The 549,397-nt window shown below is 51.4% G+C and overlaps 9 protein-coding genes and 1 long non-coding RNA gene across 27 annotated transcripts; 5 read left to right on the top strand and 5 right to left on the bottom strand.

The window, feature by feature from the left end:
• The first annotated feature begins 8,314 nt into the window (after positions 1-8,314).
• TNFRSF18 (TNF receptor superfamily member 18) lies at positions 8,315-14,738 on the top strand. The gene is made up of 6 exons (XM_077311207.1): positions 8,315-8,678; positions 9,660-9,794; positions 10,374-10,461; positions 10,893-10,981; positions 12,221-12,346; positions 13,347-14,738. Exons 1-6 carry the CDS (start codon positions 8,543-8,545, stop codon positions 13,496-13,498), a joined length of 726 nt encoding a protein of 241 aa, XP_077167322.1. The 5' UTR covers positions 8,315-8,542; the 3' UTR covers positions 13,499-14,738.
• Positions 14,739-16,220: 1,482 nt separating this feature from the next.
• On the bottom strand, positions 16,221-116,942 carry TTLL10 (tubulin tyrosine ligase like 10). Its single transcript, XM_077311206.1, has 16 exons — positions 116,892-116,942; positions 112,783-112,921; positions 45,935-46,085; positions 44,823-45,029; positions 44,169-44,358; positions 40,037-40,683; positions 28,392-28,554; positions 26,438-26,556; positions 25,925-26,039; positions 25,591-25,676; positions 25,290-25,461; positions 23,847-24,018; positions 21,111-21,251; positions 20,595-20,711; positions 17,499-17,592; positions 16,221-17,175 (listed from the first exon to the last, which is right to left on the bottom strand). Exons 2-16 carry the CDS (start codon positions 112,906-112,908, stop codon positions 16,334-16,336), a joined length of 3,342 nt encoding a protein of 1,113 aa, XP_077167321.1. The 5' UTR covers positions 112,909-112,921; positions 116,892-116,942; the 3' UTR covers positions 16,221-16,333.
• A 121-nt stretch (positions 116,943-117,063) lies between these two features.
• On the top strand, positions 117,064-136,710 carry C15H1orf159 (chromosome 15 C1orf159 homolog). The gene is made up of 9 exons (XM_077311208.1): positions 117,064-117,122; positions 126,554-126,643; positions 130,197-130,272; positions 132,580-132,684; positions 133,143-133,208; positions 133,554-133,688; positions 133,990-134,015; positions 134,543-134,570; positions 135,448-136,710. The coding sequence occupies exons 2-9, from the start codon at positions 126,572-126,574 to the stop codon at positions 135,540-135,542; spliced, it is 603 nt and encodes a 200-aa protein (XP_077167323.1). The 5' UTR covers positions 117,064-117,122; positions 126,554-126,571; the 3' UTR covers positions 135,543-136,710.
• A 14,309-nt stretch (positions 136,711-151,019) lies between these two features.
• Positions 151,020-159,379, top strand: RNF223 (ring finger protein 223). Of its 3 annotated transcripts, none has more exons than XM_077312216.1 (3): positions 151,020-151,409; positions 156,462-156,570; positions 158,028-159,379. In XM_077312216.1, exons 2-3 carry the CDS (start codon positions 156,519-156,521, stop codon positions 158,885-158,887), a joined length of 912 nt encoding a protein of 303 aa, XP_077168331.1. In that variant the 5' UTR covers positions 151,020-151,409; positions 156,462-156,518; the 3' UTR covers positions 158,888-159,379. The 3 variants fall into 3 exon arrangements, with proteins under 3 accessions (XP_077168331.1, XP_077168330.1, XP_077168332.1); XM_077312215.1 differs by having other exon boundaries at positions 151,020-152,414; XM_077312217.1 differs by lacking the exon at positions 156,462-156,570 and having other exon boundaries at positions 151,020-152,414.
• A 1,238-nt stretch (positions 159,380-160,617) lies between these two features.
• On the bottom strand, positions 160,618-188,793 carry LOC143824411 (tyrosine-protein phosphatase non-receptor type 11-like). Of its 3 annotated transcripts, none has more exons than XM_077311676.1 (16): positions 188,638-188,793; positions 178,175-178,297; positions 172,037-172,231; positions 170,812-171,004; positions 170,131-170,250; positions 169,637-169,750; positions 169,145-169,241; positions 168,306-168,385; positions 166,291-166,446; positions 163,693-163,824; positions 163,230-163,384; positions 162,673-162,740; positions 162,183-162,334; positions 161,707-161,783; positions 161,442-161,562; positions 160,618-160,941 (listed from the first exon to the last, which is right to left on the bottom strand). In XM_077311676.1, the coding sequence occupies exons 1-15, from the start codon at positions 188,649-188,651 to the stop codon at positions 161,478-161,480; spliced, it is 1,761 nt and encodes a 586-aa protein (XP_077167791.1). In that variant the 5' UTR covers positions 188,652-188,793; the 3' UTR covers positions 160,618-160,941; positions 161,442-161,477. The 3 variants fall into 3 exon arrangements, with proteins under 3 accessions (XP_077167791.1, XP_077167790.1, XP_077167792.1); XM_077311675.1 differs by lacking the exon at positions 188,638-188,793 and adding an exon at positions 184,453-184,632; XM_077311677.1 differs by lacking the exon at positions 188,638-188,793 and adding an exon at positions 182,202-182,508.
• A 7,412-nt stretch (positions 188,794-196,205) lies between these two features.
• On the bottom strand, positions 196,206-358,716 carry AGRN (agrin). 9 transcript variants are annotated; one of them, XM_077312229.1, is made up of 40 exons: positions 358,032-358,716; positions 346,199-346,460; positions 312,766-312,786; positions 296,834-296,881; positions 258,792-259,007; positions 256,186-256,410; positions 253,366-253,590; positions 252,610-252,816; positions 244,122-244,343; positions 238,147-238,341; positions 237,370-237,570; positions 233,694-233,839; positions 232,729-232,834; positions 231,976-232,089; positions 230,017-230,181; positions 227,106-227,249; positions 226,891-227,015; positions 226,277-226,382; positions 224,607-224,981; positions 223,819-223,953; positions 221,880-222,007; positions 220,638-220,752; positions 220,075-220,194; positions 218,924-219,268; positions 217,878-218,070; positions 216,668-216,883; positions 215,676-215,905; positions 215,269-215,403; positions 214,386-214,482; positions 212,905-213,069; positions 212,608-212,719; positions 211,809-211,820; positions 210,573-210,689; positions 210,143-210,332; positions 208,950-209,037; positions 207,160-207,183; positions 204,796-204,828; positions 202,152-202,376; positions 200,035-200,138; positions 196,206-198,797 (listed from the first exon to the last, which is right to left on the bottom strand). In XM_077312229.1, the coding sequence occupies exons 1-40, from the start codon at positions 358,281-358,283 to the stop codon at positions 198,640-198,642; spliced, it is 6,297 nt and encodes a 2,098-aa protein (XP_077168344.1). In that variant the 5' UTR covers positions 358,284-358,716; the 3' UTR covers positions 196,206-198,639. The 9 variants fall into 9 exon arrangements, with proteins under 9 accessions (XP_077168344.1, XP_077168347.1, XP_077168345.1 ...); XM_077312232.1 differs by lacking the exon at positions 207,160-207,183; XM_077312230.1 differs by lacking the exon at positions 211,809-211,820 and having other exon boundaries at positions 358,032-358,715.
• Positions 358,717-361,027: 2,311 nt separating this feature from the next.
• LOC143824432 (uncharacterized) lies at positions 361,028-487,737 on the bottom strand. Its single transcript, XR_013226772.1, has 6 exons — positions 487,552-487,737; positions 486,878-486,953; positions 486,441-486,554; positions 449,568-449,657; positions 447,886-448,070; positions 361,028-361,122 (listed from the first exon to the last, which is right to left on the bottom strand). It is a non-coding gene; the product is annotated as an uncharacterized LOC143824432 (long non-coding RNA).
• On the top strand, positions 421,446-424,907 carry HES4 (hes family bHLH transcription factor 4). The gene is made up of 4 exons (XM_077311897.1): positions 421,446-421,932; positions 422,582-422,677; positions 423,002-423,089; positions 423,982-424,907. Exons 1-4 carry the CDS (start codon positions 421,825-421,827, stop codon positions 424,560-424,562), a joined length of 873 nt encoding a protein of 290 aa, XP_077168012.1. The 5' UTR covers positions 421,446-421,824; the 3' UTR covers positions 424,563-424,907.
• PERM1 (PPARGC1 and ESRR induced regulator, muscle 1) lies at positions 477,127-535,218 on the top strand. Of its 6 annotated transcripts, none has more exons than XM_077311724.1 (5): positions 477,127-477,238; positions 489,632-489,714; positions 494,830-496,783; positions 497,987-498,100; positions 504,694-504,983. In XM_077311724.1, the coding sequence occupies exons 3-5, from the start codon at positions 494,830-494,832 to the stop codon at positions 504,954-504,956; spliced, it is 2,331 nt and encodes a 776-aa protein (XP_077167839.1). In that variant the 5' UTR covers positions 477,127-477,238; positions 489,632-489,714; the 3' UTR covers positions 504,957-504,983. The 6 variants fall into 6 exon arrangements, with proteins under 6 accessions (XP_077167839.1, XP_077167840.1, XP_077167836.1 ...); XM_077311725.1 differs by lacking the exons at positions 477,127-477,238; positions 489,632-489,714 and adding exons at positions 493,538-493,658; positions 535,166-535,218 and having other exon boundaries at positions 504,694-504,774; XM_077311721.1 differs by lacking the exons at positions 477,127-477,238; positions 489,632-489,714 and adding an exon at positions 493,538-493,658.
• PLEKHN1 (pleckstrin homology domain containing N1) lies at positions 501,265-541,419 on the bottom strand. Its single transcript, XM_077311729.1, has 16 exons — positions 541,079-541,419; positions 534,693-534,792; positions 524,396-524,542; positions 523,308-523,388; positions 523,127-523,214; positions 517,548-517,672; positions 514,835-514,984; positions 513,993-514,073; positions 509,367-509,436; positions 508,045-508,199; positions 507,666-507,848; positions 506,898-507,164; positions 505,624-505,776; positions 505,305-505,529; positions 504,323-504,371; positions 501,265-503,341 (listed from the first exon to the last, which is right to left on the bottom strand). Exons 1-16 carry the CDS (start codon positions 541,297-541,299, stop codon positions 503,157-503,159), a joined length of 2,280 nt encoding a protein of 759 aa, XP_077167844.1. The 5' UTR covers positions 541,300-541,419; the 3' UTR covers positions 501,265-503,156.
• Positions 541,420-549,397: the final 7,978 nt, after the last annotated feature.

The raw sequence follows: 549,397 nt of genomic DNA, 5'->3' as shown, positions 1-549,397 counted from the left end.
AGACCCATTCCTCTGGGGCAGGGGTAGTCAAACTGCAGCCCTCCAAATGTCCATGGACTACAATTCCCAGGAGCCCCTGCCAGCGAATGCTGGGAATTGTAGTCCATGGACATCTGGAGGGCCACAGTTGGACTAACCCTGCTCTGGGGGAAGTGGCTGCTTTGGAATAGGGACTCGATGGCATTCTCCTGGGGTGCCAGTCCCCAGGTGGGGCCTGGAGATCCCCTGGGATTACAGCTCATCTCCAGACTAAAGAGGTCAGCTCCCCTGGAGAAAATGGCTGCCCCAAATCCCGGCAACAGGTTTCTGTCCTGTCCCTGCATTGGAAGGATACTGTCTCAGCTGGTCAGTCTAGATGTGAACTTCCTACACTGTGCAGAAGGCTGGACTAGATGACCACTGGTGTCCCTTCCAGCACAATGTGTCTGCGTCATTTAGATAATGCCCAGGTCTCTCTCTCTCTCTCTCTCTCTCTCTCTCTCTCTTCTGAAATGAAGTTTTGGGAGGATGACTCATTCATGTGCTTGCCCTGAAACTTCCTCCGCTGAGCTGAATTGTGGTTTGTTTTGATAATATTTTTAGTCTCTTTCCTATAAGAGAACCTACTTGGACAAAATGCCCACAGCGGTAAAAGAAAGAAAGAAAGAAAGAAAAAAACTTGGGGGAAAAACCCAACCTTGGCAAACGATGCAATCAGTATATTTCATGGAAGATGCAAGGGACTGGGGGAGGTTTCTGTTCTGACTTTCTCCGTGCTGTTTCGGGACCCTGCATCACCTGGTCCTTGTTCCGAATTGTATGGAATGCTAGGACTGCAAGATCTGATTTGGGAAATTCCAGGGATTTGGGGGCAACTAGGGTTGCCAGCTCCGGGTTGGGAAACTTTGGAGGTGGAGCCTGCAGAGAGCGGGGTTCAGGGAGTAGAGGGTATACAATGGTATATAATGCCATGCAGCCCACCTTCAAAGCGGCCATCCCCCCCCCCCCCCGCCCTCCCTCCAGGGGAACTGATCTCTCTTGCCTGAAAATGAACTGTAATTCCAGGGGATCCCCAGATCCCCGCTGGAGGCTGGCTTCCCTAAGGGCAGTGCTTGGGGGAGGGAGAGATTTTGCTCTCCGAAGCTTGTTCTTTCCACTAGGGAGAGACTGTAGCTTGGAAATCAGTGGTAAATCAAGGACACCTGAAGCTGGGAAACCCAACCAAGTTCTAATAGGTTTGTGAGCTTGCAGTGGGGCCTGGAGGTCTCCTGTCATGCCCTACCCAAGCAACAGAGATCTGCGCTCTTGGAGGAAACCGGCTACTTCGGAGAGTGGCCTCTACGGTATTATACCCTGGTAGTGCCCTTCCCCTCCCCAGGCTCCACCCCCCCAAAAAAAAAATCTTAAGGAGTTTCTCAATCCAGAGTTGCAATCCTAAATTGTTCAGTTGGCTGTCTTACACACAGGATTTAGGAGAGGAGACGCCGTCTCCCCTTCAAATCCTGCTGCCATGGCTTCTGTTAACGTACAAACACATTTAGAAGCCGAGCTTCTCTGCTTGTGAAATTAGATCTCTTGAGGATCCACCAAGCTGTTTGGGTTTATTGTCCTATCTCCTGAGCCATATTGTTCTGTCTCTGGGAGACATTATTGTCAACTGTATTGCTTGTGTATTCGAAAACAACTGCTTCTCCCCCTCCCGCCCAAATCTCCCCGCAACTGATTATTTGAATTTTGTAAATTCACTGGGGTTTTGAATTTATGCAGAATTTTTTTTTTCTGCTCAGCTTGTGAACTGTTGTTTTATACAGAGAATTCATATATGAGTTTGTACACACACACACACACATATATATACACACACAGTGTTTTGCCGCTGACAAAAACCGAATCTCATTGCAACTGCAAAGAGATTATGTGTCTGTTTTCCTCTGTCTCCAGGAGACAAATCACCCCACTGTGACACCCTCATTACTCCGCATTGGAGAGGTTTCCAAATCTAGCCCTTCCCACTTTGTAAAAGCATTTGACAGACAGCAGTAAAATTGTCAGTGGGTGCTCTGGTGCCCAAGGAGAACCCCTGTCTTAATCTTATTGTGTTGTTTTCTTTGTACTCCATTTTATTACACTGTCAATGATGTGCTGGATCACTCTCCCGTTGTACTGTTAGATTTTGCAATCCGCCTGGCATCTCAGATGAGAAAGACAGGCTATAAAATAAACAAAGCTTTCTTCTCCTGCAGTTCTCTCTCCCTGTGTAATGCCGTAGGCTTCACACACCAAAGCTGCAATTTTGGTTTTATGTCTGGGGCAGTGATGCTCTGTATTCTTGGTGCTCGGGGGGCACCAAGATTTCTGGAGTTTGGCCCCTGCTGGGGGACCACCTGATGGCCCCTGGGTTTTGTCCACTGTGTGACACAGATAGTTGGCCTGGGTGGGCCGTTGGCCTGATCTCTTATGTTCTCTACCATGGAGCTAGTTATCCTGTTAGCTGTCGTACCGAACAGCTGCTGTCAAGCGATATCGCCATCTCTGGGCCATCTCTGGGCCACCAAAATATGCCAGCCCATGATGGTCTTCACCTCTTGCAGGATCCCATCCTGTCGGTGCTGTCTTCGACGGGTGTCATACAGCGCTGCGAACATCCGCCTCCCACTCCGTTTCAAGGAAAACAAGTTCTGCGGAGATGCTGCCCACGCAAGAGACCGAACTGTTCTTAAAATAGCATGGTATTCGACGGCTCTGGTCGGCCATATTTGATCGTATCTTGCCAAGCGATGTTCAGGGACTCTACCTACCTTCCCGGAGGTAGAAGTTGCTGACTTCAGCACAAATGCCATGTCTCTTCCTGTCCCTTGCTACCTGGATTTCCCCTTTGCTTGTGATTTTCTTGAGCTGCAGAGCAGCTTTGCTCCTGGCAGAAGGGGGACGGGTGATCCCAAACCGGCAGGATTTCCCATCCTCTGAACTGGAACAGAAGGACATAAGAAAAATCCTGCTGGATAAAACCACTGATTAGTCTAGTCCATCGTTCTGTTTCAGACGAAAGCCAACCAGATATCTTTGGGATAACCGTGGAGGCCCTGGTTAAATTCCCCTTGAAGGGCAATTCTAAGCCAGTCACTCTTAGTCTATCCTACCTCGCAGGGCTCTTCTGAAGACAAAACAGAGGAGTAGCAAATCATGTATGCTGCACTGAACTCCCTGGAGGAAGGATGAGAAAGAAGTATGTTGTCAGGGCATTAAAATGACAGTTCTCCCCACATTGGTAGCCCCAAGCAACTGGAGTTCAGAGATAAACTGCTTCTGAAACTGGAGGTTCCATTTAGTCCTTGTGGCTAATTAGACCATAGGACTCTCCTTGCTGGATGAAAAGGAAAGGTCTGTTTCTTAGAAGGAGCAGCCAACTGACCACTTGTATTCTGAGGTACACTGCTGCAGATCCTGGAAGCTCCTTTTTGCAGCTGCTGCGGCTAGACCACATAGTGGGAGCTATGAGCACTGATGGGGAGGGTCTTCATTCTTCACTGTACCATGCAACGAATGCAAACAAATGTTCTCTCTCTTTCTTGGTGGGGAAAGAATTCATGGTTCTTCTCCATTTTGCCCAACAACCCTGCGATGTTATGCTGAGAAATTCTTTTCCTTCTTTTTCCTTTTGAGGTGGAGGTTCCATTTTGCCCTCAGGGTTAATAATGTTCAATCCGTTCTATAAACCCACGGTGACATTTTAGGGCCGAGAGTGTTAAATGGACTGCACTACCAACAGAGGGCAGAAGAGGGAGGTATGAGTCCAGTTAAAAACTGCCCCACATTGTTATTATCTTTTAAGGCAGGGGTAGTCAACCTGTGGTCCTCCAGATGTTCGTGGACTACAATTCCCATGAGCCCCTGCCAGCTTTTGCTGGCAGGGGCTCATGGGAATTGTAGTCCACGAACATCTGGAGGACCACAGGTTGACTACCCCTGTTTTAAGGTGCTCCTGGCCTCTTGCTCTTCAGGACATTTTACATGGAACTGAGAACTATACAAAACCATACATATAAATAACCATAACATTAATATTACTAACTGATGATAACAGGGTAACAGAACAATATTAAACAGTAATAACAAACAGGTCCTAAATGACCCCTCTTCTCCCCAGTACTTGGGCTACCTATGTGTGGCTGGTTCAGCCTCCTGTGGCAGCCATTTTGTGGGCTGTGGCTGGTTCAGCCTCCTGTGGCAGCCATTTTGTGCAGTGTGGCTGGTCCAGCCTCTTGTGGCAGCCATTTTGTGGTTGCGCCCTACACCTTGGTCAAAATTTGAAAGGTGTCCACTAAGCCATCCTCACTCCCCCACCCCCAGTCTCTATTACCAAAAAGAGCAGAGAGCCCTGCAAATTCAAAAGAAGAACGTCAGCGTCTTTTGCAGGGGACTGAGTTCACCTTTATCGTTCTCATCAGAAATCATCAGGGGTGCTGACGCGGTTAATGGTTGACCACTGAGAATGTCCCGCCGCTTCCGGATACCGTCACCCATTCATGCCGCCGTTCTGCACCCTCAGCGGTTTTAGCCTCTTATCTTTTGCAAAGTCATGAAACGCTGTTTCTAGGTATCCGTAAAGATGATAAGGTGCCCCCCCCACCCAGTATGAAACGTCACCTCAGGACATCCCTCCGTTTGTGTGACTGAGGGCAAAGTGACGGCAGTGAAGTGAGGGCTTTGGGTTGCCTGCGTCTGTTCCATTTCGACCCCAGGTTTTCTCAGCTTCCCCCCCCCCAAAACCATCCTTCACTATTTTCCTCACAACAACCAGCGAGGTAGGCTAGGGGGGAAAGAGTGCCCCCTCAAGTCGATGAGCGAGCTTCATAGAATCATAGAATGCTAGAGTTGGAAGGGTCCCTAGAGGCCATCTAGTCCAACCCCCTGCTCAACGCAGGATCACATTTGACGTGGGCCGTTATATAATCCTTTTAAGCTAGAAGTTGCCACTGAAGAAGAAGAAGAAGAAAAGCTGGGTTTTTTATACCCTGCTTTTGGGAGTTCCAAAGCAGCTTCCAATCGCCTTCCCTTCTTCTCCCCACAACAGACACTCTGGGAGGCAGGTGGGGCTTAGAGAGCTCTGAGAGAACTGCTCTGCAAAAATAGCCCTAAGATAACTGTGACTGGCTCAAGGTCACCCTTGACGACTGCAAGTGGAGGAGGAGTGAGGACTCAAACCCGGTTCTCCACATCAGAGGCCGCCGCTCTTAACCATGGCATCACGCTGCATTCGGGTCAGTGCAAAGACCTCCTTCTTTTGGACATGGCTTTTCGAAAGAAGAATCTCCGCTTGGCATGCAGCACGTCCCAAATTCAACCCCTGACATCTCCAGTTAGAGGCCTGGACTGCGTCTGATGAGAAAGACCCCCGCCTGAGACCCTGGGGAGCCGTTGCCTGTCTGATAAGGCAGTACAGACCTTGATGGACCCATGGTCTGAATAACCAGCATTTCCAGTTAAAGGATCTGGCAGCAGGTGATGGGAAAGACCTCTTATGTGACACCCTAGAGAGCAGCTGCCAGCCTGAGTTGGCAATACGGGGTCGATGGTCTGATTCACCTACTATCTTTCTCTGCCTCTCTCCATCTAATCTTCCTCACAGGGTTGTTGTGAAAATCAAATAGAGGAACGGAGAACGGCGTGAGAACAAGGGGGTGCAAATGATGCGACTAAACAGTTCTACGCAAGCTGGATGAATCGGTGCATAGGGGGGAAAGTCCATTACTCAAGCTGGCTGCAGTTTATTTGCTTTGTAGGCTGAAGGGTGTCTTTCTTTGCTCGTTGGTGGTGATTCTCTGCAAACCTGGGGTGCCACCTCCCTCCCGCCTCATCCCTCCCCCAAACTTTCGCCCACCTCTTTGACATTAGCAGCTGCCTACCCTGCTTGAAAGGTGAGTCCTCCTTAGTAGCTCCTGCTGATGTCAGAGGCCCACCCCACACAGGTGCTCTTCCAAAATCAAGCCCGCCGCTCCGGCAAAGAGGCAAAGGCCAGCACCGACACACACCGGTGACATTTTGGGAGCTGACGACAAAATCTAGCGGTGAACCTGACGTCAGGTTGAGTAATATTGCACCTTCCTCAGCTCGCATGCAAACATGTGCATGCGCCTGACGCCCGGTGCTCCGTGTCTGATCAAGCCCGTGGTTTCGTTCGCCACATTTGCGTGGGGTTTCTACAGGAAATGGGAGGAGACCACCAGGGCTAACTCGGGTGTCATTTTTGACGGCATGAGGCCTCCCCCCCCCCTTTTTTGGGTGCTGAACAGCGAAACCGTTTCAGTGAGGCGACCGAGAGCTGACTGACGCACCCAGACGTCTCATTTTCATTTCTGGTGACTGTCCTGCCTTCACTTCCCGCCTCAGGTGGCTTGTGGAGATGTCAAATAATAAGGGATACTGCTCAAGCTGCTAACCCACGGCTTTGATTTGGAAATTCCCCCTTTCTTCATTGTGTAAGTGCTTCTCTGTGCAAAACTTGCGATGATTTTTTTTTTTGCATGCCATTTCTGGGCCCATGTTTCTCCATTTTATGCAGTTTGAACTGCATAAAACCCCTTTTTTGGGGGGGTGTTTTGTTATAAGCACCATCAGACCCAGGCGAAACAAACAAGCAAATCTGAACCGCCAGTCCCCCAAAATGGACATAATGAAATGGGTCGCAAGCAGTGTTCCCTTGAAGCTCTGTGGGTGAGCGGCTGCCCATTGGCTCAGGAGGCCCTGCTCGCAGCCGTCTGGGTCACAGAATAAGAGAGTTCGAAGGGACCTCTGGGGTCATCTAGTCTAACCCCCAAAGAATGCAGGAAATGCACAACAACCTGCCCACTCACAATGCCCCCGGTCCCAAGCCCAGATTATCTCCCCACCCCACCCTGCCCTGAACCAGAATCCTTGGCCAATCTGGCCTGGAGGAAATTAATTTCCTGACCCCAAAGTGGTGATTGGTATTTCCCTGGGCATGCAAGAAAGGTCCACAAGAGTCAAGCATGGACAAAATTCCTTCGACTCACCACTCACAATCTGCCCAAGTTCATTTCTGTGAGGTGGCTATCTGGCCTCTGCTTAAAAACTTCCAAAGAAGGAGAACTTTTACCACCTATCGAGGAAGCCTGTTCTGTCAGGAACTTCTTCCGGGTGTTTAGCTGAAAGTTCTCTTGGATTACTTTCAACACGCTGGTTCTGGTCCCGCCCCTCTGGGGCAACACAAAACAACTCTGCTCCAGCCTCTATGTGTTTCCCATTGCTCATTTGCTCATGTAAAAATTACAGCAGTTCTATTTTTATTTCTTTGCATTTGTTTCTTTGAATTTATAACCCGCTGGCAGGCACCCCTGCGTGCGCCCTACAAAAAACCAGAATCCCTAGCGAGTCTGGCCTGGAAGCCATTCGCCTCCTGCCCCCAAAATGGCAATTGGCATTCCTGGTCTCTGTTGTTTTTCTTTGTGTTTCCTGGTCTTGGACGGTTTTCCTTCCAGTGTCCCTCTGCCATTCTGCCTCCCTTCTCCCTCTGTCTTATGGTCTGTCATTTCCCTCTCTGTTGAGGTAACCACTGGTGAAACAAGGGAGTACAGGAACCTTATCCAGCATAGCTTGTTGGGAAAATATTTATCTCTGAATAATTTCCTCCGGATCACTTTCGCTGTATATAAAGACACCAAGATTTAAACACAAAATAAACAAGACTTTTTAAAGTCAGGCTTTATTACATAAACGTATAAATAGATTTTGGCCAATGCGTGGATCGTTTTTGTTTTCTCCCCCTAGTATACATAATTTTTGTGTGCCTCCTGTGCTGTTCCTGTCACCCTGTGCCCAGCCAGTTCCTCTGGAGGGCCAACAGTGTAGAGAAGTCAAGGGCTTCATAAGAACCTCAGAAGAGCCCTGCTGGGTCAGACCACTGAAGGTCCCTCCAGTCCAGCCTCCTGCCTCACACAGTGGTCAAGCAGTTCCTCTGAAGGGCCAACAACAGGGTAGAGAGGCTGAGGCCTTCCCCTAATGTTGCCTCCTGGCTCTGAGATTCACAGGTTTAGTGCCTCTGCATGTGAATGCGCTATTAGTCACAGAATGACCTGTCCTGCACAAATATGTCTAATCCGCTTTTCAAGCCAGCCTGGTGACATTCTTTGACATGCGTTCCCCAGGCCAGGCCACCACCACTGCTGAGGACCAAAGAACTGTGGGGACAGGACAGATTCATTTCTCGAACTGAACGACAGCCCTGCGTTTCGGTCTTTCCATTGCTGTGAGCTGAAAAGCCCTGACTTCCTCTTTGCGTCTGATTCAGGAAGACAAGAGGCTGAGATGCCGCCGCCGCTCCTGTCCGGGACTTGCCACGCCACAGGAAGTCGACCCCGTGACTCAGTTCCACTGCGCTGCGTGGGTTCCACGCTACATAATGTGGCGGACGAAGCAAGACGGAGAAAGGAAGAGAAGAGGCAGACCCTGAGAGGTCCCGGCAGCTCTACGGGCCGAGGGGAACGTCAGAAGGCCTGGGGGTGGGCAAGGGAGGCGGACGACTGAGCCTCAAAGAACGAGAGAGATGAGGACAGGGACCGAAGGGCCAGAAACCCGTTGGGTTTACTTTGCGGTCTTTTGGCTCTGTGGAGAATTCGCGGGAGCTTTGGAAGACAGGTTGCGACCACGGGCAGGTGATGGCGGGAACATATGTTGCTCAGGTAAGCGGTCCCCGTTGTTTCCCTTCAGAAGGAGCTGGGTTTTTGTACCCTGCTTTTCACTACCAGAAGGAGCCTCAAAGTGGCTTACAGTCACCTTCCCTTCCTCTCCCCACAACAGACCCTGGGAGGTAGTTAGGGCTGAGAGAGCTCTGAGACTAATGCTCAGGGAGAACAGCTTTTGACAGGACTGTGACTAGCCCAGGGTCATCCAGGTGGCTTGCATGTTGAGCAAGGAATCAAACCCGGCTCTCCAGATTGGCCACTCCACTAAGCAAGAGGTGCCAAGGGGAGGGAGGCCGTTGCATTTTTCCGCCCTGCCCTTCTAGTCCCCCTTATCCCCATTCTGAGCATCTTAGCTCCCTGCCCTGAGGATTCTTTTATTTTCCTCTCACAAATGACTTCCTATCAAATGTATGCAGTGTAATGCAGTTTTAAAATAGAAAACATGTTTTCGTTTACATCGGTGGTCTGGAGACGAGCTGTAATTCCGTGGGGATCCTCAGCCCCGCCCTGCCCCAAGATTGGTAACCCTCCTGGTCAGGGACATAACACAATCCTAAGAACAGAACAGACATCAGAGCGGGCGGGCAGGTAGTTGTGAATTTCCTGCACTGGGCAGGGGTTGGACTAGATGAACCTGGAGGTCCCTTCCAGCTCTATGATTCTATACACTAAGCATCTATCTATAGGCCAAGACATTTCCCCCCTCTGGGACAGTAAGAAACACAAGGTGTGTTTCCCGGCACAGATGCCCCATCCTCCGGCTCTCCTATTTTTTCCAGTTTTATGTATCTTCTCAATTCTATCCCACCCCCTTTTATAGAAATGTATTGTCCAACTAGCCACACGTAACGCCAGCATTCACAGCTATTGGTGGTAGTCAAAATAACACCAGTTGTCGTAGCCACTGGTTTCCTGCTCCTCATGAATCTACTGCTCTCGTGAATCTGCTGCTCTCATCCGAGTTTCCTTCATTGACAGGAGAGGCTCCTGCACCGTGTCCCACCAACCCGGCCCCCAAGAAGTGCAAATCTGGGGAAAGCTACTCCAACCCGCGATGTGATGAATGCCGGACGCTCCCATCCTGCCAGGCCGGGCAGGAGCTGCAGTGCTCAGGTAACTCCAGCCTTGGTCCTTGCTTCCCCTAAGAGGGGTCGTTTCCGTCATGTGCTCCAGAAAAGGCAGCATGGCTCGGGAATTTAGAAGAAGAAGAGTTGGTTCTTATATGCCGCTTTTCCCTACCTGAAGGAGGCTCAAAGCGGCTTACAGTCGCCTTCCCATTCCTCTCCCCACAACAGACACCCTGTGGGGTGGGTGAGGCTGAGAGAGCGCTGGTTTCACTGCTCGGTCAGAACAGTTTTTATTAGTGCCGTGGGGAGCCCAAGGTCACCCAGCTGGCTGCATGTGGAGTGCAGAATCGAACCTGGCATGCCAGATTAGAAGTCCGCACTCCTAACCACTACACCAAACTGGCTCTCTGGAGACTTGAGGGTGAAGACCAGGAGGGTGGGGCTGAGGGAGGGGAGGCTCCTTGGTAGGGCACAGTGACGTGGAAGGAAGGAAGGAAGGAAGGAAGGAAGGAAGGAATGGTCAGGGAATCTGCCTCACAGCACTGGCCGTTCAACTACAAACCCAGTTGGGATTCAGCCAAAAGCAATCCACGTTCTCTAACCTCCTCCCCTTCTTCTCTCCTAGGTACCATTGACTTTAACTTTTTCTGTGAAAAATGTCCTGATGGAACCTACTCAGATGGGAAGACCCACTGTTGCGTTCCTTGGACAGAGTAAGTTTTCAGTTTTGCTTGCATCTAAACTGTCCAACCTGGTCCATCTGAAAGTGTGTATGTGTGTGTGTGTGGGGAAGGGGGGGGTTGCCTGTGGATGCATAAACCTGGCCCTTCAGGATGCCGCTGCTCCCCGTCATTCAGACTTCCCCAACATGGTGCCCACCCCTTTCCTTGGTGCCCACCAAGTATTTTTAGAAAGTGGGTGGGACCTAGTGTGTGTTTGTGGTGGGGCTTTTGACCAGCAAGCCTTCTGCTTGGCAATTAGAGATTTGATTGGCTGTGCAGATATATACATATTTTTTTAAGTATACTGCTTGCACAGCAACCCAGAAATGTATTAATGCATCCCTAAGTCTGTTATCTGCTGTCTTGTTTGAAACCTCGAATTCACATTTTTCTCCCCCTTCTTTGTTGTCCTTTCTTCCTAGCTGCAGCCGGATTGGGTTGCAAACTGTCCACCCTGGAAATCGTACGCACAATTCACAGTGTAGCATTGTTCTTTTGACCACGGAGACAGGTACCTTCTGTGCATTCTGTTTAGGGTGATGATGGGAAGTTCTGTCCATAGATCTGGGGGAGAGGGGGGGAAGCACGCTGTTTTTTAGAGGCATCCTATCAGGCAGAAGAGACATTTCTTCTTCTAGATCAGTGGTCCTCAACCTTCCCTTCAGTTCCTCATGTTGCGGTGACCCCCCCCCCCCAACCATAAAATTCTGCAAGTGTTCTTTCACAGAAATTAAACCAAAACTGACTAATGGCGTGAAGATCCATGATTCATGATTGTATATAAATTGTTTCCCCCCCCCGATCTCGCTCTTTTCCGCTGCTCCAGACAGACGAATGCTCTATCTCGATCTACCCCGCAAGGCTGTTGTGTGTGTGGTGCCCCCCACGCCAAGCTGCTTGCCCTGCCCCGGCCCCTGTGAAAGGGTCGTTCGACACCCAAAGGGGGTCCCGGCCCCCAGGTTGAGAACCACTGTTGTAGATAGATGCAGTCTGGCATATGGGCAAAAAAACAACCAATTGTTTGGAAGAATGAGATCATCTTTGAAATGCAAACTGTTTGGGAATCCCTTGTGCATCATCTCGTTGCATGTTTGGCTGCTCTGGGGTTTCCAGTCTGTGGGGCTGTGGTTATTTCAGTCCCTGTGGTTATTTTAGTCGCCAGTTACTTTGGCTGGCACCTTCAGGAGAGAGACTGCAGCAAGATGGGAATTTCTCCATGCTGAAGCGTGGAGTACATGAACAGTCACTGAGCATTTTACTTACTTTTTAGCAGGGTGTGTGTGTGTGATGCATCACCGTCCTGTCTTATCTGGGAATCTCTCAGGGGATGGCCTGGAATTAGGAATCACTTTTCCTGTGTCTGGGTAGAGTTCATCAGAAAGTCCATTCGCCAAGATCTTGCCTGTCTTATCTAATGAACCACTGCAAGGTGTTTTGGGAGTCCCATTTCCCCTCCTGGCGTTAATTATTAATTAAATGTTTAGATCTCCCTTTTCTCGTGGGCTTGGGGCGGTAGCCAAGTTTGATTTTCGGACTCCCTTGCCCAGCAACTATTCACAAACTCTGCGCTTTGGCGTGGGATGTTTCCCATCTTGCTGTGTGTTGCCTCTGAAGGTGCCAGCCACAGTTACTGGCACAATGTCAGGGACTCAAACTACCAGACCACAGCCAAACAGCCTGGAAAAACCACGGCAGCCAGAAGACTCCAGCCGTGAAACCTTCAACAATTCATTGCCTATTGTTCCCTCAGATTCCATGTTCACCAGCGTCCTGGCTATTGTGACAGCGGCGGGTATATTCCTGGTCATCCTCATGATGTTGTCTTTACTCCTCTGCATGTGGGTGCAAAAGAGAGAAAAGATCCCCGACATGGAAGGTGAGCCCAGCTCTGTGGTTCATGTCCAGTGATATTCCACCCCCTGCTGGGATATTTCCTCTGCTGTGGTCTGCCAGAGTTAGAAAGCTTGTTTCAGTGGTAGGACATCTGCTTGGCATGCAGAAGGTCCCAGTTCCAATCCCAGGCATCTCCAGTTAGAAGAAGATGAAGAAGAGCTTTTTGGACTCCACTTTTAACTACTCGAAGGAGTCTCCAAGTGGCTTACAGCTGCCTTCCCTCCCTCTCCCCACAACAGACACCTTGTGAGGTAGGTGAGGCGGAGAGAGCTCTGAGAGAACTGTAACTGGCCCAAGGTCACCCAGCTGACTGAGTGGATGCATCAAAATTCTGACTCTGCAGAAGCCATTCAACTGGCTTGTTACCGGATGTATTGGAGAGGGCCTTGGGTCAGCGGGCAAGCATCTGCTCGGCATGCAGAAGGTCCCAGGTTGTCCCCAGCACCTTCAGTTAAAAGGACCAAGGTCTAGGTGATGCAGGAGGAGAATCCTTAGCCTATGTAGATGATAAGAACGAACATTCCCGAATTCGACTGAACTGACAACAGAGCTCGAAATGCCTTGTTTGAAGAATTGGCTAAGAAAACTGGCGAGAAACTGAAGAAGCCTAGCAAAACAGCCATTCTCCGGAAGCTCAACATTGGTGTTTACATTTGGGATGTGTTTCTTTATCAACCGTTTCAGCACTTCATAGTTGTTACGCGGCAGAAACGCCGAAGAGACGGTTGTCCATTTGAAATCATGCTATGTGCAGTTTGGGGGATGTTTCTGCATCCTTACTTTGCGTGGGAGTTCTGTTTACGTTACAGTTCCTAATGAAACGAACTGGGATTTCGCCTAAGGCAGCATCGCTTTTTGCTTTTGGGACTGGCTTATTTACACTGCGTGCCTCCCCGGTGCTTGACCTCTGTCGGAAAGAGGGTGTTTGGCTTCGGGAAACCAAACAGCAGCATTTTCTAACTGTTTGTGTGTTTCTCCCGCAGACTTGGAAGCCATCGAGGCTTCTAACCACGTGCAGCTCCCGCAACCACACGAGGACAGCCTCAGTTGCCAGTACCCGGAGGAAGAACAGGGTCACAAAACGCTGAGTGAAAGGGACTCAGCGCCATTCTTGTCACACGGAAGCCCGGCGTAGCCGCCGGGGGCTGTTTGTGTCCCTGAGCGTCTCACCTCTCAGTGGCCAGGTGGCACAAAATGACTCTGTTGAACAAGGAGGAGTTCTAGGAGCGTCCGGTCGAAGATGCGGTGCTTGGGACAGATTGTTTGCACAAGCCGCTCAACTCCCGAGATCACTCACCTGCCGTTCTAGGACTGCATGGGTGAATGTCACCATCTCGACTCCTTTGGCAAAAAGACCCTGCGCTGGACTCCAGGGAAGATTTGGTGGGTCAAGGAGACCCTTTCCAACCCACATAAACCGGGCGCAGGCCATTGCCTGCTACAGCCACATATTATTCAAAGGGGAGGGCTTGAATCTACGGGGAGGGTTGCCCCTTTTGACGTACAGAAGACCGATCCCTCGAGGAACACCAGGGAGGCGGAGTTACAGAAGGAGCCAGAGAGTGAGGGGCGGGGCTTGGTGATACCGAATGGCCCGGAGGCGGAGCCAAGACCGAGCTAGATGGCTTTGGGAACTGCAAATTAAGCGAGAAGCTGGCAGCTTTATCTATAGGGTGAGTTTTTAGGGAGAGCGACTGTTAGGGTTGGCGACCGCAGACCGCAACATACTGGGAGGAAATGAAACCTTGAATCAAACCCATGGAGTTTGGGGCAAATCCTAGAGTTTCGTCCTGTTGTGACAAGGTCACTTCTTTTTTTTTTTTTTGTGGCCAAAGTGACGTCGCACAATGGTGCGTCTCCTCACCATCCCCCACTCCGGCCTGTGAAGCACCAGACAGAGAGTCCAGTCTAGCGGGACACCTGGTACCCCAAAACAGCCATAACCCCCCCTCCCTCGTGGTCTTGTCCGTCACCAAATGGCAGAAGCTTTTTAGAAACGGCAGAAGGGGTGATGCATCTCGGATTTTCCTAGCTGATTTTTCTTAGCAAGACATTTCTCTGGAAGCAAACAAAAGGCAGAAACTGGCTTTTGCAAAAATAAATAAATGAGCCCCAAAAAAGGACCCAGACGAGTGAGTAATCTGGATTTCCCAGCTGGCTTGCATGCCGAGAAGGGAATGGCTTGTCCCAGCACACGGCTGCAGGGCTTCCTTTAAAGTGGGGCTTTGTTGCCAAAGCGTCATGGGCTTTTTCCTGTTTGTGGTCTACCTCGGTGGGAAAAAAAAAACTGGTGGGCGTTTCCATGTTCCGTGAGGCTTCTGCTGCTCAAGCCCCGCCCTCAAATGAGCGTCTCCTTTCCTTAGAGCGAACGTATTTGCCCTCCGTAGGGCTTCCTTTTCGAAACCACGGCTCTTTAATAAAGCAGCAAGATTTGGGCACAGCAAATCTTTTCCCCGCTTCCGTAGCTGCGAGGGCAGAGAGCCTCTACCTTGGCGAGACCAGCCTGCCGCTGGTGGGCGGAGAATGCCTGGCACCACACTTTCGTTTTCTTCAAACCGGGCTCTGAACAACCACGTCTTCCTCAAAATGTTTTCTGCCTCTCCTTGCAGAAAGGAGACGCCTCCTTGGGGGGTTCCCCTTGAATCAGATGTCCGGCCATCTAATTTTTTAAAGATTCATTTGTACCCTGCCTTTCTCCCCCCAGTAGGGACTGGAACGGTTTACATTGGTGTCCTCTCCTTCATTTTACCTTCACAACAACCCTGCGAGGTAGGCTAGAGTGAGAGAAGGTCACCCGGCAAGATTCAGCTTCCGGAAACAGGAAGGGTGGTCATTTTGGCCGTTATTAATAGTGTGGCCTACTCTGTCAAGTAGCAGGGAGGGGTTGTGGTTCCTTTGGGTGGAGAAAAGCGGCATATAAGTACCAACTCTTCTTCTTCTTCTTCTTCTATGTGAGAGCATCTTCTTGGGGCACAGAAGATCCATCTCAGGTTCAGTCCCTGGCAGCTGCAGTTAAAAGGACCAGGCAGCAAGGAAAACAGAGACACAGAGAGGCGGACAGGAGGGCTCTCTTGAAGGATCTGAAAGGTTGTCGCTTGGAGGAGAACAGGGAGCAGTTCCTGTTGGCAGCAGAGGAGAGGACACGCAGGAATGGGTTTAAACGACACGTATAGCAGTACCGGCTGGGGAAATCGATCAAAGTAGTTCAGCAGTGGAATCACAGGTACTTATCATGGAAGAGAGGGCAGTGAAGAAAGAGGGAGAGAGGAAGCAGAATGGTAGAGAACAGGAAACTGGAAGGAAGGAAAACCATCCAGACCAGGAAACACAAAGAAAGAGAAATGAGAGACCGAAACCGGAAGGAAGGAAGGAAGGAAGGAAGGAAGGAAGGAAGGAAGGAAGGAAGGAAGGAAGGAAGGAAGGAAGGAAGGAAACAAACATGGCAGAGAAAGACTGAGATGGGTAGACATATTTGTCTGTAGCAGGAGAAAAGAGCCAGAGTCCAGCAGCATCTTCAAAAAGAACCGAATTTGCGGCAAGGGGGGAGCCTTCCTGAGTCACAGCTGACTTCTTCAGCAATCTGACGAAGTGAGCACTGGCAGAGAGAGACAGCATCTGTATTCAGTTTTCTAAGCATCTTCTTTGCCACCCCAACTGCTTATCCAACCTGCCTGCCCGGGCTTTGCACTCACGGCCCCAAAATGCTGCGATTTGAGGATGTGGATCTATGCCACCGCGCAGGGGTGCAATCTTTCTTTCCTTAGCCCGTGACCTCCAAACAGATTGCTTTCGCGGTGGGGTTACCCTCCCGCCCCCCTCCAAAAAGATTCCATAATAAATGCTTAACTACAACACAGTGAAAGGAACTGCACATGATTGGTTTCCCCCCCACCCTTTTTCATTTTTTTTTTTTTTTGTCCTTTATAGGAAAAAGAACCAGGGCTATTCCAAATACACACGTGATCTCAGGTTAGGAGCCCCTGTGATGAGAGGCTTTTTTATCTTCTGGGGGCGAATCGCCGCAGCTGCAGCTCCCCCCGGCCGAAGCCTTGCTGTTGTCCGCAGGCGGCCTGGCGTGGGTCATGAGCTGGCGGGGGACCCGGGGGCGTTCTGGGATCGGCGGCACGCTGGGCGGGACGTTGGACTGCAGGTGGAGGGAGACCATCTGGGAGCTGGTCAAGGAGAGGCTGGGCCCGTTGCTGCCCGCCGGAGGAGGAACCTGGCTCCCGAACGTCTGGTTGAACCACGTGGCGTAGGACCGGTCTTTTGGAGCGGCGGCGTTGGCCTTGGCCTTCTCGTCGCCGCTTTCGGCTTTGGTGGAACTCCCACGGTGCCGATCCGCCTCCACGACGGGCTTGATGATGTACTGGCTCCCGCTGTTGCAGACCTGGCTGCCCCGGAGGACGGCTTTCACGGAAGGGCAACTGGAGAGGTTGGGAACGATGGAGATCTGGATCTGAGGCATGGGCAGAGTGCTTCGGGGGATCGCCTTGTGGGGCGGCAGGGAGAGCCCTTCAGGAAGGCCGGGCGGTTCCGTCTTGGGCGGCTTCTCTGAGTGCTTGGGCGCCTGCCTGTCCGGCGGCCGGTTGCTGCCGCTGCCGGGGTTGGTGGCAGCGGTGGCGTTGTTGGGGCCGCTCTCTGTCTGCGACCGCTGGCCCCGCAGGGAACGGAGGGAAGTCCTGCTCTTGGTGGGGCGAGGGGGCCCGTTGTCAGACGTCACGCCGTTGTAGAGCAGCACAAAGTGGGTCAGCGATTCCAAGGGCAGGAGCGGCTGGCTCTTTTGGCTCTTGCTGAAGATCTCGAGGGCCAGATCTAGAAATCACACAGGCAGGGGCCGTTGCTGGAATGTAGACCCGTCTTTAGTGACGGTTGACCCCTAGACCAGGGGTAGTCGACCTGTGGTCCTCCAGATGTCCGTGGACTGCAATTCCCATGAGCCCCTGCCAGCAAAGGCTGGCAGGGGCTCGTGGGAATTGTAGTCCACGGACATCTGGAGGACCACAGGTTGGCTACCCTTGCCCTAGGCCATGGAGCTTATGGGAACTGTAGCCCATGAACATCTGGGAAGCCACAGTTGTTCGGCTACCCTGCTGGCTAGAAAGGGCGGGCAAAGAGCTCCTCTCCACTTGACTTACCCAGGGTTTCATTCACCACGGTAGGAACGATGCTCTTCAAGGCGCTGCAGTTGGTGTGCAAGGCAGGGTTGGCGTTCATCTCCAAGAGCCACACCTGGAAAACACCGGTCAGTTCTCTGAGACGTAGCCAGTGCTCTACGCGTGCCTGTCAATGAGGGCCTCTTTTTGTCTCCGCAATAACATTTCAGGGCTAGCGCATTGGCGTTGCATTTCCCAGGGGAAACGGGAGAAGAAAACGGCACGGGTTTCATTTCCTTGAGGTGGAAGCACAGTCGGAACAGGGATTCTCAGGCGGAAGTGGGCCAAGGGGTGGGAAATCCAGAAGCCGCTGGGCCCATCTGTCCTGATTGCTTCGCCAGGTTCTTATTTCCTTTGGGAATAAGAATTCTCTGAAACCTTGCTGTTAGAGATCCATAGGACCCCTGAGATGCCTCCATGGCATGGGGAAGAACAGGTTTTCCAATAGGGATGCCAACCTCCAGGTGGGACCTGGAGATTTTGGGAGTGGAGCTTGAGGAAGGCAGAGCGGAAGGAGTATGACGCTATAGAGTCCAGCTTCCAAAGTGGCCACGTTCTACCACGGAGCCGATCTCTGTCTCCTGGAGATCTGTAGGAATCTCAAAAGATCTCCAGCCACCACCTGGAGGTTGGCAACCCTATGGAAATCTCACCAGAATTCTTTGAGAGGGGCCCAACCTGGTGCACCTGGTAACCCGGAAGCCCCGCCGTTGCTGGCATTACTTTGCTACGTTTCTTCGACGTTTCGCCTTGCGACTTGTGGACGAAATATTGTAAATTAGATAAGTGTATCAATTAAGTAAACTAACGTTTAAGGGGAGAGACAGAACAGGGTCCGCTGCTTTCCCAGCCGGCTCCAAGAGCCATAAATACATTCATGTAAAAAGGAAAATCAATGAATCCCACCCTGTTATTACGGCAATGGATTATTGTAATGAATAGATTTGCTAGGTGACCTGACAGCCCCGGGCAAAAGAGGCCGTGAAGCCGGTGTGAGATTGGGAGGGGTTTTCCAAAATCCCAGGAAATAGTTTCACAATTGCCACCAGGGGGCATTGAAGCTCCATAAATGACTTTTTCTGGTCTCACCTCCACCCCTTCTACCTTCCCCAGCCTGGGAAAATAAGTTTCAAAATAGAAAGAGATGGTGGTGATATATCTATGTCCTTCCTCGGTTCGGAGGAAGCCTTATTTGGTTTACTTCTCCGAATATTTGGCTCTTTGTTTCTCAGCCTTCTTCTAAGTACCTTTGGGGGGGACATGCTGGGCTTGCCAATCTCCTGGGGAGGCCTGGCGATTAGTTTCTAGACGTTCTGCTCCAGCGAATAAACCGGATGGCGTTGTACCCACCGGCCTCTACTGCGGAGTGCAGGCCTGGCTGCTATTTCTCGGACCGGCTGGTGGGTGGTAGAACTCTTAAGGATCTGGGGAAAAGGTTGCAGGCTGGCCCTTGGGGGGCGGGGGTGTCTGTGCTTCGATCAATGCATAGATTTGTTTGGAAATGGTGCCCCCCCATTAATTCAGAAGCGGATAAAAATTATTTGGAATAAGGAAGCATGCAGAAATTGCAGGTGGCAGCCCCCATTTTAGAAGAGGTAGCCTTTCTTCTCACACAAAAATTGGGTCAGCAGAACCTCCATCCAGTGGAAGCAGAGTGCCCTGTCGCCAGTCAGCTGGCTGGCAGGGTTCTTACCAGGAGAAAGAGGAGAACCCCAGTGATGTGGTGACGTCATTTCCGGCATGGACAGGAAGTGATGTCATCGCACTGGTGATGTCCTGATGGCACTCTGGTATTCGGGTAAAAACTCTGTGGTAGAAGCCATTTTTACCCTAGATTTTTTTGGGGTACTTTGAGCAAATACCAGAGCGTTACCGCACTGTTGCAGTGCGCTGACATCACCACCAGCGCACACCGGGAGTAACTTTGCGTAGGCCGAGCAGCTGTGTGGCAAGGTGCCCTCCGTGTGCGCATCACGTGATCCCTGACTGGGTGGGAGGGCTGGCTGGGATCACTCACCGTTCATGGGAAGAACGTGCAGGGGCGGGTTTGGCAGGGTGAGGCAGCCAAGCAGCCTCCTGATCAGGAAAACAGAAAATTATAAATGCCCAGCACAAAAGGTGGGCAGCGTGAATGCCGGAGGGCGCAGAGAGGGGGGGGGCATTCCCCTCCCTGTAAAAAAATGACTTGCCTGTCAAAAGATGCTCCAGAGAGGACTTTCCGTACCGCCCTGATTTTTTATTCATGTGTAAATGTATGCAGATTTAATCGATTGCAATTTATCGTTGGGTACAATGGCGTTAAGTAGGTGGCAGCCTTGCTGGTTAATATTGTTAATTCTATTGTTTTATTAACGTCTTTCTCTCAGGCTGTCATCTTCCCAGGGCAGTGAAACCTGGAGAGATATGCTGAAACTGGTGTGTGGGGGGGGCTCCTTTCTGGGGGAGAAAGCTTTTAATTAACCATACAAGGATCAGCAGCACCGGAGTGGCACCAGATCTCCCCGCCTGAAGGCAGAGTTCCCCAGCAGGATCCGTGCGTGCCAGCCTCACAGGTTGCAAGCCCTCCGGCTCAGCACATGCCTCTTGCTGGTCCCATCCTATTCGGAGAAGGAGGGGAAGGAGAGCTCACTTTTGGAAACTAGGCTCTCTGGTGCTTTTTCACACCGGAGAACAGCAGCCCTGTTCTCTGGGGGAACTGTTGCCTGGAGATGAGCAGTAATTCCGGGGGTCCCCAGGTCCCACCTGGAGGTTGGCATCCCTACTGACATGTGGGCTGGAGTCTTTGTTCAGGGTGTGTTTGGGGAGAGCAGGCTTCCTTGTTTAGGGATGCCAACCTCCAGGACTTACGACCAATCTGCAGGCGCCAGAGATCATAGAGTCATAGAATTGTAGAGTTGGAAGGGACCTCCAGGGTCATCTAGTCCAACCCCCTGCAGAATGCAGGAAATTCTGTTCCCCTGGTGAAACCGGCAGCTTTGGAGGGTGAACTCTCCTGGCACAATAACCCTGCTGAGTTCCCCTCCAGGGATTTCCCAACTCGGAGATGGCAACCCGATCCCCCCGCCAAGAGCCCGGTACCTTGAAGTCTTCGTCAATCAAGAAGTCGCAGCCGATGAGGTCAAAGTAGCCCAGCTTACAATCCAGTTTGGACTTGACGGCCAGGAAGCACTGCAGCATGATTTCCTTCATCCGCTTCTGAAAGACGCGGGACAACGGCACGTCACGAACGTACCTCCCCCACCCCTCCCATTATACTAGAACGCAGGGGGACACGCAGGGCAGTGAAAGGGCAGTGGATTCAGGAGAGACACAAGGCAGAATTCATTTATGGAACTCTCTGCCGCTGCCAGCTGTAGAGATGAGGTCTGTCCGGACAAACAGAGCTAGATGCTCTGAAGCGTTACGCCTTCGGAGATCTATCCCGGAGGGGAGGGCTGCTTTGTGGTCCCTACCCCGCTCCTTGTGGGCCTTGCAACACAGCTGGGGGGGGGGCTACTTTGGAAAACGTTGCGAGGAGCCGTAGGTCCAACGCAGGCTCTCCTGACACCCACAGCGGCCAGCACCGAAGGGGGGACGTGACGTGAGCCGACTCACGGTGAAGTGGTTGAAGACCCAGTCCTTGGGGAGCCCTTTGGCGTGCCGGAAACGTTCGTTGATGTAGGTGTTGAAGCGCTCCATCCCCCACACCGTCTCCTCCTTGACGTGGCTGTAGATGGGGTTCTTCTTCTGCACGTACTGAGGATGGGTGGATGGGGAGACGAATGTTAACAGAGATGGACGTTTGGAACGCAAGCTGGGAAAGGGGGTCTGTGGCTCAGTGGTAGAACATTTACTTGGCCTGCAGGAGGTCCCAAGTTCAAGTCCCGGCATCTCCAGTTTGGAAAATCCGGTAGTGAGAGACCCAGCTCGAGAGACGCAGAATTTCGTGGGGAACAATTCCTCACTTCTGTACCTATAAACTACATATAGCAGGGGTAGTCAAACTGCGGCCCTCCAGATGTCCATGGACTACAATCCCCATGAGCCCCTGCCAGCATTCGCTGGCAGGGGCTCATGGGAATTGCAGTCCATGGATATCTGGAGGGCCGCAGTTTGACTACCCCTGACGTATAGCAACAGTCAAGCGATAAAGTTGAGCGCCAAAACTTTTGTAATAAGTTATTCCATGGGGAACAATTTCTCGGTCTTGTATCTAGCTAATCATCACCTACTTCCCCCACACACCCGTACAGCTGATGTAAACCAACCGGTGCCTCCCCCGCAGGTGCTTGGGGTCTGTACCTAGTAATTAGGGGACTCCCCCCCCGGTATGTAGAAAAAGATGGCTTGGTTAATAAATCAACAGAATACAGGAAGGTGCAAAGCAAAATGGGTTTGATGAGGAATAAATATGCCTCCCAAGGGACAGAATGTTGAGGCCAGATGAACTGAATGTCGGGGGGGGGGGTTGGGAGGGGGGAAGGGAGGAGGGGAATTCAACTTTCTCAGACCCCTGAGAGGTTGGAGCAGGGGGGGATTTCTAAAGAAATAATTCCTTGTCGGCTTGAATCAATGAACCGTCCCACAGTTGTGGGGCCGGGGAACGGACACAAAGCAGAACCGGCTCTAATTTAAAGGGGCGGGGGCTTTGGCAGAGCCACCTGCTCGGGTTGTCGCCTCTTTGCCCTGCCCACTCCTGACTGAGCCCTTGGGAATTGGGGAGGCGTTGATGTCACACCTGCTCCTCACCTGATGTCCTTTGTGGCGACAGGTTTGATGGGGGCACCTGAGCCCACCTGTGGGACTCGGCAAACAAATCCATCAAGAGAAAAACAAGATACCCACCCACGTGAATAGCTGGGAGACAATCATCAAGCAGGAAGGACCAGCAATGAGGACACCCACGCCAGCTGTCCCCCTGTTGGGTGGGGGCGAACCGTCAGGCCCCGTTCCCTCTCTTTTATATTTATATTTCCCCAAAACTGTTTTGGTCCCCCTGCTTTTCCATTTGACCTTCCGAATGTGTTTGTGTTTGTGTTTGTACAGACACGGCGTTTTGTTTCTATACCGAGTCGACTGTGAGGTTTTATACAACGGGGGCCGTTCAGAGCCGGTACAATGCCCCCCCCCCTCTCTCTGAGGGATGCCTGTACAGACAACAGGGTTTTTATGGGGAGGTGACGGGAGGAAATGCTGTAAGTTTAGAGAACCACGGATCCAGTTGGCTCTAAGGATGGAAGAAATTGGAGCAGGGATTTTGAGACCGAATGAGCAGGGCTGAGAAATTGGAAAAGTTTCCTGACTTATTTGCTGGACAGCGGGAGCCATTTTTCATGGCCTGGCCGTGGTGTCGGGACTAATCCATCGACAGGGCGATGGGGGATGGAGCACAATTCCTCTTTCTCTCTCTGGGCAGCAGAGAGGACCCAAATTTCCTCCTCCTTCTCTTCTGGCCAGGCTTAAGGGCCAGAAACACTTCCTCTCTCTACATCAGGAGTGGGCAGACTGCGGCCCTCTAGATGTTCATGGACTACAATTCCCATGGGCCCCTGCCAGCATTTGCTCAAATGTTCTAAAAAGATTCTGTTTTTAGTACTAGAAGAACAGTTGAGACCAGGGTCACCTTCAAGACCAGCAAAATTCTGCACACACACACAAGTTTTTAATAATGTTCTTAACTGTGGTTTTAGAGAAGATGTACATGTAAGGCATATTGTGAACTATCGTGAGTCGGTGCCCAGGGAGGGGGTGTATATTAGAACTAATAAATCTTTTCCACTTAATATATTTCTGGTAAGGCCTTGGTGGAGGAGCTGGTCTCACGGCTTAAGTACCACTCAGTGCTTAACACCCACTCAGGGCAGCTGTCCCGCCCCTGAGTACCTCCTCCTCCAACCGGCTTGCCTGTCTGTCCAGCAGCCAGCCAATCGCCTTCCATCCCACACCCCTGACCACCCCTCCTCCTTCCACTTCCCTCCGAGGCTCGGAGGCTGCAGATCCCTGCTGATTGAGAGCTACCCCTGCCAGCGAGTTCCCCAACAGCTGCCTGCAGCTTTTCCAGGTCCTGGGGGGAGAGGGAGTCGTCCGCAAAGTTCTTTCACCCCACTCCCCTATTCTAGCGCCCTTTGTATTCCTGAATGCGACAGGCTTGGCCTCTAGTAATATTATAACAGTCCAGAATATTTTTAAATTGCTCCTCTTCTACACTATAATAGGACCGCTCTGGGGAGATCTTGACGTAACTGCCTAGAAGAACCTCACACTGGCAAAAAGACTGAAGCCATACCCCACTACAGGATGGAGCAAGATTTTGTTGACCCAGCCGGGGCCGGAGGGTGAGTTTCGACTCACCTGGTTGGTCAGGTGAGACGTGAGGTCTTCCGACAGAGGATCGTAGTTGAGGCAGGTGAGGCGGACGTAGCCGTGGCCGAAGAACAGCATGTAGGGCAACGTGCAGGCGATCAGGAGGTACGACCGGACGTCAAACTTCTTCCCCTCGAGCAGCAGCGGCCTGTCGATATACCTGTGGGGCCGGAGTCAGCATCCATGGGGAAAGGCGGACGGGACAACTGACAGAGGGTTTAGATCAAGTTCTCGCGAAACAGATCAATGGGTCCCTGCCCCGAGAAGAACACAATCTGTAGTGGCCCCGGCTTCAGAGGGGGGTTCCAGGGTGTATAATGACACCTTGCAAATGGAAATAAACTAATCTGGCAGGGAGCCAAGATGCCAACCTCCAGGTGGAGCCTGGAGGCCTCCCAGAAGGACAACTGATCTTGAGGCAATGGAGAAAAGGCCTGCTTAGAAGCATGGACACTAGAGCAGGGGCAGTCAACCTGTGGTCCTCCAGATGTCCATGGACTACAATTCCCATGAGCCCCTGCCAGCATTCGCTGGCAGGGGCTCATGGGAATTGTAGTCCATGGACATCTGGAGGACCACAGGTTGACTACCCCTGCTCTAGAGCATTACACCTGGATTGCTCTCACTAGAGGGTTGGAGGAGAAGCAGCCGATGCAGCTGCTGGCTTCACTGGAATGTCACCGACGGGGGTGGGTGGGATGTTAGAGGCTTATGCCAACGGCCCAGCACAAAGCTCAGGCGGCTGCACCGGTCCCTTTGAAGCTCTCTTTCGTGTTCCAGACAGAAAGCAAGCTCTGATCTCCTTCTCTCTGTCTCCTCCCTCCCCGCCTGGGAAAATGCTAATGCTCTGTCTGCAAAGCAAATTAAATTGGTGGCGGCCGGAGATGGGGGGGGAAAAGGGGGGGGAATAAAACCAGGAAGGAGCCTTGATCACACCCTGCAGGAGATCCTTAAAATGCACCCAGGGCCCTGCAGGAAAAGGGTCCAATTAAACCACTGAAGCTTCCTTGGGAGCTCAAAGGATTCCACCAGGGAGGAGGTTCCCTGCTGCGTCTCTGTGTGATGTATTGCTCTAGGGGAGGGCGTTCACTCCCAGTCAGCCGGGAGCAGAGTAAACCTGCCACAATCTGGCTTGTTTGGAGTGATCAAATACGCCTCCAGACAGAGAAAGGGCTGAAGGATCTTCTGTAAGAGGAGGCTGTTGTGTGTCTGCATGAGTCTCAGATCTGTTGGGGAGCCATTTTGAGAGTGGCGGTATAGAAACGTAAATAAATAAATCTTAGCCTCATTCCACTCAGAACACTGACTGGTACAGAACTATATCCAGCGGACTCTGCAGAGAAAAGGTGAATCTTTCGCTCTGTAACAAGCGATCTTGTGTGCATCCCTCTCAGGCAACCCCGTTTCCGTATTTCTGGATTCTCTCTCTACCTTTGCACGATCCTTGCCTGGGGGATTTTGTACGGCAGCTTCTTATAGACGGGATCGTCTTCGATGGTCTGCAGTTTGAGCTGAAGGCTTTTGACTTCCTCTTGGCTTTTCAGGAGGAATATCCCTCGGCCTTGGTTCGAGCCGGTCGGCTTGCAGATCCAGATATGGGGCTCTGGGGCGAGAGAGACAAAGGGACGGGGGCGCTCCCGTTAACCTCCATGGGAAGGAGCCTTCTGAACGGTCCCGACACGGGATTTGCACAAATCGGTTTGCGGAAGCCTGTGAAAGGATGCTAAGCTACCTCGGTAGATTGCGAAGAACAGTTCTCTCTCGTCTTTGGTGTCCAGGCGGAAAGTCTCGGGGAAGAATTCCTCCATTTTTAATAACCTGCAAAACCCAGGATAACAGGGGCGTCAGGGGTGGATTAATGAGGCATGCGATTGTCCTCGAATCAAGGCGAACCTTGGGAAATGTGGCAGATAGAACGGCAGTGGTCATAACTCCCCAGGCCCTGCCTGTGATCCCTTCCGCTGACCCCACCTCTGCCCAACTATGAACTTCTGCAGCTTTCCCCTGCGAAATCACTGAAAACCTGGCCTCCTGAGAAAGAGAGAAGGCTCAGAGAAGGCACTGACTTTGTATTCCTGGAGATTTTCCGCATCACTCGCTCATACTCCCGGAGGTTCACCAGAAGGCCTATCTTCGTGGTGAGGAGCTTGTTGTTCGGGATCTGATAAAGCAGCTGTTCTCCTGGAGGAATAAAATCCGTAAAAGTCGATGGGCGTGGAAGACGAAGAAGGAAATGACGGCCAATACGCCTACGGAACCCCCGGCCTTTTATCCACCGGCTTTTCAAGGGGGGAGTAGATAGATTCGTGGACGATACGCCCATCGAGGGCGGTGGCCACAATGCCTGAATGGAACCTCCATATTCAGAGGTAGTGCGCTCATGGCGGCTGTCGCCTTTTAGGGTGGATGCAATAATACGGAAACGAGACTGTAGTGCCCAGGCACTTGCATGGCTTGTATGGCTTGAATGAAGCTTAGTTTGCTGTCGCCGGCTCAGAACGATTTCTTTCGCTCTGTCCGCTGGAAATTGGCAACCTGCGCTGGGCTCTGTACTCTCCGCGCCAGCCCTCCCCTCTTACCTTCCCGGAAGTTGTAATAGGTGTCCCGGAACTTGGTCTCACACCACTTGAGGAGGTAGTCCTCCCTGCGGTTGTCGTAGATGCGCTGCCACCCCTTGTTCTTGCAGTAGACATTCACTCTGCAAACCGGGAAGAGGGGGACGGCTTCATCAGTTGGGGGAATCCGTTTTTATACCCCGCTTGACCCTGCCCAAAGGCGTCTCCAAGCGGCTTCCAATCGCCTTCCCTTCCTCTCCCCACAATGGACGCCCTGGGAGGTTGGTGGGGCTGAGAGAGCTCTGAAAGAACTGTTCTGCGAGAACGGCTCTAAGCAGGCTGACTATACCGTATCCTTTTGAAAGGGGACAGTACCCATTTTCCTTTTTAATAGGTTTGCTGTACCGTTAAGTTTTGTTTTGCCTCTGTGCTGATGTAACCCATGTCATTTTAATTTATGCTTGATTTCTAAGTAAACAGTTTCACAAAGGTTGGCCAAACTGTGGAAGTCCATGGACTACAATTCCCAGGAACCCCTGCCAGTGCTGGCAGGGGCTTGTGGGAATTGTAGTCCATGGAGATCTGGAAAACCACAGGTTGGCCACACCTGAAGTATTTGGGCCTAGGGTGCAAAAGGTCATGGAGCATGGGCAGTTGGTAAGCTTGCACCTGCAGGAGCCCCACCCGCTCAGTTCTTCGGACCTGCAGAGAGGAGGAGAAAAGGAGAGAGAGACCAGGAGTTTCTTTGAAGGTGTGCAATGGGGCCCAAAAACGAGGGAAGAAATGCTATTTCAGAATTTCCTTTTAGGGGCTTCTTTAATAAACGGGTTTTGAAATTAAACATAGTCTTAAAAACCCATTCCCCTACAGGAGTTATTTTGGCCAGGACTTCAAATGCTCATGTATTTGCAAGCCCAAGAGTAATGACAAGCTCAATATGTTTACAAAACTTTTTTTATCATCTTACTTTTATGAATGCAGAATATTTAACCCCCATTCCCATTTCTGCCATCCCAATGTCCCCTTTTTGTATCAAGGAAACAGGTTCAGCCTAGCTCTAAGAAGGGGGTGGGGAGGAGTGGGGATTCGAACCCAGTTCTCCAGATTAGAGTCTGATGCTTTTTAATCACAATAACATCCTGGTTTAGGAAGGAGGCTGGTGGATTAAAACCTCCTTTTGGCTGATGAATAAAAAAGGCAGGCTGCCCTAGACAGTCACCAAGGGCCAGCTAACAAGCCGTATGGGACAGCGGCATATAAATTTAATAAATAAATACATCCATCCATTGGCTAGGGTTACCAACCCTAGGGTGGGTAATTCCTGTAGATTTGGGAGAGGGTGGAGCCTGGGGAGGGTTCTCATTGGGGTATAATGCCAAAGAGCAGGGATGGCTCAACTATGACTTGTGTCCATGGACTACAATACCCATGAGCCCCTGCCAGCACATTTTCTCCAGGAATACTGATCTTTTGTCATTTGGATATCTCTTGTAATTCTGGGAGATCGCCAGGTCCCACCTGGAGGCTGGCCATCCTATCGGCCAGGCTGGGCCGGGCTCCCAATCGCAACAAACCTCTGAGCGTTTTGCTCTGCGCTGCATCCCTCCCACCTTAACTTGGAGAAAGTCAAAAATCAGTCCCAGGATTGGAGCAGTCTGCTGCAGCTTCCCAAAACCGTGCATCTGTGCAGCTTGTCCCTCTTCCAGCACACTAACAAAACTTTGTCTCTCCAGCGTGGGCAGGGGCGTCGTGAACCGTGAGTGAGGAGCGCACGAACAACTGAATGAACAGCAACGGGTAAGGCATCCGTCCTGCGCTGTGCAAAATGTGGAGCTGGGTGATGAAATGATGCATTTGTAGGAAACAAGACCCAGTTAGTCCAAGCCCCGGAACTGAAAGAGGAGGAGGATTGGGGAAGCATTCAGCCCTGGGAGGGGGAAACAGGGCCCAACCGGACAAACCTCCTGGCCGTTCTTACATGTCAACTCCATTGGCTCCCCCGATGTAGAAGAACGGCCCCAATCCGGGGGCTTCTTCCGGCTTCTTTTCTTCTGGAGGGTTCATTCGCGGCGAGGCTTTCGGAGGGGCTTTGTTCCCTTTGCACTGGGTTTCATTCGTCGGGTCCCCTAAGTTAGAAAAACCTGATAAGGGAGAGGAAGGGATGCGCTTTAGGGGGTGCTCCTCCTGGGTGCGTTTTCATGGCAGGCTCAATACGGGGTAGTTTGCCAGACATGACCCGGTGCTTGCACAAGGGGATACCTTTACCTTTTACCTCCAGGGTGCAGAAAAAAAGAGGGGTCAGGCCTTTTCCCCAAGGAGTTGACAGAATAAAGTTGGACGTAGGAGTGAAAGTTAAGGGGAATGCAGAACATAAAAGCAAGGCTGGGGGGGGTGGGGTGGGGACTGAGAATGGTTACTCTTTGTTCAGATGTTTGTGTCTAGGTGTTTGTTCAGATGTTTGTATCTTAGCTGTGGACTGGCCCAAGGTCACCCAGCTGTCTGCGTGTGGAAGCAAACACAGTGAGGTAGATGGGGCTGAGAGAGCTCTGAGAGAACTGTGACTGGCCCAAGGTCACCCAGCCGGCTGCATGTGGAGGAGCGGGGAAGCAAACACAGTGAGGTAGATGGGGGGCTGAGAGAGCTCTGAGAGAACTGTGACTGGCCCAAGGTCACCCAGCCAGCTGCATGTGGAGGAGGAGCGGGGAATCAAACACGGTGAGGTAGATGGGGGAGAGAGAGCTTTGAGAGAACTGTGACTGGCCCAAGGTCACCCAGCCGGCTGCATGTGGAGGAGCAGTGAAACAAACCTACTCTCAGACAGTACCACCGTTGGGCATCTTTTGGTAAGTTTTCATGCGGGGGGAAAAGAATGAACTTTGAAAGTGTCCAAGTCTGGATGTTTAACTTCTAGGCATAGAAGCCTCTGGACTAATTGAGAGAAAGAATGGTTTTATTTGGGGGGTCTATCTATTTTATGTGTTTTATATTTGCTCTTTTTATGTATTTCATCTATATTTTATGTAGGCCGCTATCAATATTTTAACAGCTGTAGAAGCACTGTATTACCGTGGAATATTTATTCTGGAATCCATCTTTATTTGCTGCTCTTGCACCGTAATAAATTATAACATGATTACTTGGTCGGGAAGGGCTGTCTCTGCCCTAGGGCAGGGGTAGTCAACCTGTGGTCCTCCAGATGTCCATGGACAACAATTCCCATGAGCCCCTGCCAGCAAACGCTGGCAGGGGCTCATGGGAATTGTAGTCCATGGACATCTGGAGGACCACAGGTTGACTACCCCTGCCCTAGGGCACCCGCGTGGCCCGCAGAAGGTCCCAGGTTCGATCCCGGCATTGCCAGTGGAAAGGATTTTTGCACGCTGGGCTAGTATAGTCCCCTTGCCTGAGTCTCCGAGGAGCCATTTAGGCAGCACACCGGCCTCAATGGGCCGCCGCCAGTCTGCCTCCGCCCAAGACAGCCCCATCCATCCGTACGACAAATTCCACCAACAAATCGATTTATGCTTTCCCGGTTCTCGCTCCGCTGGCAGATGTTCACGAGCCTGCGCAAAACCTATTGGATTTCACAGAGCATACAGGGAAGGCAGTCCTGCTCTCTGGGGGCCAGGAAATAGAATCAGGCCAATTAATTAGGGGGGAAAGACTTAGAACAACAGACAAGCCCCCCTCAGGGATAAGTAGCAACCTCCTTGCGGGGCTCCGCCAGCTTGGTAGCTAATTGGCTCCGGGTTCGGTTACTCGCTACACATCCCTAAGGTTTTGGACTGAGGGTGTCTGTCGGGGGCACTGCCGGTTTGGTTTCTTGGCTCTTGAAGCCTTGCCCTGAGCCAGGCAGGCCAGGTTAGCTCGGTCCCATCAGGAGCTAAACAGGATCGGGACCCAGTTTGCTTTCAGGCATGCACAGAAGCTCCTGACCCCCAGGAGAACATTCTAGCAGCTGCAGAGAAGGACACTGATGCCCGCCTTCTATTCACGTCCTTTATTATAGACCTCGTTACTCATAGAGAATAGGTTGGAGGGTTTTTTTTTTCTCTATCTTGCTGTATCATATGTGTATTCGGGATCAGACCTCTGAGAAGGCCTCCTGTTGGGGTCGAAATGTGTCGGTCCGGCACTGGATGGTGCATATTTTGTGGTTTCCGTGATTAACCTACGGGCAGTCTGCTTTTAACCTTTTAACGTTGTGCAGAATAAATGTTACTCTAATATGGATATTTTGTGGGCATCTCACCCTTTGGGTCCTCCTTAAGCAAGCTGTCCCTCAGGGTGCCCAAGCCCTCCCAGGAGATGGCTCCCGAGTTCCCTCAGGGCTGTATTCTCCCGTGGAGCGTAGCAGGACTGCCTGAGGCCCCGATTCTGCGCAAGCCTCCTGGCTTGACCAACGGGGTCACCGGCGCCCTCCCTTTCCCCCTTCCTCGCCGCCGTCCGCCGTCCCATGCCTTTGCACCGGGGTCGTCCTCCCGCACGTCTCACCTGTATCGCAGTACGGCGGGTTCCACCGGAAGCCTAAGCGAAGGGCGGCAGCTTTCCCACGGATCTCTAAAGATCTTTCATCGATCCATCCTAGAAGCCAGAGCATTTTGGTAAAGGGGTGTGCTGTTTTCCACAGTGGCGGGGTGCTGGGAACGGAGACAGGGACGGGGGCCGAGTGGAAAGGGAGCGTGTTCACCCTGTTCCTGGGACCAGGCCGGTTGTTGTAAAGCAAAGGGCTGCAATTCAGGCTCATGGGATCCCTCTTCGGGAGGGGCCAGTGGCTCAGCGGTGGAACATTTGCTGGGTGCGCAGAAAAGTCTCAAATTTAATCCTGGGCGTCTCCGGCTAAAGGGACAGGCGGTAGGCGACGTGATAGACTCTAGCTGGAGAATTGCTGCCGGTCTGTGTTGGCAATAACAACCGTGCCGGACTCAGCAGGAGGCAGCGTCGCGGGTGTTCGTGAAGAAGAGCCTCTGCGTGGCACGCAGAAGAGCCCCGGTTCAGTCCCCAGCATCTCCTGTTTAAAAGGAGCGGTCGGTAGATGCCCGGAAAGACCTCCGCCTGAGACACCGGAGAGCTGCTGCCAGCTGAGCAGGCAACACTGATTTCAATGGACTGATGGGCCGATTCGGTATCAGGGTGGCTTGGTGAGGTCACACGTGACAGAACAGGGTCCTGTGTGGGAGCTGTGCGTGTGGGGATGTGATGAAGCCCACCCTGGGGCCATTTGGAGAGCGGCCTGCTACAGCGCAAGCCTCAGGCACCTGTGGCCTTTTGCCCCCTTGCACACCTGCCTGGCTCATTAGTTAACCCCGGCTGAGCATCCCCTCCCCTCCTGGAGCATCTCCACGCGGCTCTCATTAGCACTACTTCCGAGAGCTTCTCACTGCTTAATTAAGAAACATTTTCTGCAGTGGAGAACCACAGCTTGCCTTTTAAGAGCTGGCTGACGGCAGAGGAACAGAAAGCTTTTCCAATCTTAAAAGGCAGGGAGGAGAGAGAGGGGCTCCCTTTGCTGCCTGACTGTTCCTTCGTTTTCCCATTGATGAGGGCTGCCAGATGGCCTGGTCCTGGACACCCCACTCCAAATGCCACGTCCAGTTCTGGCCGCCCTCCAAGCGGGACCTCGAGATCTCCTAGAATTACAGTCCACGGAGATCAGTTCCCCTGGAGAAAAAGGCTCTTTTGGGAGAGGGAGAATATGGTGATTTATACCCAGATTGAGGTCCCGTTGCTTCCCAAGGCCCTGCTGGCCGATTGGTAGGGCTCCCAGTTCGAATGACGTAGCTCCATCTGATAAGGATCCCACAGGTTATGGGCCCTGCTTATCTGCGCTACGGACCCAGTGTGGTCTTGCAAATAGAGGGACAAAGATTTGCATGGGCCAGGTTCAAATCTCCATTCGGCAAAGCTTACCGGGTGACTCTGCCTGTTCTACCTCGTAGGGCTGTTGTGAGGAACGCAGAATGATGCGCGCCACTTTGGTGGGATCTCCTGCGATAAACTTCTTAGCTTGGCAGCAAGGATGAATTCCAAAGCTTTCTGAGATCGATCCAGATCTCCTTCCGGAGTCTATGACCCGGAGGACCTTTCTGGTAAATATGGGGAAACGTGATCCTACCGCTGCCAAGTTAAACTATGTACGTTAGAACCACCAAGTCACAAGCCGTGTATGGCGACCCCAGCAAGGGTCTTTTCAAGGCTAGAGGAGGTTGGCCATGGCCTTCCTCTGCAGAGCCTTCCTTGGTGGTCTCTCTTCCAAATACCAACCCTGCTTAGCTTCCAAAATCTGATCAGATGGAGCCAGCGTGGCGTAGTGGTTAAGAGTGGGAGAGCCAGGCTTGATTCCTCACTCCTCCCCATGCCGCCATTTGGGTGACCTTGGGCTAGCCATTGCTCTCTTAGAGCTGTTCTTGCAGAGCAGTTCGGTCAGAGCTCTTTCAGCCCCGCCTAACTCACAGGGTGCCTGCTGTGATGAGAGGAAGGGGAAGGTGACTGTAAGCTGCTGTGAAACTCCTTTTCTATGCCACGCCACCTTCCTGGCCCAAGTTAAGCCACACTTCCATGTTCGAAACATAACATTTGGAGACACGAGACCTCAAAAGTGTTGGCGATTCAGTACCTGAATCCTGCGTTCCTGCCTCTTTTCTCTCTGGCTTACTGCAAAGTGCCATCCTGTTCCATTTGCGTTTTTGCAAGAGCAGGGGAAGGACGTTGTAGTGCATAGGAGGGCTCTGCCTGGATCAGGCCCACGGCCCGTCTGTCCACCGCATTCTCAAAAACGATCCTGCTCCTCTCCCAAGGAGGTCGGAGCAGCGTTTGTTTTATCCTGACAACAGCCCTGTGAGGTGGGTTAAGCAGAGAGAGAATCGCTAGCCTACGATAGCGAGCTTCCTGGCCAAGTCGAGATTAGAACCCAGATCTTCCTGCCTGGCGCTGTAACCAAAGCACCACACTGGCAGTTTAGTCTAGCATCTGGACTCCCCGTCACCTAGAAAGTCCAGAAATCAGCATAGAAGCTAAAGCTTCCTTCTGCCGGGGTCTCTCATCGGAGCTCCACTGCCTCTGGACATGGAGGCTCCATGTAGCTCTTTGCTTTATGTGTCGCTCTTCCGTTTTTCTTTATATAAACCCATTTGTATCTCCACTTCCTCCGAGGGACATGTTGCCTGATGTGCAATCCATCCTCCCTCGCTTTTTTTTTTGTCACAATAACCCTGCGAGGTAGGTTCACAAGTCACCAAATGAACCTTTGTGATTAAATCGGGATTTGAACCTCGGTGGCATGGATCCAGTACGTCCACACTGGCCATCCCAGCAAACCTGTTAGGCACTCCCTTTTTGGCCAAGGAGGAGAGGGCCAGGTGGGCCGCCGCATCCCCTCCCTCTCTGTCCCCCAAGGTTTTTGCACGGTTCATCTGGAGCCGAGCTGGCTCTTGTAAAAGACGAGGCTCAGGGTGGGCTTGGATGAGGGCCCCCGGCCCAGGCGTTAGTGAGGCAGCCGGCTCACCTGAGAAGCAGGTTGGTCTCCGGAGAACTAAGAGGGGCGGGAAGCAAAAAAGCCGTTTCCTGCAGACCTGTTGTGTCAGGGGAGTTGGTGGTGAATCTTCCCTCTTTGAAGCCATGGGTCCTCTAGAAGCTGCCCGGCCCAGATCATAATGGGGAGGCTGTGATGTCACCCCCCGTGATTCTCGCTAAGGTTACCGGCCATCCAGAACTCTGCCCTGGACAGCCGAGATCTCACCCAGCTGGCAACAGAAGGGACGGAGGGGATTTCCGGAAGGGCTACGGGATTCTGGAAGGGGCCATTCTGAGCCCAATAAGAGAGAAGGTGGAAGCAGACCTTGGTGCTTTCAAGGATGGAAGAAGACCTTTCCTGTGTCCGGCAACCCGTGGGTGCCAGGCACCTTGCAGGTTAAGCAGAACCACTCTAAATAAAGATAGTCATCCGGTCCTCAGGCACTTGCATAGTTTTAGAAACGAGTCACGGAACAGATGACAGATCAAATCCCCAAAACAGGGATTCCCCCCCATTCCCTGCCTCCATGGACTCGGCCACAGCCTAATCCATCGCATCTGGAATGGTTCCGGGGCTCTTCGAAGCCTGGAAAATATTTCAGGGGCTCCTCTACAGTCACAAGATTGAAAAAGGCTCCCCTAGAAGTGAAAAGGACCACCGAATTATGGTCACAACACGAGGAGGCAAGAGTCACTGAAAAAAGACACTCGGGGCAGGAAAAGTGGAAGTGGACAGGAAAAGCGGGAGACCCAAGAGGAGGTGGACGGACTCCCCCCAAGGAGCCGGCCCCTCCCTTCGCGCGGATTACGAGAGGGCATTTTGGAGGACGCAAACGTCTCGGGTTGTCCGTAAATCAGAATTAGTGTCTTGACGGCCCCGAACACACAACACACTCTATCACAAAATCACGTATTATTTCCAGAGCTCCACAGAACAGATGTTTGGTGCCAAAAAAAATGTCAATCTTAAAACGGAACACGGGATGTGTTCTGCAGACTGAACGCGGGAACGCGGGTGAGAGATGGGCTCTGGGATGTTTCCAAAAAGAGGGGCAAATAGGCGTTGCCCAGTTCATTTCTGTTCTCGTCGAGAGTCGGAGCAATTTGTTTTTGGCCGTGGGTTTTGCAGATGCATTTGTAACCAATGTTGTACAGCTTTGAATAGTGCGCTGTCTACAGTATTTACGGTCTTTCTGTAGGGGGCACACCCTTTATCCCGATGATAGATGCGTGGATTTTGTAATGAATGCTTTCTGGAAAATTAATTTGTCCATATGACAGGAGAGGGGGGAATTCAGCCTGAGGAAACAGTTTGCAAATGAAATCCAGCGGGAGATTTTCAGTTGAAAACGTCAGGGAAGAGACATTCTAAATCATCTCTAACCAAAGAGCCAGCGTGGTGTACTGGCGAAGAATGGTGTCCTCTAATACGGAGAGCTCGATTTGATTCCCCACTCCTCCCCATGCAGCCAGCTGGGTGACCTTGGGCTAGTCACAGTTCTCTTAGAGCTCACCAAGCAATTCCCAAAGAGCTCTCCCAGCCCCACCTGCTTCGCAGAGTGTTTGTTGTAGGGAGGGGAAGGGAAGGTTGTCAGCCACTTTGAGACGCCTTCAGGTAATGAGAAGCAGGGGTACACAAAAACAGTTCTTCTTCTTCTTCAAAAGCTACCGGAAAAGAGAAACCAAAAATGTGCATGTTGACCACCAACCGGGAAGGTTTGCATTTGGTCCTATGAACTGCTGTTTTGATGCAGGAGAAGATGCAAAACCTTTGCAAAGATGGCCAGAATGAAATAACTTGAACAAGACCGGGATAACGTATAATGACCCAGCCCCAATTGCCCCCCTCCCAAGCACAGATTTGGACAGGGAACAAACGGGCTTTTCTCGTATGAACCCAAGCCCAGCTCCCGAAGCCTCTGGTCCCACCTTCCCCAACTGCCTCCTGAGGAACGAAAATAAAGCCAATGCCATATGTCCAAAATATAATCCCCGGATTGTGATATTTTGCTTTGGTTTTTGAACAATCGTACCTGCTTCAGCTCCTACGAGTTGCCGTTTGGAACTTCGCATTTGATGAATTCCACCCAACAGAACGTTAAAAAATGAAACATGGGGAAATTAAACCCCCAGCCAGTGGGGTAGCTGGAAAGAGCCAAATATTCAGGAAATATTCCACTTGCCGATGATTTACTTCAAAGGCACCACTCGGGATCTTTCTGGCAGGGAGAAAAACCAGCCGCCTCCATCGGCGTAAATCTTTCTGCTGACCGTGTCTCGGAGACCGAGGAAATGGCCGGACAAAAAATGATTTGGGGGTACTGGCTCGAAACAGCAAATGTGAAATTTTGGCACCATCGGGGGTGAAGCTTGTCCGTTGCATCGGGTCCGGGGAAGGGGTAATCATGGCTAGGGTTGCGGGGTTTTTTTACTCGTTAGCAGCGCTCGAAATGGGCTGCCTGCAGCTGCGGAGTATAAGAGCCAGCCCCAAACGTGTGGGTCCTGAGAAGATGGTGCCTGTAACAAAATTGGAGGATGTTCCAGACAACGTCACTGTCGTGTGCGAACATCGGCTTCCGAACCCTGAACCCGGTGTCCGCCCCCTGATTGTGGTAAACTGAAGTCGAAAAAGCAGATCCAAACACGCAATCGCAATATTTATTCACTGCATTTGTTATCCCGTCCTTTCTCTGCGGAGTTCGGGGCAGCGTACCTCAGCCCCCACCCCCTATTTGATTATTTATTTATTTAACAGTTTTCTGGACCCTGCAGGAGGATGTTTCTCCTGCACCAGCCTTTCTGTGCTTGGGCCCGCCACCCTGTGTCAGAATTTCGAAAGTCCCCACTGACTTCAGAAGATGTAGAGTTGGGTTCATTTATACCCCGATTTCATTACCCAAAAAGAGTCCCCAAATGGCTGACAAATCGCCATTTCTTCCTTTCCCCACAGCAGGAGGTAGCCGGAGCTGGGAGAGTTCTGTGAGAACTGCGACTGGCTCGAGGTCGCCCAGCTGTCCGCGTGTGGAGCAGGAGCAGGGAGTCAGATCTGGTTCTCCAGATTAGAGTCCACCACTCGCAGGACCCCGGCTTGGATGATGCTATGGCCAAATCTAAAGTTGCCCCAAGCCTGTAGCTGCTATTGGAACACTTGGCATTGGCGACGGGGGGTGGGTGGGTGGGTGGGTGGGTGGGTTGCTGTGTGCGTCCTGCCCCTGCAAACCTATTCACACGGACCAGGTGTGATACGCCCGCAAGGGGGACCCAGGGTGCCCTCACCAGGCAATCGGAAGGAACTGCAGCTCTCCGTTGTGCAACGACATAGCGGCTGAGCTGGGTTTCCCGTCCCATCGTGTTTGGACGCAAAGGTCCGGACCTCTCCACTGGGCCCACTTCTGCACAAAAGCCCCCTGCCCCTGCAAAACACGGGCTGCTTCTGTGGCCACTCTTGAGAGCGCTGAGGCTTTGGAAAGCGTGCCACCCCTGCCCGGCAGAACAGTGGTGATCTTAGGCCGCGATCAGGCGGGCTCCCTGGTGAAGTCGAGACACATGGCCGTCTCCGCCTCATACGAGGGGGCCCATAATTGCCAACCCGAGGAGCAGATCAAAGTGGGCCGGCCCCCTGGATTCTTCCCTTTCAAGATTAAAGGTGAACTTTCCTGCACGCTGTAGATTTCTGACGCGCATGATTTAAGTCTGAGCCTCCCCCGGCCTCTCCCCCTCCCCTCCTTGATGTTTCAAGATGGGCTTTCCTCTCCCCGTGCTTAATTATCAGATCAGTCCCCCTTTTCCCCTCGCAGTGGATCCAGAAGCATTAATTTGGGATTAAGATGGTAGCTGCTGCAGACAGCGGGGCATCTGTGTGGGCGGGGCTGGCTGCTGTCCTCTCCTGGGGGTGGGGAAGAAGTGCTGAGTTCAGATGCTGGCCCCAGACCAATGAGAATGGGGGCCCCTTCTAAATATTTTATTTTGTTTTAGTATTAGGCTTGTAGACCATTCTTCCCTGGTGACAGTCCAGAGCTTTAAAAGTACATACGTGGGTTTAAAATTCAGTAATTGATGGTCTACACCAGGGGTAGTCAAACTGCAGCCCTCCAGATGTCCATGGACTACAATTCCCATGAGCCCCTGCCAGCGAATGCTGGCAGGGGCTCATGGGAATTGTAGTCCATGGACATCTGGAGGGCCGCAGTTTGACTACCCCTGGTCTACACAGCCGGGCTGTCAGCCAGTTTTGCGGACGCCCAGCGGCAGATTTACGATGTAATCCGAAACAGAGTGACCCCCTTCTAAGTCCATTAAGTCCGTATTCCAAGAGCGGGGTACAATGCTTAGCCTACCTTTATTAGAAATCCCGCTACACCAGCGTACTAGCAAAGAAATACATTTGAGGCTGGCCTTCATGAGGACTAGAAGGTCACTTCTTTGGTGAACAACAGACGGGGTTGATTCTACCGGATTTTGCATTGGGAGCCATATGATTAAACTGAGGTGTGAAAATCCAAGGCGAGTTTAGCAAATTCCCGGGGCAACCCGTGAAGAAGTCACAATTCAGTGCTGCTTCTCCCGGCTCCACGCAAGAAGCCTATTTGGTGTTGCTAAACTGGGCAGCGTTTGACTCGTCCAGCCGGTGGACTTTGGCTATATCCTGTAATCCACATCTGAAATGCTGGTGAAGCTCCGAGTTATCCCAGACTGCATCTACGATCCGCCGGCTTCCTGCTCTGCTCCTCCCCGCCATCCCTGCCATGTGTTCTGCCTCCCTCTAGGGTTGCCAACCTCCAGGTGGTGGCTGGAAGATTTCCTGGGAATCCAGCTGATCTCCAGGCAACAGAGATCAGTTCCCCTGGAGAAAAGGGCCACTTTGGAAGGTGGATTCCCAGACTGATCCACCCCCCAACCTTCAGGAGCTAGAGGAACCCCCTCGCCCTGCCCGAAATTAGCAGGTGAGCCCTGGCCCTGCCTTTTCTACACCCTCCCATCCACTCCCAAGGGGAGCAACCCGAGTCCCCCCTAAAATCTTCTTTCCACGACTTCTCTTTCTTTCAAAACAACATGTTTCCCGTCGCTATTCCTTTTTATTCCAGTGATTTGGGGCTCCTCCCCCCGCTCCGCTGAAATAAACCCGCGGTCCGTCTTATTACCAGCGTTCTAACAGGACAATTAACAGCCAATATTGCCGGCAAATGAAATTGCAAGATTTGGGTGCCTTTCTGACCCACGGATGTTTGCAGCTGCCGCCCTTCTGTCCCGTCTCGCGACTAAATAGTCCAATTAATGAACGGAAAATCTTTGCCTTCGGCCAGATTGCCGGCTAATGGGAGCAGGCTTTTCCCGGGCTTTGCGTGTTCCTAATTCGCTCTTGGACGGTTTTGAGTTTTATGAAGGTCCTTTGTCGGAAAGTGGCTTTCTTCGGTTGGGAGCCAAAGTAAACAGTCTCCCAAGGAGGGCAGCTGCTTTGACCCTGCTGATTCCTCCCCTGGTTGTGTTGTCTAGTGCAGGGGTAGTCAACCGGTGGTCCTCCAGATGTTCACGGACTACAATTCCCATGAGCCCCTGCCAGCGGTTGCTGGCAGGGGCTCATGGGAATTGTAGTCCATGAACATCTGGAGGACCACCGGTTGACTACCCCTGGTCTAGTGTACTCCTCGGAACAAGTGGGCCGGCGACCCCAAGGGGAAGAAAAGGAATGGATACCTTCGCCTCACTCCTCCAGGGAAGGTATCTCTGTGGATCTCCAGGTTTTGCAACCTAAGAACCATAGCAGCTGTCGGGCAGCACCTTATACCGTCCACGGTTTCTCGTTCTGTTGAGCGTGTCTTACCCGTGTGTCTAAGACAAGTTATGGAGATCCGATCCCCCTACCTGAGGTGGATTACAGGATATCTAGAAGGATTCCGGTCAAATCAGATTATTCCCTCTGCTTTCTTTGCTCAGAAAAGAGGCACGTGTTTACCTAGGCGTAAAGGTGTGGCAATTTCCACTGTACACCTCGATCAGATTTTTAGTGGGTGGGTCACCCATAAAAGGGTCATGTGTTAGAGATGGTGGAAATGGGTGGGACATGGGTCTTTGCACTGGTTACCCTTTAAGAAAGAAGGTGCGGCGATTCACCTGCGTCTGTCGATGGAGGTCCATCCAGGTGCTGATTACCTCTCTGTGTTCCAGCTCTGGCTTTCTTGTTTCGCTTGACACCCACTAAGACCCCCTTGGAGTTTACCTTGGAGGTGGAACGGGACTTTCTGGCCGTGTCGACAGAGTCCCAGGTTGGCTCAGCTGGTGCGAGGTCCATGCTGGCCTCTTGGCACTGAGCAGCTGGTTCTGGCTCAAGAGGACCCTCCTCTGACCCACTCTCCTGGGCCAGGTGGCCCTCTAAAGAAGCACCACTGCTTCCCATACACAACCCTCCAGTCTCCAGGAAGGTGCTCGCAGGTAGAGGCTGAAGTTGGCCTTTGCTGGCCTCTTTCATGAGTTCTGTGCTCAAGTCATTCGTTCTGGAGACTCCAGAGCCTGCTCTGGACAACCCTGGAAGATCCAGGGCCTCCATCTGCTTGCTGGTCCCCAGTCCAGAGTCGCTGGCGCATTCTGCCACGTTTTGCACCTTGAGCCGCATTTCCTCGTTTCCCGGTTGTGACTCTGACGGGCTTCTCTGAGCATCGGCTTCTTTTTCAGCAGGTTCATTTTGCTTAACCAAAGGGGAGAAGATAGATTTCCTTCCGGGCAACTGTCTAGCGGACGCCCACTTGTGCTCTGGACAGTGGCTGTGGAGAGAACCAAAAATGATCAGAGGGTTAATCCAAGAGTCGTCTCATTTGGCCTTCATGAGACCCTTTCAAAGCAGACAATTGTCTGAGCTTTTTGGAGAGAAATGGAGAAACCCTTGAGAGCACCTGCTTGGTATACAGGAGGTCTCAGGTGGAATCCCTGACAGCACCAGGTGAAAGGGCCAGGCCACAGGTGAGGTGAAAGACCCCTGGTTGAGACCCTGGAAGGTGCAAACAGCTTAATCTTGACAACCAGGGATCTGATTCAGTAAATGGCAGCTTCAGGTATTCATCTCCCCTGGGAGGTCCCAGGCTTGTTATCTTTCAGCCTAACTTCCCTTTCCAGGTTAATCAGAGAGTAAAATAACATAATCCCTGGACAAATGACCCTCGTCTAGCCTTGGTGGACTGACTCTGGTCAGGCCAGACTCCGACTCAAAATCCTACGGGGCCAACGTGGACAATCTCGGCTTCCTTATTCTCTCTCAGCCCCACCAACCTCATGCAGGACAAAGGAATGAGGCCTAAACCACGCGTCACATTTTGTACTGCGTTTTAATTCAGGCGAGCCACGAAAAAAAGGCAATTTCTGTTTGAGGGGAGGAGGAGGATTCCCTTTCCTGTTCTCTTTTTGCACTCTCTGGTCCCCTTAGGGGAAGTCAAACTGCGGCCCTCCGGATGTCCATGGACTACAATTCCCGTGAGCCCCTGCCAGCATTCGCTGGCAGGGGCTCATGGGAATTGTAGTCCACGGGCATCCGGAGGGCCGCAGTTTGACTACCCCTGCCTTAGAGCAACAGGGAGCTGCCAACCGCAACCAAAAGGCCAGCCTTGGGAATACACAGCCCAGGTTTAGTTAGTTTGTTTCTGCACGCGGCAGTTCCCATTGATGGTATTTTCGTTGATTGTATTGACGATTCGTTTGGTTTCATTTGCGCAATTCACATATGCGCTGCATCTCATTTACGTGAGTATCAGCCTCAGCAAATGTGGAGGAATGCTTCGAGATAAATGGGTCTTCCACCTTTGGAGGAAGACTCCTTACGCTGGTGGAAGGCATCGCCCGTACTGGCCAGGGGTGGGAGGGGAAGGATTGCGAACCCTTCCACGAATTTTGCTCATTCTGCTGCGGAGCAAATTAATGCTAGAACATGCAGGCGCTTTATGACGAAAATTCAGCACGAGGAGACAGCGAAGCGAGGGGCTGGCGGGGATTCAGTCCGCGTGAGGGACGGGCAAAGTCGAAAGGGGAAAGAGGCGGGTCGAGGCAAGGCGGCTTTGCGGAAATCCGATCTGCAATCCCCCAAGAAGCGGAGCCAAAGTAACGGAAAAAGCTAACCTTTGCTCAGCGTACCCTAAACGCCTGAGTAAAGCTTGAGCGTATTGGGCTTGCAGGTGAGCCATGGAGAACGTCTAACGTGAACCTCGCATCCCGTTTTGCAAGCAGGCTGGGAGACGCTCCTCGGCAGGTGCCTTTTTTGGAGGGGAAAAAAATGCTTTGGGCTGGCTTGGCAGCGCTGAGCGTCCAGGTGGCTCGGCCCAGAGCTCTGAGCATCCAGGATCCGAAGGCAGCTCTCCCCTGGCCGACGCAGAGAAAGTCCCCTGTGCTATCAACAAGGGCCGGTCTCCTAGCAACCGTTGCTGAGGAACGGTTGCTAGAATTGTGAAAGCTCTTCCCGCATTGAGGAGCAGGCTTGGCTTCTTTCAGGGACATGTGTGTGTGTGTGCGTCTGCCTTGCACAAGCGCACCGTCATTTAAAACCCTAGCAAAGTTATGCAGAGGGCCACAGAGGGGTGGCATGCGTCTTACGTCGGCCTAGCGCATCACTGCCGTGGACGGAAAGGGCCCTGGGCAGAAATGGCGCGTGCTTGGGAAACTGGAACGAATATTCCCCATTTTCTTTTGTATATGTTCATTTTTGATCCCCTTCTTTTTGGATTTGCCCATTCTATCAATACGCCATATATGTGTGTGTTGGAAGAGCCTTTCTTGGTGGTTTGCCATCCCCTCCCTCTGCAGAGCCTTCCTTGGTGTTCTGCCATCCCCTCCCTCTGCAGAGCCTTCCTTGGTGTTCTGCCATCCCCTCCCTCTGCAGAGCCTTCCTTGATGTTCTGCCATCCCCTCCCTCTGCAGAGCCTTCCTTGGTGTTCTGCCATTGCCTCCCTCTGCAGAGCCTTCCTTGGTGTTCTGCCATCCCCTCCCTCTGCAGAGCCTTCCTTGGTGTTCTGCCATTGCCTCCCTCTGCAGAGCCTTCCTTGGTGTTCTGCCATCCCCTCCCTCTGCAGAGCCTTCCTTGGTGTTCTGCCATTGCCTCCCTCTACAGAGCCTTCCTTGGTGTTCTGCCATCTCCTCCCTCTACAGAGCCTTCCTTGGTGGTTTGGCATCCCCTCCCTCTGCAGAGCCTTCCTTGGTGTTCTGCCATTGCCCCCCTCTGCAGAGCCTTTCTTGGTGTTCTGCCATCCCCTCCCTCTGCAGAGCCTTCCTTGGTGTTCTGCCATTGCCTCCCTCTACAGAGCCTTCCTTGGTGTTCTGCCATCTCCTCCCTCTACAGAGCCTTCCTTGGTGGTTTGGCATCACCTTCCTCTGCAGAGCCTTCCTTGGTGGCCTCCCTTCCCATTACCAACCCTGCTTAGTTTCCAAGAGATGGTGAGATCAGGCTTGTGAGTATGTGCCCCAGCCAAAGGCAGCCCTTTTTGCTCTTCTGCAAGAGACCCGCGGCCGCCTTCTTTGGCGTTTCAGGCCCTGCTGCTGCCGTTCGGGTTCGCTGGCCTTTCTGAATGGCTTGGCTCCAGCCGAAATTTTTCAGATCATAATTTGTTACCTCTTTTGTGAGCGGCACCAGCTAAACGGCGGCTCAGGCAAGAGCCTTTGAAATGATAATGACACCTTTGATTTTTTTCAGCCTGCAGATGAAGGCTGGGACGTCACAGGGAAGGGCGGGGGGGGGGACGCACAGAGGATATCAAGTAGCTGGAGACAATCTGCCAGATGAGGGGGGGGACTGTAGCCCGCTTCCAGAGGTGGGGGATTAGAGGGCAGCCAATGCCCACGAGCCTTTGGGGAGGGGGGTGGTGGACAAAAATGATTCAAGCAGGGCTGCAAAGCCTGACTCTCTGGATGGGATGATGCCGGTCTGCTCTTTCCGGTTGGCTCGAACCAGCCGATCCCTTGGCCTCCCCCAGAGCAAAAGGGGTCACGTGTGGCCCATTCTGGTTTCAGAAGGGGGAGGATTTGCAAGCTAAGCTGAAGGGGGGCTTCCGGATGGCCGAAGAAGGGCCAAAATGCGACCTTCCTTTCTTTTTGAACAGCGGCTCCAGAGTCGAAGCAAACTAGGGGAGAAATCAGGATCTTCTTTTGCCTTTTGGGGACATGTACACAGAGGTTTGGTCGGGGTCCGGAGGGATGATGCTGAGCCTGGTTGGAGGAGTATCACACTTGCAGGACGGCACCTGCTGGGAATTCCTCGTTCCTCCGCACTTGCCTGACACAGATCCCCTGCAGCCACGTTTCGATGGACTTGAAGTGGTACTTCATGCTTCCGTAGGTCTTGGAGACAAACTTATAGGAATCGAAGACCTGCACCTTGCCCGTTTTCCACCTGGCTCCCAAGCTGCGTTCTTCTTCTCCCAGCCAGATTTCCACGTGGACGATGTCATGGGCTTGCCGTATCCCTGCAACGAGGAAAGGATGTGGGGAAAGAAGTACTGAGGAGGGCAACCGAGATGGGGTGGGAACACCTTCCCTGTGAGGAAAGGCTGAGGAGTCTTCCTGCACTGTGCAGGGGGTTGGGCTAGATGACCCTTGGAGGTCCCTTCGAACTCTATGATCCTACTCCGGGGAGTCCTTCATGGGGCTGACCCTCGACTTATTACAGCCCCTACAATGGATTCATTTTTTTGCATTTGCCTGTTTGAAGCTGGTCACAAGATAAGAACCAAAGCATAAAAATCATTAAAGGTAACAGTCTAATAAAACCCCACAGAACAAAAGCACCTAAAAGCATTTAAAAGAGCATTAAAATATAGATGCGTGTAGATGAATTAAGGGAAAGAGGGAGGAGACTGTGCCAAAAGAGGTGGGTGGGTGGGCAAACGGACAGCCAGGGGAGGGGGAGAGGAATTTGGTGAACATTTACGTTGCGTGTCGAAGTAAGTTCCTGAAATGAAGATGAGGTCTCCAGGCTTCAGGTGTTCCTCACCGGGGAGTGTCACAGGAAGGGTGTCATAGAGGTACGCTTGGTTTCCTAGGCCGATGCAGAAGCCGAAGTCTTCCTTTAAGTCTTGAACCACTCTCCGGATGAGGCCGCAACAATCCAGGAAGAGCGGAGAATCAGACTCTGGAGCTGCAGGACGAAGCAAAGGGAGCGTCAGCAAGAGGTTGGAAGGGGAACGGCCAACACTGCAACCTCGGCAGAGTGCCCGTTGCCAGAAGGAGAACAAAATAAGTTGGCGTAAGGGACAGGGGAAAATGCCGAGATGGATCAGGACCAAGGACCAACCAGTCCAGCTTTGATTGTCTCGCCAACGAAGGGCTGTTTTTAGAAATCCACAGGCAGGGCGTGATGACTGATAAAAGGTGGGTTCTGTGGGGGTATACTGCATCTGCCTGGGGAAGTTCTATTCAGGGTTAAGGACACAAGAGTGCGGGAACTGTCCATCTGGGTCAGACCGTAGCCAGATCCCACTCAAGGGCCTAATGACGGTCTCCCAGCATCTCATGTACAGTGCCCCTGAGCATGGAGGTTCCATTTAGATACTGTGCCTATCGTCAGTTAATAAGGCTGTGCTTCTATGGATTTCTCTAACCCTTTACTTAAAAAAAAAACTCTCAACGTATGGCTTTAACCATGTTCTTTAACCATAACCTCACTGGGCCGCCATATGCTCTTTTCCATCTGTTCGAAATCTGTCCATTCACCAGCTGCTTTTGAGAACCATAGATTGTAATGACGCAAAACACAGCTATTCCCCTCCATCCCATCTCTCCACCCCGCCCGTAATTTCACAAACCTCTGTTGCCTCTTCCCACCACAATCCCTCCCCAGTCAATTTCCCCCTAAACCCAAAATTCAAAATCCCCAGCCTCGTCATCTCTTTTAGCAGCTATTTCAATGTATTATTACACTTCGGACTCGATGTTGCTCCAAGGAGCCCGGAGTGGCCTACACACTCCTCTCCTCTTCCGTTTCAGCTGCACAACAACCTTGCAAGGTAGGGATTTGAACCAGCTGAAGACAGGGCCCCTTACTGCCTGGCTGGTGGTATTTCTTGGCGTAAGGCACTCCGATGTAACTCTTAGCTCGCTCGAGGAACCTCATCCGAAGCCGCCACCGGCCCTCCGGCTGCTGCAGCCGTCTTGGTACGGTCAGCTTTCTCCCAGCGAGTCTCCGCAGTTCCTCCTGCAGCCAAACCCAAAGAAACGGACAAGAAAACAGAGCAGCGTCACGGACGTCCTGGAAAGCAACCAAACTCTGCAAGGGGAGTGAAAGTGCAGAGGATCCCGGGGCCAAAGAGGGTGAGGCTGCCCTCATCCAGGGCCTTTTTAGCCTCGGGCCCAGCCTGGCAAAATGCAAAGGGAAACTGAACCACGTTCCTGCTGGGGTGAACGTGGCAAAACAGGACCTCTTCCAGAGAGGGTGGCCGAGCAGATGCCAGCGGGTCCCACCAGGTGGCAGCGCAGAGTCATTCCCCCCCCCCTCGTTGCCACCTGCCCTGGCACGGCTTTCCACCTGGGGTCCTCCAGAGGTCCATGGACTACAATTCCCATGAGCCCCTGCCAGCGTTCGCTGGCAGGGGCTCATGGGAATTGTAGTCCATGGACCTCTGGAGGACCCCAGGTTGACGACCCCTGCTTTAAAGCGAGAAATCTCTTCCCTTCCGAGAGGTTTTCTTGGTGTCTTGTTGCAGTTCCTTCCTACTTCCCCGTTGCCCTTTTCCATTTCTCGCTTAGCCAAAGGTGCCGTGGGCAGCAGGTTTCCAGGGAGCGGTGATTCCTTAAAGCGAGGGTTGAATAACGCAGGGGAGGGAGGGGGCTACTGAGCGAGTTCTAGCGTGAGAAGTTTCATTTTCTAATAAGTGCGAAGGCAAGGTTTCCATGGGGGGTTGGCCAAACCCGGTGCTTCCCGGGCATTGCAGTTAATTATCAGTCTTGGCTTGGGCTTTTCAACTTGCAGGCCGATGGGCAGAAATCAGCCGGTGAAGCTTGAGAGCGCATGCCAAATGAAGCTGACGGCACGCTAACCTCTGCTCTCCTCTCTGCTCTTCCTAGCACAGGGGCATGGTGCGGTTAATCAGCTGGCAACGTGACTGAGCCACGCTCTGAAATCTGGGCAGTGGGAGGGAAGCGTCCCCTTCAACCACACCAGCTTGGCGTAGGGGTTAAGAGCGGCGGCTTCTAAACCTGGCAAGCTGGGTTTGATTCCCCATTCCCCACTTTCAGCCAGCTGGGTGACCTTGGGGTAGTCACAGTCCTGATAGTGCTGTTCCCGCACTGCAGTTCTGTCTCTCAGCCCCACCTCTCCCGCACAGGGTGTGTCTTGTGGGGAGAAGAAGCGAAGGCAATTGGAAGCTGCTTTGAGTCCTGGGGCCTTCAGTGTGCCAAGCAGAGGCTCTTCCGCCAAGCTAGGGCTCCTCCCAGACCCCCACTTTGTCATGGAAGCTCTTTTGGGGGCAAAAGCCAGCCTGGTGTGGTGGGGAAGAGCAGCAGCTTCTAATCTGGGGAGCCGTGTTCCATTCCCCACTCCTCCTCCACATGCAGCTCTTTTGAGATGATTATTTCCATGGCCTGAGGTTTCTTGTTTCACGGCGCAAAAGGGACCAAAGAAAGAGAGTCCTCCGAGTGATTTATTGGCTTTGTTCCTGGACAGTCAAAGAAAATGGAGACGATACCGTAAGAAGTGGCTCTCGGCGGGGAAAACATAGATCATCGGGCGCTTGTGACAACGGGATTGCAGAGGGGGGCTCTTGAAAGCCCCACCAGCTCCTGAGGCCTAAGTGAGATCAGGGTCCGATGCATGGGAATGAGGCCAGGAGAGGCATAATGACCCCCCCACACACAGGCCACCTTTTCTTTCAGGCAGCTGCAGGTGAACATCTCAGCCCCTCGGTCGATGTGGGAGTCACCTGCCGACTCCCGCCCGCCTGCGGGTCGACACACGGCTCGTGTTCCTACAGGGCGCAAGCTCTTAGCAACAGGCAGACGTCACCTGGAGCCCGTCCTCCCAGCTCTGGGGGGGGGGAGGAAGCAGCACAGGTGCGTGGCCCCCCTCCCCACCAACCCCCCCCCAGCTGTGCTGTGCTCACTTGGACTCTCAGCTCTGCCTCAGTTTCGAGGCCTGTTCTCCTGCCTGAGAATCGAACCCCAAAATCCCTTCTTTTTCGGTTTTCCTCCCTCCGGGGCAAATGTAGGCGTTTTCCAACAGGGTCCGTACCTCCAATCACTCGATGTTACAGGTATAAATTACATATCCCTTCAAGGCGAGGCACGGACTGAACCGGTTGGCCTTGGACTGACTGTGCCTCGCGACCCCCCCTCCCCGGCCTGCCTCAGGGGTCTCCCGCCTCAGGACCGATCAGGGCTCACCCTGGCCTGGTGTTGTAATGCGTGGGACGGGCAGGGATGGGCCAGGAATCCTAGAGAAGGGAAAGAGGTATCAGGAAGAGGTAGCAAAAAAGAGACCATTCCTTGTAAAAAAGATAGGGTTGCCAGCTCCAGACTGGAAAACCCTGGAGATTTTGGGGGTGGAACATGAGAAGAACAGGGGTTTGGTGTGGGGGAGGGGACTTCAATGGGCTCCAGTGTGTGTGTGTGGGGGGGGACTTCAGTGGACTCCACCTTCCATAAATTGGGGGTGCAGTCTGGACCTCTGTGAGAAGGATCGGCAGCCAAACTGAGAGGAGGCCTCCCTGAGCCGGGGAGCTGGGCGTTGCTCTCTGCACTGCGGGCCCCGTCAACAGCGACCTTAGGTGGGGTTATCCTGCCTTCCCCTGACATTACTCCAGAGTGTGTCAGGCGCCAAAAGAAACAGGTTCCGGCTTGCTGAGCCAACGAGGCCATCGGGAAAAGGTGGATCAGGAGTCTGAGCCAAACAGGAGGCTCAAAAATTTAAAGCAGTGAAGATGGATGGAACACCCGACCCTCCCAAATGGAGGGATTTGTTTGGGGTGGGTTGAAAAGACAGCTAGCAGAGTTTAAGGAAGCAAAGGAAGGGCATCTGCCATGAATCTCTAATCGGGACCTTTTTAATTCCCTCTACTGTGTTTTTTGAACAGAGGATTGATCACCCGGTAACCTCGCCGTGCTGTTCTAGCAAGGCTCTTGAATCTGCTAAACACCTTCCTTGTACTGCATGCCTGTTGGAGCTTTTCATGATGCCGCTTGCTAATTTACTGCTAATCTGCCCTCTCCTGAGATGTGCAGTGGGGTCTTTTCTGTTCTCACCCGTCTCCTCCCTGGCCCATCTAGGGATGTCAGCCAGCATCCTCTGATTTTCGGCGCTGGGGTGTCTCCTTGCTCTGGCCCCTGGCGAAAGTTTAAAAGGCCTGCCTGGTCTTGGGAAGGCTCCTCTCTGGGTTGGGCCGGAGGAGGAAGGAGCCAGAGTGACAGTCCCAGTCGAAAGCTCACGCCTTGAATAAATCTTTGTGGGTCTCAAACGTGCTACTGGGCTACGGTTTTGTTAGTGTGATGGAGTGTTCCCTCCCCCTTGTCCAGATATTTGTTCTGTGTCCTGTTGATACTCTTCCAGAGGAACTGGCTGGCCAGTGTGTGAGGCAGGAGGCTGGACTAGAGGGACCCTCCCTGGTCTGAACCTGCAGGGCTCTTCTGATGTGTGGCAAATATTCAGGACCTTCTCAGTGACAGCCCCCTACTCCATGTCCTTCTGCTTCAGCAAAGGTTCCAGGAAAAGCTGACTCTTCTTGGGCAGCCAAAAACCCCCTTTTTATTAGCCAGGTTTGCAAAACCTCAAATTGTTAACTTTTGCTACGTTTGTTTAAAAAAATTAAAAGGCTGAATTTTATTTCCCCCCCCTCTCTCCTCTGGCACTCTTATGCAATTGTAGCGCTTTTTACTCGATTGTCGTTGTGGTGGTTAAATTGGGCGTTCTGGAAAAGCAGCCTTCCAGAAGACGGCAAATGCGTCCGAATCGATACAAATCATCCATCAGGGCCGTCATTCCACAGCCGAGCCGTCGGAATTCTCTGCCGTATCGATCCGGCCGCTGCCCTGCGCCCGTCGTCCCGGCCGTGTCGGGGGGAGGGAAAAGAACAAGCAGCAGCTGCATTGGAGGTGCAGGTTTCACCGGCGCTCGCTCAGCGCTGAAGGCAGCGATTCCTTCCCCCCCCCCACCCAAAAACAGCCTTTAATTTTCACCAGCCGCAGAACTCTCCTCGAGTGTAAACATGGGCGGCCTCACAAATGGCCCAGCGGCTGGGGTGGATCTGGCCCGTCCTCTGTTGATTTGGCTCAACCCCCCAGAGAGGAAGACGGCCTTTGAAAACGTTCTCTCAGAGCCCCAGGGACTGTTTCGGAGAGACGGCGACCAGAACCATTCATGTTTTCCCAAACGAGGCCGCGCCGTAGGTCTGTATGGGCATGACGATTTCAGCTATTTTATATTCAGTCCCTTTCCTGGTCATCCCTGGCACAGAACTTGGCTTTTTGCCGCTGCAGCAAACTGGATCGACCCCCTTCGTGAAGCTCTTCATCATGACCTCGGCCCAGGAGAGGCACCCCCAGCCTCACCCATCTTGGGGTTTTCAAATTCGGGGCTGTCTCCCACCCTTCCCTGCCCAGGTCTTGGGTTGCTAGTGTGGACAGTGGGTGAGTTGGTTCCCGAGGGGTTTGCGTGGTTGTTTCCGGGTGAAGCTCCCAGGGCTGGAAGGAAAGGCGTTTCCTGGGATAAACTCTTTGGCGATCTTGGACTGAGATCTCAGGTTGCCAGCTCTGGGGAAGGAAATGCCTGAAGATTGGGGAGAGGGCAGAGCCTGGGGAAGGGGCCCACCCATGGCAGCTGCTGTTTTCTCCTGGGGAATTGATCTCTGGAGATCAGTCAGAATTCCAGGAGAACTCCAGGCCTCACCTGAAATTGGCATCCTGATAGCCTCTCTGGCCTTCCCCTTTTTTCTCTCCCCCCCCCCCCCTGATGTGCTTCAGCTTCTGCCTTCCACCTATCTGGACGTCTGTTTGTGGCCTGTTTTTAGAGAGCCATGGAGGCCTGCGTTCAAATCCTCCCATCTTCACAGAGGGACGTCGGGTGAAACCCAGGGGAGGGGCTGTGGCTTGGTGGCAGAAGGGCCCTGGTTCCATCCCCTCTGTCTCCCGTTAAAAGGGCTCAGGGAGTAGGAGATGTGAAAGACCTTAGCCGGTGACCCTCGAGAACTGTTGCCAATCTGAGTAAACCGTATGGACTGAGGGTCTGATTCAGGACAAGGCCCCTTTGGGTGTGTGTACATGCATCTCACCTCAACCTGCCTTGCAAGGTCGTTGTGAAGATAAAGTAGCAAAAGTAAATAAACTACACCTGCTGCCCTGAACTCTTAGCCGGAAGGGTGGAATAAAAAAGGTGTGAGAAAGGTTTTTCTCTTTACTGGTCTCACCCAGTCCTTCCCCAGAGATTCTTCTCTGTTTTCCTCTTTCCGTTGCTCTTGAGTGGGACATGAGCAATCCCCTTCTTTTCTCATTAGTGGATACAAATTGTCTGTTGCTGGAGTGCTCCATTTTTACACTGCGGGTCCCGTAGATGTAAATTCAATTTTTGCGGGCTGTGTGTTAAAGACGGTACACATAATGATGCGTGCCATTTACGGCTCTCGCCCGATGTGAAATTCTGCTTTCTTGATGCACGACAAACGCTGGCAGAAAATGTGTACTTTTCTCGGGTGGGGTGGGGGGACTGGGTGTGAGTCAAGAGTCCATTCGCCAGCTCTGTAAGGTTTTTATTTAGCCACAATTAAATTCCCGCCGGGTGGCGGGCTCTGTTTGTAAGGCGAACACGACTCCGGATTTCAAAACAGACGCAATTCCAAACCAAGCTGCAAATTCACATTTTTGTTTATTTGAGTTAGACACACAAGCAGAATGCTGTTTGATGTACAAAAGAAAAAGGAGGGGGGGGGGCGAAGAAGCCGAGTGGGTTTCACAGCAAGTTCAGGAATATAAATAAACACGGACGCTCCCCTCCCCCCATCAATGAGATCACATTTGGTTTGCGGAAGGAGGGGGGGAGACAGATGGATTCGGACGTGTTGTGTGTCTCCCCCCCCCCTCCAGCATGTGTGGCGCTTGGTGATAAAACAGAGCCGGAGATATTGGCAGCACAATATTCCACCCGTCAATAGGAAACACGGTAATTAATGGTAATTGAGAAAACAAGCGGCTGCCTCCTTCTCTCCCTTTGAGTTTGACAATCTGGAGCATTTTGTCAACGCAGCCCCCCCTCCCCCCCCAGCCCAAGCCCCCCTCCCCCCCGTCTCCCTGTCTTTGCTTCCAAAATGGCTGGTCTGGATACCGAACGGGATCTTTGTATCATGGCACCCGGGAATGTATTTCACTCGCAGATGTTGGCGGTTGGTTCCTTAAGGCAGGGGTAGTCAAACTGCGGCCCTCCAGATGTCCATGGACTACAATTCCCAGGAGCCCCTGCCAGCGAACGCTGGCAGGGGCTCCTGGGAATTGTAGTCCATGGACATCTGGAGGGGCCACAGTTTGACTACCCCTGCCTTAAGGCAATGAGCCATGGTCAAAAAGAAGGGATGCATTGCTGAATGCTCTGCTTTGGTTTTGCAGGCTGCGTTTGCTGTCCAGCAACTGGCTGGAGGGCGGGGGTGGGTGGTAGTATCCTAGGAGAGAAATCAAAAAAAAAAGAAAAAACAAGGCCTCATTGGCTTACAGGAAGTTCTTGCCATAGAGTTTCTAGCGAGTCCTAGAGCTACCGTTTGTCACTTCCGGGTATCTCTAGAAATCCTCAGGAGCTCTATGATGAGAACTTCCTGTAAGTAGATGAGAACTCATGCTTGGAAGGGGAAGCTATTGCCGGACCCCTAGTCGGGAATCTCTGGCTTATAGTCAAACCAGCAGTCGCCGGGTATGAAAAGGCGCATTGTGTGGCCCCTTAGTTCCCACAACTGACGCTGGTTATATCTGCTCCCTACGCCAACATTTGAACCTGAGGAAGGAGCAAAACCATCCAGAATGGCAATTCTAGCACCCAAAAGACACAGATGGGGACTGTGACTGAACAAGAAGAGGGGACATGTGCCTGATAAACAAGAAAAGAGGCCTCTGCAGTTTCAGACTTCAGCCCTGTGATGCGGCAAAACAGGAAGTGATGCCAATGTTGACCCAGTGGAATATTGCATGGGCTGCCGTGGGCAAGTTCTCTCTCGCGCTCCTATTGGCAAAATGACTTCGGCAACACGGTCGTGCATGGTCTCACCGCCTTTGCTTATCAGAGCACTTATCCCTCTGCAGGACATTACGGAGCAGCCTCAGAGAGTGATAACAGGAGGACTTTGAGCCGACACACCTGAGCCCTTCCCTCTGGACACACCCCGGCGCCTGGGCAACGGCCCAGCATGCGGCCTTGGCGCTCCCCGGTTGCAACCTGCCGAAGCAGAGCCCTGGCTTTCACTTTGCCTCTCTCCTTCAAGGTGAAGACTTTGCCGATGCGATCGACGGCATTACCAGACAGTATTAGACGGGAATAGCTAAGATCTAACTGTGTCTGGTAAGACAGCGATCGGCAGGCAGGCGGCCCTGCAGGAAAGGCAGTCAGCCTCAAACGCAGACGATTGAGGTTGGAATGGGAGGACGAAACGAACGAGGTGTTGAGGCTTGCCTGGGCCACCCCCTGCCCTGCTTCAGTTTCGGAGCAAGAAACAATAACAACCATTCTACATTACTGTATTTAGATTCCAGCACTCCATGGACTGCAGTTCCCATGAGCCCCTGCTAGTCTGTGCTGGCAGGGCCTCATGGTAGTTGTAGTCCATGGACATCTGGATCGCCACAATGTGACCACCCCTGATCTAGATCAACAGCAGCATCAATTTGTTGTCTTATTACCCAAAAGTTGGTCACTACCAGTAACTCTTTTCCAGGCTAGATGTCTCTACGGGAGTGTTTTGTTGGGGAGGGCCCAAAGAAGTTAAGGAAGACTCCGCTGAGGAAAACAACAGCAGACCACCTCTTCCCGCTACCAAAAAAACTCACAGGGTAACTTTCGGCCCGACACAAACTCTCAGCCTGACCTACCTCACAGGGTGGTTGTGACAAAAAAGAGGACAGGAGAAGCGGACTATAAATAAAGACATGCAAACGCATGCATTGCTTTCCTTGAAGGCCCCCTTGTAAGCCGGTTGCAACTTGACGGCACGTGTATACATGCAAAGATCCCGCTAGTTATAAAACGTTATCTCGGCTGCATAAAGGGAGAAAGGAAAGGAAAGCTGGAACGCCAGCTTTGCTGGATATTTTCACTCCTAGGCACATGCTCGAAAAGAAAGCAGCACATTCAGGTGGTTGTGGTATCTGGGTGCCGTAAGCGAACTGGCAGCTTCTGTGCTGGGCCAAGCTTTCAGCCCGCCAAGATCTGCCGCTTGGTTCCAACTCCAGGCTCTGCCCCAGAGTCCGGGAGGCTCCGCCCCAGGCCCCACCCACATACCAGATGTGTTATGTCAAGCGCTGGCATTCCAACCGCTGCTTTGTTTTCTGGTCGACTCAGAAGCCCGATTCCGGCAGCAAAGAACAACGCCCCACCCAATGCCCGAGCAAAATCTCCAGGGAACCTTTTTTTTTTTTTGGTGTGTCGCTGAGTTCATGCTGAATTTAGCATGCCCTCGGTAGAGCCAGGCATGAAGGAGCGCATTTCTACCAAGAACCTTTGTAGGCGACGTCGCTCAGCTTTGTTTGCAGAGCAAAACAGAACGTTCTGCCTTTACGATCCTTCCTATTTCAATGCCCATTAGAAGTCGATTTGTGTGCAAGTGTGAGTTTGTGGAGGGGCCGCTCCATATCTTGTGCTGATTCCCCCATCGCTGTCCAAGCTGTTAATCGATAGGAGGGAAGGAATAGACCCCGCTGCGACCCCCCCCCTCTTGAGCGAGTTCCCTTTTACTGAGAGAAATAAATCAGAAGGATGGGTGGTGGGGGGGAAAGAACCCCTCTTCCATCAACAGAAAACCCTTCAGAACAACTACAAAAGGAACCGTCCTTTCCAAACACTCCAAGTCTCTAAAAGTCTCTTAAGACGGATGCAGCGCAGGGAATCAGCAGAGAAGGCACCCGAGTAACCCGTACTCCTAGTTCTGTTTAGATGAAACAATACACTTGTGAGGTGCTTTTGTTAGGGGAACAAGCCTCGGAAGGCCCTTGCTCACACATGCTCCAGCCCTCTTCCTCTTGTACACAGCTTGGAGACCAGAGACCCATCGAACCACGGTTGGTCCTGGCTGGGTGGCACAATGAAGCACGGTTTGTCGTCTCGTCTATAAGGGAAAAGCGGTCCTCTTTTTCTCCGTTTTCCATTCCCAGGAGAAAACCAGGCAGGAGAAATCAGAGGTCAAGTAGTAGGGGATGAACCGGTACTTCTGATTTTCTATTTATTTATCATGTTTGGGTCAACAGATCTCTGCTTTATCTACTTACCTACCTATCTTGTGCGCAAGATTGATTTACCGAAGCTCAAATAGCATTCGAACGGGTTATGGGGGGAAATTCGGGGCAAGGAGACAATAAGCGGTGCGGAAGTAAAGAAGCCCACATTCGATTTGTGTGAGAAAGGTGATCCAAATAGGGATCAAAATAGCAGTGCTGAGAAATTAAACACAGCAGCGCTAATGGCAAGAACAGAGTGTGATCACAGGTTCCAAGGGGATGCTGAGGACACCAGCTTCACACATCCTAGAGGCATATGGCTGAACACTGCAAGGAACCGGTACGCAAGGTGGATCTTCTGGTCTTATCCAGCCTGACATTTCTGACACGACAGGTAACAACGGTAGTATTTACAGAGAGCTTTCCTTAGAACTCAAAAGCACTTTATTATCTTACTCTGTAATCCCCACAGCCTCGTAATGGAGGTGTTATTATCCCTAGATTGTCGCTGGAGCCGGGCCGGTGACTTCTCTGAATGTTCATCTGATGAGCTCATGGCAAAGGTCACGCTGAACAGAGGGCATTACGGCTCTCCGCTTCTCACTCTTGGGTGCTATCCTGGGCTGGCTCGGAAGAAAAAGGATTAGGAGGAGTCGCGGTCATTGTTTGCGGAAAAACAAAACTCGCTTGAGGTCAGATTATCTCGGGTTACCAGAGGATGGTGACCCCTATGAGCTTCTGAAAGCCTTGTACGTGGTTGAACCTCTGGTCTACCAAGAGTCACCTATTCCAATGGACCGGTGGCTTTCCAGGGTATCTAGCAAGCATCTTTAACAACTTCATTAGCGAAGGTCTTGTAAAGTTTGAAACTTGGGACTCTCCTGCCCGGTAGGCATGCGCCCTATCACTGAATTATGCCCTGACCCATAAACTATGACTGTCTTTTGCATCTTCAAGATGGCGCCCCAAGCTGAACTGGATGAGCAGCATCTAGATGTATTGTACGCAGCCCGCAGCCCTTGGGGAAGGGTGGCATATAAATTCGATAAATAATAAAATAGAGATGCAGGAACGCAAAACAGGGAACTGAGAAGTACAGGAATGGGAAACTGTGAGCTTCCCGTAACGCTGACATTGCCTGGAGCTTGAACTGTTCCCTGCTCTCGGGGGAGCCAAAACTTGTTTCTGTCACGGTTACATGAGTGACGAGATGGATCTGCTACTCACAGAAAGTGCCCCCGCCATCGCTACCGCTGCTTGTGCTTGCCGGAACAGAGGCTTGGCGGCTGTGCCAAGAAGCAGTCATTCCCCAACGGGTGGGGTATAAATCTATTCACCTTTTCGCACATAAATCAAACCCCACGGAAGGAGCGAACCGGGAGAGGTCACACCTCGCCGCAGGGGCAACCGAGGTAATGGAAGGGCTGCCGTTGACCCCCTGCTGACCGAGCAGCTACTCAGAACCCTCCCTTCAGAATTCAGGAGGCCGCTTTTTCAGGATTGCGCAAGGAGAAGAGATACAAAACAGACGGAGAGCGCTGAGTATCGAGAAGGCCCGGCCCTTGAGTGGAAGCGAACCATAGAGGTGCTTGTCTTTACTACGCCTCCAAAAATATAATGGGGAAAGACGGATTCTCACATTAGTTAGCCAAAGTGAATACAAACGACGTCTATCTTATCTTCATTAAAGCCCAGCCAGGCAGGTCGCGCTGAACAACTCACCACCACAGGAATTAAACATCAGGGTTTCCTCCTCCCAGCCCGATACCTCCTGCAGCACACCGGTCTTCTGGTCCACCCCTCTCCCGTGGTTTTTCAGTCATTTACTCCCCTCGTTTGGTCGGCTAATCGATTCTGATGAAGCAACAAACTAGGGGAAACGCTCAGCCCAAATCTTCCAATTCTGGTCAAAAGGGTTAAGCTACAACAAATATGCATAACACACATTCAGAGAGTTATACACATCCCTACAGTCAGAGCTATTGGAAATTCCACATCTGGCTGAAGTGAGGAGGGACCCAGGGCCTGTTCTATAAGAATGTCTTTGCCTAACCCCCGCACAGCATACGAGAGAACAAATGTGCGTTCTGTGTACTTAATGTATCTTAAGTACACCGAGGAGGGCTGTCTGCGTCTGGTTTCATGTGATTCATGACATATTCATCCACTAGGAATGTCTGCAAACTGTACAGTCAGACATTGAGATCCCTAATGTTTTTAAATTTTATAGGTGCATGATGAATAATATTTTTAAAAAATGGTTGTAGCTTGACCTTTATTGCAGTTGACAAATTCAGTTGATCAATTCTGCCAAGGAGATGTTCAGGATCTTACCCGTCTCCCTGCTGGCCTGGGTGTTAGCCGTACGGCCACGGGAGAGTCCCTCATTCCTGTGCTTGGATGTTTTGAGCTCTTTCCATGGCCTTCTGCAATGCTCCTCCCCACTGAGGGATCTGCCCCGACTTACCTTGTGTTGGTGCCAGGCCTAAATTCTAGCTGGGCTTACGTTGCTGCTCTGGATCGCCGAAGTTTTCCAAGGATCGTAGTCGTTTGGCTCACCCTTTAAACATCGTTACCAGACAGTGTTAGAGTAGATTCAAGAAATCCAGCACTGTCTAGTAAGATGCCCACAGAGGACCATCATCCGTCGCCGGGGTCAAGATGGAGGATCCTTCAACATAAAAGGCTAGTGGAAGCAAACCGGTGAAACAGCTTCCCCGAATCTCTAACTGACTGCCTTGCGGAAACAAAAATCTGAGAAGGTAAAGAGTCTCACTGAGAGGAATCTTTGGTTCAATCACATTCTCTCTGCATTACTGGAAAGGGATAAGTTAAAAAGTTTGTTTTGTGTGAAGAGGTGGACGGGGACGGGACACGGTGCGAGCCCTGTAAACTTTTTTTTTTTTGGGGGGGGGGGAGTAACGGGTATTCCCCGTGTCTGTTTGTGAGGTTTTTGCCTCTTAAAAAAACTTTGTAAGGTGCTATGCAGAATTTTTGACAAGGAAATGTCAAGAAACTGATGGTGACATTTGCTCGAGGTCCCAGAAGGCCTCACTGATATGGTTGTGGGTCTCCCGAAGCTTGTATGTTCGCATTCTGAAGCTCGTATGCGCGGGGTGTTCGACCTCAGAGCATGGGAACTGGGGTTGCAGTGGGAGAGCCCTGAGCGGTCAGAAGCAGAGAATGTGCCCGAGGCCTGCTGCTGCTACCTTCTGAGTACCTCTGGGGTTGAGGCTTCCTGTCCGCCCACCCCTTCTCGTCACTCGCCTCTTCTTTCTGAATCTGTTGACCTTTCCCCCTGCAGTGTGCGAGAGGCCGCAATCATCATTACCAGGCAGTATTAGAAAGACCGAACACATCCAATGCTGCCCAGTAAGATGGCAACGACCTCCCAGGATTGAAGGTGGCTGCAAGGAACCGGGGGTTTCGTTGACCTCAAAACGCTTAAATACTTATCCATGGGGAATGCGAATGAGAGAGATGGTGTTGAGGTGAAAGCAAAATTCAGCTGGTCAAGAACCATCAGCCCAGCCAGCCCTGTCTCCTGTCCTCCTCAAATGTAAGATTTGAACTCATTGCAGCTAAATGGAAGCATTTTTTTAAAAAAAGGCAAATTCTGCCAGTCTGCATTTTCCTGCAATCTTGATTGTCATTCTCCCCAGTTCTTACAAGATTCTCTGCTACATATGTTGTCAAAGGCAGTGGAAGACTCTGTGCTTGCTCAGGAGTAAGTTCCACTAGATTCCTCACACCCCAAACTGCAGCTGCAGAGGCTTTCCCAACAACATCTGAAGTTCAGCAAAACAAGCCCTTGTGTGACCTCTTTTAAAGCAAGCACCAATTAATTTTTCTAATAAGTGTGCTTGACAATTGAATTTTTAAAATCAACAAGGTGGCAGGGGAGGAATCACAATTCTGCCTGAGGCTTCACTGGTTAAGCACGTTAACTGGGTCACAAGAATGCATAATTGCAGTTGGACGATGCCCCTCAGAATTTCCAGAACTCAAGGAATTTAGTCATTGGATTTCAAATGTAAGCCCAGTTTTCTTCTCGCTTTAACATGTCGAGATCCCTATTTGATGCCAAAGGGGTCTGACAGTCTCTGGCCTTGACAGTCTCTGGCTGAGTTTGGCCTACTCTTTTTTGAGCCTACCACACAGGGTCGTTGTGAAGGCCACGTGTGCCAACCTGAATTCCTTGGGGGAAGGCGGAGATAAAAATGAAAGGCGTCGAGAGCAAAGGAAACCCGTCGCTCGGGCCAGTTTGTCCGAGTTAAAGGTTCTGTTTGGGAATGCTTGGTTATATCCCAAATAGCTACAGTACTTAAACTGAACCTCCATATTCCAAGGGGGTCAACCTACAAATGAAAGATGCTAGATGCTGGGTGCAAATACCAGGGGTGGGCCGTCACTTTGCCCCTCCCTGCACAGAACGCCTCTGCCCAGTCACTTCTGAAATAAGATGCACAATCTGATTGGCCTTTAGCCCCACCCAGAAAGGAGCCGGTTCTTAAGTTCGGCGCGTCTCACATACACAAACGATAAACCCCGTGTACTTCGACATACTCCATGCCTGTTGTGGAAGAAAACACCACACACACACAACAGGTCAGCCACTAACTTTGCTCGGGATTCATGCTGACAAGAGTACAAGATTGCTAGCCAAAACCCTCATTTATGTTCCCTTGAATTTGCACCCACCCTAACCTGGATGCCCTCGACTACCCCATCTTGTTAGATCTCAGAAGCTAAGCAGTGTCAGTCCTGGGGAGTGGTCGGGTGGGAGACCACCAAAGAAGGCAGGCAAGGGCAAACCGGCTCTGTTCATCTCCTGCCTTGAAAACCCTAAATAGACGGCGATGGCACCTCCCACCACCGAATTTGCACCATTCCTTTGTACGCTTTCCCCCCTTTCTTGGCTGCCCCTTAAACTGGGAAATATACGGGGGGGGGGGGGGCAAATATTCTTTTCAGACCTAACGTTCTGGAAACAAATATTCACACGTCTTTGTCACCCGCCTGATTTTCGTCCCCCAAAAACCGTAATGTGAAATTCCACCTCCGATTTTACATTTTGTATGCAAAATTACACTTTCCCAGCAACCGGAGCTGAGGCTGGCGTCGAGAACGTGCTCTCATAAAGTGTCAGTTCTCCGGCACCATCGGCTGCTAAATTGCATTTTCCCAGGGCCAGTTAAAATGCTATCGTATGTCATCTTTGAAGCATTGGAAGCAGACGACGGGCGGGGTTGTCAGATGCAATCCCCAAATAGCCTGTGAGTTTCTGACAAACCCAAGATGGTCAAGAGAGAGCCTGGAGTGTATTTCACCACCGAATCCACCGAGGAGGAGAATATTCGGGAGTGAATGGGTTGCAGCTCTCCCAAGTCCCAATTTCACGACGGGAGCCCTTCCGTTTGGCTGCCCTACCCGTTTGCGACGGGCGCTCGGCCCTGCCTCCTCCGAGTTATTAGGGAACTGTCAAAAGAGATAAAGGAAATCAAATTCAGCCGTCATCCGGCCATGTTCCATTTAGCACGTACAAACGGTTCTCTTCCTTTTTTACATTCCTTTCTCCTTTTCCCATTCTCCCCCACCCCTGCATTCGCATCAATAATTCATGGATTTAAATAATGATAATGATGATGATGATGATGATGATAATAATAATATTATTATTAATAATAAATGCCCCAGATAAGCAACAGGGATGTTTAAGCTCTGGCTGCTGTCTGCCTTTCAAAACGGGAAGGCTTAGATAACGGGAGTGGAATTTTCTTTGAAGCATTTATGATTCATTCCAGGGGCAGGTGACAGGTGCTCAAGTTGAGCTGGGATTTTCAATCCAAAAAAGAAAAAAAAAAAGGAATTGTCCAGGCTAGGAACCCGTTTTGGTTGTGATTTATTTCTGTTGTGATTCTGGATGGTTTATACAGTTTTGAATCATTATAAAAAGAAGAAATAAAAAGATTATTTCAAAGTCCGAGGGGCTTAAACCGGTGTAACCTCCCGAGTTATAGCTGAGTCGTAAGTGCTGTTGTTGGTGAAATGCTCAGAACTGACCACACCAACGGAATATTTGGTGAGAAATTTCGCAAATGGGGTTGCCTGAACCTTCTTCCCCATGTTTTGTTTTGTTTTTCCAAGTGAGGATTTCACTAAAAAAAGCTGTGGGAATAAATAGATGAGTGCACATCTAAAGTATTGGCAGGGAGGGGGGGGAGCATAAATAACCCTGGCATAATGAAAGCTCTAATTTAATATCACTTTATGTCGGTGCAAGAATTAAGATGAGGGGGCGTCAATCCCACATTTATTATTACGGTTATTATTTTGCAATTCACCCTTTTAAAGAAATTTTGAAAGGAAAAGCGTGTGGATAAAGTTATCGGGGACAGCCAAAGACTTGAGGGGTCCCCAGGTAGGATAGCTATATCCTGTGTCTGGATTATACCCTGCTTGGTATGCGGAAGGTCCTGGGTTCGAATGCAGAGTCCCAATTTGTATGGAACAGGATCCATGTGTATATAAGTGATATTGAAATTATAATGTCAAGATTGGTAGTCATGTGCTAGGAATGAGTGCCAATAGGGATTTGTGGTGTAGGAAATATTTAGGACAGGGGTGGGCAAACTGTGGCCCTCCAGATGTCCATGGACTACAATTCCCATGAGCCCCTGCCAGCGAATTGTAGTCCATTGACATCTGGAGGGCCACAGTTTGCCCACCCCCGATTTAGGAAGAAACGCTCTGACCCTCATAGAGTTTTTAAGGCAAGAGGCTAACCGAAGTGGTTTGCCATTTCCTTCCCCTGGTTGGGCCACCCTGATGTCCACTGGTGACCTTCCATCCAAATACTTTATACAATCAAAGAATCATAGAGTTGGAAGGGACCTCCAGGGTCATCTAGTCCAACCCCCCTGCACATTGCAGGAACTCGCAGCTACCTGCCTACCCACAAAAGCCTCTTTGGCTTCTGAGACTTGCTGAGATCAGGGAGGGCTGCCGGTTGAGAAATACCTGGAGACTTTCGGGGTGCAGCTGGGAGTGGGCGGGATTTGGGGCAGGGAGGGACTCCAGTGGAGTATAATGCTATGGAGTCCACCCCCCAAATCCACCCTTTTCTCCAGGGGAGCTGATCTCTTAAGTCCGGAGATGACCTGTCATTCCAGAGGATCCCCCGGTCCCACTTGGGGACTGGCATCCTTAAGACCAGGCCAGCCTGGACCATCCAAGGCAGAGCAGGGGTACCGAGACCCGAGATTTTAAACGGGAAATGCTTGGAAGAGAACCTGAGGTTTTTGACCTGCCAGCCAAGTGCTCTGCCGCTTAGTTGCTTTGCCAACGTCCCCCTTGTTTTCTTTAATCTCAGTTCAACATATAGGTCTTTGCTCTAACTTCATGCGGGTGGAACTGGATTCATACCATTCCAGTTAGAACAGAGCTCAGAAATCACATTCTGTGCCTCAAGGAACTTTCAAACCCTGTTTCCCACAGAGCTACGAGACAGATCAAAACCCCTCTCTGAGCGACTTTCCAAATTTCTGATACCTCCGAGCTGTTTTTTTGTTTGTATCCTGCTTTTTTTTACTGCCCAAAGGGGTCTCAAAGCAGCTGACAATCTCCTACCTATTCTTCTCGCAACAACAGACACCCTTTGAGGTAGGTAGGGCCGAGAGAGCTCTGAGAGAACTGGGACTGGCCCAACAAAGACAGGATTGATAACCAAAGCCCTGCAGTGCAGAGGACACGCAGGGCCGGCTCTGCCAGATATTCTGACCTTCCTTCTGGGCTGCTCTGACCATTGCAAAGGAACCAACAACGTGCGAGACTACTGAAATCCTAGAGAGGCCACCATTGGTAGCGGAGAGGCCCCATTCGGATCAGATTCGGGGCAGTCTGAAGAGTTAACACGACCCCAAGGTCTGGGAGACTGTGCATGCACTGTTAAAAGGCACTTGTATGCAAAGTCTGACTGGTGACATAACGCCCTCGAATTCAGTTGCTACCACTGCTCTGCCTGACCAGGACCTCTGGAAGAAACAGAATTTTGGATACGCAACAATTGGAACGTGAACCTAACCAGCAGTGCACTTCCTGTAGGGGGCGGCCTTGCCCTTAAACTGATGGGGGAATTTCCCAGTGGGCCACTGACCTAAAGACATTCCTGGATATTTAGGGGTGGCACCTGGAGTGGGAAAAGGAAGCATCTCGGTGGGTTATAATACCATAGGCTCCGCCCTCCGAAGCAGCCATTTTCTCCAGGGGAACTGTAGTCTGGAGAGAAGCTGTAATTCCAGGAGATCTTTAGGGCCCATTCAGAAGTTGGAAAGCTGGCAGCGTTGAGGGGGGAAATACCTGGGGATTTTGGGGGTGGAACTTGAGAAGGGTGGGGTTTGTGGAGGGGTGGGGGAAATTGCCAGAGAGTCCATCTCCAAAGCAGCCACTTTCTCCAGAGGAACTGATCTCTCTTGCCTGGAGATCAATTGTAATAGTCCCAGCGTGAAAGTTAACAACCCTGCTGGCAGCTTTTAATAACAAGTCAGGAAGAGAAGATTGGTTTAAGGCAGTAGCCGGTTGCTGTTTTTCAGCTGAAGGACACAGGAGGAATTAGCCCCAAAGGAAAAGCTGGAACAAACACCTTTTTGTTGTCTGGTTGTACCCACCTGCTTTTTTCCCCTAAATCTTCCCAACATTTTCTATAAACTAAAATCCCTTGTTTAGCACAGAGGTTTCCACTGTACACTTTACGGGATCTCTTTGGATCGCCATTGATCAATTGCCGTGCTTAACTACGAACGACACCAGCACACATCGGAGACTGGAGGGCCAATAAATTATTTGTCCTTTCCTCTCTCTCTCACGCACCCCGCCCCAACCCGGGCCAGCACAGACACAATAACGTATTTGTCTGCCTCGGATTTTCTTATGAGATTAAGGGCAAAATTGGAAAACGCACTTCAGCAGGAATCCGAGCGGATCTGAGATCCGAATGGCAGGGAAGCAAACAGAGTCTTTGTCCTTGGCTCCCTTCTCCAAATAAGTGGGTCCGTCAGGCTGCAGTGATTTTAGAACAGCCTAAGCGGTCTGAAGACATAGACACATTGAGGGTTAGGAGGCGCATTGGTTTCGTCATATTAGATTTACTGGCCGTCCCTCCCTGGCAACGGGCTTGGGGAGGCTGATCTTAGGAGCCTCCTCAGGAGTCGCCAAGAGCTACGAGGGATTCATGGCGGCCCCTGATTAGAAAAGCAACAGAAGGCTGGGAGGGAGAAGGGAAAATTCTCCGGCTTTCTCACATACGTGGCCTTCTACACAATAACGAAGGCAAGCCACAGTAGCAATTCTTCTCTTAAACCGTGCTGGTGGGTTTGTGTGCGATTCTTGGCTTGAATGGCCCTCACTGACGTTCTTTCCCCCCTCCTCCAGCCCAAACATCTAGATTCATTTCCTCCTTAATGAAGTTCTGTTCTTGACGCTCAGCTCCCCTTTGCCAACAGAAAGGTCCACACTCACGAGGGAACTAGTCCCATCCTGCGTAACGTTTTCTGGAAAGGGCCCCAGATGTTTTAATACCCCTGGCAGGAAACGCAAGTGGCAGCTCTGCCCCCCTCCCCATAATAAACTTATCTGATGGGCAGTAGGCGCAAATGGGTGGGCTGCATCACCCTGCCCGTTAATGAGGCTGTCCCCCCCCCCATATATACTTCTTAACAAAGGGTGTTTGAGGATGCGGAGAATATCCGACAGACCCCAAAGAACCCCCTCCTGCACTCCCAGTGCAACGGAAGGGAACGTCCCCCGGAAGCTACGGAGGTGAATTACGGATTCCATTAACCAACTTGGCCTGGAGGAAAGGAAGGGAAGGAAGAGAAGCTGTGGTCTCAAATTCCGCCCTCCAAATCATCGGTCTCACGCCCAAGAACCGCCGCTTGGGTGCCGCCACCTTTGGCGCTCTGCACGTGAACTCGATCTCCCGAAACACTCGTTCCTTTCCCGACTGCCCCCAATTGGATCTGTCCTTCCACGTAATTCCCTCTTTGCCCTGTCAAGGCCCATTGGCCACACAAAATTCTCCCGTCTGGACAAGGACAAACGTAATATTAAACCAACCTTTTCCCATTACGGCTCTGGGCGCCAAGCCCCATCGGAGGCCCGTCAGCGAGACGAACGGCACATTCCACGGAGCATAAGCCCCACCGCTTCTTTCAACACCGACGTGGCCCTGAGCAGAGGAGGCACAGAGGAGTCTCCTTGGGCCGGGGAGGATGGGGGGGGCCGAAGCCACGGAGAGGGAAGCCACGCTGTACAAAAGCCGTTCTCCCGTTAAATCCTGGCAAAGGTGGTTCGAGCGGGGTCACGGAGAAAGGGGTGCTCCTTCGCCCACTGCAGGACGCCTCGTTTTAGAGGTTGGCCTACCAGCCGAGAACAGAAGAAGGCAGACGTTGGAGAGAAGAAGGAAAGGTGGGAAAGCTATCAAAAAAACGGAAGGGCGAGGAAGAGAAGGGCCGAAAAGCACGGCAGGAGGGGAGGCAGAGAGAAAGGGAAGAAGCAGGACGGACAGGAAAGAGCGTCAAACGGAGCAAGGGGCCACCATCAAGGCAAAGACAGACCCAGCGAACCTCTCTGCCCAACCCAATGAAAACCTCCTCGTCCCCCAAGCCCTCCACTCTCTCCCCAGCTTTTTCGGTACCCATGAAATCTAAAACCAGCTCATCGGTCGCCCAGGCTACGGACTTACCTGAGTTAATCATCACCATTATAGCCAAGGCCTCTGGCCCAAGAGGTGGGAGAGAATAAGAGGCAAGAATGCCCAAAGGGGGCTGGAAAACACGGCCTCTCCGGAGTGGGGAGTCTGGTTTTCCTTGTCCTTCTTTCTTCCCTACCTGGGCCACCTTGCTTTGATCCTGGCCTCTTTCCCCGGCCTCCTGCCTTTCCTTCCTGGAGTCCGGAGAGGCCCCGTTTTGAGTAGCTTTTGAAAACCCGGCAGGTATCAATTATCTTCCGAATGGGAACGCAGTGCCTCCTGTTTGGACCCAGGTGGCGGGAGGTCTGGGGAGGAATGCCTGCGTGGAGTGTGGGGAGGGGGAAAGACCTGACTTGTTAGTTCACCTGCCCGCCTGAGCCTTAATCAATAGCCAGGGACTCTGAAAAGGAACAAAGGACAAGAACAGGGATCTCTTATCTCCCAGCCCCATCAGATAAGCCATTCCTGGAGCTGCAACAAGACAGGCTGGCTGGGCCATTCCCTTCCCGTCTAAGAGGCCCACTGAGGCTCGGCTAGGGTTTCCCCTGCAGTTGGTTCCGAATTTTAATGTGTTGTTGATTTTTTTGGGAGGCTCGCTTGCCATTTTGTAGTTTCCGGAAGATCGGTGAGGAAGGCCTTCTGATTCTACTCAACACACTTCTTGGCATCAGTTAGGGTTGCCAGCTGTGTTGCGAAATGCCTGGAGACTTTGGGGGTGGAGCCAGGAGTGGGTGGGATTTGGGGCAGGGAGGGACCTCAGTGGGGTACGGTGCTATGGAGTCCCCCCTCCCAAGCAGCCCTTTTCTCCAGGGGAAACTGGTCTCTGTTGCCTGGAGATGAGCTGTAAAACTGGGGGATCTCCAGGTCTGGAGGATGGCACCCGTAACATAAGTTTGTGAGCTGGGTTTCTTTTCCAAGGGAATGTGCGTTGCGGCCAGACTGCGGGTCAGTTTTAGGGTTCCGCGCCCCGAGGAAGGAAGGAGGAAGTCCAGCCCAGCAACAAGGGACCTGCTTGCAAAGTTTTGTTCTGAGTAACTGTGCCCAGGATCGAGCCTGCCCTGGGGAGGTTTCACTAGCTGCATCCTCAGTTCTGTTGCCCCACAAGGAGGTGCGTTGTTTTCCACCCCCCCCCCCAAAAAAAAAAGACATGCCAAATTTTGTAACTAACCAGTCTTACAAAAGACAAGGGGGAGGGAAACGCTCTTAAATTTGCATGTGACAGAACCATATTGGATGTCTCATTTGCATTTTTGTAATTTTCAAACTCATTATGGGCTCCTCCACCATACCCCACGGTCATCGATCACCTACCTGACCTTTTTTTTTTGTTGTTCTTTGGATTAAAAGGCATTTTTGGAAAGGGCGGAGGGGTGGAGGACGACAGCCCTGAAGTCGCTTGAACCAAAAGATCCAAACGACAAAATGAACATTTACGGTCTTTTGGAAAGCACGATAAAAGAGAAACCTTTGTTAGAACACTGTATGGGTAATTAAGCAGATCTGAATTTGCAGTTTCCGACTGCGCTGTTTGTTGCCTCCATAATGAAGAAACCCACAATCTAATCTTATGCAGGGGAAGGGGGGGGATGTGGGTCTTTTTATACGCCCTCCAATTGGAGAAATGAATTATTATTGTTATTTACCAGCCTGAATTGAGCTGTCCTAACTTCCTCGGGGCAGGCGGCTTTCAGTTTATGAGCTTAAAACCGAAGTTAATATCAAAACTTGTTTTAGCCGCGGGTTCAGGAGCTCGGAACTTGGAAAGGAAACATTTGCATCTAGCTTATCTGTAGATATTTTGGGCTTGGCGAGTACAACAGGAAGGAGTGAAGGACTCTCAGGACTTATGAGAGTTTTATTCGAGGGAGTTTTATTAAGAATTCAGGAAGGAGATATTATCCCATTATCCAACTATTGACCGGCACAATAAACTTTACTTTTTCATTGTCAGGGACTCTTTGATGGGGCAAGTGAACAAAGCTCCATGCCTACACCATAGCTGTGTACCTGGTTACTCAGAAGTAAGCCCCTCAGTTCAGTAGTGCTTACTCCCAAGTAAATGGGCACAGGACTGTGCAATCCTAGATTTTTCATTGCATACAAGGAGCTGGACTGTGACAATTATCTGATTTTTAGAATTTGGCCATCTAAATAGGCTTAGGGTTATCAAAGAGAACTTCAAACTTTTGGGTTGTGATCCTATGCATGCTTCCCTGGGAGTAAATCCTAATGGCTTATTTGCATAAGAATAGGCTGCATCTAATCTCCCACCTAGCAGATTTACACCTAAATCTATTTACATGGCAGGGCTGTGAACCTTAAGGGGAGATCGCATTCTATGATGGCAACCTTAAACATACATACATGCTTGGGAGTAAAGCCCAATAGAATTTAACATACACAGAAAGCAAAGTTAGGATCAGAATTTTAAGGGACATTTAACTAATTAATTCTAGGCGAAAACCTCTGCATCCAAAAATTTAAGAGGCCTACAGGCCCCTGAAACTGGGGGCGAGAGGGGGATATTTTAATTAAAAGTTAAATAAAAATTGAAATTGAATTTTAAAAAGTTATAGCGTTTTAATTGGAGGAAGGATCTTCAGATTCCCATTCCTGAACCTCCTCCTCCGTTCAGTGTTCTGCCAACTAAATGATTCAAACCCCATTTATAAGACATTATGATATATAATAATATGCATTGATTACTTCAGGCAGATAGCCGCCTTGCTCTGAACCAAAGTTGATATAATCAATCATGTATTGATTATCAAGTTGAAAAAAACCCTGGGGGGGGGGAAATGAATATAGAATCTACAGGGGAGGGGGGCAGTTGTACTGTAAGTTTACCCAGTTTTGAAGAATGTCCTTTTAGGGGACAGTGAAACGATTTATTGTTTGTGATTATGGCTATTGGTGCCGGCAGGAAAAGCTAAGCCTCAGAATCCGATCTCGCCTCCACTCCTGACTTGCAAGGTGACCTTAGGCCAGTCCCCCAGCCTTGCTGGCTGAAATGCGAAGATCTCAGCAATGATCTATGCGCAACCAGGTACATGGCCCCATTTGACACTAGCCAAGGAGGAGTCTAAACTTGCGCATTTAGAAGCTGTAGGGATGGTGCGTAACCTAGCTGCTTTAGAAGCAAGTTTGGAAGAGCACCGAACAAAGAGCGGTGAGATCTAATTAAACGACTTTGATCAAAGCAAACGTAACGAGTGAGCAAGACTGACAGCTCCCTCCTTTCCCCATAATTACTCCCCTCCACCCCGAAATTCTGTGCTCAAAGGTCACAAAGTACGGCGGCTGAAATATGTTTGAACCGCATTTCTCTAAGATGCCGAGGGAAATCAAAATGGTTTCTGAGAACGCGTCGATGAACCTCCCCGAAAGCGACTTTGGGAAAAGGCGAGGAGGGCCAAGCTAGCATGATGCGTGGACTCCCCTAAAGTCCACAATGCCCGACAGCTCCTTCCTGCTTCGGGACCAACAGGTGACGAGAGAGAAGCTTTGCGTGATTCCAAAGCCACGTCTTAACTCTTGCCCCGTTTACGGCCAACAAAAGCCAACAGAGAGTCAACCAAAAAGCCAAAGCCGACCTCAAATGTCATTCCGTCCACCATTTCCCCCCACACGAAGACTATTAAAATAGCTGGCACGCCCTCCTGTAAGCCAGCAGGAGAGATCTCTGGGCCACATCTTTTGTCTTAACGCCTCTTTTTCTAAGACCCCACCTGAGGCAGCAGGTAGAGGCCGGTGGCGTTCGGACGGAGCGCTCTGGCGAGAGCGAACAAAAGCACAGATTGGGGAAGTGAAAACCTCCCTACCCAGGCGTGCTCTCCAGTCAAGAACAGGACGTTCGACTCAAAATGGCTCCTCCAAGCAGTCAGCCCCAAACACGGCCGTTGCTCCAAATGGTTCTCTTTCCTTTCCGAATCGCCCAAAGAGGGCCCCATGCCTCTTCCTCCGGTCTCCCCATTACACAACTGGGCCGGCAAGCCAGACAGACCGCTCTGTTTCTGGCTTGCGAGAAAGCCTTTCGCCGAGAGACCAAATGAATTTTTTACAAGAAAACAAGGTTACAAGCAGAGTCACCGTCTTGTTTTTTTCTTTTTTTTTTAAAGAAAGTTGAGAAAAGAAGAAAACAAACCCAGGATTACCGATCAGAGGTTGAGGATTCCGAGAGCGGTACAAACCGTGGCTTGCCTGTTCCCTTCTCCGTCTCGGGAGGGCACCTACGAAACCCCCTCCCCAACGGCCGTGCTTCAGTCATCGCAACCTTTCCCCAATCTCCCTTCTTTGTAAGGATCAGGGAGACCAGCTTCTCCCCCCCCCCTTCCGCGGGCTGCCTCTCATTGAATTTCTTCCTTCAGCTCTACCTGTCCCAACTGGTTTGGCTAGTTGCAAGGTGAACATTTGAATGCCGGAGTGTTCAGCCATCCCACCCCCAACCCCACCACCTCCGCCTTCCAGCCTTAAAGCAGACAAAACCCGATACGGTTTGACAAAACGTCCTCCAGTCTACCTGGAGAAAGAAGCAAGACAAAAGAATGGAAAACGGGAGCCCTGAAAGACACCAAAGCCAGGCAGGGTTTGGAGATGGCCGACGGCAGACGCCACGAGGCACCACGTTAGAGTGTTACAACAACCCCTCCCCCCAAAAAAACCCTTAAACCTGTTGTCTGCGAAGACCAGGAACGCCACTGGAAGGACGTTTGAGGCAAGGGACCCCGGTAACCTCTTCCCTACCCAAGCCCCCCACCCCCACCCCCGAGCGCCATACACCAATACATTCGTAAAGCAAGTCAGGGCAAGCGTCACGTGAACGGCGATTTCATCTTCGGATCGTTCCACGTCTTGGCGGCGAAGACCGTGCCGGGGCTGGGTTGCTCAGCAAGAAGTTTTGCAAGACGATGACGTGGCTTTTTGGGGAGGGGGGGGCCAAAAGAAACCCGCCCATGAGAAATCGGAACGTAGTTTAGTTACCGAAAAGCAAAGCAAATCCTTCTTAAAAAAAAAAAAAAAGAAAGCAAAAAATAAATAAAGTTGGGGGGGGAACGCCGTGGTCTTGCGTGGCCATCGCAGAAGCCCCGACCATCTTGCCTGTTTAAGCTGGCATAGAGAAAGAGACGGAGAATGTGTAACGGCTCAGCTTACATGTACCTCCTCGACCCCTCCCTGCGCAGGTGCATTCTTAGCGTCCAACCAATCTCCTTGCCTCTAGCCACCAACAGGTGTGTCCTGCCATCTTGGGATAGGCCAGGGAGGGAACGGTCTGGCTCCATGGAGCCACAGACCCCCCACAATAGGCGCTGCCACCTCCCCACCTCCAGAGAATCGTTCCCTTTCAAACCTGGGTGGAAAAATAATAACAGAGAATTTAAGCTGGTGGGGTTAAGGTGCAATGTAAGACTCTAGCAGGGCTCACGTCTCCAGTTGCTCTCGGCCTTTGCATCTCCTTTGGGGGAGAAAAATGCAGGCTAACCAGTTGCCGAAGGTTTTACAACGGAGTAGATAACCTTATGGCAAAGGACTCCTGTTAGGAAACCAATCTCTCCTGCTCTTACGTTAACACAATTGTCATAAGGCAGGCCGGAGGGAGGGGGGGCGCCTCTGTTGAGAAAGCCACCTGCTGTAGCATTGCAAAGAAACGGAACGTGGAATCGTTTCGTGCAGGAAAGATCTCTCCCGGGGTTTATGACACGGGGTGCCCAAATACTCTCTTGGCTGCTGTTTGTTTCAGGTGGCCATTTTCTTGAGAGGAAGAGGGCAACAGGAGAAGAACCCTTCTGGATCAGCCCCAAGGCCTACCTTGTCTAGCCACTTCCTGCTCAACCCTCCCTGAACATTGATAGTACTGGTACTAGAGGGAACAGGGACCCACCGTGACCAGTCACCATCGACAGCCGCATCTCCCATTCCCTATCTAAGGCCTCCCAAACTGGACAACCCTGAAGTGACACAGGCACGTCAACGATGCTGGGGAGGCAACTCTGTGGTTTGGGGGCAAAACTACGGTAAGAAGCTCATTCTACCATAGAGGTTTTGCCCAAAAGCCAGAGCCTCGTCCCCTAGCATAGCTGACACCACTTCTGGGTGAAATCAGCACGTCCTGTTGATTTTTGCGCTCCTCCCAGCTTCCAGAATATGAACTCCTGTTCCCCGATGGCGGCCATGAGGGGCCTCCTAAAGAAACATCAGCAAAACTGAATTCTTGGAGTGATCTGGAGCAATCGGACCAGGTTGGCCTTGGGCCAAATCTCAGGGGCTCCCAGCATAGCCTCTGACCCTGATTGCTGCACACACTCCCGCTTAACTGCCTGCCAGTGGAGGAAAGCCAAATGACTCCTTAAGGTTTCTTTTGAAAGGGTGAGCAGCAAGAGAGGCCTTGGCCAAAGTCATGCCTGTGAATGGACCCCAGGAGGGAAATGGGGTGGGCAGCTGGGATGTCTAGCAAAAGGGCTCTGGCCAAGCCATTCTGGCTGGGGAGGAGAGAGCCCTTTGCCCAGTGGAGAAGCACTTGTGCGGGATCAGAAGCCGTTTGGTAGTGAGCAGCCTGGGGAAGAGCCATGCCCGGGCCTCTCCTGGTGTTTACCCAGGGAAAGGGGACTCCTTGGCTCCAATCTTGGCCCATGGCTGTTTGGAGGAGGAGCTGAGAATTAGGGGCTATTTGACTGGTGGTTTATTATGGGTTTGATCCATCGTACCCGGCCTAGGCTTGTTGATTTCAGGTGGAATAATTCCTGGAGAATTTCGGGGTGAAGCCAGAGGAGGGCGGGTTTTAGGGAGAGGAGGGACTTGGGTGCTCCAGAGTCCACCTTCCAGAGATGTCGCGTATGCCACTTATATGCCGCTGATGAAGAAAAAAAAACTCGAACGCTGGAAGCTAAACAAATGTGCAGAGGAAAAGAAACTTGCCCCCCAAATGAAGGCCTCAGAGAGGGAGAAATGACCAAAACGGGGATATTCAAATTGAAACGGCTTTCAAACAGCAGCAGTATCCTTGGAATATGCTCCTCTGAGGTGCCAATGAGCCCCAGACCAGGACAGCCCTCACTAGCTAGATCTCATTGAATCTAAGCAGGGTCGGCCCCTGCCAGTACTTGGAAGGGAGGCCCGAAGGAATATCAGGGTTGCTATGCAGAGGCAAGCAACGGGAGACCACCTCTGCCTTGGAAACCCCATGGAGCCCCCGTCAATCGGCTGTGGCCCGGTGGCCCTCTCCCCCTTCACCACCAAGATCTAGATGAGCCTTTATCGTGAGCAAACCATCTCGGGCATGTGAATGAAACTGGCCTCCAGCATGTCGTGGCAAGTACATCCTTCTAAATCCCCTGAAGTCGAGGGGCTGATAAGGATATAACTGGGCCTAGGATGGGACTGTTCGTGTGCTCCCGGCTGGTTATCTTAGCCACTGTCCTCCATTAAACGCAACCATGCCCTCAAGCTGCCCAAGCAGAAGGGGGGATGGCTCAGTTTTCAATTCGTTTTGGAAAAAAAAAATGGAAGAAGGAAAGGCCTGCCGGTGCATAGCTGCTCGGTTGCCTTGTTTTGAAGCCGTCGTGTCCCCAGCGTCCCGGGGAAGATGAGTTTAATGGAATGACCAATTAGCGTGCTCGTTAGCGCCGACACCTGAAAAGCTCCCCCAAGACCATGCCCAGCAACCAAGGGGAGGCGCAAAGTTTGGCGGCCAGATGAGAGCAATTTCCATCTGCAGGAGTGACACAGAATGTGGGCGGGGGGGGAGATTTGGGGAGGGGGGGATGTGAAAAGGCATTTCGGGCTTCCAAGTTCGATGGAAAGCGTCAGGGTTTCAGAACCCCATCTCTGGGGTGAAATCTCTAGGGCAGGGGCCGGAATCACATAGGGCTGCCAGGTCCCCCTGGGTATGGGAGGGGGGTCATGGTTGACAGCTTCAGGTTGAGATTTGGGGGCGGAGCCTGCAGAGACCTCGGTGGGGTACAGTGCTTAGGCCTCCCTCCCAAGTGGCACCTGGGGATCTCCCACAAGCCCCTCCCCAAACCTGATCCTCTGCAGGCTCCCAAGATTTCCAATATCCTCTAACTCAGAGCTGTCTACCCTGAGCCTTGGAGATCTTGGGTTTCTACGGGCTTTTCAGAGCCCAAGTCCAGCAGCTTCCCGAAACATGCTTTTCCTAGACAGATCAGTCCAATCCTGGTTGTCGGACAGCTGGGGGACCGAGTCAGACTCTAGGTCGAAAGAAATGAATCTGATTCCATTCCAGGTCAGGCAGTGTTGAGGTCTGTGCGAGGAACCATCTCTCCCTTTTTGATTTTTCAATTATGGGGGCCCCCTTTAAAAAAAAAAAAAAAGAGTTCCAGCCATCTCACAGACCTGTTGCTTCAGTGGCGGGATGCAGACGACGGGGCCGGCAGAGAACGGGAGCTCTGGCTGTGCAACGATGCGCCCAGATAAAGCCGTCATCCCTTTGCTGTCGGGATGAAGAGATGACAGGCCAGAAAACAGCCCCCGTGTCGGGGTTTTATCGACGGATAATCTCCCCATTAATCACTGGTGATGGAAGCTGTCAGGCCAGCCGGTTCTTACGCAGAGGCGGCCTGACAGATCGCGAGGAGCGTTTCCGCACGCCGGAGCTCCCGGATCCAAATGTCCCCGGGTGTCAGAGGGAAATCAGCGCTCATCAGCCTGGCCTGTCTCCTGAAATTCTGGGATTCCAAACTGACGGCTGCCTTTTCTGGGTTGGCTTCCTCCAGCTGGTGGCTGGAGGGTTCCCCTTATTACATCTTCTCCACCTCCTCCTTTGTTGTCTTCTTCTATCCTCATCTTCTTCGTTGTCTTCTCTTTCATCTTCTCCTCCTCCACCACCTTCTTCATCTTTCCTTCCTTCCATCGGTGTCTTTCCCCCTCCTCTATGCCACCGAGAGGCTGCCACGAGGCCTGGCATGAGCTTTGCCACTAGCTGCAGATGATGCAGCCTGACCTTTTTTGGCCGCATTGCCTTGCGCCCAGGATCCAGATCTCCAGAGGTCATCGAATCCTGGGGCTTTGCTTCCCTCCAGCAAACAAAGCCAGGCTGCCGCTGCAGAGGGGCTGAGGGTAACTTCAAAGCAGTTCCCGCAAGGGGGAAAGAAAAGTTCTTCTAGATTGTTTTGATAACACAACCAGGGATACTTCACGCATGCTGTTCCTCGTGGCACAAAGACCGGGCGCCCGGCCTTTGATGTGCCCTTTGTTTGGCCTGGAATATTCAGTTTCTCTTTGTTTCTAGACCACACAAAGTGTATAGTGGGAAAGCTCTCATTGTGAATGAGGGGACGAGGACGTTCAGCTGCAGGGTTAGAATCACGGGATCGTAGAACTGGAAGGGACCTCCAGGGTCATCTAGTCCAACCCCCTGCAGAATGCAGGAAGTTCCCAACTACCTGCCCATCCATAGTGACCCCAATTCCGTGCCCGGATGATGCCTTCTCCCCCAAAAAACCCACCAGAATCCCCAGCCAGTAACTTTATTGCCAGATGAAAGATGCCTTGCATTGCAGCCATGTATACTGTCCCCGGGATAATGTGTAACAGGCGGCGGAAATCGGAGGGCAGGCATCCGAGAGAGACTTCAAGGAAATGCCAGGAGAGTGTTAATATTTGAAACATAACAAAGCAAAATCAGAGTCCAACAAGACCAACAAAGATGTACTTTAAGACCAACAAAGATGTATTCAAGGCATGAGCTTTCGAGTGCTTGCTCACCTTGAATAAATCTTTGTTGGTCTTAAAGGTGCCACTGGACTCTGATTTTGCGTTGTTGTGCTGCTTCAGACCAACACGGCGACCCTCTTGAATCTGTTTGAAACATGTTTATGTTTGGAGTAACAAAATAAGATCGTTAGTTGGGTTGGCCTGTGTCCTTTAACACGTTTATACCTCCGGTACCTGGCATTACGTTTTATGGCACGCATGGCCTGGCCCGACAAAGGGACCTTTATGTCCAATCCGGCCCAGGTAACAAATGAGTTAGACACCTCCGATCTACCCATTACTCCATGCTGGCTGTCCCACTAGCACTCAGACAGAGGTCTTTTGCGTCACAGGCCACTGATGATTGGTGGGGAGGGATTGCCCCGGAACGACAGCACCCACCGTGGCATTATTAACGGTATATAAAAGTGTTTTGAAATCGACGGGCAAGTTTGCGGGAGCAAAGTTCGCTTCATGGCCCCACCTTTTCAGGATCTGGAGCTAGAACAGGCTTCCGTGTCGTGGGGCCCTGAGTGCGCCAGGTGGGAGGGGACGAGGCTAGGGTGAGAGAACTGCCCTCTCTGCGGTGTTTGTAAAAGGAGGGGAAGCCTGAAGGGATGGGTTCGAGGGGGCAGGATTCATTTCAGAGGATCTGTGATCCTGCTGTCCAAAACGCAGTTCCTGCCTCTGGCATCCAGGTTGCGTTCCCATCCCTGGGAAACCACAGATTCTTGACTTAGCAACAGGTGGGGTCACCGTGTTGGTCTGAAGCAGCAGAACCAAATTGGAGTCTGGGGCACCTTGAGGATCAACCAAGCAGTAGATGATGGGCAAAGGCCTCCACTTGAAACCCCGGAGTAGGGGTGGCAGCCTCCAAATTAGAAGCCGCTGCTCTAAAACACGACGCCACATTGGCACAGTGTGTTCATGCCCCATCCGGGGCTCTCCAGATGGGTGGTCGTGTTGGTCTGGAGTCCAGACGCACCTTCAAGACCAACCAAGTACAATTCTGGGCATCGGTTTTTTGAACTTTCTTAGGTGCCCCTGGACTCGAACTTGGTTCTGCCGAGCTCCCTGGGCAGAGGAAAGTTGGTTTTCCCCTTCCCATTGTCCCCGCAACAAGCCTGCGGAGTAGACGAGACAGAGGGACACCGGGCTAGACCCAGATCTTGGCCTGAGGCACGTGGGTGTTTGGATCCAGACCCTAGTCCGACACGTTCCCCGCTATCCAGGCCCAGCTTGCTCCATCCTAGCGGTATCCTGAGCCAAACCGGCCTCTGAGGCTCTCCCAGAAACCTCTCCTGCGTCACCTGGAGCCGGCTGGTCCCTCCCTTCCCCCACGCTCGGCCGCTCCTGGTTTCCTGCCCTTTCCTCTACTCGAGGCCAGCAGGGGGGAGGGGGGGGTCGAATCATGGCAAGCTCCTTCCTGATCCAACCCCTTGGCCCTCTCCGCCAGATCCTTTTGCAGCCGGCGTTTTAATGACGGGGTGGCAAATCTGAGCCCCTTTGTTCCTGCTCCTCAGCTCCTGAGCTGAGGCAGGTGTTTCCCTTCCCGGCTAATCTCCCTTCCACTCCTCCCGAGGCAGCGCCTGCTTGGCAGCTCCAGATGGGGGACGGGGAGGCAGCGTTTGGGGAGGAGGGGCAGCAGGGCTCCGTCAGCTAGCTTTCTCCTTTGTTTCCTCCGCTCCCCCTGCTCTTGGCTCTCTCCGTTTCTCTTCGGACAAAAGACTGAAGAGAGCTGAGTTCCCCCCAGCCGGTTGTCTCTCCCTCCAACTCGTACACCTGGGGATGGGGTTGCCAGCTGCAGGTTAGGAAACCCCTGGAGGTTTGGGGAGGGAGCTCAGCACTAGCTCCACATCAGCAAGGAAGAGGAGTGTTTGCAGGAGCAGGACTGAGGCAGCTGCCAGGGGCTGAGCCTGATCTTTAAAAGCAGGCAACAGAGGCCTAGAAGCAGTATGTCTGTTAGTGCTTGACCTCCCGGCCTGTATTCTGGGTTGATTCTCTTGTCTTTGACTCGGGCCTGTGTTCTAGAACTTTTCCTTTGGATTTTCGCTTTAGCTGTGTGGAGGGCTTAACTGGTATCTGACTTTGGCATGATTGACAATCAGGACACCCTGGAGTAATTGGCTCCTATAGTGTGTGTGTGTGGGGGGGGGGGGGGGGAGAAATAGGAAACCAGGAGTAGCCATGCAGTGGGGTGGGTTAGAACTAGGGGTGTGGGGTCCCCAACCTTTTTGAACCCACAGGCACCTTTGGAAATCTGCTGCGACCCAAAAATGGTTGTTGGGAGAAGCCGGGGACCAACCTCAGAATATCGGGGAGGTTATGCATAATTCTAAGAGGACCTCCTCACATTTCAAGCCGAATCTACTCCTAGCAGAATGCCTTTTGAAATGACCGTGGTTTTAGAAGATTTTCTTGTACACCTGCGGTTTAGAGAGCCCTTGATTTGAATCTTCATCGTATTAAAAATCCAACCACTGTCTCTCAGCCTGTGCTCCCTGGAAGAATAAGGAGCACTGCTTGCACTACAGATCCTAACAGGTTCTTTGCATAAGGAATAGGGTGTCGGGTCAGGATTGCAGGGTTCCAGATTCAAATTCTTCCTCTGCCACGAATTGCTAGACCCGATGGACCTGGTCAGACACTGTGGAGCTCTTCCTTTGTTTTTAGGACTATCTCATATCAGAGCGACATGGGTGAAAAAAAAGTCCCTGCGCATAAAAAAGAGCTTGTGTGTCAAGGAGAAGGGCTTCCTGAGGAGCTAGCTTTCTACATGCAGGGAGTTCAGAGTTAGAACCTTCTGGTCTTAAGATCCCCACCCTCCTTAGGTGATACCGCCCGCAATGCCGGTTGACCACGTTACTGAAAAAGAGGCTCCAGCACCTTCCCTCCTTGGTGTCTAGTCTTTGGAGTGGGTAACCTGGGGTTCCCACAGGCCCTCCAGTCCGGGGGAGCGTCAAAAGCTCAATCTGTGCTCCTTTCGCAGCAAGACAGGCTGGCTTGTTGCGTGACTCTGCGAAAATCGCTTTCCTTGTATCGTCAGAGAGTTCCAGGAACGGGAATGAAGCAGAGACCTGCTGCACCGGTTCTCCCAGGGGAGTTAACCCCCCCTTGCGCTTCTCCCCCCCTCCCCAAGCCACAGCTTGTTTTTCACTGCTAAAGGCTGACTCAGTGGCACACCAAAGACCTTCCCGCCGGGCTCTTCCCCCCACCCCACCCCATGCTACATTTCCTCGGTAGGCTTTGCTCCAAACAGGGCCACACCCAAGTAAACACACACCGTTCTCCTAGGCTTTCATCCCGGCTGGCTTTTGAAAGGCTCGGAGCAGCGTCCCCCCCAAAAAAAAAACCTGTATGCTCACAGCAGCCCTGCGAGGGAGGCTACCTGAATGATGAGAAATGCCGCGCGGTCCCCTAGGAAGGGGCGAGGCTGGCACTGAAGGTTGCCAACTCCAGTCTAGGAAATTCCTGGAAGATTCAGGGGTGCGATTGCTAGGGAAGGCGGAAGGAGGTGGTTGGGTAGAGCCCACCAGCTCCCACCCAGAGGTTGGCATCCCTAGCAGAAAAGCACAGACCTTCAAATGCTTGAAGTCATTTTAATTTGGGGTGGTGGGAGGGCAGGTGTCCTGGAAAGAGTGCAGCCAAATACCTAGGTTGCTTGTTCACCCACCTGCCTGCCTGCACGGCCGAACTAGAGCTCAGGTACGTTTTTTTAAGCAGGCGAGGAACAAAAGGAAGGTGCCCTCTTTTCAGAGAACCTTTGCCTGTCTCTCGCCCCGCCCTGCCCTGCCCTGCCCTGCCCTTCATGTTTATTCAGCCTTTGAAAGAACCCAAGGGGAGCACCTGCCTGGCCTTACGGGAAGTGTTTGGGATCCAAGGTATTGTCAGGGACGGGCGGCTTTCACGGGGACTGGGAAATGTGTTTATCCTCTTCCGATGTTTGGTTTGCCCCCTCCCGAAGGAGCGGGGCACAGGAACAGAGAAATGTGCATGCAGCCTCATATATTGTGAAAGTGAAATGTCACCAGCCAGGTTGCCAAGCTCCAGGCGTTGTCTGGAGATCTCCTGGAACCACAAATGATCTCTGGATCACAGAGTTCAGTTCCTGAGAGCCAGCGTGGTGGCGTGGCTAAAAATGGCAGGTTCTAATCTGGGAAACGGGTTCGATTCCCCACTCCTCCTCCGCGCATATCCAGCTGGGTGACCTTGGGACAGTCACAGTTCTCTCAGAACTCTCTCAGTCCCACCTACCTCACAAGGTGTCTGTTGTGGGGAAGAGAAGGGCAGGAGACTGTAAGCCACTTTGAGATTCCTTCAGGTAGTAAAAAGTACGGTAAAAAAAACACCCAGGTCTTCCAGGGAATATGGCAGCTTTGGATGGTAGACTGCGAGGCATGATGCTCTGCTGAGGTTCCTCCCCTCCCCTAACCTGGCCCCCCAGCCCCAAATCCCCACGAATTTCTCAACTCAGTGTTGGCACCGCTATCAGCCTCCCCTGCCTTCAGGACGCGGAACGGGCCTGGGGTGCTCTTATGTCCATTTCTGGTCTTCTGTTGTCACACAGCCACTGATGGTTGGATGGAACCTCCATGTTTGGAGGCAGTCTACCTTTGAATGCCACTTCCTGGGAGAGAGTAATGAGGGGAAGAGGTTCTGGATTCTGTGCCCCTGAGACAGACCTTCTGAGGCATCTGGTTGTTCACTGCAGGGAAACAAGATGCTGGACTAGAGAGGCCATTGATCTGACTTAGCCGGGCCCATCTCATGTTCTCTCTCCAACTCTCTGCTGCCCATGTAATGCCCCTTTGGGACTTCTTCAGGTCCTGCAAAGTGGGGCATGAAAAACAGCTTCCTTCCTTCCTTCCTTCCTTCCTTCCTTCCTTCCTTCCTTCCTTCCTTCCTTCCTTCCTTCCTTCCTTCCTTCCTTCCTTCCTTCCTTCCTTCCTTCCTCCGTTTGCTTGCTTGCTTGCTTTTCTATGCATCGAGGGACCAGACATGACATGGACCCCTGGCCTCTTTGTGCCCCAAGGCCTGCAAACACCTGCTCCCGGCTCTCTCTCGATCTTACAGGAAACTGAAGCCACGAAGCCACAGGCTGGAGGTACAAACAAACTGGGCGAAGGGGCTTTTTCAGAAGCACAAGCCAGACCAGTCGGCTTTGCATGGGGAATGCAAATCCAGGAGGCAGCAGCTGCAGGACCCTCCGTGAACACCTTTGAATACCAAATAAATAACGCCCGCTGCATGCAAATGCAGAGGAAGCACAAACGGCAAACGGCTGCGGGGACGAATCTCCTTGGCTTACCGTCTGGTTAGATTGATGGCACGTACGGTTTTGGTTATGACACATGTCACGTTGTTAGATCAGTGGGGGGCGGGGGGCGGGGGGAGGGATTTGAAAGTGCCTCACCACATTGAGCACAAAATTACTTTTCTGTTCTCCTGTCAGGTGAGTTGTATGATTTCCCCCCCCCCCCCCCCAGCACAAGAAAGGAACCGGCTGCTTCGGACAGCACCTACTGGCCAGGGCGAATGCCATCCTCAGCATGAACATACTTCAGTCCCCATAGCTTGGACATTTTTTAAAAAGCTTGAGATTTAGAGCTAAGTTTCAGGCTGACATAAGAACAAAAGACCCTAAAATGTTTTTTTAAAAAAGCCGTAGACGTCAAGATGCCCAAAGAGTGGAACGAGACTGACATTGGAGCCACGGTCGCCACTGCTAGAAGGAACCGGGGTGAAGATGGGCCCATCCAACAGGAGATAAACTGCAGTTTTAGCTTTGGTTTTTGCAACTGGGTTAGGGCCAAAGAGTTAGTCTTGTTGGATCTCTGCTGCTGTCCCCTATCAAGATGGTGTTCCAAGCCCAGGGTCCGCGTCTCCCACCCCTGGCAACACAATCTTTGCGTCCGATTTCACTCCCGGGACTTGATCTCCTTAGGAAACATGCCAGAAGGTGCAGAGAGAAGGGATGCGTGTGCCATGTGTGTGAATCCAGCACCCTCCCTGCAATTTCTGGAATGAATCCCGTCCTTCTTGCCTGCCATCATCTGTCAGAATGGGCTCCGGCGGTGAAGGCAACAGATGGGAATGACTGCTCGTTCCCCGGCCGGGTTTGCGAGGCAGACGTCTCAGAGCAGCGAGCGTGTGCCGGATAAAATATTTACCTCCGATTGCCATCAGGTCTCTGGCGTTTTTTGATCAGCCATTTGACTGCGAGGAAGTGGAGCAGTTCGGCTGCAGCCGGGAACAAAGACTTTGTCGTGTCGGTTCCGTTCTTTCGGATGGGGACCTGCGGATTCTCGCCGCCGATCCAAAACTCACCCCAAAGGAGTGAAGGCGCAAACCTCTCCCTAAAATGTTAAATGCATGGAGGGAGCCAAGGGGCCTGAAAATCTGACCCTGAAGCTGCAGGGGTGGCGTCTGGGGGTCAAAGGATGGTACCCCATAGATCAGGAGGCACCCTAGTAGAAAGGGGAGGAGTTTGCTGTGGTATGAGTGGCACCTGGAAAGTTAGGGGGAGAGAATGAGACAGGATGCTGGACTGGATGGACCCCTGGTCTGATCCAGCAGGGCTGTTCTGATGTTCTTAGGAAGGCCTCGGCCTCTCTGCCCTGTGGTTGGCCCTCCAGAGGAACTGGTTGGCCTCTGTGTGAGACCGGAGGCTGGACTGGATGGACCTTCTTTGATCTGATCCAGCAGGGCTGTCCTGATGTTCTTATGAAGGCCTCGGCCCCTCTGCCCTGCTGTCCACTGGATGGGACTGGATGCTAGACGAGGTGGACTACTGGTCTAATCTGGTGTGAGGATGTTCTAATGAAGGCCTTGGCCTTGATGTCCTGTTGTTGGCCCTCCAGAGGAACCGGTTGGCGAAACGGGATGTTGGACTCGATAGGCCACCGGTCTGATCCAGCAGGGCTCTTGTGATGTTCTCAGATGTTCTTATTGGTGGAGTCCCTTCTCCCCTCGCCCTTCCCACCTGGAGCCAAGGGCAGAGCCAAGGTTCTCTTCATTCCTCCATAATCTCCGCCATCCCTATTCATATTTGGTAGATGAATCATTGCCCTACCGTTGACTTCCTAGCACAGCTCAGTGTATGGAAATCTGAGAAGAGGCTGTGCGTTCCCCCAGGAGGTTCCAAGTCCTGGGGAGTGAGCTTGTCAACCTGGCAGCTGGCAAAAATATATATATATATATATATATATATGCCCCCCCCCCCCAGCCTGCCTTCCGAAAGAGCTGCCACCCCAAATCTCTTTCTTCCTCCCTCTCGGTTTATTCTCCCTTGAACTAAACAAAACAATTTGCATTTGACACGAGGCTCCACCTCAAGAGTCGGGCCTTGTCCGGACCTGCCCGGTTCTCTTGGCTGGCGGCCGACCTCCAAAGGGCTTCTCCGGGGAAGGGCTCCTGTCGTCTCGGTTCCTTTCGGAGGGCCCGGGCGAGTTGCGGGAGGCACCCGGAGTCACCAAAGAAGCCCGGCCGGTTGGGCGTTGGCCCTTTGAGGTGCTCCGGCAGCGTGTCACACGGATCGCGGCTCTAGAACCCGGAGGCTGGTGGAGTCAGACCCTGCTCACTGCTGTCCTTGAATTCTCCACCAATCCCCACTGTTGTCTTGTTGAGCCTCCCCATAGTAGTCCAGGGAGAGGTGCTTGTGTAGGGATGCCAACCTCCAGGTGGGACCTGGGGATCCCCTGCAATTGCAGTTCCCGTCCATACGACAGAGACCGGTTCCCCTGGAGAAAATGGCAGCTTTGGATGATGGACTCTGCTGCTGTACTCCACCAAGGAGATCCCAAGGTGGATCTGGGAACACCCCCCCCCCCCTGTCTCTCACTGGCCACCCTAGTATTTTGGGGGAGGGGGGTGGAATTACAGTATCTTCAGGAAGCACGTGTCGGGGTACAGGCTGGGGTTTATCAGAGGAGGGAGTCATTCTTGGAAATCGTCCATGAATAGAAGTGCCCCTTGCTGGAGGAGACCCAGCAGGAAAGAAGCGGCAGCTTTAGCTTTGGTTTTTGCAACTGGATTAGGGGGACGCGCTTTGTGCATGCCCAGAGGCACTTGGGTTTTGCCAAGCAAAGGGGCCACCCGACTGCCGGCCAGCGCCTTTGGCCTCTCCTTCCGCGCGGCTATCCTGCCCGACCAGCTTGGAGAGTCTCAGCTGACCCCCAAAGTCTATGGGGACAGCCGCCTCCGCCCGAAGAAAGACTTGTTTAACCGACGGGTCTGGTTTCGGAGCTTCGGGAAGCCGATAGCAACACGGGCGCCCCAGGGACGCTGCCGCGCTCGAGCCGGGGAGGGAGGAGGGGGGCAACCGCCTGGAGCCCAATTAGCGGGCCTCCTTGGAGGGCTCGGTCTGCAGCAGGTGATCTGGCTCCCGAAAAACAAACTGAAAAAGAAATCGGAAAATACCAGAAACAAGCCTCCAGGGCACGCCGGTGAGAGAGGGGAGGGGGACACATCTCATTCCTCCCCCCAGCTCCGCAGAATACATCCGCTGACCTCCAGGTTTGTGACAGGCAGGTGCAATTATGCACAGGCGCATGGGCCGACTTCTTCCGCATCAAGCGGCCGCTGCTTTGTGAGCAGCTGGAAACCCTGTCCAGCTTCTAAGAAGGTGGCACATTTGGGGTGGATTGGGGGGCCTGGGGCCCCACAGTCTGATTTCTGATGGCTTCGGAGTCCATTCAATTGCTTGCAGGGGGCTCATATCTCAGGAGCAGATCCCACAGTTTGCGTGCAGAAGGGTCATTCCCGGCCTCTTCTGTGACGGGTATTTCCAGCGGGTCTGGCTCAGAGCTCTCTCTGAGGGACGTCGGTCCTGCCTTTATGGGGAGACAGAGGAAGCTGGCCTAGATGGACTAGTGGCCCCTTGCTGACCAGCAGCCGTCCTCTGAGGCTACTCGAGATTTTGGCCCCGGCAAACCAAGCCAATCCCTCCCGGGGCAGCAACTGAAGGTGGAATCAGACCAGGAAGGTGGAGATTTCTTATTTATTTAAGAATTGTGCCCCACTCGTCCGCCCAACAGAGACCCAAGTGGCCGACGCTGTTCTCCTCTCCACACAACAACCCCGTGTGGGAAGTTAGGCCAGAAGAGCACATCTGGCTCCAAGTCACCCAGCGAGTTCCCGCGCCACAAACAGGGACTCCAACCCGGGTCTCCCGGACACGAGTCGGCCGCTTTTAACCACTGCACCACGCTGCTTTGGGTGGCCCTTGGTTGCTTGAACCGGATGAACAGAAGGTATCAGCGGGAAATGACCCACAGGAGCGCCTGGAGAGAGGAAACATGCGCAGCCTGAAGGGCTTGGCTTTCCCACACCTCATGACAAGAGGGACAATAGAGTTTCATAAAAAGTTCAAGGTGGGGAGCCCCACGAGGCCGTCTGGAGCAGGAGAGAAGAGCCGAGGTCCGGGAGCAGCTGGAAGACTGACCAAATCTGCGGCAGGGGAGGGGCTATTGAAAAGCACCGCCCACTCCTCCAGATACAGCTTTTACGCATGAGCACTCAGATACGAGTGAGTCGCTCATGCCTGGCCACGGATTCTGTTAGTCTTTAAGGCGTTCCTGGACGCCTGCTCCTTTCTATCTCATAAAAAGGTGTGCGTTTATTGATACAAATAGAGCCCACAGAAAGAGAGAGAGAGGGAGAGAGAGAGAGAGAGAGAGAGAGAGAGAGAGAGATTAGCAGTAAAGGCAATGCTTTTAAATTTTTTTATAAAAAAACGTATTCATTTCATTTACACCCTGCCTACTTCCCCAGTGGAACTCACAAACCGCTTACAGTCTTCTCTTTATCCTCACAACAACCCTGTGAGGGAGGTCAGGCCAAGAACTCGAGACGGGCCCACAGGCCACCTGCAAGCTTCCTTGGAAGAGGGAGGATTTGAACCTGTCTCTCAACATTCGAGTCTGACGCACAAAACCCTAATACCAACCCTAATACTCCTTGGCTTTCTTTTGCCTTATGGGAGGAACTTCCACCCCGTTTGTTACTGTTCCCCAATTAAACTGTGTGGGAGTGCCAGAGAACCGGGCCAAATCATCACCGGGCCAAATCTCGCTTCCAGGGCTGCCCATCACCCCCGACCTTTCTGTTGCCAAGGTCTGCTTCCTGACACAGGTTCTTCGGCCCCGGATCAAACCGCAGCCCTCCGGATTCCTCTAACCCTCTGGCTGAAATCCGAGAGAAAGGCCTGCCTTTGACTGCTGTAAAAGAAACGAATGAATGAATGAGGAAGGCCTGGGAAACATGAAAAAGGGTGCATTTCTGCATCTCTGCTTCCTATGCAGATTCAAGTGGGGGGGTATTTTTGACCCCCCCCCGCCGCCGCCTTTCTCTTGCCTTCCTTCCCCCCCTCCTGCCGTTTCATCATCCTTCTCTCCTCCCTTCCATTTCTAATTTGTTTTTCTGCTCCTGCGTCCTCAGAGGCCTCTCATCTCCTAGGAATGAAATGTTTTCAGCCGAACCCTGCAGGGCCTCCGGCTGCTTTGTGCTTCTGCCCCCTTCTCCCCGGAGGTCTTTGCCGACTGGGTTCCAAAAACAGGGACCGTCTCTTCCCCCTTCCTCCCCTCCTCTCAATTCCCGGGGGCCTGGCAGTGTTGTCAAGAGCCCCGCAAGGCTGCCGGTTGGGGCAGGCAAGAGTCACCTTCAAAGAGACTGGGTCTGACTCAGCAGGCAGCTTGCTTTGTGTGTCCAAGTGAGAAGAGGGCTCTTGGTCTCGGCCGGCTGGCAGGATCAGGGCTCTCGGGGGGGGGGGGCACTGGGAGCTGGAAGACTTTTTCCAACGCCTTTTGGTGCTTGGTGGCCGCAAGGCGTAGAGACCTGTTGGCTCTGAAGTCAGCTGGGTTGGAAGTCAAGCATTCGCTCGCGTTACTACGGAGACATGCGTATTATCACAAAGCCACAAACCCAATGGACATAGAGCACAGGTTGCTGGGCGAGTGGGGAGGGGCAGCAGTGAATCGCCTGCATCACTCGGGGATTGGACTAGATGACCTTTGGGGGTACCTTCCAGCTCTTCGTTTCCCTGAATTAGCCAGCGAGCGGGACGGAAGGCTGGGTTTTCATACCTGGTAGCAAGATGGCTTCTGGATTAGGACATTCAAAGGACATGCTCTTTTCTTTTAGAGCAGGGGTAGGCAAACTGTGGCCCATGGACTACAATTCCCATGAGCCCCTGCCAGGGATTGAACCGGGGACCTTCTGCATGCCAAGCAGAGGCTCTGCCACGGAGCCACAGCCCCTCCCCTCCTACTTTCAAGGCACGTGAGAAGCAGAGGTGGTCGGCCACGGCCTTCCTCTGCACAGTCTTCCTTGGTGGTCTCCCATCCAAGACTTATGCTGACCCCAGCAAGGGCTTTTCAAGTGCAGGGCTTTCACCTTTCCTACCTAACAGGTCCTTTTAACGGGAGACGCCGGGGATCGAACCCAGGACCTCTGGAACGCAAAGCCAGGCGCGCCACCTCGGAGCCATGGCCATCCCCGACCTTGGGTCTAAGCTACCTCACAGGGTTGTTGTGAGAATAAAACAGAGGGCGGGGCTGCGTCGGCGTGCCTGAGCGCTTTGAAAGGAGCGGACGGCTGTGCATGCGTCACCAGCACGCCTGCTCCTGGCCTGCTGAGTCCTGTGCAGGCTGCGCAGTGGGGGGGAGGGCAGGTATTTGAGAGTCCGGAGGATTCCAGCAAAGAGTTAACTTGCTCCAGGGTTCCTGTGCCCGGTCCCAGCCCAGCTGCCAGTGGATCTGGTTCCAGGGCTCAGGGTCCTTCCTGTTGAACCAGGCTGAACAGGAAAAACCTGTGAAAGTCCTGCTTCTGGAATCCTGGGCTGGGGGAAGGGGTGCCCAGGTAACCGGCTCCTCCTCCAGCGTCCCGTAGACCTTCCAAAAGATGTCCCCGGCAGGAGCTGGCAGGGAAAGCTTGCCGGGCATGCTGGCGGGCCCTCCAGAAAGGGCGTTGGGGCTACCGTTAATTGACCGGCCCGGCTTAGGGAGGTTAATCTTTTCTCTCTGCGCCTGCCAAGCTCCCGCATGTGGCCGTTTGGTATCGCTTCCACGCCCGATAGTGCAGCTGCGGAGGTGCCTGAGCTGAGCTCATTTGGCCTCGCTGGGAGGGCGGGGGCGGAGGGACGTGAGCCGGCTGTGCTTCCAAAAGCACCTTTTGCCTGGTACAGAAGGGCCTTTTAGCCAGACTGGTCTTCTGTTTGCACAGGATGATTCACAAAAGTGGGGAGCCGTCCAAGGCAAACAGAAGGTGCCGGCTCTCCTCGGCTTGTTAACTCCTTGATGGTCTCCCAGCTCTGCGTTGGGATCCGCCTGGAGACTCTGCGGGCGGAGCAGGGAGTGGCTCGGATTTGGGGCAGGGAGGGGGACCGCAGTGGAGTATAATGCTGTGGGGTCCCCCCCTCCAACGCAGCCATTTTCTCAGGGGAACTGATTTCTTGGAGATCAGCTGTCAAACCCCAGGTCTCACCTGGAGACTGGCAACCCTGGCTGGATGTTAAGAGGAGCCTCCCCTAGGTACGACGGGCCCACAGAGAAGGACCGATTTGAAACGCAAATCGGAACAAACGCTTTTGGTTTGCAATGAAAATCAGGAGGGGAAGCGGGGGCTGTGATTCCGAACGATGCCATCCAAATGCTTGGTTTTGTTTATGAAATTGTGGGTGACCTGGAAGTGGAAGAGAACTTGCTCGTGTTCCCGCCCCACCCCTGCAGGACGAGAGGCGCTCTGCTGGATCAGGCCACGCATCTTCCATGTGAAAGATCCCCAGCGGAAATTTCCCCTGGGGGTCTGTGGCCATCATCCAGAAAGGAAGATGGGAATGTTTCTGGGGGGAACAGACTCAAGCGCCAGGCGACGGATGCCAAAACCGCTGACGGAGCCGGACGGCGGAGCGGAAATGTGATCGCCCAAGTTTCCCAGTGCGCAAAGTGGTTTCCCCTGGATCCTGTCCACATGGCCCTTCTGGAAGACAACCGCGGTTTCCCGATCTGCCCGGCACACTCTGCTTTCTTGTTCCTCCTGCCCTTCCGCCCGGACAGAATTCCCCCAAGCACACCCGCCCCGTGGCAATTAGATTTGAGACCAAGCCTAGTTCCTCCCTGAATGGCTAGTTTTCTGCTTGCGTGGGCTCTGCCACCTTTTTCGTCTGCGTGAGTTAATCAGGCTGGGGCGTACTTGCAAGCTAGCGTAGCCAACCTCCAGGTGCAGCCTGGAGAGCTCCCCCTTTGACAACGGATCTCCGGATGTCCTCGATCGGTTCCCCTGACGAAAATGGACCCTTCGGAGGGAAGAATTTGTGCGGAGCTCCCTCCTGTCCCCAAGCCCCGCCCTCCTGTCCCCAAGCCCCGCCCTCCTCTCCAGCCTCCAAATCTCCAGGTATTTCTGAAGCCAGAGCTGGCAACCCTATCCCTGACTCTGCAGCGGCTTCCGGTCAGAGCCAAGCGCTTGGGGCTTGGAGCCCTGCTCCGGCTCAGCCGCCCAGGCTCGGCTTCCTCTCCGCTGGGCCTCACCCTGCACAGGAGCTACCTGGCATGCGCTAAGCCCGGCTTGTGTAAACTCCCCTCTCCCCGCACGACTCACGAACGGGCCTCGCCCTTTCCAGGAACCCAGCGGAATTCGGCCTCCGGGCTCAGCGCCAGGACAGGCCTTGCGATCCTCCAAACGGATTTTCTGCATTTCATTTTTTTCCCCCAAAAGGCACGTCTGAAGTGGGGTGGGGTGGGGTGAGATCAAGGCGGAGGGATGACGGGGCTGCGACGGGACTCGCGGGGGGAGGATCTGTGGAAAACTGCTTGCAAATCACAACAAACTTCACCTTTATAACCCTTCGGGTTTTATCAAGCGCTTCGAGGGAAGTGTCAGCCCAGCAGGGATGCCACCCCTCCAGGCGGGACCTGGAGATCCCCTGGAACGACACCTCATCTCCACTCAGCGATCAGTTCCCCCAGGAGGAAACAGTTGCTTTGGAGCAGGGGTAGTCAAACTGCGGCCCTCCAGATGTCCATGGACTACAATTCTCATGAGCCCCTGCCAGCGTTCGCTGGCAGGGGCTCATGGGAATTGTATTCCATGGACATCTGGAGGGTCGCAGTTTGACTACCCCTGCTTTGGAGGGTGGACTCCGTAGCTACATGTTCCTCACTGAGGTTGTTTCGCTATCCAGGCTCCATCCCCAAATCTTCAGGGGTTTCCCAACCTGGAGGTGGCAACCTTGTCCCCCCGGCCCTTGACAGCGGCCACCAGGGATCTGATAATCCTACAGCCCAGCGGTGGTGAAAAAGACTAATTCTATGTGTGGGGAGGCATTAAGAAAGTGACTGAGAATAAAACAATTGTTATTGTATTAGAAGAAGGAGGGCTGGGTTTTATACCCCACTTTTCACTACCCGAAGGCGTCTCAAAGCGGCTTACGGTCGCCTTCTGATCCACGGCCGGCAGCCCTAGGTGCACACAGCGGAAGAGGCCAACTCCAAGATGGTGCGAAATGGGCCAGAGATCTTACGGGGGGCTGGGAAAGCGGTCAAAGGAGAAGAGTTGGCGTGCTGCAAAGGGGCAACCTAAAACAGGGCCGACAGCCCAGTCCTTTTTTGCTGGACGGCCAAGGCTTTAATTAAGAGGAGATTCGGTTCCCACCCACCCCCGCCCCCCCTCAAAAAGATGACCCCCATGGAGCTGAATTAATGACTTGAACAGGGATGCGCCAAAAAGAGAGAGGAGGGTGATGGCAAACTTATTTTCAAAAATAAACATTCTTTGAAGCGGGTTGTAAATCCTGGCGTCTAATCTTGCGGCAGGTCAAGTTTGAGCAGGGGGTTGTGACTGCAGTTCTGTGGACTGATGCCAGACGGTCTAACTGCTGCGGTGCCAGGCCGGGGCAAGGGAACCTCTTTCCTGCCTCTGGGTCTGAGAATTGCCTTAAGTGGCACACAGAGGCCCGTCCCCCGGCCCCAACGGAGAATGGCACAGGGTGTGAAGGAGGCAGGCAGGCAGGCAGGCAGGCAGGCAGGCAGGCAGGCAGGCAGGCAGGCAGGCAGGCAGGCAGGCAGGCAGGCAGGCAGGCAGGCAGGCAGGCAGGCAGGCAGGCAAGGAAGGAAGGAAGGAAGGAAGGAAGGAAGGAAGGAAGGAAGGAAGGAAGGAAGGAAGGAAGGAAGGAAAGAAAGAAAGAAAGAAAGAAAGAAAGAAAGAAAGAAAGAAAGAAAGAAAGAAAGAAAGAAAGAAAGAAAGAAAGAACTTGAGAAGAGCCCTGGGTCAGACCGGTGGTCCATCTAGTCCAGCATCCCCTGATATTGCCTCCTGGCACTGAGATTCAGAGGTTGACTGCCTCTGAATGTGGAGGCTCCCTTTTGTCACCATGTGATAGACCTCCCCGCCATGAATCTGCCTCATCCCCCTTTCAATTGAAGAAGAAGAAGAAGAAGAAGAGTTGGTTCTTATATGCCACTTTTCCCTACCGGAAGGAGGCTCAAAGCGGCTTACAGTCGCCTTCCCTTTCCTCTCCCCACAACAGACAGAAGAGAAGAGGCGCAGAGAAGAAACTGATGCGGCCTCAAAATCAAACGAAAGAATCAGGCTGGATTCTTTCGTTCGATTTTGACACCCACGGTTTCTTCTTCGCTCTGCTTCGCCCCCTTCTAAGGCAGTCTGTGCCTGGGCCCTCCAGTCCCAATGCAGAAATTTTGAAATGAAATTAAGCATTCAGACGTGAGTTGCTTATCCCTTTGGCGGAGTCTTCAAGGCAGCAGTCACAGAAGGAGCTACGGAGAGCGCACCGGCCTGATCATGTCGTAAGCGGTAATCGTGTGGACGTACGGGAAAGGCGTGGCCGTCCCTGCGTCCTCTGGCAGCAAATTCCACATTTTAAACCCTCGGTGTGCAAAGAAACTGAAATTGCAGCCTGTAATTTGAAGACTTGATATACAGAATTCAAGGTGAAGCTCTTGTTGTGACCCAGAGCTCAAGGTGGGTGCTGGAGCTGGGGGGCGGAAGCAGCCGGCCTGGGCCCTTTGGCCTCACCCCCAGCTGGATACGCCCGCTTTGAACCGGCAGGGCCTCTGGGCCTTCTGTAGTGCCACAGGTGAAGCTCAGCCCGGCCTGGCGTCTCCATATTTGGGGAAAGCTTCACCTGCTTAATTTCCGCAGCCCTGAAAAGTATGGGAGCGGAGCCAGGATATTTTTTTTAAAGAGCCACACCTGTGTTCCTTTCACCCGTTTTGAACCGAAAAAGTAAACCTTTATAATCCTGCAAACCGAGGCACTCCCTCTGAATACAGTGTGTGTGTGTGTGTGGGGGGGGGAAGCGTAGCCTATCAAGAACTTCACAGACGCAAGCCGAGGTTCCCCCCACCGGTCTCCGACACCCCCGCGCTATAAGAAGGTGCTCTCTTTCAGAACAAAGGGGTGGGGGCCATCGATTACTGCCGTGTTAGTCTGAAGCAACAGGACGAAGCCTTGAGTCTCGTGGCACCTGGAAGACCAACTTATTAATTATTATTATTCTGTTTGTACAACGCTCCTTCTCATAAACGAGCCCCTTGCAAAGTCTAACTCTGGACTTTTTGTGGCAGCCATTTTGGGACCGTGCCTGCCAAGCAGAGTGAGGCCTCCGAAAATGCCCACGTGCTGGAAAAGGCGGGGGAATCTCTATGGCAGGCCTTGAAGGCCAACCGGTCAGCTGCTGCATGCACCAGGATGCTGGCTAGAAGGACCACCGGTGTGATCCAACAGGTGGTGTTCTCACGCTCCACCAGCTGACCTTCCCCTGCTCCATTTCCGTGACTCGGGCAGCTGCGGGGCCTGTTTAGAAACAAGCTGGCCAAGCCTTGAATGGGGAAGGGTTTTTTCCCCCCTGTTCCCCGTTCCCTTCACCTGTATGGTATGAAAAGCGCAACGTGTCATATTTATCAACTTGCAGCCCCGGAGCCGCTCCCTTCCACCGAGGGCGGTGCACATCCTGCCTCTCCAGGGTCACGCACCCCGCTGACGTCTGGGCTGGCCGGTCATTCACAGATGAGCCATGCGGAATTTCTTTCATGAAGGACGGCTGCGGGGTGTGTGTGTGTGTGTGGGGGGGAGCTTTTCCAGAGGACGCCCTGCCCCACCCTGCCTACACACCTGGCGTGGGCCGGAGACAGGTGTTGGGTTTCAAACTGACATTGCTGGCGGACTCAGAGCTGACACGCACTCCCTTCTGATTGGCTGGGCCCGGGGAAGGAGGCAGGCCTTGTGTGTGTGTGTGTGTGGGGGGGGGGGTGGACACGGGACAAGGAAAGGTAGGGAACAGGCCAGGTTTCCAAGTAAGGTTTGATGGACGGACTCCCCTTGTTCTGAGCACCTGGCAACAACCCCCTCCTTGCACGTTCCCAGGAACAGAATCTCCAAGCCGCCCAGAAGACGGGAGAAGCCCGGATCTTTAGCAAACAGCCCCGGAGCGGAAATGAAACAGAGAGAGAAGCTTTCTCCGGTTGTGGGGCTGAGCCCTGCCCACTTGTGAATGTCTGACCCATGTTACTTATTGCACGAGAACCATATGCCACCAGGAAGTGTAGGCCAAACTTGGCCAAGGGTTATCCGGTGGTGGGCGAATGGAGGTTTACAGGTGCCCCCTGGCCACTGGTGGGCAAAGGGGGGGTGTAGGGTGGCTAGGCCCTGGTTGGGAAACTTCTGGAGATTGGGGGATGGAACCTGGGGGGGGGGGGAAGAGAGAGACAGGTCCCTGCAAAGCTGTGGGCTGATCCTTTGTTGAGCAGGAGGTTGGACTAGATGGCCTGTATGCCCCCTTCCAACTCTATGATTCTATGATTCTATGAATCCATCTGCTCCAGAGGCATGGATTGCTGCCATCTGGAGAGGAGCTGTCATTCCAGGGGACCCTCCAGGCCCCTCCGCATGGAGGCTAGCACCCCCATTGCCAACTTTGGGTTGGAAAATGCCTGGATATTTAGGGGAGCAGCCTAAGGAAGGAGGAATTTGGGTGAGGGGAGGAAACCAGCAGTAACGGGATGCTTTCACCCTCTGAAATGGCTGTTCGACTCCAGGGGAAGGGAGACTGGAGAGGGGTTTAATTCCAGGAGAACGCCAGGAGGGTCTCCTGGGAATTGTAGTCCATGCACATCTGGAGGAGAGCTACAGTTTAGCTTCCCATGCTAGCATGTCAGATTGCCAGGGGTGAGCTTAAATAGTGTTGCCAACCTCCAGGCAGCACCTGGAGACTTTCCACTGTCCCAGTGTTTCTCCCGGTTATCGAGCTCAGTCTCTCTCCCTAAATGACCCCTTTTGGTGGGTGGGCTCCCAACGGCCTTCCACCCAGCTAAGCTCCCTTCCCTCCTCAGACCTCACCCTCCCGAGGCTCCACCCAACCCAGAGCTGGGACCCAGCCTGGTTGTTTCCTTGGGGGGGGGGGGTTGGGTAGGTGCTCCAGTCGCTCCCTTTTTAAAAAATTGATTGTCCTTTTTAAGAGCCGGAATGAAAGAGCGCCCGTTTGAGTCGGACAAAGGGAGGGGGAGGGGAGAACACTCTATCTTGTGGGAACTAATTGGATCGGGTAAATCATTAAACGCCTTGGCCAGCCAGGCAGAAACCGGGACACCCTGTTATCCTCCAATAGACTTAAGGGGGGGGTGGCGGGGGCAGCTTTTAATGTTCGTGTAAGGCATAAACGATTGAAATCCAATTCCTGTGCGGAAGGTTTCTCCCTCCCGCGTTTGGTTAGGCTGGCGGGGGTTTTTTTCCTGCCGCGCAACAACAGCCCTGCAAGGCAGGCCAAAATCCCATGGGGCTGCACATCCTGCAGGCATGGGAATTGGGAGAAGGTCCCAAATTCAGCATCCTACAAATGAGGGATACGGGGAAATGAGGGAAACCGAGGCTTGGAAACCAGTTCCAGAACACCTTCTGAATCATTTGCGATTTGTGGGTGTGTTCCCTGCCCTACCAGTTTGGGGCCATTATATCCTAACAGGGTCTTTTGCTGGGTCATATCCTAACAGAAGCTTTGCTGTCGGAGCAGAACTGTAGAATGACAGGATGCTGCCAAAATGCTCCATGGGTTTCATCTCCAAGGGGAATGGATATTATATTAGTTCTCTGTGGTTCCGCTTTATGTTTTTTCCCGTTCCAGAATTTCAACCAAATGTGTGTGCAGTTACTGAATTTCTTTCGGCCTGACGGTTTATCCTCTTTGCAGCCCACTCTGCTGGGATGGCGTACGCAGGGAGGGACCCTCACAACAGAGCACAGAAGCTTAGATCTTCCCTGATAAGAGCATCAGGAGAGCTCTGCTGGGTCAGACCTGTGGTCCATCCAGTCTCTCACAGTGGCCACCAGTTCCTCTGGAGGGCCAGCCACAGGGCACAGAGGCCAAGGCTGCCTCCTGGCTCTGGGGTCCAGAGGCTTCAGGCCTCTGAATGTGGAGGTTCCCCTCAGCCACCATGGCTAGGAGCATGGCCTCTCCTCCATGAATCCATCTACTCCCTCTTGAAAGCTGCTCTTCCTGCAGCCATCACTCGGGCAGCAAATTGCACATTTGAATCCCTCTCTGTGTAAAGTAGCATTTCCTTTCCTCCATCCTGAACCTACTGCCCGTCAGCTTCATCGGGTGCCCTAGCCTTTGGGGAGAGGGAGGAAGAAGTGGCCGGGGTCAGCTCCCTCCACCCCGTGCATCATTTTTACGAGCCTCTGCCATTTCCTCCCTAAGTCGTCTCTTTCCTGAACAGCAAAGCACCCTATGCTTCAGCCTTTCCTCGTAGCGAGAGGTCCCCCCTGTGCCATTCGCTCAACCCCCCGCAATCCACCGCCACAGCTCTGAGCATGCCAAGCAAAGAACAGGGGTGCCGCCGCTGGGGTGCTCCCGAGCCACATTCCCACTCCAGAGACCAACCCCAGCTTCTGGTTGTCACCGGTACCTGTTCCGGAGCAGACCCGGCCAGTCCGAAATATCGTTGGCTTCCGGGAGTATTTGGCTCCCCTTCCTCCCCTACCTCGGTCGCGTTGCCACCTTGGCCTCGGACCCGTTGCAGAAGACGCTGGCAGAACCCGAGGAAGCCTTGTGGGGTCTCACAGGGTGTTGTTCTCACACCACGAAAGGGCCCCCGGGCCCAAAGGAAAGGGCCACGGTCGCTTCCAGCCGCCAAAGCGGAGAGGAGCGCTCTAGCCGACGGCTCCGTCCCGCTGGGTGCGCTTCCTCGAGGCTGGTTCCCCCAAACTCCACAAAGCAAAGTTCTCCCAGGCTCACCCAGGCTCACGGGAGGCGATCAGCCTTGCTTAAAAATCATCAATCTACTCCCGAGTCTTTGAAGTGAGGCTTGCCCTGTGAAATGAACCAAGGGGGGGGGGGGGGTGAGATCGGCAAGACTCTTAAAAAAAAGAAAAGAAAAAGGCCATTTTGTACTTTTGAAAACAGCCTTCCGAAATTCACCTTAAAAAGAACAACAACACAAAAGCCTGGACAATATCGTATTGAGCAAAGCAATAGTGGGGAGAGGGGGGGGGAATAAGATGCAGGTCTTGGTGGAGTCTTGAAAGGGGGAGATTTATTCCAGTGAGCACTTTAGAGCCTTATCTCAGCCTTGGCGGTGCGAGAGAATGTTGGTGGAGATCATTGCCTGGTACTGTTTCACAGGCCAGGAATTTTGCATTGAATAATTTTTAACTTCTGCCCTAACGGGGGTGGTGGTGGGGAACGGGGGCTCTGCGGGCGCGTTGTCGGCTGAGCGCGTTCCCAGACTCACACGCAAAAATGGAATTCTTAAAGCAAAGCGCTGCGGGAGGGGAGGGGAGGGGAGAGGAGGTCACGTAGGTGGCCGCGTGGCACCTGGAGCTCTCCGGCGGAGATTCCTCCACTGGGTGATAAAGCGAGGCGGCAGAGAGCGGATGTAAAGCTGGAAATGCCGTCGGGGCATCCCCTGTTACCGCAGATGCGTGGCTCGAAGCTTTGCGTGCGCGGAGTCCGGGGTTCGATCCCCCCGGCACCTGCCGTTAAACGATCTTGAGGCAGAGGCCACGGCCTGGTGGTGGTACATCCGTTTGAAACGCAGAAGGTCCCAGGTTCAATCCCCGCCATGTCCAGTCAAAATATGGCGCTGAGACCCTGGGGAGCCGTTGACAGTCTGGGTAAAGGGTCTGGTTGGGTATAAGTTGGCTTCGTGTGCTTGTGTGATCCTGGGGAACAGGGACTGGGAAAGGGCCTTCTCAGCCTGTCGACCGCCTAAACCAGGGGTAATCAAACTGCGGCCCTCCAGATGTCCATGGACTACAATTCCCATGAGCCCCTGCCAGCAAATGCTGGCAGGGGCTCATGGGAATTGTAGTCCATGGACATCTGGAGGGCCGCAGTTTGATTACCGCTGGCCTAAACCGAGGCTAGAACACTGGGAGAGCTCCAGCCGGAAAGAAGCCCCCGGGGATCCTTGTTTTTCGCCTGAGGCCCTATCTGGGACCACCTGGGGGTAGGGGAGTTTTGCTGATAACCCCTTTGTCTTCATTTCCGCTGTTTTGACACCAGCCGTGGGTCAACCTCTTAGGAGTGGACAGCTGAGACTGTGACTCATGTTTCCTTCAGCCAGTTATCGTCCCGTCCGCCACGCCCAGGTTGTGCCCAAATGGTGGTAGCAGGAGAAACCCCTCTTGCTGACTGACACCAGTGGATATTGCAGCGTTATCCTTAAAAGGCCAACACAGGATTGCCAGATCCCTCCCCCCCAAGCCATCCCCAGGGGCATATGGTTTCCAGAGGCAGGTTGGGAAACCCCTCGTCCGACTCTTTAACCCGTACGCTGCACCGGCTCTCGATGTGCTTGGAAAGGTACATCTCCCCGTCGTTTCAACTGCAAAGGGGGCATCAATCCGCCGTGATCTGTGGCCCCTTGCGTGCGATTGGCCTTATCTGTCCGCTGATAAGACAGGAGACAGTGAGAAAAGCTCATTAAAGCGGAGCCGGGCCGGCCTGCCATCAACGTCCCTGCCCTTCGCGGCACTGTTGGCAAACAGAGAGAGCCATAATATAAACTGGCATCTGCCGGTAATAGGGACCGGGGTGACCTTTGCACCGCTTAGAGGCCTGCAGTCCCAAACGCTTCTCGAGAGGGTTGGCCTTCTCCTGCCCGGTGCTCGGGAAGGATCTCAAGACGTCCCCTTCGTGCACAATTATCCCAAAATGGATCGAATTAGGAACGGGGGGAACAGGTGGCAAAGGACCGGGTGACATGGAGGGGGGGGAGCCTGTGGAGCGTGGGGTTTGGGGATGGATTCAGCAGGCAGTATAATCGCAGGAGAGGTCCAGGTCCCGCCTGGAGGTTGGCAACGTTTGGTTTTAGCCTCCTCGGCATCATCCCTGCCGGGAAAACGTAGAGGGAGGGGCCTGGCTGAAGGAAACAGGCTGCTTTCGGCTCCGCAGTGTCCGTTCTTAGCCCCGCCCTCATGTTCATCAGGCTCCGCCTTTAAGGAATCAAACTCCACCCCCACATCTGTCAGGCTCCGCCTCTGGGTCTTCAGGTGCAGCCTGGTTCTGCCCCCTTTAGGGATGAGTATCGTACCCTCTGCTCCTCCCTGGCTCTGTCCTTACCCCGTCAGGCTCCACACCAAGTTGTCAGGCCTTGAGTTCCCCAGCCCTTCGATCTGCACAGCAGTTTTAGTGACTGGCCAAATGGGTCTTATACCACCCTCCCTCACTTCCTGAGCTTGCTTCTGGGGACCCTGGTGGAGGGAGCCCAGGGCTTGTCCTTGCAAATCTGGAGAGATCTGTGCAGTGGGAGGCCCAGCAGCCATAAATGTCTGGTTTGGGGAACACCTTCCCTTTTAGGAAAGGCTGAGAAGTCCGGGGACTAGGATAGCGAAACGTAACATACTTCATATGCTGCACGTTTACTACTTAACGTTTTACTAATTTTGAAACCACGATTTCAACTGATTTTAAAAAACGGAAAGAATTTTATCTATTTTAAAATTTCCCTTTGACCCATGGCCTGCCCCCCCTCCTGTTCCTTTAATGCTCTACTTATACCGTTCCAACTTTTTGGAACATTTCCTTTCTGGCACGGTTCTTGGAGCTGGTCCTTATGAAGACTAATGTAGCAAACAGTTAGATGCATCGTTTGTCATCCGTAAAATTCAAATTTCGCCCCTGCCAAAAACTCACAGCTTGAGGCTGTAGGCCTCAGATCCCACATTGGCGATAAGGCCTACCTTGCAGGGCTGTTGCAGGGCTGGCCAACGTCTGCAAAGTGCTTTGAACCCCTTTGTATGAGAGCCGTCTTATAACCACCATGTGATTTGCCCTCTAGTGCCCCCAAGTGGCCAGTTGCTTAAACTTGAATCTTCCTACCTGCAAAAGGGTTGAACTGAACTGCGAGTTGGGGAGGGAGAGGAGTGTGAAATGGAAAGAAAAATTTACACTTCACCAAACACTGAAACCAAAGTTTCAGGGATGCTTTGGGGGGGCTGCCAAACGGGGCCCAGAATGTTTGCCCATTCCCAATGAGGGCACGAAGCCCTGCCCTCGCTCAGATGCGGCTTCCCCCAATGGAGTCACGTAACCAACCTGACTAGTTACATCACCGCGGGTTATATGGATTCGCCTCACTGACAACATGATCCTGCGTGGCCTGAGTGAGGCAGCTGGCAGAACCTTTTCGGAAAAGAAAAAATAAACGTGGTTCCGAATCGTCCGCCGTCAGTAAGCAGAAGCACGGGTGGAAAAGGTACATTTTAAGGGGCCCTTCAGAGGACATATCAAAAGGCCTGAGACCGCCTTGCTGCTGCCAAATATATCAGCCCCCCGAAAATCCGGTGCGTCCTTAAGAGGTTAGCGGAGGAAGCCCAGCAGTGGAAAGCCTTCCGTGACTGACTTTTAGGGAGGACAAGCTAGAGAGGCGGCCAGATTTTGACAGTTAGCTGTTCCACCTGAATAGGCCTGCTCCAGTTACACTTCTCCCAGGCAAGAAAGGAAGCTGGAGTCCGTTCCGCAGGAGTTTCTCTTTTCCCGGACCTCAAAAATGCGACAATTATCAACATGACGTTTGCACCCAATTTGTGTGTGTGTGCGCGTTTGTAAAGGGTCATCCAATTGCAGCCTCCTTATGGTGACCCCCCTCCCAATAGGATTTTCAAGGCAGGAGACCTTCAGAAAGTGGTTCCCCGTTACCTGCCTCTGTCTAGAGGCCCTGGGCTTCCCGGTGGTCAAAAGAACGAAATTTGAGTCCAGCGGCGCTTTTAAGACCAACAAAGTTTTATTCGAGGCGTGAGCTTTCGTGCGCAAGCACGCTTTGCCTTGGGCAGACGACGAAATAGGAATCATCAGAATACAGATCGCGGGAGAGAGTAAATTAGCTGGAAATAAACTTTGTGCCCCCCCCCAAAATCCCTGGAGAACACACAGATCATGGGAAAGGAAGGTTCGTTGCCCTTTTCCCACTGGTCAAGGGAGATAAAACAAACCGTGTGGGGAGGCAGCCAGCGTGGCACGGAATCCACCCACGAAAGCCACGCTCCGATGGTCGCTCCAGAGGGCTGTTCCTGCCCAGCCGTATCAAAAGCTTTTAGGAGAGGAAAAGCCCTGGCCTGTGAGAAATTGGAGGAGGGGACGGAGCGGGGGGGGGGTGCAATCTCCGTTACGGTATGATAGTGTCCGAACAAGCATGCATCCTCCACATGGGTGCAGAGACTCCTTTGCACACGCTATGTGCTCCACAGCACCCATAGCGCTGGGCTGGGATATTCCTGGGGAATTGGGGGGGTGGGGGTGGAAGGGGAGGGACCTCAGTGGGGTATAATGCTATTCCAGTCATCTTCCCAAGCAGTCATTTTCTCCAGGGGAACTGAGCTTGGTCAACTGGAGACCAGCTGCAGGAGCAGCACGACCAGGGCCAATCTCACCCATGTTGTTACCAGACCTCGGGCCCTTGTGGAGTCTGGGTTTGGTGTGTGAAGCCCAAGGAGCTGATCCGACGACCCGTGGGCTCTTGCTGCTAATTGCAGGCGTTTGGTAATTAATTCCCGGAGGATGGTGGGCTCTCTCGTGGCCTTGATTCCGCCTCCTAGTGTTCCCAGGGGCGATGAGTTGCCGGATTTCACTGCAGGGGGGGGGCAAAGATTGCATCATGAGCTCTGACCTCACACGCTTGGAAAAGCGGCCCCGTGGGGAGGCGGGCAGGAGCGCCACGGGAAGCAGACGGGGCCTTCCGCACCAGGGAGGGCGCAGGAGGAGCGGTGTGTTTTACCGCGCATTCTGCACGGGGGATCACTGCGTTGCATCAGCCCAAACTTATTTCGGGAGACTTCTAAAAAGAACTCCCCAACAGGAAAAGAGCGAGCACAGGGACTGGTGAGCCAGGGAAGCAGACTGTTGAGCATTTGGGGATTTTTCAGTTTAGAAGAATGTTGTTTTATTATGCTTTTAAATTTATTAAAATAGTTATATGCTTCCTGGTTACGTATCCTGGTTGGATGATGGGCCTGGCCCAGCAAAGGAACTTGAATGTTCTTGTTTAACCACAAACTTCCATGTACAGAAGCAGTATACCTTGGGATGCCAGAGGCTGGAAGACTAAGAGAGGGCAGCCTTTGTGCCCGCCTCGCCAGATGCATTTCACTCTGGGCAGTCAGCTATGCCAGGAGGGAGCGGTGAATGAATGAATGAATGAATGAATGAATGAATGAATGAATGAATGAAGCAGGGGTCACTGGGACAATTGGCTGTGAACTTCTTGCACTGTGCAGCAGTTGGACCAGATGACCCTTGGGATCCTTTCCATCTCTACATTTCTATGTTTAACTATTGGAAAGAAATTGGACACTGGACCGGGAGGACCTTTGAAAAGCACAGAGTGACCCGAATGCAAAGGCGGCGGGTATAAACAAACAATTCGTAGCACGGGTCCTTCTCAGGCAGGACATCCCCTCCCGTCCATCTTGGCCTTCCTCTGTATTTGGTCCTCTGGTCCGCCCGAAGAAGCGTATTGGGCCTGACCCTTCCCACCCGCCGTAGCATATGGTCGGGGAGGGGGGGGTGCCAGAAAGAAGTAGCAAAATATGTTTATGCCCAACTTGATATGCAAGGAAGGCATTACTTGATCGTAGCCAGGAGGTTACAACATGTAAACATGATAATTAAGGCGCTCGTTTTAATTGCAGGTGGCTAATTGCGCCGGATGAGGCAGGGTTTCACCGCCCTTCGCCCCTCCCCTGAGCCAGAAATCCGAAGCCCCGCATTAATGGAGGGGGCTGATTTCGACTCGTCTCCTCGCCTGTTCGTTAACTGGCCATCCAGGAGCCCCTGCCTCTCTGGTGGGAGACTTCGTTGTGTTTGTTCCTATCCCCCGGCAGCCCAAGCCCTGCCGGAGCTGCCAGATGGTGCTTGGCTCCTTACGGCTCCGGTCTGAGGTGTGCAAGGCGGCTGCGGCCCAGGATTTCCTTTATGCCAATTCCCCATCGCAAGGAATTCCCCATACGCCTCTGCTCATAAAGGAAGGCCAAGAGTTTGGGGAACTCTCTGGCACAGGATGTTGTGACGATTCCCACAAATGGTTTTCCAAAGGATTCCCGCTTCCCCCTTATGCAGAGTTTCTGTCATCTAAGATTTTGTGTGTGTGTGTGTGTGTGTATGTGCGCGTGCGCGCGTATTTGGGGGCAAATTTATAGAACCATACTGGTGACGTGGAGCCTCTATAATGAGAGCTGGTATGGTCCTAAATGCCAGTTGTTGGAGGACGAGAATAGGGGGAGATTTTGGCTTCTGGCTCTCTGATCTTTTGGGGGCGTCTGACTGGGTGGATTAGTATGGCTGCCAGCTCCGGATTGGGAAATCCCTGGCAGTTTTGTGGGTGGAGCCTGTGGAGGGCGGGAAGGGACCTCAGCAAGGTGTGTCCACCTTCCCAAGCAGCCATCTTCTCCAGGGAAATGGATCTTGGTCTTCTGTAGATCGTTGTAATAGCAGGGGATTTCCAGGTGTCCCCTGGAGGTTGGCAACCCTATGGGTTAGACGGATCGCTGGTCTGATCCAGACACTGGCCTGCATTGACACGGCACCGCCGTGCTGAATCCACTCTCGGATTTAAACACAAAAATCACGTCGAGCTGATCGCCGACCAAGGAAATGGACGCGGACAGCCGTACTTCGAAACCCTGTTTTGCCTGGCCAAGAGACACTATTAAAGACTGACATTAAACATTCGCTCCCTCATAAAAATGTAATTGCTGCCGGGCCCCGCATATGGAGAGAGCTCATTTTGAGTCTGTCTGCATTTCACACGGCTTCGGCGGCGACATTGTCGGGTTTTATGTTTTTCTTTGCCGGTAGTCAACGCTTGAAGAGCGAGAAACTTTGCTCGCTGTTAACCAAATGGGTCCTCTAATCTCCATTTGGGCCGCTCGATAACTCGGCTACTCATTTCTCAATTTGCAACAGAAGTTTACCTTGCGACAGAACAAGGTAGCGGCATGGCGAAGCTTGAAAGCACAAGGCAGAGAGAAATGGCCAAATGGAGCATGGCCTGCATTCGGCTGTACGGATTCCAGGATTCTTGAACAGGCGTTGGGTGTAAATATAACGTACTGATTGGATCTCCCAAGGTGTGACCGAATAATACCAAGCAAGCAAGCTGCCTGGTGTAGATTAGGCCTGGGGGGCTGGGATTATATTGGGAGTTTACCTCTTTCCGCCCATGCCAGTCAACTGATGACAATGATCCCTACCCTATAGGGCAGGAATCAGGTGCTGCCGGTGCTCCAAATCGAAATAGCTGCCCCTGGCCATTGCAATCTTGTTTTTTGAGCATCCCAGATCTTGGATCCACCCAGCTCAGAGGGAGAAGAGCCGCAGAGGTAGCGGAGTGAGCAGCGTAGACATAGACTCCTAGCCCAGACACCTCAAATCCATCATCAGGAGCCCCTGGGCTAGAACCCACTCCTCACACGAGACACCGACACCTGAATTAGACCCTCCTGAGGAGCCAACGGCTGTATCACCAAGAGCCTAGTGATCTTTCCGCCCCCATCCCTCTCCAAACCAAATACCCGGTGAGGACCTATCAGAGAGGCCCTGGGTTATTAAGTTCCAATCCAGGGCTTTTATCCCTTTAAGATTCTCCACTCAGCCAGAAGGAGGTGGAGTCTGAGACAGGTCACCTGACCAGAGGACCATAAAAGGCTGTGGGGGAAAGTTGCCGGAATTAGTTTTCCTGTTTCCCGGTGACGTGCTCCCGTTGTTCCGGTTGCGCGAGTGAACCTGAGCGGAGGCCAAACGTGCCGCTCTAGCCCTAGCTAAGTTCTCTGTGACTGATGCCGCAAACCGACCGCTGTCCCTCCCTGGGCGTCGCCTCGTGAATGCCTGTCACTTCTTGCAGAGCAGTGGAGAAGGTCAAAAATGACGAGGAACAGCTTTTGACTTTCTTTTGACTTGGATGTATTTTTTAATGTATCATCGGTGAGAGGGTGTTCTTGCTGTCTAATGTTTTTATCTTGCCGTAAACCGCCACGAGCCGGCTGGTCCAGGAGTAGGCGGCATAGAAATTTAATAAACAGATAAACAGTCTGACACAAAATGAGGGATAAAGCCCCAAGCGGGAATTATACTTGACCCTGGTGATCGGGCATTCTTGCCTTTGGACGCCAACAGAGAAAGAGAGAGCTGTGATTTCAGGATGAGAGAAGGCTGTTCCTTTTGCTTCTTTCCCAGATCTCTTGACATTTTTCATCAACAGTGTTTGGTTCTCCGCTTTCCGTTGTGGGATTCGTAGGCTTGTTTGTACGGTCTGCATCTTAAGAGGGGGTTTTATGCACAATTCATACGGTATGTGTGATTACAATGGACAGCATGTACACATAGAATAACACTGGCAGCTGATTGGCTGAGGCCAAAATGACACTATAAACTATCTTCCTGGAAGGATTCGGCCTGCGGAAACAGAACAATGCGAGAATTAAGGCTCTCCGGTGCAATTTGCACCTGCTGTGCTGCAAAATCAACATGACGGTCGAACCAGCAGGGCTAAGAAATTCAGAGCCTTCTCTGCTACAGTTTTGGTCATTCCCAGCTCTCAAGGGCCTGGCGAAGGCTAAAAGAAACCCATTTTTTCGTTCCTGTCTCTCCAGCCACCCAAGAGGAAGCTTGAGGAAGACGAAGGGGGAAATGATCCGTTTGCACAGTGACAGATCTTCTCGGCCATAAAAGTTCGCTGACATTTCCCCTTCCGTCAACAGCGATCAGACGAACGCGGCTCCAGAGTGGCAAGCTGGATAATGCAGGAAATTACACACGCCATTCGTCTCCATTGTGGCGCGCCTCTGGAAAGGGTATTTACCTGCAACACTCGATTATCTCTGGCTGTGTTATCAGAGGGCGCCAGGTGCATTCAATTAGATTCTCAAATAATATTCCAACCTCGCTCTCCCCCTCTCCTCTCCCCTCTGCCTCTTTATCCCTTCCCAAAACAGAATTAGGAGATTCGTGGCGGGCCGGCAACCGGAGTTAATTGCCACATTAGGTGTCTTTCGTCCTCTGGCTCGCAATTATTCTAACACGAGAGAGACCCTTTTCCTGCCGGATGATGGGTTTCTATTTATGACCCTTGCGATCACCCAGAAACAAACTGCTGGGATTGCCCCGTGGAAGGAGCGCATCTGTGAGGCGGGGTGGCAGAAAGATGACGGAAAAGCTGGCGTGTTTGTTACGTTGGGAGGGGCGGATGTCTTTGCTTATTAGAATTATTCAAAAACGGAGCCAATTAACATTTCAAATGCTCGCTCGTGCTGAATTAATTCTTGATCTGCTTGGAAACCAGGAGTTAGCGAGCACCTAATCAAAAGGCTGATTCCCCCACCTCCATCGCCACCGCCGTTTTGATGGCGGATCCCTCGTGCGCCGACAGCCATCGCGGCTGGATGTAAAAGAGCCCGGATTCAGAAAGGCGCATTTATCCGAAGCTTCTCCCGTATCAAAAGGCTTGATTTGCCTTTTCAGTCCGACTTTTTTCTGGAAATTGCCGGAATTCAATAGGCGCCATTCTTTGCGATTCACTAAAAAAGGAAGGGGGAAGGGGGAGCAGGCTCATCAGTTTCATGCGCGCTCTTCTCACTTTTTCATCACATACCCACGTACAGAATCAAATTGAACGGGGGATGTTTATTCTGGGGGGGGGGGAGCTCGGTGGCAGCGAACACCCGGATCCTTTTTCAAAACCCTTCAAAGTGAAGCCTTCGATTCGGCTTGCTCAGACTGTCAAGCAACAATCCACCACTAGGTGTCACTCTGCCACTATTTCCTGCTTTGGTCTGCCTCTGCAGAATGAATCATCTCTGGATGGGTTTTAGGACAATGTTTCACCAGCTTTAGAGGATCTCCTCCCCAGGGGGAGGGGTTCTTTTGCATGTCCGTGAGATGGAATCCTAAGAACGCATTTCTCCAGGTTATGGACTGCATGTAAATTGCCACCTTCAGGACTCTTCAAAGGCGGTTCTTTCCATCAGTGGTCCAGCTATCAGTGGAAGGGGGCTCCTTGCATTCCAATTGGGTCTCTGCATTAATTCCCTCTGTATGGGTTTCCTCCTTGCATGATCCTGGGCTGGCAAAGCCCTTTAAAGACTTGAATGTTCAGTAAGCTTTGCTTTCCATCTTCTTCCATTCATGCCTGCTTCGGAAGTCTATCTCACTCTCTCTCTCTCTCTCGGTAGGCAGGTATTAAGAGAATTTGTCTCAGCCCACAACAGAAGTTGTGTAGAATTTACCACCTTACAGGAGAAGGAAAACTCGGGTGGAGTGGTTAGGAGTGCGGACTTCTAATCTGGTGAGCCGGGTTTGATTCCGTGCTCCCCCCCCCACACACACAACCAGAACTTGGGCTCGCCACAGCATCTCTGGCAGTTTTGCGCACTGGTGTACAGCCGCGTGTTTGGTTTGTGGCCCGCAGGTTCCTGAAATACCGCTCGAGCCGATCTGCGGCGTGTGGAGAGGGCTGAGGCCTGTTTCTTGTGTGACATTTTGGGTTTCCGCCGGCCCATAACTCCGTGGAATTCACCCCTCAGCCTTCCGGTAATTATCCCCGGTGAGCATTCTCAGCTCTTTGCTTTATTTCCAATACTGAGCTCGGGGACGGACAACGTGAGTTACGGATTAGCCTGGCGGCCCGTATTCTCAAATGCTTTCTCAGAGGGCTTTATGGGTCCTGTTTCCTTGTGCACAGAGACGTTTGTAGCAGCAAATATGTGGATCCCGCTAAGCTTTCTGCCCACATTCTGTTAACGGGGTCAGCAGAGGAAATGAGGGGTCACAGCCAGGTCCAGCCGAGATCTCTGTGTCCAACATTCCAGCTACCAATGATGGGGCAAAATGGAGTTCCCAGGCTTGATGTGGCAACTGGTAGGACAGTTGAAGGCAGGAATGCGGTGGAAGGCAGCATCGCAAAGTATGATGACATCACTTCCTGGGAAAGCCAGGAAGTGAATGCGGTAGCTCTAGGAATCACTGGAAACTCTACCATAGAGTCTCTAGAATTCCTAGAGCTACCCAAAACCACTTCCGGGTTTCCCCCAGAAGAGACACTGTCATACTTGCAATGCCAGTGAGTTTTAAATCCCTCCCCATGCTGCCTTTTCTTTTTGCTGGATGCCAGACAGAAGACAAAGCCTTTGATGTGCCCGGGGGGGGGCAAAAGGGGCCCTACATGAACGGGCCAGAGCAAGCAAATAAATTCCGATCCCTTCATCTGGGCTCATCATAAGCGTATTAAGGGCTTCTGCTCGATCAGGGCCACTCCGACCCCCCGAGGCGGAAAAAAAGAACTAAATAATTGTAACCGAGCAATCGGCGGCTGGTGCAAGGGGACGACGTCCTTGTGGGGCATGTCAGCTAATTTACTGCCGTTGCCCAGATATGTCGCTATAAAAAGGACAGCAGGACCGTTTTCTCTGCCTTCATAAAATCTTAATTTATAACCATTGCGTTGGAAGGCCCGAGCTTTGCCTGCAAATGCTTTCTGACACGCAGACCGCCTTTGGAAGGAAAGCTCGCTCTGGAGCCGCGGATCGTCGGCTCGGCTAATGAGGTGGAGGGCAAAGAGTGGGAGGGGGGAGCTCCCGTGCCCCTCCTTCTGCATATTTATGAGGCTGTTTGGTTTGATGAGGTTAACTAAGCAGCTGGCGGCTATCGATGGACTTTGATGGAGACAGATCCTTGGTCTTAGCCTAGGATTGGTTACTTTGATTGGCAGAGGCTCTTGGAATTCCCAGGCCTTCCCAGACAAGCCTACCTGCGTTCATTTAATAGCAGATGCCAGGAACGCTCTGCATGCAGAACATGGGCTCCACCATGACCTATAGCCATCTCCACACATGCACAGAAATTGTCCGATACTTCCTCCTCCACATGCAGCCGGCTGGGCGACCTTGGGCCGGTCCCAGTTCTCTTGGAGCTCTCTCAGCCCCACCTCCCTCGCAGGGTGTTTGTTGTGGGGAGAGGAAGGGAAGGCGATTGTAAGCCGCTTGGAGACACAGGCAGGGGTCTTTCCTTCTCCAGCTAGAGAAGCCAGAGACCGACCCTATGCCTTGTGCTGGGCAAACCATGTCCTCTGAGCCCTGTGCTTGTTTTTTCCCCAGGATGAGAATGTTTTAAAAAATGGAACAAGGCAAACAGGGGACTGAAGCATGCATCTGTGTCAACGCATTCCATTCTCCCGCATAACCCAGTTCTGAAATCCGTGCAACGTTCCAAATTCCGTTTCATTGTTACGCATTTGCTGAAAAGTGAGTCAAAGGAATTTCCCCACCGTGTGGGCTCCGAGGCAGAGCACAACGCCTGCGTTCAGCAAATAATCAAGTTTCCCGAAAATCTGCCTTGCCACTTTTACTAATGATCCGTGATGTCTGCGATAAACAAGCCATTTCCCTCCGAGAAGCTTCAACCGGCTTTGGGTCTCTTGAGAGCCAATTCCCTCCGCCCCCTTTCTCCCTCTCTCTCTGCCTCTCTTATCTCCGCTTATGGTGTTCCCGGGGCCGTAAACAGGCTCAGTCAACCTCAGGGCAGGCTCTTCTCGGAAAATAAACATTGGGCCTGGGGACTGGAGGCACATGAGGCGTTTGATGGAAGGAGCAGAAAGGCGTTGGGGAGGATCCGCAGACAGCTCTCCTGGGTTTGGACGGTACCAAAGAATGCAGGATGGGAAAAGGAAAGCAAGACGGGTTTTGCCTTCGGGAGACGCAGCCGTTTGAGGAAGTGAGCTGCGTCGGAACGGGGTTAAGGTTATACATTACTTAAATAGGATCTTACTTAAAATAAGCTATAAAGGTAAAAGGTAAAGGTATCCCCTGTGCAAGCACCGAGTCATGTCTGACCCTTGGGGTGACGCCCTCTAGCGTTTTCATGGCAGACTCAATACGGGGTGGTTTGCCATTCCCTTCCCCAGTCATTACCGTTTACCCCCCAGCAAGCTGGGTACTCATTTTGCCGACCTCGGAAGGATGGAAGGCTGAGTCATCCTTGAGCCAGCTGCTGGGATCAAACTCCCAGCCTCATGGTCAAAGCTTCAGACAGCATGTCGACTGCCTTACCACCCTGCGCCACAAGAGGCTCATATAAAATAAGCTATACACATTGGGAAAGACCATAGTCCCTAATCATTTCTCCCAAATCGACTGCTTTGCAAGGGGGACTCTGTGGCACTGTACCCCGCAGAGGCCCTGCCCCTGGCGCACGCAGGAAGTGATGTCATCACGGGGCGATGCTCTCGTGTTTGGTTAACTGTATGGTAAGAATGGCTTCTAAAGCAGAGCTTTTGCCCTGACTGTAGAATGGATGATGCCATTTCCAATCTAGTAGCTGAGTTTGCAGCACCATTGCCAATTAAGGGGTGACATGCCCTTATATGGTCATAGTGACCCCCCCAATGGCCAATGAAGGGCCTGGAGGGGGTGGGAAGGGGAGGGGCCCCTGGGTGGGCGTGTCCACAGCTCTGCTTCCCATCCCTATTCTGCAGGACTGTGCCCCTTCTGGGGTTTCGGGGGGGGGGGTTCTCAGTGGTAGAATGGTTGAGAGAGGCAAGCATGGACTGGGAAGCCAAAACGGTGTGGGTCACCATTTTGCATGCCGCTTTGAGTGCCCTCCCGTGGGACCCTCGCCCCTTCCCCACTCCCATTAAGCATGCAAAGGGAATGAATTTGGGTTGTCTAAAATGGCCAGAGGCAGGAAGGGGGGAGGTTCTGGAGAGAAAGCCGGACCCCTCCTTTGATCCCTTTCTGCCTTGTCAGCTCCCGTAATTGAGAATTCAGCCGCCAAAAGGGCGACATAACAAGCCTTCCGTGTTTACTGTCAGGCCCGCCGCCCACATATTTCAAGTTTATGAGGCATATTCTGGTGGCGAGACAAATGGTATACAAGGCCCTCGTCCCACCGATATTTCCTGCCTGACATTTCATCTTCTCCTCGGAGGGGGGAGCCCGGCCCAGCTATGGCAATGGCTCTGGTACCAGCCCAGAGGAGACGAGGAATCTGGCGTGCTTAGAGAGCGAGGAGCAGGTGTGCTGACAGTGGCTCAATTCAGACAGTTTGCAAAGTAGACTTGCCAACTCAGGGTTGGGAAATTGCAGGAGATTTGGAAGTGGAAAGTCATCCATCTGGCCTTGAGGGGAGGAGTAGGGAATCAAGCCGGGTTCTCCAGATGAGAAGCCGCCGCTCTTTAACCATTCCACCATGGCGGCTCCTGTGAGTGGTAATTCTGGGTAATTGCCAGGTCCTGCCTGGAAGCTGGCAACACCTCTCCTGGTTCCGCCCCCAACTTGCCTCTCTACACTGGAAGGCCTCTTTCTTGGGGAAGATGGCACAAAAGCTGAAGAAGCAATGTTGCTTTTTAAAAAAATCCTGTAACAACAAGACTCTGAGTTACCACCCCCAATTTTTCTTCAAAAAAAAAGGAAAGATCACAAGGACTTTCTAGTGGCTTGGATTTCACGCCGAAAGATCTTAGCTAAACAGGCCTCTTTCCCAGGCTGTGGGCAAAACCCCGTCTGCGTCAGGCTACAAGGCACGGATCAGAGATAAGAAAATGCGCCCAGCAGGAGGGTGCCGGCTTCTGCTGGGCATCCTAAATCCATTTAGGCCTTTGGCAAGGACCGTGATATTAGTGGAAGCCCTCGCTGCGTCTCCTACAAAATGGTCCCTCCGGACGACTTCCCGCCCTGCTCCGTGCTTAATGAAATGGAGAATGCAATCACCCGGGCCGGTTTTGCTGAACTACGCACTCCCCCACCCATCCATTCCCGTATTACGGAGGGCGCTTGCCGTTTGGGGGCAAATTAACCACAGCCCAGAAATAATTAACCCTTCTGGATGTAGGCTTTGAGGACGGCCTTTTGCACCGCCTCAGCTCTTGGCCAGCCCTGCAAGAGCGCTGTTCCTTGTGGGGACGGCTGTACAGTCAGCTTCTCTTTCCATGTGTCAAAATGACGGCGGTGCACGGGGTGCTTCTGGAGGGTGGGTGGGGAAGGCGCTAAGACTTAGGATATGCAAGCGAGTGCTCCTGGCTGGGAAACTTGCAGCCTGAGGCCTGGACCACCTGGCCTTGTATACGCTTAGACCACCCAGCTCAGGCGTGATGCCATGGGTTGGAGAGTTGGACCAGGACTGAGGAGACCTAGGTTTAAATGCTGGGGCTTGTCAGTTCAGTTCCCGAGCGTCACAGGAGTGCGTGGCTTCAAGGAACAAAGCAGGTCCCTTATGGTGAGGGTCTCCAACGTGGTCTTGGGAGCTGGGAAATGGTGTTCTCCCTTCCACATACTAGCTAGGGTCTGAGATCTGATGGGATCAGGATGTCCAGGGCTGTCCAGGGCTATCAGAGCAGCTTTGTATGTCCATCTGATTCCAGCGGCCGAACATTTTGACGCTGCTTATGAACCTCATTTCCACCCTCTTGACCTTGAAGAATTCCTGTTACACCGACTGGCTGCAATTAAGGCCCTCCAAACCTGGCACCCTACAAACGGTTAAACCACTTTATAAAACATAATAATAAAGGGGGGATGGGTGGGGAGATCAAACGGCAGAAAGGAAAATCTAACGGAGGAATAATCTTCGCCGGGTTTAATTAGCAGCTCGGGCTGTTACCAAGGCACACAATTAAATCCATATGCACAACGCAAAGGCAATACAATTTGTGAGAGGGGCTTTCTGCGGCTGGCGGCTGCACAAATCTATACGGAGGGGGAAGGAGCGCCCATTAATTTTAATCATGCCTCGAACGAGGACGTGCCGGGGAGAAAATTTCAGCCCGGAGGTGGCAACTCTTACCACTGAGGGAGGCATCAAAGAAAAACTTCAACTTCCTTCCTTTAACAACAAGTGGAGGGCTTGGCTTTATTTGGATTTCAAAACGCAGCCAACGTAAACACCAGGTTTGCAGTCTTGTCCGCGTGCACAGTGAGCTCCCCCTTGGACGAATCACCGGTCTTTCCCATACCCATCTCCTCCAGACAGTGTCTGTTTACGGATTCACCAGCAGCTGTTTAGGACTTGGGATAAACCTGTCTTAGGATGTGGGTTTGTTTCACCCGCCCACCCCACCTCCACCCCCAACGCTGCTTCAGTTATTGGCAAGTTCACACTCTAGAGTTATGACACCTAGAATGTCCCTGCTCCATTCTGTATGGAGTTGTGGCTCCATTCTGGTGGAATGAGTTGCCAACCAAGATCCGGGCCCTGGCAGAGCTGTCCAATTTCCACAGGGCCTGTAAAACAGCCCTCTTCCACCAGGTCTACAGTTGAGGCCGTGGCAGCTTAGAACCATGTGGCCTTCTCCTCTCCTCTCCTCTTCCCTCCCCCCTCCCGTCCCTTGGGTCATAACTTTAGCTGGCTCTACAGCAAAAGTTGGCAGGAGATGGAGCATTATTGGAAATTTATGGTGTTTTATTACTGTGTTTTTATAGTATTTTAATTCTGTTTTGATTACGTGATATTTTTAACAACTGTTGTGAACCGCCCCGAGCCTGCTTTTGCAAGAATGGGCAGTATATAAATTAATTATGACCATCCCAAAGGATCAGACCCACAATGCTTCTCCCTTACCTGTCGTCGTCTTCTGAACTTTTCAAAGGCCTCCTGCATGTTTTGGATGCCGGTCTCCCCTTCCTCGCAGGACCCTTCAAGATTTACCACGAAGGCACAGTAATTCTTCTTTGTCACTGGCTCCATCCTTCTCGCGATCCTTCCATGGGAGAGAGGTTCAATTTATCATCCCGGGGAGTTCAATTTGTCCATCTGCCAGAGCTCAAAGATTCTAATTTTTCCACACATTTGGCAGGATGCTGGACAAGATGCCAACCCCGAACATCAGACTTTACAATCTGTGCAGGGGAATATCAGAGGAGGAATCCACAGGAAAAATATATTCCCTTAGTATCTTGATCAAATAGTTAGGGATGATTTATTATTATTATTATTATTATTATTATTATTATTATTATTATATTAGTTAGTTAGTTAGTTAGTTAGTTAGTTAGTTAGTTAGTTAGTTAGTTAGTTAGTTAGTTAGTTAGTTAGTTAATACACCACCTTCCCAGCAAGCTGGTTCAGGGCAGTGTACAATTTAAACCATTCCACTAAATGAAAGGTAAAAAAAATGTCAAAATAAGATCAAAAGCGGGTGATATATTGTATTCAACAAATGGGTAACATATCGCATTCAAGTCTCCCAGAGTTCACGGGGGGCCACCAAATTTTTAATCTGAATTTTTCCCTCCTTACCATTGCCTTCCCTTCCTCTCCCCACAACAGGCACCCTGCGAGGTACGTGGGGCTGAGAGAGCCCTGACATTACTGCTCTGTGAGAACAGCACTATCAGGGCTGTGATGAGCCCAAGGTCACCCGGCTGGCTGCATGTGGAGGAGCTTTTCAAAGACAATTCCATCGATCAGACTCTCAACACCTGGTGTTTGATGTCTAATTCGTTCATTTGTAAGAAGCCATGATTGTGGTTGCGGGGGCGGGGGGGGGGAGAGTCTAGCTACAGTGCTCACAGCCGTTTTAGTCCTTCCAAAATTGCTATGTGACTCGTACAGAACGAGAACGCTTTGGTGCGCAGTGTGGGAATAAACAACTGCTGCTTTCCCAACAAAACCCAAAAAACCTCACCGTCGGGAAACTGCTTAAAGCCATCCCAGCATTGTTACGCAGATAATTAAAATTTCGCTTCAAAGCGCACGGGGCCAATCACCAAGTTTATTAAAATACCCATGTAAGGCTGTTGCAGGGCGCTCTCCCGAGATCTTAACTGCTGCTTGCAAATGTTTTGCCACGTACTCAAGTCTGCACAGGTGTGAAAGGAGGGCCTGCGCTCTGTCATCTGGAGATCGCCTGGGATTCCGGGAGATTTCTAGGTCCCAGCCTGGAGGCTGGCAGCCCTACAGAATCCTGTTTGGGGTTGTCTCCCCCCACCACCTTCTGCTTATTCCCCCCTGCCTTAACAACAACCACAAAGATTCCCCAATCAACATTTTGAAAAAATACAGTGGATTCTGGGACCTGCATTGCCAGTGGAATGCAGCTGTCAAACTGTTAAAAGAAGGGACATCCAATATGCTCTGTGGAGCTGCCATGTTGCGGAACAAGAGGCATTGTCTTGGAAAGAGAAAAGGAAAAGGGGGCATCCATTTGAAAGCCGGGCAATTGTGGCTTTGAGGTCGCCTCTGCCCGTTGCTGCCTTTGCCTTCCACTCGCAAACAAAAGAGGGCGAAACTGGAGGCTGCAAACAGCTGGGGAGAAGGATAACAATGTAAAAAGCAGCACGTCTGCGGGAAGGTTTTAATATCTTTTGCCTTGGGGGGGGGAGTCACATATTTTGTTAGAATAAAGCTGGGGGGCCTTCCTAGTCTCAGCTGCCATTGAGTCTCACCAACCCCTTCCCCTCTCCCCCCCCCCCCCCGCTCCCCACAGTACAAAAATCAAAGGTCTCTGTCGAAATCAAAGTCCCCTTTGATTCTTCCAGGATATCAAAGAGCAGCGGTGACTTTCCCATCTCAGCTAAGGAGGATCAGGTTTTCACATTGGGATGCCTCTTAGCATTCTTGAAAGGGGGGGGGGAGTGGAGACACGTTTGCAGAACGGAGCCAGACCAGTTTCATGTATTAATAGGGCCAGCTGGAAGAAAGTTGCACGTTTACGGGTCCTTCCTGCGGTTCTTTGTGCATTCGCTTGGGAGGAAATGTCACTCTGTTCAAGGATGAGGGGGAGAGAAGGTCTTTTGTCACCTTAAGGATGCTGTAAAGGTTTATTACAGCATGACATCTTGCAGCTTAGAAACCGGATGTGTGAAACGTGTCCTCAGTTGACAGACGGATCTAAATAGGGGGTGTTGGGGGAAACATAACCGCAGAGCCAAAAGACGTAGAGCTCTGAGCACGAGCCGCAACACTCTTCTACAAGGGAAGTGCGGTGACCGTTCATAATATTAGTAACAGGTGAGAATACAATCATCCCCGACTTGCTAAGTTAATTTCACACTTGTAGTGGGGCAGGAAATCATGAACACAAGGGAGGCCTAATTGGAATATATCAAACTTCCTGTGACCATTTCATTCATTCAGAAAAAGAGTTGGTGTTTATACGCTGCTTTTCAATAGCCGAAGGAGTCTCAAAGCGGCTTAGGACCACCTCTCCCTTCCTCTCCCCAAAACAGACACTCTGGGAGGGAGGTGGGGCTGAGAGAGACTGCTCTGTGAGAACACATTAATTACGGATGTGTAATAAAGCATCAATCAATTACGAATTTAGTTTAAGTTTTAAAATTACATTAAAAGCTGCCTCCTTAGTGTAGTCTTATTGGGAGAGGGATTAGTCAGTGTTTGGGCAGATTTTGGGGGGGGGCTGGTTCTCAGGGAGGGTGGGCAACATCTTGTTGATCTTAATTTCTTGGCCTCAACCTTAGGTAGAATAGCACCCACTTGAAGGCCCTCCTGAATTGTTTGAAATCTCAGCGGGACCTGGGCCAGTTCTGGCCCAGTACAACTGGGAGAGCAGTGGTGTCATGTGTGCTCTCCGTGGGGTTCCAGCGAGGTCTTGACCCACCGCATTCTAGACTAGTTAGAGTTTCCGGAGCAGCTCCAAGGGCAGCCCTCCGCAGAGCCCATCATGGGAGCGGCAGAGGAGAAATCCACTCCTTACTCCTTCCCCACTCTGTGGCACTTCTTACACCTCTCTTATGTCACCCCCCTTAGTGGTCTTGGATCTAAGGCAGGAAGCCAGTTTCAGCTGCCCTTTGCTTATACAGAAGATACTCCAAAGCCAGGGATGACCAAACTGTAGCTCTCCAGATGCCCATGGACTACAGTTCCCATGAGTGCCTGCTGCTGGTCAAGCATGGCTTTCTGCACACTGGGAAATACGTCATTTTGCTTGTTGGGCCACAGGCTCTTGGAAAGGCACAATGCACGATGGTTGAGCGATTTGCAGCATTCTGCGCTTTCAAATGTTTCTAATATCGATTTCCTTCCACCCCCCTACATAATAGCTGCTTAAAAGAAATTAGATCTGCATTCCATGCTCCATGGATACAATTAAAAGAAAAAAAAAACATTCTCCCGGAGAAGGAAATCACAATTTTTGTAATGGGAATCAAAGAAGCTGTTTTGTATTCTGAATAAATGACACCGTTTATTTTTGCGGAATGGGTTCCTGTTATTAAATCAGGTAAGCTAATGGCTTCAAATTACTTAGTCAATCTCGGCTGCGGATGCGGGGGTTATTAATAGTATTGGATTTGTGCACGCAAGGGAGATGTCCTCAAACTCAAGGAAAAAGCAAATCCTAATAGTGCAGATTAATTATCTCTGCCAGTTTGAAAAACACAGCTGATGATTAATGCTGTTTATTATTATTATTACTATTACTATTACTATTACTATAGTTTGGTTTTTAGGCCACCCCTCCCTGCATGTAGGCTCGCGGCAGCTTACAGTCCAATTTAATATCGCATAATTAGCAACAATAATTTGCATGCTGATTTCTAATATCCTGACATAATATTTTGCACGACGGGTATGAACCATGTAATCGCTTGCTAGGTTTTTTTTTTTCCTTTTTTGCAGCCGATGACATATTATATTTAAAAGGACCGCGGCGCCCAACGGCCCCCCGAAATTTAAGGGCACCCCCTTTTCTCCCCCCTTTCGGCCCTCACCTGATCCCCTCCTCCCTTCTCCACTCGACCACCTCTTCCAGGGGCGTCTCCGTCTCCTAGCAACCCTCAAAATGGCCCCCCGCCCGCGAAGCGCTGCTGGGAAACGGAGTCCGCGCTCGCATAGCCGTCCCAGCGTTGCCCTCGCGCCGCGGACTCCATTTCCCGAGATGCAACGGGCCGACGGCGAAAGGCGGAGGCGCCGGGAGGGACGGCGTTTACCTGTGCGAGGAGGTGAGGCGAAGCGCCGTGGCCGATGGGAGTTGTAGTTCCGCAAAGGCGGGAAGCTCCAGCGGCGCGGACGGGCCGGAGGGGGGCCTGCGGGACTACAAATCCCAGAGAGGCGCGGGAGGGAGCGGGGCAGGGCGCCGCCTCAGGGCGGGGGGTACAAAAGGGAGCCGGCTGCGGTCGGGCGTCTGGAGCGCCTCTTTAGTTGACTCTCTCAGGTGAGGGTGGGAGGGGGCGCTCAGGGGGGGGAGCTTAACCTGCCTCTCTTCCCCCCTCCCTCCAAGTGGGGGGCCCTGGGGGGGAGTCTGGAGTGGGGCCTGGAGGAGAGGGAGGGGCTGTGCCCCCGGGGGGGAGGGGGAGAGTCTTATTGGGGGAAATTTGGGGGGGGGGGCTTACTTGGGGAAGCTCAAATGTTTATGGGGGGGGGTCTCATGTGTGTGTTTGTGACTTGGGGGGCAGCCTTTGTGTTCAGGGGTGCGACCCCTGGACATCCTTTCACATTGAATTGAGCTGAAGGCTCTGCTAGAGGGTTGCCACCTCTGGGCTGGGGCATCCCTGGAGACTTTGGGGGGGGGGGCTGGGAGTGGGTGGGATTAGGGGCAGGGAGTATGAAGCTGTGGAGTCCCTCAATGTGGAGTATGAAGTTGTGGAGTCCTCCCCCCAAAGCAGCCCTTTTCTCCAGGGAGGCTGGTCTCTGTCGTCAATTCTGGGTTAGGGTCCTACCTGGACTGGCATCCCAACTCCTGTACTTTATTGGGGGGAGATGTTTGTGGGTGCCCACATATTGGGAGGAGGGGCCTGGTACCTCCTGCAATCCAGGGGCCCTGTGTGAAATGATTGTTTTGTTTTCCAAGGTGGGTGAGCGGAGGTTTCTTGCATATTAGCAAAGAGCATCATGACTCCCGTGGTGATGAGGGGTGGGTAATGCAGTGTTTCCCTGTGGGGGAATATCCTGCCCCAGATATGTAAATATAGCCCGTCTATATTTGGCAAGGCTGTTGTGGTGTTAGTTGTGCTTAATGTGGGAGAGGAAACCCAGACGACCCCCTCTGTTTGTTCATTGTCCAGGCTTTTACGTCTGTTTTGGGGTGTGGATTGCCTTGGCCTCTTGGCCTAGGGAGAACTGTGGGATGTCTTTTTTGGACAGGAGAAAGCCTGATCTCTTTTCAAAAGGCAGGAAAAGGGAGCGGGGGCTCCTTCTGCTTCCATGCAGTTGTACACAGATGCACTCATAATAATAATAGCTTTTATGTAGCATTTATGGCATGTTCAGACCAGTTTTATATTAATTGTATAATCCCACAATGTAGGGCAGTGATCATCCCTCGATACGGCGAGGGAAGCGGGGGGGGGGGATCACTGGAGGCTGACTGAGCCTGCCTCTTCAGCTCATGGTGGAGATAAGATTTGAACCACCACAGAACTCTGCATCCTCTGTCCCCTTGCTCTCCCCACCTCCTGCACACCAGTTGCTTGTTTCTGTGTTGTGCCGTCAAAATGCTTCTGACTTCTGGGATCTGTGACTAACAATCTCCAAAATGTCCTCTTCTCAACAGCCTTGCTCAGGTCTCAGAAGCCCCAACCCTTCGCCTGAGAGGTCGAGTTAGTCCTCCTCCTGTTGGGCCTTCAGCTTGTCCTAGCATTGTTGCCTTTTCCCGTGAGTCTTTCCTTCACCTAAATGTGACTCAAGTCTGATGGCCTTAATTAGCTCATTTTACTTCTAGCGAGAATCCACATGTTTTGTCTTTTTTGGCGGGTCCATTTCAAACATATCCACTTTCTTCCTATCCTTGTCCAACTTCCACGCCTGCACTGGAGCTTAAAAGAAAAAGGGGAAACCGGAACTGACCTACAACTCACTGGCTCCGGTGGGAGTTTTTATTTTGTAAACAGCTTAACGAGGTGCATAAAATACAATGGAGATGTAGCTGCTAGATTCGATACACATCATTGTATTCTGTGTGCAGAGGTGTGTTCTCAGCTGTGATCGCTAGTTCAGTTCCTCACTACTTCAAACGTATGCGGTGGGAAATCCTGCAGATTCTGTGTCAGTGTCTTGGCCTTCTATTATTCTGTGCCAGGAGTTTTCCAACTTTTCCAGCCCACAGGCGCCTTTGGAATTCTGACACAGCGCGGAGGGCGTAGCTGCAAAACGGCGGCCAAAAATGTCCATCACAAGAGGTGGAGCCAGCCTTAAGATGGCAGCTGCCTCTTCCCTTCATGTGCACAGCAAAGGTTCTTGTGCAGCTGCCATTTTTAAAAATATGCTCGGCCAATCAAACCTCTTATGGTCGAACAGAAGCTCTGTAGAATTAAACCCCCACATGGCCAGGATTCTGGTTTGAGGCAGCGGCAACATCTGGGCATGGAATTGAGGTCACTGCAGGTAGGCAGGTAGTTGAGTTTCCTGTATTGCGCAGGGCAATGGACTCAATGACCCTGGAGGTCCAACTCTATGGTTCTAGGGCCACACCCACTTTTAAAAAACATTGCCACTGCTTTGAAGGCTTCTGACTAATGTTATAAGACAAGGAGTATCAGCCTCCAGGCGGTGACTGGAGCTCACCTGGCACCAACATCAGTTCACCTGAAGGAAATGGCCATTCTGGAAGGTGGGCTGTATGTCATGATACCCCATTGAAGGGGGGGGGGTCCCTCACAAAACCCTGTGCTCCTCAGACTCCAACCCCAAAATGTCCACGTGTTTCTCAACTCAGGGCTAATAACATCAGAACTTGAGTTCTGCAATTTTGTAGAGGCCAATTTTGTAGAGGATTTGAGGGATGTATGTATTAACCTATAGTTCTCATTACATTGTGGACATGCCTTAATTTCTTGCCAAAGAACAAGGTCAAAAACACACACTAGGCGAGGAGAGGTGCCTGTATTCACAGACTTCATTTCCGCTGCCTGTTGGCCCGGCAGCTCGCTGCATAAACAGATCAAAAGCCTTGAGTGCCCAACCTCCAAAGAAACCAATACCTTTAACAATTCTGCTTTTCTTGCCTCCACACATGGCCTCTGTTCTTTAGCCAGAGCTTCAACCAAGCAAGGCTTAAATAACCCCTCTCTTCGCCAGGGAACATTGTAGGAATTATTGCCGTTCCCAAAATGGGAAGAGAGGAGTGTCATAACAAAGGCCTCGAAAATGTTGGCGGTGGAAAAGTTGTTTGTATATTTAGCTGCCAGGGCAAGGCAGCTTTGGTGGGTGGAGAAGCTGACATTCCTGGATCAGAAAAGATTCTAAACCTTTGAGCTAGGGAGAGGCTGCAGGAGCCTGGAATGAAGGGAAGTCGAGGAAATACAAACGGGGTTCCTTTGCCGTATATCCTGTTGTGCCAAAAGCATCCTGGCCGAGCGTCTTTCATCGCAAGTGTTTAGTTTAAATGCTTGGCGGGATGTGCGGTGTGGCATTCTCTGGAATTCTGCTTGCTTTTTTGTCTTGCTTGGGGTTGTTTTGCAATGTGCGTGCTTTATACCCTCCTATGCCGTCTTGGATGAGCCTCTTGTGGCGCAGAGTGGTAAGGCAGCCGTCTGAAAGCTTTGTCCACAAGGCTGGGAGTTCAATCCCAGCAGCCGGCTCAAGGTTGACTCAGCCTTCCATCCTTCCGAGGTCGGTAAAATGAGTACCCAGCTTGCTGGGGGGTAAACGGTAATGACTGGGGAAGGCACTGGCAAACCACCCCGTATTGAGTCTGCCATGAAAACGCTGGAGGGCGTCACCCCAAGGGTCAGACATGACTCGGTGCTTGCACAGGGGATACCTTTACCTTTACCTTTTTATGCCGTCTTGGGCGGTGCGTCTTTTCTTTTTAAAGACCGGTGCCTTCTCTTGCGCAACAGACCGGCTGAGTGAAAGTCAGGCAGAAACACTCTCCGGGCGAGTTGCGCAAACGTTCCCAGACTGCTAAAGAGAGAAGACCCTTTCTGCAACCGGTGTTTCGAAATAAGTTACGGCTGACTCATCTTGCCCTGCGTCAGCCCTTGCTGGTTGCCCTCGTTGCTGAAGCTATAAAAGTGGGGCGTTGTCCCTCTGGCCGAACATCCCCCGTTTGGTTTCGGTGGAGCCTTGTGAATATTCGCCGACGGGCGCTTAAGCCTGTTTGGTTTCCAGGTCTTCCCTCTCGGCCTGTTCTGGCTGATGAAGTCCGCATTCTTATCAAGGTGTAGCGTGATTCATTCCTTTGCAGAACTCCTAGTCCCAAGGGCTGTCGATGAAGGCCCAGAGGTGGCCTTGCTAGGAAGGGCGGTCAGGTAGAGTTGCTTTGCCTAGCAGCACAGGGAGTTGCAGTTTCCTGCCTCAAATCCTACATTGGTGCTTCGTTAAAAAGAAATGAGCCAGCAGTGGCAGCGTCTTGACCTCCTCCTTCAGCTGCAAAGCCGTCTTAAAGCTTGACGTGGTCGGTGGTGGTCAAAGGCTCCGGAACTGGAAGGGCTCTGAGGATGGCTTTCCGTGTCCCCCATCGGAGCCCCCCCCCCCCGTTCGTTAGACTCTTTGTTTCACATCCCCTGAGCCTGTGCCATTGTTAGGCAAGGTAATGGTGCCGGTACCATCCCTGGTAGTCCCGCTTGCTTTAAACTCCTCCAGCAAGCTTTGCCGGGAGCCACAATGAGGCCTCATTACTCTGGGCCATTTCTGGATAATGGGGCAGGCCTGCATATTCTTCTTGGGCTTTGATTCCTCTTGCAGGGTTGGCACATTCTGAATATGCTTTGTATCTCTTCAAACGTTTGTGGTCTATTTTAGTATCTCTGGTTCTATCGCCCCAGCCTGTAGCAGCCTGACCCTCTTCTGCCAGTGACCTCAGATTAGATTGCGTTCCTTTCTCTGCCTGCTTTCACATTTCTCCCCGCTTTTTAAATCTAGCTCTGTGTGGGTGGGTGGGGCGCAGAGAGAGCAGGCGCTTTAAAGCCGCTGCTGAAGGAGCCCTGGTTCATGCTTCACTTGGACTTGCGCATGGCCACCCAGGTTCTTGTTCCAGAAATGGCACACTGCTTCCGTGGCTTTCTCGCTATGGGGCAGGGCTGCCTGGGGGAGGCAGGGGGGATCACAGGACGACCGGAAGAGGGATGTTTGTATGGAACTTGGTGGAGAGAAGGGGCAAAGGCCTAGAAGCAACGTCAGTTAAATTATGGCTAGTGCTAATCTCCGGAATTCCCAGCCTTTGAGATTCCGACATCGCATGGTGAGCGCAGAATGGCTGCCACCAGAGGCGGAGCCAGGAGCAAAATGGCTACTGCAGCTTTCCTTCAAACTGTGAGCATCCTTTCGGCACCTGCTTGCCAGAGTGACATCTTAAGGAATCTGCCCAGATAAGCCAATCTCCAATAGTCAGTCGAAAGCCTGGCTGGGCAGAAGCCCCACCCACCTTCTCCAAATACCGGGTGGGTGATAGGAAAGGTGTCAGTGGGTGCTCCAGAGGAGGGGGGGGGGCTCGTGAACAGGGCTTGCCCACTTGTCACAACCCACGGCCAAAGCAACCCAGAAAGGCGGGCAAAGTCCGGGATTCGGCGAAAAGCCCGGGGTGGGTTCCCGATCCTATAAACCAGGATTTGAAGAATTCAAATGAGCCTCTTGATTTCCCCCAAAAGGGTTTGCTTTCAGTTTAGTTGCATTTAAATACAAATTGAAAAAAAATCTGCGGATGTTAATAGCTGCTTCCCGAGTCAAATGGATTGTACACTGTGGGCTCCTCGTGCGAGAGCCTTCAAAGGCCCTTGTTTGAGTCGCAGTCCTCGTTAATATTCTGCTTTGACAGGCTTCCCTTTATTGTATCAGCCTCACGAACAAAGCGTTAGGAATCTTCGCCGTCCCCATCCAACCCTGTGGAGAGCAACGATCGGGCCGCACAGCAGGATGAAAGCAGGCTCAGACACAAGATACCGGCTCTGCCTAGTCTGTTGGAAAGCCAGAAATGTTTGTGAGGGGAAGACGCTGTTTTCCATGCCCAGTCCAAGAAACTGCTGGAAATATCTCTCCCCCCCCAAAAAAATCATTTATTGTAGAAGATACTGGGGGGGTGTAGTTTGAGCAGTTAATGCACGCAAAAATATTGTGAGACTCGAATCTCCACTCTTAGGTGGTCAAGAATGGTTGCTTTCATTTTTCTATCCAGTTGGCTTCATGTTTGCCCCCCTTATCCATGGTGCAGCGAGGTCTGGAGGTAGAGGGAGGCTCATAACTGTGGCTTGTCGATTCAGAAGTTTGCTGAACTGCTTCTTGAAAACCCGCCACAGATGGTGATTCCTGGTTCTCACCCTCTGTCTGGTCAGGAGCCGTGCCTTGCCAACACAGGTGTTGCATCAAGCTGTAGGTAAACTCCCCCAAGGCATGGCGTCTTGAGCCAACATAGGTGGAATGGTGTTCAATGCTCCAAAAGGCTCCATGAATTCAAAGGCGTGCTACTGTGGAACTTCTGTCTGAGGCCGGGAAAGAGAGGCTGAGCTGCCATAAAGCACTTTCAGTGTGTGCGCATGGAGCTCAAAGTGGCACACCTTTTGCTCGATGGCTTTTGGGAGCGAAAAGATTGGCCTGGAGTAAAAACGTCACCATTAAATTCTACGAAGGAGATGGATCAATTTGCAGTGAAGACCCAACGGGAGATAAATCCAGCCCTCCGGTGCGGGACAGATGTTCTAACCGAGCTTGGTAATTTTGCCACTATCAACAGGTATCCGTCTGGAAACACAGTTGTCTGGCTGATGGGTGACCCAGTGCATTTTCCAGGATGAGAAACGGCGGCCTCTGTCCTGTGAATCCTGGACTGCTAATATGTTGGTGGTTTGCACCAATATATTCTGGGGCAGCAATGGGCTTTGATTCCCCTCCCCTTAATTTCTCAGTAGGTGGATGCTTTTGAGGCATCAGTAACAAGCCTGTTCCAGCGAGCTGCCTCAAGATATTGACGGTGGCTCACCCAAAGCAGCAGCCCCCACGATGATGGATGGGCCAGCAAATTACTCCAAACAGAGCTTTCTGTTCTCTTTCGGTGATCCTTCTCCATCTCCGCAGAAAGCCTCTGTGTTCAAGAGGACGGATGAGAAGCTGAGGGTTATTTTGCAGTCGACGTAATGAGACACTCTGTCATGGGAAGCAGGCAACTGTTCTGGAATTAGTCAAATCAGATATGAACCGTCGGCCAATTTAGCCCGGCTCCTAAATGCGACGCATTCTATTGTTCAAACCTACCTTCTCTTCCCCATCCTCTGCCAAAGACTTGGTGTTTCTATGCTTGTTCGCTTCCCTGGTGAAGGTTAGTTGGGCTTCTTTGAGGACAGGCTGCAAAACCTCTAAATGTCATCTCAGAAGTTAGGTGCGCCAGTCTCCGGTAGAACAGCTACGTTATGAATCCAGCAGGATCTTCGAGACCCACAAACTTTCCAAGGCAGTAGACAAGTGCGAGAGTCCAGGTGCATCTTTTAAGACGTACAAAACCTGTGGCCGCTTTCGTGAGTTGCGAATTTCCTGCATTCTGCCGGGGTTGGACTAGATGACCCTGGAGGTCCCTTCCAACTCTATGATTCTATGTTTTTCACAGTCAGTGCTTTAAAAATGGGTGAAACTGGCATATTAACTGTTGAGTGTTTAAGGCATATAGTTGATTTGGATGTACAGAGGTGCCCAAACCCACAGCGATAACAAAGCAGCAATTTCACCATATCAAAGGAAACCAGTCTCTAAAGGCTTTGTGATCAGAAACTTGTGCTCATATTGACTTGCTGAAAGAACAACAAAAAAAGAACAGCAGCTTTGGGGCATAAGAGATAAAACAATACTTTGTTCTTCTAAAGCTGCTTGGGGGTAGGAGGAGGCATCCAATTATCACTTAAGACAGGCGTGTGTCTTCGAATCCCAGATTATCAAAGCTCCAATTTGTCCCGTGTTGGTGTGAATTCCTTCTAGGCCTTCTCAGTTTTGGTCAACGCCGTGTATAATACCGTCCAGAGCGTCTAAGTGTGAATTTCACTTCATTTTATTTCCAGGGTGGCTTTCTGTCCCAATGAGGACCCCGCAGGGCTTATGATATCCCCCCCTGCATCTTCTCAACAACCCTGTGAGGGAGGAAAGACTGAGAGTGTGAATTTCATTGGCAGAGTGGGGATTCCTACCTGGGTCTCCCAGAACCTGATCCAAGGGCAAACTGTGGCCCTCCCAGATGTCCATGGACTACAATTCTCATGTGCCCCTGCGGCTACATCCTCTCCCCTTGTTTCTAACGTCTCCCCTTTTGTAAGGCAGCTTCCCACGTGGCATGGAAGGAATAAGCAGGGTTTTTACTACACGGAAATGATTTATGAAAATATAGTGTGCCGCCCTCAATTGCAAAGTTTAGTAGGGAGGGTATGAATGTACATTGGATATAACTACAGCCCAGGCCTTCCCCTTTTATCCTCTCTATTATCTTCGGAGGCGGGGGAACCAGGCATTTCCTAGAGGTGACTGCGGTTTTTCGAAATCTCTCTTGCCAAGTGGTTGGGTAACAGTTTGCCGAGAGAGGAAGCTGAGGCTGAAAGCACAGAATAAATAACGCCCAGGGAATCCTTTCCGTCCTCAACCCCCAGTGGGATCTAGCGTGCAGAGAAAGTGGGTCACGAAGAAGGCATTTCCCCGTTTATTTACGCCAACGCAGGCAAACGGTGGCTCTCCGGATGTCCATGGACTACAGTGACCATGAGCCCCTGCCGAGTGGCCGGGCTTGGCAGGGGCTCGTGGTAATTGCAGTCTCCAGACATCTGGAAAGCTACAGTTTGGCCTCTTGGTCTGTGAGTTCTCGCAGCCAGGCCTCGAAGAGAGAGTCACAACCCCATCACCGAAACGGCCAGCTGGAGAAGGGGGAATAGCAGACAGTTGTTGTCGGTGGGCTTCTTTTGGCAGCTTGAACTTGTGCAGCTCCTTCCTTCGAAGGACTTGCAAGTAGCAGCTCCTTCCCTTGGCTTCAGAGCCGTCTGCGCCGAGGCAGAGCAGGCCGTGAGGATTGTCCGAGGAGCTCTTTGCGCTAGGCCGGCGCACCCTCCCGCCTCATATCGATCCCGTATAGCCGAGTGCCGCATCCAGTTGTGGATTTGTTCCCGCGGAGGTTTATCGGCGGTGCCGGCAGGCAGCTGCCGTTCCCATTTGCAATCTCATTGATTTCCACCCTTTTAATTCTGGGTGTGGGATGTGCTTCAAGCGGACCGATCAGGTCCCCGCGTTTCCTAGCAACCACACAGGCCTGCCTTGAGCAGAAACTCCGTCGGCTGCTGCAGACTGGAATGTCTCCCGAATTAGCACCTTTATAAGACAAGGCGAGATGTTTCCTCCTCACCCACCCCAGCTTGATCCCCAGTCTCCACGTTGGTTGGAATTAAACTATTTGGGCCCCCAAGCAGCTACGGTAGAAGATTTTGTTCTGGTGCAGCTGAATTCTGAATATTTGTCTTTCTCTCTCTCTCTTTAGACTTGCTCGGTCTTGGGCATGGCCTCCCCGTGTGTCATCCTCCTCACTATACTGGGAGCAGAAGTCGCTGGCAAGTCCTCTGAAAGTTTGGTATGTATTGCGCATCAGAGCGTGCTCGATTTCAATCCGTCCCAGACTATCACTGATCCATTTGCGTTAATCGAAGTTCGAGTCCAGTGGCTTCTTGAAGACCGACAAAAGTTTTATTCAAAGTATTAACGGTGCCGATGGACTTGAATGTTGCTCTTCTGCGTCAAACTGACAAGAGTTGCCCACCTGAATCTGTTTGTATATAGTTGGGCCTGCCAGCTGGCCGGAAAAAAAAAAGCCGTAGTAGTGTTTGATTGTTTTTTTGTGTAATCCGGTTTAAAACGGAGACGTCCACCGGCCCCGCCCGACGCCCGCATGTCTTGAAATTAAACGAGACGTACGCAAAATGTTCAGAAGCACGAAAGCTACCATTAAAATTTATTTCTGCAAAGGATGTTAGCAATAAAAGAAGCATCGGGGAGAGCAGCCTCTGAAAAACCAAAACAGCCACGGAGGGAAAGGCCCAAGTCATAAGCGACGCGCTCTTCTAAAGAATAAGCATAGAAATAGATAAAGGAGAATATAACGCTGAACAATAGTTACCAGCATCACAGAGCAATAAGTGTATTGTAGAACAAATTACTTGTTGAACAAGTTAACACCACCTACTGAACAAGGGATAGGAATATAGCTAATATAATGGATGAGCTTCCCTTCAGTAACAAGCCACTTCAGATATCGGTGCGCAGTGATTAACCATTCTTGCACGTGAAGAGGGTAATTGCAGTGTGCAATTCAGGCATGTAATCATGGTGGTCCAAGGTAAAGCATCCATCTCACAGTCTTTCCTGTAGGTAACTTAATACGGGAGGTTTTCACATCTCAAATAGTTCGACACGTTCTTACATACTTGAGAGACAGCATGGTGTAGTGCTAAAGTGTGGCAGCCTCTAATCTGGCGAACCGGGTGTGACTCCCCACTCCTCTGCATGCAGCCAGTTGGGTGATCTCGGGCCGCTCAGTTTTCTTAGAGCTCTTTCAGCCTCTCCCACCTCACAGGGTGTCTGTTTTGGGGAGAGGAAAGGGAAGCCGAATGTAAGCCGCTTTGAGGCTTCTTCGGGTAGAGAAAAGCGGCATGTAAGAACCAACTCTTCTTCTTCTTCTGACAAGACAGTGAATTCCACCCCCCCAAAAAAAAAGACTTATTTTGAAGAAAATGCTGTCACGCATGAGTAAAATCAGCTTTGATAATCTTGTTTCCATCCTTCTACCTTTTGCAATCATTTCCTGGATCCGAAGCTGGGGGATCGGGTTTGATTCCCTACTCTTCTGCATGCAGCCAGCTTGGGTGACCTTGGGCCAGTCATAGTTCTCTCGGAGCAGTTCTCTCAGAGCTCTGCCACCACCTCCCTCTCAGAGTGCCAGTTGTGGGAATAGGAAGGGAATAGTGTCGGTAAGTCACTTTGAGACTCCTTTAGGTACTGAAAATTAGAATATTAAACAAACCCAGCTCTTCAAATTATGTATTGAAGAGACAAAATTTGCCTGGAGCTTCCAGGGCAACTCCCCCCCCCCCAATTCCCTTAAATAGTTTCTCTGTTCTTTGTTGTTGTTGTTCTCCCTCCTTTTTTGGCAGATCGATGAAGCCTGCCCTGATTGTTACAGGTTTGATTTAAAAAGCTGCTCAAGGCTTGAATGATATACTGTCATGTCACCCCCCCCCTCAATGTGTGCTTTTAATCTCCTTTCCTGTTTGTTTGTGGATGACTCTTCATATTCCACTGGAATTACAGCCTCCAAGGACTGGGGTGGGCTATTTGTTATTACGCAACAGGACAAGAATTCCCTGAGCCGGAAGCTCGCCGCCTAAATTTAGAAGAAGCCACCTTCTGCTTTCGCCCGAGGAGGTTCCCTTCTTTCTACGAACCCGGCCTGCCTCCAGCACGCCGTAGATTTTGACCGAACAAACCTTGTAAGCCTCTGGCTTCATTGCCTACAACATTCCATAGGAGAAAACCCAGCCGTGTTGGCAGCACTTCAGTTCTCCCACACAGGATTACAGTGTGAGCCTCTCCTTCCCTTAATTTTTAAACACTGTGGAGGTCCTCACCCTGCATCCTTGCACTCTCCACATACTCTGCAGCCTCATCCGTTTTGATGGCCTAAAGGCCCACATTTGGATGATGAGAACCTCTTAAAGGCCAATGGCTTTTTCGGGAGTATCAGAAGCTGAGGCAAGGAATTGTTAAGGAGGGGACCCCTTGGACACACGGCTCTTGTCTTTCCATGTTCTTATCGCAAGAGGCCCAGGAGGGAGGGGGGAAGGGGTGGCGGGGAACGCCCTCAGGTTGCTGCCGCCTTTCAGATCAGGGAAGCAGGCCTCTCCCAAAACTCCGCCTTTCAAAACAGGGAGGTTTCTAAGAACAGGAAGAACGGGGCGTCTTTCCTAGAACTGGCTTAATAACATAAAAAAAAAAAAACACAACACTTGACATGAGCCTGATAAAACTGCTTTTGAAAAATGTCTAATCGGCAATGGGATTCCTCGTTTTCAAGCATTGCTCTTATTCCTTAGCGGCAGGTTTTTACGGGGAGATTTGGAGCCAATTTCCTGTCAAATTGCATATGTTAAACAGACTGTCATTGTGGTCGGGCACGTTGCCACGTTCCCCACAGAAGTGGCTCTCCCCCCCCCTGCACACACACACACGCTCTCACCTACCCTCCTCTGACCCCCCTTTACTTTCACAATGTCTCACATGAAGTTGACAAGATGCTTGCAGTGTTGCCTGCGAGGGCCGCTTTCCCTATTGCAACGTTCACACCCTGAGAAGGGGGCCACGTGGGCATCTGTCTGCATCAGCGCCTGGCAGCATTAAACAAGCCACGCTTAAAGAACAGCTAGGCTCTTGCATCCTGTGGCACCCTGAGTGGAATCCGCACTGGGGTCTTGAAGGAGGAACGGTAAGGGTGAATCCCTTCCTCCTCTCCATCCTTAGGCCTGTAACTAGACAAGGGGGAGCCAAAAGATACACCAAGAGAATTAGAGTAAGCTTTGTTATGGGTCTTTTTTTTTTTTTACAGAATGCAAGGCCCAACTCCTCCTTCCCGCAAATAACCATAGGGTACATTTACGTCCCAGAAGCCTGAGTCAGAACATACTTCCTCTTAGGCTATATTCCAGCCGTCAAGATTGAGGCAACGCTGCTGACTCCGCCCGGGCATAATGCTCGGGGCATCCAAGCCAGAGGGCTGTGGCCCACGCCAGCACCAGCCACACTGAACTGGTTGCATTGCACAGTCAGTGCAGCTCCCCCTCTGGCATTGTTCTTGCGAAAAATGCATTGTTCTCCCTCTTTTCCCCCCTCCCCCGTCCTCCTCCCTTTCTGTGGCTGTTTTCCAAATTCTTTGGGGAAAGGTGTGTTTCTTTTCTCCACCTGTCAAAGCGGTTCTCACGAGCAGCGGTCAACCCGGCCACTTCTGCCGGATGTACCGGGCGTGGTAACGAAATCGGACGGGCTGCAGTTCTCCTGCGATGGAGGAGCGGAAATTGGAGAACTTCAGGAAAATGACCGCCTCTTACCCTGCCCTCTCCTCCTCCTCCGTCTCTTAGGAATCGGAGCTCGACTGTTGCGTGGACACGATGGAGGTCAACACCACCTGCCTCGCCAGCAACCAGTGCCGCCCAGGTAGGGGAGCCATTTCTCCTGGCCCAGAGGGATCGGTCGGTGAAGGCGAAGCTGTGGGCCCCACCTGGTCAAGCTGCCTGCCTCTCTCGGAAGAATGGGGGGGGGGGGTCCAAAAGGGCCAGGCAGAAACTAAGGCACAGTGGGCTTAGGGAGGATAAAAGGAAGTCCTTCTCCACCCGGTGGATTTCACCGCCTGGGGAAGTGACGGCAGCTACAAGGCTAGACAGCTTCCAGAGGGGAATGGAGAAACAGCTGGAGCAGAGGCAGTGGCTGTTAGCCATAAGGTCTAGATCAGGGGTAGTCAAACTGCGGCCCTCCAGATGTCCATGGACTACAATTCCCATGAGCCCCCTCCAGATGTCCATGGACTACAATTCCCATGAGCCCCCTCCAGATGTCCATGGACTACAATTCCCATGAGCCCCCTCCAGATGTCTATGGACTACAATTCCCATGAGCCCCCTCCAGATGTCCATGGACTACAATTCCCATGAGCCCCTGCCAGCGTTAGTCCATGAACATCTGGAGGGCCGCGGTGTGTGAGCCATGGTTAGAAATAGGAGTCTGCAAGGAGAAGGAAGAATCGCCTTGCCTGAACACGTCCTTGTCTGGTGTTTACATTAGCATGCTGTGGGTCTGGTTTTGTGCATGTCACCTTGGGTCTGCCCCTCACTCTCTTTCTGACCTCCCTCGCCGGGTTACTGTGAGTACAAAACATGCAAAAGAGCACCATGTATCTTCCGGCCTCAGTTGCTCGAGGAATAGTTGGATAAAACTCAGTGTACTGCAAAGAAACACATTTGCTCAGCTATCCCATCCCCAAGAAACTAGCTGCTTTTTCTCTTGATCAGTCCTCTAACTTGGTTAAGATGGGCCTCGAATCTAGAGAAGCAGGTTCGATTCCCGACTCCCCCTCCACATGTAGCCAGCTGGGTGACCTTGGGCCTGTGACAGCTCTCTCAGAGCTCTCTCCGCCTCACCCACCAGCATTGCGGGGAAAGGAAAGGTGGGCGATTAAAAGCCGCTTCCAGACACCTTTGGGTCGTAAAAAGCGGGACCCATAAAACCCAAGGCTTCTGCTTCTTCCAGAGTCACCGCCTAGGCAAAGGAAAAAGGCATTACTGCTGGAGAATACAAGTTGTGTGTGTTTCCAAATGACACGCGACACGTGCCAAACCATGTGGATCACTGAGCTCTCGACGATGCCGGCCTGTTCTTTAAAAGGCTTATAAATTTCATCCTTCCCTTTCTTCCTGCCTTCCCCCCCCCTAATGCTAACACAGCTAATAAAGTTCCCTCTCCCCGGTTGCACAAAGCAATTTGATGCCGCGACGCAAACTGGTTGCCAATAAATTCCAGATTTCAATTTTTCATATCAATCCTCCAAAGGTTAATCTATCACAGCCTTTGGTGTCAGTGAAAGAGCTTTGTTATCTTTCCTGCCTCCCTCCCTCTCCTTTCTCTCTCTCTCTCTCTCTTTTTTTTTTTAACGCTGTCAGAAATCTTTCCCCTCCCACGAGGACCATTTTTATGTTTAGATTAAATGTCAGATATAATTTATCATCAAGGGCGTCTAACACACGGCTTCCCGCCAAGGCAAAACCGTACGGCGGGCGTTCGACCTCCCGGTCTGCACCACGTCCATGAGATCCAAGGCGGCTTCCCTTGGTCGGGTGGGGTTTCTTTCCGTGTGGCCCCTTTGGGCTCTTAAAATCCCATCGAGTGCGCAGGTGGCCCACTTCGGCAGCTGACTGAAAATCGTTGGCCTTGTTTTGCCAAAAAGTGTCATTTGCATAACGAGGGGGAAAGAGAGGCTCCCTGGAAAAACTTCCAATTTAAGCTTCAGGAGGAGCCGGAATAATTTTCCTTCCGCTGCCTTGATGGATTCTAGACCAATGATATATCCGGGCCATCCGTTTTGCTTGCAGCAGCCAAGGAGAAAAGTGCCAAAAGTGCTGGATTTCAGCCTAGGAGATCCGGGTTCAAATCCCCACTTGGTTGCCAAGCCATCTGATTGGTTCCAGGCCATTTGCTGTAATTCAGCCTAGCCTTCCTTGCAGGGTTGTTGTTGTGGATGAAACATAGAAGGGGCACCAGGCTTAGCCTCTTGGCACACCGGGATGCACAGGTGCCCCTCCCGGGTTTGCAGTTCAGGGCGTGGCCCCTGGAGAGGCGGTGTCAGAGAAGGAGTCATCCGGCAAAGGAAGCAGATCCATTTCCGCACGGCTCTTGATGGCCCACCAGGGGGCAGCGTGGTGGCTTCCCCTACCTGTCCCCTCCAACCTACCTGCTTTCCCTTCTGGACAGGCTGCTACAGGCGCTGGAACGAAGATGGCAGCAGCAGCTGCATCAAGTGCGAGAATGAAACGGTCCCTGTCACGCCGGCGTATAATCTTACAGATTGCCAAAACAGTGAGTCTCAAAACGGTCTGTTCCCCCCCTCCCAGCCCGTGGGAGTTGCACAAAGGACTAATCGGATTTTGTATGTCTGCATGCAAGAGGATCTGGGGGGGAAAGGATTAAGGGAAACCCTCCATTAGGTACCCTTGGCAGTAGGCCCTGCCTTCTCCCCCCTGAGCTCTTGACCCCCTTTGGCCGTGTAGGTCCTCTCTTCTTCTCGCTCATCCCCAAGCATGGAGCTGTAGCAAGTTAAGCTCTGTTCTCAAGAGTTTCAGCCCGTTCCTTGCTGGGCTAGCTTTCTGCTTGCCTGGAGGGTTGTTCTGCGGGTGTGCTCAAAACTGGCTTCCTCCGCCTGCAGTCGGAAGCATCGTGGTCCGTCCTTTCGCTTTCTGGTGATCCCACCAAATCTTGACCATGTAGAAGCACAAATGCTCCTTGGGTGACGCAGCTCTCCTTTGTCGTCTTAACAGGTGGTGCCAGAGGAATAAACTCCCAGATTAACGCCACTCGCCTACCCCCAGTTCCACAGAGCACAGGTGAGTGATGCCTGAAGGTACTCCATTCCATGCAGGTATTCTGAGATCTATGGAGTAATGGCTTCCGTGTGGGAAGGGACCAGGACTCGAAGCTTTGTGACCACCAGGCCTGCGGTTCATTCCCCAGCATTGCCAACTTAAAAGTCTCTTAGGTACTGGGAAAGCTCTGCACCTGCGGGTGGCCACTGGCTGGCACGCCGCTGCCCTCCAGTGATCGCCAAGGCGGCCGGACCGTGCCGAAGCGTGCAACCCTAGTCCTGACCCTCAAACGCCGTTCCACGCATAAGCGTCAGCAAGAACCTGCTTGCCCCATCTTCTGATTTCTCTTTTTTCCTCCCCGCTCAGGGCGGCCGGAAATAGCAGCTTCTCTCATCTTGGGGACGTTCTTTATCAGCCTCTTCCTCATAATGTGCGTGGCTTCGTTCTTCTACCTCAAGCGTGCCAATAAACTTCCAAACCTCTTCTACCGACGAAACAAAGGTAACTAACTGCCTTCCTTTCTGTCCCTTCAAACGACCTCCGTGTTGGATCAGACGACTGAGTCCAGCGTTCTGTTTTCATGCTTCCCGCGTTATGTTTTTGCTCCAGCACTTAGTGGTCACAGGTGTACTGCCTCTGTACATGGAGGTTCCATCCCTAACTAGTACAGTGAATTAGAACTGCCTTGCTGGGTCAGATCCACCCAGATCTTGGTCTACAACACTTTCAACTAAAACACTCCACCATAGCCAATCACAAAGTCGCTAAATAATTTCCTTGTGTTCTGTTTTAACCACTCTAGGTTCCGTTGTGCAGTCTGCTGAATCAGTAAGTTTTTTTTTATTTTAAAGCTCTCCATTCTTGTTCATCCCATCTTATTTGCTCATTCTACTGACCTCACAGCTTTTGTTGCATGAGATGTTTTGTCTGGTTTTGATGGTCCTGGGATTCCTTTGTTAGTTCGACGCCACCTCTGCCGGCCCCGGAGGGGCGGCTTACAAATTTCCCAAATTAATGCTTCCCTGGAGTTACAGAACTGGGTGACAGACTCATAGCACAGTTTTAGATATAGGTTTTGGTGCCTCAAATACTTCTGTGAAACGAAAAGGCGAGGATCTAACAAAACCGACACCGGACCACTGGATCATTCATGTTCAGATTTGGGGCGTAAAGAAAAATGGTGGGGTTGAGAGAGTTCTAGAATTTGAATTGTGTTGACGTACAAGGCCTTGCCCCCTCACCCCAAAATCGGGTCTTTAGAAGTATTGAAGGCCCCCCCCCCCCGATCTGGCTTTTAGCTGACCGATTGCTATCCACACACTTGACAAACCCCGGTCTCTCTTCCGTCCTTACAGGCATCTATGTTATCTCCACCTTCCTCAGGTAAGGATTTCTCCACCTCTCAGCACTCGAGCATCCTATTAATCCCGGCGTCAAGAAACGGTGGCAAGAAATCAGGAAACAAACAAACAAAACTTCCGTCCTTAGGAATATCCCTTTAGAACAGGGATAGTCAACCTGTGGTCCTCCAGATGTTCATGGACCACAATTCCCATGAGCCCCTGCCAGCAAACGCTGGCAGGGGCTCATGGGAATTGTAGTCCGTGAACATCTGGAGGACCACAGGTTGACTACCTCAGCTTTAGAATATATGTGCTTTCAGGGCGCCTTTGGTCAGGGTTCCGAGTTGGGCAGATTTCCTTGTTTTAGACGTTCCCGCATCATCTACAGAGCTAAGAGAAAGATTGGGGGGGGGGAACACATGTTGACAGGATCAACCACAGTCATGTCATGCCTGTCTCCCATCGTAGAAGGGAAAGTGATATTGCCTCATGAAAGGTTCTCCCCATCCCCATCCCCATCCCTTAACTGCATATTTGGCACTTAAGGAGAGACGGTTTAAAAATAGATGGATTTCAGACAATGGACAGTTTTTATAGGTGCTCAAAAAGGAGAGACTTTCGGAGCTCGGTTGCTGGGGGCTGCCACCTGTCTCATAGGCTCCCAGGTGGCTTGTTGTCACCCTTGGTAGATTGAAGCTCAAAGCTGAATAGGGAAAATTATAGGGGGTGATTTGATTTCTTCCCACCCGCCCCCTTTTCTCCCTCGTTATTGGATACTCGCAATAAGCCTGATTTTTCTCAGTGATGACTTTTAGACGGCCGTGAATCGTAACTCTTAACAAACAAGGGGTTATTAAGGGGTTCCCTTCCCCCGCCAAAGCCCTTAATAACAGCTCCTTCTGCATCGATCATTGCAGTGCGGAAGCCCCGATACGTCAGGAGAGACCGGTCGCTCATGGCCTCTGGCGCCAGCACCACCATCTCTGCAGAGACGAGGGTCAGCAACGTGTAGGGTGGGCAGCGTGCGTGCGTCGCCCCCTCCGGATTTGTAAATACTGGCGCAGCTGAAGAAATGCGTACAACAGCTCCGGGGAAGTGCCAGGAGCAACACCTGAAGTAGCTGGCAAGAAGGGGAGGGGGGGAACGCGCTGGTAGGTCCACAGTGCACGGGCTTGGGCCAGCAAGCAGAGAGCGAAGAAATGTGGATGCAGCATTTCTCTTCAGGAGGGAGCCACGTCGGCGAACGGCTCTCGGTCAGGCTGCTGAGTCTCCTTGCCAACGGCTGCGGTCCGTTGAGAGAATCCACGAGGACAGAGGGTGCCTCCTCCGGGCTGCCGTCCTCTCTCCGGCTGCCGGCATGGTCTGCCAACGCAGTCGGCCAGGCTGCCCCAAAGCTCCTGTTGTTGTTTATTTTGTTAACACAAAGTGCCACGTTTTGATGCCTGCAGGAGGTGTCTCCAGACGGCAGGCCCCAGCCGGAGACTTCTCTGCCCCGCGCAGGACTCCTTCCCCTCCAAGCTGCTTCTGAGTCAGGTTTGAACGAGGCCTTAAGCTCCGGACAGCGCGGGCCATCGGCTACACCTACGAGAACTGTCCTGTATCCTTCCGCCCCCCTCCAAGTCTGCATTTCCGGAGGGCGGGAATTCCTCCGCAGGGCAAGATTGACCCGGAGTTGCACCAATAACTGCTTGAACTCCCTGGGGGTGGGTCTGCTATGTACAGGGTCGATGCTTGTGAAACTGTAGACCCACCATGTTCCTCCCCCACTCCCAGGTAAGCAATGGTGGGGTTTGGTTTGGGGTTTTTTAGGGGGTGTGGAGTCGAATACAAAGTCAGTCTCTCTCGCAGCCTCTGATCCCAAGGCGTGAAGGAATCCAGATACGGGAATGGTTGAGCCATTTCTTTTTCCAACTTTTTGTTCCCCTCCTCCACGGCTACCCTCAACGAGGCCTGGTGCCTCTCAGTTTCTGCCCCGTGGGGGGGGTGACGTTGAGGCAGTTTGGAGCCCCCACCTCTTAAGCCCCCTTCCTGGCTACATTGTGCACAGATCCCGCAGCTCAGATTCTCCCCTCTGCCCCCCTGCTTGCCTTCTTCTGAAGCCAAATTGGGTCCTGGCCGTCTACACCAGGGGTAGTCAAACTGCGGCCCTCCAGATGTCCATGGACTACAATTCCCGGGAGCCCCCTGCCAGCGTTCGCTGGCAGGGGGCTCCTGGGAATTGTAGTCCATGGACATCTGGAGTGCCGCAGTTTGACTACCCCTGGTCTACACGAAGGAGGCTTCGTGGGGGGTCTAGGGGTTATGCGAGGATGTTCTTTTCCGGGGTCTGTTTTCGAGGGCGTTTTGTAAAACACAAAATGCCATTTGTGTGTGTGTGTGTGTGTGTGTGTGTGTATGTATGTTTGTGTGAGATTGGAATTCCTCTTCTAGATAGTCCAGTCCTCTATTTTTAATACTTTTAAAGCTTTGATCAACCCGGGGCCAATCAGGGCAGGGGGGAAACCAGCAAGGGAGAAGGAGCATCAGGCGTCATTGAGCGGCAAGTGCCAGCAACAAGACCCCAGGCGGAAACGGCCCACCAGGCGAGGCGGTTCTGAATTATGTTCATGGGTTAGCCTCTCGGCATTTTTCCTGGCCAAACGGTGGCTCCAGATGTCCGTGGACTCCAATTCCCATGAGCCCCTGCCAGTAGCATGTTGGCATGGGGCTCATGGGAATTGTAGTCCACGGACATCTGGAGAGCCGCCTTTTGGCCACCCCTGGCTAGGGTCTGCCCAGGTAGCTGAATGCTTCTGCGGACAAGTAACATCGAAGCAGAGTTAACCCCCGCCTGCTCTTCGCAAACTAAGCTTGGGTAGGGAGGGAAAAGCTTTCCAACCAAAGGATGTCGGCCTAGTTGTGAAGAGAGCGGTTCAGCCTTTGCACGCGCTTGTGGGTAGCTTTCTGCCCAACACAGGTGCCACCTCTGGCTACCGGCATTTTTAAAAAGTATATATTTATTTTCTTTCCATGCATCTTTTGGACACAGGCTCCTTGGCCCGCCGGCATTTCCCCCATGCCAGTCGCCCTGCTTCCCCAGCTAGGCATTTCAGTGGGCAGGCGCCGGCAGAGGCTCCTGACGACCTTTATGGGGAGACACAGTTGTGCTTCAACGTCCGAAGCGGCCGTTCCCGGCCAAAGCAGCCAGCATCGCTGGCTGCTTTGGCCGGGAATGGCTGCTTCGGATGCCAAACCCTAGTCACTATGCAAGGCCCACGTGCAAAGAAATGGGCCCTGGGGGCCCCAGGGGTCGTCTTCTCTCGGACGGGAGCCAATCCTTCCTTTCCTTGCGCACTTTTTAATTTTAATTTGGCTCTTCAATTTCTTTTGGAAAGGTACCCCTTTGGCCCAAGCCCTCATTCGGTGCAAGTTGTGGTCAGAAGCCCTTTGTGGATTCACCCCTCTCCCTTGTCGGTCGCAGGAGATCCACGTGGCATTTTTCTTCAGGGGGAGGTTTTCCTGCATTGAAAGCGGAGTGGGTTTTCCATGGGGCCGTTCAAAGCATTGAGAGCCGCGTCTCTTCGCCAAACTCAGGTGGGGAAGCGGCCCGCAGGGCTCACGACGTGTCGCTCGGCTCTTTATCACCGGGTCGGATCAGCTGCTAAACTTTTTATTTTGCACTGCCATGGGTCGAATGCTGGAAACGTTGTCTGTTTTTGTTCCGTCCCTTTTTTTTACTCCCCGCCCCACCCCCTTTAATAAAAAGCACACTGAGGCCAAAGTTGAACGGCTCCGTTTGGAAGTGGCTGGTTTTTTGGCTTAACGCCCGCCTGAGCTAACCTGGGCGGCCCACAGCAGCTCCATCTCGGAAGTGAAGCCGAGCCGGCTGCAGTCGGGACTTGGAGAGGAGATGGCCAAAGAAGGTCCGGGGCTACTGAGCAGGCAACAGCAAAGCACCTCTGCCCCTCTCTTGCCTTGAAGACCCCACAGCCCAGTCCCTAACAGTTTCCCGAATGGGCTGAGACCATCTCGTTGTTGTTAGGTGTGAAGTCGTGTCCAACCCATCACGACCCCATGGACAATGATCCTCCAGGCCTTCCTGTCTACCATTCCCCATCCATTTAAGTTTGCCCCGACTGCTTCAGTGACTCCATCCAGCCACCTCATTCTCTGTCGTCCCCTTCTTCTTTTGCCCTCAGTCGCTCCCAGCATTAGGCTCTTCTCCAGGGAGTCCTTCCTTCTCATGAGGTGGCCAAAGTATTTGAGTTTCATCTTCAGGATCTGGCCTTGTGGCTTGTGGGAATTGTAGTCCATGGACATCTGCAGAGCTACAGTTTGCCCACCGCTGCCCTATGGCCTTGCCCTGCATTTCGATGGCCCCTCCCACCACCTCCCCCCTAGCCACTTTGACAATAAAACCAGGTTTTGCTATTAAATTAAACATTGGAAGGCAAGGGGGTGGAGGGGGCTGAAAGCTCTGAAGCCCCCCTTTTGCTGAAGTTTCCCGACTTTGCAAGAGCCGTCTCGTAGCGATTAACCCAGCCCGAAAGCTTTTGGGACCATCTCCGACTGCAAAGGCTGCGTCAAGGCATGTTGTCAAAATGTCAGATGCCAGCACAGGGCTCACAGCATCGTGCTATCAGAGTGGGGGGGGGGGGACAGGAGAATTGTTGGTAGGGAGCCCATCACAGAACTCACGTGCGGATTTGTCAGCTGGCACCCAAAACGGAATGACCCCCGTCAGCTCCAGGCGGCGACTCCCCGCCGTTGGCTGACGGCTCCGAAAGAGCCGTGGTTGATCTCCGGCAGGGTGGGGAGCAGGAAGCAGGGCCCCGCAGCGTCTGATTCCGCACACCTGAAAGAAGTTGTCTTGTTTCGAAGAAAAACAGCCGTGACACGGGCTGGCGGCGAGTGCGCAGCGCCGTGGCGAGAGACGTGACGGGCAAAATTACTTTCAAGACGCTAAGTTGTAACGGCAGAGCGCGTGCCGCGAGGCTGATGCCCAATTACGCGCTCTTCACAATTTCTCCTGCCAGCCTCCTGACACTCCGGCAAAGGCAAAGTGGTTCGGGAAGGAGGCAGGCCTCGAATAACCAAGCGGCTCGCGGCGGCGGCGGGGGCCTTTTCAACGCGGCTCCCGAACAAAACGACGCAGCGCTTGTTGAAAGGGAAACGTCCTTTGGAGGAGAGGCCTGCAAACTATTTCGTCTAAAAAAGGATCCTGCCGAAGGAGGTGTTTGTGTTCAGACACTACGCTGAAGTGCGCAGGGCTGCCAAGTTTTGTGCTGGAGGTATATTTTCAGTACGTTGCAGTGGCATTTCTACATTTTGGGGACATCTACTCTTTTGTATGTGCTGGAAAGTGTAATGGGGTGAGCTGGCCCCATCCTTTGTTCAGGGGGGGCCCCAACGCTGTGGCCCCTGTGTGTGGGGCTTTTGGCTCCCTTGAACAGCCCTTGCTTTGGCGTTCGCTGGCAGGGGCTCCTGGGAATTGTAGTCCATGGACATCTGGAGGGCCGCAGCTTGACTACCCCTGTCCAAGGTCATCTAGTTCAACCCCCTGCACAATGCAGGCACTTACAACTCCCTGCTGGTGGGCTTCTCTTTGAAGGACAGCGTTTTTTAGGCGATGGTGGGAACAGGCAGCAAGCAGCCGTAGCTCAAAAGGGCCGAACTTGCTTCAAGCGGAGAGGATGACCCCGGCCCAAAGTCTTGGGAAATGATTTGGGTTGCGGCCACTGGAATTCCCACACGCGCGCTATTGGCTCTCGATAACGTTATCTGGTGCTTAGTGAGGGGGGGGGGGTCAGGGCTGGGAGGAATTTCTGGATCGTGGCCCGGTTTTGCAACTTCCCCCAGGCAAGTTCAGGGGAGAGTCGTCTCCAACGGGACTCAACCGCGGGTGAAGCACGAAGCACCAGGAAGGGGAAATGAGGACAGCCTTTCCTTTTAAAGCGGTTGATGGATTTGCACATGGTGCCTCACCTACTTTTCTTACATCTTATGCTTAATGAGGGGGGAGGATATGATTTAGGGTTTTTATGGGGGGGCCCTCCCTGCACAGCGTAATTCTGGCTGCTTGAGGTTTGTTCCTTAGAAAAGAGACAAGTTCTTAGAGAGCTCCGTGCTAGATGAGAAAGGTAGAGACTTCTAACTAGGGCCAACGTGGTTTTAAGCGGTGGCCTCAAATCTGGAGATCTGAGTTCGATTCCATCCTCCACATGCAGCCAGTTGGCTGACCTTGGGCCGGTCACAGTTCTCTCAGAGCTCTCTCAGCCCTACCTGCCTCACAGGGTAGGTAGGGGAGAGGAAGGGAAAGGTGTTTGTACGCTGCTTTGAAGCTCCTAAAAGTAGTAAAAAGCGGGATGCAGAAAGCCAGCTCTTCTTCTAGCTATCTAAACTAGGATGGGGGCAGATTGTAGAGGGCATGTCCAGCCCTCATTTTGCTCCCTGCAAACTTCCTGTTCCTCTGGGGGTTCTTTGTGTTCTTCATGTGCGTTCTCCCTGTAGCAGTCGATTCGATATTAAACAGCTTTATTTCTACTTTATCTCCCGGCATCTTAAGCCTGCAGGGAGACGAGGTGGAAATCTAGATGTTTGAGATCGAATCAGCCACAAGAGGGAGCCAGGCGTGTGCAGAATGGGGTGGGGAGGGGACCTCAAAAGCCACAGGGACATAACAGCTAGTAAAATCCCTCCGAGGAGAATTCTGGGCAGCAAAAGGAGCAGACCAAGGACAGGTCAGGGAGCCCTCTCTCTACCCCTGAGGCTACAAAGTATGTGCTAGCATTAAGCCACGCTGCCCAGCCTATTACTTTCAACAGAAAGTCTCTATTGAGTACATGCAAATCTACTACTCCCCCCCCCTTACAAAAAAAAAAACACTAGGGCAGGACTGTACCACTTTATGTTGCACTAATGTTTTAAACAAATAGCATGGTCAGGGAGACGGGTTTTTAGCCTGAGTTACTTGCTCACTTCTATTTGATATGCTTTTTTTGGGAGAGGGGGTTGTTGTTGTTTTTAAACTAATCCTCTTAATTTCCTCTTAATTCAAGCGGATGCCAGGACGGATTCCAATTTCTGGAAATACGCCGCCAATAAAACACGCCGTAAAATGAAAAATTCAAGCCAAGAGGGCTGTAAAACAGCCGCTAAAAGTCATAAATCCTTATAAAAAGTCCCATTCTATGTGAGCCAGGATACTGGGCTGGATGGACCCTCCTTGGTCTGATCCAGCAGGGCTCTTCTGATGTTCTTAGGAAGGCCTCGGCCTCTCTGCCCTGTTCTTGGCCCTCCAGAGGGACTGGCTGACCCCTGTGTGAGGTGGGAGGCTGGACTAGATGGACCCTTTCTGGTCTGACCCTAGCAGGGCTCTTCTGATGTTCTTATACAGCCCACTTTTAAAGTCACGTCGATGTTCTTTAAATCAGTTATTCGGTGTGCAACCTGTGTCTTGGGAACACCAGTTTTTCAGGTGCCCACGGAAAGGCAGAGAGTCTTACGGGCAAGCTGTTTTCCATGTTTTGCAATAAATTTGGGGATGATTAGCATACACCTGCTGTCTCCAGAGTTAATCATTTAATAGCAAAGGTCAGGGCATCATTTTGCCCTGGGTGGCTTTGCTGAAATGTCAAGAAATGGGAATTAGAAAATTAACCAACCTTTGCTGGAAAAAAAAATGCAAATAACCTCTTAATCTTTAATGATTAAAAAAAAACACCCTTAGATTGAAAAAGTCAATCTCAAAGCAGAGAGGAGCAGTGAAATTCTGGAGTGTTTCACTTATGTCTGCAGCTGGGGAAGGCATACTTTCAGATCTTTACACACACGTGCTATTTAAAAGTACATGCACCCCTTTCTTTATTAAGATGGTTTTTTAAAGTTTGTTAAATCCACTTCGAGCACATAAGGAAATAAATGGGCTGATTTTAATGACCACAGCCCATCACCAGAAGAAAGATACCAGGCCAGCCCTCTGCCTCACCAGGGAGGGTGTTATGAAATCATGGAGGTACCACTAAAAAGGCCTCGCCACAGGTTGCCACCTGCCAGATCTCTGACTGTGGTGGGCCAAAAAAATAACATCAGTGTTAAGAACCTCAGAAGAGCCCTGCTGGATCAGACCAGTGAAGGTCCACCTAGTCCAGCCTCCTGTCTCACACAGTGGCCAACCTGATCTTCTAGAGCAGGGGTAGTCAACCTGTGGTCCTCCAGATGTTCATGGACTACAGTTCCCATGAGCCCCTGCCAGCAAACGCTGTCAAGGGCTCTTGGGAATTGTAGTCCATGAACATCTGGAGGACCACAGATTGACTACCCCTGTTCTAGAGGGCCAACAACGGGGCACAGAGACAGGGGTCTTCCCCAATGCTGCCTCCTGACTCTGGGGATCACAGGGTGTCCTACCAAGGTAGAAGTCCTTCCTTTGTTGTTTTTAGGAAAGCAGTCGAGATGTTTTTTGGTCAGCCAGGCCTTGGAATTTGCCCCAGTGGCTTGTTGTGGGGCTGGTTTTAGTCTGTGTTTTGCTGTGGTGTTTTAAATTATATGACACGATTGTTGGTTGTAATTGTATTTTAATTGCTCGACTTAGCGGGTTTTTATGGTACGCAAGCTACAGAGCGGGTAAAAATAGTCATAGATTGATATATGGATATCCAAGTGTACACATACACACACACACAAATCTGCTTACCTTTTTTGCAGTATATTTCTCGGGAGATTTATTTGCTGGGTTCAACATCCCGCTTCTACAGCTGGGCAAAACCCAGGCCCAGTGGGGGGAACGGGGTCCGTCCGAACATGACCCATAAACAGTCTCCAGGGAACATGTTCCAAACACCAGGGGACCTTCCTCTGTCTTCCCTGGCCCCATCATGTCTTTATAAGCCTCTATAAAAACTTCTTTATTATGTGAACAGACGTCATCCCTCTCCGGGGTGTTTGGGAGAGAATAAGGCAGAGGTGGTGGTTGTTTGCTGCCTTTCTAAGCCAGGCCTCTCCCATGTCAAGATTCGGTGGTTTACAGCTTGTGAACTGTTTGCATAGGGTTTCGGACCTAACCTCCAACTCCCAGGATTTGGGGACTCTGGCTTTGTGCATTTGGGGTGAAACTCCTAAGCGCAAATTCTCAGCACCTTCCCCAGGCTACAATTTCCAGAATTTGTTGGCGAGAGCCACATAACCAATCCACACTGACTTATTTATTTATTACACTGATGCCCTGTCTTCCTTTCCTAGTCAGGATTTGAAGCAGTTTACGTCAGTCTTTTCTCCACTGGCTTATCGTCACAACCACCCTGCAGGGTAGGCTCGGCCCATGGCTGGCCCGAGCGCATCCAGTGAACCTGGGACTCTCGGATCCCCGTCTGCCGACCGACCGCATTGGCACTCAACGGTATTAAATCTGCCTTCCCCTCTTCCGCTCTGGGGGCTGTCTTGTTAAAGCTCTTGCCACATGAGCTGTGAGACATAATTCTTCAGGTTCAGTTCTTTCCCCCTGGGGTCCCTGGAAATGAAACCAAATTTTAAATGAAATGAAACCCAACTTAATTGGATACCGTCTGTCGAGTCTCCAGACGTGATCTCCGAGGCACAGACGACGGCTCTTGCAGCTGTTTATACCACGGTGGCATCTTTCTCGGGTGTCTCTGGCTCCCCCAAGCAGCCTCCCTCCCCCCGGCTTTTTAGTGGGTGAACGAAGGACGGTTTGGGGTGCCTATGAATGCAGCATGTGGAAGGTGGAGGGGAGGAGTCGGCCATGTGTTCAAGGCCAGAGAGGAGAGGTAGGGCAGAGGTCTTGGGAATGAGAATCGTGGCATAAAACTACACAGGAGGACAGCATTTGGGTGGGAGGCCTCCAAGGAAGTCCAGGATCGCTGTGCGGAAGACGGAAGAAGAAGAGTTGGGGGGTTTCTATCCCGCTTTTCACTACCCGAAGGAGTCTCAAAGCGGTTTGCAATCACCTTCTCTTCCTCTCCCCACAACAGGCACCCTGGGAAGTAGGCGGGGCTGGGAGAGCTCTGAGAGAACTGGGAGTGGCCCAAGGTCACCCTGCTGGCTGCATGCGGAGGAGGAGTGGGGAATCGAACCCATTTCTCCAGATTCAAGGCCACCACTCTTAACTACCACTCCATGCTTTCTCTGGCCATGGCATGTCTCTGTCTTGACATGGAGGGTCTAGACTGGGTTAGTCTCATCAGAAACTAAACAGGGTCAGCTCTGCTTAGCATTTGGAGGGGAGAGCAACGAGGAAGTCCACAACTTACAGCCAAGCAACGGAAAACCACCCCAATTTGCATCTTGCCTTGAAAACCATCCGGGGTTGCCGCAAGGTGGCCGTGACTTCATGGCACATTCTCATTTCGGGGAGAGTGCGGAATTTCACAGAATGCTAGAGTTGCAAGGGCCCGCCAGGGTCATCTAGTCTGACCCTCCTGCACCATGAATGAAATTCACAACTACCTGCCCACCCACAGTGGCCCCAATTCCGTGCCCCGATGATGCCCCCAAATACAGTCACCGGTCCAACTTGTTGCGATCAAACTCCTCGATGATGCGTTAACTTTCTTATATGCCCAGGGGAGCGCTAATTGCTTCTTTGGGGTCGGGAACGAATTTTTCTCCAGGGATCGTTGATAGTTTTTGGTTTCCTCTTATCATAGGGCAGGCCTCACACAGGAAGCGGTGGAGGGGGTAGCGATGAATTTCCTGCATTGTGCAAGGGGTTGGACTAGATGACCCCTGGGTGTCCTCCCCAGTTCCGTGTTTCTATGAGCAGTCTGAAGAGGGGGTCATCCGTCCTCCCAACAAGCAGTGGATGAGCCGGGTCTGCCCAGCAACAACTCTTCCTTCTCCTCCCCACGTTCCGGACACGCGCCACGCCGGTATCGGTAGCTTAATCCTGCTCATCCGTCGGCTGCTCTCTCGAACTCTGTCACACACTGCCTGCTTGAATCCCTTTTCTTTGCAGGGAGGCAATTTCCCTCAGAATGGGGCTTATCTCTAAAGCAGCCAGGCTGGCCAGCTTCCCCTTATCACAGAGCTGCTTAGCGTCTCCACCATCTCTGAGAGGCTGAGCGGGGAATGAAGGTCAGCAGTGCAAGGGACTCTTCCTCACCCAAGACCAGGCCTCGGCCTCCCCCGGAACTTCTCTTCGAGGACAGCAAGAGAGGGATTGCTCCGAGGAGGGGAAACGGTGTCGATGGGAGGGAAGAGAACGTAACGAAAACCCGTGAATGGTTGTTTTCAGAGACATTCATCCGTATCCGCTTTGGAAGCTTCGTTGATTTTCCATGATCTTTCGTACGGAAAGCACGGGTTGGCTTTTATTTACGCAGAGCGAAGGAGGGTTTTTTGCCATTGGTCTGTAGCATTCGTTTCAGGGAGGCCGGGCGTGTTCGGGACGGTATGGCCGTAGGCCCAGGGAGACTGGGAAATGTGACACAAAAGCAGATGCCAAATGCACCTCGCTGTGGCCAACCTCCTTGATGCCATGTTAACTCAAGCTATGTTGCCCAGTCACTAACAGGAGAGCTGGGGTTTTGTACCCTGCGTCTGACTACCCGAAGGAGTCTCAAAGCGATTGACAATCGCCTTCCCTTCCTCTCTCGGCAACAGACACACTGTGAGGTTGGTGGGGCTTGAGAGAGCTCTGACAGAACTGCTTGGGGTGGACAGCTCTACAAGAACCGTGTGCAAATGTGGTGCTTCTTTGCTGGCTGTGCAAACCAGAGAGATGTACGTGCTGTAAAAGCATGTTTTTTGGCGACGGCGTTGCGATGTTTTTGTGCACATTCGCTGATGGCTGCTCTTCCCATTTAAAAACAAAGTGGACTTTTTGCAATCCTCGCTTAGATAAATTGTTACTCAGGCTGTCAAGCAATAAAAATATTGAAAGAAGACGTTCCAAACACGTACAAAAATGGAAACAAAGCCGTAAGACGTACACCCACAAGCAATTACTTCATATGTAGCTGTTCAACATGTATATTATCACAGGGAGAAGAATTCAGGATATGAATCCACACCAGGAGCTGTTCCCTGTGATATCCCCCCTCCCAAAAAAAATTTCTTATTAGACATTAAACACAATCCCTTTGGCAGCTGTTACCAAATCTCAAAACATCAGCCGTTCTTTCTCAGGAGTGGTTTATTCCTCTTCTCGATATTTGACACATGATCATTACCTATAAAAAATAAAAACGAGAAATGTTCAGGAACTGCAAATTTAATAATATTCAACAGAAATAATTTCCACGGAAGAGATAACTGGGTCCCAGGCACCTCCTCCAATGTAGCTCTTAAACCACCTAAAGGACGTAAGGGAAGCTATGCTGGATCAGACCAATGATCAATCCAGTCCATCGTTCAGTGCCACGCAGTGACCAAAACCCAGGGGCCCTCAGGAGGTCCACCAGCAGGGCCAGAACTCCAGAAGCCCTCCCACTCCTGCCCCCCCAAGCACCAAGAAGAAAGCATCACTGCCCCACATATGAGAACATGAGAGTAGCCATGTTGGATCAGGCCAATGGTCCATCCAATCCAACACTCTGGGTTAAAAGTTAAAGGTTAAGGGTGAGGGTTTGGGTTAGTGTTATGGGTTAGGGTATAGGGTTCAGGGTTAGGGTTAAAGTTAGGGTTTGGGTTAGTGTTATCCTAGTGTGTGTTAGGAACCCAGCCACAAGAGTTGACTTTTTGGTCAGTCCTCTAGAAGGAGGTACTTTACGGATTTCTTGACTTTCAATATTTCAAGCCCACCCTTCACCCCCCTTCTCTGGGTTCAATCGCCAAACTGAACCAAGCTGGTGAGGAAAGCCAGTCTGGGCTGTGCACCCATCTGTCGATCCATCAGTCCCCCCTCCCCCCTTTTATTTTTGGGAAACCCACAAACCGGTTTATTGTGACTGTCTCTTGGAACCGAAAGTAATTGTATTTGCGGAAGAGGAGGGATGGGGAGGAATTCTTGGGTCACAAGGGCCGGCTTGGAACGAGATAAGGGCCTTCTTCTCTTAAATAGCCCCGTCTGGTTAGAACCGGACCTGCAAAGCGGCAAACAGACCGAATTCTTGGGCTGAAGCAGCTCGGTCCTGTTCCGGCCGGAACTGGGGTTCCTACCCGGCGGGGGAAGAGAAGGGGCTGCTCAGCCTCTGCGGCCACATGAGTCAGACCGAAGAAGACGTCTGGGAGCTTGAAAAAGGTGTAGCCGGTAATTCTGGGAAGCTTATCAGGAGTTCCTGGTTGAGAAGCAGCAGTCCTCACGGCCGGTGAACCCTGACCGGACCAGCCGTAAATGACCCACACATCCCAGCAGTCCCTCTGAGCTGGGGATGCCAGCCTCCAGGGGGGAACTGGTGACCCCCTGAATTGATAGCTCTTCTCTCCAGACTGCAGAGATCAGTTCCCCACCTGGAGGAAAGGGCTGCTGGGGACGGGGGACTCTCTGGCATGGTACCCACCCTCCCCAGCCTCCATCCCTAAATCTCCAGGCCTCCCCCCTCCCAGGAGTCAGGGGAGATGTGGCAACCTTAGAACTTCTCATTTCTACCGACTGCTCCTCCTGCCACTCTCTACCACCACACTAAGCAGGCTCCGGCCGTGTCGGAGGTGAGTAACGCGTGGCCAAGAGTGACAGGCACCTGCCGAAAGCCATGCGGCCAATTGCCGGATAAACTCTTGCGGCTGCCTAATTAGCCCGGCTGACGGATCGGCACCCGCTCAGGCACTCTGACTCTCCTGGCCGTGGGCCTCCCCGCGGTCAAGAGCCGGTCGCCCGCGGTCCCTGCCCAAGCATTCTGCTCATTCCTCGGGAAGGCAATTTGCTCCGTTCTCAGGCCCGGCTCCGGTTCCTCCTTTTGCCCTCAGGGGAGACTCAGCGGAGGAGTCCAAAAGGCACCACGCTGGGAGGCTGCTGGATGGCGGGCCTTCCCGGGGGCCTCAGAGCCCGGCTGCAGGACACTTTCTGCCCCAGTTCCATCGGGAAGATCGCTCGAGGCGGCTCTGAGGAAGAAGAGCTGGTTTTCTATGTACTTCGCTTTTCAATACCCGAAAGAGTCCCTTTCCCTTCCTCTCCCCACAGCAGACACCCTGGGAGGGAGGTGGGGCTGAGAGAGCTCAGAGAGAACTGGGACGGGCCCAAGGCCTCATGTGTGTCAAGCGGTGACTGTTGTGGGGAGAGGAATGGAAGGCTTTGAGACTCCTTCGGGCAATGAAAAGCGGGGTATAAAAAGGCAGCTCTCCCTCTTCTTCTGTATTGCTTTTCTATCCGGTTAGATCTGGAGCAGTACCGAAGTGTCATGTAATTGGTAGTGAAAAGCAGGGTATAAAACACGACTCTTCTTCTTCTAAATATTTTCTGGAAATCCAGGTTTGCGCATTTCCCCTTCAGGGCTGCATCAAAAATTTCACATGCTGCAGCTCCTCTGTTTTCCAAAATGTTTGCTGGAAAGAACCCTTTCAAAACTCCCCTTCTCTCGGGTTAAACAGCTTTGGAAGAGGAAGAAGAGGAAGAAGAAGAAGAAGAAGAAGAGTTGGTTCTTATATGCTACTTTTCCCTACCCGAAGGAGGCTCAAAGCGGCTTACAGTCGCCTTCCCTTTCCTCTCCCCACAACAGACACCCTGTGAGGGAGGGGAGGATTAGAGAGCCCTGAGATTACTGAAGAAGAAGAGTTGGTTCTTATATGCCACTTTTCTCTACCCGAAGGAGTCTTAAAGCGGCTTACAGTCGCCTTCCCTTTCCTCTCCCCACAACAGACACCCTGTGGGGTGGGTGAGGCTGAGAGAGCCCTGATATCACTGCCCGGTCAGAACAGTTTTATCAGTGCCGTGGCGAGCCCAAGGTCACCCAGCTGGCTGCATGTGGGGGAGCGCAGAATCGAACCCGGCGTGCCAGATTAGAAGTCCGCACTCCTAACCACGACACCAAACTGGCTCTCTTTAAAGTGGGATTAGATAGATTCATGGAGAAGTCTTATCAGTGGCTACTAGCCATGGTGACTGAGAGGAGCCTCCACATTCAGAGGCAGTCTACCTCTGAATCCTAGAGCCAGGAGGCAGCTTCAGGGAAAGGCCTCAGCTTCTCTGCCCTCTAATTGGCCCTCCAGAGGAGCTAGTGTGGGATAGGATGCCGGACTAGATGGGCCACTGGTCTCGCCCAGCAAGGCTCTTCGGATATCCTTGTATTCTTATCCGCCCCCAAATGGCCCTCCTTCACTGTCCACTTCTGAGCACAATTAGTGCCAAGGGTTGCAGGACCTTTCTGGCGTGGCCCCTTTCTGGGAACAGCTGCCTGGCTAGCAAACCGTCCCCCTCCCAGGAGCCAGGCTTATGGCGGACCAAACACGACAACCTTGCAGAGCCTGCCACCCCATCGTCCCGAGGATTTCTCAACACCTTGATCACGGTCTCCTGACCAGTAATTGCCTGGGAAAGGACTTGCCGTTCATCCCAGGAGCACGGCTGCTATTCCAAAAATTGGGAAGTGAAGTCACTGCCTGGGCGGTGAGTCAGAGGGGCTAATCAGTCACACGGCGTTGACGGCCGCCTGACTCGGCACCTCTGAGCGTGTGATCCTCGTTACATAAGAATTTTCGCCGTGCCAATGCACAGCAGGAAGCCGAGAAACGCTCACAAGGGAGTCAGAAGAGCCGGGCCGATGGCTTGCGTGCACAGGGAATAATTAGAGATGGGGACAGGCAGGTTTGGGGAGAACTGCTCCCACGCTATTTGCACCCACGCGGGGAGGATGGGAGAAGAGTCTGGGAAAAGCCACCCCCACCCCCTTAGCACTGGCCTTTTTGCTCTAAGAAGAATGGGAAGTTTTGTATAGCAAAATGTCTCGGAGCATGTGCAGAAATCAGCCTTTTCCTGGCTGCTGTGCAGACAAATGCCTTTGAGTTGGGAAATACCTAGAGAGTTTTTTTTTTTGGGGGGGGGGTTATAAACTGCGAAGGGGACCCAGTGGAGTGTAATACCCTCCAGTCAGAAGCAGAGATTAAGCACAATTCCAGAAGCTGGTTGATCTGATTATTGTTCCAATCGTGTCTGTTTTTTTTTTAAATTTAAAAATCCCATCTTTCTCTTGTTCTTTTGTAGTGTTCTAGGCACCCCCTTAAAATTAACACGCTTTCCAAGATGGGTTTTATTTTTGGGTTTTTTTTTTGTTTTTTTGTTTTTGCATCGCTAGCACAAACGTTGGACATGCATCTAAAAGATGGGGAGGCATCAACAGGCGGCAGCATAAAAATCAGAGGAAATTTGGAGATTTTTAAACAGCAGCTGGATAGCCATCTGACGAAGGGGCCGATTCTGTGAAGGCTCAAGGGGGTGGCAGGTGACAGGGGATGAGCGATAGGGTTAGAACCATAGAATCATAGAGCTGGAAGGGACCTCCTGGGTCATCTAGTCCAACCCCCTGCACTAGGTAGGACACTCACAACCCGATAGGGGGTTGGACTAGATGACCCAGGAGGTCCCTTCCCACTCTAAGATTCTGTGTTTCTATGAAACGAGAAGGAATGTCGTTGTAGGAAATCAAAAGGAAACAAACATATTCAGATCTGCTTGTTCCTTTTTCGGAAGGCAAGAGCCTGCGAAATGTTTATGAAAGTTTATGATCCAAAAAAACTTTACTGCAGAGAAAACCTTTCAGTTTTCGTGGCTTTTTAAATCCCACACGGAATCGCGCATGGCTGGGACGTTCGACCTTCATCAAGGGAGAGCAAAAGAAATCACGAAATCCATTCCTTGCCACGTGCTTGAATCAAGGCATCCGAGGGGCCAAAAGAAAGAGGAGTCACCGCAGGGAGAGAAGTAGCTGAGGAAGATTCCCAACCGAATGCCTGCCTGTGCCAGCCAAGGCCCTGCGGCTCTCCGCCTGAGGGGCACGATCCGAAGAAGGGGGTAAGGCCTGGGGGAAAAGTGCAAGGAGGCATCCAAAGCAGCACAAGGTTGCAAAATCCTCATTGAGAGAGAGAGAGAGAGAGGGGGTGTAGAGGAGCATTAGGGTTTCCAAACAACAACTGATCTATCATATCCCCCAGAGGAAATGGGCGAGTGGGAGGGTAGATGCAGGTCCCTTGCTGCCACAAATCCAGTCCACCCCGTAGGACTGCTAGTTCCCCCTGGCCACCAGGAGAGGATAGGGGGTAGGGTTCCCGCCAGGAGGCTTGGGGGGGTGGTCCAGAAAAGACAGGGACCTCTGTTGAACACAATGCCACAGAGTCTATCTCCCCCCAAAGCCGCCATCTTTGCAAGGGAACTGATCTCTGCTCTCGGGAGCTGAGCTGCAATTTTGGGGGATCTCCACGTCCCACCCGGAGCCTGGCGTCCCGGCTTCCCAGACTTCTCCAGGACTTTCCCAGCCTTGAGTTGCCCATCCTATAAACACCCCTATACTGTGCCCTCCGTGTAATGGTGAGAATCAGCTCTCTATCTAGGCTCCCACACCCCCGTGTATGTTGTCGGCCCCTCACCCCCGGGCCGCTTTCCCCCACGTGGGCAAGATTCCTGGGAATCTCTCCACGTCTGGCCCGAAGCTGCCCAAGCCGGTCCAGTTTGTCAACAAGCAGGGCCACGCCCCCCTCCGGGAGCCCTGGCCAATGGGAGCCCCGGCCTGGAAATTGGGAAAGACAGGTGCTGCCTCTCTGTCACCTGCAGGCCAGAAGGTATAAAAGAGACCCGGGGTAACTGCCCGGCTGCTAGAGATTTTGCGTGTGAGGCTGGCAGAGGCTCCGCTCTGCCAACCGGGGCAAACAAAAGGTTTATCGGAGCGATAACAAGGCGCTCTCTCCGTCCGGAACATGAGGCCCACCTGCTGGTAAAAGCCCAAAGAGACGTCCTCAAGGGCGGGGAAGTTCAGGCGCTGGAACATGCGTGGCGGCTGGTAAAGTTGGCAAGCCTGGACAAGTAAGTGAACTGGTTTTTCGTCTCTCTGCCGGGCGTCGGTCTTTTCTTGCTTCCAATAGATGCCAGGTGGGCGAGAGCTGGCGGAGAGATTGGTCCACGCATGCCTCTTCTGCCCGTCTGTGGAAATTTCAGCAGCAGCTCTGCTCTTGAGCGGCAACACGGCTCAAATTTTAAAAAGGGGCCGAGCAAACGCATGGGTTTGGCTGTCCGGGCTAGTTCTGGAGTTTCTTCCTCCTAGATGACCTTCCGTTTGCAGGTCGGCCGTCTCCCAGGCCTGATTTCACCCCTGGGTTGTTGGACACTCATCCACACGCTCGCTGTCGTTTGGTGGCCCGGGGTGCTGCCCGTTTCCTCCGGCCTCGGTTCCCCATCCTGTAAAATGGGCGTCCCGCGATTGGCACTGAACAATCTCACTATGTTTTTGGAACGGGGGCTTGCCAGCCGGCGCTGGCGTTTTGGGGCCGACCCAAGATGCTGCCTTGCCTTTTCTTGCTATGGAAGATGTCCGCTGGCCAAGCGTACCTGCGGGAAACCCAACGGAATCTTCCCAAAGGATCCCGCTTCCGAAAGGAAACAGTCCGGCTGCCACCGAGGACTTCTTTCACTCCTTGTGGCGAAAGTTGCAGGATTTGGGATTACAGTTTGGTTTCCCAAGGGAGTCGTGTGGGCCAGGGGTAGTCAACCTGTGGTCCTCCAGATGTCCATGGACTACAATTCCCATGAGTCCCTGCCAGCGAACGCTGGCAGGGGCTCATGGGAATTGGAGTCCATGGACATCTGGAGGACCACAGGTTGACTACCCCTGGTGCGGGCGACAGAGAGGGGAAATATTGGAAAGATAAAACCGGCGAAGGCACCCTTCCAGAAGAAGGGGGTGGAATTTGAGTACCAGGCCTGTCTCTCTCTGTCTGGCTTTGAGCGTACAGGGAGGCGAACCCTCCAAGATCCCCCGGAGCAGGAGGTGTTTCTTAGGCTCCACCTTCCGCCTCTCGGAAATCAACATCCTGCCACTTGCTCATCTAATCGTCCTAAGCGCACCAATTTTGTGACATCAGGAGCAAAGCGGATGTTGACGGAGCAGGCCCACTCGGAGGCAGGGCTGGTAAACAACAGGCTCCCCGGGAGGGAAAGGAGCCGGAGAGGAGCTAATGAGGAGAGCTGTGCCGGGGATTAGGGAGAGAGAGCTGTCGGGACAAGGGAGGGACTGGAGCAAGGATTTCACGCCTCTGTGCAGGTCCGGCAGGCCACGGTTATGTCCGTACTGGTTGGCGGACAGGCAAAGCGGTTGCCCTCCTCTCTGCGTATGAGGCGGCTATGCTTAAATGCTGATATTAAATACGCCCCGAACTGTGCACTGCTGAAGCAAAATGAAAAATAAGAACACTGTGGGAGCCCAAAGGGCCAGAACACAGAGGAGGCTTCCTGCCGCCTCTCTGCATGAGCTGCTGCTCTTGTCTTGTGCTCGCCCCGCAAGGAATTTTGCCTTGTCTCTGCGTAGGTTGTGATGGCAAGACCCGGCCACTCCTGATGGCAGAGGATAAGCCTGCCCTCAAGACAGGCTGCCCGTTGTGTCTCTGGCTGAGTCACTGCGATCCTCACGAGCCGCTGAAGCAAGGCCAGAGCAGTGACTCAGGCAGGAGTTTGCTTCTCAGTCTTAGGCCAGTTAACATATTTTCGGGCTGCAAGAGAGGAGGGTGACTCCAACTTTAATTCCGCCCTCAGATCCTCTAGCTTTTGGGCATTTAGACGGGACTGAGTGGCAAAGCGTAAGCCCATTTCATGCTCGTGGGCTGGTAAGGACCCCCACCAGAGAGCGCATAAACCAACAGTCCATGTGGTCCAAGCGAGCACCGAGCCGGCTGCCTGCTTTAGTTCCCAGCGTGGCCAGGATGGGACCGCAGGCAGGAAGGCTGCTGTGACAGCCCTCCTCAGTGGAGCATCCAGCACCAGGCAGGCTGCTGGGAGTTTCTCTCCATCCCTGGGGATGACGCAGCCTTGGAGTGCGCTGGCATTTTCCGGAGCAAGCTGGTCTCCAGAACAGGCCTGGCAAGTTCCTGGGAGAGCACAGAAAACAAATCTTTCCCCGTGCTGTAAACACTGCGGCTGTATTTCACAGGACCTGCCTGGCAAACATGCGAATCCAGCAGGAGGCAGGTTGGGAAAAGACCCGCCCCTGACAAGAAATATAAACAGGGAGTCGGCCCAGCCTTCCTGCCTTCCAGGCCTTGAGGGGAAGTGTTTGTTGGGTTTCGGGTTCAGGGTGTCAGACCTGGAATGGGGATCAATCCTAGAACAGTCATGCCATCTCTGCTAAGCCCGCCTTGCAGGGAGGTTGTTGGGGGGAAAGCAGGGGATGATGTGGCAGCTCCAAAGCTGGCGAGATTTGTCCCATGGAAGGGCCAGCTTGTCGCCAGATTTCCCCAGGTTTTCAGTTGTGGGTCGGTGGAAACGCATCACTCCGTCCTGCATTTCTGTAATTTCCCCCCCATACACACACACACACACATCGCCCTTTGCTTTTAACATAAACTCCCCTCAAAGCCTCACAGTGTTAGGCAAACCGGTTGACAGGCAACTCGGCAAATAGGAAAACACACTATAAAAGTAAAACTTGTAGAGCCATAAAAGGGGTGTGTGGGTGGGGGGGGGGAAGGGGGTAAATATTAAATCAGATCACCTGGCAGTGCTGAAGAGTAGGAAAGTAACCCTTGTTGGAGGGAAGAGGAGCTATGATGAAGCTCCTACAACCTATGCCCCCCCCAAACCTGCAGGCACCCCTTGTGTGCCCCTTATTTGTGCTGCTTTTGGAAGCATTGGCTATTTTCTCCCAGCTCCCATGTCCTTGGGAAGCAGGCTCCTTCAGCGTGCTCCAAAAGGGCTTCCGAGCCACAGAATTATCTTCAAGGGTTTCCCTTTTTAGATGAGCTTTCCGAACTCCTCGGGCAAATGACAGAAGAGAGAGGGCTGATAAATAAAACCCACTGAGGTCAACGGACACTCATTCCCGGGGCAGTATTGCAATCACGGAATTGGAGAATATACGCGGCACCAACTCGGGTCCAGATAAGAGCGGAAAATGTGCTCTATTAATGAAGAGAAGAGAGAAATCTTCTGGAGGGGCTCGACCCGCATTTATTGGCCAGGAGGTCTGCCAAGGGGGAATTCAGAGCAGTGCTGGAAACAGCAGCAGGAGTTTCCTCTTGCAGGGAGCATCTTGCCATGTCACGGGGGCGAGGCAGAAAGGTGCATCCCCCTTGGCACAAAGAGTGGCAGAAGGGGGAAAGCCGGGGAGAGTTATCTGGGAGGGATCGCAGCCAGCTGCCCTGCAAAAGACCGCTTGGCAATCTATTCGCCTTGCCCTGACCACCCTCATGCTGCCTCTCTCACATCCCGGACAACATCACAACTCACTGCTCCTTCCAGAGGGACCCAGAGACAAGGAGGGAGCCGTCCCCCCCACCAAACAGGCTTCCTTTCACCCATCAACTCAGTCCCCCCTGCCGCACAAAGGCAGAGAGAGAGGGAGAGGGAGGGAGAGACGAAGTTTGAAGAAAGCTTGCTAAGCAAACAACCTCTGCCAAGTCAACAGGGTCAGGTGTTGGGAGGTGGCCCTTCATAGCTCCTGGTTCAGATGCACCGAAAGAGGAGTTACCGCCGCAGGGATATTGGTAGATATTGGTGTGATTCTGGGAGATCTCCAGGTCCCAGTGGGAGGCCGGCAAACTGAGTCAGGGTGTTCCTCTGAAATGAACTGGCGTCTGCAGGACGGCCGATCATTGGACAAGCCTTTGCTTCGGGCGAGGGAGCCAAACAAGACGCGGGCTTCCCGAGAGCCGCCATCTCGCTTTCGATCTGAGCCAGCCACCCGCGTCCCTCGATTGCTGACCATCCTGGTGGCGTTCGGGCCTCCTCCCCGAGGACAAAAGCCCCGCTCGGAGAGACCCTCGGCCCACTAGGCTAGGCCAACGGCTCCCGGGCGGAATGAGTTAAGAGCCAAGAGCCAGCCCAGCTCTTTTGCCGCTGAATGCATTTGTTTGTCTGTCGTAGGCGTCGGTCCCGTCACCACTACCTCCTCAACCCTAGCGAGATCCCTTAGTGGGTTTCATGGAGACGGCCGCCCTCCTCTCTTCCCGCCTGAGGAGAAACACCGGCTGGGGTATGTGTTCCTTTTTGACCTTTTTCGCTTCTGCCTCTGCTCTGCTCTGCTCTTCTCTCCCCCCTGCTCAGGTGTTGAGGAGCTAGTGATGACGGGCGTTGGTGGAGGGAAAAGAGGCCTGTGTCGGGTGGGCGTGAAAATTAAGGTGGTGGACGCCAACGAGAAGGTTGCATGTATTGTCCGGATCCCCAGGGACCACCCTCTGGCCAAGCCCTGCTTGAGATGACGCCACCTACAAATGCAGAGACAGGACTTTGGCAGTTTCCCCCCCGTACTTTAAAAACAACACCGCTTTTAGTGCTTTTCAGGCACCTGCCCAAATATTGCATTTTAGCCAGGCTGTTAATGGACGGGTTCCCATTTTTGGCATGTCTGTGCTGTTTTTATGGTTGCTTCTAGCTTCGTTGCTGTTTAAAGCGTATTATTTTAAACCGCATGCTGTTTTTATGCCCCTGTCTTGTTTCTATGTTTTTTTTCTTTTCTGATCATGTTTGTGTGGATGCTTCTGCAGTTTTATTTGCACTCTGCAAAGTTGCAATGAGAAACGGAACGTGGGGGAAGCATTGCAGAAAAATCTGGATAAAGCAGTTTTGTGTGGTTAGGAAAATTCAGAGTTCACGAGCCACATGGCAGCCACGTCCCCTAAACCTGTTCCAGCAATGGCCCTTCCTTACCCCTGCCAGGGCAGGGCACTTTTTATTTTTTAAAAATCCCACACTATAATATTGTTAAAACCATATAACCCAAAAAGTTGCCAAGATATATATCCTAAATTAATACAAAAAGAAACAGGGTAGAAAAACCGGAAGTCTGCTCCCCTTTTCTATCTTGGTTCTTGCAGGTGGACCTCAGTTGACCCGAGAAAGGTGTTTATTTCCTCTGCCCTTAAGCAAGGTGGCCTCCCTAGGACATTGGCTAATTCCGTCTCAACTGATAAGGAATGCTAAATGGAAATCCCACCAGGGGCCTTCAGGGATGGCGACGAGTGAAAAAAATAATCCTTGCAAGGCTTAAATAAGCTTGCTCATCAGCGACAGAATTCTGGGCCTTGGAATGACACACCTGATCCGAGAGTAGGAGGCCTTGCCTGCACACAAGCCGACGGCATTACATACGACTGTCCTGCAAGGCAGGCTAGTTTGAGGGCCCTGTCTAAGAAGAAGAGTTGGTTCTTATACTGCTTTTTTTCACTACCTGAAGGAGTCTCGAAGCGGTTTATGATTGCCTTCCCTTCCTCTCCCCCCAACAGACAGAGGTAGGTGTGGCTGAGAGAGCTCTGAGGGAGCTGTTTACCCACCCTGAGCAGCATTGGAAGAGCGGGCTAGAAAAACAAAGTATATTGTTCATATTCTTGAACCCCGGGCGTTTTCGGACCGGCAGCTCTCTCCCTTGCCTGCGACGACACCCCCGTTCGCCTGACGCGCCTCCTTCAGTGCTGCTTCTTTTTGTCTTTGCAGATTCCGTCATGTCCTGCATCACCCAAATATGGCAAACGGAAGTGCCCGAATCTCCCCCCATGAGCCCCGTGAGCCCCATCCCCGCCGCCCCGGGTGAGATCCCAATCCCCCTCAGCCCGATCGTGATCACCTCGCCGGCGGTCAGCTCTCCGGCAGAAGGGAGGCCCAGGGTGTGTTCCCCGATCCGGTCTCCGGTGGACGGCAAGCTGCGGCTCGGCTCTCCCACGGACAAGCCCACCTCCCCGATCGAGTGCTCCATCTGCTTCAACACCTACGACAACCTCTTCAAGACGCCCAAGGTGCTGGAGTGCCAACACACCTTCTGCCTGGAATGCCTGGCCCGCCTGACCGCCGCGCTGCCCGCCAACCGCGTGGAGGACCAGCTGCCGTGCCCTTTCTGCCGGCAGCTCACCGAAATCCCGCTCGAAGGGCCGCCGGGGCTGCGGACGAGTAAGGAGCTCCTGGCCACCCTGCCGCCGGAACTCCAGCGGGAGAAGGTCATCTGGATGGAAGGCACCAAGCTGTGCTGCAGGCAGTCTTCCGACCCGGAGAACCCCGACTGCATCAGCATCGACGTGAGCCTCAGCAAACCGGACGTCCCGGAGCTGCCGCCCGACACCTTCATGGGGCGGCTGTCGCGGTGTGCCATGTGCGACGACTGGAAGCGCATCGTCCTCCTGTCGGCGCTGATCATCATCCTTTTCTGCATCATCCTCTGGCCGGTTCAGTGCGTCCTGAAAACGGGCAACCTCCGGTGCTTCACTCGGACTTACACGATGACCAAGCCGTACATCCCATATCACCCGCCCACCACCATGGCCCCGACAACGACGGCGGCTTCCTTGGACCCTCTGTGGTGACCCGGGGAGACAAAGCTCTCTAGGGGGCTGCCAGAACTCTACCCTGTTCCCATGGGACACTTTTTGGGGGTTATTACTTGAAGTATTCTCGCTGCTTGTTATGCACACTTAGCAGTTTTGCAAGCCGTCGCTAGACTCAGCCTCGGCCGGTGCCCCGCGGACCCGCTATTTATTGATGTCTTTAATGCCAAGGGCCACCTGGAACACGTGGTGGGGAGGCAGCCTGCAAGGGGTTCGGGGAGGGGGGCTCTTTAGGATACCCGCCGAAGCCCCCGGCCAGCCGCGATCGCTCGGAATCCCGTACGAAATCCTAAGCAGTCCGTGGAATCATGTACGGCGTTGTGCCTTCACGTTCTCGCAGTGACAAATAAAAATCCAAAGGAGCTTTGTGCCCAAGGCTGACTTCGCGGTGCGAAAACCTCCTTGTTTAATTCTGCATGAAGAGGAGCTATTTAATTTTATACGTGATATTAAAAACATTTCAGTTTTATAGATCTAGGCGTGTGTGGTCATATACCAAGAGGACTCGTGCTTGGCTGCCTTCCTTCCTCCGTTCCCTTGCAAGTCTCTGAGAGGGACAATATTTAATGGAGGGGAGGGATAAAGCGGGGGATTTTTGCAGGAAAAAGAGGAGAAAGTGGGAGGATGCAGCGGAGGGAGGCAGGAAATCGGCTTGTAATTTTTTTCCCACCCCACTGACATCCTGCTTTTCTTCCAAAGCAGCTTACGTGGTTCTCCTTGCCTCCGTTTTACCGCAACATCTCTGTAAGGTCAGTACGGCGAAGTGCGTGAAAGAGACCCGGTCCCTCTGCAAGCTAACACAGGAGAGAGGGGATTCGAACCAGGGGCTCTTGGGTCCTAGTCCAACACTGTAATGGTCACACATCACACTGGATTGTTGCCCTGCATTTTCCCAGTATATGAAACATTTCCACGTGGTCGTGAGCAGGATATGGCAGGAATCACCCGGAAGACAAGAAAGCGACCACAAAGAATTAAGCGCAGGGGACAAGAGAACACCCCAGTTCCGGGAGGAAGGAAAGAGATAGCAAGAGGGCAGGGATGTGGGGTTCTGAATTAGCCCCAAACTGGTGGCTGAAACAGCCAAGGGCCCCGAGTGCAAAACTCTGTATTCAAGGAGGGAGATTTTTTGTTCCTCACTTTTCACTGCCTGAAAGAGTGGCTGACAATCCCCTTAGCTTCCTCCCCCCTCAACAGACCCCCTGTGAGGCAGGTGAGGCTGAGAGAGCTCTGAGAGAACTGGGACTGGCCCAAGGTCACCAGCTGGCCTCCTGGGTCTCCAGTTCACATTCACCTTCCCTTCCCTCCCCAGTTTGGTGTAGTGGTTAGGAGTGCGGACTTCTAATCTGGCATGCCGGGTTCGATTCTGTGCTCCTCCACATGCAGCCAGCTGGGTGACCTTGGGCTCACCACGGCACTGATAAAGCTGTTCTGACCGGGCAGTGATATCAGGGCTCTCTCAGCCTCACCCACCCCACAGGGTGTCTGTTGTGGGGAGAGGAAAGGGAAGGCGACTGTAAGCCGCTTTGAGCCTCCTTTGGGTAGAGAAAAGCGGCATATAAAAACCAACTCTTCTTCTTCTTCTTCCTCGCAACAGGGGCTGAGAGAGCTCTGAGAGAACTGAAACTGGCTCTATGATTGTGACCCTCCAGCCGGGACTCATTTCCCCCAGGTCCTTGTGCCGATGGACAAAAAGAGAGACACAACCATTCAATTGTTATTATTTTTATATTAAAAACACACACACACACACACGTTGGAGAGGAGGTGGGGACGTTCCGTGGTGGTCATCCAGAGGCACTTGCAGGCAAGAAGGCAAAACAGTCCGGGTCTTTCCTGAATAAGTTAAGCTGGGGGGTGGGGGGTGCCCCCCTCCGCAAGGTGATGCCCCCCTCCCCAAAGAGGGGCTCCTGGGGTTTCCTGTGCTGGATTCAAGGCGCTTCGGGCAGGAAGGAACAGCGCGGCGGTGAGGGGGCGGCGGCAGCAGCAATGGCGAGAGAGGGAAGTGGAGGTGGGTGACCCTCCTTTCAGTCCTGGGGAGAAGGAAGGAGGAGGAGGAGGCAGTGCTGTGAAGAGAACCACGGCCTGAGAACCACGCTGCCCGTCTAGGTAGACAAGACTGACTTGGCGGGGCTGAGGGCCGGAGTCCCGATGGGGCAGCTTCCTGAGTTCGTGCCACAGGCATACACTTGCAGCCTAGCCCGCCTCGCAGGACCGTTGTGAGGCTAAAACGGAGGAGAGCGGAACGCTGCCGTGGGAAACCCGGATTCAGCAAGGCCTCCCCTTATTGGTAGCTAAGCCCGGGGCACAGTCCACAGTCACATCCGGGCCCCAAAAATCGGGCCCCAGATTATGTATGCATCCATCCCCCCAAAATGCAGTCGGAAGCTTCCAGCACTGAACCAGAAAGGCCCTGCTGGATCAGGCCAGGGGCCCCTCCAGTCTCTCACAGGGGCCAACCAGCTCCTCTGCGGGGCCACCAAGAGGCACAGAGGCGACGAAGAACCCCAGAAGGGCCCTGCCGGATGCCTACCTGCTGGCCCTCCCCGTGCATGCGCGTCTCCAGCTGCTATCGGCCAGAGCTGCTCCTCTCGACAGCCTTCGGGGTTTTGATATTGAGGTTCTCATAGACGGAGGACGATTCATCTTCAGCCCTGGGGAGACAAAGTTGCCCTGAGTGCGAGTCCTGACGGGGCCCAAGCCAACAGGAAAGCAGCATTGCTCTGGACCGGTCTGCTCCCCCCACCCCCCACCCCCCACCCCCCACCCCTTCCTCTGTCTAGGAAAGAGCCACTTACCCGGGTGAAGGGGACCGGGGGTTCTCTGTCGGAAGGTATCTGATATTCAAGTATTCGCGCTCTTTCCACGTATTCTTCTGTAACGAGATGGAGGGAAGCGTTCCATTTGGTCTCCCCAAAGTGTGTTTTCCCCCTCCTCAATCTGGCTTTGTGTCTCAAATCGGCTCACATTCGCCTTCCCCTCCTCTCCCCGCAACAGACACCCTGCAAGGTAGGTAAGGCTGAGAGAGCTCTGAGAGAACTGGGACTGGCCCAGGATCATCCACCTGGCCTCACATGTCTCAAATTAGTTCACACTTGCCTTCCCTTCCGCTCCCCACAACAGACTCCCTGTGAGATAGGTGAGGCTGAGAGAGCTTTGAGAGAACTGGCACTGTGATCTCTGTAATTCCAGGGGATCCCCCAGCCCCCCCCCCCCCCGGGAGGTTGGCATCCCTACCCCAAGCCCTTCCATGGCCCCTGGGACCACCGGCTACCTGCTCCTCCTCGAGCCGCTTCTGTTCGGTGGCAATATACTGCCGCACGGCCATGTAGACGAACTTATACTGCGCTTCGGTCTGCACCATTCCGGACCGCTGCCTCCGCACCATCTGGATCGTCTTGGGGATGTCTATGTCGCAATTCAAGCCTGAGCGAGGGGGAAGGGTCACGGGTGCGAGAGAGGACACGTGACCCACAAGCCAACAAGCAGAATTTCTCGCCCCCCTCCCCAGTTCAACCTGGAGAGCCCCCTCGTTCTTTCTTTGTTTGTTCGTACTGGTTTCATTTATTATCCCGAATGAAAATTCTGCTTCTACGGAACGTGGGGTTGCTCCCGTGGACCCCTTGACTGACCCCCACCAATTCAATATCCTGCCCCTGCAGCAGCCCACCGATGGCCTAGCTCTTTCCCAGCATGCATCACGCCCGACATGTCAGAGCTTCTCTTCCGCCCGAGAAGACGCAAAGGGGAGCTCCCAGCCGTACCTTGCCTGTGAATCGTGTCCATTAAGATGTCAACCACTATGATGGTGCCGGTCCGTCCGATCCCAGCGCTGGGGGAGAAGAGAAAAACGGGAGGGCTTCTTGAGTTATGTGGGTCTCCCAAGGCCACCCCACAGCCTTCCAAGAAAGGGGGGGGAGCCAGGTGGGTCTAACGCCCAGCAGGGCCTCTGGTTGACCTTGGGGACGTTTAGAATCTACTCAAGTTCTGCAGAGCCTGCAAAACGGCACTCTTCCCCCAGGCCAGAAGAAGCAAATAAAATCACAGGGGCCTCCCCTCCTTCCTTCTCCGGAATAAAACCCCATCACTGAATACTAAAAGCACAGAGAAGCAGTGGGCAAATCGCAGCGTTCGGCGTATTTATAGTTCCACTGCCTTTATTGTCTCTTAAAATGATTTTATCACTTTGTTAAACTGTCCGCAGAGAATAAACACATAAGAATAAATAAGACACAGTTTTGGCACCGCAGCACAAGGGTCTCCACTGTGGGACGCTGGGCCACACCACCTTAAGCAGCGCGCCCCCACCCCGGCCGCTCACCTGCAGTGCACGACGATCGGGCCGGTATCGGCAAAGCTTTCCTGGGCTCGGTTGACTTGGTCCAGAAAGTGCAGGACTCCTCCTGGCTCGTTGGGAACCCCGTGGTCTGGCCAGCTGAAGAACTGAAAATGCTTGATCCGTCTGGCTCGCTCCTCCTGCCGTTGATTGACAGACAGACAGACAGACAGACAGAGATTGTGGCTTGTATTTATCATTTATTTTCACCTTTCTCACTGGGACTCCATTGCCCCGAAAGCACCAAGAGCACAGAACTCCCCTGCCCCTGACAGAGTGTTTCATCTACGCCTGGTGGCAAAAGCCATAGATGGCCCTCTGCTCCCGATGTTGATCGCAGGGCTTCACCCTTGTGTTGGCACACGGCAGCTTCTTAACCACTGAGTTGCACTTCCAACAGAGGCTGCACCCTGGACAGAGAGAGAGGGAGAGAAACTGCAAGCCTCACCCTGTCCGTCCGAATAACCTCCAGGTCCCGGATGTGGTAACCCTGGACTTCCTGTTCCCCGATATTTCTCACGGTGATACAGCCGTACTCCTTGGAGCAGTGCTTATCTGGCCAGTAGTGGAAGCACTTATTCTGCAGGGAGGGAGAGAGAGAGAGAGACAAGTCTGTTGGAAAGAAGGACGGCGGCTCCTGGTGTAGCGTGGTGACATTCCCCCCCCCCCCCCGCCACTGGGTACTTAATGCGAATTCCGGTAATGCATGGCCATTGTTTATGGGGTCAGTCTGGAGGGACCTCTTATTGCAAAGACACACCCGAAAACAGGTTAAATTCCCATGTAGGCATTTCTGATGGATAATTACTGAAAATATTGGAAGACAGGAAGGGGAACACCCCCAAAATGATTTTAAAAGTGCTCAAAAACGAGAGAGAGAGAGAGAGAGAGACAGAGAGACAGAGACAGAGAGAGACAGAGAGAGACAGAGAGACAGAGAGAGAGAGACAGAGAGAGACAGAGAGACAGAGAGAGACAGAGAGAGACAGAGAGACAGAGAGAGAGAGAGAGACAGAGACAGAGAGACAGAGAACAGGGCCCATCAAAAATGTGGTTTCAAATGCAGAGTGGGATGCAGTAAGAAATTTGCATCCTGATATCCAGTTGCTCTCATTGTCCGTAATGACCTAAACAACTGAAGGAACCCCCCCCTCTCTCTCTCTCTCACACACACACACACACACACACACGCGAGAGTGTTAATAGGAGATTACTGGCTGGGGTTGGGCTCCCTTTCAAGTTCTCATTTAGAGAGGCCATCCAGGCTCCTCGTGAGCTAATTACAACCCACTTGCTCCTCCTGACCCTGGGAGAAGACAAGCGCGCTGGCGGGCTCTCCAAACCGAAAAGGTCGCTCGCTGCCCAACACTTCTGACAGAGGGGGGCTGCCCCCGTCACCCGCTCACCCTCCACGCTGACACCGGGGCGTCTGGGGGCAGGAACACACCACCACCTTCCAACTCATGCCCTCCTCCCGAAAGCCCTGCGATGCAGGCGTCATGCTTGCCATTTTTAAAAAAATCTTTCGGACGTGGAGGGGCTTTGTTTGTACACAAAGTTGCCAACTCGGGAGGATCATCCGTTCGAGACCGAAGGTGCTCGAAAGGGATCTCGCAAAGCACTGGTTCAAATCCACTCTCCCCAAGACGCCGCACTCAACCCCAAAGAGCTCAGACTGAGGACAGGGCAGATCTGTCCGTTCGACTCTCCGTCCTGGCGTGAGTCTCAGGAGAGGGTGTGGGGCGCCTTCCAGGCCCAAATGCTCCCTCCTGTTCCCTCTGCCCTCACGTGTGGTCCCCGCAGACGTCCAGACTTGCAATGAAGCAAGATTTACGCTCTTCCCTGCCAACCTTTATTTCCTACTTACTCCTGTTGTGGGGGAAAGCACAGCAGCGATATTATGTGGTTCAGGCACAGCCGCAAACAATGCCATGAATCCAAAAACACTTCCATTAGGAAACCACATGCAAGAGGAGGGAGGGCCTTTTCTGGGGAGGGCCGGGGAAGGCCGTCCTGGCCCTCTCTTGGGGGAATGAGCTCCCAGGAGAGGATCTGGGCCCTGCCAGAGCTGAAAGGATTCCACGGGGCCTGCAAATGAAAGTTCTTCCACCAAGGAAACAACACTGACCACAAGAGCCCCCCGAAGCCCCTTCCACCACCAACTGCGCCCAGCAGAAGCTCAGAACGACTCCTGATCCAGCAATACCCTCCAGAAAATGAACCACAGATATGCAGTTAACAATAATGTTAGAAATGTTATAAGTTCATAATTGGGCTTGCTGTGTATTCCACTATGGATCTTCACCGTAAACCGCCCTGAGCCGGAAGGTAGGGCAGTATATGAATGTAATATAGAAATAAAATAAAAATAATTTTCTTAAATAAAACATTATGATGTCTTTGAATGCCATACTAGAGAAATTCCCTGCATGTAGAAAACCAGCACACCAGGGAGAAAGGCTTAGCACAGCCTTCATTATGACCCATCGGGGCTCTCTCACATCATGGCCTTCTGCCGATTCTTCTCCGCCGCTGCCTCCTCTGAAGGAGGCAGGGAGAGAGATTTCAGGCAGTGTTGAAAAGGAAGAGGGATACGGAGAGTCAGCCCTTGAAAGGAACGTACTGCAAGAGCCCCCATTCCGCCTGCAGAGGCAATGCAGCCCCTCCACAGAGCTGATTCGTAGCTACGCGATGAGGTCTCCAAAAACAGCTCAGGTTTGCAGAGGCAATGCCATGTCAGGGAACGGCCTGGGCAGTCGGCCCACACATGCACATAGCAACAGAGAGAAACGTGGCATTAAACCTGGTTTGGACTACCGTTTTCCCATAGGGCGAAGATGCAAAATAAGCATAAGGAAAACAGGTTAAACCACTCGGGTGAGAAAGACGACAAAATACCCCACAGCGTTATTTGACGGCGGCAACGAGGCAGTGATCCTGTTTGACGACGTCCAGTTCGTCAAAGGTTGCCGAATGAGCCGGACGGCACCCGCGTGGGACCGCCAGGCGCAGAAAGTCAGGGAAGCCAACCGCCAGCGGCGCTCACCCTCCCGCGCTCCACCTCCCTGGTCGTCATGACGATGACGTGCGCGTTTTCTTGGTGCACCATGGCCCAGAAGTCATTCACTGTGGTCTGCAGGCACCCCTGAGTGGCGATGTAGACCTTGCTGTACTCAGCACTCCTCCCGTCTTCGAGAATATTCTGGAACGGAAGGCGGGAAAAGAAAAGGAACCCTGAGTCCCACGAGAGAAATAGATTCAGCACCTGGCTCGCCGATCTATCCGATGAGACGTCGGCCGGAGGACGATTCCGTTCCGGAAACTCGGTGAGTTGGTCCGGCCACACGCACGGCGCCATCTTCAAGCCGGCCGGCCGGCAACTAAATGGCACAATCTCGTTTTGATGCATCGACCCCAGCCACTCACCGTCTCCAGCCGTCAGCATCCGTGCAATGCCTCCTGAGCCCCCCTGGTCACTACAGTCCCTGCTTTCTGAGATCAGATGGGGGGCAGCCTGGGACAGGGCCTTCTCAGCTGTGGCACCAAAGCCCTGGAAGTCTCTCCCTAGAGAGATTTGTCTGTCCCCTTCTGTTGTTGTCTTCCTCTTCTTTGTTTTGTGATCCTTCCTTCCTACACAATCTTTTAGCTCTTTAATGTTGGATGTGGACATTAACTCCTTTGAATTGTTTTACTGATGGGAGAGGCTTGGGTGAGGTCTGATTGTTAATGTTTTGTAAGCAGGAGGTTTTTCTCAAAGAGAGCTGAAGCTTTTTACTCCCTGGAGGAGTCTCAAAGCAGCTCACCCTTCCTCTCCCCAAAACAGGTAGGTGAGGCTGAGAGGACACTGACTGGCCCTGGGTCTCCTCGATCAGGTGGCACGTGGAGGAGGAGTGGGGGATCAAGCCTGGTTCTCTCGATCAGAGGCCACCGGTCTTAAACTTACAGTTCCTGTTAGAGCTGTTCTCACAGAGCAGTTCTCTTAGAGCTCTCTCAACCCCACCTGCCTCACAGGGCGCCTGCTGTGGGGAGAGGAAGGGAAGCCACTTTGAGACTCCTTCAGGTTGGGAAAAGTGGGGCATTTATTCATTTATTTATTCAGCTCTCTAGCCCGCTCCTTTCTGAAACCAGCTCTTCTTTTTCTGCACCAAGCTGGCCCTTGCGTACAGTTTAAATCATCAGCCACATTGGTAGTCTTCATAAAATAAGAAAGGTGGGATTTAAATTTTGTAACTGAAGAAAGAAACACCTAAACCCCAGCGCGGGTGCCCTGTCGTGGCAGCAAAGGGCCCGCAAAACCACCTTGGGGTGCCCTTCCCTGGAAAAGCCACCTTGGTCCAGAAGCCTGTTCTCCGCCGCGCAATGCCCCAGCTGATTAACCCGTCAATTAATGCTGTGAGCCACGTCCTTCCACGCCAGGGCTGGGGGCCTGTGCTTGCCTTAAACGCTCCCTTCCTGCCCGGCCGGGCCAGGGCTTTTATTAGGCCGTAAGCCTGCAGGCTCGGCCTTGTTAACTCGGAGGCAGCTCCTGGCACACGTAGCGGAGCCCCGTAAGAGTAACGGGCGATAAACTCCCCGCCATTAGCCGGCCAGATTTATCGCCCGATCGGAGGCCGCCCCTTTCGATGGCCCAGAGGCGGCTTTCGGGTACTGAATTTGCAGCAAAGCGGTTTCATTGCTTGCTTCTTGCATCTGGATCGAGGGCGAGGGTGTTCAGAACCATCCAAACCAGGGGTGGCCAAACTGTGACCCTCCAGAGGTCCACGAATGACAATTCCCATGAGCCCCTGCCAGCATAATGTTGGTAGAGGCTCATGGGATCTGTAGTCCACAGAACCCCTCCACTGCAATGCCTCGGGGTTCGAATCCCCCACGGACATCCTGTTCCCTCGCCTGCACGTCGTCAGGAGGAAGAGACAGTCTCTACCCATGCGCAGAGGTCGAATCTGGCTCTGAAGACCGCCTCCCAGCCCGGGCTGAACCCACTTCCTGTAAGCCCAACCGTGGGCTGCGATTAAGCCCCGCCTCTTCCTCCCCCCTCAGGGACACGCCTCCTCTGCTTACCTTAATATAATTGGCATTGATGTAATCGGCGCCGGGGACACTTCCGTCCACGTCTCGGAGAGCCACCCGCGTGGTGTCAACTAGGACGACAGAGAAATTCAATGGTGTGGGAGGGGACAGAACGACACGAACGACCTTTCAGCAGCATCCCAGCCCGATAAGATCAGGGGCACATCTAATTCCGTATCCTGTTTTCAAGAGACAGCTGCTTCTGGGATGCTAGCAAAGATGGCAGGGTGGTGGCGGCTGTCCTTAATTACGGGCTCCCTAGCAGCTGGTATTTACAGGCATACTACTCCTGAACACGGAAGCTCCAACCGGTTCCTCTGAAGGGCCAGCAACAGGGCAGAGAAGCCGAGGCCTTCCTAAGAACATCAGAAGAGCCCTGCTGGATGAAACCAGGGAGGGCCCATCTAGTCCAGCCTCCTGTCTCACGCAGGGGCCAACCGGATCCTCTGAAGGGCCAACAACCGAGGATCAATTTCAGTCTAAGTCAGCTTTACGTAGGTGTTCAAGTCCCGCCTGCTGGCTACGGACAATCCCGCTCAGCTCCGGGTGTTGATTTCATCATCAGCCCGCCTTAAAATCTGCCTTCACGGCCTTGAGGACTAGAGACATGTTTTTTTTTTTTAAACTGATGTGAAAGAACTCAAGACGCTGCCTTCTACCAAACGCTGGATTTGCAGAAAAATGCACATTGCCATATTCATAACTTCCCTTTCTGTTCACATTTGTATTGTATCCTCAGTCCACATTATAGAAATTGGAACCAGGGGCCAAAAAGAGTATTGAGCCATCGTTCAACACCCATTCCCCCATTTTTGAGCATTTCTCCTTACATGGCAGGATATTTTTGTAGCGATTCTTCCCTTTGTTTTCCACCCGCTGCCCTTCTTTTCGGGGATAGAGGAGTTTACATTCCTGTTGCTGCAGCATCTGTGGAGAGAATTTTAAGTATATTCTCAGCTTTTCCCATCACTCAGTGCTCAGAATAGTTCGCGTCCTTCCTAACCCCAACCACCCTGCAAGGTAGATCAACAAGGTTGCCGTATAGTGACACATTTGCACCTGGGACTTCAGGTTTCACAAATCTGAATCCATTTGTCACAACGGCTTGAAGGAATCAAAGCTAAGGAAGAACGTCGCGGAAACGAATGAAAAATGAGAGTAAACTACGATTTGAGACGTTTAGCCTATTAGGAAACAATACGGATCCATTTCAATTCTGGCAGTTTCCTGATTGGGTATAAGAACATCGGAAGAGCCCACAAGGTAGCAAAGCAGATGAAGAAGAAACGGTGGGGAGGAAGGAAGTGGAACCCTCTCTCTACCTCAAACTCTTCCCAGAAGCCTTGCTTGGACTTCTCGCTTTGGTCGGCCATTTTGTTCAGCTCCTTCACTCGGTTGTCAATGTTAGCTGCGTTGATCCGTGTGGTGTTGAACGGCTGAAAGGGGGAGGGGGGGATGAAGCTAGAATTAGGAATGCCAACCTCCAGGGCGTGTCTGAAGATCTCCTGGAATGACCACTCATCTCCAGGCTACGGAGACCAGTTCCCCTGGAGAAAATGGCTGCTTCAGAGGGCGGGGTTTATGGCACGGTACCTTGCTGGGGGGGTCCCTCCCCTCCTGAAACCCGCCCCCCCCAGACTCCCCTTCCCATATCTCCAGGAAGATCCCAACCCAGAGCACCGCTTCGTGAAATGAGGAGAAAGGGGGGCAGAAACTGAAATCAGAGCAGTCTCCTGCCCCACATGAATAACCCACATAGCTGGACCCCCTCGGAGGCCAGGGCTACCCCTCCGGACCGGTTTGGCCCTGCCCTCACCTGTTTCAGATGCACCACCGCGCCGGACTTCTCCACCATGGGGTTCTTCTTGTAATGCTCCACCAAGTCAGCCAGCGTGTCAAAGTGTTCGCCCCCTCCGACGTCATACTTCCCGTCCGGCTGTAACAGAAAGCCAGAGTTCTGTCCCCACGGAAAGGCTGTGGGGGGGGGGGGGAGCCTAGAATTGAGTCCAGGGGTCTGTTTGAGACCAACCAAGTTTTGGGGGGATACATCTAGGGGGCAGGGAAGGCAGCAGAGATGAGGAAATTAAGCAAGAGACTCGGGAGATGGAGAAAAGCAGAACATAACTCAGATATTAGGAACGGCTGGACCTTAACCCCATTGTCAACCTGTGGTCCTCCAGATGCCCATGGACTACAATTCCCATGAGCCCCTGCCAGCATTCGCTGGCAGGGGCTCATGGGAATTGTAGTCCATGGGCATCTGGAGGACCACAGGTTGACTACCCCTGCCCTAAGGCATCTCAGCAACCCTACGAGGTCCCAAGGCAACCCGCACAAGCTTCATGACCCCAGGCTGCATCACGTTACCAAGATGAGGATAATACCTTTTTGAGGACATAAATTCTGGAGCGGGAGCCAGCACCAAAAAGGCCCTGTTGCCGGCAAACGGTCGGCTTTACTTTGCACCTAGAAAACTCCTGTTCCGGTGGCTCCTTACCTGATACCGGATCATTATGTGGGTCACGCGGGGCTTCCGGTCACCCGTGTCCGCCTTGTCCTCGTTGGTCAGCACCGACAAGACAAAGTCTCCCGGTTTGCTTTGGCTCTCCCGGACCAGGAAACTCCCCGGTTTGCCTTTGTCCGTCAGGAGCTTTTCGGCTTCTTTCCCCGTCAAGTGGCCATGGTACCATCTAGGGACAGGAACAGCCACGGAGAAGGGCAGATGGAGCAAAGTCCCTGGTTCAAATCTCCCCTCAGCCACTAGGAGGTCTTAGGGAAGCTACTCTCACCCACTTTTTACACGTGCAATGTGGCGGATTGCATTAAATCCAAAAATGAGTTTCCACTATTATCAACCTTTGGCGATTCGTTCTTTAAAACACAAACCGGTTTCCCCATCCCTCTCCCTCTAGATGGCGCCACCAGCCCATTCGGCCGCTCCATCCGCTCCCCCTTGATGGTCCTTCCCCCCCACGGAGGACAAGCGGTCTCCCCATAATGTCACCAACCCGGAAACAGGACTGGGAGAGATGAGGCTGCAAAAGTTCTGGCCCTCCCCTCAAAACCATTTCCAAATATAAAAGAAAGAGACGCTTGTCCGTCTGGGTTTCTCGGTTCGATCAATTCCTCTCCGGTGGAGACGGCGAGAATATTTTAAAAGTCCATCATGTCCCTTTTTCCCACCAATCTTATTATCTTGTAAAGTGCCAAAATGCCAGCAGAAATGCAGTCCGTTTCATTTCCTGCTTCCTCACAGGGCTGTTCTGCTCTGGCTTTTTAGAAAGGTTTTATTTCATTTTGTTTTGAGTGGCTGATTTGTGTTTCTACAGCTTAGAACCCCAGTCCATAAGCTGCCCTGAAGGCCGACTGTGTAGTGCTTTCCTATGTGTCCGTAGCAACGCAAGGGGCCGTGACCTAGTGGCAAATCCTGCATAGTGCAGGGGGTTGGACTAGATGACCCAGGAGGTCCCTTCCAATGATTCTATGATTCTGTCCAGCCGCTGCTTAAAGACCACCAGAGAGGGGGAGCTCACCACCTCCTTAGGCAGCCGATTCCACGGCTGAACTACTCAGACCATGAACAATCGTTTCGTGGGTTCAGTTCTCCGAACCATCTAGTAAAGCAAGCTCGAGTTAACCTAGCAAAAGTTCACCGCCTCAAATTATACCCCCGAAATAACACCGACAGCTCGACTTGGGGGGGGGGGATTCTCCTCTCTCACCTCTCAGAGGTCGGATCCTGGCAGTTGAGAGGGTATTTCAGCTCTATGACGTTGCTGTTCTTCTCTCGTAGGAGGCCCTGCTGCTCAGTGTAATACTGGACCAATTCGGCCAAGGTGGCGAACTTCTCCCCACCATAAAGGTCATAGTAGTCCCCCGTGTTCTGGATCTTGATGTGGGTCACCTCATCGTTCCTCCTAGTGCCGGACGGGGAAGGGAGAGAAAGAAATTTGTCACACTGGCCAACAATCGACAGTCCCCGTGGGCCACCAACGTGGTCCCCGTGGGCCACCAACCCCTTTCCTGGTGCTTGCTAAGTGTTTTGAGAAAGTGTCTTTTGTCCACCAAGACTTCTGATTGGTCACTGGCAGATGAGTTTCCACCGCATTTCGGTGATCTCTCTTTCTTTTAAAAAAAGTTACAGTGGAAAGGGATTCCCAGCACAGCTGGGCTTTCTGCCTCCTGCAGAATTTCTGTGCTTCCCCGGAAGATTACAGCTTGCCTGAACCTTGAACCCGCTGGAGTCCCAGGGGTGGGATGGGTTGGGGGCGTCCATTTAGAGCGACTGAATGTATTGGGCCTCGGGGGGCTCCCCCCCCTTTCAAGTAGATTAGGAAGGAGGAGGGATGGAGAAGAAAAGCTGACCCAGGACATCCATCAAGCATCTGGGCTCTGGGCAAGCTCAGCGGGAGGACAGCCGCTAAGTGCCCTTAAGACGCAATTACTCTTCCGCCACCACCAAGGAGGGCCAGAAGGGACCGGAGGAACTGGACCACTCTGCTCCCTTCTCTCAGCCAAATGGTGTTAACCCTTTCGGTGCTGCAAGGGGGGTGGTGGTTGGGCTTTCAAAGCACGCGGGGGGAGAGATTTGGCCTAGAATCTCTTTGGTACGGGTGCTCGAATATTCCGTAGATGAAATTTCGAAGCGTTCGGCCTCCGGCTCCTTTGGATAGCTTGCACCATCCTGGTTAGCATTTGATGGTTTGTAGCGGCTGCCGTGAGCCTTCTACAGACACAAATCAGGGCACACGGGGTGTGTGGGGGGGTGTCGAGTAAAAATACACTGTCTCTACGGCCCAGTGGTGTCTTAATTCTTACAGCTGGTGTCACTGCTGATGCATGGGTGTTGTCCTGCGAGGGAGACCACAGTCTGCTGCTGGGCACAGCAGAATCTTGGCGAAATAGAGGAAAAGCGAGGAAAGGGGAGAAAGACGGAAGAGGGCGTGGGGCAAGGGCTCATAGGGCAGAAGGCCTCATGCTAAGAACCCCATTGTGTGTTGCCTTCACCGGATTTTTCAATATCCCCTCCTACGAACGGCTACCAGCTTGTGAGCACATTTGCCCCAGATTGTTCACACCCATTCAACACGTATAACAACCGCGATGCTTAATTTCTATACCGCTCCTCCCCTTATGGCCTTGGATGAAACACAGGGCAGGGCAGGGTCCCCAGTTCTCGCAAAGGGGGTTGGGATCCCCCTCCCCAGCTTCTACTTCAAACGGCCCTTCCAGTGACTGGTGGGAGGGAAATTGTTTTTTTTAAACCACAGTCAACTGACAGTGTGACATCACTTCTGGGAAAAACCTGACAATGACGGCAATCCGCTCTAGGAACTGCCAGAAACTCTATGATCGTACCATAGATTTTTCTGGCAATTCCTAGAGCAGGCTGATGACTTCCCCATGCCCCCCTCCCCTCTCCAGTTGCTGAGCGAGCACAGAGCAGATGCCAAGGGACAAGGGCAGTAACATCCAACCATGTTAATATTTCAGAACCTCTTTCAGCAGATTCATGCTGACTAAGAAAATTCACTTTCAATAGCTTATCGTACGCATGTCCCCCCCCACACACACCGTCCTCCCCTTCACTTCCTTTCAATGTGATCTTTTCAGTTCTCAATCTTTCCCCAGAAACTCTTTGCAATTCAAAAAGACTATTTTTAGCCTGTCGGTGCATCCAATGACCATTCATGCTTCAGCACATGGGCATGAGAGATAAATCAACGGAGACGGAACGGAGTGAAGCAGAAAAGACCGAGGAGAAAAATACAGCCTCTCACACACCACGGCTTGAGATTCCGAATTTGATACCTGCTCGGCTCAAGACTGGATTGCAAATCGGCACTTCACACCCAAAATCTCAGGAAAATCTGTGTCCGAATGGGCCAATCCAGCCGACTGCTGCAGATGTGCAAGCATCCGTTTTGCCTCTCCTTCACGGTCCCAACATCAAAAACATGAAGGAAAGGAGGATCCAGAAATGGGGGTCGAGCTACCGAGGGTTTCCATCTCTCCTCCCAGACCAAACTTTCCCCATAATCCTTTGCAAGCTACAAGATGCCATGCGAACCCTCTTCTGCCAAGAGTCAGTGCAGAAAAGGAATGTGCCCACCCAGAGCCGAAAATGCTCCGGCCATGCGCCACAGCCTTCCGCAGCCGGCAAGGGAATCTACAAGGGGGTTGTCTGTGGCGAAGCACTGTCCTTGCGGGATGCCAAAATCCCTTCTGCCAGCGGGACTCCTGCAGCTGTCGAGCGAGGGAGGAAAGCCCCCCTCCCATCCAAAACCAGCAGCTGGATTAAATAATTACACGGAAAAAACGGCTGCCAGTGCAGATTCCGGCAGCTTCATCTTGGCGCGCTCAAAGGACCCCTCTTGAGGTCTGCAGCTGCAGCGGCTAATTGCTCAGAGAGGATGCAAATCCTCCCCCAAGATTCGCCAACTGCCTACAGGGCGTGTTGTTGCTTCTTGGCTTGCACAGGACTGTCGAAAAATCCTCGCTCCACTCCTGTTTTTTAAACTTTGGGCATCACGCCCAGCTGGACCTCTATCCTGCAAGTCATCAGGAGAAATGAAGTCCTCTAATCCCCACCCAGCTCCGCCCTTGGCACGGGGCAGCCAGTAAAGCACCATTGGGCCCCTCCTCCGCTAATCTGCCGAATGCCCTTTGGAAAGCTGGCTATACCTGTGGCCATCACTGCACCCTCTGGCAGCAAATCCCACAATCATCCAGTAGGTTTCGCGTCCAAGACTGGATTTGAACCCGGACTTTTGCGGACAGGGCCAGGCAATCCTGCGGAGAGATCCTCCCCTGTGTTTTGGCAGGGGGTTTCCAAAAAACAAACGCCCCCTCTCCATTTCCCTGCCCCAAATCATGCCTCCCTCCCCCACAACCAAACAAAGCTGCCATTCAAGAGACTTCTCCCTCCTTTTTCATTTTCTTGCAAGCAAAAAGGCCCTTTTGCAGACAGAAAGATACCCCCCCACCCCCAACAGACAATCGGAGCCATTTATCCGGTCCTTTTTTCAAACCTTCCGCACGGCCAAAAGCCTCCCCTCCCCTCCCCCTAAATTTCATTTTAGTGGCTGAGAAAAGAAGCTGCCAGAAGAAGAATCTCAGCAGGACCGGGAGAGCAGCACCCAAACCGCCTTGCCCCAAATGGATCCGGCGTTCCAGGACGGCCAGGGCTCTTCTGCTCTCTTTTGTCTCTCTGCTCCGGACAATGAAGCCCTTTGTTCTGGCTGGAGAATCCCCGAAACTAAAACTGGTCTGCAGCGATCAGCTGCCCTGGAGAAAATGGCTGCTTTGGAAGACAGACTCTAAGGCAGGGGTAGTCAAACTGCGGCCCTCCAGATGTCCATGGACTACAATTCCCAGGAGCCCCCTGCCAGCATTCGCTGGCAGGGGGCTTCTGGGAATTGTAGTCCATGGACATCTGGAGGGCCGCAGTTTGACTACCCCTGCTCTAAGGCCTTCTCCCCCACCGGGATCCCTTCCCTTCCCAGGCGTCACCTCTAAATCTCCAGGAATCTCCCCACCTGGAGGTGGCAACCCTCGGCAGAGAAAGCACACCAGGCCAGGAAGGGGACCCTTGCTGGTGTGCACCCCCCGGGCTCTGCAGGACGGATGTTGGTGTTGCAACCCAATGTGTCCTTCCTTTGTGCCCGGTCACTTCAACAGGCGCTGGCCCTCCGAAACCGGTGGGAAGGCGGGCACGTCCCGCTCCTCTCCCTCACTTACTGTTCTAGCACGCCTGCCAATCTGTCTCTCTTTGCCAGGGAGGCTTCTGGCAACAGGCGGGAGAAGAAAGTCAAAAAGGCTGTAAAAAATTAACGAGGCTCCTTTCAAAAAGTGTAGGATGAGCCCAGCGCGTTGAACAGAAGGGACCACCGTCTCTGGCAGAAGACGTGCAAGCCCACAATTAGGCACGCAAAACAGGGATTTTGAGGAGCAGGTTGCTAAAAGCCTCCAGGCAAACAAGCAACGTTTCTTGAACTATATCTGGAGCAGGAAATCAGCCTGGGAAGCAGTGGGAACCCTGGATGATCAAAGGGATGAACGGATTGCTAAAGGAAGATGGGGAGACGGCAGAGACGCTCAATTAATTTTTGGCTTCTGTGTTCACTGTGAAAAGCGTGGGGCACAATCCCTCCCCTCCCAGACCCCTGTTGGATATTGTAATTCTGCATGCAAAAGGATGAATAGAATTTCCTCACTCGGATACTCTTGATCAGGGGTAGTCAAATTGCGGCCCTCCAGATGTCCATGGACTACAATCCCCATAAGCCCCTGCCAGCATTTTTTCTCTTTCCTAACTGGGCTTAGAGCTGTACCACATTAACCTTCTTGAAGTTAATCTGCTCACAATAAGATGTGCTTCTACTTTTGTGCGTAAAATTTCTTTTTCCTGTTACCATTGGAGTCAGATCGACTTTGTCATTTTGTTTGAACAGCATCTCCCTCTTAACTGGGAAACCTGGAGGGGCAGGCATAACGCACCAAGTTTTTGTGCTTTCAAGTCAAAACTGAGGTTTCTAAAAAACCTGTCATCAAATAACCCCACCCTCCCCGGATTCTACCCCCAAATAATTGCTAGGAAAGCAAAACTCGGCCTCCTTCCCAAACAAGATTGTCGCAACGCCACTACAGGAAGTCAAGCAGCCTCCCCCCAAGCACCCCACATTACAGCTGCCACAAAGATAAGATCCACTCTCCTCAAAGGTGCTCCACTGACCGCAGCCAAGCAGAAGGTCCATCTGGAGACTTCGGAACGGCCCCCCCTCCGGCGCTCCGGTCTTTTGAGTGCTGGCCGGCGGCCCAAACGCCTCTTAGGGAAATGCAGAAGAGCACCAATTCCTGCTTGTTAAATTATTTACCGAGATCTGGATGTAGCTGTAAATGGAGAAGTCGCCTCATTCTTTCCCACCCCCACCCCGCCCTGGGACCACTCAGCGTTTGATGGCTGCGAGAAGACCGGCAGAAACTGTTCCTCCGGACCCGGGTTCTGGTTTTGACCCAGAAAGGATAGTTCAGACACAGGGCACCCAACCGCTCCATGGAAGGTGGCCACCAAATTTGAAGGGGGGGGGGGGGAGAGATCCAATCCAAATGAGAAATAAATAGGGAAAGGAGACTAGCTAGCTGACAGCAGCAGCTGGCAGGGGCTGATGGGAATTGTAGTCCACGGACATTGGGAGAGCCACCGTTTGGCCACCCCTGCATTTTATCTTACTGAGCTCCACTCCTTAAACCAGGGGTAGTCAAACTGCGGCCCTCCAGATGTCCATGGACTACAATTCCCAGGAGCCCCCTGGCAGAGGGCTCCTGGGAATTGTAGTCCATGGACATCTGGAGGGCCGCAGTTTGACTACCCCTGCCTTAAACTGTCCGGGAACTTCCCAGCCCAGACCTGGCCAGTGGCCACCCTCCGTCGACCCAGCAGGTTCCAACTTGCCCCCCCAGCTCCCATCCTCCTCCCCTCTCTCAAAGGATGCTTCATCGCCCACCTTCATCCTCACCTACTGACTTAACAGGCTTTTCTTTGAACCACAATTCATGCCTCATTTGTCCCTTGCCTGGAACATCTTGTGCCTCCACTGCAAAGCGTCCCTGCATCACTCCCGGGGGACCGCAGGACCATAGATCTTGCTCCAGCCTGTTAAATATTAACCCTCCCTCCCCAAGAGCAACCCACCGGGGGGGTCTCTTCAGAGGGTGCTCGCAAGGTCCCTCAGGCTGCCTATCTGAGCAGACCATGCTAGGGATGTGTTCTCTGTGTCATCTTTGGGCTTTGTGTGTGAGCCCCTGGCCTGATCCAACAAGGCTGCCAACTCAGTTATTCTGCCGGCTCGGTGTCCTACCTGACGGACAAGGTGAAGTCCCCCGGATTGCTCTTGCTCGGCCGCGCCAAGAAGCTCCCGTGGACCCCTCTGGTTAAGAGCAACTTCTCTGCTTCGATCCCGCTGATGTTCGGGTGAAACCACCTAGGGAGAAACAAAGGAACCAAGATTGACGGGGGAACTCGGATGACCTTTGTGCCAAATCCTAACCATCGATCTTGGAGACAGGAGGAGGAAGGAGGGGTCACAGCGACTGACGTCAGAGCTTTGGGATTGTCTGGCTGGCTGGCTGTCACCCAAACTGTTCTCCTCCCATCCTTCTCTCAGCCTCACCCACCTCACAGGGTGTCTGTGGTGGGGAGAGGAAAGGGAAGGCGATTGGAAGCCGCTTTGAGACTCCTTCGGGTAGAGAAAAGCAGCATATAAGAACCAACTCTTCTTCTCCTTCAGTAATATCAGGGCTCTCTCAGCCTCACCCACCTCACAGGGTGTCTGTGGTGGGGAGAGGAAAGGGGAGGCAATTGGAAGCCGCTTTGAGACTCCTTCAGGTAGAGAAAAGCAGCATATAAGAACCAACTCCTCTTCTTCTTCTAATTATCAGTTGGGTCCAAAAAGCCAGAAACGAGGTGATGAATCGTTGACCTATTGACTTCCTTGCAAAGACGCTTGATGTATTTTGGTCTCTCTCCTTTCCTTCCTGTCGAGATGCTCTCTCACAGGGCCATGAGTCATGGGCTCACGTGGCCATCTCGAATCTCCGCTTGGGCAAAGGGACAGTCGGGTGGCAGGCAGGGAGCAGAGCTGAACTTTGCGTGAGCCAAAAGATGTCCAGTTGATTGTTAGAGTTGTGGCAGAAGGGAGTCAAGGGGTTACTTAAAAAAAAAATTGGGCCCAGATATCAGGCAATCCACAGGCAATCTCCCTCCAGCCTCAGTTTCTGTTGCAGGGGCCCTCAACGCGGTGCCCGTGGGCGCCCGGTGATACCTTTCCTAGAGTGAAATAATTGTTAACAAGCGGGGTATAAAAACCAACTCCTCTTTTTCTTCCTTGGACCATAAAACATTTTACCAGATCAATAAAGAACAGCTTTGCAAGACCCAAGGTGGGAGAAGCAGGGGAGATCAATGGTTCCTTCGCAAGCTAAGATGACCTTTGCTCAACCTGAGCTGCTCACAGTCTGCAGTTCAGCGCAGCCCAACCCCGGCAACTGAGGGGTGATGTTGTTTTTAAGCAGCCAGAGGATATAATTTGGGGGCAGGAACATCAGTTGCCGGAGCAAGCTGAGCTGGAAACAGGCAGTTGCGTGCGGGTGTCTCTCTCTCTAAATGACAGAGCTTTTGTTGGGGGAAAGAACTGGCCCCCGATACCTCGTTCTATGAGCCCGGCACAGCTGAAGGGAGAAGATAATGAGGTTTAATGGAGCTTAGGTACAAGGCAGAGTGGATGAACATCACCGATTAATGTCCTGGCGCACCAAAAAGCCATAACAAAGATGGAGTGAGAGAGGCACGGCTGTCTGTTCTTGCAGCTTGCAGTGCTGTGGCCGACAAAGCACAGCCACCTGGGCTTACGCCGCACCTAGGTTGAAACAACAGCCACGGGGGCTAAGGTGAGAGGCGAAGAACTCCGGCAAGGAGGGGAGGGAGGCTCCCGCCGTCCCCTGCCAACTGCAGCTAATGCCCAAGTCTCCAAAGGTAGACTGACTCTGGACATTCCATGGCACCATTTCTGCTTCATGGTCTTTTGTCACCCCAAGCGAGGGAGAGCCATTCTGTCCTACCACACTGCCCAGCCGATATCTTCCTGGGCCAGAATGGCACGCAGGATTCCAAGTGAGGCCGCCCAGAAGATCTCAACAGGAGCGCCACAATCCTGTTCCTTTTCTTCTTATCCCTTTCCTAATCCCCCACCCCCAAAAAAACACGGTTCGGCCCTTTCACCGCTGCAGCGCACTGCTTTGGCACTTTCGCCTTGTGGCAGAGGGCAGGGAGATGACCACACTCATTACACAACCTCGCCCCCCCCCCCCTCCATCCTGTTATTTCTCGGCACAAGCACAAGCTCAAGGGCCGGTGGTTGGGAAGTCTGGGTGGTCCTTGTAAACAGAGCAGGGAGGAAGAAGCAGCTCTCCCCGCCCCCTTCCTTTTGCCCCTTCCACAGCAGAGAAATCCGGGCCAAGAAAATTATCGTGTTTTCTCGGTGCGATTCTGGGCTCGGACTGAGTTGGAAGGGGAAGAAAGGGACAGGGGGGGGGCGAGGGACGGGATCCGGCGCTCGGAGGGCTGCAGGACGTGGCTACGTGCAGATGGCTGGCACAGCTTGCTTGTGGGCCTGCGATCTAACCGCAGAAGTTTACAGCGCCGAGCCCCATGCTGGGCAGAATGCAAAAGTTATCTACACACGGAGGGCCGGCCAAGAATTCGGGCTTCCTGAGCGTGAAAGCACAGAGGGGTGTGCGTGCCGCGCATACATGCCGCCACCACCTGAGTGGGAGCGAGAGCCAAGCGCTGGCTCGGTGGCACGCCGCTCCCCTGCCTCATCACGGGTTTCACCGCCGATATCTTTTCCCTAATAAAGTTAGATCATTTAAATCAGGTTATTATTAGCGCGAGAAATCCTGGTTGCTTTGCCCTCCCTCCCTCTGCAGCCACAGTTCAGGTGGGAAATAGGAATCTCCTGTCAATACTGCTCGCCCCAAACCCCAGAAGGGACTCACCCTGTGCCTAAATGCGTCGAACTGTAATTGCCTTTCTCCTTTGCAATTGGGGGAAGGCGCATATAATTAAGGGGCAGAGGAGCGACTTTCCACGCACAAAATCTAGGGTTACCAGCTCCTAGTTGGGGCTTTCCAGGAGATTTGGGAGGGTGGAGCTGGAGGGGCGAGATCCAGAGAGGGCAGGGATCCCTGCAAGGAGTAATGCCATGGGCCCCTTTCCGACAGCCTCTGTAATCGGTTGCCACCCTGGAAATGTGCACCTGCGCACCTGCACATCAATGGTCCAGAAACTAGTCTTTCAACACTTTTTGCTCCCTTTCTCCAACCCTCTCCACCCCACAAAACAGGGCTGATGTCTTCCTGAAGAAAAGCCGTCTCCACCGTCCTGGGCTGCAAAACAGGCCAACCTCAGATAAATCTATCACTGACGCTTCTCCTGCAGAATCACCCAATTTAGAAGCAACAGAAGAGGCACACTTTGTGGCATCTCATTGGGGATGCCAGCCTCCAGCTGGGAGCTGGAGATCCCCCGGAATTACAGCTCCTCTCTGGACTACAGTGACCCGTTCCCCTGGAGAAAACAGAGGCCTCGGAGGGTGGGCTCGATGGCCTTGTACCCCATTCGGGTCCGGGTCAGTCTCTTCCCCAAATCTCTGGGATTTCCACCTTAACTTCACCTGGTGAGCTTTTTGCCCCTTGATGTTCTTGTGGCAGACTAGAGCTGCCAACTCCAGTCCTGGGAGAATGCCAGGTCTCACCTGGAGGTCGGCAACCCGAAGGGGTATGATATTTGGAGAGGTGGTCAGGATTTGACCGATGGGGGCATTTCCACCTCCTCCCCCTCCTCCTCGGAGTAGGAGATAGGCGCTGTCATGTTCTGGAAGGAGAGCCAAGAGGGAGCTTGATCCCTTGTCCTTATCAGCACAGAAACAGGCCTTGCAAGAACAACATTTAGGGGGAAATGTGACGACTGGGAAGATCCTCTCGGCTCAGTCCGAACCTGCAGCGCATGGCTGGAAAACTGGTGGGTGGAGCCGACGAAGGGGACAGAGATATGAACCAAGAGCAGAACCCAGAGTTTGCCCAAGTGCATCATCCAATGTGTGCATAATGAGCTCAGGTCAAAGATCACGGGGGGGGGGGGACACACACACAGACACATGCTTTCCTAAAGAATGCATCTGAGCATGTGCAGAGTGTCTTTCTTTCACCTCGGGGTCTCAACAGGAGAGTCCTTCACCCATTGTAGGAATCGATGGGAGGATGTCAAAGTCACTGGACTCCGGTGGCCTCTTCAGAATCTGGGTTACGGACTACAGACTCTCTTCTTACCTCATTTAGTTTCTTAAAAATATAGCCCAAATCCGCATCCAGATGGGGGACCCTGGTCTTTGCAGCTAAAGAGAGAGGCCACGCCTCCTGACGTTGGGTTTCCAGCTCATCCGCGATGCAGCCCACGGTCCTCTGGTGAAAACAAGGGGGCTAAAACTCCAGCCGATCAACAGCTAGAACTTCTTTTAGAGCGATAAGAAAGCCCTAGAATAATAGAATGGGTCTTGTCCCTCCAGCCCACCCCTTTTAAAGAGGGGTGCCCACAGCCCATGCGGAGGGTCAAAGGCACTGCCCAGGCGCACCGGAACACACTTTCCAAGGGTGCCTGGACCCGACCGAGTCGGAACTCAACCCATTTATGACATCGGCCAACTCACAGAATCAAGAAGAAGAAGAAGAAGAGTTGGTTCTTAGATGCCACTTTTCTCTACCCGAAGGAGTCTCAAAGTGGCTTCCAATCGCCTTCCCTTTCCTCTCCCCACAATAGAGACCCTGTGAGGGAGGGGAGGCTAAGTCTGTCTCCTCCGGAAATGGCTTTTCGCCCTGCAAGCGTCAGAGATCTCAATTCTCAAACGAGCAAGGAACATATTCTAGGGCCATCAGCATCCAGGGGAGTCCTGGAGAGCTCCCAGCACAACAAATGATCTCCCGATAACCAAGAGTAATTTCTCCGGAGAATAATAGCTGCTCTGTGGCAGGGGTGGCCAATCGGTGGCTCGCCAGATGTCCACGGACTACAATTCCCATGAGCCCCTGACATCATGTTGCCCTGAAGAAAGGGAGGGTGGGCTTAGGGCATCACACCTCTTCTGAGCTCTCTCCCTCTCCATCAAACCTGCCGTCCCCAAATCTCCAGAACTCTCCCAACCCAGACCTGGTAACCTGCTCTGTTCCCCACTCGCCCCCCAGCCCGCCTGCCTCCAGAGCATCCGGGTCCGAAAGACCAGCGGCGTTCCCTGTTTAGCCTCTGTTTACCGAGGCTGCTAAGGGGACAGGAGGGGGAGAGGAAACCTTCCTTTATATTTAGCTTCCCTGCCGCCGAATATAGCTAGCCCGAGTTTATTTAGGAGCAGACTTTCTGATGTCAAGCATGCGGGAGATTAGCAGGTCGTCCCCTGCTGTGCCGGGCAACATCAGCCGGGATCATGTGCCAGAGAAGGCCCCGTGCGCATTGCTCAGCACCCCTGGCATCGGCGAGCGCTCCCTGCCCAGACGCTGGCTGCCAACCCCTCTCGGTCCACCTGGGCAGCCAAGGACAGGGCTCAAGGTTGCCACCCTCCAGGCAGGGCCTGGAGATCTCCCATAATTACAACTCCTCTCCAGACGACAGAGATTACTTGGCCTGGAGAAAACGGCTGTTTCGGAAGGGGGACCTGATGGCGTCACCCCTTGCTGAGGTCCCTCCCCTTCCCTCGCCCCTAAATCTCCAGGAATCTCCCAACCCAGAGGTGGCAGCAACCAGGCAGCCCACGGTTCATCCAGCTACACAACCATCGAGAGAGGAGGTCTAAAGCGACCCTCCTTCATGCACCCTGCTCACGGAGGGGAGGGGGCGGCCAGTGGGGACAGGGCCTTTATGGGAGTGGCCCCCCCACCCTGGAGTTCCCCACCCCTAGGTGCTCATCTGAGCAACTGGAGCCTCCTCCTGAGGTCTCCCTGCTCGACAATATCCTTAAACCCCCTTCCAGAGAGGCTCTGGGATTCACAGAGGTGTTTTAGCCATTTTTGCTGACTTGCTTTCCACAGGACCGTTGCCCGGCTTCTAAGTGCCACGTGGGGAGGGGAGCGGGGAGAACCCTTTTTAAAAAAATCAATACCGCTTTGGGAAGATTCCCGACCGCAGAGGGACCACATCCCGCCCGAGAAACCAGACACCGAGCCAATAATTCCTTTACGCGTTAAATCTGCAGAAAGGCACAGGGGAAGTGTTGCTGAGCCGGATACAAGGCCAGGGGTCCCCCTCTGAAGCAGCCTTTGCTCCAGGGACGCCGATCCCGGTTGCCTGGAGAGGAAGGATAGTCCCAAGGGATCTCCAGGTCCTCCCTGGGGATTGGCATCTGCCGGCAAGAGTCGTTCGGAGGTGGCCTGCCATTTCGTCCCCCCCACACACACACCTCCCAGCCCTCGTGCTCCTCAGAGGTCTCCCATCAGCTTCCGAAATCTAACAGGATTGGGCTGGCCCCACGCCGGGTCATTCTCAAGAGGCAATCCAGGTATCCCCTTTCATCTCCGGGGAGACCGTCTCACCTACTTGGTCAAGAGCACAAGAGGGCAGGTGTTCCTTCGGCACAGCATTTGGGCGTTTGCGGCTCTCCGCCGTTCCCGCTCGCAGGACTCGGCTCTGTGTGGGAGTCCAGAAGTGGCTATTTATTTGGGGGGAGGGAGAGTCTCCCAAAGCGACACATGCAGGAAGCGCTCCCCTTCCTGGATTCCAGCCCCCTTTTCGGCCACAGAGTTTCCAAGCTGCCTTCCGGTCCAGCGGCAGGAAACCGGCCCTGCAGGCTGGCCGCCTGACTCAACTTCCCTCCTGGACACGCTTCCTGGAGAGGCCGAAGGCTGGTTTCGTTTGGGTGGCTACAAGCGGGGATTTCGACGGGCTGCAAAGCTCGCCTGACCCCGGGGGTTGCCAACTTCCAGGCAGGGATTTGGGAGGGAGCTCAGGGGTGCGTAATGTAGGGATGCCAGCCTCCAGGTGGGAGCTGGGGGTGTCCAGGATCACAGCCCATCTCCAGACAACAGAGATCAGTTCCCCTGCGAATCAAGGATGTTTCGGAGGGTGGGCTAGGGCGTTGGACCCCACCGAGGACCCTGTCTTGGAATCTCTCGACTTGGATCTGCAAGCGTACCCCCTCCATTTCCTGCTGGGGGGCAGAGAGAACCTGAAAATGCTGGTATTGAACTGCAGAGTCCACCCAACAAAGCAGCCTTTTTCTAAAATAATAATAATAATAATAATTTAAATCCCACATCCCCCTTATCTGGAAATCACATTAAACTCTGGAGACCTTCACGTCCCACCTGGGGCGTAAGCAACCCAACTCTGCTTAAATTCCAGGCGGACTTTCCTCCGTCCTTCCGCCGTCCTTCCCCCGGGGCAGGCAGCTCTACCCGATCCACCCCAGGAGCAATCCTTCCCAATTCTCGTGTCAAGAACATAAAGCAAAAAAGAAATCCGGCTTTGCGGGATCGCCAGGCCACAGGCTTCCTGTGCGGCCTTGGGGCCAGGTGGGCCTAACCTCCAGGGCAAGCCAGCCGGGCAGGAGAGAAAACCCGCTGAGTAACGCTTGGGGACGGCCGTGCCTCTCCTTTCTAGGAACGGGGCAGAGAACAGTGGGGGTCAGGTGACCGCCGGGCGTGCCAACCCCACGGCCCGAGGTCCTTGATCGCTGCCCGGCGGGCCGCTGTTATTCTTAGCCTGACCTCTGGAGTCGGCCAGCCAGGGTGACGGAGCGGAATGGCCCTCGCTGGGCTCACACCAAAGGACCCCCGGCCTCGGAGCCCGGCCAGGGATGGTCGGAAGGCCTGGGATTCCAGAAGCATAGCTGCCTCCCGGGGAGCAAAGACAAGACCGGAGACGTGCGTGCATTTATTTTAGGACATTTCTCAGTCCACTGTGCCTCCGAGGAGCTCAAGGCCGCAAGCCTCGGTCGCCCTTCCTCCGTTTTATCGTCACAACCACCCTGTGAGGGAGGGCGACTGGCCCAAGATCACTTTTGATGCAGAGAATGGATTCGAACCCGGGTCTCTCTTACTGTCACCCAGCACCTCAATCATTGTCCTGGGATTTGGGGCAAAAGGGATGAAGCTTCGCATTTTATCTTATTCTTTTATAATTATGCTCACAGCCTGCCTCGCTTCCGTGGTGTGGGGCCTCAGGCACTGCCCACCTGGTCAGCTTTAGCAAAATGGCCTCCTCGGGGAAACTAGGGGTGGCATCCCAGAACCAAGCTCAGCCCAGTGACACACTCTCAGCCCAGCCTACCTCACAGGGCTGTTGTGACGATATAACAGAGGAGAGAGCGAGAGGAAAGGGACGGAAAGACACTCTGGGTCTCCAGCTGAGAGAAAGGCAGGATATAAAGGCATTTTAAAATTAAAAACAGGCCGATAAGATACACTCAGCTGATTAATGCCAGGCGATCCCAACGGGAGTTGCCCCTTTTTCAGTACGCTGAAGTTAACAGACCAAGAAGAGCCGAACGCATTCGCAATTATATTTGACGACAGGTGAGCCAAACCCCCTTATAACACTCAAACACGTTAAAGGCATGCTTAATTATATTGCGTGTCGGAAATTACAGTCGCGGGGAAAACAGAGTAATACTTTATCATACATTGCGTGCTTCCTGCCAAACAGAACATTTAGATAACGTTACAGTTAAAGCTCCCCACTCTGACAAGCTCAATTCGGCTCATTCCTGCAAAATGCCACCGGAGCGGCGGACGGCGAATCTTAACCTCCCCTCAAGGACTCCGAGAGGTCAGCTCAGGGCCTGCCAGAAGCCCCGAGGGCCCGGTCCTGTCTGAAAGAGCAAGAACGACTCCTTGATCCAAAGATGCGTTTCAAAGAAGCAAAGAAGGAACACGAGGTCGAGGCGGGTGATGTCATGTGTGCATGTGGGGGGGGGATGTTTACCCGCCAGCTGTTCTAGACTTCTTACCCAGAAATATGGTTCTCCAAATGGCAAAATCACAGGGCAACAGGAAGCTTGCTTGCAAAATGCTCTCCGGCCTTCCCTAAAACCACTTCTTGTATTTGCACACATGGGAATCCCCCTTCCCCTGGCAGAGGCTCTGGGAGTCTACCCAAGAGAAGTGGGGAAGAAAGAGAAAGCAAGCGCTACACTGAAACTGAAAAACATACTTGGCACATGCTCAGAGGCATTTCAGGATGGTCAAAACAGGATTGAGGTGGCCACGGGGGCGGTGAAAAGGGCCATCCAGTTGCAGGGGAGGCCAAACCAAGGCTCTCAAGAGGTCCACGGACTACAATGACCATGAGTCCTTGACAGCTGGCCATGCTGGCAGAGGCTCATGGTCACTGTAGTCTATGGACGTCTGGAGAGTCACAGTTTGGCCAGCCCTGACAGAGGGCTTTCAAGGCAAGGGGTGGCTGGCCGTTGCGTGCCTCTGTGCAATGACCCGGGGCTTCCTTTGGGGTCTCCCATCCAAGGACTAATCAGGGCTGACCCTGCTTAGGGTCAAGTTTTGGACGCTATCAGTCAGCGCCCCAAGCTGCCTTATAGATGCTCAAAGGCTCCAACTGCACCTGCCCACCTGTCATGTTCAAAAGCAGCTCAGCACTCTGCACCTGCCCAGCGGTACCCGGGCGTGCAACTTCCCTACCCCCCCCCCATCCCAACAAGGGGTCCTTGCCCGCTGTTAACCTCCAGCGTCCTTATCGAGAACGGTTTTAAAAACGGCTTCCTTAGTGCACGAATCCGCCTATAAGAGCTGCTGCCATTCCTTATGCTGGACCTTTCAGGGTTTGTTTTACTGTTTTAGCGACTGCAATTCTGTGCTTTCTGCACCACTTGGAAAGTCTGTTCGGGACAGGAAAATAAAGCCGTTTCTTTAAAGGCAAAGGACAATGCAATGTGGGACGGAACTCACCGCCCTACAAAAGTCCAACAGGCCCGGCAGCTAAACGAGCTCTATCTGCAGCTATCGACCCCACTAAAGGGCCATTGCCCCAACAAGGTCAGAAGAACCCCTGATTTTGGGGGGCAAATGCAACATTCAACATTCTTTATCTCCTGTGGACCGAAGTTCTAGCAGGAAGGCAAAAAGGGACTGGCATAATGGGGGTTCTTGCGTCCCCCTCCAATTAGGGCCCAAAAGTAGCTCTGTGGACCAGCCGTGGCCCCCCAAGGTCTCAGGTTGGGGTCTTTTACATCATCTCTCACCTGGTCCTTTTACCTGGAGGTGTGGGGGGCTGAACCTGCGACCTTCTGCAGCCCACCCAGAGGCTCTGCAGCTAGAGGCAGGGACCCCCCCCCTTCCCTTAGGGCAGAAGAAATACCCAACGTGCTAAGGGGGGGGGGCAGGGAGCAATTTCCAAGCCCCAGTCGAGAAAGACTTCTGGGCTTCTGCAGACAGGCTTCCAGCCAACCCTGCAGGGTCGACCTGCGGGAGGCATTTGGCCGACTCCAAAGCCTGGCAGGTTTGGGTCAGAGGGGCCTCCGCAACAGGATGCGGCATCAGCAGACCCCTCCTCCCAAGGGTGAGAGGCAGCAATGGAACCTCCAGCTGCAGGAGCAGCCCTAAGCGAAGTTGCCTCCCCACTCGACTTTTTGCTGTTGGGGGGGAGGGGGAGCTTCTGAAAGGCTCCATGGGAAACAGCGGCCGGGCTGCGAGGGAGCGAGCAAGAGAGCCTCCCCAGCCCGCAGCAGGCTACCCCCGCCCGCCAGGCCAAAGGCGGCCCGGTCTCCCTTACCTGCGGGAGGTCATGGCCGGTCCTGCCGCGAAGCCCCCCAGCCGCAGCCCGCCGCGCCCGGCCCGGATCGGAGCGCCGCCTCGGAGGAAGAGCCGCAGGGCGGGGCCGCCGGCACACCCCGCGCTCCCGCCACGCCCCCGACGCCCCCGCCCCGGCCGCCCATTGGCCGCCGAGGGGAGCCAGCCGGGACACGCCCCCTCCCCCACGTGGCCGCCGAGGGGGAAGCCCTGCTCGGACCGCCCACCAGGGGATTCCCCCGCCCCCCGCCACGCCCCGCCCCGCCGGGCAACAGGCGCCGCCTGGCAACGGGCGGAGCGCCTTAAAGGAGCCTGATCAAAAGGAAGGGGCGGGGCTTCGGGGCTGCCAACGTCCCCCCGGCTCGCTGCTCCGGTGCGCTCAGCTGGAGCCGCTTCTCAGTGGCGTTGGTTAAACTAAGAACGGCGGAACCGGGTGTGAGTCCCACTCCTCCGCCCCATGCAGCCAGCTGGCTGACCTTGCGCTAGTCCCAGTTCTTTCAGAGCTCTCTCAGCCCCACCCATCCCTCCAGGTTCTGTGGTAGGGAGAAGAAGTGAGAGGTCTTTTGCAAACCACTCTGAGACCCATGAGGCTAGCTGGGTGACCTTGGGCTAGTCCCAGTTCTCTCAGAGCTCTCTCAGCCCCCACCTAACTCACAGGGAGACTGTTGTGGGGAGAGGAAGGGAAAGGTGTTTGTAACCTGCTTTGAGACTCTTCAAGGTAGTGAAAAGCTGGGTACAAAAATTCAGCTCATCTTAATTAAAACCTTCATGCAAGAAGGCAGCTGAATCAGAGATTAAAAAAAAACAAAAACGAGGCAAAATATTGGGGGGGGGGGCTGCAATCCTTTGGATTCCCATGCTAGGCAGAAAGCTACACCAGTTGAACTTTGTCAACTGCCTTTGCAGAGTTTGCATAGAAATCGAAATTCAAAAATTTAAAATCGAAATTCAAAGATACTTGAGGGTTGTGGAGAGACCTGTGCTGCATCCACACTGTGGCTAGAATCATCGACCAGGAAGGGATCTCCAGGGTCATGGAGGCCAACTCCCTGCAAAATCCAGGCAATTCACAACTGCGCAGGGCAATAACGGGGCAATGCAGGACAACATCTACTGCAGCGTAGAAGCAGCCCTGATCCATCTCTAGCTATCGACCAGCTCAGGTTCAGCAAAGGGGCTTTAAACAGAGACTCCGCCTTCGCCCCTCCCATTTGCAGCAGGGGCCAAGAACGGCTTCTGCATCCCTCACAGAACACTGCAAGGATTGTCCTCTGAGTAACACGGCTGCAATGCAAAAACACCATAAAGCATCCTAATTAAAACATTATTGTGTGTTACTCTCATTATTTCGATATTGGTTTTAAAACACCCATATTCCAGGGACTGTAATTCCATTACCAGCACTCTTCCTGGACCCCCCTCACAAAACTACAGTTCCCAGGATACCTTGTGGGGGGGGGGGCAAAATGCTTGTTTAAACCAGTTTAGAACCATGTTGGGCAGACCCTCTTGTAACGCTCTCCAAAGTCACATCCGACTCTTTCAACCCAACTGGCCGCTAGAGGGAGTGTTCCCACTGAATAAAACTGCACTCACACAGACTTACCTGGGAGTAGGCCCATCCAATAGGACAGGGTTTTATTTCCACATGTCAATGTGCAAAACATCACCAGGCACAGGAACACGGGACATTTTGAGGCAGCAAGCATATACTTTTTTTTAATGTAGCCAAGTAGGTACGATGGTTGTGTAGACTTAATGGGCAATCCCCCTGAATACTAACACCTAATTCTTCAATGCACTCGATTGCAAATGGGGAGAGTACAAAGAGCTCCGTCACATCTCCCTGGAAAACACGATGGCCGCATTCCTGGGAGAGACGGGGGAAAGTTTGGCAGGCTGCACCACAATTGCATTTGGGACCTGATATTTTGCCACAATTAAACAGCAGGTGTGGACGACGTTTTGTATTCTGTACCTTACATGGCAGGCCTCTTGTTGGTGTTTCTCAGCTTATGGCAGTTGGGTGGAACGGATTTGCAACCATTCCTTCCCTACATCAAAATTCTGTGACTGCGGATTTTATTGCCTGGTGTTGGGACTTTAGTCTGGATAGGTCTGCATCAGCCATGGGCAGCTCTGTGTTCACACAGAACTGTAGTATCAGGGCTCTCTCAGCTCTACCTACCTCGAAGGGTCTGTTGTGTGGGGAGAGGAAGGGAAGACAATTGTAAGCTGCTTGGAGACTCCAAGAGATAGGGGGAAAATGGGGCCTAAAACCAACCCTTCTTCTTCTACTCTCCGGCAGCATGTGTGTTTTCAAGCTAGCCTGACGACAACATTGCCGACAACATAATCTGCGACTAATTTGCCAAAAAGAGTCATTTTGTAACACGAATCTTGTTTAATGCATTTTAAATAGCAGAATCTTTCTCTCCCGGAGTGTTGTTTGTGAGCTGCTGCTGTGAAGGCACTAGGAAGGAAAAATCTGCAGAACACAAAAATCACAGCTGATTGGGTTCTGCAAGATGGCCGGGGGTGGGTGGGGGGAGATGCCCCCTTTAGTCCAACCTGCCGCTGCTGACGCACCCAAAAAAGAGCCATTTGACGGAGCTATAATAAGGAGCTGTGCAAATTCCACATCTGTCTAGGGGAAACCCAGGGAACGAGGTATGTTAGTGAGCTCATACTGTTTACCGGTCGCATCACCCTGGTTTTCCCCCACGGACGCCCACGTCCACGTCCGTCACAGGGCATAATTTCTGTCCGAGGCGTGCAACCCTGAGGGACGTCAAGTTGTCATTCTGTCCCTCCAAAAGCTTTCCTCGCAGACTACTGAGGCGCCATTGTTAGCGATGCCCGTCAGATTTTCCATCGCCACGGAACCGTCCCAAAGGGCGGAAGACCCAGGACAAAACCGTCCCTTCTCTTTCCGTGGCCTTTGCGACCGAGTCAGACAGCCTGGACAGGCAAAGGTCTGTCCTCCCTGCTGGAGAAAGTGGTCTGGCTGGCTTTGTCCCAACCCAATGCTGGACCAGCAGGTTTCAGGGCGGTGCTCCGATTGTTTGGGACCAACCTACCAGGGATCTTCAGACCCCTTTGCAAGGAATGGAAACGGGATTTCTGGAGTCGGGCCAGATGGGCAGGACGAAGATTCCTAAACTTCAGACTAGGGACAGTTTTGTTCTGGATTGAATTGAGCAGGGCATGGCACCCAAGGTTTATGTTCGGCATGTGCAAAAATGATAATAACGTCCATTTTTTTGGAGTCCACATCTCTCCTTATGCATGGGTCGCTGTTTTGGGAGCATTGCCTGACTGGCCATTGGCCTCTTTTCATCAGGTAGGATTCCATGACCTCCTGGTTGAATTACCCACTCCCACCAGAACAGGGAAGCACGCAGAGAGGCAACAGGCAGCCTCATCCTTGTGTAACCGTGTTGAACTTAGAGGAATTACTTGTGTCGAAAAACAACCCTTGAATAGGTGAAAACATGAAGCTGCCTTGTACTTTATCAGACCATCAGTCCATCTGGATTCATTCTGGCTACTCAGGCCAGCAGCCGCTCTTTGGCGTTCTTGGTCTTTCACCTCTTACCTTTTAACCAGAGAGGCTGGGGGCTGAACTTGTACACCAAGAAGATGCTCTATCCCTGAGCCGCAGCCCCCCTCCCCACATGGCCACTTGAAGCTGCTGTCCGCTGAATCAGAACTTCAGCCCATGAAAGTCAGAATTGCCTTCTCAGGCTGGCAGTGGCTCTCTGAGGTCTCAGGCGGAAGCCTTCACCTTACCTGCTGCCTGGTATTTTTAGCTGGAGCAGCCGGGGATTGAACCGGAGACCTTCCACATGCCAAGCAGAGGCCCTGCCCCTGAGCCACAGCCTCTTTATTTCAGCAAAAAGCAATCCCAAGGCAGCCGAATGCCCCAACCGCCCTGAAGGGGCCCCCATTCTGTTCCTTCCTGTCCCTGCTTCCCCAGCAAGCCAGGCCTGATCCTTTCTCCTCCCCGGCCAGCAGACAGACCCCGTCCCTGGCGGCTTCGTGTCAGGCACACAAAAGGGAGGCCTTGGTGTTGCCAGCTCCTCCTTGCCCCTGGCACAACAAGGCCCTTGTTGGGGAATCGCGGGGAAGGCGGGAGGGATCTCGACCCACGCACGCTCTCGGGGAGAAGCAGTTCAGTTTCTCAGCCTGCCTCTGCAGAGCCTCCCTTGGTGGTCTCCCATCCAAGCACAGACCCTGCTTGGCTTCTGATGAAATCAGCCCCCCCCCCCCCCCGCGATAATAATCCCTTGCAACGAATAACATTTAGCCCTTTATAGCACTTGAATGCTTTCGAGCACGCTTAAATCCTCACTGCAACAGGACGGGAGCGGCTGAGAGGCCAGAATGGCTTCAGGCTGACTGGAGTTTATCAAGGAGGAGGCGAAATTCAAGCCGGCTACCTACAAGTTGCAAGTCGGTACCTGGCTCTTTGAGACGGAACCCCCAGTCTCCATTCATCAGAGCCAGCCTGGTGTCACGGTGAAGAGTGGCAGCCTCTAATGTGGAGATCTGGGTTTGATCCCCCAGTCCCCCTCCTCATGCAGCCAGTTGGGTGACCTTGGGCCAGTCCCAGTTCTCTTAGAGCTGTCCTTGCAGAGCAGTTCTCTTGAAGCTCTCTCAGCCTAACCTACATCACAGGGTGGCGTAGAGGAAGGGAAAGGTGTTTTTCTTTCACAGGGTGGGAGGGCTCTCCCTGGCTGCCATTTTGAACCCCCCCCCACTCTGCAGTATCATGGAGGGGCTTTCAGGGTATCATATTGTACTTTGGTTGGGCAAAGGAAAGGGATGGGGGGAGGAAGACAGACATCTCCATCGATGTACGGAAGAGTTCCCAAGTGTTTTATTTCATGGCAATGGACAAAAGACACAAGTTAGTAGTGATATGAAACCATGCCAACCCTCTCTCTCCAGCCCTCCTCAGCCTTCCGGATTCATACAGCAGTTCACAGCAGTCATTAATTTAACCTAAAAATAATGCCCTGCGGACAAACGTTTTTAAAAGAAACAAAGAACGAGAACAAAACTGTTGTAAAAAATAATCCGGGTAAACAGAGCCAAACCTCCGTAATACTTTAATTTTGGCATGTGGGGGGCATGGGGGTGGGAATAAGCATTAAAAATCTATTGAACTAATGGTGGAGCTCATGGCCTTCAGTTGAATCCTGCTTTGGATGTCCAGGGCAGAACACCCAGACGTCACCCAGTGGGTAGGTAGAAATCACCGGGAAGATTCCCTGTGCGTGCCAAACTGCAAGCAACTTAAGGAGATCTGGGCCATTCCTTTCAACTGGTCTTATGCAGGAGAATTTCCCCAATGCTCAGGGGCCACATCCACCTTCCCCTCAGCTGCCTTGCTTGTCAAGAGGATCAAAACCTCCTTTCCATCCCTTTCCACTGCCTGGATTTTTGCTTTGCTGCTCCTGAATGCTGCCAGTTCTGGGCGCCAGCAACACCCCCCCCCCCCCACTTCCTTCGGTCAGTGCTGCAAAATAAGGGGGACTGTGACCTCAGTGGCTGATGGTCCACAATAGAGGGGCAATCTGTCTCCGGTTTCCTGAGAGCTGAGAAGTGGATGGGAAGCAGCAATTGTTGGAGGCCAGTCACCTGTCCTTGGTGTCTCTCCCCTGCATATTTTACGTGTCCGTCGCAGGCAATTCTGCATTGAGGAAAGATGCTCGGAAGAACGTCTGTAGTGGTTGGACCAATCTCAGCTAAGCCCATGCACAGCATGCATTTGATTGCCCTTATGCATAACATTGAGTCATGCTCATGTTACAATCAATGCATCCGGAAAGGCATGATTGATCCAACACCCCCCCCCCCCCCCGTGGCTTATCCTGCTTTTGGTGACTGTGCATGGCTCTCGCTTACAAATAGTTGCAGGATGGAGACCCAGCCCAATGAGGAAAGGCTGAAGGAGGAGGCTGAAGGAGGGCAGGACAGCTCTCTCCAAGTATTTGAAAAGCCATCCCTTTAGAGATGACCCTGGTGGCAGCGGAGAATGACTTGCATTAATGGGTCCAAATTATGGGCTGAAAGGTACCGGCTGGGTATTAGGGACACTTTCTTCACAGCAAGAGTACCTCAGCTGTAGAAATGGCTCCCTGGGGAGGTGGTGAGCTCCCCCTCACTGGCAGTGTTCAAGCAGCGGCTGGACGGACACTTGTCAAGGATGCTTTAGCCTGATCCTGCATGGATCAGGGGGTGGGCTAGATGGCCTCTATGGACCTTTCAACTCTATGATTGTCCCATGCACAAACAGGGATCTTCTCTTGCTTAAACTACCCTTTTCGTCAGACCACTGGGCCGGCTCAGGTTGTCTCCGAGCAAGATGTCAAAACAAACAGGGTGATGTATTCCTGCAATGATGGAAACATTTGCCTGGAGACCAAACAGTTGCCCTTTTAAGAGCTTTCGTGCATGCCCCTCCCCAAGTTTTACGGGCCTTCTTCATGAACAAGAGAAGCCATTGTGTGCATGCAGACATGCGCACAGGCGTACACAGAAAGCCAGAGATACTCCAGTCTCGATTCTGGTGCTGTGCATGTGAATTTCTCTGAGACTTAAGTAATAGAAGCAGGTCGTTTTAAAGTTGCAAATGAACATCTTCCTTGGTCCTGATTTATGGCCTCGAATTGGGGTTATGGTAGCAACGCCCTACAGAAAAATTACCCACCATGAAAGTAAGAATTGCCAATCAGATTTGGTTTACGTGTCCAAATCTGGACCGTTTTCACCAAGCCCAGAAGCTCATCTCTGTAACTTGGATTGTGTACGGCTGTTTCATTGCTGGGTGACTCCTGGGGACCGTTCTTTTAGGTTGCCTCTAAACTGGGACCGGGAACACCCATCGCTTTGGGGCAACAATGGCCAAAATGCATGCAAGGAAGCAGGGAACCGCTACGCTGGACCCTAAACACCAATGACCCTTCTTGAGACAACCCATCTGAAATTGGGCAATTCTGCAATGGATTACGGCCCAGAACGGTGGTGGTGACATGCGCTGTCAATGCGCAGCTGGCTTACGGTGCCCGAATTGGGTTTTCAAGGCGAGAGAGGTTAAAAGCAGGGCCTTGCAGATGCCACAATCCGAGAAGGGCAGGCAGTTGGAAAGCGCTCCAGAATGTCCTATTTAAGGGCCTGTCTCGTTGCTGTGTGGCTCCCGGGAACCGGTCTTTGGGGGGAAGGCTGGGACACACGGCGTGTCCAAGGATCGGTTTCCTAAAAGACGTCACCGGCCTTAAATCGTACATTTGTTGGTAGGTTGTTGTAAACAATCGAGATCGGCCGGGCCGTGCGGCGCTGACACACGTCCGGATAAAAATAACGTGTGGAAAGGGGTTTTCGCAGCTGCCCCCGAGCACGCCCGAGCGCGGAGGACATATTTTAAGAAAACAAAACGCGGTTGCCGAGATGCGACCGGGGTTGCGCCGTTTAGTCCTCCCCACCGGCCCCCCCACAGGGAGAAGGATCCCGCGTCAGGCAGGAGATTCCAATGGCAGCAGAAAGGAAGTTTAGGAATTTATTTTTTTATTACATGTTTTGTCACCATGGAGAGGGGAGGGGGCGCCATTCGGATTCCCCACCTCAGGCGCCCTCCTTGAGGCGACCGACTCGGAACTTTCCGGAAAGCTCCCGTTAGACCCGGGGGGGGGGGGAACAGGGGGACGGTGCCTCCTCTTAACCTTGAACATGCACACTGTATAAAAGCAGGAAGGAGAAAAGGTTCGTGATAGGCTGAGGTCAGCTGAATGTGGCCCCTGTGATGGGGACCCCGTCGGTCAAGGGAGAGGTCCAGAGGAGCCCATGGAGCAAACCACTCCTTCCCCGCTTGGCGTGGCGCAGTGCTTGGAAGGTTTCCACTGCCAATTTAGGCCAAGGGTCCCCAACCATTTTGAGCCTGCAAGAATTCTGACAGCGTGGCGGGAGCAGCCACAAAATGGCGGCCACAAAATGGCTCCCTCAGAAGATACAGCTCTCAAATGGCTGCCATAAGAGGGCTCCCTCAGAAGATAGAGCCAGCCCACAAAATGACTGCTAAAAAATGGCTCCCTCAAGATATAGCCCTCAAATGGCTGCCACAAAATGGTTGCCACAAGTGGGCTCCCTCAGAAGATAGAGCCAGCCCACAAAATGGCTGCCACAAGAGGGCTCCCTCAGAAGATAGAGCCAGCCCACAAAATGGCTGACCCAAAATGGCTTCCTCAAATGGCTGCCACAAGATGGCTCCCTCAAGATATAGCCCTCAAATGGCTGCCACAAGATGGCAGCCAGAGGAGGGAGATCCAGCCACAAGATGGCTGCTTCAGATTACCTTCAGTTACACTGTGAAGCAACAATTTTAAACATTCACAATCAAGCCTCCAGCAGCCAGTTGGAAGCTTTGCTTGGCCAAAGCCTCACTTGGCTTTGCCCACTTTCTAAAAACACTCGACAGGCACCAGGAAACACGTCGGCATGTGCCACGGCACCCACAGGGACCGCCTGGCTTAACTTTCTTGGATGATGCCACACGTGGGATGCTGGAGAAGGTCACAGGGCCGTGGCTCTTCCCATGCATGCACTTGGCCTCTGCAACGAGGAGACTCAGAAAACCAGAACCTAAACGTAAGCCACACAGCGCTCGTGCCCAGTTATGGATCCAAAACCTTGCTGTTTCTTTTTCGTAGAAAAAAAGAAGAAAAAAAGAACGGCCTCTAAACTTAACCGGGTTATGAAAGAGAAAAGAAGATGCACAGTCCCGTCAGGAAGTTCGCTGAGACGTCAACAGACTCCCCACTCGACAAAGAGCTGAGTGCGAATTTAAGCAACGCCATCCGGACATTCGCTCGGCGGCAGCATTGATGCTTCCTGCACCAGCCCCACGCGGAAATGGCACCGCCCTCCCTGACAGCTACATACAAACACGCAACTTTTAGGATTCGCATTCATCCAGACGTGGGCCCGTCGTCACTACTATATTAGAATCCTCATTTCTCTGCTCTGGAAGAACCTTTAAAAATAAAAAAATCCAGCCTTTTGTGAGTACAGGATAACAGCGAGACTTGTTAAGATTTAGACCAGGGGTCGTCAAACTGCGGCCCTCCAGATGTCCATGGACTACAATTCCCAGACGCCCCTGCCAGCGAATGCTGGCAGGGGCTTCTGGGAATTGTAGTCCATGGACATCTGGAGGGCCGCAGTTTGACGACCCCTGATTTAGACTAAGGGCAAAGCAAAAATCAGGTGACCCGTGTTGTCACCAGGCCCGCTTGTCTCAGAGCCCGTGACGCTCGCCCCAGCGGGCCAGCTCGTGGCACCCGCCGTGGACTCCCCCCTCCCAAAGTCACGCAAGCGACTCCTGCGTCTTTGCTCAAATCCGAGCGCCGTCTTCTTGCTTCCTCGAAGGCTTGGGGTCAGTGCTGGCCAATGTTCCTTTGCTCTTTGAGGACCTTGATCCCAAACCAAGGAGGGCGGTGGTGGGGTGGGGAGAGATTCAAGTACGAATGACATTTACAGCAGAGGATGACATCCAAAGGGGGTGGGTGGGTGGGAGAAAATTGGTCTGTCCCTTGGTCGTTATCCTGCAGGTTTTTAAGCGGAGGGGCTCGGCTCCTTCTCGAGAGTCCAGACTGGCTTGGATGGGAGCACGCCGCAACCGGATGAGTAACCAAAAAAACCAGCAGCCTTCCCGCCCCAAAGTTTTGTCTTCCTCCTCCAATTCTCCCTGCTTCCCCCCCTCCCCTCCCCCACAAAAATATAAAAAGCAATAAGTTTACAAAAATAGAAAATAATTACAGCAATAGCCAGGAGGTGGAGGAGGGGGGAGAGAGAGAGGAGGGAGGAAGGAAGGAAGGAAGGAAGGAAGGAAGGAAGGAAGGAAGGAAGGAAGGAAGGAAGGAAGGAAGGAAGGAAGGAAGGAAGGAAGGAAGGAGAAAGAGGGAGGCAAGGGCCCATGGCCGTTTCATTTGGCCGAGCAGTGCAATATGGTGGGGTTGTTCAAAGCGTCCTCCACCAAGTGCAGTTCTTGCCGGTCCACCACGACGTCTCGTATGCAGCCGACGTAGCCGGTGCTGTAGGCTTTGGGGAGCTTGTGGGCCACGCTGAGTCTCTCTAGTCCTCCTGCGAGACGACGAGGGAAATAAGAAAGACCATGCCAAATCAGTCCAGCAGAATGGTGGTTTTGCCAACAAACATGCAAGACAGCCCATGGCCAGCGCCCTCCCCCAGCACTATGCCTCCCCCCATGAGTTAATTCCGCTTGACCCTTCCTCAGGAACCTCCGCTGACATTAGATGCTAACCCCGTGAAAGTGTTTCTCTTTTCAAAGTTTCGAGAGGGTAGCCAGATTAGAGGCCAGGAGCACCTTAGGGACCTGGAAGAGTTTCCGGAGTATAAGCTTTTGATAGTCAAAGATCTGGCAAAGGGCGTTTTGGCTCTTAAAAGCTTAGACCCTGGGAAATCTCGTCGGCCTTCGAGGTGTTACCGGAATCAAATCTTTCCCTGTTCCGAGGCGTCTGACTCATCCTCGGTCCCTCTTCCCTTGCAAAAGGATAAGAGCACAGAGCGGGTAGGAAATTGGTCCGGGGGCTTTGTGCATTTTTGCTCCACAAACTCTTGGCAGGACTCACACCGAACTAGCCCCAGGGCTCTCTGCTGCCTCTCATTAGCCGGTTCTCCGATATTCCTGATCCAAAATCCCCACCCCAGACCGCTTTATAAGCCCTGGTGGAGAAAAAGGAAGGCTGGATACACCGGCCCTGGCAGGCTTTATCAATCCAGGTGGAGGAAGCCTTTTTGAGCAGAGGGAAGGTACAGGGGGCAGGGGGGCACATCGGATCAGATAACTAGTGGGTGTGCTAGGGCCCATGCGCGCACTTGGAGTACCAGCAGTGGGTCTTGTGTCATTTAGAGATGAGGTTATCGTGTGTGTGTGTGTGTGTGTGTGTGTGTGAAGAGGTTAACATTGCTTCCCTCTGCATAGAGACCCTGGCCCGATCCTGCTTAGCTTCCCAGACTGGGCTATAGCCTGAGATGTCCAGGTCAGGGCAGAGATTATACGAACATAAGAGAAGCCCTGTTGGGTTAGGCTAATGGCGCATTCAGTCCAGTGCTCTGAGGCCAAGACCCAGGTGCCCTCAGGAGGTCCGCCAGCGGGGCCAGAACTCCGGAAGCCCTCCCCCATTGCCCCCCACCGCAAGCACCAAGAGCATCACTGTCTCAGGCAGTGTGCCATCTGTACCAGGGGTGGCCAAACTGTGGCTCTCCAGATGTCCATGGACTACGCTTCCCATGAGCCCCTGTGCTTTGACCGGTGGCCTTCCCAAGCTAATGTGGAAGCTGGATCATATAGACTCACCCAGCCAAAGGGCTCCGTCCGTGTCCAGCTGTGTTGCCCCCAGAGGAGAGGAGCCCATGACGGGGGACTCATTGCCAACCTGCAAGGACCCGTCGCGATGCACTCTGCCGAGAGAGGGCAAACACAAAGAGAACAGGGTGGTCGTCACACAAGCCCATGAAGCTGCCTCAAGCTGGATCACACTCGGTCCGACAAGGTTGGTACTGTCTACTCGAGGGGTGTCAAAAATCCAGCCCCTGGGCCAGAACCCACCCATCTAGGGTTCTTAGCCTGCCCAGATGACGATAAAGTTTATAGTTCCCATACCTGGCATTATGTTTTACGGCAGAAGTCGCTCATCCCAACAGATCCCGTCCTTGTAAGTAATGAGATCAACACCTCTTTTCTACTAAGATGGGCAGTGGTTCTCCAGGGCCTCAGGCCAAGGTCTTTAACATCTCCTGCCCCCTGATCCCTTCTAACTGGAGATGCCAGGGACTGAACCTGGGACCTGCTGCGTGCCAAGCGGATGCGTTTATCACTGAGCCACAGACTGGTTATCAAACGGGCCTGCTCTTTGCAGAAGCCAGATATGGAAATTTTGTCCAGAAGCTCTTTTGAAAACATGAGTCTTGTCCTGCACCAGCAGGGAGCCGGTCCTGAATGATTTTGGCCAGCAATTACCAAATATCCTCTCTCTCTCTCTCTCTCTCTCTCTCTCTCTCTCTCTCTCTCTCTCTCTATATATATATATATTTATTTATTTATTTATTTATTTATATTGCAATTTATTAGCCGTCGCTCTTGGTCAAGGCCAGCTCGCGGCGGCTTCCAACACAAAAGAAATACAACGTAACATTAGAATAAAAAACCCAATTAATAAAATCAGTATAAACAAATACCCCACGAGTGGCCACCAAATCACTGCGTGTCCCCCTCTCTTCCTTGGTGATGGTTCAAAAAAATATTCCTATTTAAAAAAAATCGATCTAGACAAGTTGGAGATCTGCATAGTGAGTCAGCCCATGCATCATCTGTGTTACCAAACCCCAGTACAGGATTTGGGCTGGTTTTTCCCTGCATGCAACCCCTTCCCCAGAAACATCGGAGGCATCGGCAGAAACTCTTGGGTTCCGACCGCTCCACCAGGCCCCCGGCTGATAGGAATAGAAATTAACTTGACTGCTGAGGGGGGGCTGGTGGCCTGAAGCCCTGGGAGGGGGCCGGGACTGACTGCCGAAGTCTCAGGCGCCAATATCCGGTGGCAGGGACTTTTCGATGGTCTCCTGTGACCTCCGCCTAGAGGCGGGCGTGTCTGGGCACGAGGGCTGCAGCTGTGCCCACAGGCTGCTTGCGTGAGTCATCCAAAGGGGGTTTTGTGACCTGCCAAGGCTGCAGGTCATGGATTGGCACCAGGCCTCTAGGGGTGACCCTCAACTTGTCCAAACCTCGTTTTGTGCCGAGAGAGGCAGCTGAGAGGGAGAGGCTGTCTGCAGAATCAGCAGCACAGCAAACCACAGGAGTGGAGCAACGGAGCGACGGAGGGAGGCAAAGGCATGGCTTAAAGCCGAACAGTCTCGCAGGGAGAGGGGGGGCAGGCAGGAAACCCTCCAATACCCCATTCGCAGCAAAAGCTTCCTGCCCAAGGGGGAAAGGATCCGATCCAGTCTTTCCCCCTGAGGCTTCGGCTGGTCGCAAACCCCTTGCTTATATCAAGCTAGCTTGTCAGGGGGGGAAGCACCAGGCCTCGCCTCCCTGATTTTCTTGCATTTGGTTGACTTTGAGAGCTGCTTGGGCTGCCAGCTGCAGACTGCCCCCCAGAGGAATTGCGGGGCAGACACAGGCGCAGCGTGAAAAAAGACGGTGGCATCCTTTTTGCCAAGGGTGACACTCTAGTATTCCCCGCACTCTTGGACTAAACCAAGGACTTGGGGGGTGAATCCTAGAGTATGGCCCCCAGGATAATGCATTTTTCTCCTTGCAAGAGCTGGAAAGGAACGGGGTAACCTATAGCAGGAGGCCTCATCTGCTACGAGGCTTCGTGAGTGGGCATCTGGAAAGGCGGCACCTAAATCCCCCAGATAATTAAAGCAGAGCGACTAGGGAGGCTTCCCAAACACTCCTGCCCACGCACACACCTGTAGGCCTTGATCTGGATCCACTGGTTGGTGTTGACGGGGACGGTCGAACGCAACACCACTGGCTTGGAGCCGAGGTCGTAGGTCATCTGGACGTGGCCATCCACAATGGCCAAGGCGATGTAATCGGAACGCTCCAGCCCTTTCCCGCTCCAGAGGACGAGGCCTTGCGTGGCCTCCGTTTTGATGCTCAGTTCAAAATGGTTGGCTTGCAGGGCCTTCTCGCTGTATCGGCAGGAAAAGAGGGAGACTGTCAGCCTGAGGCCCCCTTAAAAAAGCGTGGGGAAGAATGTCCCTTTTGCAGCCTGGCAGACAGCTCTGGCAGGATCTAGAGGGGTTCAACCGCACGGGGTACCACAGAAAAGGGATTCAAACCGACACGGCCGCAAAGGCACACAGCACACGGGTACCACACAAGATGAGACACACAACAGCGTGGAACAGGAGTTTCGCTTCTCGCGGACGTGGCAAGGGAATGGAAGGGCAGCGGCTGTTGGCAGAGCCCACGCTGAAGAACCATTAATGGGAACAAAGGGGAATTCCTAAAGGCACTTCTGAAAACATGGTTGTTCAGCATGTGTGATTCACGGCCACAAGACACCGTGTCGACCAACAGCGAGAGAAATCCATGGAGGAGAAATCCGTCAGAGGCTGTGACAACCAATCAAGCCCCCAGATTCAGGGGCACTATACCCCTCATATTCAGAGCTGGAAGCCGCTTTGAGACTCCTTCGGGTAGAGAAAAGCGGCATATAAGAACCAGCTCTCCTCCTCTCACCTGGCCACTAACCAATTTTATTTTTGCATTTATATGCACAATTCCCCTTCTGGCACTGTTTTTAAAGAGCTCTTAGGATGGGATGGGACAGAAATGTGCAAATTCCACCCCACCACGTTGCCCTCTTGGCTGCTGTTATAGCATCTTGGTGAAAGAAAAAGAGAGCTCATCACCCTGGGTTGGGGGTCATGCTAAGCTATTTTTCACTATGGGTGGGACCAAGCGTTGGCTGGCTCCCTGCGTGCCCAGAATCCAGAGATTCATCCCTATTAAAACTATCTCCTCATCTATTTTGCTTATTTCGGGAGGCCGCAGCAGACAGCTGTTTTATTAAGGAGGAATTACTGCCGGGCTGCTTTTTCGGGAGGTTGCTTTTTTTGGCAACCCGTCTGGTTGTTCGTTAGAGCAATTTAGTTAATTGAAATCAAACTCCCAGATTCGGTAAGCTTGTTCGTCCTGTGAACGTCATGTCCCCCCCCCCCCGCCCTGGGCATGTGATATCAAACGACCAATCAGAGAGCAATTTGACGGCCGTGAGCTTCCAATTTATTGATCATGCAACAGAATTCTAATTACTGCCTCATCCTGGAGGAGAATTCAGAAATCTTTGGAGCCTTTGGAAGTTTAGGTGCGTGGGAATACTGCCTCTATGTAGACAGGCCCAGGTTTGGACATCACCTGGGTCAGAAATGGGACTCACTGACTTTTGAAATGCCCTAGGTACCTCTCCCCTTCCGAGGATCTGTGTGATGGCCACAAAGGTCTCACTTGTGTAATTTTTACCTGAACGGACAGTCACTATGAGCCCCAGGCAGGTGTGTGATCCTGGCTGCATGGAGAGGAGAAGAGACCCTCTTATCTCCTGTCACACTACCACCTGTTGCCTGATTCTGCATATCTCAGCCAGGCCAAGCAGTGTGCAGAAAAGGGCATGGGACTGCCAAGGCTGGAAGACAGAAGGCGGGGACGATGGTGTGGCAAGCACAAGCGTGCCTTCCAGAACCTCAGCCATCCCTGCACAACAAATCTGGGCTAAAGACCACCATTATGTAAGGCAAGATGGGGTCCTTAGGTCACCTGATCTCGTGGGAGCGGGAACACTGCAGTGCACCCTCCCGCCACTGGTGGCGCTGTGGAGATCAGGCTAGCAGTTCCCTGCTATCCGGACAGTACAGCCCAAATTCTGAAACTCATCCAGAAATGGATAAATGGGAGATTAAGACAATGATGTTATTTGTGTATTTCAACAACTCTCTTCAAAAACTATCCAAAAAGATAGTCCCAGAGGGGTAGCTATTTCAGTCTACAGTGCAACAGCTAGATTTCAGTCCGGTAGCACTAGGCTTTGGGGGTGGGGACAGAAGTGGGCAGAATTTGGGGCGGGACGGGGCCTCAATGAAGTATAACGCTAGGGAGTCCAAGGGCACTGATCTCTAGTCCGGAGATGAGCTATAATTCCAGGGGATCCCCAGGTCAAACTTGGGAATGGCACTCCTAAGTAGCACCTTACGAGACCCAGAAGGCCCAACGAGATTTCAAGAGTTGACGCTCAGATGAAAAGGTTTCTACGTCTGCACGTTCAAACCGCCTGGATTTGCCATTTCGAACACAGTGCCCATTAAAGAGGGGGTTGCAAACTGAACCAGCGTTAGGATCCTGGTTCCACAGTTGGGGGAGAAAGGATTGCACCACCCGGTCTCTATGTCGTGCCAGGTCTTTAGGAGACTTAAAACAAAATAAAAATGTCACAATGGTGTCACCACACATGCACAAACACATCATGCTTCAAATAAGAAGAAAGAAAAGATGGCGGCAGCAACAGCTCGACAACAGAGACACCAGCACAGAAGCCGTGTGGAGACTCACCTGAAATCCAGCGCACCATCCGGAGCATCGGGACTTAGAAGCAGGAAGAAAGGGGAGGCATGCAATAAGCGCCCATGGAAAACAGTGCGCTGACTGGCCAAGGGAAATGCCCTCCTTCCCACAGAACATCAGATCCCACCAGCTCTTTCTAAACATACCCTGGGATCTTGTGAAGGGGAGACTCGGCACACCCCCCCCCGCCCGGGGGCATTAAGGTTTTGACCCACGGCTGGACATCCCGACATAACAGCCCCTTAAACTTGCCCCCAAACCGTTTTACCCATTTAAGGGATAATCAGAGGGACAGAAATGAGAAAAAGGAACTCAGAGCCCTTGGATTAATCAGGATTCAGCCGGATTTCATCTCAAAGTAATTTCCCCACCCTTCACTCCTGCTCTGGATTTGTCGACACGACGAAGGGGGTAAAAGGAAAGAATCAACACAGTAGGAGCCCTTGGACTTCTCTGGAGAAGGGATTCCTGATGCCCTTCTGTTCCGTTACAGAGCAGGCGGATTAAAGCGTGCATCTCAAGGCAGCCCCTTTTGGTCTCTTGCTGTCTTGGGTTAGTTGGTGCAGGAGAAAGGGTTAAAATCGGAGCAGGCAGAAAGCAAAAAGAGAACAGGGGCTTGATCCATCTCCGGACAAGTGGCCGGAATGGATGATATCATGTCATTATCTCGAGGATGCTGGGCCGGGGGGCGGATTCTCTTAAACGAATGCAAGCATGCGAGGAGTAGGTAGGGTGGGGGGTGGGGCAAGAATGTGCCAAGATTGCAAATGCAAGGGTTATACCGAACCCCCCCACACAATTCCCTGCCTCCGTAAACCAAAACAACCAGCCTTTTGAAGCTCCTTGCAGCTGGCTTCGACCATGCCCGTAAAGCCCGTTCACCTTTTACCAAAGCACCGTGCAGTTTTAATGCATTTCTGTTCTAACGATATAACAGAGGAAGGTTTATTTTTCCCCCTTGTCAGAACTGGCCTTGAGGTCCACAGTGGTACGTTTTTTCCCCCCCCAGCTGGAAAGATTGTATGGAGGCTCTTAACCTCCTTACCACTCAGGCTGGTTCACAGCTATCAACGTAATGTTGGTGGAGGAAATGTCTTTCTTTCTCCTCTTAAGATGTTGCTTTGGGAAGGAGGCCCTGTGCAGTTTCTATAGAAAAGGCATGGAGACGTTCCGCTGCGTTCTGGTCTGGATACCGCTACTACGACTACTGTGTTTTGTGTGTCTGTGAGTAAAACCACTTTGGGGGGATATTTCCACTAACAGGTTTTGACAAACGAGTTTTGTGCAAGCATAAAAGAGACCGGAGGTGTAGGGAGGAGAAGTAGGGAGTGCGATAAACACATCTACAAAGGCCCAAATCTGTTTGTGTCACTCGGGGAACCGTGGAAATCTTATTTTGCAGCTCATCTAGCGTCTGAGATTGAAGGAGGCGGCCGCTTGCCTGTCCCTAAGCACTTCCCCTCTGCACAAGGACCAGAATGTTTGGGTGACTCTTAGGCATGGAGGACACGGTTACAGATCCCTTCCCATCCCATTGTTGAAATGCCCCAGAGGGTCAGACCAGATCCAATAGGTTGAAATTAATTCAAAAGGTGTTTTGGCTAAACATCCGGAAAAAGTTCCTAACAGAGCGGTTCCTCAGTGGGACAGGCTTCCTAGGGGGTGGTTGGTTTTCCTCCTCTGGAAGTTTTTCAGCAGAGGCTGGATAGCCACCTCACAGAAATGCTTACTCTGTAAACTTAGGCAGATAGCGAGTGGGTAAACAGAAGGGACTGTCTTGGTGCTTGGCTCTTGTGCCCCTTTCTTCCATGCCAAAGGAAATGCCAATCACCACTTTGGAGCATCACCTGGACATGGAATTGGGGCCAGGTAGTTGTGAGTGCCTGCACTGTGCAGGAGGCTGGGCTAGATGACCCTTCCAACTCTTTGATTCTATTGCACAGCTTGGGGGGAGGGGGATGAAGAAGGCAATGGATGTCATATAACGAAGTGGATTAATTGAAGGCATGACTTAGGGTTGCCAGCTCCAGGTTCAGAAATACCTGGAGATCTGAAGGAGGAGCTGGGATAGTGGATTTAGGGAGGGAAGGGACCTTGGCAGGGTATAATGTCATGCAGTGGAATAAATACTTTAAATAATGTAATTCCAGGAGATCTCCTTGCCCAGAGGATGGTGACCCTGGTGTGATGTGGCCTTGAGGGGCTCCCTGCCCTCCCCCCGGTACTTCTGGCCTTTGGTTCTTATTCCTGAGTGTGTCACAGTGAGGAGTGTGTGGGGCTGGCTGGTGGCCGAAGGGACAAGGTGAAGAGGTGCTGGGGAAGAGAAACGAAGGACGTGGGAATTCTACTTACGCTGGGATCTCATTGGTCAGTTGGCTTGAAAACAAAGAAACAAAGACGTTCAGGAGAAGAGACACAGGAAGGAAGTGGGGGAGAGAGACAGAGAGAGGCAGAGACACACAGACAGACGGACAAACAGAACAAGAGAAGGAAAAACATACATTCTCCCAAGGGATTACAGCGATGGTCTGCATAGTTGTCCATGCCTACAATTCTCTTGAGCTGAGCATACTCCCCAGCAAGAGAAGACATAAGGAAGCGCCAACCCCAAAGAGGTTGCAGGGTCATGGGGAATTAGCAGAGACCAAGACAGACCCCAACAACCAGCCAGCAGGGTGGAGTGGTCAGGAGTGCGGACTTCTAATCTGGTGAGCCGGGTTTGATTCCCTGCTCCTCCCCCACATGCAGCTGGCTGGGTGACCTTGGGCCAGTCACAGCCCTGATAAAACTGTTCTGACTGAGCAGGAACATCAGGGCTCTCTCAGCCTCACCCGCCTCACAGGGGAGAGCAAAGGGAAGGCGACGGGAAGCCGCTTTGAGACTCCTTCGGGTCGAGGAAACTGGGGTATAAACGCCAAACAAGAGAACACATAGAATGGCAGCGTAGTCAATGAATGTGACTGAGAAGAAACCATCGATGCTGCTATTTTAGGCATTATGCTGTGTATAAAGTACAATAAAAAGACAAGCAATTATTTATAGGAACATCTATGTCAATGTTCTTTATTGACAGAATTGCTTGGTTTGAACCGAGGAAGGTCTTTCCCCCAGAAACGTTTTCAGTGTTTCCCACAAGCAATTTCCTCTTGAAAAAGAAATACCTTCATTGACAAAGAAGAATACTTCATCCACTATGGTCTGCCTTACTTTTTATTGCACTTTGCCCAGCCTAATTTCTTCTTCAGGTGAACTTTCTGCACTGCGTATTCCTACTTCTTCTGTTCTGCTGTTTGAGGCAAGGCAGCTGTGTCCTGAGGCCAATTCCTAGAGGACGTGTCCCTTTAAAAGGCCAATCGCTGTGGGGGGCAGCCTACGTGAGCTAATGGTCCCGGCCTTTGCTTGAGCATTGCTGTAAATGGACCCCTGGCCTGATCCAGTGGAGCCGATTTGTACGTTCACGTGTTTGTTTTTAAAGCCAGACTGAATCCTCTGTTTTGGGAAGCGGTATTGACAGTTGCCTCCCCTCTCCTCTGCAGGGACTCGGGCAAAGTGACAAAAAAAAGGGCAATTAAGACTGGAGCCGTGAAGGTACATGGCGTGTGTTCCCCTGCCAACCTTCTGTCGCTGCGAGAAATGACAATTCGCCCGCGAGCGTGTGGACTGCTGGAAAGGAATGATGGCTGGAGTGGAGCTTTAATGAATGATAGAGTTGAGGGGCTAGAAGGGCTGAGAAACTCATTAATTCCACGGACCTGCTCCAGGGCAGAGTCACCCACTTGACTAGTCTCCTCTTCCCCGAATGAAGAGTCTGACCCATTGAATCAGGAAGGCGGCGCCATTAAGGGATTTCTTTTTTTCCTGGCTAAACATCCTGAAGAAGTTTCTGACAGTTAGGGTGGTTCCTCAGCGGAATAGGCTTTCTTGGGAGGTGCACCAGGTTGCTCCACTAGGTTAGTCCCTCTGGACTGTCAGTTTTTAAGTTCCAGGTTTATTTGCTTCTACCAACACTCTGGGTGCTTTCACGCACACTAAATAATGCGCAAAACCCACTTGCAAACAGTCACTGAGCATTTCTGAGCACGTGTGAGAGAGCCCTCTGCTTTTACCCTCCCGAGATCCCCCGTCCATCGGAGATGCTTTACCTCTTGGTCACAGCGTTGTGGTATTCTATGTACGTCCTGCCGTCAAAGGCGATGGCCTCCGAGTCTCCGGCCGCTTTCTCAATGATGACTACGGGGGAGAGAAGAACACAAAGGCCGGGGGGGTTACAGATCGCAGGCTGAAGGCCAGACTTCCAAGCCAGAGTTTATGGGGAACAGGGGAAGCGTGCTCACGTCCTGCCAGCATAGGCAAGCAGAGAACCTCACATCTTTCTCCTCCTCCCCTCTCCACTCGCATTCATTCCTGGCCGTTTGACTCGCCGACTGCTGAGGTTCACCTTCCTGTGGCTCTCCTTCCATCCTCACCCCCTGTGACCCCCCCTCAATGTGAGCACAGACCCGTTTTTATCCACGGAAGCCAGTGTTGCTCCGTGGTCCAGGAGCCACCCGTGGTCCTCTGAAGGGCCACCTGGCATTCTGAGCATTGTTCTCCCATGCGGCAGGTGCCTACATCTGATCTGAGGTTTCTAAAACATTAATCTTGGCACTCTCTCTTTCTCTCTGGTCTGAGCAGCTGGACACAGAGTGCCTGAATGTTTTCCATTCACCCGGCTGCCTTCAGAATGACCCTGGGATTATGCACTTCACCTTCAGGTGTTAGGAAGAGGCCATTTTTCTTTCAGAGGGGTTCTGAGATCAACTGACTTTGAGAGTTGACTTCAACTGCTGGGGCTGATTCTCGCCTTTCCTGTTGCCTTTGCCACGTTCATCTCTTCCCCCCCCCCTCTTTTCTTTCTTTCCATTTTTAACTGGCCGCTCCCGGCAAATGCCGGCTCGTGGCAGCTTACGACATTTTAAAAAATACAGATTCCGGTATAAAACAACGCATCAATACCAACTATAGTAATGATAGTTAAAAACCATCATCAATAATAATTAAAACGACGTTCATCGAAAACTAACAGCCACGGAAGCTACAATCTGCAACCAGAGAGGTGTCCTTTGGCGGTAGTAGAAAGAACAGAAATTCAAGTTTCCACTTTTGAGGTTTCGAGCTGTTTGAACGGCTTCATGGGTTTGTTATCTATGGTGTTGCTTCAACCTTTCTTCGTCATGTTGCAAGCTGCCCAGCGGCTCCTCCCCCCCCCACCCCGCCACGCATGACCCTTGGCTCTTTTCCTAAGAACCACAGAATATCACTCCTCTGCCCTCTTCTGGGCCATTCCAAGCCTCACCTTTTTCACAGTGGGCACCAAAGAACCCCCTCTGGCACGCGCATTGGTAGCTCTCCAGGCGAGGGTTGCACATGCCCCCGTTTTGGCAAGGACTCGGCTTCTGAGTGCACGGGTGCGAGTGGAACGTAGAGATCTCAATGGCGCTACGTATGTTCTCCTCCTTCAGGACTGGGATGCCTTTTATGGAAAGCTGAGCCGTCACCGAAGTGGGGCGGGGGGTGGGGAGAGACAACAACAACAGCGGATGAATAAACACAGCCACTGGGGACCGCTCACCACCAGATGAATAACCGACTTTAATCTCCTCCAAAGGGGAAACAGAGATGCGAACCACCATGGTGTTATTTTTAATTGAGATTTTAACAAATGCAAGCTGTGAGCCGAACAGAGCCAGAACAGTGAGGACCGACAGATGGACAAGCCGCCTTACCTTCTGGATGGCCCCATCAAAGCCGGTGGAGATGGCTGCGGCACGGGCCAATCGGCTGAAATCGGGCGCTCCCCCAACGTACAGAGGCTCCTTCAGGTTCAGGAAGGCGTGAGGCACCTGGGCAGGTAGAACAGGGAAAGGGGGGAGTGAGAAAGAGAACAACTCAGGTTGCAACTCAGTTGTCTCCTTGCACAGAACGTCTCTCAAAAGAAAGAAACAAGAACTAACACAATTTGTGGCAGGGGAGGAGCTTTTGGGAGACATTGCTAAACAACTCAGGAAAGCTTCTATCCCACCACAAGGGTTGTGGTTTTTCAGGTGCTACAAGATTCTTGCTCTTTTCTGCTGCTGCTGCAAACAGACTTGCCCACACTGCTCTCTCAGTCCCACCGGCCTCATAGGGTCCCTGTGGTGGGGAGAGGAAGGGAAAGGTGTTTGTAAGCTGCTTTGGGGCTCCTTCAGGGTATAAAAAACCCGCTCTTCTCTTCTCCTTCTTCTTCTAAAACGACTCTGCGGGGTTCCTGCTCCACCAGAAGCCCTGTTCTGCATGCCTTTCCTTCTGTTGGCCAGGCATGGCCTTTTGGGTGGCAGCCTCACCTTTCTGGGAGCTTGCCTGGGGCTCGATCTGATAAGCTTAAAGCGCCCAATAAATCTTAACCTTCCCCGCCAAGGCTTTTGTTGTTGTCAGTTAGCATTGTTTGACCTGCTACCTCTGATTTAGCTGCGTTTTGGATTCTTTTTTTCCAAACGGGATTCAGAGCTTGTTATTATGGACGTTTCCATGGAGTGTGCAACTTTTACATAACCGAAGCAAAACAAACAACCCTCGTAAGCCCACTCACCAATTTTTACGCAGCACCCCCCTCCCCTAAATATCACCCCTGAACCAGAGTGACGGCATCATCCCTCCCACACCTGCCATTCACGTTAAAAGGCTATCTAATGCTCAATGACATGGCCAATGGAAAATGACTCAACTGGTTGAAATGGAAAGGGGGGAAAAAAGATGGAAAAAAGGGGGGGGGGGAGGGAGAAAAAAAACCCCTGACGAAACAGCACATCTAGTCTAACAAAAGAGAAGAGAACAAAAAAGCCGGCATCTTTTGTCATATGGAAAGTGCAGGTGGGTGAAGACGATGAGGAGGTTACTGGCATTTGGATGGAGGAGCGGAGGCAGAGAGAAGATGCGTTGGTGCCGGGTGAGATGAAGGAAAGGACCATAATACTTATCTTTACCTTACGGGATTTCTGAAAATCCAGACAGCAGGGAGGAAAGGGGGAGGGAAGGAAGAAACACAAATGGGTATCAAAAAGAGAGAGAGAGAGAGAGAGAGAGACAAAACAGAGATCAGTCCACCATCACACAGAGGGTTTCTGCCAGAACTACACTCCCACCCCTGCCCTTGTTAGTGGGCCACCAAGAGAGAGAAGGCACAGAAGGGAGCAGCTGGGGGTTTGGGGGGGGGGGAAGAGGAGAAGGGAGGAATGCGCCGGGCTCCAGCGTATGTGCGGCTGCTTCTTTTAGAAAAGGGAACTTTAAAGCCAAAGGAAGCTCAGAAGAGCAGGAAAAGGAGCACATGTAAAAGATCAGAAACGAGCCACAGGCACCTGCGGCCCCCTTTCCGCTGCGTCCTGGCACCCCCCCTTTCTGCGGCAGCTCTGCTTCCAAGCCCCGTCCCCGTTCCCAGCTTAACAAAGGAGAAGAATCCGCCTTGGCCAATATTATTTGGCTCGTAGGGGCCCCGGGTTCCTGACCAGCCAACTGAAATGGGGAAGACGGGGGGCTTTTCTTGCTGGCTTCTCAGCTTTCTGCCCCTCAAGGGGACTCTTCTTAATGCTTATGGCTCGGGGTGCTCAAGGGGATCCTGGCAAGCGTTCCAAAAACTCTTGCGAGGCAAGTCAGAGCCGGAGAGAGAACGCTGCTTAAGCCGTTGACCTTGGGCCTCACTTGCTGTACAGTCTACAAGAAGCCACCCATTTTGGGGTGGGGGGAGGGCCCTCTGCTACCCTGGTTCCAGGGGATGGGCCCGCTTACCGGAGACTCCCCCATGATCCGTTCACCGCTGTTTATTCTCATCACGCCTTTGCGGGCATTTCTCTCCAGTGAGACGCTGACCCAGATGTCCAGGGGGACCGGCTCTTTGCTCCTGGGAAGGGCAGGGGGAGAGAAAATGAGAGAGAGAGAGGAGATGAATATCGGGAAACTTGTTTACTGAAGTTTATGGGGTATTATTTCAGAGTTGTTTTTCCGTGAAAGCAACCCCTGCATGGAACACCCTGAGCCAAAATGTTCCGGTCCGTGTCCCATCCCCAGTCCGGACCAGGAGCTCACTTGATCACAGCAGCTCCTTTCCCGAGGTCGTATCTGTACTCCAGGTATCCGTCGTGCAGGGCCAGGGAGACGAAGTCCCCTCTGCCGTCTGTCTTCTGCCCGTTATAGAAGATCATGCCGCTCGGGGTCTTGGTCAGGAACACGATTTCCATGGTCATCTTGTCCCTAAGGAAGAAAAGAGCCGGGCTGAGACTGTTGGCTTCCGAGCCAATCTCAGCCTGGCAAAATGACGACAGCCCAGCCGTGTCATTTCTGTGGAGTCTCAGGGGAGACCCCGTGGCGAAAAAGACCGAGAATCTCGTCACGTTCACCCCCAAGAGGCCCTGCCGGTGGAATCCCCACCAGGAATCCCTGAGATGGCTGGGAGGGTCTCAATGGTCAGGCTTCAGAAATATTGTGATGAATGCCTTTTGGCCCTTTCGTTCTAAGGAAGGAAGCAGGAAGGGGTCTCAGTCTAGGAGGGGATGGCTGTCTACTCCTTCGATATTACTTTATTTACCTAATAAACGGATTCTTTGTCCCTCATAAAGATCCGCAGATGGCAACGGGGTTAAGCAGGTTTGTGAAATAGCAGACAAATGGTCTGAAAGGGGTTTTCCCGTTGGGTCCTTAAGCCAGGGGAATCTGCTGGATGTTGAACTTGGGGGCAACACAGGATATGACAATGTTGGTATTTTTAAAGAGCTTTGAAGACTTCTGTTTACTCCAGTCTTCAACGGCTTGCGGCTGTGGGCTTTGATTTCTGGTTAGGACGCCGAATGGAATGCTAACTGCGTTAATTTTGATTTTTTCACTTGCGTTAGAAGTCGCCTCCCCGCACAAACACACAACAAGCCACACGCCTGCCACTTCGTTCATTCATCTGCTAGAACTTTGGGTCCCAAGATGGGTTTCCAACTATCAAAGGAGAGGGAAAAAACACAAAAATAACACACACACACACACACACACACACACACACACACACACCCATTCCCAGAGCTCAGAAAACCAACAACAAGAAATAAAATAAAACCCAACTATCTTGCCGCAAAGTTCAGGGCGCTGCAGAAACAGCTGGGAAACAGCAAAGATCAAACCATGTCCAGTGTAAGAAAGCAGAATCTTTCGCTTCTGGTGCTTAAAGAAAAGGAGGCATAGTGCTGGACAAGCACTCGTGCAGAGACAGCAATTCTGGCATTGAAGGGCCACAACTGAAAAGGCCCTGCCTCTGTCATTCATTCCCCGTCGGCCAAGAATCAGATCTGCGTTGAAAGGCAGACTTCTATTGGAGACTGCTTTTGGATAATGCATCAAGGTGTCTCTCAGCTTCTCAATACTGCCTTCTCCATTCTTGGATAATAGGATCTCTAAATGCAAATGCCGCTGTCCCTCCTCTCCACTCCCCAAAAGAGGTGTGTTTCCTTGCAGGCCTAGATGCCCATTTAAAAAAAACCCCTTTCTTTGCAGCTGAAACACGAAATGCAAACCGATCGACGTACTGCAGCTCCGGCACGAATGTCTGGAGGCCGTTCAGTTCCAGGTAGGAGAATCCGTTGAACTCTGGCAGGAAGGGCACCGTCTGGTCCAGCTCCGTGACTAGTTTGGAAGAGAGAGGGAAGGGTGGAGTTCAAAGGAAGAACGGGAAGGTGATGCGGGAAGGAAGGACAGGGGCTGCTGGGGCTGGCCGAAAGAGGGCGGCGCCCTACAACCACGAAAGGGCACTCTTTAATTCTGCTCCCACCCTGATCTGAAGCAGGGCCATGCGGGATAACGCCAAAATTCCAGCATCCTGTTTCTCACAGCCCCCAGAAGACAAGCAAGAAGGGCTCGTATCTCAGGATCTCAGGAAGTGGCATTCAGAGGTACGCTGCCTTGGAACATGGAGGTTCCATTCGGTCACCACAATGTAGCTGTCCTGTGTGGTTCAGATTAATTTTGCCTCCATGCATTTGTCTAGTCCCCCCTTAAAGCCACCTAGGTGACAGGCCACCCTGACCTGGACGGCCCAGGCCAGAACGATCTTGTCTAGTCTGAGAAGCTAAGCAGCACTGACCCTGGTTTGTAGCTGGATGAGAGACCCCCAAGGATGTCCAGGTTTGCTATGAAAACCAAGACTGGCCCAAGATCACCCAGCTGGCTGCATGTGGGGGAGCGGGGAGTCAAACCTGGTTCCCCAAAAGAGAGGCTGCAGCTTTTAGCCACTCCCTTGTGCTAGTATATACAAATACGTTGAGTTGGGGTGGGGGAACGCAAATATTTCAACATATAAATGCATCAGAATGAAGTCGGGAGTCCAAAGGCACCTTTAAGACCAACCGGATTTGGTTCAAGAGGTGAGCTTTTATGAGCATGCCCACTTCCTCAGAGTTTGCCCCTGCTTACCTGTCTCACAGAACTCCCCTTCTCGCCCCATGGGGCACTCGCACTTGGCGCCCCCTTCTGGCAGCACCAGGCAGGTGGCAGACACATGGCACGGGTTCGGGTCACAGGGGTTCCTCTCGTCGGCACAGGTAGGTCCTGAAGGAAAAGAAGGAACCTGGGAAATTGGCAGGTCGGCTCTTATTTTGGGTGTGTGTGTGTGTGTGTGTGTGTGTGTGTGTGTGTCTTTTGGGTTCATACCGGAGCTTCTGCATTGAGCGCCCTGATTGCTAGACTTCATGCAGGACGCGCTAGATCAGCCAACTCATAATAATTAAGAAATAAAATAAACCTGGAAAGGCCCAGGCCAGAAAGCAGGGATCGAGCCAGCCCTGCAAAGCTGGCCAGCCCCCCTGCTCCCCCCCACCCACCTGTAAAGCCGTCGAAGCACTCGCAGTGGAACGTCTCCGCCTCCTTGGCGCGGCAGAGGCCGCCGTGGTGGCAGGGGTTGGGGAGGCAGGGGTTGTTGCCGCACTCGCCCACGCCACTCCCGTACAGCACGTCGCTGCCCTTCTCCCGCAGGTCGTACATCTGGTTGTTGACGTCCAGCAGGCGGAGGCAGCCCTTCAGGCCAGCCGTGACGGAGGTGCGTTCAGCCACCCTGCGGCGGAGGCGGAAGGAGGGGGTGAGCAGGGGGGAAGGGGGGCCAGGTAGCAAGGGGGGGGTCTGAAAACAGAAGTTGCTAATGGGGAACGTCAGGAGCAGCCTTACGCCGAATCAGGAAATCAAGAGTTGCCCCAGCCGCAGGAGATAGAGAGTAGGGCCAAGGCCAATGGTGCAAGGCCAGATCCCAATATATTTGATTATTATCCAGTTCAATTTCCAAGAAATCTTTTACTGATCATTTACTCTTTTTTTTTTTTTTAAGAACTACTGCGAGACGAAACCTGTTGGCAAAATGCATAGGGAAATGCGCTTTGGACATTTAATCGAGTAACAAAATATATTTCACAAGTTAGTTACTCTCAGAGTGATAAAGTTTTTGATTTAGGGACGGCCACTAGCCCAGCGGGCGTGAAAAGGGAGTAACAAAAAGGCCTGGAGGAAAAGTCCCTCAACAGCTGTGAGCCACAGTGGCAAAATGGAGCCTCCATGCTCAGAGGCAGTAAACCTCTAGGGAGCAACCACAAAGGTATTGGTGGTGTTACTGGACTTGAATTTTGTTCTGAGCTGACCCCCAACTCTGACTTCTGGCTTTGAGGGATCAGCGCTCTGCCCTGGGCCCAACAGAGAAGGCCAAAGGAGCAAACGGAAGTCACAGTCCCTTTCTCTAAAGGAGCAGAAGTAGAACCTCCGTAGCCCTCCGTCACGCAGCTCCCATCATGTGCTCGCCAGAGAAGCTATGTGCCCGTTTATGACTCACGCAGCGATCTGGTCTTCTGGTGCCCCTCCGACAAAGAGGTCGGTATCGAGATTCAGCCCGTCGGTACCGGTGGGGCTCTCGCCGTTGACGTGGGGCTCCCCATCGACGGACAGCATGCCGTTCCGTCGGTTGCGGTTCACCACCAGTTGGTGCCACCTGCCAGGCTCAATGGGCACTCTGCTAGCAATCACACCAGTCCCAGACCCGGTGTTGAACCTGGACGGAGAAGAGGGCGGCAGAAAAGAGGCTGTCACCTGCTGCTGGCGTAGAGGACGGAGAGTGAGCACTGACCTTAATCCCTGTGAGAGGAAACAAAGGCCCGGGGGCTATTCAGTTTCTTCCGAGGGGCTTGGGAATGTTTGGTCTGGAGAAGAGGAGGTTGAGGGGGGCACGACTGCTCTCTTGAAGTCTTTTAAAGGCTGCCCCTTAGAGGAGGGCAGGGGGCAGTTCCTGGTGGCACCAGAGGGCAGGACTCGCAATCATGGGTTTAAATCCCGGGCGGGATATTAGGAAAACTTTTTTTTTCAAAGTAAGAGTAGTTCAGCTGTGGATCTGGTTTCCTAAGGAGGTGGTGGGCTCCCCTTCACTGGCAGTCTTCAAACAGCGGTTGGACAAACACCTGTCAATGCCGACTGTGCACTGAGCAGGGGGTTGGACTTGATGACCTCTATGGACACCTCCAGCACTATGGTCACAGATAACTCAGAACAAGAAAAACAGGGGGGAAAGGACTTATCCTTATAAGGTATAGCTTATAGGTCTTTTTTTCTTGTTCAGAGTACTACAATAATGAGAAAACTGACAATGCAGAACCATCTGTGAGATGGGAAATTACACTCGGAAGAAATATTTCTATTCAACAACAGCAACCTTTGTTCAATTCTGGAACAAAATTAATCCTTTGGAGAGCATTAAACCAGAGGTGTTGGTGTTAACTGCAAGTGTAGACTGTATAGCTTTTGTAATTTTCTAATAACTAAACAAAACCCGCCCGTCCCCCCACCTCCCACCCCCCACCTCCCACAACACGCCACGCTGATTAGCAAGCACAACAGTTTGATGCACAAATTAGCTGGCTGCCTATGGAGGGGTGAGAAATCAAGGATTAGGGTCCACCACTTTTAACCACTACAGGGCTCTCAAGAGGAGCCGGAGGGCAAAGCTTTCTCCTGTCCTCCCTAGAGGCTGAGAAGGTCAGAGAGACGCTCACCTGAGCTCCACGAAGCCGTTCACCAGAGCCAGAGAGATGAAGTCCTTGCCGTGATTCTGTCCGTTGTACAAGAGCAGCCCGCTGAGTTCGGAGGCCCGGAACTCCATGGCGATGCGCACCGTGTGGTAGGCCTTCATCATTTTGAAGGCCAGGTAGGATTTCCCACCAAAACTCGGGATGAAGTATCGGATGGCTGTTGAGGACAGGGCAGAGACGCAAGCGGTCAAATGCAAAGAGACATTTAAAAATGTTAGGGCAGGGGCAGGGGTGGAGAAGAGGAGCAAGGAAAGGGACAACGCTCAGAGCAGATGTCGCCCCTTCCACTGCGACGGAGAGTTTTCTGTGAGCCGTCATTTATAATGGACAAAGCTGTCACATGTGGGTCCCCCACCCATTTTGAGCTTGCGGGACCCTCTGGTTTCTGACGTGGCTTGGCAGGGTGCGGCCGCAAAACAGCGGCCCCAAATGTTTGCCCCGGGAGTGGCAGGTAATAAATCGAACTAACAACAACAACAACAACAACATGGCTCCCATGGCTGATCTTCAGCTATTGCCGAAGAAACCTTTAAAAGAACTCTGCCTAGCCAATCAAATCTCCAACGGCCAATCAGAAGCCTTGCTGGGCAAAAGCTCCGCCCCCCCTGGCCCCACCCACTGACTAAAAACACTTGGTGGGCATCAGAAAAGGTGTCAAAGGACCCAAAACGAAAGCCAGAGGGGATTCCGTTTCCTTTATCATGTGGTGGGATGAGCCGTTTTTGGAAGAGCAGCCTTGTAGGCCAGGCAAAAATCCCATATTTCAAAAACCAAGCCAGGAGGGTTCTGGTAGCCTTCCGTTTGCCTGTGTGTTTACAAATGGCCATGGTGTCACGCTGCACAGGAAACTCCACCTCCTCCTCCTCCTCCTCCTTCTCCTCCTCCTCCTCCTCTTCCTCCTCCTTCTCCTCTTCTTCCTCCTCCTCGCACAAAGGGCCTGCTCCAAATGCGCCCGCGATGCCCATCCAATGACGGGAACGATTTTCCTCTCCGATCCATTTGCCACTTACATTTTTCGCAGACGGCTCCTCCCTTTCCGGCTGGGCAACTGCAGGTGAAGTCCTGGCCGTCATCCTCGCACGAGCCGCCGTGCAGACAGGGGTGAGAGTCACAAGGCCGGGCCGGCCTTCTCGTGGGGGGCTGGCGGGTGGGCTTCTTCCTGGCAGTCGTGGCTGGCACCGTGGTGACTGGCCTTTTGGTGGTGGCTGCCCCGGGTGTTTTACTGGTGGGCCTCCCTGGGTAGAGTGCCTGTGGGGATGCAGTGGTGGTGAACCGGCGGGTGGTGGCAGCAGGCGGTGCCATGGTGGTGGCGGTGGTGGTGGTGGTGGTGGTGGTGAACAGCTGGGGGATCCAGTCTAGGAGAAATCACAAAGGGAGTTGCCGGGAGCTGAACTGCAACTGTGGAACGCCTGACCCCTGGACACACGCCCACCCAAGTATTGCCACTCTGGGTGATATGGAGCAAACGTTCAGGAAAGGCATTCTTGGTGAGTTGACAAGAGGAAGGGCAGAAACCTACAATTCTCTCATGCTGCCTTTCTTTTTTTGGGGAGGTGCTCAGTGTGTATTGAGAAAGGGTGATGCTGTTGGGGCCGTGGTCCAATTGATCAACTTTACTGCCAGGTGACACAGGAGAAGAATTATGTCCCTATATACTGTCTAGAGATATGCACAGAAAAAAAAATTGGTACTTTTCGGATTTGGGTCAAATCAACTCATGGGTTCAGGATTTGGATATGTGGATTTGGCCGATTCAATTCGGGCACTATTATAACCTATGGCTCCATTAAAGCCAATGGTAAAAGTCGCCTTTCTGCCTATTCCGTGGTCTGGGGGTTTAAGGTGGAGGAACCAAATCTGCGTTCCTTGGGCCTCTCCAAAATAAACAGAGGGGGCTGGAAAGCTCTGAGCTTGCAGAACCTGCCCAGGCCACTGCCCAAGGGAACAGAAATGTGCCTTGCTTACAAACGGAAACACCACCATCTAGGGAAGAAGGGAAGGGACCATGCAGCGGGGGGGGGGGGGGAGGCTTCTGAACGGCTCTAGACTTGCTTGAAGCCCCGCAGAGTCCTCCTTAGAAGGGCAACAAAGGAAAAGAAAAGATAAAGTACGGATGAGGAGGAAGGAGGGAGAAGGCGGAAGCGCATAAGGGGAAGCGCACCGAAGTCCATGAATCGGATGTTCTCCTGCTGGGGCTTTTTCACCAAGATGGTCTTCTTCTTGGAGGCTTTGATCTGCTTCAGAAGGGCCCTCTGGACGTCGGCGGCTGTGTAGGATGTGGCTGCAGGCAACCACCAAAAAGGAAGAAGGAGGGGCAAGAATGAGACTGTGGAAGCTCAGAACCCTCTTTCCAGGTTCATACCATCCCTGAGAATCAACCCCTTTCACTCCCCGTCTCATGCAGGGGGGAACAAAAGGAAAGTCATCCTACTGCCAGGCCTGCTGCATTTTGCTGAACAAAAGACCTATCTGAAGAAGGAGGACTGTTTTTTTTTTTTTTTAAGGGAGGGGGATTAAAGTGCCTGGGGGGGAGGGGGGGGCTTGTGTCTCGTAGGAACCTGGGGAAGCAGAATTCAGGACTCAGCACCGCCATCTATGGGTCTTCTGAGGTCCTGCAGAATTTGGACATTCACACGAGCCTTGATTAAATATCAAGGTGACCGCGTCAGTCTGGTCCGCTCTGCCACAATGGCGTTTGGAGCTGGTGAGGGGAAGGGGGCTCACTTGGGTCGAAGTGGGATTCGACGATGATGCGCACTGCGTTGCTTTGGCCGAGATCTCGCACCCGGATGCTCTTGAAGTCCTTCTTGACGTCAGAATTGCGGAAAAGCTCATCCAGCTGAGATCCAGGAGGGGGAGAGAAGAAATATAGGGGGAAAAGGTTTAAAGAAGTGTTTTTATGGTGCAGTTCAATAGTTTCCTCCACAGCTCTGGATCTGCCCCAAAGCAATTGCTTCAGAAAAGCACTCCAAGAGGAGGGATGAACAATCTTGATTTCATTTTTCTAGAACCCCAGAGGCTCTGTTCTGCCATCTTGACAAACAGAGGAACAGACATTTATGCTTGCACCTCAGAAATCATGTTGAATTCCACGGGGTGGCTGGACTCGAACCTGGCTCTCTTAGTGTGGACCGGCCACCCACCTGAAAATCAAGCCTCCCGTGTCACTCAATTAATCAAGTCAAGCGCAAAAGCCGTGTCATGCCAAAATAACTTTAATGAACCAATAATAAATTAGACTGCAATCTTCCAAGCTCTCCAGAAATTCACCCGGGATATCTGCAGAGTCAGCTTTTTTTCCTTCTGCTTTTGCATCCAGGCTTCTTCAGGAAACATTTACTTAACCTAGATTTCGGCAGCTGACCTATTTCCCTTTGATTTCTCTTCCTTTCTTCCCTAACGTGTCCCGTTTCCGCATTTTGTTTGTAACCCTTCCGGGTGTCCTTTAGTTGTACATTTCATATGGTGCCTCACAGTTTTAGATGCTTCACAAGTATACAAAGAAAGAATATCCTCATTTGAAATAAGTGACCCCGCTTTTCCTAGCAACCAAGAGAAGCCAGGAGCTACAGGGGATACCACAGCCCACTACAAACACGGAGGCTGCCCAATTTTTTCTCAGCTTCTTGGGGGGGGGGGGTTGCCCAATTTCCAGCTTAGTTTTGGTCTCCCACCCCCAATGTCTTCCAACATCCATAGTCATCCGTGTCCCCTCTGTTTTACCCCCTTTTTCTGCACCTTTCAGAGAACCCCTGATTCGGTAGAAACCTCTTCCTTATCTGCAGCCGGCCTTGGGCTGCTGCTTTTGCAAGGGACCACAAGCCACTCACTTTACTACTGGTAATTATTTGAAGCTGACAGCCATTGTTCCTATTACTACCCATTTGGGGCTCTCTTGGGAGACCCCAATCATCAGGCCAAAGTTTAAGCTTCCTGCATCTCCTGCATTGTTGTACCGGTACTCACCGCGCTTTCGATGCTCCTGGCAGTCTCCCCAAAGAGTTCTGATTTCGGGTCCGCCATCTCCGGCGTGTAGAAGAGCTCTTGGCCTTCCACTTCTTCTAATATGAGAATTCCCTGGAATACTTTGGTTGCTGCGAGAAGGGGAGAATCCGAAAAAAGAGATAAGTCCGGGAAGAAAAGTCTCGTGAACTAGTCAGAGGCGGGAGTCCAGAGGAAATAAAGATCTTTTTTTTTTTTTTCTGGCATTGTCATAGCAAAATCAACCCAAACCAAAACAGAGTGTTCAGTCCCTTGGCAGGGGGAAAGAAGCAGGAGGATGGTGGCATGTAGAGAAGAGCCCGAGTTCGGGGTTAGTTTGGATGTGTCAGGGAGGTGCCATGGAAGGTTAGCGTTCTGAAGATGCCAAAACGTGGCGGGTTGATAGGGTGAAGAGCCCAGGCTATAGAACGGGCAGGGTTTACCATACGGCTTCCTCCAAGATCCACCTTGGACGGTGGCCTTCCTGGACTGGCTGAGTAACAAGAGAAAGACGGTTAGCTTGAAGTTGGAAACAGGCAGAATACAAAAGGCGTGGAGGCTGACATGCAAAATAGGGCCACCGCCAGCACCCACCCCGGGCCAGAGGAAAGGGAATGGGAAGGAAGGGAAACCGGCTGCCTCTTCGCCCCTATTTTTCCCCCACTCTGAGAAAACACAGGAACAAGGGGGAAAGAATTCCGGGAAGGGACGGAAGAATTCCTACCTGTTTTTAAGTTGGCATTTTGGGGAATCTCTGAATTGAGAGGTTCAGTTCAATTGGGTTTGAGTGATCTATGGCAGGGGTAGTCAACCTGTGGTCCTCCAGATGTCCATGGACTACAATTCCCATGAGCCCCTGCCGGCATTTGCCAGCAGGGGCTCATGGGAATTGTAGTCCATGGACATCTGGAGGACCACAGGTCGACTACCCCTGGTCTATAGGATGAACCGTACCTGGAAAACATTTCCCCCCCTCTATTGATACCAGTGGGAAGGGGAGGGGTCCTTCAAGGTCACCGAGATTGACCGTTAAAATAAGGTAGCCCAGGAGACCAGTGAGGTGGCATCAGGGTTGCCAAGGAGACAAGGAAGAAGCAGATACAAGAAGACAGAAAAGAAGAAAAAAACGAGTGAGGGAGAAACAGCCCTGCCCAGGAAAATGTGTGTGTCGCAAGTCGAAGGTCAGCCAGAGGCATGAGGAAGGCTGAATCCTGTGCCCAGATCTGAAACTGCTAAACCTTTCTCTGTGCATTCGCATAATGGACATTTAAACCAGATTGAAATGGACTTTGCCAGCATGGATCAGCCCAGGCAGCCCTTGGAACTCCTGTTAAAGAACTACGGTCCCTACACTTCCGCACCAGATCTGAAACTGATTTAGGGGGCAAATCCTCAAAGGGTGCTCCATGCGCTGGAGGCAGCCACAGACAGAATGAGTTTGTGCAAGGACAGACAGCATGGACCATGGGGCTGGGAAGCCTCTTCCAACCCCTCAGTCTGGCATGAGCTGTGACCAGCGGCTATTTTGAAACCTAGCCTACCTCACAGGGTTGTTGTGAGGATCAGGGAGAAGAATAGGAGATGGCTAACTTGGAGGAAGGGGGGAGGTCTAATTTAAAAACAGACAAACAGCAGAGGCAGAAGAAAGCCTCCATAGTCTCCGGCTATTGCACTGACGAGAACGCTGCTGGAAATCCAAAGTTCAAGGGCCGTAAGTCAGCAACTGGTTTCCTCTCTCTACGGGCTTCATGCGGCTCTTTTGCCCTCGCAAAAGTCTGTGTCCCTTCTGCAAAGCTACAATCCCCAGAGTTTCTCAGTCAGGAGGGCCTGAACCTTAAACTTGTTTGAATTCGCCCCTAGGCTGAGACGCAAGAGCACTTTTGGCGCACCCAGAGGGGTTCAGAAAACGAGAAAGCAGATTCACCTGGGCAGTTACTTCCCTCTGCGTCAGCAGCGGCGGTCTTGCCGTCCGAGCAGCAGCCCAATGGCGAGTTATAGCAAGTAGCTCTCTCTATCGTCGGGACGCCCGTGACCTCCATCTCATCTGTCTCCGGGTCCCCTACGTGGCGACAGGAAGAAAAAGCTCTCACACTGCAATCCTACCATGAACCCCAGAGAGCAGCTGAAACACCAATTCCTCGGATTCTCGAATCCGTATCAAAACCCAACCCTGCCCAGTCTGGGATTTTTATTATTTATTTAATTTATATACCACCCTCTCATATGGCTCAGGGCAGCTTACGGCAAACATTTACATCAAAAACGTAAGTTAAAACCTTACAAATGTAAGTTAAGACCTTAAAAACAGAGTTCAGAATTTTTAAAGGAATGCTGTTTTACAATTATTTCCCTCCATACACAGCTATGCTATGAAGACAGTTGTGCTGCTGCCAAAGCAACGTTTGAAAAGAATCTATACAACTGGTCAGAAGCCCTGCTGTTCACCCCACGTACTTTCTTAGAACGTTTGGGCATTTCGGAAACAGTATTCTAGGCCAGGGGTAGTCAAACTGCGGCCCTCCAGATGTCTGTGGACTACAATTCCCAGGAGCCCCTGCCAGCGAATGCTGGCAGGGGCTCCTGGGAATTGTAGTCCACGGACATCTGGAGGGCCACAGTTTGACTACCCCTGTTCTAGGCTAAAGCAAGCCCTCTGCCCAGGACGAGCCACAGAAGGAGGAACCACAAAGGAGGAACCTGACGCTTGCTCACCAATGGCGCTTGCCCCACTGGCCTCTTGATCCCCGCTGATGCCGATCTCTTGGTCCCCGCTGCCTTCCGCGCTGCCCGATTCGACAAACGCCGGCTGGGTGGTGGCTGGGACGATGGGGGCCGTGGAGAGGGGGCGGATGGTGGTCCGGCGGACGCCGTGGGGCGTCCAAGCCGTGGTGGCCGGGCGAGCGGTGGTTGTTCTCCTCGTAACCGGGTGGCTCTGAGGGGAAGGCTTGACTTCAGAGTGTCGGGAGCTGGCCGCCGTCCTGGCTGTCTCGAACGTGAGGGGGGTAGTCCGAGGAGGCGGCGGGAGAAGGGAGTCCAGGGGCCGCGTGGTTGTCGGTGGGGTGGTGTGGCTGGCGACGGTGATGGATTCTGGAAGAGAAGCCGCGGTGAGAGGTGTAGCAGAAGCAGGCTGAAGCGGTTGGAGACGGGGGTATTTGGAGGGTCAAAACTTGTTCCTCAGGAACCTGACCAACTGTTAAGATCAGCTTACGAGGCCCTGTTCTGTGGATGCAACAGCTGCTCTCTCGGCCAAGCCTACCTCACTAGGGTGTTAGATTCAAGCGGGCAGCCATGTTGGTCTGAAGTGGCACGACAAAAATAGAATCCAATAGCACCTTTAAGATAGCACTCTGTGCGTGCACTCCCACCTTGAATACATCTTTGCTGGTCTTAAAGGTGCTGTTGGACTCGGTTTTTGTTTCACTAAGTTGTTGTGAGGATACAACGGGAAAGGGAGAATCATGTGTGGTTCTCTGAGATCCTTTGAGCGGGGTTAAAACGACGATGGACAGAAGCATCTTTCAACATTTTTATTATTTTTTTTTAAACTACAGTTTAAAATGTTAAAAGAGCCTACAGACGGGAAGATTGGCAAAAAAAAAAGAAGTCTTTGTCTGGTTTGCAATATGCGAGTTTCTACGGTGCCTTTGAATTCTGAGAGACCCCCCACTCTCCCCTGCCAATTTTAATTCCAGCTCAACTTTAGTACAGCAGATTGGCTTGCAAATCACACACACAAATCAATAGGCATTTTAGTCTTCCTCGCGGGGAATCCGGGCTTGCAAGAACGTACATTTGCTCTCTTCTGCTTCACTGCCAGCCTGATGTCAGACTCTTGATAATTGCTGAGGTTGGGCCTATGAGTTCACCTTCTGTGTGGCAAGACCCCAAGAGGGCCCGGCCTTCCTCCTTCCATTCCCTGGCCCTGCATTAAAAATTATCTCTGAAACTCAAGTGGCGTGTTTTGAAATCAAAACATCCATTTGTCAAAAAACAGGTGGTTAGGTTTTAAGATGAAGATGTCCACATGCTGAAATCCGGAGAGAAATTCCCTCAGAGTTACCTCAGAATTTTCCACAGGTTCAGGTTTTATTGGTCTGAGGGAATTTTTTTTCCAGTTTTTCTCCATCTCAAAAGCCAAACCTCCTTTTCCACAGAACTAACATGAGCGTGTGATTCCACATTACCCAGCGTTCGATCAGGACTAGGGGCAGGGAGACCCTGGGTTGAAAACCCTTCTCTACAATGTCTGGTGGTTTTGGATCTGGTCCTACCCATGACGGAAGAAGGAAGGAGCTGTGCTCATGGAGAACGCCTTGGAATAATAAGGCGCTTGGACGGTCCTATTGCTGAAAGAAGACGGCCGAGGCCCCCGAGAGACCCACCTTGGCATTGACCCAGATGCTTCACCTCGATGACCTGTCCTTGCCGGCACGCAATGGTCTTCAGCTGGCACTGGTCACCGTAGGTCACTCCATCAGAGCCGCAGACCTGGTGAGGTTGGCCACACATGGAAAAGGGACAGAGAACGGTACTTAAGCAAAACAGAAAGCAACCGGGCTACACCTTGGGTTGCTGGTTCTGGGGTGAGAAATTCCTGGAGAATTTGGGCTTGGAGCCTGAAGAGGGTGAGGCCTGGAGAGGGGAAGGGCCTGAGCAGGGCACAACCCCACGGACTCCACCCTCCAAAGCAGGGCCTCCAGGGGAACTCATCTCTCTGTTGCCTGGAGATAAGCTGTAATACCAGATCTCCAGGCCTCTCCTGGAGGTTGGCAACCTGGTGATTTTTCGCTGTTTTCCCCCCCTTTTTTTAATTGTCATCTGCCTAGGTGACCCTTGAAAGGGAAGGAAGGCAGGATGCATGCTTGGTAAACAAACAAACAAAATATAAAGGGTGGGTGAAACCCCATGGGCAGCCCCTCCCTCCCCCTACACACACACACACACACACACACACACACACACACAGAGTCTTTCTTCCTCTGCTGCCCATGCTCACCTTTGTCACGTTGCCCTCTGTGCACAGCGGGGACGGGCATTCGCAGTGAGCAAAGCCGTTGACCTCCACGCAGGACGCCCCGAACTCGCACGTCATTTCAGCGCAGGAGGAGGGTGCCGAAGGGTCTGGGGAAGAAGGACCGACCGCTGGGATCGATGTGGGGCTTCAAGCCGGTCACAGAGCCCCCGCCGAGCAAGCCGGCCCCCCCCGGGTACCTTTCTCGCAGCCGGACATGCCCAGCTGGCTCCCGTCGGGACACTGGTTGCACTTCATGCCGGTGATGCCCGTCTTGCAGGAACACAGGCCGGTCATCTGCTCGCAGTCGTCGCGCACGGAGCCCACGGGGTCACAGCGGCAGGCTTTGCGGAGAGGCAAAGGGGGTTGAGGACCCTGGCATGTGTCTCCCCGCCTGCCCCGCCCCCCTCCCAAGCACTCTTGACCTTCAGAGGACCTACACGACCTGGGAAACTGTTGGGCAGGGTGGAAGGGAGGACACTTGAGGCCCTGGACTGGGGTGTGCATGTGAAGGGAATCTGCCGCTGGTCAGATAAGGTCAGTGCTGATTAATGTCCAGTTTGATACTAAGCTTTTACAGACCTTCTCAGGGAGGCCAAAGAAGAAAGGTTGGTTTTTGCACCCTGCTTTTCACTGCCTGAAGGAGTCTCCAGGCGACTGACAATCACCTTCCCTTCCGCTCCCCACAACAGACACCCTGTGAGGTAGGTGAGGTTGAGAGAGCTCTGAGAGAACTGCTCTATCAGGACTGGGACTGGACCAAGGACACCCAGCTGGCTGCATATGGCGGAGGAGCGGGGAACCAAACCCGGCTCGCCAGATTAGAACTCAGCATCCCTAACCACGACGTCAAGCTGGTGCACTCTGTGCAATACAAATTTGAGGGCTGATGTTGACCTGGGGACCATTTGCCCCATCAGAAACTCCAGGGCTGACCGGGAGACTTTGGGAGTCGCCCTGGGGTGGAACGAGGAGTGGGGAGCCATGGCGTTGGTCTAGATCAGGGGTAGTCAAACTGCGGCCCTCCAGATGTCCATGGACTATAATTCCCAGGAGCCCCTGCCAGCATTCGCTGGCAGGGGCTCCTGGGAATTGTAGTCCATGGACATCTGGAGGGCCGCAGTTTGACTACCCCTGGTCTAGATCATACAACCAATGCCTTGCAAATGGAAAACCAAAGCCCGTTCTCCCGTCTGCGGCAGAGGTCTCTTCTGAAAGGGATCGCTGGGTGTGGAACGGAGGGGAAGTCTCCCCAAGCCCTCCCCTCGCCCTCCGTTCCGGGGGCTTAACAAGCGATGCTATTAGCAAAGAGCTTTCTTTTCCCAGCTGGGTCCTTATTAGTGGCTGCTTGATCTCCTGCGTGTTTTCCCCGTCATAAGCGGACGCCTCTTTCCCGGAGCTGGAGGTTGTACCCAGAGACTTAAGCTACCAATCCTGAGCTTTCACTCCAGCAGAGATGAGGGAAGGGCGGGGGGGGGGGGGGGAGAATGGGACGGATAAAACCCTCTCCAGCGGAGAACTGACGATCCCCGAACAATTCAGATTCATCGCTTGGGAGGGTGAAAAGAGAGAACATGTCTCTATAATCATTTCACACACATGGAGAATCTGTACTCCCTGTTATTGGCGATGGCTCCCGAATAAGTCTTCTTCCCCCCGTGTTTCCACCCTCTCCCCCCCTCGTTTGCCACCTTATCGATTTATTTTTTTTTTGCTTTTGTCTCCAATGGAGCTTGAAATTAACAGGGCCTTTTTCTCTCTCTCCTTCTGCCCCCCCCCCCTTCTCCAGGGAGCCGTTCACTTCCTTGTTTGCACAGGGGGAAAGTGTCGATGCAGATCCAGCGAACTGCCACGGAGATCGCAATCCTCCCTGCGGTAGATGTGGCGGCAGCAAGAAGTGTTTGCAGACAGCTTTGGGCGTGCAAAGCACTTTGCCTTCTCCCGTAGTTGACACCCCTGCAAGGTAGGCTGCTGGCGTTATCCCCGCACTGCAGAAGGAGGGTTTAAGGACCGTTCAGAAGCTACAGCTAAACTGCTGGTCGGGGACGGGGGATGGGGAAGCAGCTACCGGGAGCACATGACCCCGATTTTGGGATCAATCCCGTTCTGCACCTTCACAGGCAGGAGGGATATTTAACCCTCATACCTACTTCTAGAGACAGCAGGCAAGATTTAATTCGGGACTTCTGCTAACATCTGGAAGCCAGCAAGAGCACGTCTCATTAGGAGGGCCGCTAACATCTGGCTAAGTGCATGCTAGAATCTGCTGATGATTAGTGCCTAACATCTGGAGAGGAGAAGTCGGGTTTCTCTTGAGGATACTGTTAACACACGCAAGGAGTCAGGGAAACCTTTGAAGGAGTGATTGTTAGCACATGGAAAGGCCGTAGGGGGCCGTAACGTGTGGTCATTGCCAGCATCTGGAAGGCATTTGGGCAACTTTCTCCGACTTCTGGGTAGGTTTTTGTACAGGGCTGTTATGAGAAGCTGACGGGTGAGAGCCGCTTCCGGTAGAGAGCCGCTAACATCTGGCGTCTCAAAACCTCTCGGTCTAACGTGGCGGGAGCACTCGGATTTGCTTCCTTCCAAACCTGTTGACAACTCTCTGCTAGTTCCCCTCACTGCTCTGGCACGTGCCAAACACGGGGGCTCCGTTTTAACCCGGCCTGCCTTGGCAAAAGCTTAACTCCAAGAGGACCTCTCTTGCAAGCGTGGCTCCTCACCACAGCCCTCCGAATAACGGCTGGACAGATCCTTATCAGGGATGCTTCAGGCCAGGGGTAGTCAAACTGCGGCCCTCCAGATGTCCGTGGACTACAATTCCCAGGAGCCCCTGCCAGCATTTGCTGGCAGGGGCTTCTGGGAATTGTAGTCCACGGACATCTGGAGGGCCGCAGTTTGACTACCCCTGCTTTAGGCTGATCCTGCATAGAGCAGGGGGTTGGACTAGATGGCCTCTAGGATCCCTCCTGACTCCATGGTTCTATGCATCCAATGACGCGTGGGTGCACATGAAAGCTTACACCTCGAATAAAACTTGGTTGGTCTTCACGGTGCTGCCGGACTCAAGCTCTGCTCTCCCCGCAAAGGCTGGCATTCACAGGTACTCACGGGTGCAGCCGCTCCGCCTGTCGGTGACGATCCCACGGAAGTTCCAGAAGCCGGGCTCACACCGGTCGCATTTCAGGCCCCCCACGCCCGGTTTGCACGAGCACTGTCCCGTGGCAGGATCACACCCGCCTCCATAGGAGCCGTAGGGGTTGCAGCGGCAGGTGCCTGGGAGAGAGGGGCGGGTGGGGAAGGGTCAGGAACACAGCGGCACAGACAGACAGGCCTGGCCTAACCAAGCCCGTGGAGAGTGTCCCCCTTTCCTAGCGGAGGGAAATAAATCTGAGATTGTCACCCAGGCTGAGCAGCTTGCAGGCTCCTGATTACATCTTGATTTACACCCTTGCTGTGGACCGCAAGGGCAGGGGAGAGGTTTGATTCAAGGCCGTGCCAAGCAGACTTTAGAGGGGACGTAAACGGGGGATGGCCGGCCTGCTAGACAAAGGGAAATACTTTATTTACTGCCTGAATGCCGTAAGAACAGAAGAGCTGCTGGATCAAACCAGAGGCCCACTTGATCCCGTCTTCTCATTCCCAACAGAAGCCGGCCAGATCTTTCCCGGAAGCCCACAGGCATGGCGTGAGGTTAACAGCCCTCTGCCTTCCCCGCCCCCCGGCAGCAAACGGCATCGAGGTATACTGCCACTGAACACGGAGGCTTCATTCCAGCATTGCAGCCAATAATTGTTGACTGAACTCTCTTCCACAAAGTTGCTGGATCCTGTTTCACAACTATCTGTATCACTTATCTGTTTAAAGGATTTATTTATTAGTTTATAGTCCGCCTTGCTGGCTGAGATTCCGAGCAGATTAAAGGGTATAGGACCATGTCATCAGACTGTGCCAAACAGTCAAGGAACTATGCAATTGGGTTACGGGTACAGAACTGGAGAGTAATGAGAACAGCAAACTCTTGCAGGCAAGGCAGACTACGATCCATGCAGGAAGGGAAGGCAGGAAAGGATGCAGTATAAAAGGCTGATTCCTACAAGGATCATTGTGTTGGACTACAATCCTACCAGTCTGGACTGGATGGCCCAGGCTAGGCTGATCTCAAAAGAAACCTTTTCTTTTTGTTCCTTTCCCACCCCAAATATCAGTAGACAGCCTCAGGATGGAACCTCAATATTTAGAGGCAGTCAACCACTGAATGCCAGTGCTGGGAGCAGGGGAAGGCTTTGGTCTCTGTGTCTTCTTGTTGGCCTGCAAAAGGAGTCGGTTAGCCGCTGTGTGGAAAAGGATGCTGGGCAGGAGGACCACCGGTCTGATCCAGCAGGGCTGCCTGCCACGATGACAGACAGTGGTCCAGCCGACTGGCATCCCCTAATGGGCGTTCGCTAACCAGCTGGCTGCCGGCCCCAGCTGCTGAAACTGTGGCTAATGCTTTCTCCGTCTCGTTAGGTTGAAGGGTCGATTTTTGTCTAATTCCTTAATGAAATATTAATTAAGCCTCCGCTGGTGCAGCTGGCTGCCGCAAAGGAGGCCTCAGAATGCCTCAGGATTAGGCATCGTGTTGGACCAAGTCAGGGGTGGGGAGTGCCGATTCTCCCAAACGGCTCACGGCATTCTTATCGTTTTCTCACGACAACCCTACGAAGTAGGCCAGGCTGAGAGTTCGGGAAGGGCCCAGAGTCATGCGGCAACTTTAAAAGCAACTGTGTTTGGTTCATCCTGTAGTGCTCTGTCCCAAATCTGACTGTAAGATTTGCAGTGACGAAAAAGGCTCATGGGACCTCGTGGTGTATCAACAGAGGCATCATGGGACAGTCAGGAGACGTCTTCGTCCCGCTACAGACCGCGTGGGTCAGGCCGTGCCGTTGAGGTGGATCTCTGGGTTGGAAAGAGCTCATTTCCGATTTTTCAGCCCCCACCCCCGTTGCCTTGACCTGGGGAGGGCCCTGCTATACTGAAGCTTGGAAATCTTGCAGCGTCGAGAGAAAAGAAGGCCCAAACAAAACTCACTTGGGCACCCAGCAGAGCCGACCCCGAGGGCCGAAGTGACGTTGTCCGGACAGCACCCGTACACGGTTTGGCTACAGTGCAGCACCTGAAGTGGAGGAGGAAGGCTGGGTACGCCTAGGGGGAAATTAAAAAAACACAAACACGCGTGCGCACATGTGTCAAGGCGACATTGGAAGAATACATGCCAGGAACTGATTCAGGGCTTTCTTATACGAAGCGTCTGCACTTCTTCTAAGCCCCTCTGCCTCCAGCCTTCAAGAGCTGTAGCTGAATGTCTAAGAGGACAAGCTGCAACCCAGAAACTACCTGGTTCAAATCCCATTTCTGCTCCAAACTCAGGGCCTCAGTCAAATCACCCTTTCTCCGCTACAAGTCCCTCTCGTTTGCAACGGCGGGGATAATTCTATTTTTATTGGGCTTTTCAGCCGAAAGGTAGGCCCCCAAAGCCCCATAGAGGAATCAAAAGACAATGCAAACTCGAGAGGAACGTTCCGTGAGATTCTCAGCAAACTTTCCCCCTCTCTATGGAAGTTTGGTGCAATTTTATGTGCCCTGACCTGGATGATCCAGGCTAGACAGATCTCAGAAGCTCAGGACGTAGGGAGGTCCGCCTCGGCTCGGTTCGGCCAAAATGGCCGAACCGAGCCGAGGCGCACCTCCCTACTCAGCGGGGTGGGCCATGGTGAGTTCTTGGATTGACCTGACGGACTCCGTGTTGCTGGGGAAAGAAGGGGCCCTGGGCTCAAGAGTTACCTCGGCAGGCTCCCTGGCTTATGACGTAAATATCCTGCCGTTTCTCGCAGCGTGTCTTTTTCAGCACACACTCGTTCGCGTAGGTTGCCCCGTCAGAGCCGCACACCTGCACAGGAAAGACGATCACAACAACAGGAGGTCATTTGCCAGGCCTGGCTTGCATTTTAGGCAAACGTCGTCATGGCGGACGCTGGGAGACCTGGCAGCTCTGACACCAGGTCCTGGGAAAGGCAGCATCTGATTCTCCACACCAGCTCCCTATCCTGGATACGTTTTGACAACGGGGGGGTGCAGCCCTGGCGTCCTCTTTGGTAGTTGCCAACGAGGGCTCTACTTCCGGGTCAAGCTGCCTACAGGCCAGAAGTACGACATATTGTATATATATTTTTTACAGTCTTTCTCGCTTGAACTCCTGGTAGATAACTCAGAGTGAAGCAGAACCAAGCAGAAGTCTAAAAACAGAACTGAAGCACAGTTTAAGAATTAACATTCCACGCAACAAATGGTGCAAAATCTCACAGTAGGTTCCTAGTTTCATCAAGCTCTACACCGGGGGAGAAGGTGGTACCATGGCTCTCCTGGGGATCATGAGAACTGTAATCCATTTTGGCCACCCCTGTTCTACTACTGTCCCCAACCATTTTCCAGAATGGTGTTCTGGGTCAGACTAATCTGCAGAACCGCATTTGATTCCCCACTCCTTCTCTGCATGCAGCCAGCTGGGTGACCTTGGGCCAGGCCCTGTTCTCTTAGAGCTCTCTCAGCCCTACCCTACCTCACAGGGTGCCTGTGGTGGGGAGAGGAAGGGAAGGCGATTGTCAGCCGCTTGGAGACTCCTTCGGGCAGTGAAAAGTGGAGTGCCAAACCCAACTCTTCTTCAAATAACTTTGCGCATCATTTACAACAGTGCCGCTCTCTCGCCTACACAGAACAGGAAAGTTCCTTGTGATGCCGCAGGCACCTACCAGATTTCTCGGCACAGCAACACAGGTGAAGTCGCACACGCAGCGGTCGTCTTCCACATCGTCGTCCCACGAGCCGCCGTATCGCCGGCAGTTGTCCTGGTCGCACTCGTTTGAATCCCCAGAGCCGGATCCTCCCGAGCCACACTCTAGATGGGATGAGAAAGGGGGGGGGGTGTGAGGGGAAGCAGCTCTGCCCGAAACCTCCTTGGGATTTTGCTTTCCTCTGGTTCCTCACTTCAGCCATCAGGCCGAACCTGTGACCATCTGATCCGGGAATTCAGCATTCTAAAAATCTCAGAACGCCTTTAAAATGGCAGCTTCTGGCCTCTACGGTTTGAGGTACAGAAATCGGCAAAAGAAAAATCAAATAAATAATAAAGACCAGATTCCACCCTGACAAACGGAGCTCTGTGTCTCGAAAGCTTATCCCGAAAATCTTGTTTGTCAATCAAGTCCGATCAGGCTTGGAGCGAGCAAATTATCCCACTCTGGCCCCCTCCGATCACGCGGATGCAAAACGCACACGTCTCTGGTCCGTGAGATGCTGCGTTCCAGCCGCCTTCCAGCCTTCTTATCAGCCGCGCGAGCCAAGATTTGGAATCAAACTGGAAGCACTTCGCCTTGCCTTCCCCCCCAAGTATTTATTTATTTAAAAATATTTCAAAGGCTCTCCCCCCCCCCCACCTCCCATTTTACTGAATGATCAAAGGCGGAAAGTTGGCACCAACACAGAGAATTATTCAAGCCCTTCTCTAGAAAGGACATCTACCTGGAAAATCCCTCCCGGGGACAACCTTCTGATTGAACGCCACGTTCTGCCATCTTCTTGATTCCGGAGCTGCCGTCCAACCTGCGCTGTCTTATCCTGGCTAAAGCTCACGGGCAGGGTGGAGAGGCAGTTTTGGGAGAGCAAGGTCTTTCCTCGAGCATAACCGCAGGGTTACGCGTGGGTACGCAGCAAGAATTTAGCTCTAGAACAGGAGGGTGTGGAGGCAGACTTTATGGACTCGGTTCACTCCACCACTGTGAATACTATTTTCTGTGTTTTCTTGCGGGGGGGGGGGGGGATGCTAGAGGATTCAACTGTATCAGGAAGTTAGAAGATGAAGAGCTGTTTTCTGGACCCTGCTTTTTACTACCCGAAGGAGTCCCAAAACAGCTTACGATCGCCTTCCCCTTCCTCTCCCCACAACAGATATCCTGTGAGGTTGAGAGAGCTCTGAGAGAACTGCGACTGGCTGAAGGCCACCCAGCTGGTTGCCTGGGGAGGAGGAATGGGGAATCAAACCTGGTTCTCCAGATGGGAAGCCTAGTGAACTAACATGGTGATTTCTGGGGGGGGGCAGGGGGGTAGTCTGAGGAGGGCAAGGCTTGGGACGGGGAGGGGCTTCAATCGTCCAGTGGCCGTTTTCTCCAGAGGAACTGATCTCTGTCGCCTGGACATCAGTTATAATACCAGGAGATCCCCAGCTTTGACCTGGAGGTTGGCAACCCTAGTGTGTGTGCACACACATTTTAATGGTCGCTCCTGTTGATTCCATTATTTAGCCTCCCCGCCTAAATTGTTCCTTTTAAAGATTATCTTTTTCTTTTCTTTTTTGATCCCCTGTTTTGCTTTTGGAGTCACTCTCCAAAAGTTCTTTTTAAAAAACCCCAACATTTTAAAGAGCTTATTCGCGGCTGGATTGAGTGAGTTCAGGGTGGGCCTTTTACTTGGCAGACGCGACTAGACACCTTTTGAATAGTGTGGAAAACCGCCTCGAGAGCATCATTCTGGGAGCCCCAGCGGCGTTCATAAATGAGGACAGTGAAAGAAACAACCACGGGGTGGCTGGTTCTCGGGGCCGTCCGCTGCGGTTCCAATTAAGCCTCGGCCTGCCCTCCTTCCCTGCTGCTTCCCCACCAGCCCCGCCAGCCAGCCAGCCAGCCTTCCTCCCACGGCAGGAGCCCGAGAACAGAAGCGGCGCTGGCGTCTTCTCCTCCCACCTTCCCCTCCGCTCTTTGAAGTGTGAAATTAAAGCACTGATAAACCTCTTTGCCAAGGCCTATTATGCGCGTCACCTTTCATTATCGGCAGATAAAAAGACAATGCGAAGGAGGGCTGTGGTGGGGGAAGGAGGGAGGGACGGGGGAAGGATGGCTCACGACAGAACTGAGAGGCAGGAAGGCTCCCCACTGGGAGAAACTTCACTGCCACCCTCAAAAGAGGCCAGGAGGTCTCCAGTCTGGGAAACTCCGGGGTATTTGGGGGTGGGGCCCCGGAAGGACAAAGACCTCAGTGGCAGACGATGTCACAGCGTCCCCCTTCCAAAACTGCCATTTTCTGAAGGGAACCAATCTCTGTGGATTTGAGAATCGGGAATCCCAGAGATCTCCAGGTCCCACCTGGAGGCTGGCATCCCAACCCTAGACAAATGGAGGCAGAGAGATGAGTGAAGAGGTAGGAAGGAGGCAAAGAATCCTTTTTGAACACAAGTTAAACCAGGGGTAGTCAAACTGCAGCCCTCCAGATGTCCATGGACTACAATTCCCAGGCGCCCCTGCCAGCATTTGCTGGCAGCAGCTCCTGGGAATTGTAGTTCATAGACATCTGGAGGGCCGCAGTTTGACTACTGCTTCTTTAAACCAATGGGGCCAGAATGTTAGTTCATCCAAGTCAGCCCTGTCTACTCATGGTACTTTCAGGGGGGGGGACCTGCAGTGGGAGGTCTTCTGGAGTTTTGGCCCCATTAGTGGACCTCCTGATGGCCCCTGGGTTTTGGCCACTGTGTGACGCAAGAGTGTCGGCCTGGATGGGCCACTGGCCCGATCCAACATGGCTTCTCTTACGTTCTCCCGCTTGGAGCAGCGCCGTCTTTAAAACGGCGATGACAAAATTCTCTGTCCAGGTGAATATTCACCAAAGCCTCAATCTCCGGAATCAGCAGCATTTGACATCCAAAATTCAGCAGCAGGAATTGATATCTGACAGAGCCTGTCATGCCGCAGGCAACATTAAGACACTACCAGCCCCGTAGCAATCAATATTTCATAGCATCTGACGGGAACAGAGAGGCTCAGCCTGCTGACTTGGCAAAGAGTTCTGCAAATTTCACGCGAACTTCATTCAACCAGGCAAGCCGGTGATGCACATTTTGGATTTCAAGGGCAAATCTCCGTTTTGGAATTGGAACGAGTAACACCTGGAATTCCCTGCTGCAGGAAGTGGGGCATAGACAGCTTCAAGAGGGGGCTGGACACATCTGGGGCAGAAGTTCATCAGTGGGCATTGGCCGCAATATAAAGGGGGGACACTCAGTCTGCAGGAGGGATGCTCTGTCTTCTTGGTGCTTGGGGGGCAGCAGTGGGAGGGCTTCTGGCCCCACTGGTGGACCTCCTGATGGAACCTGGGTTGGGGTCACTGCGTGACACAAAATGCTGGGCTGGAAGGGCCAACATGGCTCCTCTTACGTTCTTAATGTTGTATTTCGCCAGAATCAGAACCACGAAATTTTAAAAAGTCAGCAAACTTGACAAAATTTCACTTTGGGTCTAAAGTAAGAACGTTAAAAACCGGTTATCCCAACAGAGCCCCCCAGCATTTGGAGGCAACTGATAAGAACAGGCTGACTCAGCAGCAAATGCTTTCTCTGTCCAAAGGCCAAGAAGCACTCTGGGGACAAGAGAGGGACCTTACCGTCCTCACAGGGCCCCGTCCTGGCGACCTCAATGTCTTTCTTCTGCTGGCAGGAGGCCACCCGCAGCTCACAGGCGTTCTCGTAGGTGATGCCGTCGTTCCCGCACACCCGGGCCAAGGACTGTTTCTCACAGCGTGGGCAGACGCACTGCCCGCCCATGCACTTGGCCCCGAAGGAGCACACTGTCGTACCACAGGTCTCTAGAGGTGGGGCAAAAGAGAGGGGAAGGAAAGGGCAGTTAGACAAAGTGGCATTTCCTGCCCGATAGGACAAACCTCACCCAAGGGGCTTCAAACAGGGACACGTGGGGGAAACCCTGCCGGTTGGGTGGGAGATGCCCGCAATCCCATTCCCTTAACCGACGGAGCGTCTAGAAGGCCTCGCACCAGCAATACGATTGGCACAAATCCTGCGATCACAACATTTTGATCTAGGGAATGAATGTTTGCCAATACGGATGAAATCTGTTCCACCAGGGGATCCATAACCTGAGAAACACCAATGAGAGGCCTGCGGGATTTGACCGTCCACATCAAAAATCGAAGACGGCTAACAGAAGAAGCGCAGGCTTTGGCAGTGGTGCAGACCTGTTGTTTAAGTGGGGTGAAATGCCAGGTCCCAAATACGATTGTGGTGCAGCCTGCCAAACTATTTCCCTGCTCTCACAGGAATGCGAGTGTCGTGCTTTCCAGGGAGATGTGACAGAGCGCTCTGAAATGGTACCGTCCGGATGGCGACTGGCCACATTAGCGGGAACTAATCCGGAAAGGACTCACTGCAGTCTCCTTGCGCTTCCACCTCGATGTTGGTCTGCTGGGTGCAGGCCCGCACGTGGAGCTCGCACTCGCTGCCGTAGGTGTTTCCGTCCGTGCCGCAAACCGTCTGGGAGGAGGGGACGCATTCAGTGGGGCAGACGCACCTCCCGGTCTCTGCCTCGCAGATGGCACCAAACCGACACTTCCCACATCGGTCTGAAAGAGAGAAAAGCTCATGTGAGGGGCAGCGGGAGAACGCCTGACTGCTAAAACCACACACGTGCTTCTGGGTGCTGTTGGTGGTGCTACGGTGAGGCCAAAGCATGTATTCTGGGGGGTAATGGGGTCTGGATGACAGTGTGTGGGTCAAGGAGTCTGGTAGCCCCACCAGCAGTACAGGAAGTAGGACACCTTGCCCAGGAAGTGATGTCACGTCATTACACCTGTATATCACGCCCCTTTTTGGCTCACAATTATCACCTCAATCCAGCCAAGTTATAAATTGGGGTGGGCAGAGTGTTACAACTCTGTGCAAAAATAGGGGGTGCCAAGTCCCTTCTGGCCATGGGCAGGGGGTGGGGGTATAAGCTCCTGGAGATTTGGGGGTTGAAGCCTGGGGAGGATAGGAACCTCAGTGGGGCACAACACCATAGAATCTACCTGCAAAAGTACCCATTTTCTCCAGGAGAACTTATTTCTGTAGCCTGAAGATTGAAGTGTAATTCCAGGGGAACCCCAGGTCCCGCCTGGAGGTTGGCCTCCCTAGAGAAAGTAGCTGCATTAGAGGGAGACGTGGATCTCTTACAAGGGAGAAGAACAGGAGAGAGATAAGAAGAACATAGAAACATCTTTTCCTTCCTTTTCTCCAAAACAGCCATCATGTGAAGTAGGTGAGGGTGAGAGCGCTCTAAGAGAACTGCTCTGGGAGAACTGCTCTAAAAGAACTGTGACTAGCCCAAGGTCACCCAGCTGGCTGCATGTGGAGGAGGAGTGGGGAACCCAAAGTTGTTTCTCCAGATTAGAGTCTGTCACTCTTAACCACAACATCCCTCCTCCAAGAAAGCGTAAATGTTTAGGACTAGCTTTGCCCAGGACGGAGAGTGGTCATTCTCATCCCCCATCTGTCCGGAGACAAAACTCGAGGTTGTTTTATATTTCAAAGAGGCAGTGGGCGAAGCAGCACCCACAGAAAGGGATACCTCTCGGCTGACATCGGTCGAGGCCTCTGGGTGACCTCGATGGGTGCCTCGCCTGAGGGTGGAAAATGGTAATGGGACCGGCCAGCGAGACTCTCCTTTTCTCCTTCCTCTTAATGAAGTGTCAGGCGGCCGTAAAATCCTGTAACGATCTCCTCCGCTTGCGGGGAACACGATCTCCTCCGCTTGCGGGGAAACGAAGCCACGCTTAGTGAGGGGTGAGTGACCCGGAGGAAGGAGGGAAGGAACGGACCGCCAGGCAGAGAGGTGACAACCGGCCATTAAATCTGGCAGCCGGCTGTCACCCAAGTTCTCTCGCCCTTGGAGGCTCCGAAGAGGAGGCAGGAAGGAGCGGAGCCTCGGCCACAATTAGGAAGCATTCTCCCCTTTGTGACTGTTCCGAGGGGCATTTCCAGATAGACTGCAGGGGGAAGCGGGGATTTGTCATCTGCCGTTTTCTCAGGGGCTCTCACAAGGGCAGTGTGCGTGATCGACCTCATTTTAATTCCAGACGGGGACTGCAAAAATAGCAGGTTTGGCAAGACCTGGGGGAGGGGGGGGACACACAGAAGAGGGGAGGGAAGAGAAATTATTTTTCTAAATTATTTTTACTGTTTTATTGCAAACCGCCGCGAGGCTTTGAGAGTGGTGCTAAATAAGCCTATAAACAAACAAACAAAGATATTTATATATTTATATATTTATATATTTAGATTTTAAATGATGAACCTAAAGGGGTTGTGTGCGCGTGTGCGAGTTTACAATTGCTTTCTCTCCGCTTGGCCTACCTCGCAAGAGTGTTTTAAGGATAAAAAGGAGAAGCTGCATATCCAGACCCAGAGCTCTTAGGAAGGAAGGCAGCATAGAAATGCAGGAGGCTGGGAGGCAGGGAAGGGAAGTCGGCACCTCCCCAGTGTTTCAATCCGGGAAGGCAGCTCCAACGAGACGCACCCCAAAGGAGCAGACGGATGACCTGATTCTCTCCCTCCCTGCTGTCTCTGGGGGCTGAACGGGCAGAGTGAGTGATGAGGGCGAAGATGCTCTTCCCGGCCCCGTCTCCCTCCCCCCACGCCCTCCAGTGCTGCAAACACACATTTGCTTGCGGGGAAGAGGCGAAGGACTCAGCGGGAGCTGTGAATTTATCGGTGTCATGTTGTAAATACATCCGCTCCCAGGAAAGAGGAGCTATTAAAACCGGAGCAAGGAGCCTGCAGGGTTGTCGGGCCTTTTTAGGGAGACACAAAAGTGTTCATCAACCTCCGACATGGATTTAATGCGCCCGGCGAGGCCCGGTCTCCCTTGGCTGCGCTCGGCTCCCAGAAAGCACCTCCCGGCGGCCGCCTTGGAACGGGAGCCATCGCCGGCCTCTCGGCGCCAAGAAAAACCAGGCGGCGGTGGGAACGGACTCCTTCTAGTCCAACTTTGTGTTTCCAGCAGCAGCCAGGTGGCCCTGAGAACTCAAAAGGAGGACAACACAGCGACAGCTTTCCTTTGTCTCCGGCCTCTGGGATTCAGTTATGCTGCAGCGTAGCTTTCAGAACTGGGTTTGCACTTCCCTTTCATACAGCGGGGCATCCATCCACAAAGGGGCACGTGACAAAAGGCTGTGCGGAATGCAAGAGGGGCGGCTAAACGAGAAGAAAGCACTGGAAACACACTCTATGGGAATGGTTATCTAGATTCGAGTCCTTAGCGTAGGGGTGGTCAAACTGCGGCCCTCCAGATGTCCATGGACTACAATTCCCAGAAGCCCCTGGCAGGGGCTTCTGGGAATTGTAGTCCATGGACATCTGGAGGGCCGCAGTTTGACCACCCCTGCCTTAGAAACTAACGGGAGTTTCGAGATATAAGCTTTCAAGGGTCAAAGCTCACTTCGATGAAGGGCATCTGGCAAAGGAAGCCATGACTCTTGGAAACTCATGCCCCCAAATCGTCGTAAGAACAGAAGAAGAGCCCTGCTGGATCAGACCAGTGGCCCATCTAGCCCGACGTCTTGTCTCTCACAGCAGCCAACCAATTCCTCGGGAGGTCCAACCGCAGGGTGCAGAGGATGAAGGCTTCGTAAGAACATAAAAAGAGCCCTGCTGGACCGGGCCAGCGGTCCATCTAGCCCAGCATCTTTCTCTTAGAGGCCTTTCCCCGGTGATGCCTCCTGGCTCTGGGATTCAGAGGCTGTTGATCATTAAGGTGCTTCTGGACTTGAGACTCTCCCTTCTGCTGCAGACCAGCAGGGCTGCCCTCCTAAGACTTTTTGGATTACAAGAGTCTCTTTGGATCAGAAAAACAGTGTCTCGGCTATTGGAAACCATCGAACTGAAGGAGCAAAGCTGAAGTGAAGCCAACAGCCCCGGATCCAGGGGGCCTTTCTGTGGCTGCTCTCTTGTGCAGCCTCCTGTACATTTCCACAGGAGCCTGTGTGAGAAACACCCTCTGAGAATTACACCCGGCGTCTTGACCCAAACACTCTGTGTCGCCTGCCAATTTAATTACAGCTTGAAATTGGCAATGTGCAGTCAACTGCTACCCCACTGCACCAAGGCAGCACGTGGATCAGTCCCACCACCCGCAACCCCCCTTTCCTTTCCCCACAGCTAGTACAGGCTTTGTAAATGGCCAGCTGCCACCTAAAACAGCCATGCACAGACACCAGGGCATCCATGGGAAAATAACATCACCCAGGGACCGAAATCCACCCAAAATTCAGCTCGGCCGTTAAGTAACCGTAGCCACTTTAGCTGCCAAAAGCCAGCTGTGCTGTAGCTGCCACCACTCCCAGCAACAGGGGTGAGATGGACTGTGCTCAGAAGGGTTGTACAAACAGGTGAAGGACTGTGAAAGGTTCTTTCTTCATGGCGCCAGAAAGCCTTGAGTGACAGTCTGCTCCAAGGAATCTGTTTGGTTAGCATCAGCTGAACAGAGGAAGACTTTTGAACTGGATGCTGAAGAAGATCCGGTCGGATTTCACCCCTTGCTGAGAAAAGCTGAGGGCTGACAGTTGCAAAATTCAGCCCTGACTCAGAGCACTTTAACACAGAAAGGATAACTGGGGGGAATTGGCAAGGATACACGGGTAGTTAGATAGAGACTCCCATTCAAGCCAAGGAGAGGGGATAGATCTTTGAGAGAGGGAAGAAAATTCTCTACTGAGTCAAACAGGGAGTTAGCTCTGAAGAGCGCAGAGATCCCTGGTTGTTGTTGCTGGAAGCTGGAGATCTTAAAAGTCAGTTAAACACTCAGGACCAGTACTGGCGCTTCAAGAGAAGGGGGTTCGGGGAATTGAAAGAGTGGACCAGTCTTCTGGAAACCAGAAGAGTCAAGAGAATACTCAAAGGAAGTGTACTCAGCATGAAGATTTTAAGTCACTGCAAACAGCTGATGGAACTCTCATTAGCCTGACATAGAAGAACTAAATTCAGAGATTTGAGTTACCTCAGGATTTTTACCCCTGGTTTCACCTGAGCTTCCCCCTCTCTGATGAATAAATAAAATATTTTGCTAACTTGAAATATAAAAATACCTCGTGTTTAAGTTGTAGAAGTGAAAGAGGGCTCCCCGTTCCTTCCCTCAGGTTCTGGGGCTGAGCAAACAGCCCAAATATTATCCTGTGGGGGGGCTGAATTCTTTGGCAAAGGAGAAAACAGACAACTAGGACAGCTCAGGCAAAAAAGGAAAAGAAAAACAGAGGGGAAATCTTGCTTCCGAGGGAGGAAAACAGAGGGGGGGGGGCTTTTGTTTTCTCTCCCTCCCTGCTCTGGGCTTCCTGTTATCAGAGAATTTCCATGCAATTTGTTTACCGAATGCAAAGGGACATGAAAGCAAGCACCGAGCCGAGGCAGAGTCTCTCCGGCAAAACAGTTTCCAGGCATGTGCTCCCCCCCCCCACCCTCACCACTGCCCCGCACTCCATTAACAGGCAAACTATTTACTGAGCCGCTAAATAGGCTAACTGCACCACTTTTAGAAGGTGGCATGAATCACACATCAGATACCGGGGCACCGAAGAAGGCACTGGGGCTGGAGCGCTAACATGCAAAGATTACTGTGTGTGTGTGTGGGGTGGGGGGGGGGTTAGCAAGCTAACTAACGGTGTGGAGAGGTGGAATTTTTTATCTTCCCCCTGCCTCGTCTTCACGAAACCCAGGATGACCTTTTGCAGCTATTTAACACTGGGTAGCAAAGCATCGAAAGGGTATACAGCTCAAGGTGCAAAGCAGAATTAATTTTAGGGTCTGTGGAGTAACTGGGGAAGTGGCCTCCGGTGATGTCAGTGGCCCTCTGAACTTCTGGGAAAGAACCCCTGAGGGTTACAGGGGACCCCGGCTGGGAATGCCCAAGTTGGCATGACTCATCTGAGTGCAGAGACATAAAAGAAAAAGACTTGGTTTTTATATTCCACTTTTCACTGCCCAAAGGAGTCTCAAAGCGGCTGACAATCGTCTTCCCTTCCTACCCTGTGGGGTAGGTGGGGCTGAGAAAGCTCTGACAGAACTGCTCTAAGAGGTCTGTGACTAGCTCAAGGTCACCCACCTGGCAGCATGTGGAGGAGGAGTGGGGAATCAAACCTGAGTTTCCATATCAGAGGCCACCGCTCTTAACCACTGCAACATGCTAACTATCTAAGGGATGCCTTCATTGAACAATGCATACCGAGGCCAGAACTCTGTGCAAGACACCCACCAACTAATAAGCATTTCTCCACCAGCAACTTGGTGGACAGACCGCCAGGAATGACGAGGTGGCCGATCAGAGGGCCGCAAACCTCCTCCCGCCTCCTCTCCCCCAAAAGGAAGACCCACTCACCGCAGGGGCCTTTGTGCTTCACGTGAATGTCCTTCCGTAGGGCACAGGCCATGGCCTCCAGCTCGCAGGGGTTTCCGTATGTGAGGTTATCGCTGCCGCACACCGGATCGTACACGGTCTGGCACACCTGCTGGCATTCGCACACGGCCTCCTGGTTCTTCACCACGCAGGTGGCCCCGAAGGTGCACTCCACGCTCAGGCAGGGGCTGGGAGCGCCGAGATCTGCATTGGGAGGGCGGGGGAAGCAGAGTCGTCAGGGTCACCATTGCAGCTACCGTTCTGCTCACATAAGCGGCAAGAGATGGGCTTTGCATACAGTCCAGTTCTAGGCATGAAACTACTGGAATATTTTCTGAACTTCTTGGCTGCATGTTTCCTCCCCGAAGCACGTGCATGGCTGGCATTCCCCGAACTGGGAATATCTAAGGCCCCATTGGCCAAACCTAATATATAATAAGGAATAATAAATAATTACGGCCCCTGAACCCCCTACCCACGAGGCCTTCTGTAAGGTCCTTTTCTCACACCCTTTTCCCAGGGGGGACCAGCTCTTGGATTCACGTTCTCCCCGTTTGCCAAGGGCTGACTAAAGGTCCAGGGGGAATCACAGAATCATAGAGTTGGAAGGGACCTCAAGGCGACTCCAAGTTTACCGCTAGGGCATCTTCCAGAGGGCCCCTGGAAAAGTGCCATCTAAAAATATCCTACACAGTTGCTTCGGAGGCCTGCTGTCTGAAGCAGAGATCTTTATGACCGTACTGCCGTTTCACTGGAGGGGCTTCTGGACCCCGTTCATCGTCAGAAGCAACCTGTGGAGGAGGTTTTATCTCCTTGGCCAGGTCCTGCATCTACCATTCCCCCTGCTTTTGTCCTCCACCAAGACAGAAAGGAAGTCAGGAGTGCACTAGCCCAGAGGCAGTGCTTACAAGACGTGCGTGGCCCTCACCCGGCTCTGCCAAAAGCCTTTTAATAAGGCCGAGCACTAGTTGAGACGGGGAGGGGGCAAAAGAGGATGTTTTCACCAGCAGAAGTGTTTCTGTTTAACCTGCTCCGTGCCTTCTGTCTATTTGCCCGAGGCTTTCTTCTGTGTGGAAACTTAATTCCGTTTAATGCGGAGACGCTCAAACCCTCCACGTCTGTCCCTCCCAGGCTGCCTTCATGGAAATAGGAGTGAGAACAAGGGCTCCGTGGCCAATGCGGCCTCTGCTCTCAGGTGCTCAGGGCTGGCCCTGCGGTTAGTTGACGTGAGGTGATCCACCACAAGGGAGCCAGGTTTTAACGGATTTAAGGCAGACTCATTAACAGGCAGCAAAACACCCTTTGTTTAGTTTCTGAGGAAGCATTTTTCCACTAGCGAGTGAGGGAATGCCAGCTGGATTCCCTGCCTCCAGCACCAAAATGTCTCAGGGACAGCTCTGAGGGAGTTTCTACCTCTACAGACAAAATGGCCGCCATGGGGCTTCCTCAGAGGGACACTGTGTATGGATTTTTGGGACCCTGAGAGCAACCTGTGTGTTCCTCCTGCTCTACATTCGCTCGCCCGTCTGCCCAAACATTTCTCCTGCCCTACTTTCACTCCTTGCCATTCTATTCCTCCCCAGAGCATGCAAACGTCTATCTGTTGTGCGAAGCTTCCCCTGAGGATGGATTATGAATTATGGTTGTGCCTCCTGGCTTCCTCGTGAGGAGGCCCAAGGGCGATCTGTCCCTTTGGCCCAATCTGCTCCCTAGTGGGGCTCCACCATCTGGACAGGAACTTGCTTCTCTGGACAGCTAAGCCAACAGGACGCGGGAACAGAGACAACTGTTGTCATGCGTCGGGTATCCTCCCGCCCATATCTAAATGGTTATGGGGGACACAGGGTGTGACGTTAAGAATGTTCTTCCCTTCCATTATTTTAAGCAGCCTCAAAGCAGCTGCTAAATATAGTTGGGATTGAAAGGCTAATGGCATCTTTCATGCTTTCAAAATGGCTGACGGGAAGTTTTTTTTTTTTCTTGAGGGAGAGAGGAGAAAAGCAGGTTGCGATGGTCACCCTATTCTGACCTTCCCTAATATGACTGCCAGGTCCCCTTTGGCCCCCAGTGGGAATTGAGGAGCTCCTGGACATTTGGGGAGCGCGCCGGGGAGTATAGGGACCTCAGTGGGGTACAATGTCAAAACGTCCACCCTTTGAGGCTGCTATTTTCTCCAGGGGAACTGATCTCTGTCGTCCGGAGATGAGCTGGAGCCCGACATCCCTGTCCCAAATGAACCCTCGTTAACGCAGCAAAACCCCACCAGTTTGCATGTTTTGTTTTTCAAATAAAAGCCAGCGTGGATATCCCCCCCCCCCTTCCACATCCTCTCCGAAGTCTATTAAAAACATATTGTCTGCCAAGGTAATCCAAATCCTTTGCCAAGAAACGCTAAGCCCTCTGACTGGCAGAAATTATGCTCATTAATTGAATGTGTCCGTATCTGTTCCACTGAGACAGCCCAGTTTCTGCTAAGGCACCCAGGGCAGGCGGGAACACTAAAGCGATTGAGCCGGGTTGCTTCCACGGATTGCTGACAATCCCGCTTGGACTGGCTGCGCCCAAGAGATTTCATCGAAGGTCGCCCACCCCGTTCATGAGGACTAGAAACTTCCTTTTGGACAACAAAAATTTTTAAAAAATGAGAAAAGAGCGGTTGCAGGATTCAGCTTGCGTGGCACGGTGGCTGGTAGGCACTCTACCCCCAACCCCGGAGACACATTCAGTGTGTTTTGTAGCCCCTAAGGCAGAGATGGCCAAACTGGGGCTCTCGGTGGACTACAATTACCATGAGCCCCTGCCAGCATGCAGGGGGAGGGGAACCTGTGAAGGTCACCCCCCCCCCAGTGTGTAGGAGTCAAGCAGGCAGATTTCCCGAGCAGTATTTCTTGCTTAAGAAAAGAGATTTACTGCAAGCATAATCTTCATGCAACTGGCAGGAGACAGGATCTGAGGGAAGGGGAGGGAGACGGCTGCTGTTCTTCTGCCAAAGACAACGCTGGAGCTACGCGGATCTGGGCCACTCGCAGGCTTAAAGGAGGAGACTAAAGGCAGGACTGAGGTGAGGCTGGGGGTAGGGAAGCATTCCAAGGGGGATGGAACAACAGCCCCAGAGGGTGGTGCAGAAAGATCTGAAAAATTAGAAATGAAGGGATGCACGACAAGACAGACAGAGAGAAAGCCAGGCCACGATTCAGGGGGAACAAGATGGGCGGACAACCGGGACACTGCTCCAGCCTAGTTTCCCTGCGGTGATGAAGCCACGTCTGGAGTGCTCTCAGGGCCTGGCAAAGGTGTTAAAAAGGCCCGGAAGAATACCGTGGCTGCTTGCCTGAGATGTGGCCAACAGAACCGGATGCTGCCCCTTCCTGCCCTGCTGCCAGTTGGCAAAAGGGAGAACCACCCACAGCTGGCAGAGCTACTGGGTGTGCCTCCACTGGCTCTTGGTGGCCCGCAGCCTTCTACAACAATGGGAGGGTTGTCAACCTCCAGGTTGGGCCTGGGGATCTCCCACTTTTACAACTAGGGACACACGAACACTAAATCAGACCCTTCGTCCACCCAGGTCAATTCCGTCTACTCAAACTGGCAACCTCTCTCCAGGGTCTCAGGCAGAGGTCTTCCCCATCACCTGTGGCCTGGTCCTTTTAACTGGGGTGTCGGGAATTGGCCTGCATGCCAAACAGAGGTTCTTCCACTGAGTCCCTGTCCCCGTTAGTGAAGTGGCTCCATCTGCCTGACCGTACGGATGGAATGTTCTTCCATAACAACAAAAAGAGTCCCCTCCATAAAGAACACTAGCATGTGATAGCCTAGCCTTCTCTGCCAAGCTAGTTTTCTCCACGCAGGGATATTTGGAATGTTAGCGACATCCGCTCCTACCTTTAGTTGGAAATGGTGCAATCCAGGTGCAGATTGATCACCGCAGTGAGGCCTGGGTCTTAGAGACAGTCTGCAAACACACACACACACAGCATGACACACACACACAAACACACCCACCCACACAGCATGACAAAGGCACAGCGGGAATCCAAATGGTATTTGCCCATGAGCTCTTGGAGTTAGAGGAAGGATCATCTCTGAAAGGCCGCCGACCAGAGCTATCAATTTCTTCCCCAGAAAGAGGCAATTTTTTGAGAAAATGGATGCTGAAATATTCTTCCTTTTCTGATACTGCAAGATTAAGACAGTTTGTGAGTAGTTTATGTCAAAGCCGAGCTGTGGATCTGGCACACTTATTTTTTTTTAATCCTGAATTTTTAGGAACATGGCTTATAAGCTATGAAACCTTTAAAAACTGTAAACTGTACATTTCCTCCCCGTTTCTTGGGATGGCAATGGAAATTGAGAATGTTAATGAACACTCCCTTCCCTATCAAGCCCTAGCTGATTTCTGCTGTTTTAATCATGTAAGATGCATCATTTATAACTTAGTTATTGTATCAAATTGCACTCTTGGGCATATTTAGGGGACTTTAAAACAGAAACGCCTTCGTTTGCTACAAGCAAAGCCAGCACATATTCCCAAAACGTGAGAGGGAGCTGCACCCTGGCCCAGCCTTAGCACAGGCATCTTAATTTTTGCTACCTGACAGGCGGGGTGGGTGATAAAAGCAGAAATGGGTTTACTTGGCCTACCCAGGCTGGCTGGGCAGGTTATCACGATGTGCGTGAAGTGCTTGGAACACCCAAAATTACACACTGTATGTTATTGTTTGTGGGACCCAAAGGATCCCTTACAGCCCAGCTCAGCTCTTGCAAACTGAAGGCCGGGCCTTTCTGGGTGGAATCCATCCATCTTCTGTTGTCCTCCCTCTTGTCCTGCTGCCTCTCCCAGCACTGTTGTCTTTCCCAGAGACAATCTCAGAAGGGGACCAAAGGACCAGAGCCTCAGTCGAGCCCTCCTAGCTTCTAGGCAGAGTCTTGACTTGATTTGAACAGAAAGGGACATATGTCTTTTCGGCCATCCACTGTATCCTCTCTGACGTCACACTTCAAACAAGTCAGCTCACGTGCAGCCCGAGGTTATCAGCGGAACTCTGTGGGGATTTGATTCTGGGTCTCCCCAGACTGAGGTCACTTCACTACGCTTCTCCCTGGGACGGTGTCACTTATTTTCTCTCTCTCTCACACACACACAAACCCACACGCACACACAAAATGTGCAAAACACGCAGATGAAATGAACAGAGGGGCAGAAGGCGTGACAGGCCTGAGGCGCCATGCGAGGGAGTACATCCAGCACCAACCAGTGGCAGCCCAAACTGACTTGCTTAGCAGGGGAAAGGTGAGCGCATGATGCTTGCTGGGAAGAAGAATTGCGAGAGGCCAGGGGCCGGGGGAAGGGGAGAGCTTGCAAAAAACTAGCCGGTGTTTGCACCCAAATTTCTCCGTGCACTCCCCATCTCGGACAAGGGGAGAGATGCAACCCACAGCCAAGCCCGTGTGCAGCTCAGTTGCATACAGGACAGAAGGACTTTTGCATCCCGGCTGGGTCAGAGGAAAAGGAAGGGAGAAGAGGGGCGGGACATCCTGGACAGAGCTAAGGGGGAAGGAGAGAAAGCCGACCTCGGAGCAGAGACGTCCCGGCGGAGTGCCGCGGAGTGCCGCGCGGACGTGCTTCCGTTCTCCAAACGGGCAACGCTGGAAGACACAAGACACACAACGGAAAGAGAGGAAAGAAGAGAGGAGGAGAGAGAAAGCAGAGAAAGAGAGGAGGAGGAAGACAGACACAGTGATGGGCCCCCTTCCCCCCTCCCCACCAGACGCCCCCCCCCATCACATCATTCCAATTCCGGCAGCACCAAAAACAACTATTGGAGGAATCAGGAGAAAGGTTAGATTGGAAGCCAGGCGGACTTTAGAGAGCAACACAGCAGGGTTGGGGTTTTTTTTGGGGGGGTAGATACCCTTTCTAGAGTCAAAGCTCCCTCCAGGCATAGAGCAGGAGTCACTGGGGAGGGGGGGCAGCAGTGGTGAATTTCCTGCTTGGCAAAGGGGGCTGGACTAGATGCCCGCTGGGGTGCCTTCCAGTTCTCTGTTTTGCCTGACCGGTGAAAGGTATAACGCTGGTAGGGCTGCAAGCCCCCCCCCCCCGCCCCCCCAGGAGATTTTATCATGGGTTGTGGCCAACTTTGCTCAAGGAGGGCAATTTCAAAATCAGCAGGCCTGGTCTCTAGGCTGCTTTGAGTTCTGGCGAAACGACACGGCGAGGGGCGCAAAAAGCTTTGGAGGATCCACGCCAGCGATCGTATTCCTTTGCGTCCGTAACGTTCTTCTTGCTCCTCTGCACGTCTCAAAAAGGCCCGGGTCTCTTCCCTTCCTGTTCCGTGGCGGGGTTTAAATCACCGTTGCTGTTTTACTGATGCTGTCATTTTGATAACAGTGGGGGGCCGGTGCGGGCGAGAGAGAGAGGGGCACGCGGAGAGGGAGGAGCATAAATATTGCAACCCGATGAATAAAAGATGCCCGTCCATTGAAATCTAATTGCCTCCACGTATTGGCTCACTGTCGCAAAGGCAGCATCGATCGATCGAGGAGCCTCTCGGAAGCGGCTGGCCTGAAGTTCCAGGCCTTTCCCTCTCACCTGACTGCTCAGACAGATCGATAGTGCAGATTTCAAACTGTTTAAGAACTGGACGTATGAAGCTTCCTTAGACCCAATCAGGATGTTGGTCCGGCTAGGACAGGGGTGGCCCGACTGTGGCTCTCCGGATGCCCGTGGACTACAATTACCATGAGCCCCTGGGGCTCATGGTAATTGTAGTCCACGGGCATCCGGAGAGCCACAGTTGGGTCACCCCTGAATTCGGCCCGTACTTTCTGCTCAAAAAGGCTCTCCAAGGTCTCAGCTTAAAGTGCTTTAAGCTGGAGGCGCTAGGATTTGAACCTGGGACCCTCTGCATGCCAAGTGGATGTTCTGCCACAGCCCCTTCCCTTTCCCTCCTGCAGCCTAGGGGTTCGTATTTCCGTGAGGGTGGGCTGAGAAGCTGTCTACCTTTTGTCCCTCCTGGTGACGTGGCCCTTCTTGAGGGTGTGGCAGGGCAGCGTGGCCAGATGACCTCACTTCCGGGGCTGCTCGAAACCTGAACGTTTGTTTCAGGGCCTCCTCCTCAGTCAGAAGGCTGAAAAAGGCAGCTCTCAGCACTTCTGAAGCAAATCCAGAGAATCCACAGGAGCCGGCTGAACACAAGACCCCAGAGGCGAGAGGGAGAAAAGAGGCGACCCAGGGCAGAATAAGAACACAGCCTGACTTAAAAAGGGACATGAGGCTAGGTTGGGAGCATCCGCAGAAATGCCCTGAAGCGTTTCTTGTCCTGAATCTAACGAGGAAGCGCTGAGTCAGGCCCTTCCTCCGTCCCTACGGTCCCCTCTGGCCTACTCTGCCAGGCGCAGATAAAAAGTCCGGAGCGACCCTTGAAGCCGCTGCTGCTCCGTCCTGTGATCCTGGAGCTTTGAGGCCTGAAATTTCAGAGGGAGCCCCATCCCGCTGGTCTTTCATCCGCTCTGCTCAGTGTGCTTTCCACATTAAGCTGCAGCTTTGCCAGTGAGCTTGCCACTCTTTCGTCCTTACCTCTCCCTGCCGCCCCTGCCTCTGCCTCGGCCCTCAACGCTTGCCGCTGCGGCTGAGCGACACAGAAATGCACTCGGCCCACAGTCAAGAGAGCAACGCTGTGGGAGTGCTTTCCTCTGTTTCGGGGCTGGGCCCGGACTTAAAACCAAAGGAACAGGGCCGAGGGCTGACGGACGGGAGTCTCCTTTAAGGAAATAAATACCTGTTCCATTGCCATGGTTCTCTTCCCCAGCACTGAGAGAGACAAGAAAAAGAACAGCCAACAGAAAGACCAGGCCCTTGACAGGCCACACCTGTAAACTGAGAAAGGCTTATTGGGAAGAACAGAGAAGGGAGCAGGGCGAGGGAGGGAGGGAGGCAGGAGTGTGACTTTGTGTGACCCCGAGGAGGAACTTGTGTGTGGGTACGAAAATAGAGCAGAGAGGGCTACTTCTGAGTTGCACGACCCAGCACCCGACAGCAAGCAGACAAATGGATGGATGGACGGACAGACGGATGGATGGATGCAGAAATGGCAGGATGGGAACCACGGACTGAACACTCTGGACCGTATTGTTCAAATATTCGCAATCACAAGGGGCAAGAAGGAAGCGAGGACAGAAGTGCAAAACCAAGCCCACATCAAGAAAGGAGAAGAATCCAGGCCGAGGACTGGAAAGGAAGAGCGGATCAGACCTGCCGTTAGTGGCCCCGTCAACATGGCCATTAATGGCCATCAGTGGCCCAGTGAGCACGACTTACCTCCAGAGATTCCCGTTGTACCGAATCAGGAACAGAATGCATTTGGGCAGCCTTAAGACTGCCTTGAAATCAAGGAGGTTGTTTTTGTTTCGAGATTCGGCAGCGGGCGGTGAGGGGCGAGGGGGACCGTCCTGAGCGGAGCGTGTGGCTTACCACAGGGGCCCTGGCGTTTGACCGGGATGGCGCTTCTCTGCTGGCACTCTGCCTTCTGGCGCTCGCAATCGTTGTTGTAGGTCCGGCCGTCCCGGCCGCAAAGCGGGCGATAGGCGCCGTCGCAGGCGATGCGCTCGCAAGAGCAGCGGGCGGATCCCCGTCGGTTGAGACACACTCCGTTGAAGCGGCACTGGTCCCCGCATTTGTCTAGAGGGGGCCAAGCAGGAGAGGGGAGAGGTGAGGCCTGGGCAGAGACAGTGGGGGCTACCCAGGGCCAGTGGGGCTGAGCAGATGAGAAGGGTTCTCTGACGGCCACCCAGAAGCTCCCTTGCCAGCCGGAAAGGAGGAAAATCCCAGGGGCAGCAAAGTCAACAGATTTCGGAACGGTTCCCCGTCCACAGAACACAGAACGAGAATTTTTCTTGGGGTTAGGGTGAACAGAGAGTGGGCATCAACACCAAACGCCACGGAGAACGTACAGATATGCACGTGACAAAGCAGGGAACTGGGGATGTCAGATATCCCCCACCTCTCTCGGCCTGTGGGCACCTTTGGAATTTGGACACAGAGAGGTAGTCGCGGCCACCAAATGGGTGCCGCAGAATATGGGACTGGCCCCAGGATGCCTCCTGCAGCTGTTTTTAAAGTTATTCTTGGGAACCACCCCGAGCCCCTTTCTGGGGCGGGACAGTGGATCAATGGGATCATAAATAAAATACTGAATAACCGGAACAGCTCCAGTTCAGGCCGGCTTACCTTGGAATTGGCACGGGCCAGGCCGCACCTTCTGGATCTCCATGCCCCGCACAGCGCCGGACCTCACCATGACGCACTCGTTTTCGTAGGTCACACCGTCGTCGCCGCAGACCGGCTCCCGCTTCAGGGGGCAGCTTTCGGGCCGGGGCAGGAGCTCGGCACGCCGGGTGCGCGGATTGACCCTGCACACTCGGTTCATGTCGTTGTGGGTGCTCCTGCAGGGGTCTGCAAAGAGGGGGGAGGGGAGGGGCCAGGGGGTCACGCTGTGCACAGCTGCGTCCGGAGGCTTCTACACGCTCGCTCGGGCCGGAAGCAGCTCTGCAGGGGTCTTGAATCAAAACCTCCCCCAGACCCTGTTATCTAAGATAGAATGGGAAACTGGGATCCCCCTGCGTGCAAAACACACGATCGGCCTCTCTAAATTTAGGCACTGATGACGAAAAGGAAGAGCTTTTAAAATATACCCAGACTCTGCTTTTCGCTACCCGAAGGAGACTCAAAGCGGCTTACAATCGCCTTCCCATTCCTCTCCCAGCAACAGACACTCTGTGAGGGAGGTGAGGCTGAGAGAGCTCTGAGAGAACTGTGCCAGGCCCAAGGTCACCCAGCGGCCTGCATGTGGAAGAGGAAGTGGGGGACCAAACTCGGTTCTCAAGATTAGAGGTAGCTGCTCTTAATCAGCTGACAGATTCCCTTGAGCTGGGCCCTGTGTTTGATATCGGCCCATTGCGCTTGCCTTCTGGGTGGTAGGGAGCCGTCCCCGGCCCTCACCGAGGCCGGCATCTGCACAAGGCCACCATGCATGCGGATCCAGGGCGGGAAGCACCATGGCCCAGGAAGGGCGCCCCAAGCCCCCTGGTCTCCCGCCTCTAATCCAGGCTTATCCGGATCACCTTCCATTCAGCGCTTGGACACTCTTATCAGAATGCTAAATACCCCGGTCTGCTTATTGGCTAATCCTCTTCTCTCTTCTTTCCACGGGGATGCTTTTAGTGCCTGGCTGATAATACCTGAGACGGGTCGGCTGGCTTCCCCGCCATTCGCGGCAGAAATGTGAATGTGCCAGAAAACCTGCACCCGCTTGGCCCTTTTTTATCTTGAAATACCAACGGTGCAATCCGACCCCTTCCCAGGAGTAGGGGGGCAATAAGGGCCAGCGGATTAACAAATCTCCTTGGAGACTGGAAGAGCAGAGCAGCATGGTGTGGGGAAGCAGGGCGGGCAGGCTGACTCCTTAACCCCATAAACCAGGGGTAGTCAAACTGCGGCCCTCCAGATGTCCATGGACTACAATTCCCAGGAGCCCCCTGCCAGCATTCGCTGTCCATGGACATCTGGAGGGCCGCAGTTTGACTACCCCTGCCATAAACGCACCTCAAAGTAGGGCGCTGGCTGCTTCGGACTGGAACGGCTGCTTCGGCCACCGAAGCACCCAACGCTAAACAGACTAATACTCTTTATTTGCTTTACATGAGTGTAGTAGGAGGTTCCCCCAGGATCCTGGGCATTTATTCCAACATGGCAACAATTCCTGCTGCCGACACCCGAGAGGGACGCCCCCTAGTGGGGAGGACGGGTCAGTGGGTCTCCAGCCAAAGTCTGGCCCTGCCCCATGGCTGACCCTGCCGGTCGCAGGCGGACAGACGTCCGGAATTGCGCTTCTGCTTCTGTTTTCCTCCCATTGTCTCCAGGGCTGCCAAATGGTAACAACGGGGAGGAAGCGTTTTTAGATTTCCTGAGGGTAAAATTCAAAGATCTTCCCAGCAAAGAAAGAAATAAAGACGCAGCAGAGGGAAGAGACGGCAAGAGATGAGCTGCCGTGAAGGACAGAAAAGGCCACGGGAGGGACTCAAATTGAAGCAGGAGGACGGGCCTCACGTCCCAGGCAGGGGTCAACGGCAACTTCGGCACACGGCCTGACGGTCGTTTAATGTGTCCTGGAAACTGTCGCCACACGTGTGGCACGGGGCCTAGGTCATCGGCAGAGCCTCTAGGACTGCGCATTTTCAGGCCTTTTGTACATTTCTGAAAAACCAGATTGGCCCACAGTGGGAAGATCAGGGCCAATCGTAGCATATTGAGGTAGGTTTTTTTTTTTAGGATGCTTTAGGATGCTTAGGGCTAATCCTGCGTTGAGCAGGGGGTTGGACTAGATGGCCTGTATGGCCCCTTCCAACTCTATGATTCTATGATTGTATGGCCTGTATGGCCCCTTCCAACTCTATGATTCTATGGCCTGTATGGCCCCTTCCAACTCTATGATTCTATGATTCTATGGCTTGTATGGCCCCTTCCAACTCTATGATTCTATGGCCTGTATGGCCCCTTCCAACTCTATGATTCTATGATTCTATGGCCTGTATGGCCCCTTCCAACTCTATGATTCTATGGCCTGTATGGCCCCTTCCAACTCTATGATTCTATGATTCTATGGCCTGTATGGCCCCTTCCAACTCTATGATTCTATGATTCTATGGCCTGTATGGCCCCTTCCAACTCTATGATTCTATGGCCTGTATGGCCCCTTCCAACTCTATGATTCTATGATTCTATGGCTTGTATGGCCCCTTCCAACTCTATGATTCTATGATTCTAGGTTTTCATATATGGTGCGACCCCACTTCCAGAGTAGCCTCTATAGGGCCAGCAATTCCTAGAGTGACTCTCCGTCACTTGTGGCTTCTCACTGGAAGAGATGTAACAGGGCAGAGGAACCAGAGGGCACTGGCCAGCTTTTAGGGGGATTAACACCATCAGGCACGCCCCCTCCCCCCATCCAAGAGAAAACAAAATGGCAGCCCGCTGCCCCTGCCAACTTACCGCAAGGCCCGTCAAACTTCTTGAAGACGTTCTCCTGCTTGTCACAGGCATGCCTGTTGAGGTGGCATTCGCTGCGGTAGTCCTTGCCGTCGCTGCCGCACACGGTGTTCTCGGGCACGCCGCTGCACGAGGAGGGGCAGATGCACTTGGCAGACTGACCATCCGTGGAGCGGGCGCAGGTGCTGCCAAAACTGCATGTCACCTCAGCACAGGGGTCCTTTGAACCTGGAGGCAAGGAAAGGAGAGAGAAATGAGGCCCCCAGAAGGCAGGAAGGTTGTTGTCTTGCTGATCAACGGGACTGCAAATCTGCCACAAATTGCCCCCGCTCGGCGGCTGCTCGGCCACGCCATGGGGCAGGCAGCCTGGTTACTAATGCATTCCACTGGAGTTTGGCCAGCTGGCCCGTGGTGCTGAAATTTATCTGTTTGCTAACTGATGTGGACATGCATTTGACTTTTGAGCTGGCATGGTCTGGGGCAGCTGAGAATCATTCCCGGGCCCTGAGTAACGCACGGAGAGCTTGCAGAGGCGATGGAGAGAGGGAGATCTGACAGTTTGTCTGTGATTTTGATAAACTGCGCTGGATTTTGAGAGTTTTGTTGCACGACTGTGATATATTGTCAAGTGTTCCTTTCCAGAATGGGATTTGATTGATTTGGTTTACAACCGTACAACAAAAAAACACATCAGAACTATTAAGAAAGCGCCCAGTTGGGCTACACTGGAAGCTAAGAAACCTTCCATGTTAGCTGAAGAGCAGTGGCAACACCTGCTGTAAAACAGCCAGCTTGTTCACTTGCTGCTAAACAGGTGAGAGGCAGGTGGCCATAGGAGTCACCAGGCAGGGAATTCCACACCTTTGGTGCCACGGCCAAGAAGGCCCTGCCTCTCCTAAGATGACAGGATCCTAAACAGAATCTCTCCACTGGACAGAGATAGATCAGTGGAATTTGCACATCTCTGCTGGAATTTGCAAGACCTGCTGTGTGCATGATTCAAAAGCATACGAAGAATATCCTACGGGGGGCATCGGAAGAGATGTGTTTTTTAACACCCAACCTCCCTAAGCCTCCGGGTCCCTCCCCAGAGCTTGTGTGTACCGTGAACAAAATCCGGCCATTCAAACGTTTGGAGTCGAAATGCATTTGAAACGCTTTCTGCAGAGCTGGGCGTTTGCTACGCCGGAGTCCCAAAAGAGAAGGGAAAAAAAGCAAGCTGCGACTCGGCCCCCAAGATCCTAATCGGATCAGCAACAGGAAGTTTTTAATGCACCGTGAGCAAAACGTAATTAGAGAAAGCCATCAAGAAGCAATTCTCCGTTCCATCAGGACGAGGCCAAGGTGTTATTTATAGGACCCGGCGCCCATTTATTTATATATTTCCCTCTCTCCCCCCCCCCCCGTTCCATTTGTCACTTGCTCCCTCCTCCCCCATCCCCTATTATTATTTTAAATAAATCACCGGGTGCCCCCAGCTCCCTCCCCCTCCCGCCCGCCCTCCGACAAGAGTGCCCAGCAGGCGCTTGGAAGCGCAGATTTATCATGAGCCGGGCTTCTCATCAGCAGAGAGAGAAAGAGAGAGAGAGGGGAAGGGAAGGGAAGGGAAGGGAAAAAAGGTCAAGTTAATTTACTCGCAGACAAGTGGACTGGGGGCTTCATTTGCACAGCTCCTTGCTTGCAGGGGATGCGTGCCGCTCGACCGAGGAGGTTTCATTAGCTCCGCTTGCGGCCCCCTCTGCAAAATAAGCTGCTCCACGGTGACAGCCACGCTTGTGTGCACAAGGGGGTGGGGGTGGGGGGAGGCTGTCCGTGGAGGAGTGCATGAGGCTCCGTGGACTGAAGAACAGGGGAGGGTGCTCATGGCAGGGATCGCAGGAGTCTAGGGAGGGCACACCGACAGACAGAGCAACGCTTTCCTTCCCCCCACTACGGGTAACGCTCGCCTTTAAATACGACTTCCCAGTCGATACCCGCTTCCCGTTCCCTCCCGACGGTAGCTACTTCCTGTCTTCTGGTCCAGCACCTTCCTGTTTCCTCTACAGCTGACTTCCTGTTCCTTTTTTCCCCGAGCAACTTTCTGTTTCCCCCCCCCAGGCAGTAGCTACTTCCTGTTTCTTTCACAGGGCACTTCCAGTTTCCTTTCCCTGCTATTATGATGCTTCCCTTCAAAGCCAAACTGACTTTGTTTCCTCTCCTCTCCTTTCTAGCCATCACCCACTTCCTTTTCCTCCCAGCTGAGATCCACCCGCTTCCTCTTCCACCCGGCTTTCCACCTCTTGGGGGCGGTTGAACTCTCAATGCAACTGACTTGTAAAGGGTTTGCAGCATTTGGCGTGCACTATCAGGGTGACGCTCTGGTTTTCGGGCAAAAGCTCTATGGTAAATGTGGTTTCTACCATAGACTTCTCCCCCCCCCCATACCAGAGCGTCCTGCACATGGTGACGTCACTTCTGGGTCACGTGTGCAGTGACATAAACACTTAGCTGCACAAGTTTTAGGATGCTGGGGGTCTGGCAGCCATATTCTGGTCCCCCCCCCCGGTCCTACGGAGGGGAAGCGGCTCTCTGTGGGCCGTGCCAGGGCAGCCGAGGCAGCCGTCACTCACCGCACGCCCCTTTGCTGATGACCTTGATCCGCCTCTGTTGGTTGCACTGGGCTTTCTCCAGTTCGCACTCGTTGCTGTAGGTCGAATAGTCCGAGCCGCAGACAGGGGCCACCACTGAAGGGCACGTGGATTTCTTGCACACGCAAACTCCCTGGGAGGAGTCCGTGGGGCTTCTCTCGCACACGGCGCCAAACCCACAAAGCACCCCTCGGCACACTGCGGAGACAGAGCGGAGGAGAGTCGGAATGAGGAAGAACTTTTTCTTATGTCCTTTTTGAGAAGTGACCCTGGTTGGAAAGATTAACAGCGGGTAAAGCCACATGAACATGGGTGGGGATCTGAAAGACTTGCACACTATTGCTTTCCACCCCCCGGCAGGGGCTCATGGGAACTGTAGTCCAGGGACACCCGGAGAACCACAATTTGGCCACCCAGGCACGGTCTGTGCTTGCACAGTTGGCCAGGGAGGGCCATAGTTCAACTAGAATACCATACAGACTTTGCACAAAAAATATCCCGGATTCAGTCCCCGGCATCTCCAGCAAAAGGATTTCGGCTACTGGGTGATGGCAGAGGCCCTTCTTTGCCGGAGCCCTTCAGCTCTGGGTTAAGGGACTCTTCCGAAATACCACCTTGCTCATGAACGCGAGTTAGACTGGGACTGGGACCTGCCCCAAAGAAAGATTAAAGATCTGTTGGCATCTTGTCTTCCTGGCTCCCCCACCTCCCGAGGCCTTGTATTCCCTTGGTATTCTCCCCCCCCCCCTCGGTTCCAGAACGAGCACGTACAGCCTCTTGGATATATACCCAAGGCAGTTAACGACGAGATAAGCAGAAGCCAAACACGTTAAAACGCCCTTCAATAATCAATGAACGGCACCATCAGCCTCCGAAGAAGCCCCTGAGCCAACTCGGTTTGACAAAAACCCACGAAATCCAGCACGAATCACAAACACCTTCCTCGCAAATTGGGTGGCCAACCAATCAAAAGGAGAAAAGGCCCAGCAGGATTTGGGTGACTGTCCAATTTTGCGCGCGTGCAAAAGCCAGAACATGCTGCAGGTTACGAGCGTTTGGGGAAAGGGGAACGCAGCAGGATGCGTCTCCCTTTCTTTCTGTGCACCAACAATGCAGCCGACATGCGCCAACAATCCCGACTGGCCGGGGACTGCCTCTAGTTTCCGGTCCCCCTCCTTCCTGAGCCCCCATCATTCTTGCCCAAATTTTGTTAATGCGAACTGCTCTGCGTTCTCTGTGTTCAGCATTCAACTTCCTCCCCGGGGTCTTGGAAAGTCAGAGTATGGGAGGGATGCATCTGCTCTCCAGCTCCTCCCCACACCGATGCATGCGCATGAGCACTCAGGCACCACACAGCCAGCCACCAGCCATGTTACACACACACATTTGGGGCCGCTGAGGCCTGTTCAGAACTGCTGAAAACGGACTGAAGGGTGTTTATGTTTTTGCAATACTTCTTTAGCCTGGAATTTGAGCACCTCCCTGATTTGTTAAGAACAACGGAGAGAGGTGGTGGCTGACATAACCCAGAGATGTGTGCCCATGTGCAATGTGCCTTTAAATAACAACCAACGTGTGGCCACCCCAGCAAAGGACTTTTGAGGCAAGCAGGACGCAGGGGGCCACGGCTTTCTTGGTGGTGTCCCTTGCGAGAACCAAGCCTACTTAGCTTCTGAGAGGGGGGGAAGGCTGTGGCTGGGCAAGGGGTAGAAGGCTGCAGGTTCAATCCCTGGCTTCCCCAGTTAAAAGGACCAGGCAGTAGGTGATGGGAAAGACCTCTGCCCAAGACCCTGGAGAGCAGCTGCCAGTCTGAGTAGATGATGATCAAGGTCTGATTCAGCATACAGCAGCTTCAGGTGTGTATCTGATGAGATTGGGCTACACCCTGCTGCCTTCCTTCTCACAAAGAAGAATGTTGAAAAGAATCTTTAGAATCTTTAGCAATGGAGAATTCATGTTCGAGGCACACGGCGGCCAACCAGCCCCACAGACGGCGCTCCACTTAAAGTTGTGGAACGGCTGTTTTTACATGCAGCGAGACGTATCGTTTGATAACATTAAATCTGAAACACAGAATCACAGTGCTGGTGGTTACCCCCGGGGTCATCTAGTCCAACCCCCTGAACAATGCCAGAAATTCACAGTTAGCTCCTCCCAGTCCCCACGGTGACCCTTGATCTACGCTCAGAGGAAGGCAAAATAACCTCCAGGATCCCTGGGCCAATCTGGCGTGGAGGACAATGTCTTCCTGACCCCAAAAGTGGCGATTGGCATTACCCCGGGCATATAAGAAAGGGCCAGGAGAGCTGAACACTGGCTAATCCCCTCCTGCCCTCCTCTCAGGATCTGCCAAAATTCATGGGGATGGCCCTGTAGCCTCTCCCTGAAGAAGCAGAGTTCCTCAACTCAGCTTTTATGCCTTGTCTGTCAATCTGGGTTCTTTTTGGGGATTTCAGCGACAGAAATCAGGTTCTGTCAGCCGACTACGATGTCCTGTTTTTATTTGTGAAACAAAATATTTGTGAGACAAACCAGCAGGGCGCCGGCTTTTCTGGATGGAAGGAGCGTTTGGAAGTGTATCGGCGGCAACACCTGCGGGAATCTCGAGGGCCCAGGGCCGGCGTGATTGGCTCCTGTTCTCAACTGCTAACGAAGCAGGAAGCATTCGGGCTGCCTAGCTGCAGCCAAGCAGGGGTCTTTTCAGCTGGGATGAAGCAGTGATCGTTCAGCCTTTCCCCGCTTGGAACCCACAGGCTCAGTAGAAGACAAAACACGGCAGCATAGCTGGCGAAACCAGCCTCAAAGTTCAAGGGTTCAAAGCAAAGCTGTCTCCCTTCTTTTCTTCCAGTTGTACGTATTATTCTGCATTAATATGCAACAAGGTTGCGGTATTGAACCTTGGATCCGTGCTACGCAGGTTACTACACCCCTTGGGAGCTACATTTTGTTTGTCCGCGCTGATGAAATATGCTATGAAGAAGCACAGGGGAAACAAGGGAGTCAATACCGGAACCTTGTTGCATATTAATGCGGAATAATATATACAACTGGGATTCGAACCTGGGTCACCCAGATTCTAGCCTGATGTTTGAACCACTACACCAAGACGGTTTTCATGCAGAATGAAAAATCAGAGGTCTTCTTAACAGCTGGCTGCTCGCTTCCCTTTTAGAGAAACAGTACTTTCCTTAATGAATTGCCAAAGGCTTTCATGGTTGGCATCAGCTGGCCGTTGCAGATTTTTCTAGGCTGTGGTGGCCATGGTCTGGTAGTTTCAATCCCTGGTGTTTTGCCAGTAACTGGATGGACTCTTCAGAGGTAGGACATGGCAGGATGGGAATCACTCCATGCCAAAATTTGCCCTGTGAGAACAAATGCTGGGCAAGAGTAATCTGAAAATCTGTAAAACATGGCTACCAACCCTAAAAAACCGCCAGAATTAAAAAAAAAACATTGGACTCCAAAAACACCTTGCAATGGTTCATCAGATAAGACAGGCAAGACCTTGACTAATGGACTTTCTAATGAACACCCAGAAAAAAAACACTTCCTAAAGGACTTGCTAATTAACTCCACCAGACACAGAACAATTTCTTCCTAATTCCACTCTATCCACTGTAGACTCCCAGAGAAGTCCGGAATATTATGTATTACCAGCAACTGTTCACACACTCCACACTTTGTCATGGAGAGATTCCTGTCTTGGCGCATACTAACTCTGAAGTTACTGGAGAAACGTCAGGGATTTCAAACTACCAGACCACAGCCAGACAGCCTGGAAAACCACCACAATTGATCCTCTCCTTACTTCTTGTCTGAAGCACAACTCTCCGAATTCATCCCAGGATCATTCATCTGCCAGGTAATTTGCCACTGTGCATTGTATGTGCAGGGAAAAGAGATTCATTCTCTGCAAACTCGCAGGCACAATGCTGTGACAATTAAATATGTGCCCCCACCAATGCAATTACTCATGTGTGAACCCTTAAGGCTGGAAGCGACAACCCTCTTACCCAGGTGTAACACCAATGACTTCATCTGCTCTCTCTCTCTCACACACACGCACACAATCAAACACACACACACAACAAAACAGAGCTATCAACAGCTTGCCAAGAGGATTCCATGAGCAAACTTGGTCAGAACAAACAGGGGGGAGGAGAGAATGAAAAAGCAGGGGGGGGGGGAGTCAACTTCCTAACAAGAGACACACAAATCTCTTTATCATGCATGCTAATCAGAGGAGCCGGGCACAGAGCAGTTTCCTATCTAAATTGCAAATGAGGCAGAGGTGCTGGCTGATCTTTTCCCTAATTTTTTTTTCAAAGGGGAGGGGCAATGAATAACCCAAAGGTGCTGCAAAGCTGTGAAAAACACACAGAAGGTTGCATTTTTCGCTGCAGGCTCAAAAGAGACAGCTCTGTCCTTGAAGGAGCGTGTCAACCTTAAGATCTGCCACGCCAGGGTGTGCAGTCCTTTTCTGGCCCCGCATAGCCCCTGGCACATTGCTCTCAGCTGTGAGCTGATTTGCCCCCTCTGGTTGGTTTGATTCCACGCTTCTTTGCAAGGCTGCCTCCATCCCCAGAACCGGTAACAGGCTTCAGAAGGAGCAGAAAATGTAGAGCTGCCTTGGGTAGAGACAACGCATCAGAACATCCATCTGAGTATTGTTTCCTCTGACAGGTGGCAGCTTTTCCCACAACACCTGCTGTCCAAGATCCTGTTTGTGGTAGATGCCAAAGCTTCAGTGACTAAACAACAAAAACAACTTTTATTTTTATAGCCCGCCCATTTCAGCCCGCTCAGGTTAGGGAATAACAAGAAGTATATAAGTATTCATTTACGCAGACAACAGTTTTTAAATGTTTCAAATGAACATATATCCCCGGGTGGGACTGCGTGGAAAATCGACGGTGAGCGGGGATACCGAGAAAAGCTTCTCTGCTAAGAAGGCAAATGATTCCTTTAAAGCAGGGGTAGTCAACCTGTGGTCCTCCAGATGTCCATGGACTACAATTCCCATGAGCCCCTGCCAGCATTCGCTGGCAGGAGCTCATGGGAATTGTAGTCCATGGACATCTGGAGGACCACAGGTTGACTACCCCTGCTTTAAACATTTAGCCCAATATAATCTCCTCCCCCCTTGCCCTTCTGCCTCAGCTGCTCTTCTACACCGCAGCTGTTGGCTGGCGTCCCCCTTTTCCTCCCTGGACGAGAAAGTCTGCTCTGCCTCCAGTGTGATCCAGAAGGAATATTGTGACGGGGTTTCGTTGTATGGCCCCTTCCCCCCCCCAAACCCCTCCCTCTGCAGGCTCCACCTCCAAAGCCTCCAGGTTTTTCCCGACCCGGAGCTGGCAACCCTAAGCCTTCCAGGGCTGTTGTGAGGAGAAGCTGCCGAAAGGGACCCCATCGGATGCAGGTTATTATGTATGACGCTTTTACGCCCTTTATCCTCCGATAAAGCTCAGAGAAGCACACGGGGCTTTCCCTTACAATTGTCCTCACAACAACTCTGCTAGGTGGGACAGGCGTGATAGGTTTTTCATGGCCACTGGAGACTTGGGCCTCCCTTCCCTCGCTCCCTCCCCCGCCCTGCCTGGCTGCAGAAGCCTGATATGTGGTAGCTGATGGAGTGGTTAAGCCAGCTCCGTGTAATGGTGAAGAGCAGCGGCTTTTAATCCGGCAAGCCGCGTTTGATTCCACACACAGCCAGCTTGGTGATCTTGGGCTAGTCACAGTCCTGATAGTGCTGTTCCCATGGAGCAGTTTCAAAGAGCCAACTCTTCTTCTTCTTCTTCTTCTGTGTTGCATAGGCATGCGGCTGACATTTATGGACAAACACTTTTATGGGAAAAGGACCAGCCTACATAATGGTTGGGGGGCGGGGGGATTTTTTTTCTTTAAAGGAAAGAAAGGAAAGAGGGAGAGAGTGGGGAGAAAAGGGAAATCATAAAAGGCAGGGGGAGAAATAAAACGCTTGCCAGCGGTTCATTTACACTTCAATACTTTTTGCGTTTGGCTCTGGCTGCCTGGAGAGTTTAAGCTCGCAGGCTGGCAACAATGCACCACTAAGAGACTAATATCATCAAATAAAATAGAACTCTCTTTCTCTCCTGCCCAATATCTAAAAGCAATTTATCATTTTTATGAAGCTCGTTGGATCGTCTTTCTCTCCACCCTGCTCGCCTGCTCCTTTCCTGTTTTCCGGAAGAAGAAAAAAGAAAAAAAAGAGAGGAAAATGCAGACAAGTCTCTTTTTTTTCCCCCCACAGCGAGATAAGAGGGTGGAGAAGGAGGCGAGAAAAGCAACGGGCGTCTGAAAGGCAGGGCGAGCGGATGATTATTTTTTCCCCTCTCGCCTCCCCCTCCCCTTGTTCTCCCAGAGCTGGAGTCTTAAGGGTTTGTAGTGCATTATCAAACTGTCACTCACAGGGGGAAAGACTCAAAGACGAGACTGTCTCCTGCAAGAAGGATTCGGCTCAGCAGAGAGATGATCGCGACGAACAGCCCTGTGCCTCCCCCTCCCTCAAATGTGCATGCACACATAGGTTTGGGCAGAAGAACAGCCCTGCTGGATCAAACCAGGGATCCCTGTGGTCCAGCATCCTGTCCCATGCACCAATTCCTCCGGAGAGCCAACAACGGGGCACGGAGGCCGAGGCCATCCCCTGATGCTGCCTCCTGGCTCGGAGATTCACAGGCTTAGTGCTTCCAAACATGGAGGTTCCTTTCAAGCACCATGACTAGGAGCTATTGACAGATCTATCCTCCACGAATCTCCCTAAATCCCTGCTTGAAGCTGTCTATCCCGGTGGCTATTTCTACATCCTCCGGCAGCGAATTTCCACATTTTAATCACTCATTCTCTGCCCTCCCCACCTCACAGGGTGGGGGAGAGGAAGGGTAGGCAATTGTAAGCCACTTTGAGATTCCTTCGGGTAGGGAAAAGCAAAGTATAAAAAACAGAACTTCTAAAATAGTATGTAGTTTTGTCCACCCTGAACCTACTGCCCGTCAGCTTTACCAGAAGCCCTCAAGTCTTTTAGGAGAAAAGGTTCTCTCAGTCAGCTCTCTCCAGGGGAACTGATTGCTGCCATCTGCAGATCAGTTGTGATTCCAGGAGCTCTCCAGGCCCAACCGAGAGGCTGCCACACTAAAAGGGAGATTCAAGTAATAGCAAGAAAATCCACCCTGAGCTCAGGGGAATTTTGGATGGGCAGAGAGAAACTGGAGAGAGATTGCTTTGGAGGGAGGAGTGGCACCCATTGATAGTTCTCAACAGGAATGCACTAGCAGTTCTAACATAGCTCTCATTCTGGAAACAAAACCTGTAACATCATGAATTTTAATATCTGGGTCCCCCAAACCCTTGAGGGGCGAATCTGTACTCCAAGCCCTCCGATGGCCCCACTTGGGCTACGGCCCTGCTAAATGACAATCCCCCTTTGTGTCTCGCCTCTCTTGGAAGAGAGCGTCCCCTTCCCTTTCTCATCCTGTCAGGGCAAAGGCCTGGTGAATTATTTAGAGCCAGATCAGCGGGGCCTCCCCTGGCGGAGCAGGAGCTGGCGAGGAGGCCATGAAAGATGAATGAAGGCAGAGCGGAGCACATGTGGCGGAGCGGCTTCTCTGTTCTTCGGTAACTCGGCACCCACCTCCGGCCTCACCCCGTTGCCTCCGTCCTAACCAGCAGGGAGGGACCGCTGGGGCTGCGGAGTTTGAACGGGACCGACTCCTGCACTGCTGCAATATGCCCATGGGGGTATGCAAGGAGTTTTTTTTATGCAACTCTCAAAATTGCTCAAAAGATGTTTGTCTTGCAACCTTGACCCTGGCTCTATAAAGTGAACCAGAATTATTAGAATCATAGAATCATAGAGTGGTAAGAGACCTCCTGGGTCATCTAGTCCAACCCCCTGCACCATGCAGGACACTCACAAACCTCATCGCTCATCCACTGTCACCTGCCACCCCTTTGCCTTCACAGAATCAGCCTCTCCGTCAGGTGGCTCTCCAGCCTCTGTTTAGAAATCTCCAAAGATGGAGAACCCACCACCTCCTGAGGAAGCCTGTTCCACTGAGGAACCACTCTGACTGTCAGGAACTTCTTCCGGATGTTTAGACGGAATTTCTTTTGAATGAATGTCATCCGCTGCAAATTGCAGACCGTTTGGGTGAGGTTGGCCTGAAGTTCTCCTGAAAAGGGTCGGAAAAGCACTTCCCGCTGAGAATCCTGGGTAGTGTAAAATTAGGCAAAGAATGTGGCCTGCCCCCTAGCTATTGTTAGGCAGATGCATCATCATGGAATGTGCAGGGTGTGGCCAACCTGTGGCTCTCCAGAAGTCCATGGACTACAATTCCCATGAGCCCCTGCCATGGGCTCATGGGAATTGTAGTCCATGGACTTCTGGAGAGCCACAGGGCTGAGGAAGTGGAATGTAAGCCCAGAAGCCAGCGCACCCCCAACAACAGAGGTGAAAGGTCACCATAAGTGGGGAAGGGGGAAAAGACCCGATAAATCCATCCATCCTGACGGACAAAGAGAGACACTGGAGAGGGTGCAAAGGGAAGAGATTTCCCATAGCATTTGGCCCAGGTGTGCTTCTCTGCCAATTTGGGCTAATTCCAATCAATAAACTAATACCACTCCATTAAAAGGATGGCGCAGAGCAGCTGCGTTCGCATCAGAGCCTGGCCCCGAGAGGGACATGAGACGCCCTCTCCCTACGCCCCCTTTCCCTGCACAAAAAGATGCGGCTGTTCTCACTTTTCCAAGAGACCGACGAAGATAATGACTCTGTGTTTTTTTTTTCCAAAGACAAATTATTTTAGACGTCTGGTTCGATTAATCAAACGTGGGTCTGGATGGCTCATGACCCGGTGCAAGGCCGGGATAAAGTCTTCTTATTAAACCTTCCATTCCTGAGCACACGAGATAGGGACTGGGTTCAGGTGGGTGGCTGCATCCGTTGGGTGGGGAGGCACGCACAAACACAGGTGAAATGGGCCCAGAATTTAAAATCTGTTGGTTGAAAAGGTCTTCAAGCAGCTGGGCAGATACTTTCAGGGATGCTTTCAGCTGATCCTGCACTGAGCAGGGGGTTGGACTAGATGACCGCTATGGGCTCTTCCCACTCTAGGATTCTATCATTCAGTCACCCATTGTGTCTTAAAGAAACAGCAGGGATCCAATTGGCTGAACAAACAAAAGAAGATCCCTTCTGCTGATGGAGGGATTATTTGGCTTTTTTAAAAAAACGCCATGGATTTAATCAAGGTCAGGAGTTTGCAGGCAGGCACCTCTGTGCAATGGTGGCTTCCTTTCCTCCCCAACTGCTCTTTAAAGGGCCAGGTGCAAAGGAAGATGGGGGGGAATCCTTCTTCAACTAAGAAAACTCCACAGCAGGGAGCAGGGCCTGGTTTTAAACAGCCCTGGAAAAACTTTCTCATTTAGATTTGTTTTCCCCTGCCGAATGACGGCTCAGATGGATTTGATTTACTTTTGATTGGATTGCTTTATCGATTTTGTAGTGCTGTGTTATCGATCGTGCCGCTTGTACCCCGCTTTGGGGATATTTTATTTTTCGGCGAGGGACAAAAACCTTCCGAAGGAAATAATAATCTCAATGACGTTTCTTCCTCTTTGCAACTCTCCAAGACAGAGGCGGAGGCACCCATGAGCAATTAGCCCCGTTTCCCCAGACTGTGAAGTTCTTACCTCTTTTATCCCCTTTCCTCAATGCCCACACCCACTGCCCTCGCCCAGATCTCACTCAAAACGGACTGACTGAGCCCCCCCTCCAAAAAAAATCTCTTTCTCTCTCTCCCTGTGCCCCCTCCCCTCCCTTGGAGAGCCGTCTCCTTCCCTGAGCACCAATGGAAATCTCATTTTAAAAGGCAGAGTGGATTCCAAGCCCTCTGGAGGTCTCTCCTCCCCATTAGCTCCCATTGACAAACCGTCCAGGGCTATTAAGCAGCCATCTGCCTAACATCAGAATGATCGACGTCTGTACGGGAAGGATGCAGGAGAAAGTTCCGGGACCTGAGCAAAAACCTACAGCCACCGAGTCAGGGGCTGGAGCCCCTTCGCCTCCAGTTCGGTTGGTCCTCAAGGCACCACTGGACTTGAACTTTGTTCTGCTGCTTCAGACCTGCCTGGCGAAAGTTTCGTTTCGGACATCTACCTGAACTTCGCAAACCTCCGTTCTTGTAGACTGGAGTGGCCACACTGTGTCTCTCCAGATGTCCATGGACTACAATTACCATGAGCCCCCTGCAGGGGGCTCATGGTAATTGTAGCCCATGGGCATCTGGAGAGTCACAGGTTGGCTACCCTGCTGCAGGACCCTTCCACAGTTTCTTCTAACCATCTCCTTTCCTAGTCCCTTTTCCCTGCCATTATCTCACCAACTCAGCCAACAAGGTTCCTAGATCTTGCTTGGATTCTTGGACGTCTGGAGGTGGCATCTGGAAAGGATGGAATCTGGGAAAGAGAGGAGCCATTTTCTCCCAGGGCGCTGATCTTGGTAGTCTGGAGACCTCCAGGTAACCCTAGTCCAACAGCAGCCAGGGGCCCTTCTGCACGCCCTTCCTCTCTGTGGCCTCAGAGCAGCTCAACCAATCACTGCTAGAGACTTCAACATCACCACAATTACAACCATCACAAAACCCCACATGATCCACCAGGGGAGCCAACTCATTGTGTTAGGTATCACTGGCTCTTTAAAAAGAAAAAGCCAGCTCAAAAGCACCTTTCCGAGCTGGCAGGAATGAATGAAACGAGACCTTTAATTCTCTCATCGAAACATTAAAAACCTGAAACGGGTTTCTTCTAATTGGCTCCGTGGCACGCGCTTGCCTGGCGGGTGGGTGGCCCTCGCTTGAATCAGGGGGTGTTTCCCTGCCAAAACGGGAGGCCTTGCTAGGCAATCAAAATTCCAGGCTTCCTGGCAAAAATTACCCTCGCAAAGACAGGTGGGAGGGAGCGGGAAGAGAAAAGACTGAAATGGGGAAACCTAGCAAGGGAAACAAAAGACGGAGAAAGCGTTTTTAAGGCACGGGCCAAGCAAAACGTGTTTTAAGCAGACGCTTAAATTAAATTAAGGCACCAGGGGGTTGTCCCATTTATATCCAAAGCGCTTTGCTGAAAGAGAGACTTGGATTGGCTGGGGAGAGAGGGAAACACACACTCCCCCCCCCCACCTTCCAAGCAAGCTGGGTGTAAAATGAACTTGGGATTCCGACTGCAATAACCACAAGAGCGAATTTCTGATTAAATATCAAGCTACAGGTGGACTGTAAACGGCAGGAACGTTCTTGTTAGATTATTATGTTTGAGATGAACTCACTTCTGGAGAAGCCGTAGAAATCCTTTCCCGCACCTCCCAGAGAGAGTGATAGATTCATGTAGGCATGGCAGGACGAGCAAGTAAGGAAGGCAGGGTAACCTATTACATCCCTCCTGCTTACAGATTGTCCCTCTCTATGGAGCTCTACCCTGACCAGGCCAGTCAAAGCTCACTGGACCTCAGAAGCAGAAAAGGGCCACCGCTGGGGAGGCCTTAGATGGGAGACTGGCAAAGAAAACCACCAGATTTGTTCTAGAGCGGCAAGGAAGGACAAGCTATCTCTGAACTCTCTTACTTCAAAAAGCCAGTGGTCATCTGTGATTTGACGGCAGGCTATTCTTTGCCCTGACCTAGATGGCTCAGGCTAGCCCGATCTCATCAGAGTTCTGAAGCTAAGCAGGGTTTATTCATTTATTATTAAATTTATATCCCGCCTTCCTCCTTGGACTCAGCCTCTCTCAACTTTTTTACTGCTGAGAAACTCCAGAAGCTACCCAAGATCCTGTGAATGAGACATGCCGAGGATCAAACCTGGGACCTCATGTGCGTAAAGCGGGCATTCCCCTCTGAGCCACAGCCTTCCCTCTTGGAGCATCCCAGCCCGAAATGGCTGCCTGGACTACAAAAGACTATAATTCGGTGTGAGTGTCCTGTTTTCCACTTCAAAGACGCTTCTTAAATAAGTGGCGGAAAACAAGGTGAGCAATTCCACAGCTACCCTGAGTCATGGAATCATAGAGTTGGAAGGGGCCACACAGGCCATAGAATCATAGAATCATAGAGTTGGAAGGGGCCATACAGGCCATCTAGTCCAACCCCCTGCTCAACGCAGGATCAGCCCTAAGCATCCTAAAGCATCCAAGAAAAGTGTGTATCCAACCTTTGCTTGAAGACTGCCAGTGAGGGGGAGCTCACCACTTCCTTAGGCAGCCTATTCCACTGCTGAACTATGTCCTTCCGATGTCTTCTGTGATTGGCCTGGGAAAAGGACAGGGGTGTGTGTGTGGGGGGGGGAATTGTGGGGTTGGAGCAAAAACCTTTCTAACTTTTCTGTCGGGGGGGGGGGCTTCTAATTTAGCCAAGAGAAGATCAAGGAGGTGAAGAAAGGAGAGAGGCTTGCAAACTCTGCATCTTGCCAAAGACGGAAGAGATGACGCTTCTGTCCCCCTCTCGCATCACGCCAGAACTTGGGGGTCAACCAATTAAATTGACTGACAGCAGGTGCCAGGGGGGAGCAGCAGCATTTCCGGGCGCACAGCTGACTTGCAGCATTTGTTGCCACGCGGTTTGGTGGTGGCCAGACAGGCCACAGATCCTCCGCTGGCCAGGAGAAGATGCAGAATGCTCGCTGCTGTCCGGAGCCAAATGAACATCATCAGCCTTGATCGGAAACGCCAGAACCCTGCAGGTCCGCGAGCGGTTTCAGACCCCCACGCTGTTTTCCACAATGGCAAATTCCAAACGGAACCTCACATTTAGAGGAATCCGGCCCAGCACCGAAGTCCAAAGCCCGACGGGGCCGGTGCCGGAGATCATTAGGGCTGAGAACTGCAAGGGGCCTGGGAGGCGTTGAATGAGCCCTCCCGGATCACGGGGGGGGGGGGGGGCTCTCCGAACAAATGGCTGGAGAAGCGAGGCTGACCTTTTTCAAGGACCCCCCCGGTTGCCTGAGGTCGAGCGAAGGAGGGGGGAGAATGGCGAAGGGGAAAAGGTCTAGCAAAACAGCTCTTCAAGACAGCTGCGGCTGCAGCCTCCAGGGAAAGGGCAGGGGGGGGAGGAGAAGAGTTCTTTCAAAAGCCTGGATCCACTGCTTTGGAGGGTGGACTCTGTAGCCACAGAGTCCTCTGAGCCCCCGCCTTTCCCAAAATCCCTCCTTCCCGTGGGCTCTGGCTCCAAGTCACCAGGAATCTCCCTACCTGGAGTTGGCAGCCCTAGATACACCACATGGGGTGACCAGGCTGGTGCCTCCGTCCTGCACTAGGACCTCTGTTAGACTGTATTGCTGTCTGCCTCGAGAACCTCCATCATCCGTCTGGCTATCCATCCGTCCGTCCATCCGGACCTTGCCCTTCCCAGCATGCCGGCTTCCAACATTTAACACTACAACACAATGTGGTGATCTTGCGTGGCCACAGGGTACCATCCCTTGGTGGGAGGGGAGCCACTTTGGCTTCTGATGCCAAAGGAGAGAGCATCTTAGAGCTTCAGGTGGAAAGATGCTGAACAAATCTGTGACCAGGCCAGCCCAGGCAAGGGTGATCCCCCCAGATCTCGGAAGCTCAGCAGGGCTTAGTGTTTGGATGGGACACCTCCAAGGCCATGGCTGACCGCCTCTGAATATCTCTTGCCTGGCTGCAGGCTATCCTTGCATTTCCTGGCTAAACGACGCACGCCGCAGGATAAATAAATAAGGCGAGAAATCTCAAGACGATGGTTCGGCCCCAACAGGCGCAATACACGTTATTTTAGAAATTTTAGCAGTCTCTCCTCTCCTCCCCTTTCTATTTCCGTGAATTCTCGACAAGATGGGAAACGGCCCGGCTGATTAATCACTCGGCTTTCCATCGATTAATCCATTCATTAATCCCGTACGTTTAAATAAATGTGTGGCAACCCATTATGGGAGGGTCTTCTTGGAAAGAGTGAGAGATGTTTCTTTTTAATTCTATCCGTAAGTAAAAGAAAACCCATTCGTCTTTGTTAGAAGGAGATTTCAGATTCCCGCCCGCCTCCCCCCACACACATCCCACATTATTAGCTTCTTTTATAACCTGGCTTTTCTTCCTAGTAGGGACCAAAAGCGGGTCACGATTGGTCTCATCTCCTCTCTATTATCCTCACAACAATCCTGCGAGGTGGGTTAGGCCGAAAGTGTGTGACGGGGGCCAAAGATCACCCGGCAAGCTTCCAGAACAGAATGGAAGTCCCTCGTCTCAAAAAAATCCATGTTCTCCAGGGGAACCGATCTCTGCGGACTGTAGAGGAGCTGTAATTCCGGAGGATCCCGGGTCCTGCCTGGAGGCCGGCATTCCTAGACCTGATGGAGGGACGGGGGAGAGGGGAGGGGGCTCCTCCACAACTCAACCAGTGTTCCCAGCAGACCAACATCCAGACAGTGGGCCCCATAAACCTCCAGAAGGTGGGGCCCTCTCCTTGGGAAGGCTGGGATCAGGCTTCCTAAGCGGTCAGACTCACAACCCTCCCGGGGGGGGGGGGGGAAACTCCCTGAAAGCCAGCCGGACAAACACAAGTGAACCGTGGAAACCCTTTTTTGTGTCTCTGGGGGAGTCCTGGAAACACAAGCAGGACGGCAAGAATGAGGCAGCTGGGGACCCTATAAATAATAGGCCCGAGAAAAGCGGCCATTGTGGGGATTTCGGCATCGGCTCTCCCACAATAGCCAAAGGGACAAAGAGTCCCGCGGACAACTGGAACCGGGAGGGTGTGGGGGGGAGTGGGGTGGAAAGAGGCAATGAGGGGGAGAATAGGCACGGTTGGAGGGAGACTCACGTCCCCGAGAAGTGGGCACCGATCCCTAGAGTCAGCTCTGCCTGGGCGACTAGGATCAGGACCTCAGGAAATTTGGAAAGCTCTACCCCCGCCCCCCAAATCACCCCCAACATTTGGAAGAGGCCTGAAAAGCAGGGCTTTTCAATACAGTCCAGATGCCTAGGAATTCAGTGTTGGGTGCAAGGTGCAGCTTGCTAAGACAGACTCAGTTGTTAGATGAAAAACAAGCACATTTAAAAATGCCAAGTTTCTAGTCCTCCTGAAACGGTTTTAACCTTGCTACAAACGTCCATTTTCAACTCAACAAGCTAGTTTGGAATACATCTCCCTGCCTTGCGTGCGTCCTCCAGAGAGGGCAATATCTCAAGTAGGACCTCCGCAGTCTTGGCGGGGTTGGGAAATACATAGAGAAACAAGGGGTGGGGTCTCCAGGGGGCGGAATTGGGGAAGGGGACGTACCTCACTGGTATTCTATCTATCTATCTATCTATCTATCTATCTATCTATCTATCTATCCATCTATCCATCTATCCATCTATCCATCTATCCATCTATCCATCTATCCATCTATCCATCCATCTATCCATCCATCCATCCATCCATCCATCCATCTATCATATTTATATACCGCCCTCCCCGGAGGCTCAGGGCGGCTTACATAATAACAAGGAACAATACATAAAACGGTCTATAAAAACATGTGAATAACCTTATAATAATAACTGATAATTGTAACCAGATAACAGTGCAACAGCACAATATAACAATACAACAATGCAGCAGAACAAACAGGTCCAGGGCTTATTGATGGAATTCTGAGGGGGGGTGGGGGGGGAGCCATAGAGCAGGGGTAGCCAGACTGGGGCTCTCCGGATATCCATGGACTACAATTCCCATGAGCCCCTGAGGAAGTCTCAGAACGTCTGGAGAGGTGCCAGCTCTCTCTCTCTTACACACACACACACAGCTCTCCAGGCCAGCTGTAGGAGAAAAACAATCAGCCAAACCCAGCAGGAAAGGTGATTACAACTCCTGGGGGGGAGATCGGAGAGAGTGGGATTTACCTAGCTTCATAGTGCTTTCAAAAGTCTGTGAAGTAGAAGCGCTGGGGGTGGGGGGGGGAGAGAAAACATGAGTCCCAGCTCCCACCCCACATGCAGAGTGACCCACGTGGGGTGATCCGCTTGCTGCAAATGAGAAAATGAAAGGAGAAAGGGGCAACTCGGGCGGAGAGAAAAGTTCAGCAATGAGGTTCTGAGGTTCAGCAGGGTAACCCTCCTCCCCCCCCCACCCCCCCACCCCTCCTGCTCCTTCTCTTGGGCATTAGTTGGACCACTGTCTAATTTCAGAGGCACCTGCTTTTCAGGTGGTGCCTGTATGATCGTCCGCCTCTTCTGAATCAGCTCTGCTCCACAGGTGGTGTGCGAGAAGAGAAATGTAGGGCATCTTCTCTAATTTCGTACCACAAGCAACTCTGCAAGGCTCTCTTCCACACACGAGTCCCGCTGCCACTGAGGGCCACGGCCAACTCATCCCTCTGTTCTCTCCCGACCTTGCAAAGAGGTTCTTGTGTCTCTGCTTCTAAGTGTGAAATCAGAGAAAGACTGCAAAATGGGCCGATTATTGGTTTGCATTATTATTGGACTGCATGCTTTGCCCCTCCCGGATCAAAGGAGCCTTTGCAGATATTGCACCCAAACGCCTCCAGTCCACACACTGGTAATTGCTGGGCAGGCTGGGTTGGGTCAGGCCCCTCGGAGACTTTCCCCTGGCCAAGAGTGGCATGCCCTATGAACTCACCTCTGCCATGACAGACGGCGTAAATTATCATAGAATCATAGAATGATAGAATCCTAGAGTTGGAAGGGGCCATACAGGCCATCTAGTCCAACCCCCTGCTCAACGCAGGATCAGCCCTAAGCATCCTAAAGCAAAATTATCCCAAAGAGGATGCAAACATCCTTGTGGGGATCGGGCAGAGCAGAAATCTAAAACCAGCTAGTTGTGCACAGGTACCGTGTGTTTGTGTGTGTGTGGGGGGGGGGGCTGAATGGAGATTCAGGCCAGATGTGTGGGGGAACGTCCTTTCCGCTCACCGGGTTAGACAAAAGGGAGGGCTGGCCACGTTGCTCGCAGGCACGCGGGGAAAATTCTGCGGAGGGCAATTTAGACTTGGCAGCATGGGTAATTGAGTAGGTCTTTCTCTCTCTCCCTAATGGGTATTGATGGCTGCTGAGGTACGCTCTGTCTACCCGCCGCGCATGTTTCTGTGGAGGATTTCTCCCCACCCCACCCCACACACAAAGACATGCCAGCAACCCAGGGATAAATGACTTTTAAAAAATGGCTCATGTTCTCTACTTACCTGATTTGCAGCTCTCTATTTTGGGCCTGTGTGGGAGTCCTTGTTAAAAATTTTTGTCAGGATGAGCAGCTGGCATTCTCAAATCTTCAGGGTTCAACTCCGCCCGCAACAGTTAAAACCTCTGACTGTGCCATCCTAAGCAGAGCTGAACCCCTCTCAGACCAGCGGCTGTAATGGATTTCAAGGGGTGTAATTTCGCTTAGGACGGTGCCCCATGTGCATATGCATCTCACCTCTAACACGCGTGCAAGCAAATTAACTCAAAAGCGCGGCGTACATCCTGCCGTTACATACCTCTGGTATGTTTTGATGGCATTGCAGGATGATTATGTGTTTCTTTCCAGAAAAGGACGGACACCCTCTTTGCCTTTCAATGACTGCCGTGCGGGCGGTGCGGAAGAAACGACTACAACAGGTAGAACCAGGCCCTTTGGCAAGGCGTAATTTCAGAGGCCGGGGATTTGCCACCCTTGATATAAGAATAGGGGTGTTAGGAAATTTTTCTCGTTTCCATCTGTGAAGTGTTGGAAGGGTGTGTCACAATATTTCCCAACACTGCAGGACAGCTATAAATAATCCCCAGATTCTGATGCTGTCCCCAAATCACCTTCAATGCACTGGAATAAATAGCTGACGGTTTGGGGAGGAGTGCAGCCTCGGAAGTGTGAAAACCTCCTCTCCCGGATTGTGTGAAAACCTCCTCTCCCCCCCTAATCTTCCGTGCAGGGTTGTTGCGAGGGTCCGAGGCAGCTCATAGCTCCGCATCAGGAATTTCCGGGAGATTTGGGGATGGAACCAGGGAGGATGGGATCTGGTGAAAGGAGAGATCTCGCGAGGGGCTAGAATGCCATAATGCCACACTGGACAATCTCACAATTCCAGAGCTGCCTTTTTCTCCAGGAGAACTGATTTCCATCATCTAGAGAGGAGCTGTACTTCCATGAGATGTCAAGGCCCCACCTGGAGGTTGGCAACATGACGGAAGTCGGGACAATCGTATCCCCCACACACCACAAGCTGGCTAAAATCGGTACATAGAACTGGCTGTTCTTTTCCACAGAAGCCCTTCCAGAACACCAAAGGCAGAGGTAGTCAAACTGTGGCCCTCCAGATGTCCATGGCAGGGGCTCCTGGAAATTGTAGTCCATGGACATCTGGAGGGCCGCAGTTTGACTACCCCTGACCAAAGGGTTGCCAGGTCCCGTACCACCCCCCGCCGGCCATCGAAGGAAACTGGGTGTGGGGTTGCCGGATCCAGGGTGGGAAATTCCTGGAGATTTGGGGGTGCAGCCTAGGGAAGACAGGGACCTCAGTGCAGTCAGCGCCCCAGAGTCCAGCCTCCAAAACCTCCACTTTCTCCAGGGGACCTAATTTCTGTCCTGATTCTGGGGCAGGGGTAGTCAAACTGCGGCCCTCCAGATGTCCATGGACTACAATTCCCAGGAGCCCCCTGCCAGCGTTCGCTGGCAGGGGGCTCCTGGGAATTGTAGTCCATGGACATCTGGAGGGCCGCAGTTTGACTACCCCTGTTCTGGGGGATCCCCAGGGGCCACCTGGAGGCTGGCATCCTTGGATCCGCAGCCTGGAGCAGAACCTCTCTAGGCATGCACGGCAGACAGCTTCCTCCCTCCAGCTCTCGGTTAAGAACCGGGCATGACTGTAAATTGTCTTCCGTCGGCGGCCAGGGGGCTACACATAGGCCTGGCAGAGCCCGACTTTGCCGGGGAGAGGCGGAGGGATCCGCTCTTCCGTTCCGAACATTAGCATGCAAATTATCCGAAACGAAAAACACCGGAAGGCTCTGCATACTTTGCAAGGGAAACGAGACGGGGGGGAGAGCGAGAGGGGAGAGTCACTCAGGGACGCCGGGGACGGGTGACAGGGAAGAGGGAAGTGCGCTGACAGGCAAGGAAAGGCCAACATGAATTCTGCATGAGGCTGAGGTGTGCGTTGCCATGGAGACCTCTTAGGCCGGAGCGCCAACCGAGACAACTCCTTGGCGCATCGTCACTCCTCCCCTCCGGGCCCTCCCCTCCCCTCCCCGCCATCAATATTAATTATATCCCCCCAGGCGCCTTCCAGAAAGGGGGAGGACTCCCGCCAAGCTTTCGCAGGCTCCGGAAGAACAGCTGGAAGCCGCCCTATTTAAACGACAGCGGAAGACTCCAGGAAAACCACTACGGGTGACGGAAGGCATGACGGCCCGCGGAGGCGCACAGATCTCCCCAAAACGCACTGTAGCTCCGGGGGATCCCGGGTCCAGAGTGGCGATGCTTCAGGGGCTTTGCGCAAAAGCCAGCCGGCTCGTCCAAATTTCCGCAGTCCTGACTGGGCCGTGCATGTTGTCGTGGTTAAGAGAGCCAGACTCTAATCTGGAGAACCGGGTTTAATCCACTGCTCCTCCACCTGCAGCTAGCTAGGTGACCATGGGCTAGTCCCAGTTCTCTCAGAGCTGTTCTGGCTGAGCAGTTCTCCTGGAGCTCTCTCAGCCCCACCCACCTCACAGGGTACGTGTCGTCGGGAGAGGAAGGGAAAGACGTTTTTAAGCAGGGTTGGGACTCCTTGAGTAATGGAAACTGGGGTATAAAAAAGCAGCTCTTCTTTAAAGGCGGATAGATCTGCTTGGATCGATTGTCGGCCCATGCAAATTAGCTTGGATGGCTACAAGCAGACAAAGGGAATTGGAGCAACATCTGGAACAGAGTTCATCAGTGGTCATTGGCCATAAGGCACATCTGGGGCCAGGATACTCTGCATTCTTGGCGTTTGTGGGGCCACAGTGGGAGGGCTTCTGGAGTTCTGGCCCTGCTGGTAGACCTCCTGGTGGCCCTCCGTTTGGGCCACTTGGGGACACATTGGACTGGATGGGCCATTAGCCTGACCCAACATGTTTCTGTGCCTGCCCTTGCTGATCGGCAACCACAAGGACAAAACACAAAGCCTGTTTGGACTGCTTGCGTACGAAACCTAGAACACGTCAGTTACTAAGTCAAAGTCAAAATTCATTGTACAGCCAAAGACCAGCAAGTCATAAAAGCCAACGACCGTATCAGTCTCTAGCTGCAGAACTTGTTTCATATGCAAGCAAACAGGAGCAAGACCTCCATATCTTTCCCTGGAAGGCCTGAACTTGGAAGGAACGTCATGCGATTTCAGGACGTATCTTTAGAAAACTAGACAACAATACTGACATATTCAATACGTGCGGGTAGGGGGGGGAATATATTGGTGGGGGGAAAGTGGCCTCAAGTCATAGCTAGCTTACAGCAATCGTGCATGTGAAAAACTGGCTCTCAACCTCCCACCCACAGTCCCCATTCATCTCTAGCAAGGGGCACACTAGAAGCCCCCCCCCATCTTTGCCTCTGCCTGGCAGACACAGCTGGGGGGGGGGGGGGAATTGCATGTTTCAATGGTTTCTATTCTCAGTGGGGGTGTTACCTGGAGTAAAACTGACAGCACGCAAGCAGCATTGCTGACTCCTGGGTGGGGGGTGCGGGCAGGGCCCAAGGCGCAGATGCCACGGAGGGGCTCCTCCATGGGAATCCAGTCGCAGGTGAGCTGGCTGTGAGCTCCAAAGAGACAATCCTTCCCTTCTGCCCTTCGGAAGCACATGGGCTCCCATACTGTGTTGCCATGGTAAAGGAAGAAAGTATGTGTTGGGGGGCGGGGCGGGGGGAGAGCCACGGAAGAACAAGTGGCACCAGAAGGGGACAGATGGGCCAACCAGCAGGGGACCGGAGGGTAGAAGTGACCTGGGGACCCAACAGCTGGTCTCGGGCGCTGATGGCCGTCCAGCTGGGCTCTCGATTGGATGAATGATCTGCCAAAATGCTTTCGCTCAAGGAGTTCAACGCAACCGGGCATGCCTCGTGGGGGGAGGGATTGAAGCGTACAGTGCGGCCTGGGATGGGAATTTATTTGGGAACGGTTTACACAAACACACACACACACGCTGCTTCAGACATGGGCTGAAACCACCCTGCATTCTTCACAGCAGAAATGGGGCCCTGAACCCAGATCGTTCCAATCCTAGACCTACGCTCTATGCCACTTTTCTTGGCACAGGGGAAATGAGTCCTGCAGTCAGTCTGGAGAGATTTGGGCCGACGACGGAGCCCTCTCAGCACAATGAAGCATCCCTGCCAGATTAGATTAGAGACCCCGCTTCTCTTCCAGCCACCTGCGTCTCAGCAGAGCTGGCCAGATGAACGCATGAAGTCACAGAGTCAGACCATTGGCTCTGAACCGGCTCCCCAGGGTCTCAGGCCCAGAAAGGTCTTTGCAACACCTGTGACTTTTTCAGTGGAGATGCCAGGGACTGAAACAGAATACATGGGCTTTACCACTGAGCTACGAGTCCCTTATCTGTAAATGATCATTACGGTTTATCTAATGTGTGCCCGCAATGGAGGCAAACCTCCTGTACAAGACTTTTTACCTGGAAAAAGTCTGGAAATGGGTCTTCTGTGTGGAAAGGTGGAGCCCCTACCACTGAGCCGCACACCCTCTTCTCATGTGACCCCCCCTCCATGCTTCTGTGAAGATTGCGAGCAAGGAATGGCAGCAACTAAATTTCTCTGCTTGTTTGTCAGCAGCATGCAATGTTCAAGTGGCCCACTGGCGCTGAACATGGAAATTCCATATCGCTTTCACAGCTAGTACACAATGATTCTGATAGCAGCGCCCCACATCACTTTCCTGATGCTACAATTTTTGCATCCACAGCTTTGTTTCGGAGGTTTCAAAGATGGGGGGGGGAGGCAGGTTAGCATCAGCACGCATTGGAAGGACGAGACTGAGAAGCAAGGACTTCAAATGCAGCCTGGAGGGCGGGATTAGTAGGCTTTACCGCCCTAAATAAAATTCAAGCAAAAGTACCAAGCTGTTACCCAAATAGGTGGTCTCCTAATTAGTTGGGGGAAATTAGCTTAAAGGAGGCAAAGCGAGAGGGGGTAACTCGGGATCGCTCCCAATGATTATGGGGATTGTTTCCTTAGACAAACTCGAGATAAAACCAGTCATATGTTTGAACGGAAAAGCTTTTATTGACGCTAATGAAAGGGGTACGGCAAACCCACAAAACACACTAGGAAAATGCACACAAGGCTGGCTATGAAAAATAAAGGAAGGAAAAGGGGAGAGAATATTGGGAGGGGAGGGTGATATTTACCAACCTAGACAATGAGAGGTCTTCAGAATCAGCAGCAAAACGACCAGTGTTTCACAGAAGAGGAGTGGAAGCATCCAAGCTAGTAATGGTCTATGTATGGCACCAAGAACACACTCTCTCTCTCTCTCTGAAACTGAATGCCTCTTGATATTTGTCAGCAAAAGCTCCCCAAGGCTACGCTGACATATTTGCCTCCAAGCGATGACTTGATGAGTGTTCCAGAATTAAACAAAGGTTTTGAGAGAAGTTTAATGGGTTTACCTAAAATCAACTAAGGGCACTAATGGTTCCTGATGACCCTCTAAGAACCAGATGGGAAAGCTATCGGTTTTGAGAAAAGTGTTAAGTACTGCCTAATTCAGGTAGTTGAGCGCAAGGGAAACTGGTGAAATTAGTTGCAAGTTCTTGGGGGACCTATTGTCCTAAATCAAGTACCTTCCAGGAGTGGAGGAGGTTGCCAGTGGGTCAGCCGTTCCTTCCCACACATTCTAAACTGTATGTCCGGGCTTGTCCGGGAGACTTGTTTCTGGCTGGCATCCATATCTCTGTCCTGTTGAACCAGACAGTGTACTTGCACTTAAGATCTGGCTGACAGCTATTTCTGTGTCACTGTATATTGCAATTGATATTTGACATGATGTTATAGAGGAAGAGCTGATTTTTTTTGGATCCAACTTTTCACTACCTGAAGGAGTCTCAAATAGGATCACAATCACCTTCCCTTCCTTTCCCCACAATAGGCACCCTGTGAGGTAGGTGGGGCTGAGAAAGCTCTGAGAGAACTATGACTGGCCCAAGGTCATCTAGCTCAGGGGTTGTCAACCTGTGGCCCTCCAGATGTTCATGGACTACAATTCCCATGAGCCCCTGCCAGCGTTTGCTCTAGCTGGCTGCATGTGGTGAAGGAGTGGGGAATAAGTCCCAGTTCTCCAGATTAGAGGTCGCCACTCTTACCCACTCCTCCTGGAGTGTTTGCGGTTTTCATCTATAACCTGCCGGTCAATGAGTAGAGGGGGCTTGGCTGCTAAAAGCACTGTGAAATCTGAAACAATAATCCCCCACCCCATCCCAGAGAACTCTGTCACACAAAAATGCAGATACGGATCCCCCAGGAGGTTATTCAAACTTCAACAGAAACGCAAGTGGGAGAGGAGATGAAAACCTCTTTCTCACACACACACTTATGTTCTCAAGAGATCAAAAGTGGCATCTAATAACTATCCACCGTTACCTTCTCTCTTGCACAGCTTTTTTGTTGTTGTTGAGAAAGCTAAGTTTAGCATCCAGCCTCACCCTCTGGAGTACACCTGAAAGAGCCTCACATCAGCACAGACTGAAGTGCTCTCTAGCTGAAACCAAGAACGGAGGGTTCAGGCAAGAGTGAGCGGGTGGGAAGCCTAAGAGAGACGCTGCATACCAACCATCCTGATTTCCCTCTCCTCACTCTCAACGCAGCCCAGCAACAGAGTGACTATGCCAGCATATTCTGAGATTGTTCACCATGAGAATGCGCTTGGCAAACCATTAATGTTTCCCGTGAGCTTGTAGGGATCATCTTAAGGAGGCTGCCTGTTGCATCTCTACATGATTTTACAGCTCTGGGTTGCTTCCTTCCAATTAGCCTCCATTTCAAACACTCAGTTCTGCTGTGACCGGTGCAAATGGTCCCAACCCTCAGAGGAGGCTGCTGGTCAGGTTGCACCTCTGCATGAGTTACAGTTCCCTCCTTCCAATACGGAAGCACACCAGGAAGGGTGATTCATGCAGAACTGTAAAACGTTATCTTTTGCGAATGGGTAACACTCTTTTGCACTCTACAAAGTGAACTTTCTCGGGGGGGGGGGGGAGAACCAACATGCCTCCAATTTTAAGCCAGGAAAAAGAAATGTGTGTGTGTGTCTCTCTCCCCCTGACGCCAGCTTGGGTAACGCCGCTCAAATGCTGCTAGGTTCAAAAAGCAAATTGCATCTCAGGAACATCTGCGGGGACTAGGCTGCCACAAAACTGATGCAAAGACATTTTGCTGCCTGAGGTGGAAAACCTTAAAAAGCACCCTTTTATTACATGCTAATTAACAGGAGGTTACGATCCACTGGGACTGGGACATTCGCCTGCTCCCGCCTCAAATGAGAAAGCCATTAAGCCCTCTCTTTGTGAAGTATCAAGGGATCTGACTGTCCTTCGCCTTCTTGCCAAGGAGGGAAGGGGCCTCGCAGATACCCGTGACATGTGCTCGTTTCGAAGGCGCCAGGGGGTGAGTTTGCACCGGATTCTGGCACAAATGTGTGCGACAGAGAAGGGGGGGGGGGGTAAATGGCAGAGCCTCCCGACCGCAGCAGACTTTGACGAGGGGGCAGGTAAGCTGAGCGTGCAGCCAGGATAATGAGCTCATACGTCGCTCCCAACCTCTCCTGCTAAGAATTGTCAGTCCCTCCCGCTCTGCCGGAAGCGGAGTCTGAAATTCCTGGCTGAACAGGCACACATTGCCAACCAGGCTGCCAGCCGCCAGGCAAAGAGGGCGACCCTCTCTGGCAGGGCTCAAAGGCGACTGAGGCAAGGGCGGATTCTGCCCTCGCCCCCCAAGCGAAACAGAATGAAAATGTCAACCGGTAAACTGGAACGCCCCGCTGCACACAGATTCAGAGTCCAGTAGCACCTTTAAAGCTAACAAAGATTTATACCCCGGAGAGTCACTGTGGGTCGGAGCAGACAGGACTGGATTTTGATGGACCAGTGGTTTGACTATGGTTGCCAGCTCCAGGTTGGGAAATACCTGGAGATTTTGGGGGTGGAGCCGGAAGAGGGCTGAATTAACCTCCTTCTAAAATTAGTGGGTTAGCTCTAATGCAGGGGTAGTCAACCTGTGGTCCTCCAGATGTCCATGGACTACAATTCCCATGAGCCCCTGCCAGCAAATGCTGGCAGGGGCTCATGGGAATTGTAGTCCATGGACATCTGGAGGACCACAGGTTGACTACCCCTGGTCTAATGGACAACAAATGCAAAAACAACGTAGATTTCCCCTCTCCTTCCTGAGTCCAGGAGAGGGTTTTTCCCACGGTCATATGACTTGCAGGGACTAATATCCGCATGGGTAGGGAGAGGGGGGAAGTAGTCCAAGCCCACCTCTCCCCTTGCGTCTGTCCACGGATCCCACATCTCATTTGCATGAAAATTACTGCATCCCTGCCTATTCAACAGCGACCATGCCTGCGGCTGATGGCAATATCTTTTTTCATTCAAAGAAGTCTCTTTAGCACACTGGCTTCCAGGCACCACAACAACAAGAAGAAAAGATGATTGCTATATCATTAATACCGTTTAAAAAATAATCGAATGGTACAGAGATGGGTAAGACACAGGGACACGACACTCGATCCTGCATGCAAGGTGATCCTGCACCAAAGTCGCAAAACAGGCACTAAACACAGCTCTAAGTATTCTCATCCGGTACATATTCTCAACAAATGGCCCCTGAGGACAAAGGAAAAGCTCTGCAGGGCCAGATGGGGGCCAGGGAGCAGCAGGTGTGTGGGACAGGTGACTGTCTTGGGGGGGAGGTCAGGGAATGAGATTGAACACCCCCCCCTTAATTGGTTCAAGAGCATCCCGGGGGGGATTAAGAGCTCAGCTCAGGGGGCCCAAAACTCGCTTCTCTTTCCACACTCGAAAGGCAGACGCCTCCTTCTTCCTAAATCCCCCCCCCCCCCGGAGAAGACAATCAGTGAGTAGGGCCACGCTGGCCCCGATTCACCTTCTTTTCTAGCCCTCGCAAAGCCAGGCCTGGGCTTCATCTTCTCTGTTATGCGCCTCTTCTTCCTCCACTGCCCGTCTCCCTAGCAGAGGGGGGAAGGGGTCATGGACCCGTCTGCCAGGCCTAAGGAGTATCAAGCCAGCTTATCGTCAAAGCTGAGGCTGTCGGAGGGAATTTGTTTGGTGGAAAACTGACAAGGGCGGACAAAGCAGCCCCGGGCCCTTGCGAGATGGATTACCGATGGGGTGGATCAATTTCTCCGCTCAAGCTGCTGCAAGTCAGCCGCAGACGCTTCAAAAGCTGCGCTGGACGGGCGCAGCAGGGCTCTCTGACGGCGTGGGAATGCAGAGGAAGGAGAACGTGGAGTCACGGGAGAGAAAGACGGCTGTGGGCTCCCTTCAAGCCATCAGGCCTAAACGGGAGTGGCCCCCGCTGTCCCTGGCTCTCAATTCACCCGGCCAAACATGGCAATCCGTCTTGGCGCTCATACAAAAAACAGATATCGGCCTGATCAGTCCGTAAAGCCTGCGGGGATTGCAAGGCAGCCCCGTGTGGAAGGGAGGACAAGAGACTGATCGGATGGCATGTCTTTTTCTGAAGAGGGGGAGCTTTTAATAGCCTTCCTCTTGACATGCTCCTCTAGTCAAGGAGAGGGGCTTTGAAAGAGAGGGGATGCGTCTTGGTGGTCAAGATCCGGCGTGCAACCAGGGTCTCTAGCAGGAATGGGGAAAGATCTGTCTCTTCCGGGGTCCCTGGAGAGGGGGTGCTGGTCAGAGGGGACAATCCTTAGCTAGATGAGTCAAAAGCCTGATTCAATATAGAGGCAGCTTCCTCCGTTCAGACGGGACAGACTGTTCCCAAGGGGGCATGGGGGGGGGGCAGAGCTACCTCAATCTGCTTAAATATTTATGGTCTGTCTTCCACCGTACAATGTCTGCCACAGATGTACAACACGGCGTTCGGATGAAAAGGAAATTAAAGATGCACGAAGACACACTGAAAGATCTGCTAGATTCGAGTCCAGCAGCACCTTAAAGGCCAAAAAACATTTTGGGGTTCGAGCGGACATCGTCCAATCTGACAAGGGGAGCCCTGAGCTTCAAAAGCGCAAACTGTGAAACTCTTCTTGGCTCTTAAGGCACTACCAGACCCGAATCACATTGTTCTTCTACAGACCAGCATGGCCTAGCAATTAAATCAAAAGATCCCTTAGCAATTCAATCGAGAGATCCACATCCAAATAAATAGATAACAAGGAAGTTGACATGCTTGAAGACTAACAAAAAAGAACTCCAGCACAAGCGTCCGTGAGTCAGAGCGCATTTCTTCCATGTACACAGATGTGCCAGCAGCTCAGGTAAGGCTCCTTCACATACATGCTGCCTAGTCCTTTCATCTGGAGATGCCAGGGATTGAACCCGGGACCTTCTGCATGCTAAGCAGATAATCCACCATCACCAACTTCATGGTGCAGGGGTTGGACTAGATGACCCAGAGATCCATTCCAAGTCTATGATCCTATGACTGCCAGATGTTTTAACCGTAAATGCTGGGGACCAAACCTGGGGCCTTCTGCATGCCAAGCAGATGCTCTGCCTCTGGACCATGGCACCCCCCAAGGCCCTTTCTCAGGAGGGAACAGTACAAAGCAAACCAGCCCGGCCACAGACCACAACTGTCAGAAGGAAGCGCTGTAAATACAACTCACCATCATGACTAACAAATGGCATCCCTCCCAGCTCCGAAGCCTGAAAGATTAGGCCTCTCTTAGGGGCTCATGGGAATTGTAGTCCATGCACATCTGGAGGACCACAGGTTGACTACCTCTGACCCAGAGGGACTCTGGAGTTATGGCTCTGAAACAGGAGGGTTAATGAAGACATCGAGAGGAAAGACCCCTTCTCTCCTCCCCCATTTCGACCGGGTGGAACAAGACAAAATCTCACCTCCTTCGGCTCACTCCAAAAGTAACCCTGCGTTGCCGGGGAATTTTCACACTTGCTGTTTAGCGCACCCACTCGCCCCCTTTCCCTGCCAGCAGTGCAAACACACCTTGAGAAAAGCTTGAATATGGAATAGGAGCTGTTTGCACAGGACTTCCAAGGGGCTCAGCTCCCTTCGGGTGCTTTTCTGCCCCAGGAGCCAGCGTAGCATTGAGCCTAAGAGTGGCAGCTTCCCCACTCCTCCTCCACATGCGGCCTGCTGGGTGGCCTTGGGCCAGTCCCAGTTCTCTCAGAGCTCTCTCTCCCCCCATCTACCTCGCTGTGTTTGATTCCCCGCTCCTCCACCTGCTGGGTGGCCTTGGGCCAGTCCCAGTTCTCTCAGAGCTCTCTCAGCCCCACCGCCCTTGCAGGGGGTCTGTTGTGGGGAGGGGAAAGGAAGGCGACTGGAAGGCGCTTTGAGGGCAGCTGGGTCACCCTGGCCCAGTCACATTTCTCTCAGAGCTCTCTCAGCCCCACCTGTCTCACAAAGTGCCTCTTATGGGGAGAGAAAGGGAAGGAGATTGTATGCTGTTTTGAGACTCTTTGGCCAGGGAAAAGCGGGGTACAAAAACCAGCTCTCCTCCTCCTTCTCCGCTATCACTCGGCTGAAAAGGATTCTGTGTTAAGCAAATAACATCTGTGCTATTCTGCAAACTTGCTACTCCTAGGCTCTATACATATTGTTGCCAACTTCCAGGTGGGGACTGGAGATCTCTTGCTATTATAACAGTTCTCCAGTCAAAAGAGATCAGTTCCTCTGGATAAAATGGCTGCTTTGAAAGGCGGTCTCTCAGGTTTTCCTTTCCCTCCCTAAACCCCTCCCTCCCCACGCTGCATCCCCCCCTCCCCCCAAATCGACAGGTATTTCCTAACCCAGAGCTGGCAACTCATACCAGCCCTCCCTTTGAGGGCCACTACCCCCAAGGGAATTCCATTTCTGACACCATTTAATTGGCATTCCCAAGTTCCATTTTTTTTTAAATATATTTTTTTAAGTTTCTGATTCTGGAGCACCCTCCCCAGAGAGGTCCATCGGGGACCTTCCTTCTCAAGCTCGGGGCACCCAGGTGAAAATGAGCTCATTTGTCGGCACTTTTAATTAAGCTGTTGTTTCTTTTTAGGACCGCTGCTTTATGACCTCATGTTTTATTTTTACAGACTGTTTTCTGGGCTTTGCCCAAACAGCTCCGCATAGCTTCAGTCTGTGCTTTGCTCTTGGCCCTTCAGACCCGGGAAGCGGAACGCCAGGACAGAGACTGCAAAGTTGACGCCGGAGGCATCTGGACATCCACTGGACGGGTCATCTGCAAAAGCGTTTCTTGGGGCTCGTTTCGTTCTGCCCCAAAGCAGACACCCAGCCTGGGTTTTCCTCCCCTTCACTGTAGCAGGAGGTCATACAGAAGAACCCAGGTGGGATCACCCAGGGGTTTGCAGGGAGAATCCGTCTGGGAATAGCTGCCTCCATCACAGAAGAGAGGAAGAGCTGGGTTCTTTAGATAATGATTTTCACTCCCAAACGGCCTACAAACACCTTTTCCTTCATCTCCCCACAACACACCCCTTTGAGGTAGGTGGGGCCGAGAAAGCTCAGGGAGAACAGCTCTGTGAGGAAAGCTCTAAAAGAACTGTGACTGGCCCAAAGTCACCTGGCTGGCTGCATGTGGAGGAGTGGGGAATCGAACCCGATTCTCCAGATCAGAATCTTCCACTTTTAGCCACCAAACCACACTGGCTCTCAAATAGTGGATGTTTCACTTGGAAATTCCCAACTTTTTTTGCAAGTTGGCCAGTTACCTCAAGGGGGTCATTTGGTGTTAGTTCTCAGGCCCAACATTTCCTGTTCCCCCACACCCCTTCTGTGAGGGAGAGGGGTTGTTGCCAAACATCTCTGATGAAGAAGTATGAGGAATTTTGGGGGTAGTTTTTGGCCTGTTTTTAATGGGACTGATGGGCTCAAGGGGTCCCAAACAAGTTTCCCCCTTTCTTCCCCATCCAGAGGGCTCAATTCTCAGCCTTAGATCGCAGGACAAAAAATGTCCACGTAATATCTGACAGCCCAGGAGGCCACGGACATGCTTGGGAGGGAGAATTACCACTCCTGTCGAAATTCTTAAGCATTTAAATATCAATGCAATTACACTGATTTTCTTTCGCCCTTCTTTCTTACTTCTCAGTGAACAGTGATGGCAAAGAGGCACTTGGATATATTTTTTAAAAATCCTCCACAGGGCAGACGAAAAATCCTTTGATTAAAATCACAAAGCTGACGGAACCCCAGACAGAAGAAAAATAGCAAAAAAATTACCACATTACGTTTCAGGGCAAACTAGTTGAGTGTTCCTTGAAAAATCAAGCTACTGCGTAGGATACTTCCAGATAGGAGCAAGGAAACGCGGGGGGGGGGGCGGATTTCCCTGTGAGGCTAGGATGCTTCAGTGCAGGTAAAGACCAAGCAGCTAAGCAGGGGGGAGAACCTCGAAGTATCTCCCACTACTCAGGCAGCCAGCATCCATCCCTTAGACATGACTGTCTCATCCAGGGATCCCCAGCCCTTTCCAATCTGTGGAAAGAATTCCGATACAGAGTGGTGGGCGGCAAAAAACAAAATGGCCGCTGCTGGAGGCGGAGCCAGCCACAGCACGCCAAGGATTGAGGTTGTGCGCAATTCTAACAGTGACTCTTCAGCATTTCAGACAGAAGCTCTGCCCAACGGAGTGCCTTTTAAAATGAACACACAGTCTCAACGTATTCTTGAGTGTACATACAGGCTGCCTTGAAGCACTCCGTGAAGATCCTGTGCCGTGGCGGTAATTGCTCCCAAAGGAGCATTTTTAGAAATCTGCTAAGCTAGGCAAAGTTTTCTTCCTACCCCAGGTTGCAAGGAAAGTTGCCTTTTCCCGGAAGCTGACAGGAAGAACTGACAGCTAGACTCTCTTTCTGAGTGCTAGAATGAAGTCGCTTTCCATATTAGAATCATAGAATCATAGAGTTGGAAGGGGCCATACAGGCCATAGAATCATAGAATCATAGAGTTGGAAGGGGCCATACAGGCCATAGAATCATAGAGTTGGAAGGGGCTACACAGGCCATAGAATCATAGAGTTGGAAGGGCCATAGAGGCCATAGAATCATAGAATCATAGAGTTGGAAGGGGCCATACAGGCCATCTAGTCCAACCCTCTGCTCAACGCAGGATCAGCCCAAAGCATCCTAAAGCATCCAAGAAACGTGTGTCTCCAACCTTTGCTTGAAGACTGCCAGTGAGGGGGAGTTCACCACCTCCTTAGGCAGCCTATTCCACTGCTGAACTACTCTGACGGTGAAAAATGTGGTTATTGAATCCACAGGTTGAATATGGCCCCCCCATGGGGTCCCCATTAGGACCTGGGCAGCTATATTCTGTACCAGTTGCATCTTCTGGATCACAGTTAAGGGTAGGCTCTTTTCGAGAGGTTTTGGAAACACTACACGATGTAATACCCCACAGAATAAAAACCCTTCCAAATGTTCATCTGAGTTTCCGGTGCGTGGTTTGTTATCCTGGACCATTACTGACTGCAGTGTGCCAGCCACCACAGATCTCTTGAAATGTTCTTTGGAAGAGCAGGCAGAGACGGGGACAGGACGAGGACACAGTTGAGCACTCTGCATAACCACTCCAGCCTGCCCAACCAAAGAGGTGGTTAAAGTCTGCAAAGAGGTAATTAATCTGCATTAAGCAATCCCGTGAACACTCATAGAATATTCATGAACATTCCAACTCCTCGGGGGGGGGGGGGGAGAAGGTTAGTGAAGGAATGCTGGAGATCTGCTGGGACTGAAAGGTCTTGTTTGTTTTGGAGGACTTCCTATAGGGCTGAAGGGAACGGTGCTACAGGGGGGAAGGGCCTAAGACGCTTGCACAGGTGGCCCAGGGGTCTGAAGGGATGAGCAGCCAGAGCTAAAGGAGGCCGGATGAAGGCCTCCTACTGGGCTACCCAGCAAAGAACAGCTTTCTGATAGGCAAGAAGGATAAAAATGCCAACTCGATTCAAAAAGAAGCAGCCCCAGACTTGCCTTTGAGTCTCTTAACCGGGTTTGATTCCCCACTCCTCCACATGCAGCCAGTGTGGCTGTTGTGCGTTTTCTGGGGTGTGCAGTTGTGGCTTGATAGTTTTAGTCCCGGACGTTTCCCCGGCAACTGTGTCCTTCAGAGGTAGGACTCGGCAAGATGGGAATCTCTCAACGCAGACAGATTCCCCTCCTGCCATGTCCTTCCTCTAAAGATGCCAGACACAGTTACGGGCGAAATGCCAGAGAACAGAAACACCAGACCACACAGCCCAGAAGGCCTGCTGCAGCCAGCTGACCCTGGCTGGGAAAGCTCAAGGCTTGCTTGAATGTTTACATTATTTTAACTTAATCCTTGGTAAAAACGGTTGGCCAGCTTGGCCACACTGGCACTCCCAGCGACTAAAGTGAGCTGGCACAAACACAGTGTGCGCCAATCCACAACCCCCCCCCCCCAATTAAGGAGGGCACACAAAGAACCAAAGAAAGCCCCAGCCGGGACGTCAACACCTTCTGGCCGCCACGAAAGAAATACAAGCAGGGCCGTGGCCAGGAGGATTTACAACGCTTTCATTTTTAATCAGCTAACTGCTTCTCGATGTAAAGAGAGAGTGGAAACCAGCCGGCCACCTGCGCAGAGCCCTTCCCCGCCTCCCTCCCCTGACCCAGGATGGCCCCCCAAGCCCGCAGGAAACACAAGCCGGTCCGGATATTTATGGGTCTGACAGGGGGGACAGAGTGGTTTTTCCAATATTTAATTTATCAAGGGCTGCTCCCCCCACCTCCTGCCTCACCGGCCAGGTTTTTATAGGGCCGTAAAGAGGCGTTTAAGGAGGCCTTCCGCATCCCTGGTTCACGGACAGGACAGAAAGGGGCCGCCCTGTCTCCCCTGAGCTAAGATGGCGAGATCTCCGTCAAGGCCTCCCCAGGAGATGATGGCTGGGTATCAAGTGACATCAGGTCGGTCCCCACTTACAGCGACCCCCTGAGTGAATGACGTCCAGAACATCCTATCATCCGGTTTACCTGGCATTTGGAATGGGGGGGGGGGAAGAAGGAGGAGGAGGGATCTCTTTAGTCTGGAGATGAGCTATAATTCCAGGGGATCCCCAGGTCCCACCTGGAGGCTGGCATCCCTACCCTGTATACTGTCCCAGTGCTAATGGCAGGTAGCAGGTAATAGAAGTGAGAGACTTTGTAAGGAAATACTTTAAGAGTGTTAATGTTTTAAGCCTGCATGCAAGTTGAGTCACAAAGAAATAATCCATAATGGGGTTTGCCAGTGTCATTTATAAAGGTTGTACTTCAGGTACAGTCCTAAAATGGTACGGTCCTCTCTACTGCCTCTGGACTCTGCCTCTCTCCGACTGTTCTAGAACACATCCCAGATGCCTTTGCAACTCCCGAAGTCTGCATGACTAGGCAAATTGACAGCGGGGGGGGGGGGAGAGGAGGAGATCTGCAGAGAAAGTTTGAAAACTACCGAATAACAGCCAACTCTTAAGATGTCAGAACACCCATTCAGGTGTGAAAAAAGCGGAGGCAGCAGTAACCATCGCAAGCACATGCGCGCGCCGCTAAACAAACCAGGGCACCCTAGAAAACTCCGGCGCAGGGCTGATGGACGATTCTCTCGAGAAACCAATTTCCCCTCCTACTAGAAAATCCGCAGCTCCTCCCTCGCTACACCCCCAGTAACTCTGAATTTTAAATGCCCTGGAGGCTCACCCAGAGCGGGAGGCACGATGTGAGGAGGCATCTGCAATGACCCCGGAGGATTCCTTGCCTGGCAGAACAACAGGCGGTTCCGCCGAAGCACAGTGCGGATGTGTCGGTGTGACCCATATTTGTCGAGCTTGGCTCATCCCTCATTCAGGAGAAATAGGAAACGGGAGTCTGCAGCGGGCGCTCTTGGCAAGTGGGACGACTCTTAAGCAGGGCAAATGTGGGGCGAGGAGGACTAGCGATGGTGCCAGCCTGGGGGGAGTGGGGGTCACCAGCTGGCCCCGTTGGGGAAGAGAACGGGCTGGATCCAGCGAGCCTCTGGGCAGACGCCACAAAGCCATTGTCATGTTCTCCAACAGGACTCAGGCTAGCTCGATCTCGCCAGGTCCCAGAAGCTAAGCGGGGTTGGCCCTGGACAGAACTTGGATGGGAGACCGTTAAGAGTACGAGGCTCACTGTGCAGCGTCAGGCTACCTCTGTTAACTGCGGCTCTCCAGATGTGCATGGGATCTACTTGCTCACCCTCACAAGCCAGAGCAGCCCTGCCCAGCTGCCCCTGACTCCACAGAGCCCAAATGTGGAAGCCTTTTTTAGAAGCACCGCTGTTGAAAAGAAATACCAGCGCTATACTTGACGGTGAAGCTCTTCCAAATGAAAATGGAATCTCGTTGCCCTTGGTAACGTGAAAAAGTCAAAAGGGAGGTGGGAAGCCCCTTGGGTCCCGCAGGATCGCTAAGTTAGCATGACACAGACTGTCGGGAGACGTGGAAAAGGGAGCAGCTACGCCGCGCACAGTGTGTGGTCAGTCCAGAGAGGAGATCGATTCGGTTCCAAGAGGCTGGAGAGATGACAGCCCTTGCTACCTACGGCGTCAAAACACGTTCTAGAAATAAAAAGAGGATTTGCACAAGGAGCTTAACTTTTCATGCGTCAAAACCCAACCGTCACCAAGGTTGTAGTCCTCATGATTGACACAAGATCTTTGAAAACAGGGATAGAAAAGACAGATGGCACATCCACCCACCAGCCCGACTTTAGAGAAGGCCACCCTCCTTCCAAACAGGCAGAAAAAGAGTCATCCTTGTCCCAAGCAAAGATGGACAGCATGGGCTGGGGAGAATGTCCTGGGGGTGAGACCAGGGTTGCAGCACAGGGAGAGCTTGCCTTTTCTGACCCAAGCCGTCATCTGGATGGGCTTGAGTTTATTCGCATTTTTTCCCAGCACCGAGAGGCAAGATACACCTACGTTCCTTTTTATTTTTAAACAAGACACAGTCCAATTATAGATTAATCACTTTTGTTTTATCAAGCATCCTGACTCCGGCAAAAAGATAAATTACCAGACCGATAATTGGTTGCTGTTTTTAGACCCTTTACGTTGGAAACCAGAACTTTACTGATCTAACCAGCGGAAACATCCGGTAAGCAAATTCTAGAGAAAGTCCAGAAAGTCGGTAAAATCTCGATTCCTCCAGGCTCCGCCTCTCCCTTGTTAGCGCCACCCATTTCCCCACAGAGTCCTGCCGGACTCCACCCATTCTTGGTCAGATTTCATCCAACTGAATTAGGGTTGCCACCTTCCAGGTAGTAGCTGGAGATCAGTTCACCGATTGGAAAGGCAGACTTTGTGGAATGATAACCCACCGAAATCCCTCTCCTCACCTGGAGACAGCAACATTGCCCATAAATTGCTCTTCTGCTCAAGCCCATATTCTCCATGCTCTACTCCACCCCCCCCCCCGCAAAAAAAATCTAGCTATTTCCCAACGCAAAGCCAGTAACCTCAAAATTATTTCATTTCCCCCTCTGGTACTGAGTTTGTCCCAATTCTGGAGTCTCTAGAGACAACCATCCGAAGGCGACTGATCACCCCGACACTGCCCCCGCCCCCCCCCCCTGCACATTCATCTGAACCTACATGGTGGTGGAGGGGAATACTTTACAGCAGGGGTAGTCAAACGGCGGCCCTCCAGATTGCCATGGACTACAATTCCCATGAGCCCCTGCCAGCATTTGCTGGCAGGGGCTCATGGGAATTGTAGTCCCTGGCCATCTGGAGGGCCGCCGTTTGACTACCCCTGCTTTACAGTTTCCAAACCATCGCGGATGCCTTACCCTTTCTGTCTAATATGACAACAACTCTCCATGATAGCCGGTTCAAAACCGAGAGACAACATATAATTTTGACGAGGGTTTGCGAGACTCCAAAGCGCCACCCGCCCCCTTTCTTCAAGGCAAAACACGATAAACCCATTAACAATTTTTGCCAGTTCAGCGGGCAGGAGGAGGCAATTTGCAAGGCCTGCATCTGTGGATCCCGGTAGGAGGGGAAACGGCGTGGATGCAGACCACCAGCCAGCCAGGGCCTAGACGGCTCTCTGGGTGCAAGGTGGGCCTGCTTTGGCAAGACTTGCTCCAGGAGGGCTTCACGTGGAATGTCATTGCAAGGTTTTTAACATCCACAAGCCAGCTGACTTGGGTGCTTTGCTTTTGAACCGGGGTACACCCCTCTCTCTCACACACACACACCTGCGTACACACCCATCTTGACTGCCTTTTGCAGCTGTAGCAGATAAATTAGAAGCAACCAGACAGAACAAACAACTTCAAATAACATCAGGTTCTGCCCAGGCCAGCCACCCTCTGAGTCCCTGTTCAGGTCCTCCCTCTAAACCAACCATATTTTTAAAAAAAATCAAAAGTTTTCACTGGACGTGTCACCTGTTCACTAGTTGCGCCGGGGAAAACTCATTCTTAGGGCTTGGGATGTACAGTTATTGTTCGATTCCCAGACAGGGAATGGAAGGGTAGCCAAAAGGAATCTAAGGCGAAGGGGCAGGGCGACCCTGAAGGGAAGAGGCAGAAATTTGGGTTCCAGACTTTGGAGCCAAACAGAAAATCTAGCTGGAATTGTCTTTGTGGGTCTCTCGGGCACCACTGTGCACACACCTTGCTCTTGCTTGGCAGGCCAACTGGGCAATCCGCCAGAAAACCTATCCAACCATCCCCTTACGTCTAACACAACCTTCAGTCCTTCCGTCCTCTTGGTCCCGTTTGATTTTAGGAGAAACATCCCGATAAAGCTACACAAGAGGAAGTAATGCACAGTGGTGAGTGGTCTGCAGCTTGGCTACAGCGTCCAATTCCCTCTCAAAGTCTGATAGCGACAAATTCTCGTCAGCTTCACACGTCCCGGGCCCTGTCCGGAAGCGGGAAAGCGTGGCTGCCTCTCCGCATGCAAATGAGCTGGAGAGCCACGGGACCAGTCGGCAAGACAGATGCGCACCGCCACTTCAGATGCAACCGTGGACAGCCACAACCGATGAAGTGGCCCTCATCTGCTTATCTACATTTCCTCGGAGGGCTGTTCAGGAGCATAAAGGAGATTGGAATTTCACAGAGAAGTGCTCAAGAAATGGGGACGGGCCCCGAACTCACTGGGGAAGGAGTGCAGGCCAGAGAGACACAGAGACACAGAGAGAGACAGAGACTGAGAGAAGCAGAAAGCTCCATCTCCATCCTAGAGTTGCCAGCTCTGGGTTAGGAAATACCTGGAGCCTTTAGGGGTGGGGCTGGAAGGGGGCAGGAGTTGGGATGGGGAGGGACCTCAGAGGAGTATAATGCTGTGGAGTCTGCCCTCCAAAGCAGCCCTTTTCTCCATCCATCCATCCATCCATCCATCCATCCATCCATCCATCCATCCATCGCTAGATTTGACTCCAGCAGCATCTTAAAAAGACCAACAACTTTTTTTGGGGGTATAAGCTCCCGAAATCTCACGGTGCAGTGCTCCTGGACTCTAATCTGCTTGGGCTTCTGCAGACCGACATGGCTACCCGCTGGAACTAATACACAGCTACGCCTGCTGCAATAATAATAATTTATTATAATGATTAACGAGAACTATATTCCTTCTGTTTGGCAAAAAAAGGAAAGAGAGAAAAAGCCGTTCCAAACCAAGCGCTTGTGCATTGCAAGCCAGAGAGGGCCTCCGTGGGGAGGGGAGGCAGCGGCTGTGAAAATAGATCACTGGGTCACGGAGGGAGGCGCGAGGTATCTGAGAACCCGCCAGATCAGCTTCCCGGGGAGCAAGAATACGATCTGGGTCGCTTGCAACTTACCGTCCTGCGGGGTCGGCAGCGGTTGAGGGAAGTAATTGCCCGGCTTGTCTGTAACAGAAGAAAAAGTAATTTAGAAGAATCCCTAAGCGGCTTCCAGTCGCCTCCCCTTCCTCTCCCCACAACAGACACCCTAAGAGGCAGGCGAGGCTGAGAGAGCTCTGAGAGAACTGTGACCGGCCAGAGATAACCCAGTTGGCGGCATGTAGAGGAGAACTGGGGATTCCAATCAGTTTCTCCAGATTAGACGCTGCCGCTCTTAACTACCACAACAAGCTGGCTCTCACATCTAGAGGGAAAGGGAACTTGAAAACTCCCCCCCCCCCACTCCTCCCACCGCAGCCATTTCGGACACAGGGAAACTTCTCCTCTCTCCCGCCACCACCCTGACCCCGCACATCCTCACCCCACGGCACGGCGTCCTCAGAGCTGCGATGCTTTTGCCAAATTTCAAGCGAGAGCTTTTTGGCCGAGGAGCTTAGAGAATCCGAATGGGAAAGGCCAAAGTGTATTTCATCATCATCATTCTCCAATAAGGCCAGTAAATGCCCATGAAAGCCGGGGTTTATGCATCCAAAACAGCCGAGGCAGCACGACTGGTTCCTGGGTGGGAACTTCCTCGAGTGCTTCTGGACGCATTTTTCTTCCTCCCGTGATTAAGAAGCCCTGGCAATATTGCCCTGCCTTTGCATTCTGTCGTGGGCTATTTTTTAATTAAAATATTCATGCCCACCCAATTCTGGAATGGTGCTATCCGTCTAACAGGCTGGAAGCAATCTTGCTCCACAGGAGGGGGGGGTGCGAGGACTCACCACCCACACAGGGTTGCCAACCTCCAGGTGAGGCCTGGAGTTCTCCTGGAATGATCTCCGGGTGACTGAGATTGGTTCCCCTGTGGAAAACAGGGCAAGAGGGCAAGCTCGATGGGCAACCACAGATCTGAAGTGAAATTCCTCTCCAAAAGCCCCCTCTCCACAGGCACCAGCTCCAAATATCCAGGAATTCCCCAGACCGTAGTTGGCAAGTCAATGCCCAAGATAACCGAGAGAAGAATGCTACAATAGTAGAATACAGCCACACCGGAAAATCCAGGAAGCCCAGATAGCAGAAGGCTCCATCCGTCCGTATATAAACAGACTTTGCCCTCAGGCCTGCAAAACTGGAGGAAAAGAACCACGCAGATCTGCTGCACCTCTTCAGCAAACCGCTGTTGGTACAGAGATGCAATAGAATGAGGCTGCCTGTTGCCTCTCTTTATGGTCCAGGACAGATACTCATGCTGAGACACAAAGGGAGGCTCCCGGAAAGTAGGTCGCTCTTCCGCACAGCAACCGTTTCCAGGTGTCAAAGCGCACAGCTGCATCCAATTTTGATTCAGAGAAGACAAAGAAAGTGTATTTGGGAAAGCTCTGGTTTACTGCCTTTCTGAATGTCCAGAAAAGCGATACTCAACATCCGTCTCTTTTAGCACGAGGAGAAAGAAAGCACGGCACTTTCCTCCGCCGAGCCTTGGGCGAGTCAATCCATCACGGTCCCCCCTGACCCCAGCTGGGATGCAAATAAAACTATTTATTACCTTTCGCGCAAAGGCCTCCCCAGACACGGATCCATCAAGCCCGTTTGAGTTGATTGGTGACCTACGTGCAAAATACGGCTGCCTCTTATCCAGCAAGGGTGGGGAGCGGGGGTGGGGTGGGGACACACACTCAGACAAGGCGACTGTATAAAGAATTTTCTGTGGGGAGAGGGGAGGCGTCATGCCAACATGCATTCGAGCCACCCAATCGAAGAAAAAGGGGAAGTTGGCTTGATATATATTTGCTTATCCAGCAGAATCGAACAGCCAAGTTTCCTTGGCTGGCACCTGTGGAGAGAGGCAAGGAAAGGGGCAGATCTCAATTCCGCCCAGAGACACCAGCCGCCAGGTGGGACCAAGGGATCCTCAAGAACCATAGCTCATGCTCCGGGGGACAGAGATCAGTCCCCCTGGAGCAAACGGCTGCTTTGGGGGGCGGGCTCCAAAATGTTCTACTCCACTGAGGTCCTCATCCCAAATCCCGCCCACTCCGGGCTCCACCCCCACAGTCTCCAGGTATTCTTCCACCAAGTGCTGGCAACCTTACTTCCACCTCACCGAAGTCCACCAGTCTCTCACCACAGAGGAAACCAACCTAGGGAGATTTTAGTGGCTCTGGGCCAGGATGGAGCCCCAGAATCACAATCAACTGCTGATGGGGCCACAGGAAGAGAGCCCCCCCCCATGCCAGCTCTGAGTTGGGGAGTGCTTTTGGGGTAGAGCCTGGGAGGGCAGAGTTTGAGGAGGGGAGGGGCCTCAGAAGGGCATAAAGCCCTCAAGCCTGCCCTCCAAAGCAGCCATTTTCTCCAGAGGAACTGACGGCAGATGGGTTGTCATAGTGGGAGGAGGGCCCTGGGTGAGAGGTCCCTTCAAGAGCAGGGCCCAGGGCAGCCCCCCACCCATTGGCCAGGACCGCCCCAGAAGTCACCTTGTCAAGGTGGGCTCATCTCAGGCAGAGGTGATGTTTTTCTTTTCGAGACCTGGGCTTTTCACTTGAAACCCCAAAATGGTACCACCCAGGAAAAAAAGTGATGTTAGTTCTTGCTGACTGTACCAACAGATGCTGGGGCATGACACAGTTTTACCAGCAACAGAAATAGGGCAATTTTCCGTGTCACATAACAAAGTTTGAACCCAGAGTCTCTTGGAAGAACAATACTTATTAGTACCAGGGGTAGTCAAGCTGCAGCCCTCCAAATGTCAATGAACAACAATTAGCTGGCAGGGGCTCATGGGAATTGTAGTCCATGAACATCTGGAGGGCCACAGTTTGACTACCCCTGGTATAAGCATATGTATGCACACAAAAGCTAATAGGACAAAATTGGGGGGGGGGGGGATATGAACATTTCCAGTTTCCGACCCTGCTAGTCAGCAGACTTCAGCTAAACCATCCTACCAAGGCTCTAGTCCTCATGAAGGCAAAATATATATCTAAAGGTGAAATACTTGGCGAGAGACAACAACCAGGCTTTCCAGCAATAAAGAGGTGGTTTTCTCCATGACCAGCCGCAGAATTATTAAAAATGCATAATGAATTAAGCAAATAAGTTGCAATAGATTGAATTTGCATAATTTATACAGGTCATAGAATTTGCGGGCTTGATTTCCAATGGAGGATCTGGATGACCGAGAAGGGGGGGGGGCAAGGACAACAACTCCAAAGTAAACACAAAGCACGCACCACCGCCTTGTGTCTGAACGGCAACCGCTGTCATACAATGCAAAAATGAGCTTTTGTGTCACAGGTGGACACTGACCCTGCCGAAGCTGTAGTTACAGCTCTTTAAGCTGCCACGTCTGCCTCTCTCCAACCACAACCACACACACAACACCCTCTCTCTCTTTGCTGGGCCCCCAGAGGAATATCTCCCGCACATTCCTTCTCTCCGCCACACCCCACCACGTTCTATATTGAGCAGATGCTGCAGCCCAGGGGATTCACAGGCACCGAAAGAACTGTCAAGGAGCCATCTGCGATAGCTGGGGCAGAGACGCCCCTGGGTGGACCTCGCATCTGAGCTAGAAGACGACCCTATTTTCAATGGCGCCCCCAAGTCCACGTGAAGCCCTAACGAAGACAAGGGGTCTTCTGAGCACACAAAGAGTGCCGTTGGCTTTCTTTTCGAAGAGACAAGGTGGAAGGCCTGTTCAGACCAAAGCACCCCACCTCAAACCACAGAAATGCTTGTTCACAGAGTAACTGCTTTGGGTGGGTGGAGAGCACCATTCACAGGTGACACGGCGCATGGAATTAGAACCAGGCAACAGATATCAGATCTAATGATGCTTGACCAAGGTTTGTTCACTTCTGACATGTGTTCATCACATGACAAAAGACTCGTCTTCTGGGGCTCGGGGGTGCCAGGCTTGTACAAGAAAGCAAAGTTACTGTTCTACAGAACAACGCAAGCCACACAGCATTGTTCCTCACGAGGTGACTTCCCCATTGCTCCAGGATCCAGCATACACCGAGGTAGATTGCCTCTGCACATGGAAGTTCCATTTGCTTCCATAGCTCATACCCATCAGTAGTCCTAAGCAATGTGACTCCTGGGCAAGACATGAGTTCCTGGAATAATTCCTTGCTTTGGTGGATTTGCAAAACACAGGAAAATTGGCATAATATGTGTAAGCAATCATGCCGAATTTTGGGAAGGAAGGAAGGAAGGAAGGAAGGAAGGAAGGAAGGAAGGAAGGAAGGAAGGAAGGAAGGAAGGAAGGAAGGAAGGAAGGAAGGAAGAAAGAAAGAAAGAAAGAAAGAAAGAAAGAAAGAAAGAAAGAAAGAAAGAAAGAAAGAAAGAAAGAAAGAAAGAAAGAAAGAAAGGCAAGCACAAAGTATGCAAAGCTACCCAGTGGGGGGAGACCCTGTTTCCAGCCACACCCCCGCTGTCCCTCCCAGCCCCGTTTTGCCCGCCACGTGCCAACAGAGACACCTACAGTTGTTGAGGAAAAGCAAGACGGCAAAGCCCAGCGTGGAGGTGGCCAAGAGGATCAGGCAGATGTTGCAGGGGATCATGAAGTAGCGCACCACCAGGGAGACCTTGTGCTGGTACATCCGGTCCCGCTCCAAGGAGCCCGGCCCCACGGGGTACTGGCAAGCGGTCATGCCGCTGACCGGGGCCCAGGCCCCCACCGGCAGATCCAGGGCAGCGGCTCCTCCGGGCACGCAGAAGCCCCCCACCCCCACCCTCCCGTTCCCAAAGCAGCAGTTCGCTAAGTGTTCTCCGGCACGGCCATGCTCCGGCCGGCGTGCGCCGAGGGCTCTCCGTTTTCAGGGGGAAGGTCCCGACGGTGCCCGGCCCATCCTGGAGCCAACGCTGGGTGGATGAGGGTCAGCGGGGCTCCATGCTCCCCCAAAAGGGGGTCACAGGCGCGAGGGCACCACAGCCACAAGCCAAACCAGCCAGAAGAGGAAGCCCCCCAACCCCAACCCGGAGATCAGGAGGGAGACGGCCCGGTGGGCCCACCCAAGGAGAAACGCCTCTCCTGGGGGAAAGAACTGTAATCCCAATCTCCAGGCTGGCTTTCCCGGTGTGCAGCCGTGGAAAGAATCATAACAGCTGGCAGTGAGGGGCGTGGGAGAAAGAGAGACGAGGCCGACCCCTCCAAGACTGGCAGGGGCTACTTGAGTCTTTGCTGGCTCTCCCCAGGCGTGGCTCTCACAATTAAAGCATCCGCTCGGTGGCCGGGCAGCCCCTGTCCCGGGATGTGTGGCGTCAGCCCATGAGTTCCTCGGGTGATAGGCGAGGATGTGCAAGACAGAGGCCAAAAAGGACCCCCTGCGGGTGGCCCTCAAACTTAATCCCAGGAGCTGGCAAACGCCCACGCCCGTCGCCAAGAAGGCCCAGCTCCTGAAGGAAGCCCAAGTCCCCCAGGGGCTCTGCTGCCACTGGCCTTCCGCCCTTCTCCAGCCCCTTCCTCCGGGGACGGGCTAAGAGGGAGCTGTGCAGACTCGGTCCCTGGCTTGGGCATCAGCTGGAATCGGCACCATCCGTCGGTCCTCGTGCCACACCGGCCCTTCCTGGCCAGCCAAACGTCCTCCGGCAGAAATGGGTGCTTCCCTGCCGCCCCCTCCCCCCCTCCGATGCACCGGCAACAAAAGGTGATGCTCGTGGGAGTCCGGAGTTGTGACAATGGAAGGGGATTCGGCGCCACACAGAACAGGAATCCGAAGGACCGGAGCCTCCCCTCCGCTGCCAAGTTTCCTCTGCCCCCAGCAGCAGGGCAGGTTACTGTCCCTGGTCCTCTAGGAGCCCCTGCCGCGGGGGACCGTCCGCCTCCCCTCCGCAGGTAGCCTCGTCCTCTCTGGCGGGGCCGATCTCCCAGCCACCGCTCTCCTCCTTCCCTCCAAAGAGAACTGTGCCGCCGCTGCTGCCACCGATCGCTCTCAGAGGTAGAATAAAGCCAGCGGGAAAAGAAAAGCACAGGACAAGGATCCTTCGCGGGAGGCACTCCGAGCAGGAGCCCCAGACGGAGCAGCGGCAAAAACAAAGGCGAGGAAGACTGTGGCGAGGGGAGGGACCTCCTCCCCGCCCCGGCGGTGTCCCTCTAGGGAGCTGTTCTCGTGCAAAGAGGACGCAGCAACCTGTGGTCACCCATCGCCTCCCGAGATGGCTCCAGAGCTCCGGACACCTGTGAGCATCTCCCCGGAGATGGAGGCAGAAGCGAAGGACCAGCCGGCGCCGCTCGGATCTCCAAGAGAGCCAAAGGGAAACCGCCTCCCCCCTTGCCTCTCCAACCCGTCCGTTCCACCCGCCCTGCTTCTCATTTGCCAACTCAAGATGTTGAAAGGGGCGGAGAAGATAATGTCAAAACTCATTATGTGCCCCCCTCTCTCTCTCGCTCTCTCTGCCACTCCATGCTTCCGCACGCCGAGCATGGCACGCCCTCTCCGCAAGGACAGACACACTGCCTCGGGGAAGGGGAAGGAGGGGCGCCCGGACACCCCTGGGGCCGCAGGTCGGATTGCACACCGGGCTAGAAGAAAAGGCGTGATGCAAGAGCCCTTTGAGCGCAGGGGGAAAGCCTCTTTTAAGGGATGCTAAGAGGCATCTCCAATGAGAGGGGATCGAAAGTCGAGGGCTGGAATTCAAACAGCTGCGTCCAAAAAGCCCCTAAGCTGGAAGGTGTGTTTTCTGTACTCTGCTTTGCTCCTCTTAACAGGTAGAAGGCAAGTGGGTTGGCAACGGCTTACTTGGCTTGGAGATTTAAATTTGGGAGCCTGTGGTCTACAATAACACTATGCTCACTATATGTAACTTAGAATCTTAGAATCACAGAATCATAGAGTTGGAAGGGGCCATACAGGCCATCTAGTCCAACCCCCTGCTCAATGCAGGATCAGCCCTAACTTCCATGTGTAGGGGCAGTGTACCTCAGAATGCCCAACAGTGTAGGGCAAACAGCAGAACTGGATTGTTGTGGTTTCCCAGAAGCACTGAAACTAGACACTCCTGGAAACAGGGTGATGTAGAAGAACCTCCATGCAAAGAGGAAGTATAGCTGTGTGGGGGGGGATAATAAAGGAGGCCTTGTTTCTTGGCCTTGTTGAGCTTTTCCTAGAAGCCTGTCCAGCAACTGCTGGAAACTGGATGCTGAACTAGTCAGGGGTGGCCAAACTCTCCAGATGTCCATGGACTACACTTCCCACGAGCCCCTGCCAGTATCACTTCTGGGTGATGTCAGCATATCATGTTAAATTATGGCATTCTTCCGGTTTGGAGTAATTTGGGGTGATTAAGTGGGGTGTGTGGTGCGTCCGGAAAGCATGGGGACTCCACGCAGACCCAGGGACCTGGCTCCCCTAGCATCCTCAGAGCCAGCGGCCTCTTTCCAGGGCTGGCCGGGCCATGAGGACTGCCTAGATCTGGCACGGTCATCTCCTTCCCTTCCTCTCCCCAAGAGTCTTCCCACCACACTCCGAGCAGCTCTGCCCAGGGCAGAATGAGGGCAAAGCTCCCTCTCAGGTAGCCAGAGTGGTACCTGCTGGGGAGTCACAGGAACCTCCTGCCACCCACCTGCAAGAGACAGAGAGAAGACAGAAAACAGGCTGGAGGTGGCAATGCCAGCCATTCTCCTCCGGGAGCGGCCTACGCCAATGCCCTAGGAAGCTACTGCGAGTCGTGCCCCAGGCACCGGGAGATGCAAAGACCAGTCCGAGCTGTTCTGTCCTCTCCCAAGTCTTGCCCGGATGCCCTAGAAACGTCAAGGACATGGAGGCTGCATTTGGCCACTGCAGACTTTTCTCTTCTATACGTTTGACTAACCTGCTTTTAAAACCATCAAATGGTTTAAAACCATCAAAACCAGGGGGAGTCAAACTGTGGCCCTCCAGATGTCCATGGACCACGATACCCAGAAGCCCCTGCCAGCGAATGCTGGCAGGGGCTTCTGGGAATTGTGGTCCATGGACATCTGGAGGGCTGCAGTTTGACTACCCCTGATCAAAACCATGACGGGTGGAGAATTAGTGGCAGTCTCTGAGCACAACAGAAACAGCGCTGCATATTCTGCGGCTCTACCCCAGCACAAACAGGGCAGAATTCAGCTCCTCAATAGCTCCGCTCCGCTGTTTAACAGACAAGCTTCTAGGCCTCATGACTGCAGAGACCCGCTGGGATATATATGGGGGGAAACACTGTTGAAATTGGAGAAGCCGGAAGGAGGCGGTTAAAAAAGATTTCCTTGTGTTTTGGAGAAGGGTAGACACTGCCTTTCTCGATGAATAACCTGAATAATTCAACGGCAGCTATTTGCGGTTTGTATTCTTTAAAAAAAAAAATTATTGAACGACAACAACAAAAAGACCTGTACTATTTTGCATAATTTATTCCGGGCTTGGGTAAAGAGAGTACGGGGCTCTATCTCCATCTTGTTTAGCAACGTCTCCGAGACTCTGCCTAGCGGTTTCCCACACACCTGCAAACACACGCACCAAAGCAGGGGTGGCCAAGCTGTGGCTCTCACCGACTACAATTCCCATAAGCCCCTGCCCACACTGGCAGAGGCTCATGGGAATTGTAGTCTATTGACATCTGGAGAGCCACAGTTTGGCCACCCCTGGACTAGAATCTTGCTCCTTTTCCAAAGGCCAAAGGTCTCAGGAAGCTAAACTCGGCAACGTACGCACAGCTCTTTTTCCTTCTTTCTCCCCCTTGCTCCCTTCGTCCAGGCCTGCGTGTCCTGCGAGAGGGAAGCTGGGACTGAGTTGCCCTTCCAAAAAGCAGTCCGAGCTCCTGTACCCCAGAGCCTTCGCTGTGGGGCCGGAGGTGGGGTATCGTGCCAAAGAAGGGCGGCCTTTTGTTATCCCCTTGCCGAGGCCCGGAGACACAAGCGCCCACCCCCCGGCCTGACCCGGCTCTGTTTTTATAGACAAGCCAGGGAATTTCAGCCCCCAGTTCTTTAGGAAGCCCTGGCCCTTATCCAAGAACTTTAAATCTGCCAGCCAAGCCTTCCACGCCCGGCAGGGTGAAGAAAAGACAAGAAAAGACTGGCTGCAAATAATTCATTTGCATGTCTCCATTTGCATGTTTCCATACACCCCCTAGCAAAGCCCAAGGGGACGGGAGGAATGTGCCCCTAAAATGCCCCGCAAGGAGGGTGTGAAGCCCTCCCCTCCCCAGGCCCTGCAGCAGTGGAAACGGGCACCATCCTGGGAGAGCAAGAGGGAAACGGGGATCAAAACAAACCCCATGCTTTCAAACAAGGCCAAATTCTAACCTAGAAATAGCATTCATCACACTCCAAAAGCTGGGATGGAGGAAGCGGGCCTGGTTTTGCCATCACCCTGATACACTAGCTTTCTGCATGCAGGGGATTTAATGTTTGTACGGTGGAGGCGTCAGCCACAGGGGCTCCCGCCCATAGTTTGGAGCAACACAGGCCACACAGAGATGGACTGCAGCAGGGAGAAGTGGGCCTTTGTGGGCAAAACAGCCCAATGGCGGCAGCAACTGAACTGGTGACATGCTAGAATTAGGCCTCGTAGGTCTCTTAAAGAAAATCACGGAGCCCTGGCACTTCCGGTCCTTGCTGCCTTGGACATGAGTCAATCCCAGGGGCATCTGGGGCAGGTTCAGTCCCTGGCACGTCCAGTTTAAAAGGGTCAGGCAGGAGGTGATGGGAAAGACCTCTACCTGACAGTCAGGGTAGAGAATACAGAGCTACATTGCTCAAAATCTGGACCCCGCAGAAGGCATTCCGCTGCCTCGCTAGCCGCCCAACTGGGGAGGGTCCGTGGCTCAGTATAAGCTCGGCGTATGGAGGACCCCGGGTTCAACCCCCAGTTAAACCATCAGGAAGTGACGTGAAAGGCCGGGGCCTGAGACCCTGGAGAGCTGCTGCCAGTCTGAGCAGACAATACTGACCCACAGGCTGAGTCAGCATAAGGCAGCTTCACTTGCATTCAGTGTGCTGCTGATAGAAGTGGGGGGAGGCAGAGTTCTTGCAGCACAAACCTTCGGCTCCAGTAGCTGAAGGGATTCTTTGGTTCGACACGGAGCGTCTCCAGGGTTGGTGAGACAACCAAGGCAAGGGTTTGGGGAGGCTGGGGGGATCCCCGGTTAACTATGTGCTTCATTTTGGCACAGCTCTTCCAGAGCCACATGCACTCAGCAGAACCCAGCTGCTTGGCAGTCCACCCCATCCCAGTGCAGTCCAGCAAAACCGGCTTCACGGTCCCCTCCTCCCGAAATCGCCATCCCTCTGCGTGCCGCTCGCACCACGGAGCGCCCTCTGCTGCCCGTCTGTGGCAACTTGATCCAGGCCTTCCGGCCTCCCCATCCGAAACAGAAGGCATCGATCTCATGGCCCGTCGTACCCCCCCCCCCCCCGTTCACGCAGGGATACGGGGAAGAGGCGCTCTGGGGGACGGGGGATCGAAAATTCAAAGACTCCAGGTGGGGAAACTCCTGGAGATTTGGGGATGGAACCTGAGGGGGGGATGGGGATCTCAGCGGCTTATAATGCCAAAGAGTCCCCCTTCCAAAGCAGCTATTTCATCCAGGGGAGTCGATTTCTGTAGTCTGGAGGTGAGCTGTGATTCCAGGAGATCCCCGGGCCCCACCTGGAGGCTGGTATCCCTATATTCTGCTTCTGCCGCCCAGGCAGCCAAGATTAGCTGAAAAACAGGCCAAAGTGCAAAGATCCAGGCTCTGCTTCTCCCTGCCTGGCGACAGAATCTGTCCCTGGGCTCCACTCCAGGCTCCCTTTATCTTCCCAGCCCTCCCAGCAGCGACAACAATAAAAACCAGTAAGCCGGCCAGCCGGCGGTGGTCTCCCCACTGGGCCCCCCCCCCGAGAGACGCGTGACAAGCGGGATTCTGCAACCTCTCCGTTTAGGGAATCTGCTCGGATGGAGCCGGAAGCGGTTTTGCTGTCTGCGAAGCCCCCCAAATCCCACGGATCCTGCGCCGTACAACCTCCACTCTTCTCTCAAATTAGGGAAACCCTTTTTGGGAAAGGGGGCTGCGACTTCCTTGCAAAACTGAGCCCGTCCCCAGCTACACATTTTGAAAATGAGATCCGCAGAATAATTGGGGGGGGGGGAGAAACTGGCGGGCACAGAGAGAGGCGACGGGGAAGGGGACCTCAGCTGCCCTAGAGGAGCCAAGGAGGAGGGGACCTGAGAGCTGAAGGCCATATCCCTCATGCCCTCCGGCTCATGGCTGGGCCCACATCACCAGGAAGAGAGGAAATGTTTGTGACAAGAGCCCCTTTGCCTTCCCCACGCACCCCACCAAGTCCCCTCTGCCGCCTCCCAGTCCCCAGTGTTTCAACCGCATTAAGAGGGGGGGGCTGCCTTGAAAGCCCCCACTGCTAATGGGTTAATGACTAAAGAGCTCTCCACAAGTGACCCACAGCTGAGGCCCAAAGGAGGGGGGGTGGAGGCCGACAGTGAGGGAGAGGGGGAGGGAGAGGGAAGAGGGGACGGTCCCTCTGGTCAGCTCTGCAAAGGCATTTCCACAGGCCAGGCCCATCTTCTTTGGAGGGTCGGCAATATTGACCTCGATGGGCCTGATTTGGGAGAACAGGGCGGATAGAGCAAGACAGGCTGCCTTGTTAATATTTCCTGGAGCAGCAGGAAAGAGCCAGAGCTCAGGTTATCTGGTCTCCCTAGATAACCCACAACATCCTGTCTCCAGCTGCAGGCCAGACCGGTCCCTACACACTGAGAAGGGCCCCCTGCTCCAGATCCAGATCCGCCTCTGATGGTGCCTGGCTGCTGGGCTGGGGAGTTCTCGTTTTTTTAAATCTAACTTGGCAGGAGAGCTAATTGGTATTTATACTGCGACTCGTCAGTGGCACAAACACAGTTTGTGGCTTTTCTCCTGTCTGCAGCGCTAATGGGTTAACACACCCCTTCTTTAACCCTCCCTCCATGGCACACACTTGCTCCTAACCCCCCCCCTTCTCCAAACTAATTAGCAGCATTAAAGGACAAAAAAAGGGCAGGGAACAGAGAAAGGTGGGTGGCGGACAAGCCTATTTCATTTAACACTCCACGCGGCCTGTATCTGCTCCCACTCAGCAGCACGGTGGAAATAAAAACACTTTACCTGCAGGGAGGGGGAATTAGAGCCCACTTCAGCAGGCATACAAAGCCAGAAAATGGGAGGGAGGGGATAAAGCCTCAGAAGAATTTTATGTTTACATCCCGAAAGGAAACGAGGAAGGCTCTGGGGCACAGAAGGTCCCCGGTTCAATCCCCGGCACCTCCAGTTCAAAGGGACCAAGACGTATATGTGAAAGACCCCTGCTTGAGAGCCTGGAGAACAGCCCAGACTCAATGCCCAGCATCTCCGGTTAGAAGGGGAAAATCTGTGACTTGCTCTGCAAGGAATTTGCAAGCGTGTTTATCTATGCTTGGAATTGTGTTATTTGTTCGTTTCTGCAAATGGCGCCATAAGGGCACAGGAGGCGTCAGAGTGATCCCCCTCCCCCCACAAAGTCGGCTGGAGACTTAAGTTAACTTTATACTCTGTTTAAATGACCAGGCTCAGAGACTGAGAGGGCATTAAAGGCGGCTTCCTAATTCATGCACGTACAATGGAATCAAACAAAATCAGAGTCCAGGGGCACCTTTAAGACCAACAAAGACTTATTCAAGTTGTGAGCTTTCGAGTGCAAGCACTCTTCATCTGACGAAAGCTCATGCCTTGAATAAATCTTTGTTGGTTTTAAAGGTGCTATTGGACTCTGATTTTGTTTTGTTGTGCTGCTTCAGGCCAACATGGCTACCCGCCTGAATCCTACTGCATCAAGATGAACCTGACCCCAGCCCCCAGCCCATTCAGAAACTCAACATCCAGAGATTTGAGAAGAGGGCCTGAAACTGCAAAGATGAGAAATCTAGCACCAATTCTGATCTTTTTTTCATGAGGAAAGCGAAACAGCCAAGTCCTTCCAAACAAAGCTGGGACACTCGCAAGAAAACAGGAATCGTCTCCAATAAATCAGGACATTTGGAACATATGCTAATAAAGTATGTTCTTTTTTCATGCCCACTTAGAAAACAAACAGTAAAAACTCAATTTTGAAACCAGTTTTAAAAAACCCTATTTTGCTTCGTGTCTGATGGTGTAATACCGCCACCTTGTGGTCGGTCACAGAGTAACACCGTTTGACCTCCCTGGTACAGACAACTCCAATTTGAGACACCCATTCCCCACCCAAAAGCTGCAATTCGGGGCAGTAACTCATGGCGATCGTGCCAGTTCAGGCTTCCCAAAGGCGCTCCCTTGGCCACAGAGGCCGGGCGTCTGGCCAAGCAAAACCAGGCTCTTCCCTTTAAATCAAGCAGACGGCTGCCGGATTTAGAGCCGCCGTCTTAACGGCTTCTCATCACAGAGCGAGAAACCACAGCGAAGGCCGGGCAGCCGACCGGTCCCTTGGGAGAATGGAGGGTTAAGACAAGCGTCAGGCAAAGGGAGTGCCGAGGATCAAGAGTCCTGACGCTTTCAAGTTCTGCCGGCATCTGAAGCTCCCAGTTACAAAATGGGCTTCTCGTGGGGATGCCAGCCTCCAGGTGGGACCTGGGGATCTCTGGAATTCTAGCTCCTCTCCAGACTAAAGAGATCAGTTCCCCTGGAGAAAAGGGCTGCTTTGGAGGGGGGATCCTACAGCACTGTACTCCTCTGAGGTCCCTCCCCTCCCCAAATCCCGCCCACTCGCAGATCTACCCCCAAAGGTCTCCAGGTATTTCCCGACTCAGAGCTGGCAACCCTACTCTCCTGTGAGAGGAAAAAAAGTCCCTGCATGTAGAAAGCTAGCATGTCAGGGAGCTAGCTTAATCCTTTGTGCTAAGCTAGTCCAAGCAAGTGCATGTGGCTCTGGAAGAGCTGTGCCAAAATGAACCCATGGAATGTTTCATAGTGTATATGATGGCATATAGCTTCGACTGAGAGGGCCCAGGCAAGAGGGGACCAAGCAGAAGCTGGAAGGTGAGGCTGAGAGAGCCCTGACATTCCTGCTCCGTCATAACAGCTCTATCAGTGCTCTGGTGAGTCCAAGGTCACCCAGCTGGCTGCATGTGGGGGAGTGCAGAATCGAACCCAGCATGCCAGATTAGAAGTCCGTGCTCCAAACCACTCCATCAAGCTGGCTCTCACTACACCAAGGAATCCTTTTACCAGAATGGCCCTTTCCCAGCCTAGAGCTGCTGTCACCCGTGTGTCTAGAAAGCTAGATTTGTTATTTCATAGCACTTGCTTTGCTTGCTTATATACTGAGCTGCTTTCTAATCCTTCTAAATAAAACTTGTTGTTTTTACTGGCGTGGTCGGCTGTGGGGGCAGAGGTCTACACCCAGGCTAGGTACATTATCAAAGAGGGGATTTATCCAGGGGTGTGTGTGTGTGTATGCAGCTCCTGCTTCCTGGGGGGACGGCTGGCCATTTACCTGGCTCCAGGTAAATTAATATACCTGGAGTGAGAAGAGAGTCGCAATCTGTCCTTTAGCCAGCAGGGGGTGCTATTGGATTCCATTACATTCCCGGCTTCCCCAAATGAGGCAGGTGTGTGAAGGTCCGCTGTGGGGAGTCCTCCTTACCCACCCAGGCCAGGATTATTCCCCACAGGGAAGGGGGGAAATGACGCAGAAGGGTAAGAGCAGGCCTGGAGAGATGAGCTACAAGCCGACCAGTGGGCTGTCTCCGAGGTCTCAGATGCTCTTGAGTCACACAGCCAGAAACACTGTCCTGGGAATCCGAGACCGAGGCAGCCGGCTTGGAAACACCCATAACTTTGACCCTCTTCTCTTCTGATCTGGCCCTATTCTGGGCCGTAAAGAGCAGGGACTGCAAATGGGGCATTTTGGGCAAACGTGCATCGAGCCCCACAAAACCGCAGCCTTCCTGCTTGGAGCTGTCTAGCTCCCTCTCCCTGCAGGAAAGACCTTCCGCTCCGCAGTCACCAGAGGCCCATTCCACCCGGGCTGGCCAGCCGGCCCTGCACTCTCTCTCCGCCTGCCGTCCTTTCCCCTAGAAGAACGGAGCCACCGGAGACCGCAAAGGCGCACAAAGCGGCCAGGCCAAGCATAACTTGGCAGAGGGGGGGGCAGATTCCGCATGCTCCCCGCCTGGCGTGCCTGCCATAGCCGCGGTGGCCGAACAAAGGAGCCGCCGGTGGATCCCCTTTCAGCCGAGGCCCAGCCGCTCGCCCGCCCTCCCGGCATCCTGGGATTCCCAGCGTTAGGGCTCCCGACAGGAACGGGCAGCCGTCCAGGTTCGGCCAGTTGGCGAGGGTGCCCTCCCCTTGCCCTCTGGGCCGGCTCTCCCCACGTGGGTGCCAAGGGCACGGACTTCCTCATTCCGATGTCAGCACCAGGCGCCTGCTCCACGGAGGCCAGGAGGCGGAAAAGGGAGAAACGGGGGGGGGGGGGGGAACAGCTATGCCCACCTTTGGTTCCTGTAGCTCAGAGGAGCCTCGACCTCATAGAGCCTGGGGGTGCCCTGGGAATCCTCACGCTGCACGGGCAACAGGGCCATCGACCGGCCCCCACAGAGCAGCTGGCGCAGGAAGTGAAGCCGGCTGCAAAAGGGCAGCCCCAACTTATGTTCCAGGTCTCCACGACAGACAGCCTGTGAGGGAGGTGGGGCTGAGAGAGCTATACAAGAACTGTTTGTTGAGAAGAGCTCGATCAGGACCGTGACTAGCACGTGGTCACCCAGCAGGCTGCATGCGGACGAGCGGAGAATCAAACCCAGCTCGCCCGATTAGAAGCTGCCGCTTCTAAACCACCTCACCCAGCAGGCTCCCACACATCAACCCTGTGGGGTAGGCTGGGCTGGGCGCGGGTGGCTGGGCAAGCAACGATTAGGCAAAAGAGGAATGAACAGAAAGAGGAGACCAGGACTTACCAGCAAGGAGCTTCCTATGTTCTTTGGAAGGCAAGAGAAGGGAAGCAAAGGGAAGGAAGGGAGGAAGGGAGAGAAGGAGGGAGGGAGAAAAAGAGAAAAAGAAGACGTTAGAACAGCAACAGAGAAAGAGAGAGGCATCAGCATGCAAGAAAAGCCCTTCTGGCCCAGGCAAAAGCTCTCAACAGAACAGCAGCAATAGCCCCCCTGCCCTCAGTAATTCATAGGTACACTGCCCTTGAACATGGAGGTTCTGTGCAGCCATCCAGGCTACTAGCCGTTCCCCACAGCAGCCGTTTTGTGGCAGTCGTTTTGTGGCTGTACCCGCCTTGCTGGGTCAGACTTCTAAGGGAATTAGCCGGGGACCCCCGGCCTGATGAGCAACGCCTCTCCGGGGCCACTAGCCAAGGTCCAGTTCAGCCCTCCGGGGAACGCACTTCTCCCCTCCCCGCCTCGACAGGCAGCAGGTTTCAAGCAAGAATCCGGAGCAGGTGCACACGCAGAGAGCCGAATTCTCAGGCCGGCCCTGAAAGACCAGCCGGGGACGGCACGTACATCCGATCAAGGCTGGATCAAGAGGAGAATCCGAGGGGGGCGGGAGGGACGGTATTCCCCAGCATCCAAGGCATGGGCACTGCGTGATCTTGAATAGCAGGGACAGGAAGTAGGAGGAGAAGGGGGGTGCCACCCTACCGCCTAGGAGGCTGCATCCTCCAGGAGCCGGCTTGGTGCAGTGGTGAAGAGCGATGGCTTCTAATCTGGCAAGCTGGGTATGATGCCCCACTCCTCCTCCATATGCAGCCAGCTGGGCGAGCTTGGGCTAGTCACAGCCCTGACGGAACTCTTCTCGCCAAGCAGTTCTCTTAGAGCTCTCTCCGCCCCACCTCCCTCACAGGCTGCCTGTTGTGGGGAGAGGAAGGGAAGTCCTCTCAGAGCTCTCTTTCTCTCTCAGCCTCGCCTACCTCGCAGGTTGTTTATTGTAGGGAGAGGAAGGGAAGCTCTCTCAGAGCTCTGAGCAGTTCTCTCAGAGCTTTCTTTCCCTCTCAGCCTCGCCTTCCTCACAGGCTGTCTGTTGTGGGGAGAGGAAGGGAAGGCGATAGTCAGTCGCTCTGCGAGTCCTTCGGGGAGTGAAAAGCAGGGTACAAAAAGCAACTCTCCTCCTCCTTCTTCTAGAGCAGGGGTAGTCAAACTGCGGCCCTCCAGATGTCCATGGACTACAATTCCCAGGAGCCCCTGCCAGCAAATGCTGGCAGGGGCTTCTGGGAATTGTGGTCCATGGACACCTGGAGGGCCACAGTTTGACTACCCCTGTTCTAGAGGAACAAGGCCACCACACGCTGCGGACACAATAAACGGGCCAAGTGGTTTTGGAAGGGCCGTGGCGTGCTGCGGACTGGGGCAGGATACGGTCCCTCCCGGGGGAGGCCGCCTGCCAAGGCAATGAGGCAATCGTGCTGGCAAACCGTCACGTTTCCTGTGCCGCGGATTAGGGCGGCCGAAAATATCCCAAGCCAGAAGGGTTATTTTGGGGGGCTGGGGTGGACAAATGGAAGGATTCTTTGAGAGCAAAACAGAGCGGTTCTTTCAGAATCCTCATTTCTCAACGTGGGCAAGGACCAGAACAGCCACTGGGGGGGGTTGCCAGATGAACACGAGGCCCGGCCCTCCCGTCACAAGTGAAGGGGGGGGGGGTGTCTGGCTGCTTGGCCAATGTCCCATCTTAAACCCCCCTCTCTGGCACAGGCCTTCTCGGCAAGCCCATGAGCCCAGGAGGGGAATCGTGAAAACCAGAGACCAGGCAGGGCTTCCAGCCCCGCCCCGGCCGCCAGAGGGAGGGGAGATTGCCGGAGCCAAGCTGGAAAACGCCTGCAAATTTGGGGATGGAGCCTGGGAAGGACAGGGACCACAAGGTCCTCCCTTCCAAGCATCCCTTTTCTCCAGGGGAACTGGTCTCCGGAATCTGGAAATGAGCTGCAACTGGTCTCCGGAATCTGGAAATGAGCTGCAATTCTAGGGGATCCCCAAGTAGATGGGGTTGGGAAAGCCCCGAGAGAACTGTACCTGGCCCAAAGTCACCCAGGAGGCTGCCTGTGGAGGCGGAACGGGGAGTCAAACCCGGTTCCTCCAGGTCAGAGGTGGCCGCTCTTCACCCCCATCCCACCCAAAGAGGCCTCCTCCCAATTTTCCTCATTCCAAAGCCAAGCAGACCTTTAAAGATCCCTTTTCCCCCAACAATGGCCCCCCAAATTGCGCCCCTTCCAATAAAATTACGTATCAGTTGGCTACATGACACTTGTTCATGCACACACACACACCCACACACATGCCCCTTCCAATCTGCCGGCTCACCATTAGCATCCAATAATAAGCTGGCACAAAAATCAAACCTCCCCTCCAGAGGAAGGTGCAATTCAGAAAGCAAAAAACAGAACAAGCTGCCTTTGGAAAGTTCAGGTGGGCTGAAGCTAATGAGAAGCCCACATGTTTCCTGCAGGAGTGGGGAAAGGCCGGGCAGAAACCTCTGGCCCAGAGAGGTAGTTCTCCCCCCGCCCCCCCCGCCGTAAACAGAGCCACCTCCGAAGGAAGGCCGCCCGAATTGAAACCAGACGTGTAGGAAATGTCTCGTTAGGTGTAATTGCTTTGCAAGGATTTGAGGTTTCCCCTCTGTGCCGTCTCTGCTGGGCCGACCCTGTTCTCCACCGACCCAGCGCTGCGGGGATGCCCGTGGCCAAGCGAGAGTCCATACAATCGGGGGGTGGGATATTTCAGAAAGTCAGCATGGCAACGAGGTTAGGAGTGGCAGCCTCCAGTCTGGAGAACTGGGCTTGTTTCCCTGCTCCTCCTCAGCATGCAGCCAGCTGGGCGACCTTGGACTAGTGGCAGTTCTCTTAGAGTTGTTCCAGAGCTCTCTCATAGGAAGGAAGGGAAAGTGATTTTAAGACTCCTTCAGGCACGAAAAAGTGGGGGTACAAAAGCCAACTGTACTTCTTCAAATTCCCAAGGTGCTCACGGGCTCAAGAACTAAACCAGCCTCCTGAAGCACCCTGCTTCAAACAGAGCCCACGCACGCCCTTTCCCTGCCAGTATTCCAAGGTAAGCTGCCTCTGTACATGGAGGTTTTATTTCCTTATCATCCTCAAGGACCACTGATTAAGAAAGACATCTCCCTTCTGTCTTGGCGAGACAGAGCTTCTCACCTCATTACGCTGACAGAGGATGTGGTGAGGGCCACAAGAATAACAGCATTAAAGGGGGATGAGACAGATTCATGGAGGAGAGATCTTTCAGTGGCTACGCGTCAGGGCGACTGTGCGGAACCTCCACATTCAGAGGCACTAATCCTCTGAATCCCGGAACCAGGAGGCAACATCTGGAGAAGGGCTCTATGCCCTGATTTTGGCCCTCCAGAGGGACTGGCTGGCCCCCGTGTGAGACAGGATGCTGGACTAGATGGCCCCTCCCTGGCCTGATCCAGCAGGGCTCTTCTGACATTCTCGCATGAAAGTCTTACAGAAGACCTAAGTCGCATTGAGCCACATCCCTCCTTGGAAACATCCGGGATCGTCGCCAAGATGGCACCTCTCCTCTGCCAAAGCCGAGCCGCTTCCTTTTGTTCAGAGACTCCGGTCTTCTCGAGAGGAGCTCCAACCCTTCCCGGGGAAAGGAGAGAATCAGCGGGGAAAGACACAGCAGTGGGGCGGCTTTATTTTGGGTGAAACTAATGCAATTAAGAGACTCCGCTCCCCGCTTTTATGCCTCCGACCCTTTCTCAGCGCCGGCTTCTCCTCCCCTCCCTCCCCGCTTCGAGCCAAGGGCCCCCTCCCTTCCGAGGGGCCTCCGATGACAAAGCTGCCGGCCCGGAGACAATCGGCTCTTATGTTCCAAGGCAGCTCCGCTCACCGGGAAAAGAGCCAGGGCTGGCAAATCTCAGCAGCAGGGAATAAAAGGCGCGTTTGTCCGGCAGAGTCGGTCCAGGCTGGCGGGTGGGAGGGGGGGGGTCACAAAAAGAGAGCTGCCACACAGCAACCTGGTGGAAGCCCCGCAAGCAGAGGTGCACACAGCTGGGCTGAAGAGGCGAGTTCAAAAAACCAGCTTGGGACACAGAAACACTCTCCGGTCCTCCTAAGAGGCAGGCTTGTGCGAAGACCTCAGGCCTCAGTGAGGGATTTTCGCTCCCCCTCCCTACCCGGAAGTACCTGTCCTGTGTCCACTCTGCCCAAGAGCTGGTCAGGAGCAGGGAAATGGACTTGCGGCCTCCCCTTCGTGGCCAGCCTGCCGTAGCCACACCTCTGCGCAGGACGTGGGTGGGTTACTTTTAAATATTATTCTGTACATTGGGATACAAAATAATTATGGGGTTGGAATCACTGTCCTAAGAGGAAAAGCTACAGAGATAGGGTTGGGAGTGTCCTGCATAGTGCAGGGGGTTGGACTGGATGACCCAGGAGGTCCCTTCCAACTCTATGATTCTAAGATTCTATACTGCAGGGGAAAAGAGACACAGATGACACCATAAAGGCTTAGAAAAATAGGCACGTGGAAAAAGTAGAGAATTTTTTCTCCTCCCATAATCCAGCTAAATCACCAGACTAAACGAATAGACGGAAGATTCAGAATTGATGAAATCAAACACACAGTTAACTTATGGAACTCCCTGCCACAAGATATACAGGCGGCCACTAAGTTGGTGTTCAAAGAGAGCTAGACAGATCCAGAACCATCGACAGACCCCTCAACTATCATGGCGAAACCGAACTTCCCAAATAGCTGCTGCTTGATGCCAACCTCCAGGTGGGGCCAGGGAATCCCCTGGAGTTACAGCTCATCTCCACAGATTCTCTCACAAAATAAAGTCTGCCCAGACATTTTCAAGCTGCTCTCCAGAGGACTAGAAACTTGCATAATGAAATAAAAGTTGAACAACTATAATGCTGGAGATGCAGCCACCTTGGCCTGATACCAACATTCCAAGCTGGCAGAGCCATCGCGCTGACAAAATTTGACCTGTAGAATTTCCTGGCTGTACACGCGTATATTGAGGAGGGCTGCGGTTCAGTGGCAGAGCTTGGCATGCAGAAGGTCCCAGGTTCAATCCCCGGCATCTCCAGTGAAAACTGTCATGTAATAGGAGATGTGAAAGATCTCTGCTCCAAGAGACCCTGGAGAGTCATTGCGAGGCTGAACAGACAAGACTGATCGGGATGGAGCAAGTCTAAGGCAGCCTCTGGCATCTATTGGTATCGGCCGAAATTGGGTGGCACTTCCACGTTGCCGTGGTCTTGTTATATTCTTGCCTATCCACCAGCCATGCACCTTGAAAATCCCAACCAGCTTGATCTCCAGCAGGCCCCCTTCCTTGACACGCAGGGTCGTTGCTGCAGGCCAGAGAGAGAAACTCTGCGACTGCCTCTTGGGGAAGCCGTCCTTGTTTAACGCGAGCAAAACATAACAAAATCCCATTCATCTCCCAACCACGCAACCTTCAGCGCCTTTAAATAAGAGAATGAAGGTCTCGGATACCCTCTCCCCCCTCTTTGCACGAAGCTTGTGTTCCACAAATCTTGAATAATTGAAGTGTGCATGAAATTTTAAAGCCTTTCAAGATTACATTAACATTCATGCGCTCTTTCTCCTTAGCAGAAGAATCTTTCTGGAGTCCCACAGAAGGCAAAGGGTTGCTCCCGTTCACCCCACTTCCTCCGCTCCAGACGGCACCTTCTTATGTCCTGTGCTGACATTCTGGCACGAGGGCATTCAGGCTGCACGGGGATGTGCTGACGCAGCTGGGAATACACAACTTTGCCTCCAAATGACACACCCATGGAGGATAGGTCCACCAACAACCACGACGACTGAATGGAACCTCCAATTAGTGATTGAGCCCAGCTTGATCCCGAAGCCCCCACAACCACCAAGGAAAGCTACATTTTAAACTAGCAAGAATCTTCCTCGTCGGTGTGGCTGATCTCCCCTTCACGTGCCTCTTCAGTCTGGAGCGGGTGGCGCTGCTTGGGTCACGAGTTCAAAGCATGCGCTGCACCCCTTCGTCGGAACAAGGGCAAAGGGAACATAAACCGCAGTGAAATCACTCATGTCCCATCGATTCCCGGGCAATCCAGCGTGCAACAATGGCGGAGAGAGCCGCAGGGAGGCCGAGCCGGTCTGGAATGACTTCATCTATGAATGCGACGCAGTTTCATAAAGCTAATGGGTTGTGGGCGAGGTGCCAAGAGCCTGGGCCCAGGCGAGGCGTGGAAAAAGTCCTTTTTTAAAAAAAAGCAAACCAGAAAATCTACCTCGATGGCAACAGACAAAGGCTTGGAAGACAAAAGGCAAGACCGAAATTCTGCGGAGAAGAGACCCAAGTTTGCTTAAAGATACAAGCGTGTAGGAATGACAGAGAGGATGCCGGATAAAACCGCCATTGTGGGAGAGAGAATTCATCAGAAGGCAGGGCCAGAAGCGGCAAAAGAGGGAGAACAAATGGGCAGTGGGGTGCAGAAGGACTGGGTCCCCTGATCCAGCTCTGTTAGAAAACCCATTTGGTCCCTCTTCCTACCCCCACCATTACTGTGGGGTGCCATCCTGCATCTGCTCCCCAATGGGGACCCACTGAGCCTGATGTCGTTCTCCTCTGTTATACCCAAACAACAACCCTGCAGGGTAGGTTATGCTGCGAGGGAATGCCTGGCCCAAGGTCATCCAGCATGTTTCTGTGACAAAGTGGGGATTCGAACCTTGGACTCCTAGATGCCAGTCCAGTGCTCTAACCATTTCCCTACAACACTAAGGGAACTGCGTCAGAGAGGCGCCATGTTTGGTTTGCTTCCATGGGGTTCCTGCCCTTATGCAGTGAACTATTGACAGATAAACGGTGCTAGGATGGGGAGGAATCTCTGCTCCACTGTTCATTTCGATGGAGCCTGGCCTGGAAACGAGGAAGGCCCAGCAGAAGACAAAAGCCAGCTAGAGCCAAACCGGGCCTCTGCTAGCCTTCCCGGACAGAGCGGAGATAAAAGGCTGAGGGACCCAAGAGCCCCTTATGGTCCCCCTCCAGTTCCCGCTCTCTTCTGAGCTCCCCTGGCTGGTCCCACCAGACTCTCCTTCCCACGTAGGCAGGCTCTTTCAGTTCCCCAGGGGTCACTGCCGGAAAAACACACAAGATGAACACTCCGCATATAACCACTGAAACTACAAGACGCACCCAAAGACACCAGCCCCTTCTGTCCTTCCTGCTTCAGATCCTCGTTCCGTAAGGAAGTAAGGTGAAATCTGGATTTCCCAACAAAGCAGGACCCTGAGGAAGGCAGAGCCCCCGCTCCCCTGACGTCCTCTCCCTCCTCCAAAGATGCGTGTGCTCTGAGTCCAATCCAGCTGTTTTTGCTTATTGCCCTAATTCCTTCCAGATGCAGCAACGCCTGAGAGCCACCACCGACACGTCAGGGCACCGTGCAACAGCCACACACACCCCTCCAACAACAGAACAGGTGTGTTCTGCTGGGGTCTTCCAGCGATCTGAGTTTTTCACTTTGCACCCGTGCTGGGGACCCTCGGCTCAGGAGGCATCTAAATAAACATCCTGTTTCAAAGTTCCGCTTTTGAGAACCTGAGCAGCAGACCACACAGTGGCTTTGGACGAGGAAGAGATTCAAAGTGTAGTCTACAGCCTGGTCAAGCTAGCAGCTGACCTCGGAAACAGATGGATTTACTTGGCCACAGAGGAGAGAGAGAAGGGAAGGTGCGCCGGCAGGTACAGATGAGTTGGCCTCTCACCGAGAAAGGTGGCCAAGATCCACCCCGAGTGTGCTGAGACAGGGCAGAATAAAAGTCAAATGAATTAACCCCGTGGTCGAAGACAGGGTCCCCAGCCCAGTTGTCCCACCCCCCACCCAGATGTCACCTGGACTTCAGACCAGAAGAGCAGAATGCAAACACAGTCTCTATTACAGAAGTTATTCTATGCAGCAAGGGAGTGGAGGGGGGATCAAATTTTACATCACAGGGGGGGAAAGGTATTCATCCGCCCCAAAAGCCAGAGGGCTGATTTAGGGTTTAGGCCCCAAACATATGTGGGAGGTTGTGTTTGGGGCCTCAATCCCCCACCCCCCCACATACGCACACATATTTTCCTTCTTTTTGTTCTGCCTTTCTATCAACTCCTTCTAAACCGCTTCTGTGTCCATTTGCTGGTTATGACAACTCCTCACCTCCAGAGAAAGTCTCTAGTTCAGGGGTAGTCAACCTGAAGTCCTCCAGATGTCCATGGATTACAATCCCCATGAGCCCCTGCCAGCAAACGCTGGCAGGGGCTCATGGGGATTGTAGTCCATGGACATCTGGAGGACCACAGGTTGACTACCCCTGAACTAGTTAGCAGCAAACCAGATCAGTCGCTTCTTCTCTTCCAAGAAGTTGCAGTTCTTGGAGAATTTCCAAGCTACCAAGTTTGGATCCAGTTCTCACAGGGTTATGCAAACCAAACATGGAAATTATTTTTTAAAGTTTTTTTTTTTAAACGTCTCTTCTGTGTTCTTTTCTCATGCTGTCCTCTGGCGGCTAAGATCTCATGCTTTTTTTTCGGGGGGGGGGAGGAGATAACGTGGGCCAAGATTGTGCTCGCCTTCAAAGCTCTGGACGTCTGTGTTCTTCCATCCATCGTCCATTTCCATTCCGGCTTTCGACGCGAAGGATATTTTGTAGAAATGGGGCAGCAGGTTTCTTTGGCGGCAGCAGGAGTATCTTGACAGCGCAACTGAAGATACGCTGTATTTATGTAAGGGAATGAAATGGCACAGAGTTGACTCCGCCCCTTGGGGCAGACATTTTGTGGTTGCCCGAGGGTTTCCAGGGAAATGCCTGTAGACTTTGGGGGTGGAGCCTGCAGAGGGTGGGATCTGGGGAGGGGAGGGACTTCAGTGGGCTATAGTGCCACACAGTTCACTGGTCTCTGTTGTCTGAAAATGACCTGTAATTTCCAGGGGACCACCAGGTCTCACCTGGAGGCTGGCATCCCTCTGTTGCACCCACTCACCCCCATGCCAGAACTCCAAAGGTGCAAGTTCAAAAATGCTGCAGACTCCGGTCCAGAAGACAACAAAGGAGGGAATGCAGGGGGAGGCACGAACTGACTGAAGAAGCAGCGTCCAGTCTGCTAAGATTTACAGGAAGGGATCTCAGAAGCAGGTATTTGATTGTGCAAATGTCACCAAATGCAGGCACGGGAGTTAAATACGCTCAAGTTCTCTGCTGACCGCAAGATTCGGCCGCTTTTTCGGTCGGAAACCTCCGCTTTCCTCTGAGGTGTCTACGCACAAGACGGAGCGCCACTCACGTTTTCTCCCGTCGACCCGAGAAAGCCCCCACCCAGTGCCGGACAGCTGATGCCCCTGCACAAAGCAGGTTGCCAAGGCGGCGGGCCTTTGTGTACGGAGCAACAAAACCTTTGAAGTCATTCGCAAGGAATGCGATGCCACCACTCCCCGGCAGCCTGAGCAGAACAGGGGCGGTTCTGGAGCTGCAGGGACCCAGCCCTCACCTCTCTTCTCCACTGGCCTTATCTAGCTGGCAAACCAAAGCCGCTGACCCACACCTGCTGGGAGCTCCACGGCCGGCTTATCTGCCTCTGGCCTTCTTTACCCTTGGCTTTTCCTCTACCTGGTTCCAAGCAGCCGACCCAGATCTCCTCGCCTCCGTTTCATCCCCGTTGTGCGAAGCTAAGCCAGGCTGTGAATGAACCCCCCTGGCCCAAATTTACACCACGAGCTTCACAGTTGAGGGAAGATTTGAACTCGGGACCCTCTCCCCAGCCTGATCCAACCCAATCACTGGCCCATGGCAACACATCGCTTGGGCTATGCCGCTTGGCGTTTCACGTTTACTCCCCGACACAGAAAAGATAAATAAACACACAGGGGAGAAGATCTTAACCCCGCTCTCTCCTGCGTTCTGTTATAATTCATACGCCGAAGCGGCACGATCCAGCTGTACGGTTTGACTTTGCTTTTTGTAGAAACCGGCCAGCAGGAGAAAAGATCACCAACCGGGAGAAAGAATTCCATGGGGGAGCAAGGCAGGTGCGGCTCAAACCAGGCCTCCGTTGGCATGAGTTGTGCATGCTCATGGGCCGCTCCTGGTATCCGTGCCACTCTGTGCTGTTCCTGCTCGGCAGAAAACGGAAGAGAAGTATATTGTTTTGGCTTCAAGTTAACACTGCCAGCGGATGAGTAGGTAAGAAGGCAAACTATTCCCACAGAAACAGCACGGAGGAAAGGGGACGAATTTGTTTGGCCAGGGGTCAAGGGCCGGGGGAGCTTCAGAGGCCAGTGGGGCGGGGGTCTAAAACACCCGGTAAGGACATTCACCCTCTCTTTGCAAAGGGAGCCCAACTCCAGCCGGCCTCTCTCCCGCCACCAAGCCCGGGACGGGGAGGGGAAGGAGGAGGGGGCTGTGGTAGCCAGACCACAGCCTCTTTCAGAGAGCGGACAAACACAAGGCGGGGTTGGACTTGGGCCACGGAGTCTTTCACTGTGGCCGGGGTTAAATGCACATGCCCTTTGACCTTTCGCTGTTCGGCAAGAAAAGGCTGCTTCCCGTTTTCTCCAGGGAAAATCGGCAGCTCCTGGCCGAGGGGATAACAAGCAGCATCTCTGGAGCTCTGCAGGGATACGGAGGAGGCGGCCCGAGAGGACAACTCCTTTCTGCTTGCTCCCAGATCTGCTTTCAAAACAGCCGGCGAACGTCACGCTGGGTGCCAGAGATTTCTCAGGCCTGGTGCGAACTTTTATCAAGAGAGGCTTTTGAGAATTCGGCGCGTTTAGTCCTTGAAGGCCGCTCGGGGAGGGGACGGGGGAGGAAAGAGAGTGCCTGTAATCTCTCCCCTCTGGAGTCCCGATAGGAATGGTATGCGGTCTGTGAAGAATGCCCTCTTAGCTTGGCAAGCAGCCACAGCTGGACGCAGAAGGGAACGCAAGGGCCGTCCTCCCCAGCTGCACATTCCAGCATTGATGCTCAGCTCTGCCTCCCTCTGCACATCCTGACATGCCAACTGGACGAGGGGCTTGGTGCGGACCCCTGACTTGTTTCTGGTGCTCTGACTAGGCCTTGTGACGCACAAAGTCAACATTGGGAGAGCCAATCCAACAAGGAGCTAGCCATCCAGAGCCAATCCAAACACTGCAAACGCCGTCTCAATGGGCTGTTAATATGAATGGGCTAAAAACCTGATCAGAGCGTATGATGAGATTTACCCCCACACACACACCACCTTCCAGGACCTCAGAGGACTGTAGGTGACTAGACTACACCCATCCACTCTACATGGGGCTGCCCTTGAAGCCAGTGCACAAAACATGGCAGCCAGCGTCTTGCTGCGAAAAATGTTTATAAAACTGACATTGGTCCAACTTCCAGCTGGAGTGAGAAACGGCACCCTGGATTGGGTGTGGAAGAGAGCAGAGAAACCGGAGGCCTGGTGTGGCGTTACAGACCAAAGGAGAGGGTCTTCCTGTAAGGAAATGGGCAGAAACCCAGGGTGGGCTTTCTGACTGCCTCCCCTGACTGCAGAACTCTGCCCCAAAGTAGGCAAGCCAGACACCACCCACGGAGGACGCTGAAAACATTTTTGTTCCGGAAAGCATCTGAATGCTGGCCGGGCCTGCTGCCCTCTGGCATGTTTGGCTGGGTGTATGACAGCCCCGATTCTTGACAATTTCATCCATTTTTAAAGCCCCCCTTCCTCCAAAGGATCTGAGAACAGCCTATCTGGTTCTCTTCAGCTCCATTCTAACCTGTGACGTCGCCCAAATGGAGAAGAGGGTGAAGGAGCCAAAGTTGTCTAGCAAGAGCCCTGGTAAAGCAGGGGTGTCAACTTGGGCCTCCCCAACCTGACTCAGGAGAGCTAACCTTAACTTCACACCGAGGTTTATTTTACGGCTTTTTAGAAACATGAGCCGCCTCACTCGCCTACCGAAGGCAGAAAGGCCGCCTTCAGCTTGGCAGGGCAAATTAACTGCAGCCCGATGGCAAAAAGCAAAGGAAGACGGACTGAAGGACACTTGAGCAGAGAGAACCCATCATCTGGCTTTGCAGACGGAACAATGCGTACGGTTTCGCTGCTTCTCAGGAATTCTAATCCTCTTTTGCACGCGGCTCAGATTAGGGACTCCTTCGGGAAGCAGAGAGAAGTGAGAGATTCTCTAAGGATGCAGAAAGACATGGGCTTCTGCCCACAGGTTAGGGAAGTCGTCGAGAATGGCCTGCTCCCCCCACCCACGGTTGGTATTGCGGGGCTTTGTAAAAATCTGAAAAGGCCACCCCGAGAAACCTACCCCAGCAGGTGCTAAGTAAGAGCATGGAAGACACTTTGAATTCTCCAGCCGGGAAAAGCTGGATTCTGCACCAGTCATAAATTATGTAAAATTGATATAATTATCATCCATAACTTATTCTGCTGTTTTGGCTCCGCTGTGGGGTTTAATCTGGTCTCACCTACAATCGGGAAAGGCAGCCCGTGGAAGCCGCACACAGATGCCTCTCTGGCCGACAACCACAGCCGAAAAACAAAAGCCCTCCTCTATGGTTGGTCCCCCAGCACCTGGTTTTGACTTACACTGCCCTTGAATCCGGAGGTGCCATTCTTGGACGCCATGTCAAGCTGTCCAGTACTATGTACTGTTTCCAACAGCTGACAAGTAAGTGCTGCAGGGACGCTAAGGTGGCCCATTGCAGGTGGCTCCCACCTGGTGGAAGGAGCTCCCAGAGGAGACCAGAGCCCTGAAGGAACTACAGCGATTCCACAGGGCCTGCAAAAGGGAGCTCCTCCGCCAGGCATTTGGAGGAGGTCAACCTGACCCATTCCTTCCTGAGCCTCCCTCCCATCTGTACCGTCCGGCCACAGGGCCTCTGTATCCGGTAATGATCTTCCGTCCATTACTGTTCCATTGTTCTACCCTATTCGTCTTCTATTGTTATTATTGTTTACTGTGATGGTTATTTACAGCCACTGATTTCTCTGTACTGTTCCTGTTTTATGTAAAGTGCCCTGAGCCCCAGGAGAGGGCGGTATACAAATGTAAAATAAATAAATAAAAACAGAATAAATTCCTCTTCCGGCCCAAGCTGCAGAGGGCAACGCCAGGAGGCAGCAGCCAAATGGCCAGGAACCACGAGGGGGAAGGTGGCTCCAAGGAAGTCCGCAGCAGCCTTTGCCCGGAAAGGGCCTTTTGTTCCTGTGCCGAGAGCAGCCTCCGTCCACGGGAGGGACACGAAGCAGAAGCCCAGAGCAGCCGTAACACTTGGGTGCGTGATGCTAAGCAGGTCCTTCCCAGCAATGCTCCCAGGGCCCCCTGCCAAGGAAACATGACATTCTTCGGGAGAGGGATCTGGGCTCTCAGGAAGCAAAAAGGAATCCCGGCCAACTCAGGGCTTCTGCCAGCCAGGCCAGTCTGAAGACGCACCCTCGGGGCTGAACCAGATGGGAAGGGTGGCAGCCACAGGCGTTCCTCGACCCCTCTGGTGCAGAGAAAGTCGGAGGAAAGAGAATTCTCCCCCTGCCAAGGAGGCTGAGGGCTTTGCACCGTGGATCACTGTCCGATAGAACTCACCGAAAGCGCGTGTGTGCGGCCCCTAGCTTAAGACGGCTTTAAGAGGGGGTCGGAAGGAACGCACCTGGGTCAGCCAAGTGCTGGAAACAAGGTTGCCAGCCTCCAGGTGGGGCCTGGAGATCTCCTGGCATTAAAATTGATCTCCATGCTACAGAGACCAGTTCCCCCCGGAGAAAATGGCTGTTTTGCAGGGTGGGTTCTACAAATTATAGTCCACTGACGTCCGTGCCCTAGCCAAGCCCCCACTTTCCCCAGAAACCACCCCCAAATCTTTAGGAATTTCCCAACCCCACCTCACAGGGTTATTGTGAGGGTGAACTGGAGGAGAAGAGAATTATGCATGCTACTCTGGGTCCCCATTGGGGAGAAAGACGGGGTATAAATTAAGTAAATAAACAGGCTGAAGTTGGCAACCTCAGCTGGCCTCCCCAGGAGAATTTTGGGGGGAATAAATCCAGCTGCTGGCACATGTGGAAAGACATCATTTCTGGGGGAAACCCAGAAGAGATTTCGCTGTGGTCTTACCATTCGCATTCCGGAGGCTCCTAGGATAATGTGACGTCACATCCTGTTCTTCCAGGAAGTGATGTCACGGCATACGTGAACTAAGCTTCAAGGGCTTCACACAAATGCACACTTTGGAGCACATGATTAAAGGACACGAACATGCATTTAAGATCTTTCCCCAACAAAGGCTCTCGCACAAAGAGACTTTTTAAAATTCACCGAATCCAGACGACCAACATTTAGCGCTTCCCAGTTTAAAAGCTGCGTTACTGGATCATGATGGCATTTTGGGTCCCTGATAACAAGAAAGCTGGTCCACCCACACAGTTCCCAAACCCTCCAGTCTTTCGACGAGAAAATACAGACCCTTCTTGTGTACTTGGAAACACCCCCCTATTCATAGCCGAGGGATCCTGGCCCCCTCCACACCCTCATGCATCTCCATCCAACGGCCTATTGTCAGTTGCCTGCAATTATTCGGCAGCCATCTGTCCTGCACTGACTTGAAAGCGGAGAAGGGGTTTGTTCCCTTGGTTCAAGAACCACTAAAGGAAAAACGCTGCCGCTGTGCTGCCAGCAGTTGTGTGTGTTTCTTTTTAAACGGACTGGATGCCACAAGGCGCCTTTGCGTGTGGAGCTCATGCTTTGACGCAACCATAGATGCGATCAAGATGCTCCCTAAGACTACAAGTGCAGCCACAAGAATATCAGAAGAGCTGTGCTGGGTCAGACCAGTGGCCCATGGAATCCAGCCTCCTGTCGCACATAGTGGCCAACCCGTTCCCCTGGAGGGCCAATCCCAGGGCAGAGAGGCCGAGGCTTTCCCCCGATGCTGCCTCTTGGCTCTGGGATTCACAGGTTTAGTGCCTCTGAATGAGGCAGTTTCCCCTCAGCCATCATAACTAGACACACTGATAGATTTATCCTCCGTTAACATATCTAATCTCCTTTTAAAGCTGTTTAGTCCTTCTCTGCTCTCTCCGCCCCGCGCGTAATTTAATATGCCTCTATCGCAGGGGTGGCCAAACTGCAGCTCACCAGGTGTTAATGGACTACAATTGCCATGAGCCCCTGCCAACTGGCCAGGATGGCATCTGGAAAGCCAGGGGCTGGCCACCCCTGCGCTACATGTTTCTCATGGCACACAGCTGGGGAAATCACCGCTTCTAGAAAGCTGGGCGCAGTTCCGCCCACTTTGGGCAACGCTGCCTTCCACCCCAGGACACGCAGCAACTGTTCCGCATGCCGGGCCGTGCAGGCATCGCCACTCGCGAGGAGCAAACCGAAAATTAGAAGACGGCCATGAACCCGTGCATCTGGTTTCTCTGCCCTTGGATGTGCGGGAAGAGGCGGAGGGGGGAGACACAAACGGGAGGCAGCTATGGGGAGAGGAACAAGCAGCCACGGAGCAAAGGAACTCCCTGCGGGCAAAGGGGGAGAAGCGGAGGACAGAGGCCGCTTTGTCGAGCTCCTCGGCGTTGCCCGCCCTGCCATACCCCCTCCCCCTCCCCCACAACACGGCGGGATCTGATTAGGATCAGAAAAGCGGCATCCGGTGATAAGCACCACCTCCTCTCCAGGGCAAGGAAAGATCTCTCTCAGCGAGGCAGCCTTAGGGGAAAAAAAATATATCAGGACCGTGTACCAACAGGCCCGTCTGACGTCACGGGAGGCCTTGCTGTTCTATTGTTGGAGTTTGGAGAATAACTAACCGCCAAGAATTCCCAAACCTGCAGGCAGGTCTCCAAACCGGGGTACAGAGCCTCCGAAGGGACCTAGCGGCTGCACGACGGACCTGAAAGCGAGACCGAGTCTATCTCCAGTGAAGCCGATGGGCAGTAGGTTCGGGATGGACAGCGGGAAACACAACTTTACACAGAGAGTGATTAAAATGTGGAATTCGCTGCCAGAGGATGTTGTGATGGCCATAGGAATAAACAGTTTTAAAGTGGATTAAGATAGATCTAGCAATGGCCGCTACCCATGGTGACTGAGGAGAACCTCCACGTTCAGGGGCAGTCAACCTCTGAATCCTGGAGCCAAGAGGCAACATCAGAAGAAAACCTTGGCCTTTATGTCCTGTTGTTGGCCCTCCAGCAGAACTGTGTAAGACAGGATGCTGGACTGGATGGACCACCGGTCTGATCCAGCAGGGTTCTTCTGATGTTCTTAGGAAGGACTTGGCCTCTCTGCCCTGTGGCTGGCCCTGCAGAGGGACTGGCTGGCCACTGTGGGAGATGCAATGCTGGACTAGAGGGACCCTCCCTGGTCTGACCCAGCAGGGCTCCTCTGATGTTCTAATGATGGACTTTGTTCTCATCCAGCAGAGATAGTTGTTATCTTCCTGTGTTCCCACCAGGCAAACACTACTCTTACCCTCAAGGGGCTTTGGGATCTCCACCAACAGCGCAGGAAATCGATAAGACCAAAGAGGGAGCGGTCGTTCTCATGGGAAAGGGTTGCCAGCAGCGCTGACCAATGGGCGGGAAGGGTGGGCTCATTAGACAGGGCAACGTAGCTTGGGAGAAGGTCAGGGTCCCAGGTGAGGTCCACAGCAACTTCCTTCTGGGGTTATATACGCAATGGAAAACAGCTGCCAACTCCCAGCCTGTGCTCACAAAAGTCTGTTTTTTTTCCCATGGATCTGACGTCCGTTTCCCCGACCCCAACAGGATGTACCCCACTGAGCGGCTTGTTTTTCCTCCTTTCCATCCTGCCTCTTCCGAGACAGATGCTGGAGAACAAAAACAGCGGAATTCCACTCTGCCAGCCCTATGCGTACGGCGGCCATGAGTTCCACAAATCCATCATGCGTTGTATGAACGCTCTCCTTCACATGTCCTTAATCGACTGACCACCTATGCTGGTGGACGACCCGCAATTCTCGCAATCTAAGAGGTGAAGCCAAAGTTCTGTCCTCTTTCCACGTAAAACTTCCTAACCCCCTGCAGTGTCTCCCTTCTTTGCAACCCCATTGCAGGAGTTTTGGCTGGAAGTTGAGGGCTGCCCGCGCACCTTTGCAGAAACCTAACGCCTTTCCAAAAAAACAAATGCTGCATTCTCAGCTGGGGCCACAAGAATTAAAATCGGGGTGAGGCCTTTAAAGGGATCCACAGATCAAAGCTGTGGATAGAACCGGTCTCTCTCCTTCCTCTGCTCAAAATTAAATTCTAAGCGCCGCGGGTCAGAAGTTCTTCTCCTTTGCTTCACGCCGCAGACAAAAAAAACCTCACCACGTAATGATATGAAATATCTCAGCACATCAATTAGATCGAACAATTAAAAATATATCGTCTTTAAATGGAAATGCTGCTACCAACTGCAGGTGTCAAGAGCTCTTAAGACAAATCCGTCCCTCTTCTGGGAAGGGTGGGGGAATGCCTCTTCTAAGAGGATGGAGCACCCCTCTTTCTGGTATGCCTCTCCTGGGACGATGCTTGCTGAGACACACACAGGGCCTTGGCTCACCTAAAGGCGTGGTACGCCTAACAGGGCTCTTTTTTTTCCTTTTCAGATGCAAATAAAGGCAGGTAAAACTGATTACTGGATGACAGAGCTCCTGCAATTAATAAACTGGTGGTGACAGTTATTTTGACTTGTATTTCATGGCACGGAGGAGGAGGAGGAGAACGAGAGAAAGAAGAATACCACCCTGCTTTTTACCACCCGAAGGATTCCAAGGCGTGACGCCAAGGCATGTTCAAAAGGTGTGCAGCGGCTTACAATCGCCTCTCCCCACAATAAACGCTCCGTGAGGTAGGTGAGGCTGAGAGAGCTCTGAGAGAACTGTCACCCAGCTGGCTACACGTGGAGGAGGAGTGGGGAAGCAAACCCAGTTCTCCAGATCAGAGGCCACCGCTCTTAAAGAGAACACTAAGCCGGCTCTCGAGAGCATCTGGAGGCTTTTAAATTTCCCTGTGCTGGGCTGAAGCATGGCCCACGCATGTGAGTGTGTGTGTTTTTTAGCATTTTTAAAAACGGAAAACAAAAAGCATCTCAGGGCTGGCTTCCAAGACCCATTAGGAGCTAATCTCCCTTTTGTGCCAATCCGAACGCAGGAGAGGAACGGAAAGCAGCCCTCGGCACCACATCTGCCCAAGCGAGACAAGACCTGCCCTGCGGAGGGCTCAGCCCCCCAGCAGGCAAGAGCGCCCGGCCTGGAAGCGGCTGGCACGCCCCCTCGCCCGCTAGGAGGATACGCTCCCCCTCCCCCTCCCCCTCCCTCTCCGCTTGGAACAAGATCAGAACTTTCTCCCTTCAGGGGAAAGCTTTCTGCACATTTGCCTCGGCCAGAGAAATACCAGTTCTGTGCCACAGCAACCCCTGTGCCCGGTGCCAGATCCTGGGGCACGTTCCACAGGTGCACAGTCGGTTCATGTGAAAGCCTTGCTGCGCCTGGGAGATCCCCCACCCCACCCCACCCCACCCATTGCCTTGGGATCTGTCACCAGCATGGTCAGGGCTGATTTCAGGTGCAGGGGGAGGTCCCCTCCCTAGCAGAGCTGGGCATGCCCCCCCCCCCCAAAGCAAGGCAAGGCAAGGGAAGGCCAGGTGCCCAGTCGCCACTGATTCTCTCACCCGCTGGCCCAGCCGCCACCCCTGAGAAGTTGCCTTACCCCCATGCTGGGCAAGAAAGAGCTCGGAGGGAGGGAACAGGGCCTAAGATGCTCAGATGCAACAGTGCAGAACTGCAAAAGGTGAGAAGACAGGAAGGGCGGAGGGGGCACCCCGGAGGGGCGAGTCAAGTTTTGGATTATTCTTAATCGGATTTTTAAACATTTCATCCTTTTCACTTCCTGCATGGAACAATGAAGCTCTGTGCCAGCCCCCGGCCGCTGGGGAAACGATTCACTTCTCTTTCCGCAGAGATTAAACTTGAAATATAAATAAGAGATTTCCCCGCCAAGCGATTTATGGGCACGGAAGAAACAAGGGGACTACACTTAGGGCGTCTGGGGAGCTGTCTTTTCTACGGTAAGGTACCAGTTCACTGCAGACACACTAACCTGAAAAGGCAAAATGTCGAGGCACTCCCGATGCTCAGCTAATTATGCAAATGAGGCAGATGTTAAATATTTTCACGCAGGTGGGATTCAGTAACCCTGCCAGGATGCATAGTTTTTTCCCCCGTTAATTCTTCCAGTTTTTCAGTGTTCAGGTCAAAACCAGAAAATTTCTCCTCCCAACACACAGAGGAAGTACACATCTATTTTGATACTGTGCAACGGGCAGGGGCCCCCAAGACAGTGCCCGTGCCCCCTGCCAAGGCCTTCCTTGGGGCCCGCCTAGTACTTTTCCAGCGTGGGTGGGGCTTTTGCCCAGCTGGGCTTGTGATGGGCTGTGCCAATTAAAAGGCATCCTGTTACGATGTGGTGAGCTCCCCCCTATAAAGGTAAAGGTATCCCCTGTGCAAGCACCAAGTCATGTCTGACCCTTGGGGTGACGCCCTCCAGCGTTTTCTTGGCAGACTCGGTACAGGGTGGTTTGCCATTTGAGTAATTACATGCATCAATCCTTTTTCTTTTCTGCAACCCTCCGATATTTTACTTCTCTTTTTAAATTAAAAAAATTATAAAAGAGGGATCTTATTAAATAGAGCAGGGGTAATCAATCAACCTGTGGTCCTCCAGATGTCAATGGACTACAATACCCATGAGCCCCTGCCAGCATTTGCTGGCAGGGGCTCATGGGTATTGTAGTCCATGGAAATCTGGAGGACCACAGGTTGACTACCCCTGAAATAGAGTGTCTGCCTAAAAAGGTGCTATTAAAAAGTATATCCAACCTCACTCCCTGACAATTTGTGGCTGGCTCCGCTCGGTATCATGGTTAAGAGCAGAGGCCTCCAGTCTGGAGAGCCAGGGTTGATTGCCTGCTCCTCCTCCACATGCACCCAGATGGGTGACCTTGGGCCAGTCACAGTTGTTTTAGAGCTGTTCTCAGAGAGCTGTTCTCTCAGAGCTCGCTCAGCCCCAACTACCTCACAGGGTGCCTGTTGTGGGGAGAGGAAGGGATCCGCTTCGGAGATCCTTTGGGTAGTGAAAAGCGGGGTATACAAACCAACTCCTTCTGTGACAGCCATTTTGTGATTGTACTCCTGGCATTGTGTCACTCTACCCCCCCTTCTTTTCAAAGAAAGTAAAGGGGGAAGAGGTCATATCTGTCACCAGCAGATGACTAACTGCATTGTGCAAGATGCTATTCTGCCGCCTCCCCCCTTTCAGCAAACTCCCCCCCCCTTTAAGCCATTCTCTCTTAGCAAAGCGAAGTTCCCGTTCCCTCCAGAACTCTGCAGAGCGACATAGCTGGCATTCCAGCGAGGCGAGCTTTCTCCTTCCTCTTACCCACCTGACCCCAGGACGTGCCAGAACAGGTAGGGAGGGAAAGCAGTTTGTCCTGGGAAAGAGAAGCCGGGGTGGGAGAGAGAGGCTATAGCTGTTTTTGCAGAGGGTTTTTTATATACATACTAGGAAAACAGCCCGTTGCATCCAGGAACGCCACACCAGTCAAGGCCTGAGACTTCTATGGATTCCACAGAGTTAGGGTAGCTTTTAGGAAATGAAGTTAGAAATCCAAAACACTCCCCAATTTGACGGCCGCCTCCACTATCGAGTCCTTGGTTGGTCTTCCTGCTCCTGTCCTACCAATAGCACGATGGCTGATATCGATTTTAACCCACTTTTCTCCAAAAACTTTAAGTCCAAGGAATTCGAAAACCACCTTCATTATGCCTTCTGTGACGATGAAGAAAGCCCACCTACTTTCTCCATTTGCGTCCTGTCTCCTTTTCCTATCCCCAAAAACCTCGCTAGCCTTTCCCTGAAACAAAGGTGCTTTGGGGATTCACCTCGGCCTTTCCCCAGGGCCACAATATTCTTTTAGAGGCGAGGTGGCCAGGACGGCACACGCTGTTCCAAACGTGGCCGCGGGGCAGATCTACGGAAGGTCTTTCTGCTAACAGGCCATGTTGTAGAGGACGCCAAGGAGGGTAATTCGCAAATTGTTTTATGGTAAACGGGAGCCAGTTACAGGCAAGACACGGTCTATAAAGACAAGTTAATGAACGAATTACACTTTTCACGGTCATTCCTACACTTGCCCCAAAGAGTTCTTTAACAACAGGCTGATGGATCGCTGTTTTCTGTCTCCGGGGAATTTTGAGCATGAAGGAGCATTCAGCGAAGCACAAAGGCGCACATCCTACCTGCCTTAGGAAGCTGTACAGTGCCCAAATACGGGCTGAGTCCCCCTTGGGAAAACTAGGCTGGGTTTCTCTGGATCCCTTCCCTGTCCCCCCCTCCCCAATGAAATACCACCTAGATTCTCCTCTCTGCTTGCATTTCTAAAGCTGTTCAGAAATTCCCCCAGCCACTGCTGGTCTTCTCCCTCACCAACAATAAGCTCATATTTCTTCCCAAGGCTCCTTTTTCAAAGTTGGGAAAGCCCCGTCTCCCATAATGGGTGTCTAGCTCAAAGCCTGCATGCTGTTTTTAAACAACTGAGACTTACTTACGGGGGGGGGGGGGTGCGCTCCAGTCAAGACATCCAAGCCCACCTCTACGGGGTCAGTGACGGGCTACGTGGCCCCGGCAAAGGATACTCCACAGATCTAGCCGGCCCAGGTCACTGTAACTTCGTTGCGACTGTCCCATCAGCATAGTCACATAATTTCTCAACAAGGAAAAAGAAGAAGTGTTGGGGTTTTGAGACTCCACTTTTCACTGCCTGAATGGGCCTTCCCTTCTTCTCCCCCTGACAGGCACCCTGTGAGGTAGGTGGACCTGAGAGAAACTGCTCTGTGAGAACAGCTTCTAACAGGACTGTGATTGGCCCCGGGTCATCCAGCTGGCTGCATGTGGAGAAGAACAAGAAAGCATGGATGGACAGACTGTGGCTCTGCGGATATCTGTGGATTACAATAACCATGAGGCCCTGCCAATCAGTCATGTTGGCAGGGGCTCATGGCAATTGCAGTCCATGGACATCTGGAGAGCCACAGGTGGGCCACCCCCTGTCCTAGAGTCTCCGTGATGCCTGTTTGTAAGAAGAAGGCCATCTATCTAAAGCAAATAATTTACTAGCTGGCTACATTGGGGGGCTGAAGTCACATCATTTGGCGATGCCTTCACTGGGCGTCAGGGGAGCGTTCCTCGGTGCGCATACAAGAAGAACAAAGGGCAAACTCTGCTGAGATGGGACGTGCTTTCCCTGTGCCCTGTGAAGAGGGTACAGGTGCTCAGCACAATGCGCGTACAAGGCTGGAGACCGCTCTGAACTTGGAGCTGAATCCGAGAGGCGCTGCTTGAAGGACCGCGGCTAGCACAGCAGCTCATCCGCCAGACTCTTCAGCAGGCCCCCAGGTCTGAGAGCCCCCCCACGAAGCTGCCTTGAACCGGAACATCTAGCGGAGAACCCACCACTTGAGATGCTTTCCACGGCAGGTGCCGGGATGTGGCCCCTGAGTCACAGAAACCAACAGCAAGGTCCCTTGGCAAGAGCTCCAGCAAGTCCCACAAAACCTCCCTCTTCCAAATTGCTGGACATTTGCACACAGACGCCAAGCCGGCTTGCCTACCCCTCAGCTCTGACACTGAAGGCAAACCACTGGGAACGTTCACAGCTGCCCCCTTCCGCCCTCTTCCTCCGCACCGCGGCAGAGATCACACCTAAAGCCGCATGCGCCAGCCAGGCCGAAACATCCCTGCCCTAGCTGCGAGAGGAATTTGGCAGCCTCTGGCCACTGGCCCAGAGTACAAGGAGAGAGGGATTTTATACCCCCACGGAGACTCGGAGAAAGAGAACGCAGAAGAATGTCAACATGAAAGAAGAGGCGGGTGGGAGAAGACCCAAGGCCTCCCACTAGATCCTGTGATGTTCCCAAAGCGAGCCAGCGGGATCTAGTGGTTAAGAGAGGCAGACTCTAATCCGGAAAGCTGGGGCGGATCCCCCATTTCTACACAAGCAGCCAGCTGAATGACCTTGGGCTAGTCAAAGTTCTCTTAGGGCTGCTCTCACAGAGCAGTTCTCTCCGAGACCAGAGGCGCTCCCACCCCGCCCCCACCTCTTCCACTTGCTGAATGCAGCTCTGGCTGGCGCTCCCTCGTCCCAGGTTTTACAAAACTCGCTTAGCAGACAAAGAACTGAAGTTAATCAAATTATCTGTCTTGGAACCGGAGTGCCTTTCCCCCACCCTCCAGAGCCGCCAGCTGTTTCCTTCGCCGTGTTTATTATCCTGCCAAGACGCAGTCTGCAGAGCTTTATTAATCACGTCGGGCATTTCTTGGGTCATTTTATACCACTTCCCACTTTGAAGATGTAGGACAACTCTCCAGTTAAATGATATGCTAATCATTTTGCCAGTTAATGAGATTCCATTCTGCAGGGTCTGCCCCCCCCCAAAAAAAAATTATAACAACTATAGCAAAAAAAACCAAACAAAAAAAACACCAGTGAGATTTAGCATGAACAGTAGGAGTTCTAAGAAAGCGGGCTGCAGCTTTCTTGGAAGAAAGATTTATTTTCTGCAAAAGCTAATCGAAAACTTTCTTGACACCTGCTGCTTTTGCTTAGGGGGTTCTCTCCCCCCCCCTTCCTGGCCATCTAAATCAAATAATTTACTAGCATACGTAAAATCATGAGATTTCAGATATAATAGGGGGGCAAGAAAGAAACCGGATCTTCTCAGATGTTACCAAGCTAGCTTTCAGGGCTAAGAGCCTGGAGACAGATGGGCGTGTGCCACAAAAGGAGGCCGGTGGTCTATGATCAAGTTATTGGGAGTAAAAAGCCAGCCCAAAGTCAGCAGTTTGATAAAGCCAGGCTGGGCCACATGATTTGTGTTGAGCTAAAACGACCGTTGGTTAACTTACCGTGATATGGTCCTTCTCCTTGGGACCAGGAGGACATCTTGGTTAAAGTGGTGGGAAAACACCCACCGAGATGTCCTCCTGGATCTCGAGGGAGAATCTGCAGTACCATCCTTGGCCACAGTGAGTGATGGAGCTGCTGAATCTCAGGCCCAAGAAAATCAAGCCAAGTTCTACTGCCAGTCTGAATAGACCACACTGACCTTGATGGGCCAACGGTTTGATTCAGCATATGGCAGCTTCATAGGGACCTTTATGGGTATTACATATCTTTGCATCAGGGCGCTCCGGGGACTCAGGCGGAGAAAGGACTCTGCCTACGCCTGCCCCCTGAGCTGTTCCCAACCAACAGGGCCTTGAAACTTCTGTGAGCAGAGTGTTCGACCAATCGAATTCGCCACTCAGGTTTTCAAGGGGTAGCAAGAAAAAAAGGAGGCAGTACATTTGACTGAGCAGGGAAGCAGCAAACAAGCACACACTCGCCCCCACCTGCTCTCCTCTCCCACTCGGCTTTGTAGTTTTGCATCCAGAGCGCCGACTCGGGGAATTAAGCCAATTGAGCATAAATAATTGAAGCGGCTCGAATCGTGTTTCCTTGCTAATCAAAGAAAGTGGCTCCGTGGAGCTGAGGCGGCTCCCCCTCCCCAAGGCAATGGGGGTGGGCAAAGTATGAGAGGCGGTGGCCAAAATTATAACCCCCCCCCCCACTCGAGTCAGCCTCCTTTAGACCTTTACTTAAAATGGGTGCCCCCTTTTCTGCCAAGCCCTTGTCTCTGGTGCCAAAATCATTCTCCAGGTTCCCTTCCATGGATTCCAGGAATGCAGAGCATACAAGTGGTGCTTCTATTATTGGGGGTGGTGGCTGCATTTCAGATTTGTCTGGTTTGTAGAAAGATCCATCCTGACCGTTTATGGCCCCAATCTCTGGATTCAAGTATCCACAACTTTGGCCATGCTGAGAGATACCTGGATAGTTAGAAAAGCTACAAACACAGAGAACACTTCAAAGAGTGTTCTGCCGACATGCACTTCAGGGCATGGTTGAACAAAAGGCAAGTCCAGGCCAGTTCCGAGAAGACGCCTCGCCCTACAGGGACCTCTACCTGGCACTTCAGGGAGATACGAGGACGTAAGCGGTTGTGCGTGGCTTGTGTGCCCAAGCACACTTCTCCAGCTGTTCAGAGCATCTGTTGGAAGAGGTGTGCTTGCACACGAAAGCTTAGCTCTTGCATCAAACTTGGCTGGGCTTGAAGGAGCCCCTGGACTCGAACTCTGCTCTGTCTTAGACTGCATCAGGTCCTCAGTCTATCAAAGTGGGCACTGCCTCCTCAAGGGTCTCAAGCAGAGGAGTTTCCCATTGCCCACTACCTGATCCTTCTAGCGGGAGATGCCAGGGTTGAAGCTGGGACCCTCGCATGCCAAGCAGAGGCTCCGCCACTCAGCCACGGCCTTCTCGGCTTAAACATTTCACGCTACTGTTAGAGAACTGCAAAGGGAAGGGCCCACAGTTTAGTGGCAGAGCATCTGCTTGGCCCACCAAAGGCTCAGGATCAACCTGCGGCATCTCCAGTAAAAGAACTCAGGAGCAGCTACCGGGAAAGACCCAAGCCTGAGACCCCAGAGCAGGGGTAGTCAAACTGCGGCCCTCCAGATGTCCGTGGACTACAATTCCCAGGAGCCCCCTGCCAGCATTCGCTGGCAGGGGGCTCTTGGGAATTGTAGTCCACGGACATCTGGAGGGCCGCAGTTTGACTACCCCTGCCCCAGAGAAATGCTGATCTGAGTGGAGCAAAGCTCCCTGCAGCCTCGTCTGCTTTTGAAACCAGATCTCCCGCCTTAGCCTAACCACGGCACCACAGCCTAGCATAATATTTAGCCCTTCGCGGCTACGTTACACCAGTCGCAGCTCCCAGCAAGTACTCACGGCAGGCTCGTAACTTAAGTAAACTTGGACGCCGTGACTGGTGACCGTTCCAAGTCCTTCAGCCTCTTAACGCTCTTTTCTCCCCCAGACGGGATGACGCAAGCAGCCCAGCCAACGGCCGGCCGATGCTCCAGCCCACCTTCGGGAAGCCACAAAGAGGCTCCCGGCCCCAGTCACTTTCTCCGCCTCTCACTGAAGCACAGCTGGAGAAGCGGGCAAGGGAGGGCCAAGCACATCCCAGGAGCCAGCGGAAAAGCTTCCTTCCAGGAGGAGCAGAGGTAGCCAGACTCGCACGCACGGAGCGACCGGTGACCCTCGTGGTCCTGACCCAACGGACCGTTAATACTGGCTGTTTTTCTCATAAGAGGAGCCATTTCGGGGCCGGGAGACAAATCGACTTGTGGAGCTCTACCCCGCCAAGGGTGTGGGAAGGGAGGTGGAGAGAGGCAACTGGCTGGAAACAAAAGGACATCTGGGCCGTTAACCGGAGACGACGACTGCTTCGAGGATCCCACGCAGAGGAAAAGAATACTATTCCACATGCCAAGACTGGAGGGAACGCAAAAAAACAGACGGCCGCTGCATGCGCACAAGATTAAAAGGAAAGACGGGCCTTCCTGCTGCTACTGCCTCTGCAAGGAATGGCGGTTGTCTTCTCCTTAGACAAAAGCACGGAAGATGGTCCGTCAACAGCCGTCAGCCCTAGAAGCAGAGCAGAACAGCTGGCCGACCTCAGTGCAAACAGAACGCTGGACCAGAGAAGCCCTTGGTCTCATCCAGCATGCCGCTAGCTTCCATGTTTACAAGGCAGCGGGCGCCTGAATATCTGCTGTGATCTCAGGCTAGTCACAGTTCTGTTAGGTGGGGCCGAGAGAGCGCTGAGAGAACTGGGACTGGCCCAAGGTCACCCAGCTGTCTGCCTGTGGAGGAAGATTAGAGGCCACTGCTCTTAACCAGGACACCGTGCTGGAAACTAAACCGAGTTCAGCTCCTCACGGCCATTCCCACCACTGGGGCAACTCTCCAAAGGACAAAGCGTGCCTCCAGATGCCACTCAGACCCCCACCCTGCCCAACAACAGCCACAACAAAAAGGCCTGTCCCTTAAATCACCAACTTTTGGGGAAGTGCTCAATCGTCCCGCAGTGCAAAACGGCCTGGCTCTGTTGCCCCGTCCACCGACAAGACAGCCCCTTGTAGAGTTCCAGCCGAAATGGGCCTCAGCGGGAGAACCTCGTATTTCACGACCATTTCACAGCTGCCGGTCAACTTTCTCACCCCCCTGAGGCCCAAGCAGAGCGGATGCTGGGCGCCTGAGTGCCAGAGTCCCCCCCCCCTCCAAACAACACCCCCTCCCGCCCTCATTTCGGGAAACAAGGCCTGCGTTCCTTCGCTTTGCAGCCGCCACAAAAGACTGAGGAAGGATTAAGAGGAGCGAACCTGTTTTCCAGCAACCCCGAAGCTCTGCAAAGAGCCCGGATCCTGGGAAATGCGCGGACCCCGGCTTCACCGACCACTTGCCCCGTGCCAGCAATTTCCTTGCTCTGAGCCACCCCTCTGGGAGCCTTCTTGCAAGCTCTTCAAAGGATTCTGAAAAGGGGAATTTGGCACGGGCGGGCTGGGAATGACAAAAACCGCTCCCGTCTTAAGAGTGTTTCTGTGGGGAGCAATGGAGGACAGGGAGGAAGGAAGAAAAGAGCAGGCAGGGAGAGGGCAAATCCATCAATGGGAAAGCACACCCAGCACCCGTCCTAAGAGAACTGGATGGGTGTAAGGGACAGGGCGTCGGTCCTGAGCTGTGGAGTCCTGAGTTCAGATCCTTGTGTGGTCATGAAGCTGACCAGTTGACCACGGCACTGTCTTGCAGGTTAAACTGCTGCCCCATATTTTTTTCCAAGATGAAGGGTGTCATAAATGCGGGTTCGAGCCCTTTGGAAGAAAGGTGGCTATTCTTTTTTACGAACTCAATCAACACAGAGAGGGGGTTTTCCGTGTGGGTGTCGCAACACTCTACAAGCGCCGTTGGGCTGGGTAGTTGTGCTTCCAGACAATGCAGAATCCCATCCCACCTGTAAGAATATATGGGAGATATGAACCACACACCTGCACTACTCCAGTACCTTGCAAACCCATTCACATGAGAGCACCCCTAAGGAAGGGTGGAAGCAGGCTTGTCCATGGGGCATAGAGTACCCATGGTAATGTAACCCCTTGAAAGGGTGTTTTTTTTTTTAGGGGACCAAGTTTTTTTAACATAAGCATTTATTTATTTTGCAAAAGCAACTGATTTTTAATAAATGCTTAGAGAAATCCCAGGTGGGGGATGGTGTCTGGAACAGAGGAAGTCTTAACTCTGTGTCCCTAATTCACTTTGCTCCCCCTTGAAACGCAACAGCTTTTATGGAGGGTAAATTGCACACTGAAGGTTGTAGCACTGGTCGTCCCTGTTGCTTCAACTCGCCTTAAAGATGGCAGCATTTTTTGCAACCGCTTAAAAAGAACGAAAACAAAACTTCTTTCTCTCTTTTGCTTCAGAAGTGCTATTTTATTCAGATGCAATTTTTTTGAAAAAGATTAAATTTAAAAATGGACTCAATTTCGGGTGAAAATTTAAAAACGGATGCAATTCTCGGGTGCAGATTGAAATCGAGCAAAATCATCCGCTAAGTGGATTTAAAATGGATTTGTAACTGAGCGATAGCCCCGCACAGAATTCTTCTTCAAGTTTCGCTGATCAAGTAAGACGACGTGGCCTGTCCGGACGGAGGTTACGTGGAGTGATCTTTAAAAACAAAAATGGGAGAAGGAAGGTTTAAGCAGGGAGGAAAAACCACGACAGGATTAGACGTCACCTGGGTCTTGGTGGAATCAACTCCTCTGTACCTTTAATTTTCTCTCTCTCTCTCTCTCTCTCTCTATCCCAAGTGCTAACGTCCACTCAAGGCCGGCCCAGCCACTGAGGCAAAATCAGCCAATATCCTTTACGTAACAGATTTTAGGATATCGCTTCTGAAAGATCCCGAGCAGTCAATCACTTGGTTTAAGATTGTGTGCCAATTGGATAAAGGTACCCAAAAGTTTCTGCTTGTTCCATTTAAAAGGAAGTGGAAAGAGGAAAAAAGAGGAAAATCCGCAGCGCTTGAGGCCTGAGCTATGCAACCGATCCTGAAAGGAGTAAAGCCCTGCGACACAGGTGCGGTGTCTGTGGCACAACCCAGACTGAGACCAAGATGAAAGATGCAATTTGCTTGGCATAAGGAAGCACCTTTTAAAGACCATAGATGGAAAGTGTACAGATCTGTTCACTGAGAGGCTTAGGAAGGGCATCAGGCCTGGCGGGATGACACCGCTGCCCGTTCTCACAGGGGGCATTGAGCTGGCGGCCTGACGCAGTCATTCAGAGTACACCGCTGAAGGTCAGAGAAGCAAAGACCCAGAAGTAAGCAATGCCGGGCAGAATAGCAGTCCACCACAGCTTCTGTGCAGGAACAGTCTATCTGAAGAGCAAGGAGGCCAGAAGCAGTCGCTTGAGAGGGACGTATTGAGTCTTAGCCCCAGGTGCTGGTTTACAAGGGTTTTGAATTCAGAGGCTGCCTTAGATGCACCAACAGTACAAAATGCCTCCCCTTCACACGTGCGCCCAGCCGTAATGCAACCATGCTCCCAGAGCACCCACAGCTAAAACTTAAATGATTTTGCCTCTTCAAGAGGCACATCCACAATAAAGAGATATACTGAAACAAGCTACTTTTACATTTAGTTATTGTTTAATTCCCAAACATTTCTGTGACACAATACTCATAAAAAGGCCCTGCCAGTCCAGAAGCAACCAGCTCTACACAGGCAGCCCCCATCAAAGAAGAGAAATTCTCCATGTCAGACGCCATGAGGATGCGCAAATACAGAAATTATCAGCCTGCTCTTCAGAAAAGCCACACCCCTGCACGAGTCACTGCTCTACCTGAATATCTGAGAAGCCACCTCCGTTAGGAGAGGAGTGAATCATTCTGCCACGTTTCCAAAACTGGGTGAGACGGGGATCAACTCCTGATGAACTATAATGGCCTAGCCGTCAAAGGAGGCTGCCCATTGTGCCTCTACCCAAGAACCTGTTCTGAATCACAAAGCACACTCAGAGAATCATCAACTCCTCCAGAACCAAGGCAGAAGGCAGCTCTGCTGGTGGAGATATTCTTAATGCCCCAGGTTCAATCCCATTGACCTCTTCTGCCGAGACCCTGAGAAGCAGACCTGACTCAGTAGAAGACAGTGTTTAGTTCCCACCTACATAACCCCCCCCCCCCCACACACACACACACTTCCCAGCGATTAACGCAGCCTCAGATAAGATCGATTTGCTCATCCCCTCCCTGGCAGGGTTCAAAGTCCCCATGACTAAGGAGAGCAAAGACACAGCAAAGGCAACTGGGGCGGAAGGAGCGGTGATAAGGCCGCTGGGAGGAATGCACGCTCTCCCCCCCCCCCCCATTCTTTTCTTTTAATTAAATCTGCACTTCCTTCCACAAAGCAGAGGGAGAGTCAGCCTGCAGTCATCTTGAGCTGTACTACAAACACCGGAGCCCCTTCAACAACTGCAGCTACCTCGGAAGAGGGATCCGAGGGGCCTGGGCCAAGGGGAAATGGCTGGAGCGTTAGTCAAGCTTCCGATGAATGGACTGTAAAGGGGGGGACTGGAAGAGAAGGGTCTCGATGAGGCTGCCACATGCACGGGATGGGGGGCAGGGGCGCCAGATCCAGGCTGGGAAGGTCTCTCCTGGAGATTTGAGGATGGGAAGACAGGGAGCTCGGTGGGACCCCCCCTCCCAAGCAGCCCTTTTCTCCAGGGGAACTGGTCTCTGAGTCTGGGGAGGAGCTGGAAATCTGGGGGGTCTCCAGGCCTCCACTGGAGGCTGGCATCCCTAGGTCTTGATCTGGACTAAGAGCCAGACGGTGGGTGATACATTTGCCTATTCTCAGAATTTGGCTGAATTGAACTCAAGGCAGCACTCCCCCCCCCCCTTTTTGTTAAAATTATGTTACATTTTTCACATCAGCATTGCAATTCATACAGGACGAAATCGCAGGATCCTAATTCGTCACACGTCAAGGCAAAACTAAGGACAACCTTCACCGCTTATGTGAAAAAAGGCTACATTACAACGACCACCCGACATCAGAGAAACACAACTCTCTGCACAAGTGGCCGTTCTAAGGATTCCTCTCAAACCCACAGCAACTCATGCAGGGGAACAACGGGCAGCTTCCTCTGAGGCCAGCTATCTTGCTGCACGGCTGTAGCAGAAATATTTGAGTGGCCCCCCCACAGCCCAGGATGCACACAAGGTTATACGCTCCATCCCTCCAGCAGACGCTAATCAGGAGGCGACCAAGCCAGAGCAACAACTCAAAGAGAGATGCAACGGGCTCCCTCCTCTGTACGTGGCTGTTGCTGATATACAACGGGATACTCTCAAGGCTCCCCCTCAGAAGTTGCAGTAAACACATTTCTTCACTTCCCGCCAGGGCTTCCCACGGCACCCAGCACTTCTCCTGGTGTCTTGATTGGATGAACAGACTTTTAAAGACAACGTTGCTTTGGCAGCCACAGCGCAACGGCCGGCTGGCTCCGCCTCCAGGGGCAGCCATTGTTGCGCCCACGGCCCAGCGTCAGAACTCCAAAGGTGTTTGCCGGGCTCAAAAAACTGCAGACTCCCATTTTACGTCTACCCCATCTCTTAAATGCATGAGGCAGCTGGAGTTTTTGTTTTGCAAAAACCCAAGACAGCGCTCAAAAACACGAGAAGCCGTCCAACAGGCATCAAACGATCCAAAGCGGGTAGGGAGAGAAGACACAGATAGCGAGTGGCAGAAGAAGCCAACCCTTCAAAGAATTTGCACCAGTTTCCTGAAAGAAACAAGAGGTGTGGGGGGGAGCTTGTTTGGTCTGCCCCACGGTGCCCGGGCAAACACAAACCAGGCCCCACGTCTCAGAGCTACTCTGCAGGCCGTCAGAGACGCCGGCCGTCTCCAAAGAATCCCAAGCTTCAGACCTTCGCAAAGGCTCAAGGAGAAGCAGATATTATCCTAAGTACCCATCAAGAGTCCCGGTTGGCAACTAGGTCAGAACAAGAGCCGTCAGAGAGATGTCTGAGAGAGCTCTGAGAGAACTGTGCCTGGCCCAAGGTCATGCAGTCGGCTGCATGTGGAGGAGGAGTGGGGACTCGAACCCGGTTCTCCAGATTAGAGGCTGTGGCTCTTAACCACAACACGCAGTTCAGGTAGAGAACTGGGACGGTTGCAGACCAGGGCCGAGTCTTCCCATACAAGCAGTCCCTGCCCTCCAATGCCAACTGCGCCATCTCATCCACTCAAGGGGCTGCCAGAAAGCTAAAAGACCTCTGCCGGAGCCTTATTTCATTTCCCAGCAAAGTCCATCAGTCACGTCCTCTGCCGCCATGGCTCAGAGCAATCTGAAAAGCTCTACAGCCCGCGGCAAAAGGGCTGGAGGCGAACGCCAAGGAAAAGAGAACCGAGCTGCAACATCTGCGATATAAAACTGCAAAGCGTCCCGAGTTCACAGTGTCTCCGAAACATTATTCCAGCTGAAGCGTAGCCATCCCTGGCACTGCAGCGACAGAAACACTAATCAGGGCTGCGGGTGCACCGAGCAGGCCCAGAAGTGCAAAGCCGGCCCGCTTCCCCGTGTCTGTTTCCAATTTTTTAGAAATAACCGTTTTGTGGCTCTTCCAATTGCAAAGCCAGGCTCGCCGAAATTGGAGGAGCCAGACTCCCAGCAGCTGGCTGCAGAGGTTCGATTCAAAACATCACGTCTCTCATCCATACGCCTACAAAGGTGAGCCTGGAAGCCTAAAAGCAAAGGCTGGGCTCTCCGAAGACAGAGCAGGGCTGCATTCGATCACTAGAGCTCTGCCTAGCACCTGACCCAGCCCCAATTGTAACCAGCCTTGAATAGCAAGACCAAGATTTTCAGGGTATTTTGAGAGTCTAGGCTCCCTTCGTCAGATACAAGTCGTAATGGGCATCTTTATGCCCTTCTGCCTCAGTCAGACGGTGGGAAGGATGCTGCAGAGAAGGAACGCAGGGTGCAGAGGCACAGTGTGCATAGCAATCAGCTTGATTAGAGCAAAGAGGAAATGCTTGGGTGTAGAAAATAAGCATCTGCTGTGAGATAAAAGAATCCCAGGTCCCTGTTTAGCCCTGGGGCGTTCATGGTTCTCAGGTGCGACTGGACCGTAATTGAGCAGCCCTACTGCAGACAAACAGGGCTTCCCTCTGAAACAGCCTTAAATAAACACTGCCAGATGCCGAAGGCAGCCCAAAGGAAAAACAATTACACACATTTGCTCATCCGGAATAATTTATATAGGCTCCAGAGCCAAAAATGCCTCAAGTTTAGAATTTGGATCGCTTGGGGCAATCGTCACTTGTTCAACACGGTGCACGCAAAGCCCTTAGCTGTACCGAGCCCCAAAGAGTGTGCTGTTCTGAGCTCCACTCCCAAACCTGCGCTAGACTCACCTTCCACGCAGTGCTCCACCTCTTCCAGGTTGCGCAAAGTAATCCTCATGAGGCTGGAGTTGAGCATCAGCTCGTTCCTGTGGGCAGGCCACATGTGGTGCGGGGCCGGGTTGACAAAGAAAATCCGCGTATCCCCCGTGGAGACCTGGTTGTCACAAATCAAGGGGTCCCCGAACCCGCCGATCATCACTTTGTTCCCGCCGTCCAAAAGGATCTCGTGAGTCACAACTTCTTTGCCTTTCAGATACCGCCAGACCCTCACCTGGAGAAAGACAGACAGACACTTATTATGAGCCCCTCCACTAGACGCTTAAATATCCAACCCCCCCCCCCCCGGGGAATAGTTAATTCCTTACGCGTCCGCCGGAGCAGGCGATAGCTTCTAAAGCAGGGGTAGTCAAACTGCTGGCAGGGGCTCATGGGAATTGTAGTCCATGGACATCCGGAGGGCCTCAATTTGACTACCCCTAAAGGCTCGCTGGGAGTTATGTTTCATTAGCTCCATTGCAAAGAGGCAATTGTCCCAATTTTCCAGCCCGTTTCCTTTTCCACATGCCGAATTCCCCCCAATGAACGTGCCTTTCTATGTTGTTTTTGAATCAACAGCAATACCCACAAGGTTTCAAAGAATAACTCACAACCAGCAACCCAAAGCAAACCCGGATTAGTGAGGAAACATTGCAAAATCCCAAAGAACTTAAAACGGTCCTATCAGCTCATTCCTTGTTAACAGCCACTTCGGGGTTCTACGGTGTGGGTCTTATGAAATAAAACAGGCTCTCGCAACGTGGCCTTTTGGGTGGTGGCACCAGACCATTTTTTGCTTTCCCCCGGCTTCTTTGCTGACCTGTTGACTTCTGCAATTCGCCTTGCTTTCCTTGGCCTAAAGATACTCCAGTGGTATTTTCTATGCAAATTTTGGCACGAAAAATGATTGGCTTAATTGTTGTTGCACGGCTAGTTTTATGGATGTCTTTCACGGCTGTGATTTCATAATTTATTGTCATAACCCAAATGGGGGAAGCTATCTGAGGAGTATTTATGGTCAAAGTTATGGGGCATAAATATTTTAAGTCAATAAATGCAGGTGGAAATGAAGGCCAGCAGACAACTTGGCTTGCAAATTTTCACAGCGAGATCAAAGCAGGTAACCCGGATGTCACACCTCTGCAAAGAAGAGTGTGAGAGTGTTCCACTCTACAGCCATGAGAACCTGGATTCGAGTCCCCCATTCTGCCACGAAAGTGAGTGCGTGACTTTGGGCCAGTCACGCACTCTCTCTCCCGGCCCACTTTACTTCGCAGGGTTGTTGTGACAATAAAAGGGAAGAGAGGAAAACTATCGACGTTGCCGTAAACTCCACCGAGGAGCAGCTGGTTAAAAATAGGAGAAATTCTGGCTGTTCTCTCACTGTCTAAGTAAGAGACACAGACACAAAATCAAGGACAAAGCTGAAATCCAAGCTGGGGGAAAAAAAACTTAGGGCCAGCAACCCAAAACGGAAATGGAGCCGTCCCTCCAGTAGAGATGAAAGCTCAGGCCCTGACAACATGAGCAGAGGACAGACCAGCTGCTGGAGAGGGAAGGGGAGGGGGAGAGGGATGGGACCCCGAGACAGAATTACAGGCGGGCCATTCCATGGGGGGGGGGAGAGGATCCGAAGCAGCCCCTCCCTCAGCAGGATAGCTCTGCCCTCACACATGTCTCCAAAATACAAACATATGCAGTTAAACCATAGGGGCAACTCACAAATCAGGTTAACATTTCACCGGGTCTGAAATGCCTCCTGTCCGTCCTGTGCTGCAGGAGGATCACATCAAGGGTCCCCAACGCGGCGCCCAGGGGGACCAAGGTCCCTGGAAACACCTTTTCTGGCACCCACTTTTAAAGCAGGCAGGGCCAGGTAGGGTTTTCCCAGCAAGGTTTTGGCTTGCCAGTGCAGATTCTCAAAACAGCACAAGGCTCTTCCCTGGGTGCCTGAAGGTAAACTGAGGAAGCCATTTTGTGGCTGGCTCCGCCTCCTGCAGCTGCCATTTTTGGGCTCTGCCCAGCATGGTAGAGTGGCTAAGAGCGGCGGTCTCTGATCTGGAGAACCAGGTTCAATTCCCCGTTCCTCCATGTGCAGCCAGATGAGTGACCTTGGGCCAGTCAGTTTTTTCAGGGCAGGTCATGCAGAGCAGTTCTCTTGGAGCTCTCTCCACCCCCATCTACCTCACAAGGTGACTGTTGTAGGGAGAGGAAGGGAAAAGTGTTTGCAATCTGCTTTGAAACTAACAGCATTAAGCACCTCGTTTCTGCTGGGAAGAGGGAAAGAAATCTTGTCCTCCGGCCATGAACCCATCTGGCTTTCAAGCAGCAAAGCTTTGTGGGGATGCTTCACTGCAAGAGCAAACACAGCTGCCAACGGTGGCTTCTCCCGTCCAGGACAAACCAACCCTTCCCAGCTTTTCAGTGTCAGTAACTCTGCCGGCACGTAAGACGGACTTGGAATCCAAATCGGGCCCCAGCAGGGTGGCCGTACCCCTTCCAGGGAGAAGAAAGGCAGGGGCTGCAGAATGCAACCAACCCCCCCCCCACACACACACACACACACACACACAAGATTTACTGTGCTTCAGTGGAAGGCGGGCAAAGTCTTCTCCTCGACCGAGTTAAAGATTTCCACCCGGCTTGCCCAAGAGATCATCCTGGTGGGGCAGAAAGGATTTTGGCTGGACACCCAGGGCCCACAGTCCCGTGCCATCAAAGCCCTGCTGAGACGGTCGCTGGCAGTCTCCCCTTGCAAGGCGGCGCAGCCAGACAACACGGGACGGCAACAGAGATAAAGAACTGCTGCTAACTGCGGCAGAAGATGCCACGTTCCGACAAGAGCACAGACCCTTTGCTGTGTGACGAGAACATGGCCAAGGCTAGCCCAAATGGGTCAAGACTTGGAAACTAAGTGGGTTCAGCCCTGGTCAGTAGTTGGACGGAAGACCACTGAGGAAGCTCACAGTCCCCACGGAGACAAGGGCAATGGCAAGGAACCTCAGGACATTTCCCACTTCAAAAGGCCCACAGGGTCATCGTAAGTCAGCTACAGCAGGGGTAGTGAACCAGTGGTCCTCCAGATGTTCGTGGACTACAATTCCCATGAACCCCTACCAGCATTTGCTCGTGGGAATTGTAGTCCATGGACATCCGTAGCCCCTGAGCTATAGCACTTTACCTCACCAGTAAGCAAAAAGGGCAAAGGCAGCAGGATGCCCCTGGGACTACATGCTCATGCTCAGTACAGGCCTCAGTAAATCCTAGTCCTATAACACTGCTTATTGGATGTAGCGTTGCTTGCACCTTCCTATCTGGAAATTCTACAAGAAGCTGAAGCAAAAGGAGCACACGAGAACATGTTTCTTATTATTATTATTATTATTATTATTCGATTTATTCCCTGCCACTACCTGGCCGGCTCGTGGCGGGTTACAACACAATAAACTTAGACATTTTTGGTGGTTTTACTCAGTATTATTTAGTTCTTCTCCAAGGTTTGTTCTAATACCGGGGCTGCTTCTGTGCTGGGCGGAGAAATAACAAAACATTCCTTCCCAGCTCCATTTTGGGACCGGGCACCCTCCTTAAACGTAAAGCAGCCATGCGCCAGCGATGGGCAAGTATCATACCGCTTGCTCAGCTGCAGCTGTAAAGCTCACCCAGCGTGCCCTGCTACAGAAGTCTGCCAGACGCAACAGGAGTGCCCCTTTTATTGTACCGAGCCCGTGTGCAGGCACCCAGAAGCTTCTACCCAGAAGTATGCTGGCAAGGGCTCATGGGAGTTGTAGTTCATGGACATCTGGAGAGCCACAGTTTCCCCCCCCCCCTGCATTTTAGAGGAAAATCCTTGTGATGGGAAGAAAGGGGGGCAAAACCCACCCACCCCACCCCACCGCCTCTGGCCTTTGGAGCAGCAGCTTTCGACTCCCCACAACCATCCGACCTTGTCTTCCCCTAGCGAAGGCTTCATCTTCTGCAGAGGACTGGCCTCCTGCCAGCTGGCAGAACCACTTCAAGGTAAAGGGAGCACAGGAGAAGGGCATGGGCCTCCTCTTCTCCACATGCACAGACTGCTTTTGTTTGTGACGCCAGCAAAGGCCCACATTTCTCCCTCTGGAAGCTGAGGAGGAGACGGAAGGAAGAGAGACGGTGGCCTCTCAGAGGGCCAAAAAGGGGAGAAACGAGTACGCACAGTGGCCCAGGTGAGACAGGCAAGCAGCAGGTAAGGAATGTGCCAGGAACGGTGCCAGCTCAACCCGCTGCCAAGAGAAGGCGCAAACCTTTGCTTCCCTCCCCGGTCAGTGTTCAGAACCTGCCTGCTGCCAGCTGTTTGCCAAGCTACGCCCTGCGGCCACATTTCACCCCACATTCAAGTCGAGGCAGAAAGCAGAAAAGCCAACGCCGAGCGCCCAACCTACTTTCTGTGCAAAGCAGAAGAGAAGACAAGGGGCACGGCAGAGGAACTCCTGGGCAGGGTTGGGTACTGTTCCCCCAAAACCAGTGAGAGGGGGGGGAGATGATGCTTCCTAGGGTGCCAGCCTCCAGGTGGGACATGGGGATCCCCCAGAATTATAGCTCCTCTCCAAGCAACAGAGATCTGTTCCCCTGGAGAAAAGGGCTGCTTATAAGGTGGACTGGATGGCATTACACTCCATTGATGACCGTGACCCACACCCTGCCCTGTTCAGGTTCCAGGCCCGAATCTCCAGGTTTTCCCCAGCCTGGAGTTGGCAACCCTCATGCTTCTACACTGAGCTGCAAATTTTGCAAAGCCAAAGTTGGTGGGAGAACCACTTACCCATTCTGTGTAATCCGCCTTGAATCCAAAGGAGAACATTAGATCAAAAATTTAAAAAATGGCACGGGGGTTTTCCATCAGAATGGCGCTCACACGTCAGGTTAAATCCATTTTGGCTCTGATCCCCACCACCAGCACCACCACCACTCCTGAATTCATAACACCAAAGAGCCTTTTTAAAATATGAAGACACTTCAAGAGAGAGCCCAGAGAGAGGTCAGGAGGTCTCTCTTGCAAGCCGCGATTTTGATTCCTTGCGCTTCCAAGCAAAGGAATAAACTGACGGGAGGGAAAGGTCACATGCAATTCGTGGGCAAAGACACTGAGCCCATCAAGGGCAATTAAAGCACAGAGGCCTGGCCAGCCTGTTAAGAATGCTTAAAACGATCCCAAAGGAAAAGGAGAACCAGTTCTGAGAATCAACAGCTACATGAGAGAGGGACAAAACCCTACTCCAGAGAGATTTACGAGACGGTAAGAGGCCAAATGGGGGGGGGGGAGAGGCTTTAAAAATAATATTTAAAATTTAAAGTAGGGCTGGGAGTGTCGGCTAATGGATGCCGCCCGTCCATTACCTCAGGATGGAAAATTCCAATAAAGAACCGGAGGAAATTAAGTGCAACCACTGCACATAAAAGGGCCTGGGGCGGAAAGGTATGGATTGGGGCGGAGAAAAATAGCTTTTTTTCTTACCTGGCTTTTTACAATCCTCTATCCCTCTATCCACCCCAGACACCCTGTGAGGGAGGTGGGGCTGAAGGAGCCCAGGGTCACCCAGCTGCTTGCACGTGGAGGAGGGAGAGGGAATCAAACCCGGCGGTCTCCCAGTTAGAAGCCACCGCTCTAAACCGCTACACCAAGTTGGCTCTTGGCATGTTGTAGCCTGATCTCAGAAGCTAAGCCGGGTCGGGCCACGGAGGAAGGCCCTGCCCAACCACCTCAGCTTGTCACTTGCCTTGAAAGACCCATGCTGTGGACACCGGACGTCAGCTGCGACCCGTCTGCATTTTACACATGCACACATGAATCAAGACTCAGAGCTTTGCCTGCACGCATGCACAGAGAGGCCATGGAACGTCCGTGAAAACTCCAACTGCTCCAGGTGGGAGAACACCAGCAAAGGACCTCCAGCAGGTATGACAGCCAGCAGTTATAAAAAAAACACAACTTGGCATGTGATGTGATTAAACCACTCAAAACTTATGTCCGCAATTACTGTTTTTAATTGTGCCAGGAGGGAAGAGCTAATTTCTTCACTTAGCTTGCTTCCCCCATGCCAGCTGCAGTGGAAATCCTTCCTCAGGCTGATTGACAGACAGCAAGACCCAATGGAACGGCACTTTTACACCACGGCTGTCCACACAAAACCGTGATTTGTAACTAATCACGGCTAGTTCAGCGGTCTGAAACCAAGCCACCAAACTAACTGCAGTTAGTTAGGGTCCATGAACCAAGCTGGGTTATTAGCCTATTCAACTCTTTTCCAACTGAAATGGAGTCCAACAGCATCTTTAAGACCAGCAAGGCGTGAGATGCAGGGAGGCCAAGAGGAGCCGGGAAGAACTAAGATTCAGACTCGAGCTGAGCATCTTACAAGACCAACCCAAGACAGAGGCTCAAACCATGCCTGAAGTCTGGACCCAACCACTACCAGGCATAAAAAGCACCTCTGTATAGCCATTTTCCGCCAACGTCCTTCCTGCCTCACAAAGCACCACTGGCAGTTCCACGGAAGTGGAAGTGCTTCATCCTAAGCGGAAGCTGTTCCAAAGAAAGGCTCCGCCTCCTTAGCACAGGCAGGCATTTCCGCTGCTCGCTTCCGACACAGAGAAGCAGGCGAAAAACCTTCGTCAAGAGTCCCAAGAAGCCACCCTCTTGATTCTGGTCGCTTAGTCACTCCAGAGAAAGGTGTGATTAGCCAGTCTCCCCTCCGGTGTCTGCCTTCTGTCCTCCTGATTGCTAATCAGCCAGCAAGGAAATTAAGGGCCGGGAGCGGTTTCCGGGGCATTAGCTCCCATTTCTTTCATCAGCTCCATCGGGCTTAGCTCACAAGCTTAGAATTTAACCAACTTCAGCACAAGGAGGAGAAGACCTTTGGGATCTTCTGCTCCAGCCTCTCGGCCCCGGGATAAACATCTGGGGTGGGGGGTTGCAGATTGCTCCATGAAATTGCCCCAGGCCAAGTTGCAGTAATAATCACAATAACTAAATAAATAAAAAGTCCAAGCACAGAGAAAGTGACACACGATTATTTTTCCTCTTGGGCCTTCCTGTGACGCAGGTACAATCCCCAAGCCATGTTTGAGCCACCAGCAGCACATCATTTCTCGGTGGTCCCCCCAATAGCTTTGGCAGGCCCACAGTTTTATGCCGCAGTAAGGTCAAGGACTGCTTTGTCACCTACACACTTCACGGGCTCTTTATAGAATCATAGAGTTGGAAGGTGCCATAGAGGCCATCTAGTCGAACCCCCTGCTCAACGCAGGATCAGCCCAAAGCATCGTAAAGCATCCAAGAAAAGTGTGTATCCAACCTTTGCTTGAAGACTGCCAGTGAGGACAGTTTATACCCCAATCTCCTTCCAAAACAGTCCAAGTAGTATACGTGGATCAGGACAGAAGGCGGCAGGCCCGGGAAGCCAGACAAGCAGGGTCAGTACTGGGATGGGAGACCACCAGGGAAGGGTCTGCAGAGGGAGGCAATGGGGAAAGCAAACTCCTCTGCTGCTCCCTTGCCTTGAAAGGGGGGCTCTCCCCATAAGTCAGCTGTAATTTGCCTTGCCCTGACCGGGGGAGGCCAGGCAAATCCGATCCTGTCAGATCTCAGAAGCTAAGCAAGGTCAGCCCTCACTAGTATTTGGATGGGAGACCCCCAAGGAACACTAGAGTCATGATGTGGAGTCAGGCCATGGCAAACGACCTTCGAACGGCTCTTGCCTGGCTGCAGCCAGCTGGGTGTCCTTGGGCTAGTCGCAGTTCTGTCAGACCTGTTCTCATAGAGCAGTTCTGCCCAAGCTCTCTCAGCCTCCCCTACCTCTCAAGGTGCTTGTTGCAGGAAGAGGAAAGGAAGGCAACTACAAGCCGCCCAGAGACTCCTTTGGAGCAAAAAGCAGGGTATTAAAAAAAAAAACAGCTTCTCTTCTACTATGGTGTTCAACTGCCTGAATGTCCAAGAAAATGGACCAAAAGCCGTTTCCTAACAGAGTTACGACTGGCCTGCCATCTGGTGCAGATCTGATCATCCCTCTTTCTGCACTTTGGCTGAATCCCAGATTTGGCTGCCAGGAAATCATTTAGTAGGCTCCACCTTTCACCTACAAAGCTCTCAAAGGAGACGGACCCGTGTACCTGCAAGGCAGCCTCTCCTATCGCAACAGCTGTGCTCACCTGTGCTGTGATCAAAGCCTTCTGAAGGTGCCACCCTGCAAACAGCTAACATGGGCAACAGCCCAGTCACACGCATTTCCTGGGGACAAACTGGACTGCCCGAGGCTATCTGTGGCTGCACAGACTGGCAAGCAAAATTGTTCGGGAAGGCGTTTGAATTAAAGGAGCAGCAAGAGAGGGCTGGCTGAGACGCAGGGCCCCTGCTTGGCATGCAGAAGGCCCAAGGTTCGGTCCCTAGTTAAAAAGGACGGGCATTAGGTGATGGGAGAGATGGAGAGCCACTGGGTCTCCATAAGTCAACCATGATGTCGTGCCACTTCCCACCACCACATCTGCCATTTTGGCAAAGTAGAACCTCCAATGCCAGTGACTGAGAGACAAGGACAAGAGGAAGCTTTGGCCTCTGTGTTCGACTTGCAGCCCTTCCAGGGGGCGTCCATGAGACCACTGTGAGAAACAGGATGCTGGACTAGAGGGACCTTTGGCCTGATCCAGCAGGGCTCCTGCTGTTCGGAGAAATACATAAGATCTCTAGCCGGAAGATGCCTTTAGACTTAAACCAGAAAGAAGTCGAAGGATCACTGAATTGGAAAGAGCCAGAAAGGCCATCTAGTCCAGCCGCCTGCTCAGTGCAGGATCAGGCTCAAGTACTCCTGACATGTGTTTGTCCAGCCATTGCATGAAAACTGCCAGTGAAAAGAAAGCTCACCACTTCCCTAGGCAGCTGATCCCACAGCTGAACTACTCTTACTGTTAAAAAAAAAGAACCCAAAAGATACTCAAATTACTACTGTCTCTTACAGGAGCAAACCCAGAACGGAATTCTCAACAAGTAAAGCTCTAGTCCCTGATAGCTTTTTAAGCTTTTCCCCAACAGAAAACAAAGCAAATTTTAAGACAACTTGCTGTGCTGCAGATGTTTGGGGCTGGGCTGAATTCCCTTAAAAGCGGTTTTCAAAGTCACTCCCTCCCGGGGGTTAACCTCGCTTTTAAAAAAAGGTTACTCGCCGTCTAAAAATACATAATTATGCACTAAAGTCTTTCAACCGGCCCAATGAAAAACATGTGTCCCTGTCTTGCAGAGCATCTTGTTCAGAAATTAAGGGCGTGGAGGTGTGTGTGTGGGGGGAGGGACAAGGACTACAGCACAAATGCCTGTATAAACACAGATAGATTGTTCAGAGTGATTCTCAGATCAGCTTTCCACTGAACGGAGATAGAAGGGGGTTTTGGGGAAGGATGCTGGAGAGAAGCAGAGCGGCTGGTCTCAGATATGCCTTGTAGCGTCAAGGTTAAAAACAGGAAGAGTTGGGTGGCATGCTCCTTATCGAATGTATCTGTGCGGAATCCGGTCCAATTCGGTGCTGTCAAAGGGAGCGATCTGGTCTGCATTCTCATTTTCAATTTTTGGAAGCAGAGCAGTGTACAGCAGCCTCAAAAACACACGTTACCCTTTAGGGTGCAGTTCATCCCTCTCTTCAAATACGCACTTTACAACCGAGATCAATTTGAGTGCAGAAATCTCAAATTTGAGATGCCCAGGGTAGAAGCTTTTGGGAGTCTGTCAGATAAAAGCAGGACTTGGGTCTCTATGCCTACTTGGGAGGCTGGACTTTCCAAAGCACAGACGCCCCCCCAAAAAAAGTCTCATTGGTCACTAAGGCACTACTGGACTTTAATCTAGCTCTTCTACCCAAGCCGGCTGGCCACCTGAAGCCAAATCTTCAGCGAATCGTCCACTTAAAACATCAAACCGAGCAAAAGCTCGGAGCTATTCGCCAGCTACAGGATCACAGCTGCATTTAGTACGACAGTAAATTAAGGAATCTCTGCAGCCTCCTAAGAAGTGCACCATACCAAGGGAGCGATCCCCAAACTGTACGCTGCAAGGTTCCTAACTAGCTCAAAGCATTGCTTCCTCCACACGAGAGGTCGCCTGGTGCCATTCTGCACGCTTGCCCATGCCGCTGCTGCCTCTTTTCCTCACCAGCTTCTGAGGATGGGCAATTCCATGCAGCACCTACTCACCAGGCGTGATCAGAGCATTCGGAGACTCTCGGCTTAAGGGGCTCAGTAGCTTTACCAGCGCTAGGTTGAGTTTATCACTTGACAGGCACAAGGGTTGTGCTCTAGAATAGGGGTAGTCAACCTGTGGCCCTCCAGATGTGCATGGACTACAATTCCCATGAGCCCCTGCCAGCAGGGGCTCATGGGGATTGTAGTCCATGAACATCTGGAGGGCCACAGGTTGACTACCCTTGCTCTAGAACACAAATCACAGACTCTCCCTGAGAGACTGGGATCCTCCAGGCTCAAGAGCAATTCTTCTCACCATTTAATACAAATTTTCTCAGCTGCAGGGGGGTGGGGAGGAGAGTACTTCCGGTTTTAATTTAGACAGTGGATGGCCACAGGTACCAAGTTTTGGGAAATGCTATCGGCCAATAAGCAGGGGTGAATTTGTGCTTGGGACTGCCCTGTAAATGTTGGCGAGAGCTCAGATCCCCAGGGATACGCACCATTTGGTGTCATATATAAGACAGCCCCCTCCGCTCCAGCTCATGGGGGCTTGCTGTGGTTTCTCAGCTGGGAAGAGGATGGCCCAAGCATGCTCAGAGGTACAATTGCTCAGAGTCCCTATTTCTCACTGAAAACGGTGCCAAGAGTCATGTTCATCTTCAAGCGACCGCCCAGGAAATAAGTGGGGGCTTGCCGGCTGACACCCAAGCACCTCACGTCACCTGGATTGGGACCTTACAACAGTATCCCACAACCCCCTTCCTTTGCACTGGGATCACAGGGATTCTTATACTGAGCGCTTCCTCACCCAACCCATAATTTGCTTTTGGGACTGATTGCCACAAGCACACCGGGGTGGCCGCCAATGGAGAGAGCTTCTCAAAAAAGAAGAGTGGACTTCATGGGGGGGGGCAGATTTCTGTTTAAATTAGCCAATCTTTCCTGTGGTGACAGGCCACAATCCACTCCGGGACACCCTGCCTGGCAGGGCTACTCTGGAGTAAAGATGGGCTGCACGGACTGCAGCAAACTCCCACTTCTTCTTGTGACTGGCTCTGATAAGAGCCTTTAAACCTCACCCAGCTCAGCAATTAAATAACTCGCCCCTGGGGGGCTGAATGCTCAAATGCTCAGCGGTGAGTCAGGCAGGCTCTCATCCTGCCGCACATCCGGTTCATCTTGGGGGGCTCCCGGGCTCTGGCTCTTCTCTCCTGCTGCAGACACACTAACAGGACGACCCGACTAAAAAAAAAGTTGTGCTTTAACCCAAAGCTTGGGACACACACACACACACACACACACAGAGTTAAGCTGTGCTTTATTTCCATCCGAGTGGGGGCAGCAGAATGGCAGCCATTCAAGGGGCCCAGCGGTCCATTTGCACCCAAATGGGCTTCCAAGCAGGAACTCCCCCCCCTCAATCCCCCCCCCCAGGAAGCCTGCGGGTTTCTTCAAGCAGAAGCCGCTTGCAGCAGAGAGGGGAGAGCAACAAGTGGGGGCGACGAAGCCACCCAGAGCAGCCCCACTGGAGCCAAAGCGGAGGAAAAGTTTGCCAGCCCCGCAGGCTCCCCGGCCGGCGCCCCCCCCCCCCCGGGCTCACCTTGCAGGAGTAGGTCTGGTGCACGGGGTCCACGTTGACGATTTCCTCCACGGTGCCCGTGAGGACGACGTTGGCCTCCTCCTCGCGGCGCTCCAGCGCTCTCTCGGGGCAGCTCCCCGCGCAGCGCCCCGGCCCCGCCGCCACCAGCAGTAGCAGCAGCAGCGCCAGCCACGACCAGCAGCAGCGGCGGCGGCGGCAGCCCGGGAGCAGCAGGCGGGCCGGCGGCCGGGGGGCTCGCGGCGCCCACCCCATGGCGCACAAAGGGAGCCGCGCCGGAGGCGATCACGGCCGGCAGCGCATGGAGCAGTGCCCGCGGGCGCCCGCTTGGGGAGGGCAGAGGGCCGGCGAGGAGAGGAGAGGAGAAATCCCGGCCGGGGAGGGAAGCGAAGGGAAGGGGGCGCTTTCAAAGCCCCAGCTCCGCGCAGGCAGCCAGGCAGGCAGGCAGCGTTCCGCCCGCTCGCTCGCTCTTTGGCCAGTGCGCGAAGGAGCTCCCCGCGCAAGGGAAGAAGAAGAGCGGGCGGAGAAGCGGCGGCAGCGGCGGGGCTGGCTTCGGATTTGCATGCGATCTGAATTGCTGATAAGGACGCGGGGGAGGGGGGAGCGGAGGCCTGGCCCAAAATAAGCGGGCGGGGGGCGGCAGAGAGAGGAGGGGAGAAGAAAGGCAGCCAGGCAGGCCGGCCGGCGGGAACAGGAGGGGCGGGGGACGCCGCCGCCGCCGCCGCCGCGGGAAGGCCGCCTCCCGTCAGGTTGCGGGCGAAGCCGGCCTCCAAACGTGATGTGACTCCGAAGCGGGCGCGGGAGGCGGCGGCGGCGGCGGCTTTTCCCAGCCGGCTCGTCGCCTGGCGTTCCGCTGCCTTTGGCCTCTCCTTGGCGCCCAGCTGAGGACAATCTCTCTCCCTGGCAAGACCCTGCCGCTTTTAAGGGCTGCCCAGGCAGGCAGGCAGGCAGCGACCCTGGCGGGGGTTGGTTTTTAAAGCTTCCCCTGTTGAACTTCTAAGCGTGAAAGGCTCAGGCGCCTGCCTGGAAAGAACCATGCAGAAATGATGTGCATGGAAGTAGAAGCAGCGTTGGCTTTTATACCCCGCTTTTCACTGCCCTAAGGAGTCCCAAAGCGGCTTCGAATCCCCTTCCTTGCCTCTCCCCACAAGGGTGACCCAGTGAGGTTGGAGGGCTGAGAGAGCTCTGGCCCTATAGAAGGATGCTGGCATATCCGTTCCGGCTTGTATCTGATGAAGGGAGCGTTGACTCTCAAGCCAGGTGGTTCTGCTTAGGGGGTAGTCAAACTGTGGCCCTCCAGATGTCCATGGACTACAATTCCCATGAGCCCCTGCCAGTGAATGCTGGAGGGGGCTCATGGGGATTGTAGTCCATGGACATCTGGAGGGCCGCAGTTTGACCACCTCTGGGCGCCAAGAAATGTGTCCGTGTGGCAAGCACCGTGGTGCCCATGGGCACCATTTTGGAGACCCCTGCCCTAGAGAAATGCTTTGAAGCACTCCGGATGCTAATTTTTCTGCCCCTGAGCATGTCTCCCCAGTTCTTATCCAACTGACCACATATTGCCTGGTTGCCTCTGCATCCTGACTTCCTTCTTTGCAACAGCCCGCCCCCCTTCTGAACTCTGGGATCTCCATTCCGATTTCTCTCTGGGGAAGGGGGCTTCGACTCTTTGATGCTCATCCCCTGGTGACCTGGTGGTCTCCAAGGTGCTCTGGAGCTTGGATGACATGATTCCTCTTGTTAAAAAAAAAAAAAACATTGGAAAAGCCCTGCTGAATCAGACAGGTGGTCCCTGTAGTCCAGCCTCCCGTCTCCCACAGGGGCCAACCAGTTCCTCTGTCCTGTGACAACAGGACACAGAGGCCAAGGCCTTCCCCTGGTGTCAATTCCGGGCACCAGGATTCAGAAGAAGAGCTGCTCTTTTATTCCTCGCTTTTCACTGCCCAAAGGAGTCTCAAAGCAAATTGCAAACACCTTGCCCTTCCTCTCCCCACAACAGACACCCTGAGAGGTAGATGGAGCTGAGAGAGCTCTGAGAAAATTGGGACCAGCCCAGGTTCCCCCAGCTGGCTGCATGTAGAGGAGGAGTGGGGAATCAAACCTGGCTCTCCAGCTTTAGAGTCTGCGGCTCTTAACCACGACACCACACTGGCTGTCAAGGGCTGACTGCTTCTGAATGTGGAGGTTTCCCCGTAGAAGCCCCCTTTAAACCACCAGGGAATTAGAAAAGCACCACCCCAGGCGCAGAGGAGGGGCAGAAGTGGTCTTAGGTTCCTGTTTGCCTGGACTGGAATGCTTTCTTTGAAGGCACAGTTTGAGCTGGAGTCCTTCACCTGCAGCCTGGCGCATTCCTTTCTACCACCTCACTCTCTGGCATGTTTAGACCAGGCCTAATTCCCTCTGAGTGACTTGCTCCTAGCATGCAATCCTCCTCTCAAAGAGCAAAGTACAGCAGAAGGCACGTCAAACAGAGCAGAGCTGCCAAAGGACCAGGGGGACCCAGCCCGGTTCACTCTGGGACTTTACAATAATTGCTTAATTGGTGGAAATGCAGAGGTTTAGTCCTGAAAAAAAAAGGGGAGGGGACACCAAAGCCCATATTTTCGCCTTTCCAAGCCTACCAGAAGTTCAGTTTTGACTGGCAAAGCCACATAAGTGAGGCAGGAATTAGGGTTCCCAGCTTCAAGTTGGAAAGCTTCTGGAGAGTTAGGGGTGGGATTTGGGGATGACGTCACTTGGGGAGGGACCTTAGGTATGTTGGCAGGGAATCCCCACCCCCACCCCCACCCAGGGCAGCAGAGGCATTTTCTCCCGGAGAACTGATCACACATAGATTTCGACCCCAATGTTTCCACATGCTGAGGGGCTGTATGATCGAAGACTAAATGGATTTGTGTACTAAACAAGTTTGTTTATTCCAGTCTTTGACCAGCATAAACAATATCCTAAAATGAAATAAAAGCAAGTAGTCACAATATTTACATGCAGACTTTAGGCCCAAATACAGTAATAAAAAACCACAAATAGTAAGATAGGTACCTCAGTTCATAACTATTTGGCCAATTCCTCCTTCGATAGATCCTTTTCATTCCTACAGACAGCAAAGCAAAATTTTGGTACAGCATATTAAGCGGTAGGGGTTTTTTGTCCAGATGTACTAAACATGCATATCAAAGACACAAAACCCTTTGGATTATGATGGGAAGAGGGATTGGCTGACCTGTTCAGGTTAGGTCTATAGTTTTTCAAATGGCCATAAAGTTAGTCCTTGGGAGGTGGGGGTGGAATGCACTGACTTTATTGCAATTCTTTTAAACTTCACCAAGGATCTACACATTTGCTTCAAATTCCCCCCCCCCAGCACTAAATTAATGTATGGAACTCACTGCCACAAGATGTAGAGCTGGCCATTGACTTTAAAGGGCGATTCCAGCCCAGTAGCACCTTTTGTTGTTTAGCTCCCTCAACCGTTTCTGACTCCAGGTGACTTTATCAACAAAGGCCCTCCATCCAGCTCTGTCTGCAGTCATCTCTGAGCATTTTAGGGACAAGATTGTCCAGGTATGAGCTTGTGAGAGTCAACAAACAACAATCAGCAGCAAAGGGAATCAACAGACAGCAAATCAACTCAGTCAAGAGCCAAAGTCAATCGGGAATCAAACGATGAATCAGCTCAGTCAAGAATCAAAGCCCCCTTCATCAGATATGAGTCGCAGTAGAGATCTCAAGAGCCTTACACATCATCCAGGGGGTGGCAAGGAAGGACTCCGGACAGACGCAGACGGACAATGTGAATGATCAACGAGATTAGAGCAGAAGGAGAAGGCTTGGGGACAGAAAATTAGCATCTGTGATGAGATAAGAATCCTAGGTCTCTATTTGGGGGGGGGGGAGCTATTGTTCAGAACTAGTGAATGAAATGTTCAGGCTTGTGTTGCAATTTCCCTATGAAGCTACTAAGTTTGTGGCCTGCCACTCTCAGATAAGCAATCAGAAGAAGACGACAGCATTCGCCTTCCCTTTCCTCTCCCCACAAAGTCCAAGCTCTCAAAAGTTTATCCCCCAAAAATCTTTAAGGTGCTGCTCATCTCCGGTCTATCTCTCCCACTGCAGACCGAACACGGCTACCCTTCCAAAACTAGTGTAGCCAAGAGACAGGTTTAGTGCAGCATTCTCCCTCATTTACTATAGGCTTGGAGCTAGGCAATTCATTTCCCACTTGCTCTCCACAGGTTCAGCAGCCCAGTCTACTGGCACGTTCTGGTTCATACAAAGAAGGGTTCTTCAGCTTGCTACTGGCCCCCTGAGTAGCCACTTCCAGCAGGGCTGCCTGAGTATACGCCAGGACTGCAGAGACCCAAGGTCCAATCATGAGGGTTGCTGAGTGATCCTGGGCCAGTTACTCTCTCCCGGTCTAACCAAACTCAAGATACAAAGGTATAGGCAAGATACAAAGGTATATAAATTAACATTACCCCTTAACTGCCCATCATCCCGTCCCCGTGCTTATGCACAGCCTGCTCAGCTGCTGAGGTTAGGAATTAGAGAAATCATTAACCTATGTAGATATTTCAGTCCACTTATGCAAATCAGCCATAGATCATTGCAAAAGCCCTTGAAAGGGAAAAGGCCGCTCTTTCAGAACAATGCCCAAGGAGTCCTTCTCCAGTCGGAGAGATTACAAACAGGGATACCTTCCAGCAGCTTAATTTCTCCGCTGCTTTAGCTAATAAATCTCTTCTATAGATTTCAATATATACATATACATCTTTATCAATCAGGAGATAACTCATTTCCTGGGCCGGGTGAGTTCCAGTAATGCATTGGGCTTTAGTACACAGTGCAGAAAAGAAGATACGGCATCCGCTCATCATGGGTCAGACACTGTGAGCTTTGCTCTTCATGGGATTCAGGCTCTTGGTTGCTTCCTCCCAGAGAGCTGTGGGAGGGAGAACATGTCACCCATGAAAAGAAAGGGGTTTTTGGAAAGTGCCTTCGGGTCACAGCCAAGTAGGGGCAGCCCTGTAGGGTTTCCAAGGCAAGAACAGGGGCATTTCCATGTACATTTCCATGTATTTGCTGCATGGAACAGGGAAATTTCATTCCTAGTTCTCACCTCGTCCGCATGAAGCCATCTGGGTGACCTTGGGCTAGCTGCAGTTCTCTTAGAGCTGTTCGTTCAGAGCAGTTCTCTTAGAGCTCTCTCAGCCCCTTTTGTAGGCTTCTCCTAGCGAAGTCAGGCTGGAAACAGTTTGCGGGACAGGAAAGTTGGGCTTTGGTTGGATGTTCCAGGACTATTTTTACAGCCACCCACTTTTCCAAAGCAGGGTCAGCAGATTCATTCTAGACCTGAACGCTTTTCATAGCTAGCTGTTATTAGCTCACACATATCCCTCGGTGAGTGACGGAGAAGCGAAGGGGTTGAACCCGCTTTTGCTGACGTGAGCGTTTGGCTTGGCTTGCTGTTTCCAGTCAATTTTTACACAGGCACAAAAGTTGCGGAGCTGCTGAGGCAGCAAGTCGATGGGCGAGGTGGAGGACCCTTCGGGCTGGGGAGGGGGCCGGATATAATGCCGCTGTTTGAAATTAATTAATTGCAAAATTGTTGGTTGGCAGGCAGCTTTTCTACACAGTTGTGCTTGGGGGGGGGGAGTACGGTGGAGAACCTGAATGGGTGACAGTGAATCAAACATAATCGCAAGGATTTAATTCCTAGAAATCTAGAAAGAACAGAAACCTTTAAAACTGGCTAAAACTGGCCAGTTTGGTGTAGTGGTTAGGACTTCTAATCTGGCATGCCGGGTTCAATTCAGCTGGGTGACCTTGGGCTCTGATAGAGCTGTTCTGACCGAGCAGGAATATCAGGGCTCTCTCAGCCTCAGCAAAACACCTACTGACCTCAGAGGGGCTTGAATGAGAGCTACAGTTGCTCCCTTTTGTCTCTCCTCCGCCCTCCGCACCATCAGAATTAAGAAAAGGCTCAACGTTGTGTGTGCACACTGCAGAATTTGAATTCTCTTGTTGCAGCCTTCAGACAACTCAGGCGCGGGGCCTTCCTTTCCTTTTGCAAGCTCCTCATCAGCAGTCTCAGCTTCCCCCTCTGGCTCGCATCTGGATGAAAACCCAGCCAAGCGCCTACAGTTTTTAAACCAACTGTGCACGCCAGGGAAGAGCCGGCTCCTTTACCTTCCCTTTTCAAAGGCAAGACTTGCCTCCCTTGCTTGACAACTTTACCCATGTCCCCCGCCTCGCTCAGTTTTAAAGACCCGCCGTCTTTGATAAAAGCTTTGCCATACATCGCACCGTGTTTGCCCTGCTTCCCTTTTCCCTTCCCTGTCTCTCTCCCTTCTTAAAAATGTAATCCCTCACGGTGATTTCTGACATAGTCAAACGGCTTCCGTGTGCTGGGGGTGGAGGGGGGGGGAGAATCTCTTGATGTAGCAACTCAACAGCTTCTAACGAGTAGCCCCTGGGAGGCCGCTGCTTCGCTAGGCCTGTCTGCCCCGATAATGATTTTCAAATAAATAAATCTATTAATGAGAGAGCGGTGGGGAGCTGTGACTAAGAACCTCAGTGTGTGGGGAGAAGGGAAAGGAAGGGATGTTTTCCTCGTCCCGGGGGGCAGGCATACCTCTCCTGCTTCTGAGCCCCTTTGCAAGTGGCAGCTCCCACCCACACGCACCCGCCCCAACCTGCTCACAGCTGGCCTAGCCTGACGGAAAGGCTGTGGCCCCAGTGGTGGAGCTACATGCGGGCCCTGAAAGCGATCCTCTGCCCTTGGGGAGAGCTGGGGGTCCCCTGGAATTACAGCTGGACTGTTTGACAGCTATGGATGTTGCTAAGTTTGAAAGCAGGCTAGCCCCATCTCTTCAGATCTCAGAAGCTAAACGGAGTCAGCCTTAGGTAGCATTTGGGTAAGTCTCCAAACAGGGGCAAGCAATGGCAAAGCAACTTGGTGAGTCGCTTGCCTTGAAAACCGTGCAGCAGGGGTGGCCAAACTGGGGCTTTCCAGATGTCCACGGACTACAATCCCCATCAGCCCCTGCCAGTATGCCGCCCTACAGGGATCCCATTCACTGGCTGCAACAGGATGGCACTTTACACACAAACAAACAGATGCTGCTGTTTAAAGAACCAAGAGAAATCCAGAACATCTGGCGCCCTCCCCTGTCTCCTGGAGGAGTCCCCTCCCCACCTTGGAGCAGAGTCTGGATTTTCTGCACTGTCCTTTCAAGCTGACCTCTAGCGTGACTTCCCCTCTCCCCCCACCCAAGATGCCCGCCCTTATGCCTCGGATCTCCGGGCCTCCGTGAGCAAAGGCTCCATCAGGGCACAGCCGTTTCCTGTGTCTGCCTCTCATCCGACCTGCACCCCCAGCATTGTTCTCACTGGAGAGGAGGAATGTCGGCCGGACCGAGGGGCATATCTTGCAGGGGCCACGGGAGGCGGAAGTCCTTTCGGAGACTGTGAGTCAGGCCGCCTGAGGCAGCGAGAGAGGATGAGGCCAGGGCCCGAGGCACAGCTTGAGGGGATGAGGCACCGAACCCGCATCCTGGTTCCCGTGCAGCTCCAACGCCCATTTTTCCCAGGCAGAGACGTTGCTCCTGTTGGTACCAAGCCGTGGGCAGCTTCGCGAACAAAGCCCCAGCTGGCAGCAACGCTGAGAAACGGCAGCATTAATGGGAAATGCATTGCTTTTGAAATACCTGATGTGCCAAATCAGGAGCCTGTCTAGTTCGGCATCTCCTTCCCAACAATGGAAGCCCATCCCGCAGGTTCCATTGAGTCATTGTCACTAATGGCAATTTGTATACAGTGTGGATTTATCTCATCCATTTCCGAGCCTTTTTAAAAGTTTCTTTTTTTTTACATCCCTGCAGATGCTGAACATCTTTTAGTCTCTCATTTTAAAATCTGGAATCGGAAGCTGATGACTTTAGCACCCCTTGATTTTGGCTTTCGAATCACATCGCAGCTTTATGTGGCGAATGTTTCTGTATCGCTACTGACGTTTCAAAACTGCTAAGAAATGTGCAGCGTAGAGAGGTAAGCCCGTCTATGTTCATTTAAATCAACGGGCATAGGAGGGTGTGACGCTGCTTCGAATTGCACCCATCCTGGGTTTGCTACTCTGGCAGTTTAATTGAGGACGATCTTCTTTGGCTGATGTTTCAATATATGCTTCTTTTTGTAATGTTGGCTTTGTGAAGTGTTTATATGGCTTCAACTGGCTGTAAGCTGCCTTGAGCACCTTTGGCGAAAAGTGCAAGGTAGAGATTATTGAAATGAAAGGGGGGAAATGATACAGGCAGAAACCCCCAAAACATATAATTTAGCGTCAAAAAAGCAGCTGCAGGAGAAGAGTGATGGGGATGGGAAAAGGACGTCTTAACGTTCCTCTTCATAAGAACATCAGAAGCGCCCTTGGGATCAGACCAGGGGTCCATTTAGTCCAACATCCTATCTCACACAGCGACCAGCCAGTCACTCTGGGCCAGCAACAGAGCAGAGAGGCCAAGGCCTTCCCCTGATAGGAACCTTAGAAGAGCTCTGCTGGGTCAGACCAGGGAGGGTCCATCTAGTCCAGCCTCCTGTCTCTCACAGGGGCCAACCAGTTCCTCTGGAGGGCCAACAACAAGGCAGAAATTCACGGTCAGGGGAGTTCAGCACAGATTCAGCTGCTTAAGGAGGTGGTGATATTCCCCTCACTGACCGTCTATAAGAAGCTACTGGAGAGATACTTATGGATGCTTTAGGCTGATCCTGCATTGAGCAGGGGGTTGACAAGATGACCTGCGGGGCCCCTTCCAACTCTGGGATTCTATGGTCAAACCAGATGTGTCCCTCCTGGGGATCATGTCCCATCCCCCCACTAGAGTTGTGCTCCCTGGGAGAACACCAATTTGGATGACAGTAGCTGTAGCATTCTGTTGTGTCCTCATAAACCAATATGTAAAATCTGGAAGAATCAAGAGACACCTGCACTAGGCCCTTGCTTTGAAAACCTTACGAGTCCAAGATAAGTCAGTTGGGACTCAATGGCACTTTGCAGGGAGAAAATTTAAATTTTGAAAATGCCAAAATGGAGACCTAGTTCTATTTTAAAGGTTTCTCTGGTATCTAATCCCATTTTAAAAAGGGCAGAGTTAACTGTGTTACTGGTAGATTCAAGTGGGTTGTGTTGGTCTGAAGTAGCACAACAAAATCAGAGTCCAGGAGCACCTTTAAGACCAGCAAAGATTTATTCAAGGTGGGAGCTTTCGAGTGTAAGCACTCTTCCTTAGACTATGAATTCTTTAGATCATGTCAGGAGTTCTTAGTCTGAGGAAGAGTGCTTGCACTCGAAAGCTCACGCCTTGAATAAATCTTGGTTGGTCTTAAAGGTGCTCCTGGATTCTGATTTTGTTGTGTTCCTGGTGTCATCTTGGAACGGCGATGACATCCTAACAGGAAGGGGTGGAAGAAATTTGTTCTCTGTAGAGGGAAGGGGCAGAACCCTGGGATCTCAGGCCTTTGACGTCCTTCTCTCCCGCCCCCCTGGAAATCCCTTCCTCGCTGACATTTCCCTCGGCCTCTTGCGGGAGAAGGATGCCTCAGTATATTACAGCTGACATCTCAGCGGCAAGGGGGAAGCCGGAGCCGTCTGCATTTAATTACTTCTCCTGGTGGATTTATTAGTATTATGGCTGGATTAATTGGGAAAGTAAAAAAAGCTGCGCCAGGCGATCCATCTTCTCCGAGTTACTTACCTTGTCTCGGGCTAATAACTGCAGAACAAAAATGCATCTTTCTCTTGCTGCATCAGGGGGAATGGATTTCTGTAATTCCGCACACAGAAATGTGTAAAGAGGCTTTTTTTGGAAAAGAGCGGAAGATGACAGATTCTGCTAATAGGGCAGGGGGGTGGAGAGGTGGAAATGCAGACAGATAAATAGTAGAAATTTATACAAGAAAGAATGGCAATAAAAAAAAGCCCAACATCTGGTACAGAAAACTGGGGTAGAAAGCACCATCAAGTTGCAGCACACTTATAATGACCAGTAGGACAGGGGTCCCCAAATTCTTGTGCTCTCTGGGTATCTTTGGAATACTGGCACAAAATGGCTGACACAAAATGGCTGCCATGGCAGGTAGAGTCAGCACAAAATGGCTTCCCTCCACTAGCGAAAATGACTAAATGGCACCTGCGTGATGGGCTACTCGATCCAGCAAAGTGATTCTTGTTCCCTTCTTAGCCATAATGTCTAGGTGTGGAAATTTCACGCTCAGAAATAGGTCGCCTCAGGCGCTGGGGGGGGGGGGATGACATTGAGAGGCTGCTAACTTCCCCCCAGAGTATGACTTCCCAGATGCTGCTCCTGCCAGGGGTCCCCAGCCTTTCTGAGCCCGTGGGCAGCTTAGGATTTCTGACACGGGGTGGCCAGAGGCCCCAGAAAATGGCTGCCTGAGGAGGGGGAGCCCCTCACTGACAGGAAGCACGAGCTCAGGGCACAAGAGAAATAATTTTTTAAAATGCATTGGGAGAGAGGAACGAGAGAGACTAATACAAACACAGCTGCCCCGGAGACATGTTACTTTCCCCAGCCGATCGTTTCTCCAGTGGCCATTCATAAGCCCTGCTAGACGCCACCCTCTTTCTGAAAACATCTGGTGGGCACCAGGGTGCCCGTGGGCACCATGTTGGGGATCCCTGCATGGGCCATTTTGCCCTATCCAGGAAGGCTGTTCTTAAATTCTTATGACTTTGGACCCTTCATTCCACCTCCAGCCCCTGACCCGCTACACCTAATGAGTGGGGAATCAAACCTGGTTTTCCAGATTAGAGGCTGCTGCTTTTAACCACGACACCAAGCTGGTGAAAACCATGAGATTCACATTTGAGGAAAGCCACCTTCTTTTTGGCACCAGGGCACCCCCCCCCCACCCCTCCAATGGCTGAACCGCCAAATCCACATCTGCAGGGTGCCCTCTGCCACAGGGTATGGCCCCGACTGCTTGCACGAGCACGGGGTTTGGGATGCACCCATGTGCCCCTCTTCTGCCCCTCCCTCTATTCCACCCCCCTCTCCCCTTCATCATGGCAAAGAGCAGATTGATTTCCAGCCTGCAATTCTGCAGTTCCCTTAAATCCATAAAAACAGGATTAATGAGTGCAAACTGTCAAGGAGAAGACAGAGAATTAAAAGGAAATTCTTGAAGTTTAGCCAAATAGTTAATGTAACTGTTGCTATTCCCATTAGCAGGGATCAAAAAGATGGGGGGGAGAGGGGGAAAGACTAGCTCTTAAAAGATTTTTTTTTTCCCGCTTCAAAAAAAAAAATCAATTTTGTTTTAAACCAGGAGAAAGGTTTTTACTTTGTCTATTCCATCGGGGGGGGGGGGGGAGGAACCAATGTGTTTTTTGGGTGCTGCTTCATTCCTTGCCTTTGATGCTGTTCCTATGCCTTTGAAAAACTGCCCGACAAGGCAAAATTTAAGCAAGGGACAGTTATACCTGCTCTTCCTGGCTCTGGTGATGAGAGCTGGGCTGGCTGGATTTTGGCACCTGTGCATGCGCACACTCTCCAGCATCTCGGTTTAGAAAAGAATGGGCTAAGCGGGAGGGGGGGGGGTGATAGAGGTTTATAAACGTATGCATGGGAGGGTGGGCAAAGAGAACATTTACTTCCCAAATCCATAAACTTGAGGGCATCCGGTGTTTTATTCACGTTTAGAGGCACTAAGCCTCTGAATCTCAGAGCCAGGAGGAAATATTAGGAGAGGCCCTCGGCCTCTCTGCCCCAATGTTGGTCCTCCAGAGGAACTGCCCACCCACAGGGTGAGGCAGGAGGCTGGGCTGCATAGACCACTGGTCTAATCCAGCAGGGCTTTCATGATATTCTTTTGAAGGCCTCAGCCCCTCTGCCCTGTGGCTGGCCCTCCAGAGGGACTGGCTGGCCCCTGTGTGAGGCAGGAGGCTGGACTAGATGGACCCTCCCTGGCCTGATCCAGCAGGGCTCCTCTGGTGTCATGTTGTGTTCTCTTTTTGGAATGATGGCCATTGCAGGGGCCTTGTTTTGTCCTTCAGGGTTGCCAGCAAGCCCTGCTTCTGCTTCACTAGCATCTTGGGGTCTGCCCCTGCCTTAGACTCCCTCTCTGTGGGGGTTTCAGGCTCTGCCGCCTGCAGGCACCTCTTCCCTTCCCAGTGCCTGGCCTCCCCCTGCTTCCAATGCACACCTCAGCATATTAGTCTAATGGTCAGGCTGAATTAGGAAAAACAGCTCACAGCCATTCTCTTGGACCGTCTCCCGCTTTTTTTTCTGCATTGCCTTCATCCAAATTGCTATTTGTGGATGAGATTATTGCCAAACGTGCAAGAAATAGAAAGGAAGGGGGCCTCTGTTCATGCATCGGACAGCGACTTCTGGAGAGGTTGTTCATGACCGGGCCGCCGGTGAAAACTCGTAGTGCGGCCAGCTGGGTGACCTTGGGCCAGTCCCAGTTCTCTCAGAGCTCTCTCAGCCTCATCTCCCTCACAGGGTGTTTGCTGTGGGGAGAGGAAGGGAAGGTGGCTGTAAGCTGCTTTGAGACACATGAGGCCAGCTGGGTGACCTTGGGCAAGTCTCAAGGCTACAGCAAAGTGGGGTATAAAAGACAATCCTCCTCCCCCATCTTCAGAAAGCTTCCACCGTAAGAGAGGACACCTTCTCTGCCTCCCTAATATATTATAGAGTTCAGTTGTCTATTTTCTTTGCCTCTCTTGGAGTCTCCAACCACCCCCCTCCCCTTGTCTCCTGCTTTCCCCAGTGCCGACTTCTGCAAATGTTATTCCAACCCCATCTAATCTGCTTGAGTCTCCGGCACATCCTGGACAAGATGCAGACAGGAGGCCTTCAGACCGGGGCCAAAACATGTCCCCTCCCCTCCCCTTTTTAAACATGCCCTCTGATTCGGAGTTCTGGAGAACTCGAAATCTCCCATATGCTTTTGCGATGTTTTTGTTGGCTCCGAGGGAAGGTTCCACATGGCCCTCGGTTAGGCCTTTTCGCTTTGGACCAGACTGCAGTCTCTAGATTAAAAACATCGGATGTCGTTAAGCACTCGAACGGCTCCCATCGCCAGCCGTCCTTCCCTTCGTGCTGCTTGCGACCGGATTTTAGAGCGTCGCTTAGGGTTGCGAGCTCCAGGGTAAGAAATACCTGGATGTTCGGGCATGGACCCACTCGGGATGACGCAGCATTTGGGCTTCCCCCCTCTCCGCTGCAGCGATGAAATGCAATAAAAATGTTACTGATGCCTGTTTTTCCCTCAGTACACCAAAAATGGCTAAAGCAAACAAATGAACGGGGAAAGTCAGAGACGAAAAAGGGAAAGGAGCCAATTCGGATGCTTCAGATACTTTGGATCCTTTTTTGTATCATGAAAAAGCATTATCTGGACTGAGGTTTTAACAATGGAAGAAACAGGCTTTAATTTTCTTACCCCCAGTTCTGTTTCCCCTGTAGAATCCCACCCAAGTGCCATTAACTTTCAAAGGGGAATAAACGCAAGTTATTTGCATATGGGGTGACATCTCCGGGTGAGGAAATTGCTGGAGATTTGGGGGTGTAGCCTGGGAATGGGTATCCTGCCTGAGAGTCCACCCTCCAAGCACCTGTAAAAGGGATTAGACAGATTCATGGATTATAAATCTCTCAGTCACCACTGGCCATGTTGACTGAGGGGGAAGCCTCTGGACCCCATAGCCAGGAGGGAGCCTCGGGGGAAGGCCTCAGCCTCTCTGCCCTGCGGCTGGCCCTCCAGAGGAACTGGCTGGCCCCTGGGTGAGACAGGATACATTCTGAGGAACAGCCAAGAATGGGAGGCGTTGCAGGACTACGTGGGTGAGGCAATGACTAGGCCACCAATAAGTGTACATGGTCCGGTCCCCCCCCCCGCTATCTTACACGGTTGTGAGATAGATAGAGGACAGATCTGGACTTGCAGGAACATACTGTGGTTCAGGAATGGATTAAAGTCCATTACTGGAACCTGTAGACAGAAGTAAAGCAAATATTTACAGACAAGTGTTCACCAGATGAGTGTCGAAGATGCAGATTGGCAGAACAGCCACGAAGCTGGTTGGGTTTTGCAGTAAGGGTACCCATTTGTGGGTTGGGAGACTCCTGGAGTCTGGGGAGGGGAGGAACGCGATGTCATTCTAGGACTTCTGTTTCTCCTAGGCTCCATGGTATACCATAGAGCCCACCCTCCAAAGATGCTGCTTCCTCTGGGAATTGATCTCTGTAGTGTGGAGATTACTTGGAATTCCAGATCTCCAGGCCCCAACTGGAGGTTGGCAACCAAGTGTCTTGTATGCAAAAAGAAGGGAAGAACCCTGAAGGGGAAAGGCCACTAGGCTAGCGGGCTCATTGTCTTCCTCCTCAATCCCTGGCATTCCTGGCCTGTCTCTGGATTGACGGTCTTGGGGCATCCTCCTCCTACTTGAGAGCCAGTGTGGTGTGGAAAAGCAAGAAGAGCTGACTTTTTATGTTCATGCTGGCTCTGTAATGGTTGAGCGTGGGGGACTCTAATCTGGAGAGCCAGGCTGGATTCCCCACTCCTCCTCTACTTGCAGCCAGCTGGGTGAACTTGGGCTAGTCACAGTCCTGATAGTTCTGTTCTCACAAGCAGTTTCACTCAGAGTTCTCTCAGTCTCACCTCCCTCACAGGGTGTCTGTTGTGGGGAGTGGGAGGGAAGGTGATTGTAAGCTCCTTCAGGTAATGAAAAGCGGGGTATTAAAACAACCCTTCTTCTCACAGAGCAGTTCTCTCAGACCCATCTACCCCGCAGGGTGTTTGTTGTGAGATGAGGAAGGGAAAGGCGTTTGGGACTCTTTCAGCTCGTGAAACGTAAGATGTAAAAAACCCAGAGGCTTTTCCAATGGGAAACTGAGGAGAATGCTTGGTCCTCCTCAAGCTGGGGGTGTTTGGTTTTTGGGCAGAGGGAGGATCTTTTAAGTCTAAAAGCTAATTTTCCCCTCCTGCCTACTAGGGTGTCCCAGGTGTGTGCAGAAGGCTCTGCCTTGCCTGCGGGTGGTCCCATTTCTCCACCCTAATAACAGGCACGGCACCATCATCAGCTTTACAGTTGGGAGACGCAAGGGGGGCAAATGTCTCCAAAGCAATTTCCACTGTCAAATTTGCAAGATGCAGCCAAGATCGGGTTGCGTAACTGAGATTCCTCTGCAGGAACAGCAAGCCTTCTTATCAGCCACTGAAGACCAAACACCAGGTGGGGGGCTGGGGGGGGCATATTCCCTGCAATGAAACCCTCCCCCCCCCCAATTTGTCAGTTCTGCAGATAATAAAAGCGAGATTTGTTCTGCCTCCCAAGGACAGCTCTGGGGAGAACAGACCGCCTTCGAAGGACGACGGGAACAGACTGTCTCGGTGCCACCTTCTAGCACCGTTTATCATATTCCGTGCCCCGTCATTTAAACATTCTTATTGGCTTAAAAAAAAAAAAAAACAGTGAGCGGCTGCCAGCCAAAACAGCTGCTTGACCCATGACGTAGAAAGCATCGGTGATCTCAGCCAAAATCCCCCTGCCTTAGGGCTGCCAGTGGAGGTCGTGGGGACAGGGTGGCCAGATCCAAGCAGGGAAACTCCTGGAGATTTGGGGATGGAGTCTGGGAAGAACAGGGACCTCAGCAGAGTCCCCTTTACTCCGGGGAAACTGGTCTCTGCAGTCTGGAGAAGAGCTGTAAATCTTCCAGGGATCCCCTGGAGGCTGGCATCCCCAAAGGAGCCATGTGCTGCCAAGTTCCCAGCTCAGAGTGCACCTCTGCCTTGAACTTCTCCAGGACAAGACACTAGCGCTCTGCTTTCCCTACCCGCAGAGCCAGAGGCCCTTTGTAAGCCCCTGGGCACCTGTGGAATTTGAGACGGGAGGGTGGGTACTGCCGTGGGAGGTGGAGCTGACTAGGCCGCCTTAGGAAGGGAGCTTGTGCATGACTTTAATAGTAACTCTTCAGCATTTCAGGAAGAGGTTTGGCTCGCCCTTAAATGCACATATTGTTTCAAACCATTTCCTTGGGAACACCCCGTTTACCTTCAGCCGTGCAGTCAAGATCCTTGCGTGCTGCTCCCAAAGCAACATTTTTTAAAAAGAAGAGCTGTTTTCTATACCCAACACCTTTCCCTCCCTCTCCCCACAACAGGCTCCTTGGGAGGGAGGGGAGTCTGAGAGAGCCCTGGGGGAATGGCTCTGCAAAAGCAGCTCTGCGAGAACTGGGACTGGCCCAAGATCGCCTAGCTGGCTGCATGTGGAGGAGTGGGGATTCAAACCCAGTTCTCCCGATTAGAAGCCTCCGCTGTTTAACTGCTTTGCCACGCTGGCCTTTAAAGATCAGCACAGCCAATCAGATCTCCAAAGGCCAGTCAGGAGCCCTGCTGGGTGCCATGGTGCCCCCGGGCAGCATGTTGGGGACCCCTCCACTAAATGGCTATTAGGATTTGCCTTTGACACGATCCAGCTAAGGTGGGTCATCTTGAACGGTTGATATAATAAGGCAAGCACAGTCTTCTTTGTACCGGCTGTCTGTCCAGAGGTCCTCCTCTGCCACCGGGGTCTTCACATATCCTCACATATACGGTCGTATAATGGATGGAAATGGAGTTGGTGGGGGGTAACGCTGACCCGCCTCACAAGGTTGTTTTAAGCATTACCACAAAGTGCACCGAGCTCTCCTAAGCTCCTCAGAAATGTTATTATTACAACTAGCTCTTATTGTCTCCCTGAACTGAGTTAGGTTGGCTCAAATACCACAGTACAGGAATCCACTTGTCTGGAATAAATGAGGCTTTCAACGTGCCTTCAGCCGATGCAAAGCCAGGCGATCGCTCTCCGCATTCTTAGAATGCTTTTTCAACACGGGGAAATTCAGCTTGAATTCCTCGAGCGGAGATGCGCTTCCCCAGGAATTCTGCCACTGGAAAGTCGTCCCCCCACTCCCTACCCGCCCTCCAGGCAATTTTGTGTGTGCAAAGTGGGTCTTCCATCGTTCAACGTGGGGCAGCATGCATCGCTCCCCTCAATGTGTGTCGGAGGGCTGCCCAGGGCTTTATGGGGAGAACTCTGGGCCCTTTTTTCTGTTACCGAGGAAAATGTCCAATGTTTTCAGCTCGTCATGGAGGCGACGGTGGATGTGCATTTCCACTTTCTGGGGAGTGTCAAAGTCTCTGCTGTTTGGGGAAACAGGTCCTGATCCGAACCCCCTTCAGATTTCATGAGCAATCGTCTATACCCAAGTGCAGCTTAGTGGATCGTGTGAAAGGTGGAAAGATTCAGGTGGGTGGCCATGCCGGTTGAAGCAGCAGAACTAAGTCTGAGTCCAGGGGCACCTTGAAGACCAACAAGGTTTAATTCTGCGCATAGGCTTTCGTGCGCATATGCATTTTTCAAGAAGTCTTCAGACTGGAGAAGTGTGCATGCACATTAAAACTGATACCCAGAATTAAATTTGTTGGTCTTCAAGCTGCTCCTGGACTCAGACTCTGTTCTGTGCTTGGGCTTGTTTGCCCTAAATTTAAACGTATATAAACATGTTTAAATTTAGAAGGTGAGAAAATAACTGATCCAAGCTTGCAAATTTCTGACAATTAATTAAATACAGAAATACATCCAGGTTTTTTGTTCCAGGCAACAAGACTACAGTTGTTTCTTTTGCTCCTTTTCCTTCCATACAATTTTTTCATTCCTCATCAGGAAAAATAGGAGTCCCAGGGACAACTCTAGTGGAGACTGCTTGCTGTCAAATAGTGGATCTGAAATATTCTGATTGCAAACAGAAAATATACCCTTTCTATTTGCACATGAAAGGCATGTGAGAGTCCTCTGGAAGAATTGAAGCTTATGCCTAAAGGGCAAGCACAGCGCCATCTTCTGGCGGGCAGATAGCACAGCAGCAAGGAACGGTAGCTCATGACTTTGTAAAGGAGCAAATAACAGGGCTTAACATTTATATACAGCTTGTGAACAACCAAATTAATTTATATTACCTTGGTACCTTTAGGACATCTATGGACTATAATTCCCATGAGCCTCTGCCAGCTGGCAGGGGCTCATGGGAATTGTAGTCCATAGACGTCTGGAGACCCACAGTTTGGCCAGCCCTGAGTCGTCTATGATTTGTTGGCCCTAAAAAAACACCAATATTAGAACTGCAGCACTGTTGCTTTTTAAATTCTCTCTCCCAACCCTTGAATCCCACAGCTTTTGACAAAACTAGGTTTTACTGGCTGGACCTATAAAAAAAGAACTGGCTGGGTGACAACTCATCATTCTTCCCTCCCCTCCCCGTTGGGGGGAAGGAAAAAAAAGAAGCAGCAGCTAATTTTGCAAATGAAGCTACTCAGAAAACGAGGGCATTGGAGAATGCAAAATGTAGCGAAGGCAAAAAAAATAATAAAAATCCAGGAGCAATTAATTTAATTGAAAAGCATTTGGGAAGAGGGTGCCAAAGAGAAATGAAACTGCATTTCCCCTGACGGGAGCAAAACGAAAGAGAAATATACGGTGCAGGGAGCATGAGCTCCTTGTTTCAGCTGCTCTCTGAGTGATGCTTTCAGCCCTTTGGCTGCATTCCCTCTGAGAGCAGCAATGCAGGCCTTCCCGGGTCTGCTCAGGTACTCTTGTGGGTGGCATTTGCCGGTTCTGAGCACCTTGCCATGAGGAGGGAAAGCAAGGCAGGAGTTTCAGGTGGCCAACTTGGGGCCCAACGGGCAGAAAAAGTAGGCTCCAGATCTGACCCATCATGTACAAAGCATCAATTCTCACCCGGGATCCCTTATTTACGTGCCTTTGGTTTCCACGCCCTGGGTGCTCAGCGTAATTTGTGCATCTGTAAATCCCCATTCTGTATCAGAGGTCCCCAACGTGGTGCCCGTGGGCACCATGGCATTGGCCACCACTTTTCTTGCTGCCCACCAAGAGTGAGGGAGACTATGTGGGCCTTAGGCTCTCCAGGGCTTCCGGCTGACATAAGTTTGTGTAGCTGCAGAGGACAAGGATCACCACTGTGTGACTGAAGTGAAGCTGCGGCAGCCTTTGGGGGGGTTGGCCCCGACTCCTCCAGCAGCCATTTTGGGGTGGATGCACCTCTTGCAGCAGCCGTTTGGGGTCAAAAACTCAATCGTGCCAGTAAGCTCAGCACCTCCTTAGGCAGTCGATTCCACTGCTGAACTATTCTGCTTCCCTGTGAACTAGCTGGTGCCACTCTAAACATAGTTTAAATCCATTCCTGCGGGTCCTTTCCTCTGCTGCCAACAGGAACTGCTCCCTGCCCTCCTCCAAGCGACAACCGTTCAGATCCCTCAAGAGAGCCCTCCTGTCCCCTCTCAGCCTCCTCTTCTCCAGGCTGAATGTCCCCAAGTCCCTCGGCCTTTCCTCACAGGGCTTGGTCCCCTGGCCCTGGATCATTCGTGGCAGGGGAGGAGCTTACGTGAGTCACTGCTCACTTCTTTAGGAAAGCGTAAGAGTCCAGGAGCACCTTAAAGACTCTGCCCATTTCTTCGGGTATGTCCAGATGGGTGGCAAGTCTGTCCATAGCAGCAGAAACGAGCAAGAGTCCAGGAGTGTCCACAAAATCTGTGGCAGGGGAGGAGATTTTCTGAGTCACTTCTCACTTCTTCAGAACGTGATCTATCTCTGGGGGTGGATTCATGCAAGCTGCAGCAGCCGTCTGGGTGGCTGGCTCCGCCTCCTGCAGCAGCCATGTTTCCTTAGTCATTCTATGGCTGTGCCTGCCCCCCTACACCAGAATCCAAAAGGTGCCCACAGCGTTCATCAGGCTGAGGACCCCGGCCATCCCAGTGACTAATCCCAGGGCCTTCTGCATGCAGAGGTACTTTGCACTTTGCTGCAAGGCCCTGGCCTCTTCCCAAGCATCTGCACATTCCCCAGGAAGAACCTGAAGGCAGAAAAGGGACAGAGACCGTCTGGGAGGAGGAGCGGCAGGCGAACGCAGAGACAGAATGAAGACTGCAGGAATCAAAACCACGATGTAAGCAAAGCTGACACGAGAGAGAATTAATATCGCTAAAGTGAACGGCTGGCTCAGGGCTCTCCGGCGCATTAAGACATTGGCAAAATGAATTGCGAGAGCTCTTTAGCGACGGCCAAATCAAACCCCCGCATCGTAATTCCAAGAAGTGGTGCTCGGATGTTAATTATGCCACAGAAGATATTGGCAGGGGGAGGGGGCGAAAGGCAGGGCCCTGGGAGTGAAAGCCCGGAGGACAAAGCTCTCTGGGAAGCACAGTGCGGGGTATCTGTTCCCATGAAGGTTGCCAATCCCCAGGTAGGGGCAGGAGTTCTTCCAGAACCACAACTACAGAAAGCAGCAGCTTCCCTGGAGAAAATGCAGCTCTGAAGGTGGATGCTGTGTGGCATGGCATCGCCTCCCCAATCTCCCCTCTCCTCAGACACTGTCCTCAAATCTCCAGGGATTTCCAGGCTGGCAATGTTGGTTATCCCTCAGCGTGAAAAATGCACCTTGAGTAGCCAGAGTTGCCATTCCATCATGGAGCTCAGCAAAGTGGGTGATACGGTCCTCTCATCATTACAACGCAGCAAGCCTGGTTACACTGACCAAGAGCTCCGTGGCTGAGTGGGAATTTGAACTCAGGCCTCTTTGGTTCATGACGATTACACTCAGATAAAAGCACAAGCCGCAGAGTGTTATCCCGTAAAGCTACGATGAGAGAATGCTGTGTGTGCTTCCAGGAGCCTTTGGCCAAGCTTTGGGGTGCTAGTTTGATGTGTCCTGATTTTAATGCAGAAAAATTTAAAGAATCTGCCCCCTCAAAACGCTTAGGAAACACCAGGATCAGAAAAAACCATCACCACCACGAAGAAGCCAATATGAAATTCGAATGGATGCCTACCACTGCTGGCATTTAAGGGAAACATGCTTTGTGGCTTTGCAGCCCAGCCAAGGTAATCAAGATACTGCTCCATGAGATGAGGTCGCTTAAAGAAGCCTCAGCAAAAAAATTAATAAAGGGGAAATAAATTACACAGAGATCTGAAAACTATGAAGAACCTCATAAATCAATAAGGCCTGGAGCGATTTGCCTTTGCAATTAGAGTAATGACTTTCTCCAGTGGCATTTTTAGACCAGAATGCTGAGCTCTTAATTTCTTGTAATGGCAAACCACCCCCCAAGACAGAGAAGGGGCCGCTGCTGCCAGACATGGACACTAGGGGGCTGCCTAGAGCAACTTGAGGCTATAGATGGCTATTCGGGGGAGGTGGGGAGGGTCAAACCATGGTGGTCTGAGTGCATCTTCTCTTCCGGACCACGGAAATGCAAAGGAAAAATGGAAACCCTCCTCTGGGATGACCACTGCAAAGACAGGGAGAGATCTGCTTCTGATTTCAGTTAGTTTCAGAGGGGAGTTGTATTGCTCTGCAGGAGAACGGCTAGATTAGTCCAGTGACATCTTAGAGACCAAGAAGAGTTTGGGGGCATAAGCTCCCAAGAGTCTCAGAGAGTAGCTGCTTTGGTCTGCAGTAGAATATCTAGATTCGAATCTAGGAGCGTCTTATGGACCCGAAAAATTTTCAGAGTATGAGTTTTTCAACGGTCAAAGGTATCCAGCTCTCAAACGGACCCACCATAATGGGTTTAAACTAAATGTAGGACCCTGGACTACATTTAGTTTAAACCCATGGACTACAATTAAATCCATGGACTACAATTCCCACAAGCCCCTGGGGCTCGTGGGAATTGTAGTCCATGGACATCTGGAGAGCCACAGTCTGGCCACCCCTGGAGAGCCATTTTTCATCTTAGCTTTTTCTCTGCCAGTAGAGGGCAGTAGTGTATAACACAGGGGGGAAAGTTATGGCACAACTTATTAGTATTCCTCCGCTGGAGAGTCCATCCTGAAGAATACTTAACAAGGATTAGCCACCCCTTAGCACACTTTCCCTGGCCTGATTTCCCTCCTTGCCCTTAGTCCCCCATTGTCGAAACTAAAAAGCCCCCCAAACGCTTTATCGTTTCCTCGCAGGGAAGGTGCTCCAGTTCCTTGATCCTATTAACTTGTCCGTTTCTATCCCTTTTCTAGGCTGCAAGGCTGGAAACACAATAATCCATAAACAGAGTTCTGCGCAAGAACTGTTCGTGTGCAGCCAGGGAGGAAAAGTCAATTAAACAATTAGAGGCTTCCGTGAGCCCCAAAGTGGACACGCCCAGGGAGGCTGCCCACCGCCTCTCTCCACGACTCATACCTCTTGGCTTTGCTGCCTCCCAATCCGTCTCCGTTTTCGGCTGGCGTCTTGGCAGCCCTTCAATTGCTCCCCACGCAGAGCAGCAAGAGAACCAGCAGTTCTCGTCGGCAGAAACAGTGGGGCAGAAATGACCCCCTGCGTCTGTCTGTCTGTCTGTCTGTCTGTCTGTCTGTCTGTCTGTCTGGAACCGACCCCCCCCCCTGGGATTCTGCCCTGCCCAACCTGTTTCTTCCACCTGTTTGACTAAAAGAAGGTTCTTCACTATGGTTGTTTGCTTGTTCCTTTTCCTTAGAAAGTCCTTTATCAAAGCTATTCCATTTGGAATTGTAAACTGCTTTCAGTGCCGTGGCAGAAAGTGTCACGACAAAAGTAGACTCTGGTGGGTAGCCGTGTTGGCCTGAAGCAGCAGAACAAAGCTTGAATCCAGGGGAACCATGAACACCAAGATAAGTTTTGTCCAAGGTGTAAGCTCTCGTGCATGAGATATCTGAAGACGGGTGCTTGCGCACCAGATTTCATATCTTGAATAAAGCTTTGTCAGTCTTCAAATTGCCGCTGGACTCAAACTTTGTTCAGAAACCAGAGTAGTTAGGGTGACAACAATAAATGACCGACTGCAGTCCATTTTATCCCATGATGAAATGCTTTTAAAAAAGGGTTCTGTGTTCCCACCCGGCTTTTAGCTGCTTTGAAAGGGAAGAAGAATGCATCCAACGCCGCAACTAAAATCGAAGCTGAGAAGTCCTTCTCAGCAGGGATCCTGCGATCCAGCGTTTCCCTACAGCACACGAAGGGACCTAATATCTCCTCAGGATAGCCTTTTAAAGATACATCAGCGCAGGGACGCACGTCAAGCCATAAAAGCCTCAGCCAGAGCTAAACAGAATTGTCACTTTCCCAGCTGAGGACAAAGGACAGTAACCCTGATTTGTCATGTCCTTCCCCATTGAACCCGGCCCATCAATCAACCGCGCCAACCTTGCTCTCTCCACGGCTGGGCCTGCCGGCTCTTTGACTCCCAGAGCTTTCCCAGTAGGCGACGGCCGAAAATGGAGGCACCGTTGCCGCGGTGACCCTTGCTGCTGTTTCTTGTCGCTCCAGATGTCCGCCTATGCGTCCCCATACAAGAACCGGCCACATCCCATATGGGAAGCGGGGGGATTCCTTCAGCAGCCGGCCCCGAGATGGAATGGCCCCCTTTCTAAGCCGCTCTTCTGTGTTAACATCATGGCGGCTGGCCCCTGACGTGGCACAAACGGATCCCTCTCTGACCGGAAAGATGCTGGGGGGCTGATTGGTTGGCATGGGGCAGTTTAATTTTTCTTTCCCTCGGTTACGATGATTCGCTGTGAGTCATGCAACCTCGGTTTACCACCTGTGCATCATCTTCTTATATCTTTAATATTCCAGCAGAGATTTATAAAAATCGGCCCGAGAGAGGGAAACGGCTTTCTCCCTTGCTGGCTGGAAATACACAGGCTGATAGCGATGTCCTCCGGACAAGCGAAATATTGCCTGCTCCTGTGGGAACCGATCTAAACTCTGTGGTCGTTGTCTGAGGCACGGCTTTGTCTGCTCCTAACCTCAGCGGCCCCCTGAGGACCAAGCTTTTTATTCTGTAGCCCCTGTTTTATGGCACACCTTCTCCTTACACCACTGCCTGTATCAAATCTGTTTAGCACCAAACCTTTTTGCACCCCATTTTGATCCCCCACTCCTCCACATGCAGCCTTGGGCCTGTCCCAGTTCTCTTAGAGCTGTTACAGAGCAGTACTTTTAGAGCTCTCTCTCTGCCCCACCTACCTCTCAGGGTTTCTGTTGCAGGGAGAGGAAGAGATTAATACCCCTGGAGGGAAATGGCAGCTTTGGAGAGCATCCCTTCTCTGCTGATCTTCTTCCTCAACAACTCCCCCCTTCCCCAGGCTCTGACTCCAGATCTCCAGGAATTCCCCACCCTGGAGTTGGCAACCCTGATTATGTACTTAATAATTCTCCTATCAGCCTGATGCCTGCAGTGGTGAATTGCCACCCACTTGGGCCACGGAAATCCCTGCTCCTGGCCATCCAGTACAGGCCAAAAACTGGGTGAGGCAAGAGAGAGGCCAGGTGGTTAATTGGCTGTCACATCAGGGAGTGTGGTGACCTGGAAAATGACAGCATTTTGACCTATGGCCTTTGGAGGCACTGCTAACTGTTTCCAGGTCAGTGGAGAGGAGGAATGGCCAACCTTTTCTGCTTGGAAGGGTATGGGGAAGATGGTTACCAAAGTCCTGCTCAGTAGCTGTTCATATACGGCATCAATACATGTCCTAGTATTATTAACAGGCAGCGAGGCGCATCTTTTCAGACGCCACAATTGCAGGCATGAAGCCGTTTGCATAAAGCCAAAACGGTGCAAAAATTCAGGTACAGAAAATTAATTCGGTGCCAGCCTCCAGGTGGGGCCTGGGGATCCCCCGGTTTTACAGCTCATATCCAGATGACGGAGATCAGTCCCCCGGAGAAAATAGTTCCGCTGAGGCCCCTCCCTGCCCACTCACAGCTCCACCCCCAAAGTCTCCAGGGATTTCCCAGCCCAGAGTTAGCAACCCTCATTCTGTGTCCCACAAACAGCTCAGACTCTGACAATCTTGTCGCTTTCAAAGCCCTGCTGGAGTCAAATCTGGCTTTTCTACCCTAGACCAACATGGCTGTCCACTGAGGGATACAGAGAATCCTGGGAATTGTAGTTCCATGAGAAGGGTTAGAGTTCTTTGATGCTGAGCCTTATGGGAGGGCAGTATAGAAATCCAAGACGAACGAAGAAAGAAAGAAAGAAAGAAAGAAAGAAAGAAAGAAAGAAAGAAAGAAAGAAAGAAAGAAAGAAAGAAAGGTGCCCTGTGAAAAGAAATGGCTTCTGACCAAGTTTAAGTTAAAGCAGATATGCCCTCTGTGAATATTTCTAGGAATGGCACCTTTGCTTACGCTCTTGGTATCCATGTCTCAGTCTCTCTCGCTCTCATTCCCTTCCATACCCTCCACTCGTCTTTATTTTTCTTCAATGAATTTAAGTGTGAGAAAAAATAATCCGGGGGGGGGGGAGACCCGCACCGCCCGCATTTTTCTCCGACACCCCCTCCTGATACACCGTACACCGCACCGCACTAATGAGTGTTATTCTTAGCAGATTGCTAGGGGTGTTGGAAATCTTGCCGCCGTGGCGTGGCTAACAATCGGAGCTGTCAGCCGGGCTGAGTCCACGGTTAAAATATCTGAGCGCCTTTGTCACGGGGATGGGAACTTCAGACTTAACAAATACATTCTTTTTCTCATTTTGCATTGTGGGCGGGGGCGGCAGAACGTGCAAGTCCCCCTCACACACACCCAGTTCATTCCTGAGACCACCTAAAGAGAGAAGATTGGTCTAGTGGAACTGGAGAGCTCGCACACAGAGAGAGAAAAAAGACAAGCACATGTTCTGTGGATGCACATTGCGCATGCATCTCTGTCTGTCTGTCTGTCTCTCCGTGTCCTGCAAACTATCTAAACTATGAAGGTCGCTTCAAGTATTTGAATTCTTTTAACCCATCTTACCTGAAACTTTTTATGTGGTGTGCAGGAAATTTGGTGGTTCAAATCCGGCTTACGCTCACTTGGTGGCCTCTGGCAGTTTAACAGCTTCCTCCAGCCCTGCCTCTACCAAGTCTGCAGGATCAGCACAGTAATCTCCCCCTTGTATGGGGGCTCAGCCAAAGGAAACCCAGACTCAAATTAAGTTTTGCTCATTGTTGACCCAGAGGCACCTTCATAACAATCTCCACAACTGCTTGCAAACCCAAAGGCGGAGTGATGCAGCATTGACAAGATAAAAAAATGCACAACATTGGTCCTTATTTAGGGTTCCCGGTTCTCAGAGTACAGTTTCAGGGTACTTCTTGGGGTCTCCAGGGCAAGCAGTTAAATCACTGGGTAGTCACTCCACAATGGGAAATTCTGCTCGTTTTCCTTCTTTCCTTTTGCCACCCCTCCTGACCTTGTGCTGACAGAGTGCTTTGTGCCTATTCTTAAAAAGTCGGTTGCTTTATGACTGCAGAGTTTTAATGCTATAGCGATAAGCTATATGTTGTGGGTTTTTTTTCCAGTTTTCTTTTTGTATGCCAATTAAGGTCTTCTGAACTGAGCTATAGCGATATAACACCTAGAGATCATTTCAAAAAGTTGGCCAAAAGCTCACCTTTGGTGGTGGTGGGAGAAGCTGCAGACACAAGAGAGGGGAAATAGCATCAGTGCAGGTCGGGAGAGAGGTCTGAAATTCCATGCCTTCCCATCCTCACAGCGATCAAACCCACATAGAATAAAAAGAACTTGTGTTTTTCTTCCCTGCTTTTCACTGCCTCAAAGAGTCTCAAAGCGGCTTACAATCGCCTTCCATTCCTCTCCCCACAACAGACACCTTGTGAGATAGGTGATGCTGAGAGAGCTCTGAGAGAACTGTGACTCACCCAAGGTCACCCTGCTGGCTGAATGAATGTCAATAAAGGTGATGAAGATGATGATGATGATGGAAAAGTAGGGAACCAGCCTGTTTCCTCAGATTAGAGCCCTCTACTCTTAACCACTACACCATACTGGTTCTCAAATTGTCCACCCAGTCCGGTTTTGGAAATATACACTAAGGAGGGGAACAACCTGGGAGGTAGATAATGGGCATAACAGCGTTGGATAGTACCTGGGTGGTGTGTGTGTGTGTGTGTGTGTGTAAATGATGCATCTAGGTGGAAGCAGCCAATGAAAGCTGAGATTCTCTAAAGGACCTAGAGGGCCAGAGGGTCAACATTCCCTTCCAGCTTTCTCTGGGTAATTCTTGGAAGATGCTTTGGGACTCTCAGCCACCTGGCTGCTTTCAACTGTGATGAGTGTAATTTGTAGTCAATGCCCAAAGGGAGAGAACCAACCAGCAGAGAAGATACTCCAGCAAGATGGAGAATCTCTGGTGTGTTTATTTTATCTGTTATTACAGCATCTACCTATTTCCCTTGCATTACTTGTGTTCTGAGGGCCGTGCATGGCTCTCTCCTCCATGTTTTCCTCACAACAGTCCTGAGCGCACGCCAACGCATGAAGCTAACTAATTCTGAATCTGACCTCAGTCCTTCAAAGTCCCAGGCTGAGGTCTTTCCCATAACCAAGTACCCGGTCCTTTGGACTGGAGACGGCAGGGATTGAACCGGGGACCTTCTGCATGCTGAGCTTCCAGTAAGCCCCAGCATGTCTCCTCCTGCTCTGAGTCGAAGGCTAGGCTGAGACAAGATGGCCCAGAAAGTCCACTGCTGATGGGGAATCTGAAGCAGAGACTCACCACCACCACCCCCAGCTTGCCACGCTAAGCTCTACGCTGCACTGGGTGCATCATGTGGCGTGCAGTTCATGGGGTGAACACGGTAAAACAGAGGCCTAGATCAAGTGCAATTAATAATCTGTGCCATGTTGGAAGCCATGTGTGCATAATCCATTCTTGGGGCAGTGAACCATTCCACCTCCCGACTGCTTTAACCCGCTCTTCCCCCCAATAACACAAAACGTCAACTCAGCCTGGTTCTGCCGGGACATAATTGTCATGGTTTCTGCTCACAGCCACACAGCCACACACACACACACACACACACACACACACACACACACGTTGTCTCCCATAGTGCGACTGCCAACTTGGAGACCCTCCTTTCCTCCGGCAGTTTTGTTATTTGAGAAATAAATTTCCCCCAGTAGGATCCGCTTTCCACCCCCCTCCCCGCCCCTGTACACCGAAGGATTAAAGGCCTCGTGATTGAAGAATTAAGTGCTGGAAACTGTGGCTTTTCTTTCCGCTTCTCCTTATTTCCCTCCCCCCCCCTTTTTCTTATTCCCCCCTAGCTTGGCAAAGACGCAGGCCTCTGTTCGCCCTTGAGAAAGCCTCTCCTCTTCATTCACGGGTCTCTGAATGAAGTGGCTCTCAATTAAAAGTTTCCCATTGATACCGTCTGAATGAGACCTTGCTGGGGAATTCAGACGGCTGAATGGGCCTGGGCCTTCGTGAAATCTTAAGGGGCCAATAGATTTCCCACAATATTTGTACATCACCCTTTGTGTACATTTTTCCCTCCAGTGAACCAGAAACAGTTAACACATCCGCTCCCGAGGGCCAGCCCGGGCGGCTTGTTAGGGGCCGGAGCCGGTCCCATGGCCTGACGGCTGAACTCCCCCCTGCCACCCCGTATCCCATACAGAACGATTTTCAGCCCGTTCTTGGTAGGGGTTGATGATAATCACCACCTGCTTATATTCATTCTCCAGAGAGGCCAAGCTGAAGTGCTAGCGCCCTTGAATAAACGACGAGGCTGGAGAAAGAGGGAGGCAGGAGAGACCTAGCGAGCCACAAGTGCAGTGATGTTTTCATGAGCTCTTTTATGGCCGTTTTCACACCATGTCCCTGCGATTCTCTTGGTTTTTATGGTGACAGGAGGCATTTCTAAAAGCAGGTTTTACTTTTAATGTAGGAAGGGATTGCTGGGACTGGAGGAGGCGAATCCACCTCGGAAACGTCGTATTGAGAATAGAAATGTTGAAGGTTAAAGGACAGCAAATGAAATCATTTCTCTAGATTTCTGTCCCCCGGGCACATTGTCCACAAGCTTCGAAAGCAGAGCTGGATGAAAGGGTGATGCTGAGGAGGAAACAGGCGTCATAGAATCATAGAATCGTAGAGTTGGAAGGGGCCATACAGGCCACCTAGTCCAACCCCCTGCTCAACGCGGGATCAGCCCTAAGCATCCTAAAGCATCCTAAGGCGTCCAGCAAAGCGAGAGCCCTCCACTGGCTCGAAGGGCCTGGAGTGTCCTGACGGAACGCATCTCTTAGCTGGAGGAAAAGCTTCCTGAGGCAGACCTTGCTGCCAAAAGCCAGGGCCTAACCGATAAAGCAGAACTCAACATATATTCTCGGAGTTGGGGAGGGATCATATCTTTCTGTGTCATGCCACACTCATCGCCACCCCACTAACAGTTGGCCATCACCTCTGATACTGATGCCTGCTCCTTTTTCTGCTGCGGTCTTTCCCTGCACTGATACGGTTCCTCCTAAAATCTTAAAACCACATTCAAGTGGGTGGCCGTGTTGGCCTGAAGCAGCAGAACAAAGTTTGGGTTCTGGGAGCACCTTTAAGGCCGGCAAAGTTTTGTTCAAGGGATAAGCTTTCGTGTGCCAGCACACTTCCTCGGATACACTCCTGGGGTGTCTCTGGAACACAGAAAGAAGGCTGCTTTTCTTGGATGCACCTAGTGATGCCATCTCCAGGCCACAGAGATCAGCTCCCCTGGAGAAAAAGGCCGCTTTGGATGGTGGACTCCATAGCATTATGCCCCACTGAGACCCCTCCCTGCCCCAAATCCCTCCAACTCCCGGTTCCACCCCCAAAGTCTCCAGGTATTTCCCAACCCCAGACCTGGCCGCCCTATGCAGGTGTGTCTGTGTGCAATTCTGCAAGTGAAATGGAAAGCAGTGGATTGGGGTAGAAAATCCAGCTTCCATTCCGCCTCCGGTAAAAAGCAGCCAATGCTCATTTCCACCATTTTGGTCCTTCTCTGAGGCTCCGTGAAGCGTTCCTTTCCTGCCTGGGAAAGGGTTCCATAAACACCTCGGAAGGTTCATCTTCTCCTGGGGACAAAAGAGGGAAGCATGTCCCTGGCCAAAGAGAGGTTGTTTCCCGAACCTCCGAGGTCAGGGCTGACATTTGTCCTTCTGAAATTGGACAGAAGGGTGGGGACCCCCATCACTCATGGCGTTTGGGAGAAGCACCCCAACCAAAACTCCCCCCCCCCAAGCCACAATAGGCCAGGTCCTGACCTTTGTCTGTCACTGCAAACTTTCCTCCTTTCTCTCCATTTTACGTGGACGACAGGAAAGTCTGTCAAAAGGAGGGGCGTGTGACCCCCCCAGCCCAGGGACAATAAGGGGGGTCAGAGACCCCAATTCAGTATACACAGTTGGCCTTTTGTCTCTGGGTCAGGCCACAGTGCTCCGTGTGTGGGTGCTTTGGGCCAGAGAAAAGGCAGAGGGGCATGGGTTTTCAAAAGGGCTAGCTTTCCTCTTTGCTCTCTCCTATCTTTTATTTTATTTTTTTTGGGGGGGGGGGGAGAGCAGGGTTTACAAGGCGGGTGCATGTCATCGGCAAGCAAACAAGCCCATTTGGAGGGCCAGGCAACATCTGGAAGACACATGGAGGATTTAAAATGGGAGGGGGGCTGTCAAGGGAGCAGCTGCTTCTGTTGGAAGTTTGCATGCTTCGTTCCTAGGCCCCGGCAGTCACGCCCAGAGGTTCTCCTGGAATACCGTCCACCTTCCGTTCGTGGCCTGAGACAGTGGATGGCATCAGTCAGTGCCCTGGCCATGCCAAAAAGTGGGCAGTGTCAGAGGGCAAGGGCCGGGGGTCCTGCCGCTGTCCCCTTTCTGCCCTGCCCAACACAGCCTTCCTTGTCATTTTTTTTGGTGCTTCATAGGCGTCTGTGAGCACCGGTCGTGAGGCTCTGCCCCGGGGGACATTAACTCCAAAGAAGACCCCAGTTGCTTTTCTCTTGGTAACTCTCTGTCTCGTCATAGTGATGAAACCGGGGGGGGGGATCCCTTTAGGGGGGCAATGCTTGTCTGTGGCCGCCTCCTCCTCTCCTTACCCTAAATCTCAACCCCAGCCTCTCCCTGGGCAGCCTCGTAAGTCACTCAGGCAACTGGGAAGAAAATATGCTCTGCTGCGTTCCACCGTCATGACCGTACAAAGGGAGCGGCCTGGCTGAGAGGGGCAAACCTCCCCTTACCGACTCCCCTTCGCTGTAAAATGGGGGTGGCAGATGAAAAACCCCCAGTCCTCATTATGTTTCCTACGCTGCAGTTTCCGGGGAAACGGCCCCGTCCGGCCATCCCTCTCCCGTCCTGCTGTGGCCCTTTACAAGTTACAGTATTGTGGGCTGCTGTTTCCCCTCCGTCTCCAGCTGTCTCTCATGTGCTCTCCCAGGGCCTGGAGGCGAAGCCAGGGTTGCTACCATCTGGGATGCAAAAATTTCCAGAATATATGACCTGCTGCATTCAGGAGGGGGAAATGGGGAGGGGAGGAGAGGACAGGGGGGGTCACATGGCGTGCACATTGTGTTTCACCCCCTCCGTGACCGGGGTGCATTTCAGTCGCACCACCGCCTGGTTATCTCTGAGCGAGGCCTTGAATCCACTGTGTGGAGCACTCACACAAATATAACAGCAGGGCCACATGGCGGATCTATGTTTAACTCAATCTGCCAGGACAGGAAGCGCATGTTGAATGACTTCCCTGCATTTCACATCTGCAGTTTGACTGGTTAACTCATAATAAACTTATACAAGATGACAAACTCCATCATGCACCAGTTTTCTGCTTGCAGCTTTTCAGTACTAGCTTTCTACATGCAGGAAGCTTGGGTTTTAATTCAATTTGTGTGGAAAGGAGCATTTGTGTTGCCCACACAGACACCCTGCAGCCCAAATTGTCATTCTACCCCCTCAGGATCTGACCACTCCTTCCACCATAGGCTTCCATAAAGGCCAGACGTCCAACCACTCTAAGGGTTGCCAGCTCTGGGTTGGGAAATACCTGGAGCTTGGAGAGAGCAGGGCTTGGGAAGGAAAGGGACCTCAGAAGGGTGCAGTGCCACAAGATCACCTCTCTAGTCTGGAGAGCCATTGTTGTTCCAGGAGCTCTCCAGGCCGTACCTGGAAGCTGGCAACCCTTCCCCACCACCTCTTTTTTGTGTACAAAGTCTTAGGTCTTTGCAGGGAATGGGGGGCCATTCCCAAGTCACCCAGCTGAGCGATTTCAAAGCTTTGGAGTCATTTAGCAAAGGAGGCGTCTGCTAAGCCGCTTTGTCCGGGTTTTCTGCCCAAACACCTTTCCAGCAGCCCTCTGCCAGATGCTCCTTCGGTCGGTACTTCTCAGTCTTTGTTGTCCAGGGAGATTTATCACCTCTTGGCCCTCTTGGAGACAGCACGTGCTCGTGTGGCCCCCGGGGTCAAGCACTCCCTCTTGTCCTGCTGAGCACATTCCCCCTCCCTTCCCAGGTCAGGATGGCTTCAAAAACACTTGTGGGTTTAATGAAGTCGAGATTTATTAAAGTCGGTCTGGACGTGACCTGGATAGTTAAAGGTCGTCTTGTAACGTATCACGTGTGGTGGGCCTTATTCCTTTCCCTGTCCTTGTCATCTTGGTCCCTATGGGAAACTCACATGGGATCTGTTCTGGGATGTCCAGTGCTGCCCTAAATGCGGCAGGGTAGAACCTGGAACCATTGCATATAGGTAGAGAGTGGGTGGGTTATGGTTGAGGATATTCTGTTTCACCGTATCTGATGAAATGTGTGCGTACACCAAAGTTTACACCTTGAAGAAAACTTTGTTGGTCTTAAAAATGCCACGGGACTCAAACTGGATTCTGCCGCTACAGACCCTCCTGGATCTATAAAAATGTAAAAACAATTCTTTCTACCACCATGGGTCTTTCCAAAGTTGAAAATCTGACTTTTTCATGGACAGATATTCCTGTTTCACTAAGAGTTGCACTGCTTCAAATGTTTAGACACGATTTTAAGTATTTGGACTTTTGATATTGCATGGTTTTATACGGTTAAGTTTTGAGACCGCTGGTTGGGTCTGCGATCCTAATCCCATTGAATTATTGATCAAATGCCCCATCCGGTCCACCGCATTGGCTCACTCGTATTAACTTGCCTTGAGTCCAGGTAGGAATGGCGGATGGCAAACAAGGCAAGTAACTAAATAAACTCCTAATGAAAACCGCCTTGCTGCATTTGCACAAACCCCTAAGCCAGGCAGGGAAGCAACACGCTTACCCTCTGCCCCGGGACCTTTGGGACACCAATTGCCACCCTCACCCCCCCTCCATCTTGTTCTTGGCCTGCTGTTCCCAAGGCCGATGCAACAGGGGGAAGGGGGCTCTCTCTCCAACACTGGCGAAGGAGAGAGGGGGATCCGAGTTGCTATGGTACTTCCACAAGAGCTAGGAAGCGAGAGGAGGGGGATCCAGACTGGCAGGGAGATCAATGGACATGCCCCACTGATGCCACCGCCCTGTTCCCATCTGTCAGCCTCTCCCTCCCCCCAGGAATGGGCATGACAAAAGAAGAGGGCCCAATTATGCTGTCATTTCCCCCCTTCCAAGATCCATTAAGAGGGGGGCCTGCGGAGCGTTTCTCAGGGTCTGTGGAATGCCTAAGCTGCCCACTTAGCAGCGGGACCAGTCCAATTAATGGCAAGGCACAAGGGGAGGGGGGCTGAGAGCCCGGCGTTAATTGAAATGGGGGTTTTGCTCTAATGAGGATGGAGCACAGGGCGGGAAAAAAAAAAACCAAGGGAGCAATCGAACGCTCCGGACTCCCCTTCTCCAGCAAGCTTCCCGTTCTTCGCTCCCTGCCCGCCTTGTGCTGGGTCTTCAACAAGTTCCACTCTGGACAGAGGCCAAGAAGAGAGGGTTTGCGGGAAAGGGTTGGGGAGCCTGTGTTCCCAACCTCCAGTTGGATCCTGGAGGGCCCCTAGAATTACCTCTGACCTCCGGACTACAGAGATCAGTTGCCCTGGCGGAAAAGACTGCTTTGGGGGGCAAATTCTGGGGCATTATGATCCTTTCCCTTCCCTAGCTCTTTGCTGAAGAGGCCAGAGATACGAGCCTGTGACTCCCACCATGAAGAATAAGGTGCCTTTAACCATCAGCCTCTCCACCTCTCCGGGGTGTGCTTGATTGGCAGCAGTTCAATGGGACTCAGGCAGAGAGAAGGGCAAAACTGCACAAGAGGGGTGGGGGAAGGATTCTTGCAGCATCACTGTTTGGGGAGGGGCTGGGGCTCGGTGGAAGAAGCTCTGCTCCACGTGCAGAAGATCCCAGGTTCAGCCCCTCAAATGCCTAGCTTAAACAAAGGGGCAGGTAATAGTTGATCTGGAAGACCTCTATTTGAGATCCTGGAGAGCCACTGCCAGCTTGAGCAGACAAGGCTGGTTGATCTTGGCAGTTTTATTCCCTCTATCACGTTTTCAGGGTAGTCAAACTGCGGCCCTCCAGATGTCCATGGACTACAATTCCCATGAGCCCCTGCCAGCGTTTGCTGGCAGGGGCTCATGGGAATTGTAGTCCATGGACATCTGGAGGGCCGCAGTTTGAGCATCCTGCACAATTTGCTAAACCGCGTTTTGCCGGTAGGGGGAGCCATTGTATCAGGCTGTATCAGCGCCTCTGGTTTTGTAAGGAAAATTTGAATTAATGGGAGGAGAGGATCAGAGGGAAATATGCTTTATTTCCACTCGACTCCTACTTGATCAAGGCTGGGTGGAAAGGACAGTTTAATATTTAACCACAGTTCATGCTTTTTTTTTTTTGTACCTCATGCATAAAGCAGCAACTTGCTGCCAACTTGCCAGGAGGAAAAGAAGAGCTGGGTTGTTTTTATATCCCTCTTTTCACTCAGGAGTCTCAAAGAAGCTTCCAATCTCCTCCCTTTCCTCTCTCCACAACAGAAACCCTGTGAGGTGGGTAGGGTAGGGCTGAGAGCTCTGACAGAACGGCCCTGTGAAAACAGCTCTAAAAGGACTGTGACAAGCCCAAGGTTGCCCAGCTGCCTGCATGCGGAGGAGAGGGGAATCAAACCCGGCTTGCCAGATTAGAAGCCTCCGCCCTTCACCAGTATGAGGCGGGGGTGGGCTGCCAACTTGCCAGGAACAAGATGTGATTTCTCTTTAATGGAGGTTTAATGTATGCAAAGGGACTGTTGAGACCTTCAAATAGAGATCAAGGGGACAGCAAGAGTTTGAAAGTTGGCACCCCCACTTCATGCATGGTGGCCACGTACACAACGTATCTCTAACTCTGCCCTTGACTATGGGTTCCAATAACCAATCCAGCAGTTTGTGCGGCAAATCCCAGGAATTGTGAGTTATTTATTCATGCCTAGATGTCAAACCCAGCTCTGTCCAGTGCGGGTTCCTAGTTGTGCCACCAGGGGGCAGGAGGACACCAATGGTTATCGAAGCTAGAGAGTCCTGCCCACGGAGAGTTGTGGGTCCCGTTCAAAAGACGAAATCCGGTCTGTTGTTCTTGCCTCTCTTTCTCCCCAGCCTCAGCCAACAACTTGCTTGATCACCCTAAGACCCAGAGTGAGTGTCTACCCCAAGAGCCTTTCCCTGGCGTCTGGAACTGGAACAGCACGCTGGGCGTCACGCATAGAGGGTCTGGACCCCAAATCTGCCGTGGGCTTTTTGAACCAGTCACACCCTCTCAGCCAAACAGACCTCACCGCATTGTTGTGTGGATAAAATTCTATGGTTTTAATGGGGTTTTTATATGCTTGTAACTTGCCTCGGGCCTCCGGGGAGAAGCGAGGGATAAATCCAATAAATAAATAAATAAATAAAGAACAAACAAACATAAATGTGAGGTTACAAATGAATAAAATGTGAATCGATAGTCTTTCCCCGGCCACGAGAATCATGCAGAGAGCTCCCAACTGACCTATAGTGAGTTCAATCATTGTTTCCAAGTTGTGGCCTTGAATTAAAGCTCCCACATGCATGCTGACCGGCCTAGGAGAATGAGGTTTTATACCCTGCTTTTCACAGCCAACTTCCCTTCCTCTCCCTGCAACGGACACCTTTTGAGGTAGGTGAGGCATGACAGAACTGCTGTATGAGAATAGCTCTAACATGACTGTGACTGGCCCAGGATCACCTAGATGGCTGCATGAGGAGGAGTGGGGGATCAAATCTGGCTCATCGGATCAGAAGCAGCTCTTAACCACTATTCCAAGACGGATACAGATTTATGCCCTGATGGATCCACTGACGGCACGGTCCCAATCCGCTGCAATCGGTCACCCTGCAGATCTGAATTCAAACCCGTGGCACCCTGACTCTGACCCGTCCCCATCCCTGTCCTGCAGCTCCTCGTCCGGCTGCTGCTCGCCCCAGGCCGACCGGCTTCTCCACCCCCCCCTGCTTTTCCCACCTGTCCCTTCTTCTGCAGCTGCCAAATTTACAAGACTTCCGGACTCCCACAACCTCCCTGCAGCAGAACTTTAGAGGGAGCCATGAGGGGATTCTTGTACATTCTGCTTTCCGGCTGCCTGGAAGAACAAACCTCAGAAGGGCGGGGGCAGGAAGAGAAGGAGGCAATTGAGCAGAGAGGAGGCAGCTGCTGAGAGAGTGGGGAAAGGAGCCCAAACTCCCCCCCCCCGCCGCCACCGCCATTTCCTCATCTGAATTATGAGCGCTAATAAAGAGAGGGCCGTCTGGGCTCTCTCAGGTACGCCACGCTTAAGAGTTAGCAGCTGGCGGATGCCGTAAGCGAGGGGGGCAATTTAGTGCTGAAGTCCACGGGAGAGGGATTCTTCAAAGTGATTGATAAGCGCGGTTTAATTCAGCTACATTGGGGTTGTTTTTCTCCCCTTGCCTAGCAATGCCGCTGCGACGGTCTCTCCGCTCAGCGTCACATCTCAGGCTAGCGGGATCCTGGCCCGCCAGGCCCTTCGGGTGGAGGTTGTGTGCTCGGAGGGTAGCGGTGGGCTGTCGTTCCCGATTGCCGTGCACAGGCAGGCCCCTCTGCATAAGGCAGGGGTAGTCAAACTGCAGATGTCCATGGACTACAGTTCCCATGAGCCCCTGCCAGCGAACGCTGTGACGTTCTCACGAGAGGGGTTCTCAGGGCGGCCATGAAACCAGCTGCCGATTATTTACCTGCCAGCGTCCAGTTCCTCCTGGTGGTTCCAAACTTCTAAAATTGCCAAAGAAAACTAAAAAAGTCTTCACCCACTGGCAGAAGGTGTCAAAGGAGGGAGACAAATCAAAGTTTGGTGCCTCATGTGGCCACCCGCCTAGGCTCAGATGACAAGGACAGGAGGAGCAGGACGACCAAACATAACCAGAGGGAACAGGCAGGCACGTGATCAGAGCCTATATAAGAACCTAGCAGCTCTTTCCCTGGATCAAGCCAATGTCCCTTTTGGTCCATCATCTTCTTTTCAACTTTGTTCACCAGCTTGGTGTAGTGGTTAGGAGTGCGGACTTCTAATCTGGCATGCCGGGTTCGATTCTGCACTCCCCCACATGCAGCCAGCTGGGTGACCTTGGGCTCGCCACGGCACTGATAAAACTGTTCTGACCGAGCAGTGATATCAGGGCTCTCCCAGCCTCACCCACCCCACAGGGTGTCTGTTGTGGGGAGAGGAATGGGAAGGCGACTGTAAGCCGCTTTGAGCCTCCTTCGGGTAGAGAAAAGCGGCATCTAAGAACCAACTCTTCTTCTTCTTCAGTAATATCAGGGCTCTCTCAGCCTCACCTCCCTCACAGAGTGTCTGTTGTGGGGAGAGAAAGGGAAAGGTGTTTATAACTTGCTTTGAGACTCCTTTGGGTAGTAAAAAGTGGAGTATAAAACCCAACTATTCTTCTTCCTCTACTCTGGAGAGCCCCATTCCTCCTCTTCAACATGCTGCCAGCTGGGTGATCTCAGGCCAGGCCCAGTTCTCACAGAGCTCTCTCAGCCCCACCTATCTGCTACGAGGAGAGGAAAGGTAGGCAGTTGTAAGCCGCTCGGAGACTCCTTCAGGTAACAAAAAGCAGGGAATAACATCCCCCCCAGCTCTTCTGTACAAAGAGGTTCTGTTTAGCTATCATAGCTCCATGAACACGGCACTTCATTGAACAAATTAGAAATTCTAAAAAAAAAAAAAAAATAGATGGGGGTGGTGGGGGAAATGCTGAAAATCAACAGGGTTTCTCCTACTGGTTTCGCCCACAGCCGAAGGGGAGTGTCGGGGCATGTTCACGTATCGGCCGGGCCGCTTGCTGACTTCTGTCCCCAGTGTAACATCACGGGTTTCCAGGCAGCTGTGTTTCCAGTGAGAGACAAAGAGGCAGGCCTGTCTGCACAAGCATGTGTTGCCAGGTCAGATTCTCAGAACTGGAATCTCTCTCTCTCTCTCCTTGGCTCCGGTTTCAGCTCTTGTGCTTCCATCAACACCCCCTCCCTCCCAGCGGACTGGAGTGGTCAGAGGCTGTCTGCCGGGCGGCACAGAGACACGGATGCCGCGTGGGCAGGAAGGCATCCCTTGGCACCCGTTCTTAGCCTTTAATCGGGCGTTGCTTATACAAAGCCGTCAATGTTTACAGCACTTGGGAGAAGTAACGGGGGGGGGGCGTATGTGAGAAAAAGCAGGCACCCCATGCCCCCACGTTTCCTATGCCCCATCCACCTTCGCGGATTTCCTTCTCCCCTTATGCCAAATGTCTTCTCTGACCGGCAGCAATCAGGGGTTTTGGGGGTCGATGCAATTATGACCCACTGAGATCCCTGTCTTCCCTAGGAATTGTGCTTACACACAAAAGCTTACAAGGATAGTCAAACTGCGGCCCTCCGGATGTCCATGGATTACAATTCCCAGGAGCCCCTGCCAGCAAATGCTGGCAGGGGCTCCTGGGAATTGTAGTCCATGGATATCTGGAGGGCCGCGGTTTGACTACCCTGGGCTTACACCACGAATAAAACTTGTTCTTAAACTTAAAGGTTGTTCAGCTGCTTCTGACCAACATGGCTACCCACTCGAATCTATCAAAAGGAAAGCACATTTCAGATGAGGGGAACAGCTAGGTCTGATAGGGAGATTTGAGGAAGGCAGAACACTCAAATTAGAGATAAGATAGATGGCAGAATGAAAGGCCCCCAATGTCCAGAGGGAATGCATCTCAGCCCGACTCCCTCCTGGGCTGTTGATTAACTCGGTGGAGCCTGCCTCCCAAGCAATAAAATGGCCAGGGTCCCTGGAAACTTGGATGAAGTTGCTAAGTACCCCTTAAGGGGAGGGCAGCTTAGATATTTTCATGTAGACTGGCTAAAGCACACCAGCCTTCCCAAGATACTGCAAAAGACTTGACTAGATAAGGGGATGAAAGATCCATGTCTGGACCTGCCTTTGCTTCTAAGAGACAAAACAGGTGAGCAGGGCCCTGATGCAGGCTCTGGCAGACATGCAGAATCAGGACGCTGCATGGCTACACGAAGCCACTTCCTAAGGAATCAGTCCTTTGGCCCATCTGGTTGTTCCACTTCCATAATAAATTTAATAACAACAACAACAGCAACAACAACAGACCCCCTGTGAGGTAGGTGAGGCTGAGAGAGCTCTGAGAGAGCTGTGACTGGCCCAAGGTCCCCCAGGTAGCTGCATGTTGAGGAGGAATGTAGAACTGAATCTTGTTCTCCAGATTAGAGGCCACTACATCCAGGTGGCTTTTTGGAAGCTAAATTCCGGTAGTGTCTTGGAGACTAACAAGATTCTGCAGGGAATAAGGTTTTGATTGTCAGACCTGAGGAGGGGAGGTTTGATGCTGTAAAGATTATACCTCAAAAATACTGTTGACGTCCCAGATGCTACAAGACTTAAATAAAGATCTTGTGGAACTGGATTCCACAAGTTAATGGTAAGTTGTCTGAAGAAGAACTTTCTTCCCTCTGTTCTAAATCTACTGCCCATCATCTTCACGAGGCACCCTGAGTGCTTATATTTCAAGTCTCTCCGTACCATGCATGATGTCTAAAAGTCCCTGTCATGTCTGTATCTGAAGAAGTGTGCTCGCACAGGAAAGCTTAGACCTTGAATAAAACTTTGTTGGTCGTGAAAGTGCCCCTGGGCTCAAACTTTGTTCTGTTGCTTCAGACCAACATGGCAGCCACCTGAATCTAGTCTGTCCCTCTTTGGCCGCCTTTTCTCTATGCCCCTAATTCCATAGCCTTTCCTCACAGGGAAGTCTCTTCCGTTGTCTTTTTCTGCGGCCACCTTTGGCTTAAACTAGGTCTTCTTCTTCCAAGGAGATTCTTCCAACAGATTCCTGTAGCGCAAGAGCTTAGAGAGGCACCACCTAAAGCCAGACCGACATCTGGAAGGAGGCTATTGTGTGAAAATGTTGCTGCTTCAGCATCCATCCCCCCCCCAAGCCTGATCCCCCCCTCCCAGGAAACAGGAGCCAGGCGGCCTGCCCTGTAACCAAGCCCCCAGACCTGTTAATAAAAAAGTCCACAAAATTTGCAGCAGTCTAAAGTGGTTCTCAGGGGGAAGCCAAGTGGGGGAGGGACGGGGCTCCAGGCAATCCTAGCCTGTCTCCTCCTAAGATGGAAATAGGCTGGGCAGGGCAGGGAGTCCTTCGGCCCATTATCTGAAGGAAAGCAGCTCCCCGTTGATGGCTCCGCGCTAGTCTTGAAAATAATTACAATCCCCTTAAAAGCAAGGGGGAAGGGAATCCCAGAAACTTCATTTAGAAGGAAGGCTGGCTGCATTCTCTAATTGCTGCTCATGTGTCAAAGTGCTCACAACAAGGCCCGGTATTTATGGGACCCCCTGCTTGCCCTTCTCCCCACATGCACCTTTCTCATCACGACTTGCTTGGAGAAACGGCTCCTAAACTTTGGCATCTCTGCAACGCACAATTCACCGATGGAATTTACTACCACTAGCTTAGAGAAGCATTTGTGGTTTTTATTAAAGGATTAGACAAATTCATGGAGGAACTCATGCAACCTCCACACTCAGGGACATTATGCAAGGGTCCCGTTTGACAGTCACCAACTTCCCATCCCAACCAAAAAAGCAGCAGCATGCCCCCAGCTGGACTGACCATTGTGTTTCCCTCCCCTCCAAGACCAACACCTGGAAACCTTGTATAAACTTTGCTTGTGGGAGGGGGAGAAGCTTTGATTAAAACAACCAGGCAAGAGGTTGCCTCTTCTCCTCCCTTCCCCTCTCCTTTTTCTTTGAGTCAATAGTGGTTTTTGAACAGATGCGGCTAAGGAGCAAGTCTATCAAAAGAGAGACGGGAGCAGGCCAGCCTGGTGCCGGAGAAAGCATAAGGACGGGGAGCCCCGGGTCCTCTCTGCCATGGGAGAGGGCAATGTGGGGTCTTTGCGGCAGGATCAGAGGAAGCAGAGAGAGAGAGAGAGAGCTCCCTTGGAAGAACCTCTGGAGGAACAAAGACATCAAAGGGCAGACCTGTGTGGCTAATTGAAGGACTTTCCATGTTAAATAATGAGCAGGGAAAGGGAGTCTTTCATGAGAAGCCAGAGGTTTCTTCCCTGTAGTATCTGGAGAAAGTGGCTTCCGAGAAAGCGCAAAGCAGAGGGGAAGGGCTGGTTGGAGGAGAAACCTGACAACAGTGTTATGGATCTTGGCCTTTGACCAGAGCTAGCAGAAAAGGTGGCCGCTAGAAGGACAGAAGACAGGGGGAATGCATGAAGAGTCCTCCCACTTTGTGCCAGAAAATGGTACATAAGGGGGGTTTCTCCAGGTTGAAACACACAGGATCTGTCGTGTGCATGATTCAAGAGCGTAAGAAGAAGATCCTACCAGGGACATGGGCGGAGATATATAGTTAGCAAATTAAGATTAGGAACTTCCTTGTATTTCCAAACAATCTCCTTCTGTGTATTGACTGGCTCAGTTGGAGACTTCCGGCTCTTTTAAGCATGTTTCCGCTCTGATTGCCTCCAGAACATTAGTCAGTTAGACTGTTAGGACTACCTCTCCTCGCTGTTCTTTACAAAGTGGTTGTTGCTCTTCTCAATAAAGCTGTTGGTTATTTAAGAAACTGGTGCTTTGTCCTTCTCTGCATATTTACACTCTGGGGCAACACCTGAGCACTTAACTTTAGCAGTTAACTGGGGGTAGGGTGGCAACGAGCCTCCTCTGGACTCTTCTAACTTCGACTGGATCACAGGGTGGGTTGCCAGCTATGGGTTGGGAAATGCCTGGAGACTTTGGGGGTGGAGCCAGGATTGGGCACCTCAGTGGAATATAATGCCATAGAGGGAAACTGATCTCTTAAAGATAGATTCAAAAGAGAGTGGGGGGGAATTCATCCCTTGCTAGTGGTGCTGGTTGGGCATATGCTCCCCATTCCATGAGATAAATAGAGTCCCTTGCATCTCCCGCCTCCTTCATGCCCCCCCCCTCTTTCTCCTTTCCTTTCCTGCATGAATCCCTCCCTTTCTCTTGGTGTTTCACTGTCCCCCCCCCTTACGTTTTTAATTACATTCTTCTATTTCTACTCTCTAGATCTGTCATTCTCTGGCAGGCCTGATGTAATTAGGTTGTGGGAAGAAACGTTCGCTTTGCTGAGACTTCAGAGGTTTATAAGGCTCTCCCTGGTTAGGGTTTCTGGTTTTTTTCCCACCCTCTCTGCCAGGTATGCGCTCAGATGACAGATGGTCAAGGGGCTGTAGATTCTCCCTAATGAGTCGGCTCCTTAGGGAGTAACAAAAGGAGATGTCTCCTAAGAAAAACAGAAGAAGGTTCTTAATTAACTCACACTCTCCCGCTCTCTGACTGCACATCGGCTGGCGGGCAGGCGGGCTTTCGTGGGGCAGGCAGCAGAAAGACCTCATATGGGGCAGTTGATCCCCCTCACTGAGTTAATCATCCTCTTTCAGCCTAAATTTAACTCACAAGGTGGTTGGGAGAATAACAGGGAGGCAGGAAGAACTGCCAACCCAAGCTCCTGGGACAGTTGGATGGTCGGACAGATCATAAGCTTTAGTGAGGGAATTGCCTTAGCCCTCCGAAGTGGGTGCTCCCCACTCATTGACAGTGGGTGTGAGAGCCAACTGCCATGATCCAGAGACAGTGTTGGCAGAGTTTAAAAATGCAAAGGAGGAGCCGGTTGCTTAAAGAATAAACAGTTTTACTGAGAAGAGAAACAACTTTGTAAATAAGAAAGGAGAGAGAGAACTGTTTAACTGACTAACTGTTATGTGGAGGGGAGGCAGAGATGAAGTGTGCTCAAGGCAGAATAACCAAGGAAGTCTGAGGAAGTGTGCATGCTTACGAAAGCTCAAGGCTTGAATAAAACTTTGTTGGTCTTAAAGGTGCCCCTGGACTCAAAACTGGGTTCCAAGACTTAGAATCATAGAGTTGGAAGGGACCCCCAGGACTAGATGACCCTGGAGGTCCCTTCCAACTCTATGATTCTATGACTTAGGAGCACTTCACCATCCAGGAAATGCTCCAACCTGTAGTTTTGGTGGTTCACCACACGGGGCAGCAGCAGACAGACCCCAGAAACACCTGAGGGACGGACAAACTGGATCATTTTTTATATATTGATATTTTCTGCCATTGTTTGACTGAATTGTTTTTATTTGTGAGCTCCCTAGAGCAAATCTCAGGAGCAGTAGACATAATGCCCTAAAGAAGCAACAAATGACAAAAGTAATTATTTCTTCGGGTGGGTAGGACACAAAAGCTTATAACCAAGATTAAACTTTGTTGGGTTTAAGGGTGGCACTGGACTCAAACTGTTCTGTTTCTTCAGGGGTTACTGAGGAAGGGATGCTTTACTTTCATAGACTCAGACTCAGAAAACCTTTATTGGCATACTACCTTACTTTTGTACTATCCACCATATCAATGCAGTATACCCATGGCTAGATTGGTTACTGCTCATTGCCGAAGGCATAGATTCGGAATCCTCAACCATTTTGAGCCTTCAGGCATTTTGGGGATTCTGACAGAGCATGGTGGATGTAGCCACAAACGGCTTCCACAAAACGGCTGCTGCAGGGGGTGGAGCTAGCTGCAAAATGGCTGCCACAGCTTCCTTTCAGTCACACAGCAAAGACCCTTGTGCTGCAGTGGCCGCTGCTCCCCATAAAATCTCCCACGACCAATCAGAAGCCTTCCTAGGTAAAAGCCCCAGCCAGCCCCTCCCACTTTCTGAAAACATTTGGCAGGCCATGGCTTCCCTTGGGCACCACCTTGGGTGGAGGGGAAACAGCAGGAAAGTTACCCCAAGGTATTTTCTTTGCGATAGTTCCTTCACAAGTCACCCTTTGGTCTGCCAGTCAATGAAAGCTGAACATGTGCACTGACAACACACAGGTGAATGTACAAGCTGAGCCCTGTGGGGAAGCCAGGCGCTTGCAGAGGTAATGAAAGTCTGACATCGAGTCAAATGGAACTGCTACGTGTAAAAGTATGCATCGTTTCAAGGTCTCGCAGCCCAGCCACAGTCATTACGACATTTCAATACTTCGCAGCTGAAGGTCAAACTGATATGTGGCGCTGGGAGACATGTGATCAGATTTCCGGGGTTTTATTTTTATAATAGGTAAAATTAACTGTGGGGGAGGATCCGGAGACTGTCACAGAGGAAGTGGCCAAATCCTCCCATTCTCCCAGTGCCACAGCCCTGACTCAAATATCCCCTTAAAGACTGACGAAATCTGTCTCAGGAAAATGGGGAGACACCAAGCAAAGCAACTCGTTTCCACGCAAGCATCCTCCACAGGAACCAAGGCAGCTTTGCCCACATTTAGGGAAAGAGGTGCAGAAGACATCTTCGCCCAGATGGCCAACAAAATACAATGGATTAACAAAAACCCACAAGGCTCTTGACCCATACTGGCGAACCAGCCCAATTTTCCAATTTGAGCAAAACTGCTTGCTTGTTTTGCTTGCCCTATTTCTTTCGTGTCCTGTTGGGTCAGCTCTATGGCCGTGGCAATATAACGCAGTGCAGGACGGTAGACTGGGTCCCGATGGAGGGGTGTCCTCAATGCAGGAAGGGGGATCAGAGAGAAATAAAAGAGTTTCAAGGCGTCCAGTGGAAACCCTGCTGTTAGCTCATTAGACAATGGAACTGGCTGATCTCCTTTTCAAGGGCTTCATTGAGGGGCAGTCAAACGGCGGGCCTCCAGATGCCCATGGACTACAATTCCCATGAGCTCCTGCCAGTGAATGCTTGCAGGGGCTCATGGGAACTGTAGTCCATTGACATCTGGAGGCCCGCAGTTTGAGTACCCCTGCTCCATTCCTTATTGGAGAGGCCATATGGAGCCTGCCTGTGATAATCAGTATCGCAAGAGAAGAAACTGGCTCTGGACATCACATCCACACGGAAAGTAAACTCCTGGCCTCATTTGCTCAGGAATGTGTTGCCTTATCTCTGGTAATCAAGGCACCTCCCACCCACCTCCAAAAAAACATAATCAGAAGCACATTTCATTCAAGGAGTTACTGTTTTGACTGTGAATGGGTCAGCCCATCTACTAATAGCAGCAACTTACGAAGGGAGGAGGACATGGTGGTAAAGATGAGAAAAGATGAGGGAAGCTAGTGGCCCCCCTGGAAATCTGGAAGCATCTCCTTCACTTCAAGCCCCTCTGCAGTCCCCTTTCTAATGTACCCATCCGTTGTCAGAAGCCAACCCAGATCACATTTCCAGGCCCTCCTGAGGACCATGTGGTCTGGCACAGACAATTAAACTATCATATTAATTATTGACCAAGCACCATGTGGGTGCAATAAAGGGGGCTGATTAGAGAAACGGGCTGTCTAAAAGGGCCGGCATTTCCCTTCTGTCCGGACTGGCTCTTCAGTCACAACAGCATGGCTGAATTGGGCTGCTTGCACAAAACAAGGACATCTTTGTCTTTTTAAGGGTTGCAATTAACACATAATGAGTCTGGCAAAAAGGTAGAAGAGGAAGAGATTGAAAATCTTGAGGGATGATGAAGAAAAGCAACTCCTAGGAAGGTTTTCATCCTCTGAAAGAAAGAAAGAAAGAAAGAAAGAAAGAAAGAAAGAAAGAAAGAAAGAAAGAAAGAAAGAAAGAAAGAAAGAAAGAAAGAAAGAAAGAAAGAAAGAAACTTTGTTCTAATATCTGAACTTTTATTCATAAAATAATAATAAGTCAGGTTTTATACTCCAAAGCAGCTTACAATTGCCTTTCTTCCTCTCTGTACCACTGATACCCTGTGATGTAGGCAGGGCTGAGAGAGCTCTGAGAGAAAAGTGACTGTCCCAAGGCCACCCACATGCGGAGGAGAAGTGGGGAATCAAACCTGGTTCTCCAGATTAGAGGCTGGATCAGGCTGGAGTGCTCTGCGTATCAGTTCCTCTTAGACAGCAGACATAGAATGAAGAAATAAACAACATAAATAATCTCTGCTCCACCTGGCCTGCTGCCCGTACTAAGCCTCAAGGCACTCTCTGACGTTTGGTTTACCATCTCTAATCCTGCAAATGTTGCTACCTTGTTCCATGGAGGTGAGAAAGCATGCCCCCACACAAACTCCCTTCTTGTTCCTTAATAACTAACAGCATATCCCCACGAATGTAACATATAACTTGGTTGTTTGTTTTGTACCTCCAACCTAGCTGTGTACTAGGGGAAGCTACCTTTATGGCTGTGCTCTGCTTACTCTTTCAGTCAACCAGGGCTGTGTTCTTATGAATGCTGCAGTTGGCAGTGTGTGGTGCGCCTTTAAGATCGGCTGCATGACGCCAGCTTTGAACAATGCGATTTGAGCTGATGCGGTGTAGGTAAGGGGTAGTTCCCTATGGGGGGAATTCACCTATCGGGGAATTCACACACTTCTCCGGTTTCCTTCCTGGCTGATATTAACGGAGTTGTGTCAGTCCCCATCAGCACGTTAATCCTCTTGGGTTTTTGCTTGGGCTTGAACAGCTCACAAAAGGTAACCCAAACCTCCCCTGGTTGTTGACCAGGCTTGTCTGTCTTCTGGGGAAACCGTTAAGGACTGTTGTTGACTTAACATGTTTCCAGCTTGAGTCACAGTTTCGCTCACTCTGCTGACTTCGCATTACTTAAGACAGTCGGGATTGTTTCACATCAAAAGTCTGACCAAGCCCTGCGTCGTGTTCTCAACGGGAGCCTGCCAGATGCCTTTTGGAAACACTTAGCGAGGCAAGCGGGCCTTCCTCTGTTCTTTTGTCCAAGATCTGACACTGATATACTGCCTCTAGCTTTGGAGGCTCCATTTGGCTAACCCGTTCCCAGGTTCCCAGACCTGTTCCCAGTCTATTGTATCGATGTACCCCTTCTTTATAGCCATCTAAGGCTGACCTAGAATGAGAAGCCTGGAGATCTATGACGTTCTCAGCTTCTATTAGGGGCCAGTGACTATGCTGATTCAGACATGAGGGGAAGGGAAGGAAAAGAATTTAACATTTCCACCTTAACGTGGCTTTGCTAATGGAAAGGTTAGAGCAAGATGGCAAAGAAACAGAGGGAAGGAAAATGGGGGGGGGGGGAAGCATTATTCGACTTTGTTTTCTATCTTGCTTTATCTTACTTTTTCCTCATCTGTTTTAAAGACGTAACCCAGATCTTATTAAGCCCCGCTAATACAGCAAAGACTTCGTCCCCATTGCATATTATTTCCCCGTGGCAGGAGCTCTGCCTTGAGGCACGCTAAGCTAGAAGTCACTGCTTCAAACAGCATTTTAAACACTGCTGTTGCGAGCGAATGTTGTTATTGTTTTACCCAGTAGGGGAGAAAGGCAGTGTAGAAATGGTTAAAAAAAATAAATTTTAAAGCATTTGGAGAGTATTGATGCTCACACTCAGGGGCGTAGTGGTCTGTCTGCTTCTAGCCCCTCAACAACCAAGAACTATTGGCATCCCTGCGGACTGGGGCCCTGGGGTGCTGATGGAGGGAGGGACATGGAAGGCAGAAGGGGGGGGAATGTCATTTTTCTTGTTGCTGGAGTAGGCTGGGATTAGGTTTTATGGTTTTTATGCTTTTAGATATTGGAGTTATATTCTTGTTATAACCCGCTGCAAGTCAGTTCTGACTTAGACAGGTGTAACGTTGCTTAGGGTTGCATTACAAGACTGAATTCTTGCACACACTTATTTGGAAGTAAGCCCACTGGCCCCCATTGAGCTTTCTTGTAAACAAGGGGGAAACGCACAGAATCCGGCTGGGGCAAGATGTCAGAATAAGACGAATGCCGTGTTTTGTGGATTCCTGTGCCTGAGCACTGAGATCGGGGGGGGGGGGGAGGGGTCACTCCCCCTCCCCCATGGTCTCCATTCATTTGTATCAGTTTTGCAAAGTGCATTGTTAACTCAACGGAGGACCCCTGGGGCAAATTAGTGCCCACTGACAGAAGAGGCAAAAACATATATTGTATTAGCATTCAAACCAATAAAAGGGGGATGCATGGAATGAATTAAGGGTCAGTGGCAGCGAAAGAAGGGGAGGAGCAAGATTTCGACAATGGGGGTGAATGTCAGAGGTTACTAGTCACAGGAGCAGCAGCCCCGTTTGGGATTGGGTGTTATGGAGGAGTAGCGCACCTGCTTTGCATGCACAAGGCCTCAGGTGCAGCCCTTGGCATCAACCACTCAAAAGGATCTTGGTTTGAATAGCCAGGCAAGGGAAGACTCTTCTCGGCCTACGACCATGGAAAGCGGTTACCGGCTTACATATTTCATTCGTTTGTGACCTGGCTTCCTCCCCAGTGTACAGCTTACATCCTTCCCCTCTCCTCCATTTTATCCTCACAACAATCCTGCGAGGCAAGTCAGGCTGAGAGCGTGATGGGCTAAAGGTCACCCAGCAAGCTTCCGGGGCACAAGCAGGGATTCAAACCAAGGTCTCTCAGATACAAGTCCCCTTACCCACTACACCGCACCGGCTCTTTCGTAGACAATATTGATTCAAGTGGGCTAATGGTCGGACTCCGTATTAGGCAGCTTCATACATTAAGAAGAAGAAGAAGAGTTGGTTCTTATATGCCGCTTTTCCCTACCCGAAGGAGGCTCAAAGCAGCTTACAGTCGCCTTCCCATTCCTCTCCCCACCACAGACACCCTGTGAGGTGGGTGAGGCTGAGAGAGGCCTGAGATTACTGAAGAAGAAGAAGAAGAAGAAGAAGAAGAAGAAGAAGAAGAAGAAGAAGAAGAAGAAGAAGAAGAAGAAGAAGAAGAAGAAGAAGAAGAGTTGGTTCTTATATGCCACTTTTCCCTACCCGAAGGAGGCTCAAAGTGGCTTACAGTTGCATTCCTTTTCCTCTCCCTACCACAGACACCCTGTGAGGTGGGTGAGGCTGAGAGAACCCTGATATCACTGCTCGGTCAGAACAGCTTTATCAGTACCGTGGCGAGTCCAAGGTCACCCAGCTGGCTGCATGTGGAGGAGCAGGGAATCAAACCCGGCATGACAGATTAGAAGTCCGCACTCCTAACCACTACACCAAACTGGCTCTCCAGTATCAAAATGAGAGTACGAATGCCACTGGTCTCATCTAGGGACTTGCATGTTGGACCGACCTTCATCCTTCCACTGCTTCTTTTAGTTGTATAATGCTATGGCCAGCATCCATTTGCATCGTGTCTAACCATTGTATTCGTTGTCAGCCTGGTTTCCTAGTACCACTGAGCATAATTAGTTCCTCCAACGAGTTGGATCGCATGATATGTCCAAAGTAAGCGAGCCAGAGTGTCGTGATTTTGCCGTCCGGTGATATATCAGGCTTTATGCGCTCTAGTATTTCCCTGTTTGTGACTTTGGCTGTCCACGGAACCCGCAGAAGCCTTCTCCAGCACCGGAGTTCAAATGAATCAATTCTCCTCTTGTCTGATATTTTTCATCGTCCAACTTTCACGGCCATAAGTGGTTATTGGAAATATGACAACAGGGAGCTTTATATGGCCATAACTAGTAGCTGTCGGTATGAATCTCTCCAGACAGGCTTGTAGGCCTTCAAGGCTACAGTTCTCCACAGCATCTTCCCCTTGGACCTTAACCCTTTGCCACTTCATAGGAAGAGCTTAATCCTCTTTTAAAAAACATCGAACCATAGAATAATAGAGTTGGAAGGTACCTCATGGGTCATGTAGTCCAACCCGCTGCACTGTGCAGGACACTCGCATCTTGTAGCTGTTGTAACAGCTTGTGGCTGTTGTGGCATCCCATAATAGAGCATCCTTCAACTGCATTGAACTCTTGGCCCTAGAACCTGACAGATGTCAAGTCCAAGTGGGCCAGGCACATTCATTCATTCATTCATTCATTCATTCATTCATTCATTCATTCATTCATTTTCGCATTTAGCCTACCTCACAGGGTAGTTGTGAGGATAAAATGGCGGAGGGAAGGATGTTGTAAACTGTTTCATGTCCCCGCAGGTGGGGAAAAGTGGAAGACAAGAACAGCCCTGCTGGATCAGGCCAGTAGTCCAGCATCTTGCCAGACACAGTGGCCAACCAATCACTGTGGAGTGCCAACAACAGGGCATAGAAGCCAAGTCCTTCCCCTGCTGTTTCTTTATGGCACTGGTATTCAGAGGTTTAGTGCTTCTGAATATGGAGGCTCCCTTTAGTCACCATGGCTGTGCTGAAACTTGAATTTTGTTGGATCAACATCTGCTTCATTCCTGGAGCTCTCCTTGGTGCTAAAGAGCCTATTTTTCTTTATCCTTCGCTGGAACTTGAGTGGCTTCTTGGTTCCCACTGCTGAATCGATCCTGTATCCTTCAGACCATGGTCAATCCCACGTGGGTCCCCCAAGTATTTTAATGTCTGTTTCAAATAGGTCTTTTTCCTGAGATTTCAAAAAGTCACAGCCTTTATTATCACAGGCAGGCTTTCAAAAGCTTTCAAAGTGTGCTAATGGAGTCTTTCCCCTATTCTATGTAACAATATTATAGCAATTTGCCATTGTTATCTAGATTTATTATATATTGATGATGCAGTTCCCTTTCATTTGCTTTGACACACCTGGAGGCTGGTACCCCTACTATGGACGCTGCATCCAATGACTATGGGAAGCTCCTTGATAGATCCTTGACCCGTCTAGCAAAGTCCTGCCTACTTTAACCGGCAGTATCTCTTCTGGATTTCAGAAACAGAAAGGCCTTCCCCAGTGACTGTTCCCATAGTAGACCATTTAGTGGGAGTTGCTGGTTATGCATTAACTAGAAAACCTACTGTTTATTATGTTTTTATCTCACCCACTCCAATGAGCTCACAGTGGTATATATGGTTCTTCCATTCTATATTTTACTCTCAAAACATCCTTATGAAGTAGGGATAGATGGAAGGACTTTGACTTGTTCTAGGCCACCAAGTGGTAGCAATTGGTCCAAGGTCAGCCTGCTAAGCCATGTCACACACTAGTTCACTTAAGATCTGACATGCAAACTACGCACTCCGCTGCTAAACCACACAGCCACCCCGGAAAGACACTGAGAAATGACATTTTGTCCTTGCGTATTTAATTCTACTCTCAACCTAGCGGGTTATAGAAGTAACCCACTTCAGTAACCCACTTCACAAGGCAGTTGTGAGCATGTGAAACATGCTACAAGCACTGTGTAGATGGGTAAGTTATAAAGACGGTTAAAGATGGTTGGGGAGAAAACCCAGAGCCATTGCTGTTTTCTTTTCCTGACAAAGCATCCTAAAGTTTTATCTCATTAGGGTTGTAAACAAGATGGACTTTTTAAACCACATTTAGTTTAGGAACCAAATTAAATGTTCCAGCGATTTACAGGATTCGATCTGGTCTTCCTCCGTCAGCCGTCCCCCGTCTCCCGACGGCTGAATGGCCAGCTTGAAAGGGAAGGGAGGTGCCCTAATGTCTTGGCCTACTGACCCATTCTAACGGGTCCCCTTTGAGGAGGAGAAGCGTGGGTCTCTTTCAAGAGTTCATTCGATACAGCTTACAAAAGATTTTCACCCAGGATGAAGAAGAAAGTTTACAAAAAGTTTTTTTTTGGGGGGGGGGAGGGGGAGCTGCTGAGTCTTTAAAAAAAGAGAGAGAATAAACTACCTTTGCTGTGTTTGGGATGGGCTAATCTGATTAGGCCAACCTCATGAACAGCCCTGGTGAAAAGGGGAAAGCGGGGGGAGCCGCAGCTTCCAAAAGAAAAAGAAAACCAGTTATGTTGGGCAGGTTGGAACAAAACACAGGGTCACCCTTCCTGCTTGGCTACAGATGGCAAGATGACAAATCGTTTGAAAGCCAGAACCAATATAATTGATGCCTCTTTTGTTGTTGTTGTTTTCTCCAGGTATGGGAACAGACACTTAATAAGATTAAGGGGAGCAAAAATGAAAGACGCCGTGAATGCCATGGATATTTGCAATGCGTGTTTGGATAACACAGAAATTGGAGGGCTCTTGAATCAAGCCGGGGAAGGGGCGACCCCTTGGAGTTAATTAAGTTAGCAATACTTCGTTTCTCAATAGATCACAGAGTTTGTGGTCATGTTGGTCCCACAGATTGAGAACTGAAGATGGCCTATTTGCATCAATAGGGACAATATAAGACCCTACCTTATGCTGAGTCAGGTCACTGGTCCATTTAGTTCACTTTGACCAGCTCCGGCCAGCAGATGCTCTCCAAGGAAAGATCTTTCCCAGATCCTGAGAACATTTAACTGGTGAGGACGGGATTTGCATCTGGGGCCTTCTTTGTGCAAAGGATATGTGCGGTGACTAAACAACCTGGGTAAGCCAGTGGTTTATGGCATGCTCCTGCCATGCAGTAAGGTGGTTTGCACCAATTCTTAGTCACAGGGTTCTACTAAACATACTTAGGTTCAGATCCCCAAACAGGAAAGTAACAAAAGAGATCACAATATAAAGAGACCAGAAATAAACATCCACTGTGAAAAAATGCCTCATTTTTCTATAATTGCATAAGATTACATGGGGTTCTTACAGACAAATTTATTATAGGTCAAAGGAAGACGATAACATAAATATAGGGAGCCCCTGGCCTTGTAAAACTGTAGAATACAAGGCTGTGCACAAGGGTTGTTGTTGTTGTTATTTTTGGAGGGGAGGGAGGTCCCATCCTACCAAAAAAAGATTAAATAAAAGAAATAATACAAAAAGCTACTCATTGAATCAGCAAAAACCTATTAGCAATGGTACAAATTAGAGAAATAACAGAGAAAGAGTTTAAACATTCAAGAAAAAGTGAGAAAGTAGAGGTTTCACAAAGGTTCTGGAATATATTGTAAACCCTCCCCCCTTAAAATCGTATGCATGGGACTGGCTGAGCAGCTTCCATTTTGAACTGTATGGAATTGCTTCTGTAGAAATGAGCGTCTGGATTTAAGCCTGTTTCGTGGTAGTTTCTTACATCTTCCTCATACAAACAGCTCTAAGCTTGTAAGAGGAGCAAGCCCATCTTAGATTCTTCTGACCTAATACGCAGCCTTTGGTTTTCATATTAGCTGGCAAAATATACTGTCACCCGGTTATCAATTAATAATATTAATGTTATTATATGTATGGTTTCATGTATAGTTTCAGTTATATGTAAACCGCTCTGAGCCTTCGGGGAGGGCAGTATATAAATACAAATAAATAAATAAATAAATAAATAAATAAATAAATAAATAAATAAATAAATAAAAACTCTTGGGAGGGAGATCTGAGCCCGTTTTTGCCCAAGTTTTTGGGGAGCCAAATGAACCAGTGCTCTGGTTTAGCGCAATGTAGCCATTTTATGGCATGGATCCACGGGTGGAGCACAGGCTCAATGTACTGCTGTACCCAGGTTCATAGTCCAGTCAAAAGGACCTTGTGGGTGGAGAAAGAATATATGGAGCTACCTGGTACTAATGACCTGAGAGCTTTGAGGGAGGGCTTTTCACATAGAAGATCTCAAGTTCAGCCCCAGGCATCCCCAGTCAAAGGATCTCTGTCAGCATCAAACAATCTCACCACTTCATTCTCTACTAGTTCAAGCTAGATATACCAATGAACCACAAAGCTTTCCTTGTGTCGTGCTTGGACACATTTTGGGCACGTTGCATGCAAAGTGCTAGGTTTGTTATTGACATTTAGGGCTGCATGTTTTCCATAGAGGCACAGGAAAGATATAGATAGATATAAGCCAGATGGGGGGCTTCATAAAGTTATGCAGAATAGTTATGCAGAATAGTAAAGCTACTGCCACAATAAATCTGTCTGGAGGGGAAGCCTCCGACCTGGAGAGCCGGGTTTGATTCTCCACTCCTCCTCCACATGCAGCCAGCTGGGTGATCTGAGGCCAGACACAGTTCTCTCAGTGCTCTTTCGGCTCCGCCTCCCTCACAGGGTGTCTGTTGTGGGGAGAGGAAGGGAAGGGGATTGTAAGCCGCTTTGGGATTCCTTTGGGTAGTAAAAGGCAGAGTACAAAGAACAGCTCTCCTCCTCCTCCTCCATCTTCTTCTTCTCTTCACCACTGGACTCTTTGACATTTCTCATGCAACGGGCTAACAAACCTGCCCCTCTGGAACTTATTTCCCTGCCTTCTTGCTTGAGAGTTGCCAACTCATACAGATTAGAAAGCTGGTATGGCGGGCTGCTCTCCTCCTTTTCTTATTCATGGTAAAGAGACCTGCGGGCCCTTAATGCTTCACTATCGGATTCCTTCACGTGCCGGAAGAACACGTTCTGCCCCTTAGTAAATATAATTAAGGAACAGTATCCGTGGAAGGTTCTGTAAGGAGATTTTCTTTCCGAGGCCTTCCTAATACAGATGTAATTGACTCTGTTTTCTGCCTTCTGCACACAGACCGTGCCTGCCCCTCTCCTATTATTCATCAACAAATTAACTGGGGATCTGTTGAAAAGGAGCTCTCCGGCCGGGAGTGCTTGGGGAGAATGGGGCTTTCGGCTGTGTTAAATCTGGACCCTGCCATTCTCCTTTCTCTCTCTTTTTATCTCCACCGCCTTTTCAATGTGTCTTCAAGCTGGGAGGAGCGGGGGTGGGGGTGGGGAAAGCAACTCAACCTGAAACTCCCCACTTGGATTTTGCTTCTTAAATGCACACGTTCTCCAGGGCTGCTTGTGCGTTAGGAAATGGGCAGGAAACGGATGTCATGCATACCCTCGGCATATAGTGTGTCTCCAAATGCCAGGTGAGTTACACATAACAAATTGTGCAACGTGTGTGTGAAATCTCCAAAGCCCCCGCCTCTGAATGCATGCTAGGGGACAATCACAGACCTGCATCTGGCTGGTTAGGATGAGGGCCTGGATGGCCCTCTCAGCACTCTCCTCATACACTCATCTCAGCTCTGATTTACAAAACAGAATTGGGCAAATCCTTTTACTGCGTCCTCAACGCAGACGGGGCAGAGCTACCTACAGCTACAGCTGCACAGATAGGCGCGATTCAGCCAGGAGGTCCTGGGATTATCTGGCCGCCAGGCAGGGGACATTCAGGAGTGGTTTGCCATGGCCTGGCCCTGTGTCACGACCCTGGTTTTCCTTGGAGGTCCCCTTCCCAAGTGCTAATCCGGGCCGACCTTGCTTAGCTTCCAAGAACTGACAGGACATGCAGAGATACACAGAGTATTGAGTATGTTCTAAGATGTATCATCAGTAAAAGTTACAGTCCAACAGTCAAGCCATGGTATAGAACTTTGTGGGTCTTTATGGTGCCACCAGACATGAAAAACTTGCTCTTCTATCACAGATTGGCACGGCTACACACCTGATTTAGTTAAAATGGATGCCATGTGAATGGGATGTGTAGCCAAGATTTCTTCCCAGGATCCCCTGTAACATGCAGATTGGTTTTCCCTGGGCACACATACAGGGCATCCCTGCAGAAAGAATAATACAGAACAAGTCTGTAAAAGTAGAATGGCGCTGTTATTGTCAAATCCCAGGCAAGACAAAGCAGCAGCGGATGGGAGAGAGAGAAAGCTTCTTTGACAATACCCTGAGCGAACAATCAGCCTGGGAAACAAAACTCTTTGGAAGGAGCACAACTTTTCAGGAGTTGGAAGCCAACAAAAAGTGGCATTAAACCCCCAATAGATCTTAGCCTTTTCACATGCTTTTTCCCCCCCTTTTGGCCCAGCTGTAAGCTTTTGAGTTTCTGCTTCAAAAAAATAAATGGAACCTTCACTCTAATAAAACTAGGCTTAAAGATCAAAGAGGTTGGAGGGGTCTCTCGAAGGAATCTTGTCCTTTACAAGGGGGTTTCTTCTGTTCTCAAAGATACAATCAAAGGCAAACAGTGGGGTTAATAGCGTGCCCTTTTTAAAGCGCAGGATTAAATGAACATGTTTGCCTAGAACCACAGAGCCATCCAGGTGGGAGTCCAGGAGCGAAATCCTAGAACCGGAGGAAGATGCCTTTCTACAACCTAAGGATGCCCACACGGGAAAACGGATACGCTCTCCAACTACTAGGCAAAACCGCCAGATTTTGTTTATAGTCACACTTTCCCCAGTACGCCATTTGAAATTAGTCTCCAGTTTTATTATTATAAGGATTACAATGTTTTGCATGATTTCCACTTTCTGGGGTACATAATAACTTCTGGGGTTGACAGTTTCAAAGGGAGGCTGTGCAACCTAAGACCCTTTTGTACCAAGCATGACATACCCTAAGTCTGAATAACTCCTCTGTATCACCTTCCTGCTCTTCCATAGTACAAACTTTCTTTCATTGTACCCAGCCTACCAGTCAGGATCACCTTTGGCGATTTTTTTCAGGGTTGCTCCCATCTTTCAGTAATTTCAGCCTTTGTGGCAGGTTCCTAGGTAGACACCCTGGGTTGCTGTGCAAACGTTTTGCCAAACTGCTGCTGCTGCTGTGGAGCCCTTGATGGGGACCAAGGAAATCTTGCAGGAGACTGGCCGTGCCCAGCAAGGCAGATGCGGAATCCCCACGATAGCAAAGCCTTAATTCAAGTTTATTGCTTTACAACTCTCACACTCCTACCTGGCAAACTGGAGAGTCTCTCGGTACTTATTCCAGGAAAATTATTAGTAGAGAGATGCGGGGTGTGTGTGTGTGTGTGTGTGTGTGTGTGTGTGTGTGTGTGAAAAGAGGTGCCTTGGAATCTTTAAGCGCCCTCTGGTGTCCATAAAACTAACACATAAAATTATGTATGCACGTCTCCTGTCCTAGCCAATCATTATGCTGCTGCTAGAATAATCAGTTATAACCTATTAACTCAGAACTGGAATTCCAAACATGTTTTGCCCCCAAATGTAGTTTTAGGATAAGACGCTGAGATCTTGGGGGAAGAGGTTTAATTCTTCCCCAGATCACTTCCTTGATCAGAAATGCACATTTGTCTCCTTTAAGGCCCAGTAGTGAGGAAAGACTGGTATCCATATTGTGCCAGTTTCTCCCTCCACTCCTATTTTGCCATCAAGTTGCAGCCAACTTTTGACTACCTAGTAGGGTTTCATGGCAAGAGATATTCAGAGATGGTCTGTTGCTGCCTGTCCCTGCAGGGGGACCTTGGGCTTCCTCAGTGGTCTCCCACCCAAATATTGAGATCTGACTAGCCTGAGTTATCCACGTCAGGATCCTTTTGTTCCTACTGGAGCTTAAAACAAGGATATGTACAGGAGATAACTGAGCTCCCAATCTACACTGAACCTGTCATCACAACTCTTTTTAGGGCTAACTATCACATTTGGAGTTCTGACCACAGGATTCCAGTGTCCGATGTTTGAATTTCATCAGACTGCTCCCGAATCCACGTTAATAGGATTTCAATTTGAAAGCCATTTCACGCTTTGCACATGTTTAAAGAAACGCTGTCCTCTCTCCTATCCTATTTAACATCTTAATGCGCCCTCTTGCCCAACTGGTTCAGGCTGGGATGTCACCAATATGCAGATGACACCCAACTCTTCCTCCTGATGGATTACTGCCCTGATTCCCCCCCAGAAGCATAAGCCAGTTCTGCAGGGCCTGCAAAAGGGAGCTCCTCTGCCAGGCACATTGACTATGCCCCTGAACCTCCCCTCCTTTGAACACATATGCTGACCAATCAGGAGTCTGTTAGATTGTTTACTGTTAGAATATTATTTTTCTCTGTTTATTACTGTTACTATTACAGTTACCTATATTGGATAGCATCAGAGAGTTTGATGTACTGTTCTGTGTTTCTGTTCCATATGAACCGCCCTGAGCCCTAATTAATAAACACACAAATAAATAAAACTAGCATGGAGTTCAGTGGTACTTATTGTACAGCTGAGTTTTTTGGTTTACATCTGAGGGTGAGCATGTGAGTTAAACGAATATCCTACAGGTGGCGCTGGTGGGCTTCCTTTAATCTTCTTTTTACCTCCAGACATTTCCAGACAATAATTATTCATGAAAAAGAAATCGAAAAATGTGATGGGAGAGGACGTAATTTTCCAGTCACCTCTTCCAGCAACCGCCACACACACTTTTCCTTTTAAATTTTGTTCATGTTAGGAGATCTGATTATCAGGCAAGTCTGGAACGAAAAGCACTGAAAGGAAGGGGCTTTTTAAATAGCAGCAAGCAAGCCACGATTTTATTTTGTTTCTCTGTGTACAGGATTTGATCACATAGCTGTAGCCATGTTGGAGGCATCTGGTGCAAGGCCCTACCTGAAGCATGGCTTCTTCCCACAACAACAACAAAATTAATTAAAAACCAAGATTGCCCCCTTTTTAAAAAGGGGGTGGGGTTCATTTAACATCTTCTTTAGAATAGAACATTAGCTGGTTAAAGGAATCAGGTGCTCTCCAAAAAGGGGTGGTCCTCCCATCTGGCTCACCCAAGACTCCCTCTGAGGATTTTTCAGGATTGGCAACTGCCCTATGAAAGCAAAGGCAGCAATTCTAAACAAAATTACACCCTTGCAAGTCCATTCAAATGTATGGAATTAGAAGGGAGTAACTCTGTGACGGGTTACACTATAACCACATACATCTTCCCAGGCTGCAAACATTTTAGTTGACCCTACAAAACTCCCTTTTGTGCTCCTTGTGGGCACAGCAGAGTCCTTAAAAGGTATCTGGAGGCACTTAATAAAGGTATTTATTCGTTAGAGGTGGGGTAAAACGGCTTCTGAAAACAACTGTTCTTATTCAAGATATATTTTTATAACACCAACAATCTAGGAACACCTCTAGGTCAACCTCTGTTATGCCCGGGCTGCCTGTCTGTTAGCTCCATGAAAAATTTGGTAGTTCACAATCCTATTCACCTTTGATTAAACCCTACAGAGTCCAGACTATCCAGGTCAGGGCAATCAGGAGACAAAATTTGCCACTGCTAAACCCATAATTTAAACTATTCCCCCCCCAATTCCAGACACAGCTGGCTCCACAGGTGCATGCAGGAAAGGTAACGAAACAAACAGAAAGAGAGGCCAGCTCTACACTGAATTACTTAATTTGCAACAAAAAGTCTGCCAAAGAGGCCTTTCCCCCCATTATCCCAGATTTGTGCAAAACTGCAGAGGCAAGGGGAGAAATGCTTTCTCCCAGCCAACACGACCTCCTTAATGCTAAAAATACCTGCCGGGGCTGGAAACCCAGAAAAAGCTTGGTTTGCAAAGCGGAAGGTGCCGGGGCTCAAACTTCCAATTCATCCTTGGGTTTCAAGGCATGACCATGAGAAGAGCTGTTTTTTTTAAATACTGCGCTTTTCACTACCCAAAGGAGTTCCAAAGCAGCTTACCATGGCCTACCCTTTCTCTCCTCACAACAGACACCCTGTGAGGTGAAGCTGGGAGAGCTCTGGGAGAACTGTAACTGGCCCAAGATTCCCCAGCATGTGGAGGAGGGAATCAAACCTAGTTCTCCAGATTAGAAGCCACTGCTTTTAACACTAGCACCACACTGACTCTCAAGGAGGCAGAAGGACTGGTATGGCCAGGGCAGTTAAACCAGAAGCCCAGTTCTGGTGGAATCCAGCAGCTTGGGTCAGAGCCAGGGCGTAAATCAGTGGATCTGAGGTGAAATCAGATTTCATAGATGAAATCTGGCAGAATGAGGACACTGTGTTTTTTTCACACCCAGTTTGACAACACAGTTATACTGGTCAAGCCAGTAAGATGCCAGCCATGTGACAACCTTACTTAAGGGACAAAAGGTTTTGAAACGCTTTTGTTCTTACTAGCCAAATCCCCTAGATTATATCCAGTTTATACACCATGTTTGGTTTTTTAGAAGTCCCTGAGAGTTAAAAATAGGTCCCGTAAGAAAGAGACTAGAATGAACGGCAATATTCCCTGGCAATCCTGTATCAACATAACAACCTAAGAATAAGAAACGATATAAGAATATTGGGAGCACTGTGGAAAGCAGAGCAGAATATACGCCTTTAAGTGCCTAATTAAGTTGATGGGAAGTAGGTAAAGGACACATTAAAGGGCTTCTTAACACAACACGTAATTTATGGAACTTGTTGCCACTGGATATTGTAAGAGACAGCTACAAAACAGAGCATTGGACAAATGCATGAAATGAAATTGCCGTCCCTAATGGTTAAACGGAAGCATCGTGTCCAAGAGGCTCAGATACCTCTCAGCGCCAGGTGGCAGTGACAGCGAAAGCTTTGACCTCCTTCCTGTGGACTTCCTCAAAACAAGTTTGGTCTGGGTTACTTAGAGTGTTGGACCCAGGTCTGGGAGACCCAGGTTTGAACGCCCACTCTATTATGGAAGCATGATGGGGAGAAAGACAAAAAGGAAGGCTACTTTACACAGAGTGGTTAAAATGTGGAAGTCATTGCCAGAGAATGTTGTGATGGCCACAGGCCATAGATTCATGGAGGTCTATCAGTATCTATCTAGGCATGGCGACTGAGAACTTCCACATTCAGAAGCACTCAACCTCCCAATCCCTGAGCCAGGAGGCAACATCAGAGGAAAACCTCTGTCTTTTTGCCCTCTTGTTGGCCCTCCAGAGGAACTGGTTGGCCACTGTGTGAGATGGGATGCTGGACTAGATGAACCACTGTTTTGACCCAGCTGGGATCTTTTGATGTACTTATGGGTGACTATGGGCCAGCCGCATCCTACCTCACAGGGCTGTTGTGAAGATGAAATGGAGGAGAGGAGAACCATGTAAATCACTCTGGGTTCCCACTGAGGAAAAAGGTAGGATATAAATGAAGTAAAATAAATGGCTCAGATTTGTCTGCATTTATTCACAAAATAAAATGAAGAAGGAATCCTACACATGCTGCCCTGAATTATTTCCAGGGCAGGTGGGATTTAAAAAGCCCCCCCCCCCCGACATAGCTGGCTGTTGCTCCTGAAAGCATAGACCCCAGTAAACCTTTTGGTCTTTAAAACACCAGAACTTTTCCTGGTTTTGCTTCCTGCAAGCAGACTATAGCACAGCTACCCCTCTGGGAACATTTTTAAGCAACACATTAAAAAAGAAAAAAAATAGGTGCCAAAGGAGGACCGCTCTCTGGAAGTGGGCCCTGGATCTAGGCCATCCTCTTTTTGTTGCTTGTTCTTGTTTTCTCCCCCTCTTCTTGTAATAATGGGACAGAGAGCAGCGCTGTTTAGCAACTGCACATTATCTCTGGAGGGAAAAAGAAGGGGAAGGAGGGGGGGGATTGAGACTGAGAGAGGGGGGGGCGTGGTTTTCCCAGGCCTGCTTTCCCTCCCTTCGCCGGCTTGCACGGCAGGAGAGCGCTGCGTGTGTGTGTGAGTGCGCGCTCGGCGCAGGAAGCCAGAAGCGCTTTGGCACGTGCTCTCGCGGGTCCGGATGGAAAGAGGAGGCGGCGGCGGCATCTAGGGCGCGCGCGCGCGGCCCAACCCGGCCTGCCGGAGAGCCGGGTGGAGGCACGAGAACTGCTGGCTGCTGGCTTGGCCGCGAGGAGAGGAGGCGGAGGGCGCGGGTGCGCGGGGGAGCCGGCAGGAAGCTTGATTGACAGCTCGGGGAGCTGCCAGCCAATAGGACGCAGGTTGGCTTGCAGCCTCGCATCCATTGGCCGCCCGCCTGGCACCGCTTCGCGTGCCGGACCAGCTGCTGCTGCTGCCGCCGCCTGCCTCGCTCGCTCGCCCCCCCTAACTCCCTCCCTCCCTCGCTCCCTCCCACCGCTGGAAGAGGGTTCCCCCCCTCAAGGAACAGCTGGAGGGAGATGCAAGCGAGGTTTTGTCTGGAAGCAGCGGTGGATTCTTTTTTTTTGAAATCGTACATTTAAAAGGGCCTCTGGAGTTTTGGCCCTCGGATGCGCGGGCCTGGGATGGGCGAGAGAGCGCGTTGGGTCGCTTAGGCGCCTTTTCGGAACATCTCGGCTCGCTCCTTCAGGTCTTTAAACGAGGCCTGGGTTTGCTTGCCGTAAGCCTCCCTGCCTGCATGTAGATAGGACCCGACGTGATCCTGGAAGGGTCGGGAAAGGCTTCCCCCAGACTTCAAAATTTATATTCGGAGGTTTGCATCATCCAGTTTTAAGGCAGCCTCGGTTAGTGAGGACGCATCCAATGATATAAAATTCTCTGGAGACGAAATAGCAGGGAAATCGAGCGCAAGATCAGAAGGGAGCAGAACATGAAATATAAATGCCCCCCCCCCTTCAAAAACTGCTCTGCAAACCCGGGAAAACAATGGGAGACGGTGCATATTTGATCATCGGGCCTGAGCCTTCCTGTTAGCTTTAGTTGCAGTCATTTTTGGAATGCGGGGGGGAAGGGGAAGCAATAATATAAACGACCCTCGCGGACGTCCTTCATTTCGAAAAACGCTCCCCCCCCCGAGTTTGCACACCCACGTGACCTTTACCACCTGCTCGGTGTTCCGGGTGGGTATTCGTCCTATGTTGAGCATTAAACAGATTTAGAAGGAGGGGGGGAAACACACATCTGGGCTATACGCTCGAAACCTAGCGACAGGACGGTTCCGAGCCGAATGGGGGGAGGGGGCGATGAAGACGTGGCCCAAAGCAGCCGTCCGTTTCATCGCCCCGACTTCTTCCGAAAGAACAGCATCGTCGAAACAAGCGACAACAAAATGCATCCCTTTGCGTTTGCAGAAAGCGCCCCGGCCGCTGCACTTTGCAGAACTGCATAGACCCTCGCGGGCTAACTCTCTACCCCCCCCCCCCGACCACCCCAATTCTCCCAAGGCACAATTTGGAATTTCTGCATTCCTGCGGGTCTCTCGGGGACGGGACGGAGAGGCTCCACCGCAGATGCCCTTTCAGCGGCTACCCAAGTGGCGCGGCATCCTCTTATTCCGGGGGGAGTGGGGGGGCTCGCTGCCCTTCCAACCATCCCCCCCCCCAGCACGCACACACACACATTCCCGTTTAAGCCGCCTTTATCCCTCCCCTCCTAAATTGCTGGTTTCCACCAAAGCCTGGGATTATTTTATTTTATTATTTTTTTCCCTCCCGCTCCCTTTCCTTCTTGGAAGCGCGGCGCGTGACTGACAGCTCGCGGGGGCGTCCTCCAATCGGCGCGGCCGACGGGGTGAGTCCTGTCTCCCATTGGCTGGCGGGAGTGTGGGAAAGAATGTGGAGAAGGTTTCACACGAATTGGGAGCCGCCGCCGGCTATAAAGGCGCAGGGGGGTCCCTGAAGTCCGCCAGCAGCAGCCAGCCAGCCAGCCGCGGCGGATCTTGCAGCTGCAAAAGGGATCAGCCCAGCGAGCGCTGCGTCGCGCGTAGAGCCTCCGCGCCCCCCTCGCTCCCCGTGGCGCTGATTGCGAACGCAGACCTCCCGCCCGCCCGCCCTTCCGCCCTCGATGTGCGGCCAGCGAGCGCTCTAAGCCTGGGATCCCCCCCGAGAACCCGCTGCTCCCGACGGCGAGGCAGGCAGCCGCCTCCGCCGCCGCCGCCTTGGCTCCCTCGCCCCGGATATACAGTTTCAAGGAGAAGCTCGCCGGCCCGCTTCGAGGCTTGCCACGGGCTTTTTGCCGCCCCGCAGTGCTTGCTGTTGCGCGCGACGGCGAAGATGCCGGCGGACACCCTGGAGAAACCGACCGCCTCCCCCATCGCGGGGGCCCCGGCCAGCTCCAGCCAGACCCCCGATAAACCCAAGAGCGCCAGCGAACACAGAAAGGTAATTTTTAAAATCATAATTAAAAGGAAGACCTCCCTGCGATCGGGATGAGAAAACGGACCCGCGGTTTTGCACAGCGCAGCGTCCGAATGCAAAGGTTTAAGTGGCCCCCAAAGGACTGGATGCCGGATTCCGGAGCATTCACGGATGGAGTCCTTTCCTGACCAGCCTCCCTTCCCCTGCGTCTAAGGGCGGTTAGGGCAGGAGGAGATAAAAGCGCTTGGCTGGTGGATGAGGTCGGGCTGGCGGTGGGCGAGGTCTCCTGAAAGCCACTGGCCTGGGGAGAAAGATAAGAAGGGGGCGTCGAGATAAGAGTGACAATAGGAAACAAGGGCCTGTTTAGAAAAACCGCCGGCTGCCTTGAGTGTCCGGAAGGAAGCCACTGGGTGCATTTTCAGGAAGGAGTAGGTTGGGGGAAATACACAGGAGGAGGAGGGGGGGGGAATGAGAATCCAGGTGTAAGAGGAGCAGAGGGAATCCCCAGCGCTAAGAAATGCCCTGGGCCATCGACCCTGTCCAGTTTAGTGCTTTAAGGAAGGAGGAGGGTGCAGGGTTTTTTTAAACGCCCAATTCAAGGGCAGCATCGGGAGGCGCTGGAATGAATAGAGCGCTCACTTAATGTTCTTTCTTTCCCTCCCCCCCTCTCCAGTCATCCAAACCAATCATGGAGAAGAGACGCCGGGCCAGGATCAATGAAAGTTTGGGCCAGCTCAAGACGCTCATCCTGGATGCCCTGAAAAAAGATGTAAGTTGAGAGGGAGCCGGACCGGGTCAGAAGAGCTCGAAGGTGGGGGGAGGGGGAGGGGGAGGAGGGGCCTGGCCTCATTACGCCCCTTGAGGTGTTCCTGCATATTCTGGGCCATGCAAAGAAGCGGCACTACTTTGCCCTCCATTGCCCCTGATCGGTTTTGGCCTCGGAAAGCTACGCTATTCATAATATTAAGCCAGCCGTGTTTTTTGGGGGGAAGGGGGGAACATCAGACTGATTGGCAGGCGAAGGTTTTGTGGACTTGGGGATCGATTCTGCTATACCTCACTCTCTTTTCCCTTTTTCTTTTTCTTCCACCAGAGCTCTAGGCACTCCAAACTAGAGAAAGCCGATATCCTGGAAATGACAGTCAAACACCTGAGGAACCTTCAGCGAGCCCAAATGACAGGTGAGTTGCAGCCATCCCATTCCGGACACTATTGATTCCAGGAACTTTCCTGCCCAGTTTTCCCTGCTAGTGTTCTCTTTTCCAAAACTATCCTGTGGGAAGACTGAAAACTACTTCTTGTTAGGCAGCATCCCAGGGGAGGCCATATTGTACCTCTCCAGATGTCCATGGACTACAATCCCCATGAGCCAGGGGCTCATGGGAATTGTAGTCCATGGACCTCTGGAGAGCCACAGTTTGGCCACCCCTGCCCTTATAGGGAGGGGTGTGGCTCAATGAAAAAGCACATGATTTACATGGGGGAGGTTTATCCTGAGGCATTTCCAGTTAAGGGATTGCAGGTAGGAAGGGATGGGGAAGTCCTGCCACTGCAACACTGGGCTGATGAGAGCAATAAAGCAACTCCCCTTTCTCAGATCAGAGGTCTTGCACACTTGGTGAAGCATCCTTCCTTACAGTGATCTCCCCATGGGACAATAACCGCCCTTGTGGCTAGGCGGGAAAAGCTTGGCTTGCCCGAGACCATCCACATGAGCTTCGTGAGCCATTAAGGATTTGAACTTGGGTTTCTCAGGTCCAAGCCTAGTGCTTTCTCACAAAAAAGATCCTCGCCCGAGAAGCTTTGTGGCAGGAGTCAAAACTAGGTCTTGCATAGCCGAGCGTCCCCACAATGTGCTGGCCGGCTGCTCAGCCAGCTCCCGCAAGCATCAAGGCCTTTGCCAAAACAAGAAATGGGGGGGGGGGAGATCCCAGAGCCAATATCCAGCATTCTGCAGATTTTCCCCAAACGGTGGGAACACTCGTTAGGAAAGGAATTTGTCGGAGAGCTCCAAGGAGTTTGAATTATTCCAGCCACTAATCCCGCTCCCTCCCCCTCTTCTCTCCCTTGCAGCCGCCCTGACAGCTGATCCTACTGTGCTAGGCAAGTACCGGGCTGGATTTAATGAGTGCATGAATGAAGTCACCCGCTTTCTCTCCACCTGCGAAGGGGTGAACACGGATGTCCGTAGCCGGCTGCTGAGCCACCTCTCAGCTTGCCTGGGTCAGATTGTGGCCATGAACTACCCGCCCCCACCACCCCCACCACCTCAAGCGTCAAGTGGACAGCCTGGACATCTGGCTCAGCCTCTACATGTCCAGTTACCAGGCCCACCAGCTGGAGCCGGAGCCATGCCAGTGTCCTGTAAACTGAACCCTGCTGAAACTTTGTCCCCAAAGGTCTATGGGGGTTTTCAACTGGTGCCGGCAACCGACGGCCAGTTTGCTTTCCTCATTCCCAACCCAGCCTTCCCGCCTGGCACCGGTCCGGTGATACCGCTGTATGCCAATTCAAACATGCCAGTTTCTTCCAGCAGTTTGACAGCGACTCCTTCTGTATCTCCAGTGCAGGGACTCACATCCTTTGGGGGCAGTTTGGCACCTGTGTCCCAAGCTGGAGGGGACCGCAGTGAGTCTGTCTGGAGACCCTGGTGACTCCCTTTTAACTGCCCCCCCAAGACCCTGAAAATATCTGAATTTGGTTCCGTTGTATGGAACCTGGATTTGTGTGTGCGCACGTGGTTTTTTTTAAATTTTAATTTCAGATTATTTATTCATTTCCAAAGGATGGGATTTTAGTTTGTGTTTTTACTTTTTTTTTAAAAAAAATGTTGGTTATGTGACATACTTCTCTTTTAAAAAAGAAAGTCTTAGTTTTGTATCAAATATCCCCACGTACTATGCCAAAGCTTCTTTTTGTGAATCTGTATATGCCTGAGCTTTTTTAAACAAAAATGTTGGAAGGTGTTTGTACAAATAAAAACTTTCTTGAACTAGAAACAGTGTGTTATTTGACAGAAGAGATCAGACCTACATAATCACCTAGGGTGATCAGAAAATGAGTTCTGGGTACAGTGGGTAAGAATGGGCTTCTTTTTCTATCTGATATAAAAATGGTTTCTGTGGGTGTCCATGAGCTAATAGACTAATATAATTTTTAAAATAACTTTTGCTGGATTTCTACACAACATTGAGTGGGGATACATCCAGAACCATGGCTCTACTATAGAGAGGGAGACCATCAACAACACCCTCCACCCAAAATACTGTGTTACATGGGCTGCCTTAACAAGCACTTGGCTTTACCAACATCTCATACTATACAGCACCTTATTAAATAACATCTATAGCTTTTAAAAAGCAGTCCCTGCCCCCTGGACCACTAATGGTGATGTGGACTGTCACATTTAGAAGCTAAGGACTCCATGCTGCTTGAAGCTTTTGCAAACCAAGCCACTGTTAACAAGCAGGCTACTGAAGGCAATGCTGCTCACAAAGGACACTGCAGTGAGAAGAAAGCACTGGGTGGGGTCGGGATAAAAGGAAAAAGATACCCACGAGGTATGGCATCGCCCCACCCTCAAAAATGTCTCCAGAGGAGCATGCAGTTAATGAAAATTTGCTTGTGATTGAAGTCTTTAGACTTTGTTTGAGGGGCAGAGGTTGTCAGGGTGTTGCTGGACAAAGGTTATCTGCCCTTGGAAAGATATGGAGCTGCCTTAGGCACAGTGAGACACTGGTCCTCCACTCTGCACTTTCCACACTCACAACGCTTCTCCAGAGTCCATCCCTAGCGGAAAAAGGTGCCTTTTTTTTCCCCTGAGCACCTGGAGGCAATAGGGATTGAGCCTGAGACTTCTAGTGTGCAAAGTGTGGTTTCTGCCACTACAGCCAAACTCAAGAGGAATCTGTGAAATTGCCTTCTTCCACGCCAAACCAGCCAAATGCTCTCTATTTTAATTGGCAACAGCCTTCCAAGGTCCCTGGTGGGAGTCAACTCTTTCCCAACACCTGGTGCTTGAAGCCCTTTACCTGGCAATGCCAAAGATGACCAAATCTGGAGCCTCGAGCATCCAAAGCATGATCTCTGCCTGCCACCAGAGATCCAGCGAGTACAATGAGTCAAGTATTCTATTGCCCACCTTGCGTTGGTCTTGGCAGCCTGATGGACAGAGGATTATAAAATGACGCATGGGTGCAGAGAGAACCTTTTCTCTCAAAAAAAGACATTAGAACTTCCATGCCCCCGATACAGTGGCAATCTCCTCACATGAGTTGTTAGCCTGGCAAGGTAGTCGGAATCATCCCTATGCCATGACAATACCTATCTTGCTAAGGACAAATTAACAAGCTTACGGCAGAGGCAAGGTTTGAACTCAAGCCCTTCTAGTTCCCATTATCTTCATCCTACGCTCTAAAACCTCCCACTAATAAGGTTAGTGGGGGAAAGGTACAATGTGTTTACCAGTCTGCTAGAACTTGACATGCCAACTGTGCTTTAAGGGGCAAAAGCATGTGAGCCACGGATCTAGGGTTCCCAACTCTACCTTGGGGAATTCCGGGAGATTTGGGAACAGGAAAGATGGAGGCTGAGGAGGAGAGGGGTGCTGGGTAGGGTGGGAGGGAGTTTGGGTTGGGAGTTTTATTGTAGGTTGTTAAAAAATGATTAATATTTTAACTTGTTTGTAAAGTGCCCAGAGTCTTTTTGCGGAGAGGGGCGGTCTCTAAATCTAATAATAATGTCATAGTCCATCCTCCAAAGGTACCATTTCTTCCAGGGGAACTGATCTCGGCAGCCTGGAGATGAGTTGTAATTCTTACAGATCTCCAGGCCCCTCCTAGAGGCGCCCACCCTTCTAAACCCCATACCTCATACTGCCTTTTCAAGCTGATCTTCCACTGACAAGTAAAATCCTGGATGACCTCATGCAATCTGTTTGCCCTTGAACAGTATCCATGAGAGAATTCTCACTTTTGTGATGAAACATTTAAAAAAAAAATAACTTCAACCAGGGGTCACTTAAGTGAAAAAAAGAAAGAAAAGTTGTGGAGAAAGAACACGTATTTGCAAGACAGTTTCCCCTAATGCTAATGTTAAATGGGCCATGCGCTGATTGTGGTTGAAAGTTAAGGAACAAGCATTCTCTGTACATGCACAAGGAAACACTGCTATGTGTTGACTGGTTGTATCAACACAAAATACAAATGAAGAAAATTGGAGTCCAGTAGCATTTTTTAAACCAACAAGTCGAATTCTAGGTACAAGTTTCTGTGTGCATATCCAAAGAAGTGTGCATGCACAGGAATGCCCAGAATTAAGATGGTTGGTCTTAAAAGGTGCCACTGGAACAAAGTTTATTGCTTCAGACCAGCATGGCTAGCCACCTGAATCTAAAAAAATACAAATGTCTCTTAGAGCAGGGGTAGTCAACCTGTGGTGCACCAGATGTTCATGGACTACAATTCCCATGAGCCCCTGCCAGCAAATCCTGGCAGGGGCTCATGGGAATTGTAGTCCATGGACACCTGGAGGACCACAGGTTGACTACCCCTGTCTTAGAGGAAAGGATTCTCTGCCTAGCTGGATCCAGCCACATGGAGCTGATTCTCCCTCTCTGTGGCCTCAGCAATGGCAGCTGCATGTTACTTCCCACAGCTCAGGGCTGGGGACTGGCACTGGAAACAAGCTTGGGGACTAATCCAGGCATAACCCATACTTACACCTGCCTTCATGACTTATTTTGCAGGGAGTTGGCTGATACAAGGTCACCAACTTGGGGCTCAAACTTACCAGGAAGTCACACCCTCTGACCCATAAAAAGCTTGATCCAGATGCATGAGAACAAGCTGCAGTTGCTCTGCGGGGAGTAAAGGCACTTAGCAGCTGGAGATTGTCAACATGGCAGGGCTGCAGGTCCACCAGCAACTTAATGACGTCAGGTGACTTTGGGTTAGTCAATGTTTATCTCTTGTTCCTTCCCAGGGTTGTGTTGAAGACAACATGAGAGGGCTGTACCCTCTGAATTCTACCCTAAGCTCCTTGGAATAGGAGCAAAATAAAAGATCAAAGTATTATAATGTCTAAACCCGCCCAAGTTCAAATCAGATGCATATCCTCTTTATTGCTATGACCAAGGGACTGGAGAATCTTTCCTATGAGGAATGGCTGAGGAAGGGGACATGATAGAGGATTATAAAATAATGCATGAGTGCAAGAAAGAATGAGCAGAGATAACTTTATCTTCCTCTCTGAAAAAGTTTTAGAAGTTGGGTGCACCCAAGAATAGTGTAGCCAACTGCCTGAAGAAACAAACGCTCTAACCCTTTAATAAAAGACTTACTAGGATGTTATTTACATGAGTAAGCTCCTCCTATTTCCACAGGAGGCTTCTTTAAAAGGGACAGGGCCTTTTTCTCCTGGCCTGTTGGTAACTCTACCCAAAGATGTCACTAGGCAAAAGTATGTGTTTTTCTGAAGAACTCACTGCCATAAAATAGTGTGGTCCATTTGCTTAAAAAGTTTTAGAACTGGATTAAGACAAAACCATGACAAATAAAGTCTGTCACTGATGGCTAATTAAAATCACCACATGATTTATTGACCTATTTATTTGTGCACCCCTGAATATCACTTTGGGCAGGAACAACAGCCCTTTGCCAGGGAAGCTTTTGGCACCTGTGTCAAAAGGTTACCCTGGACCATTGGGGATATTTAGTTAACCACCCTGCAAAACAGGGAAGTAGCAGGCTAGAAGAACCTCTGACCTGATCCAGCATATGTTTTATGGGAAGGAGACATGCACCCGTTCACTCTCCTGCTCCCATCAGGCAGAGGGGCAAGGGTACAGTTATCCTCCTGTCTTATAGGAAGGCAGGCAGAGAAGAGCCTCAGCCCTTTTGTGGTGAAGGGTAATTAAAAGGTATAAAAGGTCTCATTGGGTATGCAGCGGGCTCTTTTGCAAGGCCGAGAGCCTATTGAGATGCCTGGGAATGAAGAGCAGAAGGGTTAAATGTGCCTCTTTTTTCTGATTCCAGCCCCCCTCCCACCGTAGCCCCCTTCTCATTGACAGGGAGAGATGGACTCTCATACTCAATGGCGTTGTAAATTCAATCGCCTGCCCTCACAATGCCTACCTCATAAAAGAGAATAATTCAGGCCTGTTTCTTTTTCTCCTCTCTCTCTTTCTCTGACCCGCCCCCCACCCTCCACCCCCCTCCACCGCTGCACTTCATCCATGGTGGCAAGGACAGTAGGCCACCCTTTCTGACTCACAGGCAGAGCCTCGGAATCCCAGCCCAAAGGGAAGTCACTGCAGCCAGGGTTTCACTGCAGAGGATTAAACAGTTGGCACCTGTGGAAAAGCCACAAGATGAAAGGAGGGCAGACACAGCCCCACCCACAAGGTACAGCTGCATCAGGTGGCAGAGGTTATGTGTCATTAACAGCAATACCTTGAGAGATTATTTTTATCAAGGTCTTCTTCCAAAGAACCCGGTCAACACACTTAATTTAACCCTTTTCTCTTTCTTGTCATGCTCAGCGCAATCCCACGAGAGGGACTGGCCCAAAGTCACCCCATGAGACATGCAGCTAAGTCAGGGCTTGACGCTGGGCCTCACCCAGTCCTAGTCAGGCGCTCTAAAGATTCCAATTATCACACAGATTGTCTCTTAATCATGTATTTAGCGACCTGAAGGTTTGAAGCACATTTTAAATACATTATCCCCATAATCCTTACAACGCTATTGTAAGGTGGGCCAGTATGAGCATTCCTATTTTGCAGATGGAAGACGATCAATGCCATTCTAAGGACGTCAGAATCCTACTTAGATGTATTCAGTGCGGCTACTCCCCAGAACAGAAAGTGTTCTTAGGATTCCACTGTCAGAATGAGAAATGATGGCTTGCCTAACTGCAAGTCAACTAGTGAGCTTATAGCTGAGGCAAGATTTGAACCCAGCCACCCAGCCTCTCCACAATGCCAGCTCTCAGCCCAGGTACTGCACAAAATAAAATGCCCAGGTACTGCACAAAATCATGCAGGACAGCTTATATCGAAAGTTAACACTCCTGGAGTAGGTCATCCATGGTGAGTTCCCAAAGACATGGTGGAATATAAGTCCCATAATAAATAATAAATCTTGAATCTGCAATGCAGAAATTAATTGCTTGTACAGTAACAGAGGAGAATCAAAACAAACAAGTTCAATTCCAGTCAGTAGATTACTTTTTTTTTTAAAGATTTGATTGACATGTTCTCACATGACCAGACAGATTCAATAGCTAGTCAACCTGTGGTCCTCCAGATGTTCATGGACTGCAATTCTCATGAGCCCCTGCCAGCATTTGCTGGCAGGGGCTCATGGGAATTGTAGTCCATGAACATCTGGAGGCCCCCAGGTTGACTACCCCGCCATAGGGTTCTCCTTGCTAAAAGGAAAGACTAAATTCCTGCCAGCTTTGGATACAGATTGAAAGAAAAATAACATCAATATGTTCATGACAAAACTGAACAGCAAGAAAAATAGAGACAGCAAGCGCCTTGAGCTGTGAGTCCTTCAATTTAGCCTCAATAGAGAGAGAAAGGAAGACTAGATTTGCAATGAAAGCTGTGCGTTGATTGTACAGTCTTTAATTTGTTTGCAGCCCTACATTTGGAGTGTATGCAAATAAACGATGTGAATCTCATACGTCATCATGACAAGATGACTTCTGTTAGACTGGCATCATCTTCCTTAAGATTGCTTTTAGAAGGGCAAAGCAACTAGGCAGTTATCAGAGGAAGGGAAAAGTCCAAAGTGATGCATAAACCCGGCCAAAGGCAGTCATGACAATGGTCCTATCTGGAGAAGAAAGGTTGCTGGAGGCCCTAGCTAGGTCTCCAAGCGTGCCATCAGCCAAGTCCAAAGTACGATATCGTGTCACTCTTGCAGGGCAATCCTAAGCATGCCTCCTACTCAAAAGTAAATTCCATGGAGCTCAATGGCATCGCTTGGCCTAGAGATTGAGCCAGTCATCTCGAGGCAGCATACAGCACTACACAGGATTATTATGGACAATAAAACCATAAAATGTATAAATGCAGTTAAAACTACTAAAAAAGCTAATAATATAGTACTGTGAGCTGAGTCATCCTCTGATAATCCTCAATAGGAGAGAGGATGTAGGAGGAGAACTCCAGCTGGTACAAGGCACGCCTTGCAACCATGCACAATATACAGAATATTTTGTCCCTGGTGGTCAGTCCTTCATAAAAGTCACAGCTGGCTCATGGCAACCCCAAAAGACACGCGGGGCCTCCAGATGTGAGAGCCGCAGTTTGGCCACCCCTGCCACAGGGTTTTCAAAGCCAGAGATGTTCAGAGGTGGTTGGCCGGCTGCCTCTGTGTCACGACCCTTGACTTCCCCGGTGGCCTCCCATCCAAATAACAACCGGGGCCAACCCGGCTCAGCTTCTGAGATGGGACAAGACCGGGCTACCCACCAAAGCAGACAGGGGACCCATGACCCGGAGGTTGGCCACCTAGTTCACCAGAAGCATGGCATGGCTGATGGCGGACGGGAGCCCAGGGAACCGCGGGGGAAACGTACTTCAGGGCCTTAGGCCATCTCCCAGGGGGGCTCAGCCAATTCGCGCTTCCAGGGGCGCAGGCGAGGCGAGCGGGCGGCCCGCGCTTCGCCGGCGGCTGGCCGGGCTGCCCCGGAGCAGGCGGTGCGAGCAGGGCCGGCGGCGGCCGCGCCGTCTCTCCGCCCCGCCGCGCGCGGTGGCTGGAGGTCATGAGAAGAGGGCGCAGGGCGCGCCGCCAAAGCAGCCAGAAATCCCTCCTGGCTCAGGCTGCGTGCGGCGGCGGCGGCGGCTGCTCCCGGCCGGCCGGCTGGCTGGCTGGCTGGCCGTCCGCCGGCGGCTCTTCGCGAGCCAAGCAGCACTCAGCCGCCCACGCGGGGCCGGCTGGTGGGGAGGGAGGGAGGGAGGGAGGGAGTGACGCAGCCGTCGGGCCGGCTGGAAGGGAGGAAGGGAGGGAGGAAGGATGGAGGTGGGTGGCCCCGACGGGGCGGAGCGCCCGCAGCCTGCAGCCGCCGCAGCCGGGAAGTGTGGGAACGGAGCCCCAGTTGTAGGGTTGCCAGAGCCGCCCCTGGCCACTGGGAGGGGAGGGGAGGGGAGGGGAGGGGAGGGGAGGGGAGGGGAGGGGGTGGCGTTTCCAGATCTAGACTGGGAAACCCCCTAGAGCTTCGGGGACGGAGCCAAGGGGGGACAGGGACCCCCCCTGCCGGAGAGGCTACCCTCCAAAGCATCCGTTTTCTTCTGTGGAACTGAACTGGGTGGCCTGGAGATTAATTGTGATGGGGGAAGCGGGGTGCCTCCAGGTGTAACCTGGAGGTTGGCAACCTTACCAGTCGCCTGATGGCTAAAGGGGGCCTGCGGTAAGGAGGGTGAAGACCACGGGGTGGGCACAAAAACCAAGGGGCACTGTCAGTGTTGTGCTCCACTTGCAAATACTCAGAAGTATCTTAATAAAATCAGAGTCCAACAAAGATTCTTAAGACCAACACAGATTTATTCAAGGCGTGAGCTTTCGAGTGCAAGCACTCTTCCTCAGACTCAGGTCTGAAGAAATCTGTGTTGGTCTTAAAGGTGCCCCTGGACTCTGTTGTGCTACTTCAGACCAGCACGGCGACCCATTTGAATCAGAAGCATCTTGCGCTCCCATAAACAGGATGTTGGACTCGCAGAATATTCTTGTGGCCTAAACGGGTCGTGCTTGACGCTGCAGCGGCCCCACTGGAGAAATCAGGTCACCAAAATGCAGCTGCAAATTGGGCTTGGGAAAGGCCCTGATTCAAGCCAGGTCACCACTGACCGTCCTGGGCAGATTTACTCAGGCTGTTAATTTGATTAATTGAAAAGAAGTGCCTCCAGAGAAGCAGTCGTGTCCTGCGGGGTCAGAGGGGGTCACTGCACCGAAGCACTCAATCAGGGCTTTCTCTCAGGCCAAAGGGGCCCGGAATGCTGACTCTTTCAAAGCCGGCCAGATTGGCGCCAAATTTCTCCCTTTGCTCTCTGCCGCTTCAGTGGCACTCAACGGAACGCACCCGCCATGACGAACAAAGGCACCAAATCCGGCTCAAGAGACCTGGCCTGCGTCTACTGCCAATCCTCACAGAACAAAAGGGCGGGGGGGCGGGGGGGCACACAGTTTTTTCCATCTCCAACCTTCCTTTAAGGGCATTTTTGCACTCCCGGCCACCTAGGAGATTAGCAGTCACACACGCACACACACACACCCCATCTTGAGACTTGGCTACTGCTAGGAATTTGTAGGTCTCTTTCTTACCACCCTCCCTTTCCAACCTCACTGGAGCACCACTCCCCCTTGTGGTATCATTTGGGACCTGCTGGCTTGGCCTACTTGGGTTTCCAAATTCAAGGCTTGGGAGGGATTTAGCTGCCCCTGGCACTGAGCCGGTGGCTAGTTTTTATCTCTAAGATGCTGCAGGAGGTAGGTAGAGTGACGCAAAAATGAGTCATTCAGTTCCTTTTCTCTTGTGATCTCCAATGGTTTGTCAGACCAAGCCACGCAGTTGGTACTGACAAAAAGCAGCTTTTTCTTCCTGCAGGATTCACAGTGGAGAAGGTGCTCTTGAACGTGAGAAGAGCTCCTTGTCTTCATCATGAGCACTACCAGCCTCAGGTCAGCCAAGAAATAAGGTGTGTTCTATTACAGAGATTATTAAGACAGGGAATAAATTGTACCTGAGGGGCCACCTCTCCCTATACATTGTCCAAAGAGTTCTAAGTTCCAGCGAGCAAAATTTACTCAGGGTTTTGGCCCCAGTGACATCTAATAGTTTACTGCATGAAAGGGGGTGGACAGAGAGCTCTCCCTTTTCCATAACACTAGAATTCAGGATTGCCCAATGAACTGTACAGGGAATAGATTCAAGGCAGATGAAACGGTATAACTCTTCATACAATATAATATATATTAGGTTAGATGTAGTGGCCACAGGTTTAAATGGCTTTCCAAAGGAACTGGACAGTTTCATGGCCAATCAGCAGCTGTAACCCAAGCATGTGTGAGGGATAACTGAAGGAAACCTGTGTGCTCAGAGGCAGGGGAAGGGGACTGTTTCCATGCCCAGTGGATGGACTTCCTGGATGCGTGTGATTAGGTACTGCACAGAATAAGATGCTGGACTCTCTTCCTCCTTAGGGCCCGACTTGCCTGCCAGCAGCCTTAAGCCTTACCTCAGTTTTTAAACATTGCAGTGGGTACATGCATCTTTCTCGTGAGCAAGTTAGGAGTACAAATTTGGCTGGGTTTTTTATCGCCAGATGTGAGAGACAGACTTGGCCCTACTTTTCATGTTGTTCACTGCAACAGAATTCCCCACACAAGCCCATGGACAAATATGCAAAACAGTTCTCCTAATAAAATGCATTAATAGGAAATGCATATTCCACAAGTTTGAGCACTGGAATAAGCCAGTGGGGTTTTCTTAATGCAAGAGTTGCATTCAATGGAATTGCCCGCTGTAGAGTGTCACCACATTCAATTGACTGGGACAGGTGAAAGATTCATAACGCGTGGGAGGGACTAAAAAGCAAGAAAGCACCCGACTCATGAACCTAATTAGCAGTACTGAGAAGTTATATTTATCTTGGGCTCCTGCAGGAAAACACACAGTGCATAGGTTTACAGTTCCAGGGAATGTTAAGGCTGTTTATGTCTCTGGCTGTCTCAACTGAAGGCACAAATTTATCTGGTGCAGATAAGAGCCAATTTGTCTGAAGCAGTTCCTTAAACACAAGGACGACATCTAGAAACTGTGGTACAATCCCAAGACATTCTGGCAGTACTGTTTTCCCATATACATGGAAAGAGCTGAGTTTCAACCTTTACTTAGACTAATTCAGACATTCGTAAGAAGCAGGGCTTGTTTTTCTATTCCCTTCTCCTATCTGAATTTCTCAGATTATTATAACCTGCCCAGAAAGACTTGCTTAAGATTCCACAACCACAAGGGTCACCGTGCAGAGCTTCCTTGGTGGTGGCACTGCACTTACAGTATGCTTTCTAGAGGTAGCCATCAGGAAGCAATATCATTTTATAGTTTAGACTGCACATATAAGAAAAGCCTTGCTGGATTGGTCTGTGGTCCGTCTAGTCCAGCATCCTTTCTCACACAGGGGCCAATCAGTTCCTCTGGTGGGCCAATAACAGGGAAAACAGGCAGAAGCTTCCATAAGAACATAAGAGCCCTGCTGGATTAGATGGCTGGTCCATCTAGTCCAGCATCCTGTCTCATTCATAGTGGTCAACCATTCCTTTGGAGGTCCAACCAAAGTGCACATATCTTTTCTCTCAATTTTCAAAGTTTTTTTCAAAATCACAAGATGCCAAAGTCCTGCTGTATAACACATTGATCAGACTGCACTTGGAGTACTGTGCAGTTCTGGAGGCCTCATTTTAAAAAGGACATGGAAAAAACTAAGAGGGTGCAGAGGAGAGCGATGAGAATGATCCGGGACCAGGGGACCAAGCCAGAGGGACTTGGGAATGTTCAACCTAGAAAAGAGTAGGTTGAGAGGGGACATGATGGCTCTCTTGAAGTATTTGAAAGGTTGTCACTTAGTCTTAGAGGAGGGCAGGGAGCAGTTCCTGTTGGCAGTAGAAGACAGGACTTGCAGTAATGGCTATATGTTGAATGGTGCATTAAATATCGGTAAAAAAAAATTCACAGTCAGAGTAGTTCATCAGGAATATGCTGCCTAAGGAGGTGGTGAGCTCCCCCTCACTGTCAATTTTTAAGCAGCAGCTAGCTGGACAGATACTTATCATGGATCTTTGAGGCTGATCCTGCACTGAGCAGGGGGTTGGACTAGATGGCCTGCATGGCCCCTTCCAACTCTGTGATTCTAAGTACGCTTGGGATGTTTGGAATGCCACCCAACTATAGGCACCGCTTGGAATGCACAAATGACAGCTAAGAAATTGCAACCAAGGCTCATGGTAGGCTCATTTACAATATAAGCTTGCATGTCTGACCACCATGAGAACCGTGCTGCTCATCTTGAGAGCCTGCTCTTCACAAATCTGCACTCTGCACCACCCACACACACACACTATGCTCAAAAGCATGAACATCCATGGCGATTGGACTGAAATGCAACCTTTCCAAAAGCTGCCACTTTGTTTTTAACCAGCTTCACAGCTTGGGTTACTTTAATAACTGTTGTCAGCTATTTTAACAGGAGTCAGCAAAGAGGCGACTCGAATGACAAGAAAGCATTGAGGAACACTAGCTGGATATTCCCTTCTCCTCTCTGTCAGCGAACTGACCTTGCCTTGCAGGGCATTATGCAGGCATGCTCAAATACTCATACACACATAGATAATGGTGGGCGGGGAAGGGGGGCACACAGATTCATTTCTTTACCATTGCTAGGGGTCAGATTGTTTCAGGGTATGTAAGAAAGCAGTTATTGAATTATATTTTGCGCTGGCAGGAATGAATAAAAGAAGGGGGAAACTGCCAGTTTAGTCTCCAGGGGGAGGGGGGAGATGTCACATTGTTAAGTGTTATAATCATAAGCAAGGATTGTCCTGAATAGCTTTGCTTCAGGGCAGGTGAACCCTTTAAAAAAAAAAAAAAAAAGCCCTCAGCTCACTGAAACCAGGTCAGGGCATTCATGATTCTCAGGAAAACGAAAACTGGAGATGATACACCTGTCGCAGTGAGATATCTAGCCACCTCTGCTTATCAGGTCTTTCTTGTGTTCCCCACCCTTCGAATGCCTCTGTCTCTACAGGCCTTTCTTCCCCCTGCTAATTCCTCCTCTCCTGTGCAGATCCCTTAAATGTCTATCAACTTGGGAAATTTCCTTCAAATCGTTGATGTTCAAAAACAACCCTTGTGAGATTTCCAGTTCCCTCTGGATCTGAGGTTGTAAGAAATGCCTAGCTAGCTAGCTAACCCTATCTCACCCAGCAGTGGCCAACCAGGTGTCTCTGGAAACTCACAAGCAGGGTATGAAGGCCATGGCTCTGTCCTGTTTTTGGCCATGCTTTGTTCCTGCTGCTAGTATACATGCGTGAGTTATCCATTGCACATGTGCGCTAAGGCAAAAGAACAGCCCTGCTGGTTCAAACCAAAGGGTGGTTTAGTCTAGTCCAGTATCTTGTTTCCCACAGAAGCCAGCCGATGCCTAAGGAATTTCACAAGCAAATCAAGAACGGATGCCCCCATCTGGTATTCGGAGGTGTGCTTTCTCAATTCATAGACACACTGTCAGCAGAAGATAAACAGCCACAGAAAATCTTAAGAGAGGCACATGATAGAACCTACTCACAATAAATCTGCTGTTTTCCTAAAGGCTGATATGACCCTTTCGTCTGGAAAATAACCAGCTTTCTGATCTGGGAGCAGTAATACTTTCTTCTAATTAGCAACGAGACACCCACCTTTGGAAAGGTTGTGTATATTCTGTAATTTAAACAAAGCAAGAGTAGAAACAACCCTGTGGCTAGGGAGTCCCAATCATCTGCCATGGAAAACTGGACTAACTGTGCGGGTTCTGTTAGGCAAAGGGCAAACAGTCATGATGGTAGAGAAGTCTCTTTTCCTTTGAAATATCCCTTAGCCTCTCTTGACCATTTCCTGGCTTTTGACAGTTCACCAGTTTGCCTACATATTCCAAGCCTCTCTGCATTTGGTTTGATAACTAGAGGCATCCTGGTCTAAGGTGAAAGGCTGGAGATCTCAACCCTTTCCCCAGAGGGATAGGATCCATTCTTTGTCTGGTCAAACATGCATTTTTTATACATATATGAGGAAAACATGTATTCATGTCCTTTGCAGAAATGCATGTTATCTATTCCCCTCGGCAAGCTCATCCCACCTACCCACCTACCTTCTTTTCTGTACAGATTATGCAATAACTGGGTCATAAGTACGGTTGCCAACCTTCAGGTGGCACCTGGAGAGCCAGTTTGATGTAGTGGTTAAGAAAGGCGGCTTCTAATCTAGCAAGCTGAATTTGATTCCCTGCTCCTCCTCCACATGCAATTAGCTGTATGACCTTGGGCTAGTCACAATCCTGATAGTGCTTTTCTCAGAGCAGTCCTGTCAGAGCTGTCTCAGCCCCACCTCTCTCCCAGGGTGTCTATTGTGGGGAGAGGAAGGGAAGGCGATTGGAAGCCGCTTTGGGTAGTAAAAAATGGAATATAAAAACCAAGTCTTCTTCTTTTTCTTGCTATTACAATTGATCTCCAGCAGTCCAAGATGAGTTCTCTTAAAGAAAATGTATTGATTTAGAGGGTGGACTCTATGGCATTCTATGCTCATGAGGCCCTTTCCTTTCCCAAACCCTGCCCATAAGCACACATGGTTTATGGGATTCTGAGAAAGGTAGCTCCCTGTTATCAACTGTTAAAGAATTCAAAACATCTTTTAAAAGACCGTAAAAAGGGATCCCCATCCAGTTTTTCACTTGGGAAGAAAGCAAAGTGAAATTATGCCCATAGGGCTGACTGTAGGATGGAAAGGGAGGAATGTCTGCTTGAGCTAGACCCACAAGTAGGTGTCCAGATGCCTTGTTTGCATAAACTCAACAGCTTCTCCCTTCACTGGTAGGGAAGGAGGGTTTATTCTAACCAAGATCCTTGTGCTGGAACGGTGGACAGATCGGTGTTGTTAATTAGAAAGGTTTCTTCCAGAATTCCCCCAAACCAGCCGTGCTTTCTGGACACCTCATGATTTATTTAGGCCCATAGTTTGCCCTACCTGGGTGGCTTCTGACATCAGGTCCGTTTCCCCATCTCGTCATCCCCCACACCCCAATTTGTGCACACCCCTCTTTCCCCCATTAATGCTTGTCCCGGACGGGTGGCTGCTGCCTCCTCTTAACGAGAAGTTAAGCTGCTATAGGAAATCGATTCTCTGAGAACACAGCACGGCTCGGCTCCCCGAGCCAACCCCTCTGAGGTTTCATACAGGAAACCGCAGAAACCTTAGAAGCCAGAAAGCTTTTAAAAGCATTTACGATCAAAAAGCCAAGGTGAGAGAGTCAGTGTCTCCTGGGCAGGATGTGTCTTTTTTGGAGATGGACACTCGTCTGGTTTTCAGGGAAGCCCACATCATCTTATGCCTGACCTCTGAGTGAGCCATCCTGAGCTCTTAATGGCTTTTGCCACACTGAGAGCCAGGGAGCTATAGGTAGGTTGTGGCCTTCTTTAATGAAATAAACCCAGAATCATGGAGAGGTGTTATTTCAAAGTAGCACCAACTTCGCCTTTGACAGCTGGGAACACCCACAGCCAAAGAAATAAAATCGGTCAGCAGGCTACATAAATACATCAGGAATCGTCCCTCAACTGAGATTAGGAGTACAAATGGGAGGGGGCTTGCTATTTCACCTCTCCCTCTCCCTCTCCCACTGCTTATGAGAATTGCTGCAGAGGGAAAGGAACATCACACAGAATAACAGGGCTGGTTTCCAAAGCAAACACCTCTCAAATGCCCTGTTGAACTCAAACTATCGCTAAGCCTTTTGATTTGGGGTCAGCTCACTCACATGGACCCCGGCAAACCAGGTTCATCTGGCCAACCCGCTCCCCTCAGTCATTTTCCACAATTCAAGGGAAACCGGAATGCTAAAGAGGGCTCATTTCTACAAGTGGGTGAGTGAACGGCCCCTTAATATACGAGAGACAGGGCCCTCGTTGCTGATAGCCTGTCAGGTGAAGCTCGGGCCAAGGGGAAGGCACATCCGTAGATAACGAACCTCCCCGTCAATCAGGAACATCGTTACACATGAGCCTGACAGGACAGTCTCGCCTAACACTGACTGATGCCTCTACAAATTGTGAGATATGCAATGTAGGTTAGAAGATAGACATCTTTCCATGCGAAGACACCAGTGTGCCTCTGCTGGGGAGTGAAAAGGGTACAGCGTTTGGCGCATTTACATTTTGTGAGAAGGGAAAAGTGACAAAGGGAGAACAAACGTGACGATTTACAAAATTATGACCGGTCTGAAAAGAGATGTGAGAGAGGTGTTGTACTCCTTCCCTTCGAACTCAGGACCAGCCAGTGACGCTGAAAAGGGGAAGGTTCAGAGCGGAGAAAACAAGCCCTGCTTCCCACAACATGCAATTACCCGTAGAACTCCGTGGCCATTAATTTAGGGCCCACCGTGTGGGTGGGAAGACACATGAGGCAGATGATGCAGACCTGCCTCACGGAAACTAAGAAGGGCTGGGTTTGATCGGTACTTCACCCAGGGGACTTCTAGGTACACCGCCTCGCCCTCCCCTCAAAAAGGGAGGATAAAGTATAATGCATTAATAAATAAATCGCTGGAAGTGCAAGTTACGTTAATGCAGACTGCGTTTGATCCACGCCGGTTTCCTCAGGAAGCCAAGAGGAGCTGCTGCCCCCCCCTCCGACTCAGCGCACCTCTGAATGCCAGATAGGAGGAACAGTCAACAGGGGAGAGCCAATGCCTTTGTGTCTGCCTTGTTTTCCAGGGGCTTGCAGCTTTGTGGGAGGCCCTGTGTGCTGCCTGATCCGTTTCCTCCTCTTTCCTCTAAGCCATCCTAATTATTTCGCTGATGGAATCCAGACAGGGCTTTTCTCCCACAAGGGCAGTGAAGGATGTTGGTGGTGGAGGAGGAGGAGGAGGAGAAGGAGGAGGAAGAGCAGCCGACTGGCAGGTTCAGGCAAGCTCTGGAACGTTGCTGGAGGGGAGGAGGGGAGAAGAGTTATTCATCATTTAATTCCTCCCTCGAGGTTTCTCGGCCTCCTTTTTCCCACCACCCGGGCCTATTATTTCAGTCACTGAAGGTATCCGGTTAGGGCTGTCAGACTGGGAGGGGCCCACCTCCTCGGTGACACTGGGCACAATGCATGAGAAAGTGTCGGCCGCCCAGCCCTGCATGTACGCTGCTTGCCTCACACTGGAAACTTGCCTGCGGTGGGCTGTTCATGTCATTACAACAGCTGCTGGTTGCCGGCAGCTGCCCTGCCGCTCCCCAACCTGCTGTGTCAGGCGGGGAAAGAAGCAGGCAGGGGACGAGCCAGAAAAGTGGAAGGAGAGAGAATGCGCGGTTTTATACCAGGCATCCAGTGTGTGCACCGGATTCCTGTTACGGTCAGAGCACAATTTGAGATTCTGGAGAGGTTTTTTTTCCCCCTCCTCCTTTAAAACCCTAAACTAAGATGTTGGTGATTTTACCGTGCAATAGCAGAATTTGATACTGAATGCAGTATTCAACATGCTGAACCTCTGGGTTTTTTTTTCTCCCCAGGTCCAAATTCCCAACCCATCGCATTGTAGCAATAGGTTTCAAGGTATGCCATGAACTGCAGGGCTTCATCCAGTTCTTTCCAGTGGTTACAGACTTCTCAAATCCCAGTGCACTGGTTTCCCAATCCCATTTCGTTGCTGCTGACTCACTATGTGTGATCCATCTTGAGTCTTTGTAAGAAAAACAGACAATATATAACATTAACAATAACAACAACAGCAACAAAGTTCCATTGTGCTGCTTTGCACTGATTCAGACCACAGTTCTGTTGCAATATGCGAGATCTGCAGTGTGCATGATTCAGCAGCTTATGAAGAAAACCCTACAGGGGGCATCAGAGGAGATGTGCATTTAGTATATTTAGACTGGTAACTTCCGGGCATTTTTCAAATACTCTCCTCCTGATTGGCTCGTTTGGGGACTTCAGCTCCGTTGAGACCACTTCCTCCCTGATTGCCTCCAGAACAGACAGAAGAATGAATGTGCAACAACCGTTTCTTCTCCTCTGAATAAAATTATTTACTCCGCCTGAGTGCTTTACTTCTCTTGCATAGTTGAACTCCGGCAATATGTTCCACCTAGTCTAGAAGAGCTTATTCTGCCTGGTGGATGGTTCTCCAGGGTGTAGATCAGAGCCTCACAGTTCCGCCACCTTAGGACCTTTTGAATGCAAAGCATCAGCTTGACCACTGAGCCGTGAAACAGAACAAACAAATGTATTTAAATCTACATGTAGTATGTAAGTTACAGAATTCTGTTTCTCTTGGAGCAGAAGGCAAGTGATCTTGCTGCAGAATTTTTTTAAAATAAAAGCATCCATATGGGGAAAGAAAGCAGCATGTATAGCCTAACCTCATCAGATCTCAGAAGCCAAGCAGGGTAGGTATTTGGAAGGGAAGCCACCAAGGAACGTTCTACAGGAGAAGGCAATGGCAAACCATCTCTGCTTCTCACTTTCCGTGTAAGTCCCTTGCTGGGGTTGCCATAAGTTAGCTGTGATTTGACATCTCTTGACACACGTGCATACACAAAGATGTGTTATTAAAGCAGGGCCTAGAATAAAGTTTGGGGTTCCCCTCTGCTTTTTATTCGATATCATCATTTGGAAACAGAAAATGAAAGCCACAATAGAAATCTGAAATCATTTGAAACAGAACACAATGTGTTTTTCTGCTATTCCTCGTCTTACTCAGGTCAAAGTTCCCCACTCATTCAGGTAAAGCTGGTAATGCGGAACTACAAAAGTGACCTTCTCAAATCTCAAAATGATTCTTGTAGCCCAAGAATCTTTTGTTGAAAGCCTCTGGTGACTTTCCCCTCACATCTAACATCATCCCATTAAAAGTCATTGTGGGTTTTGGGTTGTTTTTTTTTTTTTACAATGTTAAAGTGATTCTGTAGGCAGAACAGACATTTTTTTTTCACATAACATTTTTGACCTTTCACCTCTGGACTTCTGGTTTGCACAGAGCAAAATCTGTCTGTCTGCTGTTTGGAGTGATGTCTTAAAGTACAGGACTGGCCGATGCTAAATCACTCTTTGTGGATTTAAAACACATCTGCAGCGAGGGGGTTAGCTAGTGGTGGAACCCAACATTACAGGGAGGTGGAATAATTTCCTCTCTAGAAAAGCAGAGGAGACTTGAGTCTCAGCAAGAAATGAATTAAATCAATGTGAGTTGTTCTCACTAAGTCCTCCTAGGGGGCAACAAGGAATCTGCAGAGGGTAGAACACAACTGACTCAGGAGCACCTGAAAGCTTTTGAGAGTCTCTGCTCACCATCAGATTTCATGCACACACAAATATGTGAATAGAATTAGCATCTGCCTGTGGTATGATGCTACGGAAGTACCTAATGCTTTATTTATTTATTTATTTGATTTATATACTGCCCTCTCCGGAGGCTCAGGGCGGTTTACATGGAACATATGAACAATCCATAAAACAATCTATAGCATATGAATAGCCATACCATAATATTAATAACTGGAAGTTGTAACAATAAAATGGTGTAAACAATGCTACAGTGCATCAGTGCAAACAGGTCCAGAGTTCTGAGAGGGAGGGGGGAGCAGGGGCCCTTCATTCGCTGTTGGGTGTGCCTGGTCTCAACCAAATGCCTGGCGGAAGAGCTTTGGGGGTTGATCATGTGAATGCAAGTTAATGTCCTAAACTGTGTGCTGTGATGAATTAATTCAATAATTAAAAGGCTTCTAAGTGGTCAGAGTACCCATTCACTGCCTGATGCTCCCTTGCAGAACTAACTGCTCTAGCCTCATTTTCTCCCAATTAGCCTCTGCCAGCCTGGGAAAGGGAGAAGAGGGGTTGCTTCTCTGCAGCATGATCATATCAGTCTATCACTCCTAATACAGGCATGCACTAGAATTAACTGCCTAGCCACCAAGAGGCTTCCTATAGTATCTCTGCATGAGTCACTGTTCTGGGTTTGCCTCCATCCCCATCACTTGGCACATCCAGAACACTGACTTATGCAGGGGTGTAATGGGGACAGGGGAACCAAGGCTGGAGTTCCCACACCTTGAGTTTTCTCCCCTATAGCCTTCTGACCTTAGGCCAAAGCAGTGGCCTTCAGAAGGTTATCTAGGACTCTCTGTTAAAGGGGGACACCATTGACCGGGGGGGGGGGGTTATTGTTTACAAATTTGGTCTATATGGAGCAACAAAAAGTTTCATAGAATGCATAGAACGCAAAAATAGAATTGTAATATATATATTTTAATTTCAACATAAGTACAATTTGCCAGGTGCCCCCAGATGTCCCTCCCAAAGTGGGACAATCTGGTCATCTTAACGTATTAGCGTCTGGCTTTCATGAACCTCCCAGATTTTCCCTGGCCTTTGTTTAATCTTTCCCAAGCTTTTTTCATTAGGAAGTTCTGGGAATCATCACAACAAAGCCTGGATGGCTGCCATATGGCTAGGAACATTCAAATGTTCTTGGTCCCACCCCGTTTTATTTTTTTTTTTAACCATCACTAATGAGGCAGGGTAAGAATGTGTGCACAGGTGCATGGTAATCAGCAATTGAATGTTGTTGCATTGGTTAGAACATAATAATAATAATAATAATAATAATAATAATAATAATAATAATCTATATCAGAGGTAGTCAACCTGTGGTCCTCCAGATGTCCATGAACTACAATTCCCATGAGCCCCTACCATCGTTTGCTGGCAGGTTTGACTACCCCTGATCTATATGGGATCAGAGTCTCTGAATTCCCAGCTTTCAGCTAAAGAAAAAAAAAAGTAAGTCTCAGATCCCTTTTATTGTGAAGATATAAGGGGAAAGGGGCACAATAGAAGGCACTAGCGAGTTACTTTAAAAGAAAACACCGCTAGTAATTCAGAGAACCTGATACATAGATTGTTATAAAAGAAATACTCCATTTCATATTTTTAAAAAGTTAGGAGAAGCTGGGGAAGGCTGCTGTTGAGGGAGCTAACGCAATGAGACACGTGGAAACCCTATTGCCAAAGTACTGGCAGCTGCAGAAGCGCTATGGAATCCATTTGAATCCTAGGTCTGATATATCCAGAACTGATCTATCCCTCGTTGTTGACGTTTAATCAGCCCTCTTCACATGGCTATTTCAGATCTCTCCTTGGACTCGCAACCACACTCTGTATTCCTGTTCATATGCATTAGAAACGTATCTGTCAAGGATCTCCTTAATTCGAATACATTAAAGATGATAGCGGGATGTCGCCTTTGGTTTGCTCTTAGCGGATAAAAAACGATAGTGACAGGGTTTCTCTCGCCTGTTGCCGGGCGCCCTTGAGTCGTCTTCCAAACCATGATGCTTTCTGTCTATTTTCCCCTTCCAAATTTACCCCCCTCTGTTTTCTTTCTTCTCTTTTTCGCTTAGCATCAACAGCCATTTGGACAGAATGTCGAAAGCTGCTTCGAGGTGTTCGTTCCGAGGGCGACAGAGAACAAGGAGCGGGTACCAAACTGGTGAAAGGCTGCCAAGTTCAATACAGTTGTCATTGGGTGGCAGATCCAAACGGAGGACACGTTCGGTTATTGGCTGTTGTAAACACGGGTGCTTGCTGGTGGAGAGGGAACATCGCCATGGCTTTATTTCCAGCATCATCAAGGAAGAAAAACAATATAGCTAGGGCCCTGGATGTGCCGGATGCCAGGATGCTTTTTAATGGTTTATGGATGGCTATTACGCAAATATTAAATACAACTGCTAAATGGAGCCTCCAGAGTTTAGTGGCAGTATACCACTGAATTCCAGACGCAAGGAGGAAAGATGGAGGAGTGTTGATTGCCTTTTTGCCCTGCTTGTGGCCTTTCCAAGGATTATGTTTGAAAGAAGGATGCTGGATAGACCTTTGATATGACCCTACAGAGCTTTCCGTATGTTCTTAACGGCTACAATTCCCTGGCAGTTTAATAAATCCTTGCCCTACACTGGCAACCTAAACCACTGGTTTCCAGGGAATTGCAATTTCCTTGGGAAAGTACCAGCAGTCCTTCTATAAGGAGGTCAGTAATGGTAGAGAAGCTTCCCAGTAAGATAGGTTAGAAGAATGAGAATGTGTGACTGGCACAAGGTCGCCCAGAAATCTTCCGTGGCAGAGTGGGGATTCGAACCTGGACTTCCTAGAGCCCTTACATCAGGCTTTATCAACTGGGATTTTTTACAGCCCTGAAAGGTTTTCCTGTTTTCCCTCCAGAGAACGCAGTCAATTAGACTGTTAAGACTATCTCTTTCCTCTCTTACAAAATTCCTTTCTCTTCTCAATAAAACCACGTTATGCTTTTAAGCAGCTAGTACTCGGCTTTCCTGCATACTTAAACACCGCTAACAAAAACAAACAAGGTATTGCAGAAACAAACATATAGAAGAACTATGTGCAGTAGTCACAATAAGGACACTGAAATCATTCCTCAAGACTCATAATCTCGCCCCATACAATGTCATGAGTCATGAATAAAAGTTTCTGTTTGATGTCTGCAATGTTATAAATAGTAAACTCAGTATCATAGTAAGCATTTATAGCATTTCAGACATCAAACAGAATTTTTTTCATGAGTCATGACATTGTATGGGGGGGGGGGGATAAGGCTCTGGTCAATTATGCTTACCGTTCCTCTACCACACACCTCATGAACTGACCGTGCCAATAGTGTACGCGTTGGGGTAGTAAACTTTGCAAGGTGAACCCTGCTGAAGTCTATCTCTCCACCTCCAAAATCTCCAGGTATTTCCCAACCCAGAGTTGGCAACCCTATGTGGGAAGGAGGGACCATCCGGCAGTGATTCCATACAAGTATTGGGCTTTTGCAAGCAGGTCTCTATTTTTATTTCAGACATTGCGGGGGTGCAACTGTTACTGATTTCTACTGTTACCAATTTCTACTTATCTTCCTACTGTGAAATAATCCTCCAAGCAGCTCGCATCAACAAAAAGAACAGCAGCAAGTGACAATTAAAAATAAACAATTCTAAAAGCTGCAATCTTAAAAACATCCAACAACTAAAAGAACAGCCACCGATCAATCAGATGCAACTAAAACTGCATTAGCCAGGTGTAATAATCAAAATTAGCAACACAAGCATAACAAATACCAAAGCATTCTGGATTAAGAATGTCTTCACAAATCTTCAGGAGGGAAGAGGCCTGAGGCTGCCCTGGTATAGAGAATTCCACCAGTTGGGGGCCACACCAGAGAAGGCCCTGCCTCTGGTATCTGCCTCCCATTATTTTAGCTAACACACAGCAGGATACTAGAAGTTGATGGCAAAACATGAGCAGGCTTAATGGAGTAGAGCAATCCTTTACTCATGCTGGGTTCCTTCCCTTCCCATCCACCCCCCAGGTCTTATACTTTTTATACTGCTTGCACCCTGTAGTTCTCACTCCAAGAAGCCATTTCATGTGGAGATGCTGTAAATTGATTTAAAAACAACCAGCAAGCACTGTCCATTCCAAGGAAAGGTAACTGAGCGCTCTTACATTGTTTACATTCAAATCCTACTCTTTTCTTTCAGGGCAGCGTAGGACAGAGGGAAAAGCTCATTTTATCCTCACAGCATGAACCTGGGCAGTAAATTGGGCTAAGAGCAAATGACTCGACTATAAGTGAATGTCATGGCTGAGTGACTGTTTGAACCCAGACCTCCCATCCATTATCCTAGCCTGACTTCCTCTAGGTAGGCTTCTGCCAGCACACTCCCAAAATAAGTAGCTTTGAATTTAGTTATATTTGAGAGCAGTAGCTTCCAGAGAACAAACTCACTGCTTTCCATTAAATCCACAGTTGACACTTGCTATAGAAAAGATTCTATTAGCTGCACCCTTGATTCACGCTTGCCTAGAAAAACCACAAAATTATAACGTCACTGGTTCTAGTGTTGTACAGTCTCTGAGAGCCCTTATGGACCGTTTACGCACTGAAGGTTTCATGCCAGGCTGCAGGCTGGAGTTTTAGTCGGGGCAGGTTGCCCCACCTTTTCCTGCCCCCGCACGGGGTAGCATTTGGCCCGGTGTACCTCATCCGTCCCCAATTTGTGCTCCTGCATGGGAGTTGGGGCAGTGAAGTTCCCAGTGCGTAAACGAACTCAAAGCACTTCTGTGAGTTTTATTACCTTATTCATCACAGTCCAGCTTTTCAGAAAACTCGCTTACCTTGTCTTCCCAGGTGCGGTTCATGGCACATTGCGCCACTTGGGGTGAAGAGGTGAAGCCACAGGTGCGGAGAAGGAAAATGCCAACGTTTTGCTTTTTGTAGCGACAGCCAGTTCATGGTGGGCATTTTGGTACTGCCTGATGTGCTGGTGCTTGCTTGGTTTGGCATAGTCAAGGATGTCTTGCTGAGAAGAGGGTGGGAGAAAACTTACTTGTCGCACAAATTTAACAAAAAAAGTTTTTAAAAAAAAGACCTCTTAATTTAAGGACAAGTCATTCTATGTTGCCAAAAGTATAACAAACATCTGCACCAACTCTTTCATTGCAGACCCAAATAGCTGAGAATGACTGACCCAAAGACACGCAGCAAGCTTCAGTGGCAGAGTAAGGATTCAAACTGGATTTCCCAGAGGTTGGGACTACCTGAATATTGGGTTCCCAGTTTTGGGTTGGGAAATATCTGGAGATTTTGGGGGTGAAGCCGTGAGTGGGGTGGGATTTGAGGTGTGGAGGGTCCTCAGTGTAGTAGGATGGAGTCTACCCTCCAAAGCAGCCCTTTTCTCCATGGGAACTGTGTTGCCTGGAGAGGGGGTATAATTCCAGAGGATCTCCAGGTCCCACCTGGGGGCTGGCATCCCTAACTGAATATCATGGGGGAGAGCAGAGGGGAATCTTTGGCCTCTACCCCTGCTTGTAGACCTTCTAGCAACTGGTAGGCCACCGTGTGAAACAGGATGCTGACCAGATGAGAACTTTTGGTCTGATCCATCACGGCTCTTCTTATATAGTATGAAACCCTAAATGTTTTCCGGATTCCGACCTCGTTCCAGTTCAAGCTTTGATACTTTGACCCACCCTGCCTGCAAAATACAGCTAGAGAGCAGACAGGATTTGAGGCTAAGCATTTTGCTTCCTACTATGGCTTAAGTCTTAACGGCTTGATCCTACGCACAGTTAGGCATGTCTAACCACCACTTGAAATCAGTGGATTTAGCCACACATAACTCAGCATAGGATTAGCTTGTTTTAAGAAGCTGCAAGTATTTTTTTTCAACATTTCCTGATTGAATCTCCCTAGCTCCTTCAAAATCTCTCTTGGTTGTTCAGCTCCTGTCAAACAAGAAGAGCTATGACTTCCACGGATATATGGCAGGGCCCTTTCCCATGGCAAGAAGGGAGGGGGGGGAAGCCTCCATTCTTGTAGCCTCTGAAACAAAAGACTGTTTGTATCAAATTTCATTTTAGGATTTCCTTGTTTTAATCCATCAAATCTTGTAACTGTTGAGCTTGGTAATGTCTTCAGAATGGACCACTGGGAAAGAAGTTGCAATATTTAGCAAAATGTAAAAACCAAAGCAATTCTTAAATGACGAAATTTTTATAACTTTTTCTCTCTTCTGCATTTTTACTCTGTCATGCTGCCAAACAGAAGGTCAGACTCTTGGTTGGGGGAGAAGCACTAACTTTAAACAGCTCTGTGACTAGCAGAAAAGACACAGCCCAATATAAAAATAAAGGCACACTGCTGTGATTGCTTTACCTGTTGAATGTCTAGCTTGCCATATGGTGCTTAAAGGCATAAGACAGCTCCACCAGAAGAAAATAAATAAATAGCCACAAAGCAAACAAAATGTGCAACAGAATCGCAGAATGTAATGTTCAAAGTGCTTTGCATAAGGTACCTTGTTTCAAGAAACCTTCCAATAAGCCTGTGGGATAGACCAATAACCTCTTCAATACTGCAGATACAGGCTTGAGACTTAACAGCTTGCCTAAGGCCAGAAAAAAAAAAGAATCAAATGACGTGGCATATAAGAGATCTGTGATAAGGAGTTCCTGCAGTTGTGATTAACTTTAAAAACAGACCCAGTTGGATGTGGGGGGGGGGAGCCAAATTGGGTTGGGGCCAAAGTGTTGGATGAGGGATTTTCCCTTTCCTGGCTTCAGTTTCCTCACTGAAGCTCTCTGCCTAAAAAAAATTAATAACTGTGTTTTCCCTGTGAGATAAATATGTGTGGGGATAGGATTTAAATTTTAAAAAAATCAGTGTGAGTGAAACTTTAAAGGTAAAAACAATGGTCTGTATATCAATGTGTGGGGATTTAGGTTGGGGGCTGTAATTCTGGTGGAGCGTAGATTAATAATTAGGATTGCTAACTCTGGGTTAGGACATTCTGAGAAATTTGGGGTTGAAATTTGGGACCCTCCACAGGGTATAATAACACCCTTCAAAACAGCCTCTTTCTCTGGGAAAATTGATCCGTTGTAATTCCAGGGGTTGGCAGCCTTACCTAACCTCAGGGGTAGTCAAACTGCGGCCCTCCAGATGTCCGTGGACTACAATTCCCAGGAGCCCCTGCCAGCATTCGCTGGCAGGGGCTCCTGGGAACTGTAGTCCACGGACATCTGGAGGGCCGCAGTTTGACTACCCCTGCCTAACCTCCTGCCTCACATAGCCCAATGTAATTCCCCACACACAGATAAAACACTAATGCTTCTCACTTAAGGTACAAAATGGGGGTTATTGTGACCGCAGACATGACGCAGGAAATCCAGCTGGACCCTGAGGTAATATATCAACCTGAAGGTCCCTGGTTCGCCCTATCATGCCCCACACCCCAAAAAAACCCCTCTTTTCCCAGCAGTGTTTGATGAGGCCAGCGTGTAACACAGATGCCAGAGCTGGCAAGCTGCTGCATTAAAACAACACACCAGACACCCACACAAGAGCTTGGCGGACGAGAGGTCACCGAGAGAAAGCAGCACAATGGGCAGCCAGGCTGTCATCTCTTTCCCAGGCGAATTTCCCGCACAAGTTGTCAGAACTGCCTTGGGCATGCCGTGGGGCGGCCTTGAGAAAGCGAGAGGCTTTCAGACAAATGAGTCCTGATTCCCTCCATGGCGGACTTCCGCCTCGGCACCGCGGCTGTCAGAGGCCCCTCCAGAGAGAGTCCGGGCTCATCCTAAAATGTCCCCTTGTCCGATGGCGTGTTTACATCTCGTCCGCAGCAGCGTTTGAACCCTGCTGACACGGTTAAAGTGCGGCGGTCGCAACACAGCGGCTTGGCTAAATGGCTTTCGGAAAGGGTCTGCGACCTGGCGTGAGGGGCCGCGGTTTCTGTGTGGAGCGCTTGCATCGGAAGGGGATGGGAAAGGGGAGAAAAGAGCAGGGAAACAGAAAAGTCTTAAAAGTTTCGGAACAGCCTGGAGAGAAAGGACAGAAACGGACGGACGCGATGAAAATGTGTACGCGTCTTGCCTCCCAAGCTGGCGGGCATTGCCTTTATTCGCACAGCAACACAGTGCATGCACCCTTTTGGGAAGGCCAGGCCACAGTTGGCTGATGCAAAATGGTCAGTGATGAGGGCATTTCGGCAGCCATTTTGTTTCTACTCAGGCAAACCCCTTCTTTTTCTTATGCCGGACAGCAAGACTGGCAAACACTTTTTTATTATATTTATTTAATTTAATATCAGCTGCCCCTGAAGTAGGGAACCAAGGTGGCTTGTATCATTTTCCCCTTCTCCATTTCACCCTCGCAACAATCCTGCCTATAAATTTTGTTTTTAAAATCTCTTTTACCTCACATCACTTTACCACATGCCACTTTGGGGCAAGGTCTTGGACCAGGTGTCTCTGACCTCTTTGAGCACAGTGGAATTTGAGGCACCTGTGGAATTCTGACACAGTGAGGTGGACACAGCCACAAAATGGCTGCCGCAGGAGGCCGAACCAGCCACAAAATGGCTGACGCAGGAGGCCAAACCAGTAACAAGATGGCTGCCGTAGGAGGCCAAACCAGTAACAAGATGGCTGCCACAGGAGAAGGAACAAGCTAGAAAGTGGCTTCCAGAGTGATGATTCTTGTGCTGTGGTGGCAACTTCTGCTAAAGCAACATTTTTCAGAAATCTGCACAGCCAATCAAATCTCCAGTGGCCAATCAGAAGCTTTGCTGGGCAACTGTCCCATTAGACCCTGCCTACTTTCTAAAAATACCCAGTGGGCGCAATTTCAAGCAGGTAGCCATGATGGTCTGAAGCAGCAGGAAAAAAATTAGAGTCCAGTGGCCCCTATAACACCAACAAATTTTCATTCAAGGTATGAGCTTTCATGTGCCCAACACAATATGATGAAATGGAACTGCGGAGTTCTTTTTGTAGTTTCCTCCTGGATAGTCGTATTAAAAAATAAAAGAAATTTGGTGCCAGGTTTTTGGCTCAACTTCTGCAAAGTCTATATAAATAAAATTCCCTATGGATATATCATGTGATATGACTATATATGGTCATGTTGACTCCTCCCCCAAAAAAGGGCCAATGATGGGCCTGGATGAGGTGAAAGGGGAGGGGCCCTTGCTGGCTGAGGGCCATTGCACATCGTAGTGACTGCAATCCAAGGAAGTCAGTAGTCTTGAACAAATTATATCCAAAGGATATGAAGCTCAGCCTGTGTGAAACCACTGATTAAGTCACAAGCATTTAGACATTTGTGTTACTGACACGATTTCATTACACATTGCAATCCTGCGGTATTCCTAGGCAAAAATGTTTCTCTTTCCATGTTGGACAGGTTCACAAGAGAAGCAAAACCTTAAAGCGGGATGTGCAGACTGTGCACTAATCCACATTTATGGTGCAATAAACGGATCCTGCAGGAAGGCTGGTCTCTGTGAGTCCAGAACTGCCTTTCCGAGTCATCCTCAAGCCCGGTAGGAAAGTCATTTCCCTTCCTAGTTTATAGTCTGTGCTGCCGCCTTGATTGCAGAGAAGGGATGTTGGAAACTGCCCCAGTAATTAGCTAATGAGAGAAAGACAGAGAGGAGTAACTTTGAAGCGCTGGAGCAGGATAAAGGTCAGGATGTATATTGGCGTCACTTCCAGTCTTTCAGGTTCAGCCTTCTAACCTTTTCCTTTTCTTTCTTGGCCCACTGCTAATTCATTCTGCAGAAACGCTGGGCATTGTGCTATTACACCGTAATCCTGTTCCTAAAAAAAATATAATCCATTTGGCACATGGTGGATGTACCGAAAATATCACTGACATTCCTAAGGGGCAGCATCTCCAGCTGCCCTTCTCCTCCTCCTCCTCCCCCCCCCCTTTAACCTTGCCTCCTGCATCTGATCATGCTCCCCACACACACACATTCACATGTCAGCAGTCAGATTATAGCAATTGCTTTCAGATGCGCCTAGTTGCAACAAACCCTGGCAGAGGAAATTTGCCTCTGAGGCACAAAAGGCAAAACCCAATCCCATACAAATCTGATTATCCTTTACTGCCACAAACACCTACCTCTAGTCTACTCGTGGGAAACGCAGTACAGAAAGGGGAAAAAAAGCATGGGAATCACCTAATGAAGGTTTGGTATTTTGTTTTGTGCAATGGTGTGTATGCATTGTCAGGGGGGCAGGCATCGCTGTGAAATCTTGTGGAATCTCTGTGAAAAATCTGTGCGTACAGTTCCCAGCTTTTGATTTCAAAAAGTTCTGGCAACCCGAAGAGAGCGCCTGTAAGCATGGGCAAAGTGCCTAGCCTCTTAAGATCCCCTCCCTGTAATAATGAGCCAAATAACATACTGCCTCTGTGCATGCCCAGAGGAACACTTTGTACTTTATTTAATAGCTTTATATCCTACAACTCTGAATGTTGTATATTGCAGGCCAATGAAAAGGATTCTTATGGGGTCGAAGTGATAAGCTCTGATTGCTGGTAAGCCTTGTTGCTACCTCTTACTTGGTGAGCAGATAGATTTGGGGCTGAGAAGGATTTTGTAAAGAGCACCAGGAACTTGTGATCTGCTAACATTTATTTAGAGCAAATCTAGCATTTTTCAAAACATGCCTGTGGCTGCATTAAGTCCAGTGCATAGGCTAATAGGAAAGAAATGAATCTGACAAAGAGAGCATTGATTCTTGAAAGCTTCAGTTACCGGACTTGAATTCTAAAGGTTCTATTACAGCCCAGAATGTCTACCCTCTGAAACCATCTTTCTTCTAAGGTCTTTAAAAACAAGATTGGACTTGGACTGAGCCTGTGTGTCACAGAATTATGAGTTGGAAGGAAATTATGAGTTGGAAGGGTCATCTAGTCCAACCCCCCACACTATGCAGGACCCTCACAACCCAGTTCAGAGCTGGCAGCCCTAGGCTGGTGTACAGAATTGGTTAATTTACCCCTGTGTTCCCCTTACATATAATAATTGATATTGTTCCAGGTTGCGGTTATGTTCTGTAGATGCCGAAGTTTTGGGTTTCCTTCCCATACGAATACGACAATCAAAACCTGTTAACATTGTGAACAGATTTTGCAGAATCTAAAAAGTCAGACCCCTGGCCTGATACCTCCAAGTCAAACCGATCTACTCTGGATGGCAGTAGCTCCCCAAGATCTCAGGCAGAGGCAGTAGCTCAAGATCTCAGGTAGAGAAAGACCTTCCCCAACACCTGCTACTTGATTCCATCAGAGTCACCAAGGAGCTTTTGCTGTTTTATCGCTCAGCCACAGCCCTTTCTGTAGAACTTATGGCTGCAATATGAGATCTCCAGTCCATAAATACAAAAAAAAAAAAAGAATGTGAAGAAGTGTGCATGCTCATGAAAGCTTATACCCAGAATTAAACTTTGTGGATCTTAAAGGTGCCAGTGGACTCAGACTTTCCAACCGAGGTCCCTTAAGTGGAGAAGCCAGAGATTAATTGCAGGACTTTCACCATGTCCTCCTGAGACTCAATCCCATTCAATATTGTCGCACAGGGTTTCTGGAAATCCAGAAACTGCATTTTTTATCCGCCCGCAGCAGACACCTTCCCTCGCACGGGGTAGACGACATGCAACAATTCCTCACTACCCGTAAGAATGGCGTGGACACGCCCTCTATCCTCTGGGTTTATTTGCCTCTCTTTTTAAGCCTCCAACCAAGTAGAAAGCAAACACGGAGAGCTGGAGGGTCCGGGGTTAGGTTTGTTTTCCCCCTTTTATTTTTCCTTCAATATTACACTGCCACCCCACTCCACCATCCTCTTACAGCGGTCAACAGCGGACGGTGGGCGTTCTGTTCCATCTCTTCTTTTTACTTCTTTTTAAAAAATATATATATAAGGAGTCATGGAAAAGTTTACTTGGCTGCGGGGATGAATAGATTGCAATAAAAAATGAAGAGACAATGCCCATCTCTTGTGCTGAGGTACGAGTTTAGCTATTGAATCGCTGCGGCTTAGGTCAGATGGAGACCATATGTCACCATTCCAAAGCATAGTGGCACGCCGTCTCCCTGGAACCCGAATCAGCTGGGCTTTTGTTTCCCTGGCCAGGCGATTTCCCCCCCACATATATTCATGGCCGACAGGAAGGCCTTCCTTGAAGACAGAAACAAATTGATACATACAAGCACCCACCCCATTGGGCTCGCATGACACATTTCAAGCAGACAATAAAAGGGCATTTCAGACTGTTTAAAATCTTGAGAAAGGCTCGGTTGCCAGGGCAATCCGATGGAAGGCCTCTGTTGTGGCCCATTAAACCCCAATTGCACCTTACTGACTCTCAGGAGGGACGGGTAGAAGACGATGATGATGAAGAAGAAGAGCTTAAAAATTGGGTGTGGGGAGGGAGAAAAGGGACCCAGAGAATGGGCCTGGACAATCACCAGTTTGTCCGTCAATTCAGGTGTTGTTTAATTGGTTCCATCCAGAGGCCCCCCTTTGTTTAAAGCGTGCGCCTCCCACAAAGCCCCACTGACTTATAATTTCTAGCAGGCTATTAAAACGGGTTTCTTCAAACCCTCTAACGTTGGCTTCGTTGCCAAACCAGGAGGAGCGGAAAGAAAAAGGCATAAATCAAAGCCAGGGAGGGGATATTTCACTCTGGAACTTGCTGATAGAAAGGCTTGTAATTTCGGAGACGCCTCTTGGCTGGGAGCTTTGAGGACGGGCGGCTGTGGGAAGCATGCCTCTCTCTCTTTCCTTTAGGCATGTCGAGGCCGCGGCGGTGCGCAAAGTGCGAGGCGCTGCGGAGGAGCATCTCTTCGGATTCACGTTAAACCAACATTCGGAGACAGGCCCGATAACGTGCCCTGAAGCTTTTAATGAGACACGGAGAGAGCTTGAACTTTGAACAAAGGAGGTGGAGGGTGTAGATGGTTTTATCATTCACCCACATTCGGTGTTGTTGCTTTTTTTCTTAAATGCTTGACACTGCCAAGTAGCAAATGTTTTAAGATTCCCACAGGCCTGCAGGCTCATGTTTTCTGAAAGCAACTGAAAATGTTCTCTAGGGAGTTCAAGTGGGGGAAGAGAAGCACACCCATGCTCCCCCTTACGGCTAGGCTATGTGTCTGAGGGCAGGGCTGGCTGGCCCGTGGCGTTGTGAAGCCCGAGGAGGAGAAATCATGCCGTATCCCACGTCTTGATAACACATTCTCTGCTGGGAAATGTCTCTGGCCTTAACCGAATTCTTTTAGCTTCCCTCAAGATTACCTGAGAGTCAGATCTTTCCAAATCTCCCTCGCATTTCTCTTCAGGCTTAATCTAGCGTCGGAGGTAGAAAGGGGCAAGAATCAGCTGAACGTTGTCACAGATCTCACTGAAACTTTCTCGTCAGAGTTTCTCAGGTTCTTCCTCTGAGGAGAAACCTGTTGGATTTCAGCCTGTCAGGCAACTGTTAAACGCACAGGAGAAAATGCTAACAAGCCTAACTGAATTGTTCCCCAACTCTATTTTTTTTAATCCTATTTATTTATTCGTGTTCCTCATTCAGCAACTATCTTTATGTCAGTAAAAGCGCTCAAAAGCAACGAAATGCACAGAGGAAAGGGCCATGAATGAAAGGCTGGGGAGAAACCATCTCTCAGCCTGCTTTGGAAGCAGTTTACTATGAGGCGGGAGGGCAGGCGGAGGCTGTGTGAGAAACTAAATCTAAAGTGTCCCTCACCCCCCTTACAGACGGATTTTCACAGCACTTGATCCTGTCCTGTGACTGGCAGATTGTTAGGGGAGCCTAGCATAACCTCGGCCATTTTGGTTCAGTAAACCCATCAAATCAGGACGGAATAAGATGTCCATCCACGCAGTGAATGGCAGGGCTCCAAAGAAAATCAAGATTCCCACCAGTTCCTTAAGTCGCAATTATTCCCAGATTATCTTTTGAAATCTGAAGATCTCAGCTGAATAAACCAGTTGGCTGAATTACTGACAGGCGGGTGAATCTCTAAGGAGGCCGGGAGGGAGCTGAGCCCCGTGGGTTAAAGATGTCAGTCCCCTCCGGTGACCTTTGGGGGCAAGAGATGCGAAGTTATTGACTGACGGCAGATAAACGGCCCACAGTTTGCAGTCTCCTTTGGCGTGCCAGTCAGCCAACAAGAGAGGGCAAGAGCCTCCCAAAGTTAAAGAATAACCATTTGAAGGGGACGGGAGACCCACCCCGGGGCTCCATCTCAGCTTTGGGGCCTCCGAGCCAAGCGTGAGGTAAACAACGTCCAAAAAGAGGAGAGGCAAAAGTCACCTCCGTGGTTACCAAAAGGGTTTGGCTCTCTAGCAACAGGAGCCCTTTCTTCCTCTCTCTTCCCCTTTTATTTCACTTCGAACCCTATGAAACAGCTTGTTTTTTTCCCTAACTGTATCCACAGACTTAACGTTTAAGGCAGGCGGCTCTCTTGAATTAAGAGGCTTCAGTTCCTTCCGGGCATCCCTGGCAGAGAACATCTTGACTAGGTTTGGTTTTGAAGGGGCAGGGGTTGCCCCTGGAAGCCAAGCTCAGAGCACAATTTGTGACCAAGCAGCCATATATTTAGGGACGCCAGCTCTGGGTTGGGAAATTGCTAGAGAACTGGAGGTGGAACATGAGGAAGGTGGAGCTGTGTGGCATTGGGCTCATCACAGTCCTAACAGTGCTGTTCTGTCTGAGCAATTCTCTCAGAGCTCTCTCAGCCTCCCCTCCCTCACAGGGTGTCTGTTGTGGGGAGAGGAAGGGAAGGCAATTGGAAGCCACTTTGAGACTCCTTCAGCCAGTGAAAAGCAGGGTACAATTCTTCTTTTTAAATTCCTTTGGAGCTCTTTCTTCCAAGACTCTGCCCCCCCCCCCCGGCATCATCCACAAATCTCAAGGAATTCTCCATGCCGGTTGGCAAGCCTAGATGCATATGCAGAGCCCTCCCATTTTATCTGCATGGCAAACCCATGAGGTGGAGTAACCAGGAGAAGGGACTCAGCAATCTCTATAATGGAGCCGGATTTGAACCTGGGTCTCAGTGATCTACTCCTCGCAGTCCCCAACTTTAGCAAACAGCAACAAGCGTATTTCACGGCAGTACCTGAATCCTAAACCAGGAGCAGCTCAAAGCGAGACCTGTATCCTGCTGCAGTTTAAACGATAAATCGACGACGCTAAGGAACTGGCTTAAGTCATATCTGGTCCCCCACTTTCCGAAACAAATACCAGTTTATCCATCCGAGAGATAATGGCTTTGTTGCTGCGGCGGGACGATTTCCATACGAATGCTGAAAATGTGCAGTATGTCGGAGGAGGGTGGGAAGAGAGTGAAATAATAAATAAAAGCTGGCCCAAAAAGAAAACCCTTCAGCCCACCCCCACCCCCCACCCCACGCAACTATTGATTGCATTGTGTGCTTAGGACAAGAGTGGGGCAAAATCAAAGCCTTCCGTGGTCATTTTTCTATCAAAAAGTGATGTTGGGTGAATAACTTATTTACATTGCTAATGTGCGATGCTGGACTGACCCAGGGTGAGAAAAAAGGGCGAGGGGGGAACCTAACAGGCCTTCCTTTATCCACGATCAATAATTGCCAGAGATCCAAGGACCCAGCCCAGGAGGAAGACGTTAACGAGGTGCGCCTTTGCGCGGGGAGGGGAGGTGGAGAATGAGCTTTTAATTGGCGAAAGATTATATTTATCAAACTGACAGCCATTGGGGGGGGGGCGTGTTGTTGAACGGCCGTCCTGTTGGTTGGTTGCTCTGCAGACAGGGAGTAGGAAAGCGTAGAGGCTGGGGGGGAGCTGGGAGTGGGCGCAAGAGAACGGCCGGTCGGTCGAGAGAGACCCTTCCCATCCTCTCACATTGTTGTGAATTATTCATTAGAGTCCTTAAAGGGGGGGCGGATAGATCAAGAGCGAAACAAAGACCTTAAGATGCTATTGTGCTCTCAACTTCCAGGCCCCTTTAAATCCAGACTACGAGAAGGTAGGGGAGCAGGGGTCAGAAAAGACCCATCCTTTGGGGAGGAGGGGGGTCATTTAGCAATCTGGAGTGGCAAAGTTATTAAGAAGCGATTAAGCCATGGAGCTGGATCTTGTTAACCTTGGTTAGGATGGCCAGGTCTGGGGTTGGGGAAAACCTGGAGACTTTGTGGGGGAGAGCAGGGAGTAGGTGGGTTTGGGGGCGGGGAGAGAGTGGAGTATGATACTATGGAGTCCACCCTCCAAAGCGGCCCTTTCCTCCAGGGGGATTGATCTCTGTCACCTGGAGATCAGCTACTATTCCGGGGCATCCTCAGGCCCTACCTGGACTGGCATCCCTAACCTTGGTCCGTCTGAAAGGTCTTCTGTGGGATAAATCATAGCACAACAGTACGGTTGCCAAGTTGGGAAATAGCTGGGGATTTTGAGAATGGAGCCTGAGGAGGGGAGGGTTTGGGGTGGGGGCCGGACTTCAATGGAGTTGCCCACCTTTAGGAAGGTATATTCCATCCATGAAGGGAGCAGGGCCTTGGTGGTCATGGCACCCCTGCTGTGACTTTTTTGCAGAGCATCTTCCCCATCTCCTTGCCTTGCTACAACTTGTGTATGCTTTTCCATAGTTTGCAACACTTGGTGGGGGGGATAACCTTCTTTGAGTAACAGTGGGACAACACAAATGCATGTGTGTGTGTGTGTGCACAAGATAGAGAGAGAGGCCACCCCACCCAAGCCTCCCTCAAACGACTTTCAACTCTTTCAAAAAGCGATTGTCTGTCTCCAACCCGAGGTCTCTCTTTCCCCCGTGCCCTCCCTACCCTCCTTTCCCCCCTGTCTGAACCGATAAAAGAAAAGCGAAATAATCTGATGAAATATTTAAGGTTTTCGGTGGGTGAGAGAGCTGAGAGGAGTCATTGTCCGCTCGTCTCTTTTGTGAGGAAGGCGGGAGGTGAGGCTGTGTAAGCCGGTTGCCAGGGTCGCTCCATATTGATGGGACCAGAGGTGGTATTGGCTACAGCTGTGGCATTTCGCCTCCCAGCTGAGATACCAGCCTGAGAGCTTTTGTCCCGCTTTGTGAAGAGGACACACAAGGGCCAAATTTACACAAACGTGATTGCCGTTGCTCCTAGACCTCTCTGCTTTTGTTTCCCAGAAAGGAGAAGGAGAGGCGAGAGAGCCCTTGGAGATGGGGTGGGGGTAGAGGACGTGACAATGGTGATGGATTCTATCTCCGCTGGGCCACAGAAGACCCTCCAGCGCAAGAGAAACCCCTGCTTTCCCTCCCCTTCGCTTTCCTTTGGAAGAAGAAAAACACCTCCCACTGTTTGCCTCCTTGGAACCTGTGCTTTCTTTTCCCGCTACTAACTGCTGTCTGATTTATAGGCGCTCTCTTGGACGGCAGCATATGTGGTTCAGGCTGTTTAGCATCGGCTGACATTTCGCTGAAGCAACCAGGAAAGGGCAGATTTCCCTGAGCTGCAACAGGATCACGCCGGGCCACTTTCCCCCTCCCAGCCCGTTCTTCTTGACCGTCTCGCGCTGCTACACCTACGGCTACCCGTCACGTAACGGAAGAGGAAGTTAGGGACTTAGTAGCAGGCCACTTGGCTTGCATCTGGAAAGTCCTAGGCTAAATTCCTGGCTTCTCCAGTTAAGGATCTCAAGTAGGAGCTGCTGGGAAAGACACTGCACTCTGGGACCTGGCAAATCTGTGGGACCACCTCTCCTCCTGTGTCCCCCCTCCCCAGAGTGTTATGGTCAAGTGACCTTGGCCCTAAGGGAATAAAACTGGGAAGTTCATCCTGGAGGAAGGTTCATGCAGCAACTGCAGCTTAAAGAATAAACAGTTTCATTGAGAAGAGAACACCTCTGGCCACAAAGTGAGGAGAGCGACAGTCCTAACAGTCTGACTAACTGTTGTTCTTCTGCAGGCAATCAGGAAGTAATCTCCCATGGAGCCAATCAGGACACAAGAAGACATTGTTTGCAAAATACCAGGAAGTTCCTGATATAAATATGCTAAATACACATCCCCCTCCAATGCCTCCCAGAAAGATATCCTTCATATGCTGTTGAATCACTACGGATCTCGCATATTCCAGCATGTTATGTTTGTACCCTAATTTTTTTTCCTGCTTCCCCCTCCCCTCCCAACAAAAAGAAAGGAACTGAAAACAAGGGATGTGCATGACAAAAACCACTGAGTGAAACGCTGAAGACCTGGCTGAGAGACTTTGGGAAGGTTTCCTATGGGAAGCAGGCAGGAGAATGTCGGATTCCGTCCTCCTGCCCGCTCCCAAAGGGCTGAAACCTGACCCTCAAGAAAGGAACGTGGGACAGGGCAATGAAGGAGCTTACTCGGGATGCTGACAATGGCCCGGGTCAAAGGCCTCCGTCCAGCTATACAGCTGCCTGAATATCTTTGTCCCCCTCTCGAGCCTCTTCCCATAATTTATTTTCAACTTAATTTGACATAATCACATTGGAGAGCGAGATTTTTGGAGTTCTTTGGCCTGTCAGCGTTTACAAGGCATCCGAGACTCTAATGAACTTATAATGTGGACCGGCAAGTCCTCAGCAGGAGGTCAGGGTGAGAGGGCCGGGCAGGCGATGGAATTTGCTTACAAGGGAGCAGGGACCGCGCCTGCACCTCCGGGCCAGCCTCCTCCGTCCAGAGCAGCATTTATAAAGAGTGCGGTTCCATCGGCCACACATTTTATTTATTCCCTGCATTGATGATACCCCTATCTTTCGCCCCAAGGAGGCCTTAGGGTTGCCAGCTCCAGGCTGGGAAAAATCAGGGGTGGGGCCTGCAGAGGAATGCCGATTCCATAAACTTGGGCAGATTGTGAGTGGGAGGGCAGGAAGGGCGGTATCAGAGCTTGGCTCCTGTGGCCCTTTCTTGCCTGCCCAGGGAAATGTCGATCGGCACTTTGGGGTCAGGAGGTGAATTTCCTCCAGGCCACACTGGCCACGGAGTCTGGTTTTCAAGGGGGTGGGGTGGGGAATCATCTGGGCACGAAATTGGGGGCAGGTAGTTGTGAGCATCCTGAATTGTGCTGGGGGGTTGGACTAGATGACCTGGGGATCCCTTCCAACTCCATGATTCTATGAGAACAGGGTTTTGGGGAAGGGTGGGATTTCCATAGGGTATGATGCCACAGAGTCCATCTTATTTATGGCCGTTTTCTCCAGGGGAACCGATTTCTGTTGTCTGGAGATGAACTGTAGTTCCAGGGGACCCCCAGGTCCCACCCGGAGGCTGGCTTCCCTAGGTGGCCTAGATATGAACACACTGATGGACACTAATAAGGCACTTCCAATCTGTTTTCAACGCCCTTTGCGACAGGATTTTACTGTGTGAAACGGTAAAGCTCACTTGCAAACAATCATTCAAGTATATTCAAAGTGCATGAAAATGGCCATGATTCTCTCACTCTCATTTCATCCTCATAACAATCCCCATGAGGCAGGTTAGGCTGAGCACGTGCATAGCTGGTACAAAGTCCCCCAGCAAGTTTCCACAACAAAACTGTAATTCGAACCCAGCTCTCCCAGATCCTAGTGCAGGGGTGGTCCAACCGTGGCTTTCCAGACGTTGATGGACTACAGCTACCATGAGCCCCAAGGAGTATGCCTGTTTCAGGCACAAATAGGCAACGAGAGAGAACAAGCAGGGTCTTCCAAGAAAACCAGAGAGCTTTGGAATGGCCAGGGAAGTAAGAACTGTTGAGCGCAGAAGGGCAAAGGAGTGTTGAGAGGGGTGAAAACCTGGGGAAGTTTTGTTGGCAGAGTCCAAATATGTGAGAGAGCACAGAGCTTAAAAGAATAAAGTAGTTTTATTTAGAAGAGAAGCAACTTTGGAGAGAGAGACAGAGACAGAGAGATAGTCTTAACCAATGGTCTAAATCAGAGGTAGTCAAACTGCGGCCCTCCAGGTGTCCATGGACTACAATTCCCATGAGCCCCTGCCAGCATTCGCTGGCAGGGGCTCATGGGAATTGTAGTCCATGGACATCTGAATGGCCGCAGTTTGACTACCCCTGGTCTAAATGTTCTATTTTCTTCATTTGGTCTGTTGGTTCTGAAGACAGACTGGGAGGAAGTGTGCTGAAAGGAGCAGGAAGTCTCCAATCGAGCCATTCAGGACGCTGGGAAAGTATTTTCAAAATGCCAGGCAGTTCCTAGTATAACTATGCTAACTACACATCTCCTCCGATGCCCCCTGCAGGATATTCTTTGTATTCTCTTGAATCATGCACACTACAGGTCTTGCACAGTCGAATTTCCCAACAGATGCAAAGAAGAGAACCGCTTCACAACCTCGGCCCGTGTTTGCCTCCTTAGTGCCTTCCCAAAGGGTTAATTTGAAGAGGCTTCAGTGGGTCCTTAACCAGGGGGTTGGCACAGGCTATGGAGCCCCCCCCCCCCCCCCACTGACGCCTATTAACGGTTGGGTTATGACAGCAGTCATTTTTTAAATGTAAAAAGGAAGTGTTGGGGAGAGGCAGGAGAGCTGTGTATTGAGTGTGCCTCTCCTTGGCGGAGATATTTTTCCTGCCTCGTGACACAAGAGCGCTGGCACGCAAAGAGGAGCAGTTAGTTGTTATTAATGACCCTGGCTCTGGTTTGGTCCCCAAGGGACGATCTGACTTTAATAAGTCGCAGCTGGAGGGTGATTTCCGGGCTTGCAGCTGAGAGGGGAGAGAGAGAGAGCATCGGAGGTGGGAGAGAAGGAGCACAGTAGTGCTGGGGGGGCTGCCGGGCCTGTCAAGCGGGGGAGACCACCCTGCGATGCTGCCCAGCTTCTTCAACTTGCACCTCCATTTACTCTGGAGGAGGAAGGGATGTCAACGGTGTCGCCTTCGAGATGGGCAGAGTTTAAGGCTGCCGACCCTTTGGTTGGAGTTCTAGAGATCTCTCAGGACTACGACCCATCTCCAGATTACCGAAGCAGAGCAAAGTTGGGGTCCAACAGCACCTTCAAGACCACTTCCTCAGATACAATGAAATGGGAGTGACCAGCCCATATTTATAGTAAATAATTTATTCATTGTATTGTTTTAACCTATGATGGAAGCCACCCTGAGCCAACCAGGCCGGAAGGAGAAGGATATAAATCATGGATGGATGGATGGATGGATGGATGGATGGATGGATGGATGGATGGATGGATGGATGGATGGATGGATGGATGGATGGATGATAGAGAATATACTCGGGATACTGTGCAAGGCAAATGTCTGGATTTTGGGGTTTTTTTTTACATTTAACCCATTAGACCAGCCTTTTCCAAGCTTTTGACCATGGAGGTACCACTGAAATATTTTTCAGTTTTTTCGGTCCCAGGAAGTGATGTCTGCCGGCCACACCTCCCTGCCACGCCCCCGAGCAGTGGGAAGTCCCTCAGGCGGCAAAGGTTGAACCGGCCAAGGCCACTCCCATTCCCACCTCCTCCAAGTCTATCACTGGCCGCTTTGGGAGGAGGCAGGTCAACCTGCCCAAATAAAGTTAGAATTGTTTTTTAATTAATTTTTCTTTCTTCTTCACTAGGGATTGGCAGGCACAGGGTGGGAGCCCTCTCCCAAGCCACAATTTTAAAAATCCCCACACAGCAGTATCCTTGAGGGGCCTTCATGGCGACATGGTTGGGAAACCCAGCAATATCCTATAGCTTCATACCCTATTGAGATCTCTCTGCTCCCCGCCAAACCCTGCCTTCTCAGGCCCCACCCTGAAAATCTCCACGTATTTTACCACCTGGAATTGGCAAGAATAACAGCATTTCAGAGAAGAGCCTCTTGGCATGTCTGCAGTGGGAAAGCCTTCTGGGGGGTGGGGGGTGGGACTATATGGCATTATACCCTACTGAGGTTGCTCTCCCCCCCAAAGCCCTGCTCTTCCCCAAACCTCACTCTCAAATCTCCAGGAACTTTCCCACCCAAAGTTGGCAATTCCAGAGAAGGGCCGATCCCTCCTGGTATGCCATTGGCGAGAGCGATCCCTCCCTGGGAGGGGGAGACAGATGAGAAGCTGTTTTGAATTATGGCGGAGTGGGTGGTGAGGAAGAGGAAGGGGAAGGGGAAGAAAAGCAAGGAAAGGTAGCAAAAACACCAGGAGGGGAAAGCCTTTGGCACCAACGCCAGCGGCCTCTACCCCCTCCCGCCCCACCCCTCTCTCTGTGGTCCCCCTAATGCATTTCCCTGCTGTCAGGTTGGGTCACCCAAACTAAGCAGTGAGCGGTGACCCTGACAAGGAACCGTGGCCAACTTCCACGAGCCACAGGGGGAGCGGAGAGGGAAAGGAGGCCAGCCTGCCAGGAAGGGCAGTTCAGAAAAGCACCTTCTTTTCAGTTTGTACACAAGGAGCGGGGGCTGACACGGCCGACCTCAGCGCTTGGCGCCCGCCCAGCCGGTTACACGACTTGGCAAGGGAGAGCGTGAGAAAGCAGGGGGCAAGAGCCCGGTGTCATCGCAGCTGCAAGGGGCGGCGGGAGAGAGACCGCTGAGCAGGAAGAAAAAAAAAACCTAATTAGAAAAATATGCGGCCCAAGGCCTTTTCCGCCACGAAAACACAGCCGCATTGACCCTTTCCTGACAAATGTGCACTGGGAGTTCTTTGAGGCAATGCAGTATGGGATCTCTTTCTTTTAAGACGCAGGCTGAGGCTGGGTGTGGCGGGGAGGGAAACTGGGGAGGGGGGGGGGAAAGGCATCCTGAGATGGGGAGTCATAAAGCAAACTTGTCAGCACTGCAAGTGGCTGGACAAAGAGAGGACATTGCATGCGCTCTTGCAATGTGCGGAACTCAGGATCTTTCTAGCCCCTCAGGGTTCCCCCCCCCCCGGCCCCCCTCTTCCTCTCAGTCTCAAGCCAGTGGTAAAAACAACTGTCAGACCATGCCCGACAGCCCAGCCTTGTCAGATCTCAGAAGCTAAGCGGGAATAGGATTTGGAGGCGGGACCCAATGCTGTGGCATGGTCTTCTTGGTGGTGATGGTAAATGCCAAAGAGTTGGCTATAAGTCTATGGCATTTCCCACCACCACCGAGAAGACCATGCCGAGGGCCAAACCATGCAGTAAATCTGGAATGAGGATCTGCAAATGGTTTATTTGTTCGTCTAATTCGCTGGCATTCGCTGGCAGGGGCTCACGGGAATTGTAGTCCATGGACATCTGGAGGGCGACAGTTTGCCCGCCCCTGACTTAGATGATTAAAAGGACATAAACATGTGCAGCAGTAGGTTAGTGTCCAACCAGGATCTGGGAGACCCGGTTTCAAATCCAGGAGAGCTTGTTGGGTGACCTTGGGCCAGTCGTATGTTCTTGGTCTAGCCTACTTCACAGGGTCACTGTGAAGACAGGACGGGGAAGGGTGTGGGCTTCCATTGGGAAGAACAGTGGGATATATATGAATGAAAACAAAAGGTGTGCCAGCCCCCTGATGGCTTCAGGGCTGAAAAAAGGCCTTTCCTCCCAATGCCCCCCAAAGGCACGGTTAAGATCCCCAGGGACAGTTAGGGCTGCAGCCGTGCTTCGAGTTCAGTGGCATCTTGGAGGCCAAGAAGATGGAGGGGAGGCCTTTTGAGAGTCTGAAGATATCTGACAAAGAGAGCTTTGACTCTCGAAAGCGGATACCCCCCAAAATCTCTTTGGTCTCTAAGCTGCTGTGTAACTCAAATCCAGTCAACTGGAGCCTTGCAGGCCCAGGGTCCTGTTCTCCCAGGCAGGGCCTACCGCCCTGGGGGAGACTCAGGTCAAAGCAGCCTGCTCCATCACGACCAATCTGCAATCTCACACGCCAGGGACGGTATTCTTCCCTCCCTTCCTTTGCACCCCCAGCTCGGCCCAGCGCCCCCCACCTCACCCCCCTTGCAAAATGCATGGCTGTTGGGTAACTAATCGCTCCGGCCCCACCGCTTTGAAAATGAACTTGGGCTCCAGCAGGGAGGAGGGAGGAGGGGAGCCGGAGTCCTGTAATGACAGCTTTCTTTGTGTGACAAGCCGTCTGCTTCGTGTCTGGAAAAGAGGAGTCCGGCACGCATCCTCTTGGAGCCACCCACGCAGCTCGAGATGCAGAACCGCAGTCGTGTGTCAATAAAGTACAAACTCTTGCTCCCCCCCCACCCTCCCCTTCCTCGCTCCACGCCTCTGCCTCCCTCTCGGTTGGGCTCTCTGCACTCTCCTCTGCTTTGCCCTCCCACGAACAGGAGGGAGGACAGACGTTACTGGCAGTCCGTGGGCACTCCAGCAGTGGCCTTCAGGGAACCCCAGGCAAATGGATTTCCTCGCAGGCTTATCAGAAAGCCCTCAGAGGAAAGGCACAGAAGAGAGCTGCTCCCTCCCTAGGGAGCGCGGCTCAGTTCGACAGCAACTGCTTTGCCTGCAGGGAGTCACAGGTTCGATCCCCAGCGGATCAGGTAACAGAATGTATGAAAGACATCCGAGACCCGGGAGCGCTGCTGCCAGCCAGAGCGGACGATGCTGAGCCGAATGAATCAAAGTTCTGACTCAGCAAGAGGCATTTGACTGCCTGGTTAGCAGACCTATAGAGGAGGAGTGCTGGATCCTCTGCTCCTAATATCTCCTGTTGAAAGAACCAGGCAGTGGGCAATGTGAGACCCCTCCAGCCCCCTGGAGAGCCTTTGCCAGTCTGAGCAGGCAATGCTGCCATGGATTAATGGCCGGATTCAGCACAAGGCAGCTTTGAGTGATTCATGGGGCAATTCACTGCAATTCACATTTGGAGGGGGGAGGTGGGTGGGTTGTAATAAGCACTGCAGGTCCCGGCAGCCTAGAGCATGTGCTGCCAGGGGCTCATGGGAATTGTAGTCCATGGACAACTGAAGAACCACAGTTTGGCCACCTCTGCTATAGACCAGGGATAGCGAATGCTGGCAGGGGCTCATGGGAATTGTAGTCCATGAACATCTGGAGGACCACAGGTTGACTACCCCTGCTATAGACGATAAGGCTGCCAGCTCTGGGGTGGGAAATTCCTGGGAAATTGAGGGCTTGGGAAGCGGGGTCCATAGACCTAATCTCTGTAGTCTAAAGATCACTTGTGATTCCTGGAGATCCCCAGGCCTCACCTGGAGATAGCCAGCCTAGCTAGCAAGGCTGGGCACCTGTTGGATACATGTCCATTTCTCCTTTTTCTTGCAACGGGGCAAGAATTAAACCCTTCCCTGCTGTTCATATCAAAAACCAACCGCCCTCCAGATGCATTGTGATGTAAAATTTCATTTTGGGGGAATCGGATCACAGAGGTTCAGAATCCCGTGTCTGTATTTAGCCAAATGCACTCTACACATGCTCAGGGACACTCCCCCGTTTCCAAGGTCATCTTTGGCAAGGAAAAGCAAATAGCCACAGGCCCAGAACGCATGAGGTTTGCCCTCATGGCCACGGGAAGCAGGCAGTTCTTTGAGGAACAACCAGCTCCAACGTTCCCGCCTCAAAGAACCTTCGAAGTGCGCTTGAGACCAGGATGAGGAAAGGGACCCTGCTACAATAACTCTTCTTCTAATCCCCAAATCTTGCCCCTTGCACACACTAAACCGGAGGCAAAGTAGCTTTGCAAACAGGAGCCTTGCAGACCTCCTTTGGATGTCATCCCGAGGGGAAAAGAAAGCGCTTTTCTTCTCTTCCCCCTTCTTCTTTTAAATCCCCTCCTTTTATTTTCTGAAGTTAAGCCCTCCGAGGGAATGCATTAACCAGTATCCCGGAAACCTGACTCATTTTTATGACAGCATGAACTCGCCTTATTAAAAAAAAAAAAAGAAAGAAGAACGAAAGAGAGGAGGAGGAGGAGGAGGAGGAGGAGGAGGGTGGGGGAGACACAAGGGCTTTATTATTCTCTCCCAGCAAGGGCCGAGTAAAATGAGAGTTCTTTGATAATATTTATGGTCTCTCGAGCTGTATATGACAGTGCCGCGTTATTGGAATTGTTCAGACCGGATGGAGGAGCCCGGAAGAGGTCAGGTCTGCGCTGCAGACAAATTGGCTGTTTCTGTCATGTGGGGTGCTGCCCCGCTTTGCTCGAGGGGGCCGCGGACAGAGGATGTTTTCAGGAGCAGGGTGTCAAGTGTACCGATTCAGTGGACACGAGTGCAAGCACGCGCACGCATCCTGCAGGGACCGCACAAATTCACTCTGCAAACCAAGAAATTAGACACACGTGGCTTTCTAGGGTCCCAAGGCCTGATCCTTTTTAACAGGAGATGCCAGGGATTGAACCTGGGACCTTCTACATGCCAAGCAGAGGCTCTGCCACTGAGCCACGGCCCCTCATTGTACGGAGGCCTCACTAAATGAGCTCGTTAGTCCAGACTGGCAATATAAGGATGGCCGCAGTGTGGCCAATGGTGAGCTGTGGCTCCGCCTCTTGCAGCAGCCATTTTGTGGCTTTGCCCACAGGGGCAGTGCCAGAATTCCAAAGGTGCCCACAGGCCGGAAAAGTCTGGGACTTTAAGCATCAGAAGTCATAATAAAGGAGTGGGTGCACCCAAGTGGGTGCAGAATGTGCCTCCCTGGCTACCGAATCACCACATTTGGATATTGTGGTTTCACAACACTATAGCAACCACTCACAAGCGAAATGGCTGGTCCACAAGGAACATTCCAGCTAGATTCGAGTCCAGAAGCGCCTTAAAGTCCCACAAGCATCCTGGGGTCATAAGTTTTCGCGAGTCAACTCTCCCTTTGCCAGATACAAAAACTGTTGCCTCTCGAAAGCTTACCCCCTGAACTTCTAGTTGGTCGGTCCCTAAAGGGCTTGTGGATTCGAATCCAGGCCTCCTGCAGCCCAACCCTGCCAGCCTCCCAAACCCTCGCTCAAGCAACAGTCCAATCGTGACTGACTGATGCAGCCCAATCTGCCACGTGGTGTGGATGTGGGAGCCTCCGAGGTCAGAGAATGTGGCTGCTTGGACTCTTTCTTTTCAAAATTAAGCAGAGGAAATATGCTCTTTTTTTTTTTTTTTTAATGCGTGTGGGCTCTGCTCGTGCCAACAGACAACAGAAGGCTGGCCAGGACGCGAAGAGGCCGGCCGTTCCCATGCTCTTTGGGGCAAGCCGTACCGCCTGCGTACCAGACTGAGACCTCATTTGAACCGTCGCCTTCCCGTTTGGCTGTGTGCAGCGCAGCCCGCAACTGGAGCTTGGCAGCACTTCTGAGCCCAGGCACGGAGGGCCCACGGCTGCGTCAACTCAGCACAAGAAGGCAGGAAGGGAGAGAAAAGAGCAGGGCCCAGGCCGCCACAGGAAGCTCCACCACGAGCAAGGCGGCGGACTCGGATACGGAGGCTTCCACTTGTCAGAGGCACGCCTGGCCTACGCTGGGGGCACAAGACTCCCCAGGGAGTTGGATGGACCAGGGACCCCCCCCCCCAGCCCCTTCCCTGGTGCCTGCCTGTCAAGGGTTTGGATGAGGTGGGCAGGGCCTGGCAGGGCTTTTGCCCAGCAGGAGGGTTTCGGATTGGCCACCGACTAGCTTGTGTGGATGGAGGGGGGAAGGAGGGTTCCTCCATATAAGAATGTCCCTGCAAGCAGAAAACCAGCACCAAAGAGAGACTACAGGCAAACTATTCTGCCTGCTGCACAGGGGTTTTTACACGTGGGGGACATTTCAGCCGACACACCTTCTCACCCCCCTGCTGACGAGCACTGCCCACAGAAACCCACATGAAAACACGAAATTGTCCTTCTTATGTCAGTATTCTCTCCTCAGATTGGCAGCGGCTCTCCAGGGCCTCCGGCTGGGGTCTCTCACATCACCCCCTGCCCAGGCCTTTTAACTGGAGATCCAATTGTTCTTCGGTCCCCCTGGTTCATGACACTGTTCTACTGACATCACTGCATTGCGACTCTTTACGGCGACTAAGTTACCTGTACTGTTCCCTGTTGCTCAGTTCTATGTAAACGGCCCTGAGCCTCAGGCGAGGGCAGTATTAATTAATTAATTACATGCCCAGGAGCAAACATGCAATGCCTGACTGGAATAAACCCCAAAGGCTATTGGTGAAACCAGGGAGGGCGATACACTCTGCACATGCCCAGAGGCTATTCATTTCACACTGATTCCATGTTGATTCTGTGTTACCAAAAAGCTAAATGGCAATCCACTCCCTGGCAGTCTCGGTGGAAGAGCCTGAGGAAGGGTCTGGTGAGGGGCAAGACCTCTGCCGGGAAGAATGCCACCCTCCTAAGCAGCCCTTTTCTCCGGGTGGAGAAATCCCCATCGCCTGCAGCACAAGGGTCATTCCAGGAGCTCTCCTGGAGATCGGCACCCCGAGATTCCGAGGCTCCCTGACCTACTGGCGCTCGAAAAGGGAGGTGTGCCCTCTGCACATGCTCGAGGGCGACTTCAGGATTTTAGGCCCGGAGCATCCCACTGCAGTGCAGACCCCGATCTTCCCCGTTGCGCGTGCTCCCCCCACCCCCGCGCAGCAGCGCCTGAGCGCGGCCTGGCGCGCTCCGCTTGGCACCGGAGAAGAAGCAGACGCGGGCGGGCGGCTCGCCGCAGCCGCTCCCGCCCCGGCTCGCGTGGCCTCGCCTCGCCTCCCTCGCTCCTCCGCGGCGCGTGCGGGCTGTGCCGCCGCCCCCCGGCCAGATGCAGCCAGCTGTGCGAGCCGGCTCCGGAACCGCGCTTGCGCCGCGCCCTCCGTGCCTGCTGGGCCGACGAGCTCCAGAGACACGCGGGGCCGCTGCACACGTGCACCTGGGGGCCTCCTAGGCACGGAAGAGGCTCGCAGCCCTCCCGGGTTAATGAAACCAGAGTCCAGCGGCACCTTTCAGACCAGCAAAGATTCATTCAAGGCGTGAGCTTGCACTCGGAAGCTCACGCCTTGAATAAATCTTTGCTGGTCTTAAATGTGCCGCTGGACTCTGGTTTTATTGTGCTACTTCAGACCAACACGGCGACCCACTTTAATCTATCCCTGGCTCAGGCCACCTAAGAAGCCCTGGGTCATGCCCAGGAAGCCCTGGGTCATGGCACGGGGACAGGCAATGGCAAAGCCACCTCTGAACATCTCTTGACATGGAAACCCCACAAAGGCCGGCCTGGCCAGGCAAGGAAAGCGGAACAGCGTTCCTCTAACTCGAAATGCCAACTCGGGTGGCAGGGTGCCAGAAAAAAACGACCTGTTTGAACCGCAGGTAGACAGTTTTTGCATGCAAAAAAAATTATCAAGTTGTTATTATGAATAATAATGCTGTTTGTATGCAAACTTAAATGGACTCCGGGGAATGGTAGAGGACAGGAAGGCCTGGAGGATCATTGTCCATGGGGTCGCGATGGGTCGGACACGACTTCGCACATAACAACAACAATGCTGTTTGTAGATCCGCCCCTCTCTGCGGAGTTCATTCCCCCACATTTTTGCTTGAAAAGAGCCTAAGGAGCAGAGCCGAGAGAGAGACCTGAATACAGGAAGCTGCTTTTGGCAGATCAGCCCATCAAATCTTGTCCGCTCAGGCAGACAGCTGCCCTCCAGGGCCTCAGGCAAAGGCCCCTCTCCCATCCCTTCCTGCCAGGTCTTTTAACAGGAGACGCCAGGGATTGAACCCGGGACCTTCTGCATGCCGAACAGAGTCTCTGCCACTGAGCTACACCGAAGCTGCCATCTCCCATACCAGACTCTTGCTCCCTCATCTTGTCCACTCACACTGGCAGCACCTCTCCAGGGTCTCAGGCAAGGGTCTTTCACCTCCTCTGCTGCCCGGGCCTCTAGTCAGGGATTCCACTTGAGACCTACCACCGAACCACAGCCCCTTCTGGCTTAAGACCTGGGTGGACCACCACCGTTCAGAACAGGCAAGCTTAACAGCTTCATATGTTGAAGATGCCCCTGTTGTTGAATGCACCTTTTTCTTGTTGGTGTGCATGTGGGGGGGGGGAGCATGAATTGCTTTTGCAGCTGCGCACCTCTCCAGCGACGCAGCAATGCATTTTGAAGAAAATAATGCACCCTGCACACACAAACACCCCATGTCCGCTATCCTATCTGCCCCCACACCAAGGGGGGTGGTGGTATGCTGACCAATCTCAGGGAAATAACCCCCTTTCCCTCCTACTTAACTGACCTCTTGTCTGGAATGGCCCCACTACGCAGAAATCTGAAATTCTGGAAACCCTCCAGTTTTAACTCACAGGAGGTCAAATTTCTCATCGCAGGGAAAGCAGCCACAGGAAGCTGGATGGGGAGAGCGGTGGGAGGGGGGGGGAGCTGTCAGGAGGGCTCTGGCGCACTGACTTCCCAGAACTCAGCAGGCGCGTAGTTTTTGTGCTCTATTAATCCTTTCCAAGTTCCGTCCTCGCCCCAAGGCATGCGCTCTTACGAAATCGCACAGGCCGCTCTCTCGCCAAGGGTGTGCATTGTCCATCACGGGAACAAAATCCTCCTCTCCAGAAAAATCACGGTTTGTGTGCCTCTCAAGATTTCAAGGTCTTCCCCTCCCTCCCCATAAGTAACCAGAGCAAGGATAAGATTCTGAAATCACACACTGGTAAAAAGAGCTCTCAAATCTCAAGAGGGTTTTCGAGTCCTTTGGAGATGGCTTTGCCATAGCCTGCCTCGGAGCAGGGCCCGGACTTCCTAGGTGGTCTCCCATCAGAATATTAAGTAGGGCTGACCCTGCTTCGCTTCTGAGCTCTGAGGAGACCGGGCGAGCCTGAACTATGTAGGTCACGGCTCTGAAATTATAGGTGCTGAAATGCAGGGGGATGTCGACCATCTGTTCCTCTTTACGGAGGACGGTGATCCCGGCGCATTTTTAACACACGCCCCCCCCCCCCAAAGACCTTTTTTGTTTCTTTGCGCGAGCCCTTGGCACTAAAAACCAGGGCCCGGTTCATCTTAGTGGGATCTGGCGGTGATGAAACTCTGAGAAGAGGGAGGGGGAATACTTAGGAGCCATTTCAGGAGGACCTAACTACAGGCAGGCCCAGTAGGCCACTTTTCGATACATGGATGCCAGCGTGGTGTGGTAGTTGTGAACAGTGGCCTCTAATCTGGAGAACTGGGTTTGATTCCCCACTCCTTTGCATGCAGCCAGCTGGGTGACCTTGGGCTAGTCACAGTTCTCCCCGAGCTCTCTTAGCCCCAACTCCCTCACGGGGTGCCTGTTGTGGGGAGAGGATGGGAAGGTGATTGGAAGCCGCTTTGAGACTCCTTCGGGTAAAAAAAAAAGTGGGGTATAAAAACCAACTCTTCTCCTTTTTGAACAGGAACGAAAAAGAAGGGGAGGGGGAGGAGGAGCGATCTTCTTCCCACAGGGTTGATTCTGTGCTTCAGGTACCTGCTTGATGAAAACCTTAAACCCCGAAGGCAGGACAAGTCTAGAACAAACAGACACACACGCACCTACACAATTAATGTTGTGTGTGTGTGTGTGTGTCTGCTGAGAATGAAGGTTCTTGTTGGCTTTTTCACGGGGAGGGAGGAGGGAAGGTGGAGCAAAATTTCCTTGCTGGCATCCCTTTCAAAGAAGGTGTGGTGGTGTTTGTTCAAGGCTCTCCAAACATTTGCGAAAGCCCCGGCAGCCAGGGAATGCACAAGGCAGCGTGTCCTGTGCGTGGGAAAGAGCTGCTCTCCTGAACCTTTCGCAAGCCTGGGTTCCCCGCCCCCCCTCGGGCAAGCAAGCGGTTCAATTAAAAAAAGAAAGAGAGAGAAAAAAAAGAGAGAGAGAGAGAGAAGAATCCAGTGCCAAGAGATTTATTGAGCTGATAATGACAGCTTCAATCTGCAGCAGGGCAGACGTGAAGGGGGGGAGGAGGAGGAGGAGAGGAGATCATAGGAGAGGGAGGACGCATCGGAGCCAGGCAAGGCTCTGGTTTCAGCGGAAGGTGGGAAAGGTGGGAGAGCAGGGAGCAGAGGAGCCAGCCTGACGTTAGCTGGTTTCGGTGCTTAATCTGTTGCATGAGAGCTGTCAGGAAAGGAAGCCCTTTCTGCCCAGGCGCCTGAGCCTTTTAACAACCAGAGTTTCCCAGACGCCTCCCTGCGGCCCAGGCATGCTGCTTCCCCCCCTCTTCCCTGAATTAAAAATGGAAGACATGCTTTGAGCCCGAGGGTCACCAGCTCCCAGGTAGGGCCTGGGGCACTCCGGGGCCTCCAGTTCGCCTGGAGTCAGTGGTAAGAGGGTTAGACTAGTCTCGGGAAGACCCAGATTCAGATTCCCTGCTTGTGCCAGAGAATCTCGCTGGGTGACTTGAGGCAAGTCGTGTTCTCTCTGCCTAGCCCACCTCTCAGGGTTGTTGTGAGGATAGAATGGAGTAGAGGAGAACGACGTGAGCTGCTTTGGGTCCCCACTGGAGAGAAAAGTGAGGGATAGATAGGTAGATAGGTAGATAGGTAGATAGGTAGATAGGTAGGTAGGTAGATAGATAGATAGATAGATAGATAGATAGATAGATAGATAGATAGATAGATAGACAGACAGACAGACAGACAGACAGACAGGGAGGGAGGGAGGGAGGGAGGGAGGGAGGGAGGGAGACAGACAGACTAATTTGAAGTTATACTCTGCTGAAGTACCGCCCCCCACCAAATCTGCTCCCAAATCTCCAGGGTTTTCTGACCTGGAGCTGGCAACCATACCTGGAAAAGATCTCTATCCTTTCCAAGGAGCTCCGCCCACCTGGCTGTTCTGAGCAAGGAGGCAGCCTGCAGCAGCCACTCATCCAGTAACATAACCGGCATCCCTCGAGGGTGGGCAGTCCTGTTATCATGAGAGTGATTGAACGATCCAATTATGCACCATTTCAGAGGCATGTCAGCATCGCGCACACACACCCTGTGGAATATGACTGGAAATCGCTGAGGCCAAAGCATTAGCTCACGCAGATTCAGAACGGCCATCCAGCCGCCTTGGTGAGGGGTGGATTCTGCTTGGTCTCTGCTCCAAGAGTGACCCAATCACACCCCTTTTTGGAAAACCTTCCAAATTTAGCTCTTTTCACCCTCCTGCACAAGCAGGAGCAAGCCCAGGGCAGCCTCTTCTGCAGGGTCATTTGGATGCATGAGATCTTTTAATAACATCTTATAGCACCTCGCCATTCTTGGGGTGCACACCGACTGCGGTATTGCATGCTGCAAAGCGGGGGGGGGGGAGTGTTTTGTCGGCCAGAAGTCTGGGGAAATCCTAGCTGCTGGAAATGAATGGGGCTACCCCAGACAGAAATGTCTGATTTCTATCTCCTACCACAACACTTTCCAGTGTGCCGGTGTGTGTGTGTGGGGGGGGGGGAGTCGGTTCACACACTCAGCTGCCAATCACCAAGGATGAGCAACTGAGGGTAAGATAAATATTGGCCAGGAGTGACCAAACTACAATAAATTGTCTCTCTGCTGTTGTATTGTGCTTCCGTAATTCTATGGCAACATCTGTAACTCTTCAGCTGTTTACTGTAAATACAGCTATTATACATTTACATGCCATACAAATTCATTTAGCTGACTAGACCGGGCGTAGGGAAGGGTGTGTGTGAGTGTGTGTGTGTGTGTGTGTGTGTGTGGGGAATAACTATGAGTTTGTGGGGGGGGGTCTTCTTCCACAAGGGGGGAGGTGAGTTGGGAACTCTGGGTAAAGAAAAGCCGCATGTAAGAACCAACTCTTCTTCTTTTCCTAGCACGATTGTCTTTCCCGCTGACTCTTGTCTTCTCATTATGTGACCAAAGTACAAGAGCCTCAGTTTAGTCCTTTTAGATTTTAGGGGAGGGCTTTCCAACTGGGGGACCACAGAGCCACGGGAGTCCACGGCCTTTCCTGTCCTGCCTTAATGAACTCAGCCACAAGCTAGGCAACTGGCCCCTTCCGTGCCTCCTTCTCCCGCCCTCCTGAGCATGATTGAGTTCTCTCGTGGTTGCAGTGCCTGGGAGGGGGCGGAGCCAGCACGCAGAGTCCCGCCTTAAACCTTCTCCATCTTCCTCAAACCTGCCTGTCAACAGACCTCAGCAGAGGATAATGCCATAGACTCCGCCCCCCCCCCCCCCAAAGCAGCCATTTGCTCCAGGGGAACTGGCCTGTGTTATTTGGAGACCAGTTCTAATTCCTAAAAATCATTGGGCCCCATCTGGAGATTGGTAACCCGGGTCAGGACCATACACACAGCACTGAGCCGAAGGAAATCAGGCTGCACTTGAATCTTAGAATAACCTGTTCCAGGTTCGTAGTAAGTGGCTAGCAATGCGGGTAAGGAAAAGGTAATTGTTGTAATCTATGGGGAAATGTATTTATTTATTTACACAATTTGTTTGTTTGTATTCCCACTTTCTCCCAGGGGCTCCAGGAGGGTTAAACTGAGTGTGTTGGTACAGTCAACAAGACTGGGATGTTCCATAAACAGAGAAATGGGATTGGATTGTAGAACCAGCCTAATTAAAAAACCAAAAGCAGAACTGAAGCAAAGCCTAAATTTAACATGACACATCAAAGGATGCAAAATTACACAAGGGGGGTCCAGCCCACAGCCAACTATACAGAGGAGCATGGCCTACAGTCCCTCATAAATTCATCCAGGTAACTTTGTGAAGCTTTTTGGACTGGGCAGTGTAGTTAGTTAATGCAGTTAATCAGTAGAGCCCCCATAAATCAGAAGTGAATTAACAGCACTTAAAACAGGCATATGATTGCATGCAGCTATGCATCATGGGACGTTTGGCCACAGGTAAGCAGTGCTCCAACCATTACATCCTCAAAGCTACTGGCTTGCCCAAGGAGACTGATGTCATCCATCATAAAGAACCCCAAGGCACTGTGTGTGTGTGTGTGTCATTAATTCATATGGCTAGGTACAATCAAGGTAGCCCAATATTGTCAGAACTTCAGAACTAAGCTGGGTCAGTCCTGCCGGTATGTGGATGGGAAGTCCAGGGTTGCCACACAGGATCAGGCAATGGCAAACCAGAATGTCCGGATGCCTCTTGCCTTGAACACCCCATAAGTCAGCTGCTTACATCAATTTCTGCTTCACTGCGTTTTCTTCACAACAACCCTGTGAGGTAGGTTAGGCTGAGAATGTGTGACCGGCCCAAGATCACCCACCCAGTGAGCGCCTGAGGCAGAGCGGGGACTTGAACGCAGACCCTAGTCCAGCAGTCTAGCCATTAGACCACACTGACTCAATTAGGAAGCTACTCAATTTCAAAAGTTGATATCTTCAAAAAACGGGAAATGGCACCAGCTTTGTTAGCTGCAAACCGCCAACGTACACCTAATAAATTAGCGCAAGTGTTCAATAGGCGATAAAGTACACAGATACCACCAGAATTGTATTTGAATTAAATCTTCCCACGAGCCCATTGATAATAACTTTGACTAGAGCTTTCTGCACATCCCATCCTTTGTCCCATCTCTTTCCCCCATTTCTTCACAAACCAGCTCACAGAACCATCTAACAGCTTTGGATATACATTTGACTGCTTTGTATAAGAAAAGCTTCTTTCCTTTATTTTAGATGTTCTAATCTAACATAATCCCTCCTGGCACACCACAGGCAGGTAAAATTATAGCTTGCAAGAGGACTGCGAGGCTGCCATGTGTCCCATGGGAAATCATCATGACTTCCGAAAGACCGGATCACGCCAGGAGGCAATATGTAATCTTTTAGCAAACACAGCTGTCCCTGACCAGACCTTCCAGGGACTCAGTGATCCTACTGTACTCTTGGCTGAACTCTCTGAAAGCTAAGGAAAGTCTAGTGTCCTGCCGGGTTGGAGCAAGGTCCACCTAGTCTGGCATTCTGTTTTGAACAGTGGCCAAACAGAGGTCTTTGGATTCTCACAAAAAGGGTATGGAGCTGATACCGTTATGGAGCCCCATTGTCTGGTGCTCGAAGGTGGGCTGCCCCTGCACATGGAGGCTCTTGTATATCTAACATGGCTAGGGCTGCCAGCCTTCAGGTGGGGCCTGAAGTTCTCCTGGAATTACAACTCTAGACAACAGAAATCAGTCCCCCCGGAGAAAGCAAAACCTTTAGTGGGCAGATTCTATGGTATACCATTGGCTTTAGGTGAAATCGTTCCTCAGTTTGCCCCTTCTCAGTTTCCACCCCCAAATCTCCCAGAATTTCCCTGACTGGAGATGGCAACCTATGGTATGAGACACATCCTCCACTGAACTTTCTTTTAAAATATTGCTAACGCGAGTCCTTGTCACTGCCCTTTGCAGAAGTGAATTCCACAAGAAGCTTTCTCGTTGTCTAAGTACAAGAGACGGTGCCACAGGAGGTAACCCTGGTGCATATGGCCCTCAGGAGAAGTAGAGGCCTAGACAGCGCGGCTCGTGTGCTCTTCAGAGGGCATCCCCCCTCCCAACCCTCTTCACTGGCTCCCCACCCCATCCCCACATAATTAATAGCACAACCGCAGACAGGGTCGGAAGCATTTGCTGAAAATATCAGGACAAGCTGCATGCTGACATTCCGAATGTTCCGAGGGGCCCTGGGAATGGCTCTATGGCTTGCATGCTTTCCAAGCCAAAATAATATTTCATGGATTTCCCCAAGCGAAAGGGTCAGGCAGACAGCCTGTGCCCTTGTGCAGAGAGAGCACCAGACGCTCGCCGCTGTTTTAGCCCTGTCCATTTGTCTGCAAATGTGCACGCCAGAGACAGTGAGCAAGCAAAAGCTCCAGTGGGTAAACATGCATTAGCAACTCCCTGTCTTCCATAAAGCTCAGAATCCCGTTTCTTTTGCTCCGGCTGACAAGTTCTTTCTTTGTAGCCCCACCCAAATGGTAGCTAGTGGCTACTGGCCATCAGAGACTGATTCCGGCTCTCATCGATTCATTTACCGTTTGCAGAGGAGAACTATGTTGGTCTCCATTAGAATAGCTCAATTTGAGTCCGGTAGCACCTTAGAGACAGACAAGATTGGGGGGGGAGGAATAAAGTTTTGAAGGTCAGATCATTTGGCCATGGAATTAGGGTCAGTGTGGGTGAGCAGGTAGTGGTGAATTTCCTGCATTCTGCAGGGGGTTGGGCTAGATGACCCTGGAGGACCCTTCCAACGCTGTGATTCTATATCTGACTCTCTAGAGCAGGGGTAGTCAAACTGCGGCCCTCCAGATGTCCATGGACTACAATTCCCAGGAGCCCATGCCAGCGTTTGCTGGCAGGGGCTCATGGGAATTGTAGTCCATGGACATCTGGAAGGCCGCAGTTTGACTACCCCTGCTCTAGAGTGAATCTCTAAAATGCTACCAGAGTCAAATCCAGCACATTTACCAGCTCTGAAGGAATAATATGAGTAATTTTTCCAAGCCCTTTCCCAGGGAGGATGCAGGGAGTGATTTTATCTTTCGCCTCTTCTCCCAAGTTGTTATACCTAAACATTTATTTTGGGGAGGTTCCTCCCCTCCCCCCCTTTGCTCTTTATTGTGTAAACACTCCGGTCCAGACAAACAGTTTTTGTCCCACGCTTAAGAGTCGAGCGCCCCTCTTCAAGCTGGAAAACTGATAGATCTGTTTACAGTAAGCAGCTCGCAGACTTGGAGAGCCTGGGAGTGTTTGCTCTCATGGAGCTGGGGCGAGCGCGCCCACGTGCAGCTCCTGTGGCAGGAAGGAACGCGTTGGCTGCCAAAAGCCACACAGGTTTCTCTGGCACTCGGCGCTGCCATTGTGCTCCACGGGCGGCCACGTGCAGAAGAGAGCAGGCCTTTCACCGCTGGGCAGGACAGAATAGTCCAAAGTTCAGGATTTCCAAACAAATAGATTTCTTTGAATATCCAGCAGGGTCCAATGGCACGGATTCCACCCTCCCAAGTAGCCATTTTCCTCAGGGGGAACTGATCTCCGTAGTCTGGAGATGAGCTGTAATTCCAGGGCAGGGGTAGTCAAACTGCGGCCCTCCAGATGTTCATGAACTACAATTCCCATGAGCCCCCTGCCAGCATTCGCTGGCAGGGAGCTCATAGGAATTGTAGTCCATGAACATCTGGAGGGCCGCAGTTTGACTACCCCTGTTCCAGGGGATCCCCGAGTCCCACCTGGAGGTTGTGCAAAAGAGAAAAAAAAACCCACTGCACAACGATGACACTTTTTTGATTAGAATTTATACAATAAGGGGAAAAAAGTTTATCCATTAATTTACGGGAACAAACGTGACATTGCAATTTTACAAAAGTGTTGTATGACTTTTTACTGCAGAAGTGCCTCCAGATAACATTCATGTCCTAATAGCAATCTTCATGGTTTTATGTCAAAGCTCCATGTAAAGTTTGGGGTCTGGGTCCATGGAGGAAGTAGTTGCAAGCGAAACGCAGGTCATACCAGCTCCTCATTGGAGGCTGGATTTCCAGTGGCATTCCTACAGTTATGTTTGTTCTCTCAAAGTCTTGGGTGAACTTCTTCTATATTGTATAAATTCCTCTCGAGGGCACCTGCACTGGAGTCGGGCTGTGATTCTGCTCACCAACCCAGCTGCTCTCTGAAACTATCATGCTCATCCACTTTATGCTGCCCTTCCACAATTGGCAAGCTGGCACATGGATGCCAACCTCCAGGAGGGACCTGGGGATTCCAAGAATCATACCTCTTGTCCAGACAACACAGTGCCCCTGGAGAAAAGGGCTGCTCTGGCATTGTTGCTTTGGGATGCTTTGGGCTGATCCTGCGTTGAACAGGGGGTTGGACTAGATGGCCTGTATGGTCCCTTCCAATTCTGTGATTCTGTAACCTGCTGTGGCCCTTCTACTCCCCTGGATCCAACTCCAGGAGTTCCCCAGTCTGGATTTGGTAACAATCCGATCCCATCCCCACTGCTGGCAACGGGGGGGGGGGGGGGGAGGAGAGACCTGGCAATCGTATGTCGGTAGTTCAAAGGAGGCGCGTCTTGGCCTCAACAATGCAGGAGCGCCGGGTGTGGAAAGGACCCAGGCAGTTTCTCCTGTCTGCGGGTTACACCTGCATGCTTATCCGGCCGGCTCCTTTCAGACACCTGTTACGCACCCCGCCGGAATGCGCCGTCTCCTCCACGGCTGCCTGCACCTCTGGGGAGGGCGACAAGGCGCGGTGTGGGAACTCTCCGCCCTCCTTGACTCCGAGCCATAGGTTATGCCTATCCCGGGGCGCAAGCCAGCCACTTGGGTTAATGAATTACCCAGGAGTGCGTTCGTGTGGGAGAGCGAGAGAACCAGCAGGCACTTGCACACACCCTGACACTGAGCCACGGCCGGGCAGGGTGAGGCCTGGTTTCAGAAGTCAAGTATGCCAAGGCCTTTGACAAATTTTATGGTATGTGGTTTATCAGCCACCCGTCTGACAAGCTCTTGCCCAACCTGTGACTCAGGAGTGTGGGAAAAAGCTTTCAAGAAAGAAGAAAGGAGGAGGCCCCAGAGGAGGGGGAAGAAGAAGAGGAGGGTTAACTCTTGCAGCGGCCTCTGCGAGGCAGAACGGGCTCTCCAGGCCACACTCCTGCTTAATAGCGATAAAGCGATGAAAAAAATTAATAAGGCTGTTTCGGGGGGTTTGGGGAGAGGAAAATTCAGTCAAACACAATGAACAGAAGCAATGTCAGCCAGAACTCCGGAAGCCCTTCCACTGTTGCTGCCCAACCACCAAGACGGCAGAGCATCAGTGTGCCAGAGTTAAGAGCATGAAAGAAGCCGCGTTGGGTTAGGCCAACGGCCGATCCAGTCTAGCACTCTGTGTCACGCATTGGCCAGAACTCAGATGCCAGCTGGGCCAGAACTCCGGGCAGCCTCCCTCTTTTGCCCCCCGAGCACCAAGAAGACAGAGCATCACATAAAACATAAGAGAAGCCATGTTGGATCACACCAGTGGCCCATCCTATCCAATCCTCTGTGACACACAGTAGCCAAAACCTAGGTGCCCTCAGGAGGTTGACCAATGGGGCTGACTGAATCAGACTAGCTTTTCAGCTCTGGAAAGGTCATCCAGTCAGCAGCTGCCAACTCGGAGCTGGGGTACCCCTGGAGATTGGGGGATATGGCCTGGAAAGGGTGGGGTTTACTGAAGGGGAAGCGCCCCAACGGGGTGCAATGTCAGAGTCCACATTCCAACGCAGCCGTTTCCTGAAGGTAAAGATCTCTGTTGCCTGGAAAACAGTTGTGATTCCAGGGGATCTTCGGGGCCTATCTGGAGGTTGGCAACCCTTCCAGGAGTGCATGAAAGTAATGTCTTTCCCTGACTAAGTGAACCCCAGCCTCTGGTAAGGAAGCTCAGACGCCTTTTCCTTCTGGGTGTCTTAACACATGCACAGCACAGGTACTCTAAGGCGGAAGAAGGAAGCAACCAGACAGAGTCCCCAAGCAGAGCACAGAAGTGGCAGACTTTCTCTCATTGCTTGTCCCTGGCCAGTGCTACGCTGCCTCTGCACATGGAGGCTCCACTTAGGATAGCAGCCAAGGGTAGAGCCATCCTCTATACCTGTTGACACTTTCCCACCAAGTGATTTAGACAGCAAGTAGGGCCAGATGGGGCTTTTGCCCCGCTGGAGTTTCAATTGGCTGTGCACATTTTTTTTAAATGTTGCTCTGGCAGCAGCTGCCAAGGATCTTTACCATGAAACTGAAGACAAGCTGCAACAGCTGTTTTGTATCTTTGGATCCTTAGAAGCTGGTTTACGGCAGCCATTTTGTAACTAGATCCACCTGCAGTAGAAGCTGGTTTATGGCAGCCATTTTGTAGCTAGATCCACCTGCAGTAGAAGCTGGTTTACGGCAGCCATTTTGTAACTAGATCCACCTGCAGTAGAAGCTGGTTTATGGCAGCCATTTTGTAACTAGATCCACCTTCTGTGGCAGAAGCTGCTTTATGGCAGCCATTTTGTAACTAGATCCACCTTCTGTGGTAGAAGCTGGTTTATGGCAGCCATTTTGTAGCTAGATCCACCTTCTGTGGCAGAAGCTGCTTTATGGCAGCCATTTTGTAACTAGATCCACCTTCTGTGGCAGAATCTGCTGTGCGGCAGCCATTTTGTGGCTGCAGCCACCACGTGATGCTAGAATTTCACAGACTCTCCCATGTTTACAACAGCTGGGGACCCTTTCTCTATATGTTTTGCTCTTAAACACCATTCTAAGCTATCCTAGTGAACCCCAGAAGTCGAACGACCCCACCGTTAAGATCACAGAGTGGATCTTTTCAGCAGGCGTAGCCATTTTTGATGCCCCTCCCCCTGCAGAACTGCTGTGCTGTTCCGGGCTGAGCAGCAGGCAGAAGTTCAACAGGTGCAGCTCTTCCTGGCATCCTTCGCCTTCCTGGCACTGTGAGGCGTCATTCGCTGCCGGCCGTGGGCTTCTGAGGCAATTTAAGAGGGCGGATCGGCGCTGGTGTGCAAATGTCTCTCTCCTGAGGACCGAACAGCAGGGCATGCCACCTAGGTCATTGCTGCGAGAAGGCGTAGCTAATTGCATCGTTAATTGGTGCAACCGTAGGCATAGCGAGCCGGGCGTTGCTGACGGCCTGGGTGCCGCCGTCCTCTTTGTGGGCTGAGTGAGCTTGCCTGATAATCCAGTTGTGACTGTGGCTGCCTCGTGGATTCCGTCAGGTCAGGGCGGAGGAGTCTTTCGCTGCTCCCTCCTCTTTCCAAAGAGTGGCATTTTGACATCTGCAAGGCATTGCTTCACTTCTGCACGGGGAGTCATCCTTGCTGGCTATCTTTCCTTTGGCCCTGTGCCAAGAAACAAAGGCCTGACTCTCCCGTACTCCGGTGTGTGGAGGACACGATATCAGAAATGGTGGTTCTGGCCAACTCTTTGACCGGGAGGACTGAAGCAGTTAGCAGCTTGCCTCCTTTGGCCTAACTCAGGGGTCCCCAGCCTTTTTGAGCCTGCAGAAAAATTCAGGAGTCTGAGACAGCGTGGTGAGCACCGCTACAAAATGGCTGCCGCAGTTTACCTTCGGTCACCCCGTGAAGATCTTTGAACTGTGGCGGCAGCTGCTGCCCAACGAACGTTTAAGCCATAAAAATGTGCCTAGCCCCTCGGAAGGTTTGCTGGGCGAAAAAATTCTCCAGCTGACAACACGGTTTGCCCACGGTTTCGAACCTCTCTTCCCAGGTTTTGCCTCTTTGAATACAAAACAGGTCCGATAAGCCACGAGGAGGGAGAGGAAGAGGAGGAGAAAGGCCTTTGCTCGGTACAAACCCCTTTAAAGATTCCAAGATTCCAGGCAATCAATAGTTACTGGACATGCTCATGGTTTCAAGGTTTAATTCTGGGGCTTGGTTGGGGTGTCGCTACCTTGGCTCCTTGAGAAGCTGCTCTGCCACGGCGGAGGAGAAAGTAGTCTGCCTCGCCTGCAGAGATCAGCTTGCCAAATCGCTGCTTGTTTCTGTGCCATTTGGCGCTTCCCATTCACAACATCTGCAGTCACGCCCTGCGGTGGAAGCCCCAGGCCTGCATTGCACAGGAGTCCACCGGCGTGGAGAGCTTTGCAGCCCACTCATCTTCTCCTACCCCAAATCCAGGCCCCTCGGCCAGAACATGCATTTCCAAACAACCTGTTTTCCAGACCTCTTGGCATCAGTCCACCGTCTCCCTGCGCAGATGTCATCGTTTTACTAGGCCAGCACCTCCCAAAGTGGCTGCCCGCCCCTGGCCTCCCCTCCCTCATTTCTTCTTCAGTCGCAAGGAACATTTTTAAGACCCCACCAAGGCTTAATTTGAGCAGGGCTGATTTCCGGTCACTGACAGGGGAGGGGAGAGGTAGTGCTGCCAGCTCCAGGTTGTAAAATTCCTGGAGATTTGGGGATGGAGCCTGGGGAAGAGGAAGAAGAAGAGTAGGGTTTTATACCCCACTCTTTACTGCCCAAAGGAGACTCAAAGCAGCTTGCAATCGTCTTCCCTTCCTTTCTCCCCAACAGACACCCTATGAGATAGGTGGGGCTGAGAGAGCCCTGAGAGAACTGCTCTGTGAGAGCAGCTCCAACAAGGCTGTGACTAGCCCAAGGTCACCCAGCTGGTTGCATGTGGAGGGGAGAGTTTTGGGGGAGGTTTGTGGGGAGGAGCCTTGGTGCAGTGGCTGAGCAGAAGGTCCCACGTTCAAACCCTGGCATCTCCAGTTAAAGGATCTGGCAGTAGGTGATGGGGAAGGCCTCTTCCTAAGAGCCCGGAGAACTGTTACCAGTCCAAGTTGGACTGATAGTCTGAGACTGTGTTGTTGGCAGAATTTCCCTTGCTGTTCTGCGGGAAGAAGTGTACCAAAAAAGCAAGAGTTCTCCTATTGAGCCAATCAAGACGAGGAGATAAGCTGAAAATGATCAGGAATTTCCTGACCCAACTATGTTAAATACACATTTCCTCTGATGCCCCCTTTATATTCTACTCGTTTATGCACACTGCAGATCTTGCAGATTCCAATGCGTATAAGGCAACTTTACATGTTCGATCTAGAACCCACTTACCGGTTGCTGCTTCCTCCAGCCTTTGAATTCACATGTCAGGATCACATGTCTCTGGACCTCACAGTCACCCGTCTGGGGGAGAAGCGCTGTTGTTTTCATCCCCTTCAGTAACCTCTGCAAAATAGGTAGTTAGACCCAGGAGATTAGCAGATGGGAGAGTGAAAAAGTTAATTGCTTAGCACTTCAGTTAATCATCTGGGAACAGCAGCAGTGGGCAGCAAACTGGGAGCCGCCTCATTAATTCCCAGGGCTACTGTTCTGCCCACTGATGCGAGCTGGGTTAATGCAGAAACTCTGCCCCATCCTCCTCTGATTTCTCCGGAAGGGGTTTTGCAGTCCTGCTACCCTCAAGGAGTGTGATGGACCCCCACATTTTCTGATAAAATCCTGTCAGTTTTTCATATGTTGAGAGATCCCTTCCTTATATTGTCTCTTACCCTCTCTGCAACGGACATCAGGCGTTTATGATGTGGTCATGTCCCCTCCTGTTTTTTTTTTCCCTTCACAGCAACCCTGTGAGGTAGGTTAGATAGAATTACATTATTAGACATCCCCCCACGAAAAAAAAAACATTCACAGCATTTGTTTGAAGTATCAATAGTAAATGTTAAAATAATCAACTCAGACTAACACAGTCCCAGTTTATGGTGATGCTTAGAGGTCAGAAACCATATTAAAATATCCTTGATGCGAAAGAAGCTGAAATCATCTTTTTAAAAAAAACATTAAAATGATAATTATAGAAGAAGAGGTGTTTTTTATATGCTGCTTTTCTGAAGGACTCTCGCCTTATAATGACCTCTCCCCACAACAGATACTGTTAGATAGGTGAGTCTGAGGGAGCTTCTGACAGGACTGCTAGGTCAGAACAGCTATAACAGGACTGTGACTAGCTCAAGTTCAGCCATAATGGAAGAAAAGGGAATCACATTCGGCTCTCCTACCAGAAGCTGCCACTCTTAACCACCACACTACGCTGCCAACAGCCAAAGTAATCTGGACAGAAAAATAACATTTTCTTTAGAGTTCTGCCCTCAGAGTTGAGTCTCTACTACTTGGATTTCTGACCAGCGGGTCTCGAATCTAGCGAATATTTGAGTAAATTTTGTACCGGAACCCTCAGGCTGCAGGCAGGGAATGTTCTGCCCATATCCACATGGCGTGCAAATGTTCTTTGACTGCAGTCTCTTCCAGGAGATCGTATCAGTTTGGGGAAAGACGAGAACAAAGCGGAGGAAACTCGGAAAGTGGACAATTAGGCCGTTCTGTCACGTGGATCCTCCAAACGATATCAAAGCCAAACCTACATGGGCCGCGAGGGGAAGAGGCTCAGTGGTACAGCATAAAAGGAAAAATACGTTTCAGATTATTTCCTCCTGTCACCACCCTGGCCTACAGTTACCAGGCCAAAGATGGCGGCCTCAGAGGCACGTCTGCAAAGCCATTCGCCGCATCCCAGAAACCAACAGGGTGCTAATGGAGGTAGAAAAGGCCCTGAGCTGCAAGACCCCTTCTCAGCCCCCCAACTTTACGCACGCCTGCCATCCACCCACCCACCCATTTTGTAGCTTTTAAAAACTGTGCCAAACTTCCCCATTGCAAACGTGCATGCACGTTTGTTTTCCTTTTCTCCTTCCCTCCCGACCACCTCTCTTTTTTCATCCTTCAGCCGCCGATTCTCCCCCCCCCCCCCAATTTCAGAGCACTCAAAGGACCCCATGGCTTTTTTCCATTTGCGGGTTTACTTTAATCTCAGTTACAGAGACTTAGCCTGCTCCCCTCCCGCCTCTCCCTTGAGCCGTAAGACAAAGAGGCGTTTAGACTAATAGAGTGTCGGCCGAGGGCCGGAGAGGCAAACAGCACAGCGGAGAGCGCACGGAATTGAACATTGCAACGTCCGCCTCCCCCCCCCCCTCCCCAGCCGTCCCCAAAACCAATATTGACCCGAGACCCCTGCGTGGCTGCTTTTAGTCAGAAGTTTAGCAGACAAATCAAATTTTTTTTTTTTTTTTTTTTGCAGAGCCAAGCCTCCCAGGGGGGTTAGGTCTAAGGGGAGGCCGGGACAAAAGTCCTCTCAGGATGGGAACAAACCCCACACGGACGGCCAAGGGGGCTCGCTCCCTCCAAGGGGGGGACAAGAGGTCTTTTCGGCTCCCTTGAGGGCTCAAAAGCTAGGCCTCTCCTGGCCCGAACCTGGACGGCGATTGTATTTCCCTCCTAGGGGCAGGTGGTCTAAACGGGGGGGGGGGGGACAGATTTGTGCTTTTGAGGGGAGGGGGGGGAAAGTCTTTTTTATTTTCCCGAAGCGACAGATTATGTTCAATTAAGCAGCGTTTACGGGAGCGGGAGCCTGGGCCAAGTGGGGACGGACCAAGAGTGGGGTCATGCCTGAACAATGTCTCGTTGACATCCCTTTGAGGGGGAGCCATTCATGGAAGGGGAAGGAAGTGGATGAGGCTCCCCCCCCCCGAAAGATTTCTCACCCACCCTTCCCAGAAGACCCCGGCCTCTTTCTCTGCTTCTCCCCCTCCTCCTTCCCGCTTTCTTGCTCAGGCAACCCATTTCCCCAAGGTGCATCTTTAGCGGAAGCTAATGAGGGCGGCCGGCGGCCATTTTGCCGGCTGAGGGGGGGAAGCAGAAGACTTTAATGGCATACAGGGCCAGGGGTCTTTTGTGCAAGGGAGACCTGAACTGAAGGGTGGGGGGCGTAAGGAGGCTTGGTGGGCCTGGTGGGGAGAGGGGTAGTCAAACTGCGGCCCTCCAGATGTCCATGGACTACAATTCCCATGAGCCCCTGCCAGCGAACGCTGTTCATGGGAATTGTAGTCCATGGACATCTGGAGGGCCGCAGTTTGACTACCCCTCGTCTCAACAGTGGTCACAATTGCTGGCAGGGGCTCATGGGAATTGTAGTCCATGGACATCTGGAGGGCCGCAGTTTGACTACCCCTCGTCTCAACAGTGGTCACAATCGCTGGCAGGGGCTCCTGGGAATTGTAGTCCATGGACATCTGGAGGGCCGCAGTTTGACTACCCCTCGCCTCAACAGTGGTCACATGGCGTCATTATCTCACATTAGTGACACTCCTGCCGCAGTAATTGGGAAGTCTCCGGAATGGCCCTGACGACCTTTAATTATCGTGGCCGGCTCTTTTGCCCCCTCTCATGCGATTCCTCTCTTTCTTCTCAAGCCGGTTCAGCACCAGCCCTTGTTAAGTGCAGGACGGTGGGGCAGACCCATGCGGAGACCTCCTGGAGGCACCGGGATAAAAAGGTACATGAAGGAACGCCGTCGACGGCCGTTTTCTTGGCCTCTGCTGGAACCCAACGTGTGACCTTCGGCGGCAAGCAGCCGGCTCGGAGAATTACCGCGGGCCGGGTTGATTAGCCAGGCTGCGCTCCCCCTCCGGAGCGGGCCGTGAGGAGGCTCCGATTGCGTCCCCATTGAACTCTGTGGGGGGGAAGTGACCCCACTGGGTAAAAGGAATGAGGGGCAACTGACAGGGCGGACAGACGGATGAGGGGACTGCGTTCGAGGTGGCTCTGTTTCATCTTCAAAAGGCTGGGTTTGAATGTCATCCAAGATGGAGCGTCGAGAGCAGGAACAAGAGAGCTAGGCATTTCCTAGGAGCCTTCCGAGGTGGGTTAGTCGAGGGTGGTGGTGGGGGGAACTGCGGCTCTCCAGATGTCCATGGACTACAATTGCCGTGAGCCCCTGCCAACCATTGAGCTCATGGTAATTGCAGTCCATGGACATCTGGAGCCCCCCATCCCCCCTGGGTTAGGCTATATGGCGTAACCAGAGGCCTACCCTCTCTGTCAGGGGTCCCCAAGGTTTTTGAGCACCTTTGGAAAGTAAATCTACCCTCCCAGGGAATTTTACCTCTCCAGCTTTTCCAGTTTTTAAATCTCTCTCTCCCTCCCTCGAACTGCTGGTTTAAATGCAAGCCAGATTGAATTTCGGAGCACAGCAGTAGCAGCAGCAGCTGCTGCCTCCCAAGGAAACCTCCATCTCCCTGCTTCTGCCCTTGGCGTGGGGGCTTCAGGTGGTCTGCAAGAGACTACTGGGTATGTACTGCCCTGGCTGAAACCTGACCTTTCCCCCCTCGGTTGCACTTTGAAGCCGGAGACGGAAGGCGGGCCGGGTGAGAGATCAGGGGGGTGTCACGCCTGCCTCCCGAAAGCCCGCCTAACGGCTTCCATGCGTGGCCCCTTGTTCTGTTCGGAATGCAATTCTGCTTGGCAGGTCTTGGCAAGAGTGGGTGGCGGAAGAGGAGTGGGGATTTGGCGGGGGCCGGGGGGGTTGCGAAAGAAGAGAAGCGGGCGCTGCCTGCGGACTAATTGAATCCTGCAGATGTGGAACAGATGTTTGCTCAGGTGGGGGGTCAGGGGAGAGGAATGCTCCAACCTACAGGGAAACTAGTCAGCTGCACAGGAAAGGAGAGGGGGCTGCAAGACTTGCCCCTCTCCTCCCTCCATAAAATATGAAACGCAGCCACCCAAAGGCTTCCCAAGGCGTGAGAATCAGGGTGACCCCCGCAGAGACACAGGCAGGATTGAGCCATGGGGGCTGTGAGTTCAAGTCCTACTTCCAGCCTAGGCCATTGGGAGGTTTAGTAACTCAGGGGGAGGCGCACCTATTGCTTGCAGAAGGGCACAGGTTCATGTTTAAGGGCCGCAGGTAGCGAAGCTGGGGCTGATCTCCGCAGGAGTCTCTGCAGGCTGGCTGCCCCTCAGAGCAGGTGATCCTGAGCTAGGCAGGCCAGAAAGAGGCAGCTTCAGACATCCAAAGGCTGGTGACCTCCATACCTGTAACAGTATTTTTGTTTTTCTGCCAACAACTCGCACAGCTGATTCATGGTGCCCCGTGTGATTTTCAAGGCGAGAGAGGTTCAGAGTTGGTTTGCCATTGCCTGACTCTGCGTGGCAACCCTGGTTTTCACTGGAGGACTCTTAGCCGAATACGGACCAGGGCTACCCTTGCTTAGCTACTAAAATCTGAGGAGGGTAGAGCAATTCTGGGCTACTAAGTAGGGGTTAAATCTCTCTCTTTCCTTGAGTGACACCTAGTGGCCTGAACGAAACTGAAATGGGTAATTTATCTGGCTTCTGCTAGCCCATCCCATTAGGTCTAGGAACCGAAGCAGGTTCAGCACTGGAGAGTATTTGGATGGGAGACCTCCAAGGAACAGCAGGGTTGTGATGCAGGGGCGGGCAATGGCAAACCACCTCTGAATGTCTCTTGCCTTGAAAATCCCATAAGGGGTCGTCCAGAAGACTGCTGGGGCGTAATCGCACTGTTCCCCACCGCCAAAAATCACCTTAATAGCTAGACGAAGGTCCATCTGTTTCTAGCACCTCTGTGCATGCCATGCCACGGCCCCTCCTATGCAGGAAAACCCTCGAGGAAGGAGGATGGAAAAGAGAGTCAAGGGATCTCACGAAGAAGAAGAGCGGTTCTTTGTACCCTGCTTTTTACTACCTGGAGGAGCCTCAAAGCAGCTTAGAATTGCCTGCTCTGCACCCTCTCCGCAACAGATACCCTGCAAGGTAGGTGAGGTGGAGGGAGGTGTGACTGACCCAAGGTCACCGGGTTGGCTGCGTGTGGAGGAGGAGAGGAGAACCAAACCTAGTTCTCCAGGTTAAAGGCTGGCATTGCACCAAACTCTCAAAATATGCATCTGATAGCTGCATGCAGAAGCTTTAGGGCGGTGGGCAAAATTCATTCTTACCTAGGCGAGCAAAGCAGCTAACCCAGTCCTGTGCAGCTTGTCGGATTCCAACTACAGCCACTTAACACCAAAACTTTCCATTCCCATGAAAGCCAAGATGGAGCCTAAGAATGCTCTTTTTTTTCTGCAACGTGACCAGCAGGTGTCACCCGTCAGCCGGTATTTTGTTTCTCAAAATTTTCACTTCTCAGTCCAAAGGTGGAAAGAGCACCCAATTAGGGTGACCCCACAGGGTTTTCAAGGCAAGAGATGGGCAGAAGTGGTCTGCCACCATTGCCTGCCTCTGCCTTTGATGACCAGGAATCAACATTTTGGGGACTTTGCATTGTGTTTTGTGCACTGGTTTAAATCAGGCCTTTCGGGTTGCAAAGATTTATTTTAAGGCAAGTGCTGCCTTTAAAGCAAAAGTTCTCAATAAACACGAGGAGGCAAGACCCAACGTCCTAAATCCTACCTAATCATGTTGAGATCTCACTTTTCAAAAATCCTCGGGACAGGCCAGGATGTTTATCGTTAAACAGAATCAAAAGAGCTGTCACAATTAGTCGGTGTCTTTCTTGCCTCCCTCTGCTGGCTTTGGTCATATAGTTTTCAGGTTTCCAAAATATGAAAACCTGCCCCAGTCTGGTGAGCAGATGCCGAAAAGGGAGGGAGGGACCTAACCCACTCCAGGAAGCAGGGAAGCTTTTCAGAGAGGGAAAATGTCTGTTCCCAGCCTCTCTCTTTCTGCAAAGAATTTTTATTAAAGGTTTTATACCATTTTTTGAAAAGTAAAAAGGCACAAAGAAGTTTTTTTTAAAAAAAGAACAAAGAACATTCTCCAAGGCTATAGAGTATTTAGGATGGGGGGGGGAGGGCTGCCAAGGGAGCAGTTTCCATCAGGGAAATAATCCTGATGACAAACTTTGGACGCAATGAGTCAGATCTTAAGACAAAGGAGAAGAGAGTTAATTTCCATACATCACTGTCTATCTAGTCCATAGGTTATTGCTCTCTCTGTGTTGTTGCTTGTCATTCGGCCTGGCTTGTATTTTTAAAGAACATTCCTTGTTGTATCTAAACCGCTAGGAACGGAGGGGCCACATAAAATCTATAATCCTGCCCATAAAAAAATACCCAAACAGACCTGGAAACCCACAGAAATCATGGCCGTCTCTTGAGTCTGCCCATTAAATTCTGAAGACTTCCAGATTCCATATGCTCTTTGGGCAGGAATCCAATTCACCCCTCTGCCAGCTCGCATCTGCAACGGGGCGACCCAACATGAGCTGGCTTTCTATTCCTGGAGCAGACCTTTGCATTTATAGACCCTTCATGTGACAGGTTGGAGGAGAGGCTATTTTTGGCCTGTGAAAGGGGTCTGACCAAAGTCTCACTGCTTTATGTCCAGTGCCAGGGGTACTGGGTACAGAGCCATGCCACTCCAGGAGAACTGCCCTGCACTCTCCCCGGCATGGCTCCATCACCGGCGTAAGCTGTTTGCAAGGTAGGACCCACAGCATCTCTCTTTGCCTTTCCCTCCCCTCCCTTCTGGAATAGAGTCAGACAGTCTGAATTCCACCTGGATTCTGCATGATGACTTTTTGGCAGATCATCCCTCAAGGCAGTTCTCTAGCTTCGTGGAAATGCTCAAAGCAAGTTCCTGATTTATACAGATGGAGATTTCTGAAGAAGCAAGCAGTGACTCACAAAATGTTGTAAACCGCCCCTAGCCGGCCATGCCGAGAGGGGCAGTCATAGGAATTCTAATTATAAATAAATAAGCAATGGCCTCTACTCTGGAGAGCCGGGTTTGATTCCCCACTCCTCCTCCACATGCAGCCAGCTGGGTGACCTTGGGCCAGTCCCAGTTCTCTCAGAGTTCTCTCAGTCTCACCTACCTCACAGAGTGCCTGTTATGGAGAAAAGAAAGGAAGGGGATTTTAAGCCGCTTTGAGACTCCCTGGGATAGTTTTTTTTAAAAGCAGGATAAAAAAAAAAATCCTGTTTGTTCTACTCCTGAGGGTTCTAGTCCTTAGGAATCAAGCCTCATCTGCATAACCCCTCCCCTTCGTCTGCATAGCCCCACCCTGGGCTCCATTTCTTGGTTCGTCTTGAGTGTGATGGAATGTTAGGAACCAGCTTTTATATCCAGAGATGTTTACAGGCAGGCCACTTTTAATCATAACACATTTTGAGGCACCCCAGATGAATCAGGCAACTTTTAAAAAACTTGAAATGTCAGTTCTCGGTCTAGAAACTGCATATGGTAGGCATGATCACAGAAGAGGCATTTCCTTTCTCTCTACTGCAGATGAGAGGAAATGACAAGGAAGCACCGACAACTCCATCTATGTGTAGAACTACCAACTGTGTGTGTGTGTGTGGGGGGGGACTTTTAATGAAGGCTTAATCAGAGAGGCAGCATGGGGTTAAGAGCAGCAGTCTCTAAAAGGTGGTTTGCCACCGCCTCTATCTTAGCAGCCTCGGGCTTCCTGGGTGACCACCTACCCAAATATTAGCCAGGGCTGACCCATTTAGCCTCCGCGATCTGAGGAGATGGGGCTAGCCTGGCTAAGGGGTAAATAGGGGGGGGAGCAGCCTGATTGTTTCCTGGCCTCACTAAAAGCCCTCCTTTCCCTGCCTCCTGTTTGTCCTACCGACTTGTGTCCTCCCAGATGGAAAATTTTGAGTACAGCATCCAGCTGAATGACCGGGACTGGGCTGAATTCTACTTGGCCTCTGAAGAATGCAGCTTGGTGCAGGCAGCTCTGGCAACCGCCGAGGAGCCGCTTCCGAGTGACCTTGAGGACGGGGAGGTGGAGAGCAGGTCGATCCGAGTGCGAGTGGGCCCGGCCCGGCCTCCCAGCTCAGGCAGCTGCCCACCAGGTGTAGCCCCTCGCAGACTCCCGCTGGCAGAAGAGGTTCTGTCAGGCAGTGAGGACGAAACGGACCTTGGCTCGGTCGGCAGGTTCCTGTGTGACAACAGCCGGCGCGGCGCACCTTGGACATGGTCTTCTGCCAGCCAGGGAAGCCCATCATCCCATGTCACTTTGGCGCCATTGGGAGGCCACCTTGAGCTTGCCGGAGAACGTGAGGCTTCATTTGCAGCAGAGGGAAGAGAATTGGAGATGGAAGACAGGCTCACCGATCCTGATCATCCCCTGCCAGAGGTCGATGTTGCCGTCCAAAAGGCAGAACTCCCAGGACAAATCTCAGGCCTGGAGAAACCTGCTTGCTCTGTGCCGATGAATGTGGATGCCTCCAAGGGGGCAAATGGCCAAGCAGGAGAACACAGAAGCAGACCCCTTGGCTTGGCATCGCAGCAGCACGCCAGGGATGTAATCTCCCAGACTGCTTCAGTTGACAGCCCCTTCCCATTATCAGTGGGGAACAATGTTGTTTGTGGGAACCCCGAGTCAGAGGATCTACATGCACATCTACCTTCCTACCTACCTGGACAGTCTGAAGGAGCTGAGCACCAAGAAACAGGAACCGAGCACTTTAAGGTCAGTTTGAAGGCTCCAGTACCGTCGTACCAAGAAAAGCCTTCCCTGTTTCAAGGCCCAACAAGCACCTGGGCACCATCTGACCCTCTGTCAGCAAGCCACAAGGAAGGGGTTTGGGAAAGCAGAAGAAATGAGGCAGAGAAGGCTGCAGGTCTTGAAGGTGAAGGGCAGACAGACCAGAGCAAGGACTTGGTTGGCTGCGGCTTAAAAGGGGAAGGTCAAGTTGACCAAGAAATCAGTTCTGCCAGCTGCAGGGTGAGTTTGCAGAAGGTCGCCAGAGAACCAGAAGCAAGCCAGCATCTACAAGCAACCGTCGTTAAAGATTCCAGATGTTCTGGACCATTGGATCGGCCCAGAGAAGCTGCAGGGCCCCAGAAGGATGGTGTGGAGGAAACCTGCCATCCTCTCAGCCTGACTGGGCTGTTTGAAGGGGAATCTCCAAGGACAGCACAAGGAAATCAGAGATCAGTCTTTGTAGAAGAAAACATTCCGTATTGTCTGGCACTGGAGGACTCTCTAGAAGTTCCCTTGGCCATGATGTCCTGGCCGCAAGACTATGACGGTGTCATCGGTGGTGACACCCAAGAGCAGGTGGGAAAGATGCAGGACAGAGTGGCTGAGAAAGCATTTGCTTCAGACATTGGTCAGGACTTGCCTGAAATGTACGGGCCTGAAATGTATGAATATTTCTTCACAGACACGGAAGGGACTGGGGTGGGCGAGAGCAGCAGGAAAAAAGAAACAGGGCCAGAGATGCCCAGCAGCCCCCACCTGCCGCCGGCTCCATCGACTGATTTTCAGGACTCAGACTCTAATACAGCAGGAGACGCCACCCACATCTCTGTCCCAGAGGTGTACGAACACTTCTTCAACAACGAAGCCCAGGGCAGGAAGAGCTGGAAGCCGATTTTCCTGAGCATGCCGGCCTCGGAGGCCAGGAAGGTTGTGAGAGCTTTGAAATCTCTCCTCAGCAAACCTGCCCACCTTCTCAGAGGCCGTCCCACAAGGCCCGGGACGCCGCTCCGGAGAGGATCCCATGGAAAGCTGGTGGTCTTTTCACCACAACTCCTGGAAGAGAGCCAACTAAGACCAGAAGACCTCAGGGTGGCTGTGATGTCACCAGGTACTGATTTAATTAGTACACGGGGGGAATTTTGCCGCTTGCAGGTTTTATTATCATATGGTGTGTGTGTGTGTGTAGTGTAGCTTGATGATCCTAGAATTTTCTGGAGGCCAAGCAAGGGATGTTAGAAGGTGGTTTGCCATTGCCAGCCTCTGTGTCATGACCCCTAGTGTTCCTTAGAGGAATCACCACCAAAATTCCCGGAGGTCTCCCATCCAAATATTATCTGGAGTCAGCCCTGCTTAACTTCTGAGATCTGGCCTGGGCTATCCAGGTTGGGACTTCTCACAGGTTGCAACTCTGGTAAGTATTTTAAACACTCTAACCCAGGGGTAGTCAACCTGTGGTCCTCCAGATGTCCATGGACTCCAATTCCCATGAGCCCCTGCCAGCGTTTGCTGGCAGGGGGCTCATGGGAATTGGAGTCCATGGACATCTGGAGGACCACAGGTTGACTACCCCTGCTCTAACCAATGTAAACAGGGGGCTTATATGCCTAAGGTGCAAAATGAAGAGACCCAGAGCAGAACCACACATTATGGGTCACATCCAGATCCAAGTTTTTGCAGTAGTGATTTGATCGGTGGCAGAGTAGAAGTTTTGTGTGTTACTGCTCGCTTCTTCAGGTACAGCAAGCCGCACCTGAAGAAGCGAGCGGCGACTCTCAAAAGCTGTATCTGAAGAAGTGAGATGATGAAATGGGTACATGGTGTGAAAGTCCAGCAACAAAGAGCAGCAAAAATGCAACACTGCGAGTCAGCAAGGGAGCTAGATCTTAAGACGATGCATTTTTAAAAGGAATACAACACATTCAGTGATTTTCCACAAATATAGCTAATGGATCTTTTTTACTAGTTTGTTTTCTGGCAGTGTCACATAGCAACGTTCAAATGGTACACCTGAAAGCATTTCTGAACATGTCCTGGGATGGAGTCTTTAAGAGAAAGTGAGGGAGTTAGTGGAAACAAATGTTTTGTGTGGGGAACTGGTTGTTTAAAATCCTGTTTCTGGAGAACAGAGTAATGCTGGGGGTGGGGTGGGGGGGGCAGGATTAAAGAAAACAAGCAAAAAGTTTAACAGGGCATACTTTTAAAGCTTTGTGTGAGATTTCCCAGGGGTTAGCCTACTGCAGAACTACTGCCGTAGATTCCAAGACACAGACTGATGGTTTTTCACAAGAAAACCCCTGTTTTTTTTCCCTAGAAAGACCCCTTCAGCTGGCTCTCACGCACAGGGACATGTGCCTGGTCTTCGTGGCATTCGCTTCGTGGGCCGTCAAGACCTCCAACCTGCAGGCCCCAGACGCTTGGAAGATAGGTAACGTTATCTCATGTGGGAGACACAGCGCTTCTGTGCGGAGTTGGGAAAGGGGCAGATTTAAGCCGTGGAGATAGCCCAGGAATGTAAACTGATGAGTCCCATTCTGAGACTGGACAGAACTGAGGCAGAAAATAGTCTCTCTCTCTCTCTCCTTTTGATCGCTAGACAAGGCAGCAGATATTATTTGGCTCTCCAGCTTCTGACAGTTTCTGGTTTCTAAGCTTGTTTTCCTGACTCCCAACTGGAGGCATCTTTCCCTTCCACCCCCTGAAAGAGGCTTCTGTTTGGAGCACATATAGAATTACCTCATTTCAGACCCATTACGTGGCTCTGTAGGAGTTACTGATCTGGATGCAAGCAAGCCCAGAGAAGTTTCTTCCATAAAGATGCACCAGATTCTACTATTCAGTTTCATTGGCAGCGATTAATTGATTTCATTGCATCCTATGCAGAGGGAAAAAAAAAACAGAATTACCTCCCTGCAGCAGAGGACAGGACGGTCGAAAGTAGGCTGAATTAGAGCGGAGAGTCATGCAGAGACATAGCGGGCAGCCTCTTGTAGGTGGGCATCCATAACTTACAGGAGCCTTTAAATTATTCAAGTGACATATTTATTGCAGCACATTCACCATTTTCAAACAGCACATGCCTCCTGGGAGTTATTACTCTGTCCATTAACTTGAGCTGATGGTCCTCTGCTTTTCCTTCCCACTCCCAAATCTTGAGTCTGATTATTCCTTTGTTCAGTGTCTGATGAGCACTTCTCTCTTTCTGTCTGTCTCTCACTCTCTCTCTCTGTCTCTTCCTCTTTCCCCCCAGTGTTGCTTGCAAATTTTGGCACCCTTTCAGCCATCCGCTACTTCCGGCGGCAAATCATGGCAGAAGGAGCACAGGACACCTAAGCACATCTGGCGCAATCCCACCTAATTCCTTGCAGGCCAACGGAGGACGATTTGCCAAGATGCCATGCTTTCTTCAAAGGCAAGGAATGGCCTTTTGGGAATCCTGGATTCTAGGCTTTTTCTGTCTCTGGCCCTCCACACTCCCACACACAAACGAACAAAGAGGTCAGACAAAAGATGGAGAAGTCATTGGCAGGAAAATTCTGGTTCCCTCGTGGTTAGAACTGTTTCTCAGCTGGTTACTCACCTTGAACTCTGACCAGCAAAGCAATCCACCTGGTAACTAGCTGAGCCACTCCCCCCAGTAGATCCAGCAGCCCCCCTGATTTTTAGGATTTCCAGGTCCCCCCTGGTTGCTGACAGTGGATGTGGGGGTAGCGTTTCCACATCTAGGCTGAGAAACTCCTGTATATATGGATATGGAGCCTAGGGAGGATAAGGACCTCATCAGTGGGGTGAAAGCCAGTGGAAGTTGGGCCAATAACAAGGTCCCAAGTCCTTGATCCAGCCTCAGCCTTCTCTGGCTGAGTCCTGTGGTTAAACAGGAAGAGGATTTGGGCTCCAGATCTTCTGCTGAGCTTTATAGCAGAGGGTAGATTTGAATCCAAGACTCCCCCTTTCACAATGTCTTTTGCAGTTGCCACTCTCTTCCTCTCTTGTGGCTGCAAACCGATTTCCTGTCCCTGCCCCTATTTTAAAGGGACAAGGTATTTCTCTCCATCCTTCGGGCAACTCTACAAGAGGCCAGGCATTCCACAAAGCGAGAGGCCGCAACCAACGCTTTATTTTTAGCCTCTGTTAGCAAACTCCAGATAAAACCCCAGTCATGGCTTTTACTTCAGAACAGATTTGTTCTATCGCTACATCAATACAAAGGCAACAAGCTTTACCTGTTGAATTTCCACACGGTGCAGCATTTAAAGCAGAGAACTGGCAGGAAGAAATTATGGCAACTCTATAACTTTACTTTGGCGTGTGCAGATTAAAAAACAACATTCTTGCTCGGAATGACTGGAATTTCTCTTGGCAAATGGGCCTCTGATCTCCCCTCACTGCTAGGAGAGAAAGCCACTAGACAAAACAGGAACCTGGGTTAATAGGCCTGGGCCTAATTAGGGTTGCCAGCTCTGGGCTGGGAGATACCTGGAGTCTTTGCAGGTGGGGGAGCCCTCCGTGTATAACATTATGGGGTCCACTTTCCAAAGCAGCCATTTCTGACCTCTGTCACCCAGAGGTGAGCTGTAATTCCATGGGATCCCCAGATCAAACCTGTGGACTAGCATCTAATTCAGCTGGGTTCGTCTCATCTTTCAATGTCCTAAGTTAAAAAGTACAACCGAGCATGCACAGAGTACCATTCTCGTTCCACACAGGAACTGCCACTAGGCACGGCATATCTGGAAGAGTTTGCAAAGGCCACCACCAAGAGCAGATGTTTTGACTCTTATTTAAGAAATGACTGCTAGCCTTCTGTCTCTGGGACACTGAGCAAATCTTTTGGCTCTTGCCTCTTTCCTACAAACAGCTGAGTCTCCTGGTACCGTTAGAGCGATGACCTTGAGATTGGAAGAAGTGCGCATGCACACGAAAGCTTATAGCCCAAATTAACTTTGCTGTTCTTAAAAGGTTCCATTGGACTCAGACCTTGACCTTGACGAATGTATGCAAAGCTTGTATATTTGCACATGTGACTCTGGGCGTGTGAGAGAAATAATCTTGCCAAGGAAAGTGAAAATGGCTGGCATTTAGGACGCCAAGCGGGTACCAGCATGCCACTTGCCATGCTCCCAGCACCTGACAGCAAGGGGGCTGCCAAGCGGATGAAAAAGTCAGACAGGTGCTCTGTGTGTTTGCATTATCTGCCAGTTCCAGCCCACCGCCTGAGCCAACCCCTCTCCTGGAAACGGGCTGCGGGTTGCAGGTTAACGCAGGCAGCTGAAACGAGCCCTGGAAATGCAAAGCCAGATGAAAGCCAAGGTGACACAGCCATGAGGCATCGCGCTGGGGCTTTGCCGAAAGGGCAAATGCAAAACAGGAGAAGGTACTTGGGTCACAGGGCTGCCCTAGGTGTTGTCCACGCAGGTGTTACTAGAGAGGCGAAACCCCACTCAGAAAAGGGCTCGTGCGGTCAGAAAGATAAGTGAGGCAAGACCCTGGAGAACGGCTGCCGGTCAGAACCCAGAGTTAAAACTCCCAACCCCTCATCTACACCAACACCCCCAAGTTAAACCAAAGGGGGGAAAAAAACTCATCCAGGACTCTTAGATATATTAACTTTATTAGGAGTATGCTCTTCAAGGGGATTGTAAAGAGAACTGTACAGCGCTGGAGTCCAATACATTCCAGCCTTGCTCTATTCCTCGTTGTGGACACACTCACACTCACCCCAGCGCGCGCGCACACACACACACACACACCATCTCCCCCACAGGTCTTTGAACACTGCTCAAACACAGCTGCATTCGTGTCCAGAGGCCGGCAGCCTAGCCTGGACATGCTATTGCTGCATAAATCTCTCTCCTGCCCTTCTTGCTGTTGGAACCGAACCCTCCTGGTGCTTCCTGAAGTACAAAAAAAAGACTGAACTTGGAATTAAAACAACAGCTGCTGTCCCCAGGGCCGTAATGCCAAACTGGCTGGGGGCAAGGGGCAGTCCCTAGAGCAGTGAATATGTCCCCGATGACTTAAAAAAAATTAAACAGCATTTCCCCTCCCTTCCCACCTACCCTGCCCCAAAGCACCCTTGTTTACATATTTAAATAAAAAGTAGCCCATTCAGAAGTGAAGTGTAAACTTTCTTAGATGCTGGGATTTGTCAAACAATTATGTAAAAGTTCAAGTAATGACGATTCTCTGGTGGCTTCCAGCTCTCCTGTTTCAGAATGTGGAGACCTCAGGGATGGTTTGCTGGCACGCTGTCTCCATGGGGCAGAAGGCTGCCTTGCAGAGATTTGTCCCTAACTTCAAACCGGCGCCATCCCTTCTTCCCCACCCCTGCCTCTTTCTCTCCGTGCTGGCAATGTAGTACGGCCATATGCGGGCAACATGACAAAGTACCCCGGGTGGCAGGCCTCTGCAAGAAATAGGTTTGTGAATCAAGGGTCAAGGAGTGGCACCAACTCAACCCCAAATGATCAACATTCATTGAGGGCGTATTTGCTTGATTGTGATTTAGGGCATCAGGTCTCAAGCAGACAATAGGCCTGGATCCCTATCAGCATGGGGAAGGCGAGCTACTCCAGTGTCTCACCCCAAGTCAAGTTTGGAGGGAGGAGAGAACTATTTCCCTTTCAGGCTATGCCGGGTGTTGCTAGGCGATGCCAAACTCCCAGCTCTGTCATTAGCATTTTAAGGAAGGAATGATGGAGACTGTTAAGGACAGAACTTTGTTCATTTAAAAACACTAGGAAGAGTGAGTGAGTGGCCGTGCATGTGCTTTAATTAGCAAATCCAAGCAGTGGTGGAAAGTCTAACCCCCCTCTTCTGCTCCGGAAAATGGGCTCCCCCTAGTCTTTGTTGTGAATTGCTGATTTAAAATATTTTTGCCTTTTTATGCCGAGGGCCCCGGTTGGCAGCTGGCTGGCCTTCTTGTTCCTCATGCAGAGGATTCCCCATTGTCAGCCTCCCCCCGCACATACACATAGGTTTTATTGATTTCAAGAGTCTTATGAACATAGGAAAGGTCAAGGGACAAACTGTTGGTCCGTGAGGCTCACTGTTGTGATGGGCAGCAGTTCTCCAGCTTCAGAATGGTCTTTCTCACCCCGAGATCCTTTAGCTGAAAATGCCAGGGACTGATCCTAGGACTTTCTCCATGCAAGACATTCCCTTTGCCACGGAGCCCCACCCTTCCAAAGTCCAAAGGTCCCACCCCAGATTATAATGCAAGAAGGTGGAGGGAGACGTCCCCCCTGGAATTTCAGACCACCTGTTCAAGGCCTTTGCGAGCTGCAAAAACAGACTGCAACGTGTCCAGAGGTTGTTGGGGTGATTGTAACCTTCCCTAAGAGACAGAAATCTGCCATTTCCATGTTCCTGAGTCTTGGGCCGCCCAACACTAGGCAGAAAAGCAGAGCATTAGGGGAACAAGCAGCCGTCTTCTCCCTGGTGCAGCCAGAAGGAGAACTGTCTTCTGTGAAAGTCGCAGTCTTTCAGCAATGGTAAATCTCCTGCTTGGAGACAGGACCAATCCGCCGGGACGCCGCCTCCTTCGCTTCCCAGATATTGTCGTAACTGAAGTCACTTTGGAAGCTCTGGAGTTCAGCATAATCGTGGTAGGCCGAGTCGAGCCGCCCTCGCCCATTTTCTGGAAGGTCATACGCTCCGATGCTTTCGTCTGGGGAAGCAGGGGGTGAGAATTAGTGCACTTGCCAAGAAAGCTGCCCTGCTGCATCACACCAGTGGCCTGTCCAGCCCTGTTCTGCGGGTGCCCACCCAGGCCTGCAAACTGAGAGCCTTCTATTCGGATATAGCTCGGGCAGCTTGGGCATTCCACTGGCGCACTGAGCATTTCTGACTGGATCTAAGAAAGTCCACTGCAAAGGAAATAGTTTGCATGTTGATGAGCAGCCCAGATGTATCACGGGGAAATCCAAACCCCCCGCTTACTCCGTGGGTGAGCATCTTTGTAGAGTAAGACTATTCCGCACATAGTCAGGTTTCCGCGTGTTATTGTTCGATTAATGGCGTGCTCAGTTTCTTGCATGGGGAGACAACACGTTCTTTAAAACCTGGATTTATGTAAGCGGATGCTGATCTTGCTATTGGGACTAGGCACTTCTGTGCCGAACCACAGGGCTGCTGTATTTACATTATGATTTAACTCTTCTGATTGCATTATTAAATGATGATATACTGATGTTTTGTACATTTGTACTACCTAGGATGGCCAGCCCTGGGTTGGGAAGGACCTGGAGATTTTGGGGAGGGAGCCGGGAGTGGGCAGCAGCTCAATGGGAGGAGAATGCTATGGAGTCCACCTTGCAAAGCAGCCATTTTCTCCAGAGGAACTGACCTCTGTAGGAGATTTCTCACTCCTTTTAACTGGAGATGGTCTGAACTGAATTTGGGTCCTCTGGATGTGAAGCTTGTGTCCTGCCACTGAGGCATTTCTTTCTCTGCGTCCAGACCATTTTCTCTCTCTCTCTCTCTCTCACACACACACCACACACACGCACACACACCACACACACACAGTGCCTGCCACTTGTCACTCCTTGTTCTTAGAAAAAATTATCATAATACTTCCGGAGCATCCCAGGCTGGGGTTTTATCATGACGCCGTGAGACAGACATTGCACTTTGCTGAGTGACTCACCTGAACCTGGCAAGGAAGTTGCTGGAAATTCATCCTGTGATAAAGTACTCTGTTTGGGGGAAGAACACAGAAATACAAACACAGACTTTAAAAAAAAAACGCCGCCACAAATGTCTCCCTCATCTGACTTTATCAGCACTGCCTCTTGGGTGACCTAACAGTCTGAGTCACTAGCTTCCTTTCCAGGACCATTTTATTTTTTTCATGTGTTTGGGCCAAGGCAGAAAGAAAGGACCAAGACACAGGCCCTAATAAGTAGCCAAACACCATATGCCAGAGGGTACAATGTGCTTACATAGAGCAGAGTACAACTGCCATGCTTGGCAGAAGAAATGCCCTGCTGGATTGAATCAAATGTCTATCTATTCCAGGGCCTGATATCCAAAGACAGCCAAGCTGGAAGCAAGCGAAGCATAAAGAAGACCTGTCCTGTGTTTTCAGTATACTCAGAGGTAAAATGCTCCTGAATCTGGAGGCTCTATTTAATTATAATTGCACCGAGCTACTGACAGACATATCCTGTATGCATTCGCCTAAAATTCCACACCTAAGAAGCAAATGGCTCTCATATGTGAGAACTCCCAAACTGCCTGTAAGGGTGGGCTCGGATAAGGAGCCCCTCCACCCTACCTAAGCAATCCTTTTGCTCCCCTGCTTCACAAGTGATCAGGGCAGATCCAGGTTTGAATAAATAGGCCAACAGCCACTGCAGGGAGTTTGACCGATAAAGGAGGAAAAAAACATATGTGCTTAATTCCTGATGGTTTAAAAGGGTTCCAGAAATATAGGAAGCCGATACAGAGTTGATGAAATGGGTCTTCTAGGCCAGCAATGTCCGACTGTCCACGGCTCTCCAAATTTGTGGGCAGAGGTTTTTCATGGACCTAAATTGGAGAAGCTGGGGATTGACCCTGCAACCTTTTGCATGCAAAATCTGACTCGTGAACTAGGCCTCTTCCCCACAGATTTGGATTTTACTCACTGAGGCCAAATAATCCAGGTCTGAAGGAGGCATTGTTGAAAAATTCAGCGTGGGCCCAGGGATGCTGAATCTTTTTTCCACGGTTGGCTCTCGCCAGTGGTTGCCAAGAAACGGCTGGGAGTTCTTCTTCTGCAGCGGTGCATGATGGGAGACAGGGACGGACACTGGCATGGCCGGGTAGCCATTTTGCTGCTCCAAGCCAGTCTGACCATGGCGTTTCAGGAACTTTCAAGAAAGAAGAATATTGCTGGATTAAACTTTGGTTGCTTCCGGAAGTGAGAAAAGCTCTCTTCTGTCATCAGCTTAATACGCGTAATACCTCTTCTAGGAAGTTGCAATCCGCTGCTTGGTGTGAAGAGGGCGAGTTAGGTGTGTAGGGGTCAGCATACATGGGGGAGGAGGGCAGGGGCTTCTTCTGCAGGCTTTCAGGCTCTGTACAGTTCTGACTTCTTGGCAGATTCCACTGTTTCATCTACAGGGGGGATCAGGATACGACACGGATATGAAACTTGCACAGAAACATAGTCCCAGGGAAATGTTCAGGTATTTCAAAGTCCAAATACAATTCCACCCTGACCTGTCTAGCCCAGGCTAGCCTCATCTTGTCCCACCTTGCATGTTGGCCCTGGTCAGGATTTGGATGGGAAGAAGAACAGCTGGGTGTTTTTTATACCCTGCTTTGCACTACCCCAAAGGGTCCCAAAGCAGCTTACAAACATCTTTTCCTTTCCTCTCCCCACAACCGACCCCTTGTGAGGTAGGTGTGCTGAGAGAGCTCTAAGAGGACTGCTCTGTGAGAACAGCCCTAAAAGAATGGTGACTGGCCCAAAGGTCACTCAGCTGGCTGTGCGTGGAGGAGCAGGGAATCAAACTGGCTCTCCAGATTAGAGTCCGGTGCTCTTAATCACTACACCACGCCGACTCTTCTAAGGAATACCAGGGTCTTTGGAGCTTCTCACACAGTTGCCATAAATCAGCTGTGACGACAGTGAGGGGGAAAAAAACACCCAAGGAATTTCTGCGCAAGTGTTGTATTCTGACACCCTGCCCCTTGCACAATCCTTGTATCTCCTCACAACATAAAATAAACATTTGGAATGCACTGCCATGAATACGCCAAAGACACCAGCCTCTAGCATAGCTCTCCAAAAACAACGATTAAAAAAATCCACAGAGCATAGGCTTATAATTCAACGTTAGCTGTGAATGTTAAATGAAACCTGTGCATACAAAGGCAGACTACCCGTCCTCTTTGTCGGAGAAAATGGAGGCTGTAATGCCCAACCTTAGCTAGCAGAAGGGAGGGAGGCACCCTATAGCTCCAGAACATTGTGCCCCACCTCCAAATCTCTTTCCTCAGGTGGGCGGCCACATTCGCTTGCAGCAGCAACAGAACTAAGCTGGAGGCCAGGGGCACCTTTAAGGCCAACCCAGTTTCATTCTGGGTATAAACTTTTGAGTGTACACATCAGACTGTAAGAATACTCTAAACCAGGGGTAGTCAACCAGTGGTCCTACAGATGTTCATGGACTACAATTCCCATGAGCCCCTGCCAGGTGCTACAGCCCTGGCTCAGTCCATGGCTCCCTTACATGGTTTATGTCCAGATGCAGCGGGGGAACAGCCGGGTGATGCTGGTGGACCAGGGCTGTGTATGGCTCATTGTACACTGGAGACAAAACCTCTCCCTTGGGATGATCCGGAGTGGGTCTGAAGCGGCTCCTTTCCGAGTCCTGGTTGCCGGGCTGAGGTTGTTGGGCCAGCTGGCCGTTCTTTCCTTTGGACCTCCGAGAACTTCCTTTCCTTTTCAGTTCAGGTTTCGGCACCCCTGTAGCCATCAAGACTGGATTGGCAGGACACTGAAACAGCAGAAGAAATTGCGTGTAGAAATAGAAGAATTTGCTAGCATTCATTCCCCTCTTAACTTGCACATACAAATTCAAAGCATTACAGACAGGGGTTATGTGCGTGAGCCGTAAGAGAGCAAGAAATCCAGAGAGACCCTCCTGCGGATCTCAGCTTTCATTTGAAAACAACCGTGTTTCCAGCTCTAATAAAACCAGAGTCCAGTAGCACCTTTAAGACCATCAAAGATTTATTCTGGACGTGCGCTCATGCCCTGAATAAATCTTTGTTGGTCTTAAAGGTGCTACTGGAATCTGGTTTTATTGTGCTACTTCAGAATCTAGCTCAAACAGGATGCGCTGCGTAGGACGCTGCCTGAGCACTGGACTCGGAAGGGAATAACCGTGCCTTGGATTACATGCAGCGGGAGTCACGACTCCTTCCCAAATCCCAAAACCCACATTCCTTTTTGGCTTAAAAGGCCCTTGGCCCGCACTTTCCAAGGGGGCACTTACACGGCCGGGTTGAGGCGGACAGTCTTCACCCAGCCCGTTTTCGGCCGCACCCAGCAACTGCCTCTCCGCAAGGGAGCCCCTGCTGTTCTGGGAGTGGTGCGTGGAGGTCGCTCCCTTCCCTCCCGACGCCCAGGAGTTTGTTCGGCCTTCGGAGTTCAGCGAGCCTCTCCCGCTGCCGGAGAACTGAATCAACAAAGGAAGGGGAAAAGCCATCCGCGTTATTATACTATGCAAACCTCTACGGAGGGCAGAGTGTTGGTCGTAGTCAGAAAAACCTGAATTTCAAGACCCCCCCCCCTCCTGCCCAGTGGTCTTGATAGACCTTTTGCTAATATAAAAGTGAGAGAACGGCAGCCCACCTAGTATTATGGGAACTTACCAGCCCCAGATTTGGTACTTTGGGTCCCGAGAAGCTTTCAGATCCAGAGAGGGAGGAATCTGCATTCCGGAACTGAGCGGTCTTAAGGCAGTACAGCCACTCTTGGTAATCTTCATAGCTGGGGCAAATCACCCGAATGGAGTTGATTAATCGGCCTGCGAGGAATATAAATGGATCCGTGTAACGGCGCCTTCTCTGTTCCTCTCTGGAGCCCTCCCCTCTGTAAAGCGTTTTGCGGGTTAAACGCCCCCATGTCCGTTCAACGCGACAGCGCCGGTCTCTGCTGTGGGTCTCATTCCCAGCTGTAGACCCCAATTCCTCCTACTCCACATTCATTACACATTAATTAACAACTGCCACCTCCTCGTTCCATCTGTGCCATATAGAATAGTAAAGGGGCTGCAGTCATCCCAATCGCACACACAAAGTGGCAAAAGCAAGCCACCTACTGACCATGATAATCTTCTTTAAAAAAAAGAATTATATAGCCTCAAGGTGGGTATTTAAAACAATAAAATAATACTATAAAATCGTAATGTTAAAATTCATAATAGGTCCCTTAAACAAGTTCTAACAAATGCAGCAAAACTTAGTGCGCATGTGTCTAAAGGGTTGCCCATTTGCGGCTGACTTATGATAACCCTTCATGGGGTTTTAGAGGGAAGAGACCCTCAGAGGAGCCCCCCATCCAAGGGTCAGCCCTACTTAGCTGCTCAGATCTGACGAGATCAGCCTAGCCGGGGCTATCCAGGGGAACGGTCTTTGACTAACGTTCCCCGATCCCTGTGAGCCAATGGCCTATTTATACTAAAATAGCAATATAAGGAAAGGTGGTAGGATTTTCCAAGTTTTTCCACAACAAACTGACGTTGGAGGATTGGAGGACTCAGCCACTGAGGAAGTCACTGAAAACAGACATTATCCTGAAGCCGTTATGGTTGTTTCTTCTTATATAACAAAGAAATTGTAAAAGAAATTATATTGGTATTCAGTATACAAATTATCACAAGTATATTGCCTCGGAGAGGTTCCTTGTTTCTCTGTTGACTAACCAGGTCCTGGCAGGGACTTAATGGATATATTAAAAAAAAAACACATAACTTTGTACGTTGGTGAAAGGAAAAACAGAAACGGCCTGCTGATGCCTGAACATGCTTCTAGGAGGCATTTAAGAGGAAAAATACAGGAGACAAAATTGGCCAGCTCAAATCCCCAAGACTTATAAAAAATTTCTGGACAGGGAGATATGGATGTGGTTGAAGAATTTCCGAATAATGAATTCCCCCTCCCCCTTGAAACTTTGCAGGGGCCCCTGTTCATACCTTCTATTAGAAAGGAGGTCTTCTGGTTTTCTTCAAATTGCACTTGGATCGCGTTCAGAGGCAATTCTCCCTGTGTGTATAAAAGGGTGAGAATGTGAAATCTGAGGATCCAAATTTTTAACAGTCCCTAGTCTCCCGTGTTCCTGATATGGTCCGTACCAGACTTCTCAATCCCATTTGACTTTTTTTTTAGTGAAAGACCCATGAAGCCATTACAAAGTTGAGCACTGTCCTTTCTAGCTGCAAGGAAGCCAGTGAGGTTCACTCGGTGTCTTTTTCCTTGCCTCCCTGGAGAAAAACCATGTAATCAGGAATCTGTCCGGATCCATCCGCCTCTCAGGATGGGTAATTGCAATGGGCGATCCAATCCTACGGCGATCATGAGTTCCCATAAATCTACACGTCCCTAGATAATACTCAGTTAATGACGAAGGAGGTCATAGACGTATCTCTCACTACCAAGCCCCAAAAGCCTTGAATCAAGACAAAAGGACGCAACGATGACCTGCCGCAAGAGTTAGGGAATGTTACATTTGGGGATTAGCAACGGAAGGCCTTCCTGCCCAATATCAAAGAGTCCTGCGGTACCATAAAGGCAGGCCCAGTTATTGCACCATAGCCTCTCTGCACAATGAGATTCAAGCACTCCAAGGCCTGACCATGCCTGGGGTCTGCTATAGCACATCTCCTGCATTTGTTGAAAGATCAGCCCTGGCTTTTGTGGCTGATTACAAAGGCTGATATCATAAAGGAAGGCAATTCTGTGACCCAAAAGGATTATGTTCTCTGGCTGGTCTTGTTTAAGCCCAGCCTTGGGTGATTCTCTCACGCTGTTTACCCTCTCAAGCAGTTTGCTCAGGATAAGGTGGCTGATTGAGCTTGCTTTTCCAAGAAAGACTGGAAACCTAGGCAAGGAGAATGTCCTGTAAGGATCAAAGTTTTTGTTTTATTCATGTAGGGTGGGGGAGAGAGCAGGAGCATGAATGATTAAAAGGTCCACAGCTCAACGGTAGAGTATCTGTTTGGCATTCAGAAGGCCTAAGGGTCAAAAATCCCCAGCCATCTCCAGGTAAAAGGATCAGGTTAACTCTAACATTTTAGCAAACTGGACACGCATGTAGGGCAAAAAGCAGGAGAGCTGCAGTTCACAAGAATGGTACATAACTTATGTATACATATTCATTTATCTACCCAAATATTTTATTTTCTCCCTTTTATGGGTCAAGTTGGATTATGGTTCATAGAAACTTAATTCAGTAAAACAACATTCTTAAGAACACCCCCCCACACCCCCATTATTTCCTTGCTGGGAGTCACATGCACCCCCAGTCTGATGGATTCCCTCTCTGGCCACCAGGAAGTGCTGTTTGGCTGGTTTTGCCTTTATGTTCTTGTTCTGTACTTCTGTACTGAGGACACAGAGAGGTGGGAGGATTAGAATAAAGTCTGAGTCCAGCAATACCCAGAATTAAACTTGGTTGGCCTTCAAGGTGTCCCTGGACTCAAACTTTCTTCGGCTGCTTCAGACCAACAAAGGGACCCATCTCAGTCTACCTTCCTGAAAGGCACCACGTCAAGCCACATGGAATGGAATTCCATCTTGCACTGATAAGAGTCTGCCATTTCCTTTCTTACAAAAAGCAGAAAACTGGCCATTATACCTAAGGGGGTCTGAAGAAGCATGCGTGTACATCAAAGCTCATACCCAGAACTAAACTTTGTTGGTTTTAAAGGTGCCCCCGGACTCAGAGTTTGTTCTACTGCTTCAGAACAACACGGCCACCCACCTAAATCCATGCAGATGAGAGGATTGTTGACTCGTCATTCTACTCCTGACCTCAGTGTTCAGCTGTGAGCCGCTGTGCTCACGATGCCAGGAATGCTGACTCCTCAGCGGAAGAGATCGGGGTCCAAATCCTTTCTTGGGGTGACATATACCCACTAGGGATGTGTGGCTCGGCCACCTCGGTGATCACTGAAGGCCAAGGCGGTCAGTAGGAGTCCAGCACCACGGTGCGGAGAGGACCTCCTAACGCACTGCCTCGGCCTTCAGTGATTGCCGATCCGCACATCCCTACATTACCCACTGACCCTGGAACAACCACGTGATCTCACAGGGCTGTTGTGAGGATGAAATGGGCAGGGGGAGCCGCCTCTGAACTCCTCAGAGGAAGCCCAGGGCAAAAAGAAAAAGCAAACCACTGTGATTGTTAAAATCACACAATGTGTTCGCTTTATGATCCCCGGTGAAGCCGGACGGGTGCAGTTTAACACCCAAAGGGGTGCACCCTTGACGGTCTCCTTTCATGAATCTGCAATATACAAAATCAGTCTGGATCGGAGCATCATCAAGCTGGAATGGGGAACTGGATGTGCTGCAGAGGATTCTGTGCCCTGACATGCCCATGGAAAGCCAGGTTCCCACAGTGTTGTCACAGGGCTATGAATCACCGTGGTACGTCTCTGCCAAAGCCCCACACTAAAGCAAATAGTCTTTTTCTATCATTACGAAGAGCAAACATGGCCACTGGCCTTCAAAGCATGGTTGCCAGTTTCTGCTGGGACAGTTCTTGGAGATTTTTTTTTTTGGGGGGGGGGGGAGGGGGGAGAGATTGGGAAGAAGAAGGAGAACTGGGGGTTTTTTTAATATACTGCTTTCACTACCCGAAGAAGTCCAAAGCGACTTACAAATACCTTTCCCTTCCTCTCCCAACAACAGACACCCTGTGAGGCAGGTGGGGCTGAGAGCTCTGAGAGAACCTGCTCCGTGAAAACAGCCTTAAGAGGACTGTGACTCGCCCAAGGTTACCCTGCTGGCTGCAGATGGAGGAGTGGGGAATCAAACTGGGAATCTTCCAAAATTCGCCCAGCTGCCACTTCCAGTTGGGTCTGAGAGCACCACCCATAAAGCCACAGGCATGTTCTGTAACAACTGTCCTGCAACGTGACCAGAGAACCCATGGCGGAACCAGTTACTTCACACGTTTGCTATTTCGAAAAGGAATCCCAAGACAGCTTCGGATTATAATGTAAGATCTTTGGAAGGGCTGAAACCTAATCCACAGGAGTCCTGCGTGCTTGGTTTTGGGCATGATTCTTTCACCAAAAGCGGAGGGCATGCGCGTGTAAAGTTCAGCACATACCCCGTTAAAAACAACAACCTTGTGAGGTATGTTAGGCTCAGATTGTGTGGCTGGACCAAGGTCACCCAGCAAACTGCCACGGTCCAAGTGGGGACTGGATGCTGGATTTCCCGAATCCTCATTTGACACTTTAACCACTGCACAGCGCTGGCTCTCATGTGACCATGAGGTGAGGCAGACTGAAGCAGGCTTCCCATAAAGCAAGACACTCTTTACAGGTCACAAGGGGCTAGTTCTCATTGATGCGGTCTCCCCCTGTCTGGATTGTGGCACTTCCAGCTGGATTGGGAGGCTCAGCTGACTGAATGCCAACAAATCCCCCGAACAGCATGTTATAAAGGAGCCAGCCAAGTGACACTTCTTGATGGCTTGCTGGAGGTTTTTGTTTTTATACTGAAAGGAGCACAGAAGGTGGAAAAGGGTACTGCCCTGACACAAGCCTGGGAACTAGGGCTCAAGCGGGCTGGGTCTTCAAATGTCAGGAGAGATCATTCCTCTGGCTTCAAAAGAATGCAGAAGTAGCCACTCTTTGAGCTCCAGAACAATTTAACATAAATACTGAGAAGCCAAAATATCTCCAGTGTAGCTGCAAGGATGGGCACAAACTGCATTTTTGCAGTTCGGTTTTGTGGCTGAGCCAGGAACTGAACTATGAATCAATATACCGGTTTGTGAACTGAACCAGTTCATATCAGTTTGTGAGCCATTTAAAATTTAAACCCCTGCTTTCTGCCACCTTTGCCTTTTTTGTGGGAAGCCGAAAGCAGTAGTTTAAATGGCTCTGAGATGAGCCATTTAAACCTCTGCTTACTGCCACGAACTTCATCAATATTCATGAAAGTTCGTGGCAATCTTTCAGTTTGTGAACACTGCTTGACAAACCACAAACTGGCCAAAATCTGTGATGGACTGTAGTTTATCACCTCCCCACCCAGTTCTTTCTTCAGAAATGGCAAGGTGTTCACCACGTCAAGAGTGCCGACGAAATCCTGATGGCCAAATGCCAGGCAACTTATTGGGAAAGGCTGCTGTGCAGAAGTCGACCCAACTCATAGGACGAGGGCAGTTTGGAGCTGATTGGCACTAGAGTTGCCAGGTGTGGGTGGGGAAATACCTGGAGAGGAACCTAGGGAGGGTGGAGTTTGGGAAGAGCTCAGCCCAAATCCTGTCTTTCTAATTAATTCACTAACTTCGCCACGCCTTCTTAGAGCCCAACCAGATGTTTACACAGGAAGTGTGTGGGTGGATTCCTAATTTAAAAAAAAAATTAAGCATCTGCAGGAACCTGCCAAGTCTGAAAAGAGGAACAGAGGTAGGGAAAGGGGCTAATTAACCCTTTCTCCTCCTGCTGAATTTTCCAGCTAAAAATCACCTTCTCTAAGCTATGTTCCCACAGACAGGAGGAAAAACAAGATACGGGAGCATTTTTCCTCCCTAATAACCACCGAACAAGCGATGGATGGAGATTTGGGAAAAGTCCTACCTTAAAGTAGAGGCCGTTGCATTCTTCAGATACTATGACCAGGGTGGAAGGGTACAGGATCAACAGGCGGTCGTGCTGTTCCTGAGAAACACACAAAAAAAGAGCTTTCGATGACAGCTGCAGATCCAAAAGGCTACACAATTCAAGCCCTTGCCTCCAAACCAGAGTTGTGGTCATTCGGTAACAGTTAACAGAATAAAGGTTCTGGAGAATTGCGGTCAAGCTGCAACTTGTCTTAAGGTGACTCCAGCAAAGGGCTTTTAAGGCAAGCTAGACAGAGGCAATGCGCCACGGCATTCCTCTGCAGAGTCTTCCTTGGTGGTCTCCCTTCCAGGTACCGACCCTGCTGAGCTTCTGAGATCTGATGGGACTGAGCTATACCATGCCGCCTTCACTGCACTGAGGATTTAAAAAAAGAAAACAAGTTTCTAGTCCTCAGGCTATGCAGATAATCTAATGAGTACCTGAGCCTCTGAAGGTAAAATATGATTTCGAACGGTTTGGTAAGGGACTTCCATGCCCTGCAGAACACCTCACAACTAGCAACAGCCTTCAGGGCATATTTATTGTAAGAAGCATAAATAAAACATAATTTATGCAAGCCTCTCTTTTTAAAAGGAGTATACACAGCTTGGCCTAAATGACTGGGTCCATTGGCCCCCTGAGCTCCATCTCCTCCATTCTCATGGGGAATGTCCTGCAAGCAAGATGAGATGCATCGAGTAAGTGAGCCAAGCCACAGACGATCTGTCAGATGTGGGCAAAATGTGCTACCCGAAGTCTCCCCAAAAGTTTAACAGCCACTCAAAATCAAATGCTGTTGTGCTTTCTGAAGGTCGCACCTGGAAGGGCAGATGCTGCAGCTTCACTTTAGAGACGCAGAGGATGTCGCCCAGAGACTCCCGCTGGGTGCCTCTCCATTCCCGCACGGGGGCGTTCTGCACAGACCATCGCAGCTGCTCCTTTCCAATAGAGCTCTGCGTCCCGTCATTCTAAAAGGAAGACACTCATAAACAATGATGCAGAAGACACCAGCGCCCACAAATCTACAAGTGCCCCAGGCTCTCTTTATAAGCCGATTAAACTTCCATGTTCAGAGGCAATATATCTGTAAATAGCATAAGAACATAAGAGAAGCCATGTTGGGTCAGGCCAATGGCCATCCAACCCAACACTCTGTGCAACACAGCGGCCAAAACCCAGGTGCCATCAGAAGGTCCACCAAGAAGAGCACTGCTCCAAACAGAGTGTTTCATCTCTACCTTTCGGCTAGTAGCCACTGAAGGACCCCTGGCCCTCTTGAAGCTGTCTAGGCTTGTAAGTTGACACACCAGATGGACCACTGGCCTAATCCAGCCAAGGCTGCTTATGCTTTTAAGGGTGAAGATCCAGCTTTAAACCCCCCTCTCGCCCAATGACCCTGGGCCAGCCACTCTCATCCTAACCCACATTGCAGGGTTGTTGTGAGGGCAGCCATGTGCGTCACCCTGAATGTCTGAGAGGAAGCATGGGAAAACAGAAAAGCTGTTGTTTTATCAGTTCTGAAAGGAAACTTCAGTCCAGCTTTGGAAGAGCGAAACGTCTGGATCAGAAGAAAGACCGCCGATCGAGTTCCCATGGAGCAGAATTGCTGTTTGCTGGAATTGTTGAGCCACCTGATACAGCTGGCAAACCGGTCCCACAAGATTCTCTTTCATCTCTGATTCACAAGGTGTTTTACAATGATGTACTGTAAATTAGTCTGAGTGTTTAGTGTCTCCAATTTTAAACCCTGAGCCATTTGAATACCCTTTTTTTCTGGCAAAAGAAAAAAAAGAAAGAAAAAATACTATAAACAAACGCTTCTATTTTGGTCATCCCGGAACATCTTCTCCTTATGTGGCAGCAGAAGCCACCACTGAGCTGGCGGGAGCCAGACAGGAAACAGTGAGTGGGCAAGAAACTCCCTTGGTAATCTCTGTCTCATCCAGCCTGGTGTAGTGATTTGTGTTGGATTCTCATCTGGACAATCGGGTTTGATTCCTTACTCCTCCGTATACAGCCAGCTATGCAACTCCAGGCCAGTCAAAGCTCTCTGAGAGCTATTATCACAAAGCTCTCTCAGCCCCACCTCCCTCACAGTCTGTCTGTTGTGGGGAGAGGAAGGGGAAGAAGGTGTTTATAAGCTGCTTTGAGACTCCTTCAGGCAGTGAAAAGTGGGGTATAAATATACCAGCTCTTCTTCTTCTTCTTCGACCCAGACACCCTCTGCTTCCCAGGTCCAGTGGAATTACCCAGGTGTGGGACCGGAGCAAAAAGGGGATCCTTTCATAAGGCAGGGGAAGAGTTTTCGGCTAAGGAGTTTCTAGGAACTGCCAATGACAGGGAACAAAAACACTGCAGCCGACTACTTTCGAAGGGGGAGGGGGGAATACCTTCACAGGTGTGCATTCCGGAACGGCTTCCAATTCATACTTGCTAGCTCATTCGTTTCCCACAGTGGCAGAACCTTTGTTTTAGGGGGGAAAGGTAAGCCCTCACTCCCAGGACGGGAGCAAGGCAGGAGAATGGAGGGGAAGGCGTGCCAAGGACAGCTGAAAATGGGTGCCTTTTACCCAGTAGGTTGTTCTAGGGCCAGACCACACATGACGATAATTATCTTTTGATATGAACACCAGACGTATTATTTGGCAGCCTCGGAGGGAGGGAGGGAGGGAGGGGAGAGGAATCTAGCTGTAGGCTGAGGCACCATAGAGAATGTGGTTAACCCTTCCCCTCTGCCCCATAACCAGAATGAAGTCCCAGCTTGGGGGGGGGGGGTAATTAGCTAGAGTTCAGGTGCATCTTTAACTGGGCAATTATAGCTGAGATAGGATGGAGATAGGAATCTTGCTTATATGGATGGCTGAGAAAATTCTGTTCCATTATATCTGAAGAAGTGTGCTTACACACAAAAGCTTATATCCTGAATAAAACTTGGAGGGTCTTAGAGTAGGAGGGTCTTAAAGTAGCAAACGGTGCCAGGGGCTCATGGGAATCGTAGTCCATGAACATCTGGAGGACCACAGGTTGACTACCCCTGGCCTAGACTATCCAGGCAATGCATAGCTATTGCATATAAAATTCACATTCAAATATATACTATGAGCACATCTACACACGAAAAATGTTAGCAGAAGGATATGGAATGGAACACGGTAGCAGTACGGAATAAGACTGGGGCAAATTACATCGGGCCAAATTTAAGTTTTCTTTGGTGCATTTAGAACTCAGCCTCTTGAGAGCCTCCGTTTGCGTTTTTATTTTTTTTATTTATTGCCTTTATAAATACCCTTTATAAATTTATAAAATTATAAATTTATATAAAATTTATATAAAACTATAAATTTATAAATGCCCTCGTCTCCCAGGGTTCAGGACTGCTGTTACAGCTGCAGTGTGATGCGTACTCAGTGCTCAGGGAAGGGAAGGATCAGAGCAGGCTCATAACAAAGAGCTGTCTTGAGCCACCGGTTCTACTGTGCAACTCGGTTCAGTCTTCCGGCATCTAGGTCAGCACCAAAACCAGACACTCACCTGAGCCGGGAAGGGCAAGTCGAGGCTCCCTCCGTTCAAATGGATCTGTTTCTCTAAGTGGTAAAGCCAGCAGTTCAGCTCCGACCTGTTAGGGCAGTAGACTATCAAAGGGTTCAACAAGGGACCTGTAAAGAGACCAGAGGAAACGTTGGCGCTTTTTAGCTACAGGGCAAGGTGCTGGTGCCCTGACCTGCATGGCTCAGGCCAGCCCAATCTCACCAGATCCCAGAAGATAAGCAGGGTCAACCCCAGTTAGAAGAAGAGTCTGTTTGAGGCCCTGCTTTACCCCAAGAGGTCTCAAAGTGGCTTACAATCACATTCCTTCCTCTCCCCACAGAAGACACCCTATCAGGGCTGAGAGAGCTCTGAGAACTGTGACTAGCCTGGATAAGAGACCTTTGGGTAGAGAAAAGCGGTGTATATAAGAACCAACTCTTCTTCTTCTAACCGAGACACATGTTGTTTCCAGGGTACTGAAAATAAAGACTTTCATAGATGCTGAATAATATGCATTTCAATCCACTTCCGGGGCATTTTACAACTGGATTTTATTGCTTGAAATGGCAAAATCCACTTGCAAGTTAACATTAAAAGTGCACTTTGCAACTGGAATCCGACTGTGTGAAATGGGAAAAATCCACTTGCAACTTATCTTGAAAGTGCATTAAAAGTGCACTTTAAAACTGAATTTTAATGTGTGAAATGGGAAAATTCCACTTGCAAGTTAACATGAAAGTGCATTAAAAGTGCACTTTGCAACTGGAATCCGACTGTGTGAAATGGGAAAAATCCACTTGCAACTTATCTTGAAAGTGCATTAAAAGAGCACTTTAAAACTGAATTTTAATGTGTGAAATGGGAAAATTCCACTAGCAAGTTACCTTGAAAGTGCATTAAAAGTGCACTTTAAAACTGAATTTTACTGTGTGAAATGGGGAAATTCCACTTGCAAACAACCATGAAAGCGCCCTAAGTGTTGACAGCGGTCCTTCCTCTGATCACCCTGCCTGCCAGTTCCCATCGTTCCCGCCATCCACCCCTCACACGCCTTGTAATAAACACGACAGCTAAGCTGCCCACTTCCCGGAGGCCGGCTATGACTGACACAAATGATCGATCAGTGATTAACCACCTCTTATTAAAATGTAGGCCAGGTGCAACGTGAGTGGGGCATTGATGGAGGCGCTTGGAGAACTGAGATAAACCGGCGCTCCAAAACCCGTCAAAATAAACCATTACTAGTAGAACAACACCTCTGGCCTTCCTTCCAGTTTTCCCGCTGCCTTGTGTTTATTGTAACACTGGCAAACTGAACTTCTCAGGGCTTCTGGGAGCCAGGAAAGACGCCACGAGGTCTTGGGAAATCTCTGGAGATTCTTGGGGTGGCGTGATTTCTACCATGCTACAGAATCCACCTTCCAAAGAAGCCCTTTTCTCAGGGAAACTGGGGTCTGGAGACCATGTGTAATCCTCCCAGGAGATCTCCAGGGCCAACCTGGAGGTGGGCAACTCTGATTGGAAGCCGTCTTAGCCCAAGCCAGCGTTCCACGCCTTCCTACCCCTTGCCATCTGCCTGGGTGCACAAAGCTCTTCATTACCACCTGCTACCTAAAAATTCTCTCCCCCTCCCCACTTTGGGTTAAAGAGACATTAGAGAAACCTAATTGTCCCATGATCGGCTATCAGTTTGAAATAAAACTTCAGCAGCTGCAGAGGGCGAAACGGCCTAAGCGTTCATGCACAAACAATGGCTTCAGTGTGGGCTTAAGAGGCATCTGTTCCCCCCTTTACCCCCCCCCCTGCCCCTGGAGTCTGAGAAGGGGTCAAAAACAACTCCAGCAACGCATGCCAACAACTTTTGAAGAGGATGTCTCTAGAAAGCAGAGCCAGGGAGGAAATGCAATCTGTCCAGGGCAGTTTGGCACACATCTGCCATTGCTCTAGAGCTTCTCATGCGCATTCAACTGTTCTCATTGGGCACATGAATGTTTCCCTTCCCTCTCACAACTTGCTCCCATACAGGGCTGATTCCCTGTTTTACGCTAACCGCAGCAACCAATGCCAAAGCATTCTCTCTGGCAATGGATTCTCCGCACAGGGATTTTCTCTGAGCTTTCTCCTCGTGACGACCATTCACCAACCATCAGCAGTGGGCATTTCGAGAGACTTAAAGGGGGAAAAAAACAATAGTAGATGCCTGGCATCCAAGACAGCCCCAGTGCAAGCGTATGGAGGCAGCCCTGGCTTGGCCACAAATGTCCTAGAAATAGCAAAACCAAGCGTGTTTGGGAAGCTTGGCAGGTGGGGCCTGGGGGTCTCCCAGAATTACAGCTTCCAAACTACAGAGAACAGTTCCTCTGAAGAAAACGGATGCTGTGGAAGGTGGGCTCTGTGGCCCTGTACCACACAGTGGCCCCTGCCCTCCCTGGTCCCCATTCCCAAACCGCCAGGCATTTCTCAATCTGGAGGTGGCAACTCTTGCCCCATTCCTCACCGGTGGCCTGGGGGGGGTGGGGGTTCTGGCAACCCCAGGCCAGAGATAAACCCAGAATGTGGACGAGACAAAATGAGGCTATTCCCACAACAATGGTCTGCAGAAGCCCCCCCACCCACGCTTTCAGTTTGGAAGGGAACAGGGAAGCAACTGGAGACTTGGTTTCCATGCAAATTAACGGCACCCCGGAGAGGTTATACAGCAGGCAAGTTAAGGCACCGCAGCGAATCCCTGACAGGAGTTTTGGGAGAGGCAGCGGCCGGGAGAATACACTGCTGCCCTCGTCAAGTTTTGAGTCACAGGGCTGCGGCGGCAAAACCGGCGTTCTGCATTTCTGAGATGCCCTAGTTTGTGATTGGGACAGAGAAGCCTGAACAAATCTTGAGGTTTTGCAGATGCCAGCCTAACAAGCTGTTCCGTGGGCTTATCAGAGGGCATGAACTTTCCCCCTCTGCAATTGAAGACCGCCATCGGGCTGCTGCTGGCCCCCTCCCCCAGGGCAATTCCAAAAGAACAGCAAAAGCGGGGTCGGGGTGGGGGGGAGAGAGAGGCGACGGTTTAAAGGTTTAAAACCCGTTCAGATTAAATTCCAGACCAGACAGGCATGTTTTCTTCTCCATCAGCCTCTAGGGCAGACGGGAGGAGGTCTTGAAGGAAAGGTTTGAGGTTTTCGATTCCTTCCCAAGGAAAGAAAAGGACTAGAGCCAGCCTTCCTTGCTATATTGGTAGAATGGACGGCAGTGTAGTGGTTAGAAATTGGATTTACGGTTGCCAACCTCCAGGCAAGATCTGACAGAGACCTGTTCCCCGGGAGAAAATGGTGACTTGTATGGCCTTGCAGCCTGCCCAGGAGCCGCTCTGCATAAGCCCTGTCCTCTCCAGGTTCCACCCCCCCAAAATCCCCAAAATTTCCCAAACTGGAGTTGGTACTCCTAGTTGAACGATGGCCATCTGGTGCCAATGACCACTCATTAAAGCCTCTGGTGGCTGTCTGTCTGTCTGCCCTACCTCGCAGGGTTGCTTGTGTGGATGGAAAACGGAGGAAGTGTACACTTCCCTCTGTCCAGTAAGGATGGGACGGAATAAAAAAGTCGCGAGAGAGACATTTCCTGTTGAGCCGTCACAGATGCTCAAGGTGATTAAGGGATTGACTCATAACTCAAAGAAATGTCTATAAGCCAGGCCTTAGCAATTCCGCGGACTTTGGTGTCTACGAAAATCAGAAATGCTCTATAAGGACAGCTACTTTCCCCTTCAGAAGCTTTTACTGACATATCATAAAACCTTTATCGAGCAAATAACTTCCTAGATTGCCCAATCTGAAATCTGTTTTCCTACGGAGTTTAATGGGGCTTACTTCCTGGTCAATCTGCTCAGGATCGCTATCAACATGAAACCCTGTTCGTGTCAACCAGACATGCGCTGGGAGTTTCCAGATTAAATTTAGATTTTCAGGAACACAGGGCCTGATTCAGACTGGGGACATAGCATGTGGAAAATGGCAGGGGGGGGGGGCTGAAGCCTCCCCCTCACATACATACACACCATCCTCCCCAAACTGAAATATTATTTTGGGCTTCACTGTTTTTACTCATATACAACCGATCTGGCCTTTTTGATCCAAGTTGGCCAATGTGGATGTGGGACTACACAGTTCATTGGACTGATCCCAAAAAGCTCTTTGCCCCCTTCTGCAATGCGCAAGTTACAACTCCACATCTGTTACTATTACAAGACACATCTGGCCCAGAAGCACGTAAGCAACCAGAGCCGCGCAACTCCCTGGGGTTTGGCCGCATCCCGAATCTTGCCGGCTCACTCTCGCCCAGCACCTCATGCCGCTTAAACAATCAGTGGCCGAGATACAGTTGCCGTAATTCAGAGGTGACTAAGCCTTGTAGCCACTACTGAACAGACAGGTTGATCTCCCAGGAAGGGTTTCTGTCGAGCGGCATGACTCAGAACAAAGTTTTTTAAAGAGAGAGAGAAAAGAGGGTAGGTGTGGAAGGGAGTTTGACCTCCTCTTGTGACCTCATTGCTGGCTGCTGTGATACAGAAGTGATCCCACCGCGGAGAGGAACACCAAGTCACACCATCAGTCCATTGTGCTTGGCGTTATCGATCTACACTCACTAGCAGCGGCTTTCCGGGGTCTCTAGTGAGGGACCTTCCCAACCACCACTGCCAGAGATGGAGACTAAAGCTGGGACATTCTGTCGCCAAAGTACACATATGCACAGTGGTGCAAGAGCACCACACCACGACGTCATAACCGCCTCAAGGATGCATGAGTTTAGAGCCATCAAGTAATTTCCAGCATAGGACCACCAGTTTGGAGTAGTGGTGAAAGAACCGGGTTTGCTCCCCCACTCTTCCACAGGCAGCCAGCTGGATGACCTTGGGCTAGTCACAGTTCACTTAGAGTTGTTCTTTCAGAGCTCTCCCTGCCCCACTTACCTCACAGGAGGTCTGTTGTGGGGAGAGGAAGGGAAAGGTGTTTGTAAGCCGCTTTGAGACTCCTTCGGGTAGTAAAAATCAGGGTATAAAAATCCCAGGTCATCTTCTTCTATGAATTAATGACATTTGAAATAACCTATCCTTGACAGCATTGCTCAAGTCTTGTGATGCGAGGGCCGTGGCTCCCTTGGTTGAGTCTATCATCTTCCTCTTTTCCTGATGCCTTCAACTTTTCCTAGCATTATTGTCTCTCCCAGTGACTCTTGTCTTCTTATAATGTGACCAAAGTACAAGAGCCTGAGTTCTGTCACCTCTAGTATGGGGCTGCCATGTGGACTTTCTCTATTGGTCCATCCTCAGTCACCTGACCCTTACTCCAGAGGTGGTGATACAACAGGGGAGCTGCAGGGGAGCCAAGAGTAGGTCAGCTGGTTGGTCTTCTAACTATCAACCAGGAAAGCACACAGGATGCAACTTCTGTGGCTCAAGTCCCCCTTCTGAGCTCCTTTTCTGGTGCTTTGGGCATAGATACGGCAATTTGGTGGGGAACAAACTGCACAATAAGAGTGCAAGGCCAGGGACACACGAGGGGGGTGCAGAGGAGGGAAGGAAACAGAAGTGTCCGCACCTGTAATTCGGAAAGCGTGGACCTCCTCCTCAGCTCCTTTCAGGTTTTCGATTTCATTCAGCTGGAGCTCCTTCAAAGGCAGCAGGCCCTACAGAAACAGTTTTGCTTTTAGAAACGGCGTGTCAGTTTGCTTTTAGATGTCGGCAGCCAAGGTGGCTTCTGAGATTCCAGCTTCCTTTACCTGATAGGTGAGTCCATTCGGGCCAAGGGACTGGAAATAGAGGTAAGCCTGGAAAAGTTCTAAGTAGCAGTCATTCACCTCCTGTAAAAGGATGAATGTAAACAAAAAGTTATTGATGCAGAATAATAAGAATAATAACAATGACAACAACAACAACAGTAATAAATCTTTATGCTTATAGCCTGCCCTTCTTAAATACTCAGGGCCGGTAACAACATGGATTCAATGATCAATAACATTACAAAATCCTATGTAAATGCCATCAAAACATTATATTCCTGTAGCCCCCAACTAGTTCAGATGGGAGGGAGGGGGCAAAACTTTAAGAGGGTGCTCAATTTTCAGCAGTGAGGTCAGCACTTCTTGAAGATCCACCAGGTCTAATATGCATGAGTATCACACTAAGACAAGATAGAGACCATGGCTCTTACAACATTGTTTACATGTAAACATCAGGCTTTTGAAATCTAGATCAAAATCATGCATGGAGATAAGTCCTTCCAGGGCTATGTGGTTTCATCAATCAAACATGCTTTAGAGACAGGAGTTCTTCTGACATCTCACAACCATGCTGGGGGGGGGAGAGAGATTTTATTTATTTTTATTTATTCATTCATTTATCTGTTCCACTTAATATTTCTGGTAATGCCTTGGAGGAAGAGCGTATCTCATGTCTTAAGTGCTACTCAGCGCTTAACGCCCACTCAGGGCGGCTGTCCCGCCCGAGTGCCTCCTCCTCCAACCGGCTTGCCTGTCTGTCCAGTGGCCAGCCAATCGCCTTCCACCCCCTCCCCTGACCACCCCCTCCTCCTTCCACTTCCCTCTGAGGCTCGGAGGCTGCAGATCCCTGCCGCCTGAGAGCTGCCCCAGCTGCCTGCAGCCTTTCCAGGTCCCGGGGGAGGGGGAGGCCATCCACAGAGTTCTTCCACCCCCCCACCACCATAATCTAGCTTCAGTTTGTATGTCCAAAATGCCAGGAGGATCCAGCTGCTGATATCTCAACCTTCCAGTTTGTCTCGACTCGCGACTTTCTCCCCTCAGCCTCCCAAAAGAATATATGGCATTTCCCACCCTTCCGTGGAACTCACCTGGCAGTGCTGAAACTTAAATTTGACCTTCGAATAATAGATAATCTTCCCCAGGTTCCGCACCACCGTCTTCCTCCGGCCCTTCTTGAAAAGGGCTGGAAAACGCTGGTCAAAGTTTTCTTTCCCATTTTCCTGGCTCGTGAGGTTCTATAACAAAGACAGAGGAGTGGGGATTGAAATATATTAAAAAATGAAAGGAGGAACAAACAAAAACTGGGGAGATGGTTTGCCAATACTATATTCCTCCATTCTAATAGCATCATTCCCTCTCGTTTTGGCTAGAACATGGCACAACTGCCTTTGTCAGATCTAGAATGGTTTTCTGCCTTTTCGGGTTTTCTGAGTCCCCCCCCTGCCCCCCGACCATGGTAGGGTTACCAGATCCAGATCTAGGTGGGAAATACCCAGAGGTTTGGAGATGGTGCTAAGGGAGGATGGAGTCCACCCTGTAAACCATCCATTTTCTCTTGAGAAAGTTTTAGGAGGAAGGAGGAAATTTAATTATTATAATTATAATCTCTGCATTCTGGAGATGCACTGTAATTCCGGGGGATCCCTGGTCCCATCTGAAGACTGGCATCCCTCCATATTTTACAGAAACTCCTAGAAACAAGAGCTTGCTCATCACAAAAAGACCTCAAGGAAGGGTCCGCATTCTTTTTGAGCTCTTCCTGGTTTCGCCTCTGATCCACCAGATCCTGCCTTAGCTCCTATTCCGGTTCCAACCGCAACCCACCAGCTTCTCTCTTGACTCTGACTGCCAGGTTCTATAGCAGCTTTTCCTCTGTCCAGTCAAGATCTGCCCTGACTTCACCCATGACCTCACCACACTGCAACCTGGCTGCATTCCCAAATCTTCAGATGTCTGTCCTGGATCAGCTTGCTCTCCTTTCCATTCCCTGATAGGTTACCAGATCCACTGGCCCAGGCAGGGGTCCCCCATTTTCGGATGTACCTCCCCCACACACACAACTTATCCAAAACCAGAATGCTGCATTTTACCACGACACGCTCACATCACCCAGAAGTGATGTGGTATCGTTTGGGGGTGGAATGTGACTCTGTTTTCTTTTTGGCAAAACTGAATGGTTAGAAGCAAATTCTACCACAGAGTTGTGCCCAAAAACTAGAGTGTCACCCCGATGTCTCCAACGTGCCATTGTCAGCACATCGTGTCACTCCCAGAAAGTGCCCCCCATCCCACACCGGCAGAGTAGGCCTAGCAACCCTACTCCCGGAGCCAACTGGGGAAGGGAAGAGGCCATGTTTGCAATCAAAGCTGGCAGCCCTAATCAGCAGAGATGCCTGCTCTGGAGGCAAAGTCAGATGGAAGGCCTGTTTGTTGCCGGGTCTCCATGCCAGCCTGGGGTGTTGCAAGCACGCAGGGCTGTTTGCTTCCAGCCCTGGAGAGAAGCCTGGTGAGGGGGCTTAAGAAGAGGCTAAAATTAATCTCCTGGACAAGCAGCATGATGATTAGCCCAGCTAAGTGGTCTGAAAAGGTGCTAATTGAGTTCGACCCAAACAAGAGGTTGCCAGACCGGGGCAAGAGCGAAGGCTCAATTTAGGCTGCTGGGCGTCACTGCCCGCTCCCCTGCTGCGTCCCCAAGCAGAGCTCTGCATAGCTTGGACACAGGGGGCCTTTTTCCATACACTTCTTGGTGTGCATTTAGCTTTACAATCACACCTTATTTGCTACGGTGTCCCAGCAGGGACCAGATATCTTTCTACAGAGTTTCACCTACCTCATCACCCAAGACTGTCATGTCACCAAATAAGCAGACGCAAACAGAGTGTCTGTATTACTTCCTTGTATTTAAAAAGTGGAAAGGTAGCTGCTCAGCATGAGGCGGCTGGTTTAGACCCTTTCTTCCTGCTGTGCCATTTTTTTTTTTTTTGCTGGTAAGGAGATCTGATTTAATATATATATATATAATTAAAATATGTATTAGCTGCCTGTCTACCTTACAGAAACTCAGCCACTTACAGTGTAAACAATACATACAATATACCGTATTTGCCGGCGTATAAGACGACTGGGCGTATAAGACGACCCCCCAACATTTCCACTCTAAATATAGAGTTTGTTACATTACATTACAGTACTGAAGTGCACCTGGCATATAGGACGACCCCCCCCCCACTTGGAGGCATGTTTTTCAGGGGGGAAAGTAGTCTTATACGCCAGCAAATACTGTATGTAAAAGGCAGTATGGAGGTTAGAGCAGGGGAAGTCAAACTGCAGCCCTCCAGATGTCCATGGACTATAATTATCATGAGCCCCTGCTCATGGGAATTGTAGTCCATGGACATCTGGAGGGCCATAGTTTAACTACCCCTGGGTTAGAGTGTCCAACTAGTATCTGGGAGATCCAGGTGCAAATCCCCACTAAGGCCCCGGAAGCTCACTGGGTGATTTTGGCCCATTCACACACATGCCACATCCTAATATACCTCGCAGGGCTGTTGTGAGAATAAAGTAGAAGAAAGGAGAATGAGGGAAGCCAGGGTGAGGTATAAAAAAAGTGAATTCCTAAATAACAAACCACCATAAAATACGTTTAAAACCACAAGTTAAAATCAATAATTTAAAACCGTCCATAGAGAAAAGTCCTAATCAAACGCCATCACGAATACAGCGAAACAGTAAAAACTGGCAATGTATTTTCTAATGTTGTACTTTTGGGCAGTTTACAACAATTCTGCAGCACTGCGGTTTGGCAAGAACCACACTGCTTTTCAGGCAGCAGTGGCCAGTTGGAGCTTCACCTCGACAAATATGTTGAGGTGAAAAGCAAACTTCGAACTGGCAGTGAATTTTGCCCCGTGCCTTCCAGATCTTTCTTGCTTTGTGAACTAATTGTTCCTAATTAAAGACAATAAATGACCGTTTGAGTCATCCTCACAACACAATATCTTTGAAGATCCAAGTTACCACCTCAGGCCTGTACTGTGTAGTGCAGGGGTAGTCAAACTGCGGCCCTCCAGATGTCCATGGACTACAATTCCCAGGAGCCCCTGCCAGCGAATGCTGGCAGGGGCTCCTGGGAATTGTAGTCCATGGACATCTGGAGGGCCGCAGTTTGACTACCCCTGGTGCAGTGGAATAAAGCTGTGAGTTAGTTAAACGCCTCCCTGACTCCCGAACTCTGTCTGTACAATCAGCCAACCCAGCTTGCCAGTATGGCCTTTTCAATAAAGCAAGTTGGAAGCTGTATGGGATAACTGCTGTACACACTCCTTTCTAACGCTCCTCTGTCATTTTTGGCCAAACTGGTGTGGCGGGTTGTGGAAGCCTCATGCAAAACCTGCAAGACCTGTTTAGCAGAGACAGCACAGGACAACGCAAGCAGCAATGGGGTTTGATATTGCTTTCAGCTGCCTCCAGCCGGAGAGCAACTATGGTATCTTCTCCCCTGCCAGACCTCGGAAAAGCAGGTGCTGAAGGGAGATAGGAAAAGATTCACGGCAACCTAAATGTACTCAACTCAAGGGTCAGAACAGGAAAAGCACACAGGTTGCCCGGAGCTGAAGGTTAGGGCCCATGGTACAAACCAGGAGGGCAGAAGTTAGCGGGCGTGTCTCTGCCTAATCCTTGTGGGCCTGCTTTCTAGCAGCCAGTGCCAAGGAGACAGCTGCAAAGTTGGCCCCTTGATAAATGGAAGGATCAGCAGTTAATAGCCAGCCCCAGCACTGCTTTCCTGACCTCACTTCTCTGGAATGGGCTTCACCTCCCACAACACCCACTTCAGCAGCCCTCATCAGCCAAAGGGGAACTGGCTAGCTGGTGACAAGGTGTTAATTGTTTGTGAGCCCCTTTTATCTTGTGTTCCTTGGGCTCTGCCGGGCCTAATTGGATTTTAAAAACCCTTAGCATCACCTATAGACAGATAAGAACAATTGGGACAGGCTCCAGAAGTCTGTTAAGGAAAAAAAAAAAAAACACCATCTTCGGGTTTGCACAGAAGGCAGCGTTACATGCATGACTTTTTAATTTCTGAGCACGTGTGATCTGAGAAGACCTTAAAGGTGCCCCTGGACTCAAACTTGGTTCTGGTGCTTTAGACCAGGGGTAGCCAACCTGTGGTCCTCCAGATGTTCATGGACTACAATTCCCATGAGCCCCTGCCAGCATGTGCTGGCAGGGGCTCATGGGAATTGTAGTCCACGAACATCTGGAGGACCACAGGTTGACTATCCCTGCTTTAGACCAACAGGGCTAGTCACTTCATTCATTCATTCTGGCTGTTTTCTCTACCTGGCTGGTATAGCAGTGTGCACACTTTTGAATTACACAGAATTCTTCCTTGAGAATATCTACCGATGCTTGAATAATGCACTTTCAATCCACCTTACAGCTGGATTTTACTTGCAAAAAGGCCAAATCCACTTGCAGACAATTGCTTAAAGTACACTGAAAGTGTGCGTCTGTAACCAGGTTTTTGTCCAAATGACAGAGTTCATGGGGAATGCCTCCATTTATGACCATTCTTTCTGTGGGGAATGTGCTACCTTTCCACCCCACTACTAGGGACATTCCACAAGGATAAATTAGACTCCATAGAGCATCAAAGAGCAGGCACAGGGAGGTGGAAAGCGACTAAACAGCAGTTAGCAATTTCACAGAGGGGCAATTAAAGTACAAGGAAAAGAAGATTAAATATTTGCTGCTGGCTTTATTGATCAGCTGCCAGCGCTGGAAGAGATAAAATAAAAATATGCAGCTGCTGACAATGAAGCAGTTCCACGCAGAGCTGAAAAGGAGATTTCTCTGTTTTAAAAAAGAGCAGACCTAGGAGAGAGCTGTTGGTGCAAAATTTGGTGGTGGGAGACCGGAGTTTAAATCTTAGCTTTGCTTTAGTGTTCATGGTGTAATCATCACTTGCCCCTCTCCAGCCTAGAGAAGCCACCATTTCCCCCTCTTCAGCCCACCTCAGAGGTGTCTGGAGGATAAAATGAGATATTTCTGGAAGGAAGGGATGGAAATGTGAAGGAATCAAATATAGGAGTTTTAGGAGTCCCAAAATCAGGGGTGCCAGCTCTGCATTGGGGAATACCTGGAGATTTGGGAGGGGGGAGGAACTGGAGGACAGTATGGACTGGGGAGAGGGGGGCCTTCAAGGGGATACAACGCCAGAGCGTCTCCTTCCCAAGGCTGCCATGTTCTTCAGAGGAACTGATCTGTATCATCTGGAGATCTACTGTAATCCTAAGAGATCTCCAGAGACCACCTGATGAACCTGTTTTTTAAAGAGTCAGGTGAGTGAGTGGCTGTGTTGGGTTGAAGCAGCAGAACCAAGTTAGCTCTGAACACAAAAGCCGGCGCCTGAAATAAAATTGTGTTAGTCTTAACGGTGCGACCTGCTGGCTTTTAAGGGTGCTGCTATTATCAAGTCCCCATTTCCGCATGGGAGACTCCCACCCTGCCCTAGAAGGGAGCCTAGTCCTCCCCGCCCTGTCCAGTTCCGCTCAGCTTTAATTTGGGAAAGAGACTTGATCACAGGACTACTGCTGTTAGTTTCGGGACTCTTCCAAATCACATTTGCTTTGGTTTCATTCCTGGCCTGTGGAAACACCCAAGCTAAAGCACAGCTCCTGAAAAGCGTGTAAGCAAAGCTGGGATGGAATCACAGTTGCAGCTCAGGGCACGCCTCTATCCTGCCCTGAGTCACCCAGAACAATGGGATTACCACCTCCCGCCAGGTCAGGGCTAAGACCCCAGGTGGGTCAATCATGGGCTAAAACAATGAGCTTTCTTGGTGGGCCCAGAAATCAGCAAAGACCGTACAAGGAATGGATTTCATTCTCTAGAACACGCCGCAGGGAGGAGTCATGTATTTAACGTCAAGACGGTTCCCCAGTGTTTAGTTACTAAGGACAACCTTTCATTAGGATAGTCTCAGGTCATTGTGTTCTGCTTTCTCTACAGGGGGAATGTAAAACTGCTGAAAAGCAGAGAAACCAGTAATTATAATTTAACAGAGCCTAAAATGCACTGCAAAAGCACGCAGCACGTTTCCCAAACTTCTGACAGCCACTTCCCACCCCCCTTTGAATTAATTTCGGAGGCATGCGTTGCTTTGATACCCAAAAAGATTGCATACAGGTACAAACTATCTACCCTTACTGAGTCCTCCCCTCTATGAGTTTCTAGTCTGTAATTTTGCTGTATTAGGAGTGACTGAAGGATCCAAGCATACAGCAGAAATCACACCCAGACTGTTTCCGTACCGGAGGCTTCGCACTGGGCTACACCCTGGAGTTTGAGCCAGGGCAGGTTGTCCAGCCTCCTTCTTCTCCAGCTTGGGGGAGCATTTGATCTGGTGCACCTTGTCCGCCCCAGATTTGTGCTCCCACAGGGCAGTTCCCAGTGCAGAAACAGTCCCAGAGAAATTTGGAAGGAGGAATGCTCACAACTGTGTATCATGCAGAGACATGGCAGGCAGCCTCCTCCGTGAGCCAGCTGTTTTGGACTCATAGGTGCTTTTACCATTATCTCTTATGGCAGTTCTTCCCTAGCGCATTGTTTTAGAATTACTGGCGTTTCAGAGTGGCTAAATCAAATATCTTAAAAAAACAGAAAATTGTAAATTAGAATGTCACCGTTTTCGAGGACATGGTGTCTTGCAGGTGTACTTATGGTGCTATTCAAAGGTTTAACATTACCCACAATGCACCTGCCGCTCCCTAATCCTTGGCCGTGACTGAGGACTGTCTCGCTCTCTGAAGGGAAGATACTGGGGATTTTTCAAATGGCTCCTTCCACCTGCTCTCACACCCCCTCAGCACACCACCTATTTTGGTGTTACCAAAACCGCACACCCACATTTAATTAGACACCCTCCAGGCCACTGAGTAGCTGCTAGATGTCATCTTTCCGTTGTTCCCAGGCGTTTCAGGCCAATAGGAATCCAGCACCCCATCTGCTTTGTATAAACCTTGGGTTATAACAGATTGCTCGTCGTACCCGGTTTTGCTAGATGGCAGCTGCAGATAATGTCCTGGTTGGGAAGGCAGAAATCTGATGGAGGATCGCTGAATTAGCAGGCAAATAAAAGGGCATGACGCAGAAGGGGGGGATGGGGCTGGATTGGTAGAGCTGTCTGGGGTTGCCAAGCTCCAGGTGGTAACTGGAGATCTTCTGCTATTATAGTTGACCTCCCTGGAGGAAGTGGCCTCTTTGGAGGGTGGACTCTGACATGATATCTGTTGAGGTCCCCCCTGTCCTCAATCTCCACCTTCTTCAGGCTCCACCCAGGGCAGGCAACCTCAGGGTGTCCGGTTTCCTCAAATGGGACAGCTCTGCTCTGAACTGGTTCAAGAAGTCCTGAAATTGCTGCTCAAAACTGAATTCAGTGGGCATGCTACAAAGATACCATTCAGCCCTAAGGTAAAGGTATCCCCTGTGCAAGCACCAAGTCATGACTGACCCTTGGGGTGACGCCCTCCAAACTCTTTAATTTTCTTTCAAAGCAGCCACTGCCGAGTGCCTAATTCGAACTGGTGTCCTAGCACCAACCTGTTTCCTGGATGAATCTCCTTCCCCCACTAAACAACTATTCACCTGGGAGGTAAAACACACTTAGTCAGGAAAGATATCTCTGAGGAAATGACTCAAGTACTCCTCACCTTCTCCCCCTCTTTATTTATCTATTTATATCATGGCTTTCCTCCCCAATGGGGACTCAAAGCAGTGTGCAGCAATGTTCTTCTTTCCCGTGTTTTACCCTCACAGCAGCGACATCCCTGTGAGGTAGGTTAGGTGGAGAGAAAATCAATGGCCTAATATCACCTAGCAAGCTTCCATGTCCACTTGGGAACTCAAACCTGGGTCTCCGAGATCTTAGTCCAAATACTTGAACTAGTATACCAGGAACGAGTATAGCCTGCAAACTCATCTGAGAAAAGTAACTCCCGTTGATCAAAGTGGGAGTTAAGCCTGAGTAAACATACATAGCTGATCATGTGCCTTTTGCCCGCCATCTACTTTGGCCTGAGGTTCTGAGAAACGCCTCAGCCATGGCCTCTGCGGGGAAACCGCAGCCAATAATTTATTTAAAATACTTCAGGGATATCACAGGCTATGCTCCACAGAGTCAAACCCTCGTGTACAGTTCTTTCTAAAAATGCACAAAGCCCCGAGCAACCCTTTGCGCCTTTCAAAAATAATAGTTAAGGAATTGAAAGTCTGTCAAGCTCCCTTAGGCAGAAAACACACAACTGCCTTTCACTGGAAGTCTTCAAGCAAAGGTTGGATACACACTTTTCTAGGATGCTTTAGGATGCTTAGGGCTGATCCTGCGTTGAGCAGGGGGTGGGACTAGATGGCCTGTATGGCCCCTTCCAACTCTATGATTCTATCATTCTATGATTCTATAAATAGGAAGAAGAAACCAGTTTGTGCTTTATTCTCGGTAGACTCTATCCTCACCCCACGCACACACACTGTTTTAAGTTTTCCACCAAAGACACACCGTCCGATTAATCTCGGCGAAGGTTTGGTCGCTTTGGGGTCCCTCTCAACATTTACATGGGAAGATTTTGAAAATTGGTCCCCCTCCCAGAACGAGGCCCATGCACGTCTTGTTCGGCTCCGTCCCAGCCAACAGGCGAGACAAGTTAAAAATTAAACTAATTAGATCCCAGCCAGGAAAAGTCGGAGTGACTTGGGGTTTAATCACCAAGAACGGTGGCCGGACAAGGAGGATGTCAACTTTGGACAGGCTGTTGCATCATGGGAGGGCTCTAAACGGTGCCCCTCCCTGATAAACAAAAAAGGGAGGTGGTTTTCTTTTTAAAAGGTAATCTCAATCCTTCTTGTGTCTTCATCACACAAGCAGATTGTTTTGTTGTTGTTGTTATTTGCTTCAGGAAGTGAGCAACTGGACTTGGGAAATATTGCAAGACAGGATGTATGGGCCAGCCCAGCTGTTAAGGCCTAAGTTGCGAGTTCAAATTTTCTGCCTTTGCCTCAGACAAGTTGCTGACACTTCCTTCTGCCTCAGGCATCAAGGATGCCCAAGAGCGTGAAGAAATTGTTTTGGGGGTACAGTAGGTTACCAGTTGCCCACTTTTTAGAAGACCTGTCCTCCTTTTGGGTGTCCATTCTCTTTGGGGCTCTTTAAAAAAACTGATGAAAATGCCCTCTTTTGGGGTTGGAAGGCTAGGAAAATTCCTAGTTAGGAGTAATTTCCACAGCTTAAATAGTAGGGGTGTTTCAGATGGTCTCAATAACCATTTGCTTGAAGAAGTCAGTCAGGAAATATAGCCAAAAAACGAAGGGGACCGAGGCCTCAAAGAAATTGAAATCCCAACTGAATTACAATCCCAGATGAGCAAGTTCTTTCATGGCATAGAACAGACAACCCTCTCTAGGAATGATTCTCAGGTAGGACTGTGCTTGGCTACAGGTTTCCCAGGTGCTAACTTTATGTTAAATGATTGGGTGCAACCTCTCCTTGCACCCCCACGAAGGATGACTCAGCCATGCTTCATCCACCAACGAGTTCCCTGACTTTTTCAAAGAACAGGGAGATCAGCAGGCTCCCTTTGCAAACACCCTTCTTCCCCCACATCTTTGCTCCCAGAATTCCTGACATACAGGTCGGCGGACAAGAGCTCTGTCACCATCTCCACCCACAGAAACGCAGCGTGAGAACCAGGACTTGGTCCCCATGCTGAATTCTTGCTGCAGAGATTCGGGCTGTGAGCTAGCTAATCTGTGTAGCTTAGGTACGGGTAATTAGCAGTTTGTGTGTCCTTACAATTAATGTGGCTGGCCCACTGGCTGACTAGTACACACAGGTCGCACTTTCACTGTGAAACCATGCCGAAGTCTTGCTCCAACTCTACCAAAATAGGACGGAAGGATCTTGACTATATCCGTCTAATAGGGTGGCCAACTCTGGGTTAGAGATTTGGGAGATGGAGCCTAGGGAGAGTGGGATTTGGAGAGGGGTGTGAGCTCAACAGGAAATAAGGCTACCCGTTCCATTTCCCACAGGGTTGCAAGTTCTGGGGAAAGGGAGGGGTTTGGGGAGGGAAAGGGAGGGGTTTGTGGAGGAGTGGGCCTCAGTGGGGTATAATTCCACAGAGTCCAATGCTTTTGCCTAATTATGAGTTCTAATTCCATGAGATCTCCAGGGCCCACCTGGAGGCTGGCAAACTTACTTTTCCAGAGCTTTTTATTATTATTATTATTATTATTATTATTATTATTATTATTATTATTATTATTATTATTATTATTATTATTATTAAGCTAGCCGCCTCACCAACCCCCATTTGTGGCGATACTTGCCTTTCCAGGAATATACTGGAGAATCTTGTCCGAGGTGACGTCTCTCTCCTGTCCTGGTTCTAAACCAAAGAGGCCGGCCAGCTTTTTCTTGTTCTCTTGTCTACAAAGCAATAAAAAGGCATATTCGTGTAAGATCAAGGCAAGCAAACAAAAGCAAATTCGGAAAGGCGCCAGGGTCAAATTAGCACGTTTGTCAGGAGCCTCTGAGGTGTCCAAGGCCCCCAAGTGTCCCAGCCCCATAAATCTCTGGCAATCAAGCACCGTAAGAGGCTTTGTGGAAGCTACTTAGTTTTCTTGCTTTGTTTTATTTGTTCTCCCAAGAAGCAAAGCTCGGCTGTAATTCCCAAAATGGATGGGCTGGCAGTTGAGGAGAGCCCTGTATTCCTAAGGACAGAGTTACAGTGAAGGGGGGGGGGGAAATAAGTGTTCCAAATTGCAAAATTAACCTGACCCCTTTCCCCCTTCATTTACAGTTGTACCAGCAGGACATAGAACCCAAGACCAGGCATAGCGGAGCGAAATCCTCACACACAGGTGAGTTTCAGTGTTTAGTTCTGGAGCATTTAGCTGGATGATACAGATCCTAACATTCAGGTTAGGATACAGATCCTAACATTCAGGCCTCCACTGGGTTCTCATAGGAAATGCAGAGAAGGCTGAACTGGGAGTCAGGGTTAGAGCTTGCATGCTGCAGATATTTTTGGGGGGGGGCCTCTCCCCAAAATATCTGCACCATGGACTCTACGTTTGATAAGAACTGAGGAATAGATCACCATCTTGGAAAAAAAATAATCTGCCAGATTGCATTTTCAGTTTTACAGAGGCAAGCCACCTCCCAATTTGTTCAGGAGGACAATTTTATATGGTTTTAAACTTTAAAGCATCCGAAACCTGCTACTGGCCGAAGAGTAGAGGTTATTGATGATTTTAATTGGTAATCCGAGGCAGCAATTTCCTGTTAATTGATGACTGTTGTGGTTGTAGCTCAATGGCATATTGTCTGTAGAAAGTGCCCGGTTGAATCCTTAACATCTCGCATTAAAAAGATCCTCCCTGGTGGACCAGGAGGTTTAAATCCACGTAAAGGCATCTCTATCTGCCTCTGTTATTGGCTGTCTCTTTCACATTACAATCAGCTCTGAGATTCCTCTATGAATGGGAAGGCGAAGATACCAGTTATTTATTAACTAATTATACAAATAAATAACATGAGCGGCTTCCCCACAATCTAATCCTGGCAGTCGACAGACAGACACACCACACCGCTGTTAGTAACCAGCTGCCAGCTGATGTCACTGAGGATTTTATGCAACCTCCAGCATCCAAAGTAGTTTCAGCTCTTGAAAGTAAATTACAACATTCTTCTGCAGAAGGAAATTATGGTGTGCGTGTGTTTTAACCCCTTCCATCATTGCTATGAGGTTGCATCACGGCGGAGATAAGCACTAGAATACCCCTCTTAGGGTTGCCGCTTTCGACATTCAAATGAGTTGGGAAGCATTTTTTAAATGAAATCTACTCGAGAAAGCCACCACAAAATAGCCAAAGAGCTCTTTGTAAGGTTAAAACTAGTTGGATAACAGCAGAATAAAACACCTTGAAGAGTAGGGTTGCCAGCTGCCAGTTCAGGAATTCCTGGAGGTTTGGAGAAGGGAGGGTTTAAGAAGGCAAGAGACTTCAGTGGTATAATGTCTTGGATTTTTTGTTTCCATTTTTATAATGTGCAAAGTTGCAAGATGCGGTATTCAAAATTAAGATTACTTAATAGAGGTTATTCACGTCTTAGCGCACAAACAATCAGATTATTAGGGGGGTGGGAGGAAGGCTTTTCCTCAGCCTTCCAATGCATGGTGATATGTGATCTGAAGATACTTCGTCTGGTCAGCGACTGCTATTTTAAAGAGAGAGGAAGTGGTTTGACAGAGACTTTGTTTCCCATGGTAAAAATTCTAAGGGAAGTGTTTATTTTTGCTTTCCATGTAAACATGTTTCTCTGGTCGCGTTGTGGATGGCTCTTCATACTTACTTGGCTTGCAGACTGTGAGAATGAAAAAAGGGCGATGCGTATGCTGTGTGAGTAACTGAGCATGCGCATCACTCATTGAGCATGTGTGCGGGACCACAAGATGTGTAAATGTGAAAACCTCCCTAGATATTGGGGCACTATGAGATTTATTGCAGAGTAAATGTGCAGAGCACAGTTTGGGAGGCCATTCCCCAGGGGAGACCTGGAGATCCCTCGGTTTTACAGCTCACTTCCTGGCAACAGAGATCAGTTCTCCTGGAGAAAGTGGCTACTTTGGAGGAAATACTCCGCAGCATTATACTACACTGAGGTCCCGCCCCACCCTTAGTCCTACCCCCTCAGAGCTCCGCCCCACCCTTAGTCCTACCCCCTCAGAGCTTCGTCCCAAAAGTTTCCAGGTATTTCCAAACCCAAAGATGTCAACCCTAATAGAACTGAACCTCATGTAGGTCAGGGGTAGTCAAACTGCAGCCCTCCAGATGCCCATGGACTACAATTCCTATGAGCCCCTGCCAGCATTCGCTGGCAGGGGCTCATGGGACCTGTAGTCTATGGACATCTGGAGGGCTGCAGTTTGACTACCCCTGATGTAGGTCTTTGGGTCACAGTAGGCCGGAGCCTTATTTTAAGTATGCTAAACTTGCTTCTGACAAACCCCCTGGAGCAACTTCCCTCAAACGTGCATCTGGGGCGAACCGATGCCATTTTCAAATGTCTGCTGGTCTTCTTGGAGACACCCTCCGCGCCGGTGCTATGTACAATGCGTTCGCTATGCTACATTTCCTCACTGCTCCGCCTCTGGATTATATTTCTGGAGTGCTTTTGCCCTCAAGCGCAGAGAGGATTTTCTTGTACCGCCTGCCCTTCGTGGCACAACACCAGAGCTCATCCCAAATTCCACTATGGAAGCCATAAGAAGCCGCACACACCCAGGGCATGGGAACACAGAAAACTGTCTTGCGGGATCCGAACAAAAGTTCAGTGGTTTTTAAACCGTCTCCCAGTGAAGGTTTTTTTAAAAAAAGAAGCTTATCAGGAGCTCCTTAACGATAAGATCTGTAATGGCAGAGAAAAGAACTCTTTGCCTGCCCCTGCACATCTCCCCCTTCTGTGGCCGCATGCTGGAGTGCGCAGGGTCTATGGCATACTCTGCATTCACACAGGGCTCAACATGCCCCGCCAGTCTCCACAAGTGAGCCATAAAACATGCCTAGAATTCTCTGTGGGTGCACAGGGGCGCTACGGCAAGTTTGCTAAAGGTCCTCGGACCCACGGATCACAGCCCAAGGGGTTGCGGGAAGGTCAAAAGCCACGGGGTCTATGGACCTGTTTGTTTTCGTGAAGAAAACATGCCTACGTTGTTGCATCTGGAATGCACATTTTCCCCCTGGTTATCTTCACTGCCACTTGGCCTGTCAAGATTTAGATTGTAAGTCCCTTAGGGCAGAGACATGTCTTCTTGAGAGCTAGCATGGTGTAGTGCTGGGTTTGATTCCCCACGCCTCCTCTACACGCGGCCAGTCACAGTCCTCTCCCAGCCCCATCTACCTCACATGGTGTCTGCTGTGGGGAGAGGAAGAGAATAATGACTGTGACTTTGGGCTAGTCACAGTTCTCTCGAGAGCTCTCTCAGTCCCACGTACTTCATAGGGTGTCTGTTATGGGAAGAGGAGGGGGGGGAGATTGTAAGCTGCTTCGAAACTCCTTTGGGTAGTAAAAAACAGGTACAAAATTAATCTTTGTGGTGATGTTTGAAAAGGCTTAGAAAAGTTCCAGGTCACGTCATTCTGCTAAATTGCCACGCTTGCTAAAAGACCTCACGTTGCCACATGTGAATATATATATACCCTCAGTTTTCCTCTTCTGTCTGGTGCTCGGCTTCAGTCGGTTGTCGGGGAATTATAGCCTAAACAAAACCCACTACTTGTCATGACTCTTGAATTTTGGGAGCATAACCAGCCCTGCGCAGCGCTGGATTACGGTTAGGGTTGCCAGATTTGGCTTGGGAAATATCGGGATGTTTCGGCTGTAATTCCTGGAGAATTCCAGATCCCACCTGGAGGACAGCAAGCTTACTGGGTATAGTTTCTTGAGAAAACAAAGGAAAATCCACAGTGATATTATAAGCCAAAGTTGTGGCTTTTAGCAATGGAGTCAGCTGAAGTCATTGGCTCGGAAAAGTCCGGGTGGAACATTTACACAACTTTGCCACCAGGGAAGAGTTCGTATATTGTTTTAAACAGGCCACTGCTTTGAGATTATTGTTGTGGTTCGCTATTAGCCACGCCCCTCGTCAGTGAGGCACCGGAAGTGCTAATTGCATGGAAGGAGGGCCAGGTTTTTACTTCCCAAGTTATCCCATCATGCAGCTTCCCATCCTACGGCATTCACATCTTGGGACAGGTAATTCCAAGATTAGGAAAGGCAAAGTAAAGTCCCTGAATATTGATCAGAGTCCTTCATTTTGCTACTGCCTGCTGCAGTGCCAAACTTTTATGGGTCTTTATTACCCCTCTCAAACTGGGGGCTGTATAGAAATGGCATCGGTTAGAAGTATCTGCCCCTGAATACTTTATATCAGGGGTAGTCAAACTGCGGCCCTCCAGATGTCCGTGGACTACAATTCCCAGGAGCCCCTGCCAGCGAATGCTGGCAGGGGCTCCTGGGAATTGTAGTCCACGGACATCTGGAGGGCCGCAGTTTGACTACCCCTGCTTTATATTTTCCACACATTGCACCCACCGTCATTTTAGTCGCATTCGCACCTCTGAATTCTCCCGTTTATTTTTGCCCAGTCCTCCACGAATGCAAAACTGCATTGTATGCATATGTCGGTGGAATGGCGCAACTGCCACTGCTTGTGTTGCAAGTGTTGGTCATCTTATCCCAACGCAATTCTGCATTTATATCCTCAGTTTCAGGTGGTTTAGAAACACAATTAGGAAGATTCCCCCAGGTATGTGCTCACCTGGGCACACTGAAATTTAGAGCGGGCACTTAGCGGGCTGATTTCACTTGAGCTTTATTGTCACCTAGGAATGTGAATTATTTGTCCCCATCTTCTGTATACACAGACGGTCATTGAGGTGCAGGCAGAATCCATCTGGAGTCACATTAAGCATGCTGAGAGCTTAGGGGGGGGGAGGGAAACCTGGAATGGAAGGGGGAATTCCAGCAGGGTGGGGGCTGCCATACAATTGTCAACTGAACTTTTGTAAAAAGCATACACAACCACCACAAAAAAGCAAAACCTAAACCAGGATATTGTGTAGATTTACACTTGGCTTTGGGGGAAGAGGGAATAATTTTTAAAGCCGTTTAAGGGCAGCAAGGAGTTTTGCTTGTTTATTTATGGGATTTATAGTCTGCCCTACCTTTGAGAACCCATAGACATAAAATACAGGCTCCCGGTGTCCAAATATCCCTTTGTGTCAGGATCACACATACGGACAGTGTTTCCGTATAGGAAATAGCAAGCATCAGTAGGGATTACATGTGCAATTAATTTAATGGTCCCTACATGTAGCAAACAGATATATGCACTAATATCCCTGCCCTTGGCATGCTTCTTCCTTCATGAGGTGCTGTCGCTTTAAGAACAGCGCAGGAAAGCATGTCTCTACCAGTGGAATTCTGGAACAGGCCAACAATTCTGTAGGGATGTCTAGTTAAAATGGAACTGCCACATTTTGGAAAGCAAGAAGGAGGGTTTATTTCCCGACTACTTCAGACAAGCGACCACTACAATACCCCTACTATTTAAGCTGTGATAACTAGGACTATTCCCAGCCTTCCCTGCCCAAAAGAGAGCATTTTCATCAGATTTTTAAAAAGAGCCCCAAAGAGGACAGGCTCCCCAAAACGAGGGCATCTGGCAGCCCCGGTCAAAAGAACACCCCTCCGCATCCCACAAAAATATCTTCTGTTCCTTTCAGCTACATCACTGCAAACTATTTGTTACAAACACGCTACAACTAACAATCCGGAGACCGGAGACATTCGTTAATGCTGCCCATGGATAAGGGAAACATTGCAAGAAACCCCCAAATAAATTTCAAGCAGTGCCCATGCCCCTCTCCCCCCCCCCCGCCCGGGAGAATAAAAACCAATATTTAAAACAGAAAAAGCCGCCTCCTTTTGAGTCAAAGAAGCAGAACTTCACAACCATCCGCTCCTCTTAGCGTAAAATCGCTGGAAAGTTTCCAAGAGCCCCAGCAAAGTGCAAACCCGCCAGGGGCTGTTTTCTCCCGGGAAGCCCCTTGGGGAAAGTCACACCAAGGCAGCAAAGCGAAGCCTGAAGCAAAACAGGGTTGCCGGGGAGGCCGGTGCGGGCGTCAAGCAAGGGCTCCGGCGTACTCACTCTCTCTTGAGCGAAGACTTTCTGGAGAAGGAGTATCGGAAGCGGCCCGGGGCCTGGGGGACGCAAGCCATGTTCCCCATGTCGCCAGCGAGCGACCTCTCCACGCCAGGAGCAGCTGCGGGGGAACAGGAGGCAGGCGGAGAGGAGCGCAGACGCCGCTTGCCGAGGCCGGGAGGTGTGTGCAGCCCGACTGTGTCATGCGTGCGTTTCCCCACTTCCATCTGCAGGGTGACTCTTATGGGTGTGAGCTGGGAGCAAACACAGCCCTTTTCGCCCCGGGCTGTTTGCAGGCTGAGTTCGCACTTCCGCTCCTGGGCCGACTCTGACGCTGGGATGGGAAACTCGCACAGAGAGACAGAGAGAAACTAGGAGGCAGGAGGCTTCTTTCGGTTGCTGCCCACGGGCATTGAAGAGATCTCTGCCACTTCAGCCCTGGCCACTTCGCACAAGGAGCGTAGAGACAGCTGCCTCCTTGGGCTCCTTGAAAGATTAATGCGTTTTTGATAAGGGATAAGCTCTCATGGAAGAGCCTCTTGTGGCGCAGGGTGGTAAGGCGGCCGACATGCTGCCTGAAGCTCTGACCATGAGGCCGGGAGTTCGATCCCAGCAGCCGGCTCAAGGTTGATTCAGCCATCCATCCTTCCGAGGTCGGTAAAATGAGTACCCAGCTTGCTGGGGGGTAAAATAATAATGACTGGGGAAGGTACTGGCAAACCACCCTGTGTTGAGTCTGCCAAGAAAATGCTGGAGGGCGTCACCCCAAGGGTCAGACATGACTCCGTGCTTGCACAGGGGATACCTTTACCTTTACCTTAAGCTCTCATGGACTGGAAGCCCTTGCATCTAGCCCACTGCAGCCTCGCTAGATGTTACACAGAAATCAGAGTCCAGTAGCACCTTTAAGACCAACAAAGATTTATTAAAGGCGTGAGCTTTCGAGTGCAAGTTTTACCAGGGCGATTCTGTGCAGAGTTGCTCCATATTATGCCAGGGGCTTTGAGCTTTGCTCGAAATCTATTCCAGCACAGCCCTGTGCAAAATTACTCCAGATTAAGCCTGTTGAAATGAAAGGACTAACTCGGTATGGGATTGCACTGTTAATAGGGTTGTGAGTGTCATGAGCCAGGAGGTCCCTTCCAAGTCATTGGAAGGGACAATCTGGGATATCCCCCCTCCCTGCAGTTTCGCCACTAGAGTTCCAACATTTCCCAGATATTAAAAGAGTGGCGTAAAAAGGTAACAAATATTAAATGCTTCCCACCAGCAGCCCTAAATTGTGGGGGAAATAGAGAACTGGCAATTATTCCAGATGGCTTCAAAGAGAGGTGAGCCCAGAAGCAACCATCCAACGTCCCCCAGGGGTGGGAACATGAGACGTGGACAAAGGGGACGCCGGATTGAGGCAAGAAGCGTTTTCCACCAATGGGGGGGGGGAACAAACTCATCCTGCAAAACCCATCACCGCAAAAGCCACAAGACTGGTGGACCAAGCACCTTTGTGGGAACACTCAGCAATTGGATGAGCTCTCTGCCCAGCAGGCAGGACCCCAAAGGTGGGTCCATATCCTCTGAGGGCAATGGCTTGAAATTGGTCTTTAGAACTTGGCTTTTCCCTCCAGCAACCCTCTGATCACATGAGAGAGAGAGACACCTGCATCCTTCTGAAGGCCTCACGCCTCAGTGTCTGTTCTTGCCTACAAAGCCAACCCACTCAATTACTTGCCTGGGATTTGCCTTTTTAAAAAGAATGTTAATCTCAGCTGACCATACTGAGCCATGCGTTGGAGGAAATCGATTTTCAGCAAACTCTTCCAGCCACAGAACGGCCCCCGCCGGGATCCCAAAGAATCTGTAGAAAGGTAACTAATCGCCTAGCTGCTGTGCCCAACATCTGTCCATAACTGTAAAAGCTTCATCGAAATATTTATAGGTGTATCAATTCCAAGCACGTACACAAACAAAACGCCGGCTTGAGAAGCAGGAACGGGTTGAAGGGAAGGGGTCGTCTCCTGGGGGACCAGCAGGGCAGTTTCTAAGTGGCTTCTTGCGAAGAAAACTGGGATTTTGGTTAGATCCAGCAAACCGCTTTGCATATTCGTGGGCAAGATCACCTAGTCCAGATTAGTTATGGCTTAGATGTTAAGACATCCTGGATTCTCACTCTGGACTTGTAAATGGAAAACACATGGAGCAGACTGAAGCCAGCTGCAGGTTTTTATAGGGATCTTTGACACAGTGCCCATCTCTCCCCGAACCGTGGCTCCGCTCTTCCCCTCCATCCTCCACAACTGCAGCTCTCCTTCCCCAGCCAGTGTAGCCGTGCTGGAGCCGTAGGACTAACAATTTCTTGCAGCCCTTTTGGTCTGTCAAGTGCCACGGAGTTGAAAAGGAGCTAGAAAGAATGACCGCGATGTGGCAAGGGATTCTGGCCCAAATGGAAGCGGGTCCTGGGCTGAAGAGCATGATGCTCTTACACATTGCTTTCTGCACCGCCTCCAGGCACATCTTCCTTTGAGACATGAGAGACAACCAGGTGGTGAGCCCCCACACACCTGTTGCCCAATCAGGTGGCTTTTCACAATGAACATGGTATAGTCCTCTCTTACACCTTCTTCCTTTAGACCAGGGGTAGTCAAACTGCGGCCCTCCAGATGTCCATGGACTACAATTCCCAGGAGCCCTTGCCAGCATTCGCCAGCGAATGCTGGCAAGGGCTTCTGGGAATTGTAGTCCATGAACATCTGGAGGGCCGCAGTTTGACTACCCCTGCTTTAGACTGTCACAGAACAAATTCCCTGCTTGAAGACAAGTCACAGATACCGTAACCTGACCAATCAGTGGAGTGGGTTTTAATTTACTCAAAAGGGGTATGTAGGAGGGTTTGAACCTGATCTTGGGTCTTCTGATCCTAAAGTCTATCTCCCCCCACCCCCAATCCTGAATGAGTAGATATCTGGTGCATTAAGAGCAAGACACAATTTGTAAAAACTTAAAGGAGGAGAGATGCTAACCAAAGCAAAATTACGCCCTTGTGAATCAATTTACTCCAATGGATTTCAAGAATTCTTACTTTCTTCTAGGGCAATGTTTTTAACCCAGTGGCACCTTTAAGTCCCACACAGTTTAATTCTGGGTCTAAGCTTTCGTGTGCAAGCACATTTTCTTCAGATAACATCCGAGGAAGTGCGCATGCACTCAAAAGCTTATACCTAGAATTAAACCTTGTGGGTCTTCAAGGTGCCACTGGGTTAAAACTTCGTTCTGTTACTTTAGGTCAACATCTGAATCTTTCTTGCTGGACGGCACTCTGGATTTACAAAAGGGGAGATGGGGCCAAACCCCCAACACTTGCTGAGCACATGGATGTTTGTCATACTGAATCCATTGTGTCCTTTGCCCTTGGCATTCAGGCTAAGGGGTGCTGCTCCAAGGAGCACTGCCGCATGCTGGTGCTTCATAATCGCAGGGGGAACTTAACTTTGCCAACTCAAAGTGGGCAGCAGGCTATAGGCCAAGCCTTGGCAGCTAGTGTTTTATGGGTGGCAAGGGGGCTATAAACTGAAACTGACTCATTTTGCATTCTGATCTTGAGGGTCCTGGCACCCTTTGGACTATATATTCTCCTACCCCAAAAAACCATTCCAAACAAGCTGGCATTGCTTCTCTTGTTCACGGTTCCCCTTTGGAAATCGATGCTGAGTTGGAACAAGATCCTGAGATCCTGTTTTCATCTGTTTCCCATCAAACATGAGCCGCTGTGCAATGAAAGTCCCCAAAGGCAAAGCAGAGAATCAAAGCGTAGGCAGCGGATCCCTCTCTAGATGACTCATTATTCTTTCTCATCCGGTGTGTCTCGCTTTGCAAAATCCATTATATCTACAAAAGCACCGGCGCATGAAGAAGTAACAGCTGGCTCCTAATGAGGGGGTGGGTGGAGCCTCAGAAAGGCAGCCCCACTTGAAACCGACGTGGATCAGTCAGGGGTAGTCAACCTGTGGTCCTCCAGATGTCCATGGACTACAATTCCCATGAGCCCCTGCCAGCGAACGCTGGCAGGGGCTCATGGGAATTGTTGTCCATGGACATCTGGAGGACCACAGGTTGACCACCCCCGGAGCAGTCAATGGAACTCATTGCCACAGGCTTATATGAGAAGCCTGTAATGGCCTTCAGGTTCAAGGGAAGTATTCCCGGAAAACCCAAACAAATTTGTTTTCAAGGAGGAGGATGGCTCAATATGAAAGAAAGAAGAATATCAGTGGCTGGAAGAAGAAAATATAAATTGTGCACCATGGCTCATGGTTGTGCAAAGAATGTTAGGACTATGTTGTGCCGTAAACACAAGATTTCTAGCTTCAGAATAATTGCCCATGTGCTCTGCGTGTGTGCATGTGTGTGTGTGGTGGTGGTGTTGGTGGGGGTCCTACCTAGTGACTTCTGACTTATGGTGACACCGCAAAACACCCTATTCCCTTAACAGCCTTGTTCGGTTGGGTTTTGCAGACTGGTGGGAATGGCCTCCTCTGCTGAGCCAATCCTACTCCTCTTGTGCCTTCAACAGTTATTCCCCTCCAGCCCGTTCTGCTTTGCGCCTTGGCATCAAACACAAAGCGAGCAATTTTGTGTGGGCTACCAAACATGACGCTCCGAAGTGATTTGTTGGAAGGGTGGACACAATGTCCACTCAGCTCCCAAACACGCTTCATAACACTCCGCAGCACAAGAATCCTGTTCCTGGTATCGAGGGTGTTTGCGTGTGTGTATTTCATAAAGAGGGGTGGTTAGCAGACTGGCTCCACGCTCGGGAAAACTTTATGCAACTGGAGGTTATTTATAGAAATGCGAGACTGGAGTAAGGGGATGGACAGAAATGCAGAGCAGGTGGGAGGCTATGTGGAAAAAGAATACTCCGCCAGCCAGTCCCACATACATATCCCAGGAGCATTGCTTACACAAGTGTCATTCTTGTGTGCATGACTCTTCTGCGAGGACCTGGGGTGCAAAGATGCAAACCTTTGGATCACACAGAACTATTCCACATATTTGTAAAGGCGTGGAAAGAGGGCATGCTTAAAAAAAAAAAGAAAGGCTAGCCTACATCCAAAGATATTATGTCCTAATTTGCTCTCTTCCCTGTTTCCCCTCCTCCACCTTGCCATATGGCCAGACATTTTAGAAACAGAAGCAACAAAGCTCCCTCGCACCCTGCTTTGTTTTGCCAGAAGCTGAACTCTTTTGGTTTTAAACACACAAAGTTTCTCTAACAGAATGATAGCTTTTTGTGGGTTTTCAATGTTTGGAGAATTTCAGACACGGCGTCAGTAGTCCTGATGCCAGCTCTGTAAAATAGTTCATTGGTATTTCCCTCATATTTTACAAGATAACAGCCTGCTGCAGCCCTCGTACTGAACTTGTGGCAGAGGAAAGATTTGAACTGGGGTCTTTCTTTGGTTCATGTGGCTTGCAGCTGCCCTGCTACCTGAATCAACAGAGGTCTTGTGCTTTAGCGGCAGAAGACAATGCTGGCACATAGTGACCCATGTTCTGTACCCTGCAAGGCAGCGTTCTGTCTGATATGGAAACTGACATTTTATATTTTTATACACTATTTCATCAAAACAGCCCCACCTGGTCTGAATTTCCAAGAAAGGCCACCAATCCTTTTCACAAATATACCTCAAGGAAGTTCACAGCCAGGGTGGAAAGATTCCCGTCAGCAAACTGATAGGACTAAGGGAGCGTTGGCTCACTTCTCTCCCTCACATACATCACGCCCGCCCGCTCGCTCGCTCTCTCTCCTTGTGGAATGAACAAGCTCCAGGCAGCTCTGATTGACAGCAGCTGCTGATCTCTGGCGGGCTCTCTCTGCTGTCCAAGAGAGCCAACTGGACAATGCCTGCCTGAGGGCTGGGAGGCTGCAGTGCAGACTCCACAGTGGAAAAAGGAAATTTCCCCCTTGCATTTTGATTCCCACCGAAGGAAAAAACACAGTTGGCATTAAGAGACCCCCGTGCTCCCCAAGGAACCGACCTGTACTGCGGGAGCACGGGGCAGAAGCGACGGGGTGCATTTGTATGTTTTTAAAGTGTGGACTGGACTTGTAGAGTGTCCAGTCTGCTTTTCTGTAGGCAGGATCTCATCCGGTGCCCCAACACTACAGCATGTAAAAAACCCATACGTAGATGAGTTTAAAAGCCATGGACAACTAAAATTTAATTTCTTGTTTAACATGTATAAGATTACCGTCCCTCTAAGTAAAATTTCTAGGCTGAGTTTAGGGTCCGAGCACCTGAATTCCAGTGATGGGGAGAGGTGGAACGGAGAGGAAGGAGGCCTGCTCCAATGCTACTATGTGCTTACGTTGGCCTCAGTCCTGCGTCAGTTAGAAGCAATCCGTAGTGTCCAGCCGAGTGCAAACAGATCTGGTCCACATCAATCACATAATAGCTCGCCATAAGGGGAATGGATTCCAAACAGTCCTGAAAGCACCGCTCTCTGGTTTCCTTAGACCAGGGGTAGTCAAACTGCGGCCCTCCGGATGTCCATGGACTACAATTCCCAGGAGCCCCTGCCAGCATTCGCTGGCAGGGGCTCCTAGGAATTGTAGTCCATGGACATCCGGAGGGCCGCAGTTGGACTACCCCTGCCTTAGACCAACGCAGACCATGTACATCTAGTTCAGTGGTAATATAGCTCTGAGTAGCAACAGAACTCTGTCAAAGGTGGGGGGAAAATCTCTCCACACCTGTTGCCAGAGATCCTTGAAACAGGGACCTGCTGAGTTCAGCTACTGAGTCATTGTGATGCTATCTAGGCCGGTGTAGACGATCCACGGTGACTGGCACTGACTCCCAGAGGGTCATTCTCAGGTCCTTCACTGGAGGCTCACTGAACCTGGGACGTCACCCTTGCAAGGCGTCTGGCTCTACCAGCGAGCTACGGATTCTGCCCCATGAGCTGTTGCAATTTCTAGAATACAGTCTGGCGCAAACCCATCCTGTCCAAGGTGACATTCCAGAGGGGTAACTGACTGTTGTTTCGGCTCCAGCAAACTGAGTCTTGCAACTCTTACGTATTGCAAACAAATTAGTTTTAAGGTGGTTCTTCTCTTGGGTCACTACTGTACTGCTTTGGGGGGGGGGGACAACAGCAGCCTGGTTTGCAAATCCTTCATACCCTTTGACAACAGAGCAACCAAGCCTTCCTTCTCATGAGGTGGCCAGAAGATTTGAGTTTCATACCCCGTGAGGTAGATGATGGTTAAGGGGGAGGGATTGGCACCCGGTGAACCTCATGGTACAGGCAGAGATTCACAGCCAGCACACTAACCCATATACCACCATGGTTCTTTAATGTTATCAATGTACGTTTTTTTTTTTAATGCACCCGTTCCATGCCCGTTTTTGTTGAACTGCATTGACCCTGGCCAGGCTGCTTTGACGGAGTGCCAGGGCGCCCCCTCCTGGTGCAGCAGTGGTGCCAAAGCAGCCGCCAGCTAAAAAAAAACAGGCAGGCAGGGGCACCTTCTCTGGAAACCAGTAGCTGCGTTCGCGAAAAGAACAGATGAACAGTTCCACTTCGACTCGGAGGCAGCACTCCTATTTAAGCGCTAAAATACAAAATATTTTTTTTAATCCCCTGGTTAAAAAAACAAGATTCAAGCGAGTTGCTATGTTGGCCTAAAGCAGCAGAACGGTCCAGTGGTACATTTGAAGGCAATATAGTTTTAGTGAAGGTATAAAAGCTTTCATCCTTTCGCCATTTTATTGCATCTGAGGAAGTGGGCATGCACACGAAAGCTTATATCTTGGATAAAACTCTGTCGGTCTTGAAGGTGCCCCAGAACTCACAGCTTTGAAGACATTAAATGCTTTGTTTTTTTTTTTAAGTCCACCCAGGGCTGACCAGAGCTTTTTTTATACCTTCGGCTAGTATTTCCCAACCTGTGTTTAAAGCTTCTTTTTCGCTTCCTGTTTTTCCCCATGCACTGAATAGCTCCTCCCAACTCTCCAGCCTTCCCTTCCCTGCTTCTTTCAGCTATGACCAACAGGGAAGTGGGGAAGCAAGACTGGGAAATGTTGTAGAGTGAAGTAGAGGGCAAGAGAGACCACTAGGGTGGTGAGCAGCCCTCTTTCACAGGCCTTTATGTAGTGGTTAGGAGTGCGGACTTCTAATCTGGCATGCCGGATTCGATTCTGCACTCCCCCACATGCAGCCAGCTGGGTGACCTTGGGCTAGTCACAGCACTGATAAAGCTGTTCTGACCGAGCAGGAATCTCAGGGCTCTCTCAGCCTCACCCACCCCACTGGGTGTCTGTT

Source organism: Paroedura picta, chromosome 15 (genome assembly GCF_049243985.1).
Source record: "Paroedura picta isolate Pp20150507F chromosome 15, Ppicta_v3.0, whole genome shotgun sequence".
NCBI classification, from domain to species: domain Eukaryota; kingdom Metazoa; phylum Chordata; class Lepidosauria; order Squamata; family Gekkonidae; genus Paroedura; species Paroedura picta.
The sequence above is the reverse complement of the archived record's forward strand: the minus strand, read 5'-3'. Positions and strand labels throughout refer to the sequence as shown.

Bases quoted from the DNA above. Each gene is read 5' to 3' on its own strand.
- TNFRSF18 (XM_077311207.1), top strand. From the start codon at position 8,543: ATGAGGACAGGGACCGAAGGGCCAGAAACCCGTTGGGTTTACTTTGCG. The intron at 8,679-9,659 runs GTAAGCGGTCCC...CTTCATTGACAG, and splicing joins CGGGAACATATGTTGCTCAG to GAGAGGCTCCTGCACCGTGT. The intron at 10,462-10,892 runs GTAAGTTTTCAG...CTTTCTTCCTAG, and splicing joins TGTTGCGTTCCTTGGACAGA to CTGCAGCCGGATTGGGTTGC.
- TTLL10 (XM_077311206.1), bottom strand. From the start codon at position 112,908: ATGGAGCCAGTGACAAAGAAGAATTACTGTGCCTTCGTGGTAAATCTT. The intron at 45,030-45,934 runs GTAAGGGGCCCT...TTCGTCCTGCAG, and splicing joins GAAATACCACCAGCCAGGCA to CTCCAGAGTCTGATTCTCCG. The intron at 21,252-23,846 runs GTGAGTCGAAAC...ACCCATCCTCAG, and splicing joins CGTCTCACCTGACCAACCAG to TACGTGCAGAAGAAGAACCC.
- C15H1orf159 (XM_077311208.1), top strand. From the start codon at position 126,572: ATGGCCTCCCCGTGTGTCATCCTCCTCACTATACTGGGAGCAGAAGTC. The intron at 126,644-130,196 runs GTATGTATTGCG...TCCGTCTCTTAG, and splicing joins GCAAGTCCTCTGAAAGTTTG to GAATCGGAGCTCGACTGTTG. The intron at 134,016-134,542 runs GTAAGTTTTTTT...CCGTCCTTACAG, and splicing joins TTGTGCAGTCTGCTGAATCA to GCATCTATGTTATCTCCACC.
- RNF223 (XM_077312216.1), top strand. From the start codon at position 156,519: ATGGAGACGGCCGCCCTCCTCTCTTCCCGCCTGAGGAGAAACACCGGC. The intron at 156,571-158,027 runs GTATGTGTTCCT...TTGTCTTTGCAG, and splicing joins GAGGAGAAACACCGGCTGGG to ATTCCGTCATGTCCTGCATC.
- LOC143824411 (XM_077311675.1), bottom strand. From the start codon at position 184,496: ATGCTGTGCCGAAGGAACACCTGCCCTCTTGTGCTCTTGACCAA. The intron at 163,825-166,290 runs GTGAGCGCCGCT...CCCTCCCTGCAG, and splicing joins GGGAGGTGGAGCGCGGGAGG to AATAAGTGCTTCCACTACTG. The intron at 162,335-162,672 runs GTACGGCTGGGA...CCCCTCGCTCAG, and splicing joins GGACACGATTCACAGGCAAG to GCTTGAATTGCGACATAGAC.
- AGRN (XM_077312229.1), bottom strand. From the start codon at position 358,283: ATGGGGTGGGCGCCGCGAGCCCCCCGGCCGCCGGCCCGCCTGCTGCTC. The intron at 227,250-230,016 runs GTGAGTACCTGT...CTCTCCGCAAAG, and splicing joins CAGGCGGAGCGGCTGCACCC to CCTGCCGCTGTGACCCCGTG. The intron at 227,016-227,105 runs GTACCCGGGGGG...CTTCTTCCCCAG, and splicing joins CATGTCCGGCTGCGAGAAAG to ACCCTTCGGCACCCTCCTCC.
- HES4 (XM_077311897.1), top strand. From the start codon at position 421,825: ATGCCGGCGGACACCCTGGAGAAACCGACCGCCTCCCCCATCGCGGGG. The intron at 421,933-422,581 runs GTAATTTTTAAA...CCCCCTCTCCAG, and splicing joins GCGCCAGCGAACACAGAAAG to TCATCCAAACCAATCATGGA. The intron at 423,090-423,981 runs GTGAGTTGCAGC...TCTCCCTTGCAG, and splicing joins TCAGCGAGCCCAAATGACAG to CCGCCCTGACAGCTGATCCT.
- PERM1 (XM_077311724.1), top strand. From the start codon at position 494,830: ATGGAAAATTTTGAGTACAGCATCCAGCTGAATGACCGGGACTGGGCT. The intron at 496,784-497,986 runs GTACTGATTTAA...TTTTTTCCCTAG, and splicing joins GGTGGCTGTGATGTCACCAG to AAAGACCCCTTCAGCTGGCT. The intron at 498,101-504,693 runs GTAACGTTATCT...TATCTATTCCAG, and splicing joins CCCAGACGCTTGGAAGATAG to GGCCTGATATCCAAAGACAG.
- PLEKHN1 (XM_077311729.1), bottom strand. From the start codon at position 541,299: ATGGAAGTGGGGAAACGCACGCATGACACAGTCGGGCTGCACACACCT. The intron at 509,437-513,992 runs GTAGGACTTTTC...TTATACACACAG, and splicing joins GCAACGGCCTCTACTTTAAG to GGAGAATTGCCTCTGAACGC. The intron at 507,165-507,665 runs GTAAGTGCCCCC...CTGCTGTTTCAG, and splicing joins GTCCGCCTCAACCCGGCCGT to TGTCCTGCCAATCCAGTCTT.